Source organism: Mus musculus, chromosome 11, assembly GCF_000001635.26.
Source record: "Mus musculus strain C57BL/6J chromosome 11, GRCm38.p6 C57BL/6J".
NCBI lineage: Eukaryota > Metazoa > Chordata > Mammalia > Rodentia > Muridae > Mus > Mus musculus.
Genome location: NC_000077.6, coordinates 97,402,581 through 97,961,620, shown reverse-complemented (window position 1 = coordinate 97,961,620; position 559,040 = coordinate 97,402,581). Strand labels below are relative to the sequence as shown.

The window sequence follows — 559,040 nt, the reverse complement described above, 5'->3', positions numbered from 1 at the left end:
GTATGATTCCATAGGTAGACATGTGTGTCTATGCCTACATGTGCTTGTACGTACATGTGTGACCTGGAGTGTGGGTGCATGTGAGGTACATATATGTGTACCCTTTGTGTCGATGTTTTGAGGGCCTGTATGCTTCAGGACCTGCCAACAAGAAGGGTCATCATTGGTCAGGTATGGCCCCTCCCACTTGGAGCAGAGCCTGAGTTGCACTTACCCAGCCTGTTGGGATATTAGTAGCTGGAAGGGACTGGGAGAGAGCTACAGGTGACAGCTCCTTAAATGCCCTTGATCTGAACAAGTGCAATCTTTTGTCACCTCAAAGATGTCACTGGAGGGCCCCTAGGGGACTCCAAGAATGAACCCACATACCTCCCTTAAATGCTGCAGCTGAGTGTTAGGCTATCACAGGCTATGGACTTGGGTGTCACCTGGCTATGGACTGGCTATCACCTAGCTGTGGATGTGGCTATAACAGACATGCCTGTGGACCTGGCTGTCACCTGGCTGTGGACCTGGCTGCCACCTGGCTGTGGACAATGCTATTACAGGCTGTGGCCCTTGCTACCTGTTATCCCATGGTGGACAAGACTCAGAGCAATGAGCCATCCAGACACATTCCCAGAGTCCCCACTCTTTCTAAAGGAGGTAACAAGAGATGTGTTTGTGTGTCAGAGTATGGCAGTTTTCCTCCCAGGTTTGGGGACGCTCTTGCCTTGTGAGTCCTGAAAAGCAGGCTGACAGAGTCTGACTCTTCTCTCAGTTACCGTGTGTCATCACCCTCAACACGGCTGCCCAAGTCCCCGAAACCCTGTTTTCTCCTGCTGTCACACCTGCATGTTAACACGATCCATGTCGAGAGCCAATGATAGAAGCTGCAAAACAGACAGAGCTTGTGCAGGCCTTGAACTGAGTCCTGGGTCCTGCTCAGCCAGCCCTGCTCTGGGCCAGAGCTCCCTAAGGAATGCAACCCCTGACCTGAAGGAACTCATATCCTATGGGTATAAGAGTCCTTTAAAAAGGCCGGAGAGGTGGCTCAGAGGTTAAGGACACTCCTGCTCCTCTGCAGGTCCCATGTTCAATTCCCAGCACCCACATCATGGCTCACAATCGTCTATAACTCCAGTTCCAGGAGATCTGCTAACCTCTCCTGGCCTCTTTTGGCACTGTGCACACACCTGGTACCCAGACATATATGCAAGCAAAACACTCACACACGTGAAGGAAGTAAACCTTATGTTGTTGGTTGTAAGCCTATCCTCTAACAGCTGAGCCATCTCATCTTCAGCCCAGAAGTACGTACATCTTAATGAAAGAAAACTTGAAGAAGCCAGATCAGATAGCTCAGAGTGTGGGCTAGCCTCTTAAGGGATTGAGCACTTACTGAGCAGCCAATTACTCCACTCTCGCCCCAGACAGGGTCTCATGTAGCCCAGGCTAGCCTCAAACTCACTGTAGTTGAGGATGGCTGTAGTTCTGGGACTTCAGGGATTTGTACCAGGCCTTTTTGGATCATGGAAAAAAAAATTTTAGGGACCGAAGACACCAAGGCCCTGAGGCAGACAAGTGTTGATGATTTCCAGAACAGAGAGACACCCAGTAAAGAGGGAGAAAAAGGGGGGTGCAGGAGTGGGGGTGGGCACAGGATCAGACCACTGCCATCTAAAGTTTGTTTAGGTGACAGGCGTCAGAGACTTAAGAGCCATCCTTCCAACGTGTCATCAAAAACCTAGGCCCCACCCAGCTCTGTACCCTTCCATCCTTAGGATGTGGTACCTGCCCTTAAACTTACAATGTGGTTTTTGGAGCTCCAGCTATCAGGTCTGCATGCCAGACTGGAGGAGGAGGAAGAAGAGGAGGAGGAGGAGGAGGAAGAGGAGGAGGAGGAGGAGGAAGAGGAGGAGGAGGAGGAGGAAGAGGAGGAGGAGGAAGAGGAGGAGGAGGAGGAGGAGGAGGAGGAGGAAAAAGCTAACAGGGACAAGCAGTTAAATTGGATTTCTTCCCAAAGACCCCATTAAAATCTCCATAGCCAGTTGTTTGTTTTCTGTTGTGCTGTTGTATGCTGGACATATTGCTTACTCTGATGCTCCGTTAGTGACAAGGAATCTGGAATGCACGTTGTCTAGGCAACGCCAGGCTCTGGCCCACAGGGCCTAGCACACTGTGGTAAGAGGTCCAACATTCATTCTCTCTAACTGAGCGCCAGGGTGTCCTAAGCAGGGGAGTGACAGGGAGGGAGGCAAACAACTCCAGGCTGCCCCCACGGAACCACAGCAGCTTACAGCTGAGGGTACCTGAATTCATTTTCTGCTGTAAGACATTTATTCTCTCCCGGGCCTAGAGTCTGAAGCCACTCTCCTTCTGGAGGCCCTGGGAAGAGCCACTCCTGCCAGCCTCTTAGCTCCTGGCGACTCCTGGGCATCCCTGGCCCTCCTTGGCCTAAGGACATCAGTCCAGTCTCTGCCTCTGCGATCACATGACTTCCTGGGTCTCATTTCCTCTGTCTGGCTCTTGCCCTCCAGAGATAAAGATAGCATCTGGGCTGTGGTGGTGATGCCTTTATTCGAAGCAGGCAAGTGGATCTCTGAGTTTGAGGTTAGCCTGGTCTACTGAGTGAGTTTCAGGATAGCCAGGGTCACACAGAGAGACCATGTCGTCAACAACAACAACAACAGAGACAGCAGCCATTGAATCAAACTTCTCTAATCCAGGGTGACCTTGACTCTACTTACTTGAAGAGACTCTGTTTCTAGGAAGGTCACCTTTGTGGATGCTGGAGAATGGGATTGGACACACCTTTAGGGAGGCTGAGCTTAAAGCCACCGCAGCATGCCCAAGGAATGGAATGTCCTTCCCACTCCTCCCCTTCAGAGCCAGCCAGGCCTTCAGCCTGAGTTTTGATGAGGCAGGTTTATTTTCAAATTCGCAACCCATTCCTCACTGGTCTCTTAGTCATAAGAGGGCATATTGTGCCTCAAATGCAGTTTGTTGGAATTTCTTCTGTTGCTGGGCAACAAACCCTGCACCTTGCATGTGCTCTCACGCTGAGCTGGGTCCCAAGCTGGGCTTTCACTTGCTTTGTGTTTGCTTATTTATTTATTATTCCTTGTATTTTGAGGCAGAGGCTCAACAAGTTACCTGGGTTGTCCCAGACTCTATGTAGCTCTGGCTGGCCTTGAACTCGTGAGCCTCCTGTCTTAGCCTTCCAAGTCCCTGGGATTAGAAACACGTGCCACCTGACGCCCACACACTTGTTGAGCACTGATCAGGTGAGGGAGAACCTTGGTCCAAAGGTACAGAGGTGACTCCCTTGTTTCTGCATGTCAGGGGCTGACGTTGAAGCAGGAGCAGTCATCTAAGGCTGCATGGTTGCACATGCCTGAAATCCTAAGCACTTGAGAGGTAGAAGCAGGAGAATTGGGAGTTCAAGACCAGTCTTGGCTACGTAGCAAGTTCTAGGCCAACCTCAGCAAGTTCTAGGCCAACCTCAGCTACTCGATTGAGACCCTGTGTTAAAATCAACCTGTATAGTAGTGGCGCACGCCTTCAATCCCAGCCCTTGGGAGGCAGAGGCAGGATCTCTGTGAGTTTGAGGCCAGTCTGGTCTACAGAAGCTAGCCAGGGCTACACAGAGAAACCCTGTCTCAAAAGCAAACCAAAATGAAACCAACAAGTTGGGGTGAGGGGAGTGGGGGCTGATTTTCTTTTTTTTTTTCAAAATTTTAAGCTCTATTTTTTTAAAGATTTATTGTCTTTTTATTTATGTGTATGTGCACGTGGTGCCCACAGAGACCAGGTCCCTCAGAGCTGGCGTTTGCAGGTGACTGTGAACCCCGCAGTGTGGATGCTGGGAACTGAACCCTGGTCCTCTGACGGAGCAGTAAGCACTGTTAGTGTGGAGTGAACCGTCTCTCCAGCCAGAGCTGGCCTTTATTAAACTATTTTGTTTGAAATGGGAGTGTAGCCTGGCAAAAGCAGGTGGTTCCAGCAGAATCCCCCCATCCCATGTTTCTTTACTTACCCCCCCCACCCTTAGCCCACCCCAACCCTAGAGCTCCAAAATGTTCTCACAGGGAATTGCTTGTCACAGGGAGCCATGCTCTGCCTCTCTGCAGGCATACAGTGGCCAGGGCCCCACTTCCCAGCTTCCACTGGGCTCAGGCCAAGCACTGGCAGTTGGCTTGCTCAGCAGGAAGAACACGGTTTGCTCTGTTGTGTCTGCAGCCTGATTAATGATCCATGATGCCCGGGGCATCACCGTAGCCGAGGTAGCCTTGGGAGCCTTTGACCTCCCTGATGCTGCCTCCTGTGAGGTGCTTTTGGGACAGCTCCAGGCAGTGCTGAGACAGCCCAGCTCACTGGCTTTCCCTGGCCTGCTATAAGGGTTGGCCCCAGATGCTCCTCTGAGGGAGACTTTGGAAAGAAACCCAGCCTGCTGTGGTATCTGCATCAGCCACACAGGGAGATGTGAAATTATCCCCTGAGGAACTCCTCACTTCTCTCCTCCATCTGGTGACCACAGAGAACAGGCACTACTGTTTTCTGTTCTGCTCTTGCCTCTGTGCCTGGGTTCCATTGCCTGTGTCCTGCCTCCGCCATCAGACTAGCAACTCTGGCGACTACCTTCTCCATTAGACATCTAAGACCTAGTTGTTATAGCTGTTGTATTTTCTCTCTTTTCTTAGGCAGGTCAGAGATTATGTCCTCTGTGATCTAGGCATGGTCCTTGAAATGAAGGCTTTATCTGGGGCTTCTCCATCATGTCCCCAATACTGATCTTGCCCTTCATCATGCTCTGAAACATTTAGAGTTACAGGATAACTCTGGCTTGTCTGGACAGGACAGGGCTGAGTATACGTGGAGCAACGGCCAGACTTGTTGAGGAATGGCTTGGGAGAGACACCAAGGGTGTTGCAGGGACTTTCAGGCCTAAAGCATTCAGTCAGGTGCGCTGGGCCAGGAGGATATTGGGAAGTCTGAGTAGGGAGAAGCAGAGGATGGTGCCCAGCTTGCCTGGCTCCTCACGCCACCTCTAGGCTCTGTCTCTGTCCCCGCAGGAGGACAACCATAACTACTACGTGTCCCGTGTCTACGGCCCTGGTGAGAAACAAAGCCAGGATCTGTGGGTGGACCTGGCTGTGGCCAACCGGAGTCATGTGAAGATCCACAGGATCCTCTCCAGTTCTCACCGACAGGCTTCAGTGAGTGCCTAGGCCTAACAGGACTCGGGGCTAGGCCAGCAATGGCGGCCTGGGAGTACATGGGGCTATGGCCTGAGATTTGTAATTGGAGCGGGTTCAGTCAGAGGAAGCTCAGTGGGGTACCCAGCTGTCATCCTAGGAGCCATCCCCTGGATATGCTGGTGCCCACATTGTTCAGATAAGTCTGGTGTAGGGAGGGTGACCTGTGTCTGGCAGGCAGTACCACCCATGGGGACTCTCTCCTGTCCCTGCAGAGAGTGGTCTTGTCCTTTGATTTCCCTTTCTATGGGCATCCTCTGCGGCAGATCACCATAGCAACCGGAGGTAAGGACAAACCAATGAGGTTGGGGGGAGGACGTGGAGGTCTCAGCCTGACTCAGAGAGGGACTCACTGAAAACAGGTGGTGGATAGGTGGGTGAGGGAGGGAGGAACTCAGGGACTGTCTCAATTGCCCCACCCAAATCAGATGATCTGTGTGCGTGCCTGCCTGTGGGACTCTGAGCATGAGTTCATTACTCTGGGCCCAAACAGCTGGCATGTGGACCTCTGGGGTCTCTTTTTCGGAGACCGAGGGATCAAGGACTCAGGTCCCCTGATCCGAGGACCTCTCTGACTTCCTGTTACTTTCATCCTATTTCCTGAAACAGGAGAGGTTGGGAGTCACTTCCTCTCCCTTCTCCCACCCCTTGTGCTTGTAATCTGTGCCTATCCAGAGATATGGGGCAAGCATTCTCTAATCTGGGCCATTTTTCTATCTCACCAAGTACAGAGCCCACTGGGTAGGGAGGGGTTGAAGCCATCAGACTCTTTTCTAGCCCCTGCCAGTGGGGGGATGGGGGAGACCCTAGAGGTAACTTTTTGACCCATCTCTGATACCTCCAAACTTCTCTCTCCTTAGGCTTCATCTTCATGGGGGACATGCTCCACCGGATGCTCACAGCTACGCAGTATGTGGCACCCCTGATGGCCAACTTCAACCCCGGCTACTCTGACAACTCCACGGTTGCTTACTTTGACAATGGTGAGGTCAGATCTTAGAGTATATAGTTCACCCAGCACCGGGGTGGGTGTTCCTGGTCTAACCACTTCCTGGGAGCCCTCAGCCCACAGTCACACAGGCAGGCAGCCACCTTTCCTTCTACCCTGTGCTGTCTTCTCATCTGAAAGAAGGGAACTGAGGTGGTGCTGTCTAGCCTTGTTGAGCCAGATGAGGGTGCCAAACCTTTCGGGGAGGGGGTGTCCTCTGCTTCTTACAACCATGAGCCCCCACTCATGTAGGAGACAGGCATTTCCATGTTCTCCTTTTGTCTCCAGGAATCAGGAGAGGCAAGAGAGAGGTGTGCACATCATAAGAGATGAGCAATTTGGAGAGCTAGAGCAGAAACAGGATCTTTTGGGGGCCTCTATGACTCGGAAACCAGGCTGGTGTCTGTGGGTTGCTTAGTTCCCGCTTCTCAAACTCACAAATGGCTCCCATCTCCGACCACCACGATATCTGCTGGGTCCCCTGCACTGTCTCCCTGTTCAGCCAAGACTCTGTTCTCTTCCCCAGGGACCGTTTTTGTGGTTCAGTGGGATCATGTTTACCTCCAGGACCGGGAGGACAGGGGCAGCTTCACCTTCCAGGCGGCCCTACACCGAGATGGCCGCATTGTCTTCGGCTACAAAGAGGTGAGTATGTTTTAGAGCCTGTCATTCATGCAGCAAAGCTTTGTAGAGGAGCTGTAGTGTGGGGGGGACCGGGCTAGGTGCCAAGACTGCTCTGGGCTTATCTGGACTTGGGGCTTACGCAGCTACAAATTTCACAGAGAGATGATTACAAAGACAAACACTGAATTGCTGCTATGACTGGTGCCCCCACATAAAGGTGCAAAGAGCCTGCTGTGGGGGTCTTCACGTCGTCAGAGGCCAAGGGAAGCTTCCAGGAGAAAAGGAGGGACTATATTAAAGGGTCATAGCGTTAGGAAGGCTGAGAACCAGTGCACTAGAAGGTAGCTTCTCTGGACCGGAGAGTCAGAGGATGAGGCAGGGGAACAACCAGATGGTCTTTTGCAAAGACCACTCTGGCTTCAGAGCAGACAGACTGTTTGTTGGGGACTTAAGGGAATGCCGGGAGATGGTGTAAGGAAAGTGACACAGCTTTGACTTGGGAGACAGAGGACTGGACAGAGATGAGAGCCACCAGGTTGACTCCTGGTATTTGGGGATGAATGAGAAGAGATGGAGAGTAAAGGAAAGAAAGGGGGAAGCCAAGGGCGACTTCTGGCCTGTGAAGAGCTAGAGGATCCATGCAGGAGGAAGCACAGCAGTTCTGGAGTGTGGTTGCAGGCGTTCGGGTTCTCGAGCTCTGAGCAGACAGCTGGGTGTGGAACTGAGTGGGGACTTTGTGACCGCAGAGGGTTCCGGGTGGATGGCAGGTGCCTCTTCTTCCTGCTGCAGATCCCCATGGCTGTCCTGGATATCAGCTCTGCCCAGCACCCTGTCAAGGCAGGCCTGTCCGACGCTTTCATGATTCTCAATTCATCCCCAGAGGTGCCAGGTGAGTCCCCAGGGGGCCTCTGTCTGACCCGGGTCCGTCTGCACCTACATTTCCTTGTTATAGCAGAGGGGTCATTTCTTGCCTAGCTGTGTCTAGAGAGAGGCACTGGCCTGGTTGCTGCGAAGGGGGTCGGGAGCCCCTGTACTCAGCACCTGCTCCATTTGCAAATTCTCCAAAGACTGTCACGCCAAGATGCACGCCATTACCCCAGCAGTCAGTAAGCCTTCCAGAATTCAAACAAAATGGCCTCCAACCCAGGGGATTAACAGGTGACCAGGGTGTGTCTGGGACGAGCACTCCCTACCCCCAGCCATGCTGTGAACTTTCTCCTTTGGCAAACCATGTTCCCTTCAGTCTCAGTTCCGTCCTCTGTAACATGGGGGAGGGGTAGTGAAAGGGGCTCTTCCTGTAGTGCTGACCTTTGAGGGATCTCAGCTTCTCTCCTACAGCTTTGTCTGACATCTGCCCCATCAGGACAGCGGACCTGCGTTAGAACATCTCCTATACTCACCCTTACACCCCAAGGCTTTATCAACCACCACACCAAGGACTTCAGGAAATGGTGTGAGAACAGATGATACCCCAGTGCTGGCATGCCACATGTCATGGTGACAGCGTTTCCAAGACACTCTTCTGTCACACGTCCCTGTTGACCACCATGACCGTTCCTATGATTCTTAGGTGACGGTGTTGAGTGTCAAAGCAGGGCCCTGCCCTGTAGCAATATTTTTACTCTCCTGATGTAATTGTGGTCTCCAAGGCCTCTGTCTGCTAATCTAGGCCTAGTCCTGGAAACTTCGAGCCTCTGTTCAATTTTATCTGGGTCTAGAATGTTTTCAGCCTCTGGGACTTGTTCACCCTTTCTAGTATTTTTAAAAAAGATTTATTTATTATGTATAGTGTTCTGCTTGAAGGACAGAAGAGGGCAACTAAGCTCATTACAGATGGTTGTGAGCCACCATGTGGTTGCTGGGAATTGAACCCTGGACCTCTGGAAGAGCAGCCAATGCTCTTAACCTCTGAGCCATCAGACTACCCCCCTTTCTAGTTCTTTCTGAACTCTGGTTGGCTGGTTCAACTTAGCTGTTCTGGCTCAAACTCCTCTCCAAGCTGACTGGTTTACTCTGGCTTTACTCTTGGACCCTGACTGAGCTGCTGTTTGGCCTCATATTAACTTTGGCCATATGTTCTAATTTCCTGGCTCCTCCTCATTTTCTAACTTGCTCTGTCTTCACCTGTGTCTAGCCTATTCTCTCTCTGCAACCTGTTTCTATATAACTCTTCCTGTAAAACTGCTCTCATTCTCTCTCTCTCTCTCTCTCTCTCTCTCTCTCTCTCTCTCTCTCTCTCCCTTACTGCCCCTCAAGTAGCTTCCCTTTCCTCTCTCTTCTTGTAAGAGTTGGGCATAGCTGTCTGTCAAATCTTTCCCTGATTCGTCACTTTGTCTGCCACTTTCAAACATGGGTGCTTTCTTCTACAAACTTTACCTTCATTGTTTGGGATTAAAAGTGAGGGGTGTCTGTATTCCAGAGGGATTAAAGGCGCGTGCTAAGGGCTGAGCAACTAGAAAAAGGTTTTTTAGTAAATAACATCATCCCAGGGCTCACGTTACGTTGGTCTGCCTCTGAGCTGTTGCATTATTAGTCTTTAACTTCATTCATAAGGTTAGATAGTTTTCCCCATCTTTTTTATTAATTATTTACATCCCAGTCCCACTCTCACAAATACCTCCCTGTTTTTTTGTTTAATTTTTTTTTCCTGCTGTTTCTCAAGACAGTGTTTCTTTGTAAAACAGCACTGTATGTCCTAGAACTTACTCTGTAGACCCACCAGCCTCTGTATTCCCAGTGCTTGGATTAAAGGTGTGAGTTCAGAGAGCCAAACCCAGAAGAGCAGCCAGTGTTCTTAACTGTTGAGCCAACTCTCAGCCCATCAAAGTTAATTTTTAAGCTAGCATACAAAGCAATGGTTTTCTTACAAATTTATCTTATTTATTTATTTATTTATTTATTTATTGTATACTGTAGCTGTCTTCAGACACACCAGAAGAGGGCATCAGATCCCATTACAAATGGTTGTGAGCTACCACGTGGTTGCTGGGAATTGAACTCATGACCTCTGGAAGAGCAGTCAGTGCTCTTAACCTCTGAGCATCTCTCCAGCCCCCTTCTCTCTCTCTCTCTCTCTCTCTCTCTCTCTCTCTCTCTCTCTCGTTCTTTTTTTAAGATATCAACTCTCACTGTGCTTCCTGTGTTGGCCTTGAGTTGGACTCCATCGATCTTTCCTTCTTTGGCCTCCCAAGTAACTGGAGCTACAGGCGGAATTATAACTCTATTTCTCTTTGTAATGAAGAGTATGTAGGATAAAACTCAAAAGATAAAGTTCAAATTAGGTTTCTGCACTGCCCTGCCCTCTGCCCCCCAGTTTGCCTTCTCAGAGTCGCCCAGGACAAATGGAATGATCTCTGTGCCCACACCGTTTCCTGTATATCAGCTATTTTTCTCTTCCTGTGACAAAATTAATGGCAGTGGCAACCAAAGGAATGAGGGTTGGTGCTGGCTCATGGTCTGAGGGACACAGTCCACGTGGTGAGGCGGTTGAACGGATGGGAGTGTGAGGTACTGGTCACATTGTGTCTGTTGTCAGGAAACTGAGAGAGGCGAACGCTGGTGCTCAGCTAGGTCCCTTGTCTTTCCTTTTACTTCGTCCTGGTTTCTAGTCCATGGAGAACACTGCCCACATCCCAGCCTGTTCTCCCTCCCCCAGCTTAACCTCTCCAGAAACACCCTTTGGAGATGTGTCTCCCAGGCTGCCCTAAATCTAATTTAGTTGATGATGGAGGCTAACTTCAGTATCCATGCCCTCAGTATCCATGGGGGATTGGACGTAGGACTCTTGAAGATCCCAGCATCCATGGCTGCTCAAAAGTATCCACTTCCACAAAGCCCCTGTCCCTTTATCATGTCATGATGTCCTAGGTTCTTCGTGTCTTCCATGGTGGACCATCTCCTGTCTTGGCTGGATGTGTAAGGAGCAGTCTTTGAACTTGTGCACAAGGCAACAATTCTTCCTAAAGCTGAAGTTTGTGGTTCGCCTTCCTCCATGCTATGTGGCTCTATGCAGGTCCTGTTGTTAAATTTAAGTCCCAGTTCTAATCCTAGATACTAGGTTTAGGGCCGGAGGTCAATGCATGCAACTCACTGTGGTGTGTCTGTTGTTAGAACAGTAGAGAGGGGCTTGGTGTGTGTGTGTCTCAGTGGTTAGAGTCTTTGTGTGCCACACGCAAGGCCCCAGGCTCCATCCATTGTCAGGGTAACAGGGGGAGGCACATCAGAGCATTTTTCTGAGGCAGTATCCCCGACCTTCACTGAGTTTTAAAGTGTGCCACGTAACTCGTGCAAGGCCCTGGGCTCACTCCCTGGCACCACAAAAATAAAATAAAATAAGCCCCAGCCCCTGCTTTCAGGAGTGATGACTCTTCAGTGGCTAAAATGTCAGACTCCCTTGAGTCTGTTCCGATCCACTCAGCAAGCAGAGAATTTGCTTGGATTCACTTGAGCTGTGAGTAGCAGTAAACCCCAAATGCCCGGGGCTGAACCCGGTCAGGCGGTGCTCTGCAGTGCTGTTTCCATGGATACCCCATTGTCCAAGCACAGAACGGGAGGTCTGCTTCTGTCCTGTGCACGCATTCAGCTCTTTCCTGTCTGAGATGATACAGAGAGGAATTCAGTTTTCCTGATATCGAAGATTCCCCAGCGATCTGCGTGTAGCGACATGTTTGCAACCTCAGCACTCTGGTGGTAGAGGCGGGAGGATCAAGGAGTTCAAGGCCAGGCTGGGAGATGCTGTCTTGAGAACCATGCAAACTAAAACCAAACAACAAAGACAAAAAAAAAAAAAAAAAAAAATTCAAACCAAACAAGTAGTCCAGGGAGATGACTCAGCAGATAAAATGCACTCGGTGCTAGCGGGCCTAAGAACCTGAGCTCAGACACCCAGCATCAACGGAAAGCCCAGGCATGGTGCCACACCCAGCATCAACGGAAAGCCCAGGCACGGTGCCACACCCAGCATCAACGGAAAGCCCAGGCATGGTGCCACGTTCCAGGAGCTGTAGCACAGAGGAGGCAGGTACCTTTGAGCATAATGACCGGTTAGTGTTGCCCCAGCAGCGAACTCCAGGTACAGTGAGAGACCATGTCTCAAAAAATGAGGTGGGGAGCAAGAGGGAAATGCTGGCATTGACCTCTGGCCTCCACCACGTACATGCAAACATATGCACCTCACACACACACAGACACACACACACACATGCACTCACAGACACACACACACACAGACACACACACATATGCACTCACAGACGCACACAGACACACAGACACACACACATATGCACTCACAGACGCACACAGACACACAGACACACACACATACATATGCACTCACAGACACACATACACAGACACACACACATATGCACTCACAAACACACACACATATGCACTCACAAACACACACACATATGCACTCACAGACACACATATGCACTCACAGACACACACACACACAGACACACACTCAGACACACACACACACACACACACACACACAAGAATACAGTAAAGCAAAGCATCAGCAACAACCAAAGATGCTCGAGCCATTAAGTCCTTGTTTTCACCATGCCAAGCTGGGTGGATGGGAGAGGTCTCAGGATGACCTCCTTCCTGAGACGGGAAGAAGATGCTGAACACGGCTGGGTTTCTTACCTTTACTCCCCTGCGTACATTGTTGCTCACACTGTGCCCAGAGTCTGCAGAGAAAAGCATGTCAGCAGCATCTGCTTGCAGAAGCGCTCAGATCGTCCGTGGTGGTCTAAGTGCTCTTCATTCAGCTGGACAGACTGACAAGACTCCCTTCACTTGTCTTAAGAGACTTTATTTCGCCAGGGTGGCAGTGGTGGCCATGAAAGAGGCAGAGGACCCAGAGCTGGCTGGAGAAGGGAGTGAGAGGGAGCAGCCAGAGAGCGTGGGGTGGGGAGCAACCACCACATCTGACCCATTTTGACTTTTTACTCTCCTGATAAAAGATTCTTCATAGAGCCTCACATGATGCTGTGTTGCTATAGTCCCAGAACTCAGGAGGCAGAGGCAGGAGGATGGTTAGCTTAGGGGCATCTCAGCTGCATTGGGAGTTCTAAGCCTGTCTGGAATACAAGGGGCCCTATCTCAAAGGTGGGGGGGGGGTGAGGAAGAGGACAAAGAAAAGTAAGGGTGTGTGTGTGTGTGTGTGTGTGTGTGTGTGTGTGTTTGTGTGTGTGTAAAGCCCTGGCTGTCCTGGAACTCTGCTGCCCCAGGCTGGCTGCAAACTCACAGAGATCTGCCTGCCTCAGCTTTCCAAGTGCTTCCATTAAAGGTGTGTACTAGTTGAATTTTTGAGTTCGAGGCCAGCCTGGTCTACAAAGTGGGTTCCAGGACAGCCAGGGCTATACAGAGAAACCCTGTCTTGAAAAAACAACAACAAAAAAAGGTCTGTACTAGCGCCTCCTGGCTAAGAAAATTATTCCTTTTTTTCCCTGTTAATTTATTATAAGAAAAAAATTACTATAAGAAAAGTATACTTTTAGAAGCATAGAGTCTTTTCCCCACCTCCACCGACCCAAGGCCCTGCCTCCACTCCTTTCCCCTTCATCCTGTCTTCCTAGCACTTGGCCCCTGGAATCTTGCTTTTTCATTCTCTGACTTTGCTTTGCCTTAGTGAACATATCTCATATTTCCTGGCTAGCCCAGGTTGGACTTGAACATCTGATCCCCCTGCTCTGCTGAAAGTTTCTCAGGGTTTTCTGCTGGCTTCTAATCTCGATTATTTACCAAATAACCGAATCAACAAAGGAACCAATGGATGGATGGATGGATGGACGGACAGGAGGACAGACTGACAGATAGAGACCCATCATTGCACATTTCCAAACAATGGTTACAACATGCTTTGTGGCTGGACTTTCAATATCTACTAATGGTGGTCCTGCTCCTGCTCCTCCCTCCCCACTTTCCTTTCATCTCTCCCCCTCCCCCCCCCTTCTTCCCCCTCCTCTTCATGTTTCTTCGGAGACAGGATTGCATCCTGACCCTCCCTCTCCCCTCCCCACCCACCTCTCCCTTCCTTTCCCCCCTCCCCTCCCCAGTCCTAGGATTGCAGGTGAGCCCTAACACTCCTGACCAACCAAAGCAATGCTGGACCACTAGGGGCAGACGTGAGAGCAGAGCTGACAATGTGAGCCTCGCTTCTGAGCCACCGGCCGTCTGGCCTGGATGGGGCAGCAGACTTTCCATAGACCTCAGTGTTTCTCTGTCTTGGGAAGTTGAAGCAGAGATAAAGCAAACGTCTCAAGCTGACAGAAGTGTGGCTTGGGGGCTACTCCCATCTGGGTTCCAGAAAGCTGGCCACGCAGATGGATGCCGTTGCCACTGGATGAGCCCCACATGTTGCCACAATAATCCAAAGGCAATGACTCCAGAGTGGAGTTTAAGGATTCTGCTTATAAAAGTTAAAACGTACTGAAGTCATATGTACCCTCCAATGGGTACAAGGTGGTGGTTGAAGCCTTTCCGGTTCAAGGCAGATTTCTGAATGTCACCCCACACACCGCCCACACAACCATTCACCTGCTCTCCCACAGGCATGGCTGCGCATTAGTTGTGAGGCCTCATCGTTCAAAAGGGTGGACTTAGGAGAGATGTCTCCTGGGAAGAGTGGACAGAGACAGAGCTGCCGAAGCCTCTCTAGAATTTTCCATCCTCTACTTAAATGTTCCCAGGACCTCAGGCCATCCTCTCCTTATTGTAAGATCCCACTGGGGTCGCCTTGCAGCACAGGTGGGCCTCAGTCTCCCTCTGGACACATGAATGACAGGAACGTGCCCTTCTTCACCCCGGTGCGCTTACGACCTCATTCTCACGTGGCTAGGGGTCTTTTATTAAAAAAAAAAAATTTATACGGGAAAAGTTGAGCATGATGGCACAGGCATATAAGTAATCTCACCAGTATAGAGGGTCGTGAGTTCAAGGACAAGCTGGTGGAAGTGAGACCCTGTCTCAAACAAGCACGAGTCTGTGTGAGCTTTGGAATGTAGGCCAGAGGTAGAGTGCTTGCTTAGTATGGATGCTTTCTAAGTTCAACTGCTGCATTAAAGACAAAAACAAACAAGCAAAAAAACTATATGTGCATACATATTTGTCTATGACGGTGGCTATTTGTATGCCTCTGTGTGTGTGTGTGTGTGTGTGTGTGTGTGTGTGTGTGTGTGTGTGTGCAATTGGATACACTATGGGTTGGTAGAGAGCAGGAGGTTCATTTCCGTATACAAGACCGCATTCTCATAGCTTGGGTTTTTCTTTGTTTGTTGTTGTTGTTGTTGTTGTTGTTTGGTTGTTGTTATTGTTGTTTTTTCCCAGACAGGGTTTCTCTGTGTAGTCCTAGGTATCCTGGAACTCTGTAGACCAGACTGGCCTTCAACTCAGAGATTCGCCTGCCTCTGCCTCCCAAGTGCTGGGATTAAAGGCGTGCGCTACCACTGTCCGACCTGCCTGTCATTTCTGAAGCTTGTTTCCACTGCATCTTCTTGCCCAGACCAAACCCATTTAGTAGGTGAGCCGGTTAGTTCTTGTCTTCACACAAACGTGGGCATATTTGGGAAGACGGACGCTTAACTGAGAGAGTGCCTCTGTAAGCCTGGTAGGCAGCTCTGGTGGTTTTGGTTTGGTTTGGTTTTGGTTTTGGTTTTGGTTTTTCTGACTAATGATTGACAGTAGGAGGACCCAGGACACAGTGGGTGGTGCCACCCCTTGGTAGGTGGTTCTTGTTTTTGTAAGGAAGCAGGCTTTCCTCCCAGAAGTTGTAAGATGAAATAAACCCGGTCCTCCCCAAGTTGCTTTATATTATGATATTCATCACAATAGGAGAAACCCTTGGGCTGGAGAGATGGCTCAGCGGGTAAGAGCACTGACTGCTCTTCCAGGGGTCCTGAGTTCAAATCCCAGCAACCACATGGTGGCTCACAACCACCCATGAGATCTGACACCCTCTTCTGGTGTGTCTGAAGACAGCTACAGCGTACTTATGTATAATAATAAATAAATCTTTTTTTTTTTTTTTTTTTAAGATTTATTTATTTATTATATGTAAGTACACTGTAGCTGTCTTCAGACACTCCAGAAGAGGGCGTCAGATCTCGTTACGGATGGTTGTGAGCCACCATGTGGTTGCTGGGATTTGAACTTCGGACCTTCGGAAGAGCAGTCGGGTGCTCTTACCCACTGAGCCATCTCACCAGCCCCCAATAAATAAATCTTAAAAAAAGAAAAGAAAAGAAAACCTCAGGCGGTAGGAAAGCAGGCACACCGTTGTCCAAGTTTCAGATGCTGGTATAATTGTTTGCTTTTAGGACAGTTACGTAGACGATCCCTTCTGTCTCTTGCTCCTCCCAACTCATAGCGATCTTGATCTTCCTGGCTTAGCTCCCTGAGTGCTGGGATTTCAGCCATGTGCCAGGATGCCTCACTGAAACCCGAGTCTTACGTAAAATACCCAGGATCCCCTTGTTCTCGATTCTTCTTTTATAATGCAGTGCACAGGGACATCTGTCCTCAAACTCCAGAGCAAATGAGATGGTCCGGATCTGGGGAGCTCTGACTTGAGCTGGATAGAGCTGGCCCGGGGGTGGCCAGCTCATTGTTGAGTGTTCAGGGCTTAGCAGGTGCCCACACCTACGTACCGGCTCTCTCAGTGGTGCTTGGTGGTGCTGGCTGGGCTCTGCTGCAATTTCCCCAGGTGTCTTCTATTTAAGGCCGTAGAAAGCCTTGGTTGATAATGTGTTATTAAAAAAAAAAACCAACAAAATCCATATTGGTCTATGGGTTAACCTGGCAGTACCTCGGTTTCCCCACTTGTAAAATGAGTGGAAGAACAGTGTCTTGGCTCACTTGCAGCTCAGCCTGAGGCATCTGAGTGTCACTTCTGACAGAGCTTAAACTGGACAGTACTCCCCTGGAGCCCTGGGCTACTCCTCCCACCCACTCTTTCAGACTGTTTGCCTGAGGTTCTGCCTGGGCTGGAAGGGAGGGAAGAGGAAGCAGGAGGCTGGATCTCATTATAAACCATCTGGTTCCTAAGCAGGAGTCCCCAAGGAAGGAGGGAAGCAGCCTCAGGCCTGGGGTGGTCATCTTCCCTGGCAGGGCAGGAAAGGAAGGTCAGGTCCTCTAACAGCTCCAGAGAGCCAGTAGGATATGTGAGCTTGGTTCCCAGAACTGTCCTTAGAAAGCAGTTGCCTGAACCCCAAGACCCCTTTACCACCCAAGCGGTGACAGCCTAGTGTTTCCCGTGCTTTCTGGTGGTGGCCTACAGGGTGCCAGGCAGTGGCGGGGATGGCAGAGGCTAGGCAAGCAAGGGCAGGAAGGATGCTCAGTTGCCAACCCAGTGGTCAGGGCCTCTGTGGGGGGTGGGGGGGGTGGGGGACTCTTGTCACAGAAACTTCCAAAGCAGGAGGGGACTGCAGAAACTGGTTGAAATTCTCCAACAGGGACTGTGCCATTAGGGGGTAGAAGAGGGGAGGGCAGGACGGAGGGAACAAGCAAGCATTCTTCTTCTCCATATTTGAGTTTATAAACATGAGGTGTTTGGAGATGCTGAAAGTGCCTGAGAATCTCACTCAAAACAAAACAAAGGCAGAAATAAAGCATTCGGGACTGAGCAGAAAGAGACAAATTTGTCTCTTTAAAGCTCAAAACGAACTAGGGCATGGTGGTGGTGACTGTCTTCGTTAAGGGTTTACTGTTATGAACAGACACCATGACCAAGGCAACTCTTGTGGGTTTTTTTTTTTTAAGATTTATTTATTGTTATATGCAAGTATGCTGTAGCTGTCTTCAGACACATCAGAAGAGGGCATCAGATCTCATTCCATTGCAGATGGTTGTGAGCCACCATGTGGTTGCTGGGATTTGAACTCAGGACCTTCGGAAGAGCAGTCAGTGCTCTTAACCAATGAGTCATCTCTCCAGCCCCCCCCGCCCCTTTATTTTTTTTATTTTATTTTATTTTATTTTTTGGTTTTTCAAGACAGGGTTTCTCTGTATAGTCCTGGCTGTCCTGGAACTCACACTGTAGATCAGGCTGGCCTTGAACTCAGAAATCCACCTGCCTCTGCCTCCAAGTGCTGGGATTAAAGGCATGCACTACCACCGCCCGGCTCAGGGCAACTCTTGTAAGGACATTTAATTGGGGCTTATAGGTTCAGAGGTTCAGTCCATTATCATCAAGGCAGGAGCATGGCAGCATCCAGGCAGACATAGCGCAGGAGGAGTTGAGAGTTCTGCATACATCTTCATCTGGAGGCTGCTAGCAGAAGACTGACTTGCAGGCAGCTAGGTCACACCTACTCCAACAAGGCCACACCTACTCTAACAAGGCCACACCTCCTAATCGTGCCACTCTCTGAGCCAAGCATATTCAAACCACCACAGTGACATTGCATGGCTGATGGAGTCCAGGTTAACCTAGATGCAGAGCCAGGCAGATCTTTGTCTACATCATGAGTTTCAGGCCACCAGCCAAGGTTACATATCGAGGAAAATACACTAAACCACAACCAAAACAAACAAAAAAATCCAATGCCTCAAACCAATACCATCAGTGGCAGACCCTGGCTGGCATGGGAGCGGGCATGCGGGCATCTGTGGTCACTCGCATTTGCCAAAGGTCAGCCAGGATGCCACGCAGACACTGAAGCAGTTTCCTCCCACTTGTGCAGACTGGGGTTCTGTAATTTCCAGTGTTGGGGGGGCTGTGCTGGCTGTTGTGACCCCTAAAGCAGATAGGCAAGATTAGGAGCGCGCCACAGCAACTGGGCTTCAGCCCTAGGTTAAGAAAGCGGGAACAGTTCTGAGGTTTAAGATAAGCCACGATGTCACACAGGTGACATCAAGTGACGCCCTGCTGGCGTCATTTCTGTGTTACGGACAGCCCAGCTGAGCTCTTCTGTCATCTTGGGAAGTTTTTCTCCAAACCACCTTTCACTGATTGAAAATCTTGTGTTTCTGCCTGCTCTGGGTTACCAGCTGAAGCAGAGAGGGGTTCTACTGGGGGGGGGATACTGAGGTGAGCGAGGTTCTCCTGGGGGGGGGATACTGAGGTGAGCGAGATCTACAGGCAGAGCTGAGGATGGGGAAGGGCCAGGGCAGGTCTGTGCACACCACCAGTGTTTCCTGTTTCTCTCCACAAAATGGATTCATTCTCAGGCTTCCCCCACGGGACGGGACGGGGACTTCCCATTCACAGCGAGCTTGCCCAAAGAGCAAAAGGATCGTAGGTCACAGGCAGAAAGGCTCAAAGAAGGTCTTTTATTGGTCCAGCACTGAGCCAATTGCTGCAAGGCAGGACCTTGGAAGGACAGGATTCCTCTGGGGCCACATACATGTAGAAATGGGTTGGGCAGACGAACATACACCTTGGCTCCTCATGGTATGGGGAACGTCACTTCCTAAGGTCAGCAACTGGCTGCTGGCCTTGAGTCATGGTTCTTAGGTAGGTCTGGTAATAGTAGGGATGTCAGAACCTTCCAGACTGCCGGGTTAGCCCCAGTTCTTCACCTGCAATTCTAGTTTTCCCTCTTAAAGGCACTGCAATGACTGTTTCGCTTTCCAGTATATTAGCAAAACACAGAGGCTCAAGTGACTTAGCCAAGGTCACCCAGTAAGTCAGGAGCAGGGCTTGACGTGGACTTCCATTCTCCTAGCTATGAGCGCAAGGGTAGGGGTGAGGGTCTTTATAGACAGGCGTAGCCTTATGGCTTGGTTCTTGGCTCTGAGCCCTGCCTAAGCCTCTGTTGGGAGGGGAGAGGTGGGACGTGGTAGGGCAACCTGTCCCTCTGTGAACTCTTGCAGAGCATTCACTGGGGTCAACTTCACAGTTGGGTGCTCATCACCTGTCCAATCAGAACTTAGCAGACAGGGCAATACAAGAAAACAGAATCAACTAACCTAAGCCTATAGGGACTCACAGACACTGAAGGGCCAGCCAGAAAGCATGCATGGGGCTAGCCTAGGCCCTCTGCACATATTGGAACAGTTATGTAGCTTGGTCTTCATGGGGGACTCCTAACAGTGGGAGCAGGGGCTGTCTCTGACTCTGCTGCCTGCCTTTGGGACCCTTTACCCTTAACTGGGGAGCTTCATCTAGCCTTAATAGGAGAGGATGTACCTCGTCTTACTACAACTTGATATGTCAAAGCTGTCTGATCTCCATGGGATGCTTCCCTCTCCTTTTCTGAAGAGAAAGGGAGGAAGAGTGGCTGGGGGAAGGGGGTGGCTAGGAGGTGAGTAGGGAGGGGAAACTGTGGTGGGAATGTAAGATTAATTAATTAATTAATTAATTAATTAATTAATATAAAATGTAAAGGGGCTGGAGAGATGGCTCAGCGGTTAAGAGCACTGATTGCTCTTCCAGAGGTTCTGTCTGCTCTTCCAGAGGTCCTGAGTTCAAATCCCAGCAACCACACGGTGGCTCACAACCATCCGTAACATATCTGACGCCCTCTCCTAGGGTGTCTGAAGACAGCTACAGTGTACCTAGATGTCTTTTTTCTTAAAAAATAAATAAAAATTAAAAATTAAGAAGTTAGTAAGGCAGTGTGGGGGAAGGCTCTCTGCCTGAGTAGAACAGAGCAGGGAGCTGCCTAAGGGGGTTACTCAGAGAAGCAGTCCTTCAGGCGTGTCTGCAGGACCAAGCTAGCCACAGAGAGGGTGGACAGATGCTGTACGTAAAGTCTCCCTGCAGCTTTGGCGTGAGTCTCCCAGGCTGCCAGGCTCGTTACCTCCCTCAGTGGCTGCACACTGACTTGTGGTGGGGTCCCGCGAACAGTCCCTGCACCCTCCGACTGTGAGGTGTTCCCCATATGACAAACTCTGCTTCTTTTTCAGCGTCTCAGAGACGGACCATTTTCGAATACCACCGTGTGGAACTGGACTCCAGCAAGATCACCACCACCTCGGCCGTGGAGTTCACCCCGTTGCCAAGTGAGTAGGAGCAGTCCGCTATTCTAGAAAGTGCTTTAGACTAAAAAATACTGGGTTCTGATCTCAGACTCAACCTCCAATCCCCGGGGGGGAGGGGGGGGAGGTGTGGACCAAGTCACCTAACTTATCTTGGCTTAATGTCACCGACCTGCAAAATTGTGGTCAGGGCTGGAGCTGCACAAGCCAAACTGGCAACAGAAATGGCAGCCTTGACACGGACAGGCTCACTCTAGGCCTGGGGTGTGGCTTGTGTCGAACCAATGTCATCTATTGCTAGGAATACACATGTGAAACCCCAGAGACCTTAGCCTTGAGATCGCTTGGACAGGGATCCAGGAATAGCTCTGGTCTATTGTCACCACCTTCCTCTAGAGAGGTGCCTTAGTGGGTGGCCACAATTGACATGGGGCATGCTGTGTAACCAAGGCTGGTTTCTCCTCTGGAGCAATCCTCCTGCCTCAGCCTCCCAAGGGCATGTGCTCCTACTACACCTGGCTCAGAATCCCATTTTTGCGGATGATTTTGTCCCTTCTCTTGTCCCCCTGCTGCCACCAGAAATTGCAGCCAGCTGTCAGTGACAGTTCTTGTGTCCCATACCACTCCCAACCACACTTGTCTCTTCCCTGGAGGTTCTGGGAAGAGATAGCAAGGAAAGGAAAAGATGAGCCCTGGGCCTCAGCTCAACCTGGGCTCAGGCAAGCAGCTTCTCCTGGAATAGGGAACCCAGAGTGACCAGAAGATGAGGGTGCAGTTCAGGTAACAGCCACACATCAACCTAGTCACCCTTCTCTGAGACAAGAAGCCCACAGACCTGGGAAGTAGAGGTTTCCCTCAGCCTGGTAAGAGCAGTTCTCAGGGTGGCCATGGTAACGCAGGCCTGTGATCCCCTTTGGGAAGGTAAAGCAGGAAAGCACTGAGTTCAAGGTGAGCTTGGGCTACATAGCGAAACGCTGGGAAGAATCAAACTTGAAGTCTTTGAGTATCGTGGAACAAGAATATCCAAGGCCAGGGTCAACTGCCAGGACAAAAGTGAGCCATCCTGGGAAGGCATGTCTAAGACTAAAGTCTGGAGCTGGAGAGATGGCTCAGTGGTTAAGAGCACTGACTGCACTTCCAGAGGTCCTGAGTTCAAATCCCAGCAACCACATGGTGGCTTGAAACCATCTATAATGGGATCTGAAGCCCTCTTCTGGGTGTGTCTGAAGAGAGTGGAGAGTAACAGTATACTCATATACATAAAATAAATCTTAGAAAAAAAACCAACCAAAAACCAAGACTAGAGTCTGGAAGCAGGGCTGCCAGGGCAGTAGTGAGCCCTCCTAGGAGGGCATCTCTAAGTCCAGAGTCTGGGAGCAGGGCAGGGACCTCTGCAGCAAACCTCAAGGCTGGACATTCTGACTCGAGGCTCAGTCCCCGATTCAAACCCAGACCTGCTACTCTCAGCTGCACAACCTGCCAAGCCTCAGTTTCCCCTATGACATGGGGTAAGAAAAGCTCCTACCCATGGTTTCCACGTGTTCTAAACTCCCAGGGTGCACGAATGGCCTACAGTGGTTATTTTTTTCTTGCTGGTGGGACAAAATATCTGTAAAGGCAGTTTAAGATGGATGGGTATACTTGGCTCATGGTTTGAGGGCACAGTCCATCTTGGTGGCTAAACTGGCGTGGTGAGAGCATTTCACATGGGGTCAGCAGACAAGAAGCCTGGCTCCCAACCCCTGGGCTTCCACTCAGCAATGGACCCACGCACACTCAAGCTGGGACTTCCACTCTTGGTTATATCTCTCTGGGTGGGTTCTTACAGACACCCTTGGAGGTGTTTTTTCTAGGTGATTCAGAATTCAGTCAAGTAGATGATGAAGAGCAACCATCCCAGGGACCAATAGCCAGGAGGCGGAGGGGGAGAGCAAGAATCGGGAAGGAGGAATTGCCTCCAATAATCCCAGCACTCGGAAGGCAGAGGCAGGAGGATGTCTGGGAGTTTGAGGTCAGACTGGTCTACATGGCTAGCTCCAGGACAGTCAGGGCTACACAGAGAGGCCCTGTTTCAGAGCATAACAATGACAAAAGGGAGAAGAGAGGCAATAATGACCTTTAGGGTCCTCAAAGTCAGAGGCACTGCGGTTCAGGAAGCACCCTGAATTCAGAAGCCCCTGGAAGCAGTGACGGGATGCTGACATAGACCACCTCCTCTCTTGCAGCCTGCCTCCAGCATCAGAGTTGCGACACCTGCGTGTCCTCGAATCTAACCTTCAACTGCAGCTGGTGCCATGTCCTGCAGAGGTTTGTGTCTAGGTTATACACCAAGTTCGGAGAATAGACCACGGGGGCGAGGGTAAGGATTGGCATGGGGGTAGCCAGAGTCCACTGACAGCCTCAGGCCTCACTGCCCACTCTCTGCAAGCATCAGGATCTCTCTGTTGAGTGTCAGTGTAGCTCTTAGGACAAGAATGTCACAAATAAATTTTACTCAAGGCTTGTACCTGATCAAGGTTGGTGTTAGCAGAGTAAGACCTGGGGTGGCCAGGCTTCTGGAGTTCCCAGAGGATATAGATCTTTCTTGCTCCTGGAAAGCTAACTCATTCTGAGCCAGGACTTCAGGAAGAGTCGGTCAGAGCTGTGGTCAGACCAGAGTCACTGGCCTCTTCAGTCGAGATTTACAGAGAGATCCCAGGCCTGCATCTTAACATGGTAACCTATTTATAAGCAACTGACAGGCCATATCACAAAAAGCCCATCATTGCTGGGTGAGCTCCCAAAAGTAGCCCAAGATCTTTTCTGGGCTGGACCAGGGTTTCCTGAAAACCAGGGGCATGGGCACTACAGGTATCCATGGTTACCCAGGCAGCTACAAAGCTTTGTTTGCTTGCTTTTGGAGGCTCCGGATATTCTGGATGAGATTCAGTTTTGTGGTTAAAGTTCTTAAACCCAACTTATCCTTGTTCTGAAATCATCTCCTTATAGATTAGACTCACAATTAAACCTCTGTTCTTCTAGCCAAGATAAATAAATGGTGGGAAAGTCTCTTTTGAGGATGATGGCTCTCCTGAGAGTGTGAAGCCCCACGAATTCCAAGAGCCTTTAAGGCCATCCTGAAAATGTCAGAACTGCAGGCTCCAGGTCTCTGTGCAGCTGTTGCACAGCTGTCAGCATCTCAACTGCTTCCTTCCAACATCCCAGAGCAGAAATAGAAGCTCTTGATCCTACAGCCTGCTGGCCTGGCACACTGGAGGCAAACCACCCATCAGGGAGCAGTGGGCATGGGATGCACAGGGGCTCAGCCTCCCTACTGTTCTTCCTTCCAGCTGTGCCCAGGATCTTTTTCTTGGGACCTCAGTTCCTTTACCCCATGAAAAGGCCAGCATTTGTGACTCGGGGAGGTGTGGGTGTGGCAGACACTGTTATGGCAGCTTCTGCAGTGCCAGGTAGCATTTTACCAAACACAACCAGGGCCCCTAAGAGGAAAGGCACAGAGCCCCAGAAGAAGTAGCTGGCCTAGCCCCTTAGCTGTCTTCCAGTTACTGCCTGTAGAGTGTGAGAACCACCTGCAAGGCTTGGTAAAAAGGCCAGCTGGGCTGGGTGTGGTGGTGTAGGCTTTTAATCCTAGCATGTAGGAGACAGAGGTAGGCCGATAGCTATGATATTTAAAGTCATCCTGATTTACATTGTGAGTTCCGGGACAGCCAAGGCTTCGTAGTGAGACCCTGTCTCAAAGAAACAAAACAAAGCAAGCCAGGTCAGGGCTGGAGAGGTGAGTCAGCTGTTACTAACACTGGCTGCTCTTTCAGAGGGACACTGTTCAAATCTCAGCCCTCATAGTAGCTAACCAGCTGCAATTCCAGCTCCAAGGATCTATCGCCCTCTTCTGACCTCTGCAGGCACTGCATGCTCATGGTACACAGATAATACATGCAGGCAAAACACCCAGATATGTTAAAAAAAATTTTTTTTAAGATAAATCTTAAAAAACAAAACAAAACAAAACAAAAAAACATCTGGTCTTAGTGGCACATGCCTATAATTCCAGCACTTGAGAGGAAGGTCATCTTTAGTTGTGTAGTGACTCTGAGACCAGCAGACAACAAAATGTGATCCTGAGAGACAAAGATCCCAAAAGCATCATTTTGGAGTGCTTCATCTCATACATTTTTCTTTCTTTCTTCATCTCATACATTTTCTTCCTTCCCTCTTTCCTTCCTTTCTTTACTTTCTCTTTCTCTCTATTTCTTCCTTTTTAAGATTTTATTTATTTTATGTATATGAGTACACTGTTGCTGTCTTCAGACACATCAGAAAAAAAGGCATCGGACCCCATTACATATGGTTGTGAGCCACCAAGTCACAACTGGGAATTGAACTCAGGACCTCTAGAAGAGCAGTCAGTGCTCTTAACCACTGAGCCATCTCTCCAGCCCCATTTTTTTTTAAAAAAGGTTTATTTATATTTTATATGTAGAGTTTATGTGTACTTTCATGCAGTGCCTAAGGAAGCCAGGGGATGTCGTTGGATCACTTGTAACTAGAGTGACAGGTGGTTGTGAGCTACCATGTGGGTACTGGGAATTGAACCCATATCCTTTGCAAGATCAGCCAGTACCCCTATCTCATGCATTTTTAAAGCTGAGGCATGTTTTCTGAGCCTTAGGGTGATGCCTGAGGTGACCTCACATGGTCCCTGGGATCCTGGGGCTCCTGCCAGGTATGACTCAGCATCCAACCCATGCTGAGTCATAGGGAAAAAAAATTAAAGACGGCTCCTGCAGACAAAGCAGTCTCTCCCTTCACCACCAACCCCAGTTAGTGGCCACACCCAACTTAGAGACAAGGCAGTGTAATGAGACCCGGAGTTCCCTGGTGTAAAGATGCTGGCCAGGTGGGGGAGTTTGGGGGCTCTGCTGGTGGGTTGTACCTCTGTTAAAGCAGAGATGCTCTATCAGAGGGTACAAGGGAGCAGAAACTACTCATTTCAGGCCGACACCCACAGCACCGTGGGCTCACTCCAGCCCCTGCTTCCCCCAGCCAGCTCTCTAAGAGCCTCAGCTCCAAATGAGAGTTAATCCTAGGTTCCTGAAAAGCCAGAGGCATACCTGTGAGTCTCTTCTCCCTCTCTTCCATTCCCCCACTCAGGGCCTCCCTTCCCTGCTGTGAGAAGAACAATCTCACTGACCATGCAGGTACCTTGTTTGTATTCTACAATTGTCCCGTTGATTCACAGAGGAGTCCAAGGGTGGCTTCAGCCCTGCAGTTGCTTAGTACTTCTCACCTCACCGTAACATCATGAGGGTCCCTGGGAATGGGTCTGGTGCGGTGGCTGACATTCAAGAGGCACTCAGTAAGGCCCGTTCTCACTCCCTTCTCTGAGACAGTGTTGGCTAGCTCGAGGCTTAACATGTGGTGCGGTTGAACCCAAACTGAAAACTTGGGGTTGTGGTGGGTTTTGGTTTTTTGGTTTTTGATTTGTTTATGCATATGAATGTTTTGCCTGAATGTAAGTCTGTGCACCGTGTACATGCCTGGAACCCTTGGAGGCCAGAAGAGGACACTGGATCCCCTGGAACTGGAGTTACAGAAAGTTGTGATTTTCCATGTAGTTGCTGGGGACAGAACCTTGGTCAACTTGCTGTATACACCAGGAGGGCCTTGAACTGATTCTTGGCCATACACTGCTGCAACCGCTATGGAGACTCAGACTATTCTGTTTGTTTGTTTTTCAAGACAGGGTTTCTCTGTGTAGCCTTGGCTGTCCTGGAACTCACTCTGTAGCCCAGGCTGGCCTCAAACTCAGATCCACCTTCCTCTGTCTCCAGAGCGCTGGAATTAAAGGCGTGCGCCACCACTGCCAGACCCAACCCAGTCTTAGAGGAATCCGCCAACATCACCAAAGAAGCCTGAGTTCCAGTCTCCAAAGTCCTCTTTGTCCTCCATCCCCTAAATAGTGGGCTAGGATATCATGAAAGCAGGAGTGACTGACCCAGCTCAGCCCCTGTGGATGGCCTCGGGAAGCATTGCTTTGCCTTGCTGGAGTGTGGGCACATGGCAGATGCTGTGACTGAGTTAGCTTGCTGAGCATGCTCTCTCTGTGCTAGTGGCTTAGGATCTTACTCTTGGGTTGCAGATATGCCTGGGTTGTGTAGGGCTTAGTAGCTTCCTTTGGCACTAAGAAGGAAGAATGGAAACTTAAGCGGGATGATGCAAAGAACATCCTCTGTTTCGTGCTTGCACGCCACCCTCTCCCTAGGAAAGCCCTTGACATCTTCTGTCTGAACTGCAGCATCCTCTCCAGGGAGCCTCCTCAGTCTCGGTACCATCCTTGTTGCTGCCTCCTTGTGATTACATAGGGAGAGCTGGCTACATCAGCTGATGCCACCCTCCACCCAACCTCTGCTGCCAGGGGGGAGTCTCCTCAATAGTGGTGGGAAGCCCTTGAATGAGCAAGACTTTCTCCAAAAAAAAGCATAATCACAGACATCCCAGCCCTGCCCTAGGACAGAGTTGAGGGGACCCCGAGAGGTCCCAGGGTCCTATACGCACACAAACATGCTGGGCAGAGAAAGCCTTGATCAGAAGGAAGAACTAGAGGGCATGAGGGTCTGACTGCCAATCCCATAATCTCTCCTTCCCAGGGCACCTATGCAGGGGCCCCTTCTGGAGCCTAACCAGCCAGCCTGGAACTGAGCCCCTCCCACAGTATCCTCACAGAGCTGTGATCAGTAGAGGAGCAAAGCGGGGAGGATCCTACACTGAACCCCTCCCATCTCCTGTATCTGGTCCCTCTAGGTGTTCCAGTGGCTTTGACCGATACCGCCAAGAATGGCTGACCTACGGCTGTGCCCAGGAGGTGAGCTATGTGAATGGTCTGCTGTAGTCCCTGCTTGGAAGTTTGTCCTGCCAGAGGACTCTACCCCTGATAATGCTTCTCCTGGTGGCTTTGCCTTGTGACAGCTTCATCCTCACTTTCATCCCAAATATGTTTTCTGTTATGCTCTGAGTCGCTTTGTAACATTTTCTGAAGCCCATTGAGTCCTTGACACTAGTCCTGCTGGTGATGTGGCCTTGAACAGGCAGCCCTTGGTTACCACAGAGAAGAAGGGTTGCTGGGTCTGGCCTCAGCCACAGCTGACTCCTCTGGGCCACCATACTCCTTGTAATGTTAATGAAGCTCTCACCCTCCTGATTTTGAGGGCTATCATTCTGGGGAGGGGGGGGTTGTTCCATTCTTTTCCCACTTCCCCTCAGGTAGGACTTTCCTTTGAATCCAGGCTAGCTTCTACCTCACACATCTTCCTGGCTCTTCCTGCAAGTCGAGCACACTGTACCTACTGAGCACTTCACTGTGTGCTGTTCTGTACTCGCTCTTATTTAACATGGACCTAAAAACTGGGGACCCGGGCCCTCACTGACCAGAGGGGAAGCTGAGAGGCAGAGAAGTTCAAAGACTGGCCTGCCCTTTCTTTCACTTACTTAATGTATGCGTGCTCTGCTGCATATACAGCTGCAGGCCAGAAGAAGACATCAGATCTCTCTCTTTTTTTTTTTTTTGAGACAGGGTTTCTCTGTATAGCCCTGGCTGTCCTGGAACTCACTTTGTAGACCAGGCTGGCCTCGAACTCAGAAATCCGCCTGCCTCTGCCTCCCAAGTGCTGGGATTAAAGGCGTGCGCCACCACTGCCCGGCCAGATCTCTTTATAAGATGGTTGTAAGCTATCATGTGGTTGGTGGGAATTGAACTCAGGACCTCTGGAAAAGCAGCCAGTTTTCTTAACCGCTGAGCCATCTCTCCAGCCCCCTACACACTTTAAATAGATGACAAATATACACTAAGTAGATAAATGAGAAAAATTGTCTAGCCAGTCATATCTGACATTGGCTATTAGTGACTGTTAAAATGCTGTTGTTATTGTTGTTGTTGTTACTGGGGTTTTCTTTTCTTTTTTCTTTTTTTTTTTTTCTTTTTTTTCCCCAGAGCTGAGGACCGAATCCAGGGCCTTGTGCTTGCTAGGCATGCGGTCTATCACTGAGTTAAATCCCCAGCTCCTGGGGTTTTCTTTCTAAGATAAGACCTCTGTGTGTAGTACTTGGTATCCTGGAACCCAAGCTGGTCTCAGACTCACAGAAATCTGTTTGCCTCTGCCTCCAAGTGCTGGTACTAAAGGAGAGCACCCAGCTGGTGACCGTTAGGATTTTACCTACTTATTCAAGACTGACATCTCAGCCCCCTCCTTAATGAAGAATTTGAAGCAGCTAACAGAGAAATGACCCTGTACAATAAGATTCTTTCAAGGTGAAGTGGGAGAGTCCATCTTAGTTATTTTCCAAGATAGGTTCTCACTATGTTGACCAGGCTGGTCTCGAACTCCTGGACTCAATCAGCCACCACCCCTCCCTCCATATCCCAAGTACTTGGGTGTAAGTGCAAGGTTTGAGTGCATTCAGGGCTGGCTGTGTCCAGAAGCAGCACTGGGGTCTCTTGCAGGCAGAAGGCAAGACATGCGAGGACTTCCAGGATGATAGCCACTACTCAGCCTCCCCTGACAGCTCCTTCAGCCCCTTTAATGGCGACTCCACTACCTCTTCCTCCCTCTTCATTGACAGCCTCACCACAGAAGGTAAGACATGAGTCCAAGGGCAGAGGGAAGTCTCAGGAAGAGCCTGACCATTCCTGATTAGGGCCATCTCACAGGACAGGAAGTTGCCCTGGCAAGGCACCACAATTAAGAAAGCTTAGCTCTCTTGCTGGAGCTGATACAGAAGGAGAGGCTCTGACCTCTGGGAAGGCTAACCATGGGGCCATGAGATGGAGGTCCTCTCAGAGGGGGAGTGGATGTTTGAGCACCCTAGTTCATCTCAACATTAACTTCCCAGAGCTGTGCGGCCACTTATGCTATAGGAGACATGAGCTTTGTCCATGCAGTCAGCAGCGAGAGAAGACTGTCACACACACACACACACACACACACACACACACACACACATCCCTTCCTTTATTTGTTTTTCTTCTTGTACTGAGATTGAACCAGGGCCTTGTACAATGCTAAGCTCTCTCCCACTACACAGTATGCCCAGCCCTTTTGGCTTCACTGAGACAAGGTACATAGGCTAGCTAGCTTTCTATCACTGTGATAAAACACTATGACCAAGTGGTGACCTTAAGTGTTTAGTTGGGCTTGCAGTGTCAGAGAGCTAGAGTCCACGGTGGTGGAGCAAAGCCATGGTGGCAGGAACAGCTGAGAGCTCACATCCCAAACCACAGACAGGAGGCAGAGAGAACACACTGGGTAACTGAAACCTCAAAGGCTCCCTACAATGTCACACCTCCTCCAACAAGGCCACACCTCCCAATCCTTTCCAAACAGTTCCACCAACTGGGACAAGTATTCAAATACATGAGCCTGTTGGGGGGTAGCAGGGGGGGGTAGTTGTCATTCAAACACCCCACAGGGTCTCACTCTGCTCTCATTCTCCCAACCTGGCCTTGAACTTGTAAGCAATCCCCCTGTCTCAGCCTTTCAAGTCCTGGAATCACAGATGTGAGCCATTGTGCTTTAGCTTTTTTGAGACAAGGTCTCATGTAGCTCAGGCTAGCCCGATACTCCCTGTGTAGCCAAGGATGACCTTGAACTTCTGATCCTCCTGCCTCAGCCTCTCTAGAGCTGGGATTTTTTTTTCTTGATGGGGTGGGAGTTGAGATAGGGTCTCTCTACATAGCTCTGGCTGTCCTGGGACTCACTATGTAGACTAGGCTGGCCTCAAATTCACAGAGATCTACCTGCGGCTGCCTCCCTAGTGTTAGGATTAAAGGAGTGAACGGCTGCCCCTGGCACAAGTGCTGGAATGAAAGGCACTTGCCATGGTGCCCTTCTTACTTCTGACGCACACCTCCCTTCTTGGGTTCATGCCCATCGAGGCCCACTAAGGCCTGACTCTCTGCAGGGCTCCTCTGCTACCTCAAAGCCTGGGGATGTTGGTTGAAGCTGCTAGAGATACCCGGAGCATCGTGCGAGTGTCTCTGGTAGCCGCTGCAGCCTCCGGTCCTGAGGGCTCTGAGTCTTTTCTTCCCCTCAAACCCTTTTAGGATTCAGCCCTCAATTGGATCCTTTTCCTTGGTAAAGCTGAGAGACTTGTGCGTTATTAAGTTTCCCGGAAGAGGAGGGAAGGTGAAAAGGAAAAGCCAGTGTCTTACATGATACGAGGCAGCTAAGAGGCTAAGTAGGTCACTAAGGGCCACACAAGCATCCCCTGCCCTTCTAAACGTCACCCAGAGGCCTAGAGAGACAGCTGACCTCAGACCTGACTGGAGGAGAATGGGTCACCGATGAAGACACCTGACAACATGAGGGGAACCGGCTGCGTGCCAGGAGGGTGTACGGCCATGTGTTACATCTTACCCACAGTCCTGGATGTTGATATTGTTGCATCTCTGTTCTTTAGAGAAGATGCTAAGACTCAGAGAAGTGAATGACCAAAGACGTGGGCGTGGTGGTACATGTCTATAATAAAGCCAACACCTGAGGCTGAGGTTGGAGCATCCCCAGTTCAGGGCTAACCTGGGCTATCTAGTATAGCAAAATTTTATCTCAAGAGATAAAACAAACAAACAAACAGGAAAACATTAAAACAAACAGGAGAGCCTGATCAAAGTAGCCTTAATTGGCACTGGGCAAATTAACTTCATGGGGAATATAGACTATCCAATTACTTGAAGAATATATATATATATATATTTTATGTTATGTGTATGGGTGTTCAGCCTGCATGTGTCTGTGTACCATGTGTATGCCTGGTCCTGGTTACTATGGAGATCAGAAGAGGGCCTTGGATCTCTTGGGAGAACTGAAGTTAGAGATGGCCGTGAGCCACCATGTGGGTGCTGAGGATCAAATGAAGGACCTCTGGAAGCGCAGTGAATGTTCTTTACCACTGCGCCATCTCTCCAGCCCCAAGAACTTCTGTAAGAATTCAGGTGCTGGCCAGCCCACATCACCCGCAGTAGCTCTTCCCCTGTTATAGACACAGGCAGGCCCTCTGCTGAGACAGTGTCTGGGCGCTAACGCTAATGCTCTGGGCTAACACTGAGCGCTAAGGTTTCTCACCTGGGGAAACACATTTTAGTGGGTATTGGGGGGGGGCACACATCCTGTCCCCGTTCCTTTCCCTGACTCCTTCCTGGGAACCAGAGAGCCCGACTGCACGCTGGTGCTATGAAACCGTCCCCTTCCTGGAGGAAGGGACAAGGAAAGGCTGAACTTATGCTGCTGTGTTTTAGAAAAAAGAGAGCCAGGCACGGCAAGGTGAGAGGGGTGCCTCAGCGGGACCTACAAGGGCCTAGAACCCATGTGAGCAAGCATGGGACCCATGAACGGTCTCCAAGAGTTTGGAGGCATGGTTAAGACAGTTTTAGTAGAACTGATTAGAGCAACAACTGCAGTGCTGTGGGGCCTTTGGACCCTGGCTTCCTTTGCCTCCTGTTGGGGAAACCTCAGGGAGAGGGTCGGCTGCAGAGCGGACTGAGACACTGTGGTGTCTGCCCTGAGGTGTAGAGAGGGCATGAAGATTGCCACAGGCCCTGGCATCTGCAAATGGACCAGGGACCACAGTGAGCCTTCCACCACTCCCAGCTGCGCCTTAGAAGGCCAGGCAAGATGTCCATACGGCACTGCAGCCAGCTGCCCAGCCCCCTTTCATCTCTACCCCATAGTAGACACAGCTGGAAAAGTCTTTGACTCTGAGCTATCATGTCCTCCCCTCTCACTCGCTCAGGGCTCACATCCTCCCTCTGGGAAATGTTTGTTGATTCCCATGACCTGGGTGAGGCGTGAGAGACATCTTCATCATGGGAAGTTTATTTTTTATAGGTCTGGGGAGTTACTCTGGTTGTTTGTTTGTTTGTTTGTTTGGGGTTCTTTTGCTGTGTGTGTGTGTGTGTGTGTGTGTGTGTGTGTGTGTGTGTGTGTAAGCTAAACCAGAAGATTCCCACAGGTCCCAGTCTTGGCATGTGCTCAGCGATTGAGCTCCAGCCTGGCATCCTGAGTGTTCTTCCCTACAGGTTACCTGATGTAGGTGGGGACCTGGGGACCATGTCCATCTGTGATCTCACTAACTCTACCCCCAGTGCCAGCCCATAATAAACACTCATATAAAGTCTGTCGACTGAATGACACAAGACAGGAAAAGCTGGCTTGTCCCAGTCTTCCCTGTTACACGGCTGGGAAGTTTTGGGCAGGACACCTTCCCATGTTGGGATGGAGAGTTGAAAATGAACTTCCTGAAAGTCCCACCCAGAGGCAGCAGGGTGCTGGAGGTCTGAATGATCCCACTAACTTTGCTCTTTCTGTCCTCTTTGAAGATGACACCAAGTTGAATCCCTACGCAGAAGGAGACGGTGAGTACAAAGTACAAAACCCCTTGCCACTCTTCACCAGACAGGTGGCGGTGGGCTCACACTGAGGAGTCAGAGCAGGTGAGGGAGAGGAAAGGGCAGAGCAGCCAGAGTCCCAGGCCTTGGGCTGAACTGGAGGGCCGGAGTCTGAGGCCACAGACCCCTAGGTAGATGGAGCGTGTCTACCCTAGACACCTCTCATCTCAGCCATGAGCCTCCTGTATCTACTGCCCTGAAAGGAACCTGAGGAAGTAACTGAGCCAGTGCCACCATCAGGGGACTTGTGGCTGTGGCCTTGCTTCCCTGCAGACCTCACAGCTGTATGGAAGAGCAGTTTCTGCCATATCCAGTCTCCCTCCCAGGCAAAGAGCATGCAGATATAGTCCTCTGCCTGCTTGTGGGGTACCAGAAAATGGGCTACTACCAGGCTCAGGGAAGATGTCCTCCCCTGTCAAAAGCCCAGTCCTTGCCGTAAGGATGGACGAGGGAAGGCTTTTCCAGATCAAGGCTGGAGGTAGTCTTTGGGAGTCCAACAGGAAAGGCCCCTTTGTAAAGACTCGGTCTGACGTACCTCGCACTAAAGATGACATCATTGTTCTGCTCTAGGAGGGGCTTGAGAGACTGGGGGGGCGCAAAGGGGGGGAACCAGGCCAGGGTCTTCCAGCTTGTGCTACATGCCCATCTGCCACAACCCCGAAGGTCAGATCACAGGATCACAACAAGCTAGGAGCTGGTGGCCAACCAGCAAGTCAGCAGAGGCTAGCCTGGGTTATAAGTCCTTCCAACTGTCCCTCTTCAGTTGGGTTGGAGGCCCCAGCATACACAGGCGTGGCCTGGGTAGTTTCTCTCCTGGGTTTCTTCTGTGTACACAGTGCCCAGCAGAGACAAATGGGGACAGTGACAGTCCTGATGCGCTCAACATCCTATTGAGATCCTGGCTCTGTTGCCTCCCTTCCCACCCAAGCCCCCCCTCCCCCCGTGAGAAGAAGTGGGTGTTCCCATTGCTGACATCTGCCTCCATCTTTTTGGCTCATTCCTTCATATTAAGTAAGGGAGGCAGCAAATACCCACCCAGGTAATGTTAGGGAACCTCGCTTCTTAGTGGCTGACACACTCTGTGTGTCCTTAGGCAAACAGCATACTATCTCTGTGTTTCCATTACCCCAGTCATAGTAGAAACGGGGTGGGGATGGGGTTCTGGACAAGCCTCTTGTCCTTGGGATGTATTTCGGAAGTTTAGAATGTCCTCTAAGAGTGGTTTGCGGGTGCCTCCAGACGATCTGGTTCATCCCACTGAACTCGGTTGAAATGGGATCCTCTACTTCACAGTGGACCCTGTTGTTTTTTAAGAGCTGGAGAGTGTTCCTGCCCTCCATCAGGTCTCAGTCTGGCAGCAGACAGAAGCGCGGATGAATATGGCTATAAAAGCAATTATACTAGTTCAGGACTTCCGTGATGCCCGGAATGGTTCTCGGGGCTTGGCCTGAGCTCTGTCATTTTATCCACTGCATGGTAACCCCAGCTAGATAGCTATTGTCCTTGTCCTACAAAGGTGATAGCAGAAACTCACAGAGGCTAATTTGCCCAGAGTCACACAGCTAGTAAGTGGCAGAGAATAGATTTGAACCCAAGAAGCCAGTCTAGATTCCGCACCCTTATTATTATTATTATTATTATTATTATTATTATTAATTTTAGATGGGGTTCTTATTGTATAGCACTGGCTGTTCTGGAACTCACTCTGTAGACCAGGCTGGCCTTGAACTCACAGAGATCAACTTGCCTCTGCCTCCCAAGTGCAGAGATTAAAGGTGTGCACACCTGCCTTCACCATCAGATTTTTTGAGACAAGGTCTCGAGTATCCCAGGCTAGTTTCAAACTCACTCTGTAGGTTAGAATGGCCTTGAACTCTTGACCCTCCTGTCTCCTCCCAAGTACCGAGATTACAAGCCTTTGAAACCACACTCAGCTAAGATCCCAATTTTTTACGTTTTATGTATGTGTATGTAGAGCTGGTGAGTACCTACTACCCTCCCTGTGGTGGCCAGGGGACAACTTGTAGGTGTCAGCTCTCCCCTTTCAACCATGTAGTTCCCAGGGATCAAACTCAAGTCATAAGACTTGGCAGCAAGCACCTATACCCACTGAGCCATCTCATTAGCCCCAGACCCCATACGATTAACCACCACACGCCCTTTGTGAATTCCTTAAAGTACTTATGTGGCACAGGTATTAGAGAAAGCTTCCTAGAACTCCTGAAGAGCAACTTCCAAATGATTCTGGAAAATACCGTGAGGGTACCAGAACATTAATGTTCTTATAATCATTCCCGATTCCTGCTATACCTTTCTGTGGGTTTGGAAGTGTAGGCATTCATCTCCGTGACCCTGTCAGAACCCAAGTCCCTGAGGCCCAGCTTATTTTGCTCCCTGAAGCCTTCCTCTGTCCTACTATCTCCACAGGCCTTCCGGACCACTCATCTCCGAAGTCCAAGGGTCCTCCCGTGCACCTGGGCACCATCGTGGGTATCGTGCTTGCTGTACTCCTGGTAGCGGCCATCATCCTGGCTGGGATTTACATCAGTGGCCACCCTAATTCCAATGCTGCACTCTTCTTCATCGAGGTCAGTGTGAGGTTTGCCTGCATCTGCTTCTGGCCAGCTTCCCTGGGCATTCAGAACCTGCCTCAACCCGTCTCGTCCCTCGCCTCCCTGGGAAACCTCCCCCTACTCCATCATCTCTTCAGTGACCGGTACCAGGGTCCGTCATCCCCAGGACTCAGGACTTAGGCATTCCCTCCCTGGGGAATGGTCTATCTGCTTTCATGAGGTTAAGAAAGCACCCAGAGGAAGGGGACCTATTCGTGGCAGGTAGCTTTCCAGTAATGATTTGTGGTTTCTTGTCCCCCAATTCTAGGTGTTGGTCTCACTCAGAGTCACTGTGTATCACTGCCTCTGTGGGCTTTTTAGGTGACAGTTGACAACCCAGATGTTAATGAGGGCTGCGTTCTCCCGGGGCTAGAGTTGAGGATTGGGCAGTTTTGAATGTCCCAGAACTTACTATGAACAGTAGAAGTGCATCATGGGAAGTGAGACTCACTCCTAGGCTATCGCCTAGGAGTGCCGGTGCCCAGGCCACAAGAACTTCAGTGGGTGGGTTCAAGGTAGACCAAGGCATCTGCATTTTAGCTAAGTCCTCTGTTGATTCTGATGGGGAACCTGTGCTATCTTGGTACTTCCAGAGTAGACCCCTGTGGCCTACTTCATCATCTCCGACAGCCTAACATCTCCAGTCTGCTGTTGACGCTTCTAGCTCAGTTCTACAAAGCACACAGTGTGCTCCTTCCAAACCTGCTTCTAAAACTGCCACACACAGTGGTGCATGCCTAGAATCCCAACACTTGGGAGGCACAAGTCAGGGGGTTGCTGCAAGTTCAAGGCCAGCCTGGGCTACATAAAGAGTTCTAGGCTAGCCAGGGCTATCTAGGGGTTCTAGTGGCTGAGGGTTTACAGTGGGGTATCTTGCACAGAAAGTGCCCCCCCCACACACACACACCAGTTGTCTCTCCACAGTGAGTGACCATTCCTCCAGAATCTTTTTTTTTTTTTTTTTTTTTTTTTTTGGTTTTTTGAGACAGGTTCTCTATATAGCCCTGGCTATCCTCCTGGAACTCACTTTGTAGACCAGGCTGGCCTCGAACTCAGAAATCTGCCTGCCTCTGCCTCCCGAGTGCTGGGATTAAAGGCGTGCGCCAAGGAGGTTTTACACAATCTCTCAGAGATGGGGTCCAGTGAGTTATTCACTGACTTTGCCTCCCGTGTTCCTGCAGCGGAGACCTCACCACTGGCCAGCCATGAAGTTCCATAACCACCCCAACCACTCTACCTACACCGAGGTAGAGCCCTCCGGGCACGAGAAGGAAGGCTTCGTGGAGGCCGAGCAGTGCTGAGAGAGCATCGGGCCAGAGACCTGGAGATGGCATGAAAGACAAGTCACAGCACAGAGAAGTGATTTTTTTTCCTGGCTTCCTCGGAGCTGGCCCTGGGCCAGGAAGACAAGACAACAGCTTGTGGTGCCAACACTACAGTTTGGTCTGCACACCCCATTTAAAGGGGGCTCAGTAATACAACTGCGAAGGCTCCTTGGGGAACACTGACCTCAAGAGTTCCCTGTTTCAATGGGAGGAGGCTTCGTTTGGGGTCTCTCAGTGGTCTGCAGCTATGGCGGAGCCCCTGCCCACTGGAGACAGCCTCCTGTGTTCCTCCTGCTCACTGAAGCCCACACTGGGCCATTGCATTCCGGGGTCTATAGATTCAAGAGCTGGTCTTGCTAGCTATGGAGTCAGTGCCCTTGGCTCCAAACTTTGTGGCTTAGAAGCCTGAAGAAGGGGATCCCTTCCCTCCGAGAGCGCTTAACCCTGAGATGCGCTAACAGAGAGAAAAGTAACCTTGGGGAACTTGCATTTTTCTGGCCTTGGTCCTTTGCTTCATTGTTTTTTTTGCAGAGGCCGGGGCCAACATCCGAGCACTGTAGCCTGCAGCTCATTCTGTACCCTGCCCTGCCCTGCCCCTCAGCCTCCACCCTGCAAGCTGGTCTTGCATGGCTGCCAGTAATGAGTGGGGCCCTTACTGTGCCATGTGTCTGGTGCCTGCATTACTCGTTAACCTGTTCTGTTATCAACGGCAGTAGTTTCCTTCAAAGAGGGGGACAATTTACCTGGCTCCTGTTTTAACTTGGCTGACCAGAGTCGAGTTCTTGTAACCATTAAAAACAACTAGGGGGCCGGGTGTGGTGGTGCTCACACTCAGGAGGCTGAGCTCTGAGATCAAGGCCAGCCTGGTCTACAGAGAGAGCCTGTCTTGAAGAAACAAGACAAATGGGGGGCTAGAGGTTTCCCTGAGACACCCCTGCCTTAGCAAGGGGCTCCAGTTGGATCCCGTTGAAGCACGGTGGCCGCGAAGGTAGGGCAGAGAAATCTGGTATGGGAGGGAGAGACCTTGACCTGGAAAGCGGCCTCCATCTCTCCAGCTCTGCAAAGAGCTTTGGGAACTGGGAGTTGACGTTCCCACACTCAGCCTGGTTTTAAGGGACTTCTGTCCCCGTGGTGGACCAGGACGGCTTCTAAAGGACAATGAAAACCTAGAGCTCACCTTCATCCCAAAGAAGCGTCATCAGCAAATAAATAAGGTATAGCCCTCACTCCGTCGCGCCTGCGTGTAGCCCCCACTCCGTCGCGCCTGCGTGCATGTTAGGAAGCACCCGGACAGAAGGCTGAGCTCCAGGGCGTCAGTGGGAGGAGGGAAGGCTGTGTGCAGATACCTGGGCACATCCGGTGCAGAAAATTCCAGCCGCTCCACAGTTGACCCATGAGAGGATACCGAAGGCATGCACGACTGGAAATACGCTGGTGTCTGCTCTGCTTCATAAGCCATGGGAGAAAAGGCTGTGCTGATGGGGAGGCTGTGAGGATGGGGGACGGTCTGTGGGAACAGGGGTGTGGGGACAGGGGGGTGTCAGGACGGGGTCTCTGGGGATGGGCTGTGGGGATGGGGGTGGAGGTTCTGTGGGGACAAGAGTGTGGGGACAGGGCCGTGGGGACAGGGGTGTGTGAGGATGAGGGTCTGTGGGGACAGGGGTATGGGGATGGGATATGGGGACAGGGGTGTGGGGATGGAGGTGTGGGGACAGGGGCTGTGGGAGGGACTTGAGAAAATGATGGTGGACAGGGTAGAGTGCTTTGCAGACTTCAGAAGACAGCCAAGTCTGTGATTTTGGCATGCAGTCCTGTGGCTGTCTTTGCCAGTGACCAATCAGCACAGCACCCAGGACCTCTGGGTCTGAGATGGTTTTATAATTAGGTCTCTGTGGCTGTCCAGCAAGGCAAGGCAGTGCCTCCTGTACTATGCACCATCAACCAGACTTCCCACCCCATGGTACATCCAAGATGGCGGCCAGTGCCTTTTTTACTTGGTGCCTGTGAGTATCCTCGGGGAAGTAGGTAGGGGCTCTGTAAAAGTCCATCACACAACAGAAAGCATTAATCTGTGAAAGTGTATCTACCGAGGAGTTTTCCCTGTTGTTAGGTCTTAAGAAAGTTGTATTTTATATCCTTAAGAGTCACCCAACATAGCTCCGTGGGTAAAGGTGTTTGCTGTCAAACCTGAAGGCCTGAGTTGGATCCCCAGGACCAACACGGTGGAAGGAGAAAACTGACTCTCACAGGCTGTTCTCTGATTTCTGCTCTCAGAATAGCCAAAGAAAATGGGACTATGACCAGAGTGGAAAGGCTGGGTACACAGGCCCTCTGCCTACTCCATCCAGCCACTCCTAGATTTGCAAACTTGGCTCTTGGAGTTTTTGATTCTAGAGCACAAGTCATATGAGCCCACTGTGAACCCCAACACCCAGGAGACCCCCCACCCAATGCCATAGATATGTTTTCCAAGCTTGCCTGGAAATCACTCTCCAGCCATGACCCTGCTACCCAGCCCAGCAGATCCTGGGTCTCTGGATGCCACTTGTTAGCCTGGAGGCTGAGGTCAAAGATGTCCTTTGGTCACCATGAAAGGTTCTTGGTGAACCTATGGAAACAATTTTTAAACTGGTACATCTTATCAGGCTCACTGAGTCATATGACTCACACACACACACACACACACACACACACACACGTACACACAACATGCTTTACTGCTAAAACCGTTGAACAAACACTAGGGGGGTTAATGGTAGGAGAATCAGGAGTTTGAGGTCATCCTTAGCTTCATATCAAGTCTGAGGCCAGTCTGGGCTATATAAATTCCTATCTCAATAAAAAGAATAACGACAATAACAATGTGCTGGATGACGGTAGCGCTAAGCTCAGCGGTTCGCTGAGTTTGTTGGGATAGTGGCAAAAGCTGTTAGCGAGACACACTTCCAGAAGCAGGGTGTTGTCACCACTTGAGTGGCCCCAGGCTGGTGGTAAGCAGGACTCGGAGTCTTCATGGTCCTGGGGACAGACTCAGACTGGCACGGAGCAGCGCTCCTGGGCTGTGCCCTCACTCCCTGGCCATGAGAACACACAGCAGCTGAATCGATGCCATCAGTTAAAACAGTCTGTCTTTCTCCAAGGAGTTGCTGGAATTTCAATACAGCCAGAAGGACCTAAGTTCTGAGGGGACCCGGCCACCCTGTAACGGATTCCTATTTCCTGTGTGAATTGCCGTGTTACAAATAAAAATAAGCTCAGACTAGTCTACAGAGCGAGTTCCAGGACAGCCAGGGATACACAGAGAAACCCTGTTTTGAAAAACTCAAGAATAAAATGAAACTGTCTTTTACAGCCTTGGCTTTGTATAAAGCGTGATGCACAGGCCACGGAGCCACACCCTTTGGTCTGAGGCTTGCTCTGAGCGCTTCACTCAGGCCCTGTCCCTGGCTGTGGAGGGACAGCCTCCAGCCACTGCCCCAGCAAGCAACCCCGGTGGCTGTTAGGTGACTGACGTTTGCTAGGTTTGGAAATCCCCAGAAGCCAACCTCATGCACTTTTAATCTACTATTGAGAGACACAAAATGAATCTGAGTGAATTGATACTGTCATATTTCTGAATGCTTCACAAACAACTCCACAGCCTCGTGTTTTTATTCCTTTGTGCTCCCCACCCCAAAACACAGGTTCGCAAACCAAACAAAAAGGAAAAAATTAACCTCTTCAGCCAAAAACCACAGATGCCAAAATCAGGTTCCAAACAAGCCAGTTCATAAATAAACATGCTGTGATTGCCAAAGAAGAGCATGCTGGGTAAAGGCAGTGGTGGCTGTTGGAGTCAGAAGGTGGGCGCTGGAGCCTCAGCAGTGTCCGGAGTAGCTGTGTGACATGAGACAAATCACTGAATGTCTCTGGGCCTGTTTCCACCTCTATAAAATGGGATAGGATGATATAGTTGGCCCAAGGAGAAGTCTTAGCAATCACCCTCACAGATCACACAGCAATTTGGACCAAACTTTTTCCTCCCACCATCCTGACAGGACTACCACGTTGTTCTAGTTGGTTCAAGACTCTCCTGGCTCTAATCCTGAAAGCCCTGCTCCCCAGAAGGCTCTTTGGTCTTTGGTACTCTCCCACCCCATGGGCTGAAGAGATAATGTTAACTTGAGGGCTGTAGTCAGGAGCCTTCTGGTCCACATATGTCCAGGTGTGAACATAGTGTGAGACAGTATACGGGACCCAGTCCCACCCACTCCAGCCACACTGAGTCAGACATGCATTTGTGCAGCCTTGGGGATTCGTGGGAAACAATTCTACTTACTGGATCACAGCCTGTTGCGGAGATGTTTTCCCCATTTCCCAGATGAAGAAACTGAGGGTCCAATGGAGCCTTATCTATTCATCATGTATGCCACAAATCAAACGACCCATCCTAGTGTATGACAGACGGAGTGACTCATCCAAGGTCACACAGCTAGTTAGACAAGACCCAAACCCGGGTCTTCAAAATCTCCATAATAATTGAAGATTATTCTCTGTGTACCTCAGAACAGTGGAAAAAACCATATGGCCACAGTGTAACAGATAACCTCATAGTCACAGAGTAACATGGCTGTAGATTCTGACAGAATGCCCCTGGCCCGTGGAGACCTCCCAGTTAGAGGCACAGCCATGACTTCCAGTGGTCACTCTTGGAAGCTGTTTGTGCATCTTTGATTACACAGGTGATCTTCATGATGCTGCCTCTGTCATCTCCATCTGCTTTAGATGGAGATGGACTGAGGGAAGAAAGCGTGCTAGAGGAGGAAGCCATGATTGCAGCTGCTGAGGACTGCCACGAAGATGGTGATGGTGGTGATGATGATGACGATGACGATGATGTTGATGATGACAAAGATGGTGACGATATGATAACGACAATGACACTTAAGATTTATTGTTTATTTTATGAGTATGAGTACTATGCCTGCATGTCATGTATATCTGTGTGCCGGGTGCATGCCGGGTGCCTGTAAAGGCCAGAAGAGTTACAGATGGTTGTCAGCTGCCACACAAGTGCTGGGAACAGAACCCAGGTCCTCTGCTACAGCAGCCAGTGCTCTTAACCACAGAGCCATCTCTCCAGCCTGCTACTCAGCTTCTGGAAGGAGAGTCTTCACTCGAGCTTCTAAGATCAAAGAGGAATTCTCTGGAGGGTGGGAATATTTCTTTTTCTGACAGTCATAGGACATTTTTATATCAGGTCCCAAAGGATAACTAGACATTCCTACTGTTTCCCACAAAACTAAAAGCCCTGGAAATGAGGTGTCCTGACAGCAGGCTTGGAGCTGTGAGCAGGCTCTGTGGGTGTGAGGCTCTCGCTACCAAACCTGACAACTTGAGTGTGATTCCTGGACCCCTAGGCGGAAGGAGAAAGCTGATTCTCACACAAATGACCTCCACACGCAGGCTGCATCAAGTGCACATACTAAATGGATAAACGTGGGGGGGTTATTTATTTAAATTTTATCAACTATTCCCAGATCCTCCGGTTTGACTCTATACTTCCTCCTTCAGGCTGTCCTCTGTAACCTTGATGGAGTATCCAACATGGGTGAGAATCATCCTAAGCTGAGAAAACCCAGAAAACCCTCAAAACAACAGATTTTATTCCCTCAATGGCCTGCTCTATGATCTGCTCCAATTAGATCATTTTCCATTTTGTTTATTTATTTATTTGTCTATTTTTGTTTGTTTGGTTGGTTGGTTGGTTGGTTGGTTGGTTAGTCGGGTTTTTTTGACACAGGGTTTCTCTGTATGGCCTTTGTTGTCCTGGAACTCACTCTGTAGACCAGGCTTGCCTCGAAACTCAGACATCTGCCTGCTTCTGCCTCCCAAGTTCTGGAATTAAAGGCCTGGGCCACTACTGGCTGGCTAGATTCTATTTTTATTTTTCTGAGGTCCTGGGAAAGAGGTCAACACTTTACCAGCAAGCTACATCTCCAGCCCTAGTCACCATCTTGAATTCACTCACAGAGATATATTATCAGTCCACCCTAGCCCTCACTTCATCCTCTCAAGGAATGTCAGGAAGCCCTCCTCAAGGCCCCAGGGTTTCCTCCAGGACCTGTCTCTTCCTTAGGGCTCCACAGTTGCAGACTCCTCTCTCTGTTCCTAAGTCTCCTCCCCAGAGCCTGCCATGACTGAAAATCCTGGTTACATTCAGCTTCCTCCCACCCCAGAGCTCCAGGCAACAGAGAAGCCTATTGTTGTGATCATAAAAAGAGAAATAGCTATAAGATGTATTCTGGCAGGGTGTGGGGGAAGGGGTGCCTCAGCCGGCCCATGTGGAGGCATCCCTTGCCCCTGAGGGATCAGACACACACTGATATAGTATAGAATAGAGTTTATTCAGGGCATGGGGAGGGGAGTTAAGAGAGTAGTAGAGGCAGAGAGAAGGAGAGAGTAGATAAGTGGAGGCTGGCAGTGACCATGTGGAAAGAGGGGGGAAGGGAATGGGGAGAGTGGGGGCAAGAGTGTAAGAGAGAGAGGAGGGGCCAAGCAGCCCCTTGTATATTGGGCCAAGCCTACCTGGCTGTTGCCATGTAACTGTGGAGGTGGAGTTTAGACAGAATACCAACACCTATAGTCAAAAGGCCCCAGCCTGAGGCATGATAGAAAGAGATTATTGGGGACCTGAGGTGTCTTACTTAGGGTTTCATTGCTGTGAAGAGACAATATGACCACGGCAAGTCTTATAAAGAGAAACATTTAACTGGGGCTGGCTTACAGATTCAGAGGTTTAGTCTGTTACTGTCATGGTGGGACACGTTGGCGTGCAGGCAGACATGGTGCTGGAGAAAGAGCTGAGAGTTCTACATCTTGATCCACAGGCATCAGAAGGAAACTGTGTGCCACACTGGGTATAGCTTGGGCATAGGAGACCCCAAAACCCACTTCCATAATATCACACTTCCTCCAACACAGCCACACCTACTCCAACAAGGCCACACCTCCTAGTAGTACCACTCCTGTGAGTCTATGGGGACCATTCCTGTCTAACCACCGCATGAGGAAAAAGAAGACCACCTTACCAGAGGTGAGAGAAGCCTCGCGCCAACTGAGAAGTTAGAACCCTAGCATTTGTTGTAAAAGCTGCTGATGGGGTTCATATTCCCTTTATAGAGAGATATTTAGCATTAAAGCAACAATCTGGATTCTGAATACATATGGCCTTAGGTAAGGCATTATTGCTTGCTTTAGACATCGCCTGAGAGTCTACAACATAAATGAATAGACAGTTGTCTCAAATTGTGAATTGGGGTTAATGACGGGCGGAAAGTACTCGGAGGAAAGGTTCTAACAGCTTATTATTCATAAACAGCAATAAACAAATAAATGGCAATATGGGACAGCAAGCGTGCGTGCGCGCGCGCGCACACACACACACACACACACACACACACACACACACACCACACCTCACACTCACACTTCACTAATATTCTGGTCTGGCCAGCTATAGCCTGACTCGAGGGCGGCTCTCAGATAAGGCTCACGACTCTTTCCTGCTGCTGTTCGGATCCACTGGAGCTGGCCGAGTCGGTGCTGACTTTTGTCTTGTCCGGGCAGCGGGCGTCCACGTGGATCAACACAATGTATCTCAGTTGGGCCCCGGGAGTTGAGCAAGTTGCTATACCTGACCAGGTTTGTTTTTTGTTTTTTTTTTTTTAACTAAATCCAGCCAATTACAACTAGGGCGTTTCACACATTTCTTCATGAGTTATCCTTATCATCCTCACAAGCGCGCTCTCGCACACACGCACATACTCACACACTCTATGGCTTAGTTTCCATAGTTATCTAGGGCCGTGGGCTCAGTGAGTGCAGCAGCCACGGTGGGCTCAAATCAGTGATGGCAGCAGACAGCTTCTCAGCTCTGGGGGAAAAATGCCTTCTGGGGCTATGTGTTCCTCACAACTGTTAACTCTGGAGACGGCAGAGCCCGCTCAGTGATACAGTGGGAGTCTTCTCTTCTCCTTTCTCAACACGTCAACCCTCTGTCTGTCAAAGGTTTTATGGACTTCTTCTTCCATAGAAGCTCAACTTTCTAGACAGGAAGTGGATTCTGCCACAGCCTCAAGAGTTTTGAGGTTCCACTGTTGGGCAACCCCATGGGGCTAGGCTCTGGCCCTCTCACCATTGGGTGACCCCATGCCACTAGGCTCTGGCTTTCCAGGAATAGTCTTCTCTCATCATTGGGTCACAGGGCTTACAGACTGGAACGTACCATTTTCCAGCCTACAGAGGGGCTCTCTTATCCAACCCCCCAACCTTGTGGCTTTGTACAAGGGAGACTGAAGCCTGATGAAGAGAATTGCCTGGGACCCCAGAGCATGTGGGAAAGCCCCGACTGTGACATCAGAGTGGGGTGGTGGGAGAGCAAGCACTTGCCTCTGAAGCTACAGGGCCTGACTCCATTCCCAGGAACTCGGTATCTCCCTCTTACTTTTTATATCAGTTTACTGGAGATGATGGGTCCCAGCCTCACCAGGCTTCTGGGAGGGTCGAACACCCACTCAGTGTCTGGAACACATGCACCCCCTTGATGTTTGTTTTTTTTTAATTGTTAATGGCTTAGTACACTCATCCATTGGCCCAGGGTGGAAAAGAGATTTTTTTTTTTTTTTTGGTGTTTTCTGCTATGTCTCCCAAAAGGAGGAGTTCTGCTTGGCCGGCTGTCTACATCTTTCAGACACCACCTGCTAATCCAGGGTGAATGTGAAGAGCCTTTGTGGGCAGCTTGGCGGGAATCTGACATTGGCCAAGGACAAGGAAATGGGCTTCAGGAAGGAATCTGACATGAGACTGTGACAAGGAAGTAAGTTCAGGCAGGAGTCTTAATCTTAGGGTAGAACAAAAGAAGTAGGCTTCAGGCAAGAATCCAGTTTTGAGCTTGGACATGGAAGTGGGCTCTGGTATTTTGGTCATTCTGAAGTCCTTGGAAACTGCAGAGGGAGTAACCATGGGACTTTGCTTACTGCCTTGCTAATTCCTTATTGTACTGCTCGCCCTTAAAACTTGCCTGTAATTACAATGGTATAAAAAGCAGATTGGGAAAAATTAAACCGAGGGGCGGTGGTGGTGCACACCTTTAATCCCAGCACTCGGGAGGCAGAGGCAGGCGAATTTCTAGGTTCAAGGCCAGCCTGGTCTACAGAGTGAGTTCCAGGACAGCCAGGGCTATACAGAGAAACCCTGTATCGAAAAACCAAATAAACAAACAAACAAACTTGCCTTCAGCTGGGCAGTGGTGGCAAATGCCTTTGATCCCAGCACTTGGGAGGCAGAGGCAGGCGGATTTCTGGGTTTAAGGCCAGCCTGGTCTACAGAGTGAGTTACAGGACAGCCAAGGCTATACAGAGAAACCCTGTCTTGAAAAAAAAAACAAAAATCAAAAAACAAAAAACAAACAAAACTTGCCTTCAGTCTCAGAACTGGCTGGGGTCATGTTACAATGTTGTCTTTTTTCTTTTTAATTTTCACTCCTGCCCCGGAAAACCTGTTGACTGATTAAGCAGGATTGGTCCTGTAAGGAGAGACACCTCCATCCCCCACGGGACAACTATCACTGTTCTGAGGACAGAGGCATTTGAACACTAACTCCCCACAAGTTCCTGCCATCCTATATGTGTCCTCAAAACATATCTTTAGCACAATGACTTGTGATTGTGAAGGCTGAAACAGGAGAATCCTGAGTTTGAGGCTAACCTGGGCTACACAGGGACAAGAGTGAGCTTCTATATCTGAAAAAAAAATCTCTGTTTCTATATCTGGAGATCTCCAGAGATCTCTGTCACTGCCTCATTCTCTCTCTCTCTCTCTCTCCTCTCTCTCTCATTCTCTCTCTCTCTCTCTCTCTCACACACACACACACACACACACACACACACACACACACACACACACACACACACACATTCTTTGTGGGAAGAAAGAAAGAAAGAGAGCAGGCAGCGTTCCCAGGATGTCAAGGCACTGAGCTGATTTTTCTCTTTCAATCACATTAACCATTACCAGTTCCTTTTAGAGACAGATTAGTCTGGGGTGTGCCTCCGTGGTAGAGGCTGCCCTAGCATTTGAGGCTCTAGGTCTGAGCATCAGTAAATAAACAAAACAAACCTTAGCCCAACACAGTAGCTAAGTGACACTGGGCTTGTGACAGGTCTTCACTGGATAAGGTAAATGAGGGTAGGCCCAACATCTCTTCTCCTTGTCAGAGCGGCTCCGCCACCCCCCCCACCCCACCCCCACCCCCACCCCCACGGATTTGATAATGAGAAGAAACCGGCTGGAAAGCCTTCAGGCTCTTTCAAGGTCACAGAAGGAGACACAGCAATCTCGGGTGATGCTTTCTTACACGGGTGGGTTTGGAGGGGCTCGGCCTGAGAGAGGGCAGGGTAAGGCGTGAGACCTGGCTGCAGGCTCCTCTTATCCTTAGGTGAATGCAGAAACCAAACTTGGGGCGGTCCCCTGCCAGTTTTTGGTCCTCAGCATCCACATGCATAACTCATAGGCAGTGTGCTTCAGAGTGAGGGCGCACAAAACCAAGAAAGACCAAGAACACAGCAATGGACAAACCGCTTCTCAGACCGAGGGCACTGCGGCGGACAAACCCCTTCTCAGACCCTGCTTTCCATCCAGGTTCCAGTTTCTGGAGAAAATCGACTGCTGTGAAATAGACACAGAGGAGGGGGGAATGGAGGGGATTCTTGTCCTGCCACTAAGATCAGGCACCCAAAGTCTACCATGCACATCTCCGCCGGGCCCTCGATGTCCTTCCCCCTCCCGCTCGCCTCTGACAACTAAAGGAAGACCTGTCCCATGGTGTCATCTATCTACTGTCTTCATTTTCCCGGCTGTTTGGATTTGACAAGTGGCAATTATAAGAACCTAGGTGCAGGTGGGTCTCACCATCCACTTGTCTCCCACACTCTCTTCGGAGCTCATCAGTCTGGCAAAGGCAGCGCCCCACTTCTGCCCCCACCCCCTTCTTTCCCCCACGCTTAATCAAAGGATTCCTCTGTAGAGCTTTATACCTCTCAAAACACTTCCACACACTCAAGTCTTAAAGACAGGGAGCGTGGGAGCGCCCAGGTACAGATGCCGGAAGGGTGTGGCAGCGAGGGAAGGGCGTGGCCCCGGAACGTGTGGCCACGGGAAGCCTCCTCGTCTGCCCACTCCAGCTTGATGGCAGGCCCTGCTGTAGAATTCAGCACAAACACAATCATACTTTCTGTGAATGCTGTTTTGAAAGCACCTCCTCTTTGCGGTGTCTCGTTGATCATCCCAGGTTTTTTTGGAAGTCTGCAGGGTAGGGACTGGCTTCCTGCCTTTTTTTAAAATCGTATTTATTTAGTGTACCTGTGGGTACATGTATAGGTGCGCATGTGCCACAGTACCTGTGACAAAGGAGGACTTAGAGGAGCCTGCTCTCTCTTCTGCATGTGGGTCACAGGGATTGAACTCAAGTCATCGGCCGGGATATTCAGCAGGCCCTTTTACCCACTGAGCCATCTTGCTTGCCCAGCATCCTACTTTTTAAACTTGGCAGTGCTGAGAGTCAAACAGTAGCCTTGTAGGTGCTGTACTATATAAAATTAGAAGAAGAAGAAGAAGAAGAAGAAGAAGAAGAAGAAGAAGAAGAAGAAGAAGAAGAAGAAGAAGAAGAAGAAGAAGAAGAAGAAGGAGAAGAAAAGAAAGAAAACATTGCCAAGGGTTGGAGAGATGATTCAGCGGTTAAGAACACTTTGTGTTCTTCCAGAGGGCCAGAGTTCCTTCCGTTCACAGGATCCATCTTGGGCCTGTCATAACCTGATTCTGGCCTCTGTGGACATCCACACACATGTAGCATACAGAGAGAGAGAGAGAGAGAGAGAGAGAGAGAGAGAGAGAGAGAGAGAGAGAGAGGCACATGCTGCCACCCCAGCATTAAGGAAGGAAAGGCAGAAGGAGGAGGAGTTGAAACCTCAGCAACATATTGAGTTTACCGTGAACTACATGAGACTCTGTCTCAAACAAAAACATCAACAGACATCGCAGGATGTAATGGTGCTTGCCTGTAATGTGCATAGGAGGTTGAGGCGGGAAGGTCTCCTTGAGTCCCAGGCCAGACTGGACTACAGTGTGAGAGTCTGTTTCAAAAATAACTGAATAAGGCAAGGAAACACTCAGGGGTAAAGGCGCTGGCTGCCAAGCCTGGTGGCCCGAGTTTGATCCCGGGACTCAGATGGTGGGAGGAGAGAACTGGTTCTACAAAGCTGTCCTCTGCCCTCCTCGTGTGCACCCACACAGCATGTATGTGTAGTTATGCATACACAATAAGAATAAATTGGTAAAATAAAAATGACGATTTCAAAACGACATTCTGTGTAAGGACATCTAGCTAGCTACCCATGAAGATGGGACTTGAACCCTGAATCTATGCTGACTTCCGGTTCCTGCTTTTACCCCTGAGATCACATGAAGGTGGAGGTGAAAGGCAGTGAAAGGCACGGGCGGCAAACCTTCACCATGCCAGGTCTTGTCTCTACAGTGTCTCTGGAAGTCAGTGCATTACTTACATACCTCCAGAAATGGGGGGCTCACTACTTCATGAGGCAGTATTTTCCACTGTTATCCAACTATGGGATTAGATTTTTTAGATTATTAGATTTTTTTTTTCCTCCATCAAATGAGGAAAATCCATTCATCCTAAGGTGTGTTCGAGAGCTCAGAGGATGTGGCTCACTTGAGCTGGCTCACACTGGTTTCTAGGAAGGGACTCTCCTTGGTAGGTTCAGCAGGCTCCACACCAATTTGTGTCCTGCAAACCTGTGTCGGGAACTCTTGCTTGCTTGGTGTAGCTTTGGGCCACAGCTGTAGCAAATGCCTGACCTTCCATTCATGGAAAGGCCTCCCACTGCTGAAAGGATAATTGTCTGCATGCAGAGCCCACAGGTTCCCATCTGGCAGGGGCTGAATGCTGAGTCTTTAAGAAAATAGGAGTGCACACACACACACACACACACACTCACACACACACACATGCACACCAGAAAAGGCAAGTTTCTGGCCTGGCTTTGACAATCCCCTCAGCTACTTTGCGGAGGGGGGGAGGAGGACCTGCTGAGGTGGGTGTGTGGGAGGAGAAGGCCTAGAAAGGAGGAGAATCTGGGATGCTGTGAGCTCCCTCTCTGCTCTCTTCTAGCACTTTCTCCTTTGTAAAATGGTAGGGCTACCTTGCCAGGCAAATCCTGAAAGGATGCCCAGGTAGACAGAAGCCAGAGTCCCAAGACAGCCTCTGAAACACCAGCTGCCTGTCCATGGGGAAATGTCCAGACAGAAAACAAAAGGTGTCTACTGTGGAGACCCTGCTAGAGACTTCACTTCAGTGTTCTGTATTTCGGCAGCCCACAAGTGCCTGCACCAATCCTGCCATCGCCCCTCCCTCCTACCCCTTCTCCTCTGCACTCCTCATCAAAGACAATGAAAGAGAGCTGGCATGTGGCTCTTGACTGCAATTATAAAAATTGAGAACTGTAGGCAAAAGGGTCAGAAGTTCAAGGTCAGCTTCATCAGCCACATGATGAGTTAGAGGCCAACCTGGGCTACATGAGACTCTTCCTCAATAAAGCCAAACCAAGCAAGCAAATAAAAACAAAAGGAGCTGGGATGGAGGTGGTGGCTCACACCCTTAGTCCCAGCACTCCCGAGGCAGAGGCAGGCGAATCTGTATGAGTTTGAGGTCAGTACAGTCTACAAAGGGAGTTCTAGGACAGCCAGGACTACACAGAAAAACCCTATCTTAAAAACCAAAACCCCAGCCGGGCGTGGTGGAGCACGCCTTTAATCCCAGCACTCGGGAGGCAGAGGCAGGCGGATTTCTGAGTTTGAGGCCAGCCTGGTCTACAAAGTGAGTTCCAGGACAGCCAGGGCTATAAAGAGAAACCCTGTCTTGAAAAACCAAAAACAACAACAACAACAAACAAACAAACAAACAAACAAAAACCAACCCATAACAAACAAACAAGCAACCCACAAACAAAACAATTTAAAAAAACATAAAAGGAATGTTTTCCAGAACTTTTAGCTGGGCGCCTCAGTGCCCAAAGCTTACCAGTTGGTCCACTGCACTGTCTCGGCTACTGCAGGCTCTGCAGGCTACATACCCAGTCAAAGAGCAGGGTAGCCATTTGCTGGGAATTACATTAGCAGATTACCCTGAGGTCAGGATAACCAGTGCGTTTAGGTTCACACAAAGCCACACTAGTGTTATTGACTGAGTACTGACTGCCAGGTCTGTACAAGAGCTCCATATGCTTGCACCAAAGATGTAAGGCAGAAATTATTCTTATTACCATCTAAACTGGGTTCAGAAGACTTAAATCACAAGATCACCAGGATAAGAATAATGGCGGAGTTCGTCTTGTATTCCTTTCCTTCTTTCCTTTCTCTTCCTTTTGTCTGTCTATATCCCAACCTGGGTGTGCAAGCACTTGAGTATGTGCATGCACACATGCATGTGAGTGTGTGTGTTCCTGTGTGTGTGTGTGTGTGTATACAAACAGCCTCGGGGGTCATTCCTCAGTGACTTCCACCTTGGCAGATTGGCCTGGAATTTTCTCAGGTAGTGTAGATGAGGCAGCCAGCAAGCTTCCAGGGGCCTGCTGTCTCCACCGTCCCTGTGGCCATCCTTGCGATTACAAACACAGGAAGCTTCCTCGCGTACACTGGCGAAGCTCACTCAGGTCCTCTAAAACGTAATTTTCTAACATATACAAAGGCCCCGGAAGCTGATGTGTGAATGAACTTCTACCCATCACCAAGATACGGCCGCCATGAACAGAGGCTGCTCTTGTCGCAGCTCTATCCTCCCGTCCTCTGTCACTGTGTTGACACACACATGAGACATCATGTTATTTCATTTACAGATAGCTCATTGAGCATCTCCAAAGGAGGAGGAGACACTTCAACCTCTCCGAATTATGACCAGACATGAAAGTTTACCAAGCAGAGACCCTATTCTATTGTTCTTTTTTTGTTTTGTTTTGTTTTTTGTTTTTTGGAGACAGGGTTTCTCTGTATAGCCCTGGCTGTCCTGGAGCTCACTTTGTAGACCAGGCTGGCCTCGAACTCAGAAATCCGCCTGCCTCTGCCTCCCGAGTGCTGGGATTAAAGGCGTGCACCACCACACCCGACCTCTATTGTTCTTTGAAACAGATGACTGTGCAATTTATGACATCCCAGAGGACACCACCCCCAGGACACATGTTAGCAGAATGTGGTGGCACAGTCAGTGACTGCTGAGTTCAGGAATGGCTGTCTAGCAGCCCCACATCCCATGGTCCTATCTACCTAGCCGGGTGGAACAGCTGTACTCCCCACATTATCCCCCACGCAATTCCGACCCACCCACAGAGGAAGGCGAGGGGATGGCTTCTACGTGACTCTTTCTGTCTCAGAGGGATCTCTCACACTGTTGGTGGACTCTATCTTAGGTGTGCGTGGAGTAACACTGACATTGAACACATCTACTATGTGTCAGATGTTGAGCTAGGCAGTTCCATATTCTCCAACAAACCTACTATGAGTCAGACACTGACAATGACTGAAAGCACCTACTATGTGTCAGATGCTAACCTAGGCATTTCCACATGTGCCCACAACATAGCATGTAGGTTTTTAAATGTTGATTCAATTTTTGTGGTTTGAGTTTCCATTTGACTAGAAATTTCATCCTACATTTGAAATGCCACAGAAAGCAATAAACCACTTTGGGGCTGAAACCCTCAATCAGTGTTTCTAAAAAAAAAAAAAAAGTGTGAGTATGGATGTGTACGTGCGTGCATCTAAACCACTTCGAGAGTCATCCTGGACAGTGTGACTCTTTCAAACCGGGGATATGACTCCTGCTCTGTCCTGCTCTACCTCACCACAGTAGAAAGAAAGCATCCCAAATTCAAGTCCACCAATAGTCATCATCTCCCATTTCCATGCTTCAGGGTTTGTAGATGAGAGAGGTGGGGGAGGGAGGATGGGAATAGGGAAGGAGGAAGAGGAGGAAGAGGTAGGTCTACAAGGCAGGAGGTAACAACTGGCTTGGCAGATGTGGAAATTGAGTCCGGGGAGAACGAGCATCAGTGTGGTGTGGGAAGCAGAAACCAAGATGACACTGGACAGGCCACCAGGGGACACAGGATATTTCCCAGGACTCTGGGTTCCCTCCATAGGCATGCACAGATCTTGGTGCCACACAGTTGGCTGCCCTCCAGCTCCTGGTGACAGCCTTTACCAAGATGGCTGGCGTTGTTCTTATCTATATTCTTTGACAAGCCATCTGTCTGCTCCATTCGGCAGGGCTCTTGTTGCTGGTGAAGACACAGCTGGGCTTGCTGCCCTCTGAGTCTCCAGCAGAAGAGGGTTTGCTCCTCCTGGCCATTCTGTTGGACAGAAGGGTCACATCTTCTAGGGACAGACGGACAACTTGTCAGAACAGCTGTGGGAGCTCAAAGAAGGTGCAGGGACAGAAGCAAGGGTTCTTTAGAGCTCTGGAGGGTGGGCTGTGGTGGAGGGTGGGCTGTGGTGGAGGGTGGGCTGTGGTGGTGGGGGTGAGCTATGGTAAAGGGATCTTAGGCTATGGTGGAGGAAGGTGATGGAGGGTGGGCTGTAGTGGAGGGTGGGCTGTGGTGGAGAGTAGATAAGCTGTGGTAGAGGGTGGGCTGTGGTGGAGGGAGGGTGGCCTGTGGTGGAGGGAGGATGGGCTGTGGTGGAGGGTAAGGGAAGAAATGGGTATTGACTTTAGAGAAGCTGCTGGGCACTTTGTAAAGACCTGATCAGGCATGCTGAGGCCTCCCACTAAGGAAGGGGACTGGTGGAATTGTCACAGATCTAAGGAATGCTTTCCGGGCACAGCAGACATCATAGGTTGCAGTAGAGGATCGGTGGCGGCCAGGGAGGGCAGGCACAGGGTCCTGAGTATACCCTACTCTACGTACTTCCCTCTTTCTGGCCCCCTTGGATAGTGAGCCTTTATATAAGCCCCTTCCTGGCTCTCAGCATCCTAGAATAGCCACATAGGGTACTGGTTTCTTATTTTCAAGTGCTCAATACATATTTTTTGGTGAAGGTCTACAGAGATGCTTTTGAGAGATACTGAAGCCCCTCAGCGGGACAGTGGGAAGTCAAACTGGGCAGACAGGGTTGCTTTAATGAGAGCACCTGCTTGGCAAGAGACTGGATACGCAGCAGGAGCATCCGATGGCAAAAGAATGATGGGGACATTAACAGAAGTAACAGGAGCAGGGGCGGAAGAGAATGCGTGGGAAAGGGCAGTGCGACGGTGCTTCTGGGTTGGGACAAGACCGCTAAAAATATCTGCCCAGCAGCTGGACACATAGAACGCCAGCCCCACTAACCTTGTGGCCTGGGAAGGTCCTACTTTCATTTCTGTTGTAGTGATAAAAGATTCTGACAACAGTTTAGGAAAGAAGCAGTTTATTCTACTGATAATTGCAGGCTATATTCCATTATTTCAGGGAACTCAAGGCAGGAACCTAACGTATCAAATCCACAGTCAATGCAAAGAGAGAAGAAGCTGGCTGCCATCTCTCTTTATTCTGTCTTATGCAGTTCAGGACTCTCCCTGCATAGAGAATGATGCCTCCCATAGTGGGCAGGGTCTTTCTACCACAATTAACAATCAAGGCATTTTCCACAGACAGGACTAAATAGGCCACCCTGATCTAGATAATTCTCCAATAGGAAAGACTCCCGGAGGTGCTAGAGAGAAGGCTCAGTGCTTAAGAGCCTGTGTTATGCGTTACTTTTGCAGAGGAACCAAGTTTTGTTCCCAGCACCCATGTCTTTTTTTTTTTTTTTTTTTTTTTGGTTTTTTTTTTTTGGTTTTTTCGAAACAGGGTTTCTCTGTATAGCCCTGGCTGTCCTGGAACTCACTTTGTAGACCAGGCTGGCCTTGAACTCAGAAATCAACCTGCTTCTGCCTCCCGAGGGCCCATGTCTTTTTTTTAAAAAGATACATTTAAAAAAATGATTCATTTTGAAAAGAGTCAAGATGTGTCAAGCTGCTAGTAAAAACCAGAGCAGGAGCCACACGCAAAGCTGTGCTAGCAGTTGTCTCAGGAGAGGGTGTGACCACCCAGGAGGGCAGAGAGAAGACAAGAGGCTCTGGGTGGAGCCTTGAATCAACACTGAGGAGAAAAGAGCAACTAGCTGTTGAGGAAAGAAAAGGAGACTCCGGCAAGGGCAGAGTCAAGGCAGACAGGGAGGAGTGGCTTAGGCCAGGAGATGACCCCAGGATGCCCCAGAAATCCAGTGAGCAAACCTGGGCTACCACCCAGTAGCAAGAGAGTTCTCAGAGGACACAGTGATGAGGCTGTGGGAGGGCAGGATCCAGATTGTGTTGGTTAACAAAGAAGTGGGTGTGAGGGCTATGGAAGCCAAGGGAAACACTCTGGGAAGGGCTCTGGCAGGATGCAGAGAAGAAAGTCCCACTCCAGATGGAGGTGGGGCTGAGGGGAGCCTGTGTACAGAATGGGAGACACAAGAAGGGGTTTGTAAGCAGAAGAGGAGTCTGGAGGCAAAGGGCGTTTGATGATAGAGAAGGTCCCAAGGCAAGAGAGCGCACAGTCAGACTAATGATAGCTTAGCACATGCCTAGCTTGTGTCAGAGCATGGGTTTCCTGTCAGAACCTCAACAATAGAGTAAAAAGCATGCAGATCAAAGGAGTGATGCATTTAGTGAACATAGCAAGTCCTTAGAGAAGTGGAGTGTGAGCTACACAGCATCAGTCTGTTTTATTTCACCTCATCTTCACAAAGGACTTACTGTTTTCACTAAAATGCAAGAAAGTTAAATGGGTCACCCAAGATCACATAGCTTATCAAAGCTCGGGATCAAAGAATCAGTGAAGAGAAGTTCATAGGCTGAAGACTCAGTGCAGTTGGTAGGTGCTTGCCTAGCCTGCACGAAACCATGGGTTCAATCCCCAGTTCTACATAAACTGAGCATGGTGGCTCAAGGCTGTGATCCCAGCACTTAAGAGATAGAGGCAAGAAGATTAGAAATTCAAAGATAAATATCCTTGGCGACATATTGAGGGGCCCAGCCTGGGCTACATAAGACCTGTCTCAAAAAGAGAGAGATATATTAGGTACCAAAGACCCAAAGAGAATAGGAAGCAGGCTCTTGCCCTCATAGCCTTACAACCAACATCAGTAGACTAGGCTCTACCCTACCAACAAAATGCTCAGAAGATGTGCAAATAATAAAAGTTCAGCTGGGGCAAAGGAGAGGATGCACCAGGCCGAGTTCAAGAGGAGGTGACGTTTGACCTGAGTCTGGAAAAACCAGAAGGGAAAAGTTGGCTGACAAGCGAGTGACCGTCCCAGACAAATAGAACTAATACGCACAAGCCTGAGCCGCTGGGAACTGTGACCAATTCACTGTTCCGGAACACGGGGTAGGTGTGGCCGGGTACAGGATAGCAGTGTGCCAAGATGGGGGTGTAGGAAAATGGCACACTGTCCTGAAGCACTGTAATGTTTTCCCTTGATCAAGCAAGGGAAAAGTATCAGATTTGCACTCGACGGCAAGAGTGCGGGAGGTCTCCTGGGAACAGCACGGTGAATGAACGAAATAAGAACTGTGGGAATCCAAGGAGCCAGCCAGAGATGGTACAGTATGGTAGCCCAGGCAAGAAGGGATGGGCGGAGACACTGGCATTTGTAATGCAACAGAGAATGAATATATATGTTCATATATATGGGCATACACTGTGTGTGTGTGTGTGTGTGTGTGTGTGTGTGTGTGTGTGTGTGTGTGTGTGTGTGTGATTCGTATACACAGTGTGATGGTTTGAATGAGCAATCCCCATTGTCTCAGGTATTTGAATACGTGGGTCTCAGTTGATGGTATAATTTGGGTAGGTCTAGGGGGTATGGCCTTGCTGTAGGAAGTATGGCACTGGGGATGAGCATGGAGTCTTCAAAGCCTTGTACCACTCCCAGTTCACTCTGCTCCTGCTTGGGGTTCAAGGTGTGAGCCCTAGCTTTCCAGATCTAGCCGCCATCCTTTTCCTCTGCCATGGTAGACTCAGGAACCGTAAGCCTAAATAAATCCTTGCCTCTATAAGGGGCCCTGGTCATGGTATTTTATCATAGCACTAGAAAAGTAAGACACATAGATACTCACATATATAAACATACATACATGTGTATGTACACACACATTTGTATATTATTTATATACATATATACATACACACACACACATGAAAAAGGTATTGACCAGCCTCAGAGGCAAGTAAGCTGATGTGGTAGTTCAGTCCTGTAATCTTTTGTTGTTGTTGTTGTGGTTTTTGTTTTTCGAGACAGGATTTCTCTGTGTAGCCCTGGCTGTCCTGGAACTCACTCTGTAGACCAGGCTGACCTCGAACTCAGAAATCCACTTGGCTCTGCCTCCCAAGTGCTAGGATAGTCCTGTAATCTTAGCACTTGTGAGCTGAAGCAAAAAAGATTACACAGAGCTCAAGGCAAGCCCGGATTACAGAGTAACATCCTGTTTCAAAGCAGGCAGGCAGGCAGGAGGCAGGCAGGCAAACAGACAAACAGGCAGGCAGGCAAACAGACAGACAGACAAGCAGGCAAGCAGACGGGCAGGCAGGCAGACAGGCAGGCAGGCAGGCAGGCAGACAAGCAGGCAAGCAGGCAGGCAGGCAGACACATAGACAGGCAGACAGCATGATTTCCTGGTCTGGCTGGAACAGAAACAAGATGGGGAAGTGGATATGGCAAGTTAGGAAAGAATAAGTCCTGGATGCGCGGGTTGGGAAGCCTACGGGTGTCCAGGAGGAAGATACGGGTAAGTCAGTGGATTGAGGGCCTGGAACTCATGGGTGAGGCAGAGCCGCAGGAGCCATTGTCATAAGGCAGCCATTGTAGCCGCTTGTGGGGTGAAGACAGCAAAGACACACACACACACACACACACACACACACAAACGTTCTGAGCTGCAGTGGCATTTATAGAGTAGATGAAAGAGAAGAGCCTGAGAGGAGGAGGAAGGAGAGGAGAAGGAGGAGGAGGAAGAGGAGGAGGAGGAGAAAAAGGAGAAGTAAGTCTTCATAATACACAGAGGCCAGGGTTACAGGGAGAGGTGCTCCTGAGAACTAGATGAAGGGACTCCCACACTCACCTGCTTCCTTTAGAGAGAACAGCTTTCCTAGGAAAGGGGAGAAGCAATGGGGTTTCTCTCTTCTTCCCTCTCCCCTCCCCTCCCCTCCCCTCCCCTCTCCTCCCCTGACCTGCCCTCCCCTTCCTTCTCGCCTCAGTGCTGGATTTGATTGACTCTTGCTGCAATAGCCAGTGCAGTCACAGAAAATAAAATATGGTATTTAACTAAAGGCAGCGAGTCAGACGCTCCAAACATTTCCATTGTGAACTTCAAAACTAGGCAGGCTACACATGGAGACCATCCAATATAATCACACTGTCCTTAAAAGACGTTCCTTTGATAATAATCATTAAACTGTTCTGTTTACCAGAAATGCTAACAAGGAAAATAAACAACAGGGCCATTTAGGAGAATTTCAAAATTGAAGTTTAAACCATGAGAAAAAACAAAGAACAAAAAAAGAAAAAAAGAAAGCAATTTCATAAACAACGCAGACCTCGGCTGCTCTTGGGTATTCTTCTCTAACATTACATAATTCTCCATTAGACATCGGTCTCAGATGCAAAAATTCAAAGTGTATGTGTCATACTTAAGGGACAGAATATTGAAAAGAACACAACAGAGCCGGGCAATGATGGTGCATGCCTTAAATCCCAGCACTCGGGAGGCAGAGGCAGGCGGATCTCTAAGTTCGAGGCCAGCCTGGTCTACAGAGTGAGTTCCAGGACAGCCAGGGCTACACAGAGAAACCCTGTCTCAAAAAACTAAAAACAAAACAACAACAAAAAAAAACAAAAGAGAGAGAGAGAGAACAAAAGTATTAAAGGAGAGCTTAGGGACTGGACAGAGGGCTCTGTGGTTAAAAGCACGGTTTGCTCTTCCAGAGGACCTGAGTTCAATTCCAACATCCACATCAGGCAGCTCACACCCACCTGTAATCCAGCTGCAGGGAGTCCAGAAACCTTCCCTGGCCCTCAAGGACACCCACACATAGGTGGCACACACTAGCACAGATGCACATTCATACACATACTATCTTGAAAAATAAACAAAAAGAGACAGCTGGCGACAGTCTATAGGAGGTCACACATGTGAAGGAGCTAAGGGGCAGCATTTTAGGAGTTGCCACAGGGCTGAACACTGAACGTAGCTGAGATGATGAGTTTTATGTTGTGTGTGCTTTCCCACTACAAAAGTGGTTAATATAAAACCACAGACAAGAGTCATCTCCGGGATGGAGGTTGGGGATGCAGCTGATGATACAGACTCTTGTGACTCCCCAGATGTGCTGGCGTTTGCTGTCTTGGCTGGCCACTAACTCAGTCATGTTCCGTTTATTGCTATTCTTTAAAGCTGTTCTTTCTCTGAGACAAAGTTGTGCAGCTCAGGCGGGCCTGGAACCCCTGCCCCATTTCTCAATACCCACTTCCTGCCTGGAATGCAGAGAGTACAGGCAGGCATCACCATGGCCAGCCTTTGAGTACATCTTTTCACATGTCATTCAGTATATGTGCTGTCCTTCTGAGGCCATTTTTGTTTCCTTTTGTGTTTCTGTTGTTGTTTTATTTGTCTGATTGTTTGCTATTGAGGCAGGGTCTCACTATGTAGCCTAGGCTGGCCTTGAACTCACAGAGAACCTCCTGCCCCTGCCTCCTGAGTACTGGAGAAAAAGATATATACCATTAGCCTGTTGCCAGTTATTTATTTATCCATCCATCTACTCATCCATCCTTCCATCCTTCCATTCATCCATCCATCCATCCATCCATCCATCCATCCTTCCTTCCTTCCTTCCATCCACCCATCCATCCATCCATCCATCTAGTCATCCATCCATCCATCCATCCATCCATCCATCCATCCTTCCTTCCTTCCATCCACCCATCCATCCATCCATCCATCTAGTCATCCATCCATCCATCCATCCATCCATCCATCCTTCCTTCCTTCCATCCACACATCCATCCATCCATCCATCCATCCATCCATCCATCCATCTAGTCATCCATCCATCTAGTCATCCATCCATCCATTTATCGTGTGTGTGTGTGTGTGTGTGTGTGTGTGCCTGGTGCCTTAGGAGGCCCAGAGAGCATCAGATCCCTAGCACTAGAGTCACATACTCACACAATGACCTTAGTCCTACAAAGGTCCTAAGTGAATGCAACAGCCTGAAAAAATATTTTCAATGCCACGAGCCGATGGCTCTGTTCATACTAGACCAACTCTTCCTTATGCGCTCCCCCACTAAGGGTGAACCCCCACCTCCGTGCTCTGTTAGAGCCTCTCAAACGCTCACTCCCCAGCACATACAGACTGAGCCACTTGCTCCTCTGGCCACATCCAGCCCATTTGCTTCCTCTGGGTTTTTTCCAACGATGCATAAAACACAATCACATAAAATAGCCTGTCGTCTGTAACAAGGAAGACATTTCTAGGCTAAAGTACCAGATATATGTACTCCTATTTTAGAAAGTGAGTAAACTGTTATCATGGGACCTCTGAGAGATGCTTGGCTGACCCACATAGTCACAATGGCCCTCAAATCGAGATCTTTGGGCTTTGGTAGAACTTAGTGGAACTTTGACTAGCACTGGCAAGGCCTTGGGTTCTTTCCCAGCACAAAGCACAAAACCCTTTAGATAACTGTCTTTTCACCCAACAGGATAACAAGACAATACCCAAGACATCAAACAAGCAGAAACAAAGACATTTATTACACTGATTTAAGGACATGTGCAAATATCAGACCCACCCTTCCTGTCGTGTGCTATAGATTAATGGTTGACAAATTGACAAATCCCAGTGTCCACACAGGGCAGCTCACAAAGCTTATAACTCCAGCTCCAGCCTTTGAGAGATGCGGTCTCAAAAGCAAACAGCCAGATAGTGGTGACATCGCACGCCTTTGGTCCGAGCAATGGGGAGGAGGCAAAGACAGGTAGATCTCTGTGCATTGAGAACAGCCTGGTCTACAGGGTGAGTTCCAGGACAGCCAGGGCTACACAGAGAAACCCTGTCTCCAAAAACCAAACAAACAAACAATAGATGAGTCTCAGGCTGGGTAAGGCCTCCCAGTAAGCCCTTATCTCAAAAACAAGGAAAACTAAAACAAAGCCAGAGGATCTCTCTCCAGAGCAGTTCCTTCCGTAAATTGAGGATGCTGTGTATTTGAGTCAGTGCAGAGATTGCCAGATTTCTGCCCTTTGGATTGCACCCCATCAGAAGAACATAATTCTTACACAGCTCTCTACTGCCACCTGCTGGACAGGATGCCACATACCGTTCTGAGCTGTAGTCAATAGCCACACTCCCTCTGATAGTGTGGCTTGTTTACTTAGTGGTTTCAGCCAATTATTGAGAACTATTGTTTTTCTGGGTTTTCCATTTTACAGAGTTTCTAGTTTGCAACTCATTTAAAATGAGTCAGGCCTGAACTTTGCCCATCTGGAAATGAATATTTTAACAGCTTTTCCCCATGCTGGAATAGTTATTTATACTTGCCTGGTGTCTTGCAGCAACTATCCTGCCAAATTGACCCAAAGAATGTGCTTTAATAATTCACAAGAACAGGAGAAAACTGTTTAAATTCTATGCTGATGTTGTTGTTTTGACATAGGGTTTCATAATATAGACCAGACTGACCTTAAACTCACAGCAATCCTCTTGTCCCAGTTTCTCAAACAATGATACTACAGGCAATCAATACCACACCTATCTTTAAGTTATTGCTGACAGATTTCTGGAGCTTGGTCTAGTGGTGCAGCCGACTTGAGAAGTGGAGGAAAGAGAGTTGGGAGTTGCAGGCTAGCCTGGGCTACATTGTGAGTCTCAGACTCCAAACCAACGAGAATTTCTGAAATGCCCTGCTGCTCCTTTTTCTTCTTTTTTGAAATTTATGTTTCCTTTCCTCAAGAAGCTGGGGCAAGAGAATCTGGAGTTCCAGACCAGCCTGGGCCATGGAGGAAGACTGTCTCAAAAAGAGGAGGGGTCAGTGAAAGAAGGAAGGAAGGAAGGAAGGAAGGAAGGAAGAAAGAAAAGGAGGGAGGAAGGAAGAGAGGAAGAAGGAAGAAAGAGAAAGAGAAAGAGAGAGGAAGGAAGGGAAGAACAAAGAAAGGAAAGAAAGAAGGAAGGAAGAAGAAAGGAAAAGAAAGAAAGAGAGAGAGAGAGGAAGAGAGGAAGAAAGAGAGGCAGGCAGACCAGTCTGTCTTCCTGCCTTCCCAGTGTCTTGAAGACCTGTACTCCCACAGCACTGAATGGCCCTTCCCTGCTGTTTCTGCGTCCTCGGGCCATTTATGTTATCAGTGTTTGGGATTTTGGCCAGTTTAGTAGGCATAGAATTATATCACATTGTATATAAATTTTCTGTTGCCTCTCTGTCTCTCTGTCTCTGCCTGTCTGTCTGTCTGTTTCTCTCTCTCTCTCTCTCTCTCTCTCTCTCTCTCTCTCTCTCTCTCTCTCTCTCTCTGTGTGTGTGTGTGTTGGGGGATATTTGTTGATGGGATGTGTGCATGCGTGTGCAGATGCTCATAGAGAATCCATGTCAACATTGGCTGCTTTCCCTCCATCTCCCTCCATCTTTATTATTTGGAGAGAGGCTATCTCACTGAACCTGAAGCTTAGGGGTTGGGCCAGGCTGTGAGGATGGTGAGCTTCAGGGACTCAGCTTGCCTTTCCGTTGCCCCTCACGCCCCACCCCCACCCCACCCCCACCCAGCACTAGGCTTTTCACGGGGATTCTGAGGCTCCTAACTCAGACCCCTATGCTTGCAAAACAGGCGTAGTTTGAATTGCATAAGTGCCTTACATTTAACGTGTTTAGAACATATGGTATAGATCACTTTTTCATGTTTATTTGCCATTGTGCATCTTCTTTAATGAGGTGAGTGGCTGTTCAGGTCTTCTGCTGATTTTTAATTATATGAGCCATTTTGTGGGGCTTTGTTTCATTTTGGAGGGGGAGTGTGTGTGTGTGTCCTATATGTATATGTATGTATACAAATCTGTGCCCCTATGCACACATTTGTGGAGACCACAGGTCAAGGTCAAGGGGCCCTCTTTTGCTGTACACCTCACTTTCTGAGACAGGACCTCTCAGTGAACCTGGGCTAGCCTGAATGGCCAACTAGCCCCCAAGATCTTTTATCGATGCTGCAAACCCAAATGGAGGATCTCGTGCATATATAGCAGATGCTTTTCCCTATGTGTAACAGAGTCTGACCTTGGACTCTGGCTGCTTCTGCCTCCAAATGCTGAGATTACAGGCAGGTGTCACTGAAGAGACTCTAGACAATCTGAGCATGGCAATCATTGCTCTGGCAGGCCTTGCCCTTCTCCCAATTCCCTTTGCCTTCTAAAAACCATTAGATTACATTCCTAGCTAGCCACCAAGGTAAGGTCTATTCCCTTATTTGGCCACTTCCTCCTCCTGAAGCTGACTACCAAAATCGAGCTATCATGAAGTCCACCAATCAGAAGTCCCCTTTGGCTCACCTAATTAACATGAACAATTATAATTAAACACCTCATGCTAACATGAAATTTACCTTTTTATAAACTACTGTTTTGGGCTGGCTCAGTGGATAGGAGCACAGACTGCTCTTCCAGAGGTCCTGAGTTCAAATCCCATCAACCACATGGTGGCTCACAACCATATGTAGTGAGATCTGATGTCCTCTTCTGTTGTGTCTGAAGACAGCTACAATGTACTTAGATATAATAAATAAATAAATCTTAAAAAAAGATTATCATAAACTGCTATTTTCCTAATGGCCACATCTGTCTCCTTTCTATCCAGATACAGTCCTCCATAGTCATTGTCTGGCCCTGTCACTATCACTCCCCAACCCACCCTCCACCCCTCACCCCCAACCCCCAACAACCATGCCTTCCCCACTCCCCTGTTCCCTTCCCCTTTCCCCTTGTCCTCTGTCTCCTGTCTTTGTCTCTTATTCCCTGCCCTTTGTCCTTCTGGGGCAAATAAACCTCCTTTGTGCTGAGAACTTGGTCCCACCAGAGTGCTAAGATATAAGATGGATAGGTGGAAAGATGGATGGATAGGTGGATGAATGGATGGACGGACAGACGGATGGACAGATGAATGGATGGACTGCAAGTTCCGCTCCTGAATTCCCATTACCTCAGTATCTTGTTTAGCTGCCCGGAACTTGATGTGAAATAGAAAGTTATAAAATCCAAACCCTATATTTTGCTAAAAATGTATGTCGGGAAGGGATCCAAAGGAAGTCAGGAAAGGCCTTGGGAAAGCAGGCAGCACCCAGTGCCCACTCGCAGCTGTGTTATTTGTCCCCTGCCTCGTGACTCCCCAGACAGCTGTCACTGGTCTACATGTTTTAATACTTTCATTTATTGCCACTTTTCAGTTTTTGATGACGTTCATTTAAAAATATTCCAAAATACTTCCCTGCCCTTCCCCCTCTCTTCCATTTGTGGTAATGTACAACAGAACACAGTTGAAATATTTTTCCTAATAGATAAAACACTGTGGGCTTGGCAAAACTCCAACATGAAGCACAGAAAAGCATAAATCTCTCTTAATCTTTTTCTTTGTTTGCTTTGAGAGAGAACTTTTCTGCTTAGCCCTGGCTATCCCGTGACTCAATTTAGACCAGGCTGGACTTGAGTTCAGAGATCTGCCTCTGCCTCCTCAGTGTTGGGATTATCATCAGATTACAATTATAACATAATATGCTCAGTTATAATACTACTGTAATATATATAAAACTATATTACTGCCCAGTATAATACTATACTCTAAGATTCTAAATTCCACAGTCCCTGGGTCTACACACTCTTATATGTTTACATTTATGTTGCTGTTGTTATGACCCCAGTGACTATGATGGTGCTACATATTGCTAAATCCACTGTAAACTGAAAATACAAGTTTAGGGCTGGAGAGACGGCTCAGTGCTTTGGAGCACTGGCTGCTCTTTCCAAAAACCTAGGTTCAATTCCCAGCATGCACAGAGCAAACCCCAGCTGTCTTTAATTCCAAGGGATCCAACACCTTCTTCAGCCTGTGTGGGCCCCAGACATGCACGTGGTACACAGGCTAACATGCAGTCAAAACACCTATACACATAAAAAGAAATTAAATTGAAAGAAAATAGAAGCTCAGACTTTGACTTCAAGGGCCGGACGATGGCTTAGTGTGTAAAATGCTTGCCATGCAGACCGAGGCCGGGAGCTGGGTCTCACTACACCTGGGTGTATGGTATAGAAAAAGACCAATAGGTAGAGGACACACTAAGTTCTCAGCACAAAGGAGATTTACTGACCCAGAGGGATAAAGGCCAGGGAATAAGAGACAAAGATAGGAGACAGGGGATGAGGGAGAAGGGGAAGGGAACAAGGAGAGGGGCAAGGGGTATTTGCCTGGGAACCAAAGGATTGCCTCTGGGTAGAGGAGACAGAGGTGGTCCATTGGCAAATGGCAGTTTATAAAGAAGAAGGGGAAGACACACACACACACACACACACACACACACGTTAGGGCGAGTTGCCTCATTTTGATTGGATGTGTTAATTAAGGTAGGCAAAAGCAGGATTTTGATGGATAGTTGGACTTTAGTAATCAGCCTCAGCAGGAGCAAATAGCTAAATAAGGAGGCAGGCCTTGGTGGCTAGCTTTAAGAATGTAATCTAAGCCGGGAGTAGTGTGCACGCCTTTAGATCCTGCACGTGGGAGGCAGAGGTAGGGGAATCTCTTTGAGTTCAAGGCCAGCCTGGTTTACAAATCGAGTTTCTGGACAGCCAAGACACAGGACACAGGGAAACCCTGTCTCAAAAAAAAAAGAGAGAGAGAGAGAGAAAGAAAGAAAAGAAGGGAAGGGAAGGGAAGGGAAGGGAAGGGAAGGGAAGGGAAGGGAAGGGAAGGGAAGGGAAAGGAAAAGAAAAGAAAAGAAAAGAAAAGAAAAGAAAAGAAAAGAAAAGAAAAGAAAAGAAAAGAAAAGAAAAGAAAAGAAAAGAATGTAACCTAATGGTTTTTAGCAAGGCAGAGGAAGCGCTTGCAGTACCAGAGCCCGCTTAGCATGCACTTGGAACCTCAGTGCTGAAGAGGCAGGGATAACGAGATCTCTGGGGATCACTGGCCAGCCTAACCTATTGGTGAATTATAGGCCAGAGAGAGACTGTGTCATAAACAACATGGATGGCCCCTGAAGAATGACACCTTAAGGATCAGTACACACACGGGTGCACACACACAAACAAACGTGCACACAGGACATGCATTCAATATGCTCAATCTGCCAAATATCACAGCTTAACCATGCTTTGTAGTGGAAATTTCTGGTTTCTTTGGAGAGTCCATTGTATCATGTGATATTTTTCTGGAAACTGTCTTATGAGAGGACGTTTTCGCTGAAGCAGACATGTGGGAAAATGCTTTTCTTTTCTTTTTTTTTTTTTTTTTTTTTTTTGGTTTTTCAAGACAGGGTTTCTCTGTGTAGCCCTGGCTGTCCTGGAACTCAATTTGTAGACCAGGCTGGCCTTGAACTCAGAAATCCACCTGCCTCTGCCTCCCAAGTGCTGGGATTAAAGGCATGCACCACTACACCCGCCCGGCTCAGGGGAAAATGCTTTTCTGAGAACAGACACGTGGTGTTTTCTGGAGGCAACCTGGGGAAAGGCATGTGCTGTTTTGCTAGAACAGGTGTGTGAGAGAACAGGGATATTTGGAAAGGGGTAAATATAACCCGGCAAATGGTGGATAATGGTGTGTGGCATTGGTTCACCTTGCCGTCTTCCTTGGGCTTTGCTGATGCTGGTCTTTGAGGACGCTGTGGCATTGGTTTGTCTCGCCTTCTTCGATGATCATCATTTATCATGAATGCATCAGAACTTGTGGTGGCATTTCAGCAGCAAGGCCAGCTCCCCAGATTCAGACCAATTGGCAGAGCCTCGAGGTTTCTACTGGATCTAACTGCTGTTTGTCTGTTTGCAAGTGGGTCTAGCTACTGTTGCTGATTTGTGTGAAAAAATGGGATTACTCAAAAAAAAAAAAAAATTTCTGAGCAGGTCCACATCTTCTTTTGCCCTATTAACCTTTCCTTCCCACTACCTCTGGTAGGTAGTGGGCTAGAACGTAAGTTAAAGCATTTAAGTACCCTTATCAAACTAGGTTTTGGCAAATATTAAGTCTACCATGCAACATCAGTCATTGGCCTCACAGCCGTGTGGCTGAGTGGAAGCTGTAGCTCCTTGTCCAGCAATCCAGCATCCCAGACAGCTTCAGGATTATATACAGCTCACTGGCCCAGGGAGGGGAAAAATAAAAATTCAAAACAATATGGTTTTTCTTGAGTGCCTACTATTTTCATGCATCTTAAAATTAAATAATCCGAAGTCAAATCAAAGTATGGCAGGGACTCTCTATGTATTTTTCCAACAGTCCTATATAGATCACTTGTAAATGCTGAGTATTTTTTTTTTACTTTTATTTATATGTCTGTCTGTCTGTCTGTGATGTGTATGCAGGTGCTCAGGAAGGCCAGGAAAGGGCATTGGATCCCCTGGAGCTGGAGTGACAGGAAGTTGAAGTTACAGGCTATTACGGACCACCAGCTGTGGATTCTGGCACCAAACTCAGGTCCTTGGGAAGAACAGAAATGTTCTTAAAGACTGGGCCATCTCTGCAGCCCTGGGTTGTTTTGTGTCTGTGAAGCAAGCATCCGACCGACCGAGCTCCATCCTCAGCCACCTCCACGCTGCTTCCTCCTCTCAGCCTCCTGAGCGCCTGAGTTGCTTCCATGTGCTGGCTGCAACAACGCTGATAAAAAATGAGAAAGGAAAATCAGGGCGTGAGTCCTGTTTCCCCCTTTTTATTATTTTACCTTGTGTGATACAAGGCCTTGGAAGCAGGACCTCATACTTAGCTACTCAACCCACTGAGAACCATCCCAAGTCTTCCTTTTACTCTTTGTTTCCTCAGATAGGAGCTCACTAAGTTGCCTAGGACTGGCCTTTAATTAATTTTATAGCCAAACAAGCCGTGACTTTACAATCCTTCAGCTTCGGCCTCCCCAGTAACTCCTATTAGAGCCCTGCACCATCAGACCCAGCCTTCCTGCCCTCTTTTGGTTAAAGGCCTGCAAGTAAAATTGCTGAATCACATGATGCTGTTGTGTAAAGATTTCCTAAGAGATGGAAACACTCCATCATGCAAGAAGATCCTCAATCAGGAAGGCAAACAACTCACAGGAAGTGCCTGAAACTGACCAGATTCACTGGGCCCCTCCCAAGCCGAGGGTCCCTCTCAACAGAGTCAAGCTTAAAGATTCTCAGACAGACTATTGGGACTAATACTCAAGTCAAACAGGAATAGTTTATTGAGCACACACACCCTAGGACTGATCAATCAGGGCTGCAGTGTAGACTCAGGAGCTGAACTCCCACGCCCAGCTAGAATCCTCTAGAGCTTTTAAGCCTAAAATCCACAAACATCTGTGCTGTTATTCCACCAATCAGGATTTAGGGATAAGGGATTTCCTTAGGAACAGATCTTTGTTATACATTTATCCTGCTTCCATTGGTTGGGGTATTCAACTGTGGCAGGGGACTTGCCTTCCCTAACACTCATATCTTGCCAACCTGGATGGCACTTGCTTCACATAATATTTATGTATTAAGTGCCAACCAGGATGCCAGTTACCCACATACATGACTCTTACTGCCAATTTAGATGTCAGTTTCCAGAGAGGTCTTGGGGACTTAAACTTTACCACTCAAAATGGAAGTCTTATTCTAAATAGGTACAGGTGTCTCTCTTAAGTTGGGGTCCATCCCAGGGGCAGCTTATAAAGGCAAATCCATAAAAGTTCAGACACAGGTGCAGGAAGTGGTGATGGGTGATTGGGTCAGGTCCAAGCTTATTGTGGCTAACTATACAAAGCAGTTCTAACTGACTTCTATTGTGATTGGTTTCCAGGAGCACAGAATATAACACAATATGTCATCAACTTGCACATAAGAAAGTGTCCTTGTAACAGCAGAAACAACACATGAGGAAGTTTCCTTATAATATTAGTAACAGCACAAAATGGCAGGCTAGCCAGGTAACAGTTAACTAGGGTTTGACAGTCTATTTAGACCTTAAGACACCAGCTGCCTGGAAGAAGGAGAAACCAGTCAAGCTCCCTAAAAGAGGTTCGGAACCAGCTGCGGGGCCTGGAGAGGACGCTGTCCAACCCACTGAGCTGCCTGCAGGCTGTGCAGCGAGCTCCAGGTTCCTGGCTTTGTGAGCTGTCACCTGTGCTGGGGTGGGTTCTAGTGATGCAGTTGTCTCTGAGTTATTTCTGCTCTTGTAAGTAACCCCAATAAAACTCCTTGGTTCCTCAAGCTGGCCTTGGGTGGTTTCTGTACTTCGGTTTGGCATGGGTTCCTATCTGGGGTGAGTAGACAAATGTGTTTAGTCTCCCCAGGAAAAGTTTTGTCACACAGGAGAAACACATGGAATTTTATATGAAATTTTTTTTGAAAACCTACTATATTGTTTTCTATATCGATTGGACCTTTTTACACTCCCCAAAATAATTTAAAGAGCTCTGATTTCTCCTCATTCCAGTCAGGCTTTTGTTTGGTTGTTGTTACTGGTTTTGGAATGTATAGTGTGTGTGTGTGTGTGTGTGTGTGTGTGTGTGTGTGTGTGTGTGTGTATGTGTGTGTGTGTGTGTGTGTGTGTGTGTTTATAAACATGTTGCTGAGGACTGAACCCAGAGCCTCTCACATACTAGTCAAGAGCTCCACCACCAAGCCACTCCTTTTTTTTCTTTTCTGTAATAGTAGGCATCAAATGATACACTTCCAAAATGTTTATTTACTTCTCGTGTGTATGTATGTGAGTGCATGCACACGTGAATGCCAAGTGCCGCTACACATGTGCCATGGTCAGAGGTTGAATTCTAGCAGGAGTAACTTCTCTGCTAGAATCTGGGTTCTAGGGACCAAACTTGGCTATAGAAAGAAAATCTTGTATATTCTATGGATGCATCACCTGGCAATTAAAAAACAAACAAACAAAAACCTATGCTCCACAGGAAAGGGTAGAGTAGAAGGTGGGAGGGACATCCAGGAGGCAGAAAGCTGGGATAGAGCGAGGAGTGGGAAGATTTGAGAAGTCGGACACATGGTACTTGAGCACAGGTAATCGACTACGTGGCAGAATACAGGTTAGAACAAATGGGTTAATTTAAGTTACCATCTAGGGCTGGGGAGATGGCCCAACGGTTAACTTACCATCTAGTAAGAGAAGGCCTAGCTATATGACCAAGGTATTTGTAAGTAAATTTTGAGTTTCGGTCTTAATTCTGGAAGTGTAGGGCTGGGAGGAAGACCCAGACTCTAACGTCTACATTTGTATTCAGAGAATACAAAGCCAGTCATGAGGCTCAAGAACCTGTCTCACAGACACACACACACACACACACACACACTCACACACCACACAGACACGCACACACACTCACACAAACAGACACACTCACACACCACACAGAAGACACACAGACACACTCACACACAGACACACACACACACACACGGAAAGAAGCCAGTCAATGGTGGCATACACTTTTAATCCCTGCACTTGGAGGCAGAGGCAGTCAGATCTCTTGAGTTTGAGGCCAGCCTGATCTACAGATCCAGTTCTACCAGGGCTATGAAGAAAAACCCTATCTCAAAAAACAAAAACAGAAAAGAAAAAGATAAAAGAAATAATTAAAAGGAACATGCAGTATTTATCACACTGCCCTCTTACTATTATTTAAACAGAAAACATTTGAAACAAAAATGTTAACTTGCTTTGGGTATACAGGTGTTCTGCCTGCTTGTGTGTCTGTGTGCCACACTGTGCCCGTGGAGACTAGGGACAACCTTAGCATTCTTCTTATGACATAACCCACCTTTTGAGGAGGGCTGGGGTGGGTTGGAGAGGGTCTCTCACTGGCCTGGAACTTTTGATAACCAGCAATCGAGCTCCAGAGATCTGCCTTTCCCTGCCTCCCCAGTGATGACACTACATGCCCACGCCACATGCCAGCTTTCTTACGTGGATTCTCTGGATCTGAGGGCCTTGTGTTTGCAAGGTAAGCACTTTACTAACTAAGGGAGAAGTTCTCAGCCTTCCTTAGCTGTGACCCTCTAATAAAAGTCCTCATGTTTTGCTGACCCCCAACCATAACGTTATTTTGTTGCTATCTGTCTTAATCAGGGTTTTATTGCTGTAAAAGACAATATGATCAAGGTAACTATTATAAAGGCAAGCATTACTTGGGGCTAGGTTACAGTTTCAGAGAGAGGTTCAGTCCATTATGGTCGTGGTGGGAAGCATGGTAGCATGCAGGAAGACACAGCGCTGGAGGAGGAAAGAGTTCTATATCTTGATCTGAAGGCAGCCAGGAGGAAGATCTGGAATTCCTTACTGGGTGGAGCTTGAGCATAGGAGACCTCAAAGCCTACCTACATAGTGATGCACTTCCTCCAGCAAGGCCACACCCACTCCAGTAAGGCCACACCTCCTAATAATGCCACACTCCCTATGACCAAGCTTTGAAACACATGAATCCATGGGAGCCAAACCTATTCAAACCACCACACTACTTCATAACTATAATTTTGATAGTTCTGATCATAATGTAAATATCTGGTATGTGAACCCCAAAGGTGTAGTGACCCACAGGTTGAGAACTGCTGTTTAAGGCTTCACATCTTCACCTCCCCAACTCCTTATGGGAATTTTAATGGAAGATTTTCATGGGAAAACCTGCATGTTGGTTGTTTGGTTGTTAATCCTGGTGACTGAACCCAGAGCCTCACATAACTAAACACACACTGTGGCACCAAGCTACCCTCCTGGCTCTTCTACAGTTTTAATCAAGGAAACATGCGCCTCTCAAGTATCTGCATTATGCAGTATGAAACAGCTGTTCTTGAATAATTTATCTTGACGCTGGAATTTAGCACAAAGGAATATTCTTGTCACACAACAGTAGCCAAGAGTGAAGAGGGTGATATTCAAGAGATCAATAATTGATACTTATTTCATTAAATAAAACAATTGCAGCAAATCTTCCTTCCTACATATGACAGGGTAGAAAGTCAACTTCATTTGGATTCTTGAAAGATTCTGAGTCGTGACTAAAACACAATCGACACCACCTCACTCCTCAGGAGGACTGCTTGCGTTTGGCAGGCTACCAGTGCTGTGTGTCAAAACTGGGAAGAATTGTACTCATATAAATATAATAAATAAGTCTTAAAAAAAAACTAGGAAGAAACAACCACACACTCTACTCACCTAGATGGAGACCCCACAACAGACCAAAGTATGCATAGCACCAGAGGCAGGCTTGGTGAACCAATGAGCTTTATTATGGTTACTTACAGGGGCAGAAATGACTCAAAGACAGCTGCATCACCAAAGCCCTCCAACCCTGGTGACAGCTCACAAACCCTGGGAGTCCGAAGCACACTGCACAGCCTGCAGGCAGCTCAACAGGTTGGAGAGCGTCCTTTCCAGGAGCCTCAGTTGGTTTGAACCTCTTCCAGGCAGCTATGCTGGTTTCTGCTGCTTCTAGACAGCTGGTGCAGTCTCAGAGTGTGGTCTTTGTGGCTTGTCTTGTCTGAGAAGGATTCTTAGCTGTTCTTGTTTACTCTGGCAGGGCAGGGCCTAGTGAATCTGGTCAGTTTCAGGGACTTCCCCTGAAGCTATTTTGAGTTGCTTCCCTTCCTGATTAAGAACCTTCCTGCAGGATAGAAAATTTTTTTTGGGGGGGAGGGGTTGTTTTTTGTTTTTGTTGTTTTGTTTTTCTTTGAGACAGGGTTTCTCTGTGTAGTCCTGGCTGTCCTGGAACTCGCTATGTAGACCAAGCTGGCCTCAAACTCGGAAATCCACCTGCCTCTGCCTCCCAAGTCCTGGGATTAAAGGCGTACGCCACCACCTCCCAACTCATAAAATAATTTTTTTCCATTTTTTATTAGGTATTTTCCTCATTTACATTTCCAATGCTATCCCAAAAGTCTCCCATACCCTCCCCCCATAAAATAATTTTTTAAAAAATTTTGATGTTGCCTTCAAAAGGTCCACAACCTAACAGGACACCAAGACTGATACATAAGTAGCCACAAGTCAAGGGCATATTGAAGGGGCTCTGGAAAGCCTTGACTTTTCTCCAGTCCCCTCCGCCTTGCTAACAACTGTTAAATTATATTCCTAATGCTAGCCACCAAGTTCTAGTCTCTCTCTCTCTCTTTTAAAAAAGATTTGTTTATTATATGTAAGTACACTGTAGCTGTCTTCAGACACACCAGAAGAGGACATCCTATCTCAATTCAGATGGATGGGAGCCACCATGTGGTTGCTGGGATTTGAACCTGCCAGAAGAGCACTCAGTGCTCTTAACTGCTGAGCCATCTCTCCAGTCCCATGGGTCTAGTCTCTTATTTGGCCATTTCCTCCTCCTCAGGCTGATTACCACAGTCCAGCTATCAAAGCATTAACGTCCAGCAATCCAAAGCCCGCTTTGGTTCACCTAGTTAATAGGCCCAATCAAAATATCCCTGCATCCTACCCGATTCTAACACAACTCTCCCCCTTTTCCTCTTTTTCTCGTCTTAAAAACTATGCCTACGTGGTCATTTGCCTGAGTCAGGAAGCTGCCACTTTAACTCCCCGATTAATAAAGGCTCTCTCTGTAATAACAAGTGTTTGAGAGTGCCTAATCCTCATACATAGGCCAGGATTGGGGGTGGGGTACGGAGGGGTCTCCTTCACAGAAAAATAAAGTCCCTCTCCAAGAGAAGCACCAGCACAGAGGGCAGGCACTTGGTAGAAGAATATATCTCATTACAGAGATTTGAAAAAGTTTGTAACTTGATCTGACCGCCCTCTTCTGGAGTGTCTGAAGACAGCTACAGTGTACTTACATATAATAATAAATCTTTTTTTTAAAAAGAATGTTAGCATCTCAGCTTTTATGTCAGTCTATTGGCTTTTGCATTTAAAAATATTTTTAAAAATTGTATTTATCTTAGTTTATGTGTATGGCTGTTTTGTCTGCATCTATGTCTGTGCCACACACATGCCTGGTGCCTGCAGAGGCCAGAAGAATGTGTCACATTCCCTGGAACTGGAGTTGCAGACAGTTGTGAGCTACCATATCGATGCTGGGAACTGAACTGGATTGCAGTAAACACTCTTTTTTTTTTTCTTTTTTTTTTTTTTTTTTTTTTTTTTGGTTTTTTTCAAGGCAGGGTTTCTCTGTGCAGTCCTGGCTGTCCTGGAACTCACTTTGTAGATCAGGCTGGCCTTGAACTCAGAAATCTGCCTCTGCCTCCCGAGTGCTGGGATTAAAGGCGTGCGCCACCACTGCCTGGCTTATTCATGAAATTTAATATATGAAGAAATACTTGAAGTTGGCTATTTTAGACTTCATTGGCTAATTGTTTGTGTGTTGTTATTTTGACTTCAGGACCTTCCATATGTTAGGCAAGTACTATACCACTGAGCTATATTAACACTGAAGGGCCTCTGGATGGCCTAAGCAAGGCCAGCACCACTATGACAGGCCTTTCCCTTCTTCCTCATTCCCTCTGCCTTGCTAAAACCCATTACTTTGTTTGTTTGTTTGTTTGTTTGTTTGTTTTACTTGTTTGTTTGTTTGTTTTACGAGACAGGGTTTCTCTGTATAGCCCTGGCTGTCCTGGAACTCACTTTGTAGACCAGGCTAGCCTCAGAAATCCACCTGACTCTGCCTTCTGAGAGCTGGGATTAAAGATGTGCACCACCACACCCGGCCTCCATTACTTTCCTAAAGCTAAGGTCTATCCTCTTATTTGTCCACCTCCTCCTCCTGAGGCTCACTACCAAGGTCCAGCTATCAAAAGACCCCCTTGGCTCACCTAACTAACATGCCCAATTAAAATGCAATACTTCACCCTAACTTGGGTTTTCCCTTTCCCCTTTATAAACTGCCTTTTTCCTATGGCCATGTCTGTCTCCTCTCTATCCAGAGGCATGTTGTCCTACACCCCACCACCACACAAATATACCTTCCCCTTTCCCTTGTCCCCTTCTCCCTCCTCCTATCTTTGTCTCTTATTCCCTGCCCTTTGCCCTCTGGGGCAGATAAATCCCCTTTGTGCCTAGAAGCTGGCTTGGGGTGTCTGGAGCAGATACTAGTCCCTTCAAGCCTTCTCTTTTACTTTTTATTTGAGACAGGGTCTTATCAACTTCCTCAGACTGGCCTTGACCTAACCCCGTGTCTCCAAGGAAGGCCTTGAACTTGTGATCCTCCTGCCTCTGCCTCCCAAGTAGTTGGAATGACAGGTTTGCACCCAAGCCTTCCTTCAGCTATTATTTCATCTGCTGTTTGAGTACAAGAATTAAGGTACAGGATAAGGAAGGCAGGGGGCAGGTAGTACTGAAGTATCTGTCCTAATTTAGTAAATGAGATACGAGACAGGTCATCTCAAGGTTACAGCACCACTTGGGGAAGTAAGTATGGCTACAGAAAAAGTCATGTAAAGTGGGTTTTTTTTTTTTTTTTTTTTTTTTTGCTTTTTGGGGGTAGGGTGGGGGTTTGAACCTGGGACCTCACATCTGCTAAGTACATACTAATGCTAATGCTCCCAACATCTAAGAGGTACAGATTTCCAAAAGAAACCTGGAGGAAGATTTAGAAGAGGGAAGTCAGGACTTTGAGGATGCTAGGGGTGGAAACTAGGCTCCAGTGTGTTCTAGGCAAGCATTCTACCGCTAGGCTACTCCAACCCAGGGAAGTCAGGGTATCTGTTATCTACTTTAACTGGTTGTTTGGTTTTCTTGTGTTTCTATGTGGATAGGTGTTTTTCCTGAATATATATGCCTATGTACCTGAGGAGTCTAGGAGGCCTGGACTACAAGAGACCCAGTCTCAAATAATATGTATCATTCTGTTATATCTTTAAGGCCTCCCAGACAGCCTGCCCCACTGCAGGCTTCCATCTGAATCAAGCCCTGCATACTGGATCATGATTTTTGTAATCCCAGCACTGTAACTGGCTCATGCAAGAGTCAGAGGTTTAGGCTAGCCTAGCACTACCCAACAAGACCTTGTCTCAAAGAAAAAGAGAAAAGAAAAAGACACAGAATCTGTAAATAAATGAGAATTTAATATTAAGGGCTTTGGGGGTGGGGTGGTTGAGCCAGATTCTCAAGTAGCTTAGGCTGGTTTAGCCTCCTGCCTCCATCGGGAAATGCCATCACACCAGGCATCTAACAACTTTTTAATGAAAAGCTCTTGTGACAGATCCTGTTGGCCCAGGGGAAGAGTGAATCGGAAACTGCCTTAAAACTGAGTGTAGGGATGGAGAGATGGCTCAGTGGTTAAGAGCACTGACTGCTCTTCCAGAGGTCCTGAGTTCAATTCCCAGCACCCACATGGTGGCTCATAACCATCTGTGATGAGAACTGATGCCCTCTTCTGGGTGTCTGAAGACAGCAAAAGTGGACTCCTAAACGTAAAGTAAATAAAATCTTTTTTTTAAAACCTGAGTGTAAAAAAACGTAGTGGAGCGTATAACTCCTCCAAGTTTGAGATCTCCATTTACAGCCTCCCCACTTACCCTACCATAAGAGCTCCCGTTTCTCCCGTTCAGCAACTTGGTGTCTAAAATGGAGGTAGCACGGGCTTTTAAGGGCCTCACTCCGAATAACATCCCTGAACAGGAGGGCACCATGGGAGCCTCTGCTTAGTATTCATGAGAGGGCGTGGCCTGCTTGGGGGCGTTTCCCGAGAAGGTTCTGGGTATTCATAAGGGAAAGACTGAAGAGCCGAGGTTTCTTTCTATTCGCGAGGGGGTGGGGCCTCCTCCCGTGCGTGGACTCCTGGGAGTGCTCCGAGCGATTCAAGAGAGGAGGCAAAAGAGCCGAGGATCCCGGCGTCTCATCCTTTCTTGAGAGGGTGAGGCTCCGCCCGCAGGGTTCCCGGGAGATCTCTGAATATTCATGAGGGGAGGGGCAGAGGAGGCGAGGCTGCTCGATATTCATGAGGGGGCGGAGCCTCCTCCCGCTGGGGCTCCTGGGAGAATTCTAAAATCTACTTGAGGCGACGGGGGCGCCCGAGAGCTGAGGACGCAGCTCCGGGGCGGAGCGGAGAGAGCGGAGCAGGATCCGCCCCCATTATCTGGCGGGAAAAGCCTGAGGAGATTTTTTTTTTTAATTTTTTATTTATTTTTATTTTTAAGTATTTGTGAAATCTGAGGATGGTGGGACGAGACGACTAAATCCCACTTTCCTGTGATACTGTAGCCGGAAAAACTGTCGAAATCTGTGGTAACAAGTGTTTTATATTCCCCAGTACTTCCGGTAGAAATAATTGCGTGTTTTTCAGCAGGTCCTATTTGATTTTTATGCGGGCCAGTTTCTGCTCTGGTTCCCTAGGTGACCTCTTTGGCGGTGTTTAGCGCTGGCAAAGGAACGTTAAGACAAAGCGCGGTGACTTGCTGGGGTATTTTTTCCCCTCCGGAAGAGGGTGTGGGGGCAGGGACGAGGTCGGCGCCCTTAGACCCGCCCCGTTCTCGGTGCGTGGGCGGGGCAGTGCTGCCTGTCACCGGCTCCTCGGAGGCCGAGGCAGGAGGCTCGAGAGTTCCACGCCCGCCGGGGAGCCACAAGGGAAAAACTGTATCCCATTGTCACAGGGCTTGTGCGCTTCGTACCTTCAGGCTAAGGGGAAAGCAGGAAGAGTTTGGTAGGAAATAGGTACTGTTTCCACAAAATCCTGCGCTCCTCCACCCCTAAAATAGGTCTGAGGGAGGAAAGGGAGACTTAAATGTTGGGGTTTTGTTTTCTTTTGTTTTGTTGGCTTTTTGTTTGTTTGTTAGTTTGTTTCCACTACAGTGTTTCTTTGTGAAACCACCCCAGCTGCTGTGGGACTTGCACTGTTAGACTCCCACAGACCAGGCTGACCTCGAACTCAGCCTTTGTCTCCCTTGTTGCTGGGACTATAGCTGTTCGCCAGTTGAGTCTAAGTTTTGAAATAACTGGGATCAGTTGGTTTTTGTTTTTTTTCTCTCAGAGATTTAAGTGAAAAATTATACATACACGTTATGTCTATACCCTTAATAGGTGATAAAGACCCCTGGGAGGAGGTTGTTTAGCCCCACACTAGTCTGACTAGGATGGAAGTTTCTGGAAGAAAAAGCAAATTTATGTTTTATTATAGTAAAAATACTTGAAAATTCTGTAGTAAGCATGGCAGTGGTGTTGCACGCCCTTAATCTCAACACTTGGTAGGCAGAGGCAGATGGATCTGTGTGACTGGATCTCTGTGAGGCCAGCCTGGTCTACTGAGTGAGTCCCAGGACAGCCAGCATTATTACACAGAGAAAATAAGGAAAAAAAAAAAGGTAAGAAAGAAAGAGAACAAAAGAAAAATTAAAATTAATAACAACCTTTTTAATTAAGTCAATCAGAATTCTTCCACTTGGAATTACATGAGGATATTAAAATACATATTCTTGTAGAAATACATGTATTGGCATTGAATTAAATTGTAATAAGATTACAAAATAGTATGAGTCCTTACTTTTTTGTCGAAAATGAATACATAAATACAATTTTCACAGTAATATAAACACCAAAATACATGAGTGAATTTAGTTTTCTTTCACTTAGCTGTGTTTTATAAAAATAAACATATTGTGTAAAGGTAGCCATTTTCACAATTACTAATCTGAAATTTCACTGAAATCTGAAGTAAAGCGCAACTATAGTCATTTGTTTGTTTGGTTTTTGAGACAGGATTTCTCTGGGTAGTCCTTGGTGTTCTGGAAATAGTTTTGTAGATCAGGCTAGCTTCAGACCCAGAGATCTGCCTGCCTCTGCCTCCCACCACCACCCTGCTTCACAATTTTTTGTTGTTGTTGTTTTGGGGTTTTTTATTTGTTGTTGTTGTTTTTGTTTTTCGAGACAGGGTTTCTCTGTATAGCCCTGGCTGTCCTGGAACTCACTTTGTAGTCCAGGCTAGCCTCGAACTCAGAAATGAGCCTGCCTCTACCTCCGGAGTGCTGGGATGAATGTTTTCAAATGTGTAACAATTTTGACTTGTTGTAAACTAAGATGTAACATAACAAGATAGATAAGTATCAATGTGGTTTTTAAGTTACTTTGTATAGAAAAAAAACAATATTTTTTTCAGCTATATTGTAACTCTTTGGTGGAATGTCTTTCTTGCCTCCAGTTCCTTCAGAGACCTTAGACTGGAGTTCCAAAACAAAGGGTACGGTTTTTTAACTAGAAGAGTAGACTAATACAAAGTCACTGCGTAATGCTTACTTTGCCTTTAAAGTGTTATTGTTTAGTATAAGCAAATAATCAATGATTTTAATATCATATTTAACAAATTCCCTTTAGGAAGTGACTGTAAAATCAAGCCCTGTAAACCCTTCCTAAGACTTATCTGTAACTGTTATTAACAAAAACTGGAAAGGAAGGAATTGTATTATTCACCTCTTATTTGACAGTATAAATTTAATTTTAAGTGAGATACAGTGGTAATTTACCTTTAATCCCAGTACTTGGAAGACTGAAGCAGGACCCACATAGTTAGCTCTTTTCCCAGATCTCCTACAAAATAATTTGATGTGAATAGAAATTTCCAAAACTTCAATGTCACTGCTTTTTTTTTTTTTTTTTTCCAAGACCGGGTTTCTCTGTATAGCTCTGGCTGTCCTGGAACTCACTCTGTAGACCAGGCTGGCCTGGAACTCAGAGATCTGCCTGCCTCTGCCTCCCAAGTGCTGGGAGGTATCTAGTTTTAATGAAATAAAAAAATTAAAAAAAAAAAAATTCTTGGGGCTGGCGCGATGGCTCAGTGGGTAAGAGCACTGACTGCTCTTCCGAAGGTCCTGAGTTGAAATCCCAGCAACCACATGGTGGCTCACAACCATCCGTAATGAGATCTGACGCCCTCTTCTGGTGTGTCTGAAGACAACTACAGTGTACTTACATATAATAAATAAATAAATGTAAAATAAAATTCTTGGGCTGGTGAGATGGCTCAGTGGGTAAGAGCACCCGACTGCTCTTCCGAAGGTCCAGAGTTCAAATCCCAGCAACCACATGGTGGTTCACAACCATCTGTAACAAGATCTGATGCTCCCTCTTCTGGAGTGTCTGAAGACAGCTACAGTGTACTTACATATAATAAATAAATAAATCTTTAAAATAAAATAAAATAAAATAAAATAAAATAAAATTCTTGGGCTGGTGAGATGGCTCAGTGGGTAAGAGCACCCGACTGCTCTTCCGAAGGTCCAGAGTTCAAATCCCAGCAACCACATGGTGGCTCACAACCATCCTTAACGAGATCTGACTCCCTCTTCTGGAGTGTCTGAAGATAGCTACAATGTACTTACAATAAATAAATAAATCTTTAAAAAAATAAAATAAAATAAAATTCTTACAAATATTTTAAGCTATATTAATACTCTAATTTTTAAAAAATATTTTAAAGATTTATTTATTATTATTCATAAGTACACTGTAGCTGTCTTCAGACGCACCAGAAGAGGGTGTCATATCTTATTACAGGTGGTTGTAAGCCACCATTTGGTTGCTGGGATTTGAACTCAGGACCTCGGAAAAGCAGTCAGTGCTCTTACCCGCTGAGCCATCTCTCCAGCCCCTAATTTTTTAGTCTATAAAAATTGTAAAAGTAAGCCAGACCTGATGGTACATGCCTTTAATCCCAACACTCAGGAGGCAAAGGCAGGTAGATCTCTGTGAATTCCACGACAGCCTGATTTACACAGAGAGTTCCAGTGCTAAGTACAGAGACCCTGTCTCAAAAAAAAAAAAAAGCAGTAGCTGAAATATACTGATGACAGATGTTATATTACAGGGATTTGTTTGTCCTTTTAATCTTGTAGGACTATGATTAAACCCCAGGGACTCAAGGGTATTCAGCATATTTTATGTTGTAATAGATTTTTTTTCTCTTTCTTCCCCCACCATGTTCCTCATCCTTACAAAAATTCATATTGGACAGTGAATTCAGGTTGCAAAAGGATTTATTTTGGCAGTAGTCTATTAGTTTGTCCACAAGTTAAACTGTGAATCTTTTATGTTTTTCCTATTTTGCTTTTTTCTTTTCTTAGAATATATTTCATGCAGTTACATGTTTGATTTCTTTTTGGTTTGCTAGATTTTCACACAGGGTCTCAACAACCCTGCCTGGCTGTGAACTTGTAATCCTTCTGCCTCCAACTCTGGGATTTGCTTCCACACCTAATTTTAAATGTTTTAATTTCGTACTAAAAGTCTTATTCTAAGAATAGATAGGATGCCAAGAGGTATTTAGGATTTAAAAGTTTTTCAGATACTGCTGAGATGGATAAAGAGACTCTATTGATGGGTGTGCCATAATTGGACATGATAGTAAATATTTTGTAACGCAGAAAGACAGGTGTTACCCATCAAAATGTACACTGTGGGCTAGGGCTATATCTCACTTGGTAGAGTGCTTTCTGCCATGCTCCAGGCCCTGGGCTTGATGAGAAAAACAAGATGGGAAAAAGAACAGAAAATGTGACTCTTAATTTAAAAAGAAACCACTTCACTGCCTTAATTTTCTTTCTTTGTTCTTTGTGCTTTATTTTCCTAACCAGGATAAATTCATGGGATAAGAGAAGATGGCGTCTAGAGTAAATACCAGTTTCACTTTGATACCCAAGCAAAAATGTAGACGTTCTAATCATCACTCCAGCTATTTTTGCAACACCCTTGATTCAGATCCTCAACTCTTATCTACACTTGGAAATTTTAAAGTCTTACCATTGGAAATATTACACATAATTTTAAGATACTTGTCAGGTGAGGTTTGAGACCTAAAAGTAGATTATATAAGATAGTAGGCTATTATAATTTTCCCCAACTGTTATCGTGTTCTCTTTATTTTGTCTATGTTAATAATAACATTTATATTGAGTTTCTTTTTTTTCTTTAAAGATTTATTCATTTGTATGAATACACTGTAGCTGTCTTTCACCCACCAAAAGAGGGCATCAGATCCCATCACAGATAGTTGTGAGCCACCATGTGGTTGCTGGAAATTGAACTAGGGACCTCTGGAAGAGCAGTCAGCACCCTTAACCACTGAGCCATCTCTCCAGCCCCCTTGAGTTTATTTTCTAAGGGTCTACCAACGGCTCCTCTTTTAGCTAAAATTAAATGTAAAATTCTATTCACTTTCCCTCTTCCTCTGCCTCTTTCCTCTCTCTGTCTCTTTATTCAACAGAAACACTTATTTAGTAGACTACAAGAGGCAGCAGGCTTGGCAACTCCATGAGCACTGCCCACCATAATGTTCACATTTTGTAAAGATACTGTAGGCTGGATTCAGCACATACCTGAAGTTCAGCACCAAGGAGCTAAGGCAAGATTACAAATATCAGGCCAGCCTGGGCTACATAACAAGATCTTATTTAAAAAACAAAACAAACCACCCAAAAACAAAAACAAAAAAAAACTTGTATAGTGGCACAGGCCTTTAAATCCAGCACTTGGGAGGTAGAAGCAGGTAGATCTCTGAGTCCTATGCAAGCATGGTATACAGAGTGAGTTCAAGGATCTCCAGGGCTGCTACACAGAGAAAACAAAAACAAAAAAATTACCAAAACTTCCCAAAATACTATCACCTCTAAATTATCTGAACAGTAATACAATGATAGCTTATTATTTTGCAATACTTATTATGCAAAAATTTGGAATATTAGTTTTTAATTATTAAGAACTAGATTTAAAACAATATTAAATTTTTTAAAGCAGTGGGCATATTTACCACTTTTGGTTTTTTGAAACAGGCTCTTTCTTATAGCCCAGGCTATCCTGGAACTTACTCTATAGCTCAGACTGGCTTCAAACACCTGGCAATTTGCCTCCTCAGCATCCCAAGTGCTATCACTAGGTGTATTATTAAGTTAGTTTACAAGTTAATATACTGTACGAATCATGATGCTTTCTTTTAAGTAATTTGTATTATTGTGAGTTAACATTAGTTGATAAAATTTGCTAACAGTGATTTAAATAATTTGCACTCATATATATATACATTTATTTCTTTTTGATAGTGAAAGATATTGGCATGTTAAGTATGGTGTCTAAAACAGTCAGCCAGCACATAATTAATTATATCTCAACATCATCTGGAAGTAGGAGACTTTTACTACAGAACTTTCATGACCTTGATCTGCCTGGCACAAAAGAAGAGACTGCTCTACTGGAGCACTACAGAGCTCTAGGTAATTTATGAAATGCACACTGTAACAAAGAGTATTGATAGCCGTATTTTATTATATAATTCTCTAAAGCTAGTGGCTTATAGACAGTTTCCTGGAAATTTTCATTTTTTCTATAATATTTTTTATTTTCGGTGTAAAGACCTTAACAGTAATCCTATGTTATTTTAAAGATGAAAGCTGAACAAGGTGGCTCACACTTGTAATTCTAGCATTTGAAAAAAACAAAACCAGAGAATCACACTTTGAGCCCAGCTTGCACCCCATAGTGAGTTCTTGAGTTCCAGGTCAGCCTGAAGAAAGGCATGAGACTCTTTTTCAAAACACCTTTTCAGGATTGAGAGTGCAGCTCAGTAGGTTGAGTGTTGCGTAGCAACAAATTGCTGTGTTTATCCCTAGCAACCCATAAACTGGGTGTTTGTGACACTTGCCAGTTGTCCCAGTACTTAGGAAGTGGAGGCAGGAGGATCACAAGTTCACAGTCATAATGGCCATAAACACCATCTTGAAACCTTGTCTGGGGGGAAGGGGCGGATACCTAGCCCTAACTAGTTAAATTATCTTTAATATAAAGTGCCTGTCCTAATGAGTACACAAAGATACAGTGTTTAGGTAGTATGGCTTAGGGAATTGATGTCTTTTCTCTGTTTTGCCTCTGTTCCTTGTGACTTAGAGGGGTTTTGGTTGTTGGTTGTTTTTTTGTTTTGGTTTGGGGGTTTTGTTTTGTTTTGTTTGTGTTTTTGTTTTTGTTTGAGGCAGGGTTTCTTTGTTGCTTGGCTGCCTTGAAACTCTAGACCAGGCTGGCCTTGAATTCACAAAGATCTGCCTGCCTCTGTCTCCTGAGTGCTAGGATTAAAAGCATGCATCACCATATCCAGCTAAATTTTATTCTGTATTTATATTCCTTTTCAGGCATAATCTAGTTCTTAAATGTATACATTTAAACATACTATAGGAAAATCATTATTCTCTTATCAGAATCTGTGATTTTCTTTTATTTATTTATTTATTTTTGGTTTTTTCAAGACAAGGTTTCTCTGTGTAGCCCTGGCTGTCCTGGAACTCACTTTGTAGACCAGGCTGGCCTCGAACTCAGAAATCCGCCTGCTTCTGCCTCCCGAGTACTGAGATTAAAGGCGTTCACCACCACCGCCCGGCTTGATTTTCTTTTTTAAGTACTCTACACATTTACTCACAAATAATTATTCTGTAACTATGTAACTTTGATCTTATCAAAGGAAATGCTGTAGCATTTTTCTTTCCTTTTTAAAAAAATTACTTATTTTATGAGTACACTATAGCTATTGTCAGACACACCAGAAGAGGGCGTTGTATTCCATTACAGATGGTTGTGAGCCACCATGTGTTTGCTGGGAATTGAACTCAGGACCTCTGGAAGAGCAGTTAGTGCTCTTAACTGCTGAGCCATCTCTCCAGCCCCATTTTTCTTCCCTTGATATAAAATAATTTGTATCTTTTACTTCACTCATTGATTTCATTTTCCCTATAGTACAGAAATAAAATTCTAATTTCAGTTTGACTAATGATACTCATTTAACTATGAAGCTAAAATATAATTAACCAAAACGTGACAATAAAACCAAATATCAGGATGTTGTTGGGAAATAAAGATGAAGTAAGTTGAGTGAGTCTTACCTTTTAGAGCACAGGAATGCATTTACACACACTACAGGAAAATCATTATTCTCTTATCAGAATCTGTGATTTTCTTTTTTAAGTACTCTACACATTTACTAGCAAATTATTATGCTGTAACTAAGTTGACCTTATCAAAGGAAATGCTGTAGCATTTTTCTTTCCTTTTTAAAAAAATATTGACCAGGAGTGGTGGCGCACGCCTTTAATCCCAGCACTTGGGAGGCAGAGGCAGGCGGATTTCTGAGTTCGAGGCCAGCCTGGTCTACAGAGTGAGTTCCAGGACAGCCAGGGCTACACAAGAGAAACCCTGTCTCAACAAAAACAAAACAAAAGACCTAGGTTCAATCTGATAGCACAAAAAGAGAAAAGAAAAGAGGAGAAAAGAAAAGAGAAGAAAAGGAGAAAAGAAGGAAGAAAATAGTCTAGGGCTGGAGAAGGAATAAGAGTCCTGACTTCTTCTGGAGGACCTGTGTTTGGTTCCCAGCATCTACACGGTTACTTATAGCCCTCTGTCAGGCCAGTTCCCGGGGATTCAACACCCTCTACTGACTGCCTCAGATACATGCAGGGAAAACATATAGATGGATGGATAGATAGATAAATAAATATAAATAAATAAAATAAAATAAATAAAAATGTTTTTAATTTTTTATTTTGGTTTGGTTGAAGTTTGAGACAGAGTCTTACTGTGTAGCCCTTGCTGTCTTGAAATTAACTCTGTAGACTGGACTGGTCTTGAATTCAGAGATTCACCTCCCACTGCTTCCCAGGTCCTGAGATTAAAGTTGTGCACCACTAACACCTGACTTATATATATTTTTTAAGTCTGAATACAGTGTTATTGGTTTCAGTATTTATAAGTAATTTGGTAAATCCTATAATTGAATCTGGTAAGTATTTGATTATTGTCTTTTGGGTTTGCACTAAAGGATTTTTTTTTTTTTTACCCACTGAGATGGCTCAGTGGGTAAGAGCACCCGACTGTTCTTCCAAAGGTCCAAAGTTCAAATCCCAGCAACCACATGGTGGCTCACAACCATCCATAATGAGATCTGACTCCCTCTTCTGGAGTGTCTGAAGACAGCTACAGTGTACTTACATATAATAAAAATAAATAAATCTTTTAAAAATTAAAAAAAAAAGAAAACAACAACAAAAATGATAATTATATGAATAATTCAATTTAAAAACTAGATCTTAACACCAAATCTTCAAAATAGGTTTGATTATATATTAGCTTTCATTTTCTAATCAGTGTTTTGTAGACACCTGTTTTATGGTTGGTTCTTTTGGTGAACATTTGACATACTCAGTGTTTTCCCATGCTTTCATTCCCATCTGATCTGTTCCTGTTTTTAGATATTAAAATAACATTTTTCAAAATCTTAACTTTGAACATTATAAATTTTAATTTGCATTTTCTGCTGAGTAGAGCAGCAGATGGCCAATGTAGAAAGAATACTGCATCTGACATTATTTTACTTCAAGAACTTAAAAGAAGCTGGGCTCTTTTAACAAAAAGAGTACCTGTGTTTAGAAAAAACAGTCAGCCAAATGCAAGGGTTTTATGGTAAACAGAAACTCTTAAAAATAAGAGATTTGCAGTAGAAAAGACAACCAGTATGCAGTTGTATCTTGCAGTCCCAGCTATGATATAACATGAGACACGATGCCAAGACATGGAAGAAAAAGAACTCAGACTAAAGCCAAACACTGAGAATAACTCCCTATAAGCAAAAATAAGGAGGGTTCATATTTAAAAATCCAATTCTGGTCATGTGGTACCCAAACATAGCAAATTCTAAAAATAAACTTGGTTCCTATAGATTCTTCAGGATTATATAATCATTTTATTATGTAAGGGCTAAATGTAGAGAAGTGGTGATTATATTATATAAAGAATAAAAACTGGAGAAAGTGATATTCAAGTATATCTTTCCCTACCATATATATCATTTTCAGTTGAATGTCTTTGTCCTTACAGGAATGTTAGTAATGTGTTGCCATTTTAAGAAGGCATAATACTTAGGGGAAATAAATCATACATTGTAGGTCATTGTCACTATAGTTCAAAGAACATTTTACTGAAAAATTGTAAAGTTTTTTCTTTCAATGTCATGATACAGAATCCTACACAGTATTAATGTACTAGCCCCATAAAGTATCTCTGAGAGGCTGGAGGGATGGCTCAGTGGTTAGGAGCACTTAGTGCTCTTGCAGAAGACTGGGGTTTGTTTCCTAGCACCCACATAGTGGTTCACAACTATCTGTAACTCCAGTTCCAGGTGATCTAACACTCTGTGTACATAACACATGCTGGCAAAACACTTACACACATAAAGGTTTAATAAAACCTAATGTGGTGGTACATATGTTTAATCCCAGTACCCAGAGGCAAGGGCAGGCAGATCTTTATGAGTCAAAGGCTAACCTGGTCTGCATAGCTAGTTCCAGTACAAGCAAGGCTACATACAGAAACCCTGTCTCAAAAAGAAAAAAAAAAAGTTTGAGTTTTGAAGAGAGAGATGGTTATTTAATCCAATCTATATAATTTCTGTGAGCAGAACTGACTTTAACCTCTGAAATTTCAAATAATGACATAAAAATATTCCTTTTAGTTTTGTTTTTTGAGACAGAGCCTCTGTGTATCCCTGTGTCTTGGAACATAGTATGTAGACTAGTCTGGCCTCAAACTCACAGAGGTCCATCTGTCTCTGCCTTCCAAGTACTGGCATTAAAGGCATGCATTGATAATTTTTTCTTTCTTTCTTCTTTTGTTTTTTTGAGACACTTTTTGTATAGCCTTGGCTGTACTGAAACAACTAGCTCTGTAGAACAGGCTGGCCTCAAACGCAGAGTTCTGCCTGCCTCTGCCTCCCAAGTGATAGGATTTATTTAAAGGTGTGAGTCACCACACTCAGCTAAATTTTTATATTTTGAGAAAGAAAAACGTAATCTCTTCCTATTCGTTCCACATATTGCACAGTTTTCATAATGTTTTCCTTTGATGACTTGAGATTAATCCCAAGAGCTACTAGAATGTATTTTCTACAGAGTAAAGATAAAGTTTCCCTAATATATCTTTATGCCTTATTATTTTATCTTTTTTAAATCACTCTGACATGTGTCCTATATTATTTATATCACAAGTTTTTGGCTTTTGCTAAAGCCAGATGGACATCAGCACCACTTGATGACTGCCATTCGGTATATGTTGTTTTTATTGTTCCTCCCAAATATTTGTGTAAAAACTGTATCATAGTCTACAGTGGTGTGACATACTTAATTTTTAAGGACTGTTATACTATGCTGTTGGTAAGTTTAACTCTCATTGTCACTTTTTCTTATGTCTCTTTCCTTTCTCAGGTCTACTATTTAAAAGATGCACCTTGCTGCTTCCCACCAAGGAAAGACTGAAGTACATTCACAAGATACTCTCAGAAGTAAGGTCACACACCAGAATTAGTTCACAATCTCGATTTCCAGCAAAGATAACTTTTCACTAATGTCATATATTCTTTATATGCCTATCTTTTCAGATTTATGTATGTGTGAATGGTTTGCCTGTGTGTGTGCATATGTATCATATGTGTCCGGTGGCCATGGAAGCCAAAATAAGGCATCAGATCCCCTGGAACTGGATCTGCAGGCAGTTGTGAGCCATTATATGGATGCTGGAAGTCAAACCTGGATCCTTTACAAGAATAGCAAGTGCCCTTAACTGCTGAGTCATCTCTCCAACCCCAAACCTATCTTTTTTTTTTTTTTTTTTTTTTTTTTTTTTTTTTTTTTTTTTTGGTTTTTCGAGACAGGGTTCTCTGTATGGCCCTGGCTGTCCTGGAACTCACTTTGTAGACCAGGCTGGCCTCGAACTCAGAAATCCGCCTGCCTCTGCCTCCCGAGTGCTGGGATTAAAGCACCACCACGCCCAGCCCAAACCTATCTTTTAAAGACAGGATTTATTTTATTTTTCAGTTGTGTGCATGTGTATGTTTCTGTTTGTGGGTGCCCATTGAAACCAAAAGATGTCAGATCCTCTTAAGTTGTAGGTGGTTGTGAACCACCTGATGTGGGTACTGGGATCCAACTCATATTCCCTGAAAGAAGAGCAGGCTCTCTTAACCACTAAAATATCTCTCTAACTCCTAAACATATATATATTTTTAAAGACAGTGCTTCTCTGTGTAGCTTTGGCTGCCTTGGAACAAGCTCTGGACTGGGATGGCTTCAGATCCACCTGTGTCTGCCTCCTAAGTGGTGGGATTAAAGGCTGTGCCACCACTGCCCAGCTCCCTAAATCTATAACTAATAAGATTTCATGAATTAGCACCAATAATTGACCAATGATGAGCTAACATTTTACCAATAACTTGGAGATTACATAACATGATGTAATATAGTAATCTCTTTTGTGCACAATTTCAGTTATCCACAACCAACTTCTATGAAACTATGAGAAATGCTAGACAAAAAGACTTCATGAGTGTTACACTGTGCACCATGAGTGGCTGGCTATACAGTACATTTTATACCACACAAGAACAATAAAGCTGCCAGGCATGGTGGCGCATGCCTTTAATCCCAGCACTCTGGAGGCAGAGGCAGGCGGATTTCTGAGTTCGAGGCCAGCCTTGTCTACAAAGTGAGTTCCAGGACAGCCAGGACTATACAGAGAAACCCCGTCTCGAAAACCAAAAAAAAAGAACAATAAAGCTATGAGTAGTTTGTGATATTTATTTGTGTGTGTGTCAGGATGTATATGCCACAGTGCACATGTGAAGGTCAGAGTACACTTTATGGCATTCATCTTTTTCTTCACATGGTTCCAGGATTGAATTCAGGTCCTCAGGCTGATGAGACAACCACTACTTTATCTTTTGAGCCATCATCTCATTCACAGCTGCCAAAGTTGTTTAAAGTGGTGATTAGGGGCTGGGGCTGTAGCTCAGTTGGTAGATTATTTGCTTAGTCTGATTTGATCCCTAGCACTTCTTACCCAGGGCAGCGGCACAAGTCTGCAAACCCAGCAATCAAGAGGCAGAGGCTTGAGGATCAGGAAATCAGAGTCATCTCTCCTATGGAACCAGTTCAAGGCCAGGCTGGACCTTGTCTCAAAGAATAAAACAAAGTAGTCCTTTGAGCCACAGGGAACCAGGCTGAAGACTCTGAAAGGGGCAGCTTTTCCTCTTCTGCTTCTTTCTCCCAGAACCTCATAGGCTTTCCCCAATACCTTGGGCTTCCTTTGGCTTTCTCTAAAGCCTCCCTCCTCCATTTAGTTGCTTGTATGCATGTAGCTGACCACCATACCAGCTTAAATAGCATGGCCTTTTCTCTCCTCCATCCTCTTCAGCTGCTAAGATTTATAGTTTGCCTCCCCTGCGTGCTTTTCTTTTAAACTCTAATAAAATTTAAAAGAACAAAAACAAAAAACAATCAAAAGACCATCACCACTACAACAACAAACCTAATGCTTTAGGTATTGTATTAAAATGAAATAATTTCTAAATGTTAAAATCTTTTATGTAAATGTACAAAACAGGCCGGACGTGGTGGCGCATGCCTTTAATCTCAACACTTGGGAGGCAGAGGCAGGTGGATTTCTGAGTTCGAGGCCAGCCTGGTCTACAAAGTGAGTTCCAGGACAGCCAGAGCTATATACAAAGAAACCTTGTCTCGAAAAACCAAAAACCAAAACAAAACAAAACAAAAAAAAACCCAGTAGAAAATTGGGATTTTTGTTTTTTTACTATTCTGGAAATGAAACCTCTTGTATGCTATATAACAATAACTGAGTTATATCTTCGGGTTGAAAATGTGTGTGAGTGTGTGCATGCACGTGCACATGTGTATGTCTTTACCTATATGTTCATGTCAGGACCATAAGTTAATGTCTGAAAACTTGTCTACATTTTTGTTGTTGTTAGCATTGGGGCTGGAGAAGCTCAGCAGTTAAGAGCACTGACTGTTCTTCCAAAGGTCTTGAGTTCAATTCCCAGCAACCACATACATGAAAGAAAAGAAAAGAAAAGAAAAGAAAAGAAAAGAAAAGAAAAGAAAAGAAAAAGGACTGTCCTCTAGCACAGATATCCAGCTGGGTGTGCCTCTTAAGCTCTGGGAGTAATGGTATATACCAGCAGACCTGGCTCTCCACATTATTTCTTTTAATAAGATTTATTTTTATGAATATGAATATATTGCCTGAGTGTGTGTGTGTATATTTATATACACATATGTATATAGATTTTTTTTAGATTTATTTTATTTACATGAGTACACTGTAGCTGTCTTCAGACACACCAGAAGAGGGCATCAGATCTCATTACAGATGGTTGTGAGCCACCATGTGGGTGCTGGGAATTGAACTCAAGACCTCTGGAAGTGCTCTTAACTGCTGAGCCATCTCTCCAGCCCTATACATTTATATATACATATATGTGTGTGTGTGTATAGGGCTATATATATATGTGTGTATATATGTATATATACACACACACTGTGTGTGTATGTGTGTGTGTGTATAATGTACATGTCTAGAGAAAGCTAAAGTCAGAAGAGGTCATAGCTCCCCTGGAACTGGAGCCTATGGATGTTTGTGAGTCACCATGGGGGTTCTGGGAACTGAGCACAGGTTCTCTATAAAGTAGCAAGTGCTCTAATCTGCTGAACCACCTCTCCAACCCCTTTACTTTATATTTTGTATTGTTTTGGGAGGGGAGGTTTTAGTGTCAGTGTTTGCTTGGTTTTGAGATAGGGTTTTAGTATGTAGCCTTGGGTAGCCTGGAACTCACTATATAGACTAGGCTAGCATCTTGAGTGATGGGATTAAAGGTGTGTGCAATTACATTTGGCTCTGCCTTATGTTTTGGAAACATCTCTTGTTGAACCTGGAGCTCAAGCATCCTGTTTCAGGTAGTCTAGCTGAACTGAGAGCCCTGGAGATCCACACGTCTTTCTCCAAAACCATCTCATACTCAGCTGTTTTTACATAGATGCTGGGCATTCTGCTTGCCTCTGCCTCCCAAGAACTGGAGTTAAATGTGGTGTGTGATAAAGGTGGTATGTGTGCCAAAACCTTTTTGGTTTTCTGGGAGGTGGGAGGGGGTGAGACAGTGTTTTTCTGTAAAACAGCTCTGGCTGTCCAGGAACTCACTCTGTAGATAAAGCTGGCCTTGAGCTCACGAAGATCTGACTGCCTCTGCCACCCAGTTTTGGGGATTAAAGGCAAGTACTACCATGCCTGGCTATAAAAGATTTATGTATGTGGACGTTTTATCTATCTGCATGCCACATCTGGCCATCGGATCCCATGGGACTATAGTTATAGATGGTTGTGAGCCATCAATTGGGTGCTGGGAACTGAACTCAGGACCTCTGAAAGAGCAGCCAGTGCTTTTAACTGCGGAGCCATGCCTCTAGCCCAGAGTTTTTTCTTTAATGAGAGTTACACTCTGTTTCAAGATGCCTTTAGTAGCCAGACATGGTAGTGCATGCCATTAATCTCAGCAGAGGGAGGTATAGGCAGGTGAATCTCTGAAGCCTGTGTCAGGGGGCAGCTGTGTGTGATTTCTCCAGTAAACCTGAGTGTCAAGTTATTTGTTGTCTATGTCTTCTAACAGTTGCTCTCTTTACAGGTATCCTGCTTTAAATTCAGTGGCTGTTCAGTTCCTTTGCAGTGTTTAGGATTATCATGTTACGGCATGTTTTTACAGGTACATTGTTTAATGAAAGAATGAAAGGAATGACTTTGAACTGTTAACAAATAGAGCATTTGGAATCCCTGTGTGAGTTATAGAAGGTATAATGATCTTAAAGCAAAGTAACAATGTTACACTTTGTTAAGGGTCTGTTTGGTTTTGTAACTGGTGAGAAATGCCTAGCATTTATTTACTCTATCCAAGTGTACTAAAACTTTTTTTGTTTGCTTTCTGTGACCTGGGGATTGAACCTAGGTCCTTAGGGATACTAGGTAAGCACTCTACCACTAAGCTGCAACCCAAACCCATAGCCAGTTTAAGAGACTAAAGGTGGTATATATGTACATGTGGTTATAATTTTTTGTTTGCTTTTGTTTTTTTGATTTGCTTTTTTAAGTCAATATGTAGCTCTGGTTGTCTTGGAACTCATTTTGTAAACTGAGATGACCTTGAACTCAGAGATTTGCTGCTCTTGTGTCTTAAGTGATGAGATTAAAGGCATTCACCACTACATCTGTTTTATGAGCATTTTGAATTTAAATTTGTGGACTGGTTTTTTGAAATGTGACTTTAGAAATCAATTTATTATTTCAAAATCTTCACTAACCTCTTACAGGTAAAATGATAAACAAATAAAATGAAATGTGTCATTTGTTAAGTCTTGTATTATATGGCAGACACTGTTCTAAATTGTCTACATGAATTACCTAATTTAAAATTTAGCACACACCTCAGGACTCCACCAGAGAGTCCTATGCTGTATCCCAGCTGCCAGCTACCGGCTCCCACGCACCCAAATTCTAGGACTTCCTACTAACACTCTTCCATGACAGATTTTTACTTTTTCTTATTTGTTTTGTACTTTCTATCTTTGGATTAAGTACTAAAATATGGATTCATGTATAATTCAAAAGGAACAAAAGATATAAAGTAAAAAGCCTCCCTCCCGGGCCTGTCTCCTGTCTACCAATTTCCTTTCACCAGAAATAATCACTGCTTAGCAATTTTCCTCATTCTAGAAGGAATAATGTTAAATTGTAGGGTACTGGGATTAAAGGTTATTTGTTTGTTTGTTTGTTTGTTTTGACTTTTTTGTTATTGTTTTTTTTTTTTTTTTTTTTTGAGACAGGGTTTCTCTGTGTAGCCCTGGCTGTCCTGGAACTCACTTTGTAGACCAGGCTGGCCTCGAACTCAGAAATCCGCCTGCCTCTGCCTCTCGAGTGCTGGGATTAAAGGCGTGTGCCACCACACCCGTCTGCTTTGACTTTTCTAGACAGGGTTTCTCTGTGTAGTCCTGGCTATTCTGGAACTTGCTCTTTAGATCAAGTTGGCCTCATACTCAGAGATCACCTACCTCTCTGCCTCCCAAGTGCTGGGCACAACCATTACCCACCTGATTTTTTTTTTTTAATGTGTGGGTCTGGAGAGATGTCTCAGCAGTTAGAGGGATTGGCTGTTCTTCCAGAGAACCCAGGTTCAATTCCCAGCATGCCTATACTGGCTCACAACCATCCCAACTCCAGTTGTAGGAGGTCTTTCAGCTCTCTTCTGACCTCTGTGGGTACCATGCACACACATGGTTCACATGCATTTATTATTTAAATGTATGTATGTATAAATATCAGAGGGACAACTTAGGAAGCCAGTGTTCCTTTCGCCTGTGGCTTAGGTTTTACCCCTTTACCTGCTGAGCAGTCTCACTGTCCCAGAAGATTATTTTTTTAAAACCACTAAAACCCAGTTAAACATTTTAAGGTTTTATGTATGGGGCCAAGAATGGTGGCACACACCTTTAATCCCAGTGCTCTGGAGGCAGAGGTCATTCTCTTTGAATTAGAGGTCACCCTGGTTTACCTAATGACTTCTGAAGGCCAACCAAGGTTACATAGTGAGACCTTGTCTCTTTCTTAAAAACAAAGTCATAATCAAATACAGTTATCATAGGGCTGAAGAGATGGCTCAGAGGTTAAGAGCACTGACTACTCTTTCAGAGGTCCTGAGTTCAATTCCCAGCAACTACATGGTGGCTCACATCTGTAATGGGGATCTGATGCCCTCTTCTGGTGTGTTTGAAAGATAGTACTCATATTCAAAAAATAATAAATTTTTTAAAAATACATTTATCATGTTAAAATGGGATCATTATCATTTACAAACAATATCAAAATGACAGGTATAAGAGTCTTAGAAGTTCTTCTGTAAAACTAAGCTACAGAGGCTGAAAACATGGTGCAGGAAGTAAGAGTACTTGCTGTGTAAGACTGCATTCAAATCCCCAGCCCACAAGTACAAAGTTCCTATTGCTTGGTGACCTGTGACCCCATCCATGGGGCTTACTGGCTGCCAGCATAGGCAAACACTGCAAGTTCTGAGTTTGATGAGGTAGTATCCCCGCGGTGTAAGGAGCATGTAGAGGAGGAAATCCAGCATCCTCCTGTGTGCGTAGCCTCCATGGTCACATACATTCTTACATACACAGACACAGAAAGAAATTAATAATTGACTTAGTTTAGTTTAATTTAAATTTAAAAAACGAAGTCATAAAACTGGGACTACAATCGCATTACTCAGGCTTAATGCAGGCAGATGTAGGGTTTGAGGCCACTCATAGTACAGTGGTGAGTTGGAAGGCTATAGAAATGTTTCTTCAGTTAAGAGTACTTTGGTAGAACACCAAAGTTTGGTTCCCAGCTCCACATCAGGGCAGCTCAAAATTGCCTGTAGCTCCAACTCTTCTGGTTTCCACAGTATGTACACTCATGTAGCACAACCTCACAGAGACACATAAACATAAATAGAAATAAAAGCATTTATTAAAAAAACCTTAAAATTTGCTGGATGGTGGTGGTGCACCATCTTTAATGGTATCTTTAATCCCAGCACTCGGGAGGCAGAGGAAAGTGGGTGTTTGAGTTCGAGACCAGTCTGATCTACAGAGTAAGTACCAGGACAGCCAGAGCTACATAGAAAAACCCTGTCTTAAAAAACAAAAAAACAAAAAGAGGGGCTGGAGAGATGGCTCAGCGGTTAAGAGTGCTGATTGCTCTTCTGAAGGTCGTGAGTTCAAATCCCAGCAGCCACATAATGGCTCACAACCATCCGTAATGGGATCTGATTCCCTCTTCTGGGATGTCTGAAGACAGCTACAGTGTACTTAACATATAATAGATAAATAAATCTTAAAAAAAAAAAAAAAAGAAAGAAAAAAGAAAAAAAACCTCTTAAAAGATACTTCCTTCTCAACCAAAAAGAAAGATTTTGAAGAATTTTTAGGTTGTAATTATGTAAATTTCTTGTGAATTTGAATAGCTCCAGAGAGGGTAAACATTGCATATCACCTCGGTCATACGCTAAAAACAGCTTATTTATAGTAAGAAGTAGTGGCTTATCCTTCCAATTTGTGTCTGAACTTGTACACCGTTTCTTCTATTTTCTTCAGACCTTAACAGCAGGTTGGGATGAACTTGAATGCCATCGTGTGTATAACTTCTTATGTGAGCTGACTAATCTCTCCCGAAAGATGCAGACAGTTGTCTGCAACAAACCAGGTAAAGACCTTCAGTTCAGAGATAATATTGTGTAGAGATGAAATGTTAAGAAGAGGTAGAGTGCCTTTAATCCCAGCACTCGGGAGGCAGAGGCAGGTGGATTTCTGAGTTCAAGGCCAGCCTGATCTACAAAGTGAGTTCCAGGACAGCCAGGGCTACACAGAGAAACCCTGTCTCGAAAAAAAAAAAAAAAAAAAAAAGAAGAGGTAGAGTTCAAAAGTATATGTAAGGCAAGTTGTGGAGGGGCTGGGCTGTACCTCAGCGAGTAGTGGGCTCTGTCTCCTGTGCCACATGAACTGGGATGCCATGTGGGTGTGCTCTGCTTCCTATTGGTTGCTTCTCTGGAGAACCTTGACTGACACAGGAGGGACAGGGGCCCTAAATCCAAGATAATTCTTCTGAGGAAAGTGACTGGAATTTATAAACAAGAAACTCAATATTTGTAATTCTTATTTATTTTATAAATCCCAAAGCAAACAGAAAGCTGTAAAGCTTAGACTGAGACACTTGGTTTGTATACTCTATTTGTTACTCTATTTTTTCTTTTCTGCCAAATTCAAACATTTCAGTATAAAAAAAGGTATAGATAAAAGAGCAGATTTAGTTATGTACTTGCTTACATGGAGTCTCATGTTTCTTCTTAGTATGTATATTAAAATAAAACCTAGGCTATATGAGATCCAGTCTCAAAAAAAAAAATTATGGGACTTGGCAGGTAAAGGTAGTTGAACCCAACTTCCCCAGAATCTGCGTGAGAGAGAGGAAAGAACTGGAGAACTGACTTCCATGTGGGTGCCCCAGCACACACATATACACACACACACACACACATACAGAGAATTTTAAAATGTAATAATTTTTTAACCATACATGTGATACACACACATATATGCAGTCAAAACACCCATACACATAAATAAAAACAAATACAATTGAAAAATTATTAGCTAAAATATAAATAAATCATATAACTTTTTAAAATTTTTATGGAAGAAAGTAGAGTACCAATTTTAGTACAGCTATAGTTATGATGTTAGTCTGGTCTTTCTTTACATTTATTTCCCTTTAAAACTAAAATCTTGCTGAAGATGCAGTTCAGCTGGCAAGAGTACCTGCCACCACATAAACTGGGTGCAGTGACAGACCTGTAACCTCAGTATTTAAGATGTGGAAGCAGGAGGATTTGAAGTTTAAGGTCAGCATTGACCACATAAGGAGTTCAAAGCCAGTTTGGGATATATAAGACCAAAATAAATAAATCTAAAACTATGTAAGATTCTGGTAAAATTGAACATGGATTTTGATTTACCCATCATTCAGATTATTGAAGATAAAGTAAACACAAGAAGACAGTCAAACTATAAAGTTAGGGGCACCTTTTACTTCTTGGTGACTCCCTGTTTATGCACTCAGCTTATAATCTCTCTTTTAACCACAGTAGTTAATGCCTGGCTCTGATCACTATTCAGTATGTAACATACCTTTCTTTAAAAAAATGGCTTATAACTCCTTTTTCCTCATAGGAAGTGCTCGAAAACTAGAGTTAAGGGTTAGACTATTCTGTCGGAATGTCCTACTTGATCACTGGACACATCGAAGTGATTCTGCATTTTGGTTAACTCGAATTTTAAAGCCATGGCCAATGGTGAATCAGGCAAGATTGCTATATATTATCTTTGGACCAACATCTCCTCATGATGGTAAGCACCATTTTTTTTTTCAGGATGTGTGTTATATAGCTAGCTAATTAATTTTTCTCTAGAGAGGCTTTTTAAAAACTTTACTGGTAGCAAGCACGATGGCACATACCTTTAGTCCCAGCACTTGGGAGGCAGAGGCAGGTGTATCTTCTTTTGAGTTCGAGGCCAGCCTGGTCTGCAGAGTGACAGCCAGGACAGCCAGGGCTACACAGAGAAACCCTGTCTCAAATAACCAAAACAAAACAAAACCAAAAAAACAACAAATAAACAATCCCATCACCACAACAAACAAACAAACAAAAAACCGAACCCATCGTCACTGGTTGGTGTACACTTTTAATCTCAACACTCAGGAGATAGAGGTAGTAGAGCTCTGTGAGTGCAAGGCCGATCTACGTATCTGTTTACTGCTCTAGAGGCAGTGGAACCTAGAAAAATGGAGCCTAAAAGCTAGGCAGATCCATACAATAACCTCACACAATAGCCAACTTTATTCAAAGCATCAGATAATTTATAACTCTGAGGGTAAAGAAGAATCACATGAGTAAAGTGTCCAACCACAAGGACAAACTGCATGTGGCAGAAATATTTTTATATACAGGCAAGTAAACAATAACAGTAGGCAGTGAAGTGTGTAATCTGAAGTGACTCTTACATGATTCACCTGGGAGGAGCATGAAAACACATTCTAGGAACAGTTTCGTGTTTTTGAAGAAACTGAGGTCACAAGACTCTCATCATGTTTTTTTGAATTTTTTTTTTTTACAAGCACTCAGAATTCTCACAGGACTCCATTCTTAGACTACTGTATTCTGACATATATTGAGTTCCAGACCAGTCAGAGATACCAGTAAGACTCTGCCTCGAAAATAAAAACAGAACCAAACAGACAAATAAATGTACATTGATTGATTGGTTGATTGATTAATTGATTTATTGTGTGTGTGTGTAACATGGTGTGTTTGAGGAGGTCATAGGGCAACATGCAGGAATCACTTCTCCCTTTGTACTGTAGAGCTGTGGGATGGACCTCAGGTCAGCAGGCTTGACAGCAAGCACCATTACACCATTATCCACTGAGCAGACAGCAGCCCTAGGAAGGCTTCTGTCTTTACTCAGCTTCATCACTGCTAGTGTTTAAAGTGTGCCTCATAATCTCAAAGACAAACTACATTAACTGATGCATACCCAAAGCTTCAAGACAGACGCTGTTCTGCTCTAGTACAGAACAAGATATGTTCCTGTCATTTCGTATTTACCTGAGTGCTGCTTTTCCATTTCAAACATTAATGTGATTCCAATCCATGTTTGCTGCTGTGGAGGATGGATGATGCTAAGAAAAAAAAAAACAGTCTGCGTCGGCGATTTACTTAGTTTTAGATTTTCAGATTCATAATTGGATTTTTTTGTTACCTAGGTTGTGCTTAGATTAGTGTTAAAAATTATCTTACATTTCTTTTTTCCACCTTTATCAGTAGATAACCAGTTTTAATGCACATTGTCTAGCAGCCCAGGAATTTTATTTTGAAATTAAAATGTTGTGTATAGATTGGTGATAGATGATAGATAGATAGATAGATAGATAGATAGATAGATAGATAGATAGATGACTGAGTGGCTCTAGTGCAATACAAATGTTTGAAAGATGCTAACAGAACCATGCTCCTTTCTAGAAGGATGCATGTGGATTTTACTTGACTTTAGTAAAATTATAGCAATTGATGTTACACTCTGTATCATCTTTGAACTAAAAGTGCTGTGTGAAGCTGGAAGATAGTTCAGTAGGTAATGTGCTTACTGTATGACCATGAAGATCTGACTCTCATCCCAGCCCAGGTCAGAAGTTGCATGTAGTGGGTTGTGCTTGTCATCCCAGCACTGACAAAATTAAAGTGAGCCGGGCGTGGTGGCGCACGCCTTTAATCCCAGCACTTGGGAGGCAGAGGCAGGTGAATTTCTGAGTTCGAGGCCAGCCTGGTCTACAGAGTGAGTTCCAGGACAGCCAGAGCTACACAGAGAAACCCTGTCTCGAAAAACCAAAAAAAAAAAAAAAAAAAATTAAAGTGCATGAGTCCTGCGGAATGACCCCTGGCTTCCACATGCACACATACTGACACATAAAAAGGATAAAATAGTCGGGCGTGGTGGCGCATGCCTTTAATCCCAGCACTTGGGAGGCAGAGGCAGGCGGATTTCTGAGTTCAAGGCCAGCCTGGTCTACAAAGTGAGTTCCAGGACAGCCAGGACTACACAGAGAAACCCTGTCTCAACAAACAACCAAACAAACAAAAAGGATAAAATAAATAATAAGTAGATAAAAGCACTATTCCTTTGTATGAAGCCAAGTTGTGACTTAATAAGGATTTGTTAATACAGAGGACTGGAGAGATTGGCTAGTGGTCAAGAGCACTGACTGCTCTTCCAGAAGACCTTGGTTTGTTTCCTAGCACCCACATGGTGGCCCATAATCACCTGTAACTCCCATCCCAGGAGATCCAATGCCCTCTTCTGAATTCTGTGGCACCAGGCATGCATATGATACACAGACATATATTCGGGGAAACATTCATACATATGTAATAATATCAACAAAATCTCTATAATCCTTAGTACCAAGAAAGTTAAATTAAAAAGATATGTTAATATATATAGAAGTAACTCTGGCTTTTCTACGCCCACTCCAGCTCCCAAATAAAGTCATGGAGACCTTATATTTATTATAAGCTTTATTTGGCACTATAGCTGGGCAGATACTTATATAGTATAACCTTATTATAACCTGTATATGGTTACCCAGCCAGCTGCCCCATTACTTGCTAACTTAGTCTTTCCTGGCTCCTCCTGCTTCATGGGTGTCCTCATGGCAACTGCGACCTCCTCATGGTAAATCTCTCGTGATGAATCTCCCTATCTCTCTCTGGTCCCTACCAGAGACCCTCTCAGGGATCAGAAATCCCACCTTCCTCCTCTACGGACTGGCTTAGCTGATCAGATCTTTATTAATCAATCAGAGGTGATGGAAAACAATTTTTATACAACATTACATCCAGACTGCAGCCAGATCTCTGGGCACAGTACTCTTCGGCCTTCTGGCCCAGTATATAACAGACTTTTCTGTGAAGAAGGAATTATGAAGGACTAGCTTATGAAGGTTCTTTGATGCTCGCTGTCTTAGTTAGGGTTTTACTGCTGTGAACAGATACCATGACCAAGGCAAGTCATATAAAAGACAACATTTAATTGGGGCTGGCTTACAGGTTCAGAGGTTCAGCCCATCATCATGAAGGAGGAAGCATGGCAGCATCTGGGCAGGCATGATGCAGGCAGGGCTGAGAGTTCTACATCTTCATCTGAAGGCAGCTAGTGGAAGACTGCTTCCAGGCAAACCCCTCGCCCACAGTGACACACCTATTCTAACAAGACCACTCCTACTCCAACAGGGCCACATCCTCTAATAATGCCACTCCCTGTACTGAGAGTATATGAACCATCACACTCATCATCATCTTCTTTGAAGTGGAATGGGGTGCTACTAAGAGCTGAGATGTCTCATTGTCTAAAAAGCCTTTTATTAATAAAACATCCTAAAATGCCATATTTTGTACATCTCTGAAGTTTTTGAAGACCATCTATCTCTCTATATATAGTATAACTGAACAGGCAAACATTGTTACTAGCTATTTACTATCTGTTCAACCTAGGAAACATATTTCTGTAATTAACTATACTAGTACCTAACATAAACATAAGTTTGATTGACTAACTAGTAATTTTTAGTTATTCTAAACAGTTTGTAATAGCAGCTTTCAAAAGGGCTAGAACATCACATTGCATTTTTAAATAAGTTGCATAGGTACAATACCTTATACAAGAGCTGAAACATGCAGGCAGTGGTGGTGCACGCCTTTAATCCCAGCACTTAGGAGGCAGAGGCAGGCGGATTTGAGGCCAGCCTGGCCTACAAAGAAACCCCCCCCCCAAAAAAAAGTTGAAACATACATATAGTATGTTATAGTAAAAATTACCTTAAACTCCTATCAATATACAAAATTCATACTAATGTAAAATATTTAGTTTGTTGGTGTTCTTTAGTTTAAAAGTAGATTTAATAATCTACCTTTTTAGTCTATCATGCCTATATCACCCCTTTTTCCTTTTTATCTCTTTTCACTCTTTTCCTCACTAATACTAGATAGGAGAGAAAAAAGAATAGAGGAGAGAAAAAGAGAGAAATCCCTGAATCTAACTTCTTTTAGTTTGTATCATCCCTGACCAAGACCATTAATAACTTGTGACTGACCCTCCTAAAATGATAACAGACATTCATCATCCATTGAATGACCAAAAGCCACTTATCCCTTTGTTGGGAATGTAGAATCATCTTCTTAAAATTGCTTCCTACTGTCTGGGGGTGACCTCTCTTTGGGAGGCCCTAAAAATTGGGATATTGGTCAGTCTTAAGAAATCTAGCTACAAATAAATAAATAAATAAATAAATAAATAAATAAATAAATAAATAAATAAATAAATAAGAAAGAAATCTAGCTGTGCCAGGCAGTGGTGATGTACACCTTTAATCCCAGCACTCGGGAGGCAGAGGCAGGTGGATTTCTGAGTTTGAGGGCAGCCTGGTCTACAGAGTGAGTTCCAGGACAGCCAGGGCTACACAGAGAAATACTGTCTTGAAAAAAGAAAGAAAGAAAGAAAGAAAGAAAGAAAGAAAGAAAGAAAGAAAGAAAGAAAGAGAAAAAACAGAGAGAGAGAAACAGAGAGAGAGGAAAGGAAGGGAGGAAGGAAGGAAGGAAGGAAGGAAGGAAGGAAGGAAGGAAAGAAAAGAGAAAGAAAAGAAAAGGAAGGAAGGAAGGAAGGAAGGAAGGAAGAAATCTAGCTGTAACATTGGTTGTCCAGTCTCTGTGTGATATAAAAGTGCAACTGAAGAACTGACTGGAACAGCCTGAGAGGCTGGGTTGCTGGGGTCAGCTGCTTTGAAGCTGTCCTAGAAGCAAGTTTTGATGAAACAGTAGCTGAGGCAGTCTGAGGTTGGATCAGCATGATGCTGGAATAAATACATCTCAGTGTCTCCTCATTCTTTTCAGCATCCTTGAGGGTGAATCTTGCTGCTTTAACTTTACTGGTGTTTGGTTCCTTTTCTTTGTGAACATATAAATTTTCAAAGATAATGTACATTTCTGCATTAACACATGCATGGACTGTGCACTATGCACAGAGCAGCTAAAGGTGATTCTTTGCATTTTGCTTGAGCAGGTAAGGCCTCTGTCTTTCCTTATCAGTTAGCTTGGACTCTATAACCAAGCTGTAATATAAATGTTCACCCTTGCCATTTGAAAGGGTGGCATGATAAGTCCTGAGGGCTCTGTAGCCAACAAGATTTATTGGCTATGCATATTCCCTTTCGTGTCTCAGCCAGTCTCAGTGCTGTTCCCAGGCATAGGAGTGTATAATCCTTTTCATTCTAAACAATTCCTCAAGTCTTTATCACAAAACCATCTGTTTGATCATATTCTACCCTTTGTTCCAATCCAGGGCAGGTGATTTGGCAGGAAATGATAGAAGGACCTACAGATGAATCTAGTCTGAAAGGTTTGGCTAATGCCATTAAGTTACTGTATGACACAGGTGCCAAAGGCTGGACAGCAGATGATGTCATCAGTCTTGTAGATGAACTATCAGGTAAAATATGTACTTACTAATATGGAATAATAGAAATTTGTTATTAGAATATAACCATAAAGGTATACAGACAATTCTCTAGGTAACAAAGAATGTTTTAGAAATTACTAATTGTGGGACTGGAGAGATAGCTCGGTGGCTAAGAGCACTGTCTGCTCTTCCAGAGGACTGAGGTTCAATTCCTAGCACCCACATGGCAGCTCTCAACTGTCTGATATCTGACACCTCCATACAGACAAGAATGTAGACAAAAATATCAATGTACATAAAGTTAAATGATTATTAAAAGCAAGTCCCTATTTCCTCAATATGTAGTTTTAAATTTGTTTTGTTATTTACTGCTCCAAAACATTTCTAGTTTTGTTTGTTTGTTTGTTTGTTTTGGTGTGTGTGTGTGTGTGTGTGTGTGTGTGTGTGTGTATTTGGAGTATGTAAATTCTGTAGTCTAAGAATGTGTTTATCTTACTTTCCTTAGTTTTAAGTTAAATTTGTTCTTTGACAATTCATGCGTTTATATAATGCATTCTGATTACTCCTGTGTTTCACCCTCCCATAGCTCCCTCCCACTCCCTTAAACTGCCCCCTCCTCTCTTTAAGGTTTTCTCTCCATTGTGTCTTTTTGTTTTGGGGCCCTCCAAGTTTAGTCAGGGCTGTCCACATGAGCATGGGCACGGAACTGTCCCTTGAAGCCTAGTGGACTCACAGCAGGTACACAACTGGAAACAATGGCTCCCTCTCCACAGCACCCATCAGCAGCTGCCAGTTCCCTAGGAGGGAGTCAATGCCCAGTTTTACAGATATGTATTATTAGATCACTTCATAGCTCAATGAGTTTGCTCACCCTCATTTTACAGGTGTACACCCTTCTAGATTATATAAAAAGAAAGCTCTCTGCTGATGGACAGGAGAGAGCGAAACAGTTACTTTAAACTCTGAAGTTTGCAGGGCTTTATTCCTATATGGTGCCACACTGCCTCCTGATGTATGTGAAAAACTTCTTTGACTAAATAAATAGCACAATGGTAAAAGCACCATGGCGTGGAGGTGATCGATGTCTCTAGTTGAATGCTTAATTGAAAAACTAAAACATGCTAGGCATGGTGGCTGTGCCTTAAATCCCAGCACTCAGGAGGCAGAGGCAGGCAGATCTCTAAGGCCAGCCTGGTCTACAGAGTGAGTTCCAGAACAGCAAGGGCTATACAAACTCTGTTTTAAAAAAAAGGAGAACCCTAAAACATTATTGCTGAGTTTTTCTCTTTTCACTAATTACATTTCCAAAAAACTAATATAATATTGAATGTGTTTAAAGATGTCTACTATAGCAATTATATAATTTCTCATTAAATAACTGTTCTCCCTCTAATAAAAGTGGTTCCCCGGGAGTGGCTTCTGGAGAATAATGCACGCCTCCTAATCCTGAGCGGGAACAACATCTGCTTCACTTTCATGGCCAGTAAAGCTGTAAATGGACGAGCCGTTGAACTGGCAAGACTTGTAGTCTTTTTGGCTTTGGTAAGTAAAAACTTTTTCTCTAGCGAGTTATTTAGCATTCCACTTTATCCAAAGCCCCAGCTCTGTCTCTCTCTCTCTTTCTCTCTCTCTCTCTCTCTCTCTCTCTCTCTCTCTCTCTCTCTCATACACACACACACACACACACACACACACACACACACACACACACACACACACACACACGGGGACACACTACTACCGGGGACTGAAATATACAGAACATATTATAGAAAAAGTAAGTATTAAAGTACATACTTTATTTGTTTGCCTTTGACTTTTGAGACAGGGTTTCATGCAACACAGACTGGCCCCAAACTCAATATGTAGCTAAGGTGGCCTTGAATTTTCTGAGTGCTAAGATTATAGGCATGTGCCATCACACTCCAAGTTATTCACTTACTGAGCATTTATGACTCAGTGGGGTGCTCTAAGCAATAAGCTATGCTACATCACAAGCCTGCCCTATGTAATAAGCTATGCTTTGTCACAATCCTGACTTATGTAATAAGCTATGCTATGTCACAATCCTGCCCTATGTGATAAACTATGCTGCATCATAAGCCGTCATTGTCACTGCCACTGTGAAGCTCTCCTGCGTTCTTCACATGGAGACTGATAGCAGTGCTTTGTGCATGTGAATCAGGTGTGTGAGAAAGAGTTGTACTGCATGGACTGGACAGTCAGAATGATGCAGAAAGTCTGCAAAGTCTTCAGCACTGCAGCAGAGAGGAAGAGCTTCCTGCAGAGCATAGCAAATGCTTTTGCCTGTGTCACGATGGAAATGCTGCAGCCTGTTATGTCGGGTAAGTTAGCATGTACACAGTGCACAGGAGTGAGATCCTATGGGGGAGGTGGAGTTTGGGTTTTTTTGAGATAGGGTCTTTCTCTCTATATAGTCCTGGTTGCCCTGGGACTCTGTGTAGAGACCAGAAAAGCCTTGAACTCATGGATCTCTACTGACTGCCTCTGCTTTCCAAATGCTGAGACTAAAGGCATGCACCACCACTGTAGGCCTAATTGATAGATATTAACTTAGTTTGGTGGCTAACACAATTTACACTATTTGGGAGGTTTTGTTTGTTATTTTAAGCCTTTTTTTGGAACTCATGGAGATCCACCTGCCTCTATCTCCCCGTTGCTCTGATTAAGGGTGTGCATGACTAATTTTTAAACATTTTCTAAAATTATTGTCATTTTTATTTTATTTTATTTTATTTTACTTTATTTTATTTTATTTTGTCTGTGCACCATGTGCATGCCTGACACACAGAGGTCAGAAGAGGGTATTATAGATGGTTGTGAGCCACCATGCGGGTGCTGAGAACAAGCCAGAATCCTCTGGAGAAGAGCATTGTGAGTCTCCTAACCATGCGCTCTTCACTATCCCTGTCTCATAGGTGAGGAAAAATAAGCACAGATAAAACTTGACTTACCCAAGGTCATAAAGTTGAGAGATACTGAAGTGTAGACCAGGGTCCTTTCCTGTATTTTCTCTCTAGTCTAATTTCATGGCTTTAGTGGTTAATGTCTGGCTTAGTAAAAAAATTACCAACAAAAATTTTTGTTTAAATATTATTAGGGACATTTAGAACATCATATGTTCCTGAGCCGCATGTTAAAATGTTTAACTTTCCCCTTTTCCTACTGTCCTTGTGTATGTATCACAGGAGATCGCGATGACGATGACAGAGGCTTCCTGAATCTGTTCCATCTTCTCCATGCTCAGGCGAACTTCCATAAGGAGGTGCTGTATCTGACCATGAACGCTATCTCTTCCTAAGTCAGGAAGCTTGTGTCCCTCTGGACTGGCATTCAGGGGAGTGATGCCTTTTCACATCTAAGGATAGCACCTATGGGACTCTTGAGAATCTAATTAACCAGAAACTCAGTTGCACAAGACTTTACCTATAACTGTTTCACTCTGATTATTACAAAATAGCAGGCAGACCCAAGAATATATTGCAACTTTTCTGGAAAACAAGTTCTGGCTCTTCAGGTCTTGGTAAATGTAACATCAAACCAAATCAGAGTGTTAACTATCCAAGAGTCGGCAGCTGGCTCACCCTATCTATCTGGCTCTTTGAAGCAAGAGCTAGCTCTGCCTTTTTAAGAGCAGATCCGCATTCAGTGACTAGTGCTCTCTGTTGCTTTGCTTACTTTGAGCAGATACAGCCCACATGTTCTCTAAGGATTTGTAATACTGACTTTTAGAATGTACATTATGTAAGTCACATTCTTTACCACCTTCTTAGCATATGGTTACAAAACAATCTTATATTTCATTTATATTTGTATGAACTAATAGAAAAATTCAAAATAAATATGTATAGATAATATATATGTATATTTATATATGTATAGACACATGTTCATATATTTCCTGCAAGACAATCATCCAAAAGGTCTACAAATGGAGGAAGATGTGTGTGTGTGTATAAACTGTAGTTTTCAGATAATGGAATCATCTTGTAACTTCCCTGGGGATTAGAGCAGAAAATTGCAAGCAGAAGAAAAACATAATAGAAGTAAGCAGCTGTCCTGCTGCCAGAACAATCTTTATAAGTCACTTCTTTTCTTGTAAGACTTTCCTCCCAACCCCAGAAAGTGGGGCTGATGACTGTAGAATATCCAAAGAGAGAGGGAACAGGGCAGGAGGAGAGAGAGAGTTTGTGGATCCCCAGAAACTCTAGGCCCATATAGTCGACCAACCACCTCCCTTCACCTCCACTTACGTCAAAGTGGCTATAATGCAGGGGCCTCCTGTAGCTTTTCTTCTTCTCCACTCAAACCCAGGGCTTTGTGCAGCTAAGCAAGGACTTTGCCACTGAGTTTCCCCAACCCACACTCACCTTCCCACTCAATTCTCAGAAGCTGACCTTCTTTCTTTTCCTCGGCATACTGGGAGATCAAGAAATCACCTTCAGCAGGGGGGTATAAAGAAAATCCATGAATTTTAACAAAAGGCTCAGTGAACATTTGATAGTACTGAGGACAGTGAAAATTGTGGAGAAATAAAAATTGTGATATCAGGATTTTATTATGTCTCAATAGCAGAAACACACTTAATATGGAAGGATCAAAATTGCCTTTTTGTTGTCTAAGTATAATTCTACTAGTGGGAAGATTTTGGGGGCTTTTCCTCCAGAGTTTATTTGAAGATTTAGGGAGGGAAACATTCTTGCTTTTGTTCTTCATTTAATTTTCTTCTGTTCAGCTGAAGAATTGATCTGTAACCAACAGCCTGGGCAGCCTGCAGTAACAGAAAGTGGTAGAGTACAAAGTAACACCTCAGAGTGGTTCATTTTTTCCTCTATCTATGATAGTCCCATACCTACTTTGGAAAGATGACTAAATTTACTTATCAAAACACTAGTGTTTTTAGGTTGACATTTTCTTGGAAAGAAAGGGAGAAAAAAGGAAATGTTATTGGGAAAGGTATTTTACTATTTATTTTAGGTTTCTTGAATTACGGTTTCTCTACATATCCCTGGCTGTCTTGAAACACTATGCAGACCAAGTTGGCTTTGAACTCACAGAGATCTACCTGCTTCTGCCTCCTGAGTGCTGGGATTAAAATTGTGTGCCACCACATCTAGGTCTAAAGATCTTGATAAGTAGATAATTTCATTTTAGGAGGCTAAGAGTACTACAGGCTGCTCTTACAGAGAACCCAGTTCAGTCTCTAGCACCCACATGGCAACTTAACACCATCTGTAACTCCAGTTCCAGGGGAAACCTTGGCCCTCTTCTGGCCTGTACAGGCATTTTATACATTGTGCACATCCATTCACTCATCCAGTCAAAATACCCATACACATAGAATAAATATAAACCTTTTAAAAGATAATTTTCTTAGAGAAAGAAATGTATCAGTATGAAGTTTGCTTTGAATAATGTAAGTCTCCACAATTCAGATAACTTACCAAAGAAGCATGTTTTAATTAAGACAATTTATTGTCTGTACTGGGAATTGAACTCAGAGCCTCACACCTGCTAGATAACTACTCCACTACTGAGCTATCATTCTGATCATTTAAATTTTCTTAATTTTTTATTGGGATTTGACTGCATCTTTGTTGACATAACTCATTGCTATAAATTATTTTAAATTCATGTAATTTTGTTAATCTTGGTTACTTTCCCCACTTCTGAGTTTAAATCTGAAAGAAAATTAAGCCATGAAAACAGTAATGGCCTTTCTTCTTCCTGAGACAGGGTTTTTCTGTGTAGCCCTGGCTGTCCTAGAACTTGCTCTGTAGACCAGGCTGGCCTCGAACTCATGAGCTTCACCTGCTTTTGCCTCCCAAGTGCTGGGACTAAAGGTGTGCGCCACAATTGTCTGGCTCCTTTTTTCTGTCTCTAAAAACTAAATTGGCAAATTCTTCATCTATTAATAGATAAAGTAAATTTGGGAACAAATTTGAAATTTCCACAATTCAGTGATCTAGTTATTGATTTTGCTAAGTACATTTGTCATTAAAAAAAAAAGTGATTTTGAGTTTTAAAGAGAGACATTAAGGGGCTGAAGGGCTGGAGAGATGGCTCAGTTGTTAAGAGCACTCACTGCTCTGGGTCCTGAGTTCAATTCCCATTCAATTCCTAGCAACCACATGATAGTTCACAACCATCTGCAATGGGATCCAATGCCTTCTTCTGGTCTGTCAGAAGACAGTTACAGTGTACTCACATACAGAAAATAAATCTTTAAAAAGAAAAAGAGAGAGACATTAACTTGAAAAAGACATTTGTATAGCAAATGTTTAAGTAACAGGCAGTCTAATCACACACACATACACACACACAAACACACAAAGTGGAACTTTTGAAAATGAGTAGACTGTCAGGGCAGTGGTGGCGCATGCCTTTAATCCCAGCACTCGGGAGGCAGAGGCAGCTGGATTTCTGAGTTTGAGGCCAGCCTGGTCTACAGAGTGAGTTCCAGGACAGTCAAGACTACACAGAGAAACCCTGCCTTGAGAGAGAGAGAGAAAGAATGAGAATGAATGAGTAGACTGAAATGCTAGAACTGGCTAGACTGGAGTTAACTAGAATAGTCACAAAAACACGGTAAGCTTTCCAATAAACAGATAATTTTTCCTGTCTTTTTCCAAATCTTCTCAAGTTACTGTGATCACTGGAGACCCAGGCTCCCAGAATGTCTTTTCCTCTGTGTGTGGATCTCCTTTTACTAGAAGGGAAAGCCAATGACATCACTGCACTGCTGTTATTGTTATTTCTGTACACACAACATACCATGTTGCCACTCATTTTAGGAACTGAAGTTTATATCTTGTGATGACTATGTTAACTGTGAAATGATGCACTTGTAGCAGCACACTGTTGTGGTGATGCCATCTGTCCTCTTAGTCCCTAAGTGGTGGCGTGTGTGTTCCAGTGGCAAAGTTCAGCACTGTTCATCCGGCACCAGCTTAGAAGTTCCTTATCCTGTGCGCCTGGTCGACTCTGTTTGCACTCCTAGGTCTTTGTTAATAACAGTTTATTGCTAGGGGAACTGTTCACCTTTGGAGAACAGAGCAAGCAGGAGGTGCCCAGTAGAAGGTGTAATGACAGAACCAGTTCATGTCTGAAAAGTAAACACTACCCTCTGTGTGTGGTTAGCTTCAAGGTCAACAACCTCCTGGGAATAGTACTCAGTCACGTGATTGCAGATTTGTACTTGCCCTTGACAGCCTCCTTTCGTACTGGAAACTGCATTAGCACCCCACTAGCTGTGGGCAGTGTTATCTCAAGCGCATTGTGTTGTGCTAAACATCTTTGAAAACTAATATTGTATTTGTTCAACTTTAATATCTTATTCATTCTAATAAAATTAAGTTAAAATTAAGTTTAATCTGGAAATATTTCTTTTCTTTTTTTTTTTTTTTTTTCGAGACAGGGTTTCTCTGTGAGGCCCTGGCTGTCCTGGAACTCACTTTGTAGACCAGGCTGGCCTCGAACTGAGAAATCCGTCTGCCTCTGCCTCCTGAGTGCTGGGATTAAAGGTGTGCGCCACCATTCCCGGCTTTCTGGAAATATTTCTAATGTGTTCAGAGTTTCTTGTTCCATTCATTGAACTTTTGCAGTGTACTTATATTTATTTAAGCTGTGTGATGGTTTTTATATTCTTGTACCAGGGAGTGGCACCATTTGGAGGTGTGGCCCTGTTGGAATATAGGTGTGACCTGGTTGGAGTAGGTGTGCCACTGTGGGTGTGGGCTTAATACTCTCACCCTAGGTGCCTGGAAGTCAGTCTTCCACTAGCAGCCTTTGGATGAAGATATAGAATTCTCAGCTCCTCCTGCACCATGCCTGCCTGGATACTGCCATGCTCCCACCTTGATGGTAATAGGCTGAACCTCTGAACCTGTAAACCAGCCCCAATTATATGTTGTTTTTATAAGTCTTGCCTTGGTCATGGTGCCTGTTCACAGCAGTAAAATCCTAAAACAAACTGTTAATTTTTTTTCTCTTTTTTTAAGACAGGGCCTCACAGCCAGGCGTGGTGGCACATGCCTTTAATCCCAGCACTAGGGAGGCAGAGGCAGGAGAATTAATGAGTTCGAGGCCAGCCTGGTCTACAGAGTGAGTTCCAGGACAGCCAGGGCCTCACAGAGAAACCCTGTCTCGAAAAACAAAAAAAAACAAAAAAAAAAAAAAAAGACAGGGCCTCACTACCTAGGATGGCCTAGAACTCACTATGTAGAGTGGACTGTCCTCAAACTCACAGAGATCTCTCTGCTTCCTGAGTACTGGAATGAAAGGCTTGGGCCACCATGTCTGGCTAAGCTATCAAACCCTACAGTGACTTTTAAAAATGAGTTGTCAGAGCTGGTTGCATGCCTATAATGCCAGCACTTGGGAGGTAGGGGCAAGGGCAGGAAGGCTGCCATTAATTTGAAACCAGTTTATCTTACATATCAAGTTCCAGGCCAGTCGGAGCTGCATGCACAGCAAGACCTTGTCTCAAACAAGACAAAAGCGAGCACTTGTTTTCAAACACTGGAAATGGGGAACTGAAGCCAGCACCTTGCATCTTGCACATGCCCTGTACCACTGAGTTGTGTCCCAGGTCTTTGTGTCTGTTCAGGTGATGAGGAAGGAACTTAGGGCCTCAAGCATGCTACACACACTCCACTACTAGGCGACACTGCAGGCTCCAGGGAATTGTCTTACTATAAACAGTGTTGCAGACACTTTTAATATATCTATCTTATCCTTAACGGTGTAGCATATAAACATTGACTGAATTTACTACTAACTACTCATAAATTGAACAGTGGTCTGTAAGTAGAGCAACACTGTACAAGGTTCTCTTTGATTCAAAGAGAGAGGCCCCAAGCATGATTCCAGATGCTGCTAAAATAGATGTTATAATTATCAGTTTAACACCAGTTCCAAATCCCTAAGTAAGCAAATGTTACTGTTGTTACCAGCAACTTCCCAATGTCATGATTCCAGTGTCTCCCTCCCTCCCTTTCTCCTTCATGGAGGGAGCAGATACAACCCAGGGTATTGTCCAAGATAGGTAAGTTATCCTTATGTGTTCATAGCTGGCATGGTGGTACAAACTTTTAATCCCAGCACTTGGGAGGCAGAGACAGGTGGATCCCTGAGTTCAAGTTCCAGGACAGGCAAGGATACACAGAGAAACCCTGTCTTAAAAAACCAAGAATGAGAGAAAGAGGAGAGAGGGAGGAGGTAGTGGTTCTCAACCTTACAAAAAGTCTGAGGGAGCAAGGAATAGAAGTTTCCACCTCGGCTATGCTTAAGGAAAATGTTATTTGTAATTTCAAATTTAAATGATAAGAAGTTTTACATTTTGAATAATGCTAAATTTAAACCATTTTGAAAAGCAAGGTCTTTTTTTCCTGAATTTTGTTGTTGTTTTTTTTGTTTGTTTGTTTTGTTTTTTGTTTTTTTTTTTTTTTTTTTAAGACAGGGTTTCTCTGTATAGCTCTGGCTGTCCTGGAACTCACTCTGTAGACCAGGCTGGCCTCAAACTCAGAAATCTGCTTGCCTCTGCCTCCCAAGTGCTGGGATTAAAGGTGTGCACCACCACCACCTGGCCTTTTCCTGAAATTTAATAAATTTTTTTTCAGCCCCATTTCAAGATTAAACTTCCAGTCTGTGTCCACACACTGAGAAAAATACAGTCTGACTTTACAGCGTTTCGCTCCTCTCCTTAACATTCTCAAAATGTATCCTAGTAATTTTCCTAAAATAAATTATATCACTTCTATAATTTCATCAAAAATATTAGCATAATGATTCTTAGCATTCTGTCATCTTAGTTTTTGCAGCATAGTTTAGAGTTATTTAGATACGTTTTATTACCCTGGCATAAGCCAAATATAAGCTCCATTTTACATGATGGTGCTGTAATGGAGATGTGTGACATGAATACAAACTTTACATTACACAAATAAAGTTTTTAATATTTTATTGTGCTTGAAAATCCCAATTTACATGTAGTTTAAATATGAAATAAAACATGTTCTAGCTAGACATAGTAGCTCATGCCTGTAATTCCAGTACTTGGGAGACAGAGGCAAGAGCATTGCTGTACGTTCAAGGCCAGCATACAGTAGGTACACAGTTGTCTTAGGGTTTCATTGCTGTGAAGAGACACCATGACCATGGCAACTCTTAGAAGGGCAAACATTTCATTGGGGCTGGCTTACAGTCCGTTATCATCATGGCAGGACGCATAGCAGTGTGCAGGCCGACATGGTTGCAGTCTTGATCCGAAGACAGCTAGGAGAGACTGTCTCTTCCACACTGAGCAGAGCTTGAACACTAGGAACCCACAAAGCCTACCTACACAGTGACACAATTCCTCCAACAAGGACACACTTCCTAATAGTGTCATTCCCTGTGGGCCAAGCATTCAAACACGAGTCTATGGGGGGCCAAACCTATTTAAATCAACACAACAGTGGATTCCAGGCCAGCTAGAATTAAAAAAAATTTTTTTTCTCTATTTGAGTGGCTGACTTAACCCAGAAGCTTGAGACCCACTTGAGCATCACTCAGAGACTATCTAAAAAAAAAAATGCTGTTGGGGAAAAAAAAAAAAGATGTTGGAGAGATGGCTCAGCAGTTAAAACGATGATATATATATATATATATATCATATGATACATATATATATATATCAGATGATATATATATATCATATATATATATATATGATATTGTTTTTTAAAGATCTATGTATTTTTTTAAAGATTTATTTATTATATGTAAGTACACTGTAGCTGTCTTCAGACACTCCAGAAGAGGGAGTCAGATCTCATTACGGATGGTTGTGAGCCACCATGTGGTTGCTGGGATTTGAACTCTGGACCTTCGGAAGAGCAGTCAGGTGCTCTTACCCACTGAGCCATCTCACCAGCCCCAATCTATGTATTTTTATATGAGTACACTGTAGCTGTCTTTGGACACACCAGAAGAAGGCATCAGATCCCATTACAATATTCTGTGAGCCATCATGTGGTTGCTGGGAATTGAACTCAGGAGCACTGGAAGAGCAATCAGTGCTCTTAACTGCTGAGCCATCTCTCCAGCCCCTAAACAATGGCTACTCTTGCAGAGGACCAAGTTCAATTCCTATGCCCATCTGGCAGCTCACAGTCGGCTGTCAGAAGTCTAGGAGAGTCTACTTTCTCCCGGCCTCTGCTCCACTGGCTCCAGGCACATGTGTGGTGCACAAGCAATCATGCTGGCAAAACACCCATATACATATACATTGAATAATAATAAAAAATGTTAAAGCAAATACATTCACCAAACTAAACAATACTAACGCTGGAGAGGTCGAAACAGAAAGATGGCAAGCTGAGACCAGTCTCAGGTAAAGTGAGACCCTGTCCTGAGAAATCAAAAACAACATAACACAACACAACAGAACAGAAAACCTACTGTTATTTCTGGATGTGTTATTGCCAGGGTGTGTAGGCACAAAACAATTCTCCAAGTTTATTTCTTAAAACTACAGAGACATGGCCGGGTGTGGTGGTGCACGCCTTTAATCCCAGTACTTGGGAGGCAGAGGCAGGCGGATTTCTGAGTTCGAGGCCAGCCTGGTGCAGGACAGCCAGGGCTACACAGAGAAACTGTGTCTCAAAACAAACAAACAAACAAACAAACAAACAAACAAAAAACCCTACAGAGACATGAAGGTGCCTGTGCCTGAAGACCTATTTAATCCTCTGGATCCAAATATAATATAAGGAGAAAACAGACTCCTCACAAGTTGTCCTCTGACCTCCATATACTGTGGCACACACACGCACACGCACATGCACACACACACACAAAATGTTTTTTTAAACTATGATATTTTATAAGTTACATTTTTTTTTAAAGGCCAGTCTAGGCCTGGAGAGATGGTTCAATGGTTAAGAGTATTTACTGCTATTGCAGGGGACCCAGGTTCAGTCAGTTCCCAGCACCCACAGGGAGGCTCACAGCCAACTGGATTCCTGTTCCAGGGGATCTGACATACTCTTCTGACCTTCTTGGGTTCCTGCAGTTCCTGGTACATAAACATACACTCAGGCTTGCAACACATAAATACAAGATAAAATACAATTTTTAAAAATGAAAGGATAATTTGTCTGATCTTACTTTGTGCCCAGGTATGGAGGCATATGTACCTTCTCTGAGGTTATGGGTTCCTGCAGTTCCTGGTACATAAACATACACTCAGGCTTGCAACACATAAATACAAGATAAAATACAATTTTTAAAAATGAAAGGATAGGGGCTGGTGAGATGGCTCAGTGGGTAAGAGCACCTGACTGCTCTTCTGAAGGTCCAGAGTTCAAATCCCAGCAACCACATGGTGGCTCACAACCATCTGTAACAAGATCTGACTCCCTCTTCTGGTGTGTCTGAAGACAGCTACAGTGTACTTACATATAATAATAAAATAAATCTTTAAAAAAAAAATGAAAGGATAATTTGTCTGATCTTACTTTGTGCCCAGGTCTGGAGGCATATGTACCTTCTCTGAGGTTAGCTCTTTGCCCTTTCATGGGCTTACTGACAAGTTGTTTCAATTTTATATGGATATAGACTGAAGAGCTTCGGTTTCATAGAACTTCAGAGTGAAACTTGATTAGAGAGACTTTACCGTAAAGATTTAATCACCATAATTAACTCTGTACTTTGCATCCCTTCAAACTTTGGTAGTTGCTTAGGTAAGGATACAGAACTGCTATCTTGGTAGAAAATTGTAGTTTGAACCAGGCAGAGAGCTTCAGGCCTGTCCCAGCCCTGTGGGAGTGGAGGCTGTTAGGATTTCAGGTTTGAGGCCAGCCTGGGCTGCATAAGAGCACTTTCCTCTCAAGGAGGGAAGGAAGAAGGGAGGAGAGGAAGGAAGGAAGGAAGGAGGGAAGGAGGGAGGGAGGGAGGGAGGGAGGGAGGGAGGGAGGGAGGGAGGGAGGAAGGAAGGAAGGAGGGAAGGAGGGAGGGAGGAAGGAAGGAAGGAACTGGAGTTTGAAATAATAAGATTATTTCATAATAATAATAATAATAATAATAATAATAATAATAATAATAATAATAATAAGTAATAATAATAAGTCAGAGAAATACTTGAGAGAGAAATAAGAGAAATGTCAGGGTGCCCCTGAAGATTACCCTTAAGTATATCAACGCTCAGGGCATGCTCATCACAGCAGTGAATCTGCCCATTACTTGTCTTAATGCAACGTTGTCACATAGTATTAGATTTCTTAATATGTTCTAACACCCTCGACAAATTACCAGCGATATATGTTTGCAGTAAATAAATATATTTTCTCCTCAAATTATCTCTCAGTTGAATTTTCACTATAAAGTCTTATGTGAAGATGGTCACACACCTGTAATTTCTGCACCCAGGAGGCTGAGGCAGGAGGACTGTGAATTCGAGGCCAGCCTGGGCTCCACAGCAAGATCCTACCCAGAACAAATAAGGCCAAGTGGGAAAGGCTGAGAGCGTGGTAACGACTCACTCACGGCTGTCCACAGTTACTTAGCTAGAGTTTTAGATTTGTTTGTTTTGTTTTAAGACAAGGTTTCCCTGTGTTACCCTGGCTGTCCTGAACTCACTCTGTAGACCAGGCTGGCCTCAAACTTAGAGATCTGCCTACCTCTGCCTCCTGAGTATGTCACCACACCTGGCTGTTTTAGAATTTTAACATGGGAAGAGATAGGAAATCTTTTCCAGTCTGGGAATAAACTAGAGCTGTAGCGCTTAAATGACTGTGACCTAGGTAGAATTGATGTTTCTTTCTTCTCTGGATTGTATCTTTTTAGTTGTTTGTTTGTTTGGGTTTTGGTTTGTTTTTTTTTTTTTCCAGACACAGTGTCTCTGAGTAGCCCTGGATGTTCTCAAATTCACTTTATAGTCCAGGCTGGCCTGGAACTCACAGAGATCTGCTTGCCTCTGTCTCATGAGTGCTGGGCCTAAAGACCACTGCCCGGCTATCACCATTAATTTCAGATGTAAGGGTCTTGGGCTGGGGCTGGTAGAGTACTTGGCTAGCACGGGGGAGGCCCTGGGTTCAATCCCGAGCACTGTAGAGATAAAGAATGGGAAGAGGTGAGCTCTATCCCTGCTGCTGTTGGCAGTCCTCCTGCCTCAGCTCTAGAACTACAGGGTAACCACAAGGTTTGTCCAGGAAGGAATTTAAGATGCAAACTTGTAGCATAAATTATACAATCTCAATTTTTGCCTCTCTCTTTATTTATTTATTTTATATATACAGGTGTATGTCTGTACGCCACTTGTGTGTATAGTACATGCAAAACCCAGAAAATATCAAAATTTCTGGAACTGGAGTTACAGATGACTGTGAGCCACTATCTAGGTGCTGGGAACCAAAACGGGGTCCCTTGCAAAAGCAACAAGTGTTGTTAACAGCTGAGTCATCTCTCCAGCCCCTCTCTAGAAGATAGGATCTCATGTAGTCAAGGCCGGCCTTGAACTCCTGACCCTTCTGTCTCTACTCCCAAGTGCTAGCATTACAGGCGTGTGCTACAGTACTCAGCTCGTTCCTTCTTGAAACAGCAATTGAACAAAATATTATTACAAGAAATTATTCATTCATTCTTTTTTTCTTGTTTATTTTAACCTAAAAAAGAAAATCAATGCAGAGCAATTATGGTAGAGTCTTTAAGGGAATAATAGATAACACGGATTTGGGGTCAGATCCATGCTGTATCCTAAAACACAGTTTGTTTGTGTGTTTGTTTGTTTGTTTGTTTGAACCCTAATTGGACAAGGAAATAACAGCTTTGTTATTTTAAAGATAAAGGAACGTTTAAAATTTTTTTTAAAGTTTTCAAACCCTTCCATTTAGGGTAAAGTTTTTCTCCTAAATTAATATAGCCATTTTGTTTCAATGCTTTATAGGTAAGCACAAAGAATAAGGACTTTACAACCATGCGCCTCTAGTCAACTAAGGAGCTGGGAACAAATGAGAAAAGGAGGGAAGAAATGATAAACCTTAAAGAATGCAAATAACGGGAATTTTGAGGGTGGGGGATGGGTTGTAAGTCAAGGGAAACCACGCAACCTCAGGCTGTACAAACTGTAAATTACTGATCAGTGTTTGCCCTTGAGGTTACAAGGGAACGCCTGCTTGTGAAGCAGAAAGCAAAGAATATTTTAGCATCGTGTGCAGTTGCATTTAGACCTAAGGAAAGGCTGTCCATATGAATGTTTGGGCAGTCTCCACTCTGACTTCACTGTTCCAATCTTCCATATTCTGAATAGTCCCTGTCTACAGCTCAATCGCATGCAGCAGCTGCCAGTGGCTGGCATTCTTGGACTAACTCCTGATGTCCCCAGGAGTGCCCCTGCCTCACAGAATGCCTTCGTGCCAAGGGTCAGCCACATCCGGATACACTGGAAGAGATCAGTTGGGCCTCAGGATTGCTGCTGGTGGTGAGAGGCCTCTTGCTGGACCCGACACAGGAGCTGTGGGAAACCCAAAAACAATGGTCAGCTGCAAACTGCAGCAGGGGTACCCCTACTGGTCAGGAACTAGCAGGAGTTCTGAGAATCCTCCCCATTCCTCTACACAACTGGGGAAAGTGGGCATCTCCCTCACCCCTTACCCCAAGTAGGTTTCATTTGCTATTTTTTCTCAAGTGGGAGTTAATCACTAGTGAACTAATGAATGCAGTTATGGCGCAGCAGTGAATTAATGAATACAATTATGCCAGCAGATTTGAAAACTGCCTTGTCCACACATAAGGATGTACTGTAGTCATTGTCAGGAGAGAATGGACAACTTGGTTTTGCATCTACCTGGAAGGAAATTAGGAAATAATAGTCTGTCCCCCTCCACCCCCCAGCACACTCCCTCCCATCCTACCTAAAACCTAGTGCATTTTATTTATATTTATTTATTTACTTATTTGTAGTGATGTTTATTTTTAAGAAATAACATTTTAAATCAATTCCCAAAGAAAGCTGGCCTTTCTTATTCTTTTCACATTGATCCAAGAAATGCTACGTCAATGTGTATGACAAATAGATACAAAAACAAGCTTTCTTTTCATTTTTTTTTTTTAATCAATACCCGAATAATGACCAGAAGCAAAACTCCACCGGTGCGTCAGCAAGCAGGATGCTCGGCCCTTCAGCTCCATCCTTCCCCTCGCAGCCCCTGCAGCGCCAGGCCACTAGAGAAGGTAAATTATGTAGGACAGAACCACCAGGCCTATGATGGCAAAGAACATGAGGATGAAAATATCCAGCATGGCTCAGTACAAGCAGAGGAGTCCCCTCGATTCCGGGGAAGTGGGAGCTGCAAGCGTGGAGGTCGGTCAGCGCGGAGAAATGGCTCCTCTTCCCTCCCGCTTCCTGTTCCCTCCCCCTCCCGGGGACCTGAAGCTAAGGGATGCTGCAACCCCATCAGCAACTTACTCTCCACCTCCACCATCACGGCCAGCCAATCACAAAGTCCACGGTGGGTAACCAGGGAACAGCTACTTTTAGACCAGGCAAAACCGGAGAGGTTTAATTTCTTCCCAGGAAGCCAGCCCCGCCCCTTTGTGTGGAAAAAAAAAAACAAAACAAAAAAACCGCTATCTCTATTTAGATACAGTTTCTGCACTGAGTGGGCTGCTCCGGAAGGTGTGAGCGGAGGATCTCTACAGACTCCTTAGGAATGGATTTTTCTGCCTTCCTTTTTCCTTCTCCCTCTCACACATCTCTGGTAATCTATCTCAGAAGACAAATTGTTGCCAGTTTTGTGGGCCATTACCTAGTTCAGAGAACATAGAGGAAGGTCTCATGTGAGTCTCAGGAGGCGAGGGGTGGGGGTAGGGCGACCCTGGGCATGGATCTGAGTTTTCTCACTGTGCTGGGGGTCATTTCAACCAGTCTGAAGTCTTTTAAAGCCTGAGCTCAAGGGTGGTCAGGAGCTTGCGTGATAAATTTAACAACTTGTCAATAGGGGGCAGGAGTCAAAGCGAGCCTCTCACATTCCACCAGACGCTGGCTTGCCTTGTTGGTCTGGGAGATCCTCAGAGCCCAAGCTCATTTGTGTCACATGAGGTCTCTCCTTCCCTTCTGTGGTGCCAGTTTCCCCCGTTTGTTTTCTCTGGATCTTCTGAATTTACCTCGTGTCGTCATCAGAGAAAACAGCAAAAAACCCACTCACACCCGCTCCTAGTGTCTAGAGATGCAAATCCAAGCATGGTTTTGTTGTTTCTTTTTGTATTATTATTAATTATTGTTGTTGTTTTATTTTGTCTTGAGGGAGTCTCAGTTAGCCCAGGCTGGCCCTTGACTGGATTCTCCTGACTCTACCTCTCAGCCTCTGAGCACTGCCATTACAGCTGGCTTTCATGTGGTTTCTTCTGAGGGACCGAATCTTACAAAAACTCAATGATAGGGCTCAAGGGGTAATGGTGTTGTACACCAAACCTGAGGACCTGAGTTCAATCCCTGGGGCCCACAGTGGAAAGACAAGGACTCCTTTCTGTTAGTTGTCCTGTGATGTCCACACATGCCCTTTGGTGTACACACACATACATAAACAATCACATTAAAAAAAAAAAACCCACACCCACTGCGATGTATTTTGATTCTTTCTGCTTTGTGTTGTGTACCAACTGTTTATTAAAAAGGAAAGGATTTCTATAGGTCAGTTTCTAAGGTCTGGCATTCTTAGACTCTCCCCAAATATTTTCTTTGAAGGGTCTAGACCTTGAGATCTTAATAACCCCCTTTCTTTTTTCTTTTCTTTTTTTTTTTTTTTTTTTTTTTTTTTTTTTTTGGTTTTTTGAGACAGGGTTTCCCTGCAGCCCTGGAACTCACTTTGTAGACCAGGCTGGCCTCAAACTCAGAAATCCACCTGCCTCTGCCTCCCGAGTGCTGGGATTAAAGTCGTGCACCACTGCGCCCGGCCAGTAACACCCTTTCTAACAGGAACTTAGTCCACTCTCAAGAGGGGAGCCCTCCTGAGCAGGCGAGTCCAGCAGACAAGGCCACACTGGGTCACAGGCTTTTGGGCTGCTCTTGGGAAACTCGAACGCTGCTAGGTCCTTCCCCTGCCTGGAGCACTCCCCACACTCAGCTCACTCAGATTACACTTAGCCCTTGCCTCTCCCTGCTGTTCCGGAGGGAGTCCAGAGAATGCTTTCACGTGAAACCCAGGTAGGAAATGCCCCTCTCCACAAAGCCTCTGGCCAGGTGGCTGCCGACCAGGAGTCAGGGTCCAGCGGTGCTGTATTGCTCAGCACAGATGCCTTCCCAGGAGCAAAGAGGCTGCAGTGTTTGCCATCAAGCTGGCTGGGGACGGGCCATCCCAGAGCTGGGAGACGGGAGAGGGAAGACTGCCTCCCGCTGCCTGCCAGACTACCCTGTGGAGGGTTTCTCCAGGCTCCGTGGCTCTGTGGGCTGTCCTACTTGCTATCAATTTACAAGTCAAACGTGGCAGTACACTCTGGGCTAGAAAGCCTGAGCTGAGCTCACTGGTTGGCTTGAACTCTTGCAGAGTAGCCTGCTTCCCAAGGCCAGCAGGAACTTGAATGAATGACACCTCCCAACTGTCCAGGAGGACACTGGTGGCTAGAAGGAAGATGCTTAACTGAAGAGGGAGGACAGTGTGAGGGGCCCTCTGAACTCAGGGAATGCCAGCCTCGAGTGTGACAGTACCCCAGGGTGGGCAGAGCTGTCACTGGTGATGTCACTGAAGGGCCGGGCTATGTCCTCAAGGAGAAAGCAAGTGTCAGGGTAGGAAGAGTGAGCAACTCTGGTTTCTAGAGCAATCCTGCTCTCTTTGAATGGTAGCAGGGTTCACGGTGAGGGACAAGGTCAATGCCCCCTGACAAACGGGACACACACAGAAGTTACTTCAGAAGTCAAAGAGGAAGAAGCCTAGTCCGCAGGTAAAAATTACATTTTTATTTGACTCACCAGGATAAAGATTCACTTTGTGGTTCAAGTCAATGTTCAAAATCATAACAGGCCAGAAAGAAATGATCCCAAGGACAAGGCCAGGAGGGAGGGGACCAAAGAAAGATGACAACCCGATATATAAAAGATGAGTGGGTGGCTTCTCACACACACACACACGCACACATACTCTCTCTCACACACACACATTCATACACAGATGAAATGTTGGACAGAGGCGGACTTCACAGGGTCACTTCTGTTTCTGTTTAAATATAGGCTCTGTGGGGTGGTACTTTTTGTCTTATGTCCAGCTATTAGGAAATAAAATGTCCCCGAAGGGACGTGAGGAGGGAGAACAGGAAGCAGCCCGGGGGGGAGAACCTATGTCGCTCACCATGGGGCTTCTTGCATTATGGGGTTGGTCCACAAAAGTTAAGTTCACAGTCTAGCCAAGGTGCCTTCTTTCCTGGGTTTGGATTGGCTGAAAAGACCTTTACAGAGGAAGAGACTATGGGCTTGGGGGATTCTGTGCTCTTCTAGGGGTAGATGTTTCTGGAAAAGTATGGACTCCAGCAGGCTTGGGGCCCTCAGCACCTTAGGTAGTTCCTCTCCCCTCTTCAGGTGTTTGTAAGTCTCCCCCATTTCTAGGGCACTAGAACAGCTGACTTGACGTTGGGAAGGGAGGTTCAGCTGAGAGGAACCAGGAGGCTCGCAGCACCTCCTGAACACAGGCCCTCCAAGAGCAAGCTCCCTCTGGTCCCCAGAACCACATTGTGCTTTGAGATAAGAGGAAATGGAATGGGCTGGCACCTCCCCCCACCCCGTGGCTCCTGAGATGCCCCCACAAGGCTCTTCCCCATGCTGCCCACCAGACCACGCCCTGCCTTCACTCAGGCGAGGGTCGGAAGTAAAGGGATTGACCAGGCAGGCAAACTCTAGCAAGCCCTCATGACAACCACGTTGCTGGCCTGATCAAAGTCTTCAGGTTCAAACCTCACCTGTAGCAGGGTCTGAGTATGTAAAGGAACCTGACATCAGGCTCACTCAAGGTAAAGATGAGAATCAGGGGACCCAGGAGGAGGGACAAGAAAACCCAGAGATGAATGAAGCAGAGTGAGTACTGTCCCAGGCCCCAGAGGCAAAGAGGGAACTTGAGTTTAGCACCAGCCCAGAGATGGTGCCGCCAGCTTTGAAGCCCTGGACTCTCCTTTGCTTCAAGGATAGGAGAGCCTCAGGTGAGAGGTACCAACCACAGTGTGGGTGACTCGGCCCTTCTGGTACTGGGCTCTGTAGCCTCAGACACGACGACAGAAAAGCACATGTCTAACCCAGAAGCCTTCTCCCACCTCCCCAGCGAGGCGGGAGGGCCTCCTGGGCTCCAGAAGACTCTGGCCATTTTCTGGCTTGGCAGAGCTCTCAGCCAGTCCAGCCTTGTTCTGGGGAAGGAAGGCCACAGGAGAGACGCGGAGACCTTTTCCCAGGGAAGCAGGAACAAACAGCTCAGTCAGGCCCCAAAGGCACCCTTTGCTCTACCCTTCACTGCAGGCTCCCAGCCAGGGAGATAAAGAGAGCCCCGGGAGGGCCAGAGGAGGCAGGGAGCAAACAGGCCCAGGGAGGGAGAGCGCCCTGTTCCTTCCTTTCTGCTGCTGCCCCTAGAACTAAGGCAAGAATCTGACCCAAGCTGGGATTTCTGGGGCGCTCCCTGGCCACCCTAGGTGTGTGTGGGGGCAGAATGGGCACACTCTGTTATGTGGAGGACTGCACAGAGGGGCAAGGATTCAGTCTGAAGCAGGAACTCTGCTCTCCTTTGGATGTCCCGAGGAGGCAGAGAGTCAGGAAGATGGACTAGGGCAAAGGTCAGCACGAGGCCTTAATACCGACCCCCTGGGGATGTGTGGAGCCACACCTGGAGGTATGAGGAGGACACAGCTCACCCCAGCTCTAGGAGGAAGGGAGTCGGGGGAGCTGGGTCAGGGGTTCTGAGGAGCCTAAGGCAGGAAGTGAAGCTGAGAGCTAACCAACCCCCACTCTTCCTCCGAGACAGGGCCTCACTACATAGCTCTGGCTGTCCTGAAACGCACGATGTAGACCAGGCTGGCTTCAAAGTCACAGATCTGCCTGCCTCTGCCTCCCTTCGCTGGGATTAAGGGTGTTTGCCACTGCACCCAGTCTAAACTGATCTCCTTAGTGGGTCTCCTAGTTCAGCCCAGCCCTGGGAGTCTACCTAGCTCAGAACAATCCTGCCCTCCCCAGAGTGCCCAGCCTGTTCCATCCAGAGAGAAAAATCAATCAGTTGATTGGTCCAAGGGAAAACCTGCCAGAGGAAGGAGCCCATGACAGGGGCAGAACAAGGCTTGGGATGGTAAAATAAGCTGGAGGGGCGGGGATAAAGAAGCAGTTGAAGATCTTAAAAGACAGAGACACTGAAGGGTGGACGGGTCAGGCCCCAGGACAGATGTGATGCCATGGAATGCATTGAAGACAGGGCGGGGCGGCACAGGGTTCAGATGGCCTCCACGTAGTTGGCTGGCAGCATCCCCGTGTCACCGGTGCGCTCTACGGTCCCGTACATCCAGCCGTCATCGATCTGCTGCACATTGACGATGGTGTCCCCATCCTGGAAGGAGACCTCGTCCTCGTCGGCAGCGCTGTAGTCATACACTGCACGGTACCGTTTCTGTGGAGCACAGCCAATAGTTAGCCTGGGCATCAGATGTAGACATCGGATGTAGGCTCGCCCACACCGAGACCTTCTCCTGTGCTGGGCGAGGGCTCTACCAAGTCACTCCCAGGCCCCAGGTTCCTCTCTACCTCTCAGAGATCTTGGGGGAAAGTAATAATGAATCGGAAGATGCAGCCTGGGGTGGGCTGTGTGGTAGAGTCTCTTGGACCTGTTTCCACACAGCAGCAGTAAAGTCCCATAGGCTTGACACAAATAGTGGCTTTAAAATGTGATACACAGGGACTGGAGAGATGGCTCAGTGAGTGAGAGCACTGACTGTTCTTCTAGAGGACCTGAGTTCAATTCCTGGCACTACCTGGCAGCTCATGGCTGTCTGTAATCCCAGTTCCAGGGGACTTGACACCCTCATACTGACATACATGCAGACAAAAACGCTAACACACATAAGAAAAAAATGTGATCTGCCATACCCGGCATGGTAACATAGGATTTTGAATCTCAGCGCTCAAGAGACTGAAATTCAAAACAAGACAACACCCTGAGTTCAAGTCCAGCCTGAACTTGTAAATAAAAACCCTTGTATCCTTGGGTCTTGGGTTTGATCCTCAACACCACAAAACAAAAAAAGAGGTATAATCTAATCACTGTTATTTGACCGGCTATTAGTACCAATGTTTTCTGAAACCGTTATTAGTCTGACTTCAGTCCCAAATGGGGAACAAAAGGCTTCTAAGATGCCAAACCTATTATGAGATACCAGCAGATCCTGGTCTGTATACTATCTTCATCTCCAGCCAAGCTGCCACTGCAGTCTATGGCTATCCTCTATACAACGCCCCAACACAGCCACTCCCTCAGTCTGCCATCTTTCTATCTACCCCACATGGTGAATGCCTCCCTTTTTTTAAAAAAGAGAAAAATGTTCAAGACAAAGTCTAGCTATATAACCAGGCTAGCCTTGAACGGGTGGTGATCCTCCTGCCGCACACCCCTCCACGTGCTGAGGTTACACCCATACCCAACTGCCAGGGTGACTTTTGATAAATCAAAAGCCAAACATCAGTGTAGTGTATGTAGTACAGGGTAGAGGAGCGCAGTGGAGTGGAGTGTACATCACTAGTCTCAAAGGCTTTCCTTCTCCTGGGCCCACAAGTCCCCAAAGGGCTTAACCTCATCTACTTGCTCTTCCTGTCTCCAGGAACCTGAGCCTTCCCACAGGGTACTGACCCTCCAAGGACATTCTGTTAGAGGGTCTTTGCATCAGCTGTTCCTCTTGTCCCCCATACCATAAATGTCACAGTCTGACTCTGCTGCTCTATGTCTCTTACCCTGCCTGGGTCAGGTCATTCACCACCTTACCCTTCACGCAGCCCCTTTTGTTGCCTCCTCCCTAAAGAGAGGTCACTTCTCCCAGGCCGCTTTATCTCTCTTCTACGCTGACATGAATTGCTTTGAATCCCAGCGTGGAGATGAGCCTGGCTGGCACACGATCCCCGGAGGAACGTATCCCGGAACCCCCAGGCTAGAACTTCACACCTAGGGCCGCCCAGCATACTGGTGCTCATTTTCTCAATCCAGCGAAACTGGCGAGTCCTACTATAGGCTGGCTCAAGAGAGCAGCGTGAAGCTACTTCCTGCTCACACAGAGCAGGACACAAATCAGTATAACCCTTTTCTGGGGGAAGGTACATGGTACCAGGGACCAGAAGAACTCCAAGATCCTGTGCATATTAGGCGAGTACTCTACCACTGAGCTATATCCTTAGCTTTTATGGTATGTGTGCATGTGAGTGTGTGTGTGTGAGTGTGTCTGTACACAGGTGCACACGGCTGTGACCTCTTCCACCCAGAGCCCCTCTATTCCAGACAGTTACTCACCCCACCGCCACCTGGGGCACTGCGCTGTATGGAGACAGGGGCTGCTGGCTCCTTGTACCCACCATAGGACGAGGTCATCTGCTGCTGCTGGGGCTGCTGGTACACTAGAAGATGGAAGAGACACTTCAGAAAGTGTCTTGCCAAACTCATTCCCTCACCCCGGTATGAGGTCAAAGGTATGAATTTCCAGCCCCACCTTGGGCCTTGCTCAGTACTGGTCGTCCCCCCCCCCCGCCCCCCCAAAGCAAAGGCTTGTGGCTAGGCATGCGCATTCATTAGTGTCTCGGACTTCATGCCAGGGCTGTATGCTCCTCACACATAAATCCAGACCTTTTCCAGATCTCCTGCTCTCTCACCTTAGCCAGGGATGGGGATGAGATTTTGGGGAGCAGCCCCACATGCAGAGACGCTTGTGTATGTAGCCGCCTCACTCTCCTGACCTCAGGCCCCCTCCTCCCATCCCCAGCTCCCTCGCTGGCACTCACCGGGGGCACTGGTCGGGATATGGTGAGGCTGCGGCTGCTGCTGCTCTGTGGGCCTCCGGTAGCTGCTGCTGTCCTGGGCTTCTCGGCGCTCTGGTTCCACCCCTTCTCCTCCACTGGGCCCCATGCGGCTCTTCTCAAACTCCTCATGGTATTTGATCTGTGGGGCAGAAGGAATGGGTGGGTGAAGGGTTCCGTTGCGAGCCAACCAGTTCTCTCCTGTTGCCACTCAAGCAGGGTGTGGTGGTGAAGTGACCACCGTCCTAGCTACTGAGGCAGCCGGGAGAGCAAGGCCAGTCTGAGCAACATAGCGAGACCGTGTTGTGTGTGTGCGTGTGTGTCTAAGTGATTTGACCATGACAAGCTCAGCTAAACTTTTTTTTTTTTTTTTTTTTTTTTGGGTGAGAACGTCTCACTATGTAGACCAGGTTGCCCTTCAACTCAGACATTCACCTCCTTAATGCTATGTGCTATTGCACAGTACAAGGAGATACCAGCTATAAGAAATCCATGCGAGGACTGGTTGGTCACAAAGCCCCATATTCTGCACAAAATCAGGCATGGTATATAAACGTCACCACTTCAGAGGCTGAGACAGGCAGATCTGAGACTAAGGCTATCCTGGTCTACTTAGCCAGTTCTAGGCCATCTAGGGCTACACAGTGAGACCCAACCTCAAAACAGAAAGTGCAAAATGGCTTGGCTACCCGAGACCCTATCTCTAAAGAAAGAAAGACAGAAGACGAGGAGGGAGAAAGGGGAGAAAGAAGGGAGAGCTTGCTTCCCGGTGGCAGGGCCTGACCCTTTTTCGCTCCCCCTTCAGTCAACAGTAACCACCACAGCCGCTCCTACTTACGGCCCTAGGCTGCTGCTCATTTTATATGGTCAGCACATGATACAATGACTGTGCCAGTCCCTGGATTGCCGAAAGACAGGCCAAATACTCCCCTGGGTGACTTTAGCGCAATCCCCACAAAGCACATAGTACTTTAGAATAAGGATACAGGACTGTCACTGTACAAATGCAGAACACATAGTGTAAAATGCACACTTAAGTGATGGACAAAACATGAGGCAGAGAAGCGGCAGGCAGAGAGTCTGGGTGTCCTTCCTGCACCCCCAGGGGGCACACCCTCCCTGCCTGAAGAACCTCCATGAGGTCCACTCCCTGTTCCCCCAGAGGAAACTGGGGGTTGGGAGGAGATCAACCAAGGGGAAAGAAAGAAGGCCCAGGGTTTGGGTAGAAGGAATGAGACACAGAGACAACAGCATGGTGACTGTCCCATTCTCTGGAGGCTTCAGCATCTGCCCGAGATGTTGCTTCTTGCTTGTTTACCAGGACTCTGGCCTGCCCTCTCAACCCTGGAGAACGGCAGCGGAAGGGATGAGTAAGGGAGTTGGGCGAACTCACTCATGTTCTTAACAACAGAAAAGGAAGGAGCCAAACCCAGAGCTCTGGAGACCCAAGAGTCCTAGTGAGGGCTTAGGTTATCCCCTTCCCAGGCTTTCCCCACCCTTGGCATTCTCTGTGCATAGTCGGCAGGAAGCACAGGGCTGCGGCCAACTGGGAGTACCTGGGTCACTACCGCTGGCTAAATAATGGTTATTGCTGTAGTCTGGGCTGGCGGACAGGCAGGGCAGCAGCCAGCGCGACAATGGAGTGTGGGAAGGGTGTTGTCTAGAAGCAGAGAGCCGCCCACTCATGGAGTCTGGGTAGAGTCAGACCTCTCTCTCCCTTTCTCTGTCCTATCCTTCACGACCAAGCAGGGACACACATCCAAATGCTGAAACAGCCTGGAACAAGGCAGCTGGACTAACATTTCACAGGGGTAAACCTCTCACACCGCCTGGAAGGACACACAGGTGTGAGGTACGCACAGACGCAGGGGACCTCTCTAGCTCCTTAGGGACCCTGCTCTGTGGCCAATAGGAAGCAGTGGAGAATGCCGCCTGTAAGGTTCACAAGAGAACTGCTCTTCCAAGGATTTTTGACTACAACCTTCTCATATTAAAAAAAAAATTGTTGGGCTGGTGAGATGGCTCAGTGGGTAAGAGCACCCGATTGCTCTTCCGAAGGTCCAGAGTTCAAATCCCAGCAACCACATGGTGGCTCATAACCATCCGTAACAAGATCTGACTCCCTCTTCTGGTGTGTCTGAAGACAGCTACAGTGTACTTACATATAATAATAAATAAATCTTTTAAAAAAAATTGTTTTTAATTTCTAATTACTACCTATTCCCCTGTGACCCTGAGGACGCCCATCAGTTCTGAGGGCAGGTATGTGGACAGGAGTATTTCCAGGTTAGCTCCACCCACCTCACTTCTTAGAAGTCCCTGTGTGCGGCCAAGAAGGGTGGCATATGCTTATGAACCTAACACTCGGGAGGCAGATGCAGGATGCCACGAACTTTCAAGGCCAGCCTGGTCTAGATAGTGAGCTTTGGGCCTGACAGGGCTACATAGCAAGGCCCAATCTAACAAAGTCAGAGTCTCGAGGGAAGATGCGTATAAAACAAGACCCCAAAGACTCCGGCATCTTGAACAGTGGAAGACAATCCCATCCTCCCTTGACCCACAGACGCCACTCACCACCATCAGTGTACTCGCCACTGTCAGTGTTAACAACCTTAACATCTGCGCAGCCCTTAACACCAAGGCCATAAGCACATTCCACACATTATCTCCCCTGAACTATAAGGAAGGAGGGGGCTGGCAAGATGGCGACTCAGAAAGTCAGGGCACTCGCCTGATGACTTGAGCCTGATTCCCAGAACAAACACAGAAGGAGAAAGCTGACTTGCAAGTTATCCCTGACCTCGATAACACAAGCACTAAATAAGTGATCATTCAAGCCGGATGCACGCTTTCATTTCAAGCAAGAGGAAGCAGGACCTGGAGAGCTCTATGCGGGACCTTTCACTGGAACAGTGGACAAAGCCCCACCCAGACAAGCCTTAGGCTAAGTGTGAGGCAGCACCACACACCCCTCCCTGTTCTCTCAACTCTGTCCAAACATCTAGAGTACTTCAGGCCCCCTAAAAATGGGGGATGATCACCGGACTACCCTACCCTGGGGAGGACCCAGAAGCATGGGGTATAGTGGCTGAAACGTTAGGAGGCTCTGTTCAGGCTGCCCCTGCCCTCCACTTCCCCCTCAGCAAGAAGGGGAAGCAGGGTGATTTCTCCTGGCCCACCTAGCAGCTTCCTAAGCAAACATGGAGGGTGTTTCTTTACCCTCCCGAGGGTCCTGACAGTCAGGACTCGGCTCTGCTCACGAGCCAGCACATGGGTGCTGGGAACTGAACCTAGGTTCTCTGCAAGAGCAAGAAGTGTTCTCCCGTGCTGAGTCAGTTCTCCAGTCCCCAAATGCTGGACCTCCACAGAAGGGAGCCAACCCTTCCTGCACCATCAAGTCTCTGTGCACAAGGTTTCAGAGACTGGGGCTGAAGGACCCCTGCCCGGCAGGCCTTCTGTGTGACTAGGCCGGGTGCCCCTGAGGACGGCTGTCAGGCAGGCCTTCTGTGTGACTGGGTCGGGTGCCCTTGAGGCTCAGTTTCTGCTTTCTGACTCCCTGCTTCCTGTCTGTGGTTGACAAAAAGCCTGACCAGGCCACACACATCCCTCCCCACATGATGCTTCGTCACGGCTTACTAACATGAAGCGTTAAATGGAATGAGCAGCTCACTCTCACGAGCCAGCCCACTTGAGGAGGGGGAGAGGGCTGAGGGCTGAACCCCTGCTTTGTGGCCTTATATAGCACCCTCTTTTCTCACCCAGCCCAATAACATGTCACTATTGTCCCCATTTTATAGACGGGAAAACCAAGGCTGAAGAAGGGCTGGGTTAAATGGATCATAACTGAATCTACTGTTAGTACTTAAGAGCCTTAGTTCTCCACTAACACACAGCCTGGCTTCCTATTAGAGATTCATGGTTTGTTTTTGGTTTTGTTTTGTTTCGAGACAGAGTTCCTTTTCTCTGTGTAGATGTGGCTGTCCAGAGAACTCCCTCTGTAGTCCAGGCTGGCCTGGAACTCAAGAGATCCACCTGCCTCTGTCTCCTGAGTGCTGGGATTAAAGGCAACTGGTGAGAGACTCTTGGTATTTTTAGAACACACATAGGCTGGGCATGTAACCGCAGCACTCAAGCAGGCAGGACCAGTTTGACGCCAAACTTGGTTCATGTGGCACGTGAGATGGCTCGGCAGTTACGAGTGTCCACTGCTCATGCTGAGGTTCTAGGCTCAGTTCTCACTGTCCACAGACAATCCACAGACAATCCACAGTTGCCTGAAAACTACAGGTCTAGAGATTTCCCTGGCCCATTCCGGCCTCTTAGAGCAGCAGACACACAGCGTGGTGCACAGGTACACAGGCAAGCAAGCATTCCATAACGACAGATCTTGAAAGATGGAAGTAGCTATGGACAAACGTGGCCTTTCAAAAATCAAACTTGAGAATTAGGACCACAGAGAAGGCTCGGTGGGTAAGAACATATGCTGCTCTCTCTTCCAGGGGACTCCAGTTTGGTCCCTAGAGCCTCCATTCCTGTGAGGTGGTTTCACAACCTCCTGTAAGTCCAGTTCTAAGGAATCCACACCTTCATCCAGCCTGAGAGAGAGCATCCCACACAAGGGGCATAGAAACACATGCATATAAACAAAAACAAAGCAAATCTCTATAACTGAGAAATCTAAGGGATCTAATGAGCCTGCCTCCTGACCATTTAACTCTGGGGAGGAAATGAAAATTTACAATTATTTACCTCTCTTCCTTCCTTCCTTCCTTCCTTCCTTCCTTCCTTCCTTCTTCCCTCCCTCCCTCCCTCTCTTTCTCTTCTGTCTGTCTGTCTGTACACCTGGCTGTCTGTCCATCCGTCTGTCCGTCCATCCATCCAAGGTCTCAGAGTGTAGTCTAGGTGACCTTGAATTCTCAGCATCTTTCCTGCCTCAGCCTACAGGGCACTAAATTACAGGTAATTCTCACAATACCTACCCCCCAACTAACTACTATTTATTGATCAGGCCCCAACACTGAAGACTAAAACTAATTTACTGCATAGAATGTGGATTATTTTTAGCTAACAGGAAAGCAAAGGATTCTCACCTGGAGCAAAAGTGTCTGCAGATTTTATGGTTTTACCATCCTGTGGGTCATTAGCCAGTGTGGAACCAGCAAGGCTTGGCCCCACCTTGGCCTCTCTCTGGCCCAGAGGAGTCTCTAGCTACTGATAAACCTGGGATAGGGGCTAAGAGGGTCCCAGAACTAAGGCTCTACAAACCCCTTAGAGCTGGGACAGGAATCGAATATCCTTCCCTTTCCCCTCCCTCCCTCCTTCCTCCCTCTTTCTTTCCTTCTCTCTCTCTCTTTCTTTCTTTTTCTTTAAGGGACTCTGAAGATTAACCCTGAGACCCCATGCCTGTGAGGCAAATGCTCCACCACCCTGAGACACACCTGGTCCTTGATTTGCAAAGTGAGAGAAGAGCTTTATACTGTTGTCTGGTTCACAGGGGGTGCACAAAAGTTGAGGCTGCATGTGTAGACATGTATACTGGAAGGAAGGCTCACACTAAGGGTGCCAGCTAACTCGTTTCTTATCCACTCAAGCCCTCAGCGCTCTGGAGCAAACACAAAGACTGCAAATGGAAGGCTCTTACGCCCATAGCACATGAAGACAGAGTTATAACAAATATGTAATTCCCTCTCTTCCCTCTCCCCTAGAGCTGAGCCTCATGGCTTCCATGCATGCTAAATCCACATTCTGTCACTGGGCTGTACCCCAGGCTCTGCATGACTCTGCTCTATGCAAGTAGCAGATAGCCCTGCCTTGAACACTCCTGATGACACATCACTAACAAAGCACTCGGCACTTCCCGAGCATTCTAGCATCTGTGGGACGGAAGGTGGGAGCCCAGCGTGCCTGGAACAAGACCACATGTCTCTCTCTCACTCTCTTGCCTTACACAGGACTGAGGTAGACTTCACATCCCCAAGCAAAGATGACCACTCCAGGAAAATAGTCACTTAGTTTTCAGCTGCTCTGGCCGGTGAAAGTCCTTTGTCTGAAGTGATTTCTCCAGGGAAGCCAGTCCCCATCTCTAGAAGACAAGTCTGACCTTCAGAATTGACCACTAGTCATTAGGTGCTAAACTGGGAAGAGATGAGCCACGAACAAGGATGCTATTTTGGAACCAAAAATACAGTGTGGCTCTGAACGGCACCTTTCTCAGAGAGGGATGCTGGAGGTTGGCCCAACTAAGCCACAGTTCTGCCTGTGGTTTAAAGTTCCCTCAGGGTTCTGGGACATAGTCATGCCCAGTGTCCTCGGACTTAGGGGTTGGTAAGACCGTATGAGTTTAAGCGATAAGTTTCAGTCGGTACCACAGTAAGCCCCGAGGCAAGCTGATGATGCTGAATGTTAGGCTCCGGTCCAGGGGTGCCAATCTGGAATGCTGGGAGACAGAGGCCTGAGTTTTCATTCAGTGCCCAGATGACAGAAGGGGATCCTTTGTGTATGGAGAAAACTGAACCCATGGGTCCTTGTGGATGCTAAGCCCTCTTCCTTGGAGCTCTGCAGCCCAGCTGACTGTGCGGGACTCTTGACAGAGACAGACCCTGGTCACACTCCCTAAAACCAGGAGAAAGACTTCCGGCTTTTACACCTGCCAGCTCAGGCAGATCCAAAGCACCTCCCCCAGCCTCGAACCAAGGCAATCAGCTAATTGCCTCTCCGAAGAGGCTGATAAGATGCTATCGGTAGTGTAGATACGGTGGCTACTGTAGGCTTTTGTTACCAGAACTCCTCAGGCATTTAATGTGCCCAACGTCGAGTAACAGGGTGCAGGAAGGTAGGTGAAAGAGACTGGGTGTTAGGACACTCGGGAAACCTTCCAAGAAAGTAAGGCAGAGATGGCTAGGGCTACTTCTCTCTTCCAAACTAACCCGGTAAATCAATGAATGAAATGTCCCAAAGGTTGACCGGAAGCGTCTCAAGACACAAAGCCACATGATTCCACCTTTGTGAGCCATCCCAGTTTCCCAATCACCCAAGACCACACCACTTCCCCTCTTTCGATCTGAGGCGCTCCGGGCACACCCTTTTACCCTTTGTGTGATCTGAGGCAGAAAGGAAACGCCAGGGTGTGAGCCAGGCCCAGACTGGAAGAGGGCAAACTGCAGCAGGCTTTCCTGGGGGGCCAAGAAGGGTTTGCAGCCTTCTGAGGCAGGCCCTCCAGCTCAGGAGAAGTCATTCAACAGGCTGTTCATTTTAAACTTCAGCCCAACAACTGGGTTGCAAAGCCCACTTGGTTGGACTGCCCCCAGCATTTTTAATGAAACAAGAGAAAATACTGAATGAACTTTCCAAGTCCCCCCTCCACCCCCACCCCCCCAAAAAGCAGTCACTTATGCTTCCTCTTTGTAGTGCGAGGGAGGGGACTCTGGGCCCTGTGCACGCTCTATCACTAAACTTCAGCCCTCCCTCCTTTAAGAAGTTTTCTTTGTTTCGTGTGCATGGGAAAGAGGGTGTGTGTGCGCATGCGTGTGTTTTATTATAAAGCCCAGGACGGCTTCAACCTCTTGATCGTGCCTCAGCCTCAAGTGGCTTTGAATCCATGACTCTCCTGCCTCAGCCTCCCAAATGTTGGGAGTTACAGGTGTGTGCCACTAAACAAGACAGAGGGCAGAATCAGAGCGTTAACCACCCTGCAAGAGGGTGCTTCTGTGCCGGGTGTTTGGGGGGGGGGGGGGCGGCGCAGACCAGTGAGCTATGAGACTTGTCCAGCGACAGAATGGGGAGAGATGATCCTGGAGGGTGTGTGCAAGGCGAGCCACCTGAATCTGGATCCTGTCTTCCCCATCCTTAGTCCCTCAGCCCAGAATGACACAGGCAAACTGGTAGACCCTTTCCTGTGATAGACACGAGGGTATCGTATCGGCCTGCTTCATCCTTCATTTATAAGGAGTCTGTTGCCAATGACGGGGCATGTTCTATAACTCGGCATTCAGGCTTGTGCCCATGTTCTGTGACGTCACGCCCAGCAGCACCTACCCACATACTCCCAACCCGGCCCCTGCAAACCCGGAGCCATACAAGCTGCTGGTCTGCGGCTATGTAAGGGTGGAACTGAGCGATGATCCCTAACCCCAGCTGCTCTACAGAACCATATAGAGACAGTCACTCCGCCACCCACTCTCCACGCCTATGTCTCACAACCAGACACCAATGACCAGTCCCTGACTGGGCCTGAAAGGGCCTGGAGGGGGTGTAGGGCCTGTGGGCAAAGCCAGCTGGGTTTTCACACAGGAAGGAAGAACAAACTGAGGTGGGAGGCAGTCGAGGGAGGGCGGAAATGACTGCTGTGTTAGCACCCAGAGGCAGACAGGAGGCTCAACCCCCAACCCCAGCTTTGACCCTGGTGCTAAAAACAAGCATCTAATCTGCACTCCGACCCCATCCCCACCATGACCAGGGAACGGGGTCTGCTCCAGAGAATGGAAGGTGACTTAGACACTCTGTATGTGTTTGTGTGTCTATCTGTCTGCCTCTAAAAGAGCAGTCTCTTTAAGGAGGAAATGCCATTTGGGCAGAGTGCCCACCAAAGAGGGAGAACAAAGAAAAGGCTCCCGGGTACCTCAACTCCCTCCCCCTTGCCTCTGATCTGACCACTGCGGCGTGGGCCTTTGCTGAGGTTGTCAGGGAGAGGATGAGAAGGGAGGGCAGAGGGTAGCCTGGGCATCAGGGCAGGGTCTCACATTGCTGATCTGGTCCTGGGTCTTCTTGATTCTCTGCAGCTCAGGCGTGTCTGCCACCACGCTGAAACCTTTGCCCTTATTCTTCTCAAATTCCTCCTTGTAGCGCACCTGGAGGCCAAGAGGAAAAGGAGAGCTTGGGTTCAGGTGGACATGAAGATGAGCTTGCCCGGCCTGAGGCCCCTGGTCAGAAACAAGCCCCCCATACACCCACACGTACACACAATGCAGAAGCCTAAGACAGAAGGTGTCAGAGCAATAATAGCCCCATTAAGTCATATCCAGAGGGCTCTAAAGGGAGGCCACACGTTGAATGCCTATAAAGAAGCAGTATCTTATGAGGGGAAAGATGGCTCAATGGTTACAAATACTAGCTGCTCTTCCAGAGGACCTGCAATAATTACGTAGAACACAAAAGAAAGGAAACAAAGATGGAGTCACTTCGGCTCAAAATCCTGACATCCAAATACACCCAAAGAGAGCATTAGCTGGGCATGGTGGTGCGAGCAGTGGTAGTGAACATGGACGTGATGGCTTGCTGTGCACCAACTGGGTTTGCATAGGACTTACAATCTGCTCGTGCCAACTCTACCCACTCACTGTCTGGGAGTGAACTGTCTCTAGATAGCTGCGGCATTGGCTTGGAGCTAGATTGTTAGTTTCGTTCACGTTTCTTTCCTTCTTCTTAAAGTGGGGCATATGAACAAACTGGACATTCAAAACAGACACCAGACTGCCCACCTCTCTGTGACACGTAACGCAGGTCCAATCCCTAGCGCCATGAGGCAACTCACAGTCATCTGTAACTCCAGCTCTAGAAGGTCTGAAGCCCTCTTAGAGTCTCTGAGGGAGCCAAAATAAAGTTTTGAGTAAAAAGGTCATTTCTGGGCTGGAGAGATGGGTCAACTTGGTTAAGAGCACTGACTGCTCTTCCAGAGGTCCTGAGTTCAATTCCCAGCAACCACACTGTGACTCACAACCACCTGTAATGAGATCTGATGCCCTCTTTTGATGTGTCTGAGAACAGCTACAGTGTACTCACATACATAAAATAAACACATAAGAAAATAAATAAGCTGGGCAATGGTGGCGCACTCCTTTAATCCCAGCACTTGGGAGGCAGAGGCAGGCGGATTTCTGAGTTCAAGGCCAGCCTGATCTACAGAGTGAGTTCCAGGATAGCCAGGGCTACACAGAAAAACCCTGTCTCAAAAAACCATAAATAAATAAATAAATAAATAAATAAATAAATAAATAGTTGGGGGGTGGGGGAGTCACTTTTTTTTAAAAATGTCATTTCTACTGCCTAAGGTCACATGGCTTAGCAGCACATGTCCGGAGACATAGGGATGCTGGGCTCCTAGCCCTACACTCTTCCTGTCTACAACTATAAAAAAAAAGCCCTTGCCAAATCTGAGTGTTAGCAGCCTGCATCCCAGCCAGGAGATGGCCTGACCCACCAAGAGTGTGGGGGAATTTCAAAGCAAATAGCTGAGCTAAGGCTGTGTGGGTCAAAGGACAAAGCCGCTGCCCAAGGGAGCCGTGAGTCCATCAGTGAGCCTCTGACGAGCCAGAATAGCTCTCCGGAGCCCGCCAAGCCGGCCTCTGAGAAGCAGTTCTGCAGCAAAGAACCTCAGAAGAGAGGTCCGAGCTCGGAGGAGAGCCCCTCCGTGCACTGCTGCCCCGCTCTCCTGAGAACTCTATGAAAAACACACTACAGAAAGGGCTTCTCCAACACGAACAGAAGTCAGGTCTAAGGAAAGGCTCAGCTCATCGTTCATCCTACTCTGGGGATTTGGAGAGCCGAGGCTGGGAACCGTTTCTTGGCTGTAGCAGGTCACTGTCCACCACCTCAGCAACCATCTGTTTCAGGCCTCACCAGCTGTCTGGTTTTCCTCTACAACGGCTGCACTGTCCTGAACCAGGTCAGTCCGGGACACGGGGGCCAGGATGTTGGGAGTTTCCAGAATGCGGAGCCTGAGGCATTGGTCACAGCACCGAGGACTCAGAGCTCCCGAGCTCTCTCTCCAGTCAGGCCCTCAAGGGTCAGGATCATCACTTGGCTGGATCTTTCCTCCTTTGATGGAGATGGGTTTGGGAGCTCAGGCCTGTAATCCGGCATTCAACGGGCTGCTAAATTAGGACACAGCCACAGAGTGAGACCAAAAAGATCCAGGGGTCTCAATGCACTTGGTTCACATTAGAAGCCAGAGACTGGGATGTGGACCCGGACTGACATATGCTTCACCTCCCTTGGAACCACCCAGAGGGTAGCCTATCATCTACCCTCCTAGAAGGCCCCCAAACTACTAAAAAATCCTTCAGAAAAAAAAGACATCTGTAAAGAATGGAGACTGCAGGAATCCAGAAGGGTCCCACCAGGCCTCAGTTTTCTGTTACAGAGTCATCACAGATACTAGTGAAAACATGAAAAAAATGCCAGGCAGTAGTGGTGAATGCTGTTAACCTCAGAGTTTTGGTGGCAAAGGCAGACTGATCTTAGTGACTTTGAGGCCAGCCTAGTTAATACAAAAGAAAAACCCTGTCTCGAAAATCAAAAAACAAAGCCAGGCAGTGGTAGTGTATGCCTTTCATCTCAGCACTTGGGAAGCAGAGGCAGGCGGATTTCTGAGTTTGAGGCCAGCCTGGTCTACAGAGTGAGTTTCAGGATAGCCAGGGCTATCTATACAGAGAAACTCTGTCTCAAAGAAACAAAAATAAAAAACAAAACAAAACAAAAAACCCCAAACCAAACAAAAAACAGCAACAACAAAAAGCAAGGCCACAAGAAACCCAGGATGGTAATGCACACCTAGAATGCCAACACTAGGGAGGCAGAGGACAATCTGTGAGATGATGTATATACATATATATTTGAAGCCAGCCTGGGCTACAACATGAGACTGTTTCAAAATATGCGCGCGTACACGTGAGCACACACACATACACACATACACACATACACACATACACACATACACAGTCTGAACACGGTGACAGATGCCTATACTCTTATGACTAATGACAGGAAGAGCATGAGTTTGAGGCAGTGTGATCAGAGTCTGAGTCTCTTTCTCTCCCCCTCTCTCCCTTCCTCTCTCCTCCCCCCTCTCTCTCATGTCAAAAGACAGGAGATTTTCCCATCACCAAATATGGGCCTAGGACCAGAAGGAGCTTGGACTGATAGGCCTAATCTCCAACCTTCTGTGTTATCTTGGGCCAGGGACTTAACCTCTGAAGCCTCAGGTTCCACATCTGTTAAATGGGAAAGCAATGGTTTCAACTGTGCTGAGGCGGAAGTCCTGTGCTGCACACCACATGAGGGTGACTGTGCTGATCCAATGCCAAGCCCCGCTCCCTCCAGTCTCCTGGCTTGGCAAGGGTCAGGCCCTTAATCCAGGGAACAGTTACCATGGCAATGCTGCAATGCCATCAACTGCTTCCCAGGCTTTCCTTCCTCCTCACTAGGAAAGGATAATCCATTTCAAACTAACAGGAGGCAGAGAAGGTGGGGTGGGCGGGGGCAGGGAAGCCTGGGTGCCACACAGAGTGGCCACAGGTTCCAAGGCAAGCCAGTGCTCCTCTTGAGGTTGGTGTGTAGGGAAGGAGAACAGGCTAGCTAGCCTCTAAAAGCCCACTGGATCTGGAGTCTATGACCCTATATCTAAGCAGTTTTTGGATTTAACTGGAGAATAGTGGTGGAGACATTTCTTTGAGAACTTTTTATCTTATTATTCGATTTTGCTAAAGAAGTGTGTGGGGAGGGGGTGCAGCCTGGAGGCCCCCAATCAGACTGTCCCTTCCCCCACACAAGAGTGCTTGCATTTGGATGGCTCACCAGCTGTGACAGGACCTGCCAGGTCACTCAAGCCTCTTATCAGTTTGGCCACAACAGGGCCTGAACTTTGGCCAGATGACTCTGTCCCTGCTTGGGGCTGCCAGGGCCTCCCTTTCTGGAAATTCCCACAGCAGCACTGGGCGTGATGCCCAGACAGCCAGTATCCGTGAAGATCTACCTTAGCTGAGTAGGTTTGATTACCCTCTCTCGTTTACCCCTGCTGAGAGCAGCCACACACCACAGCAGACCCATCATCTCTTGGAATCCAGCAGAAGCAGCCAGTAGCTTGGCAGCACACAGTATGACCAGTGAGACATGGGCAGGATTGAGAAGTTCTAGGCTAGCCTGTGCTCATGGGCAGGATTGAGAAGTTCTAGGCTAGCCTGTGCTCATGGGCAGGATTGAGAAGTTCTAGGCTAGCCTGTGCTACAGAGCAAAAACACTTCTCTCTCTCAGAAGGGGGGCAAGGGGAGCAGGGGGAGGTGCACACCTCTATTCCAGGGCAGAGGCCAGGTGGATCTCTTTGAGTTCCAGGCACTCTTGGGCTACATAGCAAGTGGCAGGCCAGTAGGGATATGTAGTGAAGCTGTCAAAAACAAAAACAAGCTAGGCAGTGGTGGCACACGCCTTTAATCCCAGCACTCAGGAGGCAGAGGCAGGTGGATTTCTGAGTTCGAGGCCAGCCTGGTCTACAGAGAAAGTTCCAGGACAGCCAGGGCTATACAGAGAAACCCTGTCTCGAAAAACAAACAAACAAAAAACAAAACCACTCTACCAAAAAATGCAAGCAGAAACTACTTGTGTTGGATCCTTACTGTGTAGCCAATTCCCCTCTGAAAAGGCAACTGGATTTTCCATCAGGCCCACAGATGTGAGGAGCTGAGGAAAGATCAGAGCAGAGCCAGGAGTGGAGGTCAAATCATTGCCTCCACTTCCTCTCCCTTCGCAGAGGACAGGAAAGGGAAATGTGCTAAGCTCTGACACTAGGCCAGGAGCGGCAAACACCTAATGCATGCTAATGTCCCACAGGCAAACCGGAGAGGTCACTGCCATTTTACACATGGAGGCCCTGCCCTGGGGCAGAGTGCTCAATGACAACACCGAAGACACAGCCAGAGGTGATAATCTGAGATTCAACTTTAGGCTGCTGGTTCTGGCAATAAGGGCTGCCAGGTGGTAGTGTTAGCAGCGGTGACGCACGCCTTTAATCCCTGGGTTTGGGAGGCAGAGGCAGGCGGATCCTTGAGTTCGAGGCCAGCCTGGTCTACAAAGTTAGGTCCAGGACAGCCAGGGCTACACTGAGAAACCCTATCTTGAAAATAAAAACCTGACACTTGTCTGTCTGTCTGTCTTTAGATAGACATCTATAGATAGATCCTAGCCTTCTCTTAAACTTATCATGCAAACAAGGCTGGCTTTGGATTCCTGAATGAATATACACATTGTCAAACCTGGCTCAGACTATTAGAGTATTTTAAGCTATGTGTACACATATGCATATCTTCATTGTTTATGATTGCACGAAAGCTCAGATGTCTTCTTTAGGAACACTACCCACCACCTTTAAGACAGGGCTTCTTGTCTGGAAGTAAGCCTGGAGCTCACTGATCTAGACAGAGCCCCCAGAGTCCTCTGGTCTTAACGTCCCCACAGAGGGATTATGGTCTTGTTTTGTTTTTTTACCTAGGTGCTGAGAATTGAGGGGGCAGGAGCTTTACCAAGTCTTCCCTAGTCTTTTTCATTCTCGATTACACATAGTGCTACTACACTCAGTAAGAGTGCCACTTGTCAGGGTGCGTGGCTGCCATGCAGGTCACAGGATCCAAGGCAGGAGTGAGAACCCTGCCCCAAGATGAGTGAGGGAGAGGCATTGTGCACACACACACACACACACACACACACACACACACACACACACACACACACGGCATTTCCTAAAACACTCTATGAAGGTGACAAGGAACAGAAGAACAGAGAGACTCCCAGCACATCTGCCAGGGAGAGGGCCTGGACTTGGTCACACACATTCTCTATTTCAACTCCAACCCAAGGATACTGTCTCTATTTAGTAGGGGTACAGTGAGAAGAGGGGAGCTGGGGACAACTGCCAGCTTTGACAGCAAGGCTCAGAGTGTTACTTCTGGGCAGCTCTGTGGTTGGGGAGGTTACAGACACCCAAAGCACCAGTCTCGGGACCAATGCAGCAGTGGGGGAACAAGGCAGAAACGGCCCAGGCAGCTCCCCAAAGGAAAGAGCCCACACATGAAGCCAGGCCAGGAAGCAGGCAGCCCTGGAAGGAGCCCAGGATGCCCTGCCCTGCTGGAGTGGGGCAGGGAAGGGGAGAAAGGTTCCCACTTTGCTTCCAGCCAGCCACACAAAGCCCTAGCTAGCCCTGCCCCCACAGCAGCCACAGATCTATCACTAGCCAGGCCGGTCCTGCCAAGCCCTTAGCGACAGGCCCAGCCCCCAACTTCCAGGCAAATGGGTCTCCATCTCTATTTCACTACAGAGGGAGGAAAAAAACTATGAGGGGGAAAGAAATACAAACAAACAAACAAAGGGCTCAGACTGCACAGATGGTAGACAGTGGGAGAGACACACCACCCAAAGCTTTCTTTTCCACATGGTCCTGCAGGTCCGCAGGTCCAGGAACAGATCTGTGCCCCCAATGCAGACGGTCAATTCCTTCACCTCCCACCCCGTTGACTGGGATCACACAGACCCTCCAGTGTGTCACCATCCCGAGGCTACCACCTGTTGGCTTTATTAGCTCTACCCTGCTAGCACCTAACTTAGCAGCCCAAGCAGAGGAAGTCTCCAGGGCACCAGGCCTGGTTTGGGCAGAGGCGCACAAACACCAGTAATCCCAGCCCCCAGGAGGCTGAGTTGGAAGGATTAGCAGGGGTTTGAGGCCGGCCTGGGTTAACCTCCTTTGAGCTGGTGTGATGGGCAGTCAGTCCTATAGAACAGCTCCAGCTGTGCACTGAGGCCCCATCAGCTAAGCTCAAAATCTGCCTGCCTGTGGGCTGGGCAAGTGGTCCTGAGAGACAAGGAGTTAGAGTCCCAGCCGGACGGATGGACTGACAGTCAGGGGGCCGTGGCTAGATAAGAAAGATGGTGAGCTTTCATCAGCGTGGCTTCTCCAAACCTCAGTGACCCCACCTACGTAATAAAAACAGCCCCTTCTTAATCTAGGAGTAGGGACTCACACCTAAAATACCAACACCCAGGAGGCTGAGGCAGGAGAATTCCATCTCAAACTACATAGGTAATGCCAGCCCAGCCAAGGATACAGTGAGATCCCGGCTCAAAACAACAACAACAACAAAAGACAAAAGACAAAAAAAAAAAAAAGAGAAGCCAACAACCAAAGAGGGAGCCCCACAAAAGCAGCTCTTCCCTTTTTGACAATACGATTGTGAGAACTGATACACACAGGGCCTCCTGCCTCTCAGTAAGAAACTAAGAGAACGTTATGGCAGCCCACAGCAGACCCTAGAGTCTAGGAACCTCCGAGTCTGTGTGTGGAGAGCAGGGCAGCCCTACAAACAGCAAGGGCAGCCCTGATGCCCCTGTACACAGGCACGGGTAGTAGGGCTGGCTGGCTGCCTTCTGATATCAGCCCCGCCCTACAGGGGTCAGATTCCAGAAGCAAAAAAAAAAAAAAGCTGAGGTGGAGCTCTCATGGGCTCCCAAGGGCAAGTGGGTTGGGTTTCTCCTTAAAGTAGAATGTAGAAAGAAAGAAAAAAGAAGAGGAGGAAAAAGACAAAAGGGGAGGGAAAAAAAGAAAAGGAGGAGGAGAAGGAAGAAGAGGAGGAGGAGGAGGAGGAGAAGGAAGACGAGTGGAGAAGAAGGAGGCAATCTCTCGCTTGGCCCAGGCATCTGGCCCTCTGACCCCTCTCCCTGCCTGCTGGACCATTCCATCGTCATCTGGAGTCATTCAGAGCAGCTTCCCCAGGAAATGCTAAGGGGCAAGCAGCTGCCTGTGCTGTGGGACACACTGGAGGGCTACACACTCAAGGCACACACTGGTGTGTGGGAGTGAAGAGCCCAGATACGGCAGGCAGCCTCGCTCGCTCAATATGGCCTTGAACTCTTGAGGGCTCGCTTCCAAGAGGGACGTGGGGGACTGATCCCAAACCTGCCCTTGGAGTGGCATCAAGGCCCAGAAGGAGAAGCTATCACACCGCTTTTAGGTTTCCCACGTTCTCAGCAGCCTCGGGGTCTGCTGTGCTTCTTAAGGAGAGGAAACTGTTCCCTTCAGGTAGTAGATAGGAAACTATAAGCCAGATGTGGTATGACCTGCAATCTTGGCACTTGGGAGATGGAGACATGAGGAGGGAATCAATGCTATTCTCTTTTTTTTTCCTCCTAAGATTTTTTTCGTGTGTGTTTAATTATATGTAGGTGCGTGCTTCCATGAGGTTATGTGCACGTAAACGCACGTGAGCGCACGTGACGCAGACACCGGAGGCTTCAGATTCCCCCAGAGCTAGAGATACAAACGTTGTAATGACGTGAGTTTCTGAGCTGTTTTTCCAGCCCCCAAGGCAATGTCTTAAAAGGGTTATATGGCATTATCATCTCAGGACAACCAGAACAAACAAAAAAAAACCCACCTGAAGCAGTCGTGCAAGGGTCTGTGCCCGAGTGAGCCCTTGTGGCCCAGGTGGCACCAACCTGGGCCCCTTGCCAACTCAGTAAATTCCCCCACTGTATTCTCTCATCTAATCCTTTAATCCTCACTGAGGCAGGCCAGGCTGGTTCCAGGCAGGCTCTCGGAGCTCCAGACCACCTAGCATGGCGCAGCTCAGTGCCCCTGAAGGACAGAGTCTTCCCCTCTGAGCCAGGGCATATCATGCCTCCTTCTCTATTGTTGGAACAACCCGTATCACTCAGGAAAGCCAAACTAAAGAGATGGGAGGATGGGCCCCTCATACCGCCCTCCCTCCAAGACATCCAAAAGGTCTCAAGACAAGGTTACAGAGGACAGGCTGTGCATCACAGACTAGTATAGTTTTCTGGTTGGCTCTCAGCTCTTCTGTGTCACGTGTAAAGGAACAGAACAGAAGGCTCTAGGAGCCCAGGAGAGTCAAACATATGTCCACGCCTCCCCAACCAATTTCAGGTATGAAGGCGGTATTTCCGCCCTCCCTGACCTCTGCAGAAGTCAGGAAGTGTGAAGTAACTGAGCAAGGGTGGGGATGGGGAGACGACAGGCCAGCCTGGGATTTCAGCACCGCAGGCCTTACAGAGACCACAAATGCCCTGGCTCAATCCTGTTACACAACCCCACTCCCCTTCCACCAGCCCCAGAGCGCCGGGTTCTCACCTGACTCTGCAGCTCGCTCTGTTGCTTGAGGCGGAGATTTTCCGGAGTGTCGGCCACCATGGTGAAGGACTGCTTGGGATAGTGTCTGTGGGACAGAGAGTGGATCAGGCGTCACTCAGGGCAAAGACAGGGAATTCTGAGCTTCTCTTATAACTGAGCAGCCCCTGCTGGCCTGCCAATGCTGAAGCGAATGGGGGCCTTCCCAGGCACAGCCTAGGCCGGCTCAGAGGGCAAGACACGGCAGGTCTGAGTAGCTGCCTGGCAGACAAAACGGTCCTGGCCCCACAGGGAGGCTTCTGAGGATTTCAGGTTACTTGTTTCAGAGAATCCACGCCTTGGAGTTCCCCCACAGTGGATCCCAGGGACAGGCCACCCAGGAGAGCCAGCCTAGTCAGACATGCAGGAGATGGGTACACACAGGGTCAGAGCTGAGACTTCTACAGCAGTGGAGATCAAACACACAAAGGCGCATGAGCGACTCAAGACTGAAGGAAAAATGGACAAAAATACAGGAAGCTCCCTGTCATTGGAATAAGAGAACAATACATGTGCAGGAGGGTGATGGCACCTTTAAGCCCAGCCCTCAGGAGGCGGAGGCAGGTGGATCAGTGAGTTTGAGGGCAGCCTGGTCTACAGAGTGAGTTCTAGGACAGTCAGGAAATCAGAGAAAAACCTGAAACCAAGAAAAATGGGAGAGAAAGAAAGACAGAGGGAATACCTTGTCTGTCCAACATCATCCAACTCACAGATAGCTGGGAAGATCTGTGTGTGTCCAGTCACACTTAAGTGACAGGTAAGAGCAGCTAGGGTTACCCTGTGCTAAGGGGCTTACTTCTGTGACTTAGTTATCACCTTACCTCAGCGTTGCTACTGTCCCCCTTTTGACAGGCAGGAGAACAGACACACTAGAGAGGTCAACACACAGAAACATGAGAATTCTGACCCCTAGAAAAAGCTGGTCTAGAGGTGGCCCAGAATGTAGCCTGCAGGGACTTGAAGGATGTCACCCTTACTGCACAGAGAGGTAGTAAACTATGCACAGCCGTCCCTTGTCACTAAGCCGTCTCTGAGTTCCTGTTCTTATCACATGGACGCTCTCTTCCCGATTCTCCTTGAGCAGAGAGACTTTTGATCATGTCCATTGAATTATCCACGCTTCCGGAAAGGAGGCTGGTTGAAGCTCAACAAACACTTGAGGTAACAATTGTCACACCAGGCGCGGAAGTTGACCTAGGACCAGGGAGCTCTTTACCCTTTGAATCCCCCCCCCCCCCCCCCGAGATCCTTAGGTAAACCAGTCAGAGGACAGGCAGGTCTGTGTTTAGTGCTAGAATATGGAATAGCTGGGGCCCACATGACCTTCACCCACCTCAGGGACCTGATGGGTGGCTTCTCCAAGCAGACACTGTATTGAAAAGCCTGACCTGGCCATGTTTAGTTCTGGGTGACTGCACCCACCACAGCTGTAACCAGTGCAGACGCCCTGACTCACAGACTCACAAGCACCGGGTAAGAAAACGACGGCCCTTGATGGTCCTTTTTCCAAGTATGACCCACCCCAGCTGGCCAACATGCCCACAGGAAGTCATAAGCTGCCACCTGCTTGTGTACTGGGCACTCTCTCTAGCCGCCTGCACCACCCTGTGAATGTTTTATATCCCTCTGGGTCACCCAGGGTAGAGTGGACTCAACCAAAGAAGGCATGACTAGAAGGGACACGTGATGGGCTCTTCCTAGGCGACCAACTTCACCTCCATGCTGATGTCACTGTCTTAGGCCTCGGCGATGAGTTCCGGCCATTCCAGTCAGCCAGATAAACAACTCCCTCAGCAAAATGAGGGAGCTGGACGAGAAAAGCAAACACCTGCAGGTGCCCGCAGCTGGCAGCAGCCACGGACACAGATGAAGACAAGCAAAGGCAAGGTCCCACCCCCAGGTCTGGCCCGGTGCCCTGCACAGCCAAGCCACACACGGCTCAGGAGCCTATCCAAAATTCCTACTCCCATCCAGGGCAGAGAGGATTAAGACGGACTCTGTTCCTAGAAGACAAGACATGAACAGAGGGATTGGAAGAGAGATCTCTAGAAGAGCTGGCTGATCTGGAGACCCCAGGAGACAGGGCTTCAAAAAGGACCTCCATATAAACTGGGCCCACTCTGAAGGGAAGTGGAACACAAACTGCGCCTCTGTCAGTCAATAGAGATGCACACAGGGAAGGGATCCAGGATTCAGGCAGCTCTGGCCACGTGTGCAAGGTCAAGTTGTTATGTTGCACAGGGCGAAGGCAGCCTGAAGAGCTGAAGACTCAAGAAGCATCCATCCTCAGAAGCCATCCACAAACCCTGGGGAGACTGTTCTCATATGGCTGCCTACAGATGTAAGGCAGAAAGCCATCTCCATTGGCCCAAGGACAGCCAGACACGTGCAGACTGCCACACCCTCTCCCCAGGTCCTCAGCTCCTGCTCACACAGTTTCTGCCTCCCTCGGGAGTGATTACTACGAAGGTGTGCCCTCCACACTGCCAAGCGTTTCCTGGACGCTGAGCTGGTAGCTGTGGAACCTCCACGCTCACACCTCCTCCACTCGCCCTGCCCCTGTCACACCCTGTACCCCATTAGAAGGTCCCAGGCACCAGGTGCTTGCTTCAGATGGAATCCAGGCTCTTCACCATTATCTTCTCAACCCCTTAGAACAGGAATATTAATGGGGGGGGGGAGCCTAGATGTGAACTCTAGAGTGCCACAAATGGGGAAGGAATTTAATCCTGTATCTGGTCGAGTGGGTTAAGACACTCCATGGAACCGCTACGCCCAGCCCCAGGCAGAGGAAGCGCACCAAAGGACTACATTCCTCCTGATGGGTCAGCTTAGTGCCCCCTCCACACACACACACAGCCCCCAACCCTGGGTGAGACAACCCTGCCTTTCCCTTCTCCTGCTAGCTGCTGTGCTTCAGGTTCCCATGGCAACCTCATTCTCAGCTCCAGGCAGGAGAGCAGAGAAAGGGAGAGGGGAAGGAGGGAGAGGTCTACAGGGGTATGGGGGCAGGGGAAGACAGACTACAAGAGTATCCTCCACCAAGGAGATGCCCAAGGGGCCTGGGCTGGTTTCTTGCAGACAGCTGTCCTCAGATTTGTCTCTAGAAGGCAGGATACCAGAGTATCCATCCGCGCTGCTCCCCTCCCCCAACAGGGTGGTCTTTGAAGAGGACTCCAGGTGATCCTGCATGATCCTGCAGAAACTGATGGCTCAGAATTCGACCTTCCTCTGCCCTCTTAGACCCCAGGTTGAAGCCATGCCTTCACCTTCGGATTTAGGGGGCTGGGGCGCGAGGGGGGGCACAATGGGGACACACCAGTGTAGCTTTGGAAACAGTTTAGACCACAGGTCCACTCACCTAACCTCCACCCCAGCCAGACCTTCAGGCCCCCACAGAAACAAAATGAGGCGACAGTTTAAGAGTCAGAGATAGAGCTGAGTCCACTACAGAGAACAGCTGCTCTTTGTCCCTTCCTGGGCTAGCCTCTTATTAATCATTCCCAGAGAGTGCGATGCCTTCGATAGGGGCCTCGTCATAGACCTGTCTTTGCCAATGATAGCGGGGGGGGGGGGGGGGGGGAGGACACAGGCCAATGGGACAGAGAGCTGGGTGGAGAGGGAGGGACAAGGAAGCTACCTGGCATCAGGAAGGTAAAAGCAGAAAGAGCCTGTGGTAGCCAGAAGGTAGGCGGGGAGCAGGGCAGCGGCTGGGGAAACCCTACAGGCTCTCTCACTGTTCAGCTTCTCTGTAAGCTATCAGGTGTACCACCTCCCCAAACACCCCACAGGCTCTAGGCTGGAAAAGTCAGCACTATCAGAGTGCCCATTTTGCATATAGGGAACCTGAGGCTTGGATTCAAGGGCAGAGACTTAGTTCAGTGCACTTTACCCTGCCCCACAGCTGCTGAGCCAGATGAGGACATGTGGACCTGTTGGGGCAGATGGGCTCTGGCTCCGCTCCAGATCCAACGACAAAGGTATAATTGGCAGAGCAGTGACTGCCAAACAAAGTCCTTCATCCTTGAAGCCCAGCCCGACCTTTGAAACCCTTGCGAGGACAATGGCCTAAGGAATCAAGAGAAGCAACCTCCATCCCAGGAGATAAGCTAACCCCGAGGGCCTGGGCTACGCTGCTTTAAGGCAAGAAGACTTTTATGAATTGCTTGACAGGGGGGAGTGTGCGGGACAGGGACAGGGACAGGGAGAGGGTGCACAGGAGCTGTATCCTGGGGCAGAACAAGGACAGGCTCACTGATCCTGAATGCCCAGCTGCTCATTTTTGCAGGGAACATTACCCCTTCCAGGCTGGGACCTTCTTTTAAAAAACACCCCCCCCCCCAAAAAAAAAAAAAACCACCACAGCTTTGTGTTCAAAGAGGAATAAAAATATATCAGCCAAAAATAAGAAACTGTTGGTTTGGCCAAAAGGAAGGGGGAGAAGAAAAAAGACCTAACATCCTGACCCTCTGGTTACAACCGTGGATCCCCAATCCCCTGCTAGGAACACTGCCCACAGGCTGGTGAGAGAGGGCAGGCTCCGTTAGCCTTGATTCTTACAAGCCCAGCTCCAGGCCTTCAGGCCTAATGTGGCAAGGATAAGAAAAAACAAGGAGGCATTGTTTGGCCAGACGGGCACAAATGAGCAGTCCAAAAGATTAAGTGTAGACTGGAGGAAGAACTTACCAACCCTTAGGCTTTGCAGACAAGATGAAAAACCATGGCCTTTTCTTTCTTTTTTTTTTCTTCTTTCCTTTGCTAACAACTTTAAACAATGTCTACACTTTCTCCCTGTTGGTGATATTTTAAAAGATTCTGCCAAGCTAAATAAGGCATGGAAATATTGGGTCTCAACTTTCTTATCAATAAATAGGGCCCAGGTGTGAGAGGGAAGTGATCCCCAAAATTCCTTGAGGTCCCGACATGTCTATGTGTGGAGCTACTATGGGTTGCATGAGACAGGAGGTGTTTGATGGCTGGCTTTGACACTCGGGCTGCCTGTTTTTGTTTTCCTCCTTCACCCAGAATGTAACAGACTTGCCCTCACCTCTGTTGCTTCCAGCTCCCTGAGACATTTGATTCAAACTTCCCCGTAAGAGGCAGAGAACTTGAAAGAGGTAGATAAGCCTCAAATGCCACAAATGCTCCGCCCAGGACCGTGGCAAGGCCAACCAGATCTACATACACAGCAAGACCCATCTGTGCCAAGAGGTAGCTCAGCCAGTAGAGTGTTTGTCCTAGCTAGCTCGCACCAAGCCCGAGACCTCCAGCCCAGATTAACCAGGTGTGGCGGCACACGCAGGTCATCTCAGCCCTTGGTGGAGGTAGGAGGAGCAGAAGTTCAAGGGAGCAAGATGACTCAGCCTGAGAACTTCCAAAACTACAGTGGAGAAAGAGAACCAACTCCTGACTTGACCTGTATTGTATGCACGCCTTGGCTTGTGATTGCCTAGACTCACACACCGACCTCTCCCTCTTTCCCCCTTCACATATACACAATAAATTAATTAATTAATTAATTAATTAATTAATACTATGTAAGTTCAACCTCATCCTTGGCTACATAGAGCTTAAGACCAGACCTGGCTTCCTGACACTATCTCACAAACCAAAGCCAAACAAACTGCGATTGCGATCAGTATGCTAGAATGAATGTACGGACACACTGACTAAGACTCTACCCTACTCTCAGTTAAGGCCCTGGAAATGGGTAGATTCAGTCCCCAGCAGAAAGAACATTTTTCACACTTCCCGACTCAGCCCCTTCCTTACTCCACAGCTCAGGAAAACTGAATCAGGAACTCAGATGTCTTTTGTCAGTCTGAGGAGAAAGGTCACACTGAGGTCCCTCTTCCTTCCCCAGAGAGTTTCCTCTAGCCCTAGTGGGCCTCTAGTCTGCAGGTCCCCAAGGCACTTTGTTCCCATCTCCATCCCAAAACCAGCCCTGAGCACCACCCTCTATGACAGTTGGCATGGTCCCAGTGAAACAGGTTTGCATGAACCAGGGCTCCAATAATCCAATTTACACAACAAATAACTCAGGGTATAAATATTTCTCTAGCCAACAGATCAGGCCCACCCCACCCACCTGAAAGTTGCAGTGAAAGAAGAGGTGAGGGGGTGGATGGGTGGGGGTCCTTGGGCTACTGTGCAGGTCAGTGTGTGTGGCCTCTGCCTTACAGCAGAGAGCTGACCAGAAGGAATCTGCAGGAAGCTCAGTGGGAGCCTAGTAGGTCCCCAGGTGAGGATGAGGCCACTCCAGAACTATGTAACTGCATGCCTGTGCTTCACACCACCCGGTGGGCTGGCTGTGAGCCCTAGCCTGTGTTCATGACCCTGACTTCCCCTCACACTTGTCGGGTGTAAGGAGGGAAACAGAAGCCCTTCACTGATCACTTTCTAGAATTCTGGAAGGACGGAGAGGACAGGGGGCTCTCATTCCTTCTTCCTCCACAAGAGCCTAGCTGCCCTCAGGCTCAGACACTGGCCAGAAACAGGCAGCACACAGAAGTTCCCTGCACACCAGAGTCACACTCTCTGGGTGGCCTTAGAGCCCTGGCAAAATGCCAGGAGATGTCACCTGGCTCTGTATGTCCTGCCCCAGGCAGGCTTAGCCTAGGGGAGGGGAGCACTGCTCTGCAGAAGGAGGCTTGGCCTGTGGCCCACAAGCACAGCTGGGGTTGGAAGGAGTCTGGGGTGCAGGGGGAACAATTCCCCAGAAGCCCCAAGATTCAGGAACCTTAATGCCACTGAAAACTAGTGCCAGAGACCAGCTGGAAAGAAACAGGAGGGAATGAAGTTTGCCATAGGGCCTGGCGCTGGCATGTAGTGGAGATTCTGGTCTAAGGCAGGGGAAACCCAAGTTCAGGCAGGTGCAGAGGCCACGTATCTGCATTTGGCTTTAGATGAGGAGTTCAGCAGACAGCGCCAAGGACAAAGTCACCAGGGAGCATCAGCGGTGGTCAAGAGGCTGCTGCAGCTGGAATGAAGCACAGCTGAGACACACACACACACCCACACCCCAGTGCACGTCCTTCCCAACAAACACTGGGTCAAAGGTCAAAAGGTCACCTGGATAGGACTGAAATCAGAGTCTGTAAAAATGACTGGAGAGGCAAAAGGAGATGCCAACCCACTCCCCTAGCTGAATGTCAGGAAGGAGAGAGAGCTGTTGACTCTCCAAGCAGGAAAGACCTCATCTCCTACTTCACCCAGCCCCCCCCCAACTGCTGCAGGTCTCCCCAAGAAGACTAAGTTAGAACTCCAGCAATTCTGACAGAAAACATTCTCTCTCCAACTTTCGATGCTCACAGGATGATAAGCCAACTGGAGAAGAAGCGAGCAAAGACTTCTGCCAGGCAGACTTCTGCCAGGAAGTGGAGGCCCAGCTTGAAGATGCCCAAAGGAGGCTGGCAGAGCAGCCTAAAGCAGTCCAGCACCCAAAGGGTTAAATGCCCTGGGCTTTTTTTTTTTTCCTCTGAACCTCACCCCACTCTCCAAAGGGGGGTTGGGGGGAGGAAGTGGCAGAGAATCAGGGTTTGTGTGAGCCCTTAAGAATTCAAAGAATGTCCCATTTCCCTTGGGGCTGGACTGGCTGGGAGTTGGGGTGGGGGAGGCAGAGGAGCCATGGAAATCAGAACTAAGGGATCAAAAAAAGCTGTGGTCCTTCCTCTACTCCAAACTGCCTGAGACAGGTCCTTCGGAAGGAACCATAGTTACGCTGCCTCTTAAGCTCTGGATGTTATCAGAAATCAGGTTTCCAGCACCTGAGAAGTTGGTATAGATCAGAGGGCAGGCAGCAAGTGTCTGGTAAATGTTCAAACCCCGCAGGAGATGATAGGCCATGATAGGCGGCCCTCAACGAGCTGGGTCTCCAGTTTCCCTTCCTGGTAAACTTTGGCTAAGTAGAATTAAACTGGGAGACCAGCTGGTCATGGTGAAACCGGGCCAATAAGCCTGGAACTCTGGCGTTCATGCTGAGGTTGTACTTGCTACTCATGAGCCCCCTTGGAAGTGGTGTCTCAGCTCTCTCCAAAACTGCAGGAGACTCATCTCCTAATGGTGTCAGCTGGCCAGAACAGGACCTAAGCTAGCAGCTCTCAGGATAATGGTCAATGTCCGTCTCCCTTCCAAGGCAGAAAAGGAGCTGGCAGGGTGGTTAAGAGCACTGGCTACTTTTGCAGAGGACGTGGGTTCAGTTTGCAGCACCTACATCTAAGCTCACAACCACCTATAACTCCAATGACAAGGGATCTGATGCCCTTTCCTGGTCTCCATGGATATACCAGGCACACAAGTGGTACCCATACACACACGTACATAAAACATTCATACACCTAAAATAAATGTTTTGTATTCGCAAAAAAAAAAAAAGAAAGAAAGAAAAGACAGAGAGAGAGAATGAATCAAGAGGTGTCTAGAACCTTCTAGAAGGGACAATGTCAAAGAGTCACTAAATGAAAAGAAGCCAAGGGGAGAGAGTCCCAAGCCTGGATCCCTTGCAGCAGACACAGAACAGTCTTAATTCCCGCTGGGTTCTTTGCACAACTGTGCACAACTTTGCACAACTGGCTTCACCATCCAGAGGCTGTCCAGGAACCAGCCTCACATTGGCCTTGCCATGCGATCTTAAGAAAGTCCCCTCCTGTGGTCTCTCATCTGTAAAATGGGGACAGTGACGAGTCCTCTGCTACGAAGGGACAATGTGGTCACAATATCTCAAGCAGGGTGTGCATACGCTCCCACGTCACCTTGGGCTATCAGAGGGGGGAAAGAATTAGGGAGGGAAGCCAGGTGCCCCCAACACTGTTGTGTCCCCAAAACTCACGCATTGCAGTAAGGCTTCTTCTCATAACCCTTGTAGTTCTTCATGTTCAGGGTCATCTTGCAGGTCTCGCAGTGAAAGCATGCTTTATGCCAGTACTGGGTGGAGACAAACGAAAGACAACGATTAGACAACAGAGCTTCCCTAGGGATGGGTATCCAAGTTCTCCACGCGGGTCCCACAGCCAAGGCTGTAAGAACACCTGGTGAACAGGGCCACTTCAGGTCACAAGCTCTGACAGCCAATGACAGGACATGACCCTCCCCGTGCCCCACCAGACCATTATTTAGCTGTCAGGAGAGGGGTCTGATCTGAGAGTAAAGGGGAGAAGCCACTTAAAAAGGAGGTAGCAGCCCCCAGAAAGGTCAGCTCCACCTCCACAGACCACTCCAGCCCAGAACTGGATGAGCCTCATTGCTTATGCAAAGCGGCACTCTGTTGCTAAGCAGCACATGGAAAGAGCTGGTCCTTCTGCCACCAAGCCTGCGGAAGAGAGCCTCGCCCCTGGTACACAGGCCCAGACCAGGGTACATCTAACACCCCCTCTAATGCCTCTGACCCTCTCAGCTCCCCCTACATGATGTTCTAGTTCAGTAGGCTCCCACTTCCCAAGAGACCTGGGATTAGAAGAACTGGTGTGTGCCTCAGCCACACCCATATCCGGTCTGGACAGTCTCTCCCACCGACAGCTGGATAAGGGTGGGAGACACCGGTGAAGGCAGGAGAACTCGGATTCAAAGCCCAGCAGCTAGACCTCAGGTGTGTCCGTATGACAGCCCCACCCAGAGAGCTAGATGACCTTGGCCTTGGTCTGTCCGCACCATGCCTGGGAGTCTGTTTCTACTTTCTGTCTACCGACTGCAGAGAATACTGCCTATCCTCCTAGACTGTTAAAGATTCATGAGAAATCCTCTGCCCCTGGCAAAGCACCTGGCACCTCCATGCTGGTGCTGGAGGCTAGAGGCGGGCACAGAGCCCAGCTTGAGCTCCAACAAGGCTATATGGGACTGAGGGGTGACCCCAGTAAACTCAGGGTTCTAGAACTGAACCATCAAGATTTATGGGGGGGGGGTTGACAGAGGGACGGAGAAACCATGTGAGCTAACTCCATTCCAAAAATCTAGGCTGACGGGGTGTCTCTGCCTGCTTCTCAGCAGTCAACGGAGACACTCCTGACCCCCAAAGGAGGTAGCCAGAGGCCAGAGAGACACCCGGGGAAGACCTCAGAAAGTGCTTGACTGAGCAAGCAGTTAAGACTGATTCTTAGCCATCTGTCAAAGAACTCCCCCAAAGTGGTGATTTTTAAAACATGTTTCCCAAACTAAGAAAGCTTCAGACACACTTGGAGGAGGGGCCAGAAGAAAAGATGCTCAGACAGTGGGACCCCAAACCGGAAATCAGGGCTATTTCTGGGGGCAATTGCCCTCTAATGGGACATTTTTTCCTATCAAGGAGACCCAAAAGAAAAAAAAAAATCTAGCAGGGAATATTAACAAGGCAAAGGAGGAAACCACTCTTTGGGAAGAAAGCCAGCTGTAAGTCTGGAAGGGTTCGCTAGTCTGAGCTTGACCCCACCCCCACCTGGACCCATCCTAGAGCTACTGCCCCCACCCCCACCCTCAGTAACTTCCGGAATCCTTACTGTTTGGGGATGGCACATAACCCCAACATATAAACCCCCAGAAGAAAACAGGGTGGTCCTTTCCCCATAGATTCCCCTGACTGGGAGGCATTGGCAGATTGCCCTAACTCTGTCACCAGCTAGTCTGCAGCCTCTGCCTGCATGCCCCTGCCTGGGCCCCTGCCTCCCCCACCCCCGCAGGGGCCCGCCAGGAAAAACATTCTGTAGAATCCAGACCATGACCCACTTTCACGAACACATTTCGCAGGAATACACTGTCCCAGGCCTAGGGACCGCCAAGGCCACCTCCTGGTTGATTGACTCTGGATCAGGAAAGAGATCTTGAGCAGATGGCCAGACCCTCACCCTCCAGCCAAGTCACGTGGAGAAAGGGGGTAGTAGTATATAGACAGACCAGCACTTCAACACACCACCCTTGAGGCTGACCCCAAGAGTTTGCTCCTGTTAGCAGTTTACTCCCAGGGATCCTTAGGGATCTAGTGTTCTCAATGTGGTAACATCAGTCTGGGACTGGGGACGATGGACATCCATCAAGGGCAGAATGGAAATCAGAAATAGTTGAGGGTCTGCTGGGCACTGTGTAAAGAGGGGTCACAACTGTTATCTCCCCAGGGAACCATAAGAGAACCAGAAAGCCATTCCTTCAGGGGAACAGAAAATGGGCATTCATTCAGTAGTGCAGGGGATCCAACTCCAGGATAAGAGAACTTCATCCTGTCTCTGTCAGGTATCAGGGAAGGATGCTGATAAGGAAAGAAAATAGTACTATCCCAAGAGGGTCTGCCTTCTTCCCCTGACTCTAAGAGCCTTGGTTCACATCAAGAGTGGACCTGCTTACAAGGTCCCAGACAGAGACACACTCCTAGGACTTGTGACTGAGGAAGCAACCCACACCTGGAGCCATGCAGCTCAAATTCCCTAGTCACGGGTCTGTCAGGCCGCTCAGTCAGACCCCAGGTACCAGAAGACAACTACCCACCCTCCCTCCCTCCCTCCCTCCCTCCCTTCACCTGCCTGAAATGCATTTTGGAAAACAGATACTGCAGAAAGACAAACAAGCAGCGGGGACAGAAGCCCCTCAAGGATCCGGCTCACTTGAGCCAGACTCTGTTAACTCCATCACTCTAAGGGGAGGAGCTTCATTCAGGTCTCTGTACCTACAGCCTGTCATCTGCTCCCTAGGGTGGCGGTGACTCAGGGCTAGAGTATGGGACACCTCCCTTCCTGTAGCCTAGGGTCAGGGTTTGTTTATTCTTTAAGGTCAACACCAGCACCACCCTGACCAGGTTATCAACTTAACTCAGGGTCTCCAGCTTAGAAAGGCCAGGCTTCACGCACACTTCCACAATTACTTTCTAGTAACCTGAGGCTCCCAGAGCGCCAGGCCTCAGGATCCCACCCAACACATTCCTCCAGACAGGATGAGGAAGGGTGGGACATAGTTCCCCCCATTACCACACACACAACAGGTTTCATTATGTAACTCTGGCTGGCCTAGAAATACACTATATATGTAGCCTAGGCTACTGGCCTCAAACTCAGAGATCCTCCTGCCTCTGCCTCCCAAATGCTGAGATTAAAGATATATACCACCGTGCTGCCTGAGTAGGACCCACTTTTGGAAAAGATAATATAAATTTAAAAATATATATATATATATATTTTTTTTTTGCAAATATTCCAGCAGAAGACCTAAACAGCCAGAAGTTCGGAAGCTAGAACAGGAGTTTAATTAGTAGTAAAGGGCTTTGCCTAACAGGCAAGGACAAAACCCTGGGTTTAATCCTCAGCCAAAGCAAAACTGGATGTGGCGGCAGAACTCATCTGTCAGCCCAGCACTTGGGAAGCGGAAGTAAGAGAGGATCGGGAATTCAAAAATAACCTGGGCTATACAAGCCGCTGTTGCAAAAAAATTAAAAAAAAAAAAAACCACTTTGTAAGTCATAGTGACATATGACTATAATCCCAGCACTTAGGAAGCTGAGGTAGTAGGAGGATTTTAAAAAAAGAAAGATAAAATTTGGCTAAAAGGAGGGGGACATCCCATCCATCAGCCTCCCATTCTAGGGAGGCATATTTCAAACCAAAGTCAGGGATTGGGTGCGGCCAGAAAGTAGCCCAATATTACAACATTATAACTTACTTAAAATATTTTAAGAAAAAAATTTTTTTTGCAATTTGTGCAGTGTGGTTGTATATTCTCTATAGAGAACTTTGTAGATGACAATGTCATGTCCCAATATCAAAAGACTGGACACACTGACTTATAGGGCTCACATTACTGGAGCTATCCCTTCGGGTCTCTGAGGCTGGCCAGCTCCGTACACTTCAGTAGTACCTGAATATGAATGGCCTGGTCTTAAAGTGACCAGGGTATTCTAAACTTTTAACAACAAAAACCCGAGGTCAGGAGGGGGCGGGGGGAGGCGGGGGGGGGGGGAGCACTGGAACGGCAGCTCAGTGGTTAAGAGAAAAAGCTTCTCTTCCAAAGAAAAGCTTCTCTTCCAAAGGATCCTGGTTCCATTCCCAGAACCCACATGGTGGCTTCTCAGGATTTTGCAACTCCAGTCCCAGGCGATCCAACACTACTTCTGGCCTTCTCAGATACCAGGCACACACATGGTACACAGACACACATGTAGGCAAACATCCAGCCATGTAAAATAAAACAAACAACAACAACAAAAACAAAAATGTTATTCTCAGCTACACCGACTTAGTACATTCACAGAGCCATTCAGGGCAGGAGGCCCTCTGTAACTGGACATTCCAAAGCAAGCCAGTGAACAAGTCCCTAGCCTTCCTTTCAGTCCCCACCTGGTTTTAAAAGCTGAGGGAGAAAGAGAAAGATGTGGCAAGATTCTCAACAGTGTAGGTCACTAGATACAAAGTAAGTGTTCAATAAATATTTGTCAAATGAATAAGGTCACCCTGTTTCTCTTTCCTGCTCTAATCCCAGAAACCCTCTAGGGAAACAAACCTCACCCTCCTTCCTCAAACACTGCATATTTATCCAGCAGGCAGAGCACCCTGGTTCGATGGGTTGGGGACAGACTGGCCTTCATTGGTGACAAGGTTTACCCACTAATGCCTTTGAGAGATAAGGCTCAAGGAGGAGAAAAGACTGAGCATTAAGAACAGCTTACGCTCCAGCTTCAGCAGGCTGCATGCCATCATCGGGGACCGCAGTAAATCAAGCCAGTCTAAGTGGATTCTCCCTGACTGTAGAGAAGCCTTGGAAAGTTGGGTAGCAACCATGCCTATGAGATTGAACTTTGCCCACACCCAGGTCTCTGCCCAGCATTCTCCAGAGTTCCAACTCTAGCTTCCTACTGCCTGCAGGCCACGGACTGAAGAGACAGAATACCTGGATTTTCCAGTCTGGGTGGGGGAGGGGTGTGAAAGGCAGATGGCTCTCCAGGGCCACTTCCGCTAGGGGGAGTTCTAAAACCAGGAAGAAATCACCCACTCCCTCTTCCCAGGGCAACCCCGACCTGAATATCCTCTTCTAGCAAGGACAAGTTATCACATAAAATCCCCACCCCCTTCCCTGTGACACACAGCACTGAAGGTCTTTACAAGGGGAGTGGTTGGATGCGGGACAGAAAAGAGAGAAATGGCCAGTCTTGACCACACTCCCTGCACTGTCCACCTCCTAAGGCAATGACATCATCCATACCCATCTGGTGACAGACAGGGAATACTGAGGCCCAGAACCATTCATAAAGTTGATGGGCACAGACCTGGGACTAAGATCAAGTTTCCCAACCCCCAAGCTAGCAAATCCTTCCATCATCCATTGCCCCTCACCATTCATTACTGGGGACCAAAAGGGGAGCCCATTTGCTGGCCCAGAATGCCGCAAATGCAGGGCTCAAAATATCTGGTCCCAGGGACGACAAAGACCCTCATGTAAGGACAGGGTTTCTTTTTTGGGGGTGGGGTGTCTTCATCTAGGAGTGCCAAGCACAAGTCCAGAGGCCGGTACAGTGACTGGGCAGGCCATCACCTTCCCTTAAGCTCCTCCTATCCTGGTACCTAGCCAAGCCCCACATCTCTTTCCTCAAGAAAAAGTTCAAATGTTTCAAAACTACAAGTCCCTACCTCCTGACCGGGACCGGGAGGGTGTGCGGGGGATGTCCAAAGGTTCCTAAGAAGGAACTAACCCTAGCCCGGAGAAACAAAGTATCCTTTTCCAACAAAACTAGATCGCCTCATTGAGGCGCCTGCTTCTGTCCAGTTCAGCCATAAACGTGGAGAATGAGATCCAGCTTGGAGAGCCAGGTACAACGTATCTATGAGGAGCCAAAAGGCTTCCCTGCAGAGGGGGTCACAAGAGAAGAAACGGGTTGTCTTAGACTTTATGGGGTTCAGAACAAGGCAGAAGGGTCCCATCTCAAACTGTACCGGAAACACCCAGATCTACCCTTCAGTCCCCCTTGCAAAAGTGTAATGGCAAACAGATGATCGGGTCCAGCCTGGGCCGGGGGATGCGTAAGAGCCCCTAGGGGCCAGCTGATTTCCAGAAGGCTACCCCCCTCCTCTTAAAAAACTCCTTTTCGTCTGCTTCCTCAGAACTCGGCCAATCCCACCCTCCATCGGAGAAAACAGCTCTGAAAAGTTAGCTCTTTGTTCTCTAAGCTGGTCTCCAGGCTGAGCACAATTTCAGATCTCCAAGAAGCGTCCTCCCCACTCCCTACCCCGCCCAGCTCCGACTGGGCAGCCGATCACCCGGAGTGGCTTGCAATTTGAATTGGGGGTTGGGGAAGCTATGAAGGAGGTCTGCGGGTTCCCCAACCACAAAAAAAGCAAGGAGGGGACCAGCAGGTCGTTCAAAAAGAGGGGGTCTCGCAGTGAGATTCCGGCGCTGCCCCTAAATCCCTTTCACCACAATTGACACTCGCTGGACGAAGGACCCGACGCAGCTTCCAAGCCAGGAAGCCAGGCTACCGGCAGCCCAAGCCGGGCGGGTAGCGCCGGCCCCAGCCTCCGCCCCGCCCCCGCCGCCCCCTCCCCCCAGCGCCCCGCGCTTCCGCCTACTTGGCGCTGGCCGCCGCGGGGAAAGGGAGCGGCCGTCTCCCCTCTCACTCCCGGCCCGGGGGGCGGGACTGCACCTCTAACCTCCTGCACACACCCGGGGAACCCGGTTCCCTGGTGCTCTTCCGCCCTTCCTTCCAGCCCTCCTAACCTCGATGCACAGAGGCCACCCATCTCCAGCGGTGGCTGCTCACCACCTCGCCTTGGACCTCCCAGGTTCCAGACTGGGGTCTGTCCCCACACCCCAAGTCGCCTCCCGCCTTCCTTACCTGCTCTGGGGAGCGCAGGGAAGAGCCCGCAAAGACCCGGCCCCTCTTTCCTCCCCTGATGGAGAGCTGCACTAGCACTGGCTAGCTCGCAGCGCCCGGTACCCGAGCTCACCTTATCCAGACAGTTCACCTTCTCCGTGGGGTACACGATCTTGCCGCACCGGGCACAGTTAGGGTTCATGGTTCCGGGGAAAGACTGGGGCGGGGACGCCCGTATTCGCGCGCGTTCCCTTTTCCTTGGGCGAGCTGGTGGGAGGCGGCGGCTGCAACTGTGCAGGCGACGGCGACTGGAACTGGGGAACTGGCCTCCGCCTCCGCCCTCCTTCCCCTAATAAACACAGTGGGGAGGAGGGGCTGCACTGGCTAGGGCGGGGACGCGCCTCGGGCGCGGAAAGAGGCGCGCGCGACCAGGCGCGCTCCCCGGGCGACGTGGGGCTGCGTGGGGGCGGGTTCCAGGGAGGACTGCGGGACGGGAGTGCAGGAGCCCCTGAGCTCTCGGGGTGCACGTGCCCCTGGGCTCCGCGACCGAGGACGGGCCCGGGCCATGGCCCTTCCCGCGCTGGAGAAACAGACGCGAGTGTGGCAGAGCCCGATTTCCCATGAGAGGGGGCAACCCCACGCACCCGACGATGGTGGGGATAGTACAGATTCTCTAGACTGGGGGACTTTCCTTAAACCCGTGGGTCCCCAGCATCAACCTGCGGGGAAACCACCCCTTGCCCCGCCCCGCCCCCCAGCTAGTTCCCTTCCCGCCCACATCCTCTCCCACATAGGTACCTGTCCCTTTCCCTTTGGACTCAGCACCTCCGTACGTTCACCCTCCCCGCCCCTCTGCGCTGCAGCTTTCCCATGGATTCTTCGGATTCAGGCATCCTCTGCTTTCAGCTTGGCCGCCTTTGCTCTTCCATTCTTTTCTCTTGCCCCTATTCTACCTGTGTAGCAGCTGCGACAGCATCTTAAGACTGAAAAGAGATTGCTTCAAGCTGCGCGTCGGTGCGGGGGTATAGCTCAGTGGTAGAGCATTTGACTGCAGATCAAGAGGTCCCTGGTTCAAATCCGGGTGCCCCCTCAGAGTCTTTTCCTCTCTTCAATGACAATAAAAATACGTTTCAATACAAGTATGATCTTGATTCGACCCTGGGTCATTAAAACAGGTAAAAAGATAAAGGCCACTCCTCCTTTTAAATCTGAGCAGAAAAGCCTTCGTTTTGCCTCGTACCAAGCAGAAGTTGCACGACTTTATTTGATTGGCGCCAGAGTCCTGGAGATTTCTGCCCATGGTATGCTTGTGAATTTGAATTGGATTGTTCCACACTTTGGGTTCGGAAGCCAAGGTCACTCCCCAGGTTGACGGTGTGTGTCCGTTGAGGGTCAAGGGTCAATCAAAAAAGGGAAACTTGCGGACATAGCCCTTCTCCAACCTAAGCTTTCCTTTCCCTTTTTCGTTTCATTCTATGATCCTTATTATTCTATATCCTCACGTTTCATTGTGACTTGGTGACGTGGACCGAGTAAAAGCGCTCCGAGACCGTGAAACCGGGAGGAGCACTCGTCAGCTCCCTTCACTGCAAAAGAACAAGACCCCAAAGCCAAGTAATATAAATGAATGCAGTGGTTTTCACAACTTGTGCGTGCTCTAGAGTGACCTGGGGGAGGGGGGGGCTCATTAAAACGTCCCCAGTTTCCGATTGTGTAGATGCTGAGGAAGGCCTTGGCAGTTAGCTCTTTGGCGGATTTGTCAGGTAAATCATTCAAGGACGCAAGGACCGCTCTTTGAGGATCACCAGAATATTATTACCACAACGCTATCAAGTTTCAAATCCTCAACAGGGGACAGGTATCTAGCTGCTTTAAGGTATCTGGTCTGGAAGAAATCTCTAAGTGTGAACAGGGAAGCAAGGGCGGCCCCTCAGCTAGGTTTTGCCCAAAAAAAGGAAAAAGAGACAGACAGAGGCATGCTGCCCGTGTCAGGGTGTGGCTGTGATATTTTAAACATGGAATCTGGTTGTGTCATCCCAGGACCCCAGGGGAATATTCACATGCATTCCCTCCCAGTTCCCATTACAGTTCTCTGCTGAGCGGAACAAGGAAGGGGACTGAGCAGAGCTTGGGGCAAAGCACAGAGATACCAGAGAAGCGAGTCTCTGTTCCCAGACGCTGGGCCTTGAACTTGTACATTCTCCAGCCTCAACATCTCAGACAAGACATTCGTTTTTTATCTCTTTACACTGTGTCTTCCGCGCCCCACCCCCACCCCCACCCCCATACAGAGTTTCGTGTAGCCCAGGCTGGCCTTGATTTTGATATATAGGCCAAGGCTAATCTTAAACTCTTTTTTTTTTTTTTTTTTTTTTTTTTTTGAGACAGGGTTTCTCTGTGTAGCCCTGGTTGTCCTGGAACTCACTCTGTAGACCAGGCTGGCCTCGAACTTCGTCTGCCTCTGCCTCCGGAGTTCTGGGATCAAAGACATGCGCCACCACGCCCTGCTCTTAAACTCTCTTGGACTCTGATCCTCCTGCCTCCTTCCAAGTGCTGAGATTAACAGGCATGTTCTACAACACCTGGCTGTAACATACCTTAAAATCGGCAAGTATTATAAACATTGTTTCTGGATTCATCCTTAGCTTTTTGGGTCGGGATACAAACGAGGTAAAAAATGTTCCTTATTCCATACCTCACTTGCCATTCTGTTAGGAGAGATAGCTCCTTCCTCCTTCCTCGATGCTGATTCAACATTCAAAGGGGGAAAATTAGGAAGGTAGAGTTTGGATTTGGAAATAACTGAGTGGAGAAACTGAGTGTTCTCATAGGAAAAACATATGCACCCACCAAGGGGGCACCCGGATTTGAACCGGGGACCTCTTGATCTGCAGTCAAATGCTCTACCACTGAGCTATACCCCCTCTGGCGGTAAGAGGCTGCAAATTTCTTTTTACATGACTTGTTTGCTTTTCACCAAAACTTGTTTATTCATTTAGAACCAATAACGTTTTGCTAAATTGTATTGAATTTAAACAATAAAAAGATAAAAACAAAAAAAAAATCACCAATAATTTGAAACCGTGAATTTAAATTATGAATTTGCAGAACTGTCGCCTGCTCTCTGCAGAATCAATCACCACTTGGATCAGAACATTTGCTGAGATTTGTTTCCTAGCTTACAGACTGCCCAGATTCTTCTCATTAATTCATAGCGCACTCGGTGACCCCGTCAAGAGGCAGCACAAAGCTTCAACAAAACCAGATTCTGGCTTGCTATTAGTGTCCGAGAGGCAGACTAAAAATAAAGGCACAGTGAATTAACAAGTAAATACTCAGTAGTGAAAATGAGAAACTACACACACACATACATACGTACATACATACATACACACACATACGTACATGCATACACACATACGTACATACACACACATACATATATACATATACACACATACATACATACACACATACACACACGTATGTACATACACACACACACACGTACATACACACACACACACACACACACACACACACACACAAAATGATTGCGGTGGTGCCTGGGAGGAGTACTTAGCACTTAGGTGGGCTGAGACAGAAAGTTAAGAGTTCAAGCCTAGCCTTGTCTAGATAGCAAAACCCTGTCTATACGTGAATATACTAAAAGCAAGATTTTTAGGAAAGTACCACAGGGCCATTTCAAGTTGGATAAACATGGAAAGACAGGGATCCAGGCTGTCCTCCAACTCAGAGATCAGCCTCTGTCTTCCAAGTGCTGGGATTAAAGCATGCATCACCATAGCTGAGCTGTTACACATCTTCTTTCCTTCTTCTCGCTTCGTTCTTTCCTTCCTCCCTCTCTCCCTCCCTCCCTTCCTCTCCATTCCTCTTCCTTTTAAAGTTTGGAGACAGTCTCACTAGTTAGCCACAAAAGCCTGGAAATATTCACCATTTACCAGAGGAGTACCCCAGATCAGCATCCAGTACCAATGTGAGCCAGACTGGGGTTCAAACTCAGGAGTTCAGCATGAATTTTCCACCACTGTCCAAAAATCTGCACAGAGCAGACATTGGGTAGACACTGGGGACGGATGTTGAGAATACAGTTGGAGTTCAATTGGAAGGTCTGGTCCAAAAGTAGAATTCTGGTCATTTCCAATACTTTACTTGATAAGAAAGCTGTTATCAGCTGGGCTTGGTGGCACACACCTTTAATCCCAGCACTCAGGAGGCAGAGGCAGGCAGATCTCTGAGTTCTAGGCCAGCCTGGTCTACAGAGTGAGTTCCAGGACAGCCAGGGCTATACAGAGAAACCCTGTCTCAAAAACACCCACCCACCCCCCCCCAAAAAAAAAAGAAAGAAAGAAAGAAAAAAGAAAGCTGTTATCTCAAAAGTGTGCTGAGTTTGGCTCAATCAGAAAATTGACTTAACTTCTTTAGGTAGCTTAAAACTGGCAAGCTGTTTGCATTTCTTTTTTTTTTTTTTTTTTTTTTTTTTTTTGGCTTTTTCGAGACAGGGTTTCTCTGTGTAGCCCTGGCTGTCCTGGAACTCACTTTGTAGACCAGGGTGGCCTCGAACTCAGAACTCTGCTTGCCTCCCGAGTGCTGGGATTAAAGGCATGCGCCACCACGCCTGGCTGCTGTGTATTTCTAACACACAGAAAATGCTGGCAACCTTACCAATTGGTTCTTTATAGTTACTGTTTACCAGCACAGCACAGCACAACCTAGCACAGCACAGCCCAGCGCAGCGCAGCATCTGTTTTCTGCAGAAAGCTACTGGCAAGGTCTTCAGCTGAGAGAGGCAAGAGGAAGAGGGAAGAGTGTGGTAGACACAAGACAGGAGAAACTGTGGGATGGTCATGTTGGAAAGGAAAAAGATGAACATACTTGGGTGAAAGAGGCGTAGGGATGCTAAATAAAACATTTAGACATAGGCAGATTGGCACAGACAAGTGCTTTCCCCCAACTACCTCAGCCCAGCAGCTAGGTGTGATTGTGGAATGATATTATAATTCAAGTTACTTGGCCTTCAGATTGGCAAGGAAGCACAACCTAATGCTCTAGGTGAACCAGATAGTGCACCAAGCAAGGACTTCGGAGGACACAAAGAACACAGTGTGATCTCCCTGCTCAAGAAACACACAGTCCACCTAGAGGTGAGGTGGTCAGACGGCTCAGCGGGTACTTCCCGTGAAACCTGAAGACTTGAGTTCAACCCCTGGGAGCCACTTAGTGCAAGGAAAGATTCAGTTTCTGTAAGTTGTCCTCAGATTTAGACACACACACACACCTCTTCTCTCTCTCTCTCTCTCTCTCTCTCTCTCTCTCTCTCTCTCTCTCTCTCTCTCTCTCTCTCAATGTACTTTAAAATAGTGAACAAGATATGTGTTCCACATAAGAAGTACTCCAAAAGCAAAATGCAGAGAAGACATCTTAGACAGGTCTTTGATGATGAGAGCTATGAGCCCAAAGCTTTGTCCTGGGAGTTGAACTCAGAGCTGGGACATGCTCGGGGCATGCTCGGCCAGTGTTCTCATAGGCTTTTACTCAGAGGAGTGTAGTCTTCACCCCTACACAAGGAAACTTCTCTTTGCAACAGAGACCATTACAGAAAGCACTACCAATCCAAATGCAGCATTGTGGAGCCCAGTGCCAATGGATACGCGTACAAAACACCCCTGCACCTAAGACTCAGGAAACAATGTTGCAGAAGAGGAGATGGAAAGATTGTAAGAGCCGGAGGAGCGGGGAGTTTGCTGTGAGCTCATGTCTCCTTAGCAACATCAGAAGCTATACCCATAAAGACTCACCAATATGACCACCTAAATGTGAACTGAGCAAGGACACCCACCGGCAAGTACGCCAAGCTGAGTAGGAAAAAAAAAGCACTCAAGACCTCAACCATACACAGAGAACAAACAGCAGGAGTAAAGCTGGAGGCGGGAGGGGTGGACCTCCCCAGGGATGAACAAAGTAATGGGTTGGCCAGTTCAAAATGATAAGCCTAAAAACATGCATACATTGCATGGGCTGGACACAACAGGTTATATTTAGGAATTAAAATGTATGTACAAATACACACATGCATGCAATAATAATGGAAAAAGAGGCAAAAGAGTTTGAAATAGAGCAGGGAGGGAGTAAGAGAGGGTTAGGAGGGAAGGAAAGGAAGGACGAAAGGTTGTAACTAAGTAACAGTCTCAAAACTAAACAAATACACAAAACAACCCTGAGAAGTGAGCTCCAGGGTAACACAGCAGCAATCCCAGCACTTGGAAGACAGAGGCTGGAGGACCAAAAGTTCAAGTCCACAGTTTAAGGTCAACCTGGAATAAATAGGACCCTGTCTAGGAGAAAAAAAAAAAAAAAAGGCTCTGTACACCTTTAATTCTAGCAATTTCAAGAGGCAGAGACTGGCAGATCTCTATAGGGGCTAGCCTGGGCTACACATCTTGACCACACATCCTTGTGACTATTAGATAAACCCCTATGGAATGCAGGAATAAACCCCACCAATTGAAGGCTAAGAATGTCATCAGAAAGGATGGAGAGATGGCTCAGTGGTTAAGAGCACTGAGTTCAATTCCCAGAAACCACATGGTGCCTCACAACCATCTGTAATTAGAATCTGGCTCCCTCTTCTGGTGAATCTAAGAACAGCAACAGTTTTCACGGACTGTATTATGTATACTCACATAAATATAGTAAATAAATCTTTTTTTTAAAAAAAGGTTATCAGAAAACATTGCAGGCCTTTTCTTTTCTTTCTTTCTTTTTTGATTTTTCGAGACAGGGTTTCTCTGTGTAGCCCTGGCTGTCCTGGAACTCACTCTGTAGACCAGGCTAGCCTTGAAATCCGCCTGCCTTCTGCCTCCTGAGTGCTGGGATTAAAGGCATGTGCCACCAACACCTGGCTTGTTGTATTTCTATAAAAGCGTTATAGAATTGTTATCATATTGAACACATGGACACATGGCAAACAGAAGAACTGAAACTGTGTTCCCGGCCATGGTCTCTCGTGTTTGTCTCTTGAATACTCTCTCCTAATCCTTTTGAGGTCAGAATGATGTTGGCTTTTTTCACAGTTTAATTAAGGTGCTCAAAGTAGGGCCCCAAAGACAATGCCCCTTCCTCCCCTCCTCCCTCCCTCCCCTTCCTCCTTCCTTCCTTCCTTCCTTCCTTCTCATCCACTCCTCTTCAGTTTAACACTTGGGAACAGTCTCACTAGTTAGCCATCAAAGCCTGGGAAAATCTGCCATTCACCGGAGGAGTACCCCAGATCAGCATCCAGTACCAGCGTGGTCTCCCAGTGTCCAGCAGCCCAGCACTGTCTTAGGAGGCTGCTCTTTTCAAGGCGTCACATCTGGGATTCGGTTGAGCGGCCATATTTTGGTTCTGAGGTGGCAGGGTAGGATGGATGTATTGGATACCTTTTCTTTTGCTTTCAGAGCTTTGGCTGAAGGTATCCTTTCTGTTTGACAGCATCCTGGGTGTCTGACCTTTCTGTTTGTACACAGACATTTTCTCTTACTGCTCCTCCACTATCTAAGGCAATAAAGAAGAAAATGTTTGGAGAACCATAGCTACTTGGGACTCAATATGGTCTTATAAGTATGCTAATTCAACAGGCAAGTACTTTAAATAAATAGATAGATAGATAGATAGATAGATAGATAGATAGATAGATAAATAAATAAAGCCAGGCGGTGGTGGCACACACCTTTAGTCCCAGCACTCGGGAACAAAGGCAGGTGGATCTCTGACTTCAAGGCCAGGCTAGTCTAAAGAGTGAGTTCCAGGATAGCCAGGATACACAGAAAAACCCTGCCTCAAAAATAAATAAATAAGGAAATCTAACTAAAGACAACTTGGCTCTACAATTTCCTTAGTGGGAAGCATTTAATGTCAGTAAACTGGGTGTTAGGTATTTTGGGTTTTGGTCTTGTACAGTACACTTAAAGTCCTAGGCAATTTTTAAAAAATTATCTATGGGGACTGGAAAGATGGTTCATCAATTAAAAGCTCCTTGTTTCCATTTCAGAGGGCCCAAACACAGTTCCAGTATCCACATGGTGACTCATAGCCATCTGTAACTCCAATTCAGGGCCTCTGATGCCTCTTCTACCAGGTGCACATGTGGTACATATACATGCAAAGATAGGTACATATACATGCAAATGATAGAAATAAATCCATCTAAATATTGGTTTTGTTGTTTTGTTTGTTCATCACAGCCAATCTTTTGCTTCTTATGTGTTCCTTTTTCTTCCACCCTTCTCCACCTCTTTTTTTTTCACCCTTTCAACCCCCTAACACTAGATAAAAGAGGAAAAAAAAAGGATAAAGAGGGAAGGAAAGAAATCTCTGAGTAGCCGGGCGTGGTGGCACACACCTTTAATCCCAGAACTTGGGAGGCAGAGGCAGCGAATTTCTGAGTTCGAGGCCAGCCTGGTCCACAGAGTGAGTTCCAGGACAGCCAGGGCTATACAGAGAAACCCTGTCTCGGAAAAAAAAAAAAAAAAAGAAAGAAATCTTTGAGTAAAGTCAGAGGTCAAAAAGGGATGACATTATCATTAGATTGCTTCCTGCTGATTAATGATTTCAAGTTCTTATGGCAAGTTTGGGTTTTGTTTGTTTGTTTTCTGTTTGTTTGTTTAGATTTATTTACTTATATGAATACACTGTAGCTGTCTTCAGACACACCAGAAGAGGTCATCAGATGGTTGTGTACCACCATGTAGTTGGTGGGAATTGAACTCAGGACCCTTAGAAGGGCAGTTTGTGCTCTTTTTTTTTTTTTTTTTTTAAAGATTTATTTATTGATTATATGTAAGTACACTGTAGCTGTCCTCAGACACTCCAGAAGAGGGAGTCAGATCTCCTTATGGATGGTTGTGAGCTACCCTGTGGTTGCTGGGATTTGAACTCCTGACCTTCAGAAGAGCAGTCGGGTGCTCTTACCCACTGAGCCATCTCACCAGCCCCAGTTTGTGCTCTTAACCATTGAGACATCTCTCCAGTCTGGCAAGTTTGATCTTTACCATCAGGATATCCAATTTCTTCTTCTTTACACATGACTACTTAAAAAACCAACACCAACCAACACCAACCCACCCTGGTTCTCTGGGCCCTAGCATTTATATAACCTCTCAAAAGTTCCAGAATTCCAAAGATCACATGATCGCAGAAACTATCTGCACCTGGCAAAATTTTGCCATTTCCACCCCCCTCACTCCCTATCACCCCCACCAGAGCATGAGGCAAATCCTTGTCAGCTGCTGTGGACAATCTGAAGCTGCCCCATATCCCATACCTGCAGTTAAAACAAAAACATACGCTTATATTTCCGTGGGGTTTTTTGTTTGTTTGTTAAAGAAACAAAATTCCAAAATTGTCACTATGGTTTGCTGTTGTTGTTGTTGAGATAAGGTCTCACTGTGTAGCCTTGATTGGCCTGGAACTCATTATATAGGCCAGGCTGACTTCACAGAGATCTGTTTTTCCACCCAAGGGGATGTAAAGTTGTTCTTAAGTAAAATTCACTACAGCCAGCTACCGGAGGGATTAGAGGTGGGTGGGTTTTGACTTACCTGGTTTCCGGGTGGGGAAGAGAGAGGAGAGAGGAGACACCAGGAGAAGACATAGGAAGAGTGAAAGGAGGGCCAATGGACCATGAGCAGGTGGCTAGGAGAACCATCGAGTATCTGAGATACCACTGGTGAGGCAGCCAGGCCAGCAGTTAGAAAAGGAGATCAGGGGTGACCCCTCACCCCCAATAATTATCAAAGCCAAATAAAATAACCATAGTCTGAGTCTCAGTTATTTTTAAGCTAGTCAGGGACAAACTTAAATTGGTTGTAGGACAGGTCAGGAAAGTAGGGTGGTACTTTTTTAGGATTTGTTTGTTTGTTTGTTTGTTTTTCAAGACCAGGTTTCTCTGTGTAGCCCCGACTGTCTGACTGTCCTGGAACTCACTCTGTAGACCAAGCTGGCCTCGAACTCAGAAATCTGCCTGCCTCTCTGCCTCCCAAGCGCTGGAATTAAAGGCGTGCGCCACTACTGTCTGGCCTTTATTAGGGTCTTAACTATATTAACAATGGGTACCCAAGTTGCTCCCTCTTTTTTGCAGGAGATATATTTTGTTTGTTTGTTTGCTTGTTTGGTTTTTTGGTTTTTTGTTTTTCCCAAACAAGGTTCTTCTGTATAAGAGTCCAATCCTATCTGTCCTGGAACTCACTCTGTAGACCATGCTGACCTAAAAGTCACAGAGCTCTGCCTGCCTCTGCCTCCTGTGTGCTAGCATCCATGACCAGCTACATTTCTTTCTTTCTTTCCATCTTTCTTTTTTGACATTTTTTTTAACTTTAATTAAAAAAAAATTTTTTTTGAGATGGCTTTTCTGTGTAGCCCTGATTATCCTGGAACTTGCTATGTAGACGAGGCTGGCCTTGAACACCTACCAGCCTCAGCCTCCCGAGTGCTGGGACTAAAGGTGTGCACCGCTGTACTTTCTGGTCACAGTGTTACCATTGCAGCAATAAAAACCCTAAGAGAAGCAGGTACCATCCTAGTGGGGTATTGCTGTGACAGACCTGACCTTGTTTTTTGAGAAGATTATGGAAGGACTTTGGAACTTGGGCCTAGAAAAGCCATTCAGTGTTAAGAACTCATTGGAATGTTTTTAGGAACTTGGAAGATAAGACTGTTGAGAGCAGTGCAGAAGATGGAGGCTTGTAATGTTTCAGACGTAAGATTAAAATCTCTAGCGGGACTGTTTGCTATTCTGACTTAAGATTCTGCCATTCTGGTTAACTGGGGCTGAAGAATCAGCTGGGATTAAGAGACCAGCACCACTGAAGTGAAACCTGTGTGGTACTGGGACGATTGATGCTGGTTAACTGGAGCTAGGAAACTAATGGTGATTAAGAAGAGACCAGCAGCCGGGCATGGTGGTACACGCCTTTAATCCCAGCACTCCGGTGTTTGAGGCCAGCCTGGTCTACAAAGTGAGTTCTAGGACAGCCAGGGCTAAACAGAGAAACCCTGTCTCAAGAAGAGACCAGCATCACTGAGATGAAACCATCTGGAAAGTGTTTCCTCAAAGTACAGAGAAGCTGTGTTCCAGAGGCAGCCACGTTGTACCTCGTGTTGGCAGACTTGGTAATGTCACCTGGGTGGTACTGGTTTGGAAGGCATGAAGGGGTCAGGGAGAGTGCTGGGATTAAAGGCGTGCACCACCATGCCCAACTTTGCTGTCTTTTTCTTCTCTTTTCTTTTCTTTCTTTCTTTTTCTCTTTCTTTCTTTCCTTTCTTTCTTTTTTCCTCCCTCCCTCCCTCCCTTCCTTCCTTTCTTTTTTATTTGTTTTTCAAGACAAGGTGGTGGTGCACACCTTTAATCCTAGCACTTGGGAGGCAGAGACGTGGATTTCTGAGTTCGAGGCCAGCCTGGTCTACAGAGTGTGTTTCAGGACAGCCAGGGCTATACAGAGAAACCCTGTCTCTGAAAAAAAAAAAAGAGAGAGAGAGAGAGAGAGAGAAAGAGAGACAAGGTCGCACTGGCTGACCTGTAACTCCTCACTCTGTAGACCAGGCTGGCCTTGAATTCACAGAAATCTGCCTCTGCCTCCCAAGTGCTGGAATTAAAGGCATATATCACCACATTCCTAGCCTAATTATGTTTTTTAATGAGTTCTTGGGGATGAACAAGAAAGGAAGGGTGTTTGTGTGTCAACTTGACACAAGCTACAGTCATTGGAGAGGAAGGAGCTGCAGATAAAGAACTGCCCCCAGGAGATCCAGTTGTAAGGCATTTGCAAGAGAGTGATCTGTGGGGGAGGGACCAGCCCATTGTGTGTGGTCCCATCCCTGGGCTGGTGGTCTTGGGTTCTATAAGAAAGCAGGCTGAGCTAGGCTGAAACCCAGCACTCGGGAGGCAGAGGCAGGCGGATTTCTGAGTTCGAGGCCAGCCTGGTCTACAAAATGAGTTTCAGGACAGCCAGGGCTACACAGAGAAACCCTGTCTCAAAAAAAAAAAAAAAAAAAAAAAAAAAAAAGAAAAGAAAGAAAAGAAAGAAAGAAAGAAAGAAAGAAAGAAAGTCTGAGCAAGCCATGTGGAGTAAGCCAGTAAGCAGCACTCCTCCATGGCCTCTGCATCAGCTCCTGCCTCCAGGTTCCAGCTCTGTTTGAGTTTCTGTCCTGACTTCTTCAATGATGGACTGTGATCTGGAAGTGTAAGCCAAATAAACTTTTTCTTCCCCAACGTGCTTTTCTTTTTTTTCCGCCATGGTGTTTTTGTTGCAGCAACAGAAATCCTAACTAGACAACTACCTTGCTTGGCTTTAATAAATTAAAATTTTAAAGATATATTTATCTTATGTGTACGAGTGAGTGTTTTGCCTGTGCATATGTATGTGTGCAGTGCCTATGGACCCTAGAAGAGGGGTCAGATTCCCCGGAGCCGGAGGTACAGGTGGCTGTTAGCCTCCAGATGTGGATGCTGGCAACTGAACTTGGGTCCTTTGGAAGGGCAGCAAGAAATCCAAACCATTGAGCTCTCTCCAATCCCAATGTTTATAGTTCTTAAATCAATCAATATTTATTTATTGCCAGGCTTGGTGGCGCATGCCTTTAATCCCAGCACTTGGGAGGCAGAGGCAGGCGAATTTCTGAGTTTGAGGCCAGCCTGGTCTACAGAGTGAGTTCCAGGACAGCCAGGGCTATACAGAGAAACCCTGTCTCGAAAAAAAAAAAACAAAAACAAAAAAACAAAAAGAAAGAAAGAAAGAAAGAGAGAGAAATAGAGAAAGAAAGAGAGAGAAAGAGAGAGAGAAAGAGAGAAATAGAGAAAGAAAGAAAACCCAAACAAACCAGAGGGGCCAGCCCGGAGTCTGAAAGCAATGGAGGCTGAGGTTAGACCACTTAGAAGCTGCTGCAGTAGCATTACATTAGAGGCAAATGGTGAGATGCCTGGCTCAACAGCTCAGGAAGAATCAAGTCTACAGACCTGGGTCATTAAATCTGGGGGCCTGGGAAAGAGAAGCATAGAATGCGTGCCTTTTTTCTAGTTGGCACACTGGCTGGAGCCATAACCAAGAAGACCATTCCTAACAACAGAGACAGAGGAGACAGATCCAGAGCCAGTCTCCCATGTTCTTCTCTATGTTGGCTTGTTGGTTCATGGCAAAGTCATCTTCTCAAGAACAAGACACAGCTTGGCTCGTCTCTGTTTCTCTTTTCTTTCTTCCTTCCTTTTTTTTTCTTTTTTTTTTTCTTTGCTTTGCTTTTTGACACAAGGTTTCTCTGTGTAGCTCTGGCTTTCCTGGAAGAACCAAGACCAGGCTGGCCTTTAACTCACAGAGATCCCCCTGCCTCATCCTCCGAAGTGCTGTGATTAAAGGTGTGCACCATTGCCCCCTGTCAGAGTGGCTTTTTCTTTTCTTTTTTTTTCCTTTCTTTCTTTCCTTTTTTTTTTTTTTTTTCTTGTAGCCCTGGCTGTCCTGGAACTCACTCTGTAGACCAGGCTGGCCTTGAACTCAGAAATCCACCTGCCTCTGCCTCCTGAGTGCTGGGATTAAAGGTGTGTGCCACCATGCCCAGCCCTTTTTCTTTTTCTTTTTTCTTTTGGTTTCATCTCCAAATGAATGAATCCAGGTCCACACTCCATCACATTAGCTCTCCTGCTAATCCAAATCAACCATTTCCTTTGTGAACAGCGGCTTCTAGCAACCTTCCTCTGGTCTGACTTTGTTAGTTAGCTTGTGCTTGACATCAGTCAGTAAATACCACATCTCTACAGTGGTGGGCAAAGCTCTCCCTGGTCCATTTCCATTATTCTCTATTTTTCAATCTTTATTTGCTTTTTATGTATATGAGTGTTTGCCTGCCTGTGTCAATGTGCACCACATAGTTGCCTGATGCCCACAGAGCCAGAGGAGAGTGTCAGAGCCCCTGTAACTGGACTCACAGGTAGTTATGAGCTGCTATGTGTGTTGGCAACAGATCCAGGTCCTCTGCAAGAGGAGCAAATGCTCTTGCCCCAGCGGTTCTCAACTTTCCTAATGCTGTGACCCTTTAATATATTTCCTCATGTTGTGGTGACCCCCAACTATATAAAATGATTTTATCCCTACTTCATAACTGTAACTTTGCTACTGTTATGAATTATATCTGATATGCAAGCTTATCTGATATGTGCCCCTGTGAGTGGGTTGTCTGACCTGCAATGGGGTCGTGACCCCATGCTTAGAACTGCTTCTCTAACCAGAGTCACTTCTCTAGCTTGCCTCTTTGCTTTCCTTCTTTTTTTTTTAGGCAGGGAGTTTCAGGGCAGCTCAAACTGAATTCAAGCTCCCCCCAACACTCCTTTCTCTGCCTTCCAGTTGCTGCCACAGCTGTTTGATATTTTAAATTTTACCATTGTTGCTTATATGAATATATGATGCATGTACAGGCACATGTGCCATGCTGTGCATGGGGCAGAGGACAACTCTATGGAATTGGTTCTCTCCTTCTGAAGAATGAAAAATTACTGGCCTCTTGTGAGAACATGAACTTTTTACCTCGGAGCCCACCCCCTCCCATCTAGAGGTTGTTCTCGGAACACTCCTAAACTTTTCACCCCAAAACTCCTCACCCTAAAGTTCGACCAAGAACATTTTTGAGATAAAGGCCTCCTGAAACAACCTCAAAATGAACCGGGTACATTGCCAAATGATAGGACATGACTCCTTAGTTACGTAGATTCCTTGATAGGACATGACTCCTTAGTTACGTAGATTCCTTTGGCAAAACTCCCTAGTGATGTAAACTTGTACTTTCCCTGCCCAGTTCTCCCCCTTTGAGTTTTACTATATAAGCCTGTGAAAAATTCTGGCTGACCGTCGAGACTCCTCTACCCTGTGCAAAGGTGTATGAGTTTCGACCCCAGAGCTCTGTGTGCTTTCATGTTGCTGCTTTATTTCGACCCCAGAGCTCTGGTCTGTGTGCTTTCATGTTGCTACTTTATTAAATCTTACCTTCTACATTTTATGTATGGTCTCAGTGTCTTCTTGGGTACGCGGCTGTCCCGGGACTTGAGTGTCTGAGTGAGGGTCTCCCCTTTGGGGGTCTTTCACTTCCACCTTTATAAGGGTTCTGGGGATCAAATTCAGTGGTCTGGCTTACAAAGCCTGGGGTCATTTTGTCTAGCCACGACTTCACACACACACACACACACACACACACACACAGAGTAAATGAAATGTTGCACTTTTTTTTCCCCAGTATTGGTGGCTGCAGCAGCACACATCTTCAGTCCCAGCACTCGGGAGGCAGAGGTGTGAGACTCCGACTTAGAGCTTTTCTCCCTGGAAGGTAAAGCCCTGGATGTTCCCCAAGCTTGTTTTCCCTGGTCTCTAAAAATACAGCCAGAAAGAAGCTCTTTGTTCTTTATAGCCAGCAAAAAGCCTTTTTGTTTCTATACTTTACAACCAGAGATTCGATAATTGTAAAAGACCCAGCCAGGCACTTGTCTGGCTTCCTGTGCCAAAGACATGGAGATAAAAATTCAGAAAGAACTCACTCCCCACTCCTTATGCCTTGTAAATTTCACCAAGGACACCCAGCAGAGAAGAACTCCACCCAGCTCCTCCCAACTCCTCAGCCCCCTATCATTATAGCTCGGGGTCGAACTCCCCTGCCCTGCACTGCAGAGGGACTTCATCCTCAGCTAGCTGATAATAAAACCTCTTGCAGTTTGCATCAGGTACGGTTTTCTCTCGAGTCATTAGGGTGCTGGCCAGTTCATCCCAGGAGCAGAGGCCCAGCTTTGGGGGTCTTACTGAGGCAGGTGAATGTTTGAGTTTGAGGCCAGTCTGATCTTCAGTGGTAGTTCTAGGATAGCCCCAGGTACACAGAGAAACCCTGTCTCAAACAAACAAACAAATCTTGCATATGTTAGGCATGTATTCCAGTACTGAGAGACACCCCCTAGCCATTTTTCCTATTTGGTATTTGGTATTTTCAGATAGGGTCTCTACATTGTTCAGGGTGGCCTTGAACTTGGGATAGCATCTGAATAGGAGAGATGACAAACTATCAGGCACTAATGTTTCTATTGCAACCTGTCCCTTCACCTCTCCATACCTCACTGTCCTTTCTTCATAATACTTCTTCCCGTTTGACAACGATATACTGTATACTGGAACTCTCACAATTACTCCTATTATTTAGGTTTTTTTTAAAGATTTATTTATATTATTTATATGAGTACACTGTAGCTGTCTTCAGACAGACCAGAAGAGGGTATCAGATCCCGTTACAAATGGTTGTGAGCCACCATGTGGTCACTGGGAATTGAACTCAGGACCTCTGGAAGAGCAGTCAGTGCTCTTAACTGCTGAACCATCTCTCCAGCCCACTCCTATTATTTAGTATCTATTACCTGCCTCCAACCTCTACCCTGGCAGAGGAAAACCCATAAAGGCAAGAATAATGCTCTATTTTATTCCCTCATGTAATCTGGACAGAATCTGGCCCTGATATAAGTATTCAACGCACATTTGAATGAATGTTTCAACAGAAGGTAAGGAAAATAGGGAGAGGTTGAGGTAGTAAAAGGGGAAATTAATATTAATAAATTAAAACATGTCCAGTCGGGCGTGGTGGTGCACGCCTTTAATCCCAGCACTTGGGAGGCAGAGGCAGGCAGGCGGATTTCTGAGTTTGAGGCCAGCCTGGTCTACAGAGTGGGTTCCAGGACAGCCAGAGCTATACAGAGAAACCCTGTCCCCCCAAACAAAACAAAACAAAACAAAACAAAACAAAACAAAACCTGTCCATCTTGATTATAAGCAAGCATAAACTATCCTATATTTAAGCTTTACGAAATTTTGCACATCTTTAAGAAGCAACAAAGCCAATCAATCGGTCACGGTTAGCTGTGGGCTAAGTCTAAGAATAATTAATAATAAGGTACTGAGTTGTAGTCCGAGCGGCTGTGTGAATGTCACTAATAGAGTATTGTTAACTCTCATGACGAAAGAATGTTATGGTACCAAACACACAGACTCATCTGTAGCGCTCCACTTAATTGTTCCACAGCCAAATGAAACCATTCTGAACTTGCTCTTGCCCCATGTGTCTGTTCTTTAGGAACCCTTACAGAAGAATTTATTTTACTCATGTATTTATTTGTTTTGAGGAAGGATCTCATGGGTAGCTGAGGTGATGTTGAAATCGCCGCAATTCTCCTGCTTCAGCTCCCACGATGCCGAGATTATTGGCGAGCACCACCACACCCGCAGCAATAATTTTCGAATCCCTGTTATCCAGAGAGGGGCTTGGCCACAGAGCTCAAAAGAAGCTGTTAAGCAAATTTTAAAAAGCCAAAAGGCAATGTGTCCATATCGCCAATTACTTCCGAGGCGTTGGGTGTAGCCCCAAAATTACTCGCCCCTACACATCTTAAGCGCAGCTTTCCCACGCAGAACGGTCCCGCGGAGGCCCAGGCCTTTTACGTCATCTAGCTGCGACCCGGGGAGGGAGGCGGGCTGGACGAGGTCCGGTCACGTGGCTGAGTGGGCGGGGCCTCCCGTTCATATCCCAGTGTCCCCTGTACTAACTTCCTTTCTGACCCTTTCCGGGCGTTCAAGATGTCGAAGCGAGGTGAGGAATTTTGAGTTTGGGGATCCGTTGGCATCTGCCGCGCGGGATGGCCCGCCCATCCCTTGGCGACGGCCCCCGGCGGCGGTGATAGTTTACAGTCCCGGGGCCGGAGATAGAGAAGATGGGGGCACCGCGGAGGCCTAGAGGGAGCCCTGAAAGAGGGCGATGCCAATGGTGTTGAGCTGGTGTAGGAGCGGAGCATGGGGCCGAACGGAGAACGTGGGGTCGACGGGACTGCGCGATATCTGCGGTCCCCGCAAATGCAGACGAGGTTGGAGCCTCGCAGTCTCCTTCTTCCGCAGGAGGATGCAAATAATGGGCACGGCCGGGTCCCGTGACAAGTGCGTGGTAGCCGGGGAGCGGCCGGCCCTCGCCGAAGCGTGTGCGGTGGGTTATAGTTGGGAACTGTGAGACCGAATGTGGACCCTTGTCCTGTCTGTTTCCCTCCCCGCAGGACGCGGTGGGTCCTCCGGGGCGAAATTCCGGATTTCCCTGGGTCTTCCGGTCGGAGCTGTGATCAACTGTGCAGACAACACAGGTGAGGCCTTCGGCCGCGTCCTGCCACCGTCCCCTTTTAAAAGCACTCAGTGAGCCTTTTGCTAGTGACCCACTGAGCCGTCAAGAAGGGGCAGAGTGAAAAACACCACTTTTGGGTGAAGTGGCAACGTGTTGTGTTGTTTAACTTCAATCGGTGTTGTGACAAGACACTTCTGAAAGATTACTTACAAGCCCGATGAGTTTTACGAAAACGGTTTGTTTTGGTTTGTTTGTGTTCATGCTTTTCTGAGACTGAGTTACTTGGTGTATAGCCTTGCTGACTCTATATTGTGAATTCTGCCGGTCTCATACAAAATTTACTTTTGTTTGTTTTTTTCCTATAGGAGCTAAAAACTTGTATATCATCTCTGTGAAGGGAATCAAGGGACGGCTGAACAGACTTCCTGCTGCTGGTGTTGGGGACATGGTGATGGCCACAGTTAAGAAAGGCAAACCAGAACTAAGGAAAAAGGGTGAGCGGGGAGGAGAGCTTGTTTTTTTGTTTGGTTGCTTGTTTTGGTTTGTTTGTTTGGTTTTTTTTTTGACAGTGTTTTTCTGTGTAGCCCTGGCTGTCCTGGAACTCACTTTGTAGACCAGGCTGGCCTCGAACTCGCCTGCCTCTGCCTCCCAAGTGCTGGGATTAAAGGCGTGCGCCACCACGCCCGGCCCTGGGAGGCTCCTTAAGTCGTAGTGGAAGGTAGAAGTTCTCTGGGTGTTGGAAGATGGGATCTTAATTCTGTGGCTGTCAAGGAAGCTACACATGTGAGAGCCTTTGAGATCAATGCCTCAGCTCCCTGTTTGAGACAAGGCTTGACTTGGTAGCACAGGCTGGACCTCAGTGTTGGGCTTACAGACACGGCCACATGTCTGACTGCTGCGGTTTATGGAACACTTTGTTTTTTCTCTAATTAGGGTCTTTTCCGTCTTTCATGCTATGTAATCTGCCACTCACCTGGCTAAGTTCTTCCCCTGTAGTAGACTATGTAGTCTTACCAGAAAAGATCTTCAGTTGGTTGTCTGTCCCTAGCTGTCAGTGCAGATGACAATGTGAAATGGGTGTATTTTTGTGGGTTGTTGTCCGAACACCTGGAAGCAGACACATTGTCCAGAGGCCTTGTGATAGACACTGTACTGGGAGCTGACTATTGGTGTATTAACTACCCTGAAATGTGTTCTCATCAGGTAGATGAACAGACCTCAGAACCTCCTCTGCCTTGAGTGTTCCAGCTGTAGAACTTTCTTGGCAGGATCTCACTGTAAGCTTGGCTGTCCTTGAGCTCAGACCTACCCACCTCAGCTTCCTAGTGCTATCAGGCACTGTTCTTTTTCCAGAGATATTCTCGAAGTCCTTTGGTGTAGTGCAAGTGAGGCCTGTGGGGTTGCTTCCTAGCAACACTTTGTTTCCATAGGAGCCACCTTGCTCTCAGCATTTAGTTCAAAGTCTTTCACTTTAATACTTGAGGGGACGGTGACATTGTAGCCAAACTTACCCTAGTGTGGTTACACTGAAATGAGTCTACCAGGGCTTATCCTCTTCTCAGAACACTTCTAGGGCCTGGTTGGTGGCTCAGGAAGCTGTCAGTGAAGAGCAGAGCATGTCCCCTTACCCCTGTGGTATGATGACAGCTCCACACACTGTTGTCTCCAATAGTGGGGAGAGGGATATTCTTAGTGTGTGTCAGGTAACAGGCTTGGTCAGTGTTTTTGGTTTTTTTGTTTGTTTTTCTAGACAGGATTTCTCTGTGTAGCCCTGGCTGACCTGGAACTCACACTGTAGACCAGGCTGGCCCTGAATTCAGAAATGCACCTGCCTCTGCCTCCCAAGTGCTGGGATTAAAGGCTGTAGTCTGATTCTTAACTACCTTTAAACAGGCCAGGTGGTACTAGACTTAACTCCAGTTGTTCTGGAGACCTAGGTGGGGAGATTGTAAGTTCAAGGCTTGCCTGAGTAACTAGGTTTTAGATTGATATATATATATATATATATATATATATATATATATATATTTTTTTTTTAAGATTTATTTGCTTGAGCCCGGTGATGGCGGCGCACGCCTTTAATCCCAGCACTTGGGAGGCAGAGGCAGGCGGATTTCTGAGTTTGAGGCCAGCCTGGTCTACAAAGTGAGTTCCAGGTCAGCCAGGGATACGCAGAGAAATACTGTCTCGAAAAATTTAAAAAAAAATTTATTTGCTTGAGTACACAGTAGCCGTCTTCAGACACACCAGAAGAGGGCATTGGATCCCATTACAGATGGTGGTGAGCCACCATGTGGTTACTGGGAATTGAACTCAGGACCTCTGGAAGAGCACTCAATGCTCTTAGCCGCTGAGCCAGCTCTCCAGCCCCCTAAACTCTAAATGGTAGACTATTTGGCCTAGTGTGTTGTGCATGGCCTTGATTAGTCCCTAACACAGAAAAATGCTTGTGGGTACTATGAGACCTCAGCTTCCAGCTCTTAGACTTTAAAGAGATGGGCCATATTGTTGTGTGTCCTGTCTGATTTCAGTAAGGCCCCAAAGTGATGTAGTCTTGAATTTTTCCCTGTATTAATGGACCATTGTCATTCAGTGACTCTGTAAGCAACTAGTAGACTACCAAATCATTTTCAGTGGTTGTGTAGTTTTCTAAATAGTCCTTGTAGCATTGGCTGTTTAGTTGTGTTTTGATCCATTAAAACATCATGCTGGGAAAGCTCCTTAATGCAGACAGTTTAAATGCAAATGCCACTTTTTTCAGAGTTGATTTAATAATGGACAACTTGGGCAAAGTCAAAGTTTAAAGCTATAAGTGGAACTTCCTCATCAGTAGGCACAGTAACAAAATCCTATCTACATAGATTGATGAACACGGCAAACACTAATAATGGCTTGTCTTAATGTTTGGTTGGCAAACAAGGTGCTATATGTAAAATCTGACATTTGTAGGGAAAGCCCTATCAATTGGTTTGTAGATCTGTGGGGTTTCTCTGTATAGCCCTGGCTGTCCTGGAATTCACTCTGTAGACCAGGCTGGTCTCGGTCTCGAACTCAGAAATACTCCTGCCTCCTAAGTGCTGGGATCAAAGGTGTGCGCCACCACTGCTGAGCCAGGAACATATTTCTACTTCTGTACAAAGATGGCCATTTAAGGGTTGTTGGGTGTTTGCATTATTTTTTTTAAAGGTTTATTATTTATTATATGTAAGTAGCTGTCCTCAGATACTCCAGAAGAGGGCATCAGATTTCTTTAAGGATGGTTGTGGGATTTGAACTCACTCGGGACCTTCAGAAGAACAGTTGGCGCTCTTAACCACTGAGCCATCTCGCCAGCCCTGGATGTTTACATTCTTATCCTTGCCAGTAGCTGATGGAAATTTTATGGTGTTGACATTCTGTGGAGAGGTTTTTCTACTTAGTGACTGCTGCCCTTTCTTTTTTGTCCTTAGTACATCCAGCAGTGGTAATTCGACAACGAAAGTCATATCGAAGAAAAGATGGGGTGTTTCTTTACTTTGAAGATAACGCAGGGGTCATAGTAAACAATAAAGGAGAGATGAAAGGTACGTGGAGGTTTAAGCCACCATTGTATGTTTCTGCTGGGTGACTCTAGAAGAGTCACAGGACAAGGACCCTGTCTGACCTGTCTTCTCTTCCAAACAGGCTCTGCTATCACAGGTCCAGTGGCAAAGGAGTGTGCAGACTTGTGGCCCAGAATTGCATCCAACGCAGGCAGCATTGCATGATTCTCCAGTGTATTTGTAAAATATATTCATTAAAGTCTCTGCTCTGAGAGCTGGTCTTCTTGACACCTTTTCCAATATCAGCTTTGCAGAAGGAAACTTAAATTTCAGTTCAGGGCATGACCTTCATGACCTTGCAGAACTTCTTCACTTTCCAGGTTAAGTAAAGGCGATCTTTAGGGGCTGTCCAGATGGATCAGCTATAAAGATTCAATTGTAGAAGGTTCACGTCTCAATGCCCACGTGGTAGCTGTAACTTCAATTAAAAAACAAAAACAGCCGGGCGTGGTGGTGCACGCCTTTAATCCCAGCACTTGGGAGGCAGAGGCAGGCGGATTTCTGAGGCCAGCCTGATCTACAGAGTGAGTTCCAGGACAGCCAGGAATACACAGAGAAACCCTTGTCTCCAAAAACCAAAAAAAACAAAACACGCATTCTTTTCAGGTCTTTGCTGGGACCAGGTACACATAACACAGATAAATATTAGAGCAAACCATGCACATATGGTAAATTATCTTTGGGTTTTGGGTCCCTAAAATAAAGTGGTGTGTTCATTGTGTTTCTGTGAGTGCTTGAGAACGACCTTGAAGGTTGAAGCCTGGATGGCCACTTGAGTGTTGTGTACAGGAGCCCTGTGCTTGAGTGCAGATGTTTAGGTCATCTGGTCATTAGCCAGAGGTCACCTTTCCATGGCTGTGGTTGATTAAGGTACTTAACACTTGTGGACTTTTTTCAGAATGAAAAAATAGGGCTGGAGAGATGGCTCAGCTGTTAAGAGCACTGGCTGATCTGCCAGAGGTCCTGAGTTAATTCCCAGCAGCCACGTGGCTCATAACCATCTGTAATGGGATCTGCTGCCCTCTTCTGGCCTGTAGTTATGCAGGCAGAGTACTGTATACATATAAATCTTTTTAAAAAGAATAGAAAATAATGTCCACAGAATGATGTATAGAGTCGCCCGTGTAGTGATGTCCAACCACCTAGAGACAGATCTCTACGTTCAGGGCCAGCCTGGTCATGTGTAGTATTTGCTGTGTTTACCCACCTTTGGCCCACTTTAAAATCCTGCTTCTGCTGGATTTAGCTGTGGGGGTGCTGGAATGTGTACCAGCCCTTGGCCAGAGGAAGTCATCCCTATAACTGGTGTCATTTGAGCCCTATGTCCTCTAAGAGTAGGCAGTATTGTGTCCCCTCCTGCTGGGATCTATAGGCCTACACCTGTCAAACTTTTCTACTGCAGACTATCGGGTCTTGTGTTGCCTTTTTCAAGACAAGTTTTCTCTAACTGCCCTGGAAGTCCCAGCTGGTCTCTACCTCCCCAGTACTGGGATAAAAGGCATGAACATAAAAGTCCTTAGCTGTGTTCCTTGAATCCAGCAGAGTTAGTACATTTTTGAGGCCCTGTTGGACAAAGTATCCAAGTGGAACTACTGAGTAAGGAATTGATACCAGGTGTGGCATGTGCCTGTAATAGCAACACTGTAGCTATCAAAAACTTGAGGCTTGCCTGGCAGTGGTGATGCACACCTTTAATCCCAGCACTCAGGAGGCGGATTTCTGAGTTCGAGGCCAGCCTGGTCTACAAAGTGAGTTCCAGCGAGTCAGTGAAGCCCTGTCTCAAACAAACAAAAAAACCAAGTGAGCCCCCACCATGCCTGGTTTGCAGAGACCCTTCTAAACCTTAGCTACTTAGACTGAACTTAGGAGGGTTCTGAGAAGATTTGGCCAAAATGTGGACAAATGGGGAAAAGTCAGCCAGGAAATTTACTAAGTCTGAGTGTTGAGTCTGGAAATGCTGGACTGCACTACTTCGTAGAGGAACTGTTCGATTACCATTTGTTGTTGGTTTGGTTTGGTTTGGCTTTGTATAGCCCTGGTTGTCTTGGGACGCTGCCACTACGCCGGCTCAGTTACCACACAACTCCCACTCGGGCACACCTGCACTCATATACATATGAAATGTTAAAACGTGTGTGTGTATGAATGAGTGTAAGCAAAAGACTCGGGTTGTAGCAGCTTGGTATAGAGTGCTTTCCTACTATGCCCAGGCATAAAGCCTTCCTTGGGTTAAGTTCCAGCATCACGATAAGATGGGCGTGGTGGTGACCCTGAAATAACAATAGGGTTTGTGTCTCAGGGAGGTAATTGACAGACGTAACAATGCTCAGTGAAGTCCCCATCTAAGGCTCCAGAAAGCTCTCAGACTCGAAGACTGCGGTGGTTAGGATGGCTTGTTGTTACAACAGTCCTCGGCGACTCGAAAAATCTTTTGTTTTGGATGGGGTAGCTGTGAGCACAATGGCCCAGGCCTACAGCATCATGAGGCCCAAGCTGTGGTCTGCAATTCCGCCTTATAATCCTCAACTGGACCACCACAGTCGTCGGTACTTCCGGAGCCGCGTGGTTCCGCCCATTTTGCGGAAAACTGATCAGGTAGGTGTGGGAGCATCCCGGAGCACCTGCGACTTCAGGCAGTCAGCTTGTGGGTTTGGGTCCTGGTGGCCCAGGACTTCGAGGTTTCGCACCCCTCTAATTCTGGGCCTTGAGCTACCGGGCGCTGTGCACCGCTGAGGCCCGCACCCTGCGGCTGTTTTGGTGAGTTAGAGGAGCAGGATGAGAGAGGAGTGCTGGTGCTGAGCTCATTTGGTCCTTTCTACCCAGAACCCCACCCATCTACAGTCTCATTTCTTGTTTCTGCGAGCAGAGGATAAGGCGCAAAGCCAAGTCTCTACAGACAAATAATAGATTTCTTTGTCTTTGTGACGTCACAGGGGCCGCTTAGCTGTGACCTCACTACGGATCTTCAAAACCCACAGAAACTACCAATAAGCTTTGTGAACCAAAGGGGATTGCCTTGTCCTATGCTGTCACAGTCACCGGGTTAAGGCTGGCTTGCACCTGTGAGCCCAAGGGAAGCCATTGCCCCATCTCTGCAGACATCCTACTTATACAGGATCATAGATCTCAGGCTGTCCATTGACAGTTCATTTCTCCCAACACTTTTTAAAATTTTTTTTTACTTCTTGTTTTGATGTAGTCTCGCTGTATCACAAGCTGTCCTTGAGCTCTTATGCTCAACTGATCCTCAGTCTAGTTAGTGGCTGAGGATGTAGCTTACTGGTACAATACCTACCTCACATGGAGGAGGTCAGGCACACCCCCCCCACACCCATTAAAAAACAAATAAACAAACAAACAAAAACAACTAATGGCTGGGAATGCAGGGGTCCAGCCCACGTCACCTCCCTGTTTTGGTAAATCTCCAACCCAAATATGCCCTGTCAATGAAAACATGACTCAGTTAATATGAATACATGCTGTGCACCTAGATTGGCCAGATCTACTGCTACACTACCAACTTCCATATCTATGAGACCCCTTAGATAGAACTTGCAGTTTCTCCAGGCCATGTGCTCTGCTTTTCTTCTTCCTCCTCCTCTTCTGCATCCTCTCTCTCTCCCATTTTCTACTTTTCTCTCCCCACCTTCTGCTCCACCTTCCCTTTTATCTACCCAATCATCAGCTCTCCTTTATTAAGGTGGGAAGCAGGGTAACATGAAATCAGGAGAGAGTGTTGACCCATTCCTTGTTCACGGCCCCTCACGGGAGAATGGAATTAACATCAAATATAACTAGCCCCAGAGCTATCCACAATACTTTTGCCTTCAGTATGTGTTGATTTCAGTGATCTGAAGGCAAGAAGGGCCTCCCAGGTTGCACTAGAAACAGATCTGGGGGATTTCTGTGGTCCATAATATTGTGTGTGCCTATATGTACAGTGCCTGTGCATAGACACACATAATCTGTCTCCTTGTCACGTTGATAACAGGAGCCAGAGATGTGTATGTCAAAGAATGTCAGTATTTTTATTTTTTTGTTTTTGTTTTGGAGCTACAGTCTGGCTGTGTAGTCCAAGTTAGTCTCTAACATGAAGCAATCCCTTTTCCTCTGCTTCCTGAATGTTGGAATTAGTGGTTTATGCCACCTAACTTGAATTTCATTTATTTAATTCTTCATCCTCTCTCTCTCCCTCCCTCCCTCCCTTCTCCCCTCCCTCCCTCTCTTTCCCTCTCTCTCTCTCTCTCTCTCTCTCTTTCTTTTTTTTTGTTTTTGTTTTTGTTTTTGTTTTTGTTTTTGTTTTTGTTTTCGAGACAGGATTTCTCTGTGTAGCTCTGGCTGTCCTGAAACTCACTTTATAGACCAGGCTGGCCTCGAACTCAGAAATCCGCCTGCCTCTGCCTCCCAAGTGCTGGGCTTTCTTTTTTTTTTTTTTTTCTTTTTCTTTTTTTTCTTTTTCTTTTTCTTTTTTTTTTTTTTGGTTTTTTGAGACAGGGTTTCTCTGTATAGCCCTGGCTGTCCTGGAACTCACTTTGTAGACCAGGCTGGCCTTGAACTCAGAAATCCGCCTGCCTCTGCCTCCCAAGTGCTGGGATTTTCTTTCTTTTTTTATGAGACAGGGTTTCTTTGTGCATCTCTGGCATTCCTGAACTCACTTTGTAGACCAAATTGGCCTAGAACTCAGAGATCTGCCTGCCTCTCCCTCTGAGTCCTGGAATCAAAGGTATAGGCCACTAGCACCTGGCCTTTTTTTTTTTTTTCATCAAAGTCACCATCTGTGCTGTGTATTGTTATTTGAATAAAGATCTGAGAACAAGATATTTGAGCTGGGTGAGGTGGTGTATGCAACTTGAGAGACATGAGGGTGGGGACAGGGAAGACTGGAGTTCAAGATCACCCTCAACTAAATAGCTTTAAGCCTTCCTTTGAGCTACATGAGCCCCTCATCTTGAGAAAAATACCCAACAGTGTATCACAAAACAACAAAATATGTGTATTTAGCCTTTACTGCGGCAGGCATTTTATCTAAAGGAAGTCAATTATCCAAAGTCAATTATAAAGTAAGGCAAAGAAACCCCACGGCAGCCTCTCATTGGTTACTAAGGAGGAAAACTGGGGACCGAGAAGCTATGAAATTGGCCTATGATCACACAGCTTGTTAACGGCAGCACTGAGGTTAGGATCCGGACTGTGTGGCAACAGAGACCTTACCTAACTGTTCCCATCATTAGTGTATAGAATCTGTCTTCCAGTTTCTTCTGGCCCTGAACTCTTCCCCCTTCCCCAAAGAAGCCCCAGGAAGTTCGCACGTCACTGCATGGGACATCAGATCTGATGATTGCACTTCTCTGCATGGGACATCAGAACTGATGATCACACCTCTCTGCATGGGGCATCAGATCTGATGATCTTTTCTTTCCTTCATTTTCAGGATCATGGTGGCACGGGAAGGGATGGCTGGATAGTGGATTATTTCCACATTTTTGGTCAAGGACAGCGATATCTCAATAGGAGGAACTGGGCAGGAGCAGGCAAGTGCTACCTCACTGTCCATTCTCACGTTGTCCCAACAGGGAAAAAGTGTGAACCCCAGAGCTTAGAGAGGCAGGGCTACAGAGAGGTATGGTTGGGGAAAAGGGTTAAGGACAGAATCCTGTCATATGGGAGTGATAGCAGTTAGCGTGCCTACTATTCACTTCTGAACACTTCCTAGATGTCGTGTGCCGCTCAGCCTCATCTTATCCCTGTGGTCCAACTCATCTGCTAGGTGTGATTTTAAACTGATTTGCTGGAAAAAGTCAAGATGGAGTTGGGCTTTACCTCTGTCCACCCTGAAGCCTGGGATGTGTGTGTGTGTGTGTGTGTGTGTGTGTTGTCCTCCTCTATAGACACTCTGGCTCCCTGACCATGCTTAGTTTAGCAGCCATGGAAAAGGAAGGTTAACTTTTTCTGTCAGGGATGACCTTCCTTCCGTCTAACTCCACCACCTTTTGGACACACGATTAACACGATGTCCTTTGCAATAATCAGACTGATATCATTTATATCTCCGGATAGGATAGAGGCAAGAGTGAATACTTACACATCCTGGGAATCGAGCTCAGATCCAGCACATACACTCACAATTCTCTTGTAGACTCACCTCGGGCAGAGCTTGCTTTCTAGGTCATCTCTGTCTCCTGGGCCTCACTGCCCTTGGTTTGTTTGTTTCATTCTTTCTTTCTTTGAAAGATTTATTTATTATTATATCTAAGTACACTGCAGCTGTCTTCAGACACACATTACGGGTGGTTGTGAGCTACCATGTGGTTGCTGGGATTTGAACTCAGGACCTTTGGAAGAATAGTCAGTGCTCTTAACGGCTGAACCATCTCTCCAACCCCCTTGATTTCTTTCAGGGGGCTCAGGGTCCCACTGTGGTGATGGGGGATAAACTGACTCACTGGGTTTAAATGGGGGAAGGCAAGAGGATGCTGCCGGTAGGCTCAGCCTCTCTCCTCTCCCCCAAGGGCATTCTCTCCAGCAGGTGAGTGGTCACGACTACTACAACTCCAACCCGAAGGCCATCACTACGGGCTTAAATGGCCGATTCGGCTACCGCCGGAACACTCCAGCCCTCCGCCAGCACACATCGGTGTTTGGAGAAGTCACACCATTTCCCATTTTCTGAAGACATTGCGTCACAAGGCTTGACCTGCGTCTTCAAGACAGATGTTTAGATGAACTGTCAACGATATTCTATATTTTTAAAGATTGCATTCGTGTCTCCAGGTGTGCTCATTCTTTCCTGAGGTGGGAGGAGGGAATAAGTTGGTTTCACTGCAGCTCTGGAGAGGAGAGAACCAAGGATGCTCCTGTTTCCGGGATTGTGCCAATGAACTCCCTGGTTAGCTAGAGGTAGATAGTGCAAGCGCAGTTCTCAACAAAGCCCTTCCCCAAGCACCAGCAGGCGAGGTCAGAAGCTGGCCACTACTTACATCAAGAACAGGGAAGGGAACTGTGTACGACAATTTTGAGTTCTATTCCCAGGACCCACAGGGTAGGAGAGCACTGACTACCACAAATTGCCTTCTCACTTCCACATACTCTGGTATGTGTATGCCCCTAGACATACTCAAACCCAATTAAAACATCATTTAAAACAGACAAAAAGACAATAAATCAAAATAAAAACAAAAACACAGCAGGCATAGGCAGTGGGGCCTCATGGGGCATGATGATACACAGACTTGTAATCCTGTACCACGGAGGTAGAAACAGGAAGACCTCCAAAAGCGTGAAGCCATTCCGGGTGACACAGAGAGTTCCAAGCCAGCAAGGATGCTAGAGAGACCCTTTATCACATTTCAAAAAGAGTATGATGTCTCTGATGTTCTGACATCTGCTATTAAAAAAAAACCAGGGCTGGAGAGATGGCTCAGTGGTTAAGAGCACTGACTGCTCTTCTAGAGGTCCTGAGTTCAATTCCCAGCAACCACATAGTGGCTCACAACCATCTGTAATGGGGTCTGGTGCCCTCTTCTGGTGTGTCTGAAGATAGCTACAGTGTACATAAAATAAATAAATAAAACCTAAAAAAAAAAAAAACAACTGACTTGTTTGTTTGTTTGTCTGTCTGTCTGTTTTTGAGACAGAGTCTCTGTATAGCCCTGGCTGTCCTGGAACTCACTTTGTAGACCAGGCTGGCCTCAAACTCAGAAATCCACCTGCCTCTGCCTCCCGAGTGCTGGGATTAAAGGCGTGTGCCACCACCACACCTGGCTTTTTAACTTTTTAACTGACATTTTTAAGTGTGTCTGGGAGTTGGGTCTGTAATTCCAGCTAGCTGGGGCAGAGGCAGGAGGATTGCATGGTTATGGCTAGATCAGACTTACATAGGGAGGCACTGTCTAAATTAAAAAAAGTCAAGGGATGCAGAATTATAGTGTGGTGGTGGAGGTAAGAAAGCTTAGCTGGCATGTTCGAGGCCTTAAGTTCAATTTTTAGTCCAAAACCAACCAACCAAGCAAACAAGCCCCAAACAAAAACAAATAAAAAAGTGGGCTCAATTCATCTCCTTTATCTACAATTCATTGGAGGGCAGGGGGTACAAGATAACCTTCCAGGGTACAGATTAGTCCAAATCACAGGATTCTCTGTTCACGATGGATGTCAACTTCCTTTTCAATCAGTTGTCACACTTTCATGTCCTCACCCTGTTCCTTGGTGACCAACAGAAAAGACAGCAGATAGTGTCTACAAAGGTGAGGCTTGAGAACACAAAGCTCCCTAGGGCATTCATGTGGGTGGAACCAGCCCATAGTGACTCACCATAAGTGGACAAGGAAGAGGACTCTAGCAAGGTGAGGGGGTATAGCTCAGGGGTAGAGCATTTGACTGCAGATCAAGAGGTCCCTGGTTCAAATCCGGGTGCCCCCTCCATCTTTTGTTACCATAAGTGGGAGTTAAGAGTCAGTGTCGCTAGACAGGACAAGCTGATCCTCTCACATTTCAAGGGACCAATAAGTCAAAGTCACCATACAACTCCACTTGAGCTTCAATTACCATAAAGTCTTTGGGCTAGGGCTACAGCTCAGTGTAGAGCAATAACCTAGTGTGAGTGAGGATCTGGTTCCAGACTGGACTCTGGAAAGGAAGAAGGCTATAGCTTCTCCCTCTTTTTTTTTTTTCTTTCTCCTCCTTCTGCATTTATATTTATTTAGAGACAGAGTCTCACTGCATAAGCCCTAGGCATCTTGAAATTTGCTATTTAGGTCAGGCTGGTCTCAAACTTTTTTTTTGTTTGTTTTTGTTTTTTGTTTTTCGAGACAGGGTTTCTCTGTGTAGCCCTGGCTGTCCTGGAACTCAGAAATCTGCCTGCCTCTGCCTCCCGAGTGCTGGGATTAAAGGCGTGCACCACCATGCCCAGTGGAATGATTAATTTTTTAAAAAAGCAAAGCAATTGATCTTTTTAAATTTGAACCCTCTATGAGAGTGCTCCCCCACCCATCTACCGTCTCCCACTCTACCACTCCAGTATACCCCCTACGCTGGGGCATCAAACCTCCACAGGACCAAGGGCTTCCTCTCCCATTGACGTCAGAACAAGGCCATCCTCTGCTACCAATGTATCTAGAGCTATGGATCCCTCCCTGTACACCCCTTGGTTGGTGGTCTAGTCCCTGGGAGCACTGGGTGGTCTGGTCAGCAGAAGATGTTCTTCCTATGCAGTTGCTCCTCCAGTCCTTCTGCCAGCTCCCTCACCGGGGTCCCTGGACTCAGTCTGATGGTTGGCTCCTCCAACTACCTTTTAAGTGTTACAATCGTGCAACACCATCAGTTTTTAAAAGTGTATGTGTCTGATACGTGAGTAGGTACCCATGGAGGTAAGACGAGGGTGCTGGATCCCCTGAAACCGGAGTTCCCGGAAGTTGTGAGCTTGTTGAGCTGTCCCTTCAGTCTTTTCCAAAAAGAAGCCTAATTCCCACCTCTCAAACTCCTAGGGATTGGCTTGCTTCAGCCTCCAAGTACAGGGATTAAAGGCATGTATGCCCAGTCAAATTCTTTTATTTATCAACCACATCCAGCTAGTTCAATTAAAAACAATTTTATGTGTATGGGGAGCTTTGCAATGTATGGCTGTACATCACTTGTGTGGCTAGAGAGGACAAACGAGGGTGTGCGACACTAGAACTGGAACCACAGATGGTGATGAGCCCCTACCTACGTACTAGAAATCAAACCAGAGTCTTCTGAAAGCAGCCGGTGTTCTTTTTTTGTTTTGTTTTTGCTTTTTTTTTTTTCAACACCTAGTATTTTATTCAGATAGCAGTCCTGTTACACATGGTCCAAGAACATTCAAATAAGAACTCAAATCAGAAGTTAAAGATTGGTCTTCAAACATCATAGCCAACAATGCCACGTTTGCCTATGATCTCTCCGATATAAAACCACATCCACACCTCAGTGGCCACCAAACCATTCAGCACAGCTTCCTTAACTCTAAGGTGTTTGAAGCTACCAGTTTTAGCACTTTGAATGATTTTTTTCACACTCTGAATAGCTGTAGGGATTTCAGCAGGGGTTGGGGGAACCAGCTCAACCTTGGTGTAGTGCCAAAATGTGGCCAATCGAGGCTTCGAGTAAGTCACGGCAGCGGCTACCATCGACGGTGCCTTCTCCGCGAAGTTACGGATGAACTTGGCCATGGTCTAAGGTGGAAGGTATGTCTCCCCGAACCACCGGCTGAATTTGTTTTGTTTTTCAAGACAGGGTTTCTCTGTGTAGCCCTGGGTGTCCTGGAACTTACTTTGTAGACCAAGCTGGCCTCAAACTCAGAAATCCACCTGCCTCTGCCTCCCGAGTGCTGGAATTAAAGGCATGTGCCACCACGACCAGCTCGGAGCCAGTGTTCTTAATGGCTGAGCCATCACTCCAGTTCTTTAATTCTAACAACTCAAAAATAAAAACACAAGGGCTGGCGAGATGGCTTGGTGGGTAAGACAACTGACTGCTCTTCAAAAGGTCCTGGTGGCCGGGGGTGGGTGTGGGGGGGTGGGTGGTGGCACACGCCTTTAATCCCAGCACTCAGGAGGCAGAGGCAGGCAGATTTCTGAGTTCGAGGCCAGCCTGGTCTACAGAGTGAGTTCCAGGACAGCCAGGGCTACACAGAGAAACCCTGTCTCTGAAAAACCAAAATAAAAAAGGTCCTGGTGACTCACAAACTCATCCATAATGAGAACTGATACCCTCTTCTGTTGTGTCTAAAGACAGCAACAATGTACTTATTTATATATAAATCTTTTCTTCTTCTTCTTCTTTTCTTTTCTTTCTTTCTTTCTTTCTTTCTTTTTTTTTTTTTTTTTTTTGAGACAAGGTTTCTCTGTGTAGCTCTGACTGTCCTTGGAACTCACTCTGTAGACCAGGCTGGCCTTGAACTCAGAAATCTGCCTGCCTCTGCCTCCCAAGTGCTGGGACCAAAGGCGTGTGCCACTACTGACAGGCCCATAAATAAATCTTAAAAAATAAAAATAAAGACACAAGCTGGCTATAGTTTAGCAAGTCTGTAATTCCAGCATTCTGGTGACAGAAGCAAGTGGTATAGATCTGAGTTCAAGGCCAGCCTGATCTACACTGTCCCCAGATAGCCAGGGTTTTACATAGAAAGACACTGTCTAGGAAACAAAAATAAATAAAATAATAAAAATAGGTATTTCCAGACCAGAATGATCTCAAACTTTGTGCCAGAGCTGGCCAGTTTCCATCTACCAAGCGTGGGAGATGACTGGGGGTGTGCCATGACATCTGGCTTTTGGGATTTTGTTTGATAGCATCTATTTCTATAAAACATGCCGGGAATGAGGGAGCTGGCCGAAAAGCTGGTTTGGAAACCCTGGTGTAGCGGTGAGATGGGGAGGCGGCCTAAGTTGGCAGATACTGAGGTCTTACACTGTCTCGCTTCTACGGCAGAGCCCTGATGCGTTGCCAAGGCAACAGAACCCGCCTATGGCTTTTCAACAGTTGGGGCCAGGGGCTTACGTGAGGCAACCAAAAAGAGGCCACCAAAACTGACGGAGGGTAGAAAGTACTTGCGACTCTAGGTTCACGTAGACTTAGCGCTCATACCAAACGTCATCGAGCCGAGACGCTGACGCAGTCATATGACACCACCCCGGAAGTGCGAGCTAGAGCGGGCGGGGAAAAGGGCAGCTGGTTCCTGTAGGGATTAGGTCCCGAGAGGCCGTCTCTGAACTGTTTCCCTAGGTTTCCTCTCTGCCTTCGCTGAATCTTTCAGGTCCACAGACTGAAGAACCGTCTCCACCATCATGGGAGGCGGAGACCTGGTAAGTGCTAGAGGCCTGGGCAGCGACGACTGAGCCCGAGACCCACAGGCGCCGGGGTGGGGTGAAAGTCGGGGGTAGCAGTCGGTAACCCTGGTAATGAAGTCTTGATTTCAGCACAAGGGGGTGATAAACATGGAGAGGGAGCGGATGGTGAAGCCCACAGAGGGACTGAGATGAGCCTCGGGAAGATGTGCGGCGAGGAATGTTTGCTGTTGTCAGGATTTGCTGATTCGGGGGCTTCCCGGGGGCTCCCAGGAAGTCTAAGGTTAGGGAAGGGACAGTTGAACTCATGGTATGGAAGGAGGTAGATCTTGGGCACGTAGACTTTATTTTGTGTATGTTATCTTCGGACATAGCCTCCCCTGCTCCCCCTTTTTTAGCTAGGAGTTCACAGTTGTATCCTGGACCTGGACTGTTGAAAGGGTGGGCTTCAGTCATTTCCCATCCTGAGCTGTGCCGTTTAGAGGCGTCCATTTCAAATCTTTTCCATCTTTGTTTCCTTCCTTACATCAGTGTTTTGCTTTGATGTGTAGTGAGGAGGCAGCTTTCTTCGGTATCGGTAACACTTTTTTTTTTTTTATGTTAAGTGGCAATTGCTCTTAAGTCCTGTAGTTCGTTTGTGGGGAAGGAATGCCTTAAATAAGGCAGAAATATCCAAGAAGCAGAGAGCTAGATTAGGACACTATTGATCTTCTCAAAGTGAAGGTAATTGAATCAATAAGTACATCAGTTTGGGTATCTGTCCACTAAGCTGAATTTGCCGGGTGTCCTTAATTGGATCAAGTTGCAGGGCTCCATCAAAGTTAGTCTAGTTTAGTATGTGCTTCATGTAACTGTCTATTATGGACAGTGCATTAGTTTACTTCTGTAATAAAACCAAGATCAAAAGCAACTGTCGGAGGAGAAGGCTTCTTGCATCTTACAGGTTATAGCCCATCATTAAGGCAGCTCAAGTTGTAACCCAGAGGCAGGAACTGAAGTAGAAACCATGGAGGGATGCTGCTTACTGGCTTGCTTCTCTTGCCTTACTCAGCTTCCCTTGTTTACACAGGTAGACCACCTACCTAGGGATGGCTCCACCCACAGTGGGCTGGGCCTTCCTCTCTCAGGTCATACTCAAGAACACACACTCACAGACATTCCCACAATCTGATGGAGGCAGTGCCTCAACTGAAGCTGACAACCCAGACTTGCCATCCTTGCCAGGAGACCTGTAATCTGGGTGATTCTGTTGCCTGTGTGGTGGAGTTGTCCTGTAACTTGTATATTCAGCAGCGTCTAGCCACAGGGTGCCCTTAGCACTCTCATGCAATGGTGACATCTGCAAATTTCTCCAGACCCTGGTTGCCATTGGTGCCTTGGGATGGAAAGGAAAATCTATGTAGGACAAAGTAAGGGCGAGTGTGTTTGTGGTGGTGGAGGTGGTGAAGGCAGTCCTGGTCAGTTTGAAGGCAGTCTGGGCTAAGTAGCAAGGCCCTGGTTGCGTGTATACGTACATGCACACACATTACACACACATCTGTGTTTTTGCTGACTGTGTGCTTTGCATCTGCAAGGCACTTTGTGTATTTAGTCTTCTTAGCTGGTCTCCCATTTTGCACCTCTCTGGTTGCCGGGAGGTTGGTAATAAATAATTAATTTATACCTTTCCAATCCATTCTTCACGTGATAGCCAGTGGTACCTCTCGCCTACACTGTGCCAGTTCTTGGTTTCTGCCACCAACAGGGTGGAGTGCAGGCCCTTCGCATGCCTGTAAAGGGTTTGATCAGCTCCCTTCTCAGCTGGCTTTCTCTGACACCCCCTTCTCCATCAGCTTGCCCTCCACCTCCAGCCACGCTGTGGCTGTGAGCGCCGTTTCAGCTTATGGTGCTTCCCACGTCGCCAGCTTTATTCCAGCTATCCTTAGAGGCTGCCTCCTCGGGGAAACTTCTAGGATTACAGCTTGAAGCAAAGCAGAGTGAGGAGAGAGGAGAGACCCTCATTGAGGGTGAAGGGGAAGAAACAAGGAGAGATTCCTGGGAGGGAGAGGGCTAGATTTGTGGTAAGGATGCAGGTTTGAGCACAGCACATAAGGGGACTCAATACAAAGAGAGCTGTTTGCAGAAGAGTGAGCACCCTGTCCTAGTGAATTCTGTTGCCTTTCAAAGTAAGACAGCTTCCGCTTTGTCCTTCCCCCGCCTTGCTTTTATCAACTTGCATTTTAGGCATGGCGAGTGGAGTCTAAGGTTGAAACTGTTTGATGGGACGTCAGAAAAGACCTGTTCCATCCTCGAACTGTAAGGACAGACATTGCCCACAACCTCATGCCTGCCAGGCAGTACTCTTGGGCTGCACTCTTCACCTCGATCTCTTGCCTTTCCATGACTGCATGTCCTGGCTATGGGGAGGGTCAGTGAGGCTGGCTGTGGTGGTTAGGGTTAACCTACATAGCATAATCTAGAATCATCTGAAAAAAAGAATCTTTGTTTTTTTTTTGTTTTTGTTTTTCGAGACAGGGTTACTCTGTGTAGCCCTGGCTGTCCTGGAACTCACTTTGTAGACCAGGCTGGCCTTGAACTCAGAAATCCGCCTGTCTCTGCCTCCCAAGTGCTGGGATTAAAGGCATGCGCCACCACACCTGGCTCTGAAAAAAAAGAATCTTAACGAGAGGGAGAGATTGTCTCCGTTGGGTTGGCTTGTGGTTCTGTCTATTGGGGATTGTCTTAAGTAGTCAGTGTGAGAAGACCCTGCCCACTGTGGGTAGCGCCATCCTCTAGGCCAGGATCCTGAACTGTATAAAAGTGAAGAAATCAGGCTGAGCAATGTGAACAGGCATGAGCATCTGAGCGTGTGTGCGTTGTTTATATGTCTGTGCTTTTGACTGTGAATGTAGCCTGACTAGCTGTTTGAAGTTCCTTCCTTGACTTCCTGACGATGATGGGGTTATAAGGCGAAATAAATCCTTCTCTACAGCAGCAGAAATGAGAGCACGGGGTTAGTTAGACTCATCGCCTTCCACTTAGCACTCGCTGAATCCTTTGCTCCCTCTGATCATTCGCACAGAACCTGAAGAAGAGCTGGCACCCGCAGACCCTTCGCAATGTGGAGAAAGTGTGGAAGGCGGAGCAGAAGCATGAAGCGGAGAGGAAGAAGATTGAGGAGTTGCAGCGAGAGCTCCGAGAGGAGAGAGCGCGGGAGGAGATGCAGCGCTACGCTGAGGATGTTGGGGCTGTCAAGTAAGTGAGGAGCAGGCGGTTCTGGTAGGAACGGCGGTGCTGAGGGTGGGTGCCTGACCCAGGGGCTGCGTAATAGTTCAGTGGGTCAGCAGGTGGGTTATACAGCCTGACCAGCTTGGTTCTAAGATTCGTTTTGTGTGTCCTGAGTTGCACACCTGAGAAAGGTTTAGGAGCCCTGACATCTCAGTGGAACTCGGGAAGTCGCAGTACCCAAGTCTGTAAGGGTCGTTGAGGACCAGATGTGATAATGTGTAACCAACCTAGTGTAGGTAGTGCTCCCACGAGACGGTTGGCAACCATGACTATGACAAAGAATCACTGTCTTATGCTGCCTGAGGCCTCTGAATGTATTGCAGACTCATCTTGAGGGGCATTGGGTAAATGTGTGTAAATAAGTAAAATCCTGTTGTAGTTATCCTGTCTTGCTGAATTTTGCCTTTCATCAGTGTCTTGGAAACTCTAGGGCAATTGCAGTAGATGATTATCCTGCTTGTCTCATGAGGTAAACAGCACGGAATCCATTCTGTAGTGCATTTCTAGATCGGGATGGTAAGGAACCAACAGACAGATTGTATTAGTGCCATTTCAGTTCTTCCCCTTGTTCATGCTTCTTGTGCAAGCCTTCAGGGTGAGTGACATGTGGCCACGTTCCCTGGGGAACATGTGGGTCTTTATTTAACTTCATCCATAGTTGTGTGTGTGAGGCTCAGTTTCAGTACATGGACATATATCATCATGGCTTATACGTAGGGAGGAAATCACATTCTTTCAAGAAATGGATTGGGGAGGTTCTAATGTTTTACAGTGAATGAGGTTTATAGAACTTTTAAATGAAATCCATGTATTTAGGGAATGGAGGTGGTAACTTAATGGTGGAACTTGACAGAACCCAGCATCGCCTGCAGATGGGCCTCTGGGCGTCTCTGGGAGGGATTATCGGGTTGTTAGTCAGTGGAGGCCCATCTTGACTGTGGCAGGAGTGCTGCCTGTGTTGGGGATCCCAAGCCGTGTAAGACACAGCAAGCTGAGCACGTGACTGGGCTGCGGTGTGACTGCTGCTTCACTCCTGCCACCTTGGTTCCAGCGTGACGGGCTGTGCCTTGCACTGTGAGCCGGAATAAACCCTCTCTCCCTTACGTTGTTTTTGTCGGGGTGTTTCATCATGACAACAAAAAGAAAATAAGGCCAGCATTAGTACAAAAACAGAACAAGAACATGAATTATTTGTTGTTGTTTTTTAAACATTTACTCCTTATTTTGGGGCTGGTGTGATGATGGTTCATTCATTGGTCAAGAGAATTCTCAGAGGGCAGGTTTGATTCCCATCATACACTGCTGCTCACCAGTGTCTGTAATTACTTCAAAACTCCTATATTTCAGAGTGTCTGACACCCTCTTCTGGCCTTTGAGAGTACTGCACACATGTGGAGGCAAAATACATACAATAAAAACAGCTTTTTTAAAAGATTTATTTATGTATGTATGGGAGTATGGCTACACTGTAGCTGTACAGATGGTTGTGAGCCTTCATGTGGCTGTTGGGGATTGAATATTTTAGGACCTCTGCTGGCTCCAACTGGCCCCACTCGCTCAGTCCCTGCTTGCTCCAGCCCAAATATTTATTTATTATTATACATAGGTACACTGTAGCTGACCTCAGATGCACCAGAAGAGGGCATCAGGCTGGGCGTGGTGGCGCACGCCTTTAATCCCAGCACTTGGGAGGCAGAGGCAGAGGCAGGCGGATTACTGAGTTCGAGGCCAGCCTGGTCTACAAAGTGAGTTCCAGGACAGCCAGGGATATACAGAGAAACTCTGTCTCGAAAAACCAAAAAAAAAAAGTGGGCATCAGATCTCATTACAGATGGTTACTGGGATTTGAACTCAGGACCTTCGGAAGAGCAGTCAGTACTCTTACCCGCTGAGCCATCATGCCGGCCCCTACACAGCTGTTTAGAGAGTACAGACAGGGTCTCATGTCATAGTCCAGACTGGTCTACTCCTGCTTCAGCCTCCTAAGCGTTGAGATTGCAAGTTTCCTGTCTCCATGATCTTTTTTTTTTTTTTTTTTAAGTTTGAGGACAATTGTTAAGGGTTTAAAATCAAGGCAGATGAACTATATAAATCTCCTGGAGGGGGAGAATGGAGAAACAAAAGGGACAGAAGCCATACTGTTTGGGATAAGCTGGCCTGGAAGTGAGCTTCGTGGCTATACACATCCACAAGGTGGGGAGGGGATCTTTAGAAAAAGCTTGGGCAGGCCAAAGAGCTAAAGAAAGCACACTTAGGCCTGGTTAGCATCTAAAAGAAAAGACAGAAGAGGGGGAAAAACGATATTCAGGACTCAGAACGGCAGGCTGGCCCTGCTGAACCCTTGGCAGTTGGTAGGGACCCTACCTACCTTTTGTGGATGATTTACCTGTCCATTTGGGGTTTGAATGCTTTGTATAGTGATAGGCTTTGACTTTATCTAAGTGAACACTATTGATTTAACGATTCATTCCACTCTCGTGGTTCTGGTCATTTTTTTTTTAAAGATTTATTTATTTTTTATTTATATGAGTACATTGCAGTCTGTCTTCAGACACACACCAGAAGAGTGCATCAGATCCCATTACAGATGGTTGTGAGCCACCATGTGGTTGCTGGGAATTGAACTCAAGACCTCTGGCAGAGCAGTCAGTGCTCTTAACCGCTGAGCCATCTCTCCAACCCCAGGTCATCTTTTAATATTTATGTATGAGTGCTTTGTATATGTATGAGTGCTTTCTCTGCATGTATACCACCTGCATAGCATAAGACCGCATCAGACCCCATTACAGATGGTTGTGAGCCACCATGTGGTGGCTGGGAATTGAACTCATGACCCCTGGATGAACAACCAGTGCTCTTAACTGCTGAGCCATCTCTCCAGCCCAAGTTCAGATGATCTTTTCTGTGTTTGTAGTGCATTGTTCTTGGAACAAAGAAGACCCCTCATATACATAATGTTGTAAATCTCCAAATCCCTTTTGGAACTAGGGATCAAACCCAAGGCCTCAAGCATGCTAGGCAAGCATTCTACCACAGATCAATAGCCTGTTGTCTTAGTATTTGCTGATAGTGTTACATGGTTGCAGTAATACTATTTGATTCTTGCATTAAATAGATGAAGATGGGCAGTCCTATCTCATGGAGTTCCTGTGGGGTAGAAAGGACTTCAAGAGACTAGGGGGATCTGTGGTGGGGTTTCTCTATCCTTTTCTGTAATCCCCACCCCCACCCCCAGGCTGAGGACTGAACTCAGGACCATGTTCTTGCTAGACAAGTACTGTTGTCACTGAGCTAAGTCCCCAATTCTCTGTGTGTGTGGAAGTCATAGGACAGCTTGCTAGAGTTGTACCTCTCGTTTCCCCATGTGGTTTCCAGAGACTGAACTTAGGATGTCAGGCTTGGTGGCAAACACTTTTATCCACAGGACCATCTTTCTGGCCTGGTTTGTTTGTTCCTTTGAGATAGTTTACATAGCCCATGCAGGCCTCAAATGTAGCGCAGAACCCCTTGAATTCCTGCTTCTCCTACCTCTGCCAGTATGTGCCTTCTGTGTATTTTAACATCGCCCTGGGTGAAGCGAATGTGCAGTTTTAACAGAGACCTACTCTATACCCTTCATGTTAGCAAAACCAAACGTGTACAGGATCATTACTCTGTTTTTACATGCTTTTTTTTTTTTTTTTCAAATAGTTTCTCATTAGAGCCTCAGGGAATCAGTGAGAGGCAGTGGTTGGTGGCTGTGCTATAGAGATGCAGGTACAGAGCAGCCTGTCCAGAATCCCTTAGTTTGGCTTATGGCAAACCTGGAAGCCAAGGTCTCTGGAGCCCAGCTCTAGAACTCAGAGGTACCCTGGCCTCCCCCACCCACTCTCTATTGTTTATTAAGCTCAGAGCCTCATACCTGGTGGGCAAGTACTCTACCACTCAGAAGTGTTTTAGGCCAGGGTGAGTTAAGACTCGGTGAAACATTCAGGAGGGCTGGCTGCATGGTGAGACACTATCTCAAAAGCAGACAGCGTGTGTGTGCCTTTCTCTCTTAGTTCCTTTCCCCTGCAGGCCACTGGCTCTCCTGCCAGTCCCTGCACTCCCCGCCCCCTTCTGATAGTGGCGAGCTTCTTTCCCATCCGAGCAGCACATGACCCCTTCCTTTTGCATGTTGAGGGTTTTCAGCTGTCTGGCACCAGCATTCCTCGTCATGCTAATTGGTCTTCAGTTTGTCCCCCAAAAACTCATTGCCTCTGAGTATCTCTCAGTCACTTAGTCACACACCCCACAATGCACTGACCTCTGGACTTCACACAGTAGCCACTGAGAAACCTTTCCATCTTTCTGCCCTTACTCATCTCTCTGGCACAGGAGATGTGATGAGAACCTGCTTACACGTAATATACTGTAACTTATTTACTGTCCCTATGAACAGCAGGCACACAAGGTGCAGTGTGGCCATCATCTTAGACATGTTCTTTATGTAGGTTTGTTTTTCTTTTTTTCTTTTTTCTTTTTCTTTTTTAAAGATTTATTTAGCTGGGCAGTGGTGGCGCACACCTTTAATCTCTTGGAGGGCAGAGGCAGGCGGATTTCTGAGTTCGAGGCCAGATTGGTCTACAGAGTGAGTTCAAGGACAGCCAGGGCTACACAGAGAAACCCTGTCTTGAAAAACCAAAAAAAGATTTATTTATTTTTATTTATATGAGCTGTCTTCAGACACACCAGAAGAGGGTGTCAGATCCTATTACAGATGGATGTGAGCCACCATGTGTTGCTGGGAATTGAACTCATGACCTCTGGAAGAGCAGTCAGTGCTCTTACCCACTGAGCCATCTCACCAGCCCTTAAAACCACATTTTCTTCCCACAAGGAAAGAAACAATGTTAAGCATGATGCTGTGACATCATGTAGAGTCCTCCTTTTGTGTTAAAGCATCGTTTACTATCTTACTTTCTTTTGGTTTTCAAGTGCAAGCTCATTTACTAAACAGGTATCTCTGATCCTTTCCCCCTTTTCTCAAACATGTAGTCCCACTGGGGCCACTGTGCCAAGGGCCAGGATAGGCCGCGAGCTTTCGCAAGGAGGTGTAATGTGTAAGCTTGGTAGAGGAGACTAGGTAACTAAGTAAAGATCCATGATTCTGAATTTTCCTCATGGATTGTGAGAAGTATTTCTTCGTCCGTAAGCCTCGTTGCCTCTTGTCTACCAAGTCAGAAATGCTGTTGGGCCTGTGGTAGGGATTTGCAGAGGGGCCCAGTGCTGATCAGCTCAGGTCCTGTGTGGAGCTCAACAGGACCTACCTTCCCCTTCCTTTGAATGAATATGTGTTTCTTCTCTCCCTCTCCTTTTCTCTCTCCTTTATTTCCGTTTTAAACCAGGAAAAAAGAAGAAAAGTTGGATTGGATGTACCAAGGTCCGGGTGGCATGGTGAACCGTGATGAGTACTTGCTGGGGCGCCCCATTGACAAGTATGTTTTTGAGAAGATGGAGGAGAGGGAAGCTGGCTGCTCTTCTGAGACAGGACTCCTCCCAGGCTCAATCTTTGCCCCGTCGGGCGCCAATTCCCTTCTTGACATGGCCAGCAAAATCCGGGAAGACCCTCTCTTCATCATAAGGTACTGCTGGGAGGTTGAGAAGGGTTGTGACAGGGAGGCCTGGGGACTCTTCCAGGTCTGGCGTTTTTCTTGCTTTATGGGCATCCCTGTTTCTGGGTGTGGAGAGAAAGCCTGTGAAGATGCCTGCTGTAGGCCATATGGAAGCACACTGGCAAGTGCACCAAGCCAGACTAGGTTTATCCACCAAACTTAAACAAAAATAAGGGGTGGGAGGCTAAGGGTTGACTCTGCTGTTAAGAGCACGCATTGCTCCTGCAGAGGACCTGTGTGTGGACCTCAGTACCCAGGCCAGGCAGTTCAGAGCTTTGTAAGTCCAGCTCCAGGGAGATCCAAGGCTTCTGGCACCCACGGGCATCTGTACCCACACGCACGCGCACACACACACATTAAAAATAATAAAAATCCTATTAAAGTTAAAAAGGAGGGAGAAGCAAGGTGACAAAGCACTTGCTAGTTCCCTGGCAATGAGGTGAATACTCCCTTGACCTTACACTTACGCACTGCAGATGCATAGCCAGCAAACAGGCTTCCTTCCTTCTCCGTCAGCCCACGTCCTTTTATTTATTTATGGATGAGTGTGCCTCATGTGTTTAGTGCACATAGGTGCGTATGTGTGCTTACCTGGAGGTTAGATCTTTCCCAATCACTCTTACCTCATTTGTGTGTGCACACATGTGCATGAGAACCCACATGTGTATACATGCCACAGTGTGTGTGTGGAGGTCAGAGGACTGTTTTTGGGAGTTGGTTCTCTCCTTCCACCATATGGCCTTAGGAATTTGAACTCAGACAGGATTGGCAGCATGTTCCTTTGTAGGAACTTGCTCTCTACTCAGCCCTCTGACTTCAGGTTTTGAGTCCTCTTGCTAAACCTAGAGCTTGCTTGTGCATCTACACTGACCCGCAAGCCCAGGATCCTCCTGTCACTGCCTCCAGCATGCTAGGCTTATGGCCGTGTGCTGCTCTGTCTACGTTCCTCTGTTGTCACTGGTTTGAGACAGGACCTTACTGTGTAGCTTTGTTTGGCCTAGAGGTCGCTGTACAGGCCAGGCCTACTGCAGACTCACACCTGTCATCCAAATGCTGGCACTGAAGGTGTGCGTGTGCCACCGCACCTGCCTGGCTCAGCTTTCTTACCTGGGTGCTGCAAGGTGGATGCTGAGACACTTGTGTTGTGTGACAAGCACATCTCCTGCTTCGTTTTGTTTTTTTGAGACGGGTTCTTGCTGTGTAACCCTGCCTAGCTGTGCATGAGGTTTGAAAGGAGTTGTTATGTAGAATTTGGTGATGAGGATAACAAAATTTCCTATGCAAAAAAAAAAAAAGCCATTAAAATTCTTTCTTCTATATAGGAAGAAAGAGGAGGAGAAAAAAAGAGAAGTGCTGAACAATCCTGTGAAAATGAAGAAAATCAAAGAGCTGGTAAGTCATGCTCTGAACACGCACCGACATGGGAACGGCTGCCTGCCTCTGTGTATGTGTGTGTGTGCACTGTGTGCCTGTGTGTGTGTCTGCACTGTGTCCATGCATGGTTCTTGAAGATGCAGCAAAGGGGCATCAGATCCCCTGGAACTACAGATGTTGTGAACTGCTATATGGAACCCTGGTCCTCTGGAAGAGCAGCCCGTGCTTTTAAGTGCTGAGTCATTTCTCCAGCCCCTCCTTTAGCAGCAGAAGCTGTTGCTGCTTCTCCTCTTCCTCCACATCCTCCTCCACCTTTTCCTTCCTCCTCCTCTTCCTCCTCTTCCTCTTCATCCCCTATTCTCCTCCTCTTCCTCTTCCTGCTCTTCTTCCTTCTTTCTTCCCAGTATCCCAGAACTTGCTCTGTAGAGCAGACTGGCCTCAAACTCACAGAGATTCCCCCTCCCTCTGCCTCCCCAGTGCTGGGACTAAAGGTGTGCACCACCACTGCCTGGCTGGACTCACTTTTGTTTTTTGTTTTTTGTTTTTTGTTTTTTTTTTTTGGTTTTTTGAGACAGGGTTTCTCTGTGTAGCCCTGGCTGTCCTGGAACTCACTCTGTAGACCAGGCTGGCCTCGAACTCAGTAATCCGCCTGCTTCTGCCTCCCGAGTGCTGGGATTAAAGGCGTGCACCACCATGCCCGGCTATTTCTTTTTTTTTAAAGACTTATTTATTTTATGTATGTGACTACACTGTCGCTGTCTTCAGACACACCAGAAGAGGACATTGGATCCCATTACAGATGGTTGTGAGCCACCATGTGGTTGCTGGGAATTGAAGAGCAGTCAGTGCTCGTAACCACTGAGCCATCTCTCTAGCCCTGTAACTTCTTTCTGTGTTGAGACCTATTTGAGTCCTGTTTGTAGCCCCTGCCAGTCTGGACCTCAGTCCTCCTTCACCCTGAGTGACAGGATTACTAGGCTTGCTATTTACTTGTATATGGGGTGTAGAGGGCATCAGGTCCTCCGGAGCTAGAGTTACAGGCTTGTGTGCATTGCTGGATGTGGATACTGAGAATAGACCTCAAGTTCTGTGGAAAAGCAGCAGATTCCCTTAGCTGATGAACCATCTCTCCCCCCCCTTAAGTTCTGTGTTTTAGATACTATGTCCTGGTGATTCTGGGTAACCTTAATTTAGTACCTTAATTAAGATTTATTTCCTCCAGCACTCGGGAGGCAGAGGCAGGCAGGTTTCTGAGTTCAAGGCCAGCCTGGTCTACAGAGTGAGTTCCAGGACAGCCAGGGCTACACAGAGAAACCATGTCTCAAAACAAACAAACAAATAAACAAACAAAAAACCAAAAAACCAAGCCAAACCAAAACAAAGATTTCTTTCCTTTTGGTTTGGAAAGAACTACATGTCTTCAGTTTTTTTCTTTTTTTTTCTTTTTTTAATTGCATTTCCTGTGTGTGTTTATGTGCATGTTGCCATGGTATCTGAGTGAGAACTGAACCCCAGTCATCAGGCTTGGTGACAAGTATAGTCAGCCAGTGAATGGCAGACATGCCAGAGGGACAGAGTGATGACAATAGCAATTATTATTACTTATTTATAATTTATGTACATTGGGTGTTTTTTTTTTTTTTTTTTTTTGGTTTTTCGAGACAGGGTTTCTCTGTATAGCCCTAGCTGTCCTGGAACTCACTTTGTAGACCAGGCTGGCCTCGAACTCAGAAATCCACCTGCCTCTGCCTCCCAAGTGCTGGGATTAAAGGCGTGCGCCACCACGCCCGGCTACATTGGGTGTTTTGCTTGCATGAATATTTGTATGAGGGTGTCAGATCCCCTGGAACAGAAATTACAGTTGTGAGCTGCCATGTGGGTGTGGGAAATTGAACCTGGGTCCTCTGGAAGAACAGCCTGTGTTCCTTAGCTCCGAGCCATCTCTCCAGCTCCCAATAATAATAATTTTTTAAATGTGGATTGGAATTTTTTTCAGAAGGTGTCTGGGGTGCATTTGTACTCAGCATGGATACCTTGACAACGTCCTGGGCCTGTTTGGATGTGAACCATTCCCTATGCCAGGTACTAACAGCGGGGTCAGTAATCTCATGTGATTCTATTCTGGGCATTTCCCAGTTGCAAATGAGCCTTGAGAAAAAGGAGAAGAAGAAGAAGAAGGAGAAGAAGAAGAAGCACAGGAAGCACAAACACAGAAGCTCCAGCAGCGGTGGCTCCAGCAGCGAGGATGAGCAGAGCCAGGCCCGGTAAGCAGGCGCTGCCAGCTCCCCAGCGCAGCCTTCCTAGCCACGGCTTCATCCACGCCCCGGGAGGACTGAGCACCTGTCCTGATGGCTAGCACGCCAGTGTGCACTCCGCAGCGCAGAGCTTGGCCTCTGACATCAGCGTTCCTTGGAAATACTAAGTCTGTGTCTCTTGGTGCACTCTTGCATTGGTGGACACTCGCCTCCCAGATCTGACGAGACGCTTTCATCTCAGCTTGAGTCCTTGGTACCGAAGGGGGTTTTCTGTATTCTCTCCCTCTTTTTGTAAAAATGGATTAATGGAACCTGTGGGCCCATTCTGCATTTTCCCGAAGGGACAGTCAGCGCTGTCGCTGCTGACTCACGATTAGTCCCCGGAATAGCAGCATGGGCTGAGAGGAGAGTGTCTTCAGGCTCGGAGGCTGAGAGCTCTGCCCACAGCTTTTCACAGGAAAAACTCGACTGTGCTGATGTGTCTTCCAGTGAAGACAGTCCAAATAGAGCAGGGTGCTGCCAAGCCCTGGCAGGATAGCTGGGTGCTGGGAGACTGGTCTCAGCAGGAGAGAGTCTAACTGGACTTGCCTGCCTTTTCTTTTTCAGTGAATGTGTCTATGTTTTCATCTCTTAGGTCTCAAAAGAAGATGGCAAATTCCTTTCCTGTTTTGTCCAAAGTCCCTGGATATGGCTTACAGGTAGAGATGTGGGCTTTTCAGAGGGAGTGACTGTGGGACTCTGCAGTCCAAGGTATCCCCCCCTTTCACACCTGCAGATAACTGGGGAGTTTGGATAGTGGAGGCTGGGGCTGCTGGAGACCAAGCCTGCTCCTTATGCTTGAGCCCTTTGCAAAACTCTTTCTGAGAGTCCTCTAAATAGATAGAGATCACGAGTTGGAGCACTTAGCATGCTGCCAAGAACTCTCCATAATTGACGTATGCAGACCAGGCTGGTCTTGAAACTTTCAGGGTACTTAGCTTAGCATTTTGAGTACTAGGATTCAGGTATGGCCTGCACACCTCCATGCAGCTGTGTGCTCACATGGTTACTGTTGGCGCGTTAAAGATCCTTTATTCTTTCCCTGCTTTACTGCGTTTCTGTGTGGACAGCTAGGTTTTCCTGTGACTGATTGCTCGTCTTAATGATCCAGGTGAGGGACTCTGACCGGAACCGGGGGCTGCAGGGTTCTCTGGGTGAACAGAGGGCGATAAAGAACAATTCCCGGTCAAGAAGCTCCTCACCCCCCAGGCATGCCAGCAAGAAGAGCACCAAGGAAGAGAGGCCCCGGGACAGGAGGTCTCGATCCCCCAGCAGAAGGTCCCGGTCCCCAAGGCCCAGCAAACCGTGAGTATGGGAATTACATGGGAAATAATCTGTGACTCTAAGGGCCGAGTCACAGCAGGGCTTGCCTTGGGTGGTGTTCATCAAATCCATCCTTAGATGTCTCAGCTTTATTTCCTCTGCCGTCACAGTGCAGTGATGTTGCAGTCATGGGGCCGTCACTGTATAGCACTGTGCAGTCATGTTGTATTCACAGTGTAGTCATGGTGAGGTCACGGTGCAATGGTCTCATCACAGTTCAGTCATGGTGTAGTCACAGTGTATTCATAGTGCCATCACAGTGCTGTCACAGTGTAGTCATGGTACAGTCACGGTGCAGTCACAGTGCAGTCATGGTGTAGTAATAGTGTATTTATAGTGCCATCACAGTTCAGTCACAGTGTAGTTATGGTACAGTCATGGTGCAGTCACAGTGTAGTTATGGTACTGTCATGGTGCAGTCACAGTGTAGACACTGCAGTCACAGTGCAGTCACAGTGTAGTTATGGTACAGTCATGGTGCAGTCACAGTGTAGTTATGGTACAGTCATGGTGCAGTCACAGTGTAGTTATGGTACTGTCATGGTGCAGTCACAGTGTAGTTATGGTACTGTCATGGTGCAGTCACAGTGTAGTTATGGTACAGTCATGGTGCAGTCACAGTGTAGTTATGGTACAGTCATGGTGCAGTCACAGTGTAGTTATGGTACAGTCATGGTGCAGTCACAGTGTAGTTATGGTACTGTCATGGTGCAGTCACAGTGTAGTTATGGTACAGTCATGGTGCAGTCACAGTGTAGTTATGGTACAGTCATGGTGCAGTCACAGTGTAGTTATGGTACAGTCATGGTGCAGTCATAGTGTAGTTATGGTACTGTCATGGTGCAGTCACAGTGTAGTTATGGTTCAGTCATGGTGCAGTCACAGTGTAGTCACAATGAATTACACTTGCAGGACCATAATGGGCTGGCAGAATTTCCTCTCCTATTTGGGTTATATTTTCTCTTCGTGTGTCTATCATGTATATGTGTGGTGAATACACATGTGTGTGTGTGGGTGCACATACTTGTGCATGTAGGGAGGGCAAAAGAAGGTATCTGCCACTGTCTACCGCATTCCATCGAGGCAGCGGCTCCCTAATTCAGAGCTCACTGTTTTTCTTCTTGGCTGGGCTGGAAGCCTTCAGACCCCAGACACTCCTGACCCCATCCTGTTCAGTGCTGGGCTTACAGGCATGTGCAGGGCTGTGCCTGACTTGTTGTGTGGGAACTGGGACTGAGCTCTGGTCTTCGTGCTTATCTAGCAGGAAATTTTAACTGCTGAGGCCCTGGCTTATACTTAAAAATTCTTTCTTTCTTTCTTTCTTTGTGTGTGTGTGTGTGTGTGTGTGTGTGTGTGTGTGTGTGTGTGTGTGTGTTTACACCCTTGTGCAACTGCATGCTTGTGGGGGTCAGAGAACAGTTTGAGGGCGTTGGTTCTGACCTCTGCCATGTGGATTCCTAGAAATTGAACTCAGGCTGCCAGGCTTGGTGCAGGTGCCTTTACCCTTTGAGCCATCTTGCTGGCCCCTGCCTGGGTTCTATTTTATGGGAGTTCCATATGAAAAGGCTTGTCTCTCTGTGTCTATTGCAGGCATACCTCTAAGGTAAACAGGAAAGAGAGAGACAGCCCATCACCTAAGAAGGAGGCCTACCAGAGGCGGCATGCTTCTGGGTACACCAGGTAAGTCAGGCCCTCTTCAGTTTGGACTTCATAAGGCTGCATCTAGAGGCTGCTGGCAGCAGGGAAGTTGGTAATGTACCTGGTTTCCTTTAGTCCTCTGATTTTTTTTTTTTTTTTCAGACATAGGCTCATGTATTCCAGGCTATTGGCCTCAGACTTAATATATAATCAAGGGTGACCCTTAAACTTTTGGTCAGTCTGCCTTCATCTCCTGAATGCTAAGATTAACGGTATATGCCACTACGCCCAATTTATGTGGTGTTGGGGATCAAACCAGGGCCTTGTTCATTCAGAGCAAGCACTGGTCCAACTGAACTATATCCCGTTCCGCTCAGCTTGGTGTAATCCTGGGTCTTGCATTGTGCACTAGGCTGACAATGAGCTTGTGATCCTCCTACCTCAGCTTCTGAGAGGTGTGGACACCAGTGGCCACACCCCTCTGGTCAGCTTTTACTCGTAAGATACACCGAACAGACAAAATCTGGCTGTCCAGATGGCTTAGTGGAAAAGCCTTGCTACCAAGGCTGACATCCTGGGTCCGATCACCAGTACCCATATAGAGGAAAAACAAGTTGTTGTCCTCTGACCTTTATATATGCACCGAGGTACACCTACCCACTCACCTACACAAATTTAATAAAAAGATTACAAAAAAACTAGGGCTAGAGAGGCCGGGCGTGGTGGTGCACGCCTTTAATCCCAGCACTCGGGAGACAGAGGCAGGCGGATTTCTGAGTTCGAGGCCAGCCTGGTCTACAAAGTAAGTTCCAGGACAGCCAGGGCTATACAGAGAAACCCTGTCTCAAACAAACAAACAAACAAAAAAACTAGGGCTAGAGAGATAGCTCACTAGGTATAAAGGGCTGTGCCGGGCTGGTGAAATGGCTCAGCAACCAAGAGCGCCGACTGCTCTTCCAAAGGTCCTGAGTTCAAATCCCAGCAACCACATGGTGGCTCACAACCATTTATAACAAAAATCTGATACCCTCTTCTGGATGGTCTGAAGACAGCTACGGTGTACACACATGTAATAAATAAATACATCTTTAAAAAAAAGGAATTATTTAAAAAAATAAAAAGGGCTGTTACCAACTGGATCCCTGGGGCTTGTTGATTAGCCTGTCTGACTGAGCTGATAAGCTCCAAATTCAGGGAGAGACCTGACTCAAAACTACGGTGGAGCAAGGGTGGAAGAATGTCATCTGACTTTGGCCTTGGTCTTCCACATGTACACACACACACATGCGCTTACACCACATGGGTTTTATATGGAGTGTCCTCTGAAGCCCCGCTGGTCTGGAATTCTCTTAATCCTCCTGCGTAATCAGTTTTATGTATTTATTTAGTGGAGCTGTGATTGAGGGTTTTGTTTGTTTGTTTGTTTGTTTGTTTTTGAGACAGGGCCTCACACAAATTCATCATCTTCCTGCCTCCACTTCCCAAGTTCTGGCTATAGGCAAGTGCCACCATTCTCAGTTAGAAAGTGCTTTTTTGTTTCTGTTGTTTTATAGACAGGGTTTCTCTGTGTAGCCCTGGTTGTCTTGGCCCTCACTATGTAGACCAGGGTGGCCTTGAACTCACAAAGATGCCTGTCTCTGCCTCCTGAGACAGAGACAGGGATTAAAGGGGTTTGCCACCATGCCTGGCTAGCCAGCTTAGTGTTTTTTTGTTTTTTTTTTTTTTACAGGAAGCATAGTTATTATGGATAACTAAATGTCAGGTTTTAATATTTTAGTTTGTTTCTCCAAATGGGCACTTTTTAAAAAGCAGAACTCCGTCATTTTTCCCTTTAAAGTCTTGTATCATAAACTGTGTACAAACTGTAACATACCTATTTTAGAAGCAGTAGATTTGGATGTCTGACATTGTTAAGTGGTGACTAATCTGGTTCATCACTTCCTTTTTTTGTTCTAACTTCATTTAGGATGGATGCCAGGGAAGCCGATCTACCTATTATATCCCTACCTATTATATCAAGTTAAGTCAGGTTGCTGGCATCTAGCTTCATCCCAAGGTGGTACCTTATGTTCTTGGGTTGTATCCATGAGCGTGTGTGTCGTGTACAGCCTTGCTCACACACAGAGACCAGAGGAGGACATTGACCTCGACCTTATTCCCTGAGCCGGGTTCTTACTGAGTCTGCAGCTCAGTGGTAGCCAAGCTAAGAGGCCGCCAGCTCCTGGGGTTTGCCTGGTTTGCCCACTAATGGTAGGGATCCAGGCATGTGTGGCTGTGCTCAGCTTTTACAGGGGAGCTGTGGCTTTGAACTCAAAACTTCAGCCTTGCACAGCAAGTACTCTTGAGCCAGTCTCAACTTGTAGCCATGGGCTTTTGTTTTTGCTTTGGTTTTTATCCATGGGTTTGTAAGCATCTCTTATGGAGTGTGAAATAGCAATAGTCACGCGGATGGCCCGGTCCTTTGTTTTGTAAGCTCTTAGCGGTGCAGTGACTAACGTATTATAAGGTTAGGTTCCTGACTAGCTCTCAGTCTATTTCATAGTTGTTTTAAAATAATTATCCTAGAGATTACTTAGTGTGATTATGAAATCCTTCACTGAAGTCTTCATGGTTTGGTTGGAACCATCTGCCTGAGGCATCAGAAGGAAGGAAACTCACCTAAGCATGGCGTTGCTCCTTCTTGGGGACCCGAGCTGGCAAGCCTGTGACCTGCCTGCATGCGGAGCTGCTTCTGTCCTGTTTGTTTTGCTGGGGAAGGAATAGAACCTGGGATTGTTTTTGTGCTCAACAGAAAACTCTCAGCAGAGGAACTAGAGCGGAAACGGCAGGAGATGATGGAAAATGCCAAGTGGAGGGAGGAGGAGAGGCTCAACACCCTCAAGAGGCACGCCAGGGAGGACGAGCGGGAGCACAGGCTGGAGAGGTTGGACTCTCGGTCCGGCAAGTTCCTCCAGTAAGTGACTGCTCATACCTGGGCCCCACCTGCATGGGCTCCACGAGGTCATGTGGCAGCTGGCCCACTGCTGGGGCTGGTGGTGCTGTTGTCTGTGTCCAGAGACCTCAGAACTCAGCCTTGGGACCACTCTTGGTACTGTTCCCAGTTTCTAACCAGATAATAGCATTTTTACTTGACATAGAAAAAGTAATTGGTATTTTTCCCAAATCACTGAAATTCCTTGGCCTTCCTTTTAAGTAAAAATTTGTGGCTCAGAAAACCTTTTTCCAATGAAACTTGACTTGTTTTCCAAAACAGATGAGTTTTCCCTTATGGACATTTAAAAGCCCTGGCTCCAGATGGAGTCCTTTGAAAATTGTCTATGTGGGCTGAAAAGAACTTGTATTTCTACAGTTCCTTTCTGGCTGCAAACCTGTTTCTTCTGATTCTGCCAGGGCTGACCAGTTGAAATGTCCTTTTTCCCCACTCCCCTGTCTTTCCTTCCCTAGCCGCATGAAGCTGGAGAGTGCGTCGACCTCCTCCCTGGAGGACCGCGTGAAGCGCAACATCCATTCCCTACAGCGGACGTCGGTGGCCCTGGAGAAGAACTTCATGAGGAGATGAGAACCAGTCTCTTGTACTGTTTTGCCTGAATTTTCCAGGGAGGCTACTGACTCCTTAAAATTCTCTTTATAAGAGTTCAGATGGCTTCCTGTACAGATGAGAACCCACCACTGTTCAAGTGCCCTTTGTCCACTGACTCCTGAAACACTTCACATCCGTTAAACACTGATGTGACCTGAATCGGGGCTCCTCAGGAACTTTGGCTGGATGTGGATGCACTGTGGGGTTTGACTGTGTTTTAGTGGCTGCCACTGGACGGCTTGGATGCTTGTTATCCCTCTTCCCTCCCACCTGAATGAATGGATCAGACTTCCAGAGGCCTCTCTTAAGAGCCACCCAGATGGACGGTGCTCACTGGGATAAACAAACATTGACTTTATTTAGTAGATTATGTGACAGGATAGCCAAGCATCAGGAAGAGCCAAGAATTGAAGAAGCTGGAAGAGAAAACAGAACCAAAAGCCCTAAGTGAACTGCTACCCACCCGGGCTTTACGCTGTAATGGTGTGATGTGTATATACAAATGTATAGTTCTATATTTGCTTTAAAAAAGTTAGCCTTGGGAGAACATTTTGTTGGATGACCTTGTCAGAAAAGTAACACAGTAGTTACTGGTAACAGAGGGATACTGACCTTCTTTGTCATTTGGACATGACTTTGTCCTCTACAAATGTGTTAGGCTACATTTATAGGTATGTACTGGCTTCAGGAAGGACACACCTGCCAAGGGACATACATATCCTCCTCTGTTCCTCGGCATCCTACAGTGGGCACCCAGTGGGGCAGGAATCAGGACCCATGTTGTCCGATGACTCCTGAAAGAAAATACTTGGGAAGCTTTTTGCTTTCTGGCTAATTTTTATTTGTTTGTTTGTTGAGGCAGGGTCTCTTGTAGCTCAGGCTAGCTTTGATTGGACCGGGGAGCTGACGGTGACCCTGCACTTTAGCTCCTCTGACCACACACAGTTGCTGCTCCTGCCACTGCTGCTTTGTGGTTTGTCTGTGATACAGGGCCCTTGCTGGTCCAGGGCAGCCTGATGGTGGCTCTCCTGCCTCAGCCTCCTGAGTGCTGGCTGCGGTTAGGCCATCCCCATCCTCCAGCTGCCTTTATCCTGTAATAACTAAAAATCTAAGACAAGACTCAAGGGGCCACACCCATGTCTTTACTGCCATTCCTTTCTCTATTCTTTCACCAGAAGCCCTCATTTGTTTGACCAGGGAACTTCTAGGTGCTTTTTAAACAGACGACAGATTCACCCTAGCGGTAGCTGACCTTAAACTGTAGATCTCCTGTTTTAGTCTCTGGAGCTGTGATTACAGACCATCTGGCCCTCAGAGGTGCTCTTAATTCATATATTAAGCCATTTCGTTGTTCTACCAGTTCCTAATTTCTCCTAAAATATGTTTGGATTTAAGCACTAAAATTCCAGTCACTGTAATTATTGTTGTTGTTACTTTTTGAGACAGGGTTTCTCAGTATAGATAGCCCTGGCTGTCCTGGAACTCACTCTGTAGACCAGGCTGGCCTTGAACTCAGAAATCTGCCTGCCTCTGCCTCCCAAGTGCTGGGATTAAAGGCATGCGCCACCACGACCGGCTGGCACTGTAATTCTTAAAACTCAGTTTCTCCCCAGACAATATAACATTATTCATTTAATCATCTCATCCTTCTGCCCTATGTTATAGTTAATTATGGCTTTTATTTTATTACTTGGTAATAAAGGCTACATTTATTTTTGTAACTGTGTAGAGCGATCTACCACGTGCCTGGTACTGAGTCTTGATATCCCAAGTGTTGACCTGTGATTTGTGTCGGATACAGAGACCCTTCGACCAAGTGGAATTACATAATAAACCATGGGCAGTTTATTCGAGATTTCTTGGAGCAAGAATGAAAGGATTATTACAATACGCGTCTACAGATGCTAGTGGTGTCTAAACTTGACCATCGGGATAGAGGAGGCTAGGCGGCAGGTGGGTGGGCGCGCGGCCCATTCATAAAACCTAGGATTCCCGGCCTGCTCCTCTGATTGGCCCCCGGGAAAGGGGGCGTACCTTGCGGGTGGAGCGAGCCGTCGGCCCAGGGGAGTGGGAAGATCCACGCTTGGGTGGAGCGAGGGGGCGGTCCCTGGTTTTCTAGGCAGGACTTCCTTTCCCCTTTGCCGCGTTACTCCTCTGTCCCCCGGGGTGGAGATGGTATGTTCCAGCTTCTTCTCATGCCGGCCCCTCTTCCCCTCCCGAAGCGGCGGCGCTGCCGCCATTTTAGTACTTCATGTGGAGGCAAAGTCAAAGCCCGGCCTTGAGGGTGTCCGAGTAGGGAGCCCTTCTTGCCGAGTGCCTCGAGGCTGTCCATCCCCAGTCTTCCTCGTTCCCCCGCGTGAAGCCGGCTGGGTTCCCTTCAGGCCGGGAGAGGAGGAGTGGGCGGGGCAGCTGCAAGCGCCCGGGGACGGGCGGTACCATTCCGACGGGGAGGGGAGAGCCGGGATCCAGTGGGCGGTGCCGCCCGGGGGCGGGGTGAGGATCAGGCTGGCCTGCTCCCCGGGGCGGGGCGGGGCGGGGCGGGCCGGCGCAGCGAGGGCGGGGCGTGGGGCGGACGGAACCACCGGGGCGGGGTGGGGAGGTAACGGGACGGGCGCGACCATGGCTCGGTGAGGCAGCGGGGGTGGGGATCGGTTCGGGGGAGGCCTGGGGCCGCTCGCTGGTGCGCTGTCTCCGCCGCCCCCCCTTTCGCCGCCGCCGCCGCCCCGGGCATGTCGTCCAACTGCACCAGCACCACGGCGGTGGCGGTGGCGCCGCTCAGCGCCAGCAAAACCAAGACCAAGAAGAAGCATTTCGTGTGCCAGAAAGTGAAGCTATTCCGGGCCAGCGAGCCGATTCTCAGCGTCCTGATGTGGGGGGTGAACCACACGGTAACCAGCTTCCCCGTGCGCGCCCCCACTCCCTCCGGCCTCGCCACGCTCGCCCCGCGGGTGACGCCTGCAACCCTTCCGCCGAGCCACTTGCATGCCCGCCCACCCGTGCACGCTGTCCGGCCGGGCGTGCACTCCCCGTTCGCCACGCGAGGCCTGGTGTCCCCGTGCTATGCCGTCGTCGTTTCCCCTTCGCTCCAGCCCCTCTGGCTTCTTGTGTCCGTATGCTGGCTCCGTGCAACCCCGGAGCTTCCGAGGGAAGGCCTGGGTGCTGCAACGACGCTGCTTCTACCCTCAGCGTGTTTGTTGCATGGCTATTCCGCTTGTCTCTTATAGCTGGCTACCACATCATTGCTCAGTTGACAGGGCAAGTGGGACTGGCTTGCCTGAATGTTCCTGTTTGTGGTCCTTTGGGTGGTATGGCTGCTCAAAGTTTCCCATCTTCTAGGCCTCCTTACCCCTGACTGTGGACATCCTCTCTGGGTTTCCTTTTTTTCTTCTTCTTCTTCATGAAGACGTATCAACTGGAGAAGCAGAGACTTCTCCAAACCACAGACACTTGACTTGTGTTCCCATGGATGAAGGATAAGTGCGAGCACAAGGCCCGAGGGAGTGTAGACTTGGTTATGGAAATAATGTATCTTCCTCGTTCTTCTGTGATGTTTCAAAGCCATTGACTTCTCGTATGGTTTTCCAGGGTGTGATAATGGTGATTACTGTCTCAGATGAGTGGTCCTTTGGGTCCTGGGTGCTTTGGGATGGTGCAGCAGCCTCTGCCAAGAAGTTGGATGTGGCCGACGTTAGCTGGTTGGCTCTGTTTATGTGCTGTTTGTTTGGGATCTGCTCTCTTTCGGTGGCTTGCTCTCTGCCTTCTCACCGTTTCTTTGTGAGTCCCTACACTGAGAGCAAACAGAGGAAGTGAAAAGACCTGAGGTGCTGACTCCACCAGCCACAAGTTTAGAATGGGGGTGGGTGGGGGGAGGATAACGGGTCGGGTCTCCTTCGGATTTCATTCTTTAGGCTCCATGACTTTTCTGAACACTTGAAATTGTCTACAAGACCAAACAATGACCCAGGGACCCAGGGTCAGGGAGACTTCATTTTCTCTTGCTTTGGTAGAAGACCTAGAGGGTCCTTTGGCTAGAGATTGAGGGACAGCCACCTACACCAGCGTAGATCTCCACGTCTTAGAGAAGAGCGCATGTGTTTGTGAGGTCCTCTCAGGCCTCTTAGTCTTGGGCACATTCCCCTTTTCCATGGAATCCCTGGGCTTAATGAGTGTCCTGGCCGGGAAGTGGGATGCCCGGACCTCTAAAGGAGCTGGACATCAACAGTGAGCAGAGCTTGCTCCTCTTGCTTCGGGGGTCATCTGACATTCCCAGGGAAACTGGGTCAGCAAATTGTGAACCCTGCATCCCTTTCTGGGAGTCACTCCTTGATTTTGTTTGACATCTGGCCTCTCACTAGAAAGCATCCTGTAGCAAAAGCCTGAAGGTGGGTAACTTCATTTCACTCCGGAGACCGAACAGAGCCTTTGGCTCGGGGGTAGCTTGCCTATGCTTGCCGTGAAGATACAGTTCCTTGTCCAGCACCAAGAGGCTCTGTTGGTTAGTGGCGGTTCTTGAGTGACAGGCCTTTTGTTCCTTTTACTCTCTCAGCCATGACCAAGCATCTCAACTTGAATATATACTGGGGAAAGGTGTGTGTGTGTGCACACGCGCACACTCACTGGGCATGCCGGTTCCTGGGATTGTATATGGTATTTGGATGGTATTTGGTTTTCTCATGGGCAAGCAATAAGTCTGCGAAGACCTGGGCATCTGATGGAAAACTGAGGGCAAGAGAGCATGGTGGTTACTGTTGCCCTTTGCTAACTTGAAGGAAGTTTGGTGGGCTAGCTGGAAAAGCCCTGACTTTCCAGGATCCACAGGGATCTGCATACAGGTGGGAGGAGGACCTGGAGCACCACTGCCCTGTATGGGTGAGCTTTGAAGGTTAGGTAGTTAGTGAGTTAGCTGGCTTGCTTCCTTCTGTTCTACCATAAGGTGTCGAGGTGCCCTGTGAGATATGTGTGCCCAGAAGGCCATAACATCTTGCCGTTTCTCCAGGGCATCAGGGCCCAGTTGCTCCTGGCGGGTGGCTGGCCTCCCTCGAGGGTTCCCTTTCTTCAGAAGTGCCCTGTTACACCTCTTTGCCACTTAAGATTTCAGATACCACCTTCCCTTCAGTCCTTCGGGGTCTCAGTGTTTAAAGCCTTCAGTCATGCTGGTCTAGAGCTAAGATGGCATATTGGATGGGAATGCCCATGTCTTCAGCAAAAGCCAGCTACCTTCTCATGAGCTAGTTGCTTTCTTTACTTCTGAGTGGAAAAGAGAAACCTTTAAAAGAAAAAAAAAGAAAAAAAAAAAGCTGGGCAGTGGTGGCGCACGCCTTTAATCTCAGCACTTGGGAGGCAGAGGCAGGCAGATTTCGGAGTTCGAGGCTAGCCTGGTCTACAAAGTGAGTTCCAGGACAGCCAGGGCTACACAGAGAAACCCTGTCTCGAAAACAAACAGTCAATCAATCAATCAATAAAAAGAACTGGCTTGTTTTTGCTTTGAGAGAGGCATTTGAACTCAGTGTAATTAAGGGAGTCCCTGGATAAGACATTCAGCCCCTTGTGTCCCTCAGTGGAGGCAAAGAGGGTAGAGAGGATGTTAGACCCGACAGAGGAGGACTAGTGAGGAAAGAAAAAGTCACCTGGGGTCTCAGCGGATGAAGCTTGGGTACTTCAGAGGGTCTGGGTTCTCTCTGAAGGAATGCAGCACTGGAAGGCCTCCCCGTCTGGTGGTTGTGGGTCCCTTTAGGAACCACATAGACGTGGCACATCATGAGGAAGAGTGGTGGCAGTTGATGGTAACTCTGTATTTACTCTTTTGAGAAACCGCCAGCTCTTCCCCGGAGTGGCTATACCGGCTATACCGTTGTGCGTTTCCGCCAGCAGCCTGTGACGCGGTTACTCCAGATCCTTGCTCCCCTTCTTTTTTAGCATAGGCATTCCAGTGGGCAACAGTATCTCCTTGTGATTTTTTTTTTTTGATTTGCATTTCTCTGGTAACTCATGTTGTTAAGCATCCTTCCATTTGTGCTGGCCATTGTACATTTTCTTTGGAGAATGTCTATTAAACCCTTTGTGCATTTAAAAACAAATTGTGATTATTTGTTAGTTCATTTATGTATTTGTTGGCTTGTTTGTTTTTTGTGGTCCTGCGATATGAACCCAGAGCCTTGTACCTTCCAGGCAAGCACTTCTTTTTTTTCTCTCTCCTTTTCTTTTTTTCTTTCTCTCTCTCTCTCTCTTTTTCTCTCTCTCCCTCTCTTTCTTTCTTTCTCTTTTTTATTTATGCATATGAGTATCCTGTAGCTGTCTTCAGACACACCAGAAGAGGGCATCAGATCTCATTACATATGGTTGTGAGCCACCATGTGGTTGCTGGGATTTGAACTCAGGACCTCTGGAAGAGCAGTCAGTGCTCTTAACTGCTGCGCCATCTCTCCAGCCCATCCTTTTCTTTTTCTTTTCTAACTTTAAGATATAGTGTCATACCAGGCATCTGAAGAAAAAGAACCTTCAAGTAAGGCTAGCCGCCCCCCAGGAGCAATGGAGTCCTGATTCCCTGGTTCAAGCTGGCCTCTAAAACTCAGCATGACCTTGAACTCCTGAAACTCTTGCCTCTACCTTCTGAGTGCTCGATTTACATTGGTATATCTGTTGCTACTCTCAGTTTTATGCAGTGCTGGGTGTCATGCCCTAGAGCCCTGTAGGTATATGCCAGGCATCCTCTACCTACTGAGTTACATCCTTAGCCCCCTATCCACTTTTTTTTTTTTTTTTTTAATGAAGTCTCATTAAGTTGCACAGGGTGGCCAAAACTTCTTCTGTATCCCAGGCAGGCCCTGGGTTTGCAGTCTTCCTAAGCAGCTGGGAAGTCCCCGCCTCCACAGGGCCCAGTCTCTTTTCTTTTGAGCCAGGATCTTTCTCGCTCGCTGTCTGGCATGCAGTCTTCCTGCTTCCTCCTCCCCGGTGCGGAAGTGTGAGCCACCGTGCCCAGCCTGGGTTGTTACTCAGCTTCCTTAGCCCCTGTATTATTTATGCTCATGGCTCCTGGAGTTAATCATGTGGATAATCCAAAAACCATTTACATGAGGAGATGCAACAGACTTGCCTTCCAGTGTGGTGTGCTGAGCCTGGCATTCCAGTGGGTCTGTGTCCCACGATGCGCTGGTTGCTTTGAAAGGGGGAAGAGATAGGCTCAGGACCGTGTGGATAATAAAGCAAGCGCACATCTCCTGGGACCTCTTCGGTCACAAAACTTTAAGTTCCCCCTGTCTGCCAAGTACAATTTATTTTTCTCTTTCTGGTATGTGAGGCTTCAGAGTACGGCCATAGCCTCAACAGCTAAGCTTAACCTTTCCCATCCTCCAGACAGGGAGATTTGGTACAGTTACAGGACAGTTACAAGACAGTTGCTTGTCTCCCTGGGTTTTTCTTTCTGCTCACCTTCATCCTTTAGACACCCCCCCCCCCCAACTCCTGCCTTTCCCCTCCCCCTGCTCATTTATCCTTCAGCCTTAACATTTATCGAGCAGCCTTTGGTTCCCATCATGTGCTAAGGGTTCTCAGCCAAGGGGAGAAATCAGACATGGAAAGAAATAATTACCTGGCCTACGAGGCGGCTCTGCTGCAGGTAAAGGCGTCTGCTACCAAGCCTGACCATGGGCGTTCAGTTCCTGGGACTCAACGTAGTGGAGGGAAGAGGAAAAATGGCTCCTGTTAGTTGTCCTCTGACCTACACACGTGTGCCTTGGGACCCATGATAAACAAACAAATAAACAATAAATAAACAAATTTACCCTGGATGTGATACTTAGCTTATAAAGATGCACACAGGCCTGAGTAGTTAATTCGCCCTGGGGGAAGCAGGGAGCCTCTGAGACAGGACTATCATTCAGCCAGATCTTGGCTTATTCTCTGGGCTTTCATCCTTTCCATTCTTTTTACCTAAGTACTTGTTTTTCTTTTATGTTTTGCCTGCCTGTAATACCCGCAGAGGCCAGGAGAGGGTGTCAGAGGTTCTGGGATTGAAGTTTCAGACTTGAGTGCTGGGAACTGAACCTGAGTTCCCTGTAAGAGCAACAAGTGCTTTTTAACCATCTCTCTAACCCTGGGTCCTCTCCATCCTTATTGGGCTGCTCTGTCATCTGAACTGTTCAATGGGCCCATAAAGGATCTTCCTGCGCACTCACCCAGGCACACGTGCACACTGACTACAATCTTACAAAGCGCCCACCTGGGATTTAGTCAATACAGCAACTGTTAACTTTTTCAGTTAATCTTTGTACTTGTATTGGGTGTTGCACTCAGAACCTTGGTATTCTAGGTAAGTGCTCTGCTACTGAGCTGCACTGCCAGCCTCTTCATTTTATTTTCTTTACTTAAAATAGTAATTTATCATGTATCCAGTGTTCTGCCTGCATGTATGCCTGCAGGCCGGAAGAGGGCGCCAGATCTCATTCGAGATGGTTATAATGTTGCTGGGAATTGAACTTAAGACCTCTGGAAGACGTCTTAATCACTGAGCCATCTCTTCAGCCTTGTTTGTCTGTTTGTTTGTCTGTCCTGCCACCTCAGCTCCTCACCGTTTTATTCTAAGACATTCATTTATTTATTTATGATCCTGTGGGTGTGGTCTCGTGGGTGGAGGTTAGAGGACAACTTTTAGGAGTCTGTTTTTCCATCCAGCCCGAGGGTTCTTGGGATGGGACTCAGGCTATCAGACTTGGTAACAGACGTCCAACTTCAGCCCACCCACTTCCCACACCTCTTTTTAAACCCTTTGAGAGTCTTCTTTCTCTTCCTTCCTTTTTTCCTTTTTGTTTGTTTGTTTTTGTTTTTGTTTGAGACAGGGTTTCACTGTGTAGCCCTGGCTGTCCTGGAACTCACGCTGTAGACCAGGCTGGCCTCGAACTCACTGAGCTCTGTCTGCCTCCTGAGATTAGAGACCTGTTTTTCAAAACTGCCAACACTGGCCTTGAACTTGCTTGGAAGCCCAGTGCAGGCTGGTCTTGAACTCATGATCCCCTCCAGTTTTGGTCTTCTAAATGGCCAGGACTATAGGCCTGCACCACCAGGTCCAGTCAGTTGGTATTTACTAATGACTATTCACCGAATGCTGGATCATTTACCTGTCTCTGTGGTATCACCTGTGCGCCCCCCCCCCCCTTACCTCTGAACTGTACCTCCCACATTTTCCTGCACACACTCTTAATGCTCCAGAAACCGGCACGGTATCTTGCAACCAGGCCGGGTCTTGGCTCTGGCTATCCCTAGACTTTTTTCAGATGCCTTTCTCCGGCACTTGCCCTAGCCACCGGCGCTCTCTCTTTCCCACTGCTAGACAGAGTTAGCTGTCCCTGGGCCTGCTCTTTCATCTCCCGTTATACGTAACACAGTTCCAATGTTCATCACATTGCTTTTGTAACCCGGCTGTCTTCCCAGCCAAATGGAAAAGATGTCTTTTTGTTTGTATATCCCGAGCTTCTGGCACACTCCTGGCCTAAAGTCAATGGAGTTTGGCAGAGACTAGGCCAGATCTGGAAAGGTATTGAATGCCAGGCTAAGGAGTTAAAACTTTGCCCTAGGGTTGGTGAGGAACCATGGAAGATTTTTAAGCAGAGATGTAACATGATCTTATTGTAGAGTCTTCCAGTGTCAAGTGTTCTTGGCAGTGCTGGGAGAGGCTTAAGTTCCTGGTCTCTAGCCTGATGTAAGAGGGCCAAGGATCTTAGAACCTCTGCTCATGTCTCTCCATGTTCCCACTTGAGTGTGTGCTCCCCGAGAGTCCAGATGTGGGGTTTGTTTCATGATCCCCATAAGAGCATGAGTGTCTTATTTCTTTTGTATATACAACATCTCCCTCCCCTCCCCCCTCCTCCCACACATATACCCAACATAGACAGATGCATATAGTAGCTATTTCAATAAGTACTGTTCAACTGAAATCCAATCGAGCTCTCTGGGGATATAAAATTTAGTACAACTAAGAGGAGAAAAGTACTTCTGGTCTCCAGAGTGAGTCACCATCTGTATCCGTGGCTCCACGGAAACCAAAGGTGAGCTATAATTGTTCACTGTTGTACTATCTGAATTTAAATGTTCTGTTATTACGTTGTAGATTCAATAGTAAGGATGGAACTGAAACCCAAAGATAGCCAGCTTACAACCTTTCAAGCCATGTTGTGGTAAGAGTTACACTGGAGAGGTGGCTCAGTGGTTAAGAGCACTTGCTGCTCTTCCTGAGGACCAGAGTTCAGTTCCTAAGCTCACAACCTCCTGAAATTCCAGCTAAGGGGATCCGACATCCTTTTCTAGCCTCTGGAGGCACCCACGTGCATGTTATCATTCTCCCCCATATGCATGTGCAAGCACTTACACAAGTGCACACACACGTACAAATAAAAATAAATGTTATAAAAGAAATGTACACTGCTCTTGGAGGGTCCTGAGTTCTGAATTCCATTTCCAGCACTCATGATGAGTAATAGCCCTGCCACCTGTTCACGCCAGCTCCAGAGGCTCTGTACCCTGTGCCAGCCCCTCAGGTACTGGACACTCATTATGTACACACTGACACACAGACATACACATAAATGCGTAATTAAAAACAAAGCTATAAGCCGGGCAGTGGTGGTGCATGCCTTTAATCTCAGCACTTGGAAGGCAGAGGCAGGTGGATTTCTGGGTTTGAGGCCAGCCTGGTCTACAGAGTGAGTTCCAGGACAGCCAGGGCTACACAGAGAAGCCCTGTCTCAAAGAATAAAAAAACAAAACAAAACAAAACAAAACAAAAAAACCCAACCAAAAAACAAAACAAAAAAAAAAAAAAACCCAATGCTTTAGGTCTGGAGAGATGGCTCAGAGGTTAAGAACACTGACTGCTCTTCCGAACAAAGAAGGTCCTGAGTTCAATTCCAAGCAACCACATGGTGGCTCATAGCTATCTGCAATGGGATCTGATGCCCTATTCTGGTGAGCCTGAAGGGAGAGACAGTATACTCATATTCATAAAATAAATAGATCTTTAAGAAAAAATAAAGCTTTAAAAAAAGATTAAAAGAATGAATGAGTAAAGCATTCCCTAGCAGTTCCTCTTAGAGTATTTCAGCCTGGTCCTCTTAGAATAATCAGCTGTGCCAGGCAGTGTTGGCACAGCACTCAGGAAGCAGAGGCAGGCAGATTTCTAAGGTGGGGGCCAGCCTTGTCTGTAGGGAGGGCTACACAGAGGAATCCTGTCTTAAAAAAAAAAAAACAAGCCAGTAATAATAATAATAATAATATAATCATAGTTCCAGAGCCCTGTCTTGCCTCCGTGTTTTTATGAGTTTGTTTTATGTTTTGTTAGAGCCTCACCTCGGTGTAGACCTGGGTGGCCTGGAACTGGCTGTGTAGACCAGGCTGGTCTCTTAACTCAGATCTGCCTGCCTCTGCTTCCCATGTGTTGGAATTAAAGTCATTTTGCTCCTTTTTTTTCTATGTTTGCTTGCGATAGTCTGACTCACCCTCCTGTCTCCCAATTGCCAGGTCTCCCGGTGTCCCACCCACCTCACTCTTGTCTTTAAGCCAGGATCTTTCTGGGTGTCCCAGGCTAGCTTTAAACTTCAGGTCCTCCCGCTTCAGCCGTCTGAGTGCCTGTTTCTCCTTTAACTTGTAGAGCGAGGCTTGGAATGCCAGGCCAAAGGAAGTGGGATAGCCATGAATTGTCTGATGGCAGAGGAGCAAGGAAGTAGACCGGTACCCACCACAGGCCCGGATTTGACAATCAGGTTCTCTCTCGAGCACCAGCAATGCAGCTGATCTTTTGACCGTGGAAGGTGTAGCCAATGAAGGGCATCACAGTGAGGGATGCTGGGAATTACAGAGCCACCTTTGTCAATCGACATAGGTTCTATTTATTTTTTATTTATTTATTTAATATTTTGTATTTGTTTTTGCAGTGCTGGGATTGAACCCAGGGCCTTCTATATGCCAGTCAAATGCTCTGCCATGGAGCTCCATGCCCAGCCTGCCCAGTCTGCTCAGCCTTTTGTGTTTTGTTTTATTTTACACGGTCTCATGTAGCTCAGTTGGCTTTGAACTCTTGATTTTCCTCCTCTCAAGTACTGTGGATTGCTGGCAGGTGCCACTGCCCCTGCCACAGCCACGACTCCTGGTCTCTGATTATTTTTATCATCCTGGGATGTGCTGCTGCTTCTTTTTGTGTTTGTGTGTTTTTGTTTTTATTGTTGTTGTTTTTGAGACAGGGTCTTTCCGTGTAGCCCTGGCTGTCCTGCAACTTGCTCTGTAGATCTAGCTGGCCTGGAACTCAGAGCTTCACTTCCCTAAACTTCCCTAGTGCTAGGATTGCTCTAAAGATGTGTCGCTGTGGGCTGGTGAGATGGCTCAGTGAGTAAGAACACCGTCTGTTCTTCCAGAGGTCCTGAGTTCAAATCCCAGCAACCACATGGTGGATCTGTAATGAGATCTAATGCCCTCTTCTGGCACATCTAAAGACGACTTATGTATAATAATAAATCTTTCTTTTCCTTCCTTCCTTCCTTCCTTCCTTCCTTCCTTTCTTTCTTTCTTTCTTTCTTTCTTTCTTTCTTTCTTTCTTTCTTTCTTTCTTTCTTTCTTTCTTTCTCGAGACAGGGTTTCTCTGTGTAGCCCTGGCTGTCCTGGAACTCACTCAGTAGACCAGGCTGGCCTCGAACTCAGAAATCCGCCTGCCTCTGCCTCCCAAGTGCTGGGATTATAGGCGTGCGCCACCACCGCTCGGCTAATAATAAATCTTTTTTAAAAAAGGAAAAAAAAAAAGGAAAAAAAAGATATGCCACCGTGCTGGGGGTGGGGGCAGGGCATGTCTGCTCAGTCCCTTTCATTCCTGGCCATCCGCAGCCCACATAGGCTGTAGAATGGGATTTCTAGGTTTAGATCCCTGTTCTAGAGTTCCATGTAAACACAGTTACCTAGAGTCTGCTTTTCTATCTGTTCCTATCAAGGTTTTGGTTTTGCTATTTGTTGAATAGCTCCCTCATTGAACACATGCTCTTGCTCTCTCTCTGTCTCTCTCCCTCCCCCTCTCCCTCTCCCCCTTCCTCTCCCTCTTTCTACACACACACACCCCACACACACACACTCCATAAGTGTGTTGGGCTTTTCACTAACTCTGGGAAAGTGGCTCACTGGCTCAATTAACTTGAAACTTACTCCATCATCTGACATTTCTAAGTAAAAAAAGATTTAGAGCATAAAAGCAGCAGCAAATTAAATGCCAGTTCCCCGATTTGTACTCCTGATGGAGTCCTAATGACTGTAGGATATCCCCTTCCTGCCACATGGGGCCCGAGTAGATAATAGAGGGTCTGCGAAGAGAGGATCTGGGAGACCGAGGGCTGTGCCCTTCACCCCCAGTCCATTAAGTCATGACTTAGGTTTCCTCTGTAAATCCTGAATGCATTAGTGGCCACTGGGTTGAGGGTCAAATGTCAAATACTCTGCTGTGATGGGGGAGGACATCTGTGGCTAATTAGACCACTAATTGACTAAACAAGATGGGGAAGTGCAGGATCCACTCACGAAGGGGGAGCCAGCTCCCTTGCCCAGGCCTTGTGTGCCTGTGCGTGCGTCTGTGTTTCCGGGTGTGGGTGGATGTGTCCGTGTGCCCGTGTGTGTTTATTTGCACTAAGGCAAAGCATTGTTCCCAGTTCAGCATAAGCAGTTTGTTGCGTGAAAAACTGGTCCAGCTTTCCTCATGGGGTTAAAATGAACCAGAGCCCAGATGTTTAACTACCCTGCTCACTTTGTTTTCTCTCTCTCTCTCTCTCTCTCTCTCTCTCTCTACCTCTACCTCTACCTCTACCTCTATCTATCTCTTTCTATTTTGAGTCATGGTCTTCTTATGGAGCTCTGTAGATCAGGCTGGTCTTGAACTCACAGAGATCCTGCCTGTATCTGACTCTAGAGTGCAGAGATTAAAGGCTTGCACCACCACACCCCATGACTTCCAATTTAATCCTTCAGAGATACAAGTTACACCCACTCAGGTCCACCCTGCTTTTTTCTTGCCATGAGCTAATTTCTTTAAAGAACCCTCAGTGTGTATTAAGATAACCGAAGGGCTTCATTTAGTATGCACCGAGGTTGGAGGGCATTTATTCCTTAATGCATTGATTACAGTTGACAAATAGTTTCTGAGTAACTGTCCTGTACAGGAGTGCCATCGTGGAGTCCCCAAAGGTCAAGTAGGTGATCTTCACTAGGCACAATCAGTAGTGTGGCTTGGCATGTGCAAAGTTCTGGATTCGATTTCCAGCATCGGAAAAGAAAGATCAGGCACATGGCATTGCCTGCTGCAGTCCAGCAGGCTCACGAGGTTTATCGGCATAACTGAAATGCGTGGTAGGCCTGAGGAAGCCTCAGGGGACAGGTGCCTTTGGAACCCTTCCTTATCAGGAAGAGGAGACTCGGACAGGTGGAGGTGAGTCTGAGACGAGCAGCAGCAGACAGGGAGAGCCTCTGGACAGGTGGGGGATGCATTCCGTATTGACCGTCTGTCTGTCTGTCTGTCTGTCTGTCTCCTGGCTAAGGCTCTCTCTTTACCCTTGCTTTGCAGATCAATGAGCTGAGCAATGTCCCTGTTCCTGTCATGCTAATGCCGGATGACTTCAAAGCTTACAGCAAGATCAAGGTGGACAATCATCTCTTCAATAAGTGAGTGGTCTCTTGGAGGGTGGGGAGGAGCTAGGTTTTGTGGACCGTCCTTTCCTTCCTTAAAGCTCCTGACAGACACTGTGTCACAACTACACTTGTTGGCAGAGTTGACCAATGGACCTGGAAGATGCATTTAAAAAATGTGATTTCCCCATGCCCGGCTCCCTTCTGTATCAGCCTACCTCCAGTGTCCCCTGGGGTGTGTGGCTGGGCACCCCAGGTGATCCACCCAGGACCAGCTCCAGAGAAGTGAGCTGCTGGGAGCTGAGGCAGCTAGTGTGCTGCGGCAGGGCCCTGTCGTCCCCTCAGTTACTGGGCTTGTTCCTGGTCTGGATGTAGCCAAGTCCTTTGTTCTCCCACCAATGTGGGATAGAATAAACTACGGGCAGAGCTGGGTGTGCAACATCACTGCCCAAAGTAACTCTTCTCACTGGAGACGTTGCAGTTTCTTAGATGTCAGACCAATTCTAGAAGTTGTCTCGACATTTCTGGAGACCTCCCAGTGTTTGTCTCTTACCTATTGAGGATCTACTCTAAGCCGTTTGTTTGTTTGTTTGCTTGTTTGTTGAAACAGTATTTGTCTATGTAGGGTGATGTGGGGCTCACTATGTAGACCAGGCTAGCCTCGAATTTCAGGGAACTCCCACCTCTGCCCCATTAGCTTGGGGATTACAAATATATAGCTAGGATTAAGTGGCCTGAACACTGTGTGGACGAAGTTGGCCTCAAACTTTTGGCAGTCTTCCTGACTCAGTCTCTTGAATGCTAGGATTGTAAATGTGGCAGCCTACACCTTCTAAGCTTTTTCTTATTATTGCTGCCATTGCTGCTTTGAGACAGAATCTCCTGTAGCCTAGGCTGGATCTCAGTGTGGCGCCTTGACCTTTTGACAGCCCACTTGTCTCCACCTCTCAGTGTTGGAGTTCCAGGCCTTCACCCACTCCTGCCTACTGAGCCTTTCTTGTAGCCTTAGTTTTACTCTTTACAGTGGGCCACACCAGAAACCTTTGGCATTCCCATGGTGCCCCGTTCTGCATGCTCCCCCTGGGCTCTGCCATCCTTTGTCCTTCCTCACCAGCTGGGGGAGTTAGCCCGCCATTTTCAGACTGCCGGCCTAGAGGAAAAGCTTAATTTCAGAGGATCTCCTAGTGGCCTCTCTCTGCCGGAGTAGGTAGGGACATCTTGTTCTAGAAACCGTCTGTGTTCAGAACAACTACCTCCCAAGTGTCCCCGAGGAATGGCAGTAGGTCCTATTTCAACAAACAAACAAAAATTGGCTTAGCCTAGATCCTCAGTGGTGCTAGGTAAGAGATGGCCACTGGAAGGTCTCCAAAGATGCTGAGACAACTTCTAGACATTGGTCTGATGTCCAAAAGGCTGCAAAGTCACCAGTGTGAAGTTTGTGTAGTGATGTTGAGCACCAAGCTCTGACTGGGGGCGCTGCTCTTTGAGAAGTTAGGACTCCAGGGCTGACATCATACAGCTCCCATCCGGGGTTTCCCATCCCATGAGCATCTTGGTCCAGAGAAAACATCGGAGTGTGTAACTGTCTTTCATCTTTGCTTCCATTCATTTCAGTAGTCCCAGGTGTGATGTGCAGTAGACAGCAGAGCTGTTCTAGAAGATCTATAGGGAGGCTGCAGGAGGGGCCTTTTATTTTGATTTTCGGGAAGTCTGGCATTGTGGTACAGCCAGAGGGTCTCAGTCCAGACTTACCACGGAGGCTGTGGGGAAGAGCCTCATTTCTGGATGGCTTTCTCTCTGTCTAGGAGTCTGGGCTTGACTGAGAAGTAGCATGGCTTTGTAAAGATGTGATTCCAGGGCTGGCATGTCACTTGGTGGTAGCCTTGTGTGTGTGTGTGTGTGTGTGTCCCTGGGCTTGATCCCTAGGACCACAAAAAGCACAAACAAACTAAAAAACTCCCATTCCTAGTCAGCTGACTTAAGACCGCTTCAGTACAAGCCCCAGGATGTTTTATTACTTAGTAGGAAGTTCAGGTTGGCCTTGAACTCTCAGCACTCCTACCTTAGCCCCCTGAGTGCTGCCGGCATTACATGTGAACACTTGCGTCAAGGCACCTTTATCTTTGGACATCCAGGCAGGGCTCCTTGGACATAACTCTCCTCAGGATATTTGCATGGCAGTATCCCAGAGAAGAATGGCCTTTCTGTGAGAAAGATCTTTCTAGACACTATAGATCCAGCAGATGCTGGGTCTCACCTCCCGGGAGATACACTTTTCTTTGTAAGTTCTAAGGACAGCAAACAAACAAACAAACAAACAAAGACATATGAATTACAAGTGTACACTTAGACGATTCTTACAGAGATGAGGGTAAAGTTCTACCTGCCTAGAATCACCTACAGTGTTTGTTGAAAATGCAGATTTTGCCAGATGTAGTGGTACATTCTCTTTCTCTTCTTTTCTCTTTTCTTTCCTTTCTTTCCTTCTTTCTTTCTTCCTTTCTTTCTTCCTTCCTTTCTTTCTTTCTCTCTCTCTCTCTTTCTTTCTTTCTTTCTTTCTTTCTTTCTTTCTTTCTTTCTTTCTTTCTTTCTTTCTTTCTTTCTTTAAGATTTATTTATTTCATGTATGTGGGTACACTGTCACTGTCTTCAGACAACCCAGAAGATGGGATTGGATCCCATTACAGATGGTTGTGAGCCACCATGTAGTTGCTGGGAATTGAACTCAGAACCTCTGGAAGAGCAGTCAGTGCTCTTAACAGCTGAGCCATCTTTCCAGCCTGGTACATTCTTTTAACGCCAGCATTCTGGAGGCAGAGGTGGGCGGAGGGTGAGTTCAAGGCCAGCCTGGTCTACAGAGTGAGACCTCAAAACAAAAACAAAAACAAAAAACAAGCAAACAGAAAGAAAGGAAGGAAGGAAGAAAATAAAATGCAGATTTTGAGACTCACTTCCAGAATTTCTCCAGGCCACGCTTTGAAGGCTCTGGTGTTGCTCAGGCTGAGTTAGGGTGGTTCACAAAGCCTGTGTCTGCTTCCTCCAGGGAAAACCTCCCCAGCCGCTTCAAGTTCAAGGAGTACTGCCCCATGGTGTTCCGAAACCTCAGGGAGAGGTTCGGCATCGATGACCAGGACTACCAGGTAGGTACGGAGCTGTCTTGGCACAGCAGGGGGATTCAGAGATGTGGGGGTCAGGAAGCCACAAGATGGGCAGGGGTCAGAGTGTCAGCTGTCCCTGGGCTACTGCATCTCCCTGTCCAAGCTCACGCCTAGTGCCAGCAGACCAGGACTGGTAAGCCTGTAGGAGCCTTAGAGGATGCTCCTGCTTTGGGGGGGTGGGAGGGGGGAGCAGCGGGAGATTGCTGTGTGGGAGCAGCTTTTTGTCAGTCTGACACGCCCAGTCTAGGCTGAAGAACCCTTCCTTGGTAGTTTGACTGAGATAGAGCGTGCATGCAAGGAGGCCTGTTAAAAGCAGGTAAGACAGATTAGCAAAGAAAGGCATCAGGGGTAGCAACCTACATCATCCTACTGCCAAGTTAGAGCACCACTCCTGAGCGTGCCCCCTGTCTTCCCGGTGGTGGGCCGGGGACGGGCGACTGCTGCCTTCAGAGCATGATCCTGTCCTAGAAGCCACTGGCCTATGGGGAATGTCAGTCAGGGCAGCAGAGTCTGACTCAGCAGCCATGGCTCTGCACCGGCTCTACCTTGCGCTTAGAGCCCCTTCTTTTCCTGGCACACAGCCTGCTAGTGAAGGTGGAGATTTCCTTTGCCCTTAAGCAGTGACTTTTTCAGTCACCTGTGCTGATACCACAGCGGGATCAAAAACAAGTGCCTAAACCCCAGAAAGCTCTGTTGTGAACCTGCTAGAATTCACAGGGTCTGGAGATGAGAGCCTTCCCTTCCCCTCCCCCCACTCAGGAGGCCACACAGGCAGCTATTAGTGTCCTGAGGAAGGAGGGGAGAGCACACGCCAGGCTTGCGACGGACCTAAGCCGGAGGAAAGGTCCATGGCTGAGAAGTCCTGAGGTCGCCTCCAGCTCCTCTGCTGAGAGCAAACCCTGAACCCAGTCATAACCTGAATGGAGTCTGCTTTTCTGAAAATGTCTTGCCATTTCTGCCACCCCAAGTGGCTTGGCTCTGTTCCTTCCCCTGTGGTTTGTCCCCTGTCCCTGGGCTGTCTCACCACATCCTCTCCGTGTCTGCATCCTGCCTCTAATAGCCTTTTGGGCACATGACGTGCTCAAGGCTGAAATGAGGGCAACAAGGCTGCTGTTCAGGGAGGGGACGCTTAGCTCATGTGTTCAAAGTGCTCGGGAGTCCCAGATGCTGCACACAAGGCAGGCGGCAGGGCTGTGTATCAATCCTCACCTGGCTTACTGTTACAGGGCCAGGCAGGGAGAGAGGACACCTGGTTGACACAGCCTACTCACCTTTTTTGGGCTGGGGACTTATAGGACAGGCTTCTTTAATTTAGCACCCTTACTACTGAATGCCAGCACTCCCGACCTCTTGGTATTGCTGCCCCTGGGAAGAGAGTGCTGGTTCCCCATGGGGTTGTTGTTGTTATTGTTGTTGTTGTTGCTGTTGCTCATTTGTCTTTTGAGTTTATCATGGAGCTCTGACTAACCAGGCACCTGCTATGTAGACCAGGCTAACCTTGAATTCACAGAGATCCACATGTCTCTATCTCCTGAGTACTGAGATTCAAGATGTGTGTCATCAAACCTGGCCTTTATATTTAAGTCATTTTATTTTTAATTACGGGTGTGTCTGTGTGTGGTATGTGTGAGCCAGTGCCATGGCACTCAGAGCTATCGGATTCCCCTGGAGTAGGAGTTACTGTTATGTGCTGGGAATAGATGTTTCAAACCACTAAGCCATCTCTCCGGCCCCTCCAGAAGGTTTTGTGAGGTTGTATTAAGTGACCAAGAAGGACTTCATGAGATTGGGGAAGGTTGGGCAAAGAACCTCCCTGGGAACAGGTCCCAGCGGGTGTGATTTTAGTAACCTGGGCAGCAGGATCACCCCTGCATCTTACCTCCTGAAGTCCACATGCCCTTGTCTATATACATGTCTCACCCTCTCTGGGCTTCTCTGAGCATAGCGGGGGACAGAGGACGAGAGACGGAAGCACAGGCCCCTCTCATTGCCTTCCGACATGCACAGATGAGGCAGGCCCACCCAAGGGAGGCACTGGCAAGAGAGATGACATCATCCTTTCAAGTGATGGGATCAATACCTAGGAAAGAGGCATCCATGCCCGTGGCTCCCTGAGCTGGGCCTTTTGAATCTTTCCTAAGTTCTGTTACCCAAGAGACTCAGTGGTCCCCTTGGTCTGTCTCCCTGTGTCCCGAGTGTCGAAACTTTAAGCAGCTCGCTTGAGGCCATATTGCTTGTGAGGGTCAAGATGAGAACTCGGTCACCTCACACTGAGGCGGTTCTAGTTTCGAGAGCAGCTCTGGGGGTGAGAACAGACGTGTCACACATCAAACACAGAGCCTCGTCTGAGGTCAAAGGTCGGAGCAGCTCTGGTTATCTGGAGAAGCACTGCAGCCAGGGATATGAACACCCTAAGAAAAAAGGGGCTAGGAGACGTCCACCCTGGGCACCTCTGCCTCGGTGTTTGTCTGTCTGTAGAAGTTCTGAGTTGAAGCCAGGATCTTAGGGATGGAGAGGTAGCTCAGCAGGGGGGTGCTTCTCCAGCATGCACAAAGCCCTGAGTTCACCTCTTAGCACTGTGGGAAAGAGAAGGGAAACAAACAAACAAACAAACAAACAAACAAACAAACAAACTGTGTTTCTCATCAAAATCAATTGCTTCTGTTTGGACCCCTCAGAATTCAGTGACACGCAGTGCACCTATCAACAGTGACAGCCAGGGCAGGTGTGGCACTCGCTTCCTCACCACCTATGACCGGCGTTTCGTCATCAAGACTGTGTCAAGTGAGGATGTGGCCGAGATGCACAACATCCTAAAGAAATACCACCAGGTATGGGGAGGCCCACGCCCGGGCTGTGTAATGCCTGCAGCTATGAGGAGTCACAGGCCTGGGCTGTGGAGAATGGGTTGGGAGAGGGAAAGAGAGAGCTGCAGCAGCAGGGATTGGCGGGGAGGCCAGGTCTACTCTGGTAGTGGCAGGCATTTCCTTGTACATTGGTCCCTTTTCTCATTGCTGTGGCAAAACACCTGACAGAAACAGCTCAGAGAATTAAAAAATTGGGGGCCTATGCGACATCTCAGTGGGCAAGGGTGTTTGCCGCTGATCTGTTAGATACTTTTCTAGTGCTGTGGAAAATCACCATGACTGAGACACCTTTTAGAAGAATTTATTTGGGCTTGCAGTTCCAAGGGGTTAGCATCCATGATAGTGGAGTAGAGTTGCAGGCCGAAAGAAAGCTTACATCTTGAACTGAAAGCAGGAAGCCAAGAGAGCAAACTGGGACTGGTGTGTAGCTTTGAAACCTCAAAGCCCCCCTGCAGTGACATACTTCTTCCAGCAAGGCCCCATCTCCTAAAGCTACCCACTCAATGCTACCAGCTGAGGACCAAGTGTCCAAACAGCTGAGCCCGCGAAGGCCGTTCTCATCCAGTCTACCCACCATACCTGATGACTTGAATTCAGTCCACAGGGTTGAAGGAGAGAACTGGTTCCTGCAAGGTGTCTTTTGACTTCCACAAGCATGTAGTACCACGTAAAATTAACCAATCAAGTGTAATTAAAAAATAAAAGGGGGGAAGGATCGATCTGCTTTGGCTTGTGGTTTTGAAGATCTCAGTCCCACTTGAGGAGAGTGTCACGGTGCTGGGAGCGCGTAGTGAGGGAGAGGCAGGCTAGGAGCAGAGAAAGGATGTGTAGGAAGTGGCTAGAGGACACAGCTCCCGGGAACATGCTCCAGATACTGCTTCCTCTAGCTGCCTCCACCTTCTACCTTTCCCACTTGCCAATAATGGCCTCATACCATGGTTCATCAGAAGATCAAATCATCTCTTAGGACCGCCCTCATGTCCTCATGGCTGTGGAATATCTATCCTATGTCCCTAGGTGTGTTGTACTAGCCTCTTAGGTACTTTTTAAAAAAAATTAATTTGTTTATGTGTGTGGGTGTTTTACCTACATATGCGTCTATGCACTGTTATCTGTATATGAACCATATGTGCGCCTGGTGCCCAGAGAGGCCAGGAGTGAGTGTCAGACCCCTGGAACTGGAGTTGCAGACAGTTGTGAGCTGCCATGTGGGTGCTGGGAATTGAATCAGGTTCTCTGGACGTGAGCAAATGCTCTTAGCCGCCGCTGAGCCACCTCTAGTTCTTTCGTAGATGCTTCCAGACCAGTTAAGTTACCATCGAAGTTAACCATTGCACCTGCTAACCAGGCAGAGAGGCCTGGTAAAGAGAACTCCTGATCTTCGATGTTAGAGCAGAAGTCCTGGACTTTAATCCACAACGTAGGCAGGGTTGTGGATTTGGAGGCATTCAGTTCTCCTAGTCTTCTAGAAAAAAACAGCCAGTGCTATCTACCTACCTACCTACCTACCTACCTACCTACCTACCTACCTACCTACCTACCTACCTATCTATCTATCTATCTATCTATCTATCTATCTATCTGTCTATCTGTCTATTTATCTATTTATTTATTGTGTATGAGTACACTGTCACTGTCTTCAGACACCAGAAGAGGGCATCAGATCTCATTACAGATGGTTGTGAGCCAGAATGTAGTTGCTGGAAATTGAACTCTGGACCTTTGGAAGAAAAGACAGTACTCTTAACCGCTGAGCCATCTCTCCAGCCCCAGCCAGTGCTCTTAACCACTGAGGTATCTATCTCCCGAGCTCCTGTAGAGCCTGTTTTAAAAACCACAAGTCTAGCTGGGCAGTGGTGGCGCATGCCTTTAATCCCAGCACTTGGGAGGCAGAGGCAGGCAGATTTCTGAGTTCCAGGCCAGCCTGGTCTACAGAGTGAGTTCCAGGACAGCCAGGACTATACAGAGAAACCCTGTCTGAAAAAAATAAAAAACAACAACAACAAATGAAACAAAACAAAACAAAACAAAACCCCACAAGTCTAATGATAGAATGTCTGAGAGCATCTTAGCCTGGGAGAGTCCAGGTGTCCTGGGTGCTTTCGCGTCCCTTAGCCCTCCTCGCTTCCCTTCTCCATTCTAGTTCATAGTGGAATGTCACGGCAATACCCTCTTGCCACAGTTCCTGGGCATGTACCGCCTGACCGTGGATGGGGTGGAAACCTACATGGTGGTCACCAGGAATGTATTCAGTCATCGGCTTACTGTGCATCGCAAATACGACCTGAAGGTAAAAGGCTCTGTGTTCTTGTGTGGGTCCACCGCTCTCCTTGTGGCTGGGAGAGGCTGCTCCTCTAGCTGTATGTACTGGGAGTGGGGAAGCACACCTTCCAGTGGGAGGAAGAACTCCAGAGTTGATGTGCCTGATTATTGTAGATTCGCTATTTGAAGTCAAGGTGACGGTAATAAAGAGGTTAGTTAAGCCCTGGTTATAGGATCTGAGACAGCTGATGCGCTGCAGTCCCTGTCTGTGGGGTGTGCACGCCGAGGGGCAGGCTGTGCCGATGCATACATGCTGGCTTTTGTCCAGTTCCGTGCAGTGACTGCACAGATGTGTTTCTGTAGACCAAGAAGGATGTGTCTAAGGCTACGAACTGGGGTCCATGGCCTCTGCTGTTCTTGAGCCAGGCTTCCTGATTTCTGTCACCTCGCATCCTGTCCCCTCCCTCTGCTGCAGCCACACAGTCTGTCTCCTGCCCCTAGCCAGGATCGCATATATACTGTCTGCATTGTCCCTCCCATCAGCCCTGTGCTCCACACCTCCTCTTTCCCCTAACTAATCACTTCCTACCTCCCTTCTAGAAGTAGGCGTGGCCACCCCCCCCACCCCCCAGTCCAGGTCCAGGCCTGGGCTTCATGCCTAGTGTGTCTTCTTCCTGTGCCATGTAGCCCCGTGGCAACAATGACTTGGCCACTGCTGTACAGAAAGGCCCATGAGAGTGGGGACTGAGCTATCCAGGGCAGTCTTGTTGACTGAGCATCTGCCATGTCTTTTAGTCATAGTCAGTTCAAGAAATGGCCGTGCTAGAGTGGCTATGGCTGCCTTCCAACTCCTCTAAGATGCTAACCAGACTACATCCATGTACCCCTTAACTGTATCTAGTGTACATTTGCTTGCTCAAAGGAGTTTGCCCCTGGGACTAGGGTGATGGCTCAGTGGGTAAAGCACTCACTGTGAAATCCTGAAGGGCAATGTGCTGTCCGGAGCACCCAAGAAAAACGGCAGGCATCGGGCTGTTCACTTCTGATGCCAGTACTCGGAAGCAAAACCAGGAAGGTCACTGGGGCTTGCTGGCCGGTCCTCCCCGCACCCCCCGCACCCCCCCCCCCCACACACACATGAAAAGTGGACAGAGAACCTAGTACTTGGGAGGTAGAGGCAGGCAGGTCCCTGTGAGTTGGAGGCTAGCCTGGTCTACATAGTGAGTTCCAGGGCAGCCAGGGCTACATAGGGAAGCCCTGTGTGTCAAAAAGCCAAAAAGCCAAAAAAAAAAAAAAAAAAAAAAAGGAGAGGAAAACACCTGCTGTCAGCCTCTGGCCCCTATGCACACGTACTTGTATGTTACACACATGTGTATCTGCAAAAGGAGTTTGCATCAGTGTGACTTCTGGTGTCTCTTGTCCCTCCAGGGTTCCACTGTTGCCAGAGAAGCCAGTGACAAGGAAAAGGTATGTGAAAAGGTCGCTTGCCCGGTGACACCTTCTGTTGGCCATCTGTCATGTCCCCTCTGTGACCCCCAGCCCAGCTCCCAGGCATATCAACATAGAAGGTTCTGCGTCATTAAGTCCTGCCTGCCCTTGGCACACTCAGCACTGGCTTCTGCCTTCGCTGGGTTCTTTGTGGTTCTGTTGGGATGGAGAAGGTGTCCGTGTCCAGCCTGAGCCAGTCAGTAGTTCCCTAAGCTCGGCCAAGGCTCAGCAGGAGGGGTTACTCAGTGTCCAGTACACGTCACGATTGCTGTCATTACCTGTCTCACACTCGCCTCTCTGACGCTGTGCATCTGTGTTAAGGATCACTCCCCTCTCTGCACACTGCTCCCAGCAGACGGCCAGGTCATGCTTCCTGGTTGAGTGAGTTAACCTGAGCGAGTTAGCCCAAGTGAGTTAACTTGACTATGCTGTTGCCCTCCCAGGCTAAGGACTTGCCAACTTTCAAAGATAATGACTTCCTCAACGAAGGGCAGAAGCTGCACGTGGGAGAAGAGAGCAAAAAGAACTTCCTGGAAAAACTGAAGCGGGACGTTGAGGTATCCTCTAACCTCTGTCTTCACCCTGTTTGCCGACCAGGAGCCTTGTTAGCCTTCAGAGAGTGGAACTCACTGTTCCTAGCTGAGAGAGTGGTGTCGGTGTGAGCCTTGCCTAAAACCTGTATGGTTGGGCAACACTGTCTTAGTTTTACTTTTCTGTGGCTGTGATAAAACACCACGACCAACTGGGCGTGGTGGTGCTCGCCTTTAATCCCAGCACTCGGGAGTCAGAGGCAGGTGTATTTCTGAGTTCGAGGCCAGCCTGGTCTACAGAGTGAGTTCCAGGACAGCCAGGGCTACACAGAGAAACCCTGTCTCGAAAAAACAAAAACAAAAACAAAAACAAAAACACCACGACCAAGGCAATGGAGAAAAGAAAGCCTGTAATTGGGCTTCTGGTTCCAGAGGGCTAGAGAGTCCTGTAATGGCGGAAAGAAGGCATGGCGGCAGGCGGAGAGCTCACAGCTGCCTGCAGGCAGGAGGCAGAGCATATGATGAGAGTGGCCCACTGAGCCATCTCACCAGCCCGAGAGTGGCCCAGTCTTTTGAAACCTCAAAGCCTACCTCAGCCACACCCCTCCTCCAATAAGGCCACACCTCCTAATCCTTCCCAAGCAGTTCCATCAGCTGGGGACCAAGCATGAAAATATATGAGCCCGTAGGGGCCATTCATTCTCTCCCAAACCTCCACTAACATTTTATAGGTGGGGCGTTTGGAGCCCAGAGTGGACTGTTTTTACTAGACATTTTACACACACAGCTCCCACAGTGGAAGGGCATATAGCATTAGTGACAGGAAACCAGCTGTTGTGGTCCTCCAACCAGCTGTTCCCTGGCTCTGACTCACTCCTTCCCCAGTGGGGAGGGTCCAGAATTCTCTGCCCGACATGGCTTCCTTTGATCTTCAGCAAAGAGTGGTGGGCTGGGGTTGCCTTTCTGTTTTTTTATTTTTGTTGTTGTTTTGTTTTTGTGGTGTGTGTTTGTATGTGCTTGCGAGTGTGTGTTGCCTATCTCTGTGTATCCAAGTTTGTGCAGGTACCTGTGGAAACTAGAAGAGGATGTTTGAACTCCTGGAGCTGGAGTTACAGGCAGTTGTAAGCTGCCTCATGTGGGTGCTGGGAACTGAACCCAGGTCCTATGGAAGAGCAGCCAGCGCTCTCTAACCACTGAACCATCTCTCCAGCAGAGTGTTATATATTAAATGAAAATTTTTAAAAAATCTTTTTTGTTTTGTTTTGTTTTTGTTGTTTTGGTTTTTCGAGTCAGGGTTTATCTGTGTAGCCCTGGCTGTCCTGGAACTCACTCTGTAGACCAGGCTGGCCCCGAACTCAGAAATTTGCCTGCCTCTGCCTTCCAAGTGCTGGGATTAAATTTGTGCATGACCACACCCAGTTTAAAAACAAAACAAAACAAACAAACAAACAAACCCCCTTAAGGCTAGCCTGGCCAGCCTGCTCTATTGGCCTTGGGCTCAGAGGCACCTGGGAGTGGTGGCTTGAGAGGAATGGCTGTGTGGTGTCAGTCTCTCCATCTTCCCTGGTGCTGCATGCTGTCATGCTGCGTTCCTCAGACTCTCTGGCAGCAGGTACTTTGATCTTTACCCTACAGCCTGTGCCTGTCTGGCTGCTCTTCTTCCTGTAGCCACAGCCCTGTGCCTAGCCTCAGGGAGTCCTGCCACCCTGCCGCCAGCCTTATACCTCCTTGCCCTGCTGAGCAGTTGCCTCGCCTCAGACACCACTCTCGTGGTGGAGACTACTCCCGCTGCACTTTTAAAGCCCGAGTGGGGAGGAGTTGAATGGGTTGCTTCCTCCCTTTCCAGATGTGGGGGGAGGGGGGGCATCCCATATAAACCTCTCACTGGTCCGTTCGCTTCTTTCTAGTTCCTGGCCCAGCTGAAGATCATGGATTACAGTCTCCTGGTGGGCATCCACGACGTGGACCGGGCAGAGCAGGAGGAGATGGAGGTGGAAGAGCGAGCGGAGGAGGAGGAATGCGAGAATGATGGGGTGGGTGGCAGCCTGCTCTGCTCCTATGGCACGCCTCCAGACAGCCCTGGCAACCTCCTGAGCTTCCCCCGGTTCTTCGGCCCAGGAGAGTTCGACCCCTCTGTGGACGTCTATGCCATGAAAAGCCATGAAAGTAAGAGCTCGTGCCGCTCTGCCCAGCCAGCCCCGAGTGCTCTGCTCACTGTTGCAATTGGGGGGGGGGGTTGTCTGCATCCCCACCTCATTCACGGGTGATTTACCATCTCCGGCCACCCTGAGGGGACTGGAACCTGGGGTTCCTGGGGTTCCTTCTCGCCAGTCCTCTCATGTCACCTCTCTGGCTGTCTTGGATGATAATGCATAGCTCACGGGAAGGACAGACCCTTGTGCATTGCTGCTTTGGTCCTACAGCGACCAAAGTTTGGAGGAGACAGGATTATAAGGAACCTTCTGCTCCCTGACTCTGAAAGGACAGAGGGATGCTGAACCTGGGACCCAGGAGGTATGGCTGTGCCCCAGACACGTTTTATCCTCTCTGTGCAGGTGCCCCTAAGAAGGAGGTCTATTTCATGGCCATCATTGACATCCTCACACCCTATGACGCTAAGAAGAAAGCTGCACACGCCGCCAAAACGGTGAAACATGGGGTGAGTGGGTTCCCAGCCTCCTCCGGGCCCAGCCTAGTGCAGTACATCTGTGCCCCTCTCAGAGCGCCCAGAGGGTGCTCTGGGGAAGTGCCCGTGCCCTTCTCCCCAGTTGCGTCGGAGAGCAACCCCGCTGCCTTCCCTTGTCTGCCTGCGTTTCCATCTCTGCCCAGCCTGGCCAGGTGATAAACACACCTTGGTTTTCCCAGGAGTTGTCTGGCCTTTGGGCCTGAGCTGCCGGCTGCCTTCCCCCGGGGGCTGCTGGGCGCTGCACATCTTGTTGAACAGCCAAGAATAGCTTTGTTTACACGCGCACAGTGCTCCCCACAGACCGGGCTCCCCACACACTGTCCCCCACAGAGGCCAGGACCTTTGTGCCACCTCTACGTTGTCTTTCTACTTCTAAAGTGAGTGTGTCAGTCAGAGGAGAGCCCCAGAGAGCTCTGATGTGACATACAAGCCACTTCCTTAGGTGGCCTGCCCAGCCTGGTGATCCTTGGTGCTGAATGACAGGCTCATTGTCTAATGACACACCAGTGCTTGTGAGACTGAGGCAGGAAGACTAAATTCAGTCAGCACTGGCCACACCCAAAACCATGAAGGTTGAGAACCAGAACCAGTAGTCTTAAAATTAAGTGGTTTTTGTTGTTGTTGTTGTTTGTTTGTTTGTTTGTTTGTTTTCTAAACAATAAATAGAAAAGCCCCAGCAGACTCCATGCCTCTCAGCTGTCACCTCCTGGGCTTCTGGTCAGGCTTGAACCTCTGACCCAAGTCCATGTCTTGTGTGTTCCAGGCAGGGGCTGAGATCTCCACTGTGAACCCGGAGCAGTACTCAAAACGCTTCAACGAGTTCATGTCCAACATCCTGACGTAATCATCTCTGCCTTCTGCCAGAGCCAGACTGCTGGACCAGGGGTCGGGGATCGGGAGAGGGAGAGGGTATATCTGGGCCGGGAGGGTGGGGAGCAGAGTGGGGGCTTGCGAGGGCTTTAGTTAAGGGACTGCAGCCTGTGACCTGAAGGAAGAAGGGGACGGGCTGTTTGCACGTGCTCACAGGATGCAGCCTTACTTCCCGAGCACCCTCGATCCGCCTCTTTTGCCCCTGGTTAAAACAGGGTTTCCTCTTCGGTATCTCCGTAACCTATGATACCCGGGAGCTGGAGTTGACTTTGTGGGTTTCTTTGGGTTTGTTTCTTCAATTCACTGCTCCAGGATTGCTCTTTCTAATGCTGTATGTCATCACCCTCGGGGCCCTCCCTCTTCCTGTCAGGCTCTCAGTTCCCTTCAGTTCAGGCCAGCACAAGGGACGAGAAGAGCAGTTGCTCAGACACCTCAGTCAGCCACGGTTTGTTCTCACCTAGATGGACTCTTTTATTTCCTGGAGTATTGTGCATCACCCCTCCCCCCCTCATGCTTCCACCTTGGAGCCAAGTGAAACCTTGGCTCCCTCACCCCATCCTCACAGAAGAACATGGCAGGTTGACCCTGACGCCTTGGACCGGAGTCAGAGGCCTCAGAGGGGAACAGGTTCGTCTTCATGAGACGGTGAATGACCAGGAAGCAGCCCTCAGACAGCCGGTTCTCAAAGAACCCAGAGATCACCACCCCGGCCACCTGCGCCTCTGAGTGGAATTCTGATGTCTGTCAAGGCCGCCACCCACCGGCTCCAGAGGAACTATCAAGCATCGTGGCATTTATTGGGGCCCCTGTGTTTCGATGACTGTTTCCCTTTGGGAAAATCCCAGAAACTAAGATGTGTAAACCGGGCCCGTATGCACCCTCCATATCCTAACTACTGACCTCTGGGTGCAGTCGCCTGTAACTGGCAAATGGTCAATGCAGAGCTCATCGCAGAGCTGCCACTCCAAGCCTGGCCCGCCGTGCAGGTGTGTCTGGCTCCTGTGCCTGTGACTTCTCACCTGGACAGCTTTAGCCAGCAAGGTGCTCCACCTGAGGTTGCCTGAGTCACCTGAGGAGGTGACCCCAGGAAAGCCTGTTTGTTTGGAGGCCTGACACGGGGCTTTGCCCATCCCCCAGCCCCAGGGCTGACGGATTTTCCTTGTCACCCTCACTCTTTCTGGACTTGGGATCTGCCCCCGGTCCTCCTTGGAAAGAGTGACAGCCCGCAGCCTCCTTCAGGATTCTGGCCCAGGGCCTCAGAAGGGAGCTACACAAGTCATTCTGATGCCACCAGAGCAAGTGGTTGCCAGGAAGAAAAACAAAACGGTCTCGCCGGCCTGCCCTTGGAGGAGGTAAACTCCCTACCTCTTCCCAGCTCCCTCAGGAGGAATCCGGAATTTAGGATGAGATGGATTTTTGTAGATAACCCCAAAGATGTGAAGCTGGTTTGTGAAGCTGTCGTGGGTGAATAGATGATTCCCAACGCCTGCCCCCCAAACTGGCCCAGCTCAGCTTGGGGAGCTGGGGAGTGGCCACTGTGCCGTGTCCTCCCTATCCCTGCACTGAACTAAGACAGGAAAAGCAAGATGGCAGTCTTGGGCTTCTCTGGGGCTGCCAATTGGGTGAGGCAGGTGGGGGCCCACTCCTTCCCAGGAAGAGAACCAGGTAAGGTTCTGGTGGGCAGAACCACGGGGGACTTGGGGAAGGACTCAGAAACCATGTGATTCGAGGAGAAAGGATTTTAATGTAGGAGAGGGGTTACGTAGGAATAATGTCTGGACTTGATTTCTCACCTCACAATCAAGAGTAAGGACTCTGGATCTGCCCCAGGCTTGGAAGTCGAAGCTCCTGGCTGATCCTGTTGTGTGTTTGCAGCCGGCTAACTGGGTTAACGGTGGGATTTGGGGGGGGGGTTATTTCGTTTCGTTGTATATTGTTTACAATTTTGAGAGGTAGCTTTCTGTTTCAAGCTCTCTGTTTTCCTGACAGTATTGTTGAGTGGGTCAAAATATTCAAGCTGTGGTTTGGTGGATTTTAGGTTTGTTGTTTTTTTGTTTTGTTTTGTTTTGTTTTTTAGGTCATTCTCTGCGCCATCTTCAAAACCCTGAGGTTTGACTTTCTGATTCCTTGGCATTCATTCGTGTGTTTAAAAGCTATTTATCTTCATTTCAGACAAGTTTTCTTTCTCTTTGTGACAAAGATGTGCTATTTGGCTTCAATCTCCACATAACCCCCTCCCCCCATTTATCTGCTCCCCTCTTCCTGAGTCCCACCAGTCACGCTCTGGGCAGCAGGTGCCAAGGGGAAGACAAGACCCTTAGCTTGACTCCTCAGGGCCGTGAAGAACAGCCAGACTGTCTTATGGCATCCAGAATCATGTTGGGTCTTCCAGAAATAGACATTTAAGAATAGAGTCCTGGACAACTGGGTGAGGTCTGGATGCGGGGAAAGGGGGGGATTCCATTCCCAGGCCCTTACCCTCCCGATTACTGTGTGGCAGCCAGTCCCCATTCCTTCTGTGGAAACTGTGGAACTGAGAAAATATGTCTCGCATCCAGCTGACACAAGGGATACTATGAACACTCTGACACCAAGCAGTGGCCTCAGGCCGTGTTCCCAGTCTGCAGGGCAGCGCCAGGAGTGCGGTTCAGTTCCGCTGCAGTGCTAAATCCTTATCTAGCTCAGGGGTTACTGGTCTGTGGCTGGCGCCATGAGTGGCCCCCAGGCTGTTCTCAGTGGCACTATAGTCCCCCACCCCACCCCCAGGCAGCTGTCCCCCTCCTTACCCCCCTCCCCCCAAAATCACTTTTCTCAGTCCTGGGCTTTAGGCCTGAACAGGTCCCCTAGCAGTGCTCAAGGGAGGAGAGACTGGACTCCTGTCGAGACTTCCCCCCTTCACCATGTGCCAGGCCTCCCTGGGGAGGTGGACCAAAGACCCAGGACTTTCTCAGTAGCCAGTCCCCCACCCCACCCCACCCCAACCCCAGTTGTCTTTTTAACAATTCAGGTTGAGAGGGAAAAACCATTAGCTGTTTCTAGTGCTTGACCGACTCAAGTATTTCGGGCAGAAAGGACAGTGCACCGAGACAGCCCTCAGAGCTCTGGCCTTGTGGTTTCCCAAGTTTAGAGACCTCACCAGCAGTAATGGCCGGTGGGGTGGGGGTAGGGGGTCTCAAAGGGAAACACATTTAGACAGCTAGCCAAAATCTGCCAGCCGTGGTCCCAGTCCTCTGAAGTGTGCCACTTAGGATGAGTGTCACCAAGGGGAAGTGAGACGTAGCTGTCCTTCAGGTTGAGTCACCAGGAAAGAGGCTGAGGACACCCGAAGAGCCTGTCCCTTGCCCACAGCCATTTTTCAAGGTGGGAGCCCATACATTTAGGGGGACCATCTGCTTAGCACATCTCAGCGGCTGGTCAGAACATTGCACACACGAAATGTGAATGAAATCTAGAGTCATCTTTGGGCCCGCAGGATTAAAGTTCTACCCACCACATGTGACTTGTCCATTTCCGGCTGCAAGCTCCATTTTTTTAAAAATAGGAATTTTCACCCCTGTGCTTGTCTAATGTCTGCTCTGAACAGTTCGAGCCTCTGTTACTGTTTTAAAATGCATGCATGTTAAAAAAGAATCTCCAAATGGGAGGACAAAATAAAACTCGAAAAGCTTTGTGTACATCTGGTATGTGAGTCCTTTGAGATGCAACCCACCCTCCTTCAGAATTAGAATGTTTTTGTCCCAGTTTTAGAGGCAAAAATCAGTATATGGTTTGGAGCAGCAGTGTGGCAGCAGTCCGTTCTGAGGTGCAATTGTTGAGCAATACTGACCTCACAGCACTGGGCAGCCTGCCCACAAGATAATATTACCATGTGCCACGGCCCCCTCCTCCCTTCAGCTGTGCATAGACAGTGCCTAGGAGCCATGTATCCCAACTGCCTGTGTAGCTTTGAATACAGCATCCTTGTGAGCCTTCAGCTATCCATCTATATACTTGTACTTTAAAGGCTAGTACTTGGGCTGGACGGTGTATCTCAGTGGTACAGCACTTAGCATGTGCGGGGTCCTGGGTTCCATTTCCAGGACAGACCGACAGACAGAAACACACACACACACACACACACACACACACACCAAAAAGGCAGGGAGGAGTAGAGCACTGACTGCTCCTCCATAGGTCCTGAGTTTGATTCCCAGCAACCACATGGTGGCTCACAGCCATCTGTAATGGAATCTGATGCCCTCTTCTGGCCACAGGCATACTTGCGTATTCATACACATAAATCTTTTTAAAAAAATTTTTAGTAGCTCTCAGTGTAGACTTGGACCATCTATGTCAGTGGCAGCTGAGATTCAGAAACAAAACTTAGCTCATCTCAGACCTTCTGATTCATAAAGCTAAAAAACAAAAATTTCAAATTCCCCCCCCCCACCCCAGGCCTGTGTGGATCTCTAACCCAGTCCGCAAAGCATAGGTAGGAAGGTCCCTGGAGCCTGGACGCCCTGGGCTGTGGTTGGTGGTAGAATACTGCCTAATACTGAAAGCCTTGGGTTTGATTCCCCCAGCACCACAAAAAGATTATTTTCAATAGGAATCAGTTTGAATGGGCCCGCAGAACATTCAGAGGCTACCGGGAACCATGCAGACATCCACGTACTGGATCTACTGCAGGTTAGAGTGTGCCAGACAGTATTCTCGGTGGTCAGTGAAATCAGCTTGGCGAGCACGCCCACCTCTCCCTGCCAAAGTGATGAACTGAAGACAAAGATAAACAACACTGACCTAGATCACTCACCAGTCCTTGGCCAAATCCCATTGAGGCACTGGAAGACTGGGAGACTGCCAGCTGAGCTGAATGAGAGGGACCCAGGTTTGGGGACAATTGGAACATGGGCTTATCTCCTTGCACACCACCACTTAGCAAGCGGATTTAGACACGTGTATGGGTGCTTTTCATCTAAGGCTGCTCTTAACTGCCTTGGCTCACAATGACTGAGTTCTACGTTAGGTAAGGCACGCTCTGCACAGCAGCCCAGCCTGCTCTGCACAGCACAGCCCAGCGTAGCGAGGGCATCCACTGGTGCCTAGTAGGGGGCCCCAGGTGTGCCAACGCAGCAAGGGCAAGTCCAAAAGGAAACACAGGGTTGAGATGTAGCTCAGTAGAGAATGTGTGCTCAGTGTGTCGGAGGGCCCAGGTTCAATTCCCTGCACCACAAAAGGGGGTGGAGTGGGGGTAGGATGGGACCAAAGACAACTGAGATAAAGTTGCTCGCTCTGTACTGGACTCTCCCTGATGGGGACAAAGCTGCAGAAACAAAGGCAGGCAGGCAGGCATGAAAGAAAGGCAATTTTATTAAAAAGAAAAACAAAAGGGAGATGGGACCAGAGCACAGGTTAGTCCATCCGGGCCTTCAGCGTCCTGGTGGTGATCTTGTCTTTCTCACTGTCAAGAGAGAAAAGTCACAGAGTCACGTCTACTGTCTCTCCTGTCTGCCTCTCCTCTGAGCCTCAGCTGTGAAGGGAAAGGCTGCTGGCGACCAAGAGTCTGTTACCTGACAGCCTGTTCTGAGAGCAGGACAGACGGGGGCAGGGAGCTTTGCTGCAGATAGTTGGGGAAGACTGAGACACCCTCCAAAGAGCGGAGACCCCAGGCCTACAGAGCAAGTGTAATAAGCACCTGGTCTCACTACAGAAGACACAAAACCCTTGGATGGCTCAATTCTGCTTTTCATGGTCAGTAAGCAGGACCCACGAGGAAATGACAGCCTCAAACAGGGAGAGGGCAGTAGGTAGCTCAGGTCTGGCTAGAGACTGGAATGTGAGACACACATACACACACACACACACACACACACACACACACACACACACACACACACAGAGTTCTGGGCTGCAGACTGGAGGGTGCAGGGACGCTGGGGAGCCCTAAGCCACTCTATCTGCGGGAAGTTGCTGCCCATCATCACCCCTGAAACTTTGGGGACACTGTTAGGGAAGGAAAGAAATGTCCACCGTCAGGAGACTCAGTCACAGAGTGTCACCCGAGGCCTACCTTAGTAAAGCAGGCCTATTGTCTGCTCTCTCCTTCCTTCTTCCTCAAACTAATCTTGAATTCAAAACCCCCTAGCCTCAGCCTCCCCAGTGCTGAGAATACAAGTGTCCTGCCACCTGGCTGCAGTCAGTCACCAGGCTCTGCTTCGGGGGCACTTCTCTGATCTCACACCCGAGGAGGGTCAGCGGTGCTGTGGGGAAGGGGACACTGCATCTGTCCAGTATTTATTGAGTTCTCCCAACCCATACTCACATGACGTGGACGATGACGCCCATGCCCGACACGGCATCCCGGTCCACCGCGTTCAGCATGGCCTGAGAAATGGTTTCAAACAGGTGTTCTGGATCCTGCCAACAGAGTCAAGCGATCAGATCCGGGACACATTCTGGCTCCTCCACCCTCTTATGTCCTGGACTCTGGCTGCCCTGCTCTAAGCCCTGCCGTCTGCAGTGAGAGACGGTTCCTTGGCTATAGGAACCTCTCAGCTCCTTACTTGGGAAGAAACAGGACACAGAAAACACTTCAAACCTGAAAGTGTGACATTGGGTAAGTGTCATTATATCCTGTTAGAGCCTCCACTCCCTCTGTAAAGTGAAGACTCCACTGGGTTCTGCCCTACTTCTCAGCAGCCGGAGACCATCCCACACGCCCACCCAACCTTACAAGCCCTCCCCTCAAACCTGCCTTCTCCTGAATTCTCCACTCTGACTTCGCACCTTGACTCTGGCTGCCCCCAACCACCCCTCAGTCAGGACCAGCTCGCCACACCAGCTGCAGCCGGGGTCCCTCAGGTTCCATCCACGGAAGGCAAGCATTTAAACATGGTATGGTTTTCAAGGTTCCCTCCCCTTCGCCAGCCTCATTTCGCCACACGTATTCTCCCACTACAGACACTCTCACCAGACTGGACATTTCTGGCCCTACTGTACCTCAGTACACGCTGTTTTGCCTGTCTGGGGCCAGCTTTTTCCTCTTGCTCCTCTAAGCAAGAATGTCTGCCTGGTTAATGGCAGTAAGCCGGTGAAGTCACTTTTTAACCTGGCTTCCCATGAGCCTAAAGGGCGCCTCCCTCTGGGGCGTGGCTGTATTCCCATTCACAGCTGAGGTAAATGGAGGCAGAGCAAGGCTTCTGCTCAGCACTCACTCGGGAAGCAGAGGCAGGCGGATCTCTTAAGTTCAAGGCCAGCCTGGTCTAGAATCAGTTCCAGGGCAGCCAAGGGTACTAAAAAATAACAGTTCCTAATTCAGACCAGCAATCCAGGCTCACTCTGGTGCTGCCTGTCACGGGGGAGGAACCTGGAAATCCAGCGTGATGCTGTAGTCAACGTGGCCAGGGTGGGTAAGAAGCTGTTCTCGCTGCCAGCCCACCCAGATGGAGCCCTCCAATGGAGCAGCAGCCGTGGCTGGCTTGCTTGCCACACCTTCCTCTCCACTTCCTGCTGCACAAACACATCTGTCTCTGATGGCGGGGATACAGAGGCCAGCCCTGCTGTTAATAACTTACCATGTTGGGCTCCCAGAGAGACTCACACATCCCATACATTTGTTCGGAGCAGGTACCACTGACTACAAAGTCATCAGTCACCATGGGACAGCCAATGAGGTCCAGAGAGCAAATGAAGGGCTTGAAGGTCTTCGGGTCCAGGCCAGCAATGACAGGCTCTGTGTAGTAGGGACCGAACCTGTGGCCGGGGTGAGAGTCCAGAATGCAAAGCACTGGCTTTCACACATGCCCGTTCAGACAAGGGAGGGGCCGGCTTTGTGCAGCCCGTTCCCCTTCTCCTGGCATCTGGCAATGTCTAAGATGTGTTCACCCTCCTCTCTGACCTCTCCTCCTCCTGGTTCTCCCTCCCTTCCCAGTTTCTTTGAGAATTCTGCCTTCTCAATCTCCTTACTGATCCAACCAGGACTGCACTCATTCTGCACATTTATACTTCTACCTCTTTAGAAAAAGGATTTAGGGGCTGGTGAGATGGCTCAGCGGTTAAGAGCACTGACTGCTCTTCCAAAGGTCCCGAGTTCAAATCCCAGCAACCACATGGTGGCTCACAACCATCTGTAATGAGATCTGACGCCCTCTTCTGGGGTGTCTGAAGCCAACTACAATGTACTTACATATAATAAACAAGTTTAAAAAAAAAAGGATTTAGCACACACACAAAAGAACAAAAGAGCTGGGCATGGTGGCGCAAACATTTAATCCCAGCACTCGGGAGGCAGAAGCAGGCGGATTTCTGAGTTCGAGGCCAGCCTGGTCTACAAAGTGAGTTCCAGGGCTACACAGAAAAACCCTGTCTCAAAAAGCAAAAACAAAAAACAAAAACCAAAAAACAAAAAGATAGAAAAAGGATTTGAGGGCTGGCGAGATGGCTCAGAGAGTAAGAACACTGACTGCTCTTCCAAAGGTCCTGAGTTCAAATCCCAGCAACCACATGGTGGCTCACAACCATCTGTAATGAGATCTGACGCCCTCTTCTGGGGAGTCTGAAGTCAGCTACAATAAAAAAAAAAATCTTTGGGCCAGAGCAACAGGGATTGACTGGAGTGAGCAGAGGTCCTAAAAAATCAATTCCCAACAACCACATGAAGGCTCACAACCCCATCTATCTGTACAGTTACAATGTACTCACATACATAAAATAAATAAATAAATCTTTAAAAAGAAAAAAAAAAAAAGGATTTGAGACAGGGCTAGAGTGTGGCTCAGTGGCAGAGCACATGCCTAGCATGCATGGAGACCTGCATTTGAGCTCCACTATTGCAAAAACAATTTTAAAAAATTAAAACTTGGGCTGGAGAGATGGCTCCGCAGTTAAGAGCACTGGCTGCTCTTCTAGAGGTCCTGAGTTCAATTCCTAGCAAACACATGGTGGCTCACAACCATCTGTAATGGGATCTGATGCCCTCTTCTGGTGTGTCTGAAGACAGCAACAGTGTACTCACATAAAATAAATATATATATATATATATATATATATATATATATATATATATATATATATATATATTTTTTTTTTTTTTTTTTAATTAAAGCTTGGCCTGATATGGTGGTACACATTTGTAATCCTAGTATTCAAGAAGTTGGGGGAATCACACTGGACGCCAACCTGGACTACAAACAAAACTTCCAGAGATCTTGATGTTCAAGTCCAAGCTGAGACTCCCTGAGTCCAACGAGAGACATCTGAGTTCGAGACCAGCCTGGCCTGTATAGTGATTTCTAGTTCAGCCAGGGCTACACAGAGACCCTGTCTCAAAGCAGACCAAAAGAGGTTCAACACCAAATGGCCAGTCTCTCAGCAGGAACTATCCACGTGTCTTCTGGGCTTGTAGCACTTTTTACAATTGGAGTGTGTGTATGTAGGTGTATATATATGCTACGCAGCGGTCAAAAAGAGTGTGTGTGTGTGTGTGTGTGTGCGCGCGCGCACGTGCCCTAGGACAACTTGCATAAACTGGCTCTTCTTCCACCATGTAGTTCCAGGGGGCTACACTCAGCTACCAGTATTACTCACAGCATGGTCTTCAGTAAAAGAAGACTATAAAAATTATTTACAACTGAAAATGGACCTTCATGGCTCAGCATTAGCCTAGAAGGTATGATGCCCTAAGCTTAGCCTACATCACTACACCACTAAATAAATACTTAAAGGAAAAAGAAAAAGTTGTGGGAGGGAGTCTGATGGAGGCTAAGGCACACTTGCCCAGTCTGTAGGAGGCCTAGGCTGCTCACCACGAGCCAGGAGGGGTGAGAATGAGAGGAGAGTCTGACTCTCATCAAGGAGAATCAAGGAGGGTTGTAGCCTCCCCCATCCTTGAAGCAGGCTGATTCAGACTTTGCTGCCACTGAATATAAGGTGTAGCCTTCCAACTTGTTATGTCAACTACCGCTGCACTTCTCTGAGACTCTGCTACCTGCTGAGAGACCCTAGAGACATTGCAGAGACACATCCTATCCTGCAGGTCGCCTACGGGGTGGCTCCCCGCACCAAGAATGGACGGGGGGGGGGGGGGGGGGGGAGATGGGCCTTCCCCCTTATAAGCACAGTCTCTTAGCGGGCCTTGATCAGAGAAAAATTTGTCTTGGCTTCATTCTTTTCTCGCCATCTAGTCTCCGCAGGCCAGCTTACAACTTCAACAGAGGGTGAGATGCTTCTCTGCCCCAGCCAGGCTCCGACAGAGCCAGGTGGCCTCCAATTTTCCATGTTTCCAGGCTTTGAACTCTGCATCCTCCTGCCTCTAACTGCCCAGTGCTCTGATGATAGGTGCATGCCCTCATGCCCAGGTCCAATAGGATTCTTTGATGCAAAGTTGTTTCTTTTATTAAAATTTTATTTTAAGTGTGTGTGTGTAAGTCTTCGGGGGAGGGTAGCACACACCTTTAAACTTGGGAAGTAAAGACAGGTAGATCTCTCTGAGTTCAAGGCTAGCCTGGTCTACAGAGTGAGTTCCAGGGCAGCCAAGGTTATTACACAAAGAGACCCTGTTTTCAACCCTGTTTCAAAAACCAACCAACCAACCAAAAAAAAAAGAAAAGAAAAGAAAAAAATTTTTAAGTTTTTAATTATGCACATGTGTGTGGGTGCTGAAGCCAGGAACATCATGACCCTGAGTTTTTCAAACCTCGTAAGCACCAATTTCTACAAGAAATTTTATAAATTTATATTATCCTCTCTAGAGATATGATGACCTTGAACTTCTTGTTTTTATTTTTATTTTATGTGTATGGGTGTTTTGCCTACATGTGCATCACAATGTCCCCAGATGCCAGAAGAGGGCATCAGACCTCCTAGAACTGGAGTCACAGACTGTCATGTGCTGTCCCATGAGTGTTAAGACTCAATCCCGGTCTACTACAAAAATAACAACTCTTACCTGCTGAGCCATTTGTCTAATCCCAAGAATGTATTTTTTAATTAATTTATTTATTCATTCATGTATTTCATGTATATGAGTGCTCTGCCTTCATGCACAACAGAAGAGGCCATCAGATCCCATCACAGATGCTTGTGAGCCACCACGGAACCAAACTCCGCAAGCAAGAGCAGCAGTTACGCTATCTCTCCAACCATGCCCCTGTTGCTGTTTCTGTTAATAGTCTTTCTATAAACCTAAGCTGAGTTTAGAATAAAAGGTTAAGAGCACCAACATTAGATAAGAGACAGAAAACAACAAACACATTTCACCTCCCATCCTGCGGGCCTCCCTTCAGCTCATCCTGGCCGCGGTGCGTATCTTTACTAATAAAAACTACCACACTGGGACCGGACAGAGACCTGCGTCTGGTTCCCAGCACCCACATGGTGGCTTATAACTGCCTACGACTCCAGTTTACAGAGACCCTCTTTCTGTTGTGAATACAAGAGCACATCCATACACATCGAACAAAATAAATGAAGCAAAAATGAACACATGGATCCCTAGACTCTAGTGTGGAGAGAAAAGCTCTAACAAGACTCCAGAACTCTTTAGTGGGGCTCCAAATGAGTTCATGGCTCTCTGGGTTCCCTGACGTCAGCCCTCTTGTTCCTATCTGGTTGTGAGGCAGGAACTCAGAGCATCAAATAAGGACGGCGTGCTGCAAATAATGATAAGGACAGTGTGCTGCAAATAAGGACCAGGAGGGCAGATCCTGTGAGCCGGTGTTCGTGAGGCAGAGGCCAGAAGAGCATCCCCATGACCTCAGGGCCAGGCTGGTGTGTGCGAGGAGTTGCAGGCTAGCCAGAACAAGCAGGAATGAGGGAGGGACAGATGGACAGTAGGGTGAGAAATAAAGGAAAGTGGGGAATCATAGAACAGCTTCCCCACAGCATCCCCCACACCACTGGGTCAACCAAGCCTCTGAGCCCCGCAGGACCGGGTCTTTATTCCCACTCACCGCTTCTCATACAGGAGGTTGGCCACCATGCTCATGAGGGTGTAAGGCTTGATCTGTCGACCTTCTTTCAGCTCATACAAGTTCAGTCGGAACTTGAGACGCTGGGCACTGGGGAAGGAGGAACATAGCCCGAGTCATTGCTAAAGTCCTCTCAGTCTTCAACCTGTGGCAGTCACAGGACATACGATTCTGTCCCTACCAAGGAACACACTTGCCGATGAGAAGGTACCTAGGAAGGATGACCTTGTGTCCCCTAGGCCACCTCGGGGTTCTGGGATAGACCCTGCACAGAACCAACCAACGCCACACCAACTAAGCAAAAGAGGGCTTCCCAAGACACAGGAACAAAGTCTTGGGAGTGAATTTATTTCATCTCTGATAGGTAAGGAGACCGAGGTCTAATAAATCAGGAGTTGCTGTGCACAGTAAGCAGACAAACCTAGTGAGAAGATTCTGCAGTCGGCCATAGTGAAGGAGGGCTGACAGAGTGGCTGAGCAAGCCTGGGGTGACAGGCAAGCTTCCCTCCCTGGCAGACAAGCTTCCCTCCTGTCTCCTCTGATGCTACCACCTGCTGCAGCTGAGGCTTCAAGCTCAGGGAAATCCTAACACAACCTTTCCCCTTCCACTCCCTCCTCTCTGCCCCCTCCCCCCACCTCTTCTTCTGGTTGTTGTTATTTTATTTAGAGTATGTGCACACAAGCTTGCAACACATCGTACATGGGTCAGTCAGAGGGAAACCTGTAGAGGGAGTCAGTAGTCTCCTTTCACCATCTGGATTCCAGGGATTGAACTCAGGTCACCGGGCTTGGCCACAAGCACTTTTACCCACTAAGCCATATTGCCTTCCCTTTCCTCTCCTTTTCTGACTTCTCCCTAGTCCCCTACTACAAATAAAGGTTCAGTTTTCTAGGTGTAGCTCACAGCCTGCCCCCCATACTCTCCCTCTAGACTCTGCTTCCTGAGATTCAACACTCCACCAAGCCCTCTCCAAACTTCAAAACCCTAACCCCTTTGAGGGGTGTGTCTTAGCTCCTCAAAATTGACATTAAAAAGATTACCATCTGTCCCAGTCCTAACTGCGAATTTCAGTCACAACATGCCCACAATAAGAACTATTTGTGAAATGTCACAGCTGTGCACTAGACTAGATGTTAGTGTGTTCGCATGTTCCCTCAGTAACCATAAAGTTCCGGGATCCTCCACAGATCCAAAGCCCAGCGGGGCCAGTTTCTTATATGAAATGGCACTATTTCTAAATCACATTTTTTGTTTTCTGTTTGTTTGTTTTGGTTTTTCAAGACAGGGTTTCTCTGTAACCCTGGCTGTCCTGGAACTCACTTTGTAGACCAGGCTGGCTCAGAAATCCACCTGCCTCTGCTTCCCAAGTGCTGGGATTAAAGGCCTGTGCCACCACCGCCTGGCAGCATCCGTAATGACAAATTAAAAAAAATAATAATTAAAAAAAAAAATATATATGGTTGGAGCGAGCCAGGCCAAAGCAAGAGAGAGAAGGGAAAGGGGTGGGAAATGAAAAATTAAAAAAAAAATAGAAAAATAAATAAAAAATAAAAAGGCACTGGAGAGATGGCTCAATGGGTAAGAGCACTGGCTGCTCTTCCACAAAATTCAAGTTCAATTCCCAGCCCCTACAAAGCACCTCACAACTACAGTTCTGGGCAAACCCAACACCCCTTTCTGGCCTCCTGGGGGCACAACATGAAGCTGGTGCGCAGACAGACATGTGGTCAATCATCCATACATATAAAATAAATCTTTTAGATATTAATAGTAATAACAATACAGAACATGAGGGCTTGGGTTTGAGGATGTAACTCAATAGCATATCATGTGCTTAAGCTTTCAAAATCCTGGTTTCAATTTCTAGTACCAGGGTTGGGGGTCAGGGCAAGACTTGACTCTTGACCTCGATGCTCAGTGAATCAATGAATGAGTCTTTCTTCAGCAACTCACAGCATCCCATCCTTGAGATGGTGGGATGGGTCAGTGGGCAGTAACACCTACGCCAGGCCTAAGCAGCTCAATGCCTGGAACCACATGATGGAAAGGCAAAACCAACTTCTGCAAGCTGTCCTCTGACCTTCACACAGGGCTGTGGAACCCGGGCATACAAACAATAAAATGATAATAATAATAATAATAAATGTAGAGGCTGGAGAGATGGCTCAGGCATGAAGAGCACTGACTGCTCTTCCAGCTTTCTATCCCCAGCACCCACATGGTGGCTCACAACCACCTGTAATTCAAGCTGGGTCATGAGGGTTGCTGGGGGGGAAGGTTGTCCAACAATCTCTTCTAGCCTCTGCAGTCACTGCACACATGTGGTGCACAGACACACATACACGTAAAATAATAATCAATGAATTGTGTTTTTAAAGTTCCCACCACCAACCACAGCGATCAGAACCAGCACACTGGGGCCATCACAGACAACCCGTTTCCCCTCTCAGACCCTCCCATCACTCAAATCACATAAGCACTGTCAACTAGGTAAGTAAAGTGGGCAGTTAAAACCCAACAGCTCATCATGGTTAGTTATCGTTCGGTATGTCTGCTTTGCCAGCCGCCTACTGGTTTAGCGAGTGCCCACGGTCTTTAGAAAGACCTACAGTAGGATTCTGGCTGACGTTCATTACTGTGCATCTTGAAGGAAGGTCTCAATTTTTTTTTCAATTGCAGAATGAGACGGCTCGCCAGTAATATTAAGACGGTGATTAAGGGACTCCCTAACAAAAATGCTTCTTCACAAAGAGCAGAGCACAAGGTAATGCCAGAAAAACATAGGTTAGGACCCATCTCCGTAACGCTGTGGTGTTCAGCTGAGTCTCACACTCAATCGTGGCTTTTGGCAGATGGCTGATATCGGGCTGCTCAACGAAGAAACCTGGGTGAAGGTGGGGCTGGAGACACTTACACTGTCTGGACGTCAGTGGCCAGGCCGGCCAGGCCTATGTAGAGCCTGTCACCCATGGGAAAGATCTTCTGGAAGTCCGTGGTCACCATCTGGGCCTGGATCCCGAAACGTCTGTCTGCAGCGATGGCCACACAGTTCTTTCCCTTCATGGCCATGACGGCCCCTCCATTATAGGACATAATAGACTGGGGACAAACAAATCAAGGGGCTCAGTTCGTGGAGCTAAGTGGGACCATAACCTTCACATCAGTTCTGGTCCCCAAAGCTCATATACCCGTGCCCTCCACTCCGGAGGAGCCAGGACGCCAGGAGCTCCAGCCCTGAGATGGGCCCGGTGGGGCACCCAGGAACCGCACTCATCTGCACGGTACTCCCATGTGCATTCTACTGACCACCAGGCTCTCCCCGTCCCGAACCCAAGCACTACTCGTCCTTGCTTTCAGTTCCCATCCCAGACTCCTTTCCTTACTCCCCGATCTCACCATGATTGCGCTGGAGTGGAAGCCCGATCCCCACAGCGTTGCCTGCAAACCGGCTCTGGCTTTCTCAGGGTCAACGCTCTTGCCGAATCCTCCCCATTGGCTGGCGGGCCGACTCGGATTGACTAGTTCAGCTTTCTATTGGACACTCATGCCGTCAGTCACAAATATGCATAGTTTGGTTGAGACACCAAAACGGAGGTATGGAAAGCGGAAAGTGAAAAGTCACTGTGAGTGCGGAAGAGCCTACGGTCCGGGGCATGTTGGGATCTTGGCGGACCTGGAGTTCGGGCCATCCCGTTTAGGGGCGGAGTTTGCAACACGTGGGCTTGGGACAGGCCTTGTGGGGCTGGTGCTGTAAGCAGAGTAGGTAAGCTGGCGCTTACCGTGGTGCTGCAGGAGTTAGGCATTTTACTCAAGCTACCCGACTTCCAGTGTTCATTCACAAATCCTTACTGTTCACCGGGATTTTTGCAGGCGCCAATTAACCTATCGGCACCGAGTATACCGAAGGCGCCCATTCTTTGCAGAATGGGAAGATCGTGCCGAGGGTTCGTGCTAGGAGGGTTTAGTTCCAGAATGGAGCTTTTGTTTTGTTTTACGGGAGTGAGCTACAGGTTGTTCAGCGTTTGGAGTCTCTCACTCCCAATCCCTGCTGGCCGACAGACGTAGCCCTAAGTCTCTGTTCACTCTACAAAGGAACGTTCTGTGCCACATCCTAGACACTGACCGAGGATAGCCTGGGCCAACGGCTCCAGGGCAGCCCAGGTGGGACGTGTGCATCCCTTGCTTTCCCTTCCCTTGCACAACCACTGTTCCCTCCGCCACAGCCTCGATTCGCTGTTCTTCGAGATCAGATTTTGTTCCGCTGGGTTTCTAAGCTACTGTAACTGCTTGCGTCGTGACTGGTCTTGCGCCATATCGGCTCAGTACTATTGACTCGGCTCTCTGCCTCACAAACAACTGTCACCGTCTCTGTGGCGCAATCGGTTAGCGCGTTCGGCTGTTAACCGAAAGGTTGGTGGTTCGAGCCCACCCAGGGACGGTCTCGGCCTTTTTTTTTTTTTTTTAAATCGCAAATGCTCCAAAGCCACATTCGGTACCGAGGTACCAGAAGCAATAATTGTGATACACCAACCCAGATGGTCACTGTATTTAGAAATCCGTCTATGGTCAGTGAATGGATCTATCCCTAACGTCTCCTCACCACCTCTCACTATTCTTTCTCCCAATCAGGATGACAGAAAGGCAAAGCCAAGTTTCTGTCTCACTGCCATGTTTAACAATGCAATTTTCCTTGGATTAAGAATAAATTTTGCTGCGGAGGTTGGACAGCTTCCCATTGTCTGCATCAGTGGACGATAGCAACTTGAAAGAGGAAATCTGTCCCGGTGGATGGAAACAGTCAGGAAAAAAACCACAGGAACAAAGTGAGGGATAAAAGAGTGGAAGGAGGAAGAACCTAGCTGTGATCTACAGAGAAAGGCATACCATGAGGGGGCCTAAGTAGACAGTGCGGAAGATGGGGAAATAAATACAGAGATCAACAAAGGGCATCGTTTGCAAGAGGGAGAGGTGTAAGGGACACAGAAGTAAAGCTACACAAAAGCAAGAAGGAACGACTCTCTCTAACTAGTGCCACCATTTAAAAGGGATTTTCTCCTTGCTCTTGTTTCCGATGGCAACAGATGCCCGTTGGTCCTTGCCTTGATGTTCTGGGTTCCTGTTCTCTGGGAACCTCTGATTTCTGACTGCTCACTACGTGTGGCAATCAACTAGAGGACAGGGTAAGCTACAGACTTGGTGGAAAATAAGCGCTCTTCATGTTCGCTGAGCACACTGGAGAAGGTGGGCAGGAGGAAGATGTGCAAGGGACTCTTTCCATCCGTTCTCTAGACATTTGGCTCAAAGGAAGTCTCTTGTGGACTCCCTCTTCTATGTTTGCAGATCACCTGGCGCTTCAAACATGGAGAAGGGACTTTTCCAGCTTATTGCCCTCGCTGGCCCTGCTCGGTGTCAAAGCCCAGCTTACCTACTGTGCCTAAAACAGTACTTGCCGTTGGCACAGAGAACTTTCGATGTTGGGACAGTTAAGTCAGCGGCTCTCCCGATGAACCACAGGGATTAGCAATATCCCAGCATAGATGATTTATTGGAGTCTTAGTGGGTGGTGGGTCTTCAGTGTGTCCCTACTCTCCAGCGGTTTCCTTGGAACTGGACCTTAATAATTGAGGAGCAAATGGATACCCACCCCAATAAACAAAAGGTAGCCAGGCAGTACCCTTCACGTTGAGCAATTGTGTTTGCTCTAGCAGAGTTCAAGATGCTGGGACACATGGGCCGTGATGACAGTGGGCGTGTCTAACTCGAGACCCCTTTCCACAGTAGCCTGTGAGCTCGTGGTACCCGATGTAGGGATTGGGAAGCAAGTGACCGATCCTCCCGGGGCCTCTTCCGCTCCCACTTGGACCACCCGATCTAAGCGGAAATCTCTTGCCTTTCCTTTACACCGTCATTCGGCTCTGCAGGCTGAGAGCTGAGGCTGGTGGGGTCACTGGGCGGACAGACTTCACAGGGCTCCTGATAAGCGGTCCAGTGTATAAAAGCACTCACTTCGGGACTGCTTTAGGCTTGGAACAAGGAGAGGAGGCAGGCTCGACAAAGATTCGTTCCTTACTCGAGCCAACCCACCAGGCGCTTAAAGGCTTTTCAGGCCGGATAATCGAGCTCTTTGGAGGGACAGTCACAGTGGCCACCCCCCAATAAATCATAAGTAACGAATCAGCGAAATCGAGCGACCTATTGAGGTCCACGGTTCTTGTGGTAACGCAGAATCGATTCGCTTCCTTGGCGCCGTCTCTTCTAGCTCTCCTTCCTACTCTGCCCGGGGCCCGGAGCCGCTGGGGACCGGAGAGCGAGCGCTGGGTGGAGCCGAGGGCGACAGTCGGAGTGGGCTGGCACCAGCCACCTTCGCGCTCGCCGGCCCCTCCGCGGCCGCGAGGGAGGCGCACCGGCGGCGAAAAGGCGCGCGTCCTCTCTCGACTCCTCGCTTCCTATTGCGTCGGGGCCTCTCGAATTCGGCTAGTTATTGTGTCTCTGGCTCGGCGCCCGAGTTCGTGTCTCGGGCTGCTCTCCCCGCCCCGGACTGCGTTCCATTCTTCTCCGCCCGAGCACGCTGAGCGCGCCAGCCTCGGCCACAGCCAAGCCCCGAGGCCACCGTGCGTTTCCCGCGAGGTGCGAGGACCCCGAATCGGTGTGGGGAGGCGGTGAGGTCACGCTCGGGGGGGGATCACACACGCACTTAGGAATCCCAAGGGATTCAGCTGGAGTGAGCGAACCTCACTCGGACGCGTGGCCAGCGGCGCCGCGTCCCCCGCCCAAGCGCCCTTTGGTAGCGGCGACGCACCGGGTGCCGCGAGACACATTTCCGCCCAGTCTGCATCTCACCATTTTCCAAGCTCCCCAGCTAGGGTAGGGATCGCAGAGTCGGTGGAAGTGGGGAGAACACACTTATTTTAGGAGGAGGTGGTGGTTTCATGACTGAAGGTAACACAATAGGACCTTTCCTCCGGGTTCAAGGGATCTGCTTGGATAAGAGGTGGTCTCCTCTTGGTTTGGGGGAAGCCCAGCGCAAGGCGGTGGGGAGCAGCTGAGCTAGCCTCTCCCCCTCCTCTTTCCCTCTCTGCAAACATCCTGAAGGAATGAGGTCACGTGGGTGAGTAGTGGGCGGGACCTACTCTTGTCTGGAGGAAAAAAGCCATTTTGCCCCCCCCCACGGCCCCTCCCCTCCCCTCTGGTCCCCTCCCCTCCCCAAGCTGCTCTTACAAACTCCTTTCTTATCATAGGTTTCTCCCCTCCCGCCGACCGAGCGAGCGACAGGGCTGTGGTCCCCCTCCCCTCCCTTCCCTCCCTCCCTCCCATCCCCCCCTCCCCGAGACCCACCGGACCCCGAAGCCAGGTAAGCGGACGCCGACTCGCGCTTGCCTCCTTGCTACCTCGTAAGCGTCTAGGGCTGGCGACCGGGACCCGTTCACCTTTCCCCGCAGACCCCAATGGGAGCCGGGAGCCCCGGCCTGGCCTGCCGCCCGCGTCCCTTCCCGCCCCGCCAGCCGCTGTCCAAGCTCGCCCGGTCCGCCTTTCTTTCTCTCGTTCCCGGTCTCTCTCTCTTTTTTTTTCCTTTCCTCCCTTCCAAGATGGCCGAAGTGGATTCCCCCTCTTAACGATTTGGAGTCTCCCTCGACCACCTCCTCTTTGTGCAGCAGCCCCCTGCTAAGACCCTGCTTGCGAGGTATCGAGGGGGAGGGTCCGGGCGGCCACGAGGGCTTTGGGGACATACGCTAGGGTGGGTCTCGCCCCCCCCTCCGCCCCCGACCCGAGGATCTCCACAAGCTGGAGCAGACTGTGGCTCGGCCCCTTCGAGTCGGGCAAGGGTCGCCTCCCGAGTGGGCAGTGAGCGTGGTAGACGCGCGAGGACTTGAGGCCCGGAGGAAGGGGACTTGGCTTTCTGGTGGCCGAGGGAGGGCGCCCTAACTCCTGGGGTCGGGATCTTGGGCACCTCCCCCAGAGGTCCCTTTCGTCCCGGTGCGAGGCGCCCCGCCCCCTCCCTGAACCACCTCGGCTGAGCTTTTCCCTACCTCCCTCCCGGGGCCCCACCAAACTTTGGCTCTAGGGAGGGAAGGAGTGGCCACTCGGTCACTGGGGGTGCCTGATCCTTTGACCTAGGCTTCGCGGGGAAGCAAGGGTGGAGGGGAAAGAACGGGAGTGAGGAGAGATTTAGCATGCTCTGTCTTTTCATGAGTGGCCAAGGGGTCTGATGAGCTGGCCCTTCTGCCACAGGAGGCGAAAAGGGAAGCGGCTACTCTTTTCTCCTTGAGCTCTGCCGCTGCTAGCTCTGAAACCCGGGGAACCCTGAGCCTGCAGACGCCCCGCGCCCTTCCTGACTCCCAGGGGCGTCTAGGCAAGCCCCCTACTCTTCCATCCCTCACTTCCCGGGTCTATCCAAAATTGCTGTGGTTGCTTGATCGAGAAGGGTGTGTGTATGTGTAAATTTAAATATGTTTAAGTATGTACAGGTGTTACCTAGAGCTGTCCCTGCGTCTTTGTCTCTCGTAGCCCCCGGCCGAGCTCCCGCCATCCCCCATGTTGCCTCAGTCTCTTTTGGTCTTCCTCTCGCTGAGGGAGGGGCTTCTCTTAGCTGGCTCTCACAGTCTTGGGCCTCCCTCTCTGGACTTCTTGCAGTTGTGCTGTTCCCGAAACTCATGACAACCCCACCCCCACCCCCAACATACACACATCCCTGCTCCAAGGTGTTATTACTGTAATCGGAGGAGCATAAAGCCAGCTCTGTTGTAGCATTTTGGTGGAGAGGTTTTCCCAGGGGTTCCCCTGGTTTGAGGTTGGGGCTTGCACACTTAGAACTGTGTTTGGAATAAGGCAGGAAACAGCCTCCAGGATCCAGTCCGGCTGTCGCGTCGCCTGATCCTGTTCAAGTTGAAGGCTTGGGAGGTGAGCAGGGGAGGGGGAAAGGAACTCCCTGAGTGGTTGATGGAGCTGTTGCCATGGGAATGGAGAGAGGCTGAAGTGGAAGAGGTTACATGTTATACAGGTCAGATGCCTACTGTAGCGCCCCCCTACCCCCACCCCGGACCCTATAGCGGAGTGGTGGTGGGGCGCTGACCTGTCTTTGTTGCTGGAAGACTTAAATTATAATTTGCCCTGAGAGGACTAGAGGTTCGCAGAAGGTTAATGTCTGTGGCTCCAGTTTCAGGCAGGGATGTGATGGGGTGGGTGGAAATGACTTCTGCATCTGTGGAGTAGGAGCCTGGCTCCAGCCTTGCTGTGTATGTGGTGGTGTGTGTCTGGCCAAGTGTCTGTCTGGCCTGTGTGCATGACCAGGCTTATCTGGCTCTGGGTGCTGGGGATGTAAGAGATGAAGGGGGTGTGTCTGGCTCCGGATGTGAGCATCTTACTGAGCTGCTGTCTGTAAATTCTTTATTACTGTTTTATTTATTCATTTATTTATTTATTTCTGTTTTCAGGAACTGAGTGGTAGGTCGAGGCTTCTATCTTTTTTCCATGCTAAGGGCTGTACCACTGCCAAAGGTTAGGAAAAGATAAGAGGGGCTGGTGAGATGGCTCAACGGGTAAGAGCACCCGACTGCTCTTCCGAAGGTCCTGAGTTCAAATCCCAGCAACCACATGGTGGCTCACAACCATCTATAAGGAGATCTGACTCGCTCTTCTAGAGTGTCTGAAGACAGCTACAGTGTACTTACATAGAATAAATAAATAATAAAAAAAAAGAAAGAAAGAAAAGATAAGAGATTTTGTGTCCTGGTGCAGAACCCCTCTGACTCGTACATGAACACATGAGATTTGCTTGCAGAGCTGGGTCTATGATGCCGGGAGGGGAACCAATGCTAGAAATTCATGTCTACATGCTATACTCTGGCTCGTTCTGGTTTCCATTGTGCCCTAAGTTTCCCCATCTGTAATGCGGAGGTGGTGTAAGGCATTAGCTTTTGCCTCCCATTCAGCAGGCCCACAGGATGGGCGTCTCAGCAGTCGCTCTCTGTCCTTCTACCCACCTGCTCAGCTCTTCCGCTGAGTCCGAGCATCGCCCGTTTTTTTTTTTTCTGAGTGACCTTGGGCAAGTCACATCTAAGTTTTTTTTCATCTGTAAATTGAGAAGACTTCACAACAGTGCTTTCAAAGATCACATGGAGTGGGGGCTGGTTAAGAGCCCTGACTGCTCTTCCAGAGGTCATGAGTTCAAATCCCAGCAGCCAGCCATCAGTAATGAGAAACAAAACAAACAAACAAACAAACAAACAAACAAACAAACAAACTATGGGCCTGAGCAAGAGAGAGAAGGGAAGGGGGAAAGAATTTTTTAAAAGATCCCATCCACCTCATTAGTCAAGTGCTAGGATGTGACCTTGAATGACCTCTCGTGGCCTGGGGCTTGATTTGATTTGGTGCACAGCAAGGCAAAGGGAGGGCTGTAGCTGGTGTCCCTGGAGGCTGCAGGACCCGCTCTCTGTGGTATCAGAAACCAATACCTACAGAAGAAAAGTCTAGTTCGTTGGAGAGATGTGGGATGTCTGTCCGCTGTAGGCTGGAAACATAGGGAGAGATCTGTGAGCCCAAATGGCCAGGGACTGGGTGCTAGATGCTGACCAAGCCCCTTTCTGGCCTGGGGCCCCTGGGAGCCAGGAGCTAGAGCCAGAGAGAACTACAGACTGGGGGCGGGGGCAGAAGGGGCTGTTGGAGGAATGTAGAAGGGACTGGGTTCTTCCCCGGCTCCATTGACACCAGTTCCAAATGGTCACCGCCCCTTTTCTGCTTCTTGGGAACTGTCTTTCACTTTTTCTTCTCTAGGCGCTTTGTGTCTCCCAGCTGTCCCCTCCGTAGTGTTGTGGTACACCATTCCCTTTCCTTGTCCTCCCCACCAGCACCTCAGCCCCCACCCACCCCCTGCATCAGGAAGGAAAGACCATGGTCCTGATGCTGAGCAAGGAAGTGGGGAGGGGATGGATGCTCTGGGGACTGGGAGCTCCTGTTTACCGCCACTCTTGGCACCTGCTGACAGGGCCCTGCAGGTAACCATGGCAATCAGGTGAGGAGCCAATCAGTGCCTCTCCCCGCCCCCAGCCCCAGTGGTGGCTTTCTGAGGCCCCTAGGGATGCGAATGGGGAGCAGGGAGGCTCTTTACTCTTAGGGGAGACAAGGAACCTTTCCATCCATAGCATCTCCTTCCCTTAGGGCCTTGGGCTTAGAAAGTGCTGGGGGCTTCTCTCGGATGAAACCTCTAAAATGACAGACTGTGTGGGGCTCCTGTGGCTTCTTAGGAACCTGTATCTCTTTGCAAATGAAGTGTGTGGGTGAAGAGCACATATATTCTTTCATGTGCGCCTGTGCATGTGTGCGCGCGTGTGCGCGTGCATGCGCACGTGCTGGGTTGAGGGGATTTATCCTAGCAGCCTGGATTCCCTGGCAGGATCCTACTCTGATATAGTCCGTTTCTGTCTCCGTGTGTGTCTCTGGACACAGGCACACACAAGGCAAGCAGTCACATGGAGTACCTTCAGAAGCCCAGACAGCACGTACACACGGTGGCGATTGCACACGCTCAAGGAGACAGCCACTTGGAGTTTGTTCTGTCCTCTGGATGGTTGTAATAATATTTGGGCTTCTTGCCAGAGACTGCGTTACCATGGAAACAACTAAACAGTAGAGTAGCCAGCAGCCTCTTTGAGATTGTGAAGGGGGTGCCCATGCAGGGGAGTACCAGCTAAGGCCACCTATAGGGGCAAGAACTCTGCTCCGGGTTTGCAGGTCAGGGAGGCTGGTCTCTGGGCCACCTCTGGCTGGCTTGTTCCCTTCTCTCATTTCTGCAACTTGGTGTCTGTCCCAAGTGTGGCCTTTTGTGTAGCTCCATCTATCCCAGCCTCTGGCCAGGTGCCCTGGGGCTTTATTAGCTGTCTGGGTTCTGGCCAGGCTCATCCTGGGGTCTCTATAGAAACTGCAGATCCTGGCTGTGAATTTCTTGTCCTAGAAAACCCTGTGTGGTGGCTTTAGAAATCTTTCTGGAAAAGAGAGAAGGGTGTGTGTTGTAAAGGAGTGGTTGGGGCTTGGCCAGCCTCTCAAGTCTCCTGGGCTTTTGCTCTGGAGGAGGAGAAAGAGGAGAGGTAGTAGCCCCTTCGGGCCAGAGCCAGAGCCAGCTTCGAACTGACCTCTGCCTTCCAGGGCCTGGCCAGGTGCATTGGAAAGCTGGGGACAGAGAACACTCCCTCTGCCTGGTTTTTGGCAGGTGTCTAGGAGAACCTGTGGTTTGTTGGTGGACAGCCTGCGAACAGGTGGCAAAAGTCACCAGGTTGGGACATGGTGGGATCCCAGTGGCACATGAAGCAATTCTGTGCGTTCATGAAGAGTGGGTCCCTAGACCCTGCACACTAGAGCAGTTAGTGGGCTGTTGGGGGTGGGGTGGGCAACCTGGAGGGAGGTTCCCACTACAGGACAGGAGAGGTCTTTCTGCCAGGCCCTTGAATTAGCTGCAAAGTACCACGTCAGGTTGGGCCTGCAGCTCCTTCTTTATAAGTTGGGACATAGGAAAGCCAGCCTCAGGCTTGCAAGAAGGCAAAGGGTCAGCAAATGGTAGGTGGACGTTCAAGGAGCTGTCGGCATCCAGAGACATTAGAGGAAGGCAGTGTTCTGAGGCCCAAGTGGGACAGTCAAAGGGACAGGTGGTAGGCCTGTGTCCCAGTGTCTCTCTGGAAGGTTTCGCCATGAAAAATCTCTCATTGGTGGAGTGGTGACAATTTATTCTTCACTTTGGTCTGTGAATTCAGTTGTCTGCACTGGTTCTCTTAGCTCTTGGTGCTTGGTAAATATCTGACCACTCGAGTGGATATGGGTTGGAGTCAGGGAGATTGTTAAAATGTTTTATTGCATTTATTTTCTGTGTGCGAGCACGCGCATGCGCAAGTCGTCAAAGGGCAAGTTGCAGGCATGGTTTCCTCTCTTTCCACCGTGTGTCACCAGGCTTGAGTCTTCCTTTACCTGCCGAGTTCTCTCGCTGGCTCACAGGTCCCACCCAGGGAGAACTTTAAAAGCATCCATATCTTCCCTTTTCCTTCCCTCCCATGTCCATCTTCTAGTGTTTCCTATGGTCTGACTTCAGTCTTTCCTACTGCTTCTAAATGGTATATGACCTTACTTCTCAAGGTGGAAGAAGCTTTCTGAGACACCCACCCACCCAATGAACACTCAGAGGGTGGGCCAGAAGCAGCCAGTTTCAAGCTGGTATCCAGTTGCACATATGAGAAGCGGGGGAAAAAAGTGGACTTTGGGCCCGGGGGGAGGGGAGCACTGTAGGGAAGTAGCTAAGGGTGGCTGGATTTCTGATCCCATTTCTGTTTCCCAGGGTGACACTTCCCAAATCTCCTCAGTCCTGACCCCGGCATCATGCATCGGACCACACGGATTAAAATCACGGAGCTGAACCCTCACCTCATGTGTGCCCTCTGTGGGGGCTATTTTATTGATGCCACCACCATTGTGGAATGCTTACATTCCTGTGAGTTGAATTCGGGGGTGCCCAGCTTGGGGGCACTGCTCAGGGAAAATGGAGGACATCCCTTGCTGCCCTGGAAAGTAGACCCTGGATCACTGAGATATTGCCAAGAAAGGACTCTGTGTGTGTGTGTGTGTGTGTGTGTGTGTGGTGTGGTGATGATGGGGAGTCCTGGAGCCAGAAGCTCACTCCTGGGACAGCATCAGAAACCTCACTTTTTCTGCTATCTCTGGCTGAAGTTTGACACCTGTGGATTCAGGGGTCACTCATTTGCACTGTCAGATTGGTTACAAGAGATCCAGGACTGGTGAGGTATCTTACCCCGCTGGCTCAGGGGAGCCTAGGACGTGGTGCACCTTCTGTGTTGGGCCGGACACCACCCTGGCTCATAGAGATAGAGGGGCCCATCCTCCCCTAAGGCTAGGCAAGGTACAACAGCCCAGATGTGTGGATGCGTATTGCCATGTTGGGCCTGTGCGCTATCCTGAGCTACTGTGAGCTATCAAGAGCTACTGGGTCATGGTGGGAAGAGAGAGCTGAGTGTTAGCCTGGGCAAGAAGGGGCTCTGACTGTCTTCTCTTTGTCCACACTCCAAGTCTGCAAAACCTGCATCGTACGCTACTTGGAGACCAACAAATACTGCCCCATGTGTGACGTCCAGGTCCATAAAACTCGACCACTGCTGAGCATCAGGTGGGCTTCAGACCCCATACCCTGCCTCCTCGTGGCTAAGGAATGCCAGGCCAGGAGCCTGCATGCCTGAATGCTGGGTCTGAAGAAGGAAGGGGTACAGAGCTGATCCCCGGCTAGCGAGATGAAGGACCCGTGGTTGCTAATGCTCCTGTATAATCTTTCCCAGATCAGACAAAACCCTCCAGGACATTGTCTACAAGTTGGTGCCTGGGCTTTTTAAAGGTATCATGAGCCCCTGTGTTGTCCCTGCTCCCCCCACCCCCACTTCCCAGCTGTCGCCCACTCATTCCTGCCTCCTTTCTTTAGATGAAATGAAACGGCGACGGGACTTCTATGCAGCATACCCCCTGACAGAGGGTGAGTGTGTGTTCACTCTGAACCCACAAGCACATTCTGGTTCCTGAAGCAACGTGACTGCCCAGGGCTGCCCCAGCTTTGGCCCACACTGTCCCTCCAACTTCCAACAGATCTCCCAGCTACAGTACTGTCCAGTGGGGACTGGGCTCAATCTCTGAGCTGCCCTACTTCCCTAGGTCCTCAGTCCCTTGTTCTATCTTTGACCAACCCCTCTGAGCTGTCTCCCTCTGCAGTCCCCAACGGCTCCAACGAGGACCGAGGCGAGGTCCTGGAACAGGAGAAGGGGGCTCTGGGTGACGACGAGATTGTCAGTCTTTCCATTGAGTTCTACGAAGGCGTCAGGCAAGTTCAACGTAGGCCCCTTTTCTACCCTGGCCCATTCTTCAAGACCCAGTCAGACATGCATTTGGCCCAACAACTCCATAGCCCTTAGCCTCTTTCTCTCTCTTCTTCCAGGGACCGAGAGGAGAAGAAGAACCTCACGGAGAATGGAGATGGGGACAAGGAGAAGGTGAGTGTTAGGGCCTGTCTAGCTGTGGGCTGAGAGTGCCATGAATGCACCTTCTCACTGGGGCCTCTTCCCCCACAGACAGGAGTGCGATTCCTGCGGTGCCCAGCAGCCATGACCGTCATGCACCTGGCAAAGTTCCTCCGCAACAAAATGGATGTGCCCAGCAAGTACAAGGTGAACGCCTGGGCCATCTCAGACACAGCTCTGTCAGCCATCACAGAGTTGGATAGCTGGGCCTGCAGGGTACTCTAGCCCCACTGTTGAGGATAAGACGGTTTGTAATTGTTTTAGTTGGTGTACAGAGGGCCTAGGGACAAGGATGTGTGCATGCAAATAGTGCTAGGCCTTTGATAGGGCCAAGGAACTCTAGGATACGGGCTGGTCGGCCATGTTGAACAGAGGATCCCTTGGAGGTCTCTGATGCGCTTGACTTTGCTTCTTTGACAGGCTCCTAGGTACAAGGCTTCCCTTAGCCCATACTTGGGTAGGGAGACAGTAAGTGCTGTGGCGCTCATCCGTCAGGTCACATGTTCCACATGTTCGGATGGTGGTATCAAAACTGCTTCTGTGATTCCCCTTAGGGGCACAGGCAAGAGCCTGGGTCAAAGCGGTCCTAGAAAGAGAAGCCTCCCCCCTCCCCATCAGTGGGTTAGGGGAGTTTCTTGGGACAATTCTGGAAGGGAAGTCACATCTACAGTAAGGAGAGGCCTCCTGGAGTCCACCTTTCAATTCACTTACCTCTATCCCCCAAGACTCCCAACCCCGGTGGCCAGGGTGCAGCTGCCGGGTCCCATGGGTGTCATCCCCTCCCTCCAGGTGGAGATCCTCTATGAAGATGAGCCCCTGAAGGAATACTACACCTTAATGGACATTGCGTACATCTACCCCTGGCGAAGGGTAAGCCTGTGAGCAGGTGGCAGAGGATGGGGGCAGTCCAGGGTCCTGCCTGGCCAGGCCTGGCATTGGTCAGTGGCCAGGGTGACATGAGGCACCCTCTTATGTCAGACACTCCATCCCTGGTCTCTGGAGCCAGGCCTGGCCCTGGTGAGCTCTAGGCCATTTCGTTCGTTTGTTTGTTTGTTTGTTTGTTTGTTTGAGACAGTCATTCCCTGGCTGGCCTTAAATTTGGTACAGAGTCCAGGCTGGCCTCGAATTCAGAGCAGTCGTCCTTCCTCAGCCTCCCAGGTGCTGCGATTACTGGCACAGCCCCCACAGGTCCCTTGCTGGTGCCCTGGTTGCTACTACTCAGATTCAGATTCGGGGTCAGCAATAGGGGCGGCTACAGTGGAACGTAATACCTTCCTTCCATAACTGCATGGTCTCCGCCCAACCCCACACTCTTTCTTCACTGGGTCTCTGTCTCTTCACTCTGCAGGGCTCAGACCTTCCCTTTGCTCCTGGTTTGAACCTTGGTTGGGTATAGGGATAGGGTCACCCCTGGTCCGTCTTTGTTCTGACACTCTCTTTTCTTACTGCTGGCCTCTTCCTTCTCACCACAGAATGGGCCTCTCCCCCTCAAGTACCGTGTCCAGCCAGCCTGCAAGCGGCTCACCCTGCCCACGGTGCCAACCCCCTCAGAAGGCACCAACACCAGCGGGGCATCAGAGTGTGAGTCAGTCAGCGACAAGGCTCCCAGCCCTGCCACCCTTCCGGCCACCTCCTCCTCCTTGCCCAGCCCTGCGACCCCATCCCATGGCTCTCCCAGCTCCCACGGCCCCCCAGCTACCCATCCTACTTCCCCCACTCCACCTTCAACTGCCGCTGGGACCACCACAGCTACCAATGGGGGCACTTCGAACTGCCTGCAAACGCCATCCTCCACCAGCAGGGGGCGCAAGATGACTGTTAATGGCGCTCCTTGCCCCCCTTGAGGAAAGGGACCCTCTCCTTCCGCAGCCATCTTTTCCCTCCTTTTTACTTTTTCTGGGCCCCCTTTTCCACTTTTGACTTTCCCTGGTTCCTCCCATTTTCAGAGTGGGAGGTGGGTTTTATAAATAAATCTATATATATATAAATATATATATGTACATAGGAAAAACCAAATATACATACTTATTTTCTATGGACCAACCAGATTAATTTAAATGCCACAGGAAACTCGTGTGTGTGTGTGTGTGTGTGTGTATGTGTGTGTATGGGTGGGGGTGTCTAGGTCTAGGGGGTCTTTGTAGTTCACTCTGCTCTTCTTGGGGGGTGTATCTGGTGGTCTTAAGGGGCCATTGGAAGTATTAATGTCCTTCCCTATGTCCCTTCTGCTTTCCAGGGCAGAGGGCGTGTTGGGTCCCCTAGCCCTAGCTGACTAGTGGGTCCATCTTGGCTGTTCCCCATACCTGTCCAAACCCCCACCCCCACCCCCCCGTTGTTGAATGTTCAGAGTTGCTGAGACAGTCAGTGCCTTTCACAAATGCAGTCTGTGTCCTCTGGCAGTGAGGACCAAGTGGCTGTGAAGAAGGCATTTCCCTCACCTCCTCAGACAGTGGAAGCCCCCCCCCCAACCCTCCATCCCTACCCTCCTGTGGGAGACCTGGCCCTATAAAGTCTATATGTGACTTTGGCATGGTGAACACTTCATTTTCTCCTGTCCTACCCCAACCCAAGAACGCAATCTAGCAAGACTGGAGGTGACACTCACTGGGGGCCTAGAGTAGAGGGTGGCCCCAGACAAGCACAGACTCCAGTTCTGCCAAAAGCCAACAGCCCTCCAGTCCACTGCCTCACCCCCCAGCTGAGGCCAGGCAGGGATAGGACAGAGGCATCTAGAAGCACAAGAAAATAAAAGAATGAGCTGACCCCAACTCTACCTGGTGGACCACCTATTAGGGGCAGACCTTGCTCTCGCCTGCTCTTCCTCAAGTGTACATAGATTTGGGGGGAGGGTGGGGGGGAAAGAGGACAGGGTGTTGGCTTAGTGTGTGAGGTTCTGAGCCCATGGGTCTGTTTGCACCACGTCCTGAGTCTGAGGTCCTGTGACTGTACCCTCCTGTCCTAGGTCATTTATATCTCTTGGCTTTGTAATAAATGCTGTGTACACTCTCAAGCCTGTGGTTCTTTGGGACAGAGGGAGGGGGAGGAAGAGGAGGAGGACGGTGAGGACGGTGGTATGCTCCCCAACCTTACAGTGCTAACTGGAGTGGATCTGAACTACCCTGCTTTGGTCACCAGACACCCTCCGCCTCCACAGATCATACTCTAGCAGAAGACCCATGAGCCTTGCCAGTGACCACAGAAACAGTTAGTTAGAGGGCAGGCCTCAGTGTTTATTGACAGCTTTACCGGATGCTGGACCTGGCTCTCAGCTGCCCAACAGGAGAATACAGGTTTTTCAGGGTACAATTGCTAACAAGATGGGGTCCTTGGAGGTTCCCTTCCATGTGTGGCTCAGCATTACTGCCTGGAGTCACAGTACCCCCTCAGAGTGGGGAACCTACTTCTGCTTTCTGTACCTGCTCACTCTTGTGGGTACCGTCACAGTAAGGGGGCCGCTGAGTGGCCTTGCAGGTACATAGGGCCACTGTGCGTGTCTCTTGGGCCTTGAACTTGAGTGGAGAAAGGCCAGTACGCTGGAAGAAGTGGGAGCCATCACAGAAGGGCTGGTGAGAGAGAGACAGAAAAAGGTTAGGGTGGGGAGTGGAGCATTCTCGTTTCCCCGAGCCCTGCAATGTGGGGGTCACAGAAAGGCTGTCATGAAGAGAATACTGTCTCTGTATAATGTTGCAAGCATTTCTCATTGGTCACCTTTGGGAGATCCAGAGACCAGGACAATTTGCAAGAACTGGGCCTCAAGTAGAGGCAATGCTACTACCCCAAGACACACACACACACAGACACACACACACACACACAATTTGCAAGAACTGGGCCTCAAGTAGAGGCAATGCTACTACCCCCAGACACACACACACACACACACACACACGAAGTCACACAACAACTTGTGGGGGCATGGTTTTCTCCTTTCACCATGTGGGCTCTGGGGATCACACAGGTCAGCAAGTAACTTTATCCACTGAGCACTTCCCAGCCAGGTTCTCATGTAACCCAGACCTTGAACACCAATCCTGCCTCTACCTTCCAAGGGCTAGGACAATGGATGTATGTCGCTACACCCTGTTTATTGCGTGTTGGGGATGGATAGATTCCAGGGCTTCCACACACTGCAGACAAAGGGTCTATCCACTGGGTTAGGTTCATAGCCTCACCTCAGTTTTTGTTTGTTTTGGTTTTCTTTTTTAACGGCTAGGTGAGGTTGAGTCCCCATTGGCCCATGAAAGCAACATTCTTTGCAATGTTCCTCAGGGAGGGAGAGAGCCCAGTGCGCAGTGCCTTTGTAGGGTGGGGTCAGTCTTGCCTGTAAGCAAGGGGGTGTCTACAACAGCCTGCCTAGAGTACCACTATGAATGTGAGCACCACATCTCACAGGAGAACCCTTCAAAGGATGGTGAAGACAGAGGCCCAAGGAGGGGAGAGGCCTTGTCAGGGGCAGAGTGTGCGGAGAGATGAACTAGTGAAAACTAGAAAACCAGCACCCTGCCTAAAGGGCATGGGCATGTACCCACAATCCTCTGGCTGGCATGCCCTTGAAACTGCCCCACCCTCTGGAATATCTGTTCAAAGGCCACAAAGGAAGCCTCCAGAGCTGGATTTATGGTCTCAACCACAGCATGGGAAACAGGACAGAGTTCTCCAGAATGAAAGGGAGAAGCTCCGGCTACAGTGAAGGGCTCCTGTACAGCTGGGATGGCATCGGATGGCAGCAGGCAAGCAGGAAAAGTCACATCCAAGGTGAAAAGAGACCTGGGAGGGGACATCAGGGAAGACTGAACAGAATCCTCCCAGCTGTGAGGACCAAGGCCTGGCACATGGGCTGCTTGGAAGGAGCAGGGCGGGCAGCCTTCGAGGAGACTGAGTCAGCCACAGAGCTGTGGCCCTTCTGTACCTCCTAGGCTCCTGGGGAGGGACATGGACATACACTGACAATGGCCATCCTGATAGTGGTGTCCCTGACCTGTGAGCTGGTTCCTGCCATCGAGCCCCATCCCCCAATTGTATGTATCTCACCTATATACAGAAAGAAGGGAAATGTGGACGGACTGAAAGTCCCCAGGATAGACCATGCTGACCCCAAGCACGTGGAGAGGAGGAGATGGATGTTTGCGTGTCACACTGCCAGGCCTAACCGTTAGCGTCAGAGATCAGGCTGTGTCACATCTAAAGGAAAAGCTACAGGAGTAACTCACCTGATTCTTGCTTCGGCCACATACACACCACCTGTAGGTTTTCCCGGCAACCAGCTCCAATCTGATGGGTGTCTTCTGTGCCACCACTGGCTTGGCTGGGTCTTTGGGGAACCATCGGGCCTATGATCAGGGTGGATGAGTGACTCGGGATGATCCCAAGTCTTGGATATACTTTTAGTTGGCGGGGGGTTCTGTAACTCTTCTTCAAACTCTGGGGCTTGAAATCAGGTGGCTGTCCTCCCCTCAGTGGGAGACCTGGTTCCTTGCCTTCTGCCCTCTGGTCCACCAAACCTTCCCTAGAGCATGCTGGGAGCAAGGGTCTCCCTGTCGCTGTCTTGGATGTAGCTCTTGAGGTTTGGGGAACTGATAGGAGTTGTGCTGAGATTAGACAAGAGGTGTACTCACCAGCCAAGAAGAGATTTCCCGCCTCTGATACGGCTTCGACAAGGCAGGCAGGCAGATATGATTTGGAAACAGAAAAATAAAATCAGTGGGGAAGGAGAGACGCCGGAAGCCCATCAGGGAAGGGAAAGACCACAAGTCAAAGGAGCGTGGGACCTTTTTTTTTTTTTTTTTTTTTTTTTTTAATGGTTGGGAAAAGGTTCAAAGAAGAGGCGCTGCGGATCTTGGCATCTACTCGGGAGCTCCCTCCGGAAAGACTGCCCTGTGGGGACGCGCGGCCGAGGGGTGGAGTCTGACCTGGGCCGGTGGAGGCGGGGCCGAACGGCCAGGGGTCACCAAAGATGGGACGCTCACCCAGACGCCGCGCATGACCACAGCATGCAGGCTCGTCCCCCACGCTGCGCATGGCCGCTCTGCGCGTAGCCGCGTCCGGGTCGCCGCCCTCTCCGCTCCGCCCCCAAGGAAGACACCGCCCAGGCCCGCACAGGATGGGCACGGCCGAGCCGCCCTGGAGTCGGCAGGTGCCACCCTGGCTCTAGAGTTCAAGGCAGTCAGTGTGTATGTGGATCTATCACTCTGCAGGGCTCTGACGTCTGCATCTTCACCTGCACCGCACATTCTGTGCACTCCGGTTTGAACTATTCTTACAAGTACTTGAGAAAAAGGGGTCACTGACCGTATCCTGTCCTCCTCCCTCGGGCCTCCAGTTAGGAACCCATCTCCCTCCCTACAATAAAGCCAGACAAAGCAAGGTCTCTTTGGATTTTCTTTTTTTAGTAAAACATTCTTTTATTAAAAGAACAAGTGCTGTTTACGAACTGCCCTTCGTACAAATAACATCCGTTATACAAAGATACAAGACCCAGGCTATGCACAATTCCAGGCTTGGAGGTCGCAGGGGAACACCGTCTCTTGGGCTGAGGATATAAAGGTTTCAGAAAGAATGAAAAATGAGCCCCTGGGTTTGCAATCTGTGGCTTCCCTTCCTTGCTCCCTTAGGAAGGGTCTGCTACATGGAAACAGGCTGGGATGGAAGGAAGGGAGCCACAGTCCTTCGGGTCTTCAGTCCCAAGTGGGGCTGGAGAAAGTGAACACAGGAGAAAGAGGACGGTCCTCAGTCCCCAACGCTTCAGTAGGTCAAGACAAGGTGGTCTGCTGGGAACTAGACACACCTGTAATCCAGGAGGAAGCGGCTGGAGGGAACAGAGGGACTCCCTGACCCCACCTCCCTCCGTCCTAGCGGGCACCTCTCCCTGGCCCCACCTCCCTCTGTCCTAGTGGGCACCTCTCCCCAGGCACCAGCAGTCTGTTACTCCCTTTGGCCCTCTGCACTCTTGGGATGACTGAGACTAGCAGGGCGGGCCTGTGTCTCTGAAAACAGGTCAGCATTTCCAGGGTGGGAAGAGGAAATGGAACTGGTAGCCTCTTTGGGCTCTCATTTGTCTAGGCCCTTCCTAGGAGTCTAGGGTGGGAACTCCCTGGGTCTTCACACAAGGAAGGGAAGGGATCACCAGCAGTAGACCCAGGAGCTTGAGAGGGACACCCACAAGCTGGGGGATGAGGGAGAGGGGGATGGGACATACAATTTATTTCTTCTCTTAAAGGCAACCCTTAAAGTGTCATTGTCTGTGGAGGATTCGTCAGCTCAGAGCTAAGACAGTCAGTGCTACATAGATACCTTCCCGCCACGGGCACAACCCTACTACACTCACACCACCACACTCACCACACACACAGGGACAGCCAGCCAACCAGCTGCAGCTAAAAGGCTTGACAGTCAGGCAGTTATGACCAGAAGGCCAGGTACAAAGGCTTGTCACTGCTGTTGCTGAGGTCACGTCACTCCTAGGTTTAGAGCAGTAGCCTGTAAAGCCAGCTCCAATGACCCCCTGATCAGCATCCATCAGCCATGACCCAGCCACCCCTGCCCTGGTGGGCACAGGCTCAGCATCTGTCACCCGCTCACCTCTTCTCACTTAGGGTGGTGACATTAAGATCCACTCATGCATTCTGAGACTCCACTTCCGCTCTGCAAACCACATCCTCCCCCTCCCAGATAGAGATGGCCCCAAATCTGCATCCTTTCTCTCCTTCTACCAAGCTCTTTATCAAAAAAAATGGACCAAAGCCAGACATAGTGGCACACACCTTTAATCCCAGCACTCAGGAGGCTGAGGCCAGCCTGGTCTACATAGCAAGTTCCAGGACGACCAAAGCTACATTAAGAGTAGACCTTGTGCCGGGCGTGGTAGCGCACGCCTTTAACCCCAGCACTTGGGACCTTGTCTTTAAAAAAAAAAAAGGTGAGGTCATCAGAGCCATTTTGCAGAACCCTGGTCCCTCCCAAGGACCCTAATTCTCCCTGTGCTGCGGCACCAGGCCACACCTCTCCTCATGTCTCAGGATATGGAATAGCACCACCAGCTCGCCTCTAATCCCAGCACTCTGGAGGCAGAGGCAGGCAGATCTGAGTCTGAGGCCAGCCTGGTCTACACAGCCAGTTCTAAGTCAGCCAGGGCTACACAGAGAAAACCCTGTCTCGAAAAACGCCTCCCCACCCCACCCCACCCCCAAAAAAGAGGAGCCAACACCAAACCATCCAGCCCAGAGGCCTCTGCAAGCCTGACCTGACTCTGTTAGGGCATCCTGCCTGGCCCAGAACAGGGAAAGGAGCCCAGGGAACTGCTGAGAACAGAGTTCCAGAGCCCCGAGCACCCCTGCGCCACAATGCAGGGTACTTGGCTCTGCGTGGGGCAAGGGTGTGGGCCTGGATAAAAAGGTCGTAGACGAATCTGAAGAATCACTGGCTCGTAGACAAGGAGGTCTACAAGAGCGGAAGAGATGAAGATGTCTTTCTAGTAATAGCAGTTAGAAAAGTATTTCTGAGGTCATCTCAACTGTCCCCCAAAGTCCTTCCAAGTGTCAAAGGGTTGCCTCTGAAGGGTCCCGGCCCATCCTATCTTATCCTATCTTATTCCTGTCTTATCAACAGGAATAGTATTTCCCAGATCATGGGGGGTGGGAGTGAGGGACAACAGTTGAGCAGCACAGGCAAAAATATATCTGTACTACGTTTCTGTCCTTGCCAAAAATATACACCTTTTCTTTATTAAAAAAAAAAAAAAACCAAAACAAACAAGCAAAAAAAAAAAAAAACAACAACAACAAAAAAAACCCCCAACAACAAAACTCAAACGTAAACACACCAAAATGCACACATGCAGAGACCCACAGACATGAGCAAGGGAAACTGGAACTGACCCTCAGTCCCAGCCAGTGCAACCAAAAGGGACACAAGGCCTCCTTGGCGGTGCTCCGTGTCCCACTCAACGTTTTTCATTACCGCCCTGGGCAGAAAGTCTCTGCCACTTATTACTACACCCTGGAAAATAGCTGGTGGGGTAAGGGGTGGTTGTTAGCTTAAGTGGCTCTACTAGCTGGTGAAAGGATTCAAGAGGCAGGCTAGCTACTTCGGAGAGGGAGACTTTTGCTAAAAAGAAGTGGCACTTTACCCCTCCCCTACTCTCTTGTGCCAGGACTGATCAAACTAACAGTGGGGGAGGAGGCCCTGAGGGGCCCTGAGGTGGGGTAGAGGGGAGGGAAGGTAGGGTATTACCCTGATTCAGAGCCCCCAGCCCCTAGGAATTCTCCAATACTGGAGGTACTGGTCTGTTGTTTGTTTTATGTTTTTTATAAGTTAACCATTCATGCCCTGGAAAAGGAGCAGAGTTGGTGAGGGGGTAGAGGATGCAAGAGCTAGGAGCTCCTGCCCTGGTACTGGCCACTGCCCCGGTACTGGCCACTGCCCCAGTACTGGCCACTGCTCCTGTCCTTGCCCTTGGCTGCCCCAGGTCCAGAGGAAGAAATGACAGATAGACAGACAGGTTAAACAGACTAACCATCTCTCTCTTTTTCTCTCACTCACACACACACTCACACACTCACAATCTGTGGAGTCAGGCAGCCCCCTCTCCCCACCCTCGGCACTCCTCAAGCCAATAGTGCAAAAAGGGGCAGGGCACCCAGGTCAGCACGGGACGTCCCCAGCCAGCCCCATCATGGGGCCCCAAGAAGTGCTGTCCTGCCCTTCCTCAGCCCCCCACATCTGTAGGCTTTTCCAAGCTCAGCTTGTGACCCTCAGTGGGAAGGGATGATAAGAAACAGTCAAAGGGATGGATCCCTTCTGCTGGGAAGAAACGGAAGGTCAGGTGGGCCCAGCCCTTTCTCCGTAAGAAATTTCCACACAGGGATAGGCCTGGGGGTCCACCCTTCTTCCACCTTCCCCATTCAAGTGCTGATTGGTTTATGTGGTAGGTCCAACCAACCCTCCATCTCTCATGCTGAGACCTACTTTGCTCTTTGGGGGCCCCTAGGCATCTGCGGAGGATGGGGTCTCCTAGGCAGGCTAGGAGCCTGTCCTCCCGACCCTCTGAAGCAGCCAGTGCAGTGAGGGGTGGGCCAGGTGAAGGGCTCCCTCCAGTCTCTCTCCTCCATGTGCACCTGGAACGCCAGGCATGCACTCCCTGGGGATCAGCACAGGCCCTGGGCCTGGCTTTCCAGAGTCTGGGCCCAGTTGCCCACTCCAGACAAGGACCCTCAAGCCATGTAGGGGTAGGTAGGGGCAGATGGAGTTAGCCTTTTTCCTGGCTGGTTGAGGCTCCTTTGTCAGCGGTCTGGAAAGACAGGAAGAAAGGCTTTAGTGTTGTAGTCATCTTGCCCTAATATCCAGTTAGGAAAAGCTCTCAGAGTGGAAAAGGCTGATGAAGAAGCTGAGTGGTCAAGCCTGCGGAGTGAGCTGTCTAGCCTGTGCCAAAAGCTGGATTCTTGGGCCCAGGCGGGCCCTTCAAGGAAGGCCTTTTCTTCTGTCAGTCCATGCAGAGGGTCCCCTCTCTCTAACTGTTGTACACAGAAGTGTCCTTTCTAATTACTCCTCTAACAGAAGGCTGTTTTCTTTTTTAAAAAGAATTTAAAACAAGATATTATATATATATATATATATATATATATATATATTTCTTTAGTGTGTGTGTGCACGTGTGGATGGCAGAGGACAGTTTTCTGATCAGTTCTCTCTCCACTACACGGGTCCCTGGATGAAACTCGGGTCATCGGCCTTGGTAGCAAACACCTTTCTCCTTCTTTAACACACTGGGCTGTCACCAGCTGGAAAGCTGGTTTCTAAGTGGTCCTTTTTTTACTGGAACCTGCTCAGTGGCCTTCCTCTCCTCTAGGGGGACACCAACAGGAGCTGAGGTCCTGCTGTCTGCAGCAGGCCACCATGCTGACCTAGGGATATAGCTAGCCTCCCACTAGAGACATAGCTGCTGCTGCTATAGCCATCCTCCTCTGCCTGTCCCATAGGAATATAGGAAGGCCCGGGTCCCTTACTCACCCCTCCTTTGGGGCCATTCCCACTGGCGTCTGCCCCAGGCAGGCTGAGAAAAGGGTTGGTCTGAGCAGTGAGGACTGGAGGTCCGCCTGCCGCCGCCACCGCTGCGGCTGCAGCCGCTGCAGCCATTAGACTTGTATTGCTGCCCAGTGAAGGGGCCACCAGGGCTCCAGCAGGCAGCAGGGGTGGGGCTGATGCTGTGGGCAGCAGGCCAGGGGTGCCCGCGGACAGCAGTGGGGTGGAGCTTCCAGCCAGTAGACTGGCCATGGGCAGCTGAGAGCCCCCAGCCATCTGTAGCCGCTGCAGCTCCCGTTTCTGCTGCATCTGCTGGATCATCTGGTAGACCACAGTCTGGTGCTCCTGCAAGGAGGACAGCCTGGTTATTGGCAGTGGGCTCCCGTTGTCTCTTCTCAGGGGTGCCTGCCTTGCTAGACCAGGGCCCCTCACACTTAAATCATAAAGGCCACAACAGGGAGACAATCTAGGTTCTGTCTCTACCTTCCTACTCTGGACAAGAAAATGCAGACATGTGAGGTAAACACCTGTGAACTGAGTAGCTGGGCAAGCCCAGACCGTGACCATTTCTGGCCTTGCCCACTGTGTCAGGCCCTCCATTCTTAAGACAATCACAACGTGCTCCAAATGGAAAAGCGCTACACAGGGAGGGACAGCAATCTCCAAGTGCTCCCCCGCCCTCCCCTCTTTCCTTCCAAAACCTGGCTTGAAAGATTTTAGAAAATAGGTTATGGGTTGGGTGTGGTGGCACTCAAGAGGCCAAGGCAGAGACAGGAGGCTCTCTTGTGAGTTCAAGACCAATCAGGGCTAGTGAGAGACTGCCTCAAAAAAAAAAAAAAAACAAAAACAAAAACAAACAAAAAAACTGGTTTGTGGCTCACTGTCTGCTCTTCCAAGAGGACCTGGGTTCGAGTCCTAGCAGCTACCAAGGTAGCTTTCAACAGTCTGTAAGTCCAATCTGGTCTACAGAGTGAGTTCCAGGACAGCTGGGGGGTACACAGGGAAACCCTGTCTCGAAAAACCAAACCAAACCAAAAAAAAAAAAAAAAAAAAAAACCATCACAAAGCTAATAATAAACCAATGAAGTAGGCATTAGTGTTAGGGGCTGCACGTGCAGGGCAGGAAATCTGTTTCCCCTTCCATGGGTCCAGGGGAGAGTCAGTTCGTCAGCTCATCAGCAGGGCCTTGACCCGTGGAGCATCTTATCAGCCTCCTTACTGTTTGGGGTTTTCTGTTTTGTTTTTCTTGGCTGTTACAGGAGTCTTACTCTGTAGTCTTGGGTAGACTGAAATTCATTACGTAGCCCAGGCTGGCCTTGAACTGATAGCCATCCTCCAGCCTCAGCTGCCAAGATACTTGGATTACAGCACACAACACACAGCACTTGTGTGCCTTGTAGGGGACACAGACAAGCACCTAAGGCACGCTGGGCCACCTAGCCATTCCCTCATTTTAACAGGTGACACCACTTCTCTCGGAAGAAGAGCAACACATGACAGACAGACCAAGGTGTTGCCTGAGAGAACCTCCCTGCTCAGACACCTTCTCTTGGAGACTCAGGCAGGGACTACAAAGCTCAGTTACTGCACCTGCCACCTCTCAACTCTCACTGGGATGTGACCCAGGGCCCCAGGGCTTCCTAACTGCCCGTAGGCCCCACAGGGCCAATCCCACCAGCTTGGAACCCTCCCTGGGAGGCTTCGTTCTTAGAGGTAAGCAATTTGGGTAGAGCTGGAGTGAGGGGTGGGGGTCACTCACTGGGGTCAGCTGTGGAGAGGCCAGGAGCTGCTGCAGTTGCTGCAGCTGCTGCTCTTGCTGCTGAAGGAGGTGTCTCTGCTGCTCTGTCAGGCTGAGGCAGGGATAACACAGATGAGGAGGTGCAAGAGACCCATACCCCACAACACCCAGGAGCTCCCAGATCCCCTCAGGCCCAGGCAGATGGACAGCCTGTCTAGAAGACCTCCAGTAGGGACATGGATAAGATCTTGTTCCCTGTATCTGGGGAGTCCCTTAAGTCGACAGACTGCCAGATCTATAAATCCTATAGGGCCGGGGAATTATTTTTCCCTTTGGGGGAATAAGGGGCTTTGGGGGGCATCCCTCCCATATCCAGCCTCCCACCCCCTCCCTAGGGCTGAACTTTCCCTCACCTGTTGAGACAACCTGGCAGTTGAAGCGTGGGGGCCCCGCCAGCCTGGCTCAAGCCCGCGGGGTTGGGAGCAGCAGCCCCATTCAACCCTCCCAGAAGCCCATTGAGGGGCAGGCTCCCGCTGCCTGCCAGCCCACCCAACAGCCCCTCAGCCATGGGCATGGCTCCCAGCCCCGTTGCTCCAGGCGCCCGGCCCAGCCCGTTCTGTGGCTGGGGTGGGAGTGGGGCAGGAGCCCCAGGCAGGGCCAAGGGCAGAGTAGCCGGGCTCTGCTGGAGCAGGGGCAGCGGTGGGGGCGTGCTGTGGAAGGAGAGCGAAGAGCTGCTGCGGCTCGGGCAGCCTGAGTGTGGGTCCTGGGGAGGGAGGGGGAAGGGATGGGTCAGAGGGCGGAGGGCCAGTGTGACCCTTCCGGCCCTCAGCCCAGAATCCACCAGCATTCTCCCATAGCAAAGCCCCCCCAAGCCTGCAGACCCCCTGGAGAAACAGCAAAGCCCAGGGGTGAAGGCTAGATCCGCACAGTGCTCAGATGACGTTCACCGAGCACTCCAGGAGGCTCAGCACCCTCCGTTCCTGTGCTTCTCAGGCTTAACTACAAACAATGGCAAGATCGGCTGCTTTTCAAGGGAACATGTCCCGGGTTAGGACTTGACCTGCACTACCCTCTTATTTCCACTTGATGGCCAGAGCCCTTGACTTTAATGGTTAAGGAGTTCTGCAGCCAAGAGCAAAGGAGCTCTCACTAAAGCGAGGCTCAGGTTCAAATCCTATGCCCAACACTCAATGGCTTGGGTAGCCCTGGGTTCAGCATCTCTGCCTCCGTTTATCTCTGCCTCATAGTCTATGGGTGACAGTGATGTGCATCCCACAGTCAGTGTGGAGAGTGAAGAAACCCAGGCTGGTGTCCCAGGCTTGCAGCTAGCGTTACTGTTATGATTACGACCGCCCTAAGTCTCAGTAAGTGGCAGAGAAAAAACAAGCATTGCCCGATTCCCAACAATAACCACAACATAACAATAGCAAGTGCCGTTCCAGCCGCCACCAATTACACAGGGATTAGTTTGTATGAGGCACTGTAATAAACCCTTCACAACGCTTCCCCGAATTCCTTCCCGCCTGGCGGCCTGCCCTCGCGGGCCTTTAGCTCTCGACTGAGCTGGTCTTTCTGTTCCTCCTTTGCAATCCCTTGCTGCTTTCCTGGGCTCAGCCTATCTTCACGAGGACTGAGTCTGTCCTTCACTGCCGGCTTAGTGAGCACCCTGTGTTAAGAAGGTTCTCACTCATATTACTTATTTACAATAATGAATAAGATAACCATCATTCAGTCAATTTCTTCTTCGCTGGCCAGCCTCCAGCAGCTGCTGGTTAGTCACTAGACCAAAGGACCCCCTCCAGGTCCCTTCCCTGTCCTGTCCCCTCCTCACAGCGCCTACCTCGGAAGAGGTGGACAGGGAATTGTCCAGGCCGAGGCTGTTCTTCCCGGGAGGGCTCTTGCTGACGCTCAGGGAGTCACTGCTGCCAGCTGACCGAGAAGAGACGGGAGCTGCAGGGGAGCCAGCTCAGGCCACGGGCAGGGATTCTTCCCCCTAGCCTGGGCTGGATCCCCTCACCTTGAGGAAGCAGTCCATAGGGCCCTGGGATGGGGCCGTTAGTGGCCGGCAGGGCAGCAGGCAGGGCGGGGAAGGGAACGGAGAGCTGCACGTTGAGGACTTGGAGCCGCTCCTTCTTCGCTGTCAGGCTAAGGATCTGCTCCTGCAGCCGCTGGTTTTCCTTCTGCAGCGCATGCAGGGCCTTCAGCATCTCCACAACTTCAGAGAGAGGAGGAGTCTGGATTTAGTGCATAATGCATCAGAGAAGCAGGGCCAGGATGAGGGACGGGGTCTGGCGAGAAGAGGTGACCGAGATATCCTTAGAGGCTGCTCCAGATAGTGGTAATGGGGGGGGGGGGGTCTGACCATCTTAAGAGGACCCTGATGCTCCACAGGGATGGGGGGAGTGGGTGTAGCTGGGGTTTGGTTAAGATCTACACCAGGAGGCCTTGAGAAACAGAAAGTGCCCAGAGCACCACTTAGGCAAGGCCAGTGAAGAGGCTTGAGGCCCTGGGGAGGGGGGAGGGGCAGCGGATCAGGCCTCCCCTCCCTGTGCACCCCTGCTCACTGTTGACACCAGCCTCTCCGTCACCCTGCTTCTCCAGCAGCTGCTCCATGTTGGTTGTCCCGGGGGCTGTGGAGTCTAACTGGCCACCCGCACAGGGCGCCGACGTCTGGTCGAAGAGCGCAGGGAGGCTGCTGATGGGAGACCTGGGTCCAGAGGAGAACAAAGCACCTAGCACCTAGCTCCAGAGGCTCGCTCACCTAGCACCCCGATTCCAGCCCCCCCCAGGACCATTTCAGCCACAGCCACCAGGATGTCACAATCCAGTCCCCACCCATTCCTCCCTCCTCCAAGGTTCACCCTCCCTCACATGGAAGAGAGACTCTCCTGGGGGGAGGTCCCGTGACACCGGAAGCTGCAGTCTTCTAGGTCTGGCTCTTGGAAGGAGAAGGCAAGGATCAGGGGGGGAAGGAGACTCGAGACCCGCAACCCCAGAAGTGGGTGCTCTCCCAGGACCTCAGCTCACACCTCCTTCTTCAGTCTCCTCCAACCCTAGCCTAGTAGTTCATGTTGGCAAGGAGCTGGGCACAGCACCCCACCTCAGGAAAGCTCTCTTCCCCTTGCCACTGGGTTCCTGCTGCCTGCTTGCAGATCTTTCAGTTACAGAATCTGAGGTCAAGATAAACCTGGGTAAACTGAACGTGGCTGCTGGCTGGGAGACCTTGTGTTGGTAACCTGCCTCCCACCAGTGATTAAATGAGGATTAAAATGAGGCCACAAAGGGAGTGTTTGGCTGGAGGGCTCGGCAAGCACAAAGCAAGCCCTTAATCATTTTATTATCATAATTAGCTTTGACTTTTTTTTTAAAGACTTATTTATGTATGTGAGTACACAGTAGCTGTACAGATGGTTGTGAGCCATCATGTGGTTGTTGGAAATTGAATTTAGGACCTCTGCTCGCTCTGGTTGGCCCCGCTTGCTCCAGAAGAGAGCGTCAGATCTCATTATGGATGGTTGTAAGCCACCATGTGGTTGCTGGGATTTGAACTCAGGACCTTCAGAAGAGTAGTCGGTGCTCTTACCTGCTGAACCATCTCGCCAGCCCCTAGCTTTGACTTTTTATATTCATAAGCTCAGATGAGAAAACTGTTGGCAACAGAGCCCTGGTTCTGGGCTACAGAAAACACTGATCTTACCCAACTGGGTCCTGAAACTGAAGTCTGATTTGCTTTCTTTGAAAAAGCTTACCTAATCTGGCAGCCTGAAGCTAAGCCCTACGCGCAGACGACAGTCCTGCTGTCTGTTGGGCTGAGTAGACTCTGGGGAGATGGTAGGGGAGATTGCCTACCACCCCTTAACCCCTGAATACCTGGAGAGCAGAAAGCCCAGCTGCCAAAACCTGTGACCCCCAACTACAACTAGGTGTGCTGTAGCAAGAGGTGTGTGTTGGGGGTGGGGTTACATTGGACTGGGACCTGATTGGCTGAACTGGCTTTGTCATTTCATTCTCTATCATTACTGCTTTGAGGTCTCTCTGTGCAATGGAGTGGCACCCCACGCCTGCCCCTGCACAGGTTTTCCCGTAAAGTGCCTCATGGTTTATAGTATGTGAGGTAAATTCAGAGGGAGGGGACTCTCATGCTTTCTACAGGAGCATCCTTCAGAAGGGGACCAGGAGCAGGGACTAGCATACCTGTGTGGCTGCTCTCCGCTTGGGTGAGGAGGGGGTTAACAGTGCCCATGGGGGTTCCAAAGATGTGGGATGAAGGGAGGCTGAAGGTTGAGCCAGCCAGAGAAAACACCTGTTGGGAGGATCAAACAGAGCCTCGTGCACAGCTGAATACAGTTGTACTGTGTGGTGGGGAACAAGGAAGAGCAGGAGGACACAGGCCACGGACCACAGAGGGCTTCTGTCCCCATCCTGCCCAGGAAGAGGAGCCAGGAGCAGGGTCTCACCTGAGTGGTGGAGATGGAAGCAGAAGAGGATGCAAGGGTGCTGGTGAAGGGGGACCGGCTGAGGCGCGGCAAGGCTGAGGTTCCTGTGGGCCCCAGCAGGCTGGAAGAGAGTGGGGTGCTGCAGACAGCCCGCAGCATCCCTCCACCATGAGAGATGGGATCCTTATTACTGGTATAGATGCCTAAAGGTACAAAGAGACAGAGAAAAACCCAAGGTCACCTTCTACCCCAGAATCCTCCAGTCAGCGGTAAAAGCAACCCCTCTTCAGAGAACACAGCATGCCCGGGGTTCTACATATTCTACTACTCTGCCCCAGTCTGGGAAATGCTTAGGTTTTCTTATTCCTCTATCAGAACCCTGTGAGTTCTGCTGGTGTCCACCCCAAACTCTTCATGCAGGAGACATTTAAAGGAACATCTTAGAGATAATGGCCACCTCCGTTCTGCCTGTTGGGAGTTTCCACATGCATGTATTTCTTCTTTATGCCCCTACCCGCTGACACGACTGGCTGTACATGGAGCCATTCTTTAGCGACAGGGACACTAACCTGCCCCCAGCAGAGATGACTCTAAGCTCAAGCTGGGCAAGCTTCCTGAAGGCCCAAAGGTACGGGAGGCCAGACCCCCCAGGCCAGCGCTGACCAGGGAGCCCCCAGAGAAGGGTGAGGCCGCAGTGGCAGTGAAGCCAGCGAGCTGAGCCGCAGGGAGGGAGGCAGTCGGGCCTGAAGCACCCTCCTTGCCTCTGCTCCCTTTGGGTCGGCCTGGCCCGTGTCGGCTCCTTTTGCTGGCTTTGTGTTTCTTCTCCTTCAGGGTGGTCTCAGGGGCCTCCTCAGCAGGTCCAAGGGTGGCACTCAGTGCGGGCATCCGTTTGTGGGTGCCTGCTGAGGCCCCGGCCCCGGTAATATGGGGAGACTTATAGTCTCCAGGTGAAGGGGCTCGGGCCCGGCTGGAGCTGGAGGCGGTGGTGGTGAAGCGCATGATGGGCCCAAAGCCAGAGAAGACAACTTTCTGTTCAAAGAGGTCAGCCTTTGGGGGCTCAGGGGCCGTGGGCGAGGGAGGGGCCGGCGGGGTGGGGTCCGCAGGCTTGGGATATTTGTCTTCCTCCGGCTGTTCCAGCTTGGGGAACGCTGCAAAGTCAGGAGAGCTCTGCAGAGACGAGCCTGCAGCAAAGGAGGGGCTTTACTGCTGGACCACCTCCCTCCTTCCCCCAGCGCAGACCCTAGTTAGGAACCGCAGACCCTAGTTAGGAACCGTAGCTGGTGTCCCAGACAGCTCCACCTGCCTTTGTCCTAGGATGACAGTCCCTGCTGGGAACTCCCACCCTTGAGCAAACTGAGCAAATTCCTGCTTCTTGAGCACTGACTGGGACAGGTTCTCCGGCGTTAGTAGAGGCTGGCCTCAAATTCAGCCAATTCTGCAGCTCCCAAATGTTGGGATTACGGGCCGCTGGGCCTGGAACTAATTTTGGTGTTTTCAGATGGCCCTTTTGACACAAAGGTAGGGGACACTATTGTGGGGTTAGAGAATGGGCCTTGTAAGGAAAGGGGCTCTGGTTTGGGGGGGGGGGGCTGGGCAACAGTGTAAACAGTGCAACAGTGTAAAACAGCACTGGCTGCCCTTCCACAGGGCTTCCGATCAATTCCTAGAACTCACGTTCCGGCCCACAGCCATCAGTAACGGGTTCCAACACAACCACCTATAACAGGGTCTGATTCCCTCTTCTGCTGTGCAGACAAAGCACCCATATGATATATAAATAAATCTAAAAGAGGGTGGAGAATCCAGCTGGGGGAGGGGTTCCCTGCCTTGTCACCCCCACAGCACTTATAAAAAAAACAAAGGAGAGATGTCGGGAAACCACCAGGCACAGACCCTTGCCACACGGCACGGGTCAAGGGGCTCCCGCTCTCTGCCTCCTCTAGGACACCCGTACTCACCTGCAGGCTGAAAAGGGCCCCCAGAGGAGGAAGAGGAGGAAGAGGAAGAGGAGGAGGAAGAGGAGGAAGCGGAGGTGAAACTGCTCACACCTTTCCCAGTGCCCAGTTTCTTGTCCTTATGACTCAGGCTATGGCTGGAAGACTTTCTCCCCTTTGAGTCCCTGCTACTCTCAGAGGTCTCCTGAGTGCTGGCCTCATGGTGGGAGGAAGAAGTCGCTGAGGAGACCTAAGACAGAGACAAGAGAGGTTTATGTCAGCTGCACAGACCGGCTCAGCCTGACTCGGGAGGGTGCACAACCTGAACTGGGAGTCCGTCCTGCAGGACTCAGAGCTGTGGGAAGGAAGCTCTAGAACACAGACACGGGGAGGCAGCTACGGAAGTCTAGGGAATGCCCTAAACCCATGTTTGTCCCATGACCCAACAGAGAGACCAGTCCACAATCTGCACGGGCCTCTTTGTCCGAGGCATCCGTAGTCAATGACTCCGGCCTGAAGGCTGCTGCTGGCCTTGGACGCTTCGGTGGTTACATTCACAAGCCACCTGGCTACAGCCCACCTCTGACCACTGCAAGCTCCTGCTGGATACCTGGCCCTACATGTGAACCCTCCATCGGGCAGCCTGACTTTGGTCAGCCAACATACAGCTAGGAAGTCCCCACACCAGGGAGCCTCCCCTACACACCTAAGCCTATACACCCTACACTTAAGTGAGTGACCCATTATGTCTTACTCGCAGGCCACTGAGAGCCTTGCCTGCCTGTCAGCAGTCGCCACACAGCCCCGTGTCTGAGGTGCAATACCAGGGTAGCAGGGTGTGGGTGGGCAAGGGGGTAGGAGCCCAGCTATGAGCCCAGCAGCCTCTGGACCTAGCTCAGCTGTATCATCCTTAGGAAACTATTATACGGTCCTGGGAGTCAGGCTGGGGTTCAATACACAAGGAGTCCGGCAGTGGTAGGTCTGCTACTAGACCTAGCAAGGACAGTTCTGTATGCTGGGTAAAAACACAGCCTTCCAAGTCAGACTACACTAGTTCAGAACTTCACCATCTAGTATTACGTTGTGCTTTTAGACAAATTACACAGCTTCTCTGAGCCTCCGCTTCACTTAAGTGGAAGTGATAAGACATCTACCACTGGGAGATTTTTGAGGAATAAATTAAGGCCTCTACATGTGTCCCTTCCCTTGGTTCTGAAGACAGTCTGGCCTCTATGTATTCGGGCCTCAAGTAACAGGGAAGGAGATTTTCTTTTGGGTGGATACCAGGTATTCAAATTGTGCTCAAGAACAAATGAGGGGGAAGTCTGAGCCACCCCATTACAGCTGCCCCTCCTTGGGTGGAGCCCTTGTCTCTGTCGTCCTTTGTTCTTTTCAGCAGCTGGAGTTCTGAAGGGAGCCAGATGTGGATCAGAAAGCCAGGGATGAGAGGGGCTGGGGGAAGGGGCTGTTTAGCATTGGGCTGGGTGTGGGGGATAGGCAAAGCTTGCCATCCAGGGGTTACCCCAGTAGGAGGGGACATTCTGAGTCTTTCTACCTGTCTGTAGGCTCCTGGAAAGGTAGGGCCAGCTTCCCAGGTGAGCTCAGGGAAGCAAAGCAGGAGGGAAGAGTTACTGGGGCAGTTGCCACAGCAACATCACCCTGGAAACCTGATACCTGAAACTCCTGCTAGGATGCCCAGTGCCCTGCCAACCACGTGAGGGAGTGGAGGTGACTGTCAGTAATGGTACAGGAGGGAGTGCTTTCTCCAGCCCCTGGGGGACTCTCACTAATCTGTTCAGGCTGGGATTATCACTCACTGGTCAGGGTAGGGCCTGCCTGTTGCTCATTCAGATGCTACCCACTACTAGAGCCCAGCCTGCTGAGAACAGTGGTGTGAGTAGGAGGGATTCCAGGGTGTAGCCAGAAGCCTGGTCACACCTCCACTCCCACTGGCTTGAAACAGAATCTAGATTTTTCTCCTGGTGTTTCTCTGGGTTTGGTAGAAATTCACCAATCCTACAGGGCTGGGCTCTCAGAAGCCTGAGGACCACACACTTGCTCTTAGAAGTCACGATCCCAGAGATGAGCCCCTGCCTGGACAAAGGTGCCCATACGGCAGCTAGCAAGCAGAAAGGCACCCCATCTCACCCCCGTCACCCTCAAGAAGTGTTGAGGTTTGCTGGGCAGAGCAGACCCTCTGTGAGCTCAGCCGGGTGGTGGCAGCAGAGGTAACATCAACCATGGGCTGAGAGAGGACACCTATTAACAGGCCACTGTTCACCTTAACCCTTCACACCTCAGGCTTCCTCACCCCCAGACCAGCACACCCTGCATCCTGAGTATAAGGAGTGGTACCTTATCAGCAGTGGGAACCGCAGGCGGGGCGAGGACGCTGGGGGGGGACTCAGGCCGCTTCTTGTGCTTCTGTTTAAGGCGTTCTTTGTCCTTTCGACTCTGGGGGAGCGAAATGTGACCAGATACTGATACAGGGGTTATCTGAAGGAGGTCAACCATGACATGTGGGTGTGGAGAACTGAACCCCTCTTAGAAATGGGGCTCAGCAAGTGCTCTCAATCTACAGAGGGATGTAAAACTCCAGCTGGACAGGAGTGGCTCAGACAAGATCCTCTGAGAGCCAAGAGCCCATCCCCCACTCTCCCTCCTGCTAAAAATAGCCTGTCCCATTATCGTGCCAGTGACAGAGCGAGAGAGACACACACACACACACACACACACACACACACACACACACACACACACACGCTCGAGAGAGCAGGCACTCACAGGAGTATCCCTCCTGGAATGCACGCTGAACCAAAGTGGGCACTCTGTGGGATGGGCACAGGCCGACAGACTGGAGATGTAAACATGTAGGGACACAAACTGGAGGTGGAGGACACTGTAGTGTCATGAGGAGAACTGGAGAATACACAGACAGAGAAGCCAGGTCCCAAGCTCTGTGCCTCAAGCTGTGCTTCCTAGGCCACCTCTCCAACCTCAGTGGCCTCAGAAGGCTGAGGCGCCTGGTGGCGGTCTCTGGAAAGAAGCCCATGAGAGAGCGGGTCTTCACCTTCTTCTGGCCCTTCTCATGGTGGGTAGGGTGCTTCTCCGGCTGGGTGGATGGCGAGGCTGACCGGCTTCTCCTGCCGCTAAGGAAGCTGTTGCCGCTGCCTCCCCCGGTGCCACCTCCACCACCGCTGGCACTACTGCTGCCACCTCCTCCCCCGCCGCTGCTGCCTCCTCCTGCTCCTCCTCCTCCCCCGCTGGAGTGCCGGGATGTCTTCTGGGGGAAGAGATTGAGAGGAATTGCCAACCCGTTCTTTCAGGAGCCTAGGGAGGGTTCCTGAAGGTCGCAGGATCCTAGAAGCAACTCCTGTGCTGCTGCAGGTCCCCTGTGTCTGCCATGACACTCCGCTCAGCCTAGCTATCCTAAAGCTTCCCAGCTATCTTAACCAACGCAGCACGGATGCAGCCACAGAGGCTCAGAAGAGGCATGGACCAGCCGCAGCCCCCAACAAGGTGCAGTGGGGCTGGGGATGGGGCAGGACCTGGGCTTCTCCTTCTGCTCCACCCCCACAGAGCTCCCCTAGCAGACTGGACCACAGCCCATTTCCATCTCCTTCCCTGAGAAGCAGGGTCTGGGAAGGACACACAGGGAGCCCCTGCTCCCCAGGAGCCCCATTCCATCCTCCTCCCTCATTTTCCTCTGTGCAGCTGTATAGCAGAAGCCCTGCTGCCCTGGACTGGGGGCTGCTGGCAATGAACACCAACCTAAACTACACTGCGTCCCTGGAACTGCTCTCATCCCAGGCTCACAGCTGCGCCCTAAGGTCACCAACCTCCTCCAATTGCCACAGCCTGTGATTAACTTCAGGCCTCCTCAGGCTCCACTCCTACCTCATCAAATTCTACACCTTCTCTTCCATGTCTCTTTCACATCTGGACACCCACAGAGACAGCCTCTGCCTGCACCCACCATCTGCCCTTGCCACTTGCCTGGGGACTCCCACCCAATCTGACATCTCCATTTGGTGTCACCTGCAAGTGCAACTGGACAACTGCCCTAGTCCTAAGCTGCTCCAAGACTCTAAAGCTTGACAACCAGGTAATGTGTGAGCAACCCAGGTCACTGTGGGAAAGGAACTATTATCATTGCAGCAGGCAACAGGAACAAACCAAGATGCTCCGGAGTGCGCCTCTCCCTACCCCGTGATCGCTACAGCCTGAATCTTAGCTCAAATTCACCTTGCCACCTCTGGCCACTCTCACGCTGCTCAGCCAGGTCCACCTATGGTGACTCCAGCATCAGCCTGTCACCCGCCCCCATCCTCCCAGCTGTCTCTCTCCCCAGCTCCATGGTTGCTTGCCAGGGTAATCTGCCTGTAACACAAATCTGATCTTGTTACTCTATGGCTTAGGCGCTCTCCAAGCTGTGGCCTGGGGCACAGAGTCCTGCCTGCACCCTGCCTCTGTAGATCATCACATTATGAGGAATCTCCAAGTCTGCTCAGCCATGAGACCCTTGGACTGAATGAAGCTCTCACCCCCGTCTGGAACTCATTCCACACCTGGTCCTCAACAGCCTCCCCTGCTGCCACCAACGGAGGCTCCTTTCCACCTTCCTGAGGGGCTTTCTGATCAAACTGTTTGCCCCAAATCCCACTCACCAACTATAAAACAAGCTATCTAACCTCGGGGAACCTTAATTTACCTATCTGTGAAATGGGGCACATGCAGCATACTTGGGGCTGAGGGAGAACCACACAAGTCATCAATGTGGCAAAAAGAAACTGTCCCAGGGGGCTGGAGAGATGGCTCAGTGGTTAAGAGCACTGACTGCTCTTCCGAAGGTCCTGAGTTCAATTCCCAGCAACCACATGGTGGCTCACAACCATCTGTAATGGGATCTGATGCCCTCTTCTGGTGTGTCTGAAGACAGCCATAGTGTACTCATATACATAAAAATCAATCAATCAATAAATCTTTAAAAAGAAAGACAGAAAAAGAAAAAAAAAGAAAAGAAACTGTCCCAGGAGCTGGGCAGTGGTGGCACACGCCTTTAATCCCAGCACTTGGGAGGCAGAGGCAGGCGGATTTCTGAGTTCGAGGCCAGCCTGGTCTACAGAGTGAGCTCCAGGACAGCCAGGGCTACACAGAGAAACCCTGTCTCACAAAAAAAAGGAGGAGGAGGAAGAGGAAGAAGAGAAGGAAGAGGAAGAGGAGGAAGAGGAGGAGGAGGAGGAAGAGGAAGAGGAAGAGGAGGAGGAGAAGCTGTCCCAGTGCTGTTACCTGCTTACTCTTCTAGAACGCCATTGCTTACAGATTCCTAGATTGACAGACATGGGGAGGGCTATCTTCTAGCCTGGACTGCTTGGTCTAGTTCTAATTTGCTGCACCCCTCAGGCTGCAACTCATTTCCTGTCACAGACAGAGTTCCTGGAAGGCAGGGACTGAGGGATGGGATCTTTCTAAGCTCTCCCAGCCCCAGGCACAGGCAAGGCCCAAGCCCCCACCCCTCTACCGGCAGGCGGGACTCACCATCTTGCTGAAGTGGTATTTGCAGTAGCCGCAGTACTTGACGTTGTCCACCTCCAGGACTTCTTCCTCACACAGCAGGCCAGCCATCTGGGCACTGAGGAGAAGTGGGTCAGAAGGGTGCAGCCACAAACAAACCACAGCAGCCCCCCACCTCCTTCCTCCTGGACCCAAGACCTAAGCATGGCGTGGCTGCCGTCTCGCACGAGACAGGAGGTAGGATGCTCCCACTCGGTGGCCACCTTGAACCTCCCAGCAGCCGGGCTCTGAGATCTCACCAGGTGACATGGAAAGCTTGTCGGCATCCGTGGCGGTTACAGGTCATGCAGGCTCCCGAGGCAGCTTTGCTCTCCCGGCCCTGTTCCTCACAGATGTAACAGGTCTGTGGGGCACAGCACAATTGACCCCTCCTCCAGGGAACCCTACCTCTCCTGCTGAGGGATCCTTTGGCCTGTCCTCAATGCCACCCTGACCCCCACCATCCAGATCAGTACTGTCCAGTAGAATTTTCTACAGGGACGGAAAGGTTCTCTAACCTATACAATCTAAGCCAGTAAACGCAATGTCACAGGACCACCAAGCACTTGAAATGCAGCTTGATGAGGCTGAGAAAATGAGGTCTAAGTATTCAATTTAAAGGTTTATCTCTTCTTATCTTAGATGTGTACTTGGCCATACGTATGTATACACGTACATATATACGTATATCACAGTGGATATCTGGTGCCCTTAATGGCCAGAAGAGGGCACCAGACTGATTCCCTGGAATTGGATGTAAACATGGTTTTGAGCTGTCATGAGGGCGCCAGGAACCAAACCTGGATTCTCTGCTAGAGCAGCAAGTGCTCTTAACCACCAAGCCATCTCTGCAGCCCGAGTATTCAATTTAATTTCCACATTCACAGGCAGTCAGCCACTGCGTTAGACAGTGCAATCCTTGGTAAAGTTTGAGAGGCCCCGATGTACCTACTGTCCCACTTGCTGGACTACATACAGACACACTGTGTCTTTTTCATAGAACCTGGGACTGGCCAGCCTTCCACAAAGTCGGTTCTTTCTCATGCCCCAGATCCCAACCTAAATGTCTCCTTCCATGACCACCAGATACCCAAGCAAGCCTCACAGGGTATCCTCTATCTCAAAGCCTGTTTACACTTCTGTCTTGATTAACGGCAAGCACTAGGTACCTGCTGTACTGTGCCTGTCATGTGTTATAAACTTAATAAAATGTGACCTATGAGCAACCCTCTGGCTGTGCTACCGAGGGAGCTCGGAGCGCAACGGTGGCACCCAGGATTGCTACCAGGAAAGGGAGGAGTGAGGGCCGCTAACCTTGTTGAAGCGATCATGAGGCACGTACTGCAGAACGATGGGCTCCATCGTGAGCACGTTGGCGAACTGCACCTCCGGGATGTAGAGGGCGCACACCACATGGGCCCAGCCTGGGGCAGTGTGGGGACTGGCCTCAGCAGGACGGCAACACAAGACCCCACGCCTCCCAACACCAAGCTGTAGACTGTCCCCTGCGTCTACAACCTTCCTGTACCAACAGGAGCAGGGAAAGCCAGCCTCCACCCCACACCTGCTGGGGGGCCTGGCTGACCTCAGCAGGCGTTCAGGGTTCCCCTCACCTCCATTGTCAGTCCTCTTCAATGCCCCATCTTTGTGCGGGCACAGCTCACACCTCTGCCAATGCAAGGAGCACAGGGATTGGGGGGATCTGCTGAGCTGGGCCCTCCCTGAACTCATCCAAAAGGCCCGAAGATAACATAAGATCTGGGTGGGGGCTGAGGCTGTAGAGCAAAGAGGCTCCTAACTGCTGAAGGCTGAATAAGGAGAACCTGCTGGTCACTACAGCGGCCCCTCAACTTCCATAGCCTTGAAAACCTTTCATAGTAAAAAGTTACAAAGCAGCACATAGACACCCCCCCCAAAAAAATCAAAGCCCCCAAGCCGGAGGTGAGGCGGGGCAGAGCTGAGTGCAGAGCTGAGGGAGAGATGGGGCTGGTGATAGGCAGCAGCAAACAGGAAATCCTGAGTGACAGAGCTTAGTCCTGCCCCAGCCTCAGGGTACCCTATTAACCTGCAGGAGATGCTCAGGTGTAGGGGAGAGGAAAGGGAGAGGGGCTGGACTCACCACCCTGGCTGCACGCTCCTGAGATTCACATTTCCTGCAGAACCAGGGTCCTGTTGGCACCTGGACGATGCCATAGCAAGCTAAGGGTGGGGGAAGGAGACTCACTGAGCAAAGCCATCAGCCAATGGTTCCCCCCCCCACAGAGTAACTGGGGGCAGGCAGGGAAGAGACCCAGCCTACTAAAGCCAGCCCAGTAGGTGGGGCTGCTCCCCAGACCCGGGATCACTCAATGGAACAGGACTACAAGAAATGTCCAACCGCATAGAGCCAGCCTTCAATCACACAACCAAGCATTTCAAACAGGGGCAAAAAGTCTGACAGAGTCCTTGACCTTAAACTTCCAAAGATCCTCCATTCTCATCCCACCCCTCTCCCTTTTTTCTGGACCTGAATTCCTCCCCCTCCCCCCCCCCCCCCCCCGCCGCCTCTGCCCTGACCAGTCCCCTAGGCACCAGAACAAGAAATAGTCATGATTGTAACACGTTTTGTTGTTATGAGGGGAGGGGGGGTGCTTCTTAAAGGGCCAGTAAGGGATAAGCCAAGGAAGTCGGGGGTTCAAGGACCTCATCTTCTGCCTCTGTCACACGTACAGGTCAAAAGTGAAAACAGAGGGCAGGTGCGGGGCAGGTACCCAGAGGAGAGTGGCGGGAAAGGCCCGCAGCCACAGCATTAAGGGTTGTCTTGGGAAGGGGGGTGGTGGTGGTTGCCTGTGCCAGACAGGCGGAGATGCCAGCCTGCGCCCTCGGCAAGATTCCTTAAGGAGTTAACTCCCGAACCATGTGCGGCGGCAGGGGGAAACTCCAAACCTCTCTCTCCTCCATTCCGGCCCCCTGTAAAACCGCTCTCCCAGCCTCAGCTCTTCCCCGGAGGGTTTCAGGATCCCTTCTCCCGTGGGACCCTTCTCCTCCCTTCCCAATTCCGCTCCTCCCAGTATCCGGAAGCGAAGGGGGATGACCCCCCCTTGACCTCTTCCTCCCGGAGCGGGAACCAAAATAAACCGGGCGGGAGGGGGGGTTACCTCGCAGGTAAACATTCCCGGGACAGCCCTGACACCGGCGGTGCGGGGCTCAGGGAGTTCACTCCTTGCGCCCTGGACTCTCCCCAAAACTCCTTCAACTTGGGGTGGGGGGCGCGGGACTGAACAATAGGCAAGAAAACAATGCCTGACCCGGTCCTGGAGGACCAGGCTGGGGATGGGGGGGAGCCCACGCCGCCTTTCGCTTCAGGTGGGTGGGGGAGGGGCAGGCGCCCCAGGAGGGCTCCGGAGGGCGCGGCCGAGGGCACCCCGTGCGCGCGCCGCCCCGGGGTCCCGCAGCTCCCCCCCCCCCGCCGGCCGTCTCCCCCCTCCCCTTACCTTGGTGGACGGCCACGCTGCACGCGTGCCCATCGCAGTAGACCAGCGGGTTTTCGGCCCAGCCCCTCTCGTCCGAACATACGCAGCAGCCTCCTACCATCTCCTTCATACTCCCATGAGCTCCCTCCGGGGCTGGGGCTGGGGGCCGGCCGGCGGGGGTCGGGGGTCAGGGGGGGAGGGAGGGAGCGGGGGCCGCGCGCCTCCTCGCCCCCTCCTCCGCCGCCGCCGCCGCCGCTTCTTTTCTTTGCCTCCTCCTTCCTCCTCCTCGGCGTCCTCCTCCTCCTCCTCGCTCGCTCTGTCTGGCCGCCCCCCCCGCCGTGCTCTCGCCCTCATGCCCCGACGGGCCCCCCCCCCCCAACAATGAGACTCGCGCGCCGCGCTCCCCTTCCGCGCCGCTCGCCGGCTACCAGAGCCGCCCGGCCGCGGTGCAAGCAGGGCCCGGCGGGGGAGGCGCCGAGTGGCACATCGCGGGCGCCCGCCCGCCCCGCGCCGCCCGCTCACGCGCCGCCCCCCCGGCCCCCCTGCCCGGCCGCGGCAGCCATGGCCGCGCGCCTCCGCTCGCTCGCTCGCTCCCGGCCCGCCCGCCGCCGGGTAAAGTCTTAGGTTCAGGGAACAAAGCCTGGCTTGGTAGGGAGCTTTTCGCTCGTGCGCTCAGTGCAGCTTTCCCCGTCTTTTCTTTTTCCCTTTATGACTCTAGGTGGGTAGTTCCCGAGTCCTCCCCTCCGTGTCACACTTTGGGTCTCCGGTCTCCCATCCCCCTTCTCTGGGTGTTCTTCAACCCTAGGGAAATCTAGGGAAGATGAAAAAAACCAGGGCTCTTAAAAAGAACTGGAGCGATGTTAAACCATTTACCCGTGCTTGTTCTTGGAATGGGAATGGTGTCTCTGGATGGCAGCTCATGGGTGCTGTCCCTGGAGGTCACTCTGGAGGGTAGACAATGCCACGTGTAAACTTTTACTTACTTTACAAATCTTTTTTGTTAGTTTGAGACAGGATCACCAGTAGCTCCGGTTAGCCTCGAACTCACCACTTAGTGAAGGATGACCTTGAACTCCCAATTCTGCCTCTGCCACCAAAGTGCTAGAGTAAAGGCGTGCACCACCACGCCCCGCACAAAAATTTGTTGAATGCTAGAGTCGGCTGCGCGCCAGAGTAGAGGTATTCCTGCCCTCCAGGAACTTCCCTTTGAAGTCTTCAATGTCAAGGTCTCTAGGCACCTTAGGGGTACAATGAGGTACCCCACCTTAATTCAAGATCTCTGTTCTAAGTCGTAACTCCACCCCTAGCCTCAGGGCGTGCCTTGCGTTTTAAAGTGAGTAAAGCTGCCTCGGAAGTGCTTGCCAACAGAATCACGCCTTGACTTCTGGGCAGGTATAGAATCACAGTAGCGTACAAAAACGCACCACGAAGGATTAAAGTCCCCGAAATTGGGTCTAGGGTTTGATGGAAAGCGACCCAAGACTTCCCCCAGACTGGTATAAGCCCAAAGACGAGATCTGATTCCCCTTTTTTCTTTGCAAGGGGAAAGACGGCGCCCCCACAGGGACCAAAGGTCAAATACCCCCTCAGCGGGAGGTTGGGTGGCAGAGGGGAGAAGGCAGCCCTGGGGGCTTCATCCACACTTCAAAGACCTCTAGGCCGGGAACGCTTCCTGGGGGGGAGGGGCAGAGGGCTCGGAGAGGAGATGGCGGGCTGGGGGATTGAGGGTGGAGGGGGCCGCTCCCCCTTCGGCGCACTGCCCCCCTGGCCGACTCTTCCGCCGGGCCCGCCTCCTTTTCACTAGCACCTGTTCAACCGGAACATCAAGGGGCCAGAGCCTCCGCGTTTCTTTAGTACCTTTCATCCCGGAAGGGGGGGGAGATGAGTCCCCGCCCAGGAGGGGGGAAGCAAGGAGGGGGAGAACTTGTCCTTGACCTGGTCTGTGGCGTCAGGGATTTACTCCCTTAATCCTGGCGAGGCGGGAGTTTGGGGAGGTCTGTGAAGCTGAGTTCTGGGCTGGAGCCCTCAAATCTGCTCAGTTTGGACCCTGGGAATCACGGAGGCTGAGGGAACGAAGACACTGTGTCTAGAAAAGTAAACTTGCGGTAGTCTGTTTTACGACTTCTGAATCAGGACAGGTCGAAGGCCGGGATCTCGGCTATGACGATTTTTTATTCTGTGAAGTGTGCTCATACGAAAAGTTAATACTCAGAAGAGGAACCTTACTTGGGAGTTTCTAACGAATGACTTTTACCACCAAGAGTAAAACTACAAGAAAGCCGTGGAAATGTCTGTCCTAACTAACTCTGTGGCAGTTTCACAATGTTGGGGAGTATTTGCATCTGAAACCCTTATTGTCAAAGTGGCCAGTTTGGGGTTCCCTTGGACGAGGGTCACAACCCCTTGGTCCCTGTGCCCAAGAATTGGTGGCTTCGGAACAGAAAGCCTGTTTTAAGTCAAGCCCGTGTCCAACATGTACCCAAAGCTTTTGGGACGGACGGCTGGTGCACGTTTCACTAAATTGGTTTAATTCGGTGAATTTGACCTAACTCTCCCTTAAGGTCATTTAAAAAGGGTGGAAACGTCCTCCATTTTCTGGCTGGAGTGATTGGGGTTGCCATGGGGTAGATGACTTGCTCAAAGGCACACAGCTTGAAAGCTACAGAGGCAAGATTTAAACAAAGTCTTGCCTTCTTCTAAGGCTCTGCTACAGTGTCTCCAGCTTGTGAAGAAGTGAGCTGCCGCCTCTTCTCCAACGTTCTATTGCAAGGGCTCTCCCTCTAATCCTGGGGAACCCTCTGGAGACCAGGCTGGATTAGCAGTGGGTACCGGTGGCTGAGCTGTCAGGCTCATTCGCCTGCTTCCAATCTTTTCTTGAGCATCCACTTCGCGCATATGCCCAGAAAACAAGGAGCGGGTCTCAACCAACAAGTGGTTGAAGTTTATAGTGCTCTCCGTAGCATGACTTATCACTGATTTGAGGTGTCACGCATATTCTGGCCGTACAGCTTTCAACTCTTGGTTGGGCTCCGCAGGTCCCTCCCTTAAGTGAGGAGTTACCCTGCGGTGTGGACCTAGAACACCTACGGAAAGACCTAACACACACAGTAGGCGCTCAATCCCTGCTGCTCCTCTCTTTAGCCACCAACGACGCGCGCCAGCGCGGGCGGCGCATCCCGCTCCCGCATCTACGCACGTCCCCGCTGCAAAGGGACTGGGGCAGAGAGGGCGAAACAGAAAATTATTTCCGCCCTCTCGGCCCGCCCCACCCCGCCCCGCCCCGCCCCGCCCGTCCCCGGAGCCAGAAGGGGATTGTGGGGCCGCCTTGGCCGCCGCCGGAGCCGAGCGGGGCGGAAGCGCGCGCTGTGCTGCTGCTCGGGCCCGACCGCGCCGGCCCCCGTACCTCCCGGCCCAGGCTGCGGGCTGCGGTCGGGGCGGTCCCGGGCCCAGGCGCCTGCCGCGGGACGCGCTTCCGCGAAGTCTGGCTCACGGGTTCCCGGAACGGTGCGTGGGAGGCTGAAGAGTGTGGCGGGTTTCGCTTTTTGCCCTACGTTTGCTTTCGTCGGTCCCCGAGGCCCGGGGTGCGACCTCTCCTCTGGGCTTAGTAGACAGACCTGGGCTGGAAGAACGGGCTGCGCGCGGGTGGCTGCGGGCGGGTTTGCGTTTCTTTTATGCCTCCTTCGGGAACTATTTTCAATCCCCCCAAAGCAAAGCCGCTGACCTTGGGGGGCGCATGGAGAGGTTAAGTGCTTTTGCGGGGGGTAACCCTGACAGTGAGTGGGAGGCTTCTGGTGATGGGGTAGTCTGGCCTGGCATGGGGTAGAGGAAAAGCGGGCGTTCCAGTTGGCTCAGGTGCCAGCCCCAGCTCTGCCGTTTGCTGGCCATGGCTGGTTAGAATACCATAGCTGGGACCTTCAGTTTCTCCAAAATAGGCTGTACCAGCCCGGGGACTCAAAGGGGCAAGTTGTACAGGGTACACGGAATGGTGATTTCCCAGCCAAAGGTTATGACCACCCGTGACCTATCTATTGGGGGAAGGGAGATGAGCCAGCATGTTCCTTCCTAAATCACAGGCCCTGTGCAAGATGCTCAGAGGCCCATCTGAAGAGGAACCTTGGTAGTCTGGGGCTTTCCCGGACCTTAGGCAGCAGAGAGTCAAGAGTCGTGAGTCGCTGTCTCAGTGGCCCTGAATATGTTCTTTCACAGGAAAGCACAGCACTTAGGGTCATAAGCAAATAAATGCAAATAGCTTTAGTTTGCCAAACTGTAAAGTGGGGATAATTAGATGTTCCTTCACTGACCTGTGGTCCTAGCATGTGATTTACAAACCGAGTGAGCCTAAGCAGTACCTTTTGACCACATCAGGGCAGCAGCTACTTCCTCTATGGAGTTAGCATGGGTAGGAAGGGAGAAAAGTCATGGTGTCATGAGACACAGACTTCAGAGCTACTTGGAATCTAGTCCCCCAAACTTCTCCTTTAGCTTAGCTTTGTGCAAAGCAGTTACTGTGTGACAATTGGTTGGGTGACTTATCTTGGAAGTTCCCTTGGACTTTACACTATGGGTTGGTGACTCTGTTCCCGGGGAACTTTCCAGCCCGCGGATGAACCTACCATGTTCCTCTAGGCGACCAAGTCTTCCTGAAGTGTTGGGTTCGTGTTATCGTTACAGACAGGACAGAAGTTGAGGACATTGAGCAAATACTTCAAAGAGCCCTGGGCTGGCAGAGAGAGCTCCAGATAACACCGGCCTGGTGGGAGGGACAACGATAGAAGTCACTTCTTCCAGACCACCAATCAGTGCTGTGAACAGCTCCCACACTTCTCGAGGTGTGGGAAGGCCTGAGCTGGACCCAGGGGGTGAGCTGGGGTTCAAAGGCAGATAGGGTCAGAAGAGATTCCAGGCGAGGACCCCGCATGCTCCAAGTGACAGGATCCCCCAACCCTGTGTCTTGAAGCTGTGGGGTTTTTTTTGTTTGTTTGTTTGGTTGGTTTGGTTTTTCGAGACAGGGTTTCTCTTTATAGCCCTAGCTGTCCTGGAACTCACTTTGTAGACCAGGCTGGCCTCAAACTCAGAAATCCGCCTGCCTCTGCCTCCCGAGTGCTGGGATTAAAGGCGTGCACCACCACCGCCCGGCTGAAGCTGTGTTTTGTGACAACCAAATCTTAGCAAATGTAGCTGGAGGAAGGGCTGGGAAGAAGTGATAGTAAGGCCACAGACAGATGGTTTGGGTTTAATCCTGGTGGTTAAAGACACAGCACTTAGGGTTCCTAAGCAAAGAGATGCAGGTAGCCTTGGTTTGCCAAACTGTAAAGTGGGGATAATTAGATCCTTCTACTTGTGTGACTCAGGAATAGAACCCAGGGCCTGGGACTTTTTGGGTAAGATGTGGTTAGCTATATATGCTCATCCAGTATCCCTCAGGGATAGCTTAGGGTTAGGATGGAGACTAGAAGTTAGGCGGTAGTCACTACAGTAATTCTCAACCTTAAAGTCCATGTAAATTGTAAATCCCCAGTGGTTTTATTCAAATGCAGCTGCTTTTTTTTTTTTTTCTTTCGAGACAGGGTTTCTCTGTGTAGACCAGGCTGGCCTCGAACTCAGAAATCCGCCTGCCTCTGCCTCCTGAGTGCTGGGATTAAAGGTGTGCGCCACCATGCCCGGCACTTTTCTTTCTTTCTTTCTTTCTTTTTTTTTTTTTTAATTTTCTGAGACAGGGTCTCCCTAGCTCAGGCTGGCCTCAAACTCACTGCAATCCCCTTGCCTCAGCTTCCTAAATGCTAGGGTTGTACTACCAGGCCCAACCTAGGGATCTAGCGGTTTTTGATAAGTTCCTAGGACATGTGTGAGTGAACATCTGGGGTACACTTGAATGGGGTGAAGGTGGGACAGCTTGCAGGCATCCATGTGAAAGGTGAAGGAGGGCACAGCAGGGGGTGGGGCAGGGAGACTGGGCTGGGTGGAAAGGAGGTAGGGAGTAACTTGAGACCATGTGGCAAGGCAAAGCAGAGGGGATGGCTCCAGGGTACCCTCAGCAATCAAACAGGAGTGGAGCATCGTGACAGAAGTGACAGACACCTACGGGGGGGGGGGGGGGGGGGGGGCGGTACAGGAGGTGGCAGCTGTCCCGAGATACTCAGCTGTTCCGGGTTGGTCTGATTCTATGGAAGACCTAAACTAGGAAGATACTGGGTGAGCAAGCAGGCTGTCACCAGGAACAGGAGAGTGCATGTCATGGAAGACAGACTTCACTTAGGACAGAGGTGCTAGTGGTCACAAGCCATCAGGAAGTGGAAGGATTTGTAGGAGGAGCAGGCCTGGTGACCTCAGCCTGGAAAATTCCAGGCCTTGGTGCTAAAGGCTGACAGATTGAGAGGAAAGACAGATTGGGCTAGGATTGGTGGTACACAGTTTTAACCTGGGGAGGCTGAGGCAGGGGATTCACTGAGTTTGAGACCCTGCCTCAGAAACACCAAAAAGAAAAGGGGGAAAAAGGAATTAGTGGGGAGCCCCCTAAGGGGATAGCAGATTGGGAGGCAAAGATCTTGAAGTCAAGGTAAACACCCAAAAGAAGAAGCTGGTCCTGTAACCCAGCTACACAGAGATGCCCTGCCTCAAAAAATCTAAAAATAGAAAATTCAAGTCAGCCTGGACAACTCAGAAAGTAAAAAGAAGCCACAGGGGGTTGTATACACTTAAAGTCCCGGCACTTACAAGGTCCTGACTAGCCAGGCCTACGTGATTGATAAAACTATTTCTAAACAATAGTAATGATAATAATAATAGTAATGATAATCGAGCTGGCAGAGGAGATGCTTTCGCTGTGAAGGTCATTACCCAGGGTGCATTTCACCTAGCACACTCCAGCTGTGCTGACCCTTAGGATTCCCCAGATGTGGGAGAGTGGGCTGTGGTAATCTGTGTCATGTGTGGGAACACCCATGTTCCCAGACTAAAAAGTAGGGGAGGGTGTCGAAAGAGGGCTGGAGATTTAGGTCGGTGTCAGAAAGCCTTCCTAGCACACACGAGTTCCTAGGTTCAATACCCAGTACTGTGGGGTGAGGCCAGGCATTAGGGTAGAGACGAAAGTGGCTCAGGGAAGCACAACTCATGTACATACATATACTGGCTGTAATGGGGTGGAGCAGGTGCGAAGGAAGCCAGAGATGAAGAGCCGCAGAGATGGTCTGAATTCAGCTGTGGCCTGAAGGTAACCAGAGGCCACGCCCTCAGCACAGGTCAGTATGCTGCCATCTTGCTCAGGAGCGCCCTCTCTGACTCCCCTGGCACTGGCTGGCTGATGGATGGCTTCCCAGCCCCCACCACCCCACCCCACCCCCAAGCAGTGCTTTTTATGCGGTGGGCCCAAGCGTTCAACTCGTGAGAAAATTAACAATTTTCTCATGTGGGAATAACCTACATGTGGGGTGGGGAGGGAGGGAGAGTGAATTTATGGCAGTAAAATCAATTCCACTTTGGGGAGGCAGGGGTTTGGGGACAGGATTTTCCTGTTAACCCTGTCTGCTTTAGAACTACCTCCATAGAGCAGGCTAGCCTCGAACTAAGATCTGCCTGCCTCTGGCTCCAGAATGCTGGGATTAAAGGCATAGGCCCCCTCATCCGGCTGTGGCTCTGGGACTGAAAGGGGATAATTGACAGTTGGAGTGGGAAGGGTGGGGTTGACAGAGTTGGCGAGTTCAGGCCTCAGCTGACTTTGAGTGAGGCCTGCTGTGCTATCCCAGAAGAGGGTCATGCATGTATATTGTCTTAAAAGTTATCAAAAGGCTCCACACAAAAGCTTTCTACCTCCTCACATGTCCCCAATGCTTCTAAAAAGTTCTCATGGATGTCTTTTGGGCAGTGTTGGGAGTAGATGGTGCCTGAAGCCCTGGAGGGGATGCAGTCATGACAGGAGACTGGGCAGGTTTGGCGAGGACAGGAGCAAAGGGTCGTGACATGACGGTAAAAGGGGACAGAGGACGGAGAACATGAGGCATATCAGAGAAGGTGGACCGACCCCAGGGGAAATGGTCTTGGGAACCAGGACTGGAAAGTGGCCGGACAGCAGTTGATTTAAGTGTGCCACAGTAACCGGGTGGCTAAGGGAGTCCAGACAAGCCTTCATAGAGGCAGTCCGTGACCTAGAGGGAGACTGGGGGATGGAGGTCAGAGGAAGTAGGGTAGTGGATTGCTTGGATGGAGGGCTTCCTCCTAAAGAAGGGAGGGAGCCAAATACAGCAGTAAGAGACTTCATTGGCTTAGTAGCATTTAGTCTGGGGTGTGTATGTAAGTAAATGTCAAGGCCAAAATTCAACCTCAGGTATCCTTCCTCAGAAGCTAACCACCAGATGAGATCTCCTCTTAAACACACACACACATGTTATTTTCTGTATGTAGGTAGGTATACGAATGACACTGGGGAAGCATGGTGGGGGCAAAGGACCATGGGAAGGAGTCAGAGTCCTACCATATGGACTCTAGAGATCACACTCATGTCACGCTTGCATGGTCAGCCTGACTGACACAGGGTCTGGAACTCACCACCTAGGCTAGGCTGCCCAGCCAGAGAGCCCCAGGGCCCTACCTTCTTCTCTCCAGTGCTGGGATTGCAGGTACTTGCTGCCATGACCAGCTTTGTTGTTTCAAGACTTTAAAAAAAAATAGTTCTGGGTATATCTGTGCGTGTGCATTTGGGTGCCTAAGGAGCTGTGAGCCACTCGATAGGGCTACGGGCAGCTGAACTCAGGACCTTTGGAAGAGCAGCCAGTGCTTTTAACCACTGAGCCATCTCTCCAGCCCTGCCAGGTCTCACTTTTATTTCCTAAATACAGTTTCTAGGGATCATATCAAGTTCAGGTCTTCATGCTTAGTGGCAAGCACTTAATAACTGCCTCCTTGGCTCAAACATCCTCTTTTATAAAGGTGCCTACTTCTTTGAGCCAGGGTCTTGCTTTGTATCCCCAGCTTGCTTGAAACTCCTAGTGTAGACTACCCTGTCTGGAACTTCCTGCCATTCTCCTCCCTCTGCCTTCTGCATTCTGTCTGGAATTGTAGGTAACCATTGCTGTGCTCAGCTCTCTTAAAATCAAATTTAGTATTGTACAATTTATATGTAATTGAACATACTTTATTTTGAAATGGCAGAAAACACACGCAGGACCTCTTGTATTAGATTTTTTTTCTCTACCACTGAGCACACCCTCACTCTCTTGAAATTCACTGACTTAAATTTTATTTATTTATGTGTGCTATGCTGGAGATTGAAGCCAAGGTCTTGGCGTACTAGAGCTTCTACTATTGAGTCACACTTTCCATGTCCCAGAAATGGGCACACAGGACATTGTAACAGTACAGGTGTTAGGCATGGTGGTGTAGCTTGTAATCCTAGAACTCATGAGGCAGAAGCAAGAGGATTCACAAGTCTGTGGGCATCCAAAGCTACACAGCAAGATGCTATTAGAAAAAAACAAGCCAGTCATAGCAGAATTGGAGCACACCTTTAATCCCAGCACTCGGGAGGCAGAGACAGGTGGATCTGTGTGAGTTTGAGGCCATCCAGGTCTACAGAGTGAGTTTCAGGAGAGCCATGCCTACACAGTAAACCCTGCCCCATCCACCCTCCCAAAACCCAACAACAGAAAAGCTAAACATATAGCTATAATTCTAGTCCTCAGGGTGAGGAAGAGTGATGCCCCTGGGTAAGACCAGCCTGGGCTTCATAGTTAGTACTAGGTCACCCAGGGATACCGAGTTGGGTCTTATCTCCAACAAAAGACTGGGCTTGCTGGTACGTTCCTGTGAGCCATCATTTGCAAGGTAGGAGCAGGAGGATCAGGAGTTCCATGTTGGATGAGAGTGTCTCATACACAAAATGAGCTAGTTAGGTGGCTCAGTGTGCAAAGGCACTTCCAGAAGCCTGAAGATTCCCACAAGCTATCGTCTGACTGCCAAGTGCACAAGCACACACACACACATCAACTAATAAATGTAATAAAATGGACTGGGTAGTGGTGGCACACGCCTTTCTTACGCTTGCCGGACTGGCCAGCAGTAACGACGCTGCAACAGGATCCTTCTGCACACGTTTATTGGGAGAGCTTGATTGTAGAGGTGAAGAGACCCGGAGCCCAGAACTGGTGCTGCTTTTATAGGCCTAGGAGAGGCGGAGAGGCGTGTCTCACACCCGGATTGGTTATGCACTACACCTCATTTGCATGTTCCTCATCTGATTGGCTACTCTCTCTGTACCTCACAGAGCCTCATTATCATACCTCATTTGCATGTCTCACATCTGATTGGTTATACTCTCAAAGCCTCATTATCATGCCCGGGCCAAGCAGTGTCTTTGCAAAAAACTTTACTGCATATGTACACATTGGTGGTTTGTCCAAACTTATGCGTGGTGGCCAGCAGTAGTCAGTGCCACTCTGCAACGGCACATGTGGCTTCCCACACGCCTTTACGCCTTTAGTTCCAGCATTCAGGAGGCAGAGGCAAATGGATCTCTGTGACTTAGAAGCCAACCTGATCCACAGAGATCCAGGACAGCCAGAGAAAGCCTGCTTCAAAAAATAAATAAATTCATTAATAAAATAAAAGGCTGGAGAAATGATTAAGAGTGCTTAGTGCTCTTGCAGAGGACCCAGGTTCGGTTCCCAGCACCTACATGGTGTCTCACAACCATCTGTAATGCCAGTTCCAGGTCTCCAGTTCCCAAGATCTAGTTTTATTTGTGTGTATGTGTGTGTTCATATGAATGTATGCCAATGCATGATCACAAAATTCCTGTCATGTTCAAAAAGAAACCTGAAAGGCCTCGTGTAACCTGCTGCCCCAATCCCTCTGGCATGTCCTTTAGACTTCATCCACACTAGGCTACAGCCAAGCTGGCTTTTTCACTAATTTTTTTTACAATGTTCCTCCATCAAGACCTTCCTAAATTCTATTTAACATTGTACCCAAAACTGTCCTAGCCCTTGGGAGGCTAAGGCAGGAGAATTAGGAGTTGTAGGCCAACCTGGGCTATCAAGTAGGGCCTTCTCTCAAAGATATATATATATTTAGAGGGATCTTATGTAGTCAAAACTGGCTAACCAGCATTCAACGTGAGGCTGACCTTGGATTTCTTCTGAACCTCTAGTCCCCACCTCCTCAGTGCTGTAGTTATAAGCATGAAGTACCATGCTCAGTTTTACTCGATGTGGGTATTGAACCCAGGACATCCTGCTAGACAAGCACTGAGCCAGCTGCACTACAGCCTCAGCCTAGGTAGACAATAGAACGGAGACTGCACTCCTGCGTTCCCATTCCCTTAAGCTCCTGTTCTTAGATGACACTTCCCCTCCTTTCCTATGTGAGTACCAGGAAGAGGGAAATCTTTGGAGGTTGTGTATAGCCCCAGATTGCCTGGCAGGTACTACATTCTCAGTAAATGTTTGCAGAGAGGACTGGAAGATGGAATTCCCAGCTCTGTCTTCATGCCTGGGCAGCCTGGAGATGAGCATATCCTCCCAGTCCAGTTTCATGCCTGAGTGCTACAGTCAAGTGGCCTTCCCCATGGCTTTGCTGGTAGCTCCACTCAGCAGGTGATGTTCTTGGGCCTATTCCTGCTGAGACCCCAGTGTGCTTTCTGCTTCCTGGCCTCAAGCTCCGGGTCCAATTGACTCCTCAGTTCTCTGTGCTTAGACACCGAGCTTCAACAATTTTTAAATGTCCCCTTCCTCTTTAAAGATTCATTTTTACTGTGCACACCGTGGCCTGCACTTTGACCCCAGCGCTTGGGAGATGGGAGGCTGAGGCAAGTGGATCTCTGAGTTCGAGGCCAGCCTGGTCTACAGAGTGAGTTTCAAGACATCCAGGGCTACACAGAGAAACCTTGTCAGGAGGAGTAGAGTGTTTTTATCTTATTCGTATAAGTATTTTGCGCACACATATGTAAATGTACCACGTACCTGGTACTTGTAGAGGCCAAAAGAAGATGGCAAATCTTCAGGAGCTGCAGTTACAGAAGGTTATGAGCTGTCGTGTGGGTTCTGGGAACTGAACCCTGTTTCTCTGAAGGAGCAGCTCTAAACTGCTGAGCCATCTCTCTAACCTCTTCATGGTGGTGGTGGTGGTATTGGTGTTGATGGTACTGTCCTTGTCATCTTCATTCTTCGACTCGCTCCCATTCCCCTTTCACCCCTCTGTCTCCTACTGAAACTCTTCTTCCAAATCCTCCTCAGTCTCACTCTTAAGCAGTCAGTCAGTCCTCCGTCAGTCAGTCTGTCAGTCAGTCCTCTGTGGCATGCCCCCTAAGCTGTCAGTGAGTAAGTAGTACTTCTTCCTGGGCTTCAGACTCCCCTTCCCCTCACATCAGGGAGCAGAGACACACGACACACGCTCACACACTTGAGCACACACACACAGACACAGCCCTACCTGCAGGTCCTACCTCAGTTCCCAGCCTCCCTAGACAGAGCCCTGGGGGTCATTCCCAGCTTGCTATCCTCTCTGATCCTCTCTACAAACCAAGCCCTACAAAATCTCCTTTGTCCCTGCCACCTGAATGCAGAAGGGTCCCCTTTCTCCTAAGTGCCTCCCCCGTCCAGCCTCAGTGTCCTTGTCCTCGGTGTTTCTTAATGATTTCTTCCCAAGGTCTCTGTCTGCCAGCCTCCTTGGGATGGACCCCTAGGCCACAGTCCTTCTGGACCCTGGCTCTTAGTCACTGTTCCATTATTGTGAAGAGACACCACGATCAAAGACAACTCTTAGAGAAGAACACATTTAATTGGAGGCTTGCTTACAGTTTCAGAGGTTTTTAGTCAGTTATCAGCATGGTGGGGAACATGGCAGCAGGCAGGCAGGCAGGCAGGCAGGCAGGCAGGCACTGGAGCGGTAACCGAGAGCTACGTCCTGATCCGTAGACAGACAGACAGACAGACAGACAGACAGACAGACAGGGTGACTGCTTGTTACTAAGCTTCAAATACATAAGCTTATGGAAGCTATTCTTGTTCAAACCACTACATTGGCTGTGTGTAGAGCCTCTTCAAGGCGGTTAACTTCTGAGGGAGCCCACATCCCAGTGCTCCCTCTCATGCCAACTGCGGGAGCTGCGGGACAGATGGCTGACTCACCTGGCCCTAACCTCAGTCTCTGGCCATCTTCCACCACTGAGAGAGACCACAGTAAGGATAATAGCGTGGCTCACAGGGTTCCTTCCGTGACTCCCATAGAGGACAGGCCTCTTCAGAATGAATGGAAGAGTGCCCATGCTTTGAATGAGACACCAGAGAGGGATAACTTAAGCTAATTATCCAGGCATGCAAGAAGCCAAATTACAGACATTGTCATGTCATAAACACCATTTTCAAGAGAGAGGCTTGGGGACATCTGGGCAGCTGCAAGGGAACAAGCTCATTATTTTCTCTCCAAGGCTTTGTCCCCTCCTCCCACCCAAGACGTGGGGGGCCCTGGGCCTCTGCCTCAGCCGGGCTCCTCCTTCCCAGTCAGTGCCTGGCTGCTGGACCCCCATCAGATGGGTCTCTTTGGGTGTTTACCAGCTGCCCTCAGGTCTTAGCAAGTCAGAGCCTCCAATTTCCTCATCTATAAAATAAATCTAGTGGAGGTGTAAGTTGCATGGTGCATGCCAAACTACCACCTGAGGCAGGGTTCAAAGGACACCAGCTAAAGATGGTCCCTTCTAGAGCCACCCTGCATGGCATGTTTTTCTTTCTTTTCTTTTCTTTTCTTTTCTTTTTTTTTTTTTTTTGTTTGTTTGTTTGTTTCAAGACAGGGTTTCTCTGTGTAGCCCTGGCTGTCCTAGAACTCACTCTGTAGACCAGGCTGGCCTCGAACTCAGAAATTCTGCCTGCCTCCGCCTCCCGAGTGCTGGGATTAAAGGTGTGCGCCACCACCCCACTTCAGCTTGCTTTTTTGTTGCTTGTTTTGCTATTAGCCTTTGCTAGCCTCACACTTACTATGTTGCCCAGGCTAGCCTCAGACTCAGACAGGCCTCCTGCCTCTGCCCCCCTAAATGCTAAGATTATAGGTATGTGCCACCATAACCAGAAAACACAGTTCAAATATCTTAAAAAGTCACATCTAACCAGGCTTGCTTTCTTAATGCTGCAATCCTAGAACTTGGGAGGCAGGAGGATTGCATAGGTTATTTGCTGGTCCTAGAAGAAGAGAGTACAACTTCTAGGTGAGGGGTTGGCAGTCCTCAGGCCAGGCGGTGATCCATACGGCATTCATGGTAGAACCTGGGCCTGCAGGACAGCACAGCACAGCATAGTGGGGTGTGTCACCAGGGGCTGGTTTTGTGGGTCTAGTCAACCTGAGTCTAATCAAGTCTGCAGAGTGCATTTCCAGCTCACAGGATAAACACCACCACGCAGAAGCAATTGGAGAAATCTGGAAGGTGGGACCTGCTGTCTGTAGTTTACTTAAAATATGTTAGCAATTCAACAAGTGGAGAGTTGGGGGTAGGGGGAGTTATTCTAGATTTAAATGAGGCTTCAGAGACAACTAAATGTGGTATGCATCCCTTATTTAGACCCTGCTTAGAGCAAACTGAATTAAAAAAAAAATCAACTTGTAAGGGAAAGAAGATGATGGAAGACAAGCAGGTGTGAGGCACTCGCTCCTAAGGCAGTACTGTTAGGATCATGAGGTGTGGCCATAACATGACAGCAAGAAAACTTCCTGAAGTGTATTTTTAATGAATTGCCACACAAATTGTAAGTCACTTGAAATATCTCATCAAAAATAATAGGCTGGCCTGGCAGTCAGTGGTGGTGCATGCCTTTAATCCCAGCACTTGGAAGGCAGAGGCAGGCGGATTACTGAGTTCGAGGCCAGCCTGGTCTACAGAGTGAGTTCCAGGACAGCCAGGGCTACACAGAGAAACCCTGTCTCGAAAAAAAAAAAAAAAAAAAAAAAAAAAAAGGCTGAACCTAGAAGCACATATGGTGATTTTAAGCCCAGTGGTCCCCAGGGGAAACAGAGGCAAGAGGATCATCATGTGGAACCAAACAGATCTACTTAGTGAGTTCTAAGCCATCCAAGGCTACATAGCAAGACCCTCTTTCGAGAAGAAAAGAAAAAAAACTATTAATCTGGGTGATGATCATAAAGAGGTCTATTTTACTACCTAGTGCTTTCTGGGCTCAAAATATATACATAAGAGTTTGTTTTTAATCTATGTGAGTGTTTTACCTGTAGATGTGTCTCTGTAGCATGTGCAGGCACTGCCAGAAAAGATTTCCGGACTTATAGGTGGCTGTTAATGGCCACGTGGGTGCTGGAAATCAAACCAGGATGTTTTGGAAGCACAGCCAATGTCCTTAACCTCTGAGCCACCTCCCCAGATCATAAAGGTATTTTAAAATGTGTGTATGTGTGTGTGTCCCCTTGCATGTGTGTACCTGCTCACATGCCCATGTACAGGCACTTGTGAGACACCCAATTTTGGTTCTGGGAACCAGAACTGAAACCAAACTTGGGTCCTCTGGAAAAGCATTAAAAGCTCTCAATCCGGGGGCTGGAGAGATGGCTCAGTGGTTAAGAGCACTGACTGCTCTTCCAAAGGTCCTGAGTTCAAATCCCAGCAACCACTGGGGTGGCTCACAACCATCTGTAACAAATATCTGATGCCCTCTTCTGGAGTGTCTGAAGACAACTACAGTGTACACACATATAATAAGTAAATAAATCTTAAAAAAAAAAAAAAAAGGGCTGGTGAGATGGCTCAGTGGATAAGAGCACCCGACTGCTCTTCCGAAGGTCCGGAGTTCAAATCCCAGCAACCACATGGTGGCTCACAACCATCCGTAACGAGATCTGACTCCCTTTTCTGGAGTGTCTGAAGACAGCTACAGTGTACTTACATATAATAAATAAATCTAAAAAAAAAAAAAAAAAATTATAAAAAAAAAAAAAAAAAACTCGGGAGGCAGAGGCAGGCGGATTTCTGAGTTCGAGGCCAGCCTGGTCTACAAAGTGAGTTCCAGGACAGCCAGGGCTACACAGAGAAACCCTGTCTCGAAAAACCAAAAAAAAAAAAAAAGAAAGAAAGAAAAAAAAAAAAAAAAAAAAAAAAAGCCGGGCATGGTGGCACATGCTTTTAATCCCAGCAGAGGCAGGAGGATTTCTGAGTTCGAGGCCAGCCTGGTCTACAAAGTGAGTTCCAGGGCTATACAGAGAAACCCTCTCTCAACCCCACCCCCCCCAAAAAAAGAAAGAAAAAGAAAACCTTTCAATTCCTGAGCCATCACCAGCCCCCTTGTTTGTGTTTTCTGAGACAAGAGTCTCATGTAACCTAGGCTGACCTCAAACTTGCTAAATATCAAGGCTGACCCTGAACTGCTTGCTGATCTTCCAGTTTCAAAAGGCAAGGTAGCCGGGCAGTGGTGGCGCATGCCTTTAATCCCAGCCTTTAATAAACAAACAAACAAACAAACAAACAAACAAACGGCAAGGTAACAAGTATGCATTACCATGTCAGGCATAAAATACATTTTATTTTATTTTTTTGGGTTTTTGAAACAGAGTTTCTCTATATAGCCCTGGCTGTCCTGGAACTCACTCTGTAGACCAGGCTGGCCTCGAACTCAGAAATCTGCCTGCCTCTGCCTCCCAAGTGCTGGGATTAAAGGCATGTGCCGCCACCACCGCCTAGCTCATAAAATACATTTTATACATTTTTAAACTATTGATTTATATATTGTATCTATACGGGTGTTTTTTGTTTTTTGTTTTTTTGTTTTTTTTTTTTAAGATTTATTTATTATTATAATATGTAAGTACACTGTAGCTGTCTTCAGACACACCAGAAGGGGGCATCAGATATCATTACAAGTGGTTGTGAGCCACCATGTGGTTGCTGGGATTTGAACTCAGGACCTTTGGAAGAAAAGACAGTACTCTTAACCGCTGAGCCATCTCTCCAGCCCCTATACGGGTGTTTGTCTGTCCCATGTTCATCTGAGGATAGACAGCTATGAACCACCATGTAGGTGCTAGGAATTGAACTCAAGACCTCTGGAAGAGCAACCAGTGGTCTTAACCACTAAACTATCTCTTCAGCCCTAAAACAAGATATTTTAAGTGTATTTAAGTGTTTTAATGCTATTAATTGGTTGTGTTTTTAATTTTTAAATTATAAAAGTTTAATTTTTTAATATTTTCATGTCCAGGGGCTGGAGAGATGGCTCACCACTTAAGAGCTACTGATTGCTCTTCCAGAGGTCCTGAGTTCAATTCCGAGAAACCACTTGATGGCTCACAACCACCTGTAATGGGATCCAGTGCCCTCTTCTGGTGTGTCTGAAGACAGCTACAGTATATTCATATATATAAAATAGGTAAAATTTTAAACAACAAAAAATATATTTTCATGCCTGGTTGTAGTAGTACACACTTTAATCCTAGAACATAGAAGGCAGAGACAGGTAGAATTCTGTGAGTACAAGGCTAACCTGGGCTATATAGTAAATTCTAGGCTAACCAGGACTAAAGACAAGCCAGGACCTTGACTCAAAAGTGGGTGGAGGATGGAAAGATGGCTCAATGGTTAAAAGTATTTTCTGCTCTTTCACAGGACCTGGATTTCGTTTCTAGCACCCATATGGTGGCTTACAGTGGCCTATACCTCCAGTTCCAGGGGTCCAGTGTCTTCTTTTGTGCTTCATGGGCACCTGAGAGCCGGCGTGTGCACACATATGCACGCACTCACACACACACACACACACACACACACACACACACACACACACACACACACACACACACACACACAGAGTACATCTAGATACATTCAGGCACATGAACAGGTTAGCGGTGATTGCTATGGGAACTGTTCCAACTCCAGGATGCAGAGCGCTCTTCAGACAGCCAGGGTGCCTTGATTAGCTGGCTTCATCTTCATCTCCATCCAGAAGGCATAGTTTAATTTCTATGCATTGAGAGGACTAAGATGTATAGTGTTCATCAGACAAGACCCTCCTGTGTCCCCACGATTTCTGCTTGATGTGTATTTTTTAGAAAGATTTATTTATTTTACAAATATGAGTACCCTGTCTTCAGACCCACCAGAAGAGGGCATCAGATCCCATTACAGATGGCTGTGAGCCACCACGTGGTTGCTGGGAATTGAACTCAGGACCTCTGGAAGAGCAGTCAGTGCTCTTAACCAACTGAGCCATCTCTCCAGGCCTTGATATGTATTTTTTTTCTTTTCATTTCCTATTGAGTTGTTGGCTCCACGGCCATTATTCCCTTTTGCATGCTCTCCGTAAGTGCCCGTAAATCTCTTTTGTCTATAGCGTGGTTTCGGCAGGTGACCACTGATGCAGGAAATTTTTGCTTTGGAGTGGCTGAGCATTCATGGTGCCAAGTCCATGGGCATAATTCAGTCTTGATTCCACGGGAAACTGAGGACAAAGAACCAAATGGTCTATCAGTCCTCCCGTCACCAGGCTGCCAGCTCCTAGGTCATTTAAGTAAATAAATCAGACCTCTCTCTGTTGGGTTCTGACCTGGGGACTCACGGAAGATCATCGCCACCTCCTGGAAACTGTGAGCACAGAGAGCTGGAGGAGGGGCTGGGTGATCAGCGCTTAAGAGCTCTTGCTTATTTTGCTCTTGGAGTGGACATGAGTCTCATTCCTGGTACTCCCATAGAAGCTCATAACTGCCTGCAGCTCTTTCTCCCGGCGGTCTGATGCCCTCTTGTGGCCGTTCATGCCTCCTGAATTTATAGGGACAGGCAACCATACATAACACATAATTCAAAATAAATCCTCTTTTTCTTCTTGTTTTGTTCAGATAGGATTTCACTGTGTAACTTAAGCTATTCTGGAACTACCCCTGTGGACCAGGCTGGCCTCGAACTCATAGATCCACCCACCTCTGCCTCCCAAGTGCTAGAATTAAAGGTGTGTACCACCACTGCCCAGCAAATTTTAAAAATATTAATAAAAGAAAATAAATCTTTAAAATATAAACTAAAAAATTAAAAACCAGAAGGAGCCCAATTAACACATCAGAGATCATCCCCACTTAAGAATTTGGGCCAGGGCCAGGCAGTGGTGGTGCAAACCTTTAATCCCAGCATTTGGGAAGCAGAGGCAGGCACATTTCTGAGTTTGAGGCCAGCCTGGTCTACAGAGTGAGTTCCAGGACAGCCAGAGCTACACAGAGAAACCCTGTCTCGAAAAACCAAAAAGTAAAATAAAACAAAACAAAATAAAATAAAATAGGATGCTGAAATGTGGCTCTTCACAGCTGATGGCTCTGTTGGGGGTTGAGGAGAAGAAGGACCTGGTGCCACTACGAGTTTGACCATGAGCATATAGTATATACACAACACAGATTGAACTTGGGTGTTTGCTGTTGTTTTTGTTTGTTTGCTTTCTTTTTAGGGAGAGGGGAGGCCACAAGGATCGGGAGGCAAACCTGGGAGGACTGGGAAGTGGGTATCCTGGGGTGGGGGAGGGTATGTGAGTCAATAAATAATCAATAAATAATATATTTAATATATTATGCATATTATTATGTTATGTATACATAATAAATATAATTATGTTGTCGGGGGAATAATTTTGTCTAAGATGCCACAGGAAACAGGAAACTTGATTGACTGCTTTTGTTTGGTTTTGGGACAGTCTCTCCTTCTGTATCAAAGGTTGGTCTAAACTGTTCAGCAATTCTCCCACCTAAGGGTTTCCCCGTGACGCCCTGATTATCCTGGAATTCACTCTGTAGACCAGGCTGGACCCAAACTCAGAGAACAATCTTCTGAGTGCTGGGATTAAAGGCATTCCTCAGCAAAGCTTTGAGAAAGGTTCTCAATATGTAACTTAGGGTATCCTAAAATTTGCTGTGGAGCCCAGGTTGGCCTTTGCTTCATAGAGAGAGTCACATGATACTGCCTCTAAGGAGTGCTGGGATTAAAGAGAAGCGTCACCATGCCACATCTATTTGTTTTTTCAGATAAGGCCTCAGAGAACCCACCCTGGCCTCAAACTCACTGTGTAGCTACAGAATGATCCCGAGCCCCTACTGCTACATCTATAGAGCTTGGGATTACAGATGAGCGTCACCAATTCTGGTCTTGCTCTTTGTTTTGAGATGGGAGGAGGGGGTCTCCCTGTGTAACCCAGGCTGTCTTAGAACTCCTGATCCTCCTGCCTCAGCTTCCCAAGTGCTCATATTATAAACATGGGCCATTACACCAACTAGTTACACATTTTGAAAGGACCACTAAAGCTGAAAATCACCAAGACTAGAAAGGTAGCGAGAGCCCTCTCCCTCCCCACCCCCCGCCCCGGGAAGGGGTAATTCTAGAACCCTTGAGTAGGAGCAGACATTGTCCAAAAGGGAGCAGGAGAAACAGAGCTGAGGGGACAGAGCAGGATGCGGTTGCTTTAGACCCCCAAGGGTACTAAGTGACTGAGAAATGGAGAGAGAATATCGTAAGGCAGAAGGAAGAAGAACCCATCCCTCTTTCTAGAAGGACCTGCGTGTATTATCATAAGGCAGAAGGAAGAAGAACCCATCCCTCTTTCTAGAAGGACCTGCGTGTAAGACTCTCACACTTAGAATTCACTACCTGCCTGGACTCAGTGGTAAACATTAAAAGATTATGGCTGGGAACAGGAGAGGTGGCTCAGCAGTAAAGTGCACTGGTAGATGGTCCAAAAGACCTGGGTCTGATTCCCAGCATCCATGTGGCAGCTTACAACCATCCATAACTCCAGTTCCAGGGGTTCCAGCGCCCTCTTCTGGCTTCTTTGGGCTCTGCACACACATTGTGTGCTGACATACATGCAGGCAAAATGCCCAAGACATAAATATAACATTGTAGCTGTGGTGTAGTTTAGTAGTAGAGCACTTGCCCTAGTATGCTAGAGACCTTGGGTTTAATCCCCACAAACCACAAACAGAAAATGAGGGCTAAGGATATAGCTCAGTTGTAGAGTGTTTATGTAGCAACCAGGAAGCCCTGTGTATACAGGTCCACAGCACTGTGTAACCTGGCCTGGAACCATACACCTGAGATCTCAGCACTTGGGAGGTAGAGGCAGGAATATCAGCTCAAGGTCGTCATTGGCTACATAACAAGGTTTAGACCAGCCTGGGCTATATGAGATGCTGTGTTGAAAAAAAAATGTCAGCAGAAAGATGTCTCTGAGAAGGATGTAACACAATCCAGTTGGTGGCTGTGGACACAATCCTGTCTGTGGTTTGGCTGGCTGCGAGACTGACTCCAGGGGTCAGGATGACACCAAGATTTCTGGTTGTAGGAATGGATTGTGGAACCATACCCTGGAATAGCTGTTCCTTGAAGTGGAGCTCTTAGCTTTGGGAACAGGAGGAAAGCTGAGGGTTTCTGTCAGGTCCAGTGAAATTGAGGACTGAGAAGGCCCTCATAGGAGACTCCAAGGCAGCTTGACATGTATGTCTGAGCTGAGAGCAGAGCGCTAGCCCTGGATGGTGGTGGCAAAGTGGGCACAGATTAGCCACAGAGTAACATGTGAAAGGACAGAGTTCTCATTGGAGCCTTATGAGAGTTCAGCATTTGAGGCTGGAGAGAGGAGGGCAGCCTGTGATGGAGACTACAGAGAGAGGATGACAGCAGAGAGCTGGGACCCAGTGCTGAAAGCCTGGAGTTACTAGAAAGAGGAAGAAGCCGGGGCTGTGGCGACTGCGGACAGGTCAGGGCTGGTGCCAGGGCTGGCTGATTTTGATGAGACGGAGGTCGGATGAGCTAGAGGCCACTGGGACTGCAGAGGAGCTATTTCAGTGCCAGGTGGGGGAGGAAGCAGATGGCGGTGGGTTGAGGAGTAGTAGGAAGTGAGAAGAGAAGAAGGAAGACAGCCTGCGCAGACAGGCTTGGGCAAGTTTGGCTGTGAAAGGGAGAAGGGATGAGGGACGGGAGAACAGACCTGGGGTCAAGAGATTTGGTGGCTGATTTTTTTTTTTTTTGACTTTTCAGTGCTGGGGCTTGAGTGTGCCAGGCAAGCACACTAGTGTTGATCTGTAGCCTCGTGCTTGGCCTCTGACTAGGACAGAAATGCTGGTGGGGGCTGGATAGCTTTGTGCAAAGAGGTATCCAGCACTTGGAAGGTAAAGGTTGGAGGATATGGAGGTCCAAGAGCATCCTCGACTACACAATGAGAAGAGAAAACTGACTTCCACTGCCCTCCACATGTGGGCCATAGGACAAGCATCCATGCAAGCAGGTGCACACACACACACACACACACACACACACACACACACACACACACACCAAGTATCCATGCAAGTAGGTGTACACACACACACCAAGCATCCATGCAAGCAGGTACACACACACACACACACACACACACACACACACACACCAAGTATCCATGCAAGCAGGTGCACACACACACACACACACACACACACACACACCAAGTATCCATGCAAGCAGGTGCACACACACACACACACACACACACACACACACCAAGTATCCATGCAAGCAGGTGCACACACATACACACAAACAGACACACCCCAAGTATCCATGCAAGCAGGTGCACACACACACACAAGTATCCATGCAAGCAGGTACACACACATACACACAAACACACACACCCCAAGTATCCATGCAAGCAGGTGCACACATGCACAGGACAAGCATCCATGCAAGCAGGTGCACACACACACACACACACACACACACACACACACGACAAGCATCCATGCAAGCAGGTGCACACATGCACAGGACAAGCATCCATGCAGGTGCACACACACACAAGTATCCATGCAACCAGGTGCACACATGCACAGGACAAGCATCCATGCAAGCAGGTACACACACACACACACACACACACACACACACACACACACACACGACAAGTATCCATGCAAGCAGGTGCACACACACACAAAACAAGTATCCATGCAAGCAGGTGCACACCCACCCACCCACACCAAGTATCCATGCAACCAGATGCATACACACACACACACACACACGACAAGCATCCATGCAAGCAGGTGCACACACATACACACAAACACACACACCCCAAGTATCCATGCAAGCAGGTGCACACATGCACAGGACAAGCATCCATGCAAGCAGGTGCACACACACACACACACACACACACACACACACACACACACCAAGTATCCATGCAACCAGGTGCGCACACATGCACAGGACAAGCATCCATGCAACCAGGTGCACACACACACACACACACACACACACACACACACGACAAGCATCCATGCAAGCAGGTGCACACATGCACAGGACAAGCATCCATGCAATCAGGTGCACACACACGACAAGCATCCATGCAAGCAGCAGGTGCACACATGCACAGGACAAGCATCCATGTAAGCAGGTGCACACACACACACACAAACACATGACAAGTATCCATGCAAGCAGATGCACACACACAACAAGTATCCATGCAAGCAGGTGCACACACACACACACACACACACACACACACACACACACAAACACATGACAAGTATCCATGCAAGCAGGTGCACACACACACACACACACACACACACACACACACACGACAAGCATCCATGCACGCAGGTGCACACACGCACAGGACAAGCATCCATGCAAGCAGGTGCACACACACGACAAGCATCCATGCAAGCAGGTGCACACATGCACACGACAAGCATCCATGCAAGCAGGTGCACACATGCACAGGACAAGCATCCATGTAAGCAGGTGCACACACACACACACACACACACACACACACAAACACATGACAAGTATCCATGCAAACAGGTGCACACACACAACAAGTATCCATGCAAGCAGGTGCACACACACACACACACACACACACACCCAAGTATCCATGCAAGCAGGTGCACACACACACACACACACACACACACATACACACACACACCAAGTATCCATGCAAGCAGGTACACACACACACACACACACACACACACACACACACACACACACACACAATATCCATGCAAGCAGGTGCACACATGCACAGGACAAGCATCCATGCAAGCAGGTGCACACACACACACACACACACACACACACCAAGTATTCATGCAACCAGGTGCGCACACATGCACAGGACAAGCATCCATGCAAGCAGGTGCACACATGCACAGGACAAGCATCCATGCAAGCAGGTGCACACACACACACACACACCAAGTATTCATGCAACCAGGTGAGCACACACACACACGACTAGCATCCATGCAAGCAGGTGCACACATGCACAGGACAAGCATCCATGCAAGCAGGTGCACACACACACACACGACAAGCATCCATGCAAGCAGGTGCACACATGCACAGGACAAGCATCCATGCAAGCAGGTGCACACACACACACACACACCAAGTATTCATGCAACCAGGTGAGCACACACACACACGACTAGCATCCATGCAAGCAGGTGCACACATGCACAGGACAAGCATCCATGCAAGCAGGTGCACACATGCACAGGACAAGCATCCATGCAAGCAGGTGCACACACACACACATGACAAGCATCCATGCAAGCAGGTGCACACACACAGGACAAGCATCCATGCAAGCAGGTGCACACACACACACACACACACACACACACACATGCACACGCACACACACAACTATTGGAAGAGAAACAGGGACTGGAGAAATGGCTCAGTGGATAAGTGTTGGTAAACCAAGTCACTCGGGATGACTGAAGAAAGAGAGACTCAAGTATGTAATGAAGCCTTCAGGAAGTGTGGGAGGGGGGCAGACTCTGTGAACTGAACCCATTCGCTATGCCGAAACATATTTATTGTTTGTTACACAAAAGTTATTTTTAGAGTAAGTCTCCCTTCTCATACCAGACCCAATGGCAATGCTAATTTTCCCACTACAGGTAAGATCACTTGTTGCTCTTGCAGAGAATCTGCGTTCCATTCCCAGGACCCACATAGTAGCTCACAACCATCTGTACCTCCAGTTCCAGGGGTTCTGACTCCCTCTTCTGGCTTCTGTGGGCACCAGGCACACATGTGATGAACAGACATATATGCAGGCAAAGCATCCACACACACAAATCTACAAAACTTATGTAAAAAATACTGCCGGGCAGTGGTGGCGCACGCCTTTAATCCCAGCACCTGGGAGGCACGGGCAGGCAGATTTCTGAGTTCGAGGCCAGCCTGGTCTACACAGAGAAACCCTGTCTTTTTTAATTAAGGGCTTCTGAAAGTCAGGTACTGAACAAGTGGGGCTTCTCACTAAAATCACCCATGTGGGACCTGTGTCCCTAAGTCTCCAAGAATGGAGCCTCCCTGAGGTAGAGCTGGTCTATCCATGCTCACTGCTTGTACCTCTGCTACTGTAACAGCACGAACATGTAGGGTTGCCACATGAAGCACAGGTTGGTGACACTTAAAGTGGTTGTGATTTCTTTGTTTATTCGTTTTGAGATGTGGTCTTAGTATGTAGTCCTGGCTGTCCTGGAAGTTGATGTCTAGATCACGCTGGTCTCAAATCTGCAGATTTCTGCCTGCCTCTGCTGAGGTTAAAGGCATGGCCACCACACTCACCTACACTTAAGTTTGAAATACAGTGATTGACAGTTTGTCTGGGTTCTGCTGACATGGTGACACTTCTTTGTAACCCTAGATCATGGGTGATGGAGTCAGCTGGATCAGAAATTCAAGGTCATCTTGACTACACAGGGAGTCAGAGGTGAACCTGGGTTAGATTAGGCTCTGCCTCAGAGAAAACCAAAGATGAGGGCAGGAGAGATGCTTGATGTCTAAGCTCACTGGATGCTCTTGCAGAGGACCAAGTTTTGGCTCCCAGCACCCACGTGGCAGCTCACAACCACCCAAACTCCAGTTCCAGGGGATCCAACACCCTTCTGACCAAGCAAGCACATGGTACTGAGCATGCACAAGGTACACAGGCATACATGCAGGCAAAACACTCAAACACGTGAGAAAGAGGAGAGAAAGAAAGAAAGTAAGGAGACATTAACCACTTATTAAAGTCAACAAAATTTAAATTAGGAGGTAATTAGAAATTTGTTTTTTGCTTGTTTAATTTACTTAAAAAAAAAAAAAAAAGATGTAGCTGGGCATGCGCCTTTAATCCCAGCACTTGGGAGGCAGAGGCAGGCGGATTTCTGAGTTCGAGGCCAGCCTGGTCTACAAAGTGAGCTCCAGGACAGCCAGAGCTATAAAGAGAAACCCTGTCTCAGAAAAACAAACAAACAAAAACAAACAAAAAAAGATGTATTTATTTTATGTATGTGAGTACACTGTCGCTGTCTTCAGACACACCAGAACAGGGCATTGGATCCCTATTACAGATGGTTGTGAGCCACCATGTGGCTGCTGGGAATTGAACTCAGGACCCTTGGAAGAGCAGTAGGTGCTCTTAACAGCTGAGCCACCTCTCCAGCACCTGCTTGTTTTATTTTTTGAGACAGGGTTTCAGCACCACTCAGCTTGGAATGATTAGAAATTTGTACATGGGCCTTTTTTTTTCTTTTGTGTGTTTGTTTGGTTTGGTTTTCAAAACAGGGTTTCTCTGTGTAGTCCTAGCTATTCTAGACCTCACTCTGTAGCATCTGCCTCTGCCTCCTGAGTGCTGGGATTAATATCATGCACCATCACAGCATGTATGTGCGTGCGTGTGTGCGTGTGTGTGTGTGTGTGTGTGTGTGTGTGTGTGTGTGTGTGCATGTGTGTGCACACGTGTGTGTCTAAAACAAGGTAGCCCTGGCTGTTCTTGAACTCCTGTTGACCTGACTGACTCAACCTCCCAAGTACTGAGATCACAGACATGAGCTTGCACTATTTGATATTAAAGGGTGACTGTGGACTAGAGAGATTGCTCACTGACTGCTCTTCCAGAGGTCCTGAGTTCAATTCCCAGCAACCTCATGGTAGCTCACAACCATCTATAATGGGATCTGATGCCCTCTTTTGGTGTGTCTGAAGACAGCTACAATGTACTCATATAAATAAGATAACGTTTTATTTAAAAAAAAAGGATGTCTGCAAATTCTTTTAAGCTTTATAATATTTGTGTGTGTGTGCACTGATGGAGATCGAACCCTGAGCCTTGTACACACTGCGAGAGTACTCTGCCAACTGAGCTATACATCCAAAGTCTCACCAAGTTGCCCAGACTAGTCTTGAACACAACACCCTCCTGCCTCTGCCTCCCACATTCAAGGAGTACAGTTGTGGGCCAGCATGCCCAGACCTTATGGTAACAAGTGTGGATTAGGCTGCCTGGGTTTGAACCTTGGCTCTGCCGCATGCCAGCAAGACAAGGCGAATAAATACAGGTAAAATAACAAAACAAATGAACACACACACACATACATGGACATGTACACATGTACACACACATACTTTTGCACGACACACACACATACACACACACACACACACACACACATGGATGCTCACAAATAAGTAAGTATAAAGTCCAACATAGGCCTCGTGATGTGTGGGGCAGCAAGGAAGCGCTCTCTAGATCACACAGGGCTCAGGGGCACTAAATCCCCGGCACTAAAAAGATAAATAAACCTAACAGAAACGCCCCCATTTAATCATCTGGCAACTCCACTGTCAACTAGATGTGTAAGAGAAAGCAATGCTGTGCAGTCAGATGGGTTGTTCTTCCGTAGCTGAGGTTGGGATGGAATTCCCTACACAAAGCCGCTGGCTGGCGTCAGGTTGGTGGTCCTGGCTGTGTCTCCTGAGTGCTGAGATTATAGTCCTGAGCCACCACACCCAGCCTTTGTCTTTTGAGATAGGATTTCTGATAGCTCAGGGTGGCTTCAAACTCTTTGTGTAGTCAGGATGATAACCCTGACTACACAATGCATTCACTTCCAAAGGCTGGAATTAGAGAAAAGCACCACCACTCCCAGCCCGGTAATGACTTGTGTAGGTGGGGATAACCCCTCCCTCGCTATCTTTGTCCATCGGGGATAACCCCTCCCTCGCTATATTTGTCCGTCCATCCGTCCGCCCGGGGTGTGTGTATATTAGAGCATATGTATGCAGATGTGTGTGCAGCCTTGTGAAGGCAGGAGGTCACTGGTACCTTCCTCTGCAGATACCCACCATATTTGCATACTTTTTGAACCAGAATCTTTCATTGACCCTGGAGTTCACTGAATGGCACCAGCTGGTTGAATAACACCAGGGATCCTCTGGTCTCTGCTTCGCAGCACTAGGGTTATAGGCTCTTGCTACCTCCCTCACCGTTTTACATGGGTGTTGGGAATCCAAACTCAGGTCTCCCGGTTCCACAGGAAGTACTTTACACACGGAACCACCTCTCCCTAGACCCTTAAAATATTTTTAAATCCTAGACCAGGAGTTCAAAGTTCAAGGCCAGTCTCCTTCATAGTGATTCTGAAGTTATAGAGACCCTGCTTCAACAAAACAGTGTGTGTGTGTGTGTGTCTGTCTGTCTGTCTGTCTGCCTTGCAGTGCTAGGAATGAAACCCAGGCCGTTGGACATGCTAAATAAAATGTTCTACCACTGAGGTACACAGACAGAAACTTAAATTCGAGTGTTCATGATCGTATTATTTATAACCAAGAAGTAAAAAACAACCCAAATGTGACTGGGTAAGCCAAGCAGGGTCTACCCATTCATACACTGAGATGTCACCCAGTAGCAAAAAGGAATAAACTACCAGTCCATGAGTGATCACTTGTGTACGGAAAAGCCTCAAAACCATTATACTTTTATGAAAGAAGCCAGGACAAAAGACCACACAGTTCCATTCCTAAGATGTGTCCAGAGATGGGAGCTCTATTCAGCCATTAAGTAGACTGGTCCCCTGGGCTTGGGGATGGGAGTTACTGCAAATGGGAATACGAATTCTCATAAGTGATATTTTACTTTTTTTTTTTTTTGAGACAGGGTTTCTCTGTATAGCCCTGGCTGTCCTGGAACTCACTTTGTAGACCAGGCTGGCCTCGAACTCAGAAATCCGCCTGCCTCTGCCTCCCAAGTGCTGGGATTAAAGGCATGCGCACCACCGCCCGGTAAGTGATATCTTACTAATAAAATTGGATTTTGGGGGTTGGAGAGATGGCTCAGTGGTTAAGAGCACTGACTGCTTTTCCAAAGGTCCTCAGTTCAAATCCCAGCAACCACATGGTGGCTCACAACCATCTGTAATGAGATCTGATGCCTTCCTCTGGAGTGTCTGAAGACAGCTACAGTGTACTTACATATAATAAATAAATATTTTTTAAAAATGGATTTTGATCCCAAGAGAAAATATCATGTAGCCCAGGTTGACTCTGAATTGACTATGTATGTAGCTGAGGATGGCCTGTACCTCCTGAGTCTCTGGCCTCCATCCCTGAGAGCTGAGGTTACAGGTGTGGCCCACCATGGCTGTTTTTATCCTCCTCCTCCTCCTCCTCCTCCCCATCATCAATGTTGCAGGAAGATGGAAGATAATTTGCACTAGTCATCTTTCTCCTTTTAACATGTGGGATCTAGGGACTGACCTGAGGCTCGGTGGTGTCTTTTTCTGATGAGCCATCGCTCTGGCTTGCTTTACATAGTACTGAGAATCAAACCCAGGGCCTCTTGCTAGGCAAGCAGTTCCTCAGCCTAGGATTAGATCACGAAGATGTGAGTTTACTTTTGTTTAATTAAGCCCTCATGATGGTACAGGGCTTGCTCCCTCCCTCCCTCCCTCCCTCCCTTTCTTCTTTCTTTCTTTCTTTCTTTCTTTCTTTCTTTTTTTCTTCCTTTCTTCCTTTCTTTGTATTTGAGGCAGAGTTTCTCTGTGTAGCCCTGGCTGTTCTGGAACTTACTCTGTAGACCAGGTTGTCCTCAAACTCAGATCTCTCTGTCTACCTCAGCCTCCAGAGTGCTGGGGGGAAATGTTTAAGTAGCCATTGGGTTCAGTATGGATTTATGTATCAGGAAAGCTCGTATCTAAGGTCTGGGGCGATGGCGGAATCAGCACTAGGACTGAGCATGACCTCCGGAGTCCATGTAAGTCACCTTGGATACCAACTCTACAGAACTGTCCCCTGCCTTCAACATATGCAGCATGGCACCTGTTCCCATGCATACAAAAACAATAGTAAGTAAGAATAAAGAGTAAATATTTTAAAAGCCCCAGTGTGGTGGCCTGGTTTCGTAATTCCTTGGATGGGGGTAGGGGGGTCGGGGGGTTCGGGGGTGAGGGTAGAGTCAGGTTGACTCCTGGGACCCACTGACTGACCAGCCATCCCCTCCTGATCCTCAAGCCTCAGGGCCCGAAGAAACACCCTATCTCAAAACCAAGGTGTAACATATAACTACATAAAAATAAGCAAAATTGGGGGCTGGTGAGATGGCTCAGCAGGTAAGAGCACCCGACTGCTCTTCCAAAGGTCCTGAGTTCAAATCCCAGCAACCACATGGTGGCTAACAACCATCCATAATGAGATCTGACTCCCTCTTCTGGAGTGTCTGAAGACAGCTACAGTGTACTTACATATAATAAATACATAAATTTAAAAAAAATAAGCAGAATTTTCACTGGGCAGTGGTGACACACGCCTTTGATCCCAGCACTTGGAAGGCAGAGGCAGGCAGATTTCTGAGTTCTAGGCCAGCCTGGTCTACAAGTGAGTTCCAGGACAGCCAGTGCTACACAGAGAAACCCTGTCTCGAAAAAAAACAAAACAAAACAAAACAAAAAAAGCAAAAATTTCAAAAAGCGGAAGGCTCCTGGGGAACAACAGTGGAGGCTGACCTCTGATTTTGACAATGTGCGTACACAGTCATGTGCCTTTGAATATACAGGAACATTCCATACGTTCACACAAAAATAAATTTAAAAACAAAGTATATGTGGTGGTAGACACTTATAATCCCAGCTACTTTGAAGGTTCAGGGCAGGAGGATCTGGAGTTTGTAGCTAGCACAGGCTACCAATTGTCACGGAACTGAACAAACCAAGAAACAGTGTCTGTGCTAGAAGAGCAGATCTGGGCAATAAGTAGCAGAATTCTTACAGATTAGTAAACACGAAATGCTGAGAAGTGGGGCTGGAGAGATGGCTCAGCGGTTAAGAGCACTGACTGCTCTTCCAGAGGTCCTGAGTTCAATTCCCAGCAACCTCATGGTGGTTCACAACCATCCGTAATGAGATCCAATGCCCTCTTCTGGTGTGTCTGAAGACAGCTACAGTGTGCTCATATACATAAAATAAATAAATCTTAAAAAAAATAATGCTGGGAAGTTCGGCCTGGAAGGCTAGGACAGTTCAAGGAAAAAGTTTACCCTGGGAGATCCTGGGAGGCCCCTCCCTTCAAAATCCCTGAACATGCTCCCTTCTCCCTTGGTTAAGAACTAGATGGGCTTCGAAGGAGAACTGTCTTCTGGGCTAGCCACCTCCCCCCCCCCCCAAGGGCCTTTCCTATTTCTTTTGTCCTTCCCTCTGGAGTGGCGTCAAACAGTTCCTCGCACCCAGCTTGTGTCTGTAGGGGAAGCAGCCACCCATCCTGTGGTAGGCGGAGGATGGGGGCGAGTGCCCTCTACTGTTCACTGTGGGAAGTGCAGCAGTTGGGTCGGCCCACGTGAGGGGATTGGTGCTGGGAAACTTCGCGTTCAGCCCTGCTGTTGATATTGTGAGAAAAGCACAGTTGTCCCATTTTCTGAAAGGGACGTTGAGACACAGCGTATCTGGGCAATCATAGCCGCCCCCACCAAGTCTTCTGAAAAAGATGGTACCTTGACGTCGGGTCATTTCAACTGTGGCATATACCCATTCCCCACAGTGTTTTTAACTGCTTCCATGTATTCCGGGAAGGGAAGGTGGAGGGAATTTCTCCTCCAGGGGAGAACTCTTTAACCGTGTTGACCCCTTCATTAAAACCCTTATCTCAGGGTTGGGGAGCTGGCAGCTTTGGAGTGGGAGAAGGGAGAAGCCTGGGAGCTGCATTGTTATATAATTTTCCCTGATTTATTCACACAGAGATCCACACCGTGCTGGGTGCAGGGCTGCAAATTCGAGAGACACCAGAAAACGGGGAAGAGAAAGGAGCCTCCCAGGCCAAGCTCCTGCAGTGGGCCAAGGCTGATCTCAGACATCTGTCACAGAACCTAGAGAAGAGCATGGAGTTAGATGTCTCTCTCTCTAAGCCAAAAACATCCTGCTAAGGCTTCCAACCCCCTCCCTAGTGCAGATCACCCACCTTCTATAATGTCTTCCAGATAGAGAGAGAGAGATTAAAGTAGGGTGAGGGCTCTATGGGCAAAGGAGCCTGGAGGTTAGATCCAGTTCAAACATGTGACCTGGCAGGACCCCAGAGGGACCCACCCACTTCATGACAGCTGTTCCTTAGAGGAAACCTGGGGTAGGGGAAGTGGGAGATCAGAATATTGAACCCTCTTCATCAGTAAGTCCCACTTTGAAGCTTTACCTTGGGTCTCTGCCAAGGAAAGGGTGTGTGTGTGGGGGGGGGGGGGGCCCATCCTCCCATCCCTTTCTTCTCAGGTCTTGTTTGATGTTATTTAGAAAAACAGTGTGTCTATTGTCACCGCTGGGAGGATGAGGATGCAAGCTGCATCATTTGTCCTGGTACAGAAAAAGCGATTGTACATGTTAAGTGTAGCACTCGGGAGGGTGAAGCCAGACGCTGGAGTTCCAGGCCACATGGTGGGTGAGACCCTATCAGCGAGGGAGGGAGAGCTTTCTTTTGCCCTGGCTCAGAAGAAAAATCTGTATCCCTCAGTCTCATCCTACCCCTAGTCCAAGCCAACATATAAATCTCGTGTACTTCTGCAGATGAAAAGCAGCTGTTTCTAACCTGATTTTAGGATGACGATGAATAGCCCAAAGACTCACAAATGTTTATTGTGCCGTTTGGGCAGTAGGGATATAGCAGTGATCAAGACTGGATGCTCTACTGGCCGCTGGGCTCGACTGTGCAGCCAGGGCACCAGCTCTTTCTAGACTCCGAGGAGAGGTCAGCACTAAGGAACAAGCCAGTTTCACAAATGAGCAGGCTGTGTAGGAACTAGAGGGGAAGAGATGTGAGAGATGTGTACATTATCAGAGCATGTTCTGGAAATTATTCACTTTTTGTTTGTGGATGGAGAGTAAGGTTTTTGGTCTTTTCCACCCATTCAGGTCGCTCAGGATCCAGATGGTCGAGTCCTGGGATCTGGAGGCTCCCAACGGTGCCAGCGCGTTGGAATTCCGTTAAGATGTGGGGCACTTCCATACTTCACCAAGAAAAGGAAACAAGTACGGAGAGAAAGTCAGCTTATTGTCTTCCGTGGGTGTGTCGAAGCTCCCCTTTCTCCAAATTTATTTTTTTCTTTTATGAATCTTGCACATATATAGCGAATTCCTAATCATTCACTCTACAAGCGTTTTTGTTTGCTTTTGAGTTCCCGAGTGCCAGGCCCCTGTTCTACCGGCCCTGAGCAAAGACCACAGGACACTCTTAGCAAGCGACTCCTTGCTACACCAAGCTCTTAAGCCACCGACGCTCGGCTTCATCTTTTTCCTCTACGTTGGTTTTGAGTTTGTCTCTCTGAATTCACGGAGCACCATTTTCTTCCAAAGGGCTGAAACAAACTTTCCCATTTTACAGATGCGGAAAAACCGCGACTTCTACTGGGTAAACAAGTGACTGGACCTGCGACCAGCTAAAACGATCCCAGGCCATCAACAGGCCACCAGGAGCCGTGCGTCTGGCCCCTCGCACTTCCACCCGCGCGCGCCTAGATCCACGCGTCCCTGCTCTCCGCCCTCCAGCCCAGCAGCTCCGGGTCCACGTGTGTGTGTCTGTGTGCGGAATGGGGACGGGGGCCGTGCCGCCAGAGGGGTGGGGTCTACGTGACGTCAGAGCAGCAGCGCCCAATCAGAGGCGGGCTCGCAGCCGCGGCGCTGGTATTGGGGCAGCGAGGGGGCAGTTCTCTATAACGCGGTCTCCGGAGCCAGCGGGGAAGAAAGAAGCTGAGAGGGCGGAAGGCGCCCTCCCCGCCGCTGGGCCCGGGCACCGGGCGCCGGGCCGGGGTCCTTCCCGCCGGCGGCGAGCGCCGGCTGCTTTGTTTGCCCCCGCCTCGGCGTTGAGGGGTGATCGTGCCGGGCATTGCGCCGGGAACGCGGCGGCAGGAAGCGCGACCGATCGCACCGGGGACGCGCGGGGACCCAGGAGTCCGGCCGCGGCGAGGGCCGCGTGACGATACCGAGGAGAGAGCCGGAGCGCCGCCGCGGGCTCTTGGTGGTGGGCCCCGGACGCCCGTGAGCACAGACCTCCCCGTCGACGGGGGGCGATGTTCCCCTGGCCCGCAGGCTCTTCGGGCCGCCGGGGTATCCCGCCGTTGGGACCAGGGCCCCCGCAGTGGGCGACCCCCAAGGCTGCTCCATGGAGACTCTGTGTCCTCCTCCCCGCCTGGCAGTGCCCGCTTCCCCGCGGGGGTCTCCCTGCTCGCCTACGCCCCTGAAGCCGCGTCGGGGGACCCCAGAGTTCTCCCCACTGTGCCTGCGTGCCCTCGCCTTCTGCGCCCTTGCCAAACCCCGGCCGTCCTCCCTGGGCCTGGGGCCTGGAGAGCTGGCGCCGCGGACCCCGGTGCTGCTGGGCCCCCCGGCCTCGCCATGCACAGGAGGCTGGGCCGCGGACGGCCTGAAGCACCTCGGGGGACAGGCCGGGCGGCCGAGCGACGTGAGCTCCCCGGCCCGCGAGGATGCAGACGTCGCGGTGTGCCCAGGCGGTGGAGAGGAGGAAGAGGGCGGAGGCGGCTTCCCGCACTTCGGCGCTGGTTCCTGCGCACCTCCGGGCCGCTGCCCTGCTCCCCTGCGTCCTCAGGACTCTCCGACCAACCCCGCCTGGTCCCCGCCCAGGCCAGCCCGGGGTCTTGATGCAGCTAGCAGTCCGCCCCTTGAGCCCGGCTCCCCGCCTCCGTCGCCACCTGCGGGCCTCTCCCCGGAGCCTGCGCCTTCCGAGCAGCCTGTGCCGGCCTCCGAGGCTCCAGGGGGTGGAGACCCTGCGCCGACCGCGCCTGAGGCACCCGCGCTCAGCCCCTCGACGGCAGACGCAGCACCGGACCCGCCCCGCGATCTCCGCCAGGAACATTTCAACCGCCTGATCCGCCGCTCGAAACTTTGGTGTTACGCGAAGGGGTTCGCCCTGGACACTCCAAGTTTGCGCCGAGGGCCCGAACGGCCCGCGGCCAAAGCCCGTGGAGCAGCCAAGAAACGACGGCGGCCAGCGCCGCCCCCGCCCAGTGTGCAGCCACGGCGGCCCGTCCCGACGCTTCCTACATCGAGCACCTTCAGCCTCCTTGACTGCTTCCCCTGTCCCCCAGCTCTGGTGGTGGAAGAGAACGGAGACCTAGGGCCGGCTTCCTCGCTTCGCCTCCAGGGAGACGCCAAGCCGCCGCCTGCCCACCCGCTGTGGAAGTGGCAGATGGGAGGACCCGCTGTCCCTGAGCCCCCGGGTCTCAAATCCTGGTGGGTCAACTTGGAAGAACTATGAGCGTCGGACCTCTTCTACCCGGGGGCAAGTTGGGTTCCCCGGACAGACTGAGGGCTCCAGGAGGGAGCATCGATTCTGAAATTTGGCTGATCTTTGCTTTGCATTTTATGGGCTGTGGCCCGCGGGACCTCAAATGACAGTGATCTTCAAGCACCCGAGAGGTCCGGCTGATGCTCTTTCTACTCATCTTTGTGGAAGATCCAAGGACTGGCGTCCGGGAAAGCCTGCAGAAAGCTTAGTGACCATCTCCGTCCTCCCTGCGGGCGGGCAGAGCCTTCACCGCAGGGGAGCACAGCGGCTAAGGCCCGAAGACCAAAAGAAAGGGACAGAGGGACGGACCTTGGTGATGGACAAACCGGTTGTTTCCATGTTTGAATGAGGGTCAGTTTAGCGGTGTGGGGGCTGTGGTTGGGGTTTGAAGGTGATTGACAGCTCCCTGGGGGCATCCCCCACCCCCCACTGCCCAGACCTTTAACCCTTTACACCTCCCTCTTTTCTCTCCGTAGTCCTCCCCCTCCCCAAGTTCAGGTGATTTTCCCTTGTCAAGATCTTCAGTCCCAGCCAGCAGACTTTACCCTTTTGTCCAGTTTTGGAGTTTCCCTTTGCCGGAAGGTTGGATGAAGGAAAGAGACCTCCAGCCTCAGCGTTCTCCTCACATTCTGAGAGGAAAGGAGGAAGAGGGCCATGCTGTGTGGCCCAAGGCTGGCTTTGCCCGGGGAAGGAGCCAAAAACTCCCGGGGAAAATGATGGAAGATGGAATAAATCAATAAAATCAGACCAAACAAGTCTTTCGAGGTCCTTGCCTCCGATTTATGAATGGGATGGGGGCGGGTGGGTAGGTAGAAGGCTAATTTGAAAGCATACTAAAGACACCCAACACGGGTGGGTACAAAACAGACTGGAGGAAGGCAAGTGAAAGCGGTCTCTGGGGCGTGGAGGGAACCTGTGCTGGGCGAGCTACCTTAAACCTTTCTTGGCCTCAGGCATTTAGGGAGTTGACAGGGATCTGATGGATCAGAAGGGGGCAGGGCCTGGGGGATTAGGTTTGGGGTCAGAGGTTCTGTTTTCCGGACTGAGAGGAGCTAGGCCTGGACCACGCCCCAGTCAGGACTGACTCCTTTAGTCAGAAGGGTGGAGTGGCTTTCTCTACACCGAGTGATCAGGTTCAGGGTAGGTGAGTTATGCTGCGAGCACGTGCTTTTGAGAGCTGCCGGCTACTGAGGGCTCTAATGGCCCTTGTGTCTACCTGATGCAAGTGTTCCCACGTGACACTGGGAAGGACGTGTGTTTGTGTGTTTCTCTCTCTTTTTTTTTTTTGGTGACCATGCTTTGTAAAAATGTTTATCGTTTGCACAGAGTAAATTCTTGGGGAGAAACTCTTGGACCTCAAAAGTCTTTTCAGAGCTCTCCCCTTTCCCCGGGGTGGGGGGCGAAGAGGGAAGGGATGGGGTGGGTGGGCGCTTTGGCTCTTTTTTCCTTAACATCTGGCCTTTATGAACCCGGTTGACCTACCCTCCCCCCTCCAGCTGTGTCCTGGGGAGGGGGAAGGAGGAGGGGAAGAGTGCTATCCATTCCGATGGGGCAAAGGTATCCGTCATCTCCCTCCCACCCTAGCCCTTGCGTCACCCCCAGCCCCCACCCCCGCAGGAGGGAAACGGGAGATTTTGGGGAGTGGGGAGAAAACCCCGGAAAAAAAATCAATTACAAGGGAGAAGTTGAGAAAGGCAGACGCCACGCTCATGGTAATTTCCCTGCTTTGGTAGAGTGGTGTCTTTTGGATGGGATTTGTGTCTTTTAGCCTGTCTGGAGCTGCCGGGTAGAAAGATTCAGCTCTGGGCAGAGTGCCTTCTCTGAGCAACTGGAAGGAATGGGGTCGCTCGGCTCCTCTCTCCCCACTGGAAGGGTTTAGCCTCCACCTAACACCTTTTGGTCAGACCTAGAACTACCCTCTGGGCAAGGTTTAATTAATTTCAAGACTTTCAGAGCTCCAAGCTCTGAGAAACTTCAAAGCTCTAGAAACTTCTAGCCATGTTACCTAGTAGGGGGCAGAATTTGGTTTTAGATCTACCACAGCAAATCAGCACGGGGTGATGGTTTTGAAACAGAGTTTTTTATTTTATTTTATTTTATTTTTTTCCTCCATTCACACTGGAACAGGCCAGGACCAAATGACAGGAGTGGACCCTGCTGCTCTGAGGCTCTAGGGGAGAGTCCCTTAGTGCTTTCCAGCTTCCAATGGCCCGAGGTGGTCCCTACCTCAAGTTCTGGAGGCCTCTCGGTATAAGGATCTTTGTGTTAGACTTTAGAATTCATCCATACTCTATTTAGTTGGTTGTGATTCCAAACTCCTACTGTTTTGAGACTGGACCTTAGGATTGAGCCCTTGATGGGTTGGCATTTGTGATGTAAACTAGACTGCCCTGAAACTTGCTGGGATCCTCCTGCCTCTGCCTTTAAGTGCAGAGACTACAAGTGTGCTCTGCTAGAGCCCATTTTCTAAGAAAGGCCACAGTCACAGGTTTTTGAGGGTTAGGAATATCTTTGGGCGGGGGGTGTCTACCATTCAGACCACTACAAAGCAGTTCCGGGAAAAGGGAAGTTACTGAGGAAACGTGATATAGCATGGGCTGAGATTGGGGCGCATACAGATCCTCCTCAACTGGGACCACAGTCGCTTACAGGGAAATGGCCTCTAGTTTCCTCAGGCTGCCCTTGAGGGTGTTAGAGTACCTCTCCTTTTCCCAGTGCATCAGAGACCCCAGAGATCCTGGGCTTCCTCCATACCTGTTCCCTTCCAGTTTGTCAGGGATGACAAGATCACAGTTCTTGGCTTCTTACCAAGGGGTGTGTGTATGTGTGTGTGTGTTTGTGTGTATCTGTATGTCTATCTATCTGGACATGCTTTCATGTAGCCCAGGCTGATGTTCCTAAAGGTGGCCATGAAATTCTAATCTTCAGGCCTGCATCTTCTGAGTGCTGGGGTTCAGTGGTACCCCCACTTCCATCTCACTAGCAGGGTCTCTTACGTCCTCTCTTTTTGTCACCTATGGTTTCTACACTGAGCCCCTGGGGTTCCTGTGCCTCCCTTCCCAGAGCCTCTGCTGCGCCCCAGACAGTCCGCTCTCCTTGGTTCACATCTCCACTGTTCCCCTGGCATTCTCAGCTGCCTCCACACCTTCTGCCCCTTGCCTCTTAACCTGTTTGCAGCCTGACTTCTGCCCCTGTGAGAGTCAGAGGATGACAACCACACCCATGTGTCCTATAACCACTCCCTTTCCGGCTTCTCTGTGGCCTCTGGACACTGGTGGCCATTGCTGACGCTGTCTGTCCTGGTTTACTCCTTAGGTTCCGCATCTGTCTCCCCTTACTTTCTCTGGCGGCGGTGTCTCCTCCCTACAGCGGCACTTTTCATCAGCTAATTATTCATTAGGACTCTCGATCCCCCTCTTGAGCTTGGGTCCCTTATCTCCAGGTGGACACTGGCAACTCCTTCTATTGTCTCTGCCCACATTAGCCCTGCAGCCCTGCTTTCTGTTTCTCTCCATCACCTCCACAAGACCTGACAACTTGATCAGAATTCTCCTCACCCAACTGTTTCTTTCCAAATGTGCTCCCTCACCTCCCAAGATCCATGTCACCTTTTTTTTTTTTTTTTTTTTTAAAGAGACAGGGTTTCTCTATGTAGCTCTGGCTGTCTTGGAACTCCCACTGTAGACCAGGCTGATCTCAAACTCAGAGATCCTCCTGCCTCTGCCTGTGGAGGGCTGGGTGTGCATCACCATCTGGCGTCTTCCTTCTTCTTCCCTTCATTTACTCCTTCCCTCCTCTGGCAGGATCTTCCTGCTTGAATCTCGAAAGCCCTGGGATCACAGGGGTGTCCCACCATTACTCATCCCTATAGCTCTTGCACCCACCAATTCTGGTTCTGTACCCACTGCCTGTGCTCTGGACTGTTGCCGCAGCCATCTCGCCAGTTTCTGCACACCCGTTTTTTTCTCTGACTCCTTTCTGTCAGGCTTCCTTTTTATTTAGTGGGTTCCCTGGTTTTATTCAATGTAATTTCCTTGAACCGTCTTCTGGGGCCTGTGTTGTTTGACCTTGACTCCCCTGTCCAGCTTGGACTACTTTACTTCGTTTAACACACCATGGGATTATTAAGCTGGAAAATACTTCCTTCCCTATACACTCCTCCCTTTACACTCATTCTCCAGAGCCCATTTGAAAGTGACATAGTTTCCATGGAATTTTTGATTCTCCAGTTGAATGCGATCTATGGCACACCTAGATTTATTTAGTGAGCGATAGATAATAGACTTAGATAGACAGACAGAGAGACGTGGGGGTTAATGCGGATGTGGGAGTCAGAGGACAACCTTGCAGAGTTGCTTGGCTCCAGCCTCCGTTCCTTTGGTCCCAGGGATCAAACTCAGACCAACAGGCTTGCATAACAAGGGTTTTTACACACTGAGCCACCTCATTGGCCCCCAACTCTTGAATTTTCATTTCCTTGGAGGCACAAAGGAAAATAGAGCTTTGGGGTCATGTGCCCCTCCCGCTCCCCGTGGCGGACCTGGGTCAGGATGCCACAGTGCAGTCAATATCAGTAGCAGAATGAGAAGCACGATGTGATTCCCCTTCTTAAGGTCTCTCTCCACAGACAGACATGCTGTGCTACGCCAGCTGAGAGAGTTATCCTCTCTGGACTTCTGTGTTACCTCTCACCACTCTGAGCAATGCTTTCATTTCCTGGGGTTGACCCGCACTGAACTGAGAGTCTCTGCCATGTGACGTCATCTCAGAATCACTCCCAGAGCTTTGAAAACTTCTGTAGAAGGCGCTGTCCAGCTTGACAACCTCCCTACAGAATGTTAAAGAATTGGAGTCGGGCAGTGGTGGCACACGCCTTTAATCCCAGCACTCGGGAGGCAGAGGCAGGGGGATTTCTGAGTTCGATGCCAGTCTGGTCTACAAAGTGAGTTCCAGGACAGCCAGGGCTATACAGAGAAACCCTGCCTTGAAAAACAAAACAAAAGAAAAAAGAAGAAGAAGAAGAAGAAGAAAAAAGAATTGGGGCTGGTCCAGTGAGATGGCTCAGTGGGCAAAGGGGCTTGCTGCCAAGCCAAAGGACCTGAGTTTAATCCCCCCATGGTGGAAGAAAGGACATCTGCAAGTTTTCCTCCGATCTCCACACCCACACCAGCGTGCAAAAGCACTTGCACATGTGGCAGAGCCAATGCACGAACGGATGCACGTGTACACACACACACACACACACACACACACACACAAAATATATTTAAAGTTGAGCAGTAATGACAAGGTTATAATCCTTGGGAATTTTTTCACTCCCCGTGTAGCCATCCAGTCTCTCTTGCTTTCTTTATTCCAGGACTTGGATCAGTTCCTTGTACACAGAAGGCAGTGAATGAATGAATGCTTCCTTGATGTTGACTGGGTATTCCAAGGACCCCACAGTAAAAGGAGCAGCGATTTGCCACGGTGCAGTTCCTGAGATTTCCCACAAGATGTCACTGTCTGCAAGCACCTGCCGGATCTTAGTTGTGGCTAGAGGGTGAAGAAGAGATTAGTTCTCATTGAGTGCCTCGCTGCGCTGGCCCCTAGGTGAGGCCCTGAGAAATGGTGATGACCTACATGGCCTCTGTTCCTCAGAACTTAAGGCTAATGCTAAATGCTATGCATGAGTTGTTTTGCTTTCTAAACATTAAAGAGTATCTGTTCACCAACTGAGGAAATGTGGCTCTGAGAGGCTAATTGATTTACCCTGAGGTCACACAGCATGTGGAAGAGCGTTCATCCTGAGTTGACCTGTTTTTTTCCTGATAGCTACACAGTCACACAGTAGGTTCTTTGACAGCATTTGCTGGGAGCTGTGCATTGTTCTGATCTAAGTGCCTGTTGTTGTTGTTGTTGTTGTTGTAGTTTCACTCTCCCTAGCTGGCCTGGAACTCACTATGTAGACCGGATTGGTCTGGAACTCACAGATCTGCCCACCTCTGTCTTCCAAGAGCTGCTATTAAAGTTGTGTACCACCACACCTGGCTTATTCTAAGTGTTCTCTCTCTGTTGTAGGGGGATGTGCATGGTTGCCATTGCCATCGCGCTCACACATGTGGAAGTTAGAGAACACCTCTGTGGAGTTGGTTTTAGAAGTCACAGCTCTGTGACAGAGACACAGAATATGTGCCTATGTGTGCCTATGTGTACCTATGTGTGCCTGTGTGCGCCTATGTGTGCCTATGTGTACCTATGTGTGCCTGTGTGCGCCTATGTGTACCTATGTGTGCCTGTGTGTGCCTATGTGTGCCTATGTGTACCTATGTGTGCCTGTGTGTGCCTATGTGTGCCTATGTGTACCTATGTGTGCCTGTGTGCGCCTATGTGTGCCTATGTGTACCTATGTGTGCCTGTGTGTGCCTATGTGTGCCTGTGTGTGCCTATGTGTGCCTGTGTGTGCCTATGTGTGCCTGTGTGTGCCTATGTGTGCCTGTGTGTGCCTATGTGTACCTATGTGTGCCTGTGTGTGCCTATGTGTGCCTATGTGTACCTATGTGTGCCTGTGTGCGCCTATGTGTGCCTATGTGTACCTATGTGTGCCTGTGTGCGCCTATGTGTGCCTATGTGTACCTATGTGTGCCTGTGTGTGCCTATGTGTGCCTGTGTGTGCCTATGTGTGCCTGTGTGTGCCTATGTGTGCCTGTGTGTGCCTATGTGTGCCTGTGTGTGCCTATGTGTACCTATGTGTGCCTGTGTGTGCCTATGTGTGCCTATGTGTACCTATGTGTGCCTGTGTGCGCCTATGTGTGCCTATGTGTACCTATGTGTGCCTGTGTGCGCCTATGTGTGCCTATGTGTACCTATGTGTGCCTGTGTGTGCCTATGTGTGCCTGTGTGTGCCTATGTGTGCCTGTGTGTGCCTATGTGTACCTATGTGTGCCTATGTGTGCCTCTGTGTGCCTGTGTGTGCCTGTGTGTGCCTGTGTGCGCCTATGTGTGCCTATGTGTACCTATGTGTGCCTGTGTGTGCCTATGTGTGCCTGTGTGTGCCTATGTGTGCCTGTGTGTGCCTGTGTGTACCTATGTGTGCCTGTGTGTACCTATGTGTACCTATGTGTGCCTGTGTGTGCCTATGTGTGCCTGTGTATGCCTGTGTGTGCCTGTGTGTGCCTGTGTGTACCTATGTGTACCTGTGTGTGCCTGTGTGCGTCTATGTGTGCCTGTACTAGCATAGGAGAAGCAGGTCATGTGATCCCTTCTTCAGGATGTGGGCACTCTACAGATAACACTTGTCAACTCTGGCTCAGTGACTTACTCTCTCTGAGCCTCAGCATTGCCTCCAAAAATCAGTGGATTTTGCGACACAAGTGGTAGGTTGGTTACCTGCGCTGGTTAGTTTTTACCAATTGGACATAACCTAGAGTCATCTGGGAAGAAAGAGTCTCAGTAGAGAAACTGCCCAGGTTAGATTGGCCCGTGGCTTTGTCTATAAGTTTTCTTTTTTTTTTTTTTTTTTTTTAAGATTTATTTATTTATTATATGTAAGTACACTGTAGCTATCTTCAGACACTCCAGAAGAGGGCGTCAGATCTCATTATGGATGGTTGTGAGCCACCATGTGGTTGCTGGGATTTGAACTCTGGACCTTCAGAAGAGCAGTCGGGTGCTCTTAACCACTAAGCCATCTCGCCAGCCCATGTTTTCTTGATTGATGATATGGGAGGACCCAGCCCACTATGGGCAGCACCATTCCCTAGGTAGATGGATCTGGGCTGCATAAAGCAGCATCTCCCCATGGTTTCTTCCTCCCTTCCTGTCCTGACTTTCTTAAATGGCAAACATGGACGATGAAATAAACCCTTTAGTTCCCAATTTGCTATTGGTCACGGTGCTTATCACAGCGATTGATAGGAAACGAGACCTTCTCCTATGAGCTATCACAAAACCCAAGCACTTAGGGAAAAGAAGGAGCTGAAGCGTCTGCTTCCTGTAGAGAGTACCCTCGGAGCATGGTTGGGGTCCTGGTTTAAATCTTCAGCACCAGGGGTGGGGATGGCAGTGGGGGTGACAGACACAGGAGGCAGGGAAGGCGAGAGGAAGAGGGCTGAAGACTGAAAACACACATCTAGCTTTAACTAGTCCAGATCGCGGCACACACATTACCCACTGGGCCCTACTTCCAGTCTGTTACCCCATCATTTTGGCTCCTGTGTTGGCATGTGAGTCAGGTTGAGAGTTGACGGAGTCCTCCTAGAAACTGAAGTCTGGCCCAGGTGTCCAGGTAAGTCAGCCACTCCAGGGCGATGTAGCTGAAGGAAGGTTGGTAGGAACCTTGAGGGTAGGACTGGGCAAGAACAGCTCAGGGATGTGTGTAGAGAGAGGAGGGGCTAAGGCCAGAAAGAACCCTGATGACATCAGTGGCCATCAGTGTGGAGTGAAGCAGAGGCTGATGACGTCAGTGGCCATCAGTATGGAGTGATGCAGGGGTGCTTTGAGGCCACTGCTAATTTGCCAACAGATGATTCTTCGGGCCTGACTGGGGCTTCCTAAACCTCTGTGCAGTCGAATGTGGCTACGTGACTAGAATCGCATCAGTGGGCTGCAGGGGGCAGTATTGTGTGCCTTCCCAGCCTGGTTATGCCCTTTCAATTTCTGCCTGGCATACCCCAGGATGGCAGCCACCCAAGGTTGGTCAGGAGACCAGGAGGGTGCCCTAGAGGGCAGTACAGTGGCACACACACAAAAAAGCTGGAGTCTTTGAGTAGCCCTGACAACAGAGTCCAACCAGCTTTTGTTTTCTTGGAACTGCAGGGTAGAAACTTCACATTCTTTAAGGACCCATTTTATTTTACTTTATTTTATTTGTTTATTTTAAATAGTTATTTCTTTATTTTAAATAGTGTCTCCCTATATACAGCCTTGGGTTGGCTAGAACTTTATTTAAAGCTCAGACTAGCCTTGAATTTGCAGTGATTATCGGGCTGTGAGCCTTCACATTTTGAGACTCTGGGCTTTAACCACTACACCTACTGGTTTTATGACCCACAGTTCTTGTTTTATTTGTTCTAAGGCAAGGTCTCCTATAGCCTGGCTGGCCTTGAGCTCTATATGTAGCCAAAAAATGGCTTTGGATTTCTGATCCTATGAGAGCACCCACACCTGCCTAAAATATAGTTTTAATAGAGATTTAAGTTCGAACATTGGGAGATAGAGCGAGGAGCACTTAGGAAAAGGTCTCCCCAGCCGCTGTCTTCCATGTTACAGGAATTTAATTAACTAATACCACTTGGCCTAACTAAATTAATGCAGTTTAGCATAATACGACTATATGACTAATTCAGCTAATTAACAAAAATGTGTTCCAGTAGCCAGGTGTGTGGCGCACATACCCACACACCTGGAATCCCAGCATCTGGGAGGCAGGAGATGGTCCTCGTTTGGAGATCAGCCTGCTCTGGTTCTAAGTTCTAGCCAGCCAGAGATTCACGTGAGACATTATCTCTCAGAAGGTGTGGAAGAGGGCTCGGGAGGGGCCTAGTGAGATGACTCAGCATCGAAGAGCACATGATGCTTCTGAGAGGAGAGAGAGAAGCCTGCTGCTGCTGCTTCTGCTGTGCTAAACAGCAACCTGGAGAGGAAAGGGTTCGTTTGGCTTACGTGTCAGGATCATAGTCCATCACGGAGTCCATCACCGAGGTAGGAACTCAGGCGGAGAGGAACCTGAAGGTAGAAAGTGCAGAAAGACAGTGGAGGAGTGTGGCTCACCTATCTGTCGTCCCCCACATGCGCAAACCGTCCCCCCCAGCTTTCTTAAACCAGCCAAGGCCACCCACAGTGAACTGAACCCTGCTAGGTCCATCAATCATTAATTAAGGAAATTCCCTATAGGCAATCAACATGAGGCATTTACCCAATTGAGGTTCCCTCTTCTCTGGTGACCCTAGTTTGTTTTAAGTTGACAAACTAACCAAGACACTGTTCTTGCAGAGGACTGAAGGGTCAGGCCCCAGAACCCATATCAGGAAACTCCCTGTAACTCTAGTTCCTCTGTGTATATAGTGAGTGAGCCTGTATGTGTGTGTGCGCGTGCATGCGCGAGTGCACACACTTAAATCTAAAACAAAAACAAAAACAAAAACAAACCAACATCAAAAAAGAAATAGGCAGGCTAGAGAGATGGCTCCGCAGTTAGGAGCACAGACTGACTGGGTTGTGGGGTAGCGCATGTCTTTAATCCCAGTACTAGACAGGCAGAGGCAGTCGGATCTTTAAGAATTCAAGGCCAGCCTGGTCTACAGAGTGAGTTCCAGGATAGCCAGGACTGTTACATAGAGAAATTCTGTCTCAAACAAAGCAAAAGAAAAAGTGGAAAACTCTACAATTAATAGAAAATTCACCTGAAACCATTCAACTTCTAAGTAATGTCGCAATGAAGGGAGGGTTAGGGACGAAGCTCAGTGGTGTTTGGCTTTCCTAGCAAGTGCAAGGCCCTGGGCTGGATCCTCAGTATTAAAGAAAGAGTTGAGGGAGGAAGAAGAAACAGATGGAGGAGAAAGTGAGCCATCGGATTGAGAGGATGGAGTGAGAGGTTCACAGGCTTTGCTATTGGGGGCTCTAGTGGGTCCTTCTGTGGGGGGAGAGATGTCCTTCTGTGGGGGGAGAGAGAAGTCCTGGGAGGGGTGGAGAAGACAATCCAGCAGTGCAGGCTTCCTTTCTGTGGAACTACAGAGATGGGGAAGAGTCTAGAAGGAGGCTCAGAGACTAGCACCCCCAACAGTGCAAGTTAAGGGTGGGTGAGGGGCTGAGGAGAGGAGTCTGGGCAGGATGACTGAGGAGCGCTATCTCAGAGGGGATGGAGACCGGGTTAGCGGCTGTGGGCGCAGAAGGTGGGAAGATGGAGATGGCTTTCTGTAAGAAGTTAAAAGAGGGACGAGGTAGGGAAAGGGAGGAGGATTGGGCAGCACGCGAAGGAGGGGTGAGACAGGAAAGGGACCTGAGGGAGAGACTGAGGCGCTTGGAGGAGTTATTCAAGAAGGAAACTACTGACAGCACAGAAAGAGCTCAAAACTGAGAGCAGAGGGAGTTAGTAGCCTGGGCGAGAGAGAGAGAGAGAGAGAGAGAGAGAGAGAGAGAGAGAGAGAGAGAGAGAGAGAGAGAGAGAAAGAGAGAGAGAGAACAGGATGATCCCTAGAGTTTGGGTTGGACAGGGAAGGAGGCTGAAGCTGGAGGTGGGGAGGACTATGGATCAAGTACTAAGGAGGACTATGAATCCAGTACTAAGGAGGACTATGAATCCAGTACACTAAGGAGGACTATGGATCTAGTACTAAGGAGGACTATGGATCCAGTACTAAGGAGGACTATGAATCCAGTACTTAAGTGCAGACAGAGAAGGTGTAGAGGTAGGAAGGAGGGGCGGTGCCTCAGAGGACACTGCCTTCTGCCTGGATTTTGCCAGACACCCCCAACCCCTAACAAAAGGAGCTGGAGAGCCGTTGTGGAAGGTCCAGAGGTTGGAGGAGCTCCTAGAGGTAGCAGAGCAACAATGACGTCGTTTTTTCCCTCTTCGTGTCCTCCCTGGGTTCCCAGCTCACCCACCTAGGAGGACCGCCATGCTCCTGCCAGGAGAGCCAAGCATACCTCTTGTTTGTTCATTTATTATTAATTAATTTTACAGTCCTCACATGAAAGTTACAGGCAACCACAGTTTCTCTCCTTCTACTGTGTGGGTACCAGAAATTGAATTCTGGTAGTCCGGCTTGAAGGCAAGTCCCTTTACTTGCAGAGCCATCTTTCCCACCCTGTATTTTTGCTTTGGTTTTTGAGAGAGTCTCATGAAGCCCAGGCTGGCCTCAAACTGACTGTAAAGTTGAGGCTAGTCTTGAACTTCTGATTCTCTTGCCTCTACCTCCCAAGTGCTGGGATGAGAGATGTATACCACCATTTCTAGCCATATTTATTTGTTTGGGTGTTTGAGACAGGGTCTATGTAGTTCTGGTTGCCCTAGAACTCACTTTGCTCACCAGGAGGGCTTCAAACTCTTCCTCTGCAAGAGTCATCTCTCTAGCACTTGTCTGTAGGTCCTGTGCACCCCTCACGGAGATCCACCTGCCTTTGCCTCTCCAGGGCAGGAATTAAAGCTGTCACCCTACCCTGGTCATTTAATTAATTAATTAATTAATTAATTTATTTATTTATTTATTATATGTAAGTACACTGTAGCTGTCTTCAGACACCCCATAAGAGGGCATCAGATCTCATAATGGATGGCTGTGAGCCACCATGTGGTTGCTGGGATTTGAACTCAGGACCTTTGGAAGAGCCGCCAGTGCTCATAATTGCAGAACTCTCTCTCCAACCCCCAGTAGAGAAGCTCTTTAAACAAAAAGGTACACAACTCAAAATAGCTTCAGGAAGTCCCTGAAACTGACCAGATTCACTAGGCTCCTCTCTGTCACAGTAAGCAATACATGCTGAGCGTCCCTTTCAGAGCGGTGAAGCTGAGCAACTCTCAATGGAGAAAAGCTGCAACAGCCACTTCTGAGACCAGACCAGCCTCCTGAAAGGCGCAGGAACCAGCTGAACTCCCTGGAAGAGGTTTAGAGCAACAAACGCCCGACATGTTGAACTGCCTGCAGGCTGTGCAGTGTGCTCTGGGTTCCTGGCTCTGTGAACTGTCATCTGTGCTGGGGTGGGCTTTGCTGATACAGCTGTCTGTGAGTCATTTCTGCTTCTGTAAATAGCCCTTCACCCATATTCCTGTAAGTAACTCCAGTAAAACCTATTGGTTCAACAAGTGGGACACTGGTGTTATCTATTCTTTGGGCTGTCATAGGTTCCCAATCTGAGGTGAGAACATATGTTGCCTTCCCCCAGGAATGTTTATTTTTTTGTCACACAACATGGGATTAGGGGCTTGCACCATGGTGCCCAGCTCTTGCTTAGCTTGAGCCCCCTGCTATGTTGTAGGCCTCAAATATTGAGTCCTCTTGCCATAGCCTCTCAAGTGGGCTCCCCCAACCTCCAGCTCCTGCTCCCAAATCCGTCTAGGTTACAAATATCTCAAAGGAGGCCTTGCTGCCATGGCTTTTCTGTCAGGGACTCCCAGAGCCTGGGATGCGTCCTTACCTTCCTCCATTGTGCCAGCCTTAGGGAACTGCAGGGGCTGGTTCTCCTGACAGGACCGTTTCCTTCTGTTTTCACAGCAGCGAATTTCAGATCGTGTGAGCATATCTGTGGTGAACACAGAAAAGCATCCTGAGAGATCCTGAGCTTCTTTGTCTCTTTGGCCTCTTCCTCATAGTCTTCACATCTATTGAGTATATTTGTGGGTTCTCTCCTCCAAGTGCTCTTTACTGACTGAGCATCTTTCAGGGTCTCTAACTCTTTTGACAGGGTTTCTCTGTGTAGCCCGGGCTGTCCTGGAACTCACTCTATAGACCAGGCTGGCCTCAAACTCAGAAATCTGCCTGCCTCTGTCTCCCAAGTGCTGGGATTAAAAGAGTGTGCCACCACGGCATGGCAAGGGGTCTCTAACTCTTATTTTCTGCTGTTTGTGGTTGTTTGGCTGGCAGGATAATGAAACAGGATCTTAGGTATCCCAGGCTACCCTTAAAAAAACTTACTGTGGGTGAGTCTGCCCTTAATTCCTGATCCTCCCTCCTTAAGTTCCTCAGCACTGGGATTTTAGAAATGTACCACCATGCTGAGATTAAATTTCTTATTTATTTATTTATTTATTTATTTATTTATTTATTTATTATATGTAAGTACACTATAGCTGTTTTCAGATACTCCAGAAGAGAGCATCAGATTTTGTTACGGGTGGTTGTGAGCCACCATGTGGTTGCTAGGATTTGGACTCAGGACCTTTGGAAGAGCAGTCGGAGCTCTTAACTGCTGAGCCATCTCACCAGCCCCGAGATTAAATTTCTATTCTGTTAAAATGGTGGCACATGTTTCTAATCTCAGTTTGGGAAACTGAGGCAGGAAGAGCTTAAGTTTGAAGCATGCCTAGGCTACTTTCGAGACCAGTCTCAAACAGCAGTAGCAGCAGCAGCAACATCAATGAAAGGGCCAGCAAGGTATCTCAGTGAGCCTGAGTTTCATTCCTGGAACCCTCGTGGTAGAAGGAGAGAAACAACATCTGCAACCTGTCTCCTCTGACCTCCAGAAGGGCATTATGGTGTATATGTGTGTAGACACACATAATAAATAGATAAATGTAATTTCTATAAGAATACCAGTCAGGCAGTGGTGATGTATGTCTTTAATCCCAGCACTTGGGAGGCAGAGGCAGGTGGATTTCTGAGTTCCAGGCCAGCCTGGTCTACAGAGTGAGTTCCAGGACAGCCAGGGCTACACAGAAACCCTGTCTCAAAAAAACAAAAACAAAAACAAAAACCCAACCAACCAAATCAACCAACCAACCAACAAACAAACAAACAAACAAAAAGAGAGTACCAAGGGCTAGGGAGGCGGCTCAGTGGTTAAGAGCACTGGCTGCTCTTGCAGAGGATTCAAGTTAATTTCCCAGCACTCCAGTAAAGAATGCAGTGGCTCCTCACAGCATTCTGTAACTCTAGCTCCAGAGAATCCCATGCTCCCTTCTGGCTTACATAGGCATCTGCACACCCATAGCATAGGCTTACACCGATACGTATGCATATGTGTAGACACATAAACAAAAAGGTCAGGTATTGTAGCCTCTTAACCCACCCAGCCCTAAGAAGGCAGAGGCAGGTGGGTCTCTGTGAGTTCCAAGACAGCCTGGTCTACAGAATGAGTTCCAGGACAGCCAGGACTACATGGTGACCTTGTCACCAATAGATTAAAAATAAAATATTTTCAAATAAAAATGTAAAAATTAAAAAATATATATATTTAAACTCAGTGTGGCCCATGCCTGTGATCTTTATTCTACGTCAGGACTCCGTACTTCAGAGAACAAGACCCTTCCCTTTCCTAGAATTCTGTGGTAAGTCCTGCCTGTGTGTGTCCTATGAGCTAGATCCCTGCATGTGTCTTTGAGGGGTCTCGGGCCTGTTCATGAGCCATGTGTGGACGCAGGCGTGAGTCTGAGAATGTTCTGGAGTGTACACGGTATCCTTCCATATCATCCTTCCGGTGTGCACTGGAGTGTGTCTCTTGGTCGGACACAGCTGTGTCTAAGAGTGTGTAAAATGTGTCTCCTCTGCACAGACAAAGGAGGTCAGCCTGGTGGTGTCCCCGTGGAAATGCAGTTAAAGAGGGATTCTCCAGCAGTAACAGGCTGAATGGGGAATGATTTGGGCAGAAGTTGGTACCAGTTCCCTTAGACTTGGGGCCACAGCCTCTCCCTGATACTTGCCTCCCAAGGCAAGGTGTGTGACCAGAAGAAAGGAAGAAGCTTATCTGGTTTTGGTTGGTTTGTTTTTGTTTGCTTTGTTTTTTTGAGACAGAAAAACTGTCTTGGAACACACTCTGTAGACCAGGCTGCCCTGGAGATCAGGGATCTGTCTGCCTCTGCTTCCTGAGTGCTGAGATTAAAGGTGTATGCCTCCCTCCCTCCCTCCCCTTCCCTTCTTTCTTTCTAGCTAGAACAGCTGTCTGGAACTTTGCAAAACATGTCCGTTTCTAGACAGGAGTGATAATGTATGCCTGTGTTAATTCCAAGTGTTGAGAGGCTGAGACAGGAAGAGGCTCAAAGTGAGTTTGTGGTAAGCTTGGGCTACATAGTGAGTTCAAGATCATGCTGGGCTACATAGTGAGTTCAAGATCACGCTGGGTTACATAGCAAGACCCTGTTTCAAAACAAAACCAGAACTCAGAGAAGCCGCAGAAATAGCTGAGCAGTTAAGAGCACACGCTGCTCTTCTAGAGGACCCTGGTTTTGTTTCCAGGACCCATGTGGGACACCTCAAGACCACCTACAGCTCCAGCATCAAGGGATCTGAGTTCCTCTCCTGGCCTTAGAAGGACCCCCAACCCCTCAACATATAAGAATAAAAATGAAACTACAAACAATCTATAAGCCAGTAACAACAATGTTGCTAGAAAGATGCGGAACAGTCCACAAGCTGAGAGACGCTAGAGAGATGCTCTGTGGTTACAAACTTGCAGAGGCCAGGAGTTCCTTTCGAAGCAAGCACCCACATCAAGTGGTTCATACCTGCCTCACAGCTCCAGGACCAGAGGACGCAATGCCCTCTTCTGGTTTCTAAGGGCATATACATACCACACACACACACATGCGCGCGCGCGCATACGTGTGCACACTAAAGTAAAATAAAAATGCATCTTTTAAAAAGATCTTTCCTTTCTTGGAAAAAAAGGTTGGCGTCCCCCCCCTGCTCAATGCCCTCCAACAAGGCCCCTCACCCCAGCTGCCCTGACTTTCACCAGCTCCTAGGGATGCCTGCCTCTTGAGTGAGGATGAGGCTGGAGAGACTGATGGATGACAGACTAGACTTAGCTAAGACTGCATCACCAGCTCTCCAGCTCTTGCTCCATCCCCTGGGATCAGGGCAGGGGACGCACACACAGTCAGAGCACCTGTCCCAGGATCTGTAGCATGGGAAAGGCTCTACCTCGGAGACTGGAGTTCACCAGCCAGAGAGATGCCTGCTGTCTTTCGGTGAGGTGCTAGGCATCCCTCACTTGAGATCTGTAAATCCTTAACCCATTTGCCTCCGGTGCCCTGCCCTGGCCATAATGGAGACTGGGTGTGTGAAGGTCAGGGTACTGCATCTCGGCTCCTCCCTGTTTGAATTCCTGCCTCGGCAGTGGATTGTCCTGGTGCCAGGCCTCTTAGGGGAGTCTGCTCTTCCTGTGCCAGGGCCCCGTGCCCACCCTGCCTCTGCCTCCCACTTCCTCCTCAGGCTGAGCTGGCACAGTAGCCGCAGCACCTCCTCTTAGCACCTTCCAACTGGGCGCAGCCAAGTAGCACCCAGCCCACAGCAGCAGGCAGCTTGCAGCAGCCCGGAGCTGGCAAGCTCCCCAGAGCCTGATCGACTTCTCTCCAGCCTCACCTTCCAGTCTTCCACATCCTGCCGGTCTGAGAAGAGCCCTTCCCAGGCATACCTGCACTGGGGCCCTCCCTGGGTTAGGGGCTCAGCTATGGGTATATTATTAGTCCTAGCTATGGTGAGCTCTGAGCCACCCTAAGCCAAATGGGTGTCCTTTGTAGAATGTTATCAGTCCAGGCTCCTGTGGCTAACTAATTCTGAGACAAAGTGAGTCTGCCTTCTAAATCTAGATGGGCTCTGTGATAGTCTGAAATGACATGAACACTCTTATTTGTCATTCCCAGGATTTGGGGACTGTCACTACAGAGTCTTTGATCTCTTTTTTTGGTGCTGGCCCCCTGATGTTCTGGCTTGGGTTTTCCAGGTCACTGTGAGAAAACATGGGTACTATAGTCCTCGACAGATGCCACATACAGGTCACACGTAGGTTGAGCTCAGCTGTGTTCTAAGACTCTTGGTTTTGTGCCCAAAGTGGTGTCACATATCTCCAATCTCAGCAGTCAGGAGGCAGAGGCAGGTGCATCTCTGTGGGTTGGAAGCCAGTCAGGTGTACAGAGTGAGTTCTAAGCCAGCCAGAGCTACATAGTGAGACCCTTGTCTCAAAACAAACAACAAACAAACAACAACAAAAACCCAAAACAAAAAATAACCTGGAAGCAAAAAAACTTAAATTCATGTGGATCCTCATGGGACTCTGGAGCCTAGCAAATGCCCAGGCCAGGGTAGGTTGGACCTTACATGCACCAATCAGGTTTCGGGAAATGTAGATTTAGCCCCACCCTCATCCCTCTGGGTCAGAGCAGGGGTACATCAACAAGGTTCTTTGCAGGTCCAGACCCAAGCAGGAACACTAGTGACCCATCTCTATGAACTGCATGACACCCCATGTATCACGGTGCCACGTTAGAGGCTCTGTGGCACAGGGGGCATGAGGTGTGCTCTCAGCAGCCCTAGATCCCCGCTCTTCTGTCTTGCTCTATCTTGAGACCTTGCCTCTAACCGTCCTCTGGTTCCCTTGCAGAGTTGGCCAATGGCATTGTACAGAAAACCAGCACAAAGGGCTTTTGTCACCCCACCCTGAGCTCAGCTTTGGGGCTCCTCCTGACACCCCTCCTGCCAGCCCCGGCTCCGACCTTAGGCCACCCCAGCTGGAGGTTGCGGCAGTATTTTTCCATAGACACTGCTCTGCCTCAAACAAGTTGGGAAGATAGATGCAAAGTCTGTGTCTATATATACCTTCCCACCCCCGGACGGCGTGCGTCTCCTTCGCCAGGCTGTGGTCGTGCAGTCTGTCGCTGGTTAAGGCACTTCTCAGATTTGCGCGTTTAATATTTTATCCAGGAAGTACTCCTGGCTGGGTATGCTGGAAGGTGGTGTGAAGTTTACAGAATGTCAGGTCCCGGAATGGTTGCTCACAGTTCCTGGTGGTGGTGGGACAAACAGGTGGAGGGTCTGGAGAATAGTGATGTCAGCTTCCGGATGTTAGAATCATCAGCATTGGGGTCCCAAGGCAAAAGTGGCATTGGAGAGAGCCTATTGGATACGGGCTCCTGCAGGCAGCACAGAGAACATCCCTTTTTGGGGACATATAGGCAATGACAGAAGTGGCTTCTTTGGTCCAGCCATTCAACCAGGTTTTGGACAATTAACCTTTAGCAAAGTCTCCAATGGGAGGAAGCCTTTTGTGTCCATGAGGAAGTCACCCCTCACCTAGGGCCACAATGCAGAGAACATTGTAAGGAGTAGAGAGAGCTGGATCAGAGGGTCTGGTGGCTGCTGTGGCCCATCAGAGCCCCTGAACCCTCTGGGATCCAGTGCGTGACAGGAGGGGGCTTCCTCACTGGAGTGTTGGGGCAGAGAGCACCAGCCACACAGAGAACTAAAGACAATCCCTCTGTTTCTACTATTCTGTGTATGACACGGGGTCTGGGGTGGGGGGAGAAGTGAGAAAGAGCAGGCTGTGGCCCAGGGGCAGATGGAAAAATCTGGAGATGGAAGGGGGTGGGGGGCAAACAGACAGACACTGGCCTTTCATTCTGACCCTTCTGAGATGTGAAATGCCTGATTGTGCCTGGGTCCCGAGGGTGTGGTACTTGGGGAAGCCCGTTCCATCCCCCAGCCCTTGGGGAACAAGATCCCCACACATCCCAACACTCTTCCTGACATGAATCAGACAGAAGAGAATTCTCGGACAGTGGGGTTGGGTAAAACCCCCAAGTCTGGCTCTATCTCTTACTGAGTTTCAGAGATTTATCTCTGCAGGATTCGGAGCCTCAGCTCTGATGGGAGGGACACCCTCCTATCTCAGAGAGCAATTCCCCCAGGTGCTAAGTTGGAAAGTTCTTTCTGGTTGTCTAGCCCCAGTTCTTTGTATTGCCAACTGGGTGTGACAGCTTTGGGATGTAGTTGATCAAGGACCCTCACTTCTGTCCCGTCTGCTCTGAACACATACGTAGACTGCTTGGTTTTTAGGTACAGTGTTCTTTCTCTGCTCCACAATCTGTTCCTATCCATGGCAGGAGCTGGGTAGGAAGCTGAGAAAGCCTCCAAACAGCCACCCCAGAGCCACCGCACCATGCGCTCCAGAGCAGACATGTCGGGAAAGGGATGCTTGCTCGTGACCCCACGTCCGGCTGAGTGATTAGCAGCTGTCCTTTGGGACTTTTGTCCACTTGCGACTTTTTATCCAAAGGACGTGATACAGAAACTCAGAAACAAAACCAAGAAGGTCTGAGTTGCTGGGCTGACTCTACTCCTGCCGGCCCCTCCCAACACCCTCGGAGGCTTCCAGGGGTCCCTCAGGATTCCAGGGCAGCACTGGGAAAACACTGGTTGGCAAAGTTGCCCTTCCAAACTCTTGGGACCTACCAATGGAGGTAGGCATGGAGCCCACAGACCCACTGATGTCAACTGGAAGACAGACAGAAGGCCAGAGGAAAGCACTCAAGAACAGCCTTGCAGCCGGGCAGTGGGGACCCTGCACCTCTTTAATCCCAGCACTCCAGAGTTGGAGGCAGTCAAATCTCTGTGAGGCCAGCCTGGTCTACAGAGTAAGTTCCAGGACAGCCTGGGCTACACAGAGAAACCCTGTCTCGAAAAAAATGGGGAAAAAAAAAGAATAAATAAATAACAGTATAGAACACTAAGTCCTTAGAACAAAACCCTTACTCAGCCCCAGGAGTGCGCCTGCTCAGATGAAGGGCTCATGGCCTTAGACATCTGAGCGGTGTTTTGTTTCTGTTTTAGTGCAGGGTTTCTTGTGTCCAGCCGGCTTCATACTCTCTATGTAGTTACAGATGTACTTGATTTCTTTTTTTTTTTTTTTTTTCTCCGAGACAGGGTTTCTCTTTATAGCTCTGGCTGTCCTGGAGCTCACTTTGTAGACCAGGCTGGCCTCGAACTCAGAAATCCGCCTGCCTCTGCCTCCCGAGTGCTGGGATTAAAGGCGTGCGCCACCACGCCCGGCTTGATTTCTTGACCCTCCAGCCTCCACCTCCCCAGGGCTTATAGGTACATACCTCCATGTTTGGCTAGAATGGAAGTTTCTCAACCTGAATGCTTCTTGGCCTCTTCCATATTAGGCCATGTCTGGGGACATGTTTATCTATCACAGGTCAAGGGTTACTAGGGTCATTTATCTAGTGGGTCAAGCCCAGGATGTTGCTAAAGGAAGATGGAAAGTGTCCAGTCCAGAGCTCAGAGGTTGGGAAAGTCTGGCTTAGATTCTAGAAAAAGCCGGCGTCTTTGCTGTTCATCCCGTAACCCAGAAGAGTGCATCTAGACCTTAGAAGCAGTGAGCCCCTCCTTGTCTTCTGCATCTGCCTCAGCCCTCTCACCCAGTAGGTGCTTTACAAGCATTTGTCAGATGAATATGAATATGCAAATAGATGCAAATAGATGACTCACCTCCATGCAGTGGGTGGGGCTTCCCTTCCTATTTAGAACCCTGCTGTCCTAGAGGCCCACTTCTGTCCAGTTACCAGGCCTTCCCTTTGGGGTTCCTGACCCTGGCAACCCTGGGAGAAAGCTGAGGAGGGCTCATCCAAAAGTGCCTGAGCTGTTGACTCAGAAATAACAGATGCTCATTCCCAACTCAATTTGAATCTCATTTGCATATCTCTTTGACTATGATTTGCATGCTGCTCCTTTAAAGGCAAAAGGCATGGATCTCCTGGCCTCTGTCTTGATTCTCTCTTTCTTCCTTAGGGACCATCCCCTGATTCCACCTCTATTTCTGCCCATCTGAGAACCACCTGTTTGGTGAACTCTCAGTTGGCAAATTTTTGTACAGCTGAACTCAAAAGACTAAGGGGCCTGTGACCTACCCATCCTTTATGGTCAAAGCCTGACTTTTGGTGTTGCCACTCCACAAAGACTGTGTGGTATTGTGAGTTTCTTCATCTGTGAAAAGGAGGTTACGATTTTTGGCCATGCAGAGTTGCTATGGGGCTTGACCAGAAGACTCTATCCTTCTGTTTTCCTAGATAGTCTTGCTATGTAGTCTAGGCTGCCCTTGAACTCTCTGTTCCTCTGCCTTGACCTCCCATATGCTGGGATTACAGGGCTATCCCACTATTTTCAGTTCAGGCTGTGTTAAAGTGCGTGGCATATAAGCCTCAGGAACTGTTATCCTTCTCTGAACTTCCTGCTGGGTTACACCCCTTACACTCCTTCCATCTCGGGACACCTCGGGCTCTCAGTGACCAAGCCTTTCCACCCTCAGGGCCTCTCATCTTTTCTCTCTGGGCATTCATGGTTTTCGACACTTAGAGCATGTCAGAGATTCCCCATCCTCTCTCCAGAATGGAGACCACACCTAGCATCTGTTGCAAGCTCCATCTAGCTGCCAAAGGTTTTTTCCAAAAGAGTGCTGGGATTGGGAAATTCTGAGGCCAGAGCATGTTATAGGCTTCACTACTGGCTACACCCCTAAAGGCAATAAGCCTGGGTGTTATGTTTATTTCTTTGGAGTCTTCTTTCCATGTGGCTCAAGGTGGTCTTGAACTTACTAGGTAGCTGAAGCTGACCACACGATCTGACAATCTTCCTGTCTCTGCCTCTTGAATGCCAGGGTTCCAGGCATGCACTACCATATCCAGGTAATATAGTGCTTTCTTTTCTTTGGGGGGTTGGGGGTGTTTCAAGACAGGGTTTCTCTGTGGAGCCCTGGCTGTTCTGAAACTTGCTCTGTAGACCAGGCTGGCGTTGCACTAGGAGATCCGCCCGCCTCTCCTCCCTAGTGCTGGGATCAAAGGTGTGGGCCAGCATTGCCTGATTAATATTGGACTTTCTAATGCTTCTTTCTGCAGAGATTCCCTCATTTGGTAAATGCTGCTGACACTTATTCAGTGTTCAAGTCCCAAACTCCAACGTGAGTCTCCCTCATCTCCTGCATTATGCCCCGCTGTGCAACACATTCCCTGTCAACTCAGTGGTTTACATAGCAGACATTTCCACGGGGCATAGTAGCAACCAGCTTGTGATAACTGGGGAGGTGGAGATAGGAGGACCGGGAGGTCAAAGGCATCCTCAGCGAGGTAGTAAGTTCCAGGACATCCAGAGGATATGTCCTGGTCATAGCACTCCTTGTTTTCAGAAACAGGAAGGAGGCTGGAGAGGATGGCTCAGCAGTTAAGAACACTAGCTGCTCTTCCAGAGGTTCGAATCCCAGCCCATTCACAACTGTCTGCAACACCCATGCACAGACATACATGCAGGCAAAAACACTGCCCAGAAAATAAAAATGAAATAAGTTTTCTTTTTAAGATCTTTTTTATGTATGTGAGTACACTGTCACTGTTTCAGACACACCAGAAGAGGGCATTGGATCCCATTACAGATGTTTTTGAGCCACCATGTGGTTGCTGGGAATTGAACTCAGGTCCTCTGGAAGAGCAGTCAGTGCTCTTAACTGCTGAGCCATCTAAGCCATCTCTGTTCCATTCTTTACAAAGTGCTCTTGCGTCCAGCCATATCCAAGGGAGATATCATGGTTTGAATGTAAAATGTCTCGTACAAGCTGCTATGTGAGCTTGGTCTCCAGCTGCTGGCGCTGTGTGTGTGTTGGGGGGCGGGAGTGGGGGGGAGGAACTATGGGAACTTTTGGACCTAGAACTTTTGGCTGGCCAGGGTCGGACTTTGAAGACATTGTATTCCACCCTGATGTTTCCCTTACGTGCTTCTAGATTCCTTGCCCACTTTGGTCCTAGAAGAGAACAGAGTGCCTTGCATGTGAAGGACAAGGCTTCTGAGCTGCATCCTTAGGTTAAATAGCAACAAAAGCAAGAAACGGAGAGGCAGGTTTGGGGATGGAGTTCAGTTGGTAGAGAACCTGCTTAGCATGCACAAAGCCCTGGGTTTGGGTTCCAAGATCACATAAACCAGGTGTGGTGGTGGGAACCCAGCATGGGGGGTGGGAGGTGAAAGTAGCAGGATTAGGATTACAAAGCTGTCGTACTTTGCCTATACATCAAGTTCCAGGCCAGCCTGGGCTAGAATAGACCCTGTCTGAAATCAAAACACTGAAGGAAGGAGGGAAGAGATGTGGAGATAACCAGTGGGGACAGAGGTGCTGCACACACCGGGAAGAGGTTGACTCTCTCTATCCACTGCTGCCTGGACAAGAAAGCTGAAGAGCGAAGGGAGCCCTAGTTCAGTAGCAGAGCGCTCGCCTAGCACGGTCAGGTCCTGAGTTCAATCTCAGTACACAGGGAGGAGAGAACTATTCTGCCAGGCAGATCTCCGAATTCAAGGCCAGCCAGGTCTAGAGAGCTGGCCTAGTCTATAGAGGTCCAGGACAGCCAAGACTACACAAAGAAACCCTGTCTTGAAATAAAAAAAGAAAAAAAGAAAAAAAAAGATAAGAAAAGAAAGAAAGAAAGAAAGAAAGAAAGAAAGAAAGAAAGGAAGGAAGGAAGGAAGGAAGGAAGGAAGGAAGAAAGAGGAAGAAAAATGAAGAACCTTTAAAAAAAAAAACTTTAAAAAAAGTTTTCTCAGCTGGTGGAACTGAAAGGCTTCCAAGAGCCATTTTCAAATCTTAACACCCAGAAGGTCCTCAGTGAAACCACCGCTGGCCCGATGCCCAGTCCCGGAAGAGCCCAAACCACTGACGTAACACCTGTGTCGTCCTCTACCGAACGCACTGCACTTCCAGTCTGCTTTCTAACGCTTTGCAAGTTAAGTCCAAGCAGCCGACCAAGGACGACCCAATAAATAAGGTAAACTCCTTTCTTAGTGCCTGTCCTCAGGTTAAGATATGTCCCCAAGGATGAGCGCTCTATCTTCAGTCCAAGGATGAAGGATCTGACCTCCGTCTCTATTACTGTTTATTGGGAGGTGGTGGACCGTTTAGAAGGTGCAGTCTAGTGAAGGGAAGTTAGCTCACTGGGGGTCTGGCCTTGATGGGGAAAGCAGTCAGGGAGGGGGGGGTAGGGAGGTGGGGAATGCGCAGGGTGGGTGGGAGGGGGAGGAGGCGGGGAGTGGGGGTAGAGATAGGGTGATAACTGAGGCTCTTACTCTGCCTCCCTTTTCTCTGCTTTCCAGACACTATGAGGTGGACAGCCCCCTCTGCCACGTTCTCCTGTGTAACCGAAGACGGGACCATAGACTGAACCTTCCCTCTTACTAAGTTGATTTATCACAAGTATTTGTTATAGCAACGGAAAGCTAACTAACACACCTGGTGGGTGGGGGTAGAGCTGCCACAGAGTTAGAAGGGCTAGAAATATCTTGCACCTGTTAAGAGGAAACGCTTGAGGGACTATAAAGAGGAGGAGCTGGCTGGTCCTCAGACGCCTGCCAAAGAAGAGGAAAGGAACACGGCCTTCCGGAAGAATCCCAGGCTACAGTGATCCCCCAAGAGTCTTAGCACAGAAACTGCCCACTGTAGGAGTCCCCACTGGGCATGGGTATCCATTCCAAGTCCCGTGTTGTACTCAGTATGGGCTAGAGCTGTTTGGAGAAACCGTGACCCCAGCTCCACGTTCGCTAGACCTGACTGCACCAGGAGATGCCGGGTGTCCCTTCCTCCAGGTGAGGGTCAAACAGTACTGCTCAGTGACAGCCCAGGGACAGCCTTACTGTTGGAGTGAAAGGGAAACACAAAACTGGGGAAGGAAGAAACAAAACAACAAGCCAAAATATATCAAAAGAAGCTGGGCGGTGATCCCAGCATGGGGGTGGGGCGGGGAAGCAGTCTCTCTGTGAGTTTGAGGCCAGCCTGGTCTACATAGTGAGTTCCAGGGTAACCAGGGCTACTCTGTAGGGAGACCCTATCTCACATAACAAACAAGACAAGAAACCAACACCACCAACAAAAAGCAAAAAATAAAAACCAAACAAACCAAAAGGACAACAAAGGGAAAAAGCGCAGGGTTCTCTTTGGCTACATGGCGTGTTTCCTGGTGCACTCGAGACCCTAACTACGCATGACATACACACAGGGATAAGGAGAAAGGTTACGTAAACAGAAGCTATCCTTTAGAACAATGAAAGAAAACCAAGCTAGGACAAGACCCAGAGAATCGAACGCTGTTAGAAGGAGTCATAAGGAACTGAATAGCATAGAGCCTCCTGGAATATAAACCAGCCAGGAGGGAACGGAAAGTTAAAATTAAGTAGGAAGTTGTGGAGGAGATAAAAATAAGAATCACCCAGAGAGAAGCAGGAAAAGACGGGCTGGAATCTTTTAAGTATTCACAGAGCACCCAGTGCTGGGGGCAGGCAGACAAAGCCCTGCTCTGCAGGGAACCTCCAGGAAGACAGGGCTCAGGGGGAGCCCGGCCTGCTGGCATTCTCTTACAATGGCAGCATTTAGACGGTGGAGGCAGTAGGATCAGAAGTACAAGGCTAGCCTCAGCTATTGAGTGAGTTGAAGGACAGCCTGGACTACCTGAGACCGAATCTCAAAACAAACACGTGAACAAATGAATAATCAACAGACAGATGGATTTCCAGTGTTAAACAGGGAGAGAGAGAGAGAGAGAGAGAGAGAGAGAGAGAGAGAGGAGAGGAGAGAGAGAAGAGAGAGAGAAGAGAGAGAGGAGAGAGAGAAGAGAGAGAAGAGAGAGAGAAGAGAGAGAGAGTATACAGCAAGAGCTAGGAAATGTCTCAGAAAGGAAGGCTTTTAATGTCTAAAATGAATAATAGGCTGCACTGCCTCTGTCCAAAATGAGTAACAAGAGGTGGGGGCTTATGTACCTCCCTGCTTGACCCAACGACAAAGACAGGCAAAATATATTGTGGCAGTGGTGTTTTGAGACAAGGTTTCATAAAGCTAAAGTTGGCCTCAAATTTGCTATTTAGTCCAGGCTGGCCTTAGATTCCTATGTCCCAACCCCGTCTCTCTACCTTTCAGGAGCTGGGGTTATAGGCATGCACTACCCAGCCTAGCTGGTTTTTGGATTTTGGTTCTTTTTGAGATTGGGGTGGGGTGGGGTCTTGTAACGTAGCCCAGGCTAGCCTCAAACTGGTGATCCTCTTGCATAAGCCTGGATCACCACACTCAGCTCAACTGTGAGGTATGGACGCTAGACTTTAACTTCATGTAGGCATGGATGACCACAAGTTACTATAGCAGTCTGGCTTCAACAATGAGGTTGTGGCTACCACAAGACTATGGAAATTAGTTTCCATGAGATTCTTTTTCGAAGTTCTATTTTTTTCAATCTTTCATACTTAAGCTTATTGTCCATTTCAAATTGATTTGGGGATGTATTTGAAGTAAAAGCCGGGATTGAATTTTCTTTGTGAATATCCAATTATTCAACATTTATTGAAGGCTCTTCCATCCCTGTCTGGACTGCAGCTGTGCCTTTGTGTGAGCCAGGTGATGCCGTGTGGATGGCTTTGTTTGAGAGCTCTATTCAGCACCGAGGGTCTAGCTGCACCCTGAATGTACCTCTCACTATTGCTTTATACACATACTTGTACAAAATTTTTAAAAAACTAACTAATTTGCTCACTTTGTATTTCCATATAAATTTGTTTCTTTGGGGACGGAGAGACTGCTCAGTGGTCTAGAGCACATGTTGCTCTTGCAGAGGACCTGGGTTCAGCTCCCTGTACCCACATGATGGCGCACAACTGTTTTTAGCCCAATTCCAGGGGACCTAATGACCTTTTCTGACCTCAACAGGTCCACACAAACCGAACACACACACACACACACACACACACACACTGTCTTAAAGAAGTCTTAAATTTTATTTTATTTTATGTATGGTTTTGGGTCTACCTTTCATTTTTGTTAAATTTCTTTCCTTTTTGTGTGCTTATGTATCTATATGTGTATATGTATGCATATATGTGTATCTGTGTATGCATGTGTGTGCATATCTGTGTGTATATATATGTATGTATATATCTGTGTGTTTGCATGTGTGTATATCTGTGTATATCTGTATGTATGTGTATATATATATATATATGCGTGCATGTATGTATATCTGTGTGTGTGTATCTGTGTGTGTGTATCTCTGTAGATAGACAAATGCTCTGAAGTGGGTTTGGTGATCAGAGAACTTTCTGGAGCTATTTCTCTTCTTTCATCACTGGGTCCTGGGGACTGAACTCAGGTCACCAGGCTTGGTGGGGACTGCCTTTACCTGCAGAACCATCTTGTCAACTCTGGTTTTGTTTGTTTTTTTTAAGTAGCACAGGCTGGCATCAATCTTTTTCTCTTTTTTAGATTTATTTATTTTATGTATATGAGTACACTGTCACTGTCTTCAGACACACCAGAAGAGGGCATTGGATCCCATTTCAGATGGTTGTGAGCCACCATGTGGTTGCTGGGAATTGAACTCAGGACCTCTGGAAAAGCAGCTAGTGCTCTTTATCTCTGAGCTATCTCTCCAATCCTGGCATCAACCTCTTTTTGTTATTGTTTTGTTTGTTTTGTTCTGTTTTTGAGACATGATCTCTATACATAGCCATGGCTGTCCAGGAACTCACTCTATAGACTGGGCTGGTCTCAGATTCACAGAGATCTGCCTGCCTCTGCCTCCCAGGTGCTGGCAAAGTGTCAAACTCTTGATCCTTGTGCCTCAGTCTCCGGAGTGCTAAGATTACAGACACATGCTACCAAGTCCAACCTTCATATACATTTATAGTTAAGCTGGTTGAGGTGGCTCCAGCCAATAATTGTACTAATTGGGAAGATGAGGCAGGAGGATTACCATGGGTTTAAGACCAGTCTAATCTACATTGTGAATTCCGGGCCAGTCTAGGCTGTAATTTGAGAACCAATTTCAAAAACAAGCAAAATGAAGGGAGTGGTGGACATCTTTAACCCCTGAACTTGAGAGGCAGAGGCAGGTGGGTCTCTACAGATCAGCATAGTTTACGAGAGGCAGAGGCAGGTCGGTCTCTACAGATCAGCATAGTTTACACACTGAGTTGTAGACTAGCCAGGGATACGTAGTTGTAACCCGAAGGCTTTTCCATGTACGCCCCAGTTGCCGAACAATGACATGGAGGCTTATTTTCTTCTTCTTCTTTTTTTGTTTGGTTGTTTGTTTTTTGAGACAGGGTTTCTCTGTGCAGCCCTGGCTGTCCTGGAACTCACCCTGTAGACCAGGCTGGTCTCGAATTCAGAAATCTGCCTGCCTCTGCCTCCCAAGTGCTGGGATTAAAGGCGTGTGCCACCACTGCCCGGCTGGAGGCTTATTTTCATTTACGATGATTATGGCCTTAGTTTAGGCTTGCTCCCCAACTAGCTCTTAAATTAACTCATTTATACTAAGTTCGGCCACATGGTTGGTTTCCTCTCCTTGCATCATAAGCCTGACTTCCTTCTTGGTGGCGGGTCTTCCGGTACTTGACTTTCCCAGAGTTCCTCTCTCTGCGCTGGATGACCCACCCTCTCTATTCTACCTTCTCCTATAGGCCATAGGCTTTTTATTTTGACCAATCAGAAGGTGCCTTAGGCAGGCAAGGAAGGACAGAGACACATCTTCACACAATGTACAAAAATATCACTCTAACACAGTGAGACCCCGTTTAAAACAAGAGAAAACAACACCCAAATGCCAGCGGAATGACACAGTCAATGAAGTGCTTGCCTTACAAGTCTGAAGCCCGTTAGTTTCCCCAACCCCCGGCAGAACACGAGCAAGATGGCGTGCACGTCCAGTCTCCGCCCCATGTAGCTTCCAGCTAGCTTAGCCCACTTGGGGACACTCCAGGCTTGTGAGACTGTTTCAAACAAACAAAAAAGCAGAAAAGTGTATAATCATATCGTCCAAGGTTATCCTCTGACCTCCGCACATGTGCATTAACATACCTGCACAGATATGCACACAACCCATGTGCAAATAAGCATATACACAAAAATAAAAACAAACGACGCCCCAAGAGAGGGGTCAGCAAGTGAAGACTCTTGCCACCAAGCCAGAGGACCCTAGTTTGGGATCGCCAGGAAGTGTCTTAGCTAACTACTATTCTGTCGCATCGAGACCAAACGCCATGACTACGGTAACTTACGTAAGAAAGCATTTAGTCTGGGGCTCATGATTCCGGAGGGCAGCAGAGTTCATGACCATCGTCTGGAGAAGCATGGAAACAGGCAAGCATGGCTCTAGAGCAGGAGCTGAGAACTTATGTTGAGACAGCAGCCATCAAGGAGACAAGACAGCTAACTGGGTGGGAAAGGCTCTGGGTTTTGAAATCTCAAAGCCAGCTGCCAATGACCCACCTCCTACAGCAAGGCCACACCTCCTAATCCCTCCCAGAAGTCAGCCCAAACTCAGACAAAGCATTCAAATATATGAATCCATGAGGACCCTTCTCACTCAAACCACCACAGGAGAGAACTGCCTTTTCAAGTCCTCTGACCTCTATGCACACACACACACACACACACACACACACACACACACACACACACGGAGTTGGAGAGATGGCTCAGCGGTTTAGAGCACGGACTGCTCTTCCAGAGGTCTTGAGTTCAATTTCCAGCAACCACATGGTGGCTCCCAACCATCTGTAAGAGGGATCTGATGCCCTCTCCTGGTGTGTCTGAAGACAGCAGTGGTGCACCCGTATACATAAAATAAACGCACACACAAAGTATAAATAAATACATAAATAAAAAACAGCAGCACTCAAGAAGGTATGTGCACACACAATAAATAAATGTATTTTTAAAAAGGAACAGAAAATAATTAAATTTATTTTGATATTATTATTATTACTATTTTGGCTCTTTGGTTTTTCATGACAGAATTCTTTGTGTAACTGTCCTGAAACTCACTTTGTAGATCAGTCTGGCCTCAAAATCACATATTCTCATGCCTCTGACTCCTGAGTGCTGGAATTAAAGACATGTGCTATGCTACCATGCTGACTTTATTTTTATTTAAATTGTATGTATGTATGTATGTATGTATGTATGTATGTATGTATGTATGTATGTATATAGACAGCCTTCTTCTGTGTAGCCCTGACTGTCTTGGAACTATAGACCAGGCTGGCCCCAAACTCACAGGGATCGACCTTCCTCTGCCTCCTGAGTATGTAAGCCAATAAGAATTCGACTTTTGACTTGGCAGAGGCAGGCGAATTTCTGAGTTCGAGGCCAGCCTGGTCTACAGAGTGAGTTCCAGGACAGCCAGGGCTACACAGAGAAACCCTGTCTCAAAAAAAAAAAAAAAAAAAAAAAAAGAATTCGACTTTTGATCTGCAAAATGGTTTTCTAGGATGGTTATTGGTGTTGATTCAGCTTATGAAAAATTAGGGGCAGAACTAATATAATTTTTGTTACTTTTTGATATAGGGTCTTGTGTAAGAATGGTACTGTATGCCTGTGTACTAGGGCTACCTTCTTTTTTTTTTTTTTTTTTTTTTTTAGAAATATATTAATTTATTTAAGATTAGGAGACATCTCTTTTTTCATTAATTTCTTTATTCACTTTACATCCCAAACACAGCCCCTCCTCCAATTCCACCTTCAATTTCCTCTCCCTATTATCCCCTCCCTTTCTCCTCAGAGAGGGGGAGCCCCCCTTGGGTACCAACAGGCCCTAGGACATCTAATCCCAGCAGGAGGAAAAGCCTCCCATTGAGGCCCCACCAGGCAGTCCAGCATGGGGAAGGGGATCCAATGGCAGGCCACAGAATGAACCGCAGGCTCTGCTCCAATTGTTAGGGGATCCACATGAAGACCAAGCTGCACATCTGCTACAAATATAGGGCCACTGCATGCTCTTTGGTTCGTGGTTCAGCCCCTGTGAGCCCCTGTGGGCTCGCCCAGGTTAGTTGACTCTAGATCTTCTTGTGGTATCCTTGAACAGGCATCATTTTGTTTGTTTGTTTTTGAGACAGGGTTTCTCTGTGTAGCCCTGGCTGACCTGGAACTCACCAAGCTGTTCTTGAACTCAGAAATCTGCCTGCCTCTGCCTCCCAAGAGCTGAGATCAAAGGTATGTGCCACCACTGCCCCGGTGAAGATCTTTTAAAAGAGATTTTTTTTTTGAAATTTTATTTATTTCTATGTGTATGAGTGTCTGTCCCTCATGTATGCAGTGCCTATGGAGGCCAGAAGAGTGCATTTTGGAACTGTAGTTAACAGATTGTTGTGAGCCTCCATGGGCTTGTTGGGAATAAAGCTTAGGTCCCCTGGAAGAACAGACAGTGTTCTTAACCGTTGAGCCGTCTCACCAGTCCCTTTTCCTAAGATTTAATTTTATTCTTAGTTCTGTGTCTATGTGTAGATATGAGCATGTGAATGCAGAGACCGTGGGAGACAGAAGGCAGTGACTTCCTGGAGCTGGAGTTACAGACAGTTGTGAATAGCCTCATGTGAGTCCTGAGAACTGAACTTGGGTCCTCTGGCAGAGCAGCACATGCTCTTAACTGCTGAGCCATCTTTCCAGCCATCTTGAGTCAGAAGTCCAACGCTACGGCTTTATAGAGGAGCAGAGCCATCGCACACAAGGGGCAGGGAATCGCAATGATTTGATCAATCAGGGACTTCGAGGCAATAAGAGAAGAGTGGGCTCTCTCCTCTCTGCCTCTGTTACCCTCTTAACTCCCCTCCCCATGCCCTGAATAAACTCTATTCTATACTATATAAAAAAATAAATAAATAAGAGAAGAGTAGAGACGGGTGAGCTGGGGAGCATCTCTGCGGCTGTGGATAGGATGCTGAGGAAGACTGGGGGAGGAATATTTGAGTCCAAGGCACAGAGCACAGCTAAAGACATCAGGCCAGTGGTGACATCTCAATTAGAACGAGGCTGGAGAGAATGGTCAACAGACACTGGGGGTTTACTTGGAAGTTTCCCAGGATGCACTGAGAACCAGATGAGAGGCCAGTGAACAGAATTACCAGTGAGGATGAGGGGAAGAAAAGAATGGGCAGGATTCTAGAAGCAGCAGCTGGAGAGAGGCCTGGTGTTCCCCACCCCCTTCTTCTCCTTCCTGGCTGTCTGGAACTTGCTCTTTAGACCAAGCTGGCCTCAGACTTGGAGATCTACCTGCCTCTGCCTCCAGAGAGTTGGGGTTAAAGGCGTGCACCACTACTACCCAGCCTGATGTCACTTCTTCACCCTGAGGTTGGAGGAGAGATACATCAGGAAGCCACCCCTAGAAGGGAAGATGGGACAGCAGCACCCAAGGGGAGCTGCAAGGCCACAGGGCGATGTTCTCCTCAGTTCTTTTTTTAATTAATTAATTAATTAATTAATTAATTAATTAATTAATTTAATGTATGTGAGTACACTGTAGCTGTACAGATGGTTGTAAGCCTTCATGTGGTTGTTGGGAGTTGAATTTTTAGGACCTCTGCTCACTCTGGTTGGCCCCGCTCGCTCCAGTCAACTCTGCTCACTCAGTCCCTGCTTGCTCCGGCCCAAAGATTTATTTATTATTATACATAAGTACACTGTAGCTGACTTCAGACACACCAGAAGAGGGCGGCAGATCTCATTACGGGTGGTTGTGAGCCACCGTGTGGTTGCTGGGATTTGAACTCAGGACCTCTGGAAGAGCAGTCAGTGCTCTTACCAGCTGAGCCATCTCTCCAGCCCCTCTCCTCAGTTCTAGGAGCCCTTCCTCTTCCTCTGGATAAACTTGGGCAGTGGAGTGTAGCAATGACCTCACTGCTCACAGACAAAAGTGTCCCCTGAACATCATGTGTCTACAACCTCCATGGAGACGCATCAAGTACGGTTCTGTATGGAAGTGGGGAGCTACCCATTGTCTGTGAAAGGAGCAGTCCAAGTAGGGGGAAGGGGACCCAGTGGCAGAGAACAGAGACTAATACAGCCCCTGCTCCACTTTCTAGGGGAGCCACTTGAAGACCAAGTTGTATATCTGCTACAAACGTGTAGGTAGGGGGTTCCGTATCTCCACTCCTGGTCCAGCCTCTCTGGTCCCATCTTAGCACCTGATTCAGGAAAGCAGAGGCTCAGCCTGTTTTGCCTCTTGCATCCCAGCACCAACAAAATGGTCCTGCTCCTAGTTGTTGCTCAGCGAATACTTGTCGAATGTTAAACCAATGGCAAGCTGTAAATGCATTTTAGAAAATGGCTGTTTTTCCTCTATCCCAGCTAGTTCCCAAATAAATGAGACTGAGACTACAAGATGTATTCGTTAGCTTTAAAGCACAGTAGCTGGGCAGTCACTGTTCTATTCTAATCCTCTAAGCTCATCTGGCTACTTCTCAGACAAAATCCTCGAGATACCTGCATTTTAGTATTGGTTTGGCTCTCTGGGCTTCAAGTGTATTTCCATGACGTCTGTCTCTCCAGTCCTTCCTTGTAGGATTCCCTGCTTCCTCCTCTTTCCCCTTCCCGGGGCTGGTGGAAGTCCAGCCCTATTCGCTCTTCTGCCCAGCCATTGGCTGATCAGTTTTTATTGACAAGTCATAGAATAAATAGGGAGCAATGTTTACACAAACTTGAAACAGAGTTACTTGGAATAAACACTATAATACTGTGTCCGATTACACGGGATGTGGGGGCAGAGAAATCAGCATTTGAATAAGACAATGATAATCTTTACAGAGTGCACAAAAACCTTATGCCTAAAGCAAGCAGGTTTTCTCTGTGTGTTCTCACCCCATCTCTCCAGACTCATTTTATGGAAAGATAAGAAATCAGCTGGGTGGTGGTGGTACACACTTTTAATCCCAGCACTCAGGAGATCGGAGATCGGGGCAGGTGGGTCTCTGAGTTTGAGGCCAGCCTGGTCTACATAGTGAGTTCTGGGATAGCCAGGGCTACACACAGAAACCCTATCTCAAAAAAAATGAAACAAAAGCAAAAAAAGGGCTGGAGGTCAAGGAGACCCACGTGCTTAGGGAGCAAGAGGACAGATTATTTTAGGGCAAGACAACCTGAGTTGGAATCCTGTTGTAGAAATTTTTAATCCCAATTCAGGGTTTCTACCTGCCCTCCATCATTCAGTTCCCAGATAACAGACACACACAACCCTTATATTTACAGTAAGCCTTAAATAGCATAAGAGCTGGGCAGATGCCTAACCTCTATGCTGTTAGGTTTTACTTTCCCTTTTTAAAAAAAGATTTATTTATTGATTACTTATATGAGTACACCGTAGCTGTCTTCACACACCAGAAGACGTTTATATTACAGATGGTTGTGGTACCTGGGAATTGAACTCAGGACCTCTGGAAGAGCAGTCGGTTCTTTTAACGGCTGAGCCATCTCTCCAGCCCCGATTTTACTTTCCTATGGATAACTCTGAGCTATTACTCACTATATTTCATCTGGGCTGCTCTTAACTCCAAGTGACCAACCCTCAGGGCCATGTTTTTATAACTTGCCTAATCCACAGCCCATGGCAGCTTTTCTCTCCTCTTGTACCTCCTTCTCCCCTTCATGGTTCTCCTCCAAACCCCCAGGTCTAGGAACCCTAAAATCCTGCCTGCCTCTTCTGCCCAGCTATTGGCTGCTGGTATCTTTATTCACCAATCAGAAAAAAAAAAAAAAAAAAAAAAAAACTTGGGGACAAGGTCACTTGGGTCTACTGAGAGAGTATTCTCTCATCTCTGGGGCAACGGGTCTTGAGGAAACAATATTATCACTAGAAAACATGCAGCAACAGGCCATCTCTCTACAGAATCCTCCCTTGATAATAGGCAGTGTGCCCTTGGGTGGACTCTTGGCATCTTTATCCAAGTGGCTGTCTTGGGGTTGCTGTGCAGCCCTGGAGACCTGGGCCAGGCAGAGATGGGATAGAGGTGAAAGCTGACATTATCTAGTTACTTGGAGTGCTTTAAGAGATGAAGGGGACACACGGACTTAAATTCTTAATCTGGAGACAGGGCTTGAATTTTTTTTTTTTGAGATAGGGTCCCAAGTAGCCCAGGCTATCCTCAGATTTCCCATGTAGCCAAGGATGACCTTGAACTCCTGATCTTCCTGTCTCTCTCTCTCAAGTGTCAAGATTGCAGACCACCATGACTGACTGGACTTGAATTTCTTGTATGGCTTTTTTTAACCCCTATTTTATTTTTTAATATTTATTATTATTATTATTATTATTACTTGTGTTTATGTGTAGACACATTGGCACTATGACAGCAGTTGGTTCTCTCCTTCCACCATCTTCCACCATGAGACCCAGGGACTGAACTTAGCCTGATTCGTTTGCATGGCAAGGACTTTTGTACCCTGAACATCTTGCTGACCCTGGACTTGAACTTCTTACTCTTGTTTCCACATCAGTACAGAGGAAGAAGTGTACCCGTGGCATGGTCCTGTGGGAAGGACTAAATGAAGTCATTCATCAGAGTGTCCACCACAGGGCCTTAGGGAGCCCTAGCACCAAGGGCTCCCCTCTGCAAGCTTTTCCAGGAAAACCTCTTGAAATGCAGCCCCCATCCTGACCTTAGCCCCCGAAGACAGTAACTTTCTCACATCTCCACAGGGACTGTTTTGTTCACATAGATTTCCCTGTCCCCAGTCAGGATGGTGCCACCGCAGGCCACTTGGAGGAGGCCAGGGTCTTGGTGCTCAGTGACTGGAACAAAGTTCCCTCCCACAGACCTGCCTCTCCGTGGCTGTTGCTTCCTTCCCACAGCCACGTGCTCTGTCTGAATCATGGTTCTTAAAAGCCCGGGGTTAGGGTTGCTAGAGAGATGGCTCAGTGGTTAAGAGTGCTGACTGTTTTTGTGTAGTTCCTGGTTCACAACTGTCTGCAGCTCCAGTTTAGGGGATCTGGTGCCTCCAAGGACTCCTCCTATAGGCACATGGTGCATACACATTCACTCAGATATACACATACACATAAAATCAGATAAATGTATTTTTAAAAATTCAAAGCCTCACAGTGGGGAGTTGTAGAATGCTTGCTCGCATGCATGAAGCCTCAAGTTCACCCCCTAGTACTGTGTAAGCCTGGCATGATAACACAAGCCTGGGGCCTCAGCACTCAGGACAAGACACAAGAGGACCAGAAGCTCAAGAGAAAATAGCCTGTCCTCCATGCTGGGCAGTGATGGTGTATGGCTAATCCTAGCACTTAGAGGCAGAGGCAGAGGCAGGCAAGGCCAGCTTGGTCTGCACAGCAAGTTCCAGGACAGCCAGGCCTATACAGGGAAATTATTCTCAAAAAGCCAGAAAAAGAAAAAAAGAAAATCTTGTCTTTACCCAATGATGTGAGGCCAATTATTTCTGAGGCCATCCTGGGCTACATAGTGATTTATGAATAGTATGAATTTCAGTGTCCAGAAAAAAAAGTCACAACAAAACTGGACAGCCAAAATAAATGAATAGGTGGAGGCGCTTGTTGCCAAGGCTACTGACAACCGAAGTTCCATCTCCAGCATCCACATGCAGCCACCTGATGAAAGGTCTCCTCCGTTAAGATGTCTTCTGAAGGCTGCAGAGATGGCTCAGCAGTTAAGAGCTCTGACTGCTCTTCCAGAGGTCCTGAGTTCAATTCCCAGCAACCACATGGTGGCTCACAACCATCTGTAATGAGATCTGATGCCCTTCTGCTGGTGTGTCTGAAGACAGCTGCAGTTTACTCACATACATAAAATAAATAAATCTTGGGAAAAAAAACTTGTTTTTTTTTTTAAAGATGTCCTCTGAACTCCACATACTTGCGCCTCTTACCCCACCCCCAAACAAACAAACAAACAAACAAACAAATAACTTATTTTTTTCTTTTATCTTTCTTTCTTTTTGGTAATTTTTCTTTTAGAGCCTTCATGAGCATACCTGTAGGGCACATCCAAGGCTCCTAGCTGGTCATTTTACACACACACACACACACACACACACACAGAGAGAGAGAGAGAGAGAGAGAGAGAGAGAGCTTCTCTCAGCCTCCTCTGTCCTCAACTGCCTTTCCTGCTGGCATTCCTTGCCCGGTTCGCCCTAGCCCTGCCGACTCCTGCACACCCCAGGGGCCCAGGCTTTTCCATTATGCTCCCTGCCAGGGACAGGCGCTCATCCTTTGCGCAGGAGACTCTTGCCTGCCTTCTACAACCCAATCAACCCGGTCCTAATAAGGACCGTTTCCTCTTCCCTTCATGCCCCACTGTCACGGTGACGCCCCAGGACCCAGCTGTTCTACTCCTGCTCCCCTGGAACTTGTACAGACACGGCTGGTCTCCTGTCCTTCCCATCCTGGCTACAGGGTGCTTGCACAGTATCCACTGGCGCCGCTGGTGACTCGCCACAGCCCCTATCTGGGCTCTGAGCCCCAGAGGCAGCAGGTGTAGCCTCCTCCGGCGGGAAGCCCGTGGCTCCACCCTGCTTGGCTGTGCGAGAAGCTTTAGTACAGATGGGGATGTCGAAAATATCTGTGACATATTCCAAACTGGCCTACTTTCCTATCACGAGAGTCTGAGATAGAGACGGGCGAGGGCAAGTGAGATGGGAGTTTGGGATGTGTCCCCTCCCTCGCCTGCACAGGTGTTAGACTCTAGGTTTCCCCGCAGGCGCCTCTCTTCTGGGGCTTTGTGCCTAGGCTGTCTGTCGGTAGGAGAGCGGCATCGTGAAGCATAGGTGTTCTGGGCTTGAGGGAGTAGTTAGAAGGACAAAGGATAAAGGATAGAGTCCTGTCCTGTCCTGTCCTGTCCTGTCCAAAGCTTCCATCTCTGCAGGAGGGCACACTGGCAGGCCTCTCCTTGGATATGGGGACGGGGACATAAGGCCAGCGCAGAAGTCTTGGCTCTCCTGTGACAGGCGTTGGACAGGCCTTGAACCTCTCTGAGTTTCTGGTTGTTTTTCGTTATTTTTTGTTTTGTTTTGGTGGTTTGTGTTTTGGGTTTTTTTTTGTTTTGTTTTGATTATTTGTTTTGGTTTTTTGAGACAGGGTTTCTCTGTGTAGCCCTGGCTATCCTGGAACTCACTCTGTAGAGCAGGCTGGCCTCGAACTCAGAAATCCGCCTGCCTTTGCCACCCCACCCCTCCCCTCCCGCTCCCAAGTGTTGGGATTAAATGCGAGTGCCACCACTGCCCTGTTTGTTTTTGTTTTTAACCAGTATATGAGTTACTCATAATTCTTGCTTCCTGCAAGCAGCGGTGGTGGATGGCTTTGGGGACGCCAAATTTCTGGGGCTTGCTTTCCTTACCCAGCTCTTGACCTTTTGCCCGAGGACGATTTAGCCTCTCTACTCTAGTCACAGATCAGCGTTAGGGATCACCTTCCAGTCTCTGCCTCCCAGCGGGCCTGGCAGGGCCTCTACCCTTAATCCTCAGTTTAATGAGCTCCTTGCAAAGAGTCCTCCAGAGTCCCTCCCCCTGCCGCTGCCTCGGCATCACCGCTCCTGGGCGCTGCCGGGAAGTTCACACTCAGAGCTAATTTCAGTCTCTCTTGCTGACATGAAAGCCCTTGGGTGTTCTGCTTGCCTCCTTCCCACACGAGGCAAGTGTTATTTTAGTTTCTCTCTTTGCAGAATGGATGAGCCCTCTGCTGTTTCTCAGGGTGGGCAGGATCCTAGAGGCTTTTTTTCCTTCTAGTTCCCATGAAGCTGGGTTGGTTTTTTTTTTTTTTTAAATCTTTTTTTCCAGCTTCATGATGTAGGGGTTCAACAAAGAAAGGCTGGGGCAGGCACCGGGCCTTGGGTTCAAGACTTAGCTTTGGGGCTGGAGAGATGGCTCAGCTGTTAAGAGTACTGACAGCTCTTCCAAAGGTCCTGAGCTCAAACCCCAGCAACCACATGGTGGCTCACAACCATCCGTAATGAGATCTGACACCCTCTTCTGGTGTGTCTGAAGACAGTTACAGTGTACTTGGATATAATAATAAATAAATCTTTTTAAAAAAAGACTTAGCTTTGCCACACACAAAAAAAGTGTTCCTAAAAATCCATGTGTTGGGGCTGGAGAGAGATGGCTCAGCCGTTAAGCATTAAGTGCACTGGCTGCTCTTCCAGGGGACCAAGGTTTGGGTCCCAGCACCCACATAACAGCTCACAACTGTCTGCAACTCCAGTTCCAGGGGTTCCAACACCCTCTTCTGGCCTCCTTGGGCACCCAGTACTCAAACATTTCACGGATACCTGCAGGCAAAACTCCTATATATGTAAAAGAAAATTTGCATTTAAAAATTTTTTTTGAGATTCTAATATAATCACAGCATTTCCCCCTTCCCTTTTCTCCCTCCAAGCCCTCCCCTATACTCCTCCTCGCTTTCGTTATTCATGGCCTCTTATTCACTCATTGTTATCACATGCATACGTGTATGTTCCTACACACATATCCCTAGGTAGAACCTGCTCTTCTGTATAATGCTAGTTAGTTGTATGTATGTTCCCAGGGAGGGCCACTTGGTATCGGATAACCGACGGATGTGTTCTTCCCCGAGGAAGACTCCTCCTCCAAATAGATTTTTTTAAGTCCATATACTAAGCTGGGCAGTGGTGGCGCATGCCTTTAATCCCAGCACTCAGGAGGCAGAGGCAGGTGGATCTCTGAATCAAGGTCAGCCTGGTCTACAGAGTGAGTTCCAGGACAGCCAGGGCTACACAGAGAATCTCTGTCTCAGGGAAAAAAAAGAAAGAAAGAAAGGAAGGAAGGAAGGAAGGAAGGAAGGAAGGGAGAAAGGAAGGAAGAAAAAAAGGAGGAAATGAAGAAAGATAAATAAGAAAATTTTTAATAAAAATGGAAAAAAGAAAGAAAGGTAGAGAGAGAGAAAGACCATGGATCCATAGCAACCAGCCTTCCTGTTTGCTCGCTGAGCCTTCTAGCTGTGCACTAGTTGGGGAAACTGAGAGAGAGAAAGGTCCGGGTGAATTTAAAGAAAAAGGAAAAAGGGGGAAAAGTCCATATTCTAAAGGCTAGGTTTCTAAGGTATGCCTGCTGGGAGACGATGGCTTCTTTAGGAGCTGGGTCTAGAGGGAACTGATTAAGCCACGGAGGTGTGTCCTTGAGGGCATCGTGGGGCCCTAACTCAGTCCCTCCCCTTTGCTCTCTAGCTCATGTTGTCCATGAGCAGTTTTGTTCCATACACACTCTTCCCAGGATGCACTGCTTCACCCTGTGCTCAGCACAGCTGCCTGCAACCTCTCTCTCTCTCTCTGTCTCTCTCTCTGTCTCTCTCTCTCTGTCTCTCTCTCTGTCTCTCTCTCTGTCTCTCTCTCTCTCTCTGACAAGGGTTCTCTGTGTGGCCCTGACTGTCCTGGAACTCACTCTGTAGACCAGGCCAGGCTGGTCTCCAACTCAGACAGACATCTGTCTGCCTCTGCCTCCCTAGTGCTGGGATTAAAGGAATCCACCACCACACCATGGTCACCCTTTTCTTTTTATAACGTGATGAGCTCAGACAGTTTGTGATAGACATGGAAAGCTGACTCTCACAGCTTTGATTCCACCAAGACCTTTCTCTCCCTCAGTTTCTCTAACGTGTGCACAGCTAGAAGGCTCAGGGAGCAAACAGAGAAAGCTTGGCTGCTATGAAGCCATGATTAAGACAACAGAAATAATGATTCATATTTAAAATTTTTTTGACCTGAAGGTGTAGCTCAGTGGTGGAGCACTTACCTAGACTATAGGATCCTCAGTACCACAAAGGTAAATAAAGTGAGCCAACACTGGCCTTGGTGGCATACACCTTTAATCCCAGCACTTTGTAGACAGAGGCAGGAGGATATCTGTGAATTCAGGGCTATCTGGGTCTACATTTGGAGTTCCAGGCCTGACAGGGCTGCATAGTGAGATCTTGTCTCAAGGAAAATAAAACTGTCTCCAGCCATTCTACACTAGGGATTTGGTACATAGACGCATCTTACCTATTCCAGGTAGAGGCATGAAACTGCCAGGGTTTCCCTGTGCTGGAGGTAACTGGAATGTCCGTCAAGCAGCCCCTCACCTGTACTGACAGTCAAAGCTCTACCCGGAGGTGCATTCTGTCACTGTGTGGCTGACACAGTGCAATGGCCACAGAAGTGAATCCCTGCAAGGCTCCTTCCGGGGCAGGATTAGGTGGCTGCAGACAGGCAAGGCTGAGAAAAACAACTTTTCACTGTACTACTTAAAAAAAAATGTGTACATGTTTAATTTTTTTCATTCATTAATTAATTGATTAATTAATCTAAACCCAGAGGGATGGCAACAAGAAAACCAAAAGGAACCAGGGGGCTGGAGAGATGGCTCAGTGGTTAAGAGCGCTGGCTGTTCTTCCAGAGGTTTTGAGTTCAATTCCCAGCAACCACATGGTGGCTCACAAGCTTCTCTAACTCCAGGTCCAGGGGACCTGATGTCCTTCTCAGCCTTTCAAGGGCACCAGACACACATGTGCACATACCAGGCACATACGTGCACATACATACATGGAGGAGAAACACATACGTATAAAACGAACCTTTAAAACACAAAAAGAAGAAAGGTAAGTGAGTTTTTCAAGAGCTCAGGAGGTTATTTTAGCTGGAATTTCTTGGTGTGTGGTTTTGAGGAGCGAGCAGGGCGGGCTCCGGAAGGGCTTCCTGGAGGAAATGGGATCCTAGCTGGCCTGTAGGTGCAGAGGAAGGAGAAGAAAATCCCCGGCTTGGGAACAGTATCAGGCAAAGCCTGGACCGTGGAGGGAAGGAACAGGATGTGTGCTCATGTTCCGTGCTACAAGAGGCAATCAGAGATAAGGCTGGCCGGGTTAGGCCAGATCTTGTAGGTGGGGCTTCAGGGCCTCAGATTGCTCCATCCAGGCCGGTTGCATTCCCCTGGCTATTCTACCTGCATTCTGAGGCTCGCCTATAAAGCAGGGCTCCTCAGACCTACTTGGGTCCAGTTCGTTCTCTTGAGTGCTCACAGAACACACGGAAACTCTGAAATACTTATTTAGATTTACTGGTCGATACTGATCTATCATTGTATTATTTATTTATTTATCTTATGTATGTATGTATGTAAGTATGTATGTATGTATCTATGTATTTATTTATTTATTTATTTATTTATTTATTTATTTATTTAATTTATGACAAGGTCTCATGTAGCCCAGACTGGCTTCCAGCTTACTATGTAACCAAGGATGCTTTAGAACTCCTGCTAGTCCTGCCTCCACTTTCCAAGTGCATAGACTCTACCTATGCCAACCCCACCCTTTAAAAACAAAAACAAAAACCAAGATTTTCTTATGTTTGCAAGCTAGAGGCAAACTCTCAATCTTCCTGTCTCAACTTCCCCAAAACCTCCATATCCTGATGCTGTTTTGCCCTTTATAAAAACAATCATGGGAGCTGGGAGACAGCTCAGCAGGTAAGAGTAGTTGTGACAAAAGCCCGAGTGCCAGGGTTCAAATCCCTAACACCCATCTGAAAAGTTCAGTGTGGCAGCTTATATATCTGGAAGCCCAGCTCAGTGGGCTGGGGCCGAGGGCAGAGACAGGAAGATCTTTTGGGCCTTGCTGGCTCCAGCTTAGCTTCAGGTTCAGATAGAGAGCCTTCCCCAAGGGAATAAGATAGAGTAATAGAGCAAGACAGCGTATGACCTCCCCTGGCCTTCGTACAAGCTCACAGGCAGGTGCATCTGCGCTTACACAAGTGCATACACAGTACACCACATAAACACACACACACATGCCACACCACACAGGCACACACACACACAGGAACAAAAATTAAAAAGTAATAAATAGAGCCTGGAGAGATGATTCAGTAGTTAAGAGCACTGGCTGCTCTTCTAGAGGACCCAGGTTCAATTTCTTAACTGCATGGCAACTCATAACTGTCAGTAACTCCAGTTTCAGGGAATCCAATACATATGCAATATGGGTATACATTGCAGGCAAAACACCAATGAATGTAAAAAAAAATTAAAATCATTTTTAAAGTAGGAAATAAAGGCTATTGCAGACACAGATGAAGAGCTGGGTGGGTGAGGCATAGGGAAGGGCCCAGAAGGCCCACATATGCTTCTTGGGTTACCCTTCAGCAACCTCCACAAGCCTGGCTATCCAGAAGCTCCCCAAACCCTGCCCTGTCCTTCTGGGCTTCCATTGCATAACCGTGATTGCAGGAGGGAAGCCAGCAGCAGGTTTGACACTCACCTCCTTCAGCATTCCTCCCTCGTGTGGGCCAGGAATCTTCCAGAATGCGGCGGCAGCGGCGGTCTGATGACCTGCTTTTGGGCGAGTGTTAAGACAGAGAGCTACTCTAGGGCTAATTGAAGGTGAAGAAGGTTAGAGGTGCTGGAAGTCACCATGGGAAGGAAACTCTAGCTTGTATGGCCTGCTTTGTGGACCCAAGGTATGAGGCAGGAACAAGGGCAAAATCAAGGACAGCACACACACACACACACACACACACACACACACACACACACACACACACACAGAGAGAGAGAGAGAGAGAGAGAGAGAGAGAGAGAGAGCGCCACAACAGTGATTTTCAAACTCTTTGTGAGAAAGGGGCTTGCTTTTTTAAGTTTCCGAATGGCTGCACATCATGTTTTTGTGGAACACAGCAAAAACAGTCACGTGCTTCAATGTCAAACACTACCATGGTTTTTCAAGGTTATTTTGTTTCTGCCTTCTCTGTCAAACAGCAGCTAGGCCAGACCCGACCCACAGACCTCACTCTGAGCGGCTGTGCCCTAGGGAGTCCTGAGGGCCTGGGTATGTGTTGTTGATGAGCATGCGTGTCCATTTGTCTGCCAAGAGGGTGAGAGAGAAGCATGTGTCAGAACCTCAGAGGAATGAGGGTCTTCAAATCCCGTCTATGAAGGGCGTGGGAGTAGAAGCATCTATGACGGGAACAATGTCTGGATCATTCTGGAAGGCCTTGTACCACCACCTTTGCAGCAGCTAGTCCAGGGCCTAACACCTGAGAAAGGACAGAGATTATGAGCTGTGTGAGATTCCAGAGATTGAACAGAGGTTTTAGCTTAGTGGTGATTAAAATAATCAAAGGGTTTGTTTGTTTTCTTGCTTGAGACTGGTTTCGGTGTGTAGCCCTGGCTGTCCTGGAACTCACTCCGTAGACAAGCCTGGCCTTGAAGTCAGATATCCACCTGCCTCTGCCTCCTGAGTGCCAGGATTAAAGGTATGGACCACCACTGAGTTGTTGGGTTTGGTTTTCAGTTACAGCGCTGGGAATAACATCCGGGTTCTCGAATGTTCTAGGCAAGCACTCTGTCTCCACACACAGCCTTTAAAAATTTTCTTTTTGTTAATTTCAAAGAGTTTGGCATGGTGGTGTATACCTGTAAACCTAGCTGGCACGTGAGAGGAGAAGGCAGGGGGATTAGAACTTCAAGGCCACCCTCAGCTACATAGTGAATTTGAGAGGCCATCTGGGGCTATATGAGACTCACTTTCAAAAAAATGGTTTTTTTATATTTATTTATTTATTTATTTGTGTGTGTGTGTGTGTGTGTGTGTGTGTGTGTGTGTGTGTGTGTGTAAGGCAAGGGCTTACTGGCTAAAGCTATTACTTATTTTTCTAGAGGACCTGAGTTCAATTCCCAGCACCTACATGGTGGCTTGCAACTGTAACTCCAGTTCCAGGGGACCTAATACTCTACTGTGAGTTCCACCCAGACCAGGCAAAGCACACATGCACATAAAATATTGTTATTATGAAGGAGGAGGAGGAAGAGGAAGAGGAGGAGAAGAAGGGGGAGGAGGAGGAGGAGGAGAAGGGGGAGGAGGAGGACAATAACAACAAGGAGGGCAGTGGTGGCCATGCCTTTAATCCCAGCACTAGGGAGCAGGCAGATCTCTGAGTTCGAAGCCAGCCCGATCTACAGAGCAAGTTCTAAGACAGACAGGAGTACATGGGGGAAAACCTGTCTCAAAAACCCAAAACCAAAAACCAACCAACCAAACAACCAAACAACACCCAAAAAAGACAGCCTTGCCTTGCTAATCTGTCCAGGCTGATTACCAGTGTCTGGGATTACAAATGTGTGTGCTGCCATGCCCGAGGGCCTTTTTAAAAGTTAACTTAATTGTAAATTTAAAACTTTTACAGTGATTTTAGATTTTTTTTTTGTTCATGTGTATGTGTGTGGGTGTGTGGGTCTGAGTGTGTTTGTGTATTGTATACACAATACATTCATTACATAGCATGAAGGTGCCTGTAGAGACCAGAAGAGGGCATCAGATCTCCAGGTGCTGGAATTCCAGGTGATTTTTGTCACCTTATAGGAGCTGGAAATCAAACCCAAGTCCCCTGTGAGATCAGCTGAGCTGTCTCCTCAGCCCTCTTTGGTTGTGTGCTTATGAGTGTGTGTATCTATGTGTGGCCACAGTGCATGTGTGAGAGTCAGAGGACATCTTGTGGGAATCAGTTCTCTCCTACACTGTGCATTCCTGGGATCAAACTCAGGTGGTCAGGTTTGGTAGCAACCACTTACCTACTGGGCCACCTCAAAGTCCCAAAAGGTTTTTAAAGCTATCTTTGTAACACAAGATAAGGATGTGTGCAGTGTGCAGTGGGCCTGGTGGTGGGCCAGATGGCACAATGATAGCTGAAATTCCAAGCTGAGCTTCTTAACGAAGAAGATCCGTGCATGCCACCTGCTCAGGAAGACGGCAGGTCCTGGAAGGAGGCAGGTCCTGGAAGGAGGCAGGTCCTGGAAGTGAGCCCTGCCCCCATCCCACCCCCACCCCCACCTGGGGAATGGGAGCCTGGTGAAGGAGGAGGCTTTGGAAGAGGCTACATAGCTGCAGAAAACAGCATCCTGGGGCGTTCAGCCATCATCTGAGACTTCAGAGAAGGTGTTTGGTGCCCCTGGGCATCGGGGAAGGTTGTGATATGTGGGCACAAATGCTAGTTTCCAAAGAAGATAAAAGAAATGTTGGGAGGCAGAGGCAGGCAGATCTCTGAGCTCTGAGACCAGCCTAGTTTACAGAGGGAGTTCCAGGACAGCCAGGGCTACACAGAGAAACCCTGTCTCAAGAGAGAGAGAGAGACAGAGAGAGACAGAGAGAGAGACAGAGACAGAGACAGAGAGACAGAGAGAGACAGAGACAGAGAGACAGAGAGAGAGAGACAGAGAGAGAAACAGAGAGAGAGAGACAGAGAGAGAGAGACACTTAGTGGTCCATGCTGGTCTAGTGTTCACTATGTAGCCAAGGTGACCCCGAATTCCTCATGTTCTTGCTTCTGCCTCCTAAGTGTTGGGATAACAGGTTTTCTACCACAGGCAACTGTCTTTTCATTTTTTATTGAGGTGAAATTCACATAACATAAAACCAGGCACTCTAAAGTAAAAGCTGCAGGGTCAGGAGAGATAAAAAATACGATCAGCTAGGTAGTGGTGGCTCATGCCTTTAATCCCAGCACTTGGGAGGCAGAGGCAGGTGGATTTCTGAGTTCGAGGCCAGCCTGGTCTACAGAGTGAGTTCCAGGACAGCCAGAGCTACACAGAGAAACCCCTGTCTTGAAAAAAACAAACAAACAAAAAAAACAACAAACCAAACCAACCAAACAAACAAAAAATACGATAAAAAGAACTCAGAAGAGAGTTCTGGGCAAGCCCTGCTTCCCTCTTGTTTCCAGGAAGCTGGACCCATTTGGCCATTGTCCCCACATCTGCCTTCCTACAAGCACGTCTATGGGTACACCCATTGTGAACCGTTCAAGTAAAGGGGCTCTTACAACATACAGCTATGGTGCCTGGCTCCTGCCCCTTAGCCTGAGTGTTCCAGGCTCAGCCAACTTCATTCCTTTTTAGGGTGGAACAGAGGTTCCGGTTCCGCTGCAAAGACGTAGCACTGCTTGTTTATCTACTCGCCCACCTGAAGGCAGGAAGACACTGGGCTGTTGGATCATGCAATCATTTTATGCCAAGGGAATGGCCACGTGACTTTCCATCCATGGCTACTGAACTGATTTAATTACCCCAAGCAATGTCCAAAAGTCTCATGTACCTTCATCACCAAGCAAGTGATGGCCCCGAGACCTCGGTGGAGATCAAGGAGAGATCCCCAGGGGCTAGTATGCTTGAACTAGGTCAATAGCTCCACCCTATTCCCTCAGCAAATCACAGGCTTATCAGGTTGGTCCTGAGGCCCCAGAAGATGCTGACTAGACTGTGGAAAAGTTTATTTCATTCACCCATCAAGACATAAGGACCACATGATCAGATCTAGAACCCAAAGCCAGGCGAGGTGTGATACTCCAGGGGCTGAGCCTGTGGCCCACATGACTCCATTGGCTCATAATATATGTTTTCTTAAGGTCAGAAACAGGCTGTCTTCCTGCTCTTCCTTCCCTGGACCCCTCTTCTCCCGTTCCACACCCTTTTTCTCCTTCCCTCTCCTCCTACCTCCTCACTTCTTCTCTGTTCTGCATCCTTACCTCTGTGAACCATCCTCTCTAGTCCCTGCCCCCCATTAAAGTTCATTCACCCCCATTCCCCATGGTAATTCAATCATTTCTTTCTCTTCCTTTTCTCTTCCTTCCTTCCTTCCTTCCTTTTGTTTTTTAATTAAAATAAAAAAATTTTTTTTTGAGACAGGGTTTCTCTGTGTAGCCCCGGCTGTCCTGGAACTCACTCTGTAGACCAGGCTGGCCTTGAACTCAGAAATCCACCTGCCTCTGCTTCCCAAGTGCTGGGATTAAATGCATGCGCCACCACGCCCGGCTCAGTTTGGCATTAAACCCTTGGTACATCTTCCTTAGTCTCCTGAGTAGCTGAGATTACAAATTAAAGGCAACCGTGGGACAGAGTGAGGGTTATGACTGCATCTAGGACACACACACACACACACACCATCTAGGCTCCAGGATGTCCCCTCTGAGAGAAGTTAGGTCTTGGGAAGTCTCTTTCCCTGTAGTTTGTAGGATGGAACACCAGCATCAGGACTCATGAACCTGACACACAGCAGGGTTTCAGGAGACCCAGCCCTGTCTCTCAGTGTGGAGGGTTAAAGGTTAGGAAGGCAGGGATGACCAAGGATGTTCAGGGCAGCAGGAAGTTGCCTTGGTTGTGTTAGGAGCACAGAAGGGATTCGATTTGCCAGAGCTAGGAAGGCCTCTTAGACACTCCCCATGTGGGCCAGGCCCTGCCAGGACTTGCCTCTGTAGGCAAAGCCCTAAGCTGGGAGAGCCAGGAGGCAGTCACCACCCACCACTAGCTCTGCAAGTGTGTTCCTGGACCTGAGGCAGGCGCACTTCTTGGGAGCTTGCTAGAAACTTGTTGACTCTGAAACTTGGGGGAACAATGCCTTTCTTCTGACAAGCCCACTCCCACCCCCATCACATCCCACCCTACCCCGAGGGCTCTTACTTTTCTGTTTAGTTTGCAAGAACCTCCATTAATAAGGGAGATGTAGCATCGGCCACAAGGAGTTCCCAGTCTGTAGGGAGAGCTTCAGTTCCTCGCTACAGGGCAGGGAAGCCAGAGACTGGGACTCTTGAGAACGTTGCCCACTCCGCTGTGGGGGATGGGAGGGTGGGCGGTGGCTGAGGATCTGGGAAGGGGGCGCCTCAGAGAACCCCTTCCATTTTTTCCCCTCCATTCTTCAGAAAGCAGTTTGATGTGCTAATGAAGGCATGAATTATTGAGCACCATTTGCATTCGTTACAATAACAGGCAGGGGAGGGGGGCCTGAGGGAATTGGGAGAGTCTTTTGAAATTTACTGCCACTTACAGCTCTCCTGTGGAGCAGGGGTGAGGATGAAGATGGAGCAGTGTGAGAGGAGAAACCTCCTGGGCTTAGTTAGGGTCCTTCCATGTAAGCCTGGCTGGGGGACATCACCTTCCTCCTCAGCTGCCCTGCCACCTTCCACCTCAATGCATGGTCACCACTTTTTGGGTTTGGCTTTGTGGGTGGCTCTATGGGACTCAAGGAAAACACTGGCTAGGCAAATGGGGAGGGGACAGTCAGTCATAGGAAAGCTATAGCAGATGCCGCAAAGGGCAGAATGAGAGTAGTTTGGGGGTCAGCCTGGATTTCCATCTAACCCCCTTTCCTCTGCTGGCCCTTGGAGCTCCTTTGCTCCTTCTTGCCCAGATGTTTGCCCAGGTGCCAAGCACACTGCTACAGCGTCTCCGGGAAGAGGAAGCAAGGATGAGAACTCTCTACTTGCGGGTGCTCTCTGTCTCTGTCTCCTTTTTGCAGGCCTTTGGAGTGGGCCAGGGGGCTGGAGTCTTTGGGAAGGAACATGCAGGTGGCTGGCTAAGAAGGAGCACTTCCAGAGCCACAGGGGAGGAGGGCCAGAGGGAAGTTATGTTGAGGAATGAGAAAAGGCGGGGCAGCACCTGAGGCATCTCAGGTGGAGGCAGCTGGCACTGGGGTTGTGCTGGGCACCCTGCCAACATTTAGAAGCCATCCTGCTCAGCTCTGCTGGATAAGGAACACCCAGACGGTTCAGGCCCTGACCAGCCTCCTCCAAGCCTCCAGAGGCCTCAGGGGAGGAGGGGTCCCTGAAGGGTGATGGTCTGTGTTGTTCTTTGGGACTGTGGGACATTTGTTTCTCTTTAAAGTCTCTGTTTATTCTCGCACTTCCATGGGACCCCGGGGCTAGCTGTCCTGGGGTAGTGTATGTATAAGGTCTTTAGAGAGTAGTGTGTGTGTGTGTGTGTGTGTGTGTGTGTGTGTGTGAAATGTGAAGGATTGATTGATCATTATAACGTGACCCTAGTGACAGAGCAGGTGCTCAGCATGTGTGGGCTCTGGGGTCAATCCCAGTACTGAAAAACAAAGTTAACCAAGAGCGAAAGTGTGCTAAAGAAGCCAAGCCTGGCACCTAGCATCTGCGTTCCCAGCACTAGGGAAACTGAGGCAGGGGCTTGGGCGCTGAAGGACAGCAACGCTGTGTTTCAAAAACAAGAACGAAACAAAACAAAAAAATCAAGGCAAGAAAACTAAAAGGGAGTTACATAAATGAGAAGTTACTTAGTTACTTGAGCCTGACTACTTTGTCTTGCCATGGTGGATTTCCTCATGAAGCAGCTTCCCCGGGGGAGAGGAGGTGCTTTGTCCTGGAGACCTCTTTGGATCGGTCTAAGATTCCTATGTGCAGATTTTACCACCTTCTCCCTCTCACCCCCCAACCCCTGCAGTCTTTTTTTCTTTTTTAAACAGGGTTTCTCTATATAGCCCTGACTGACTAGGCTGGCCTCGAACTCAGAGATCTGCATGCCTCTGCCTCCACCGTGCTGGGATCAAAGGCGTGTGCCACCACTGCCTGGTTTCCCACCCTGGTTGTCTTGGCCAGTGGCTTGTTGGAGAGTCCAGGAGTCAAGTGTTAAACGCAGGAAAGTGTCCGAGTAATAGGAAGGAGAAGCATCTTTACAATTGTCACCTTGGAGAAAATGGCCAGGTCCTTGAGACTGAGAGAAGCCCCTGTCCTGACTCCCTGCTTCACTCTGGCCTCTGCTGTCTGCTAACAGCTGTGTGGGGATGAGATTTAGAGTGGTGGGTCTGGTCTCTGCTTCAGGCAGCCGCAGGTAAGAAGAGTGGACCGAGAAAAAGAGGCTGGGCGTCCCAGAGTCAGGCCAACCTGAGTCAAGTCTGAGTTGAAGGCTCTTGCACTGGTGCTTGTCTACACTTCTTGAAGCCTTACTTCATTTCCATTTTGTTTTGGTTCGTTGGCAGGGTCTCACCATGAATGCCTGGCTAGCCTAGAACTCACAGATGAAGACTGGACTGGCTTAAAATTTGCATAGATCCTCCTGCCTTCCAAATCTAGGATAAGAGATGTGCACCTTTATTTCTGATATGTGGCTAATGTGGCAAGATTAAATTAGAGACCATGGCTAAAGCCTGAGGATGCTCCTCCCCTTGGATGGGCATAGAATATGGATGGGAAAACATTGCCCCTTGGGTAGGGGTGATTTTGGATTGGGAAGACCCCAAAGGCAGAGGGGTCTTATAGAGCAGTGTGAAGGTCTGAAGGGAGGAGAGGTGTGTGCCAGACTCAAGGCTTAATAGCTGTGACCCCCTCCTGTGCACAAGGCCCGCTGGGTACTGATGCCTATCTTGGGCAGGCAGCCAGGTAGGGAGCTGGAAGGGTGCCCAGTGAGTGCCCAGAGGCCAAAAGATGGTCACCATCCAGTTGGCAGAGGGAGAAGCAGCTGGCCTAGAAGAGAAGTCAGGGTCTTAACTGCTTAGTGTTGTGTGCCCAGACCTTGTGTCCAGGACACAGCTCTTGGCTGCCCTCCTGAGATGACCAAATGGAGCTGAGAGTCCCCTCCCACTGCCTTGCCCTGCCACCTGAGTTAGTGGAACTGGACATTGATCTGTAAGGGGCAGTTGGGATCTTGCCCCTAGCTGGGCACGGGACTGGCTCAGAGGCAAGCAAGCCTAGGGGCGGGCAGAAAAGTAGGAGAGCCCAGATTAAGGCTGGGACTGGGTAGACCAAGAAGTGGGGAAACCGGTTTGTCATCTGGGCCACTTGGGGTGGGGTCTCCTCTCCTGAGCCCGGTCTGCCAGTCATTCTGCCAGGTGGCCTGTAGGGAAGAGATGCAGGCACTGGGTGGCATTTTCTTGACCATCTGAACTGCCTTTGGGAATGCCAGGAGTAAATAAAACGGGCAGAAAGCTCAGCCCACCTGCCTCTCTTGAAAAGAAGCTTCCGAGAGAGGGAACTGGCCACAGAACCCGAGGGAAGGAAGCAGGGAGAAGCCTGAGTTCCAAAGGTCATCGTGTGTCTGGGTCCGAGCTGGAGATGGAGAAGTTTGTATCATCCGCAGGTAGGCCCAGTAAGGTGAACCAGGGTGGGGCACTCCTCCTGGCGCACTACAAGCTGCTTTGGAGATGGCAAAGGTGTCCCCAGAAGAGGCGTGAAAAGACAGAGTCTGTGACGGCCTACTTTGGGGTCCACTTCAGAAGGGATCAGTGTCTCTTCAATCTCACGCAGTACCTGCTCACGCCTGCGGTAGGGGCAGGAATCCGAAGTAGGGGCCAGGAGGACGTCCAGCAGGGGGCGTCTGGGAGCCAGGTCCCTGGCCCAGTGGTAGCTGAGGAAGGGGGAAGGGCAGAGGTGAGGAGGCGCGACCATAGAGGGGTACGCTGCACTGGGGGTGGGGGGGGGTAGGTGTCTCGGCTCTCCAGGCGTAGAACGACTGTGGCGCTCCGAGGTCACCTTGGCTGGAGCGATCCCTGATTCTCTCGTCCCCTCCCCAGCCTCAAGCCCTGCTTCAACGAACCCGAAGTGCTTTTTTTATTTTTTGTCCCAAAGCGTTGAGGGTGCTTGGAGACCCAAAGAGTCACCTCCCCAGGTGCCTCTTTCGAGGCCACTCTGGGGTCAACGCATTTGTCTCTACCGCAGCAGGAGGACCGCTGAGGGTGGGGGAAGCAGGTGGAGTTTGGGGGGGGGGGAGGAGCGTGAGCGCGCCCCGCACCCTAGTCCGGGCGGCGCGCTGCGGGATCCGGGTGTGCTGCTGGAGGGCGCGAGGAGGCGCAGTGCCCCTTCCCTTCCCCCGCTCCCCGCCACCCCCGGCGGCCCTTTGTACCATCCGGCCACACGCGCGTGCCCGCATCGTGCGCGCTCCCGCCCGCAGTGACACACCCGCGCCGGCCGCACGCGCGCACTCGCGCGCACACACACAGAGACACACACACACACACTCGCTCTCGCACACTCGGTGACACGCCCGCGCGCGCGCGCACCCACACGCCCGGCCGCCGGCGCCCTCCCAAGCTGGTCCACCCCGGCGGGGCCCGCGCCCCCGGCCCGCCCGCCTGGCACCGCGCCCCGGGGCTGGGGCCGAGCGAGAAGCCCGCGAGGCGGCGAGAGGGCGAGCGCCAGGCAGGCCGGCCCGGGGCCCCCGCCCCCCGCGCCCCCGCCCGATGGGGAACGCTCCGTCCCAAGGCATGTCCCTGTCTCTCTCCTCCCTAATGTGCCTCCATGCTTAAGTGGAAGGTATTTCTGTTTTCTTTGTGTGTTTTCCCCTCGGCCGGGGGCGGGGGCGGCGGCCGGGCCCGGGAGGCGGCGGCCGGCCGGGCGAGGGATGCTCTGGGCGCAGGTGTTACGGGGGGCAGGGTACCGCTGCGCGCCGGGCTGGGACGGGCCAGGGAGGGAGAGCGCAGGGAGCAGAGAGGGTCTGGAGCCGGCGAAGCTGGGGACCCGGCGGGAAGGGCCTCGCGGTGCCCGGGGGGAGGGGACCTGGGGTTACAATGTAAGGGGGAGGGGTGGGTGAAGGGGGATGGCGAAGAGAGTCGGGGGGAGGGGAGGGGTCCATGCGAGGTGGAAGCTAGGGTTGTTGAAGGGGGAAGGGACAAGGGATGAATGCAAGAGAACCACATCCCGCCTCAGCTCTCAGAATGGGGTGCAGGCGCTGGGCTGGTAGTGCTGGACCCTTCGTGCCAGTCCCTCAGGGAAGCAGCGGACTGAGAGCGCTCTGGGTTTGGTTGTGTTGCCAGGATACAAAGCTGCATTCTACACCCCACCCCCTGCACCTCGAGGCCCTAGCCCTGGAGACCTCCTAGCCTCCACAGGAGTTGCAGAAACTGGGGACCTGCTCCCGGCTTGCTGGGTGGTGGGTAGGGAGGGCCCTGGAGAGGGAGGGATCGAGGGAGGGGCTTCTGGATCTTAAATCCTCCCCTTGCAGACGCAAGGGGTAAAGAAGGGCGCCCCCAGCTGGGTAGGGCGTCCGGGGTGATGTGGAGGTGGGGACTGCAGGGGGCTGGAAAAGTAGAGGGGCGGGGCTGGGGAGGGGACTCGCGTGGCCCCCCCTCCCCTCCCACGCACCCCCCTGCTACGTCAGAAGCTCCTGGGCCAGCTCCGAGTCCTGTCGGTGGGGGCAGCAGGATGCTGGTGGCAGTAGAGGGGGCCGGCCGGGTGCCTCCGCAGCTCAGCTGGCAGGGCCCTGTGGGGCGTGTGTGGCTGCTGGTGCGCGCCCCCAGCCCCACGCCTCCCCATGCAGCCCTGGCAGTGCCTCCGGCGCTTCGCCCTGGCCTGGTGGGAGAGGACCGCCGAGGGTCGCGCCCGTTCTCCCAGGGAGGAGGTTGGACCGAGGGACCCTGGGGGCCGAGGGGAGCCAGGTGAGCCGGATCAGTACCTCTTAAATGTTGCCAGATCTGTGGGCTCTGCAGACCCCAGCTTTGAGAGAAATGGGGTTCTCAGTTGGGGCTTCCCGGCTGCAGCCTCTCAGAAGGTGTTTGGGATAAAGGTGGGAAGTGAAGAAACTGTGTAGATATCAGTTGTAGGGAGGGATCGGGCTGTTCATTTGGGTAGGGTTCGTGCCCTTTGGGATGGGGTGATAAGATACCTTCCTCTTCTCTGGTCATCTTTGCTATGGGTGACCTTGAGCCAATTGCTTGGCTAACTCTGTGCCTCAGTTTCTCATTCCCTTCCCTGTCTCTGGCTGGTCTTAAAAATGATGATGTCTCTGATAGAGCTAGTCACTGTGGAGATGAGAGACTGTCATCTCTGGTGGCAGCTGGGATGGACGGTGGTTTCTAGCACGGCTGGTGTGTGTTTGTAACTGGACGCCACTGTGGCATATGGGTTTGGGGTTTGGTTGATGGTGGCCGGTATGGAGTCACTCTGGATAAATGGTCAGGGTGGGATGCAGCCAGAAGGAGTGCTCTTGGTAGGCTGGGAGTTGGGATAGTGACTTAGCCTGGTATAGAAGCAAGGGTGAGTGAGGGCTCTGGACATAAGGGGAAGGGGCTCCCCCACCCACCCCAAGGCTGTCTGGTACCCAGGCACCATTGGCTGCAAGTGTAAAGGCTTTGCCCTGGCTTCCTGCCACTCTGCCTTGGGGACAAGAGGGTTTTTGTCCAAAGCTGCCCCCTAGTCCTGCGTTCTTTCTTCCTTCCCTGGGAGGTTAGTTCTCAGATACCAATGACCCTGGGACTGAGGTTCGGGTGGGTTAGAAGAAACAAATGTAGCCTCAGGCTGGGAGCAGGGAGAGCAGCCTCGCTAGGGGAAGGGTCCCCTGGAACAAGCTCTTTAGAGACGTGCTCCCATTTCTGCCTTTCCCTCGGCCCCTCTGCTTTCCTCTCACCTAGCAGAGGAGGTAGGGGGCTCTCTGCCCTTACTTATATAGCCTCTTAAAAGGTGAATGGTGACCTACCAGATGCATGGTCCCTCTGAGTGTCCCCCCTGCCTGTCCAGGGACCCACCCAAGAAAAGGGTTTAATTAGAACCATTGATTCTTTTTTGGCTGCGGGCATCGATCTCAGTGGTGTGGTCAGAGCAGTGGCTGGGGGCAGGGGTGGCACAGCTGCTGTCTGCCGAGTGCTAACCTTGGCATTCTCTGCCAAAACCCCATCCCTGGAAGTGCTGAGCAGGGTTAGGGCTGGGCTCTTTCAAGCCCCCACCTCCACCCTAGATCAACTCAGCTGAGGGCTGAAACAGTTAGGGACTGTGTTCAGGTTAGAGGAAGGGTGGTCACATAAAAGGACCTCTTTCAAGTGAGCTGGGGGCACAGCAAGAAGCAGTGGTGGTTGAGAATATCCATTCTATTTGCGGGAAGTCTGGAGGAATGGAGTGGCCTGAGAGTGTCTAGGCAGGTCAGGGACCAGGGGAAAATCGAGGGCTGGCTATAAAAGTATCTCTTTCGAGGAATTCTGAGCACTTATCTCTAAGCCCCGGCAAGGTGTTTGTTTTCCTCCTTCGTTTATGTTGTCCAGGCCTAGAGAGGGACAGGGTCTGCCTAGATGCCCGGCTGGCCCAGGTGTGGCCTGGCTCTCTGACCCTGTGGCCCCTGTTGGATGGATGGCACTGAGGGTGAGGTTTCTAGTATCTGTGGCTCAGGTCCCTGGAGTTGGGGGCCCTAGCTTGCGCCTGCTATGGGTGGGTCTGAGCAGGTGCAGTTTCAATGAGGCACTCAGGGGCTCTTTGAAGACTCCTTTGCTGGCTTCCCAGGGCCCATTTGAGCAAAGATAATAAAAATCTGGCCGTCAGCGGGTTTGAGGGCTGTGCTTGCTTCCCCCTTTCTTTCATTCCCAGCTCTGAAAAGATGAGATGAAGGAAGGCTTTGGATTTGGCTGGGAAGCAGCTCCTGCCCCAAGGGAGAGAGGCAGGAGGGAGGGAGGGATGATGGGAGGGAGGGAGGGAGGGCCGACTTCTTGGCAGCCAGCAATGGGCAGAAGGGTAGAGACATGGTCCCCAAACCCTACTAACGTCATGGCACCTCAGTGTCAGGACTCTATATCCAATACCCAAGGGATAGCACAGTCCTTCAGACCCCTGGGACCCCAGAGCATCCTTCTCTGCACAAAAGTTCCTTTTAGTCACCTCAGGCTCTTCATCTGCCCTCTCTGCCAGCCTTCCACTCTCCTCCCCCCTCCCCCTCCTCTGCCAGTGTCCCCCCCTCTCTCTGGCAGTCCCTCCCCTCTGTCTGTCTTCTCTGCCCTAGCAGCAATCCAGCTTTCTAGGGCTGAGTGGAAGGGTTGCTGCCGAGGGGAGCAGCCACGGAACAGCCCTAGCTGCAGCCTCAGCAGGGATGGGCCAGCTGACTATTATGGGCTGTCAGGTGCCATCACTGTCAGAGTGCGGGCTGGAGGGGCTGCTGTGCATTTAAGAGCACACTCAAGGATGCATGTGTGTGTGTGTGTGTGTGTGTGTGTGTGTGTTGTGGGGCTCCTCCCATACCACCACAGGCGCCTCACCTTAACACTGGGCTCCCTATACCTCTGCCACCCACTTCAGTTACCTTCTGGCTTTCGCCTTCCCGGCAGATTTTTCTTTCTTTCTTCCTTTCTTTTCCTTTCCCCAGCCCTTCTGGTCCTTGGTCCCTAATGGTACTCTGTCTTGCAGTAGACTCAGCCCATAACCATCAGACTACCTCCAGGCTCCAGAGAGGCAAGAAGGATCCAGGAAGCCTCTGGGCTCTGCGCCAGGCCCTGGCCACTCTCCCCTGGTTAACCCTCCAGATGACAGATGACCATTAGAAAGGATACTGAGCCTGGAGCCCTTGCACTAATCCTGTCTCAGGCCTGGATGTCTGTGTGACCTTGAACAAGTCCCTTCCCTAGTCTCCTTTCTCACCTGAAATGAGGGGGCGGGGCTGGATGATCTCCAAGGTCTCTTCTGACATTCCTTCGGTGTTGTGTCTCTCTTGTGGGTGATTTGCATATGCTTTGCATATATTAATAGCTCCTACTCACCGAGGGAAGGACACCACCCACATGGGACCCAGAGTCCCGCCCATCTTTCCAGTTCCCCTCACCCATTGGCCCAATTCCCAAGGCTCCAGCGTCTTAGAGGATGGAAGTTAAGCACCAGAGAAGGTTGGGTCTGGCCCCTGCCTCTCCAGGGTCCGTGTGCTGAGTATGGCTTTGTTGGGTGGAATCCCGCAGGAACAGGCATTTAGGGTGTGAGTTCTCTAGAACACATGGTAAGTGCCTGGTCTGGTGCATCAGGCTGCTCGGGCTTCAGTCCAGGACACAGTACAGAGCCTGTTTGTCCCCTCCCTCACTTTGGGAATGGGGGCTGGAATTTGAGCTCCAGACACAGAGGCCAGGGGAGAAGAGTTTTTTTTTTTCCTATCTAGGCTTAACCTTCTGTGCTTGTATATGTGTGCATATGTGTGTATGTGTGTGTATACGAGTGTGTGCTTGTATGTGCATGCATGTGTTCCTGTGTATGCATGTATGTGTGTGTCTGGGCGTGTGAATGGTGTGTAGAACCCCAGAGGTCCAGATCTTACCACGATTCTTCAGGCCCTGCCTCCTTGCCACCCACTTGTACACCATACCTAGTACAGGGCAGAGCCCAGGACCCCAGCCCTTAGTTCTTTTGTGACTCCTTTCAAATACAAGACCCCTGTAACCCGGGGCCAGACCGGGATAAAGGCTGGTGGCCTAGAGGAGGCAGTATGAGACCACTGAGTCAGGACATAACTTCTGAAGGATAGGACAGAAATGAACTCCCTCACTAAGGACTGGAGGGGTGGTGGGGTGGTGAAATGCAGTGAGAGGGGACAAGGTTAGACTTAGGGAAGCATTGTCCAATAGGTGGGGCAATAGATGAAAACCTACAGTGCAGTGCCTGACTTGTGAGAAGCAGAAGAGGATCTAGGGAGGGGCAGGGACTAGCAACCCAAGGCTGGGCTTTGAAGAGGACTAGGTTCGACAATTCCTAGAAGAGCTCTTTTCCTATATTCAGGCTGTCACATCTGCCCCTCTTCCCCCGTGTGCAAACCAGGCATAGGGCCAGCTACCAGGACACCCTGCCCTGGTCTTTGGTGCTGGCACAGGCAAGCGGTAGGGTGTGGAGGCTGGAAGTCTGCTCAGCTCCCCTCTCCTTGTCTCTGCCTAGGACAGCTTGGGAGGAAAGAAGCCCACGCTGCAGCAGCGGGAATGGAGGTCAGATAGAAACAGTTTCCAGTGTGTGAGGGGCCTGGCAGTGTGGGAGGGAAAGCTGGTATAACAGTTAGGGAACTAGCTGGTTAGCATGGCTCTCCCCCCAACCCCCCAAGGAGCCAACTCCTGTGGATGGCTGAGGGGTCCCCATTGTGGAACAAAGGAAGCAAGGAGGAGTCTTTTGTTCCCTAGGACAAAGATAAAATGCATGTTAAAGAACCGTAGACTGGTGTCTCTTCTGTTGCTGTGTGACCTTGGCAACTTTGTTGCCCTCTCTGGTCTCCAGCATTCTTGACATAAGTTAAGAAGTTGGAAATAGAGGGTCTTAAGCTCCCTGTCAGCTGTCTAAAGTTCTCCCCACCTCCTTTCCCCTGAGATATGAAATGCCTTGTCACATGAAGGGTAGGAGGAATGTTTTCCAGCTTCAGCTGAGCCAGGAGAAATGGCGGAAGGCCAAACATTTGAGCACACACACATGCACACACGAGCTGCTCACAGAGAGCAGCTCCCCACTCCCTGACTGAGTTATACCTTGCCTGCATCTGTCCTCCTGCCTGGGAGATGGAGAAGAGCGACTGGAAGCCTCTGTGCACTCCATTCTGGTGAACCATGATCCAGCCCAGGGTTTCCTTCATGCTGAGGGTCCAGCAGGTGGTGGGGCTTCAGCCACCGCTCACACGTTTCCAGAGAACTGCGGCCAGCAGGCTCAGCTGCCTGCAAGACCCGGGCTGGAATATCCCAAGCCAGGAGAGAAGTTGTGTTCCTTGGGTCTCTTTGTTGAGGACCCCCGGAACAGGAGCTCAGCAAATCCTAAATCCGAAGTGAGGCCCCAGCTTTGTACACATCCTGGTATGTGTGTCCCTTATCCTCAGTCACCTGATAACTGCTGGGGGGCTGGGTGTCCCTGAAGCCCCCAGATACCAGCTAAAAAAGTGTCTGGGGTTCATAACATCCCCTGCGGGCATAGATCCTCACTACGAACCCCAGACCTGGTTCTCCATAGCCTAGGACTCCTGGTGTGCCAAACAGGAAGGGGCCTTTGAGGGACTCTCCTCTACTGGCTGCTAGATTGGGGGATGGGGGGGGGGCAGGAAAGGGGCTCCTAGGGAGTTAAAGTCACTAACAGTGGAAGCTTAGGAAACCTTGTACCCTGTCCTGAACCTGATTGCTTATCCAATCTGCTCGCTCTGTCATCCACCTGACAGCCCAGGGTCAGTTCCTAGTTCCTAGGGTGGAAGACTTAAAAAAAAAAAAAAAAAAAAAAAAAGAACCAAAACACTTTACTGGAGCATGTAATAATAACCTCCCTGAGGTTAGACTTCAGGGAGGACTTCCCAAACATTGAGCAAGGGGAGGCTGGATGGGAGGTGATTCTGGCTGCAGCCCAGCTCCAGAGTTGGGTGGTCCCAGCAGGGACACTTACTGGGGACACTGATTTACTTCCTAGAAGTATTTATGGTGGCTCTCTTGCAGAAGGGACACCCAGATTCAGTGAGGGGACTCAGGCAGAGTTGGAAGATTCTACAAGAAGCCTTGAAGCTTCTGAAATCCAGAGCTGCTTCACTCATCCCAGAGGGCTGGATGCTGGGGAGGGTGGTATGAAGGGACTGGAGAGGTGGGATCAAGCAGAATTATAATTCCAGCATCAGGACCCGGGCTCAGAAGTTCAAGGTCACCCTGGTCCATTCACACAGTCTCAGGGACAAACAAAAGGAATTGGGAGACCCTTAGTCAATCTGTCCGTCTGCTCTCGGTGCCCATCCAGGGCGCCCTGGGGTGCTGGATTCCTGATTCATTCTTGCTTTCTTTCTCAGTAGTCTGCCCACATCTGGGCACAGCAGCTGTTTCTCCCCAGGGTGTCTCTTCGTTGGGTAATCGGTGGGAAAATTGGAACCATGAGATTGGCAGCGCTTGCCGTGAGGATGTGCTCCGGCTCCCAAGTGAGGGCTGAGCTCACATGGCAGGCAGGAAGGGGCTTTGTAGCTCAGACCCCGGGGCAGAAGAAGTGGTGCTATCTGTATGAGGCGCAGGATAGAATAAGGAAGACCTTCCGTGTAGGGTGAGAGAGGTGTGTACGGGAGGGGGAAGGGGGAAGCTTTGGAGACCTTGCCGAGGCTAGCAAGAGGGTCTGGGGCTGGTATAGGGAGGTGGCTTTCCCCCCCCCCACCCCCCACTGAAAGGCCAATCAAGACTTGGGTGTGAACACCTGTAGGCCTCTCCTGGCAGCCTCAGGACCTTCCTGGCTGGGGTCTGGGAGGGGCTGACAGATCAAAGGGAGGTCTTTGGAGCTGAGGAAAGGTTGGTCAACAGTGATGCTGGTCCTCTGACCTTGACCCCATTCCTGCCCCACATAGGAGACCTGGATAGGGGAAGCTGTTGGGCCCCCATGGATGCTGCATTTGGGGTCTGAAATGGGGACCCCAGCCAAGCGTCTGTTCCCCACGCTCAGAAAGAGAGCCAGGGCTGTCTGTCTGTCCAGGGGCCCCAACTTGGGGGCCCCCATTTTTCCGTGTTGGTGCTGTCTGTCCTCCTGTCTGTCCCCAAATGATGTCTTTGTCCTCTTATGCCCTGCCCTTCCTCTCAGCCCTGGTCTTTATCCTTCGAGGAGCCCCCCCCCCACGCCCTGGTGACCTCCAAAGGGACAGCTCCCGAGGCCCTGACTTGCTGCTCCCCGCCCCCTGGCCCAGCCCTCCTGCCCCTCGTTCACTCAGCTCATTCATTGCTCTCCTCCTTTCCTGTCCCTCACCCAGGGCTGCAGCGAGCGGCGGGAGGGAAGCCTGCAGGACTCTGTCCCCTCTGTTTAAAGTCTCCAGGTTAGTAAGCCAGGAGGGAGCCCGCCACGGCCACCTAGTCAGCACCCTTCCCTGCCCGCCATGGATCACGATGAGCTACCCCGGGAGGGCTGTGGGGTGGGGGCAGGCATAGGTCAAGGGGAGGGGATGGCAGATCCTCATGCTGGGGAGGGCTCCTTGCCTGGCAAATATGTGTTTGTGTGCACGCGTGCATGTGAGTGTGCGTGTGCAAGCACGCTGGCATGTACGTAGGTGTGTGTGTCCGTGTGGGCTGGGCGAGGGGTAGAGGCTGGCCACCTCTGCCAAGGGATGAGGCCCCAGGGGGCTCTGCTGTGGGTGGGGTGGGGTGGGAGCGGGGTCAGGTGACCTCAGGGCTTGTTTTTCAGTTCCCTTATCCCTCAGTGTCCACTCTGGAGAGCCACCGAGATGCACAGGCTCCCAAGGGCTTGAGAGGGAGACTCAGCGGGGTCATGCCTTGCCACCCTGCCTAGCCAGTGTTGTCCCTGGGAGTGGTGGCTGGTGGGTGGGTGGGTCACACAGCATCCTAGAGCAGGTGTCATGTAATGTAACAGCCGTCTGGCCTCCAGGGGTGGCATCTGTCTCCCATCCCAACAAGGTGATGTACCATATCCACTGACACATTATTGACTTGGGCTGGTAATACTGGGAACTCCTTTTTACTGTCCTGTCCACCCCCACAGAGTATCCTGAGACCCATACTGTCACCCTGGGGATCAATCAAACTGTGACTGAGACTCCAATTCCCTGGCCATGTACCCTTAAGGCACTTTTACAGAACTAGGTGAGGATAGCCCTCTGTCCTCTTCTGTGCCCAGGGCTAGCAGCTCAGAGCACTGAAGGTCAGGGCAGCCTGATTTCAAATCCCCATTTAAGCCTTGGTAGCTGTGTGGCCTCAGACAAACAGATTGCCTTCTCTGAGCCTCATTGTTCGGACCTATGGATCAGGAGGAGAATTCACATGTGTCAGGTTGTGAAGAGGCTCTGGCCTGAGCAGGGTGCTTTGAAAGTGGTGTCTCTTTTGGCTTCCTCCCCCGTCTGAGCTGGTTATGCCTAGGTGCTGTGTGGTGCTGCCCACCTATGCAGGGGTGATAGGAGTTAGGGACCGCAGAGCCTATCTTGGCAGTGACTTTGTCCTCTGCCCCCCTTGATCCCCAATCCAGGCGGGCAGCGGGGGGAGGCAGCCCTCCTCACTGCTGCGGCTGCTGCCGTCTTGATGGCTTTTTAATAACTTTGCTCTGAGACAATCTGCGGAGAGCTCGTTTGTCTGCCTCTTAATTAAAATTACCGTTTTCCTAAAAGAGCAGCCATGTTCCTGCCCTCCCCCAACCTCAGCTCCTATCTGAGAAGGTGGGGAGGGAGGAGCTGGCAACTCAGAGCAGACTGGTGCTCCCTGAACCCTCTCTGGTGAGGAGGGTCAGCCCTCACTCTGACAGACCTCAGGGGGCTGAGGCAGAGGCTGAGTCTGTGAAAGGAAGCCTTCTCTAGCAGAGGGACCAATGGTTCTTGTTTACCAACCTGCTTCTGGAATGCCCCCAATGACGGGGAGCTCACTACCTCTTTGAGATTTTTCTGCATTCCCAGAGAGGTATGTGAGCCCTGTCTTGCTTCGCTCTGAGTGGAAGATGTGGATGGGTTTTAGAACAGACGAAGGCATTGTTAAAATGCAGTGAAGTGAGAGCCAGGTTATCTGGGGTGGGCTCAGTCCCTACAACTGGCAGTGTGTTTCCCTGGGGCTCCGAGGACAAGGGAGCAGAGTGTGAGGACAGTTCACCACAGCATGGCTGGTACTGTGACACTGCTAGCTTCTGGTAGTTCGGGGCATGCTGTGAGAGGTGTAAAGATTTACAGCCTCTGTGATGATAACCCCATGGTAATCTTCCTCCGCTGGCCCCAGAGTGGCACTGAAGATGCTGCCTTTGATGGGGGACAAGGCAATATGACAGGAAATCATGTGAGATGCCCATCAGGCAGATGGCCCCAGGCTGCAATCCTGCCTCCTCTCCCTGGTGCCCAGGGCCCCAGGGCTCTGAAGGAGAGAGGTTCAACTCCCAGCCCCCAGCCCCTTCCGGTACTGTGCCGTCCTCCCAAAGCCTGTCTTGGGTCTAGCCTTAGTCTCTCATGCTGTCTGGGCTGTTCACTCACTTTCTGCAGAGGCCATTCCCTGGATTCTTGAAAACTGACACTGGCATTCCTCTGTGGTGTGACTTCATCATGTCCTGGTGGAGGTGTAACCAGTTCCACGGGGCCTGGCTTTTTGCTATATAGACTGGGTCTTTTGTGGACCCACTTCTGGGACTGTGTCTGGTGTCTATATGGTCACGCAGTCAATCGACAAACAGCACAGGCCTGTTGTGTACCAGGCAGTGTGGAGGTGCCTGAGTATATAAAACAGTTCAGTGGGACAAATGCAGATCTCTTTTGTGACCTCTTCTCTTGGTCAGGATGCCTGAGTAGCAGGGACACTGGGATAGCAGTGACGACCCCGGGGGGGGGGGGGGGGGGATATGTGCTGATCACTGTGGGGAATGGTCCCTTCTCCAGAACCTCCCCCCCCCCCACCGCCTCTGTCCCATCCCATCCTGAGATGGCAGAGTGGTGACAGGTGCCGAGCTACAAAGATGACAGCACTGCTCATTCCCCCATAATTACCGTCTGATGAGACGCCAGAATTAGCCACCGCGTGAGCACGGGCATCAGATGCGGGCACAGTGCGGGAAGTGGCTGGGGGCAGGGAGCTGAACCTCTCTCCTTCCGAGTCCTGGGGCTCTGGGCAGCAGGGCAGGCACAGCACCTAGAGAGGGAACCGGGCCAGCAGGAGGAGGCGGCACTGTGTGGTTAATGTGCCCAGAGGTCCAGCGGTTTGTGGTTTCCCAGTCCTCGAAGTGACGTGTCCTGGAAATGGCTGGCATCTGGACAGGGCTGCTGGGGCCCCAGGCCACTAACCAGAGAACTACAGGTAGACTCTGAGTATAAGCTGTATGCACCTAGGTTCTACCCTGCTGGGCTGTGTGGAGCAGTTAAGAGGCAGGGCCGGGAGTCCTGAGGCAGATGGATGGCCTGGAGGAATGTGTGTGTGGGGGGGGGTGTGGGGGGAGGGGGGATGGGGGGGAGGGGGAAGTGCAGGGTTCCTGAGGCCCCAGATGAGGCTATGTGGGTGGCAGGGAGGTGACACATTGGACATTGATCACCAAGCTGAGCTGCTCCTGTCCTGGGCAGTCTCGTGGGGTGAGTGTTTGTGGCAGGTCATCTGCTACATTCCTAAGACCCTGTCTGGATCACTGGAGTTCTGAAGGACACCAGCTAGGAAAGGGCAGTGAACATCAGGGGGATTGCTCTGTCGAGGACAGTGCAGTTGGGAACTGGAAGCCAGATCATTGAGAGAGGACCTGTCCCAATCAGGAAGGCATTGGCATGGCAGCCTCTCTCATCCCTGAAAGGAATGGTGCCCTGTGAGAGTCCAGCCTCTCCTCTCAGCTCACTCAGGATGAAGGAGTCCACATAATAATGGAGGTCTTTGCTACAGTGAGGTCTCCATTCTTGGCAGCTCCTGGGGCTAGTGACCAGGGAAGACTTGTAATTCTGTCACAGCCTGGGGCTTGGTGGGTGTTGTTCTGAGCCTACCAGGTTGAGAATCGAGAGCTCTGAGACTCTTCCAGGACTGGGAGACCCCTTCCCGCCTGGACTCCTCAGAGCTCCACCAGCTGCTGCCTTCCTGCCCTTCCATCCCAGGAGACCAGGCCTCCAGTAGGAGGAGAGTGGGCAGGGGATTGAGAGCTGGACAGATGGGGACTTGGGGTTCAGCAGTGGAGGGTCCTGGGAAAGGAGAGTGAGAATCTCGTTTCTGAGATTGGGTGTCTTTATGCATCCATGCCCTCCTTGGGCAAAGTCATCCTTTCTGGGCTTCAGTTTCCTGACCTGTACAATGCAGACGGCAGCCTCTCAGGGCCGCTGTGAGGGCTAAGTGAGTCATAGCTGCAAATGGCCTTTGAAGTGTCATGCCTGAGGCTACACAGGGACAGGCCATGGCCCATGATGGCAGGTATCTCTGCTTTCCAGGCAGCTCACTGGCTGGTTTCAACTTCTCTCTTTTCTCCCCTCCCTCTCTTATACCAAGGATGAAGCCCAGGGCTTTGCACACACCAGGCAGATGCTACCACAGCCTTCTTCCCTGCTTTGTTGTTGGAGACAGCATTTAAAGTTACTCGGGCTGGCCTTGAACTCTCTCTGCAGCCCAGGCAGCCCTTGACTTGTGGTCATCCTCCTGAGTAGCTTGAATGACGGGCCTTCCCATTAGGTTCAGCTTGTTTTTCCTTTGGTAGTGATGGGTGTGGAACCCAGCGTGCTAGCATGCATCATGCATGTATATTATTATACATAAGTACACTGTAGCTGATTGTGAACCACCATGTATGTGGTTGCTGGGATTTGAACTCAGGACCTGTGGTAGAGTAGTTAGTGCTCTTACCTGCTGAGCCATCTCGTCAGCCCAGCTTCACCCTCTTTACTCAAGGGGACTGAGCAGACACGAGCAGAGAGGGGCCTGCAGGTTTTAGCAGATGGGGCTTGCTTCTTCCTTCCAGCCTGCACTGGCTTCTCCCAAGTTTTGCCCTGGTAGGAGGATTCAGGCTGGATGACAGGGAGAACTTCCCCTGGGAGCATGTGGTCAGACTCACTCGCCTGATCTTTCCTGAGCCTTTTGTAACCCTGGCTGCTGTGCTGTGGCCCCATTCTCCAGACCTCTCAGGACTCTAGCCATGGGGGACAAGGGGCCATGGGGAATGGGGGGCACAGAGTGCAGGGGGGCTAGAGTGATCTAGCCTGGAGAGTAGTCAGCTGTTCAGCTGCTGATAAGCTGGGTGACCATGAGTCTCTGTAGCAACAGAAGTAGGAACCCCAGCAAAGTACCTCAGCGGCCATCAGTCAGTGAGTCAGGGATTTGGAGGGGCCTAGGTCCAAACAGACCAGGCACTTGGAGAAGTGAGAGGTGCCGAATCATGGCGGTTCTGCCTACACGTCTGTGAGAGTTAGGAGCTGCTATTTTACTGGGAATTGAACCTGGGTCCTCTGGAAGAGCAGTCAGTGCTCTTAACCGCTGAGCCACCTCTCCAGACCTGGTTTGGTTTGGTCTTTGAGGCAGGGTCTCATGTACTCCACGCTGGCCTGCAGCTCTGGGTAGCCAGGGATCCAGATCTTCCTGCCTCTACCTCTCCTGAGCACTGTGATCACAAACACCTGCCACCAGCCACCAAGCTGGCATCCCATTGCCTTTCCCACCAAGCTAGAGCTGCACGGCTCTGACCCAGAGGTAGGACAGTCTCTCTGGGGACTCAGGCACCAGTGCCATGGGTGGCCGCAGCCTGGTTAGGGCATGTGTGTCCCTTTGCATTGGCAGTGGCTGTGGAGTGTGCAGTGCAGCAGAGCTGTTGGGGCTGGGCTGAAGCTAGGGTGGGGTGGGGTAGTACCACCGGGTCACACAGGTGTGGTGACAGGTGCGTGTGCTCCTGGTTGACGGCCTAGTGGGGTCTCTGTCTTGCAGATTCTGCCTCTTTCCACATCTGCTGCTCAGGTGCAGCGCCCCTAGGTACACATGCCTGAGGAGAGGGGACTCTGGCAGTCTCTAAGTTGGAGGCTTGGTTACTCCCTCCCTCCCTTCCTTCCTCCGTCCCCCACCCCTCCTTCCCTCCCTCCTTCCCTCTCTTCCCTTCCCCCCTCTTCTCTCTCCCTCTCCCTGGGGTGATGCTTTCCTCTCTGGCTGCCTCTCCAAGGAGATGAGGAGCTGACAGGACACCTTCCCTGGGCTCATGAGCTATGTCGGTGCCATGCAAGCAGGAGCTTGCTTGTTAGCTTGTTAACACTGTTCCGTGTGGGCCCACGCCAGGGCGGTTCCAGCCTTTCCAGTCCCCACTTCAGACGGAGGGTGACTGCTCCTTCCCCTCATGTCCACCTCCCCCTTTCCAGGGAAGCCAATTAGTCAAGTCTTCATTAGAAGTGAAAATGCAGAGAAAAGCCTACAGCCCCAATCTGACAGCTAGCAAGCGGCAGTGAGGCCAGGCGTAGATGGAGCGAGCGCACAGCCTCCACTCATGCCACACCGTGGCCCCAAGTCCGTGTGCAGGGCACAGCTTGAGCGCCTGTCTGGGGGAAGCTTTTCTTTCTGGTTTTTTGAACAGAGGACTGAGATCTGCCGAGATGCCTGACCTCCACAAGGTCATATGCCAGGCATTGGCAGAGCTGGGTTTGAGCAGAGCTTTCTTAGCTGCAGATTCAGTGATTTTTGGTAATGCCACAGCTTTGCCTGCTGTGTGTGGGAGGGAGGAACATGGACTAGAGGGAGGGCTGCGTGTTTGAGATTTTGATTTGTGGCTCATTTGGAAATGGGAATCATGGCTGAGTGTGCGCTAGGGTTGTGGTGAGGTAATCTTGAATTCCATATGTGAACCCCTCCCGGGCTAGGCTGGGGAGCTGGGGTCAGGCTACGCTGTGACCCCCTAGCTTGTGTCTTTGGACCTGGGTGCTGCTGTGTGGTGTGATTTGAGTGAATTTGTTAGCTCTCATGCCCTGGGGCCCAAGCCTGGGAGGGGCTCTCCTGGGGGTTGCTGTCTTGGAAGTGTGGAGGTAGGATGAAGATGTCCTTATCCCCAAAGGCCCAGCACACTTGGGCTCTGCCTCTTCTGCCTTGGCTCCTGACCTCTGCCTCAGTTTCCCTTCAGTGAAAGACATTTGGAAAATAACAGCGCCTTGGCAATTTTTCTTTTTGTTTTTTTTTGGACACTGATAGGATCTGCAGAAAAGCATCCTTACGGGGGCTTTATCCCTCCCTGTCTAGGAGGTAGGAGCTGAGTAGGGTCACACATACCAGGATTATTGAGCCCCGTGTGTTGGGCTAGGTGAACCAGTAGGCTTGCCTGTGAGCCAGGAGTACAGGATGGATGTAGCGCCCCCTGTCAGGCTCAGTGTGGCTGACTCTTCCCAGATCCTCAGTCCCCTCTGGTGGCCATCAGTCCCCTCAGCTTCTAGGCCTGTTCCTCAGGACCACCCAGTGTGGGTAGCTGGCACCTCATGGAATAAAAGGCTTCTTAGTTAAGAGTGGAGACAAAGGGCCCACCCTGAAGAGACCCTTACAGCCCCGGGGAGACTCCTATCACTTGGGGGTAGATAAGGCCTAAATGCAGAGGAAGACTGTGCCCTGCCTGCCCCCTGGGGAATGCCCAGCTGGAGGCTGTTTGGAATTGAGGTGGGCAAGCATCATGCTGTACTCAGACTGCTCCCACTCTGGGCTCATGATGGAGGACCCAGAGCACTAGCTGAGGTGGCCGAACCATCCTTTTTAGTGTCTCCTACCCAGGAAGCATACACCGAATGGCAAACAGAAACTCCCGCAGGGAGCTGGGGAGGCCTAGGCCCCACCCCACTGCTCCTTGTCGGCAGGTGAACTCTCCCTCCCCACCCTGAGGAGGTCCTTTAATTGGATTCAACTCGTTTAACCAACTAAGTGGCCTTTGGTGGGTTTTAAATCTTCGCAAATTGGTTTGTGTTTTTCTGCCTGTGCAGGGATGTGAATGGCAGGGCCCAGTGCCGTCCTCTCCTCCCCTTGGCTTCTTCTGGTGTCTTCCACCTCTTGGTCCATCCAAGTCTGAGTGCCCAGCTTCCTAGCAAAGAACAAGAGCACAGGGACACAGGGAACAGTCTCCTCCCTGTCCCTATCCCCAGAAGGGAACACGCCCACCGTTCAGCCTTCCTTAGTTGGCCCTCCTATTCCCGGGCTGTCCCAGGAGGACAGTCTGGCCTGAAGCTCTCCCGATGTGACCCTGTAGACAATTGAATGGATAAGGGAAGGCTGCCGGCTCCGTCAGCATCTGACAGACTCTTGTTTTGCCCACCTTGGTTTCTGTGTCTGTAGAGCCCAGGAAGCTGAGTCCACCATGGCGAAGCTAGACTCTGTGTGACCTCCTCTGTCTGTCATGGATCAAAGCTGGACTTCCCTGGGGACCCAGTAATGATAGTTTGCTGTCACTTTACTGCCTCTGGAAGTCAGCGTTATTGTCTAACCACCTCTACCGTGTTTTTAGCTCCTTTCCCTCCGAGATCTCTCTCTTGTGGGATCCCCTTCTCCCTCCTCCTTGCCCTCCCTCTAACCCAGATGAGGTTCTGTAAAGGCAGCCTGACTTCCAGAGCAGGGCTGGGTTGGCCAAGCATAGAGAGTTTCGGGGTGCAGGTATGGAGGTCCCTGCCTGAGAGATGGGTGGGAACTCTTGTTTCAATCTTCTGTCAAGCTTGCTTCCCCCCCCACCCCCCACCCCGTCTCTGAGGCTCTTGTTAGAGTGACAGGGAGACTCAACAGGGCGCTGGGCATTAGCAATTTAGGGGGATATTACACAGGAATGTTTACAGAAAGGCAATTGCCTGGAAAATGACTTTGGTGGCTGTGGTATGGGGCGGAAAAGCTGGTTCTAGAAAACAGATACAGATGGGCTTCTGCCTCAGGACCCACAGACAGACAGCATGGTGAGGGGCAGAGGGCCCGTAGGCCACAGCACAGACCTCCCTGGGCAAGCAAGGATGGGCCTGGCTCTCAGAACCTTGGCATTTAAGAAGCAGATCTGGGCCTCTGACCTTTGTCCTCTGGCCTCTAGCTTCAAACTCATCATGCTTTCAGACTGAAGTGGGAGCCAGCCAAATGAAGTTGTCAGGCAGTATTGACTGTGGCAGCGCCTCAGGGCTGCTCCTGGGTGACTTGGGCACCTCTTGCTCTGGCTATAGAGGGGACACCAAGAGTTCTGTTGCTTGCCCGTGTGTGTGTGTGTGTGTGTGTGTGTGTGTGTGTGTGTGTGTGTGTGTGTTTATGAGGAGGGTACTGTGGAGTCTGAAGCAGGCCCTCTCCCTTTCTTGAAATATCTGTCACCCTCCCCCTTTGCCCTGACTGGTGGGGACAAGAGTTGCTGTCCAGCCCTCCCTTTTTTGCTCTAGCTACATTCAGGACCCCGCTTCTGTCAGACCATGGACTGAGAACACGTGTGTCAGCCCCTTTTTCTGAGACAGGGACCTTGGTGTCCATGCAAAAGGAGCTGGCTATCTCAGAGGTTCTCCGAGTCCTTCTCTGTCACTTTCTGTCACTGTAGCTCTGATCTCCTCTCCATTTTTCTCTCCTTTGCCCCCTCCCACATTCTCTTCTGAAGATGATGTCATGCTCCAGCGCTGCCCAGCAACAGGCAGGGGGGTGGAGGTGCGGGGATGACGATGACAGGGACGGACACAGAGTAGATGGAGACATCAGGGTGGGGATGAGAGTGAGGACTTTCCAAGATGGTGTCACTGAGATGCTGGGATCTTAATTCTTCTAATGAGCTACAGTTATTTCATGTAAGAGAATTCAGTGGTGTGTAAAAATAAATCAGGCCCATAAATAAACTGGGGGGTGGGGTTTGGGAGCCTCTGAATAAGTAACAATGTTTCTATGAAGCACCTGCTCATGTGTCACAGCCAGCCACTGGGGGGCGCCCACTGCTTCCCATCACCCCAGTAGGGCCACCTTCCCCTCCCCCAAGACCCAGGCAGAGCTGAGGTGACAGAGGTCCCCTTCTGCTTCTCCGGTCCCCATGCTTCCTTTTCTTAGTCCCTGGCATCTGCCCGATGACCTCCACTTTCCCCTTTAAGAATCTTAAGAGCCCAGTGTGGCAGGGCATGCCTGTAAAACAGTGCTCTGAGTCTGAGGCCAACCTGGGCTGCACCGTGTGTTTAAGGCTAGTCTCTGCTACATGTGGAACGGGTGCCTCTAAAAAATCCAAAAGGGGGATCCCCCACAGCGCATCCCAGCCCTTCTTGCCCACCTGCCTCTGCTCTCCTCTCTATCCCTAGCCTAAACCCAGCTGAATCAGGAGCACCATTGATTGGGTCACTGGGCCTGAAGCCTGCTGCCAGCCTTAAACTGCACAGTTCAGAGAAGGTCAGGGCAGCCTGTGGACTGCTGATAGTGGGAGCTGGCTGAAGGGACAGGGAACCAACATGCCCAGCCGGGTCATAGGCTCAGTTTCTCACTGCTCCTTGGGGACAGGGTTTGGAGATTAACACCCTTGTTTTACAGATTAGACCCCTGATTCATCAGGGAAGGGCCTGCTTGGCTGAGTCCCTGGGGGTGGGAGGAGGGGGAACCGATTCAATCTAAGTGAGAATGGCTTGGCCGCCGTCTAAATTCAGGGGCCCTGGCTCTAAAGGGTTAAGGGACTGGGATGTAGCTTAGTTGGTGGTGTGCTTTATCCTCAGCACTGCATTAATCAGGCATGGGGGTTCATTTCTGTCATCTCAGCACTGAAGTGGAGAGGATCAAGGCTATCCATGGCTAGCTACATAGTTTTGAGACTAGTGGTTGTGTGTGTGTGTGTGTGTGTGTGTGTGTGTGTGTGTGTGACAGAGAAATAGAAAGAGAGAAATCGAGTGAATGACTACAAAGGAATCTCCTTTGATTATTCCTTCTTTAACTCAGGGTTGGTCCTCCCATTGCCACCAGACCCTGTAAAAAGACAAGAGACAAGCTTGTCCCAAGCAGGGACTTAGGATGCCGGGTTTGTCTTGCCGTCTTTCTGAGCAAACACACAGGGCTCTCTAAAGCTCTTAAACTGCTCTACAGCCTATCAATTCCAAGCCCCTCCTCCTCTCTGCCCCTGCCAGAGAGCACCCCCTGGACCCCAGTGTACTGGACATCTGATGGGTGCTTCCTGTCCTCCAGGAGGCAGTAAAGGCGTTTGTCCCTGTTCTCCTTGACACCCAAGCCTCATCAGTCCCTTTCCAACTGTCACCAGGAGAGATTTAAGCCACTACAGACCTAAAGTGACTAAAGACCTTCAGTGGCACTGAACCCCTCATCGCCCCCTCCTGCCACCACCATCCGGGGAGAGCCATCCTGGATGGTTCCCTGGGTTCCTCATGGTCATCGCCTACTTTGGGCTACTACACTGTCTGCCCCACATCAGAATTGTTGATGTCAGCCGGGCGGTAGTGGCACACACTTTTAATCCCAGCACTTGGGAGGCAGAGGCAGGCGGATTTCTGAGTTCGAGGCCAGCCTGGTCTACAAAGTGAGTTCCAGAACAGCCGGGGCTATTCAGAGAAACCCTGTCTTGAAAAACCAAAACCAAAACCAAAACCAAAACCAAAAACAAACAAACTAAAAAAAAAAAAAAAAAAAGAAATGTTGATGTCCTCTCAGGAATGGGGAAAGAGGGCTGATGTGGGGTGCAGGGGTGAAGGAGGAGATCTTTGGAGGTCGGCAAGGAGGGAAGTTCATGTGTGTCCAGAGTCCTGTGGGACAGAGCAAGGCTAGCAGGAGTCCACGTGATCTGGGCCCAGAGTTAGGTCCAGCAACAAGGCGGGACGAAACACACGTTGTAGGGAAAGAGGGAGGAGCCCAGTGCCCTTAGCCCCGAGATCTCCCTATCCTCTGTGGGGTCATGACCCTCTGGTATCATGGAGGAGAAGGGAGGTTGGAGTCCATGCCTATAGAGCACTCAGCCTGCTCCCCTGTGTCACCCTCAGCCTCAGTCCCTGTCTGCCCTGTCCTGCCACAAGCTGTTCTTGGGGCACAGAATGGCAGGAAGATGGCCCTTGTGTTCCTAGCCTAGTTAGCCTAGTTAGCAGGTTTCATTCCGTCCCCCCCAAGGCCCCCCCCCCGCCCCATTTCTTTTGTTTGAGGGAACTGTTTGCATTGTATCAGTTCAGCATTACTTTGTTAACACAACTTCACTTTGAGCTTACCTATGTATATACTTAAGAGGAAACTTACCATTCTGAGGAATAATATCTATAAAACCAGCAATTTGCCCTCGTCCCTCAGATTTGTTCTGATCCTTATGAAAATAAAGGTGTAATCAATAACATATAAAACACTCCTGTAGACCTCAACCCTTGAGAAACTGAGGCAGGATGATCAGAACCAGCCTGAACTACATAGAGCAAGACACAAAATAGTTCAGTAAATTATTTATCTTTTTCTTCATTAACATTTTTTTCACATTTACATCCCCGTTGTTGCAGCCCCCCAGTCCCACCCTCACACTGCCCCTCCCCATCCCCGTCTCCTCTGAGAAGAGGGAGCCCCTCATGTCACCTCACCCTGGCACATCAAGTCACTGCAGGAGTAGGCACATCCTCTCCCACTGAGGTCAGACTAGGTGGCTCAGTTAGGAGAGAGCAGGATCCACAGGCAGGCAGCAGATTCAGGGCCGGCCCAACTCCAGTTGTCTGAGGGCCTGCATGAAGACCAAGACGCGCACCTACCACCTATGTGTGGGAGGCCTAGGTCCAGCCCAGACTTACTATTTGATAAATTATGTATCGCACACACAGATACAGCTATAAATAGTGTCTTCAGATCCATCACTGTGTGTCTGCCTCACTGGGGAGACTCACAAAGGTAACTTGTGAAAGGTACAGAGGGTACCTGGAAGGTGATGACTGAGGCCTCCACCTGCACATTGTCACCTGCCTGACTCAGTGGTCACTCCGTCTAGTGTACACTGTCACCTGCCCAGGTGTTATGGCAGTGCAAACCCAGCAGATGTTGGGGGGATCACACTAGACCTCTGCTACTTGTAGCTTTAGACTTGTCATTGGGTTTCTGAAGTTTGGCAGCCATGTCTGAAATAGGGACCACAATTTTTTTTTTTTCGAGACAAGGTTTCTCTGTATAGCCTTGGCTGTCCTGGGACTCACTCTGTAGACCAGGGTGGCCTCGAACTCAGAAATCCACCTGCCTCTGCCTCCCGAGTGCTGGGATTAAAGGCATGTGCCACCACACCCAGCTTAGGGACCACAATTAACACCTGCCAGAGAGGGGTGTTGAGAGCCATGGCAAGGGTGGGAAACCCGTGCAGCCAATGACTGAAGTTCTTATGGGAGCTGTTGTATTTTTTTGTGGTTTAGTGAGAAGTGCTGAGTCTTCTGGGGTTATGAGCCCCAGATGCAAGCGTCTGGGTCATAGCCTGGAAGAATGTGCTATGTGTGTCAGGGTAGCTCCTCTCCCTCCCCCTCCCTCCTTCCCTCCCTCCTTCCCTCCCTCCTTCTCTCTCTCTCCGCCCTCTCCTTCTTCCCTCTCCTTCCCTCTCTCCCTTCCCTCCTCCTTTTCCTCCCTTCCTGTCTCTCTCCCTTTTCTCCCCCCTCCCTTCCCCTTTCCCCCTCCCCCTCCCTTCTCTCCCTTCTCTCCCTTCTCTCTCTGTTGGTGCAATGAGTAGGGAGTCTCCACCGCGCGCGCGCGCGTGCGCGCGCGCGTGTGTGTGTGTGTGTGTGTGTGTGTGTGTGTGTGTGTGTGTGTGTGTGTGTGTGTTGGTGGTGGTGGCTCTTTTTGAGTGTATTGCTGGTGTATTGGTTCTGTGTGTCTCTGTGCCTCTGTGGGCATGTGCGTGCACATGCATGAATGTTGATGCTGAGGTAGCTAGTGTGGCTCAGTCTCTTTTTCTCCCCCTGTGGTTGGGTGTTGTGTGAGTGTGGCCCAGCAGCAGGCCTGGTAAGCAGTTGTGTGGAGGGAAGAGGGCTCTCATAAACCTGGCTAAGTCCCAGGATCCCAGGATCCCAGCCATGTCTCCTTTTGCCCCGGTCTGTCCTTCCAGGAGCTGTGCAGTGGGATAGTGCTGGTGTGGGTGCAAGCCTGGCTGGTGGGGCTTGATGCTCCAGCCCTACCTAGACCGTGCTTAGGGGTTGCCATGGGGGGGGGGGGTGCTTGGGCGGGATGTATGGAGAGCCTTGTCTCTCAATAGGATGACCTCTGGGGGGGGGGGCAGGCAAGTAACTATTTCATATCCAGAAATATGGCTAAGGTGGATACCCAGGAGGTCCTGCCTGCCTTAGGGGTGAGATTGGAGAAAGCAAGGCTGGGCAGGGGAAGGCTGGAGCTGGACGAGGCGCCAGAGGGGACTTGGGAGGGGATTAAGGATTTGTATGGAGACCTCAGCCCCCGGCCTCCCCCCCCCCCCACTTCTGTTCTGTCTTTGTCCCCTGTGCAGTCACTTGTGGGTCTTGTGTTGTGAGGAGATCTTGGGGGTGGGGGGAAGGGGAAGGGGGAAGGGAGGGAAGAGTCGACCTGTTTTGTCTGCAAGCTTTCTCCTGTAAGTTTCTCTCTGTCCATCTTTCACTGTCCTCTCTGTGCCCAGCCTCTGCTGTCTGTCCATCTGTTTGTCTCTCGGGGTTGCGGGAAGGGGAAGGGATCCTCTCTGTCCCAGTCTCTGGGCCTCCATTCATCCCTGGGAAGAAGCCCTGGGACTGACCTTTGCCCTCGCCCCTGCCGGCCCATGATTCCCCGTCCCTCTCCTAGATAGCCCCACAGCTGAAGGATACGGTCCTGAAAGCACAAATCTGGGGAAGGTGCTCATGGCTCCAGCCTCTCCTTAGAGAATATTCTAGAGCACAGTGCAGCTATTTCCCCTGTCTTTAGGGAAGGGACTGAGTGTTGAGGTATAGTTAGCGAGGTGACCTGGACACCTTCAATACTCCTTACCTCTCCTGTCCTGACAGCTCCCCTGCCTGCTCCAAAGCAAACTAAAGAGCGAGCTGCAAGCAGGACCTGCTCATCACCCCCAACTTGCAATTCTAAGTTCACCTCATATACCCTCCTCCCCGCCCCTTTCAGCTCCCAAAGGCCCCTCTACCCCATCAGGCCCTGCCCCGCCCCACAGAGACCCTTGTGGGAGATGGGCAGCTCTTTGGCATGGCGCCTTGGTGACCCCAGACCCTCTCCCCTCTCGCAGATCCGGAGCGGAGCAGCCCCCCCATGCTGTCTGCAGACGATGCCGAGTACCCTCGGGAGTACCGGACCCTGGGGGGTGGGGGCGGAGGTGGCAGCGGGGGCCGGCGCTTCTCCAACGTGGGGCTGGTGCACACCTCGGAGCGCCGGCACACGGTGATCGCTGCCCAGAGCCTGGAGGCCCTCAGCGGGCTCCAGAAAGCGGATGCTGACCGCAAGCGAGATGCGTTCATGGACCACCTGAAGAGCAAGTACCCTCAGCACGCCCTGGCCCTGCGAGGTCAGCAGGACAGGATGCGAGAACAGGTGAGTGTTATCAGGGGCAGGGCCTGCAGGGATCGGATCGGATCGGGATCTGGGGCAGAACAGGGAGCCTGGAGTTGGGGAGTTTGTCTCCAGGGCCCTCTGGTCTTTTTTGGAGCCTGGAGGAGAAAGGCGTGGGGCTCAGTCTCCAGGTCTCTGCCATCTGCTTGTCACCCTGGAGCGGCAGAATGTGGGAAGAAGGGCTGGAAGGTGTGCCTCAGCCCCCACGGGGCCAAAGGAATGGTTGGGAAGAAGGCAGCGGAGGGAAGCTTCGGGCATTGAGGACCCAGTGGGAGAGCTGAAATGCTTGGTGGCACCTCTCTCAGATGTGGGAGGTTTGGAAGGCTGCATCTCACCTGTCCCCAGTCCTAGCCTAAATAGAGCCCAGAACTGGGGTCTAGTACTACCTCCTTCAGTAACACAGCCTGGCTGTGCTACTGTGTGACTGATCTAGAATCTGTGTTCCTTGCCTCTCTCCTGCACTCGGTAAGGCTGAGGGAGGGGAGGGGCTGGGGCCTCTGCCTTTGGCCCAGGACCTATCTGGGGTAGGGTGCTTCCCTCCTCAGCCTCGCCCAGCCTGGATTCCATAATGCCCTTCTCCACTCGGGCACCAGCTTTCTCTTGGGACTAGTATTCTGTGTTTAGCCCTGCGCTGGGAAGGGACCATTGTGCCTGGTGTGTCCCAGCTCTGGAATTTCGGGCCTTGTCCCTTCTGGGAGAAGGTGGGCAGTGTCTGTCCATTAGCACTCCTTCAGTCACACTGAGGAGGGTTGGGTCACAGCTCCTTTTCCAGGTGTCACAGGTGTGGCTGGGGTTGGGGAGGGACATTGACCCCTCATTGCAGAGATCAAGGACTCCATGCTTCTGGGACCCTGCTTGCTCCCAGTCGTCCTCTCTAGATCTGTCTGGCTTTTGCATTTTCCTGGATCCAGAGTCCCCCCTCCCCACCCCTGGGAACAGGATCTAGGTTGGTGAGGATCAGAAGCAGTCGAGACTCAGGTAGAGCCCTGACCTCCTTAGCTGGGGGATGGGTGGGGTTGGGGGTAGAGAGTTAGACATTGTACGAGCATCCTGGTCTGTTGGGAGGGGGTTTAGGATCAGAAATATCAGTTGCAGAGGCCTGGTAGGAAGGCTTCCTGGAGGAGGTGGTCCCTAGGGAAGGCTGCCTGGAGGAAGTGGTCCCTATATGAGGACTAGCAGGGTGAAAGGGTTTGAACAGAAGGAAGAAAATGCTGTATCAGCAGGTACTGGGGAAGCAGCATGGGTTTGAGTGGACTGGGGACATGACACAAAAGTCCCTCTGGCTGGAACAGATACTGGGGGTAGGGGAAAAGGTTTGCAGTCGCACACGAGGAGGCAGACTGATAAAGTGGGGTGGGCCAGTAGAGACCATGAGGGTTGTACTTATTATAAACGGTACATTGAGGCTGGGTGTAGGATGGCTTGAGGCAGGGGAAGGAGGCGAGGAAAGGAAGGGGTGTGTGGACAGAGTGGGAGGGAGACTGAGCAGGGGCTGGCTGCTGGTACAGAGTGCTGGCCTGGCAGGCCAGAGGCTGTGGGTTTGATTCCCAGCACTGCACAAACTGGCTGTAGTGGTGCATGCCTGCAATCCCATTACTCTGGGAGGAGGGATGTGGGGAGGGCAAGACAATCAGAAGTTCAAGGCCATCCTTAGCTACCAACCTGGACTACATGAGACCTACATGAGAACTAAACAGAAGCTCTTGACAGGCAGGGAGATGTGGGAAAGACACAGAAATGGGTGAGAGTCGTGGGGGTGGGGTGAGAAGCTGGAAGGGACATTTCCAGGATGCCAAATGGATACCTTATATACATTTCTGGACTCCAGGGGGACCATGGCTTCAGGAGACCTGGGAGCAGTCAAGTTAGGAGCAGAAGTGAGAGTGGGTCATGAGAAGGCCATTAATGCAGAAAATGATCAGAGAGAAACCGTGGGGTAGTCGGTGCCTAGGTATTGTCTGGGCAGGGGTAAGCAGAAGCTGTGGCCAGTTTCAGCATTTGGAGACCAGGTGTAGTGAGGAGCTGGACACCCTGGTTACACAGATGTCTGTTTAGCAGAAAAAAAGATGAGAGCGGCCAGGTGGCAGCTCCAAGGGGCACCAAGCCATGCTCTGGCTCATCCCTTTCCTCTGTCCTGCCTCTATCTACTCCTTCAGAGGCTCCGTGGTAGGACCCAGGGCCCTTTCAGTTGCGGTGTGAAGCCAGGAGGACGTTTGGAGCAGGAGTGGTTGGTTGTCAGAGGAGATTCTGGGGCCAGAGGCCAGGGGTAAGCGGGAATAGCATTGGAGGAATCTCGTCTGGTGGCCTTGGGTAGGAGCAGGAAGCCAGTGTTACAGAGATGGCAGAGAGAGACTGCAGGAGGGAGGTCATCCCATCGGTGATTCCCATCAATGTGAGGTCTGAGGTGTCCTGTTTAATACTGGAGGAGTTTACTGGAGGCAGCTGGAAACTGGAAATCAGGATTCTCTCCAGTGGGGAAAGCCCTGGACTGTCAGACAGACATACAGAAATACTTGGGGCCCTACTTAAAAGTACCAGCCACTGTGAAGGCCCCTCCATGACTCTGGCTCCCATCCTTGTGCCAGAGCTTGCCCTGGGAACATCCATCCCTGTCCGGTTCCACCCCCAGCGGCTCCTGCCTGCTCCCCCTAATGGGGTGTCCCTTGCTTCACACACACAGGTCGGCGGCTGGACCGTGGACCCTGTGTGCCTCCTCAGCTCCCTCTGTTCCCACCTCCACGGCGACTCCACCCCCTCAGGGGCTGGCCAGCCTGCCCAGGTGAGCCACCCATCCCCCCACAAAAATCCATGGTGGAGCTCAGCTTTGGGGAGGCTCATTTTTTTGTAATGGGGGGGATAGTGAGAATTATTTTGTACCCCTTCTCTTTTATGTGCGAATACTCCACTTTCAAGAAACCCCCACACCCTGGATTCACATCTCCCTGATTGAGTCCTTACAATTGCCTCCCCAAATCTAGCTGGAACCTCTTTGAGGGACAGTAACGGTTTCAAAACCAACCAACCAACCAACAAATAAATAGTTATTTCTTTCTTTTAAGCAAGAGGACCAGTCTTGTTCCTTGGGCTCCCAGGAGTCTCTTGTTCTCGTCTTATGCCCCAGTCTTGGTTCTCAGTGGAGCCTGCCTTTCCCCATCTGACCACCAGGAAGTTCTGCGTGGTGTCTTTCTCTCTCCCTTCTTGCAATTTTTGAAAAGACCTAGGGCATCTAGCCATTGCTTCTGATCCTGTTTCCCCGTTCCTCCCTGAGCCTCGTTTTCCCTGATAGGAGGATATATTTCAGCATGCTCTCTCAGCTCAGGCCTGCACACTGCCAGGGGAGAAATAGCAGGCATGGGAGGATAAGGAGTTCTAGCTGTACCTGGAGCCAGGGAGTTTTGGACTTGATGGCCACCGTAGTAGGTAGAAGGGCTGTGGCTGCCAGTTCTTTGAGTGGAAGAGGTCCAGTTCTTCACGTACTCGAGTGTGACAAGGCTGGACTTTCCCAAGGCAAATAAAAGGATATTGTGACCAGCTAGGATGTGATGAGTCTCCAGAGCCGGGCAGGCCGCCTGGGCTGAGAGGAACCTGTCTAGTAAGAGCTTGACAGGCTGGGTATCATCCTCAGGGCACAGAGCCGCTTCCTCTCTGGCTCTCAGCCCCATTTTGGCTGAACTTGTGGAACAGGGACAGGGATGCGTCTCTTCCTAAGGCTGGATGATAGGTGGGAGAGAGTTGTTGTGAGTAGCCACCTGTGTGGTGACCACAGGCTGACAGTAGGGTTGGGACATTCATAGTGATGGACAGAAGACAGGCACAGGATGGACAGGGGAGTCCCTGGTGCCTCCGGTCTCTTAGATGGAGTGTTGGGGGCAGGGTTAGGGCTTTGGACCCTCAGAGGCAGACATGAGGCTGGACGTTCGTGGGCTCAGTTATGTCCTGTGATGGAGTGACGGTGGTCTGTCTGTCTGGAATTATACTCTGATGGAGGAAGGAGAGTTTGTGGGGGACCTTTGCCCCAGAGTTTAATAGTAAGCCCAGGATCTTGTCATCTCTTGATACAGTTTATTATATTCCTCCCCACCAGAGATAAGTCTGAGGTTCATTTTCGTAAAGCCAAGGCACAGAGACAGCCAGCAAAGGACCAGAATCACACAGCAAGGCATGGTTAGAGGCCAACAAGGAACCTAAGGCATCCTAGGCCTCCCAGACTCAGTCGGGGATTAAGTCATGGAAGGATTAAAGGGGCAAAGGGGCGCTGCTGAAAGGAGGTTAAAGGCCAGGAAGGTGGGGATAATTAAGACCTTTGGAGATGGGGGCAGTGAGGAGGATCTTGGGAAGGGACCAGAGGTTAGACCAAGCCGCAGCCCCTCCCCCCGCGCTTCCTCTAGGCTGTCTAACCTCCCTCCCTCCTACTGCAACCCGAGTCCCGGGCGGCGGGCCGGCGTATCGGGTGACCGCGGCGACGCAGCCACCAGCCTCCTCTGCTCTTCGGCGGGGCTGCGCCGGCGGGGCCGCGCCGCGGGAGGGGGCCGAGAGGGGATGCGCACGGCGGCGCAACGCGCCGCGCCAGGTGGAGTCGCGGTTACCGGGGCGACCGGGGCCCGGGCCCGCTCGGCGGCGGCGGCGGCGGCTCTCGCACTGCAGCAAAGGGCACCGGCGGCGGCTGTGGAGGCGGCCGGGGGAGGGGAGAGCCCGCGCGGGTGGGAGTAGCGGGCCGTTCTCCCTCCCCCGCCCGACGCGGGACCCGGCCAGGAGCGTGCACCTGTGGCCGCAGGTAAGGACGAGTGGCTGTGGGGTTCCGCGGGAGGCGGGGACCTGGAGATCGGGTCCCGATCCGCGGCTCCGAGGACTAGTCTAGGGGTGCCGGGCGCGTGACCGCAGCGGGTTCCCAATCTCGGAGAAACGCCCCCTCCCTTTCCTTACCGCAGCAGGTGCCTTCCACGTGTGTCGGCCCCCACCCCCAAATGCGGCAGGCGCCCCCTCCCCCAACCTCAGAAAGTCATGACCTTCCCGGGGTGCGCCCCGGGCCCCAAGCGCCGCGCGGCTCCTGCAGTGCACCCCCCACCCCAGCACACCCAGCCTCCGCAGGGCTCGGAGCTGCGGGTGTCGCTGCAAACCCCCGGGGGAGGGTCGAACGCGGCGTGGCGGTGGCAGGTTGGCGGCCACAGGGTGCGTGGCGTAGCCCTAAGCTGGGAGCGGGCGTTTACACGGACTCGGGTTCACACGAGTTGGGAAGTGGGTGTGTGCGCCAGTCTGGGGACGAAGGGGGTGCGACTTGTGGGTTGCCTTCCTCTCTGCAGGATGCTCCCTCGGGGTTCGAGGTCAAGAAGGGGTCATGGAGACACTTAGCCTACCCCGGGACCTCTGCCCAGGGGAAAGGGTAAGGGCTGTGGTAAGGTCCGGATGGGGATCCGTCCTGCCTCTCCAAAGCTGGAGTGGGTGGAGGAGGGCCAGCTCTAGGGGGAGAGACAGACTGAGTACTGGAAAGGAGTGATAGAGGTTAATTCCTCAGCTGGAAGGGAAAAAAGCTGTTTCCTCCAGTGTGTGTGTGTGTGTGTGTGTGTGTGTGTGTGTGTGTGTGTGTGTGTGTGTGTGTAGGGGGCTGGTTAGCTTACTTCCTCAGCTCCCTGGGGGAAGTCTCCCCGATGGCTGCAAGCATGGTCCTGAGGGATGATGGTTGGTTCTCATTTTGCCCCAGCTCCTGCAAGCCTGCCTTATAAGCAGCAGGTCTGCCAGTCTCTCCTGCTCAGCTCTCTTTTCTTTTGTACTCGCTTAGTTCTGGGAAGGCTAGCTCTGCCCCTACTGCTTGGCTTTGGTGAGGTTTTGTTGGACAAAGAGCAGAGAGACCCAGATCTCTCATATATATATGTATTCTTTCTATTATATAGCTCTGACTGTCCTGGAACCTGGCCTTGAACTCGCAGAGATCCACCTGCCTCTGCCTCCCAAAGGACTGGGATTAAAGGCGTGTGCCACCACATTAAGCTCCTTGTCTTTCTTTCAGGGTTAGACCTGTGATAGTCTCAGGAAAAGGACTCAGAAGAGCAGGGGCCCAGAAACGGACGGAGCGGGGGCCAGGCCTAGTATTCAGAGCTACCCCATCCCTGCTGGCCTTGCCTGGTTTGCCTGGTTGGCATTTATTCATTGCCATGATTTGTTGAGGGCATTGCTACATAGCACATATGTGTTGGGCACAAGCGGAAGAATCTACAACCAGGAAGGGAGTAAGGGGAGGGATGGGACCCAAGGTGTCTCTTTTGCCCAATAGAGGAGGAACCTCTGCTCCCTTTCAGCAGGGCTGGTCCCTTGGGTTCACACCTGAAAGGTGGATGATGGCCCATCTCCCTGGGGGGCTTCTCCTGAAGCAATTTCCCCCTCCAAGGACAGTGAGTTGCTTGGAGACCATGTACCTGGTTCCCACTGAAGCCAACTGAAAGGATCCTTCTTCCTCATTTGAAGAGAGGACCAAGGAAGGAGGCAGGGCTCACTTGAGGAAGCCCTGGCACTCAGAACTGCAAGGTCCTATGGCTGGATGTCAGTGTCATTTGTCCACCCAAGTCCCCCAAACATAAACATGGCTTCTTTTTCCATCTGTACCCTTCTCAGAGCTAGGATGGCCCTTCTCAGACACTGATGCCACCCTGTTCCCTCCCATGGGCCTGTTTGTGACCCAAGCCTTCCAGGTACTGACCCGTGGGTGTGTACAGTCTTAGAACCCACTATGAGGCCCAGTCCATGTGGCTATAGACACGTCTTGCCTGCCCATCTTCTAGGAACACCAGCTGGGTTCCGATCATCAGTCCCAGATATACCGAGTCCCTGTGCTGAGACTGATGGCAGGATTAGGGAGGGGACAACTTTTATCTTTCTTGATTCAGGAAGTTAGCTCTCAGACACGATAGGACCATCATAGCCATTAGATACTGGTGAGAGGTGACACAAATGTCCTGACCCAGCTAGCGGAGGGGAGCAGAGAAAGGACCATTTCCTTTGAATCTGTATTACATATATTGCTCTAATGAGAAAATTAATATTTATTAAGTATACGTGTGTATGAGGAAGGGTGCTTGCCATGGTGCACGTGTGTGGAAATCAGAGGGCAGTGTGGGGGAGTGGGTTCTTGCATTCCACCATGGAGGATCCAGGTATGGACCTTGGCTCATCAGACTTGGCAGCCAGCGGTCATGCTGGTCCTTGTATACTATTTTGTGTATCTCTCTGTAGCTAGTGTTTGTGTATGTGTGTGAATGGAGGTCCATTGCCTCTATGGGTCTGTGATGTGCTGAGGGTGGGTGTGACTGGTCTTGCTACCTTCTATGTCTTTGACTGGGTATAGCTCTAGCTAGAGTCCCTGGAGGTAGGTCTGAGTCGGGTGGTCTCTGGGTGGACGGCTCCGAGTTGCTTTTGTGTTTCTGGGGCCATTTCTCATGGCTTCCCTTAGCGCTGTGCTCCTTGGTAGGTGTGTTCATTGTTCTGGACATATTTGTGACCTCCTTGTCTACTCGAGGATGTGCCCGCGTCTGCCAGCTCACTGCAGGAACAACGTGCATGTTGCAGGGAGCTGTGGAGGGCTCCTGTGCCCACTGTGGGGTGGGTGGGAGCAGGAGGCTTTCTCTGCAGAGCCGTCCATCACTCCTGGTCTGCAGCCATGACTTTCAACATAAACCTTTCCGAGTTCCCAGCCTGGCTCTGCTGTCTCTTTGCTTCCTTTTCTACCCAAGGTCACAGAAGCTATGGCTCAAGTCTTTAAGCCACATTGTCCCTTCCTTTGATACCTGAAGGCATCCCCCTGGCACCACTCTCCTCCAGACCCAGACTCAGACTGTCATCATCCCCACCCCAAAAAGCTGTCAGTCTACCCAGCAGTAGCCATCCTCACCTCCTCCCAAGCTCCTCCCTGGCCCTAAAGCATCCAGGGGTCATAGGGCACCATAGCATGGTGTCCTCCCAGCAGGAACCCTCAAGGTCCCTCTCCTCTGCCAGTGGCTCTGAGGCCAGGGGAATCTTGTCCGCTCGTGCCAGGCACCCTGGGGCCAGGCCATCTGCTGCCTCTGTTCTCCTGCTGAGGCTGGCACCGGTCAGCAGGGTACCCTCAGCTTTGCCAAGAATCAGCCCGCCCTCGAGGCTGTCCTTCCCTTGTTGCCGGCCATCTGGAAAAGCCTTCTGGTCTCTAGGGAGGGCAGGGCGACCCTGAGTTACTGAGAGCTAAGAGAAGCCTCGGGCCCCCTAAAACTCTTCTCTGCCACCTCTGTAGCTCCAAGTGCTGTCCCAGCTCCCATCCACTGACAAGTGCCAGCGGTCACTGGCGTTGGTCCACTTTTCTCCACGATCCTTGCACATCCTGGCACACAGGCCTGCCTACCCTGGCCTCCGTCCCAGCCACCACCATCTACTCCCTGCCCTCAGCCCTACTGGGGACCCTTTTCACATCACAACATCTCATCCCTGTGTTTTCTGTACTTTGATCTGTTGATGTTTTTCCCATCAGAAGCTGTCTAGCATCTAGCAACAACCTTTGACCCCTTCCTTCACTCCCCTCTGCTTCTTCCCAGCCCTCCCCCCCCCCTGCCTGCTTCAGGGTACCTAAGCTATCCAGTCTGCTTAGCACACTTTTCTTCCCAGTCTCCAGCTCTTCCCTTTCCCAACTGAGCTGGAACACCCGCCATCTTTTCTGGGACATTTTACCCTGGTCTCCCACAAGGAGTACCACCTCTCTGGTCCCACCGCAGCTCAGATTTATCACCGCCCTCCCCTTAAACCTTTGACCAGCCCAGCTGTCTTTACCATGGCCATCTATCCTTTTGTTCACCTGTAGCTCTCTCTCTAAGGTTAATTACCCTGGCTAAAAAAGACACTTAAAACATCTGGAACGTTCTATCCTGCTCCCCCACCAGCACATCTGGAACCGGCCCGGCCCGTCCTTGGTGACCCAGAAGGTTCCAGCCTCAGGGGAGAATTGAGAGGCACAGGCATTGCCTGCTGTTTGTTTCCCAGAGGGTGGAGGCCCATGTCCCGGGGTTGAGTCCCGAGAGTCTCTGACCCGTCCCTGTCCCTCTTTCCTGGCAGCCCCTTATAACCATCTCTTCTCTTATTTCCATCAGCAACCAAACTACTGGAGTTTCAAGGTCAGTGCGCGATGCTTCTGCCTCTGTGACGACTGCATGTCCTGCCTTCCCCACCCCCACCCCCGCCTTGCACATGCTTCTCACTGGGGTGTGCGACTGCACGGGCCCCCTCCTCTGCGGGCGGTGGGCCTGGGGCTGCCGGTTATGGCTGCTGCTTGGGGGGCGGGGAGAGAGTGGGTTTGTCTGCTAGGGGCTTGTGGATATAGAGTGGGAATCTTGCCACTTCACTGTAGGCTTGGCCTAGAGATAGGTACTCAGGTCCCCAGCACTCCCAGCCTACTGGGGGTGTTTTCGAATGAGAAAGGTTCCGGACATTTCCCAGCCTAGAATCTGCTGACAAGGCAGGGACCTGAAGTCACAAGTTACTTGTGGCCCCTGCACCCTGAACTCACATTGCCCCTCCATAGAAGGCCTCAGGGTTACCTTCCTTATTCCCTACCATGGTCACGACCAGGCAATGCCCTGTACCCTTCAAGGTGTTCACCTTGGAGGTCAGGCCTGGGGGATGGGTGCCTTCCTACTTCCTGGACAGTTTGTGTTATTGAGACCTGGAGTGGTATCTTCCCACTCCCAGGATACCATGGTGCCCCTGGCGGAGCACCCTTAGGCACTCTATCTTCTTGTAACACACCAAGAGCTGGGTGAGACAAGTTCTGCTGTGGCTCACTGTCTGGGATCTGTGGCCCCTGGAGCCTCCGACATGATGAAAGGGTAGTAGGCTAGCACCCAGACTTGCCAGGTGTCCTGTGTGCAAGCCATCGTTTTTCCTGGAAGAAACCTTTCAATCAGTGTCTCTGTCATGGACTCCTGTGTCTGCCTGTCACCCCACTTCTCTGGAAGTGCCAGGAGAGAGGAGAGGGTGTGGGCTTGAGGGTCTGATAGCCTGGTGGTGAATTCTAATCCGCTCCTAAATAGCTTTAAGATTCTAGCAGTCATTTATACTCCTATGGGCCTTTCTTTCTCCTTTGGAAAGTGAACAGCAACTTTATCATAGAGGCCAGAGTGGGGATTGAACCCAGGACCTTGAGCAAGTGTTCTGTCACCAAGTCATCCCCACCAACTCTTTTGGGGGGTATTGTTCTTGTTTTTTCTTGTTTAGTTTTGAGCCTGGAACACACTACCTAGGCCAGGTTGGCCTCCAACTCACAAAAAGCCACCTGCCTCTTCCTCCCAAGTGCTAGGGTTAAAGGTGTGTGCCACCACACCCAGCACCCCAACCCTTTTTTACCTTCTATTTTGAGACAGGGTCTCACTAAGCTGTCCAGGCTGATCTTGAACTACCTCTGTAGCTAGCTCAGTCAGGCCTTGAATTTGTGATCCTGCCTCAGTCCCTCAAATTGCTGGATTACAGACTTGTGCCATCAGGACTTTCTCAAAGTTGTCGCAAGATGGAAGAGAGGAGAGCAATGTACGTTGGGGCAGTATGCTCTGTTAGCGTGCTTCCCCAGGTAGCTGACTTCATTAGTCACAGATGCTGACCTGATTCTAACCTCTGCATGCTAGAATCGCTTTAGGGTTTCATAAGAAGTCTTGAGCTCCAGGCTTTACCCACAAAGGTTCCTATTAAGGGTCTGTCAATCCTGGAAAGAGTTTGTGAAAGCTCCCGGTACTTCTGCCCAAGTCTGCAGACAGCTGTTGAGAGCTCAGATCTTGGCTTTGATTGTCCTAGCCCTAGCTCCCTCTGCCTGGCCTGAGGCCAGGTCTCATTAGCTCTTTGGTGGAACAGGTCCAACAACTGCCTCCCATGGCAGCCCCCTCCTGTATTCAAGTTCTGTTTGAGTTCCTGTTCCAGTCTCTGTCTCTGGCCAGCTCCCTTAGCCAGCATGTCTAACACCAGTACGTTGCTGTCAGTGTGGGCCAACACAAAATCGTGAACTTAGCTAAAACATTGCAAGGTTTGCTTTGTGATGTTTTGTTGTTTAGTTCTCAAGTGTGAACTTGGTAGATGGCAGTTGCGTTGCCATGTCAGAAGTTAGACATGCCTGCTAGTCTAGATGTCTTCTTTCTTTCTTCTTTGGTGGGGCCTGGGGAGCAGAGAGAAGTATTCATAGACTTTCCATCTCCTTAGGGCTTTCTATAAAGGTAGAAAGAATGGAAAGATGCCCGTGGGCTAGGGAGGAGTCGGGGTGGGGTGGGGGGGGAGGTATAGGAAGGGGCGTGGTTATTTTCTCCTAGTTCCTGTTTTTGTGGTCAGCCATCCCCAGGATCTGTCCATCATTGTGATTTTCACACCCTCCTCTTACAGACAGCTCATCTGTGCCCTCTGCTTCCCCCACACCCTTCATGCCTCCCCAACACCTCCTCTCACCCTATAAACCTCCCTTACACCCTCCTCCACTGCCCCCACCTTCCCCCACATCTCCCCACATCCCCCACACCTCCCTCATAACCCCCTCCCACACCTCTCCACACTGTCTCCACTCCCCCATGTCCCCCATCCCTGTACACCTCCCCTCATACCCCTCACACCTCCTCCCCACCTCCCCCCACATCTCCCTCCACCCCCACACCTCCACCCTCACACCTTCCCACATCTCCCTCCAACTCCCCCCATCCGCCCAGTGGCCACCCCTATTCCTCATCTCACCAGCTGCTTCATTCTGTAGCCCCTCATCGACCCCAGCCTGGCAACCACTGACCTTTCAGTTGCCTGGCAACTCCATGCCCACCAGCCTGGTCCAGACTCCCCCTCTATTGCATAGGCCTCCCACTGGTGGCTCCTCTGGGGATGAAGGTAGGGGATCTCTGTCACTGCTGGTCGGCCTAGAGTTGACACCTAAGCTCTGCAGTCTGGATATGAGATCTCCCACGCAGACCCAGTTCATACACAGCCTCCTTCCTTGAAAGACCCATGCCCTCCCTGCTGACCAAGGTATTGTGCTTGAGGCCAGAGACTTCTTGGTGACCGCCCAAATCTGGTTTTCCATGCCCCTTCCCAAGCTCTCCAGGCTACTTTGAGGACATCTGGGCACACTGACTCTTGGAAGATCCGCTCCCTTTCTGAGCTAATTGTATTGGAACATTAAATTGACTTACTAGGAAGATGGAGATTAATTAGAGGATAATCAGGATTTGGGGGGAAGAAGGAACTGAGGCGTGTTTATTAGGTTGGGTGGTGCTTGCCTACAATCCCACACTCAGGAGGCAGAAACAGGGGGGTGGACACAAGTGGGGGACTGGCCAGGGCTACGCAGCAAGTGGCCGTCCATGGGTGCATAGTGAGACCCTGTTTCAAAAATACAAAATAAAATTAGAGAGATGTTTTTGTTATTGTCCTTTTAATTGTATAAGTAAGACATCCCAATTGTTCAATATTTAGTTTCATAAAGGACTAAAATGAATAAAGAAAGCTTTCTCAGACCTGAGATTGTTGATGTCGATGGTCTGAAGGGATTTATGTGGTTTAAGTGTCAGAAATAAGTTTATTTTTGTTTGTTTTCAAACTAGGTCTCACATTGTAGCCCAGTGTAAGTCTAGGATAACCTCAAACCCATTGGCTATCCTCCTGCCTCAGCTTTTTCTGTGCTGGGATTATAAGCATGTACCAACAAATCTGCCTTTGAACATAAGAATTTAAGTACATCTGGACAGCATGTTTTATTTTTTTCATGGCAGTAGACTATCATTTGTATGTATAATATATATACTACAGAATGATATTGATCCGACTCATTTTCTTATTCCTGTAAATGACTTAAATGAGAGCCAAATGTGGTGGAGTGTGCCTTTAGTCCTTGCACTCAGAAGGCAGAGGCAGGTGGATCTCTCTGAGTTCAAGGCCAGCACTGGTCTACTTAGCCATTTCTAGGACAGCCAAGGTGACATTGTGAAATTCTGTCCCAAAAGAACAACAGGGACTAGAGAGATGGCTTAGTGGTTAAGAGGCTTCTCTTCCAGAGGTCCTGAGTTCAATTCCCAGCAACCACATGGGGGCTCACAACCATCTGTAATGGGATCTGATGCCCTCTTCTGGTGTGTCTGAGGACAGCGACAGTGTACTCATCTATATTAAATAAATAAATCTTTAAAACAAATAATAACAGAGCTGGAGAGATGGCTCAGCAGTTAAGAGCACTGACTGCTCTTCCAGAGGTTCTGAGTTCAATTCCCAGCAACCACATGGTGGCTCACAAGCATCTGTAATGGGATCTGATGTCCTCTTCTGGTGTGTCTGAAGATAAGTGACAGTGTACTCATATATAAAAAAATAAATCTTAAAAAATAATTAATAACAGTTTAAAGTACGGAGCATCTGTCTAGTAGCCAGGTTTGGTGTAGGGTCTGGGGCAGAGTGGCTGAGGCTGTGGCCCTGGGTAAGAGTCAAAAGTAGAATGTAGAAGGACAATTGAAATAAGGAGAGATGCCACCTTCCCAAGAAACAATGGTCAGGCCTTGTGACACCCCTCCAGGTCTTTATTTGGGGGTGGGGGGATACTGGGAATTGAACCTAGGGGTTCACTGAATGTTCTGTGGCATCCTTAACCTAGCTGTAGATCCTTCTCAGTTGTAGCTTTAGGAAGGGGGCTGTCGTACTCAAGGCTAGGGAAGGCCAGCCAGGCTATGTGACAGTATGTGCATCACAGGTAGGGGGTGGAGCCTAGCACAGTATATCTGTGTGTATCATGCCTGGCTTTGCCCGTACATGAGTGCACAGCTTCAGTTGTGGTCCAGTTGACCCGAGGGTTCGGCAGACCCTGCCAGTTACTAAGCCCTCTAAGTCAAGGCTTCTGAACGTGAACCCCTCCCAGTGCTGAAAGCCTGGGGTCCCTCATTCTCTGATTTCTCCCTGCTCCCCCTGAGCCCCTTGAATAAATCCGCCCCGCCGCTCACACACCCGCCGCTTAATTAATGTCTGGAACTAATGCTCCAATTTGCTCAACAATTCTGCTGCTCACCTCGGTGACAAATTTGTGTTGTTGTTGTTCATTGGAAGCTTAAAATAGCAGGCGTGCCCATGGGTCCAACTCAGATGGTTTCTTGTATGGCTGCCCAGGGTGCCTGAGTCCTTTGCTCACTACTTACCTGCTGGGTGTCTCAGGGAATCCAAGGCCTTTAGAGTTGGGGAATCTTTTCAGCAGCTACCCAACGAGGAGTCTGGAACCCAGGAGACAGATCCTCCTCTGTGTGTGTGTGTGCGCGTGTACGTGTGTGTGTGTGTGTGTGTGTGTGCGCGCGCGCGCGCGCGTGTATGTTATCTGGCCGGAGCTCCGGAGCCCAGATGGAGGCAGTGACAGAGCAAAGGATGGGGGTGGGGGCTCATGCTTGGTGCCTCTCGCCCTACCCTGCCCCTGCAGACCCGCAGCTCGCGCCATACTCAGGGAGCCCAGCCAGGGCTAGCAGACCAGGCAGCCAAGCTGTCCTACGCCTCGGCTGAGTCGCTGGAGACAATGTCCGAGGCCGAGCTGCCCCTGGGCTTCAGCAGGATGAACCGCTTCCGACAGAGCTTGCCTCTCTCCCGCTCTGCCAGCCAGACCAAGCTGCGCTCACCAGGTACTGCCCAGCCTGTTCGTCTTCCGGCCCTGCTACAGCTCCTCCCTCCGGCTTCTCCCGCCCTTTGCTTCTCCGTCTCCTGCCACCCCCTCCTCTAGCGGCTGTCACTCCCCAAGTCCTCGCTGCCCTCAGCGCTCTTTCTCCTTTGCTATACCCTAGCATCCCCTGCTGGCCCTTACCTCTCGGCCTCCTCTATCCAATCCTTTTTTCTTCCTCATTTTATTTCTTTCTCCCGGTGTTTTCGCCAGCCCCTCCAACTTTCCCGACCTTCCTGCAGTTTCTGCTCTACCAGCTCCTGCCCCTAACGCCATTTCTGCGTCCAGACTCTAGTTGCCTGGGGTCTGGTGGGTGCTCGAAGAGGCCGGCTGCGAACCGGCGGCATGAGGAGCGCGTGGGTGCACTTGCACTCGGGGGCGGCCTCTGGCCTCAGACCTTGTCATTGTGGGACGGATGCCGCTCCTGAGGGCTCACCACACTCTCCTGGCGTGAGGTGCATTGGCAGAGGCAGTGAGCGTGATGGGCGCGTCTCCTTCGCAGGGGTCCTGTTCCTGCAGTTTGGAGAGGAGACACGACGTGTACACATCACGCATGAGGTCAGCAGCTTGGACACGCTGCACGCACTCATCGCGCACATGTTCCCTCAGAAGCTCACCATGGGCATGCTTAAGTCGCCCAACACCGCCATCCTCATCAAGGACGAGGCTCGCAATGTCTTCTACGAGCTGGAAGACGTCCGGTGGGCGCGGCTCCAGGGGGGTGGGTGGACTTCCCCACACTCCTCTGAAGAGCTCTGGACCCTTGGTGGTCCTTCCCTAGGTCAATCTGCACCCTATCTTCACCCTTTGCCTTCTGCAAGCCCTAGTGCCCCGCCCTCTCTGCTCAATCTTCCAGTTCTGTGGGTCTCCACTAACCTAGGCTGTGAAAGTGGACAGGTGGAGTCTCTCTCTCTCTCTCTCTCTCTCTCTCTCTCTCTCTCTCTCTCTCTCTCTCTCTCTCTGTGTGTGTGTGTGTGTGTGTGTGTGTGTGTGTGTGTGTGTGCCTGCCCCCATCCGTTTGCAAGTTTGCTTGCTGGTAACAGGCATCCCAAGGTACCAGGAGACACTGAGCACTGAGTGTAGGAGTTAGGAAAGGGGAAAAGGGTTCTAGCTGCTGCCCTTCCCATCATGCACAGCTGGGGGCCACATAGTGACCCTCTGTCCCTCTCTCTACCTGACAGGGATATCCAAGACCGAAGTATCATTAAGATCTATAGGAAGGAGCCGTTGTATGCTGCTTTTCCTGGCTCACACCTCACCAACGGTGACCTCCGGGTATGTCTGAGAGCACCCAAGACACTGGTGAGATTGGGCAAGTGGGGTCTAGGGAGAATATAGAACTAGGGTGTTTTTGGAGATGGGAGTCTGAGACAAGGTGCCCTAGTTAATTGTGCACCCCACAGCTCACCTACCTTCCGAATTGTCCACTCAAGATTTCTCTAAGGGGCCTTTAGATACTGTAAGCCTTCTCTCCCAGCCTCTCCTTTCCTCTTCTTCCTGTTCCCATCAAGGACGGGCTGAGGGGTTGCCTTTCTGGTGTCTGCCAGTTTACTCCCATGCAGGAGTACTGATGGGCAAGGGGCCCAGGATAGACTGGAAGAGGAAAGAACAGAGCCTAGTTAGGGGAAAGAGTGGGGTGCTGGCTTCTCAAGCAAGGAGAAAGAAGCCGCTTTCGTGACCTGCTCCATGGGCTTTTCGGGCTGTCTTCTGCTCAGAGAGAAATGGTTTACGCGTCGCGGGAGTCGTCGCCCACGCGGCGCCTCAACAACCTGTCGCCCGCATCGCACCTAGCATCTAGCTCCCCGCCTCCAGGGCTGCCATCGGGGCTGCCTTCGGGACTGCCATCGGGCTCGCCTTCGCGTTCACGCCTCTCCTATGCTGGGGGCCGGCCGCCCTCTTACGCCGGCAGCCCGGTGCACCACGCGGCTGAGCGACTGGGAGGCGCCCCGACCGGCCAGGGCGTGAGCCCCAGCCCCAGCGCCATCCTGGAGCGGCGCGACGTGAAGCCAGATGAGGACCTGGCGGGCAAGGCTGGCGGCATGGTGCTGGTGAAGGGCGAGGGCCTCTATGCCGATCCCTACGGGCTGCTGCACGAGGGCCGTCTGAGCCTGGCCGCCGCGGCGGGAGACCCATTCGCATACCCGGGCGCGGGCGGCTTGTACAAGCGGGGTTCCGTGCGCTCTCTCAGCACCTACTCCGCTGCCGCGCTGCAGTCCGACCTGGAGGACTCGCTGTACAAGGCGGGCGCTGGCGGCCCGCTCTACGGAGACGGCTATGGCTTCCGTCTGCCGCCCTCGTCCCCGCAGAAGCTGGCCGACGTCTCGGCGCCCTCCGGGGGACCTCCACCCCCGCACAGCCCCTACTCCGGGCCACCCAGCCGCGGCTCGCCGGTGCGCCAGTCCTTCCGCAAAGATTCGGGCTCCTCGTCGGTCTTTGCTGAGAGTCCTGGAGGCAAGGCCCGCAGCACCGGGAGTGCCTCCACGGCCGGAGCACCACCTTCTGAACTCTTCCCTGGACCTGGGGAGCGCTCCCTTGTAGGGTTCGGGCCGCCGGTGCCAGCCAAAGACACAGAGACCAGGTGAGGAGACATAGAAGCCACAGAGGAAGGATTTGGACCTGCAGAGGGGTGGCAGTATCTTCCGACAAAGGAGGTGGCTAGAGTGTCTCCTATCTGGCAGGGAGGACATTGGAGGGATGGGTGAAGCCTCAAGTGATACTTCTAGAGACCCACGTTTGTATTTATTTCCTTAGCCTTAGTTTACCCAGCAGTAAAATGGAGCGCTGACCCTGCCCCTTTATTAGTGTTGGGCGGGCAGTGAGCTGTCCAGCACATAGCCCCGCTGAAATCCACTGGAGCAGGCTCGGGACGGGGGGGGGGGGGGCGGAATTGGGCTTTTTTGTGTTTGTGTTTCATGTTCTTGGGACCGGGTCTTGTTGGGTGGCCGAGGCCACCCCCCCCACACACACACACAACTGCTGGGATTTCAGACATGTGTAGAGGTGGTCCTGGTGAGAGAGGCAGAGGAGAGCTAGGGGGTTTGATCCCGTGGGCCAGTCAGGGGAAGACTAACTGTCCCCTAGTTGCTAATCTTAGAGGTAGGAAGTAGGTTGGGCAGGAGGGACACGCTTTTACAGGAGGGGCTGATTCCCACCCTCCTCCCCAGGGAACGCATGGAGGCTATGGAGAAGCAGATTGCCAGCCTCACTGGCCTAGTACAGAGTGCCCTACTGCGAGGCTCAGAGCCGGAGACCCCAAGGTGAGAGTCCACCCCTTCCCGCCCCCCCTCAACACACTGTCAGGGCCTGAGTTTGAGGCAGAGATACGGACAGTGAGCTAAATTAGAAGCCCTGTGTCTACTGTGTGACTCCGACTCCCTTCTGTTTTCCCTGGCTCTATCCTAAGATCAGGGAGCTGGGTGATGCTTAAGGTCCCATTCAGCTTTGATGGCCTGAGGCCAGTCCAGGCCCCCGTGGACATTTTCTATTTTTTTCCTTCACAGTGAGAAGGTTGAAGGCTCCAATGGAGCAGCCACTCCCTCAGCACGTGAGTGACTCTTCTCTTCCTCTCAGAGTTTTAGGGTTAGTTTCCTAATCCTTAACTGGAGCTTGAGTAGCTACATCATGGGCGAGCCACAGATTTCCACTTTACTCCTGCGAGAACTCACCATCACTTGGGGTAGACAGTCATAACCAGACAGTGCCTCTCTGGCTGGGGGTGGGGCCTCGAGTGGAGAGGCCCCGCCCCTTCCCTTTTTGCTCCACTCTCCTGATGGCTCATTCTTCTGGTCTCTCTCAGCAGTGTGTGGGTCAGGCAGTAAGAGTAGCGGGGCCACTCCGGTGTCGGGCCCTCCCCCGCCCTCGGCCAGCAGCACCCCTGCAGGGCAGCCCACTGCTGTCAGCCGTCTGCAGATGCAGCTGCATCTGCGTGGCCTACAGAACAGCGCTAGCGACCTGCGTGGCCAGCTTCAGCAGCTGCGCAAGCTCCAGGTACCGCCCCCTCCCCGCCCACCGCACACCCCACCTACCCCACCCTCACCTACCAGCTGTAACCTCTCTGCAAATGCTGCCCCACCTTTCCCCAGCATTTCGCTCCAGCGAGCGGAGTCCCTCATTGCTCAGTGGTCCTTCTTCAGACCCATTGTCTGCCTCCCCTTCTAGTTTCCACTTAACTATTAAACCTCACCAAGCCCCGACACGTCATTGAGTCCTAGTCCCCTTCCTCATTTCTGAGCTGTGCCCACCACTCCCTCCATGCACTATCCTTTGCGGTGGTCCCAGTTCCTTCAGATCCTGTAACCTTATTCCCCAAGTCTCCTCAGCTCCCCCTTTCTGAGCCTGGAGTGGCTGTCCCTCCCTGCCTGGCAGATGGTTCCACCTGTCAGGAGCCTGGCATCTTCGTGCCGGCTCTTCAAGAGGGGCTTAGGGCTTGTCAGGTGAGGATAATGAGCAGAGACAAGCTGGGAGCGGAGGGCAGAGAGCTGCCATCTGGGCCACAGATAAGATCTTGGCCACCCACGTCAATTGGGGCACTCGTCTTGCAGTTCCTACTACATCGGCAGACCCTATAGATCTCACTTTGAATCCTTCACCTCAGGTCTTGTCTCCACTCAGGGCTTCTTGAGGCCACAGGTCCACAGTCACACTGTCGTCAGGGCCTTATCTAGTGTTACTCTTTGGCCACAGAAATTCTCATCCTGTTCTTCTGCCCCTATATTTCTCCAGAATATAACCTTGATCTCCCTGCCCAGCTGTCCCAGTCTTCGCCGCTGCTCACAGCCATGTCGCCTTGGGTGAAGCCCAGTATAACTTTGCCTCCTCCATGAGCCTTATCATCCCTGGCCGGGATCTCCTATTGGGTTCTCCCCAACTCCTCTCTCTACCTTGCCACGCCTTCGGGGCAGCACACACCCATAGCCCAGCAACCCAGTCTTCTGTGAAGCTTTGCTTACGCGGGGCTGCCCTCTGCCCACCCTTCCCAACATGCGTCCTCCTTCCACCCGGTCCACGCGAGCATTCTTGCGTTCCGCAGCTCCAGAACCAGGAGTCGGTGCGCGCGCTGCTGAAGCGCACCGAGGCGGAGCTGAGCATGCGCGTGTCGGAGGCGGCGCGGCGGCAGGAGGACCCGCTGCAGCGGCAGCGCACCCTGGTGGAGGAGGAGCGTTTGCGTTACCTCAACGACGAGGAGCTCATTACTCAGCAGCTCAAGTGAGGCTGGGTCCAGGCGTGTAGGGGTTGCGGGGTGGGGAGAGGACCGGAGACTTCTCAGGGGAGAAGGGGGCACGATGCGGCTTCGGTGAACAGCCTGGCTCATATGGAAGGTGCAGGTCCTTTATTTGAAATCACAGATGACGTTTGTTGGTGTTCTGAAGTCTGATTTCACCCTTCACTGTGGCCTGATTTCTCTATGACCCACAAACCTTTGGCCATCTGGCACAATTCCTGATTTCTTTTTTTCTGGCTTGGTGCCTGCCTCTGCCATGGTATCGCTTCCTATGGCCTGCTGCCTACTCTCATAACGCCAGCCGTCTGTTTTCCCTCTACCCTGTGCCTGCTTTCCTTCTGACCTAAGACCAATACAGCTTCACCCTTGGGTTGAACCAGAAGGTGCAACGACAGGGATGTTGTCACATGCCCAGGTGGTTCCTGACCCCTTACCACCCTGATCCCTGAGACCAAGCATCAAAGAAAACCCTTCCCTTCCTCTGCAAAGTGAAGCCAGGCTCTAGTAGTCTTGAAGAAGGATAAACAGAGAATAACCCAACCCTGCTTAGACATGGAAGGGTTAACAGAAGACTGTCTGATCCAGATTTAGCAAATGGCTGTCTGGCCACAATTCCATTGTCTGGCACCTGCGAAGGGGGATGCTGCAGTTTTCCCCTGTCCATTCAGGAAGCAGCGCCATCATCTAACCGCAGCCTTTTCTCCTGAGTTGTTTGGGCTGAGGCAAAGGCCCCTTCCTTTCTTGTGGTCCTTTTTAGTGACACGGGGCAGTAGGGGATCCAGAGACAGCTCCAGAATCTAGGGGCTACGTGAAGAAGGTGGCTGCCACCCCCTCCGTGCTTCAGCATTGTCATCAGTGCTGATATTTTTACAGTTCTTTTGGAAACAGCTGAGGGCCTGACTGTGCTAAGGGACTTAGAACCAGGGAGCCAAGAAAACTGTTCTAGGGTGCTACCCCACTAAGTCATATTTGGGGCCTTACCGGGGCTTTATGAGGTGGTCACACAATGGGGTCCCAGGTAAACCTGGTATGCATTTTGGTAATGTTTAAGGTAAGATCCTGTGTCACACCCCCCCATGCAGCTGAAATGCAGTGAGGAGCCCCCTTACATGGTAATGAGCCAGCAGCAGTAACTCCAAGTCACCATCCTGTCTCGGTGGGATGACGTAGTGACAGCCACCGCAGATCTTTAAGCAGACCGGAGACTGCCACGCTGTGTCAGGGATTCTGTTTCCTCCGCTTCCCCATCTTTTCCTTGTCTCTTTCCGTTTTGCATAGAGGAGCTGGGCCAGGATTTTCAAAAGGAGTTAGTCTGAGACATTAAAGAGAAATTAAGGGGGGGAACCATCAAAGCTCTGGGGCAAAAGAAATGAAAGGACCGATCTGTGCTCTTGTCTTCATGACTGTCTGGTCCTGGGCTTCCTGGGAGCCTCAGTTCTCCAGGAACACAGAATCCTCACCCCATCATACCCACTGCCTGGACTGCTCACTGTAGAGAACCCAGGGACTGATGGTGGCACGTGTCCACCTTGAGTGAGGCAGGGGCTGGGCCGTATGTTGGTTCTGGACTAGCCTTAAGGACCATCACCCGCCTCCTGCCTTAGACACGGTGAAGAGTCCTGCAGCCCCTATGCGCTCCCCCCCCCCCATATTCCTTTTCCTCTGTTCCTTCCTTCCTCTTTTCTGGCAACCTGCTGGCAGTTGAGCCTGGGTTTTGGTTTTATTCCTGCTGGGCCCACTCACCTGACCGTCTAGCCAACGCCTTGGGCTTTGTCTAGATAGATATGGTCCCCTGACTGAAGCCTGTTGACTCCTGGAGTCTGTCTGCTGACCCAGAGCTCTGGGTTTTTGTTTTGTTTTGTTTTGTTTTGTTTGCCCCATGTGCTGGAGTGAAGTTGCGTGGGACAGAAGGTAAGTGAGACCCTTTAGTTTGGAAGTGAGACACTACAGAGACACAATGGCTGCAGTCCCACACGAGTACATACTGCCACACAGAATAGTTGTATGACCTTGAACTAGTTTATCTCAGCGCTTTTTCCACCCCCCTTTTCAAGGTCAAACCTCAGTTAGAGTTCCTTATTTCTTTAAGGCAGATGCTATAACAAAACACCCCTGAGTCCTTTAATGGTTCTAAAGCAAAGGACTTTAGCTGGGTGTGGTGATGTAAGCCTTCTACTCTCAGGAGGAGGGCAGAAGTGTCTTTAGTCAGGCCATCCTCAGCTACATATATATCTTTAGCAAGCCTGGGATATGTTGAGATTCTACTGCAAAAAAATTAATTAAAGGTGCTAGAGAGACGGCTCAGAGAGATAGCTTAGGAGTTAAGAACATTTATTGCTCTTTAGTAAAAACAACAACAACACTGCAGATTTAGTCCCCAGCACCCACATGGTGGTTCACAACCACCTCTTGTTCAGAGGTTCTAATGTGAGTGCTTTTGCCTTCTGCAGGTGCCAGGCCAGCACACAGTACCTACACACACAGGTTCACTTACACACCTAAAGTTCAATAAATACATCATTCTTTAAAAACAAAAAGATAGATCTTTCTTTCTTAGAAAACGCTGTAGATGGGTTTGCAATGCAGATCTAGACGGCAGAAGGTTCCGCCATGTTCAACATACACCTCCTCCAAAGTTACCCAGGCCATGGTTCTTCATAACCAAGCAGAAAGGGCAAGGACATAGAGGAAGCTTGCATGGCAGGTCCTCATGGGCCAGATCCAGGAACGTGACCTTTCTGTCCCGACTTCCCTGTGTAGGCCTCCCTCAGGTGAGAGGCCACTTTTTACCCTCCTTTCTGAGACAGTGTTTCTCTGTGTAGCCCTGGCTGCCCTGGAACTCACTCTGTAAACCAGGCTGGTCTCGAACTCAGAGATCATCCTGCTTCTGCCTTCCTCGCAAATGCTGGGATTAAGGTGTTCACCACCACTGCCTGGCTTGAAAGCCGGCTTCTAATTGCAAGAGAAGCTGGGAAGTGTAGCCTAGTCTTTGAACCACTGTTTGTCCGTGTGTCGGCTGGAAGCAGCGTTCCCACCGACAGGATTGTTTTAGGGTTAAAATAAGGAAATGCATGTACTGTACAGGCCTGACCATCGGGTGCCAACCTGGTGAACAGGAAATGCTTAACGCAGGGTAGTTCTTTAGCCAGCAGCGCTGAATCTCAGGACTTTGTCCTTGGCTCCGCCCTGGTTTGTGTTTTCATCGGCTGGTTGGCCGGTGATGTCTAAGGCATGCTCGTGGGATTGGTTGATGACACTGAACTTTAAAACAGAACAGACGTGCCGGATGGTAAGACAGATTCAAGTCATTTTCACGTGGGCTGTTGGGTTGAAATCTAACAGATGACATGAATGTATGTAAAGTCCCGCACGTGAGTGACAGATGATTCAGAGTGCAGCTTTTAATTTTGATCTGATTCTGACTCACGGGTAGGACTGCGATGACCAACCTGCTTGTAATTCTTTCTCTCACTTCTTCATCCTGTGATATTTAAAATATTTAATTTGGTGCTGGGAATCCAACTCAGGTCCTCTGCAAGAGGCAGCAAGCGCTCTTAACCACGAAGCCATTTCTCCTTAGTTTACCTTAGCCTCTACCTTAGTTTTGGGAACCAGGTCTCTCACTCTCTGCCTCCTCCTCCTCCCCCAGCGCTGGGGTTGAAGTTTTGCTGTACTATGCTCAGATTTTAGATGGGTGTGGGGATCTGAACTCACGATCTCAGGCTTGCCCAGCAAGCACTTTGCCCACTGAGCCATCTCCTGGCCCTCCCACCCACACGTTAAGAGCTTAACACAAGGATTGGCGCCTTGGTTTGTGATTCTTGGGCTGTTTGTTTTGAGACATCTTGTTGTAGCCCAGGCTGGCCTTAAACTTGTGCTCCTGTTCTCCCAGCCTCCCAAGTGCTGAGATTACAGGCTCATGCCACTCTGCTCCGCCCCTGGTTTTAGGAAAATGTGAGATCCTAAGTGTTTACAGTGAACCAGCTGAAAACCCAAGGCAGTTGTAGCCTCAGGAAGAGAGACTCTGTGGCACGATCGCTCTGACAAAAGGTGACACTCGTGGCTGTGCCCTCAGAAGTGTACAGCTGTCTCTAGGTCCCTATGAGACTGTATGGCCTCCAGGCTCTCCAGTGTGTCTGGGGAAGAGTCTGAGGTTTCTCACTGAGGGAAAGGCAGGAGTGCTGATATTATTGTATATCAGAGCTTGGGGGGTGGGGCGGACTCCTTTCAGGAACTATTTGAAAATCTTATTTTTGAAATCCAGCATTTCCAATTTCACATGGATGTGTAGCCTGGGGAATAGATTTTAATTTTGTGACTTGGTTTTGTTTTTTTGTTTTGTTTGAGTCAAGGTCTTACTATGTAGCCCAGGCTAGCCTCACTGTGTCTGTCTGTCTGTCTGTCTGTCTGTCTGTCTGTCGGTCTCCCTCTTTCTTTCTTTCTTTCTTTCTTTCTTTCTTTCTTTCTTTCTTTCTTTCTTTCTTCCTTCCTTCCTTCCTTCCTTCCTTCCTTCCTTCCTTTCTTTCTTTCTTTCTTTCTTTCTTTTTCCGAGACAGGGTTTCTCAGTGTAACCTTGGCTGTCCTGGAACTCACTTTGTAGACCAGGCTGGCCTCGAACTCAGAAATGCCTGCCTCTGCCTCCCAAGCGCTGGGATTAAAGGCATGCACCACCACTGCCTAGCATGGCCTCAGTCTTTCAACAATCCTCCTGCCTCAGCTTTCCAAGTGCTAGGATTACAGGAGTAAACCATTACACCTGGCTGCCGCTTTTAATTTTGATCTGATTGGTGACATGATTTCTTCCCAGCTGCTCGATTTCTGGGGGGACCTGGCTGGGGCCAGGAGGGGCTGAGAAGGATCTTTCTGTGCCTGCAGTGACCTCGAGAAGTCAGTGGAGAAGATCCAGAGAGACGTGGCCCATAACCACCGGCTAGTGCCGGGTCCTGAGTTGGAAGAGAAGGCGCTGGTGCTGAAGCAGCTTGGGGAGACGCTGACGGAGCTCAAGGGTGAGCCTGCCCTGGCGAGGCTGACCTAAGTGTTGGGGGTGTCCCTGCTGTGCCCCAGTTCCTCAGTCTGCCTACCCAGCCAGCTTACTCCCCCTCCCCTCTCAGCTCATTTCCCAGGCCTGCAGAGTAAGATGCGGGTGGTGCTGCGCGTGGAGGTGGAGGCAGTGAAGTTCCTGAAGGAGGAACCTCAACGCCTTGACGGGCTCCTCAAGCGCTGCCGGGGGGTCACTGACACGCTGGCCCAGATCCGAAGGTCACTCTCTACTTGATCTTTAGTTTCCCATGGGATTACACACTGGGCCCAGACCCCTTATCCTGACTCCTCGGCAGAGATCACTGTGTGCCAGCTAGCTCTGCCCTTCACTTCGGACCTGTGACCCCTGCATGCCTTGGCTTCCCCTCACATACCTCTTTGGGCTCCCCCATCTCTCCTGCAAGTTCCCAGAGCCTCCCTGATGCCTGCAGGTTCAGTTCCCCTCCTGGGGCTACCACTGCTCACTAGCTGCTCCTCACTCTCCCAACCCTAGGCAAGTGGATGAGGGTATGTGGCCCCCCCCCAACAACCTCCTGAACCAGTCCCCCAAGAAGGTGGCAGCTGAAACCGACTTCAGCAAAGGCTTGGATTTTGAAATACCACCCCCGAGTCCTCCACTGAATCTTCACGAGCTGAGTGGACCTGCCGAAGGCACCCCTCTCACCCCAAAGAGCACTAACCCCACCAAAGGCCTGGATGCTTCCAGCAAGAGAAACACGGACAAAGCTGTGTCTGTTGAGGTGATGGGCCAGGGCGGGGCATGAGCTAGGCTCACAGTTCTTGCTGTCACTTGGAATGTCAGGTACTGAAGGAGCACGTGGGCTCTTTTCCTTAGGAGGAGGATCTGAGAAATATTGGTGACATGTACCCTTCTCAATAGAAAGTATACTGTAAAGCTAAACTAACTAAAGCAATATGGTGCTTGCATAAACATAAGCTGGGTGGTCAGTGAAACAATAGAATGTCCAGAAATAAACCCAATAATGTTGTATCTGATTGGGAGTGGCCTCTCTAAGATACAGGGACAAGTGTGTAGCACCCTAGGAGGGGCCAAGTCTCGTGTAAAGTTCTCTTCTTGTTCTTAGCACTAGTGGCTGGAGGAGGGGCTGATGCCAGGAGCTCAGGGGTTCCTGAGCCAGAGTCCTGACCTCAGCTCTGCTTTCCTTCTCAAGGCTGCGGAGAGAGACTGGGAAGAGAAGCGGGCAGCCCTGACCCAGTACAGCGCCAAGGACATCAACCGGCTGCTGGAAGAGACCCAGGCTGAGCTGCTCAAGGCTATCCCTGACCTGGACTGTGCCAGCAAGACCCACCCAGGCCCTGCTCCCACTCCAGACCACAAGCCCCCTAAGGCACCCCATGGTCAGAAGGCAGCTCCCCGGACAGAGCCCAGTGGGAGAAGAGGATCAGGTATGGGGATAAAGTCCTAGAGGTGAAGGAGCCCCATCCTCAGAGCTTGGCTTAGGGGGGAAGCACTGGAGAGCGATTGCCATGGTAGCCACACTGCCAGAGAATGGGGTGCTAGCCATTAGTAGTCATTGAAGGGACAGGACACAGAATGACAGGGTAAGCTGGGGTCCGTCCAGTTTTCTCCCCTCTGCTCCTGGGAGGCTCATGCAGGGGACAAGAGTGCATCCAAGCCCAACCTGCCTGAGGGAGAGGAAGGATGCTCTGAGGGCAGTATATTGCTGGCCACCATGACAGGGCTGTGACCTCCCAAGCCTGCCAGTGGCGGGAGGCAACATCTGAAAGAGAGGTACTACATCAGTGCTGCCAGCAGCCCTGACCATGAAGAGTGCTTCAGGGAGCTCAGAATTTTTATTTTCGTGTGTGTGTGTGTGTGTGTGTGTGTGTGTGTGTGTTGTGTCCACGTGTATGTCTGTGCACCACGTATGTGCCTGGTGCCTAAGCAGGCCTGAGAGTGTCACATCCCCTAGAAGAGGAGTTACTGATAGCTGTGAGCCGCCATGTGGGTGGTGGGACTCAAGCCTGGGTCTGGGAGAACAGCCAGTGTGCTCATTTCCGGCGCCACCACGTCAGCCCCTGGATTTTCTTTTTATTTAAAATGTTTGTAATTATCTTATTTGTTTGTGCGTGTGTGCGTGTGGATGGAAGTGCCTACGTGACAGGGGATAACTTGTGGAAATTAATTTTTCTCCTTCCACTGTGGATCCTGGGATCAAATTCAGGTCATCAGGTTTGCACAGCCGGCCTCTTTAACCTCTGAGTCATTTCTACTGGGCGTGTGAATTTGCCGGTGAGACAGGCGCTGACTACATGATGCCTACCGAGTGTCGAGTGTCAGTCTTTCCTAATGATTTTGCATCAGTTGCAGAAGGCAGACACAATCATTTCCTCTTTACAGAGAGGACAGACTTCAAATGGTTATAGAATCTGTCCCAGGCCACATTTCATATGTCCCTAGAACAAAGGGGCTAAGTGCATCTCCTTCCTGTGCCACGCTGGGACTGTACACTCTCAGAAAGGAGGAGAGTGCTTTTCCACTGGAGCATTAAACATGAGCAGGCACTTCCCAGCCAGTGAGCTGCACCTTCCCACGGCAGCATGCCTGGCAGGGAGCACAGGGGAGGTATGGCTTTGGCTGAGCAGGGTTCATGATGGCTCTTAAAACAGAACAAGGTTGAGAGGTTGTGGAAGGTGCTGGACTAGGAACTTGGACTGTTTGGGTTGGTGGAAAGCCACAGAGAATCAAAGGCAAGGGTGTTATGGCTTGAGTGACCTTTCCATGGGTTGCCATGGAAACCAGGCTGGAGGAAGGCAGGGCCAAGAGCAGGACAGGCTCCTCAGAGAAAGGAGGGAGCTCAGAGTCTGGTGGGGCTGAGGAGCAGCTGTGCCCATGAGAATGGCACAGAGTCCCTGCCCAGGCTGGGTCAGCAGCTCCAAGTAAAGGGTCCCCAAGGTGCCTCTGTGTTCCAGGCTCACAGTCAGCACTGAGCGGCTGAGGGCTATTGGAGGAAGAGGGGCTGGGTGTGCCGCTGGCAGGCATGGGGAAATGGAAAGGAATGGGTTCTGCCTTCCTCCCCGCCCTGACCTGAGCTGTCCTCTTGGTCATTTCTGGAGGAGTGAGCACTTGTGGACACTGTGGTGATGGGTTCCTGGGGATCCCCACTGTTTGCAGATGAGCTCACAGTGCCCCGATACCGCACAGAGAAGCCCTCCAAGTCACCCCCGCCACCCCCTCCCCGCCGGAGCTTCCCTTCCTCCCATGGCCTGACCACAACACGCACTGGAGAAGTGGTGGTCACCAGTAAGAAAGACTCAGTCTTCATCAAGGTACAGCTTTCAATTGGCGGGGTTTGGGGGGGACGGGCTTGAGGTGACCTCTGAGAGGGTGGGAGTCAGCCAGGGCAACCCAACTTGAGTTCCAGCTTGTGTGTTGTTCTGACCCCACAGCAGGCTCCGGCAGGGTCAGGGGTGGGTCTCCCTGGCAGGGTGGCACTGCTGGAGGAGGGAGGGGCCTGGGCTTGATAGGCGCCTGGCTTTGCAGAAGGCTGAGTCCGAGGAGCTAGAGGTCCAGAAGCCCCAGGTGAAGCTGCGCCGTGCTGTGTCTGAGGTGGTCCGCCCCGCATCCACGCCGCCCATTATGGCCTCTGCCATCAAGGACGAGGACGACGAGGAGAGGATCATTGCTGAGCTGGAGGTGGGTCACGGCGTGACTGAACACAACCTCTGCCAGGCCAAGTTCCCGGCCAAGCCTTTGTTAGCCCAGGACCCTTTTTCTTAGCTTCTATTTCTTCTCCACTGTGAAGTGGGAAGCGAGTCTAAAACTCGTCCTGGTAGGTTTGAATTTTCATTATATAGTCTCAGATTCTCCCGGGGACCCCCTAAGACTCAGGGACCCCCTAAGACTCACTATACTCTGAAAGCCCCAGACTTGCACGATGTTACTGAGACCCCACCCACCCACCCAGGCAGTCTTCAGCATAGCTCATGCTCCAAACCCCTCAAGCCTCAGTACTCTGAGGTTAGAATCCTGGAGACACTCATGCCAGAGGGCTCAGGCTCTTGCATTAGTACAAGCCACAGCCTATAGGATTCCCATAGATCTTTACCCTGTGCCAAAGTCCCTGCACGTCAGGGTCCTTTGGAGGAGAGATTCAGGATGCAGCAGGTCAGTGACCGTGGTGAGATGCCAAGGTGTGACTGGAACCCATGGCCATTCTGGATCACTGTTGCCTAGGCACTCGGCTAGCACCTGGGTCCTCCAAACCTGCCCCTGCCTTCTGCTCCCCAGGTGTTTGAAAGGAGTTCAGTATCTTCCCTTCCCCCCACGCCCCGCCGCCAGCCGATCCCCACCTTGCTGTCCCCCCAGGACATGGGGTCCCCTGGGGGCTCAGCTCTGGGCTCCCCACGGAAGGTAACGGGCCTCTCTGCACCTCTCTCTGCCTGTTCCTCCACAGCCTCCTTTCCGCATCTCTCACGCTAACCCGCTAACACGCCACCCCACGCCAGCCCCTCCGCTACAGCCCCAGCTTCACGCCCCGTGGACTCTCACCCTCCTGCACACGCCAAGGGCAGCCCACAACTGCACAATCTGTTCCCTCCTCGAGGTTTCCGGTGTGGGGGGTCCTTCCTTGGAAACTGCAACCTGGGTATTTGGTGTGACCTGGGAGTTCTCTTACAGGCCAGCTTCTGTCTGGCTCTTGAGTGTTTTGCTCCCATTAACAGCCTGGGTTTAGGCTGGATCCAAAGCCTGTGAGTTGTCTTGGGGCCAAGATGGGAATTTGGATCTTGTTCAGGAACCGCCGTAGGGTCCGGCTCAACCTGACCTTGTCTCGAGAGCTTGCCTGATACTTGCCTTCTCTACCCTGCTCTGCTGCACACGCCAGGGACGGGGCTCGGGGCTCGGCCTCTCCCACTGGGGAGTCAGGGACAGACCAGGGAGATGGCTTTCCTAAACCTCTCCCTGCCCTGTGGCCATTCTTGCCTCCGCCGCGCTGCTGCGGTCAGGGAGCTTGGAATGAGAGAAGCCATGGCCTTCCCTGGCTGCTGGTTTTCTCTTTCAGCATTGGGGTGTTCTTCTAACTTCAGCCTTTGCTGCTGTCCTGCTGCGCTTATTTCCTTGTGGGAATGTGGGGGGTGGGCCTGCTGTCTGCGCTCCAGGGGCCTGTGCTTGAGGAGGGAGGGGGTGGAGAAAGGTCTGGACATCTCTCCCTCTGCTCTGCCAGGTTGGGGTAAGAGGGTCTCAGTTCTCAACTTCTCATGCGCACACACGCCCTCCCTTCCTTGTGTGATTCTTCCCAACCCACAATGAGGTCCGTGATGGCGGCCACCAGCATTGTGGCCTGACTTGAGGCCGGGTGGTCTTTGGTTACCTGGCAAGGGAGCAGACAGGCATCAGAAGGTGGACAGTGCTGTGTGCAGCCCCTGGGAGTCTTCAGGGGCTGAGCGGTGGTGTGAAAGGGACACTTCCTGACTGGCTTTGTCCTCAGCACCCAGCTCTGCTCCTTTCTGGTTCTGAGACTCAGTTTTGAGGGGACCCAGCAGGCCAGGCCCTTTCCCTGGTTTCCCCTTCTGCATCCTGAGATGCTGTCAGGTGGAAGAGCCTGTCGAGCCGGGGGGCCCTCCCTGCCTTCTCTGTGTGCACCCCATTTCCAGGTAAGCAGTGGTAGGGCTGGGTGGTTTGCCTTGGGAGGTGGAAGAGGAGGGGGTGTCAGCTTGTTTAGTGAAAAGAGCACTGGACTTGAACTCAGGCTATCTGGGTTCAAATCCTGGCTCTACTGCTAAGGAGCTGAAGGTTGGACAAGGTGTGAGTCATATGCTGCTCCTTACCTGTGAAGAGGGGACAGGGAGAGTGACAGTCATTTCATGGGTTACCGAAAAGCATCGAAGATGAAGACATAAGCTGTAATGTCTGACATGGGCTGGTACTTTTGGGCTCCGGGAGTTTGGGCAGAATTCACTCAGATTCACAGGGCCCTTGAGGACTCTGGACCTTGCTTGGCCAGAACCAGAGCTAAGGTGCTCACACAGAAATGGGTGCCTAGCTGGAAAACTGCCCAGTGTATCAAGCAGAGGAACTGGCCAGGGCCAAGCTCCACCCCTTCAAAGCTGAGTTCACTGGGAAGGGGCTCACAGGTTGAGACCAGGAGTCCCAGATGAGGACGATGGCCCATCCTTGAGGGAGAAACCAGTATGGTCGTACGGCTGAAGTCGCAGTTCAACCAGTAGCTTGTATTTCCTCAAAGGATACCAGACACTTAGTAGAGCGTCCTCACTGGTTAACTTGCTGCACCGCCCACATTACTGTTCTGTAGTGCCTGGGAGGAAGCCTAAGATTTGCTCCCAAGTGTAACCTGGGCAGTGGGAAAGGAACATATCTTATGCTTCTGCAGGAAGCAGGAGGCTGCGGGTTAGTGGGGATGGGAAGACACCTGCGCTCTGGGCTCAGCTTTGACCCCAGCGTATTGGGTGACATCATCAGGGCGCTCCTTGACTCAGTTTCCCCACCTGGGAGAGGAAGGCAGTGGGGCTCATCTCTCTCTCAGCCTCACCCCAGCTAAGGATTCCTTCGGCGGGCGGGGATCATATTCTTGCCCATTTTCTGTTCCTGCAGGCTGCCTCAGGGCCCGGGGACTTCTGTGTCCCTCAAATCATCTTGACAGAATGCACTCCCAGCTCTCCCACTCTGCCAGAGATCACCTTAGAGGAACTGGGTCCCAGGACAGTTCCCACACCCAGACCCCGGACCCTGGCTGGCAGTGGGAAGGCTTGGAATGGCCCCCAGGCCTTGCTGGGACTAGCAGCTGAGACACTCTGGTCTAGGAGCAGCTCAGTGCCTGGAAAGGAACCAGCACTTCTACAGAGCCCTCACAGTGTGGAAGCCAGAGTTCTCTGTCTTCGGGGACCGTCCCCGGATGAGACTCGGAAGACTTTTACTGTTGAGACCCACTCAGAAGAGACCCCTCAAAACTCTGTATGTGACACTCAAGCTTGCAGTAGGGGACCGCAGGCCATCAACTCAGGCAGTACGGTACAGGATGCTACCCTACGACGTATGGACAGCCTGGAGGAGACACTCCAGGAACTAGAAACCACCCTGAGTGAGATGGGCGCCAAGTCGACGATGACGATGATGATGTGTCCAGGCATCCCCCAGCCCCTACATCCCCACCCCCAGGTGGCTGCCATCCCCTTCTTCTCCCTGCTGCCTTCCTGCTCCAGGCTCTGGGCCTGCAGAGTGGAAGAGTGGGGCCGCAGAAGCTCTGCCCACCTCCCTCATCTCACTGTCTGAATTTCAGTCTACCATGCTCTGGGAGCCTTCGTCCAGGCCAAGGCCTATGGGCAGAGCCAGGGGCGGCCGGGAAGCCGGCCCACCCAGGACTCAGCTCTGCTGCCCGGTGGCCATGAACCAAGTGGGCTCTGTCCCTGTCTGCTCTCTGTAAGCCGGAGAATAAAGCTTTCTCCTCTTCTCCACCCCCTTCCCCCTTCCTGTCTCTGTCTCTTTCTGTCCCTGTCATATCTCTGCTTGCGCCTCTGGGTCCCCCCTAGGGAAGGGCTGTACATGAAAGAGTGACTATAGGAAGCTAGATATACACAGCTCTGGGGGAGATTTCTCTTCTTACCTCCTACTCTGGGGGTGATGTGGACCTGGGGGTGGTCTCTTATTAGAGACCCCCCAATTCCAACTCGGTCTCCTGGACCAGGATGGAATCCTCTGCTGGGAACTGAGTTGCACTGGGGCCTTCCCTGTGGAAGCAGCTTCCTAGGAAGGTACCAGCTGCCTCTGGACCACTCAGGAAAAGTGAGTTCTTACCCAGAACAGGGCCTAGCCTGATCATCTCCTGCAGGGAGGCCTTGAACCTGAGCTCAGAAGGAACTTAAGTCTTAGATGGTTATGTAGAGTCAGGGAGGGGTCTCCAGGCCTCCAAGGGCCTGCTTAAGGAGGTCCTAACCCCAGAGACACCCCCTCCCCTAATGCTTGGAGTTCCACACTGGACTGTCCCACCCCAGCCCTGTCTCTCTTTCCACAGAGTGGTGGTAGCAGCGTGCCACCCATGAAGGTGGTGACTCCCGGAGCCTCGAGGCTGAAGGCGGCCCAGGGCCCAGCAGGCAGCCCTGATAAAGGCAAACATGGCAAGCAACGAACGGAATACATGAGGATCCAGGCCCAGCAGCAGGTGAGGGTGGACTTCCAGGCACCCAGGCCCCTGGAGGGTCATACACCAAGGCTATGCTATATGCCACTGTCTTAATGATAGTCCTGAGTCTTTTGATTCTCTTCCTGTCATGATGTCCTCCTTTTTTTTTTCCTCCTTGTGAGCCTAGTGCTTTGGATATGGTATAGACACGAGCCCCTGGTAGAGGAGCCTCATGCCCTGCCTGTGCAGGGCCTGCCCCAGTGGTTGGGTCACTTCTGCAGCCTGCACCACAGCTGTCTTACTTCTGTTCTTGTTCTGCACCTTTTCGTCCTCCCTCAGGTCAGGAAGAAGCCATTTGAGCATGCGTGTTTCAGGGACAGGTTAGGGACTCACAGCCTGTAATACCCATCAGGTGTGGTCAGGACCCCGCAGATGTAATAAGCCACTTGGATGTGTAGGTTTGGAGGTGACAGAATTCACCCATGCTGCCTAGGGCCCTGGAGCCTGCTCATGAGGTCTTCCTTGGCAGAGAGTAGAGGAGGGTCCTGGATGTAGCTATTGCGAGCCCCTCAGTGCACACACTGAGTTCAAAACCTCTCCTGAGTAGCTAGCTCTTACGTGCCAGACCTGTTTGGGGCCCCAGGTAGGCCTTGTTCTGTCTAGATAGAGTTCCAAAGCTCAGAGGTGTAAGGTGAGGGATGGTTAAGGCCACAAGGATCAGCTCAGAGCGGGAAAGAGATCTCCCAGACCTGCATAGCAAATGACACTAGAGCCAAGCCAAGACTTAGCTATCTTAAAATCTTAAAACCGCTTCCACCACAGGCCCCAGATAGCCCTGGGCAATCTTGTCTACCCGTTGGCTCCTAGGAAGACAAACATTCAGTTGACCCCAGCTTTAATTTCGCAGCCCCCACTTTCTTGTGGTCCCCGGGCTCACCCAGTGAGACCCGTCCCCCCAGTTCTCTTCTGTGACTTGTCTGGGGTGCTAGGGGTCCCCTCATTTCATGCCCAGAAAAGCAGTTGGTAGCTATGGAATATTTACCATGCGTATGCCTGTTTCTGCACAGTCAAGACCCACACCACCACCACCACCACCCACCAAGGCAGTTACACATCACCGCCCTTGTCCTGTTTTCTGGCTCCTTCGAAACCCAGGCCCTGCTACCTGCTGCCCTGTGGGTCAGATCCATACATTCTGGGCCTGACCCTTCTCCTCAGCCTTCCTGCCTCTCTATAGGGAGTGGCAAGACCACCAAGGCCACACTAGCTCCTCCTTACCTCTGGGTAACGGGGCTGTTTAGCGATTGCCCCCCCATCTATGCTGCTTGTAGCCCCTCCCTGGCTTGGTAACCCCCCACTCTTACTTATATCAGCCCCTCCCCATCCTGGGTCCACCCTGAACCTCAGAAGCTTGTACGATGCTTCGAGCTGGACGGTGCATCTTCTTGTACGCCTGTGGCCCAAGAGTAGTCCTCTGTGGAGGAAAATCTACTGGAGACCATTGTCCTCCCACCACAGGCCCTTGGATGCTGAGATGGGATCCAAGGTTCCGGAGCCTTGGGAGGGAGGAATATGGAGCGATGAGGGAGGAAGGGGACGCCCAGCCAGATCAGCCAAATCAGGTGTCACAGCCTGATCAGCCGCATACCTGGCTCCTTTCTGCTCCATCTTTTCGTGGCCTGCCTGGCCACTGAGGGAGCCGTCACCTCCAGCCCCTCTTTGTCAGTGTCCCAGTTCCTCCATTGTGTAAAGGTGAGAGCATCTCCAGGTGTAGGAAGCACCACGCAGCCCCCAAACCCCACAGCTCCTGGACTGCACTGGGCCCTTTCTGCTCCTCCCCACCCCAGGATGGATCCCAACCCACCCTATTGCCCTTTGCCAGCCATTCCTGTCACCTGTGCTATGCCAGGGTCTCTCAGCTTTCTGACGAATCGAGACATGTTTCGTAGGTCATTTAAAAAAAATAATAAAGAAAACAATAAAGGAACCGGTGTGGGGAGGTTTGGACCAGTGGAGGATTGTCTGTCTAGTAGGGGGAGGTCCTGGGTTTGATCCCCTAGCACTGTAGAAAAACAAAAAATTTTAAAAAAGACAACAACAATGTAGTGTCACCACCAAAATGTGTGGTCTCCTACGGTCATCTGTGACTGCTGTAAACTTTTATCGGTTTTCTAAGACCTGTGAGGACTTTCTAAAATGCATATTTGATGAATGCTCAGACATAGCAGTTTAAAGTCTATGCCCACAAAGCCCAGCTTGAATCTCTTCAGGGCTGTGCAGTCTACACAGCTGGTCCTCTGTTAGGCTCGGAGCCAACACGTACACATGTTCAGTCCACCTGTGTCGCTAAGACAAGCTCTGACTCAGTTTCCCAGGTAGACCTTGGCTTGGATTCTGCCTCAGCAGCCCAAGTAGGTGGGATGACAGGCCTGTGGCACGGGACCTGGCATCAGAGCTATGATGTCAGTGAGATTAAGAGAACTAGACGTGGTGGGGACCTGGGAAGTGTAGGAAGAAAATTCCAAGACGGGAGTGCATTACAATGGACACGACAGAGGCCTGGAGATGACAGGAAGAGCCCTTGAACGTTGTTTGTAGGATTGCTGGTAGGTGAGGTGGGGACTGGGTTCCATCTTGTCACCTAGGGGTGAGGGACCAAGGGCTTGGTGTAGACATGGAGCTCTGGAGGTCAGCCACTTACTCTGTCTTTCAGTGCCTCTCGTGAAGGAGCCGTTAGTGAAGGAATCACCAGAGTTGCTGAGGGGATGACATCAGTGCTGAGACCAGAGAGTAATGGTAGCTGGAGCTGTGGGCACGCTGGGGGAAGACTGAGGGGGTAACAGGAGAATGCTGTTCCTGTTAGTCCCTGGATGGATGGTCACCAGAAATGACCTGGCTAAGGCAATCAGCTGGGTGTGAGACTCCATCTTGACTTAACCCCATTTGGAACTGTGGGTCAGGGCCTGAAGGGAGAGCAGATGTGCCATGGTCTAGCGGCATGCCGCCATGGCCCCTGGGTCCATGAGTATCCCACTTCTCCCAGACGAGAGCAGAGTCTCCCTGAGGCTTCTGTTTCATCACAGAGCTGGGGAAGTTCTGCTTTCTCTTATCAGAATCAAGACCCATGGTGTGTATAGGGAGGACTTGGACAGATGGCTCAGTGGTGAAGAGCAATTGCTACTCTTACAGAGGACCCCCGTTCAGTTCCCAGCACCCACACAGTGGCTCACACCCACCTGTGGCTCCAATTGCAGGGGATCTGATACCCTCTTCTGAATTCCATAGTACCGGGCATGAATGTGATGCACAGACATACATGCTGGCAAAACACACATACACATAAAATAAATACATCTTAAAAACAAAACAGAAAGAAACCAAACCACCCATCGGCAGGTGAGGTGACATGGAAGTGACAGAAACCCCCCAGACCAGGGACTCTGGGCAGCATAGAGTTGCCTTACCTGTTCCCTTTGCTTCAGCAAATCTTGTATGGAGCTACAGCCAGGGAGTCCCCAGATGAAATGGAAGCTGGCTTTTTGCTTGTTTTGTTTTGTTTTTTTCAAGACAGGGTTTCTCTGTGTGTAGGCTGTCCTGGGACTAACTCTGTAGACCAGGCTGGCCTGGAACTCACAGAGATCCACCTGCCTCTGCCTCCTGAGTGCTGGGATTAAAGGCGTGTGCTACCACTGCCCATCTTAATATTTCATTCATGTACATGTGTGTGAGCCTGAGTGAGCGAATATGCACCCGTCAGCACATGTGTGCAGGAGAGGGCATGAGACCCCTCAGGCTAGAGTTACAGGTGGTTGTGAGTAGCCATGTGGGTGCTGGGAACTGAACCTAGGTCCTCTGCAAGAGCAGCAAGCACTCTTAATCACTGAGCCATCTTTCCAGCTCAGAGAAATAACTAAGTGGAAGACCCTAAGGTGGTAGCAGAAGGGATGGGGTGGGGGCAGCAGGCTGAACCCAAAGCGAGTGGCAGAGGACACTTAGTCACCTGTGTTATGAGTTTATCCCCAGGCCCAGGTACTCCTGTTGTCGAGGGCGAGCACGGGTCACCCCTGGCCCGTGGCGATGGACACAGAATGCCGTGGGGTAGGATGCTGACTGATGACGTGGATCACAGTAGAGGAGATACTACTCAATCCACATGCTTGCTTGAGGCTCTCCTGAAGGGGAGGCACTGGCTGCCAGCCGCAGCTCGGGAAAGCCTATACAAATATCAGATGGGCCACTTGATGCCTGCTTGATCTCAGGAACCTCAGGGGGGGCGGGTCACTGAGGCCACACAGTTGTTTTCTTCTTCTTCTTCTTCTTCTTCTTCTTCTTCTTCTTCTTCTTCTTCTTCTTCTTCTTCTTCTTCTTCTTCTTCTTCTTCTTCTTCTTCTTTCTTCTTCTTCTTTCCCTCCTCCTCCCCCTCCTCCCCCTCCTCCCCCTCCTCCCCCTCCTCCCTCTCCTCCTCCTTCTTTTGTGTAGTCTTGGCTGTCACCTGGAACTCACTCTGTAGACCAGGCTGGCCTTGAACTCAAGAGATCCATCTACTTCTGCCTCCTGAGTGCTGGGATTAAAGGCGTGCACCACCACTGCTCGGCTCCCTCTTTTTCTTTAACATGGCTTTTGTTGTTTATTTGGTTTGGTTTGTTGAGACAGAGTCTCACTAAGTAGCCCAAAGCTGGGCTGGAATCAGCCTTAGATTTTCCAGAATTACAAGCATCACGACAACAGGATTTTTGCTTTGCTTTGTTTTATTATTTTCCATTTTATGTGAGTTGCTGTTTTTCCTGCATGTATGTCTGTGTGACGGTGTCAGGTACTTTAGAGCTAGAGTTTCAGGCAGTTGTGAGCTGCTGTGTGGGTGGTGAGAATTGAACCCGGGTCCTCTGGAAGAGCAGTCAGTACTCCTAACCGCTGAGCCATCTCTCCAGCCTTTGTTCTGGTTTTTTTATTGTTTTTTTAAAATCAAGGCTGTTTATTCATTTATCACACTGATAGCTAAACTCTAGGTGAGTCCCTGGTCACAGCTACAGACTTCGAGGCTGCCTGACTTGTGTGTCATCATTCCCCAGTGGTGACACCTGCTTAAAATGCACAGTCCCACCCCAAAAGTAGAGATGACTCTGGAAGGACTCCCTGGAATGTGACACATGCCACAGAATGTACCCTGGAGATGACACAGGTGGTTCTTAAGCCATACCTTGGAGGCCATGGCCCAAAGAACAAACCTGGGGGACAAATATAAAAGAAGTAAGGAGAGTGTTGTGCACGCGTGAGCACAGGGCATTCTGACTGGGAGGCAAACCTGGAGCACGGCTTGTGCCTCAGAGAATGGTCTCCAGCTACCTTAGGGGCACTTGGGACTGGGATGGGGGAGGGGCATGAACAGGGAGGGCCACAGTGGGGATCCCTGAACTGGGAGGGATGCTGGTGGTGGCAGGTGGCTACTCCCAGTTCCCAGATGGGGCTAGCTCATTCCAGCTTAGACCAGGGGCCTTCTGGTGAGGACTGGTCTCCCACAGAGGTCAGAGGCAGGACTTTTACTGCTGGGCTGAGCTACTGACCCCATCTGCCCTGGCTTTAGATGCATCCCTGTTGCTACTAACCATACACTTCTTCTCCCTCCCTCACCCCCCCTCCCACCCCCTGTCCCCTCTGCCTGTCCTGGGCTGGGTCTCTCTGGTGTCTCTTCTGTCTTCTGTCTTTCCTCTCTCAGTAACCATGGACTGAACCCCCCCTCCCCACTCTGCTTTCCAGGCCTTTGATCCAACCCCATGGCTCCCCTCAACCTTCTTTGTGCCCTGACGACACACTTCCCCACCCTGTCCCCCCCAGTTCAGAGGAGCACTCTCTCCAGCTGCCCCGCCCCCTCTGGTTCTCGCTTTTGCAGTTAATTGTCTCTTGGACTTGTGGAGTTTCCCCATTTTTCAACACTTCAGCCAGGAGCCAGCATGAAGGCTCTCCTTTGCTCTCTCTGACCCCTGACCCCTGTTTTTGTTCCAGGCCACTAAACCATCTAAAGAGGTGAGCGGTCCGAATGAGACCTCAAGCCCCGGCTCAGAAAAGCCCTCTGGTTCCAGAACCTCCATCCCTGTATTGACTTCCTTTGGGGCAAGGAATTCTTCCATCTCCTTCTAGAAGCCCCTCATGCCACCACCCCAGCCCGCCCCTCCCATACTCCCGCCATCCGTCCCTCCTTCCTTTCATGCCCGCTCTACCCTGCCCACTCTCACGCCTGAAAGGTTGCAGGGGGCATGGCCCTTTGCCCTCTCATCTCCTCTTGGTGTTTTTGGTTTTTTAAGCGATTTCCTTTAATTATCTTTCTTTTCCTTTTTTTCTTTTTTAAAGAGCAAATGAGAAAGCTAAAAACCAAACACACCAACTTCCCCTGACTTCCGGTTCCCTAGCGGCCTCTGCTCCGCCCACTTCCTGTCATCTTCTTCCCCTCTGCTCTTTCACCCTCCTCCCCTCCCCTCCCCCCAAGTCCATCCAAAGTTCCCACCTCCTCTAACTTCCCAAGAACACTTGGAACAAACTCTGAGCCACGGAGACTTGGAGCGGAGCGAGGCCCCCCTCCCGTTACTGGGTTCCTTCCTGGAGGAACAGATGGACAAGGACTGACCCAGCATCAGGCTGGACAATGGACAAGGGAGACCCTGGCCTTGGAGACGCCCACTGTCTGTCCAGCCTTCGAAGAGACAGAACTCTGCTGCTGGCCTGTGGTTTTTCTTTCAAACCAGGGTGGGCCTGGAAGCAGGCCTAGCTGGAGGGGATCCCCAGAGAAGAGGCCAAGGCTGGGTGTGAGGAGGGAAAGGGGGGACACTAGGTGCCAGGGGAGAAGCCGGCTCGCTGCTGCTCAGTGTCCGGCTGGTGCTAGCAACAGATGGAAGGAGGTCTCCAGGACACCTGTTATGGAAGGTGCTTCTGGGGACAGCCTGCCCCTGGGGATCTGCCTTGGGAGAGGGCAGTTCTGAGAGGGGCATCTGGTACTTTTAGTTCCCTAATTTAGCACTTTAAATGCCATTAACTTATTTTATGGGGGTGGGGTGGGGAAGATGGAAGGGCCTAGAAACATGTTTGGAGGGTGGGAAGGGTCTGGTTTGAGGGATACAGGGAGACGGGACGGGTGGGTGCAGTAAAGTCTCTGACCCCTAGAGGGCGCAACTTGACCTTCAGCCAGCCTCTATGATTTGAGGGTTTTCAGGGAAGGCATGAGATGCGACGACTTGCCGGTGGGGATCTGGTGACCACTTGTCAGGTGTTTGAGGGTCCCCAAGGCAGAAGAGCCAGTTAGTACTCCAGTCTGGATACCTTGCAGGGGTCCTGCACAGGACAGACTGGCTTTGAATGGGTCCAGGAGTCTAAGGGAGAGGCTGACTTGGTTCTGGCCTGGCCCCCAGCCGCTACAGTGGGGCCAGAGCAAGAAGGAAGAAGATCGGGAAGGTGGAGGGGCTTCCCTTTGGAGCACAAAGCATGTAAGCACAGAGGTGTGGTCTTGGGACCAGTCCCACAGTAGCACAGAGAGGAGCCATTGAAGGGACAGAACCCCAGGACCCTGGCGCCCAGCAGGGGAAAGCCAAGCGGCAGCTGTTGAGGGTTTGGGTTGGGAGGGAAAACTGGGTTGTGTTTCCTTTCTTTGATTTTGTTTATTTTTATTTCTATTTTTGTTTTGTTAGTTTGCTCTTGTTTTCTAGCTTTGGGTCATTTTTGTACTAAGGCAAGCAAGCCTTTTTGAAAAATAACAAAAGAAGAAGAAAAAAATCCCTCCCAGAAAAAAAAACAAAAACAAAAAACAAAACAAAAAACAAAAAAACCTAAAAAAAATAGAAAAAAAAAAAGGACCTCACAATGATGCAATTACTTTTAATTGCAAGCAACTCTTTACATTTAAGTGAAGTGTCTTAACATTTTATATTGTTTTAAAAATATATTTACATATTATATATATATAATATACGTAATATAAATATATATAAATATTTAAAAAAGAAAAAAAAAAAAAGAAAACCACAGCACACTCTCCCTGGCCACTGTCTGGCAGGGGAGGGGCTGGGGACAGGCGTGTGGCCTGGTTTCTGTAGTCCCTGTGGAGCAGTTTGGTTTGATTTGGCTGTACAGAGACCCCTGGCTTGGGAGGGGAGGGGGAGGGGCCCCTCCACTCCATTTCTCTTTGCTTGCTACTCTTTGCTTGCCCCCACACCCGCTCAGCCCTGAGACCTGAGTGTGCGCCCCTCCGTCATTGTCCTGAGTTGAGTGTCCTTTGTGGAGAGACAGGGAGGTGGAAGAAGTGACTATTCATGCAGGGGCTGCCCCACGAGCTCAGGCAAGGCCCCCGTGGGCTTTGCGTAGTTCTAGTTCTTCAATTTGGTTACTGCGCGAGTGTGTCCTGGAAGGAATTTGTATGGGATTGTGTGCAGCCTCTGTGTGTGTGTGCACACGCTGGCACAAGCCTACATAACTTGTGTGTGCACATGCATGGGTTGTGTGTGCATAGGCAAAACGTGATATTGTATGTGTGAAGCCTTGTACATGTATGTGAATGTGACCTGCCTGGTATCAACATGATTGTGTGAGGAGAGCCTTGGGAGTAAGGACGTGTGTGATGTGTGTGGACACGCCTGGCTGTTCACGTGAGGACCACATAGGGATGGGTTTAGATAACGTCAGCTGTGGGTATGGTTGTATGCAGGTGCAGGCAGGCGTGTGAGAGGGTCTCTGTGTGTGAGAGTACTCGTGTGCATGTGTGTGTTCCATCATCCCTGCACCACTCGCCCGGCACCCCTCCCAAGCTCCCCACCCCACCTGTCTTCTCAAAGCCCACAGCACGTCAATCCCCGCCCCCACCCCCAGCTGCATGCGCCTCGCCGCTATCCATCAGTGTGTGCTTGACAAGAGAAACTGCCACATCGGGGGACCCTGTACCTGGTCCCCTCACCCCTGCCCGCTGTGCTGTGATACTCGCATGGGGGGTTCTCTCTGGCCCCTTCCACAATATACTCTTTTCCCCAGGGGCCTCGGGCAAAGGCTCTGAGTGAGGTCCCAAGTGGGGCCCCCCAAGGCCAGCCCGGCTCCACACCCACCCGTCCACCCTGTAGGGCCTGTGTTGGTGTAGAAGTGATGGCGTCTGTGGATATTGTGACCTCTGTCAGTGTAAATTGACGATTTCTAAATGGAAAGGGTTGCTGTGTTTTCTGTCTCCTTTTTAATGTCCTTTCTCTCTTCCCCACCTCCCCGCTCTCTTCCCGTCCCTTTTGGTTTTTCTAGCCGAGTGTTGGGGCTTTAATAAAACTTGTTTCTTTTTTCTCTCCTGGATCTTCTTCCTGTGGGCTGTGCCTCGTTATTTCACTGGGGCATGGAAGGAAGTGGGGTGAAGAGCAGAGGGGTGGGGACTCTGAAGCCAGCATGCCCTGAGTTAGAGGGCATGGCACAGAGAAGGGACAGACAGGGCAGGAAGCACTTGATTCCTGCTACCATGGGGAAGGACACTGCAAGCGCCTTTTTTTTTTTTTTTTTTTTTTAATTTTGAGACAGGGTTTCTCTGTGTAGCCCTGGCTGTCCTGGAACTGGCTCTGTAGACCAGGCTGGCCTTGGCTCAGAGATCCACTACCTTCCTCTACATTCCCGGTGTGGGATTAGAGGCATGTGTTACCATGCCCAGCTAACTCCACTAATTCCAAAGAGTCAGCTTCAGGCTGGATGTCACAGAAGAGACCGCCAGTGAGTTAGATCCTGGGCATCTTTCCTGTGTCACAGAACCAGAGATCTCTAAACTCACAGTTTGGATTCAGCTCCGCCTGGCCCCAGTGCCCAGCTCTTGATGGTCAGATTACCTGGAGCGCTGCCTTGTTGGGTTCCATCCTCTGGCCCACTGGGAGGGATAAGCCCTGATGTATACTCCATCACTTTCAGACTCCTGGAACTAACGGAAACTTACATGAAATACATGAAACAGATGTGCAGTGAAATGTACCTGCTACCCACAGTGTGCAGGGCACGGGCCAGATGTCCCACTCAGGGTTTCAGAAAGCCTCAATTCAAGAATTCTGAAGGTCTTGCTTGCCACAGTTCCCACTCCTTCTGTCTTTGAGACTTCCTATATTCTTGGCTGAGTTACCAGATCTACCCGTCTGTCCTTGGTCACCTCTGTCCCATGGGGAGGCAGGGTCCTGAAAGTACACACTCCCAGCCATTTTTGGAATCCTTAGCATCATTCTCTAACAGTCACCAGCACACCTGCTCACCGCTGCATGAGTCACCTCCAGCCATTGCCCTGAGTCAGACCTCAGTCTACCTAGAGGCTACTCATGTGACTTTGAGAATGTCAGCAGGTCGTTGTCAATTTCCTGTAGTATTCCTGGAAAACAAGAGAGCAGCCAACCCCCTCCTCCTTACCCCCTCCCCTGACATTTTTAAAACAGAGAACAAACATAGCATCACCTGCATGCCAGAGATCATGCCAGGCACAACCCTCACCCTCCGAGTGACTCCCGAATAGATCTCCTTGCTGCTGTGCCTAGGTAACCCCGGGGCCAACTGTAGCCTGTGGCAGAGGAGCCAGCCAGGAAATGGGGGGCGAGTGTCTACAAACTGGTTGGCAGCAAGCACTGGGACAAAGAGACAGCACTGTAAATATGGTGGCGATGCGCAATGTGGACCTGCCTTGGATGGCCGGGCCCTGGGGTCCCCTGAGTGGAGACCATAAGTATGAGGACTGGAAGGGCTGGGGGGATGACTCTCAATAGTGTGCCTGCCATACAAGCATAAAGACCAGTGTTTGGATTTCCACCACCCACATAAAACCCAGGCATAATGGTTCAGGTCTGTGACCCTAGGGTAGGAGGAGGGTGTTGAGGACAGGTCCTCAGAGCTCACTGGCCAGCCAGGTTATCCAACAGGTAAACTCCAGGTTCAGTGAGAGACCCTGGTTAGCAATCGAAGACACATACTTCCGGCCTCCATATATGTGTGCTCACGCACACACCCAGAATACTAACACAGAGCTTTAAAGATTGATTTTAAACTTCCCAATAATGGTGAATCAGTCGGAAGCCAGCCTGATATACATAGCTAGTTCCAGACTGCCAGGGTTACATAGTGAGACCCTGTCATCATCAACAACAACAAAAAGAGGGGTGGAGTTGGGAGTGGGACATAAGCCTGTAAGCCCAGCATTGGGAATGCAGCAGCAGAACGTTTAGGAACTAAAGTAAGATTGAGCAGGCTGGAGAGATGGCTCAGCGGTTAGGAGCACTGACTGCTCTTCCAGAGGTCCTGAGTTCAATTCCCAACACCACATGCTGGCTCCAACCATCCGTAATGGGATCTGATGCCCTCTTCTGGTGTGTCTAAAGACAGCTATAGTGAACTCATATAAATAAATAACTCCTTAAAAAAGGAAAGATTAAGCAAGATCGTGAATTTGAGGCTAGCCTGGGATATACAAGCATCTGGAGGATCAGGAATGTGTGCTAAGGCAGGGTGATCTAGAGCCAGTCTGGATTAGAGAGAGAGAGAGAGAGACCTTTTCCCTCCTGATAAATGAAAGTCAGACGTGGCTCACACCTGTAATCCTTGCTCTGATGCAGGAAGCATCCTTGAGTCAGCTTAGGCTATGTTGTGGGACTCTGTCTTAACAAAACCAACCAACCCAACAACAGCAACAACAACAGCAAAAATAGGAGGACTCCCTCTCTGGAGCTGGTTACAGAGGCCAAAGGCAGGGCTAAGGGTGAAAGGAAAGAACTAGGAAAACCCAAGTAGCTCAAGGAGAGACAGCTGGGGGTGGGGTGGGGGGTGGGAGGTGGGAGACAGGGACAGGGATGGGGAGGGGGATGGGCAAGCTCAGGGGCCAAGAACAGGAAACTGTGTGTCTTCTAGGAGCTGTGGCAGTGCTGGGAAGGTTTCTTACCTTTTTACATTTTATATTTAATTGTGTAGGAGTTTGCATATGAGTGAAGGTTTCTGAGGAGGCCAGAGGAGGGGTCTTGGATCTCTGCTATCTGATGTGGGTGCTGGGAACCGAATGCTGCCCCTGTGCAGGGCCGATATGATAAGCCCTTTGCTAGGCAAGCGTCCAAGACCTTCCCAGGTGCAGAGCTGCTTCTCCGCGGCAGCTTTCACGGTTGTGGGTGCCAATGAATGAATGAGGAGATTGAAGTATCAGGGTCTTGGCAATGGCACCACATGATGGTCCAGAAGGAAACCTAGGACTCCCTCCAGTGGTCGCATTAGTTGAGCCAGGTAGCCATGATCCGGTCCCTGCCTATGACAGGAAAGTGGTATGTGTGTGTGTTGGGGGAGAGGGGGGCTACTCCTCTCCCTCAACACTAATTTTTCCTAAAGAAACATTTCTCAGGAAACAGCAAACTTTATTACAGGGGTGCAAGGTTGGAGTGCGGCTTGCTTGCCTGCCTTTAGAACTCGCTCAGATGTGTTTTCTACGCCATAAAATTCCCATCTAACATCCACAGCCCAGTGGGCTTTAGTTTGTGGATGTGCATCCAGCACCACATTCTAATTTTAGAATATTTTCAACACCCACAAAAAAAAACCCTGATCCCCTCCCCCCAACTATCATCACCCATTTCAGCTCCTTCCTCTGTGACACCCCATCCCTGGGGAATTACTCATCTCCTTCCCCTGTGGGGATCCCCCAGAATTTACCCAGGGATGGAACCACACAGCATCCTGGCTTCTTTTCTGCCAGCCGTGTTAGCAAAGTCAGCTGTGATAAAGCATGCAGGCGAGCTGCCTTCCTTCCTAGGATAAGCCCTTCTCCAGCGTGGAGGTTCTACGTGGTGTTTGTGTGTGAGTCAATCCAGCTTTGGGTGGTTAGCACATGCACACTCAGGTAACAAGTATAACATGGTGGCAGCCATGTGTGCCACAGGGTGTGTATGGAGGTCATCAGAGAACAACTTTTGGGAATAAGTGCCTTCTTCGGACCTTGATGGGGGTTCTGAGGATGCAATTCAGACTGTCTCTCGGCCAAGCTACACCATCCTGAGGCAGCAGCTATAGCTTCCGTTCCCACCAGTCCCCTGAGAGGGTTCCAGTTTCTCCACGTCGGCTTTATGTCTTCTATATATCCATATTGGTGTCTTTATTTTTTTGAGGCAAGGTCTTAATGATCAGAGGCTAACCTCAGACTCTCTATGTAACAGAAGCTGATGCTGACATCTCATCTCCCTGCCTCTACCTCCCAGTTGTTGAGATCACAGGTGTATACCACCCAACCTGGCTATGGGGTAGTTATGGGGTAGTGGGAATTGAGCCTCATATCTTCAGCCTCTGAAGCATCTATCTTGATTTTTTTTTAATGTAACCTTTTATTTTGTGTGTATTGGTGTTGTGTTGTATTCACGTCCTGGTGAGGCTGTTTGATCTCCTGGAACTGGAATTACAGAGGGTTGTGAGCCACCATGTGGGTGCTGGGAATTGAACTGGGGTCCTCTGGAAGAGCTGCCAGTGCTTTTAACTTCTAAGCCACCTCTCCAGCCCCTCATTTATCTTGATTGTTACAGTTTTGTAGCAAGTCTTTTTTTTTTTTTCCCCTGTTTGGGCCCATGCCACAGTGAGTCTACGTTTCTCCGTGTAACCCTGGCTGTCCTGAAACTAACTCTGTAGACTAGACTGGCCTTGAGTTCAGAAATCTGCCTGCATCTGCCTCCCGAGCCCTGGGATTAAAGGTGTGCACCAACGTGTCTGGTTTTAGAGGACAACTTTCAAGAGTTGTTCTCTTTCCACCCTGTGGGTTCCAGAGATCAAACTTAGGTGGTACGGTTTGGCAGCAGGCACCCTTACCTGATGAGCCATCTTGTTGGCCCCAAACCTCTTAGTTTCTAACTTAATCTCACTGTGGGTGACAGGAAGCTTTTGTGTGCTCTCTCTCCTTTGACAAGCAGCCAGGCTTGCTTAAGGCCTGTGATATGGTCTGCCCGGAGGATGTTCCATGTGCACCTGAGAAGACATATTTGGAGTCTTCTCATCTTAAGAGTGTTCTTCAGAGCCCTGGAGCCCAGCTGGTTTACAGAGGATCAGGCTTTCTTCTGTGGTCAGTTCTATCTACACTGAGGACGGGATATTGAACTCTCCAACTAGCACATCAAACTGTAGCTTTCTTTCCAGCCTGTTAGACTTCCTGCACCTGGGTTGCCCTTGGGAATATACCAGTTTTAACTCCTTACAGTCTGGTTTATAGACTGTTACAAAATATCCTGGTCCCTAGTTAGACACAAAATGTCTTTGTCCCTAATGAGACTTTCTGCTTCATACTCAAATAGTTACCTTAGCTCTCTCAGTAACTGCTCATGTGGTTTCTTTATGCTAAACTTCTATTTTAAAAATGTTGGGCTGGGTGGTGGTGGCACATGCCTTTAATCCCAGCACTTGGGAGGCAGAGGCAGGCAGATTTCTGAGTTTGAGGCCAGCCTGGTCTACAAAGTGAGTTCCAGGACAACCAGGGCTACACAGAGAAACCCTGTCTCAAAAACAAAAACAAAAACAAAAACAAAAACAAAACAAAACAAAAAAATGTTGGGAGGCAGAGGCAGGCGGATTTCTGAGTTCGAGGCCAGCCTGGTCTACAAAGTGAGTTCCAGGACAACCATGGCTATACAGAGAAACCCTGTCTCAAAAAACAAAACAAAACAAAAAAACAAAAACAACAAAAAAAAAAGTATTCTATTTATTGGTGTGACCAAATACCTGACAGAAATGACTTAGTAAATAAAGAGTTTATTTTGGACCACAAGTTCAAGGGAGTTTCAGTCCATCATGGTGGAGAACACAGTGTAGCTGGATGAGGACACAGGGGCCCTGCTGAGTGGGGACAGCACACCACTCATCCTGTGCGCCTTTCTCTGTTCATACCAGTCTCCTAGGACACAAAAAGGCACCAAAGAGATGTGGCAGAGAGGGCAGTAGGACCTCCAAAGGCTCCTGGTGATCTTCTGCCAGGTAGGGCCCACCGACTTCAAAATAGTGGTGTGAGTGAGATGGGGACCAAGAGGTCAATATCTGAGCCGGAGCGAGATCGTTTGGATTCAAACCATAAACCAGGCATGGTGGCACACATCTGTAATCCCCAGCACTCAGGAGGCTGAGGCAGGAGAATTGCTATAAGTTGAGGTCAGCCTGATCTACACAATGAGTTCCACCAGTCAGGGCTACATAGTGAGACCCTGACTATAAAACAAAATAAAACAAATCCAAAGTTTGCTCCAATGTAGATCTCTCCCCTTCCTCTATGTGGTTAATATGATACAAACCACACCTTATGGACAATGCTTTTGCAATTATTGTTTTGTGCAGCTGAGTTCTCTTTTAAAGCGAAACAAGAAAAATACATGTCTCTATTCCCCATGGCCACAGTATTTATCCTCTGTGTGGGTTCAAGTTACCACCCAGTGTGTTTTCCTCAGCTCAAAGGCCCTTTCTGCCTGCAAAGAATTCTGTTTCCTCATCTAGACGTATCTTCTGCCTGCAAAGAATTGTTTCCTCGTCTAGACGTATCTTCGTTTGACCTTCTCATCTTTAGAGTCTGTTACTGTCTGCAGGTCACCCTGTGAGAAAGGAGTCCCACCCCTACCCCTAGCTTCTCTCTGGATCCACCCCTTATTAACAGGGTGACCTTGGCAAGCCACATCCTTCTCAGTGCCTCAGCTTTCTCACACCCAGAAAGGACATAGTGATGGCCCTGAGCTGAGTGTTGGAGATGTGGTTCAGGGCAAAGCCCTGGAGGTGGGTTCTGAGCACTCAGGGATACCAGTTCCAAGCTTCCCAAGGGTACAGGGCTGCTTCAGAGCCATAACTGAGGGTGCTGTGGGCTTACACATGGTTGAAAAAAATTGGTCAATCTCACACTAAATGCTGTTGGGCCTGAGGTGCCTGTGGCCACAGCTGGCCAAGTTTCTTGCCTGTGGGTTAGTGCCTGAGGCCACTCGGAAGGCATGAGAAAGAAGGAGCCTCCCACACCTGGCCTCTGCCAAGGAGACGCCTGGAAACCTCCTGCTGACGATCCCAGGATGTGGGTGGGGACAGCACTGTGGGTGGGGACAGCGCACCACTCATCCTGTGCGACTTTCTCTGTTCATACCAGTCTCCTAGGACACAAAAAGCCACCAGAGAGAAGTGGTTCCCTGCATCCTGCCACTCCGCCTGGCTACCCTGCTTGCCGAGACACATCCCTCAGATAGCTCCTCCCAGCGCTGCTCTGTTCTTCTCCCCATCCAAACAAGCGAGACACTGGTTCATGCCTGAGGAAGGCCATTTATTTCCAAGATATAGACTGTACTTTTAAGACAAGACTTTCAGAAGCAGGAATCTTAGTTATAGCCTAGAGAGGTGTGTCAAGGACACAGTGGGAGGAGCCATGCAGATGTGGGGGGCTTTATCCAACACTGTTACAACACTTTTTAAAATGAGCAAAACATCTTTAAAAATCCTTATAAATTCTTTATAATATGTTACACATTAGAGACAATATTTACAGTGAAAGGGAGGGGGGAGAGACTTTACAGCAAATCTTTGCATAAACCCGAAAGACTGACAGACCTGGGCAGCAGAGCAGGTCACCCCACTGGGGCTCCCCTGGAATGAGTGAGGGCAGAGGGGGACTAGTGCTTTAGGTCTATTTACAATGTGTGGGAAGAGAAGCTGGTCCCACCCACCCTGCAAGAACAGCCCAGCTGAGACTCTATACATCAGTGCCGGACAGAGTTCCTCCCGACTGAAGGCGAGTCCGCATGCTAAGCTGCCGAAGGATGCAGGGTGAACATGGAGGAGGAAGATGCCAGCTGTAAGGGGATCCAGACAGATCCACAGGTCAGAGAGCTTAGAGGGGTGACTTAGAGGTCGGCAAAGGATGTGAGGAGCGACTCCGGTAGTAGTGGGGTTCAGTCCTGCCTCTGTGGAAGTGGCCTCAACCCAGCCTCTGACAAACTTGGGGCTAAGGTGCCTGTGTGCACCAAAGGCAGGGTCCTGGCGGGGAAAATAAAAGAATTGGGGTAGAAATAGCTACTGGTAACAAACACCTTTGCACTGTGACTACACACACACACACATACACACTCTCACACACACACACACACACATGCCCCCTCTCCCATGGACACCCAACCCCACATAACCGCTCCTCAGACATTCATCCTCCCTCTCTCCCTGGCTAGGAGCTATTGGGGGGGGAGGCAGAGGACAGACCCTAAATCCAGCCTGTATTTTTCCTTCTGTATGAAACTTGGGCGGTCCACCCACACTGCATGGGTCACCAAGGGTCCCTAAGTAGACTCACAGAAAAGGGCTACTCGGTTCTTCATCCAAGGGACATGACTCCCAATAGCCCCTCCCCTCTCCTGAGGACTCCCACTTCGGTCTGGCTTTGATTTCTCTGCCCACCTCACCTAACTCCAGCCTGCCACACCAGCGCCGCCCTTCACACCCCACCCCCAACCTTCTGCAGCACTGGGGGTGGCTGAGGGGGGCACAAACGAGACGGGAATTTCTGCAGCCCCGGAACAGGGGAGGGTATCACAGACACTGGTGGAGGCGGGCGGCAGCTGAGCGGCGCTGGGGCAGACCCTGCAGGGCCCCTAGGTCCCCAGATGGCAGTGATGCGGCGGATGAGGCCCGTGCCTTGGTGGACTCCAGGCTGCTGAGGCCAGAGTCCTTATTGTCGCTGTGCGGTCGCACGCCCACGGACTCCTGAGGGCCCCCTCCACCCAGCTCCTTCCACTCGTTGAAGTTGAGGTCGGTCAGCGGGCTCTGCACCACCACTGTGTGGCGGCGCCAGCTACTCCGGCGCCGCCGCGTCTCGGGCGACAGTGGGCGCCGCAGCCGCACGGCCAGCATGTCGTCGGCGGTGCCACGGAGACGTAGCCGCAGGGCTTCCACGCGCGAAGGTCGTGAGCCGAGTGCCGGGGCGGCCGCCGGGGGCCGCAGCGACTCCTGGCTGCTGGACGATGCCGAGCCCGGTGGCTCCGGACCGCGGGGACACGCCCGGGCCGTACCCGCGCCCGGACCCTCGGCCTCCGCGCGGCTGCGAGACAGGCGACGGCGTGCCAGAGTGTCGCATGGCATGAGATGGTGTGAGCTGAAGGATGGCCGGCGCGACAGGCGCCCCCCGGGGCCTGCGCCCCCCTCCGTGTCCGTCTCCACGTGGCTCAGCTCGCTGCGTTCGTCGTCCGCCTCGTCGCCCGCGCCCGCGCGCCGCCCGCCGGTGCCCGAGCACACGCTACGGTCCATGGTGGACAGGGTGGAGTAGCCCGAGACGATGGAGCGCGTGTCCGCCGCAGGCCGTTCGTCGGGTGCCGTAGGGGGGCTGAGGCGACCAGGGGCCTCCTCGGCTGCGGGGCCCGGCAGCTGCCCCTCGGGTGGCTCCTGCGTCCCCACCGCAGCCTTGTGCGCCTCCTGCTCGGAGTCATCGTCGGTGCTGCTGCCCAGGCCCCGCGCCTCCCGCCGCTTCTTCCGTTTGCGGTTGACCGCAGAGATGAAGGAGATCGCCAGCATCTCCCGGGCGTAAGGCTCTTTCTTGGGGACCCAGGAACCCTGTGCAAGGAGACAGCGAGGGTAAGGAGGGCCTTACACATCCCTATTCCTCGCCTCGTACCATGGCATCCAATCACCAGTTCCCAAACAAGCCAGTGCCCACACCAGCATGTTTCCCACGCACACGGTTTCTACTGGAGCGCCACCACCGCATGCTCCTGTCTGATTTGGGAGCTGGGTAGGGTCTTCTCCAGCCACTTCCAGATAAATTCCTTAGACTAACTGGTAACAGTCCAAAACAATAAATGTCTGGTTCAGGATGCCTGATTGTAAACGCTAATGGTTCAAGCATCCACTCACGCACCCGACAAGCCTTTCTCTCCTGGGAACTACCCAGGTCACTTCCTCCTTCCCACCTAGTCCCTAGACCTAGATGTGAGCTCCCGACTCCTTTCCAACTGTGATTCCATCTCTATCCTCTGTCTGCTTGGTCTGTTTGTACCCAGATCTACCCACGGAGAGGACACCATCCCACCTACCCTGCCCCAAACTTCCTCCATGCACATTGCCCCCTAAGAACAGGTTCCGCCTTCCCCTTGCCCCAGCAGCCCTTCCCACTGTAGAACCAGCCTTCAAAAGTGGGGCTCTGCTTTCCTGCCAGCTTTTTTCAAGACTGGATGATCCCACCACTATCAGACGCAAGTAGCACCAACCTCAGGCCCAGAGCCCAGACCCCTACTTGAACCCAGTGTGGACTCTGGTGACTGCCCCACTAAGCCTCCTTTTGAGGCCTTTTTCACTTCAATATGACTGGCAGCCCTACTGTCTCCTGGATCCTGTGTGCTTGATCAAACTACCTTCCTCCCTCTAGTGCAAAGAGGTTCATGGCCTCTACCAGGGAGTGCAATGGGGGTGGAGGTGGGCACAGGAACGGAGGACTAGAAGCAAAGGGTTTAAGCAGCGGCAAGGAGTTATTTGCAGGTCTCTGAGACATTAGTGACTTTAGGACAAAACTCCCGGTCACTGAACTGTGCTCTGGGGTGAGGTTATCGGGGACCCTTGCCCCAGGCTCCTGCGACCCTGCTTTTGTTCAGAGAACACATCTGAAAACTGCCAGACATCAGGCTACCTGCCTGGGGTGGGCTTACGGGGAACCAGGCCAGTGTTGAGCCATTGAAGCAAAAGATGAGGCTGTTCAACTCATAGTACTCAGCTGGTTTTACTCAGTGCTACCAACTGAACTGTGTCCCCCACCAAAGCCAGAGATTACACTTCCACCCCGCAGCTGTGGTGGTATTTAGAGGCAGAGCTTTGGGAGAAAACGAGGCTTTGATGATGAGCACAGGGGATTAATCATCTCTCCTCCCCTCTCTCCTTCTCTACCGCACAGTGAAGAGATAGCTATCAAAAAAATTAAAAGGTCAAAGAAAAACCAGGAATGAAGCCTTCACCAGAAGCTAACTTGCTAGCACTGTGAACTTGGACTTCTAGCTCCTAATGCTGTAGGAAGTCAGTATTCATTGGTCTTTTTTTCTTGTTGCTGCTGCTGGTGGTTGATTGGTTTTGTTTTTTTCAAGATAAGGTCTCTCTGTGTAGCCCTGGCAGTCCTGGGACTTAACTATGTAGACCAAGCTGGCCTCGAATTCCAAGATTTGGAGTGCTAGGGCTAAAGGCACGTGCCACTGCCACCACCCAGCAAGTAGTCACTGTCTAAGCCTCCCGGGCAAGCTATTTTGTTTCAGCTAAGACCTGCACGGTGGCCATCAGCTCTACTCTTTCCAGCTGGGCCACTTAGAGCAGATGCTGGAACACACAAGTGGTAGCTGCGAGACCCGGGTAAAGCTACAGAAGTCCTTCCAGCTTTCTGAGATTTACTTTTATTTATTGTGTGTGGGTGTTTATCTGCATGCGTGTCTTTGCATGCAGTGTCCATAGAAACCAGAAGAGGGCTTTGGATCCCCAGACTGAAGTTACAGTTGTAAACGGCCATGTAAGTGCTGGGAATTGAGTCAGGCTCCTCTGCAAGAGTAGCCAGTGCTCTTAACCAGAGTCATCTCTCCAGCCCAGCCCAGCCCAGCCCCAATTGGATTCCTTAGCTACACATGCTTAGAAAGAGCACCATAGTCAGTGATGGCTGTTGATGTAGTTGGTACCCCAAACACTGACCTCGGTGGCAATAGGAGGAATCACTGAGAACTGAATTGCTACTGTTACAAACAGGGCAATCGTCAGCCACAGTCTCCACAGAACGCTGAGCTGGAGGTCTGGGGGATTTGGGCTTGAGAGCTTGTGTATAGATCCTTCTGGAACAAGGCTATATAGCTGTCCTCAGATTGATTAAGTGTATCAGCAAGTCTCAGCGCTGTGCAGGTGCCGTCACCAACCCTTGGAATGCAGGGCTGGCTGGGGCCCAGGCCTTGGTAGCTGAAATGGGCTGCTGCAGACTCAGATGCTGTGGGTCATAGTACAGACACCACCTGCTATACACAGTTCAAAGTCTCTGTCTCTGTAACAGTTATTCCTATTAACCAGGCTGTCTGGTTTGTGCCTTGTGCCTTGGGCTCTCAAGTACTTAACTAGCTGTTTCATATCCATGCTGAGGCTATCCCATCCCCAAATGCTCCACCCTGACAGCAGAGGATCAGAACAGGATCTCCACAGCATTCACCGAGTGAAGAGCAGACCTGCAGATGCCCACTCCTTGTGACCGAGAACATGCCCAAACTTCTAGTTACCTCAACTCTGAGCATTGCCTTCCCTAACTATGTATTGAGGATGGGACAGAATGGAGAGGTCTAGTAAAGATGGCGTGAAGACGGTGTGGGTGGGTGGCTGCAAATGTGAACTGGCACACTTGTGACTGGGTAGCTCACTAGAGTCTTGGAGATGTGCAAGCCAAGTGTACGACACTTTCTGAAAAGCACGCTGTGTAGATTCAATGCTCTGTGGCTAAGCAGAATCCTCCAGAGGAGCCAACACAGGGATTAAGGAGGCCCAGAATCTGGGGAGGCTGGACTCTCACAGCCTTAGGGAGGTGTCATGTCTACTGCAGACAGATGTGGCCATAGGGGATAGTGAGGAGGATTTCTGTCTAGGAAATGCTGGGACCCTCTAAAACCTTTTAACACAGTCACTCAACTGTGACCCCCCCAACCATAAAGTTATTTTCACTGCTACTTCATAACTGTAATTTTGCTGTTTATGAATCATAACATAAATATCTGATATCAGCCCCTGTGTTTGGCCCACCCCAAGGGGTTGCGACTCACAGGTTGAGAACTGAGGCTCTTACAGAGGACAGCACTGCTGAGCACAGACCCAGCAGTGCAGAGCAGCCTTCTGAGGCCTCCTGCAATCCACCTCAGAGGGGACTCCTACCCACCAGCAGGGCCCAGAGGTTGCCCACCTGCTTCCTCCTTCTTGTTATCCCCCTGGAGGCATCTTCTAGCCTTGGGGCTCATCCTCACATCTTCACGCACCAGCCTTCCTCGACCCACGGGGCTTTGCAGTTTTGCTCTGAACACCTCTCAGCTAAGTGTCTCACATCTGTGCATGCCGACATCTGGTTTGTGAACTCCACCCAGCTTCTGCCTCCTCTGGGTCTCAATTCTCTCCAGCAGTGTTGTTTGCTCATTAGTACTGGAATCCATTCCAAGATAAACCCTTTGTGGATAGGAGTCTACTTGCTCAGCTTGGTTTTAGTTTTCTTCCTTCCTTCCTTCCTTCCTTCCTTCCTTCCTTCCTTCCTTCCTTCCTTCCTTTCTTCTCTCTCTCTCTCTCTCTCTCTCTCTCTCTCTCTCTCTCTCTCTCTCTCTCTCTCTCTCTCTGTGTGTGTGTTTGTGGCCTGTAGAGACTGGAAGAGTGTTAGATTCTGGGACCCAAATTTACTGGTGATTGTGAGCCACCAGGTGGTTGCTGTCAACTGAACTCAGGTCCCCTGGAATAGCAGTCAGTACTCTTTTTTTTTTTTTATCTCCCCGAGACAGGGTTTCTCTGTATAGCCCTGGCTGTTCAGAAATCCGCCTGCCTCTGCCTCCCGGGTGCTGAGATTAAAGGTGTGCACCACCACGCCCGGCTGCAGTCAGTGCTCTTAACCACTGAGCGTCTCTCCAGCTCCTCAGATCCTGCTTGCATCCTCGGGTTCAGTACATGAAGCCATGTAGCAGAGGTTCAGACCAGATCTGTGTGGCATGACTCAATGGACACAGCGTGTCTGGAGACACTGGAAGCCTTTAGATATTGGGGAGTGGCGGTGTCACACGATGAGATGTGGAGCAATTACTGTCTCTTCCACCCCATTAAAGATTTTGGAAAATTGGTAGTAGTTTGTTTTAAGATTTATTTTTATTTTGTGTGTATATGTGAGTGCATGCACACATGTTCAACATGAGTAGAGTGGCCAATGAGGGCATCAAAGCTTCTGGAACTAGAGCTACAGGCAGCTATGAGCCGCCATGTGGGTGCTGGGAGCCAAATGCAGGTCCTCTGCAAAATACTTTGAATGTCTTAGACCTCTCTCTCTCTCTCTCTCTCTCTCTTTCTCTCTCTCAACTCCTGTGGTAGTATTTCTATGCAAGCAAAATAACTTTTTTTTAAAAGATTGTTTTTTAGTTCATATGTGTGCATGTTTGTTTGTATGTGTGTGTGTGTGTGTGTGTGTGTGTGTGTGTGTGTGTGTGCACGCGCTCACATGCATTTGTACATGCATACAGAAAGGTGGCCAGAAAAGGGTGCCAGATCCCCTGGAACTGGAGTTACTGGTGGTTCTGAGCCATCAATTGCAAGTGCTAAGAACTAGACTCTGGGCTGGGCGTGGTGGCGCAAGCCTTTAATCCCAGCACTTGGGAGGCAGAGGCAGGCGGATTTCTGAGTTCGAGGCCAGCCTGGTCTACAAAGTGAGTTCCAGGACAGCCAGGGCTATACAGAGAAACCCTGTCTCAAAAAAACAAAACAAAACAAAACAGAACTGGACTCTGGTCCTCTTCAAGTATGATATAATCACTTTGTGAACCTACATAAACTTCAGAGTATTAACCTATCACACAATAAGGCTGTATTGGCCACTTTCATATAAGTGGCCCACTATTGTGGAATGGGAGACTATTTTTAAATATTCTATTGTAGTGGTTTGACTATGGCCTTCATCCACTCTGGTAGATTTGAATGCTGAGTCATCATGGAATGCCACTGTTTGAAAGGATTGGAAAGATGAAGAGGTGTGACCTTGTTGAAGGAAGTGTGTCACTGAGGGGTTGGTTTCAAAGCCCCGCCAAGCCCAGAGTCTCTCTCTTTGCCTCTGAATCAGGATGTAATTCTCAGCTACTTCTCTGGGGTCTGCCTGCATGCCACCAAGCTTCCTGTCAGGATGATAATGGCCTAAACCTCTGAAACTGTAAGCCAGTCCCCAAATAAATGCTTTCTCTTATAATAGTTGCCTTGGTCATGATGTGTCCTCATAGAAATAGAACAGACTAAGACAACCATTTTACAACTAAGATACTATAAAATTATTTAAAATTAGAACAATAAGCCAGGTGTGGTGGCATACACCTATAATCCCAGAACCCAAGAAAAAGGTAGGAAGACCACAAATTTGGACTCCATAGAGACCCTGTCTCAGAAGCAAGCAAGCAAACAAACACACATACAAAGAAATAAGGAATTACTTGGTAGGTAAAGGAATTTGCCACCAAGCCTGAGGACCTGAATTCAATCCCTATGATCCACATTGTAGAAAACATACACACAATGAGTATAATTGAAAAAATAAACAAACAGAAAACCCCAAACATTTTCCCCATGAAATATTTGGTAGAATTTACCAGTGAAGTCATCTGGCCCTGGTATCTTCTCTGTTGGAAGTTTTTATACACAAAACTTCTTCTGTAGATGCAGAGCTACTTAAGCTATTACTTATGCAAATTATGGTAGTCTGAATCCTAAGACTAGGTTTGTCTTTTAAGTTACTGGGGTTTGGGCTGGAGAGATGGCTCAGCATTTAAGAGCACTGATTGCTCTTCCAGAGGTCATGAATTCAATTCCCAGCAACCACATGGTGGCTCACAACCACCTGTAATGGGATCTGATACCCTCTTCTGGTGTGTCTGAAGACAACTACAGTGTACTCATATAAATAAAATAAATAAATCTTTAAAAAAATGTTACTGGGATTTTAGGCATAAAAATGCTTATGGTATTATTCTCTGAGTATCTGTGTGGTCTGTACTGATGCCCCCCATGTTAGCATCCGTGTGGTCTGTACTGATGCCCCTGTGTTATCGTCTGTGTGGTCTATAGATGTACTATGTCATCCTTAGTATTAGTAATTTGTACCATATCTTTTTATTCTGTCAGTCTAGTTAGAAGTCTATCCATTTTATTGATTTTTTCCCCGAAGAAACAGCTTGTAGTTTCATTGATTTTTCTTAATTGTTTTCAGTTTCATGGATTTCTCAATCATCCATATTGTTTTCCTTTCCTTTTCCTTTTCCTTTTCCTTTTCCTTTTTCCTTTCCTTTCTTCGTTAAGTCCTCCCAGACAGCTTTTTGTTGTTTTTTTTGTTTTGTTTTGTTTCTTTGTTTAGAGACAGGCTCTTGCTATGACGTCCTGGCTAACCTGGAACCCAGTATGCAGCCCAGGTTGTCTCTACCTCCCAAGTGTTGGAATTACAGGCTCGTGCCACCATTCTCAGCTTGCCTAGGGACCTTAAAACATTTACCACAGCAGACATATTGCTGTTGTTTTCATTTTACAGATAAGGAAGCTTCAATTCAGAAAGAGTCACCCAACATCATAAAATAAGTAGTAAAGTCAGGACTTCTGCCACGAGAGCTGTTCTCAAGTCACGCTGCTCCTCAGCTACCGCAACCCGAGACCACCAGCCTCTTCTACATCAGATGCCTTCCACGCACCACCAGGGTCAGCTTCTCTCCGCTCCCCATCCCTGCCCCTAGACACTCAGTATTTCCCAACTTCCATCCCACCCTCAACCCAAAAGCCCCCAGTCCAACTTCCGTCCTCTTGACCACAAACTACAGTGGGCTGCCTTGTCCAGGCAAACCACATTTGGGAAGCCATGGTACTAACCTTGGACTTGGCTGAGCTACAGGTGGTGGAATCTGCTGGCAAAAGAAAGAAAACTGAAGTTAGACCAAGAAAGATCAAAGGTTCAAGGGTGAAGGCCTTTGTTCTCCCCAGACCCTAGGAGGGCCACTGGCTCGGCTGGCATTTCCTATGGGTTGTCCCCATCAGAAGATGTTGTTAGCCACCACTTCTTTTAGAGGCAGGAAGTGACATCAGGCTGCGGGCCACTGAGTCTTCACTTGCCCAGGGTTAAGGACAAAGGGGGCTTTTTCTCTACATCTGGCTCCTCCTCTCCCAACCCCCCTGCCCCCATGACACTGAAGCACTGGAGAGAAAATGCCAGTTTCGGATGCAGTCCACAGAAACCACAATGGGGCGACACAGCACATCACAGATACTCTGAAGAGATGGAGACGACACAGTGCAGGAGGAGGTGTGTGCCCCACTCCCACCCCACGAGAAGGAAAAGGGCCCCACTAAGTTATCAGGTAACGAAGCAGAGATGAGGTGGGCGAGACACAGGTACAGTGGGCTGGTGGTAGAGCCGACATCAACCTGCCCTTAAGGGGCAAGTCCCCCTTTTAAACCCAGTCAAAACCGTCACACCCAAGGGCCTAGAGTGCCACTCCTTAATATCTCCAGAATGGAGAAGGAAATGGATAACAAGGCCTGGCAGTGCCCTCTCCGAGGCTGGAGAGGGAGCAGGTTGGTTCAAACCTGGTACGGAGCTGGTGCAGTTAATCCACACTTTCAGGCATGGCAGGTTAGAGCCCTCCCCAGCCCCCTCCCCCTGCAAATGGTGAGCAGAGCAAGAATGACTGACCACACGCGACACACACAGGACAGGCGGCAGCAGGTGATTACAAGAGACAGGGGGCTCCTCTCTGCTACTTTACCCCAGCCAGTATCTCAGAACTAAGGATGCTGTGAGGTCTTTCTCTGGGACAAGAACTGGACATGCTAGCAGGCAGTGAAGCCAGAATGTGAGATGAGCTGTGGCTGGGGCCACTCACTGCCTCTGAGCACAGAAGCTACCTTCCTCTAGCACAGGATTTCCAGGATGAGTGTCCAGAGCCTGAGCCGAGGCAGGGGTTGTCGTTTGACAATGGCTTCTGGGGTGGGTCCTACAGAGGCTGGGTCCAAACTCAAGTTCCCTCATCTTGGTCACCCTGAAGTGCTCCCACTGCACAGGTTGGGCAGGGAGCTCAGGGCCATCTGGTGGCAGGGCAAGGGGTCTGACTTCCTCCAAGAGGAGGCAGGGTGGAGCCAAGGGTCAGCTGTGGACCAGAGCTGCCAACTGCTATGTCAGGCTGGGGTTCCTCACTGCTGGGGGCGTGTCTTCCACTCATGCCTGCCCAGGCTTCTTATAATCACCGGCTACTGTTAGTGACCGAGGCCGCGCGCAACACCGCACTATACCCTTTAAATCTCCAACAGGTCCGCTGGAGGAGGAGGGCAGGAGAAGCAGAGGGAAGGGAGGATGGAGGAGGAGGGAGGAGATCAAGGGGGAAAGAGAGAGGAGGGACAGGGTAAAGGAGAGAAGGAAGAGAAATTAAAAAGAGGAATGTACGCCGCTAGCTGTAAAAATCAAGGGCTCAAGAGAGAAACCAGTGAAGAAGGCCAAACACACATCCCTGCCCAGCCCTGCCCAGCCCTGCCCAGCCCTGCCCAGCCCTGGGGAAGCTGAGTTAACAGCTAGATTTTCGCAGAGAAGAAGACCCTCGACGGCCCATCTTGGGGTGTTGCCAGGCCAGGGCCTTTCAGGGAGGAGACAGGGAAGATAAACATCTGGCCAGGCATCTGGGACCCTCAGAAAGGCAGAGTCTCCCCCCCCCAAACAGGTCCCTTAACTCACCTGAGCCTGGATCACTGGGGGGCACTGTCCTGCCAATGTTGGGCAGGAGGTACTCGATGTTGGGCACCGACTGTGGCTCCTTGTCATCAACAGGGGTCTGCAAGCAGAGGGAGGCGTCAGTCTCCCAGATCGTTAGCCCCCCCAGGCCTCTCAAGAAGTGGCAGCTTGATGACAGGGCTCATGTCCTCCATGAGTGGGGCTCTCTCAGTGGGGATGCCCTGAGAATAGGCCTGACAGATCTCCCACAGGCAGAAGCTGGAAGGCTCCCTCAGCTAAGAACATGGGCTTTGCTTCTCCCATCAGACTGGACTATCCTACATGCTAAATACTGGGTTTCTCGGAGTTTGACCTGTATCACCCCCATCAGACTGCTGTGTCTCCTCCGTCAGACTGTAAGTGCCTTGGGCCCAGAATCTTCCCTTGGTTAAATTTTTTTTTTTAAGATTTCATTTTTACGTTAACTTTTTTTTTTTTTTTTTTAGCTTTCGCGAGTAATTTAATGTCTATCACAACTAATTCCAGAAAAAAATTTCCACCCCAATAGGATTCTTTTAAAATTTCCACCCCAATAGGATTCTTTGTACCTCTTAAATATTCCTTCCTGGCCCCTCCCCCCCTTACGTTAACTTTTTATATGTCTGGGTAGTTTGACTACATGTATATATGTGCATCAGACTGCAACCCCCTCCCATATTTGGGATACAGATGGCCATGAGCTGCCACATGGGTCCTGGGACTCAAACCTAGGTCCTCTGGGAGAGCAGCAAATACTCTTAATCACCGAGTCATCTCTCCAGTCTCAGCATTCAATATATGTAATTATCTATGTCTGAGTGTGGCTTTGTGCACTTGAGTATAGTGCCCAGAGAGGCCAGAAGGGCCGGGCATCGGAAGTTCTGAACTGGAGGTGGTTATGAGAACTGGACGTGGATGCTAGAAACCACATTCACGTTCTCCGCAGGAACTGTAGGTAACCTTAACCTCTAAGCCTTCTCTCCTCCACCACACCCGTTTGAATCTTGCTGCACGCCCTCCCCAAGGAGGGTCATCTCAGACCAGACCACGCCCACCTGCTCAACACCTCAGACCAGACACCACCCACCCTCTAGTCACTTACTCTCTCTCCTTTGTCCTCATCATCACTGAAGAACCAGTCAGACTGCAGAGGAGACAAAAGACGGGGTGAAATTAGTGTGGAGGGAGCTGAGAGTTGTCGGCTTCTTAACCTTCAGGCTAAAGGACCCACAGTCCCAAAGGTGATCCCTCCTTCAAGTAAGTCCTAAGAGAGGAGGCTCAGGCAGCCTCCACGAGTTCTGAGAAACCCTTACAGGGAGACAAAATGAGACCACATGTGGGAAGGAACCGATCAGTGCTAGGGAGAGCCCACCACTAGCTTGCTACTGGTCCCGGGTGCCTCACTATGGTGTACGCCTCATAGCCAGCCAGAAAAAGCCTGGTCGGCAGCGCCCTCTAGTGGATGCTAGGTGCACTGATCGTGTTGGGGAACCAGAACACAGCTGGAGCTGAGGGTGCAGGGGCCTCATCTCCCACCATCCCCGGCTCCACACTGACAGCTGGGGTGTCACACTCTATCCAGTGAGAGAAAATGCCTGGAAACAAGTGTTAGCTTCCATCAGAGTCAGACAGGCAAGACCTTTTTCATAAATGCTAAACACACTTGACTCGGTGGTTCATGCTTGGGGCTAGAGAATTTATTTGCGTTCAAGGGCAGCCCAGACTACTATGTGAATTCCAGTCCAGCCCGGTTACAGAATATCCTGCCAATTAGAACGAGTTAAAAATACAAAGTGAACCCCCAGCCTCCGGAGTCCAGAGATTTGTACTGCTTACAAAGAGCTGAGCAACAAGGAATGAAAGTATTGTTTCCTATCTGTGCCACTTTGAAACCAGAAAATGTATATCCTGCTAAACTCTCATTTAAATTTAAGGATAATCCCAGGCATACTGGTGCATACCTACAATCCCAGCACCAGGGAAGCAGGAAGTAGGAGGCATGCCACACATTTGAGGCCAGCCTAGTCAGGCCAACTAGGGTTTGTCTCAGAAAAAAAAGGGGCAGGGGGAGGATTAATTTGTAGCATATATGCTGTCATCTTTGTCATCTTTCTTTTTTGAAAAAAGGTATCCTGTAGCCCAAACTAGCCTCCAATTCCTGGTCCTCTTGCTTCCGGCTCCCAGGTGCTTGGGTTATAGGTGTGAACCACCACATCTGGGTCTAAGATATCTTAAAAATACTGTAAGGACAACTGGCACCCGGGGAAATGGCTCCGTAAAGTGTCTGTTGCATAGCAATCAAGACCCCAGCACCCGTGGAAGGAGGCAGGCATGGCCTGGAGACACAGGCTTCTAACTCTGGCGCTGGACAGCAGAGGCAGGGGCATCCCAAGGTCTGCTGACCAGCCAGTCTAGCTGACTCGGTGAGCTCCGGGTTCACTGAGAGGCCTTGTTAAAAATGGTGCGGAGAGTGATAGATGCTGGATGTCTGTCAACCTCTGCTCTCCAGATGTGCACTAGCAGGCAAGAGGATCAGCGCACACAGAATACAGTTCATAGACTTGCAGGAGACTAAAAAAAAAAAAACTACCGTATCTGACTGAACAGATAAAAATTAGGCACATGTTCTGGGCAGTGGTGGTGCACGTCTTTAATCCCAGCACTCGGGAGACAGAGGCAGGCAAATTTCTGAGTTCGAGGCCAGCCTGGTCTACAAAGTGAGTTCCAGGACAGCCAGGGCTACACAGAGAAACCCTGTCTCAAAAAAAAAAAAAAAAGGCAGATGCTACAGAGATGGCTCAGAGGCTAAGAGCACTGGAGGCTCTTCCAGAAGACCCAGGTTTGATTCCCAACATCCACATGACAGCTCACGATCAGCTCTAACTCCATTTCCAGAGAATCTGGTGCCTTCTGGCCTCTGCAGGCATCGTACACACAATGGTCAGCAGACACTCATTCAAGTAAACACAAAAGTATTAAAAGATAAAAAGATATAGATGCAAAATGCTGATTCTTTCAGCAACTCAGTACACAAATCTCAACTAGTGAGCATGCATACTCAGGGCGTGGTCCTTGACATTAGAGAAGATGCAGTCTTCTAGAAGACGCACGAACCATTCAAAAACCAAATCTACCCTGGGTCACCATAATGGCTCCATAGTGCCTACACTCTGCAACCCATGTCCTCTCCTCACAATGCAGCAAATGCGAACTGGTTATAACTTTACACATAGCTCTCTGTGAAGCAGCTTTCTTTACAACAGCTAAGTCTTGAGGGCAGCCAAGCTGTTTGCTGTGGTTTGGACAAATCCCTCAAGGGCATCAAAGGCTTGGTCCCCAGGTGCCACTACAGGAAGGCACTTCAGGGGGTGGGGCCTTGTGGGTATACCCCAGAGGGGAGGGGAGGACCCAGCCTACCTTTCTCTTTGCTCCCTGGCTAATACGATGGGCAGTTTTACTCCTCCACACCCCAGCTACAATCACCATGTGATACCAGAGGCCAAAAGCAACAGAGACACTCACACATGAACCGGAAACATGGGAACTGTGAGCTAAAATAAACATATCTCAGCAGGAGGAGATGACCTCAGAAGTTTCACTCAATGACTGAGAGCTGACGTGTAACCTTTCAGTAGAGGATTACACAGGTAATCCATCATATATCCAGTGGGATATTATTCAGTATCAGAAGGAAACAGGCCAGGGATGGTGGTACATGCACGTAATCGCAGCACTTGGGAGACAGAGGCAGGAGGATCTGTGCAAGTTCCTGGTCAAATCTGGTCTATACATCAAGATCTTGTTTCAAAAGCAGACAAGCAAAATAACAACAACAAGAACTACTTATTGGACATGGAAAGACACAAGCTGAGGGCTGGAGAGATGGCTCAGTGGTTAAGAGCACTGACTGCTCTTGCAGAGGTCCTGAGTTCAATTCCCAGCAACCACATGGTGGCTCACAACCATCTGTAATGAGATCCAATGTTCTCTTTTGGTGCTGTCTGAAGACAGCTGCAGTGTACTTATATACATTAAGTAAATAAATAATCCTAAGAAAAAAGGACACAAGGAGACTCACTCACTCACAGCCATGGAGCCACTGCTGTGTCACGAGCGAGCCTCTGTACTAACAGTGTCCACACTGCTTGACTCAAGCCAGGTGACTTTGTGGACAAGGCAAACCCCAGGAATAGTGTGAGGGGGACTTGAGGGCAGGGTGTGCCGGATGGTCAGGGCTGTGGCGGTGATCTGTATGATACTACAGGGATGGACACATGTCACATGTCCCTCCAGGCCCACAGAGCATACAGGAGCGCACTCTAATGTTAACTATGTATGTCAGTAGGTAGGATGAGCTGTCGGGTTCTCGGAAGTGCTGGGTGTAGAACCAGGGCTGTGAACTGAGCTAGGGTCCGGAACACTCAGACTCTCTGACCTGTTCTCTGCCACACAGAGGTTCCATCTTTGGGGTATGTGGATGACAGAGCAGGGTCCATGTGGAGAACTCGGGGGTGTTTCTGTGTCTTCTGCTTAATTCTGCTATGAATCTAAGACCCCTGATAATGTTTAGAAAAAAAATGTACTTGCTAAGAGGTAAAATGAACTGAAGAAAGTCGTGGCCTTGCATCTGGTTGTCATGAAATAGTGATGACTGGACCAGATGTGCTGAGAACCCTGCTTAGGCAGCCAAGGGGGGAAACCCGAGAATCCTGAAGATGCAAGAGGTAAGAAAAAAAATCTCAAGTGGACAAAAATACAGAGCAAAGTGAAAAGACATTCAGTGTTTTTGGGGTGGTGGCTGAGACAGGGTCTTTCAATGTAACCCAGGCTGGCCTCAAAGTCACAGAAATCCTCCTACCCCAGCCTTTCGAGTGTCGGCATACAGGCTTGATTTACCAAACCATACTCAAAGATGTCCAAACCGATGCTTTGCACAGAGATAGGACAGTCCTTGACAAGTGTGATCAAGGCAAACGAAGATGGAGCTGGAGAGATGGCTCAGTGGTAAGCACTGGTTGCTCTTCCAGGGGTCCTGAGCTTAATTCCCAGCACCATATGGCAACTAACACCCATCTGTAACTCTAGTTCCCGGGGATCCCACACCCTCTGCAAACAGGTCGCGCACATACACACAAATACACATGAAACCAAAAACAGTGAGAGACAACCAGCTGAGCTGTGTCGGGCACGGGGCTCAGGGGAGTACTTGCTTTTTGTGGAGTTTGAGCTCCACAAAAGCATGAACCAAGCAAGAGGAAAGAGGATCAGGTTCAAGGTCATTCTGAACGTGCTTATTAGCAAGTTGAAGGCCAGTCTGCTACGTGGGAGACAAAGTCTCAAAATACAAAGATAGCACAATCCGGGAAGCCTGAGAACAAGGAGCCATGCCAGTCAGTGTGTCCCAAGTGAGAGCCCCAGAAGGCAGCTGTAAGTCAGAGAGCTGGATGCCAACAGTATGAACGTGGCCAGATTGTAGTGGTGCACATACCCTAGATCCCAGCACTCGGGAGGCAGAGGCAGGCGGATTTCTGAGTTTGAGGCCAGCCTGGTCCACAGAGTGAGCTCCAGGACAACCAGGGCTACACAGAGAAACCCTGTCTCAAAAAAACCAACAAACACTCTGAAAAGTGAAAGTGAGGTCTGCAGGAGGCTCCTCCGCCTCTGCAAGAAGCACAGGACTCCACCCTCAGTGCCAGTGGCTGTGGTGGAAGCGGATGCCATCAGCTGAGACTGAGCTTGGAGTGCACAGCCCTGAGCCTACAATGCGTGGGTGGGTCAATCTCTGCTGCAGAACCTGCAGCTCTGGACCTCCAGGGTTTAACTTCACACCCACAGCTCCATCCCTCTAGCAGGAAGAGTATCCTTAAAAGTTTCTGGACAGTCGTCCACCTGCACAGATCTCTGTATCATGGCAACGGCTCATACTCCCAACACATCTTCGAGAACCCCACCCTAGGGGTCTCAAGAGGGCTAGAGAAATCTGCCCATCCCACAGGCAGCAAAGCTAAATGTGGTCATAGAGTCCCTTGGCATGGCACACACTCAGAAGGGAGGCAGCTACAGTAAACCAGACCAACACCGGCATAAACCCTGGGGAAGGTAGTTGACCACACAGACACCGCAGAGATCCCCAGTGCAGAGAAGAGGCAAGCTCCAAGTTCTGAGGACGCAGAAGTGCTTTTACCCACCATTGTGCTCCCCACAGGTTCCCCACCCCCACTCTCTACAAACAAACAAACAAACAAACACAAGCAAACATTCATGGTCTTGCTGAGTAGCCCCGGCCCTTCAGAAGAGGCCGGCCTCGTGTGTAGTGAGTCTCCTCCTGCTTTGGTCTCTCGTGTGCTGTGATTACAGGCGCGAGCCACAACCCACCTCTCTCCCGAGACATTTCAGGAAGATGTCTTCTTCTTACAACATGAGAACAGACCCTGACTGAGCGCACTGCCATTGCCAGGGAGCAGAGAGCTGGGCGGCACCAGGGTGCTGCCTGCCTCTGCTTTAATTCCTGTACAAATCCCGCTTTCTCTTTTGTTCCTTCTTGTGCAGTCTTCTAACTTGTTTGCACATTTCCATTCATTACTGAGCACTCTTTCTCCTTTCTTCTTTTGTCCTTTTGTGTTTTTAATAGTGTTTTGACTTTATTTTGTGTTTCTATTTCATTGTTGGTTTTTGTTTGTCTTGTTCTAAGGTTTCTCTGTGTAGCTTTGGCTGTCCTGGACCTTGCTCTGAGGATCAGGCTGGCCTTGCACTCAGAGATCTGTCTGCCTCTGTCTCCCAAGTGCTGGGCTTACAGGCATGCACCACCACCACCCTGTGTATTTCAATTTTTTTAAAGCTGTTTTTATTTTTATTACTCTTCTTATATTTACCTAATTTTTCCTTTTTTTTTGTTTTGTTTTTTTCGAGACAGGGTTCTCTGTATAGCCCTGGCTGTCCTGGAACTCACTTTTTAGACTAGGCTGGCCTCGAACTCAGAAATCCGCCTGCCTCTGCCTCCTAAGTGCTGGGACTAAAGGCGTGTGCCACCACTGCCCGGCTAATTTTTACTTTTAAAAGATTAATTTTTATTTTATTTATATGGGTGTTTGCCTGCACAAATATATGTGCACCACATACATGCTACATTTATCTAATTTTTTAAAACATTGTGTATTGGAGGGAGGGTATAAGGAACTTTTGGGATAGCATTTGAAATGTAAATGAAGAAAATATCTAATGAAGATAGAAAAAATTATATATATATTAAAAACCATTGTGTATTGTGTTTGTGTGTGGGTAAGTCAGAGGATATTTTGTGAGAATCAGTTCTCTCCTTCCAGAGGATGTCAGGGATGTCAGGGATGTCAGGGATGTCAGGGATGTCAGGGATGTCAGGGATGTCAGGGATGTCAGGGATTGAACTCAGGCCCCAGGCTTGCAGCAGGCATTTTCCCAACTGAGCCAGTTTACTGGCTCTGAATTTGTGTTTGAATTTTCTCAAAATGGAGAAATCTTTTTTCTTTCCTGTTTTCACTTTTTCTAATCTTTTCTTTTCTAATGCGTTTTCTCTATTCCATTTCTTCTTTTCCTCTCATTTATTTAACCTTGCTTATTCTCTAGTTCTCCCCTTCCCTGCCTCCTTCTTTATCTCTTACTATTCCTACAGCTGCCTGGGATAATTTTTAACTTCCTAACACCTTTTGCATGACTTTAGTCTTTTTCCATTAACAAACACCTGAGCTTGTCAGTTGTAAGTGTTTCTGTCTCAATGGTTTCACACTGTGGCTGTTACAGTAGTTTTGTTTTCTCCTCTCTGAGTGGTGCTACAGATGGAGCCCTCCAGAGAAGGCTGGCTGCTCAGTTAGCCGATCTCCTAATAACCCAGCAAGTAGTCCAAAGTACAGCGCAGGGAGAAACCAAGAAATGTGAAGATGCTGTCAACAGGACTCCTCCAAAATTGGAGATGTTTTTTAAAAAGTGAAAGGATGGCTCAGTGGTTTAGGGCACTTGCTGCTCTTACAGAGGACCTGGTTCAATTCCCAGCACCCACATGGCTCACGCCCCTGTAATTCTAGCTCCAGAAGATCCCATACCCCTCTGAAAGTATGTGTATGCAGGCAAAACATACACGTTCTATCTATCTATCTATCTATCTATCTATCTATCTATCTATCTATCTATCTACCTAACTACCTACCTACCTACCTACCTACGGTACTGTAATAGTAAAAGCCCAGATGTAAAAAGACTCAGCCCTTGAAGCACACCAACAGGCAGGTAAGTTCAACAGGCAGGTAAGTTCAAGTTAGGATCTGGGGAGAGAAGCCAGCAGAGCAGAGGAAAAGGTCAGCAAAGAGACAGATGTGGGGGGAAAACAGAAATGTTGAAAATGAAAAACTCAATGAATCCAATTAAAAACCAGAGCAGAAAGTGCTGCCGGTGGGTGGACTGGATGGAGCAGAGAAGACGTCAGGGATGGAGGGTGAGCCAACAGACACAAACCAGAGGGATTCTCCACTGAGAAAAAACGGCTACAGAAGACTGGCCTGTAAGCAAGTCTGCGGGGCAGTTTTTTGGTTAATGATGGATGTGGGAAGGCCCGGCCCACTGTGGGTGGCATGGCTCCTGGTTGTACAGGGAAGCAAACCACAAGGAGCAGGTCCGGGAGCTGCACTCCTCCATGGCCGCTGCCTCAGCTCCAGACTCGGGGTCTTGCCCTGACTTCTTTTGATAACCACTGTGGTGTGGAAATGTCAACAAAACAGCCCCCACCCCAGTTGGTCAAGGTGTTTCACCACAGCTGGCCTCAGAGGACAGGCCATAAAATACAACAGTGTAACAACACATGGGGGGAAAAGTGAGCGTGGCCAAAATGGCCAGGACTCTGATGCAGGATCAAGAGACCACACCTGAGCCTCACAGGATAGAAGGAGCCGAGACTAGAACTAAAGACATACAGACTGTCTGAATACAGCAGAAAAAGGCCAAAGCTAGAACAAACGGACACCCAAAGAGACGCCAAAACAAGTCCCAAGAAGCTCGTCAAGACCGATTACAGCCAAGGTGTAAAAATAAAGAGAAACACATTTACAAAGGCAGACCCATCAGAAAAACACCAACTCTCTCACCAGCTGGCCAGAGGCAGCCAAGCATGCCTCTCAAGCGTATATAAATAACCGCTAACCTGGGCCCAGCAGAGCTACGGCTTGAAGCTAACAGAAAACTAAGCCCATTTCAAGATGAGCACAAACTACAGCAGTTCTTGAAGCCAGCAGTGCAGAAGAGGCTTGCAGGAGTAAGTCTCGAGCAGGAGAACGAATGAAAGACGACATCTCATGAGGAAGAGCTAGGCAGAGGTCCAGAATAATAAAAAGCCCTTGATGCTAACAGGGGAGAGAGGAAAGGACAAACAATAACCCGAGCAACTAAACTACAGCACTTAAGAACTATCACTCAGTTATAACCTTTCATGTAATTACCTCAACCCATCAGTAAAGAGACATCTTCAGCAAAGGTGACCACAGACTGAGAGTCACAGGCTAGAAGTCAGCCTGGCAAGCAAATAGAAGCTGAAAACAAACTAGTGTGGCAATTCTAGAACGTAACCGGTAAACTTCAAAACAAAATTAGAGGAAATAAAGATGTTTCATGTACTTAAGGGAACAGGATGGGTACATGGCTTGGTCGGCATCGTGCATATCCAGCATGCAGCAGTCTCTGAATTATTGTTCAGGATGAGGGGAAAAAATCACCACCACTGGACCAGAAAAATTAATAATAAAAATCATTTGAGCTGTGGACGTAGCTCAGTTGGTAGGGCGCTTGCTTGCCAGCGTCCATGGGGCTCTGGGTTGATCCCGAGCACCACAGAAACCAGACATTTAGCACACATGTATGTTCAGTGTCGTCCTGGCTACACAGTGAGTTGAAGGGCAGCCTGGGCTACAGTTTAGAGGGATTCAACACTCTCTGCTGATCTCTGTGAACACCAGGACACAGATGTGCATGCAGGCATAACCCCCACCCCCAGACAAAATTAATTTAAAAAAATGATTGTAGAGAGAATCTCGTGTGTACTGTGTGGAAGCATCACCTGTCAATAAAAATGAATGGCCTATTAGCAAAAGGCGGGAAATAAGAGGTGGGACAGCCAGGAGAGAGAGAGAGAGAGAGAGAGAGAGAGAGAGAGAGAGAGAGAGAGGAACTTTGGGAGTTAGTCAGGTGAGAGAAGATTTATCACTCAGACCTATGAAACTACGAGAGGTCACTAACCAGCTATGTGGCAGAAACAGAATAGAGAAAATGGATTATACAAGTTATGAACTAGTCAGAGAACAAGCCCAAAAAACTGATGGCCTCTGGTAAATTTTCAGGAATTGGGGGGCAAGTGGAAAAGCCCCAGGTTATAGATGGTCTACATTGTGAGTCCCATCCTGTCTAAGATGGATGTGACACGAATGTGTGCGTGTGAACCTCTGCTTCCACTCCTACAAGAGACACTCAGGAGATAATAAACACAGTAGGTGGCCCCAATACAGCAGTACTTAAACGTCCTGCTCAAATCTACATAGTGCATCCAAAATAAAAATTAACAGAGAGGGGCTGGAGACATAGCTTGGTATTAAAGGCGCTGCTGCTCTCCAGAAGACTTGGGTTTGTCACCTGGGACCCGTGTTGGGCAGGTCACAACCACATAAAGGTCCTACACCTTCTGGCCTCCACGGGTGCTGCATGCACATACATACATACACACACACACACACATACACACACACACACACACACACACACACTGAACACTCTTGAACACCCTCCCCCCCAAAAAAGAAAAACCCTGGCTCAAAAACCAAAAACCAGCTGGGCATGGTGGTGCACGCACTTTAATCCCAGCACTTGGGAGGCAGAGGCAGGCGGATTTCTGAGTTCCAGGCCAGCCTGGTCTACAGAGTGAGTTCCAGGACAGCCAGGGCTATACAGAGAAACCCTGTCTCGAAAAAACAAAAAACAAAACAAAAAACAAACAAACCCCAAACCAAAACCAATCAGACTGAAGCAGTAATGACCTGCCCAGCACAACTCTGCAAATTCTACCAAACTTTTCCAGAAGAGCGCACAGCACCCCTGAAGCAGTTCCCCTATCGGAGAGAGAAGCCCAGTACTGAGGTCACTGTACAACGTCAGTTCTACCCTGATGCCAAACTAGGCAAGCGTCCAACAGAGAACAAAACTGCAGACCAATCTCCCTGACGACCAGGGACACAAAAATTATCTACAAATACTTGCAGGCCAAACTCAAGAATACATTACAGTTACCACACACCGTGACCAAGGCGGTTTCATCCGATGTGCAAGGTTGAATGTGTGCCAATCAATAAATGTAATGCAGTGTGCAAATATATATCAAGGACAGTGATGTGATCACCTCAACAGATGCAGAGAAAGCTCAAGGCCCTTCATGACCACACTAGGAATAGAAGGCGCACACATCAACATAGTAAGCCCATATTAAGCTAAATGAGGAAAACTGAAGGGGCGTCACAATGCCTGACCTTAAACTATACTACATCCTAGGACAAAACAGTAAACCAGTGGAACAGGATAGCAGATCCACAAGGGCCAACGTGCTACACACCTAGAATCCCAGCACTTAGGAAGTAGAGGCCAGCGGATCAGGAGTTCAAGGCCAGTCTCAGGTGGGGTGGAGGTGGGGGGAAGGGAATGGGAGAGTGGGAGAGACAGAGACAATGAAGGGTAACAGTGCTTGCGAGGATGTGGGGCAGAGTTACGCTTACTCGCTGCTGGCAGGGATATAAACCTGGTGCAGCCATTACAGAAGTCAGTGTAGAAATTCCTCAAAAGCTAAAAACAAAACTACATGCCTGGCCATGTTTACAGCTGAATCAAAATCATGACATCTGCCAGAAAATGGCAGAACTGTACATCTTTACGTTAAGCCAGATTCATAGAAAGACAAACACTTCCTGTTTTCTCAGATCCATGAAGATAGGAAGGGGCCAAGTTCAGGGAGGAAGAAACAGTAATGGACAGGGAGCTTAGAAGGGAGAGGGTAACAGAGCGTGACACAGAGGAAAAGGGGTGCTCACGGAGGAAGGACAGGACACGGGCACGGGTGTGGGCACCATCGCGATGACCCAGTGGTAAAGGCACTTACTGTGCAAGCCAGGCAGTGTGAGTTCAACCCCCAGGACCCACGGTAAGAGGAGGAGAACCAACTCCTGAGCTGTCCTCTGATCTCCAGCACCCCTGAAATGTGTACCCCCAGACTATGCACTACTGCTAATAAATAAAGGGGGTGCAAAGGGGACAGAGGGACAGTGGGGAAGCTGGCTAAACAGTGACCCTATGAAAATGCCATAATGAAATCCATGATTTTGTATATTAGCTCAAAAAATTTAAAAGACAGATAGAAGGAATGTGGGAAATAACTATACATATAAAGTATAGATACCAGCCAGGCACGGCAGCACATGCCTTAACACAGAACTTCAGAGGGAGAGGCAGGCAGGCCTCTATGAGTTTGGGTCAGCTTGGTCTACATAGAAAATTCTAGGCTAGGGTTTAATAGTGGGACCTTCAAAATAAATAATAAACATACCATATATATAAAGGAGAATAAAAAACCCAACTAAAGACAACTAAATTTGCTAAAGCATGTGCTCATGCTCCGCCCACAATGCGTCCAGGCCTGGGCGTGGTCCTTCCTTGCATCAAACATACTCTCAAAGTCTGAGGAACTTATAACGTACAATGTGTCCCTACAAAGGGCCAAAAAATGTGGAGAAAGGGGAGAAAACGGCCATGGGTCTCAGTCTACCACTGGGGCTCTCCTCAAACTCAGTGACATCTGGCTGGCCTTGAACTCGCTCTCCCTGCCTGGCACAGACCTATTTCCTAATGTCACAGTTGAGGAGACAGTCTGGTATCAAGGGCCAGAGGACAGCAACGGTGTCAAGTACCCTCCAACACACCAAAGAGCGCTGTCAGGACTGTGTCTCGGTGCAAGAACACTGGGATAGCACACCCAATGCCCTGGGCACCATCCCTAACATGGGAAAGAAAAAGTGCCAAGGCTGAGAAGTATCAGGGCCCCACATGCGCCGAATAAATGACTAAATCCTCCACTCTGGGCTCTGGGTGCTAGCTGACCTGAGGAGCACAGCAGGGCTGCGGGGTGACTTCCACTAAGCAGCAGAGTCTCCCCCTCTTTCCTCTGAAGCAGCCCCATTCACACTGCCCACCCTCTACCTCATGAAGTCTGGCCTGGAAGCCTGGGGACAGCATGCTTCCTTGTGTGACAGGATCTTCTGTGGGAAGCCATTTGGGCCAAAATCCCAGGAGTTAATGTTATCTGCTAATTCCAATGGTCACTGTCTGACCAGGACTGACTTCAGTCTATACAAGCCACCTCTGCCTGGCCTCTGCTGCTCCTGTAGAGATCTCCAGACTCTTAGGTGGTCTGGCCCAAGGAGCCTGCTCAGAGTTAAAGATGTCCCCAGGCCTGGAAGGCTGAGAATGGAAATTTCCCAGCTCAGCTGTTTGTCAGAATTGAATCCCTGCAGGAAAGCCCAGTCTGCCTGGCCTCAGCAGGTCACTCATCCGCTGACTCAGCCGCTTAGCAAACACCGTGTTCACCACCCACGCGCTAGGCTATGCATCTAGACGGACGTGCCCCCTGCCCTACTGAGTGGCAGACACTGCCTCTAGGAAAGCCCACTTGCTACTGGCCTGCTTTCTTCCCAAAGGCTGCTGTTCCAGAAACTCCTGTGTTGACCACAGGCCTTATGCTTCCAGCAACTTCTCCAAAAATCATACAGCCAGAAGCCCTCCCTCCCTCCCTCTCAACCACGGTTCACCTCATGGACACCTCTAGGGATCCTGGTGCTTGAGACCAAACCCCTCCCAGGTCACACAGGGATGCCTGTGTGGCCAGCAGGCTTAGCATCCAAGTGGCCCGCCCCATGCTGGTAGAGAGCAGGCCGTGATACAGCCAGATCCCGGACATGGGGTGAAAAGAATGGATGATCAGGCCACGGAGTCAGCATGACCCAAGCCTACTACAGCCTCCATCCCCTGGCCCGGCAGATGCCCGCTGGGAAGTCAGCCCTGGGTGTACAGACCTGGCTAAACTCCTGCAGATGCCATTTCTTGGTGTGTGGTCTTGCACAGGTGATCCCCTCCCTCAGCACTATTTTCCCTCCTCTGTAAGTGGTGACAAGACTCAGCTTTTCTTCGCTACAGTGTAGGGCACTCTGGGTCCACGCTGTGTGGCTGTCACAGAGGTAAGTGGGATTCACAAAACCCACCCTTGAGCCTCTAAGCCTGAAGCTTCACAGCGCTGTGACCATTAATACAGTCCCTCACACTGAGGTGACCCCGACCATAACAGTTTGTTCTACTTCATAACTGTAATGTCCTTATTGCTGTGAGCTGTAACATAAATATCTGTGTTTTCTGATGGTTTTAGGCAATCCCTGTGAATGGCAACCTACAAGTTGAGAAACAGCGCCCAGGAAGAAGCCTTTTGAGTGGGCTTCAGAAGATAGAGGCCTCTATCGCCCTCTGCTGGTCACTATGGTTTCTTCATCCTTCCTAGACAAAAGCAAGAATCTTGCAGGGCTCATTAGGAGTCAGAAGGGAGGTGAGCAGTGGCTGGCACCAGAGCATCATGGAGGGTGTGGCCTTGGTCCTTGCTTCCTGACCTGGCCTGTGGCTGTTGGGGAACAGACAGACCTCTGACACCCAAGTCACACTGTGTGCCCAGTTCTGCAGGCCACCTCCCCTACAACAGCCCTACTGAGGAGCCTGTGCATCCGTCTCCAGCCACATGGCCCTATCCCTGCATCTCCTCCCTGACTCTTCTTCCAATCTTGTTCCTCGTGTTGGTGTTGATGGCAGCCTGTCACTGCTGTGAGCCAGGCAGGCCCTAGCAGTGCCCTCTTTGGCAGCGGGTGCTTTTGCAAGCATCCCGGGGCACACAGGCTGGTAGGAGCACAGTCTGGTCCTGGGCATCTGGTATAAAAATATGCAACGGGCACTTACATGCTGGATCAACGTCTCCACGATCTTGTAGCGGTCCGGCATGTGGGTCACCATGTCTGTCATGTTGTCTTCAGATGTCCTTACCAATGTTGGCCCGAAGACCAGAGCCAGGTTCCGGGGTTCCATCTGGGTTGGAGGAGGGGAAAATCCCAGGATCATTGCTTTGAACATGACCTCTCTGGGTCACTGAGGCCACCATCCCCAACTCTGACATGTCCTTAGAGTGGGGTCAGACATCTCACATGGGCAAAGAGGTTTGCTGAATAGAATTTAAGCTGGATGTTCAAAGTCTCTCATGTCCAGGCCTGGCAGCCTTGATCATGCTCACCTCACAGACCCATCAAGGGGGGCCCGAGGTTAGTAATAGCTGTGGGGATTCTAGCATGGGAGACATATTGGAGATTGTAGGGTATTTTAGAACAAGGAGAAACCCTATAATTTACTTCTTTTTCTCCACTGTAGAACCAAAAGACAAAGACATGGACTAGGAAGATGCAGAGTGCAGGGGCTGGAACTGGCTCAGAGGACAAATGCCACCCTGCATGGAGGACTGAGCTCTTGGCCTCCCCATGTCCCTTAGGACACCGGAGCTTGCTCTACGAGGGAACAGCGCTGGCTAGCTGCTGGTGGCTCTACTGGCCAGGGTTGCCAGAAAGGGAACCTTTAGGAAGAGAGAGGCTCACGGGGCCTCGATCCTGCGGAGGAAGCACCAGTCCCGGTGCGGCCCAGGCTCCCAGACTCCACAGGGAGCAGCACACACCTTGTTCTTCTCTGAGTGGTCAGCAATGGTCTTGAGATGGCCCACAAGGAATTTAAGTGTTTCATAGTAGTGTCCTGGGAGATCCCGGATCTAGGGGACAGGAGGAAGGAAACGGGATCAGGTTGTGACAATCTCTCCAATCCCGGCTCCACATCCCCTAAAGGGACTCCCATCATCCAACTGTACGGAGCTAAAATCCACCTTGCAATGCCCTTCCTTCGTACAGGTGGGGAAACTGAGGCTTTTGATGGAAAGAGCCCTTTGAAGCCTCTGTGAGAAAGCTACCCAGCTACCCCTCCCGCCCGCTGGTGCCTCCTTTCCTCACCAGCTTCCGCAGCGTCTTCATCCTCTCCCTGGAATCTTCTATCCGATTGGCCTCGATGAAGTCATTGTATTTGTCTAGAACACAGGAAAGAGCCTCAGTGGTGGGAGGCAGCCCCTCTCCCCCTCCCCCCCTTCCCCACTCTTGGGAGCTGAGAATCCCATTCAGGAGGGGAAGACATTGACGCAGCCTGGGGTGTTCATTTGGGATGAAGACCAGAGCTTTTTGCTGATCCCTGAAAAGGGTCCCCACCTCCCCTCCCTTTGTCTCTAGACTAAGGACCTTCCCAAGGTTCAGTAGGTCAGAAAAAAGAAGAGGAGCCTTCAGACTCCTCACCTGCCCCACCAGTCCCAAGGTTCCTAAAGATGTCCCCAGGGAACCTTAATACTGAGGGTAGTAAGCCCTTTTCCCTACTCTCCTTGGGCCTGCAGCCTCCATCAGGTTAGCAGGGGCAACCTCAGCAAACAGGAGCTTACCATGGCCAGGTCCTCGGTACTACCCCCCAGCACCCCAAGATATAAAACCAAGTTCATCCAGATGCGCCAAGATTATGGCTTAGGGATGGGGAGATGGCTCAGCGGGTGAACTGCTTGCCCTGCCAGCATGAGGACCTGAATCTGGAGCCACAGCTTCACATAAAAAGCTTTGCTGTGGCAGCACACCTTGTCACCCGAGTACAGGGACCCCTGGAGCTCACTGGCTATTTACTCTAGCTAACTGGTATGCCCTGGGGACTCAGTGGGAGATCCTGACTCAGAAAATGAAGGGTAGTATTTGAAGACACAGGATGTCAGCCACTGGCTTCTGAGGATGTACACACAGGGCAGTGGGAAGGCCTGAGAGTCGTACAGGGCAAAGGCCGTGTTGATGGGTGCAGGGTTTCCTGGGGCCAGTGAGAGCGCAGCCATTTCTACCTCATGCAACACAAGTTAATTTACCTGTATGAAAGAGTCTAATATAGATATGGAAATATCAAAGGCGAGGGCCTGTGAGCTGGCTTTGTGTCTAAAGGGGCTTGCTGCCAAGTCTGATGCCCTGAGTTCAACCCCAGGGTTCCACAGAGCAGAAGAAGAAAACTGAATCATGAAAGCTGTCCTTTGACCTTGACATGAACAACATGGCATGTTTGTGTACTCCCCCCAAACTAACTAACTAACTAACTAACTAACTAACTAACTAGCTAACTAGCCAACTCTAACAGTTTTTAAAGGATCAAAGGCAAGCCTGGCATGATGGCTCACGACTATGATCTCAGCACTTAGGGGGCCGGGGCAGGAGGATTTCTCTAAGTGTGAGGCCAGCCTAAGCTGGAGTAAGAACTTGTCTCAAAAGAAAAAAAAATCACAGGGAGAAATATTTTTATAAGCACAGGGTCTAAATATGAAATACTCAATCCATTAAAGAAAGAGTAATTGTTTGGGCCTTTAAAAAATACTGTCCTCAGCCAGGCAGTGGTGGTGCACGCCTTTAATCCCAGCACTTGGGATGCAGAGGCAGGCAGATCTCTGAGAGTTCAAAGCCAGCCTGTTCTATAGAGTGAGTTCCAGGACAGCCAAGGATACAAAGAGAAACCCTGTCTTGAAAAACCAACAAAACAACCAAACAAACAACCAAACAACCAAACAAATGTTTTCAGGGTTTGTGAGGTGGCTCAGTGGGTAAATGAACTCGCTGCCAAACCTGATGACCTGAGTTCAATCCCCAGTCCCACCTGGTGGGAGGGGAACTGACTCTAGGAGGGTAACCTCTGACCTCCACATGAATGCTATGGCTCCTGCCCTCCATATTCAATAAATAAATAAGTATAATTCTGTAAATATAATTTTAAATGCTGCTCTCTCTCAGTTTCTAGACTGAAAAGTCCAAAGGGAAATGCCAGCTGCCTGTGATGGTATACACCTGTAACCCCAACACCCAGAAGGCTGAGGCAGGAGGATTGTTTCAAGTATGAGGTTAGCCTGGGCAGTATAGCAAGACCTTGTCTAAGAGAAAAATAAAAAGTCAGGGGTGGGGCTATAGAAATAACTGCAAAGACCAGCAAAGCTCAATGTATATCATATACAAAAAATTGTTCCCACAAATCAAGAGCACACAAGATGACCCAATAAAAATATAGGTGCATACTATGAATGACAGAGGAAATGGGCAGAGCTGTAGAGAGAATTCTTGTGTATTATAGGGATGCATCACCTGTCAATTAACCTATGTCCTATAGGAAAGGGTAGAGTAGAAGGTGGGACATCCGGGAGGCAGAAAGACTTCTTGGATAGAGCGAGGTTGGGAAATTTGCCCATGGTACCTAAGCACTGGTAACCAGCCACGTGGCAGAATGTAGATTCAAGTAACTGGCCTATACTAAGTTATGATCCAGTCAGAGAAGGGCTGAGCTATATGGCTAGAGTATTTGTAAAGATATTTTGAGTCTGAGCCTTATTTCTGGGAGCATGGGGCTGGGAGGGAGAACCCCGGCCTGACTTCTACATAGAGCCAGAAAACTAACAAAAAGCCTCACCTTCCCTTGAAAGGAGGGCAAGGCACTGAAACAACCACGAGACCATCCCCCTCCTGATGATCAAGGCTCCAAGCACTAATAACTAAGCCAGGGCTGCCGTCCAGCGGCAGTGTGCATATCCAGAATGCGCAAGGCCCTGTACTTGATGCCCAGACTGCAGAAAAGAAGAAAATTACAAACAAGGTGTGGCGATGCCTGCCTGGAATTCCAGATACTCAGGGACAGATAGGAGACCGTCAGACGTTCAAAGCCAGCCTGAGTAACTTAGTGTCTCAAATGAAGCAATAGGGGGCTGGAGAGACGGCTCAGTGGTTAACAGCCATCTGTTGACCTTGGACCCAGGTTCAATTCCCATGGCTGACAACCATCTGTAACTCCAGTTCCAGGGGATCCAATACCCTATTCTAACCTCCTTAGGCACTAAGCATAGACATACATGACTGCAGAACACTTCCACAAGCAAAATGAAATAAGTAAACCAAAAGAAAAAAGTAAGCAAAATAAGGCAGCTGATGAGCTGGCTCGGCAGATAGAGCATCCGCTACCAAGCCTGAGGACCAGAGTTCAATCCCCGAGACCAACAGGTTGGAAGACAAGAACCTCCACAAATAGCACATGCACCCCTGCCCCACCCCCACCCCCACCAAATAAATAAAACGTAATAAATAAAAATAAGCCAGGCCATGGTGATGCACACTTTTAATCCTTGCACTCGGCGGGGGGAGTGGGGAGGGAGATGATCTATGAGTTGGAGGCCAGTCTGTCTACAGAGTGAGCTCCAGAACAGCCAGGGCCACACAGAGAAACCTTGTCTCAGGGGGTGGGGGTGGGTGGGGAGATATATATAATTGAAAAGGTGACAGAGACATACTTGCACACTTGCTTGTGTGAATATGAATTCGGCCTCCTCCTTGTGAAAGCCACACCAGCCCTTATAGGAGACTGACCTACCGCTCCACACCTAAGCCTCCAGCACAGGTCCAGGCTTGTAAGGGCAGATTCAAGGAGGGGCACCGCCCAGTTTTAGCCCATCTAAATTCCCATCAGTAGAGAAGCCATCTGGAAAGCATGGCTTTTTCTGACTGTATTTCTCTCAGCAGGGAAGCTGCGACCTGCTCATACTGGCTGTGCAGACACAATGGAGATCTCTCTCCTGTCTGTGTTGGGAATACCATGCCAGTGGCTTGAAGTACGTCACAGTGAGAGTATTCACACCACAGAAACTGGAAAATGTAACACCCTGGGACTTTTTTCTCCCGCAGGGCCAGTTGTCAACATTCATCAGCGCATCACTAAGCTCCAACCGTCACTCCGCCCTGGGTTGGTCTGGGTGTCTCACCCATAGCCTCACAGTGGGAAGGTCAGGAAAGAAACACAACAGGTTGACAGAACTGCTTTGTCTGTGCATGATTTTTGTTCTGTGTTGAATTTTGAGACAGGGTTTCTCTGTGTAGCCCTGGCTATCCTGAAACTCTCTGTGTAGACCAGGCTGGCCTCGAACTCACAGAGATCCGTCTGCCTCTGCCTTCCGAGTACTGAGGCTAAAGGTATAGCTACTATACACTACTTGTAATTTCGATTTTGAAACAGACTTTTGTTTTATAGCTCTCTACGTAGCCCAGGCTGGCCTCAAAAACATCATCCTCCTGCCGCAGCCTCTTGAGTGCTGGGATTGGAGGCATGCGCTGCTACACTTGCTCAAACTGATAATAATGGGCTTGAGACGGGTTTCTGTGGAAGTCTGAGGTGGAATGTGGCTGTGCCGCACACAGTCTGGGTGACCTTAGCAAGTCACTTTACCCCTCTGAGTCCGTGTCTCGGCCCACGAAGGAGTTTGATAACAGTCCCTGCTCAGGGACTGTTACAGGGGGCAGTGCTAGGCTACAGAGACTGTTCGGAGCATGGTCATGACCTCAGCAAGGGAGGATGGAGTCAGGACTGATGGACAGATGGGCAGGCTTGGTATTTCACATACACAAATATCTTTGGTGTTTTAAATATAATAAAAATTACTTATAAAATAAATACTTGTAAAATTAAAACCAACAACCCAAATAGAGAGAGTGTGTGTGGCCAGGAATGGTGGGGAAGGGAGTGGATAGGATGCCCCTCCCAACGCCACCCACTACTCACCATCAGTGAAAAGAGGCTCCGGCAGCTTGCGGAAGAAAGCCTTGAGCAGGCTGCTGATGACATTGAGGTCCTGCCAGCGCTAAGGAGGAACGAAGACGTCAGGACACAGACAGGATCCCAGGGGCCCACATTCCCATGTCCATACACGCTCTAGGACCAGCCAGGCCACCAAGTCCCCAGGCCTCCATGCCTGTCAGAACACATACTTGACTACAGACAGCTCAGTGGGCTCAATACTGCCCCCACAAGAAGCAAGAGGGCCCAAGGGTGGGGAACAGACATCAGTACAGCTACCCCACATAAGTATGCCTGGACATCTCCAGTGTATCTGTAAGTACCAGGCCCAGCACCTCCTCCTGACTCTCCCCAGCTAGGAGTGATCCTCTGAGCAGCCACATCACACAAAGCCCAAGGGTCCACAGCACAGGGCTTGCGTGCCAACTCCTTCCTGTCCCAGGCCCTGTGCACATGCTGTCCCCTAGTGGAACTCTCTAGCCCTGCCCTGCACAGGAACGCCTCCTCACCCTGCCTCACTGCCAAAGTCCAAGCGGCCACCCATGAATCCCACCACGGCGTCATCTGTATCACACTCTGACATTCTTCCCGACGCTTCTTCATTATCTCCCAGGAGACTGCCTTCTGAGGGGCCGGGATCCAAATGAGCTAAGTGTGGGGTGATTTTTGTCCCCCAAGGGTCTCCCATTTTCATGTGTGTGTATACATGTGAGCATGAGGATCGGAGTGTACATGCTCGGCCTGATCATTCTCTACCATTCCTCCACCTTATTCAATATGGCAGGGTGTCTCCATCAAACCCAGAGCACACCACGGTGGCTACTCTCCTTAGCCAGTTTGCTCTGGGGATCCTGTCCCCACCTTCTGAAGACAGGAACTACAGGTGAGCTACCATACCCATTCGGCATGACCATGGGTCCTGGGACCTGCTCAGTGAACCCTCTCTCTGCCCTTCTTTATTATCAGGGCGTTTGGGACCTGTGCATGTGGGGAGGTCGGAGGACATAGTCTCAGAGTCAGTCCCCTCTTTCCTCCGTGGGTGCTGAGTTAGTGTCAGCTCACCATCAGGTTTGCTTGGCAAACACTTTTACCTGCTCGGAGTCTCCAGGCGGGCTATTTTGGCTTTCCCATCTGGGCTGAGGGAGCACCACATACGTGGGAGGATATGGCCAGGGATGGCGCTAAATTTCCTCCACTACACTACCACACGCACACCTCAATGCATGATTAATTTGCCTCAAATGGTCACTGAGCTAGGGAAGAGAATCTGCTCTAATAATTACGGGAAGAGACAGTTCACTCTGTCCACCAGGGGGCACCAACACCCTACATGCCGTAGCTAGGTGCTAGGCTTATGCTCTAGTTCTGAGTTCCTGTCTCAGAACTGCCCAGAGAGCAAGGAAACAAGTCAGCAGAGACACAGGTGTAGGAGACACAGACTCATCACAAAGAGCCTCAGCTCTGTGCCAGAGTGCCCAACATCACCCTCTCCATGGGCGCATACACAGTACTCACGTCCCACAGTTCACCAAAGCACTGATTAAAACATCTGTGCGAGTGATACCCGCTACTAAGCTGCAGCCAGCACACTGAGCCTGGTCAGGCCAGCCACCCCTCCAACTCTGGCCTCTCTTCTTCCTGGCTAAGGCGAGCTGATGTGTTTCACTGAATGCTGACCCGGTCGGAGGCGGTTCCTACAGGTCCCTCTCAGTTCCTCCCTGAGGGCTGAGCACCTCTCCTCTCCCTCTGAGCACGGCCTCTGTCTGGTCTTCTCTGATAGGGTCTGCTCCCACACCAGCTTCCTAAGAGCTCTGTCTTTCTGCCCTTCCAAGCTGGTCTCAGTCTGCCTTTTCCCTTGGTCCCAGGCTGTCACATGACCTCACTTAGTCAGGGCCTGAGGATACTGTCAACCCACATAGGTGATGTGCCATCATCCCAAATGCAGTAGGGCCACAATCTGACTCATCTCCTTCAGCTTCTCCTCAAGCCAACCTGTTCCTCACACAGATACCAGTCCTCCCTCTGGTCTCTCTGCCTGTCCTTCCTCCCTCTCCCGGCCTCCACTTACCCAGGGCCCTCTGTTATCCTGACCATTAGTGACCCCAGCATCTCTGGGCTTCTTTCCTCCCCCTCTGCTCCCGGGCTTGCACTCTCAGTTCTCCACAAAACCTCAGCATCGCTCTCGCTCACACCCTACCCTCGGCAGTGCTCCCCCCAGATCTGCCAAAAGTTCCTCACAGTCCTCTGGTTCAAGGTCAAAAGCTTTAGAAACCCATCACTCCCCCTGGGTCTTACATCCCCACCCCCAAACACAAAAAGTGTATCCACCTTTTTCCAACCCTCAAACCCTTCCACGAGTCTCAAACAACGCTGTCATTCCCTGCCAACTCTCCCACCTGCTCTCCTATACCCTCAGGAACTCTGGAGGCTGCCTCTGCTCCATCCCTCAGCAATCCCTCCCTCCTCTTATACACAAGTGCTTAATGGCAGGTCCTGGGGTCTGTGGTGCTTCACTAGCCAGATTCGTGGCTTTCCCCTGTAAAGCCCTTTGCATTAGAGCCCCTTTGGTCAAATAAAATCTTAACACAAAAATCCAAGGTGGGGCTGGCGAGATGGCTCAGCAGTTAAGAGCACTGACTGCTCTTCCGAAGGTCCTGAGTTCAAATCCCAGCAACCACATGGTGGCTCACAACCATCCGTAATGAGATCTGACACCTTCTTCTGGTGTGTCTGAAGACAGCTACAGTGTACTAATGAATAATAATAAATAAATCTTAAAAAAAAATCCAAGGTGGGCTAGTGAGAGAGGCGCTCAGGTAAAGGTGCTTGTGCCAAGCCCAAAGCCGAGTTTGCTCCCGGGACGCACATGATGGAAAGAAAGAACCAACTTCCACACGTGCACCACAGCATACACAAAGTCTGTGTGGAGCCCCCAGCAAATAAACGAATAGATGTGAAAAGTTCAGAGCAGAGCAGGGTGGCCCTCCATCCAGCAAAGGAAGGGGTCTTGACTTGAGTGTGGCCTCTTCAAAGCCCCTCTGGGAACCTAAGACTCCAGGAATCATTTGAAAACTGCCAGGCATACTACCCACTCTTTGGTGCAGTGTGTCAGCAGCTACAGTCTGCTCTCAGCTTCAGCCTCTCTTTCCAGGCTACACACTGGTGGCCGGCCACCTTGAAAGCAAGGCGCACCCTCTTCCACCAGGCCAGGGATCTTTGAACCTCAGCGGCCCATGGAATGCAGCCCATTTTGCCTGGTGCTAAAGGACTGTAGAAAGGAGAGAGGGTGGGCAGGATGAGGATGCAGAGGAGAGCGGGGGAGGCAGGAAGAGCAGCAGGAGGCCTAAAAAAATGCTCACTAGCTGGCTCTCTTGGAAGTTCAATTCCCAGCAAGTGTTCAGCCCTCTCTCTGCCCGTATTTGTATTTGATTTTAGCTGAGAGAACTGGGCCGTCCTAAGTGCTCATGCAAAACTGTCACCTAGCCAGGGAGGACAGCTGCCTTGCCACTGCACATATCTATAATCCCAGCTCTTGGAAGGCAGAGGCCTGGGCTACATAGAGGACCCTCTCAAACAAAACAAAACAAAACAAAACAAAACAAAACAAAACAAAACAAAACAAAACAAAACAAAACAAAACAGCTGCCTCTGTCTCAGTACCCAGCAGGCCAGGGCTCCATTTCTTTTTGGGCCATCCTTGGGGAGGTGCCCACTGGGCCTGCTGACTGGGCAGGCAGGCTTTCTCCTGCCACCTGGACACTCTGGCCCAGTGACAAGCAGAGTAGAACATGGTGAGTACAACCAGGCAGTTCCTGGACTCCACCAGCAGCCGAGCCACACCCACCTCATCCTGCAGGTTGATGTCACTTGGCCCACGGTTGAGCTGCTCCTGCAGGCTAGACACCACTGCGTTGTTGCCAGGTACCCGGTAAATGCCAGTTGATTCCAGCCCCCGGGCCTCCACAATACGGCAGCAGGCAGCAACGATCAGGGGGACACGCTAGGAGCACAGACATGGGAGAGGGATTAGGGAGATGGCTGGGGTAGGAGGCTAAGTGGTAGAGAATTAAGACCAGAGCTGCTACCAGGACACCCGAGGAGATGAAGTCTTTACGGCCTCCATCTAAGGGTCAGAACTAATATGAGCCACCGACTCAGAAGGTGCAAACCAGGGCGGACCTCAGTTCGGCAGCCACCTGGCTGTGTACATGAGGAACGGGCAGCCGCTACATCCTCACAGCTCTGGTCCCCTACCCAGGTCTCCTAGGTGCTGCCTGCTTCGAGCACTGTGGGGACCCACCTGGTTCTCGGTGGCAGGCTGGCACTCCTCCAACCGGATTCCAAATGCCCTCGGGGCGGCCTTCTTGTTCTTCTTGATAATATTGATGCCCCAGGGGGTTTTGGGAGCTGCAACACTGTCTTCTGGGATGAACAATGGCAAAGAGAGCTGGGGTCAGCTGAAGGAGGTCAGAAGGGTCCCACACATTCAATGCCACACCCACACACTAGGACACAGGGACTTCATCAAATAACTAGGGAGACTGAAAGGTGAGAGAAGGCTTAGGGGGCAAGGTGACTGGCCCCCAGGAAGGAGACCATGGCTCCATGAGGGTAGTTGGTGGCCTCAAGGACCAATCTGTGAGATGAGAGCACATTTTGGCATGACCAAAGGAAATGCTTTCTTTCGGCTATTTAAAAAAAAAAAAGATTTTAAAGTTTAAACAAAAATATGTGTGTGTGTGTGTGTGTGTGTGTGTGTGTGTGTGTGTGTGTGTGTACTGGGGGATGCATATGAGTGTTGACGCCCACAGATGTCAGAGGTGTCAGGTCTCCTGAGGCTGGAGCTGCAGGTACTTGTAAGCTCTGAGAATCCAACTCAGGCCCTCTGGAAGCTCTTTACTGCTGGGCAGTCTCTCTGGCCCAGGAAGTGGCTCCTGATAGCCCAAAGTGTAAAGATGCAGGCCTGCCTGCAGTGAGCCTCTCATTCCCAAAGGACACAAGCAGAAACAGAGGGCTGCCTACAAGAATTTTCTGGAAGCAAACCAGAATCCAGATGTTTTCAGCCCTGAAACCTTGAGGCTCCAGACCCCTCATCGGCTTACACTTAAAGCAGAAAGCAGCAGTAACCCTGGGCACACACAGGCTGGAGCGCCCTGGGCACACACAGGCTGGGGCGCCCTGGGCACACACAGGCAGGGGCGCTGCCCAGCACAAGCACCCACTGTGCACCCAGCCCTCCTACCCTTGCTTCCTGGGGGCTGCTCCTGAGTTCTGAGGCCGCGGACTGCAGTCTGCTTGAGGAATTCAGACTTGAGGCCTCCCAGGCCCCGAGAGCCTTTAGGGGAGGAATCGGCTTTGGGCCCAGAGCTATGGCTGCAGAGGGAAAAGGAAGAGGAGGGGTGTCTTCATCTGGAGCGGCCCAGAGTGCCGCTTTCCCTGGCCTCCGTCCTCTCCAACTAGAGACAATTCTCTCGGCTCACTTGTCTGAGCGAGGACTAGAGATCTCTGCCTGGAAACTCCCAACCCCATAGGCTTTCCTCCCCACCACAGGCTGCTCTGGGAGAACTGGCCTTACCTCACTTTGCGATAGTCATTAAGCTTCTTGCTGATCAGAGCTTGGTTGGCACAGCCGGGGTCCTGCAGTGAGGGGAGGGGGAGGAGAGATGAACCACATCAGGGCCCACAGCCCACGTTACCAGAGTTCCTCCCTGGCCCCTGCCTCAGCCTTGCCTCTCTCCACCATATGGACAGCATAGACCCAGATGGACAAAGGCCAGGGCTGACCTCCCTGGGCAGCTGTGTGACTTTGGGGAAGCCACCTAACATCTCTGAGCCCCAGTCACTTTGGCAATAAGCATAGGGAGGCTGGACAAAGCAGCCTCCATGCTGGGGTGCAGAACTGCATAACACTGCTCCCAGACCTGTCATGTACAGAGGGACAATGGCTACAGGTGGCTACTACAGTAACCCAGGAGAAAGCCTCCAGAACAGGGACACAGGCCCTCTGCCGGGAAGTGGGAGGACCCCACCGCCATCCTCAGGGAAAGGGCTATCCAGGTACAAGCCCAGGCAGATGGCCCTCATAGCGACGCCATCCTCCAAGACCGAGACTGTGCTTCCTCTGCCCAGGTGTATCAAATGACCTCCGTGCAGATGGGACCTTGAGGAGACATGGGCAGTTCCCAGGAGGGATGCCTCTTTTTTTTAAAGCTCTCCCCAACCCCTGCCAAATCACTTGGCCTAACCCCTGCCCACCTGCTGCCAAAGGCTAAGCCTCTGGCTAAGGTCAGTGTGTCTGCCCTCTGACTCAGGACAGTGCTGCAGTGTGTCTGCCCTCTGACTCAGGACAACTCATTCTGCACCCCATCCCTTGGAGGTGGCCTACTCCAGCCTACCAGAGGCTATGGCTGGCCTGGAGCTGACCTCAATGGGACAGAGCTTGCCCAAGGCAGTCCCAACAATGACAGTAATTACTGTCACCATCACAGTTGTTATTGTTTTGGCTGGTCATTGGGCCCTGAGGATGCCAGCCGTCCTGCAGCCAGTGCATGCATCTGTCCTCAAACCCAAACTCACGTGGACAGTCCCACGGTAGATTCTTTTCCTAGGAGAGGGAGCGAGGCTCAGAGTGGCTACCCTAGGTCACAACAGCTGAGAGGCAGCCCTGCCTTGCCCTGCCCTGCCCCTGCCTTGCTCTGGTGGCCCACTGGGCACAAGCCCAGGGCCTCACCTCGCCCTCGGCCCTGCTGTTCTCCCGGATCGCTCTGATCCAGCCCAGCATGTCATCCCGATCCTCAGCCTGAAAGAGATATTCACAGAAGTCAGCGGTGGTCAGCCGGAACACGTGCCTCCTTTTGGTCTCGCTGTAGGAGATGTCCACCAGGCAGGAGCCGATGCAGACGGGCGCCGCCTCGTCCTCACCTGCGCCGGCCGCCGCAGCCCCCGCAGCCGCCGGCCCGGGCTCCCGCCGCTCCTTGCTCAACGAGAGCGAGCGCGCCCGCAGGACGGCATAGACGCGCTTCCACTGGCGCAGGCCGCCGCCCGCTTTCTGCAGGGAGACACAGAGTGGGAGAAACAGGGCAGCGGTGAGAGCCAGGCCAGTCACGGGTCCGCCAGAGGCTGAGAAGCAGCAGGCCATGGACTACAGAGGAGACAGACCCTAGTCCATCCCGCCTCCCCTCCACTAGCCAACCCATGGCCTCTCAGTACCTACCACGTATCCCCACAAGATGTCAACTTCTACCTACTCTAAATGCCAGCATTGCGAGTTGGGGGCCTGGAAGGGAATCCAAGAAGGAATAAGGCCCCCAGAAGCATAAAATCTCACCAAGCCACTGGGTGTGGTGGCCCACACCTCTGGTCCCAGCACTCAGAAGGCAGTTAGGTAGATCTCTGAGTTCAAGGCCAGGCTGATCCCGGTGAGTTTAAAGATGTGGGCCACCATGGCTTGGCTGAGAAACCTTGTCTGTAGACAAGGTTGGCCTGTAACTCAGAAATCGCCAGCCTCTGCCTTCTAAGTTAAAGGCATGCACCACCACTGCCTGGCGAGAAACCATGTCTTGAAAACATTTTCTTACCATGCCATCCCTTGCACAGACCCTGCCTCGTGCATCACCCTCAACAAAACTGTGCCGACCAGGAGCTGCCAACAGTCTGGGGAGGGTGCCCTCCCCAGTGCCTTGACTCTCCCTCAAGACTCCACTAGGGGTGCCCTGCCTAGAAGCCACTCTTGAGGGTCACTGGGGAGCAAGCCTCCACATCATCAAAGCCAGAGGCTGCTTCCAGCCCTGCCGCACTGCTCTGCGCATCTGGCACAGACAGCCTCTCTTTCCTTTCTACAGTTTATTGATTTTGCTTTGGTTTGTTTTCATTCTTTTCTTTTTTTCTTTCCTTTTTCTTTTTCTGTTTTTTGTTTTGTTTTGGTTTTTTGTTTGTTTTGGTTTGGTTTGGTTTTTGTTTTCAAGACAGGGTTTCCCTGTGTAGCCCTGGCTGTCCTGGAACTCACTTTGTCACTCTGTAGACCAGACTGGCCTGGAACTCAGAGATCTGCCTGCCTCTGCCTCCCACGTGCTGGGATTAAAGTCGTGCCACCACCGCTCAGCTTCTTCCTTGCTTTCAATCCACCCTCTATACTTGTAGTTCATTTTATTCCATTCTATTTTATATGTATGAGTGTTTTGTCTGCAGGAATATATGCTACGTTTGTGCCTGGTACCTATGGAAGTCAGGAGAGGGCACCAGATCCCCTGGACCTGATGCTAGCAATGGTTGTGAACTGTCCTGTGGGCACTGAGAACTCAGCCTGGGTCCTCTGAAAGAGGACCATGTGCTAGCCCAGTGGGGGTGGTAGTGATGCACGCCTTTAATCCCAGCATTTGGGAGACAGAGGCAGGCAGATCTCTGAGTTTGAGGCCAGCCTGCTCTACAGCGTGAGTTCCAGGACAGTCAGTGCTATGCAGAGAAACCCTGTTTTAAACAAAAAACAAAAAAAAAAACAAGAGAGAGAGAGAGAGAGAGAGAGAGAAAAGTGTGTGTGTGGGGGGGATCATGTGCTCTTAACCACTGAGCCACGTCCTCAGCCCCAACCTGTAGTTCTTCCTTACCTAGAGTGAACTACCATTCAGAGACGTTTGTCTGGAGATAGGGAAGGGAGAGGTGTGCCTAGCAGGCAGTAGCCAAGGATGACCCTAACCATTCACCTATCCAGACAGCACTCCACAGCAAAGTCCAGGCCCAAGGGGCAACAGAGAAAGAGACCTGCCTTGCAGAGGAGGCCTCAGGGCTTCGCTCTGAGCTTGCCCCACACCATGCACACCTGTGGCTTTAAGCAGCCATCTGCTGATCCCAACTGTACAGTTCCAGCCTGTGATAGGCACCAGCTCAGCCCTGAGAGGCTCAAAGCCTGCTCAGCAACCCCAAGCCCTGCCCCTAGCTTGCACACAGCATGGGTGGGCCCCATGCTCCCTGCTCACTATAGTACCTGAGTCTGCCCTCAAACCTGTTCTCCACCCTTGAACCATCTTTTCCAGCTCAGTCAATCCACCCAGTTGCCCGGAAACCTGGGAGTTGCCCCTGACATCTAGCTCATGAGAAATCAACTCTGCTTCCTTCAGAGTATCACCTGTCCCCTCCTGGGTACCACCATCCTGTCCCCACCTGGCTGCCACCATCCTGTCCCCCTCATTGACCCTCTCACCTGGACAACAACACCAACTTTCCCAGCGCCTCTCAGCTGGCCCTCCAGGCAGCAGCCCTACAGCAGTGAAAGACTCCCCTTTGGGTAGCCCCTTAGAGCAAACAGCAGGTCCTGAGGTCCCATGCTGACTTCAAACTCACCCCTCTGCTTCTTCTGTCAAGCCACCTGGCTTTTGCCTACCAGTGACTGCCTTCCTTTCTTAGAGCCTGTACACCAGCTGCTGCTTCTCCTGCACCCTCTCCCTCCCCCACCTCTTATTTATTTATTTATTTATTTATTTATTTATTTAAAGTGGGTGGGGAAGTGGGGAAGTGTGGGTGTGCTGTGGCATGCTAGTGAAAGTCAAAGGACAACTTGAAGGAGGGAGTTCCCTACCTCCACCAGGGATTGAACTCACTCATCAGGCTTGGCAGCAAGCCTCCTCACCTGCTAGGCCATGTGCTGAGCCCTTTCTTCCTCTCTCCTTCTTCGACTCCTTCTTCTCTCCCTCTTCCTCCCCCTCTTCTTCCTCCTCTCCCTCTTCCTCCTCCTTCTTTTTTTCTTTTTCTTTTTTGTTTTTTTTTTCAAGACAGGGTTTCTCTGTATAGCCCTGGCTGTTTTGGAACTCACTTTGTAGACCAGGCTGGCCTCGAACTCACAAATCCACCTGCCCCTGCCTCCCGAGTGCTGGGATTAAAGGCGTGCGCCACCATGCTCAGCCTCCTTCTCGTTCTTCTTCTCCTCCTTTCTTCATTTTATTTATTTATTTTTGTTGTTGTTGTTATTGCTATTGTTGTTGCCTTAGAAATTGAACCCAGGGCCTTACATGTCAGGTAGATTCTGCACTGAGCTAGATTCCGAAGCTCCTAGCTCTGCCTGTCCTGGAACTCACTCTGTAGACCCAGCTGGCCTCAAACTCTGAGCCTGCTCTGCCTCCCAAATGCTGGGATTAAAAGTGTGCACCACCATGCTGGGCTGTACTAGAACTCCTAGTCTTCATGCTTCTGCCTCCCTCCCAGGTGTTCAGCTTCTCTCATTTCTTTACGTGGCTGCCTCCTTCTGCTCTTAGCTCGTCACGGGCATCAGCTCCTTGATAAGGTGCCTCTGACTGTTCATTGCCCTGCAGACAGCCCCAGAAGCTCACATCCTGGCTGTGGGTGGCCTGGCTACGTAGCAAGCTGCTGGGACAAACACTCCAACCCCGGGGCTAGGTACCGACCAACTGTTCATTAGCTTGTATTGAATCTGCTTATGTCCTGGTGGTGGGGGCCCCAAGAGCCTCCAGGGAGCAGGGCTGAAGCATCCATGTCCAGTTTCCTTTATGGCATATTCCTTCAGCCTAGCATACCATCACAGAGCTGCTGGGCTAAGACAGTGCCAGCTGGAGCAGCCCTACCACTAATGCAATGAACAAGACTCCTGTTCCAAGAGAATAACTGTGTTAGCATGAGGTGGTCCCAAGGGCCCCTCTGACACTAAACCATCTGGATAACCCTGAATAAGTCAGGTCTTTCCCTGGCATCAGTGTTGCCGCTAACAGATAATGAAAGTTAAGCAGCAAGTGTCCATGGTCATGTCCCTCACACAGTGGCTCAGGTAGGAGTATCGCATGCATGCGTCCATCCTCTGCCTGGCATTGGTAGTCTCTGAAGGAGGTGGAGGATGGGAGAGGGAGGCCGGAACTACTGGTGTAGATGACATGAGGCTACCCCGGATAGACCCAGGGTCTGTAGCTGGCTCTGACTCCAGGACACTTCCTTTAGTTCCCAGATGTGGCACCAGGAAAACAAGTGACACTGAAGGCCCTGAGAGAAGCAGCACTAAGACATTTTTCTACCATGCGTGGACGTAGACGATATTGGCCCCACAGACTCTCTTGGATAGCTCACGTGGCCTCCTGCCCCTCCTCAGCCACCCTGTCTTGGAGTGACCACCATCTTCCCATGTCCTTTTAGCTCCACGGCCTGCCTTGCCTCCTTCCCAGTTTCCACTTCCTGTCAAGATTCTGTTGTGGTGCACATCTTTTATCCCAGTGCTCAGGAAGCAGAATCAGGCAGATCTCTGAGTTCAAGGCCAGCCTAGTCTACTGAGTGACGTCCAGGACAGCCAGGGCTATGCAGAGAAACCTTGTCTCCAAAAATCAAAGAGGGGAAAAGAGAGACTCTGCTAGATCCCCGTCACCTCCTTCTCTCTGTATCTTAGGTGACAGGTGCTTGTGACCTGGTGGACTAAGGGGTGGGCCTCCCTGTACCTCCCTGTCTGCCATACCTATGTGTTTCCCCTCACAGGATCTCAGCCACACAGGATCTGTAGGATCCAGCTCCAACAGACCTTCCTCTCCCCAAATCCTCCCCTCAAGTGACCAGGGGCTCAAGGGAGAGTCCCCACTGCCAGCCAAGCCGGGAGCTAGGATCCTTGGCCTAGCCTCTGCCTTCCTCAGCCCCAGAGGCCCTCAGCCAGCCTTTTCCCTAGAATCTCTTACAAACAGCTCCTGCTCCCATCCCAGGGCCTTGATCACGTAAACAACGGCAATGATACAGATTCCTTCCGGCACAGACATGCTACTATGCTACGTCACACATTTCTGCACTTTGCCCCGTATCGCAGAACAGAAAAGATCCCCCAGGTATCAAATTCCCATTTCACCTTCTACCACCTGCTCTGGGCTCTCCAGGCAACCTGGTTCCTGGCACACAACTCTCAGCCTCCCTCCAGCCCTTAGTGAAGGGCTCCCCCAGGATACTCCCTCCCATACACTTCCTCTCTACTACAGACTCCCAGGAGCTTTATCTCAGCCTCCTAGACAGACAAACCCTACCCTGCTAAGCCCCTAAACTCCCTGTGCTGCGACCATCAGTGCACCTGTCACTGAGGAACAATGAGCACTTTCTCTGTGGTCATCAACCCCAAGAGGACAGGACTGAGCAAGCTGACTCCCTCACCTCAGTCACCTCAGGAGCAGGGGCTCTGTGCTCCCTGGCCTACAGAACCTCTTGACTCATCCTATAGTTCAGGGAACGAAGTTTGCTCCTGAAGTCGTATGCACACAACACATGGCTGTGTAGAAATCCAAACTATGGCAATTTAAAGTTCATTCTTCCCAGGTCCCACCCTACAGGGCCTTCTGTAGGTTCCACAACCATGGATTTGACCAAACATGGACCAGAAGCACTCAGAAAACAAAACAAAACAACACCTGCATCTGTACCAAAGGGTACAGAGGTTTTTTTTCTCCCTCCAAATCCCATAATCAACCCACAGGAACAACTATTTACATAGCCTCCCATAGCATGAGGCAAGATACGTCATCCGGAGATGAGTTACAGTGCCTGGGAGGATGTGTAAGCATCACACAGACACCAAGCTGCTTCATATAAGGGGCTGCATGTCCAGGAATCTGGAGACTCCATAAATACTGTGAGGGATTCCTGTAATGGCAGGAAGATAGAAGAACAGCAGCCCCCAAGTGCCAAGCTCTGTGGGGACCCCAGTCTCACTTTTCCTCCACTCTTTCTGCAATGCTAAGAATAGAACCCAGGCCCTTCCTTAAGTCAGGTAAGAGTTTCTCAAACACTATTTTTTTTCTCGTGTGTGTGTGTGTGTGTGTGTGTGTGTGAGAGAGAGAGAGAGAGAGAGAGAGAGAGAGAGAGAGAGAGAGAGAGACTAGGGTTTGAAACCAGGCCCTCACACCAGCTAGACAAACGTTTACCAATAGTCTATATCCCCAGCCCTTGTTTTACATTTTATTGAGACAGAATTTTAGTAAGTTGCTAAGGCTGGCCTTGAACCCACTCTGTAGCCTAGACAGGTTATGAACTTCCCATCCTCCTGTCTCAGCCTCCCAAATAGCTTGGATTACAGACTAGACTCACCACACACAGTATGGTACACCCTTGTTCACACCATGTCTTTTAAATGCTAAGGAGCAGGTTTGGGAAAGTGTTAGTCAGCTCCCCTTATAAACACTGAGTCATGAGCACTAGGCTCTGAGTCCTCACAGCGACAAGCCAAGGCGTCAAGAATCAATCTCTAAGCCACCCTGCCTCCTTTTTCTCTATCTCCAGCCCAGGGCTCCACGTCTGGTGCTCAGTCTCACCCCCGAGAGGTTAGAGCCCCTCCCTTCTGAGTTCTATTTGCCCCTTCCTGCTCCTCTCCTCACCCACTCACAAAGGCTCTTGGCTGGATCTTGTGGTGGCTTCTAAATGGTCTTCTTTCTCCCTGGCTTTTCTCACTAAGTCACCACGGGAAGCCACATGAGCACTAAGTCTGTGGCCAGAGGACCTCGTAGGTCTGAAGAGGACTGGCGTCTGCTTCCTTCACCCTGCCCTTGCTCCTTTGCCCTGAGCCCCGTCACTCATTCATGGTCTTTCAAGAATGGCTTGGTCAGGATGCACACATAGCTTGCCCTGTAGTTCCACAGCAGGCTCGCCTCTCGGTTAACCTCCTTTTCATGGTTCAGTAAATCTCCCTCCCCCAGAAGCTCTTCCTGGCCTCTCACCTTGACTCCTCAGGCTCAAGCCTGAAGTGGGGTCTTTTTTGGTTTGGTTTGGTTTGGTTATTTTGAAGCCAGCAGTTTCAGAGCAGGTATAAGAGGACCTGGAAAGTTCTGCCAGAGCCAGCTTCCATCCAGCCCGTCCTCCTTCCTCAGCCCACCTTACCTTCCCCTTCTTGGTGAGGATCTGTTTATAATACAACCAGCCTTCTCTCCTGATATCACTGAAGGTTGCATCTGAGAGGTCAGAGGTTGAGTGTCGTTTAGAGGGGGCATCAGCATCTTCAGAGGTGCCCCAGCTATCTAGAGACTGTAGGGAGAAAACATTAGGCAGTTTAGGGTGGCTCCCATAATACCAGCATCTCAGGAGCCTCATGGACCACTGGCAGCCACAAGGGCCTGGCGAGTGTCTGGGCTGTACTCTGATGTGCTGTGTGACCTCATGGGCTTGCTTGTCCTCTCTGGACTGTTTGTGTTGAGGTCATGAGACCTCATGAAGAAGCAAGAAAGGAGGAAAGAGCTCGACCTGCCAGCAGGACGTGTGGCTCCCCATGCTGGAAGAGCCAATCTGGGCCTTCCTTCAGCTTTACAGCCTCCAAGCATTGAGGAAACGGGGAAGCAGTTGTGGCAATAAGGAGTTAGGTAAACAGTGGAAGTGGGAACATCAACAAAGACCAAGCAGCGACATGACAGGGAGTCAAGCCCACCAGGAGTTAGATAACAAGTGATGGTGTCAGCAGGAATCCAGCCTCAGAGCTGGCAAGCACAGGGACAGTTCAGTAAGCCAAGGACGTGACAAGGGGTGCCAGGTGGCCCTGAAGGTGCGAAGCTAACAAAACACACGTGCATGCGAGCAAAGTGCACAAGTGACCAAAAGGAGATGGAGGCCAGAAAAGGCACGTGGGTGGTGAGGCTTCCCAGCAAGCCTCAGAGCCCTAGCACTACAACGCTGCTAGCACTCGGGATGCTGATGCAGGAACACCACAAGTTTGAAGCCAGCCTGGATTAAACCCTGTCTTCAAGGTCTATCAAGATCTGGCCTGGGGCTGGAGAGATGGCTCAGTGATTGAGAGCACTGGCTGCTCTTTCAGAGGTCCTGAGTTCAATTCCCAGCAACCACACGGTGGCTCACAACCATCTGTAATGGGATCCAATGCCACCTTCTTGTGTGTCTGAAGACAGCTACAGTACACTCATCATACATATAAAATAAATAAATATTAAAAAATAATAAAATAAAGGCCCTGTCCTAAGAAACCAAGGGCTGGAGGGATGTCTCAGTGGTTAGGAGCACTGGCTGCTGTTTTGGAGGATCCAGGTTTAGTTTCCAGCACCCACACAGCACTCACAACATCTGTATCTGACCTCCACAGCAGTAGGCATGAGCAGGACACACATATATACACGCAGGCAAAACACTCAGACACATGAAATGAAATAAATAAACCTAAAGAAAAAAATTAAGAGAAAAGATCTGGAACAATCCATATTGTAAAGCTAATAAGCACCTATAGGTCCAGCTATGGGAGGAAGCCATGCCTCTGCCTCCACCCATACATGCACATGCAGCAAGCAAGCAGGACACACACACACACAACTAAACAATTTAAAAAGGAATAAATATTTTTATAAAAAAGGAAAATAGAAAAGAAAAGAAAGAAATCAAGAGCTGGAAGCTAGGCCCTGAGTTCAATGCCAGTCTGGTCTACAGAGTGAGGCCAGCCTGAGCCACACACTAAGACCCTGTCTCAAAACAAATAAATAATGATAACAAAAAGAGTTGGAGATATTGCCCAGGTGTGGCTACCACACTTAAGTCCTTGGTTCTATTCCTAGCACCTAAGAGAAAGGGAGAGGGAGAGGGAGAGGGAGAAGAAGAGGGAGAGGGAGAGGGAGAGGGAGAGGGAGAGGGAGAGGGAGAGGGGAGAGAGGGAGGGCTGCTCTGTGATTTAGGACCTTCCAGATTGGAGCACAAATGCAGTCTCCGGGTAGGAGGCAGGCCACATGGGTGGCATGAAGATGAAATACAGGAAAGGGGCGAGCAGCCAGAGGTCAGAAATCACAGATATGGAACCCGAGATGTGTAGGGCTACCACCCTTCTAGAGGCAGACAGACAGACAGACATATGTAGGCAGACAGACACATGCACACATGCACACCTACACATATACAGACAGACAGACACATGCGCATGTGCGGGTGCACACACACACACACACACACACACACACACACACACACACACGCTATGCCGGCTCACCCCGTCCGTGAAGAAGCTCCGCAGCACTCGTAGGCTGGGCACCCGGCTGGGAAGGCGCCTGGAGAGCAAGGACTGAAGGTGAGGGCTGTGCATGGCCCAGATTCTCATCCTCCACCCAAACCCATGGCTCAACCCAGAGAGCAGAAATCACCCCACCCCCGTGCAGACATGGGCTTACCGGAGCACTCGGCCCTCATCCCGGAAGGTGTTCAGTCCATCGTCACAGGACTTGGAGCGCTCCGTGGTGATGGCCAGCAGGTAGGAGGAACGGCGGCCTGCCTTGATGCTGCCTGAAAAGGTACCCACAGGCGGCCACAGGGTTAGTGAAGAGCAGGTTGGTGGGTACCCTAGGAGCCCTCCCTTCCAGTCATCAATGGGCTCTCCCATGGGGCCCCAGAAGAAGCAAACAGACATTGGGAAAAAGACCCACGGGAAAAAGACCAGATAGCAGAGGAGGGAGCAACACAGGCTGGAGACACTCACTGCAGTCCTGGGAGTAATGGCGGCTGAGGGCAAAAGTGAAGGTTGGCGAGGATGGGCTAGTTCCCAGGACAGGGGCTGAGTTCATGGCACTGGAGACCACTGCGGAGGCAGGGACATGCTTGGCCTGAAGGTCAATGCTGGGGCTGGTGGGCTCGTCTGGCAGCAGAGGAAGGAAGATGTGAAGAACACAGGCCAGGCTTGCCGGATACCCCAGGCCCACAGGCTCCAGGCGGCACTTACTGCAAACCCCTAAACTCTCCCTCACTGGGGAATTTCGCCCACCAGAGCATGGTCAAGGAGTGTCTCCTTTTAGCAGGTGCTGAGTCTCCCATTGCATCAAGGGCACTGAGCCACGCTCCTTGGAGTGGGCTCCTAAAACACAAGGCAGTATTCTATCGGATTGTCGACATTGGGGCACAAGCTCTTTGTCTTCATATTAGATTGGCACACCTTGACAAGAGGCTCAGCTGGGACTTGTTGGCCATGGCTGGACCCCCGACCCAGGTTGGAGATGACATCCTACCGTCCTTGCTACGCTTCTTCTTAGTTCCCAGGCCACTCAGCTACAAACCCACCAGGCCCAGGACTTGGGCCCAATAGCACCATCTTCCGTTCCAGGCTTTCGCCACAGCCCATAGACTCAGAGCCTGGCCTGGCTTGTCTCCTCACACCCCTAACCCTTTTCTTGTTCTTTCTGCACCCCCATCCCCAACATGGAGATGAGGCACCACTCTGGCAAGCCAAAAAGCTGGAGATCGCCTCACCTCTCTGCCTTCTTGCCTCTCCCCACTCTATGGGCTGCCCTCACAGCCTCGCTTAGCCTTGGACAAGAAAGGATCACATGGCCTGGAAGTGCATTTGGCTCCTCCTACCTCAAGCTCTACATAGTTCTGTCTTTCTCTTTGAATACTATTCCTCAGACCACCTCAAATCCTTAGCCAAATGTTTTTCCAATATTTTTCCAGTGCTGACCACACCCATCCAGGCCACAGAGCCCTTCCCCATCCACAGAGGCTGTCTGTCCTGTGTGCTTTCTGTCTGGGCAGCCATCCACCAGGTAAGCCTGAAGCTTACATAGTAGCTGATGTAAATATCTGTTGGAGGAATGTAGGAGAGATGGAAAAAAAAACAAAGAACGAAAGACACAAAGAAATGGTAAAAGAGTGAGCAGGAGAAAGGAGGGAAAGATGGGAGCTAAGAATGGATAGATGGACAGAGTGAAGGACAGAGAGAAGGAAGGATGCAGGAGGAAAGGAGGAGGAGAGGGAGGGAGGGAGACGAAGAAGCGTGGACGGAAAGATGGCTACAAGAATGAAGGAATGGAAAACAGGAGGAAAGAAGCAATTATTGAGGAATGGACAAATGGACGAACAGATAGAGACAGAACCCAGATGCCCCTATTGGCACATGGCGCAGACTCTGGCACAGTAGACAGGGAGATGGGACCCTTAGCCAGCCACTTGTAACACCACTCACCAATAAAGGGAATAGAAGCCAGCGAGTCTTCCGTAGTGGCCAGAGGGGCTACCTTCCTCCCCAGGCGTTCCCCTCTGGCCTCGGGTTCTGGGGACTCATCACCAAATCCAAGGTTCATCTGCCTTGCTGGGGTCAGCTGGACCTTGCGACCCGTTGGAGGCTTCTGCCTCAGGACCACCTCATCACGATGATCCTCTGCGGGAGGCTCTAGGGCTCGGGTGCTAGGATCTGGCCGGACGACCCTAGGTGGTTCGGAGGCCTCTGGTGGGAATGATGCAGGAGACTGGGCCAAGCTGAAGGTGGGAAGTCCCCCAAAGGGTGAGTCCCGGAAGGAGAGGGCGTGCAAGAGACCAGTCCGGCGCTGGAATGATGGGCTATAGCTCCGATATCCAATGTACCCGATGTCATCCAGGCCCTGCAGGCCAGATGGGGGAGGGGCCTGGGTCAAGTCCCGAGAAGGGCAAGCAGAGGTGCGGGCAGATGGGCGCTGGGAAGCCCAACCACAGCGTTCAAGACGAGGGGACACCAGTGCTCCTGGACCCAGTGCTTCAGCAGAGCGGGTAGCCCGGCTCAGGTAATCGTCTGAGCGAGCTCGGTGCCAACCCTCCTGGCCCAGCTGGCTCAAGGCATCCTGGGAGGTGGAGCAGGGCCATGGGTGGTGGGTAGTCACATCCTCCAACCGGTCCTGGGAGGCACTGCGGGCCCGGGGTGGCATGGCTGGGCACCGTCTCTCCCCCGCTCTGCGGGGTATCTGATTGGACAGCCAGTGTGACAGAGCCTGCTGGCACTCCAGTCTGCTGGGAAGCACCCGGCTGCCAGGCTCTGGGAAGGCACGGGGTGTCCGGGACTCTGAAGGGAGGTGGGGAAAGGCACCAGGGCTTGGGCGGGGCTGGCTCATCCCCAAGGAAGAGTTGTCCAGGTGGGCACGGGTGGCAGATGGGACACGGGACCCTGGGTCACTCCAGGCAGCAGGACTCCGGGGATCTGGGGGTAGTGCTGAGATGGGCTCAGGCACCATAGTAGCCCAGGCAGGGGCCCTGGTTGGTGGAGCATAGGTCTTCCGTGGGTAGCAGAGTGGAGGTGGTTCTGGGATGCTGCGGGCCTCTCCAGAATACGGCTCGTTGCCCTTTAGGTAGGCATCCTGGGAGTAGGCCTGGCCGGAAACACAGAGGCATAAAAGCATGAGCAGACCGGACTCAGATGACAGGCATCAGCCCTAGGGTACCCAGGTTCTCACAAGGAAATGCAAGGGAGCTGATTAAGTAGGGGCATCCTGAATGGATGAGGGTGTGCTCCAAGGAGAGTCCTGAGGGAGGACAAAGAGATAAGATTCATTCTCTCTCTCTCTCTCTCTCTCTCTCTCAAAATAGCCAGATTTCTGTAAGACTTTTAAAACAAGGACAGCCTTTAGCCACAAACATTCCAACATCTGTTTGCTAGGGCCCTCCCCCATCCTGCCCTCCTCCACCCTGCCCTCCCCTGCCTACAGTTCCTTTATGTCCAATGATGCCCACAGCTCCTGGCTGCAGTTCAGTGGGGGCAATGGGCAGAAATCTGTCAAGGTGGTTAGAGGACCTTAGAAAGCTGGCTACGGAGTGGGTGTGTCCAAGGAGGGGTGGTCTGAGGGTAGGCGGAGGCTGGAAGAGGCCAAGGTCCCTTCACTATAGGGTGATGTGAGCTGGGGCCCAGGGCCTGTACTCTGTGGTGAAGAACATGACCACTTCTTGCCCCCCCAGAGACCAGTTTAAAGGAGGGGCTGGACAAGCTAAGGGGCCTTGGGCCACCTCCTGCCACCCCAGGCCTGGAATTTGGCACTGGCTGCTGAAGCTGACGCTGCATTGCTGAGGAGTGACAGGGCTGGTGCCCAGGCTCAGCCAAAAAAGGAGGCACCCCACCCCCGGACAGCAGCCTTGTGGCTCTTGCCGAGCCTAGTGCTGGCTGAGCTGAGGGGGCCTGTTTCAGCAAAGGGTGAAGGGTGAGCCCAGACACACACACATACTACATCACATCACAGAGAAACGGCAAGATACACACCCCGAAAGACACTGCACACACAATGAGACACACAAAAAACTACCCCTCCAGTCCCAAACACAAACATCATGTGACAAGGACCAGCTAACCACACCCCCGCACCCTCGGCCCCTCCAGCCTGGCATCCTGGGCCAGCGACACATACCTCCTCCTCCTGCCATCCTGCTGGCTCCTGGAGCTCCCAGCATCACAGTGGCGGAGACAGCATTCCGCCAGCCTGTGACTGCTGCCCAGCTACCTCTCACTAGGGCCCCTGCACAGCTGATTTAAGTCCCTTAGTCCCCTTAGCCAGCCCTCCCTGAAGCTTCCCCTCTCCCCCACCCGGCTCTCTTCGGCTGCCTGGCGGTAGGAGGAGGGAGGATGGGTGTGGAGGGGACTTGCCGCGTCGGTGGTGGCGTCAGCAGCTGCCGCCACCCGATTGGCCTCCAGCCTTGGCTCCCAACCACAGGAATGCCTGGGCCCCACCCTCTGGCTGACTGGAGATGGCGGGTCGTGGGAGCTCCCAGATGTTGACATCTGGGGATGCCAGCCTACTTGGGTCTAGGTCTGGCAGAGTTCAAGGCTGCTGCCCTTGCTGCCCCTTGCCCCTGACAGCTGGACTGAGGCAGGGTGCCATGCCCTGTTCCTCTCTCATAACTGGAGCACAGGCAGCTCTTTAAGACTCTGGGTGAGCCGTGCACCTCTCTGAGCCTCCATTCTTTCCCTCTCAACTCCAGGAAGTGCAAGGGGACAACTGAGGTCAGGAATGGAGGTTCCCCGGGGAGGCATCATGCCAAGTGTGGCCCTGTCATTACAGTGACACAGCCAAAGCCAGCACAGCAGCTCCGAGCCTCTGGGCTTGGCCCTTAGCCATCCTCTGAGGGGCAGTGACCGAAGAGGCAAGCAAGCTGGCATCTGAGTTGGAGCCAAGAGACCAAGAACAGGGCACTAGGCAAGGGGGACTGTTTCAGGCTCCAGACACAAGGCTCTGGGCTTGCTTCACACAACACATGTGGGGCAGGCCTTTGGGTAGCACCCTCCCAAAGGGTTTTATGTTCTCGGTGTGCTGAGACACTGGTTGTGACAAGTTCAGACTTTGTATCTCACGTGGATGAATTTGGGATTCTATGATATCACTAAGCATAGATGCCTGAAAGGGGCTGTGGCATGCGGTGACATTTGTGGGCAGCATTGCGATAACACACCAGTGTATGCTTATGTCACAACAGCACAGAATCCAGATGTGTACAGAGTTTGTGCTACAAGACAGAGGTGCAAGTGAGGCTGCTGTGAGGTCCCACTGTGTGCTACCTGGGTACTGCGGTACACTGGCACAGAGACAGGGAGAGGCTCTGTGAGTCCTGCCCGGCAATGCTGTGTCTTCTATGGAGCTGAGTTGTACAGGGCTATGCAGGATTGAGCGTCCTGATATGTACCAAGTGGTACCTCTGGCCGTGGGATGTGTTGAAGGGTGGTGTTTGGAGTTCGAATCTATGGACACACCTCTAGAGCCATGTTCCCTCAGGCCAAGTGAGGAGGGGGTACAGGGAACAGGCATCTCTCACAGGAGCAAACAAGAACATGCCAAGCTGGCAGGGCCCGCTGGGCCACCCTCTTTTCAGATACCCTGGCAGGAATCCTGCTTACCAAGGCCAGCACCTCCTCTCTCTCTCCTCCTCTCTCTCTCTAGCACAGAGCAGGCTCAAGTGAAGCAAGAAGCAGCCCCGGCCCAGGGATGGGCCTGGAAGCACCAGTTGAGCAATGCTGGGCTGTTTCCTTCTCTTTTCTCCCACAGGGGCCCTCCATGCAGACAGAAGGACTCACCAGCTGGAGGATGTCCTCGTCCTTGGGCATGATAGAGAGCTCCAGGGTGTCGTCACTGCAGAGACAGGGAGAGGGTCAAGCAGAGGCAACAGGACAGTGTCTGGGGAGAGGGATCCGGTTGCAGGGCCCAGGTTGGGGGGAAAGGAGTCTGGGTGCCTGCGTGCTACCTTGGCCAGACACTCACCTGTTCTGGATCAGACCTATGACCTGGGAGTAGGTCTTCCCAATGATGCTCTCCCCATTCACCTTCACCAGCCGGTCTCCTAGGGACAAGGGATCACATGTGAGAATCCAAAGCAGGAGCGCAGTGTACCCATGTACTAAGCATGAATGGAAGTAAACGAAGAGGAATCTCACCAGCATCTAGGTTCATGAATCCCAACCCAATTAAAATCGATGTGAGTCCCAGAGGAGTGTTACATCAGGTCACAGACAAGCTCACCTGTGCGAAGCCCCGCCCTGTGGGCGGGGCCACCATCCTTCACATTCTTCACAAAGATGGTGTCCATGGGCTCCAGGCGGTGCCGTGGGGAGGGTCCTGGTGGGCATCAGCCAGGTTAGCTGGGGGTGGTTGCTGAAGGTCACACCCATGCACAGCTACACACACAGAGGACACACACTCAGAGGATGATCACACAGTCACAAGCATGCAATGACCCACACATCCACAGGACCTATGCCCACAGTCAGACAAGGGCCCACACCAGAAGGATACATAGAGAGCTGTCCAAACCCATGAGCTGAGTCTCTGTCCTCTGCTAGAAGCCAGACTACACAGCATGTGTGGACAGACACAGCCTCTGCCCTTCCAGAGTTCTTGGTCAAGCAGACTTCGTACATAAGTCACAAGACAACGGAAAGGGTGCCATGCAAGAGGACCCTACAGGGCTGACGACACCTGGATGTGAGTCTGAACTGAATCCCTGAAACCCACATAAAGATGGAAGGAGAAAGCTAACTCTGCCAAGTCGTCCTCTGATCTCTACACTCTGCATGGCACATGCACACTCTGGCATTAGCCTAAGCGCATGCATGTGCGTGTACACACACACACACACACACACTAATAAAGTTTAAAAGGAGGTCTCTATCTGAGCTGGAGAGATGGACCTGAGGTTTCAGAGCACTGGCTGCTCTTGCACAGGGCCTCGGTTTGGTTTCCAGCGTGCATTATCAGCTCACAACTGCCATACAACTGTAACACTAATTCCAGGGGACCAACACGCTCTTCTAACACTCTGGCTCCCTGCACATACATGGTGCGCATACACACACACACACACACACACACACACACACACACACACATACACACACACACACTCAGGTACAAATGCTCATAAAATATTTTTTAAAAAATAAGGCACCTATCAAGTTGTGAAGACGCAAGCTGGGGAGACCTCATGTGTATGGAGAGACGACATATCACAGAACCAGAGAGATACCCAATATACTTGTGGCTCCCACCCTTCTTCCTTCTCCAGGTTCAGGGATTCCAAGCAGGACACAGGATGGATACTAACTCCATCACTTGCCAACAAGACTCCCTTACTGGAACCTGTGCTAGGACAGTGAACTCCTTCTCCTTCAGTGGCACGAGAACTCAGAAGGACCATGTCACCATGGCTGTCCACAGACAGAGGCAGGGCAGGAAAGCTGCCTGTTTGGGGACTTCAGCTTTAAATACCTTGGAGTCTGAGAGCCAGCAAAGGACCCTTAAGATAGCAACGGTGACAGTAAGGTGAGTTAGGCTCACATTTTTAATACCTACTCTAGGGCCCCCCTATTCCTATCAAGACATCCCTTTGTCCACGTATAGGATGAGCCCATGCTCAGTACACCCCAACCCTCATCCACAGGCCCCATAGCCTAGGCCTTGAGTTTGTTCTGGGAGAAAGCAGAAAGCGGGTGGAACCAGATGGGTCTGTGTCACCCAGAGTCCTCAGTATCAGATGGCTGTGGGAGCGACAGGCCTATAGGACAAGATGGGGAAAGCGTGGAGGGAGAACAGAGAACGAGGAGGAGATGCCTGGAGCTAGGCTGGCAGGAACAGAGAGAGGAGAAAGGCTAGACAGGGACAAGAGAAGGGTGGGGCCCACTGGGGTGCAGGAGAGAAACTGAAGCCCAGTCCCGCCCCTGCTCCACCCACCCCTTACCTCCTCCTCCTCCTCTTCCTCCTCGGCCTCCATTCTCTTCCTCCTGCAAGGAACAGAGAGATGGGTGTGGCAACTGTCCAGCCCTCCGCAGCATCAGCAGCACGCTGCACCTGAGCAGCCCTACTGAGCCACCCCACCTCCAACCCTTATCTCCTTCCAAGTAGCCAACCACAGCAGAGATGGGAGAGCTGTCAGAGGTGTCCCAGTCAGGATAAGTGTCCCCAGTAACCCCTCCCCCCAGCCCAAGGTTCCAAGAACATCCAATCTACCAGAGACCTGTGACCTCTTCCCCTAGGGAGCCTGCAGGCCAAGGGAGGAGGTCCCCAAAACACAAGCAGAGGACCCAGGCGGACAAAGATAAGCAGCCTGACAAGTGTAAACAGGGCTATCTCTCTCAGAGAATGGGCTGGGAGACCCGATTAGCAAGAGGGGAGGCATGCACACTTAGGGTTGGGTGTGCTGAGCTGACACCAGCAAGCACAGAACTCAGACTAAAAGCTTCTGGTCTGAAAGGAAAGAGGAGGGAACCAGGAAGGGTTCTCTGATGAGCAGAAGTGGGTGTCAGGCATGGGACAGAATTCTAGCAGCTAGCTTTAGGGGTGAGGGAGAGCTACTAGGAGCTCCAGGGGTCCATCCTGGTGAGGGGAGAGGGGGCATGGGCTTTGGAGAAGAACCAGAAGAAGGTCAGAGACAGGCCGAGCCAGTAGGTGATGCAGTTCAGAGTTGAGCAGACCTTCAGGGTCATCTTGTCCAAAGACTCAGCAGCAGAACCAGGGCCCAGACTCGGGGCTCCCGGCTAAGGTGAGCCAGGAAGGTTGCCGAGTGCTGCTGAATCCTGGGCCTCTGCCCAGTTTCCCATGGGAGGTTTTTGCCCACTGATCTGAGCTGACAGCATAGACAGCGGGTGGCAGAGGCAGACAGATGCATTTGGACGGCTAAGTTCCCTGCACAGGCCCCAGGCAGAGAACTCTGGCCTTCTGTGGCCTGGGGACAGAGCTTCTCCCAGTCTGGGGCAGGTTCTGAAAAGGGAGGGAGCAACCCTGGCTTGTCTTCCCCAGAGTTGGCCTGTGACCCACAAGGAGAGCCCACCAGTTGCCGCTCTCTCCCAGTGTCCAGAGAGAAGGTGGCAGCAGCTAGAAAGAAGGAAAGGAAGGACTAGGGGCTCCAGGAGTGAAGAAGCTGGCATCCTTGGACATCTGATGTCACCTGCATTATTAGGCTCCACTTCCTTGCTTAGGTATAGCCACAGCCAATGACGGTGATGATCCTGGGATCAAAGATTCATACACACGGGAAAGCCACAAGGCATGTGACAGACATGCACATACTACACACACACACACACACACACACAGAGAGAGAGAGAGAGAGAGAGAGAGAGGCATGCACAGGTGCAGACATGCAGAGAAACCTAATGCTTTGGTTGTGTGGCAGAGTCAAGGTCCCCAAGCAAGAACCCCAAGCAAGAATCCCTCATCAGTTAGGCAGGCTGATCCCAGCCCTGGGGAAGGAGAGAGGGGTTCATTGACTCTGGTAGCAATCGGTCTCCTCTGCAGGAAGAGAGATCGGGAGCCCAGAAAGCTGCCTGGCTTCCTCCTGGCTTCCACTCTTTGCTGTCAGGGACCCTCTCTCTCCAGCTGATAGCCTTGTGTTGGCTTAAGATCTGGGGTCCTGGTTCTGGAAGCTGTGTTAGGGATGGAAAGACTCTTGGGGATCAATAAAACAGTAGCCCTCAGGATAAACTGAGTCACCGAGGGATGAGATGCCTGTAAATCTTCAGTGAGCCAATCTACAGCAACATGGGACTGAGTTAGGACTAAAACCTGGGGCCTTGGACCCCTCCCCAGGACTCTTCCTAGAAAATAAGCTGGGGTCCCTGACTCCTCGGCCTAGGGACAGAAAGTGCCGACCAGGTCAAGAAGCAGTAGACAAGTGGATAAGGTGTCCCGGGAGGCCCAGTTTAAGATGGCCATTCCCTTTCCAGAGCCCAGAAAAGGTAAGGAGTTTGTCCACAGTCACAGAGCAAGTGTCCCAGGCTCCGCTGGCACAGCCTCCTTACAGCTCTCCTCAGAGACTGCAGCAGAAGGGAGCCAGGCTGGTCCCCAGGAGGCACTCCTCTGACAGGGTGCTGGGATAGGCCAGCTAGCCTCTCTCTCCCACCAAGCTTCCCTCACAGAGTGGCCAGACACTGACAAGCTGGGCCTACCTTCAGGATGCAGTGCACGGCCGACTCGGGTGGGTACACGATGAAGTGGCGCAGGGTGAAACCAAAGCCATCCTGAAGACTCTTGCGCAGCAGCAGTGTCCTCGGCCCCGGCCAGGGGAGGGGACGCCCAGAAGAGCAGCCATCTCGGGGGCCCAGTGGAAGCTGCAGGAACACAAGGAGACAGGTGAGTGAGCAGAGAGTGTGTGGTCCACACTCAGGCTCTCCACAAGCCTCCAGCCACCTCGGACGGAGCCTAGAACCTGACAGGGAGCGCCAACATCTACAGCCGCGGGGTTGGGGTGGGGGGAGAGGCAGGTCCTCCTGGCTTCCAACCCATTCACCTCTCTCACTCTCCCAAAGCAGAAAGCCTCTCTCCTCAGAGATTTTCCTTTGGTCTCATCATGACACCTTTGCCTCTTTGGAAATTGAGCCAGTAAGCATTTCCTATGCACCAGACCCTGCACACACAGCTTTTCTGCATAGGAAGTTGTACTTACAACTCTTACACATCCCCACACATACACTGACGTACACGAAGACACTCACAACTTATGCACACAGAACATATCACAAACACAGGCACACATATAAATGTACACATATAAGCCAGGTGGTGGTGGCCTAATCTCAGCCCGAGGGAGGCAGAGGCAGGCAGATTTCTGAGTTCAAGGCCAGCCTCGTTTATAGAATGAATTCTAGGACAGCCAGAGAAACCCTATGCCAAAAAAAAAATCAATCAATCAATCAATTACTCAATCAACCAATCAATAATAAAAATAAAAACCAAATGCGCGCACAGGCAGACTCACAGAACCACATGTATACACTATGCAGGCACACTGGCACAGACTCGGGTGCACGTAACCAGCCTTGCATACACACATGCACACAGCACAGAGCTGCATCTCTGCACGGGCACACAAATGTACCCTCCAGGAGCATGGGATCAAGAGCCCCAAACGGACACCAGGGCACTAAAGGAACTTGCTGAGGTTGCACAGCTCAGCCCAAAGGCCAGGCTGGTTCACCGGAAAGGCAGATGAGAGATACTGTCTTCTGTCCAACCCGGCTGGGATGCTTGGGATTCCCCTAGATGACATGGCAGGCTGTCCAAAGAAGAGGTGAAGGGGCCATGGAGGACCATTATCTGGGGCAGGAGGCAAGAGATGACAGAGAAGACTGTGTGAGTGTCTTTGGGCTCTGAGATAAACAGCTAGTTACAAGTATGAGATAACTTGCATGCAGAGAGGCTGACAGAAAAGATGAGTGCCCAGGGGACAGGCCGTGGGAAAAGCAAGAAGTTTGCCACAAAGCCTCAAGTCCTCGAAGCCACAGGGTTGCTTGGGCTAGCACTTGCCTCTGACCCAAAGCCCTCAAGAAGCCAAAAGCCTCCCACCAACTCCTTCAACAAGCCTCCACCCCTTGCTCCTCCTTGGCCTTGGCAGGAAACTGAAGAAGAGATGAGAGGCCCAGGGGCTGGTATGAACAGGCAAAAGGCCATCAGACCCGGGCTGTAAGGAGCTCCCCTCTGTACGGGAAAGCTGCCCTCCTGGTAGCTGAAGAAAGCTCACAAACACCTGAAGGCACAGGGATGCTGAGAGGCTCATCTGAGAGGCTGTCCACCCTGCTCACCTACTCAAGGGAGGGAGAGCATGTGAGGAGGCACAGCATGCGAGGGGGCACAGCCAGGAGGCTTTGCTTTGTCAACATCCTGTAGGCTTAGGGGAGAACACAGATCCTGGAATCTCAATAAATAAAGAAAATGAGACAGAAGCAATAGGTGTGCTGACTGTAGTTTCAGAGAACAGAAACAGATGGAGGACACAAAATATCTGGATGAGGCTCCAGAAAGGAGATATTCCACATAGGCTGAAAGCATATAAGGGCGAGGTTGTGAGGGCCCAAGCAAGACCTAGACAACTCCTGGTCCCAGTCCTTGGCAGGGACAGAGGCAGGGACCCAGTAGTGTTCTCTCAGCTCCATTCCCTTGTGGCTATACCCTGGCCTCTCCCATGAGCTCCACATTCATGGGGTCTAAGGATCCCGAGAACACTCACTGGACATTCCCTAAGATTTGAACACACCCCTCCCTCCCCAGTTCCCTGTTTCTGCTGCTAAGAAGATGATCTCCAGGGTCCCCAGTGCCTCTCTCACAGAAAGCCCTGCTCTCCATCTTTCATGGGCTGCCCTCCTTCCCACTCCCACCCAGGCTCAGAGCTGATGGGGTTTGCAGGGCCCATTGTTTTGCTGGTGTCCTGGATTAAGGTTTAAGCCACCAGCTGCCCCAGTGATGAGAAGCGGCTGGGACAGGTCCCCACATGTTCCCCTCCCCTCTCCCTACACTCACATCCTGCCGAGAGCTGCCAGCTGCCTGGGGGTGCCACTCCCTGAGGGGACCTGCTGGTAATCCAGGACAGTGGCTATGCCTTCCTCCCACAGTCTCTCCTCATCTGAGCACTGCAACTCCCCCTTTCTTACTTATCTCTGCCTCTCCATTTCCTCTGCTCCTTTCCTTCCAGCTCAGGTCTCCCAGCCCTTCCAATTAGTCTCTAGAGAACGGCAGTAACCCACCCCCTGCTAGAGCCTGTCAGAAGAGAAGACTCCACAGACCCAGTCAGAGCTGGTTGTCTCCCTGTGGGAAGTTCTTTCAGACCTAGCCTCAATTCTTCAAGTTACCCTATATGCAGGTTTCGGCTCCTCCCATCTGACCCGGGACAACACTGAGTCTAGCTCTCCTCTTCCAGTGGAGAGAGGTAGGAAGTATAGAAACAGAGAGATCCAGCACGGAGAACTTGGAAGACCAAGAAGTACAGCTCAGCTCCCCCAACTCTGCCTCTGACATAGGCACAGAGCCAGGGTACAGAGTGGGGCCGCGGGCATTGTTGATTAAACCCTCTTGGCTGAAATCTCTTTGTAAACGTGCTCATCCTGGTGTTTAAAAACAAAGAGACATCCAGAACCAACTGTTGTTAAAGAAGGGCCAACGAGCAGCCCGGGGAACACAACAGGCAGAAGTGGGCCCTCGACGGACTGGCCACATCAGTGCTGATTCCACGCCGCCCCCATCCCAAACCCACCCCTGCAGAAAGAGGTCATTGCAGAAAACACAGTATTGAGGCTGGGCATGGTGCCCACTGTGACTCACGCCTACCAGCTTGGCACATCCCTAACATCAGAAACACTGCCTCCAGTCCTGCCACTGCCCGGGTATCACCGCCTGTCTGCTGAGGGTCATTCTGTCACCTCAATTTCCTCTGTCCACTAGGAAACCCTTATAATGTGCCTCTCTGCCCACATCCCTGCTGATAGGAAAGAAGACAGGGGACCAGAGTAGAACCTACCGCTTGGGTTAGTACCCCTATGCTTAGCTCTCAGTGTGTCTCTGCCAGCCCCCTTGCTCCAGGATTCTTAATATTATGATAGCGACTCCTTCAGTCATCAGCCCCAATTCCATCCTTCCACTGCCTGTAAACCAAGAGGCCTGAGCCCACGGGTGCCACTACTCAGACTCAGTTACATCTAGCATCCCTGGGAATGCTGCCACACAAACGCTGACAACCTCACCATGATTCTCAACCTCCTCACACACTCCCCAACTGCAAGGATGTCCGTCTGGGAATGCCAGACACCGTCAACTCGAGAGTGGGTAACCCGATCGCCCACAGCCCCTTTAAGTCCAGCTCCCGCCCGGCTCCAAAGCTATTGCTCACCCTGGCCGGACGCAGCCCCGGCGTGCAGCGGTCGCTGTGGCTCAGACAGGGCAGCCAGAGACAGCGCGGCTCCGGGGCGCTGCAGTCCACGCCGACGGCGCGTTCCCAGCACCAGCCCCCGACGCCCGCGCGCTCCACGCGCCACACTGCACTGCCCACCAGAGCAGCCTGCGGGGACCCCCGAGAGCGGCCACCGTCGCGCCCCCAGCGCGCACCGGGCCTGGCTTCCGGAGCTGGACGTGCGGTGCGGGACTCCAAGGCTCGGCGCCCAGCAGGAGACGTCCTCGGACCCCCACGCGGCAGGCGGAGCCCAGGGGTCCCAGCCCGCCCCCCAGAGCCGCGGGCCCGCGGCCCAGAGGCCCCGAGGGGGCGGCCAGCCCGCGCGGACGGCGGCAGGACGGCTGGAGCGGGGCCGCGCCTCCCGCGCCGCCCGGGTGAAGGCAACCGCCGGAGCGGGGCAGGGACAAGCCAACAAGTCGCTTGGACAGACACCTCCCCCTCCGGGGCGGCCCCAGCGCCGCGCCAGCCCACCCTCCGCCCCACGCCAGAGGCTTCGAGCGGTCCCTGCTCAGGCACAGCACACACCGACGACACCATACAAACACAGGGACTCACACTGCTGAGCGATCACACTATGGGGCCCAACAACACTCCTGAAGAAACATGTTCTAGCTGTGTGCCTCACAATCCATGGCCAGCATCCCATCACCTGTCCCCCTACAGACCCCTCGCAGACCCTCAGTGTGGATATCATTGCTCACCTCTATGGACATTGTCCTATTTAAACATCCCTAACCCATGGGGCATTGCCATTTAAAGTATGCCAGGCCTTACAGACCCCCCACCCCACCCCACCCGGAGATACCCACTTGACCACATATAAGCAGGATGGTGACAGACACACACTGAGCAGCACCTGATTGCTTCAGGACTCTGTGCTCTTCAGGTGACACACACTGCCCACCTAGAGCTCATGAAATGTAAGATGCACTCTCAGGAGGCAGGGAGACCCTACTCCAGCCTCCCAAGATGTTCATTCCTCTTCCCCAGGACCCTTTCAGGAACCCTGGCATCACCAAGCAAGAGGAGGCTCCATGCTGACCACTCCCTCCACTCCTTCATAATGGGAATAAAATGGGCACTGGCTGACTTCAGACATTGCCCACTCCCCTTTTCTGGCTTTCCAGGCCCCATCCTTTCTCCAAGAAGAGGCAGGGCTAGCAGTAGCCCTGGGCTGTGTGCTCTCCACTGTCATACCCCAAGTTCATAGAAGCATTTAGAACAGTTATTACTAACTGAGAAGGAAATACTCAGCGGAAGGGGACACAAGCCTAGAGCCCATCTAAGAGGGAGAGCCACAAGGCTGGGCTGTTTGGGAACACTGGCAAAGCCCCTGTCCTCACTCCCCAGGAAGGTGACCTGTGTGAGAGGTGGAGATCCAAAAAGGAACACAACTCTAGGGAGCGGGTGGGCAGGATGGAGGGAAGGAAAAACAGAGGAGGAAGGGTGGGGGTGCGGCCCTGGGTGGTGGGGACCGAGTCAGGCAGGGAGCGGTTTTGTTCTTCTGTTTCCTGTTTGCTGCTTGTGGGGCCCATGCAGGAGCTGGACCCCCACCTCCACCCTGCGGAAGCCGACGGGAAGAGCTGAGACTGCCACGAGCTGAGTCAGGACTTGGGAGAGCAGGAAAGGACCCGTCAGGGACAGCAGGGCAGCCAGGGACAGTGAAACCCAGTCTACATTTCTCCCAGACTCTGGAAAAGCAGAAAACCAAACTTCTGGATCTGACCACCTCCTGCTCTGTCCCTCCTTGTCAGTTCCTCCCAACGGCCAGTTCAGTTAGGCGACCATCCCACTAAGATGTCCTCAGCCATGTGGACTCTGGGCCCAAAGTAGAATGCAGAGGCACAGGGATGCCCCTGACCCCCTCATCAGGCCTCCTCACTAAGGCCTCCCAGATGCCCAACTGCCACCTTATGTGGCTGTGGCTGTGGCTGTCCTGGAACTTGAGGCATAGACCAAGATAGCCCTGAAACTCAGAGATCTGCCTGCTTCTGTTACTATGTCAGGTGGCGGCGGCTGCTGCTTCTCCGTCTTCATCTTCGTCTTCTTCTTAAGTATTTATGTGTATATGTGCATGAAGCTACACATGCCAATTCCCTACAAGGTCAGAGGAAAACCTCCATTCTGCCTTGTGACTTCTACATAGGCTCTGAGGGTTGAACCCAGATATCAGACTTGCATAGCTAGCATCTTTCCCTGCTGAGCCATCTACCCAGGCCTCAAGTGCCTTTTTATCTCACTACAAGCCCAGGTCTTATATTTAGGTCTTTCCTGACTGACCCATGATGTCTGTCTGATTGAGACTTGGAAGGGTCTGGGTGCTGTAAGGGAGGGCAGAGGCACGTGGCATTGTGTCCAGTCCTACAGAGACCTTGGAGACCAGAATCTCCAATGTTCACTTTCTGTCTTTTAACCTGGCAGAGTCAAAGAAGGCTGCCTCAGCAGAAACTCAGAGAGAGGGAAGACAAGCGGGGGAGGGCCTGTGCACTGTACACAGTAGGGCCTCAAAACCAGGGCCACAGCTTGAAATGATCTTCTAGGTCTGGGGAGCCGGCTCCCTCCCATTTCCTCTGGGAAAGGAATGTGGGGTGGGCCCCAGAGCCCGAGGGGGAGGGGCAAGCCTGGGAAATACCAGGCGTTGCTGAGATTTCTATTCCAAGCCTTCCTGCACAGTGTCCTCCCCCACACCCAGCCTGCTGCTTCCTCCCCCACTGCTGGAATCACCCGCTGGCCAGCCCCTCCCAGCCCCCTAAGTGAACAGCTGGCACTTATGAGGGTCCCTGCCCAGCAGCTCAGGACTGTACCCCTAAGAAAGAACACTCAGAATTCTAAAAGGGACTGCTACTTGTGACCCTTCCCTAAGCACTGGATATCCACGATGGCCTTTTTGGGGTGCTGGGGGGTGGCAGAGGCAGGATCTTACTATGTGGCCCTGGTGGCATTGAACTCTGTTTACAGCCTAGGCTGGCCTTGAACTCTCAGTAACTCCTCTGCCTTAGCCTCCTGAATGTTGAGATTTACAGGCATTTACAACCAGAGAAGGTTCTTAGTTGGTATGCACACATGTATGTATATATGTATGTATGTATGTATGTATGTATGGATGGATGGATGGATGGATGGATGGATGTGTTTTAGACATGGTTTCAAGGTTGGCCTTAAATTCTCTGTGTGGCTAAGGATGATTTTGAACTCCTGCCTCCACTTCTCAAAGGTCTGGAGTCACAGATGTGTACCACCATACCTGGCTCCCACTTTTGTTGTTGTTGTTGTTGTTTGTTTCTCGAGACAGGGTTTCTCTGTGTAGCCCTGGCTGTCCTGGAACTCACTCTGTAGACCAGGTTGGCCTTGAACTCAGAAATCCGATTGCCTCTGCCTCCCACATGCTGGGATTAAAGGTGTGCGCCACCACGGCCCAGCTGGCTCCCACCTTTAAAAAGGATTTATTTTTATTATTTTTAACGTGTGTGAGTTCACATGCACAGGAGTACAGACCCCACAGGAAGACGGAAGAAGGCATCGGCTCCCATGGAGCTGAAGTTATAGACAACTGTAAGCCACCCACATGGGTTCTGGGAATAAAACTCAAGTCTTCTTGCAAGACACTGTGTACTCTGAGCCATCTCTCCATCCCCTGTTCTCCTTTTTGAGGAGGTGAGGCTTTGAACTAACTCTGTAGACTAGGCTAGCCTTGGATTCACAGAGATCCACCTGCCTCTGCCCCCTGGGTGCTGGAAAGAAAAGCATGCACCGCCACGTCTACCTCCACCCTCCTACCTCAACCCCCTTAAAGACAAGGATGGAGAAAGAGAAGGCTTCACCCCTGTGATACCAGGACTGCATCCCAGGGCCTGACCCCCCTCCCCCTAGATCCCTCGACATTACCTTCTGGGTTATCCATTCAACTACCACATGTGGAGTGGTGCCATGGGCCAGGGTGAGACCCCTTGGAAATCTAAGGCACGCACAGTCCCTGCCAGCAGGGCCCTTGTGTCAGGAGTGCCTCCAGCGTCCCCCAGCTCCAGACTCTGGCCCAGCCAGCTGCTCTCATTGACACGGGTCAGGCAGTCCTCACACCCAAAGGGGAATCCTGACATGCTGTCAGGGGCCTGGACTTCAAAGAAGAGCAGTAATGGGTAATGGGCTGTCCCAGGCTAGCCCTCCAGGAGACGAGGGTTGAAAGCAGAGGAAAAGAAGTCTGCAGAGTCACCAGGAACCAGGGGCAGGGAGGAGAGCTGCCCAGAGCCCGAGGGTCAGGGACAGAAGGAGGGAAGCTGATAGATACACTGCTGAGCCTGAGCTCAGGAAGCCAGAGTCACAGGGCTCAAGGTCAGGCCCGCCCGCTCTTCCTTCCTCTGCTTGCTCAGCACCTCCTCCGAGACCTTAGGTCCCCGAACCGCAGGTGACCAATAGGAGCCCCCACCCCCACCCCCGAGAATTATCCATCTGGTCTCTCACACCATCAAACACAGACCCGTAGCCACCCACAACCTCACACACAGTGACAAATCCAGAGGTAGGGCTAAGGTAGCCATGGGAGCATGTGACAGACAATGCCTGCCCCCTGGCCTAGTCTCCTCCCTTCAGGGCAGTGCCTCCTGGGCCTCCTCCACCCTTTAGCCCCATTCACAGCTCAGTTCCCAGCTTCGATCGAGCAGAGGCCCCTTCTGACATGCCCTAACAGGCCAAGTTGACAAGCAGGCCAGGCAGGCTGAAGCTCCCACCCCCTCCACTGACATGCATCACATCGGCAGCGAAGCAGGGGACCCTGGGCTGCTCCAGACAGCTGGCACCAGGTGACTCAAAAGGTCTTCCCTACCTGGGCTCTCCTTCTCAGACCACAGTGACACACCAGTGATCCCTGCCCCTCTCAAAGTGGGTCATAGCCAAGGAAGAGGGAGGCTGAGGTAGGGGGCAGGGGAGTATTTTCCATGCCTGGCACCCAACCACCATCTGTCCAGGAGGGAAAGGAACAATCGCAGACAGGAGTCAGCACACAAAATGAAGGTGGGTCCAAACTTTCACCCAAAGGATGTTGGAAGGATTAAATCAACAAAAGAAAGCCTTAGCAGGGTGTGATAGTACCTGTCTGTACTTTCAACTGAGGAAGCAGGACAGTTAGAGGATAGCATAACCGTTTCAAAAACAAAAAATGAAAATCTCAGCACCGACCCAGGGTACACAGTAGGAGCTTGAAAATGCAAGCTGTTTAATATCCAGCCACGTAGCTACTCAGCTAGGCTTGCACAAGACACAGTGACAAGGCACATGCAGAACTTGCCATCATGGCCCCTCCCACTGCTGACCTACAGAGGCACCGTAGCTCCGCCCACAGCTGACCCGAGGCATTTATTGGCTGAGACACACTCCCTTCCCTCACAGGGGGAAGAAGGCCCACAGACCTGGCCTCTAGGCCCTCTGGGAATGGACAACATGAGACCCCAAGTGTGGCAGTAGAGGAGGAGTATGCCAGGCTGGCACGCGAGAGCCCAGCAGGAGGTCGCTGACGCCGAGGGGGCGGGGCTGAAGGCAGAGTCTTTGCTCTCTGTGGGAAATGAGCACTTACTGAAGAGAGGGAGCTCGGAGTCAGCCACAAAGTAAACACCCAGGCCATTGCCAAGGCAACCACAGCCAGTGTGGGTCAGGGCCCACCACAATCCCTCCACCCAGACACCCCTGCGCTGTCTTCGGTCTTCTGGGTGTCCTCTCTTCTGGCAGCTCCCTGTGAGTAAGGGCTTGTAGCCCCATGGCAGGCTGGGGTCTCTGGAATACCTGGCCTGCATCTATCTGTCCCTAGTGACAGGAGAAAGAAACTGCAGCCTCTCCCTTTGGACAGACAGCTCCTAAGGATGAAGGCTACTGCTTTTCAGAAGTGGATTTGCCCTAGAGTGCCTTTGTCCAGAGCAGGCTTTCAGAAACTGCTGGGATGGAATAATAGTTCAGTCAGTAAAGGGCCTTGGGAGAATAAGGACTCAAGTTCAAGCCCAAGCAAGTTAATAAAAATAAATAAATAAAAGTTAAAAAAAAAAAAAGCCGGGCGTGGTGGCACAGGCCTTTAATCCCAGCACTCGGGAGGCAGAGGCAGGCGGATTTCTGAGTTCCAGGACAGCCAGGGCTACACAGAGAAACCCTGTCTCAAACCCCCCCCGCCCCCCCCCAAAAACGTCCAGGTGTGGCAGTGTGTATGTAATCTCGGTGTTGTCCCAGTGCTGGGGAGGCAAAACAAATGGTTCGCTGTGGTTCACTGACCAGACAACCCTAGCCTACTTGTTGGGCTCTAGAAAAATGAGAGGCCCTGTATCAAAATAACAAGGCCTAGGTTAGGACACTAGCTGCTTATACAGAGGTCCTGAGTTGAATTCCCAGCAACCACATGGTGGCTCACAACCATCCGAAATGGGATCTGATGCCCTCTTCGGTCTGATGTCTTCTTCTGTCATGCAAATACAGTACTCATACATAAATAAATGCATCAAAAATTCATGGGGGGGGATGGGGACTTTGTGAAGGGGTAACCGGGAAGGGGGATATCATTTAAAATGTAAATGAATAAAATAATTAATAAAAAAATCAGCCAGGCAGTGGTGGCACACGCCTTTAATCCCAGCACTTGGGAGGCAGAGGCAGGCGAATTTCTGAGTTCAAAGCCGCCTGGTCTACAGAGTGAGTTCCAGGACAGTCGGGGCTATGCAGAGAAACCCTGTCTCGAAAACAAACAAACAAAACAAAACAAAATATCAATGTAGAATTACTATATGATCCAACAATTACAAACCCAAAAGCACAGAAAACACGTAAGTATTATTCACAAAAGTGTTCTAGGTCAGGCATAGTGGCATATGACACCTGAGGGGCAAAGGCAAGCAGATCTCTGAGTTCAAAGCCATCTTGGTGTACACTGCAAACTCCAGGCCAATCGAGGCTACAAAGCAAGACTTAGTCTCACAAAATAAAACAGACAGGCCAGGCAGTGCTGGTGCACGCCCCTAATCCAAGCGCTCAGGAGGAAAGGCAGGCAGAGCTCTCTGAATTCAAGGCCAGCCTGGTCTACAAAGCCAGTTCCAGGACAGCCAGGGCTACACAGAGAAACCCTGCATCTAAATAGTTTTTAAAAAAGAAAGGAAGAAATAAAGAAAGAAAGAAGAAAGGAAGGGAGGGAGGAAGAAAGGAAGGAAGATGGCTGCCTGGGACTGGAGAAGATTGACTAGGCACTCACTTCCTGCTTTGATGACACAGAGATGCCTTTTGAGCAAGATAGCGGTGACGGGTCAATGCAGAAACCACTAACATCACAGAACTAACCGTACACTCAGAAATGGCTTCCTTCGAGGCTGGAGAGATAGGTTAGCAGTTAAGAAAGCACAGGGCTCTTCCAGAGTCCAAGCTTGGCTTGGTTCCCAGCACCGATGTCACTCACGTGGCTCTCACCTGTGGCAACCTCAGCTCCAGCCAGAACTCACGCCTCCAGCCTCCGTGGGCCCCTGCACTCACCTGTCCATGTCCATACCCCCAACACAGACTTGATGTTTCTTAATGACTTATTTATTCTATGTATAGGAGTATACTGTAGCTGTCTTCAGACACACCAGAAGAGGGCATCAGATCCCATTACAGATGGTTGTGAGCCACCATGTGGTTGCTGGGAATTGAACTCAGGACCTCTGGAAGAGCAATCAGTGCTCTTAACCACTGAGCCAGCTCTCCAGCCATAGACATGATTTTTTTTAAATTCTTTTAAAATGTTTTAGATGTTAGTTTGTATAGGCCTGGCTGGCCTGGACCTCACTGTAGTCCAGGCTGGCAAAGAACTTATGAGGGTCCTCCTGCATTGGCTCCTAAGTGCTGGGAATGCCAGATGGCTCATACATTTTATATAAATTTATCAAAATTGAAAGAATTGCCAAAGTCAGAATTAAAACATGGTTGAGAGGGGGGGTGTTAATAGCACCTGGTATGAATTGCCCTCTTACATCTGGGAGCAGGTAACCTGGGGTGCTGCAGAGACCTAGCCTGGAAGGCCCTATCCTGGGTGTCCTCAGAGCCTGGATAATCCTGGTCCTAAAGGACCCTGGCTCCAGGCTGCATCTTCTCAGGGCTGCTATTATCCTCTTTAGGGTCCTAGAAAGCTCCAGGCAGGGGAGTGCCTGGGCTGCCAGAGGCCCTGCAGACATAGAAAGTCCCTGGCATTGATGGTATCCCATCCCTTGGACACTGAGCCAATGGCCACTCTTCCCAGCCTTGCCCCATGCAGAGGGGGTGGGACTGTTGAAGAATTTTTGACTAAGTGTGGGACTCCTGTTTGAAATCTAACCTTACAGAGCATTCATGGTCCGTGTTAAACTCCAGTGAGCCTACAATCACCTGTAACACACGCACAGGGTGTGCCCACTCAGGCCCAGTGTCACAGGCAGCAGCGCCCCCTGCTGGCTCACACATGCCACTTCAGGTCATCTCATTTGGAAATGAAAGGGACAAGGTGTCATTCCTGGGACCTGCCCCACCACCACCCCCCATCCCCCCATAAGCACACTTTGCAGTCTCTGGGACTCTTGGCTCCAATTGAATGACACATAACCCCACCTCCCAATCACTTACTGGAGAAAGGTCTCCTGCAAGAGGATCAGTGTCTTCAGTGTCTTGAGCCTTGAAGCCTCCCTTTGACCCAGCAGTACCAAGGAGGCTCAATTCCCTCTCCTGAAGAGACTGGGAGACACCAGTCAGTCATTCTTGAGCCAGGAGCTTCCTGCAGCTATTCCTCTTCAGAATCATCACACCCATTCCATCACTGGCCAGCTCACTTGAGATAGACTGCAAGCTCAATGTGAGTCATCCTTCTTGCCGCCCCCCCCCCCAAACCCCGTGCCAGTTCTTCTTGTTGTCTTACTACCTGGCACCTGGGCAGAGACAACAGGTGCACTCACTGGTTTCCTTGAGGGGTGAGGGAGAGCTCAGCTCCAGTCCAGTTGAGTCCACATTCCCTCAGAGGGCAGGTTTCAGCAGATTCCTAACATCTCCCCCAGGGCACGTGGGGTTCTCTGCAAGAAAAGCCTCTCAGACTCGCCTCTAAACCCATCCACCCCCTCACCTTAGCCCTGCTGAGACTACCTCTCCATGCCCCTGTATGCTGGCCAGCCCTGCCTCTGAGCAGAACCTCTCCCTGGTCTAGCCTGTGCTGTGGCAGAGACAATCAGAGAAGAGGAGATATGCAGCTTTCTAAGGCAAATGCCCTCCACTCCACTCCTGCCTCTGAGGGACTTGGAAGGGCATCCCTTATAAAGCGATGGGAGACATCTCTTATGTCCAGACCCTCGTCCTCAGTCAGCCCAGCTCTGCCCTTAGACATGGAATCATAGGCACAACAGAACTAGATGACAGGGACAGAAAGTGGTGGCACACATCTTTAATCCCAGCACTCAGGAGACAAAGGCAGGCAGATCCCTGAGTTCAAGGCCAGCTGGTCTACAGAGTGAGTTCCAGGACAGCCAGGACTAAACAGAGAAACTCTGTCTCAAACAAAGAAAAAGGAGGTGGGGAGGAAGGAAGAAAGGAGGAGAGAGAAGAGAGGGAAGAAAGTAAGAAAGAAAAAAAGGAAGAAAGAGAAAAAAACAGAGACAGAGAGAAAGAAAGAAGTGAGGTAGGGGGGCTGGAGAGATGGCTCAGTGGTTAAGAGCACTGACTGTTCTTTCAAAGGTCCTGAGTTCAATTCCCAGCAACCACATGGTGGCTCACAACCATCTGTAATGGGATCCAATGCCCTCTTCAGGTGTGTCTGGAGACAGCAACAATGTACTCACATATATAAAATAAATAAATAAATAAATAAATAAGAAGAAAGAAGGAGAAGAAGGAGGAGGAGGAGAAGGAGGAGGAGGAGGAGAAGGAGGAGGAGAAGGAGGAGGAGGAGGGGATGCTGGAGAGATGGCTCCACGGTTGTTAAGAGCCCTGGGTACTCATCCAGAGGACCCAGGTTCAATTCACAGCATCCAAACAGCAGCTCACAACTGTTGGTAACCCCTGTTCCAGAGGATCAGCCACCCTCACACAGACATACATTCAGGCAAAACACCAATGCACATAAAATAAAAGTAAATTTATGCTGAGGGGTGGTGACACACACCTTTAATCCCAGAACTTGGGAGGCAGAGGCAGGCAGATTTCTGAGTTCGAGGCCAGCCTGGTCTACAGAGCGAGTTCTAGGACAGCCAGGACTATACAGAGAAACCCTGTCTCGAAAAACCAAAAATAAATAAATAAATTTATAAAGAAGAAGTAGTAGCCAGTAGCACCTGTGAACCTGGAAGTCCCCACCCTGTTCCCTGAGCCAACCCCACAACCACAGCTGGATAGGGAATTCTGCACTGGTCCATGGGCCATTGAGGGGAGGGGGACAGAAGGCTCTACACTCATCTTAGCATTCAGGAAGGAACACATTTACCCCTGGCATTCACATTGGTCCTATTCTAAGTAGCACGAAGGCTGCCAATCAAGTTCACCCAAGTGCTCTTTGCTGAGCAAAGTTATTGGGAAGGCATTCTAGGAACGGACAGGTGGGAGGGGTCATCCACCCGGCCTCCTGCCCACCATCAGGGTGGACCCCGCCACCCGAAGGCCAAGGGCCCAGCCCACTTCCCATCCACACTCACTCTGGGTGGTTTGGTTTCCCTCTGGGAAGTCAGTCTAGGCTGATAAATTTTGGCCACCAGGCCCTGGAGGACACACCCCCAGCCTCCACACACACCTGCACCCCCTTCCCTGCGCTCCAGTCACCACATCCTCTGGCCTCCTTCCAGTTCCCGTGAGCACTGTGCTCCCTTCCAGCCTCTGGGCCACAGCAGCACGCTGTTTTTGGAATGTTCTGTTGCCTTCAAGCCCTCCCTGCTTCTCCAGCCCTTTTGATTCATTCCCACCCACCCCGGACCTTCTAGCACTAATGTCTGCCAACACACCAGCTCCAGGCGGCTCAGCACTTACAACCTGGACTAAGGACCCCCAGGACTCACAGGACAGAAGGAGAGAACTGATCTCATGTGTCCCTCTACAGACCTGGCTGGCCTCAAACTCAGAGATCTGCCTGCCTCTGCCTCCTTGAGTGCTGGGATTAAAGGTGTGCGCCAATTGCTTAAAAAAAAATTTAAAGTCACTTCACACACATCCTGCCCCTGTGCCCAATGCCCGGGCTCTGGACACTCTCTCAGGGCATTTATGATTATAAGGCTATTTTGGCCTGGTAGGCCAGGACTGTGTCTGCTTTGAAGGGACAGTATGTGGCCCGGGTGGGCATCAGCACACTGCTTCTGAATTTGGGGGTGAGGAAGAAGCAATGCTTTCATTGCTGGGGTGGCCACCCCTCCTCTCTGGGGGCCTATCTGGAACAGAGACTACTTAAACTCCTTTTTTGTTGTTTGTTTTGAGACAGGGTCCCATGTGGCTCAAGTTAGCCAAGGATGTCTTTGAACTTCTGATCCTCGTATCTCCAGCCCTCAAGTACTGGGAATACGGGCTTGTGCTACCACACCCATACTTCAGGGTTTTTTTTTTTTTTGTTTTTTTTTTTTTGTCCTTTTTTTTGGTGGGAACCACATCCAAAATTGGACGCATTAGAGTATAGAAGGGGGCAGGGCACACACGGACAGACAGGAATCTGCTTCCATCCTCTGTGGCCACGCCTTCTCCTCACACTCTGTATTCCAGCTACAAGCCCTCCTCATCTGTTTTCAAACATGCTAGACACAGTACTCATCTATATTTTCCCACAGTTCTCTGCCTCCTTTCCATGACTCCCGACTAGTCTCCCCATCCTCACATTGTCAGCCCAGTGTCCCACAATGTGGCATCTTCCTGTGGCAGTCACCTGTGGCAGGCCAAGCCTAGGCTCTTGGCCACCTCATCTCATGCATCCTTGCTATCAGTTTCTCCCTCTAGGTCCACCCGCCCAAAGAGAAGCCGGCTGTCCGGCCTCAACACGCACAGACTACAAGAAGGCAGCTGAGATAAGCTGAAAGGATAAGATGGAAGAGCAGGAGGGAGGAGGGGACAGAGGAAAGCAGAGCGGGATGGTCCAGCCAGACGTGAAGAGCGACAAATATGCGAAGTACGCCTGCCCCGGAGCTATGAATAGTGCAGCCAGGCTGCCAGCCCGGTCGCATACCCCCACCCCCACCCCGCCCCATGGGACAAACTGCACCAGGCTTGAAATGAGGTGCGAGCCCAGGAGGCAGAAACCGCTTCTGCTTGACAGGGCTGAGCCAAGAAAATGAGGGGCGTGGCCATGCAAAATAAGAGCAGCAGGCACCTCTCATTGGTGGATCCCTGCCTACCGCAAGTTTGGGACGGAATGGTTACTCTACCCCAGGCAGCACCCGCAAGCTGAGGCGGCTGCCTTTCCTAAGCCGGTAAGCCCCGGCCAGGGCCGGCCGTCATCAGTCACCCCAGAGCCGAACCCCAATGATGCCGCGGGGCTACTGGAGACCTTCCCATCCCCATCACTGCCCTAATAAGGTTCTGCTTCCCTGCGACGCCATTCCTCACTACCTTAGCCCCAGGTCAGCCTTGGGGTTTAAAGGTCTGAGCTCACAAACAGCTGAGCACTTAGGAAACATCTGAGCCAGTCCCTGCCCCAAAGGTACCTGAGAGTCGAATTTCGGCCCTACCCTGTCCCTATTTGTCCCCAAACAATTCAAATTTCAAAGACGAATCTAGGACAATGGAAAGGTTATCACCAAGTGGGGCTCTAGGTGGAGAGGTTAGCTCACTAGGTAAAGGGTCACACAGAGCCTGAGGCTAGTCTCCACTCTGTGTAAACCTGATCTCACCCTTTCCCTATCCAAACCTCCACCTCCTGAGCTGTAAGGGACCCTTCAGGGTCCCTCAGAGGATGCGGCTGGACGCCTGGCGCCTACTTGCTGCCCAGCAAGTTTCAGTTCAGCAGTCCCCAAAGGATTTGCAGAAATTAAAAGCAGTCTGAATTTATAAAGATCAAAAGGGTAGACATGAAACAAACAGAGCAGATGTGGAAACAAGGTTCAGAGAATTGCCTAAGCTGAGGATGCCAGTATCCTGGAACTGGGGATGTGGTATTAGGGGGCAGGGAGCACTGAGAACTCAAGGGCAGCCTAGGAAACATACTGTGTTCTAGGCAAGCTTGGACAATTTAGTGAGACTGTCTCAAAAATTAATAATTAATTAAAACAACAGCAACCAGGGGCTGGGAAAAAATGGCTCCATGGTTAAGAGTAACTGGCTGCTCTTCCAAGGAACTGGGTTCAATTCCTACCACCCATATGGCAGCTTACAACCATCTGTAACTCCAGTTCCAAGTGATCGATTCTCTCTTCTGACCTCCTCAGGCCCGACACACACACATGGTACACAAACATGCAGGCAAACCACCTGCCTGCATGCACATTATCACCATCACCATCATCACCACAACAATACTAAGCCACCTAAATAAGTACAAACATAAATATATAAATTACTCAATTCCCAGACCCCACAAGGTAGAAGTTGAGACACACACACAAATGCAAAAAGTGTTTAAACACACAACACACACACACACACACACACAGACACCTGTCCTGTGGCCATTGCCATATTGTCTAACACAAAGGAGCATGGAAGGGGTGGTGTGATGCCAAATGCCTTTAATCTTGGCACTCAGGAAGGAGAGGCAGGCAGATCTCTGTTAGTTTAAGGGCAGCCTGGTTTACAGAGTGAGTTCCAGGACAACCAGGGTGGGTGGGAGGGGAAGATGTCACCAGGTCACCACTGGTGGCTCTAGAGTAGCTCAAGCCCTTGTTCTCTGGTTACTGTCAAGGCTTGCTCTTTTTTTTTTTTTTTTTTTTTTTTAAAGATTTATTTATTTATTATATGTAAGTACACTGTAGCTGTCTTCAGACACTCCAGAAGAGGGCGTCAGATCTTGTTAGGGATGGTTGTGAGCCACCATGTGGTTGCTGGGAATTGAACTCAGGACCTTCAGAAGAACAGTCCGGTGCTCTTACCCGCTGAGCCATCTCACCAGCCCAAGGCTTGCTCTTTAATAGAGTCGGGACCCGGGGTTATCTTTTATTTGTTTGTTTGCTTGCTTGCTTGTTTGAGACAAGGTTTCTCTATGTAGGCCTGGCTGTCCTGGAATTTTCTCTGTAGACCAGGATGGCCTTGGCTTTGAACTCAGAGATCTACCTGTCTCTGCCTCCAGAGTGCTGGGATCTTATCCTATCTCAGGATCCTACCAGGCTCTGTGTGTGTGTGCGTGTGTGTGTGTGTGTGTGTGTGTGTGTGTGTGTGTGTGTGCTCGCACGCGTATGCGTACATTTACCAGAGCCACCACAGGGATGCCTTCCTCTCCCTTATGCTAGTCCTCCTTGGATTGCAGCTCACTGCACTTGCTGTGACAGGTGGGCCTGTGTTGGGCCATGGGAGGTCATCTCCCCTGCAATTTTGTGTCAGCCAATATAGCAGTAACTACAGGACAGGTATAGGATTCAGAAAGAATTATCTATTGAGCTAGTGACATATTTACTCTCTCAGAATTTGGTTTTTTATTTTGTTTTTATATTAAATATACATTGCTTAGTGATGGCCTTTGAACATCTACCCAACAGAAAGTATTTTACTAAAGAGTTCTTGGGGACTTGGGGTATGGCTCATTTGCTGATACTCTTGCATAGCGTGTATGAAGCCCTGAGTTGGGTTCCCAGCTGTATATAACCTGGCATTGTGGTACTTTCACTAACGGCAGCACTTGGGAGGTGAAGCCAGAGACTAGAAGTTCACGGTCATCCTTGGCCAATAATCAAGTTTGAAACAGGTTTGGAATATATTAGACTCTGTCTCAAAAAAATTGTGATACTAATTTTTGAGGCTGGCAAGATGACACGGAAGTTAAGAACATCCATTGCCATTCCAGAGGACCTGGGTTTGACTCCCAGCAGTCACATGGTGGCTCACAACCATCTGTAACTCCAGTTCCAAGAGCTATGACGCCCTCTTCTGGCACCAGGCACGCACGTGGTGCACTGGCATGCACACAGACAAAACATTCATAGACATGGAATTTTTTAAAAGTTAAAAACAAACAAACAAGCCGGGTGGTGGTGGTGCACACCTTTAATCCCAGCACTTTGGAGGCAGAGATGTGTGGATCTCTGAGTTCAAGACCAGCCTGGTCAACAGAGTGAGTTCCAGGACAGCCAGGGCTACACAGCTACACAGAGAAACCCTGTATCAAAAAAAAAAAAGAAAAAGAAAGAAAAGAAAAGAAAAGAAAAGAAAAGAAAAGAAAAGAAAAGAAAAGAAAAGAAAAGAAGAACAAAAGAAAAGAAAAGGTAAGAAAAGAAAGATAAATTTTTAAAAAACTAAAAAATATTTGTAAAGTATTGAAGACACTGAAGGTATATGTTCAAGGGCCACTACAAGGTATTTACAGACTCAAAAATGTGCTCTTGTGAGGCTAAATAATATGTAATCCCAGCACCCAAGAGGCAGAGGCAAGGGGATTCCCCTGAGCTCCAGCCTGACCAAGGCTACACAGACCCTGTCAAAAGACTGGAATAAGTAAATAAAACCAGCACCAGGCAAGGCCACCCAGATCCGAACTGAATCAGTGATCTGTGTATTTTAACCTCTTTGGCTCTGGTCCCCCTTGCTGACTCTGTACCACACTGCTCCTTTGGCCTGCCAGGGTCTTCTAACGCTGATATTTTAGGTTAGGGGGCCGTGGGAACAGTCTGGACTGGCAGGTAATGGAGACAGGAATCTCACAGGCTATTGTTTATAAAAATCGTAGTGGAGTCTTTTTGTCTGGCTTTTGGGCAATAGGAAAAGCAGACAAGGAACTCCTTGAGGGCAGGGCTGTGTGGAGCCCAGGGTGCTTATACGTAATGACCACCCACTAGATGAAGGCTGGTTTGCTTGAAGATCTTACCACTGCCCAATCTTTCCCAAGCATTTAGCCTCCTCTGCTGCCCTGGGCTGAGGTTGGAGGAAGACAACTATGCCAGCCATGCCTGGGAATGTCCTTGGCGGCCCCAGGCTGAGCCTGGTCCCTCAGATAAGCTAGTCCCTAGCACTGAGAGACCTGGCCCCTGGGACTCAGTGCAGGAGGCCAAGGCTGGAGAGGGAGGAAGCGGATGAATGAATGGGCTCTGTCACCAGCCTGGTGACTTATCCCCATAGCTCCCTTCTTGTACACCTGCCCACCCTCTGCTGTCACAACTCCTCCCCCAGGTGCAGCAGGGCACAGGGGCCCATGGCCAAGGTCTCATTAGAGCTAATGAGGGCTCAGTTGTGTAGATGCCAGCTCAAGATACGGGGAGCAACACAGAGAGCCCCACCCCCTCTGGGGAGGAACCAGAGGCCACGCCTCCAGAAGGTTTCCTTAAGTCAGTGTGAGGACAGTTGTGTGACACCTTCAGAGAACTGCATCACTGGGCAGTTTCTGTGTGTGACCATCATGGTACACTTACAACCTCTACAGCGTTACAGTTTACTACGCAGTGAGATCTGGTCAACCCACTTACAAACACTCCGATCCCTTGTCCCCAAACCGCCACTCTGCATCTCATGGCTACAGTCAGTAGGAAGTTAGGCAGCCTAGCATCAGGGTAGGACAAGGCTGGCTGGCCGGTTCCCCTGTCCACACCACTCCACCCCAACACTCACAGTCTCCCTCAGGAAACCTTGGGAAGCCTTCTTTACCTGGATGTCACCTTTTCTGTCTTCCACTCTTTATTTTTTTTTTTTTAAGTTAATTAAGCCAGGCATGGTGGCACAAGCCTTTAATCCCAGCACTCAGAAGCAGAGGCAAGCGGATCTCTGTGAGTTCACAGCCTCACGGAGACGGAGCAGTGGATGGCGCTGGGCTCTAACATCCTCCTGAGTGCTGGGATTACAGGCATGCACCACCACCCAGTTTATCCAGGGCTGGGGGTTGAACCCAGAGCTTTGTGCACATCAGACAAGCACTCTCTCACTGAGATAAATCAACAGCCCTCTTCTCGCTTTCCTTTTTATTTCAAGACAGCATCTCATCTGAGTTGTCCAGGCCTTGAATTCTTGATCCTTCAGCTTCGGCCTAGCTCCCATGACAGCTTTTGTTTGTTCTGCTTCCTTCTCTTCTACTTCTTCTCTTCCTAAGCCTGCCTTTTCTCTGGGCCTCACGTTCCCTAAAGGATAAACAGGGAGATGGGAATGGTACCCTCCATGACCAGCTGTTCCTTTCTTCTCCCTCCAGCTCTCCCCTGGGCAAACCATCTTTGCCTCCTCATTGATAAGGAGACATTTGGGGAAACACAGGGGTCTCTGATCAGAAGTAGGAGATCTCCACTCAGGTAGGGGGGTCTCCACTCAGAGGTGGTGTCTCCACTCAGAGGTGGGGTCCCCAGCGTTCCAAAGACTCTAAGGAGCGGGGAAAGCCCCTTTGACCCAGATCCCCGCCCCGCCCCTCCGGGTCCTGTGGTCCTGCCCTAGTCTCCCAAGCGGCTCTCCCAGCAGTGGTGGGAATTAACAAGAACACAGTGCTGGTTTGGGAGCCCAATATAGAAATAAATCAAATTGCTGGGTAAAAGAAAGAAACCAGGCACCAGCCAGAAAGAACTCTGCCCTTCCCTGAAATGACATCCCGACTCGTCACTAGTCAGACCCCTAGTACTTGACCACTCACATGGCTCTGACATGTACCCTAGCCCACCACATTCCTGGGTCCCACAGGGCTCCTGCCCCCTGTCCACGCCACAGAGGCCAGCAAGCCCTTTGCCCAGTCTGCCCAAGCTCTCTCTCCTCTCAAGAATACAGGCTGAGCTTTGAAAGGGTCACTTCAAAGAGGGCCAGTCTGTGGAGAACCCAGCCAAACCCAGGGCCAGCTTCTCCGCCAGATTCCTGGCAGCTGTCAACAAAGGCTCCACTGTTTCCCCCGACCCCCAGATGCCCCCAAATGCACTGGGCCTAAGGCTTTCTTTCCCCAGCTCCACTCCTACAGGCCAGACTCAGACAGGGAGCAGCTGAGGCAGGCCCCTGCTACATGAGGCTGTGTCGGTGGACCAGGGGACTCACCCATCCCTTGGTACTCAAACCCAGGACAAGAAGGCAGCCTGAGGACCAGTGGCCCCAGTGCCTCCCTGCTCCTTGGTCACCCAGTCTTTCTGGCTCTAGAATGGCCTCCTGCCTTCTCCAGACCACATCATATCACACAAGACCTTCCGGGCTTCTTGCAGCCAGCCTGTTCAGGGATATCTGGCCTCTGGGAAGCCACTTAGCCCCAACCACAGTAGCCAGCCTTTAGTGCTCCTTCCAGGCCAGGCAGGTATCTGGCCACAGGCTCAGTCCCCAGTGTGCACAAGTCCAGGAAACAGTCCTTTTAACTGCTGTGACACAGTGTAAACACCCAAGTAGTGCCCCCCAGGGGGCTCTGCACTGACCTTTAGCTCAGTGCCAGAATTATTACTAGTCCACATTATGGTCCAGCAGGGCTTGCATACCTCCAGTGACAGAGGCCTCACTACTTCCAGGCTCGCTCACTTCTCTTCAGATTACTCTGGCCATAAACGCCTCTTTTGTTTGTTTATGGTGTGGTCTTATGTAGCCCAGGTTAGCCCCAGACACATTACGTAGCCAAGGATGGTCTTGAACTTCTGATCCATAACTCTTTCTTTTTTTTTTTTTAATGGTTTTTCGAGATGGGGTTTCTCTGTGTAGCCCTGGCTGTCCTGGCACTCACTCTGTAGACCAGGCTGGCCTCAAACTCAGAAATCCGCCTGCCTCTGCCTCCCAAGTGCTGGGACTGAAGGCTTGCGCCACCACTGCCCAGCTTGATCCATAACTCTTTAGGGTTATGGAAGATGTGAGCTGCCACCCCCTGCGAATGGGTGCTACTGAGCCAGGTGCTGGGGTTACAGCTCATGGGTTCCAACAAAGCCTGTGTTCTTACTTCCATCCGTTGACTGTTATTTGTCTAGCAATGGCTGCCGGTAGCGATTGGCCTGATTCCCCTTGCTCAGGCCTCTTAGTATGGCTGATGGATTGTATCTGAGGTTTTAAAAACTAAAGGCCTGGCTGGAGAGATGGCTCCGTGGTTAAGAGCACCGACTGCTCTTCCAGAGGTCCTGAGTTCAATTCCCAGCAACCACATGGTGGCTTACGACCATCTGTAATGAGATCTGATGCTCTCTTCTGCTGTGTCTGAAGAGAGCAATGGTGTACTCATATACATAAAATAAATAAATAGATCTTTTTTAAAAAATCACATTTAAAAAAAAAAACCTAAAGGCCAAGAGCTAAGACCTAGCTCAGTCACAAAGCACCTGGAAGCTTCAAGCCTCAAGTTCACATGAAAGAAACACTGGAGACGAGTGTCCCAAGCCACACAGTATCGGTGGCTTACAGTTAAAAAAGAGCTAAGAAGCTAAGGCCCAACCAAACACTCCACCATAGGGTGTTCCAGGATCCCGAGGGCCTGAAGGGCATAGCCGGCCCAGGCCCCAGGCCCTCATCTCCCAGGGCCCATCTGCTGGGTCAGAAGGTAGAATGCCAAACATCTCACAGTGCTCAGGTCCCTAAGAGCAGATGAAGTTGTAGCCTGGGGGTGGGCCTAACTGACTAATGCTACTTCAGACCAGGAAAAAAAGAACAGAAAGGAAGGGTGACCCAACAACCTAGGTATGTCAGAGCTAAAGGAAGCTGAAGATGTCCCTGGGCCCAAGGGTTAGGACAGATGCAGGCTGGAAATCCAACACCTGTTGCTTGAGAGATAAATAGGTGATAACTGCGCAGCTGGATAAGAGGGCTATAATCCCAGGACTGACACACAAGGGTGGACATTTAAGGCCTGACCCGGCTACAGAGACCAGCCTCCTTAACTTAACATGATTCTGTCTCAAAATAAAAAATAAAGGGGCTGGAGAGATGGCTTGCTGGTGAAGAGTGCTAGCTGCTCTCCCAGAGGACCTAGGTTTGATTCCCAGCATCCACATGGTGGTTCACAAACCACTCATAAGTCCAGTTCCAGAGGATCAGATGCCCTCTTCTGACCTCCACGTGTGGTGCACAGACACAGATGCAGCTAAAACACCTATACACATAAAATAATAAAGTGAAGTAAAAGAAAAAATAAAAGCGGGCTGGTGAGATGGCTCAGTGGGTAAGAGCACCCGACTGTTCTTCCGAAGGTCAGGAGTTCAAATCCCAGCAACCACATGGTGGCTCACAACCATCTGTAATGAGATCTGACTCCCTCTTCTGGAGTGTCTGAGGACAGCTACAGTGTACTTACATATAATAAATAAATAAATAAATCTTAAAAAAAAAAAAAAAAGAAAAAATAAAAGCAAACACGAGGCCAGATGTGTAGGTAGTGAGGAAGCACGTGTCTCGGATGCACAAGGCTCCAGACTCAAACCTCAGTCCTCAGTCGGGGCAGGTGGTGCGTGTCTTTAATCCAGGCATATGAGGCAGAGGTGGAGGAGGAGAGCTGATGGGAATGGCTGGACACAGAGCCAGGGAGTAGAGCACGGAGCCAGCTTAGGGTATCAATCCTAAGCTAAGCCTGAGCTAAGGTCAGGACTGGGATAGGACGCAGGCCTTTGATTCCGCTCACAGTCTTGCCTCAGAACTCTGGGAAAGGAAAAACTCCCTCCAAGTGAAAGCAAGGGAAGCCAGGAGCTTTGAGGACAGTGGCACCTGGCAGCCTAGGATGGCTCTGGCACTCTGTGCAGACAAGACAGCAACACTCCCAGGCTGTCTTCCTAAGAGGATGGGGTACAGGATTCTGTGGGTTGTCATACATTGTCTCACCGTTTATGAATCCAGTTAGTCAGTCAGTCAACAAACATTCCCTAGGTACTGGCCGGGTGCCAGAGTGTGTGGGTAACGAGACAGACATGACACCTTTAGGCAGTTGGAATGAGGTTAAGAGCATGCTTAGTGCCTTGGCTTTGTCTCTCACTGTGTGACCTTACGAAGCCAAGGAATCTCATTGTATCAGCTGAGATGCAATAACACACCTGCCCAGCATGAAGCACCCCGAGCATATTTTATATGATCTTGCCTTTGACTAACTCAAGTCTGACAGGAAAACTGTGCCTGGGAGAGAGCTAGGCCCGGGTCACCCCAGGAGACCAGTGGGGGAGGCTTCTGGCTTGTGCCCTGCAAACATTTATGGAGGGCTGCGCTGTGCCAGGCGCTGAGCTGGGCACTGGGGACACAGATGAACAGGACACATTGTCCACTCATCTCTGCCACACCCCCAGGACTCCGTACCAGAAACTAGCACTGGTGGGGTGTGGGGGAAACAGCGCCATGGACAGAAGCCTGGCAGCCTAGGCCTCAGAGCCCCTCAGGCTGAGCATCATGGTACAGTCCAGCATCCTTACCCCTGTAGCATGAGAAGCTGAGCAAGACGGGCCCTTTCGTTTTAACCACTCTGACAGGTAATGAACACCCCCCACCACCACCACCAAAGGCTCAAACTCTGCCATAGCCAAGCCCAGGCCATCTGGGCCTGATGTTGCCTGAGATGCTAGAGATGTCCTCCTGGTACAGCCTGGCACTGCCCTGCTGACACGCTGGCACAATTTCACGAGAAACAGGGGCCTAGATCTAAAGTCGGGCTGTTTGACGGGCGGGAGGGGGGGTGAGCATGGGGAGAGGCAGCACCGGCTCCCACAGGCTCTATTCATGACAGAGTCGGGTGGCAGGGCAAGATAATTACAACCAGGCTTTGTCTAAATCCCTGACAGAGCCAATCCCTCACCTTTGAACCACTGCAGCCAGCAAAGCAGGGCTGATGCACCACTGGACAGAGAGCACCAAGGGACTACCACAGGCTGGAGCGCGGGTGGCCTGCCTGGGGGTGGAGGTACCTGAGGCTGTGCCACCCTGTGCCACCCTGATGACCACCAAAACAAGCAACCAAGTTCCAAACTGGCAGGAGGATGGTTGTTGACTTGGATTCTCCTAAACGGGCACAGACTCAGGGGGTGTGGCAGCAGCTGGACCGTGAGGGCCAGTCCTGACGCTAGAACCCGGCTGGTGGCCCCTTCCTCCCCTGCTCTGGTCTTTACTATTAGTTCAGTGCGCCTCAGTGTCCTCAACTGTAAATGGGACAATGAAGACAGTACCCATCTTGAGAGCAATACTCTGACAAATCAAAGAATGAGCTACCCAGATCCTGCCCCCAAGGAACTGCCATCAGACCTTAGTCATATCACCGAGGAGGCTGAGACAGACAAAGCCAGCCTAGGCTACATAGCGAATGACTCTATCTCCAAAAAAAAAAAAAAAAAAAAAAAACCTCTAGCACTAATGTATGTGTTCATTTGAATATGTCTGCATGCTCTCTGGATCTCTCTGGATACCTGCATTGGAATCCAGCATCACAGGAATCCACCTACTGGAGGAAGCATCCCTGTACCATGCAACAGACTGCTTTGGGGTGCTGCACCTCACAAACTTGCTCCTGGAAGGTTCTCCTGAAGAGCCAGCCCCAATCCTTCACTTAGTGTAACACTTAGTCCAGTCATCCGCTCTGAAATCTATCGTTTATACTAATCATCATCATCATCGTCGTCGTCATTGATGGGGTTTCTCTCTGTAGGCTGCCCTAAAACTCCCTATGTGGACCAGGTTGGCCTAGAACTCAGACTTCTGCCTGCCTGTGCCTCTGCTTCTGCGGGGACTAAAGGCCCCACCACACCCAGCTGTAGTCTGTCTTTCAACTTTACACAAGAAGTTTCAAAGTATCCTTGCAATGAGGGATGATGAGGCAACCCACTGCCCACTCCCACACTGCCCTGCTTTGTTATGCCACACCCTCCCTCACCCCCACTCCCAGCTCTGCCAACATCACTGCATCCTCTCCCCATGCGTTCAGGGTTGCCCTGAGAGGACAGAGAAGGCCTCCCTCATCCATACTGCCCACACGAAAGGCTTGTTCCCCAGGTCCAGCGTCCTCAGCTGAAGCTGGAACCATGAAACCTGCCCCACCCCAGCAGGATCCAGGCTGTCTTCCTAAAAACATTCCCCTCAAACATTTTTTTATAATTTATTTATTTTTATTTTATGTGCACTGATGCTTTGCCTGCATGTGTCTGTGTGAGGGTGATTGATCCTGTAGTAACAGACAGTTGTGAGCTGCCACGCGGGGGCTGGGAATAGAACCCAGGTCCTCTTGGAAGAGCAGTCAGTGCTCTCAACTGCTGAGCCGTCTCTCCAGTGCTCCCTTCCCCCAACTTCATTTCCTGCCCTAAAGACCACCAGAACTCAGGTTCCAGCCCAACAATATCGCCATACCTTTAGGTCAGACCTTATCTGTAAAATAGGCACTAACATTGCCGGGCGGTGGTGGTGCACGCCTTTAATCCAGCACTCGGGAGGCAGAGGCACATGCATCTCTGAGTTCGAGGCCGGCCTGGTCTACAGAGAGAGTTCCAGGACAGCCAGGGCTGCACAGAGAAGCCTTATCTTGAAAAACCAAAAAGTAAAATAAAATAAAAATATAATAGGCACAAACTCACATACTTTAAGACCCTCTAATCTAGCCCTGCATGAAGGCCATCCACTGAGGTAGGGCCTGGAACACAGGATCTCTGAGTTCCCAGCCATCTGGTGGTGGATCCAACCACATGTGGGCAACTGGAGGGAGCCACCAGGGCCGGGGCCTTTGGGCCAAGTCTTCAGGCCAAATGACTAGTTTTGCAGTGGAGATTCAAATCTCCTGCTGTCAGCTCTGTCCATTTTGAAAACGGGGTTGTTGCCCTGGCAGAGGGGAGAACCACGTGGGATCAAAGGCCTCCCACCAGAAGCCTACAGGGGGTATGGGTGGAGTCTGTAAGGGGACAGGGATGAAGTACACGTTGGTGGGGGTGGGAGTGGGGGGAGAATCCGGAGGACTCCAGCTTAATGACCTCCACTCCTGCCCCCTGTCCATCCTGAATTTCAAGTTTATAATTAGGAAACACACTTTGGCTGGAGGGCGGGGTAAAGAAGCCGACCGAGGGAAAACTTAATACATCCAGTTAAGACACCAGAGTCTCCTAAAGAGTTTGCAAAGTACATACCCGCTGGACCAACACCTAGAGGGCAGGAGCCCGCTGGAGTGTCAAAAGAGGGAGAGGCTCAGTCCTGGTCTTGACCCTCAAACTGGACCCCAGGGGACATCTTTTCCAAACTCTGAAAAACTATTGGCCAGACACTTTTTCAGCCCTTCAGCTTACTCTGCTGCTGTTGTGATATGAGGGATCGGTGGGGGGCGTTGGGGAGGGGACTTAAACAGGAGCAGCCAGACTCCAAGGCAGGGGGCTGACCCTGTTGTGGAAGGTGAAGGCCCCTCCCATGCTCCAGCAGCTGGCAGATGAAAGAACCCAAGCAGAGCAGCCCAGCGCTGAGTAATGCCCCTGGCACCCCACTCCCGGACCCACCCACAGCCGAAGTGGGCAGAGAGGAGGGCCGGGCAGGGCTGGGGTCCCAGTCCGGAGCCCCGAAGCCTACAACGCAGCCCCACCCGGAGGGGGCGAGCCAAGGACGTCCCGCCCCGGGACCCCTCCCCCACTCCCTGTGGCTCCAGCTGTGCGGGGGCCTCGCCAACGGAAAACGAAAACTTGGGCAGAGGAAACGACGGCGGGCGCCCCGCCTGAAAATCCCGGACAAAAGGCGCGCGGGCCTCCCACCCCTGCTGCCTGGCCGACCAGGGCCTGGCACCACCACCAGCTGTGTGGCCCCGGGCTCGGTAGCCCCGGGCCCGTCGGGGCCCCTACGCGGCGCCTGCCTCCAAAGCCCTTGCCTAGCGCAGCTGTTCTTCCAGCGGGACAGCAAGCTCCCACGGCAGTGCCCACCGACGGGGGCGCAGTGACCCCAGCCCGGACGTTGTCCCAGGTCCCGCCCAGCTGACCCGGGCCCTGGTCAGCCCTCACCTGGGGGGGCCGGGGCTCCGGACGCGGCGGGATCCCGACCAGGCAGAAAGCGACTCCATTCATCGGGCCGCAGTGGAGGCTCTGCGGCCAGGGCACTGTTAGGGGCACGGGCCGGGGCCCAGGGGGCGGGGCACTGGGAACAGAGGGGCGGGACTAGAAGGGGCGGGTTCTAATAGCTCCGCCCCCAGACCAGACCCGCCCCGCCCGTAGAAGCCAAACTCCAGACCAGGCGCTCCTCACGCGCTCCATAGAAAAGTAAAGGGAATCTACACGGACCGTGGGGTCTACACGGACCGTGGAGCCATGGGTCAGAACCGAGCCTGACCAGAGATAAGGTCTCAGGGGAAGCTTCTGGAGAGGGCCTCTAAGGGACCTACCCAGATAGAAGTTGATTGGTGAGCACGAAAGTGGATGAGGGCACCGAACTCAGTAAATAGCACAGGGAAAGGCAGCCAGAAAGGAACAGAAACGGACCCAGAGGTCCAGAAAGCCTGTGAGGTCGATCCTGATCTCATTTCAGACAGGGAAAGAACGGACAAAGTTTGGTGGGAATACTCTAGAGCACTGGTTTTCAACCTATGGGTCGTGACTCTTTTTGGGAATTGAACGAGCCTTTCATCAGGGGTAGCATATCAGATATATATCAGGGTAGTATATCAGATATTTACATTACGATTCATAATAGTAGCAAAATTACAATTATCAAGTAGCTACTAAGCCAGGCAGTGGTGGAACACACTTTTAATCCCAGCACTCGGGAGGCAGAGGCAGGCAGATCTCTGAGTTTGAGGCCAACTTGGCCTACAGAGTTCCAAGACAGTCCGGGCTGTTACACAGAGAAACCCTGTCTCAAAGCGGGAGGTGGGGAGGGGAGTAGAAACGAAATAGTTTTATTGTTGGGGGTCATCACAACATGAAGAACTGTACGAAAAGATTGCCGAGTTAGGAAGGCTGAGAACCTCTGCTCTAGAAAGTCATGGAAGTTGAGGCACAACAGATACGGTTTGGAGTAGGCCCCCATCTAGAAAAGATCCCCTCCCAGGAAGAATCTTAGACAGGGTCCCACAGTGGCAGCCGAGTGAAGCTTAGAAGGGAGGTCGGACAGACACCGCAGACTTTTGGTGCCCGTCATAGTGAGTGCTATGGTTCAGACCTCTGGTCCTGCAAAGATCCACTCCACTAAGACAGCCCTATGAAGAAACACTCCCAACCGGTAAGCCGGCCTTCCTGCTTCAGTGGGAGCTAGTCCTAAAGAGACATTCCAGGCCTGAACCAGCCACTCACTTCACAGTCCTCCAACAGAAAGAACCCCATCCTGCTCCCCCTGGCTCACATAGCCCAACACAATCCTTCATCAAGCTGGGAAGTTCTTTTTGCTGTCTAACTCTCATTCTTCCTCTTTCTCCAGCCCATGCTGACTTCTTCCTAAACCTTTTTTTACAGGATTTTTTTTTTGTGGGGGTGGGGGGTCTGGTCTACAGAGTGAGTTCCAGGACAGCTAGGGCTACACAGAGAAACCCTGTCTGGGGAAAAACAAACAAACAAACAAAGCAAAAAACAAAGGCAAAGTAAAGGACCCTGAGAAGGTGACTCAGTTAAGTGCTTGCCACGCACCTGTGGGGTCATGAATTTGGATCCCTAGTGCCCATGGAACCAGGTGCAGAGGGGCAACAGCAGCTCACATCTGTAATCCAGGTGCTGAGGGAGCAGAGGCAGGAGGATCTCCAGGGTTCTGGGCTCAGTGGGAGACCCTGTCTCAGCAAAGAAGGTCGGGTGTAACTGAGGAAGATATTCAATGTCATCCTCAGTCTACACACACACACACACAGACACACAAACACACACACACACAAACACATACACACACACAGAGACAGACACACACACACAGACACACACACACACACCAGACACACAAACACACACACACAAACACATACACACACACAGACACACAAACACACACAAACACAAACACATACACACACACACAAACACATACACAAACACATATACACACACACAGAGACACACACACACACAAACACACACAAACACATACACACACACACACACAAAACAAAAAACAAAAACAAAACAAAACAAAAAAAACCAAAACCCAAAAAAAACCAGGAACACAGTATACACATATACCACCCACAAAACAAACAAAAATCACAAATGTATTTAAGCTGGTTGAACCGTAGTTTCCTTCTCCATTGAACAAAATCGTAAAGACTCTGCATGGTAGGCAAGGCCTTCCTAAGTGTTAACCAAAGCAGTCACTCAGGACCTGTGAGTGCTGGCCTGTTGAGGCCTGGCCTGTTCACTCTCCTGGGAACATCCTACACAAATGGTCTGGTAGTCTAAGCCTTGAAGTTGTTCTAGAGTCTTCTGTCTCCTTCCCCCTTCACCTACTAGGTCACCAAGTCCCAAAGTCTCTGATATTTGTTGCTCTCCGCCCCTTATTCTGCTACACACCGACCCCCACCCCTAACCTCCTTTCCTACCGTCCTCAGTTCCTGTCCTCACTGTGTACCAGAGAGAACATAACACAGGGGCTACCTCAAGTTTCTGCCCAGGCCAGGCCAAAACCTAAGTGCCTGCGCCCAGCCCAGTCTCTCACATCCTCCTGTTTCCTTCCTCATCCCTCCACGCTTCCTGACCACACACACCACAGGAGGAGCCCTCCCAGCCCGCCAGCCTCTGTCCGTGGGGAACCTTCTCCCCAGCCTGTCTCTCTCTCCATTCCCCTCCTCCAGGTCAGTTCAGCCTCCTCGGAACCCCACAGAGCTGGGGGGTGGGCGGCTCCTGCAGACAGCCCTCCGGTTTCTCCAGCCTTCCTTGGTTGCTCTGGGGGGCGGGAGAGGGTCTCACCATAGAATCATGGTAAAGGATGACCAAGCTAGTGAAGGGAAGGAGCAGGGCCTGAGCCCTGTAGTATCCCCAATGCCACCTGCCACACCCTTGCAGGTCTCTTGCCCCCTGGGATGGGACTGAGTCAACAGTGGTGGTGACTGGGCTGGTGGAGGGGTTTAGAAAGATGAGGATAAAGGGGATTCCCAGGAGAATCATCACCCACTCAGTGGGAGTGTCCTTTTCCCAGACCCCACAGAACATAGAGCGAGAAAATGGCTCTCTGGGCGGACTGAAGAATATGCAGACAGGAGCCAGGGGCTGGGATAGGTGGGGTTAGGGGGGAGTGTACCAGGGGAAGAAGGCTAGAGGAGATGGATAGGAATGGCTGGAGGGGGGTGCAGGTCAAGGTGCAGGAAGAGGTGGGAGGGGCAGCAGGGTGGAGAGAACCCTTTCTGGGAAGTGGGAGGGGTGGAGGAGGTTCTTGCTGTGCATTGTGGAGGGAGGAATTGGCCTGCCGGTCAGCGTGAGCTCACTTCCTCTTACCGCCTCCTGTAGGGGTCTGAGGGCATCAGGCTCTGGAAAAAGTGAGCCAGGGGCACCCCAAGGGGCCACCACCCTCCTCCCTGCCCCCACAGCCTCAGCTCAAATCAGCTCTCCTTATAGAGGCAACCCTTTGTTCTGGGAGGAAAGGACCCTGTGCCAGGGGGGCACTGTACCTTGGAACTCTGGAGCTAAGGGCAGAGGGGGACAGGAACTGATGCATGTGTGGAGATGGAGGAACTCCAGGCATTGTAACACTTGGATTACAGTTAGGTGGTAGGGGGGGCTTGGACCTGGGGTGAAACAAGTTAGTCTATAAGTCTTTCTTTTTTGTTTGTTTTGGTGTTTGTTTGTTTGTTTGTTTTGTTTCTCAAGACAGGGTTTCTCTGCATAGCCCTGGCCGTCCTAGAACTCACTTTGTAGACCAGGCTGGCCTCGAACTCAGAAATCTGCCTGCCTCTGCCTCCCAAGTGCTGGGATTAAAGGCATGCGCCACCACTGCCCGACTGCTTTTTAGTTTTTAGACAGGTCCTCAACCTATAAGCTTGGTCTAGCCTGGAGCTCATTAAGTTAGCCTTGAACTCATGATCCGCTTGTTTCAGCTTTTCAAGTATACTATCAAGATTATGGGCATGCGTTAAGTAAGCATCTTATGCAAACCCACACAGGATTTGAACCCAGGCATCTGGGCTCCAGAGTCTACATACTTAATCCACACTTGGTGGAATATTTACTGGCTGCTTAAACCCTGGGTGTGGTCCCTCTCTGGAAGACTGGCTTGAGTTAGAGTCTTGACTGAGGAAGTCTAGTGAGACGGGGGAAGCAGCCCAAGAGTCCCCTAGAGGGAAAGGGGATGAGGGGACCATATGCAGGACAGTACCTGCAGGAACACCAGCCTTTAGGGACAGACAGAAGAGAAACACAGGAAAGTGGCATCACGTGGGTCAGAGAGAATTCTTAGTAAGTTAACTGGGAGCCAATGGAAGTCAAACTGTGCAGACAGGCAGGGCTTCAGGGAGAGGGTGAAGCTGAGCAAGAGAGGTAGTGGGGTGGGGCAGGGAGCAGGGCAGGCAACTTGACAATCCAAGGGCACCTGGGCATGGCATGGCAGGCAGCTGTTTGAGTGGGAAGATGAGATAGCTCAGATGACAGCAGGCCCCTGAGAAGGCATGGGACAGGAATCCTGAGTCAGCCACGGTGGCCCAGGCCTGTGATCTCAGCACTCGGGAAGCTGAGGCAGGAGGATCACAAGTCAGAAGTCATCGTACTCTAGGCAGCAAGTATGAGCATAGCCTGGGCTATATAATGAAACCCTGCCTCAAAAAAATAAAGAAAGAAAGAAAAAGAAAAAGAAAAAGAAAGGAAAAGGAAAAAGAATTTGAGGGGGAGGGGCTGGAGTGATGGCTTGGCAGTTAAAAGTCATCTCCCCTTTTCTGGCCTCTGTGGGATTCAGATACAAATTTGGGGCACATACATATATTCAGGAAAACATTCATCCACCTAAAATAAAAATAAGTAGCCTGGTGTAGTGGTTCATGCCTTAAATCTCAGCACTTAAGAGGCAGAGGCAGCTGAGTCTCCATGAGTCTGAGGCCAGTCTGATCCACAGATGGAGCTCCAGAACAGTCAGGGCTACATAGTGAGACCCTGTCTCAATAAGTAAATAAAGCAATCTTTAGGACATGTACTTTAAGGGTGGCTGGCGAGATGTATCAGCAGCTCTTATAGAGGACCCAAGTTCAGTTCCAAGCACCCACATGGCAGCTTGCACACATCTACAAGTACAGTTCGAGGGGATCTGACGTACTTTTCTGATCCCCACAGGGACCAGGCACATACATATGCGGTGAGTGCACAGACATGCGTGCAGACAAAACACCCATATGCATGTAATAAACATACCTTTAAAACAATGTTGTTGTGGTTTTAAATGTAGGGACAAGCAAAATAGTGCAGCGGGTTAAGACACTTGCCACCAAAGCTAATGCCTGAGTTTAATACACAGATTATTATGGCGAAATCAAGAGCAAACTGGTCTTTTGACTTCCACATGTACATAGAAGGAGGTATATGCATGCATGTGCTCACAAATATACACACACACAATCATCAGTAAATGTTTTGTTAAGAAAGCAACAACAGGGCTGGTGAGATGGCTCAGTGGGTTAGAGCACCCGACTGCTCTTCCGAAGGTCCAGAGTTCAAATCCCAGCAACCACATGGTGGCTCACAACCATCCGTAACGAGATCTGACTCCCTCTTCTGGTGTATCTGAAGACAGCTACAGTGTACTTACATATGGTGAATAAATAAATCTTTAAAAAAAAAAAAAAAAAAAAGAAAGCAACAACATTGGAAGACTGGAGAGATGGCTCAGTGGTTAAGAGCACTGGCTGCTCTTCCAGAGGTCCTGAGTTCAATTCCCAGCAACCACATGGTGGCTCACAACCATCTGTAACTCCAGCTCCTAGGGACTGAAGGATCTCTTCTGGTCTCCGCTGGCACTAGACACGCACATGGTGCACAGACACACATGCAGGCAAAACACCCATTCACATACAATATAATCAAAAAAGATTAAACCAAGCATTCAAAAGCACAGGCCTGGGAGAGAGACTGTGGGCACACAGGAGGAGACTGAGCAGATGGGAGAAAAGCAGCTCAGAGCTGCACAGGGACCAGGAGGACACAGAACTCGCCACAGGGCTGACTCCTGGTGTTGGGCCTGGGCCTGTGTTGGCAAGGAATTTACAGTGTCACAGGATGTCACAGGAGCCCTGAGATGAGATGCCCCGTCGGTCCCTCTCATCAGGCAGTTGTCTAGTTCTGAGGCCTAGTTACATTCTCTGCACTTCCACCTTATCCTTTAACATGCATCAGTAAGGCCTTCTCCATCCTCTGGCTATGCAAGAGAGGGAGGGGAGGCTCTCATTCAGTGACAGACTTGAGACACCCTGGAGCTGTAAGAAAAACACCACACTCGGGTGCAATTTCACTTCCATCAAAACCATCCTAGATTTCTCGTCCAATCCCAGAACTTGGGATGCAGAAGGTGTTGGATCTCTGTGAGTTCTGAGCCATCCTGGTCTATATCGCTTGTTCTGGGTCAGCCTGGTCGACATAGCTCATTCCAGGCCCATCCTGCAGAACACCCTGTTTGAGTCAAACAGTGCAGATTTCAGATTGATTCCCGATAGGTTGAGGGCTTCAAATTGGTCCCCCCCCACCCCAGCCATCGAAGACAGGGCCTTATAACCCCTTATAACCCCAGGAAAGGGTCAGAGGTCAAAAGCTGAACTACAAGTGCACAGTATGTAACTTAGTTGGTAGAAGAGCGTTCCCCTAGGACACATCAAACCCTGTGTCCCATCTGTGGAAGCTGGGCATGGTAGTGCATAGCTATAACCCCAGCTCTGGGGAAGTAGAGAGAAGGGGATTTGAAGTTCAAGGTCATCCATCCCCAGCTGCATACAGAGTTCTAGGCCAGCCTGGGGTACACCACACCTTATTTTATGTGGTTTCTGCTGAATTTGTATTGCTTTTACACTATGGTGAAGTCAAAACCATGAAAACTGAGTTGGGTGTGGTGGCATATACCTTTAATCCCACACACAGAAGGCTGCAGTAGGAGGTGGTTGTCAATTAGTTTAAAGCTAGTCTGGTCAACACTTCAAGTACCAGGTCAGCCTTGGCTACATAACAAGACTTTGTCTCAAAAAAAAAAAAATTAAGAAGCTGTCTCTCAAGCTACCATATGTTGGGAACTGTCTGTAAAATGGACGGGTGGATTAAAGGGCCAAAGGGCCATGAACTTGGCCTCTGCAGCGGCCCTTCCAATATAAGAAAACGAGGGCCCCCTGGTGGAGAAAGAAAGGAAGGCAGGGCTAGATAGGAAAGCTGGTTTTAGCACCCCGGGCTTTCAGCTCCTAGATCCTCTGAGGTCTCTCAAAGGAAACACTGCCCCACCTTTCCCTCCCCACACACAGTTTTACATCTCCAAAGCACGTGGACTGAATGTGATGGAAGGGCGGGGCAGTTTGGTTAAACAGCAGATGCAATCCCTTAAGGAACCCTTATTTTAGGGAGGGTAATGGACCCACAAAGGATGTTTTGGGATGGTGCTGAAATAGTGGGGCAATCTCTGTCCTGAGCAAAACAAGAGTGAAGCTGGACACTTAGAAAAGAAGGAAGTGGCCTTGGGGGCAACCCTGGACCCTTGAAGGCCTTTGATAAAAGGCAGAGGGAGGAGTGAAGGGGTGGGACACAGGCCTGGGCAAACCCACATACCCACTCAGCAGACCACAACCTTTTGTTCATCTGGTTGGTGGTTTTGTTTTGTTTCTTTAGACAGTCTCACTATGTACCCTTGGCTGGCCTGGAACTTGCTATATAGACTAGGGGGTGACCTTGAACTGACAGAGAACAGCCTGCTTTTGCCTCCTGAGTGCTGGGATTAAAGGTGAAGGACATCGCAAAGTATTTTTAAAGGGGTCAGTGGGGATATCATTCATTCAAAAGGATGCCAGCCCCCGGGATCCCTGCCACCTGTCCCTGTGGCAGAAATCCCAAGGTAAACACACCTTGGGAAGGAAGCCTAAAGACCTCTGGCTAGGTTCGGGCCAAAGGCATTAGGGACTTGCCAAACAGCTGGGGTCCTTAGCCCAGCAACCCTGGATAGCAGGCTTGGAACAGGAGACTGCAGTTTCCCTGGGTTGACAGTAGTCACATGAAACCTGCCCAAGTGTCACAGCAGGAAGAGATCACCTGCTCCATCAGAACTGTCTGCCTGCTAGGAAAACCTATGAGGTGGCACAGAGAGATGAGGTCTGGGGTGGGGACTCAGTTGGATCCTAATTGTATGTCATCAGCCATCAGTAGGGTCCTAACTGGGCCATGGACTAAGTGGCTGAGCACAATGTTAAACAACAGCTCCCAGAGGTCATGGTACCTGCTAGCAGGGCTTTGCAACACCAAGATGGAAGGGAGAGGAACTGGACTGTGTCTAGTGCGGAGGATGGTCTTTTTGATCTAATTTTACTTAACCCCATGAGAGCACTGTAAAATGGATATAATTAGGTCCACTGTGGATGAGGAAACAGGCTCAGAGAGGCTAAGTAATCTAAGAGGTTCTCCCAGCTCCGATTCAGGACTCAAGCAAAGTCTGACCTTGCTCTCCATTGTGGGGGCTGAGGGGCCAGACCCTTTCTGTACTAGGGATCCTGAAGTCCTATATGAGACCCAGACTCGGCTTTCCCCCCTAACATCTCCCCCCGACACACACACATATAGGAGGAGTCTGTTCCACTCTCAGGCTGCCCTCCTTTCAGGGAAGGAAAGGAGTAGAGGGGAGGGGGGCAGAGAGACAAGGAAAACGGAAAGAGAGGGAGGGAAGGAGAGAGGAGGAAAGGGGTGGGTGGCTCCTAACTCCCCCCACCTCCGCCCCTGGACAGTCTGGAAATCCCCAGCAGCTGCCCCTATATCTCCTTTGTCTGGCCCTGAGCCAGCCCTGGGTGGCAAGAGGGGAGTCCACTGGGGAGGAAAGGGGGCGGGGCTGGCCACAAGATTGGGGGAACCTGGCAAATCCAGCCCCTGGGAGAGATTCCAGACAGGCTCCCCTTTAGGAAACCCTACATGCCAGAATCCACACATACCAAGCAGACACACCAGGGAGACTCTTGCACTATAAAAGGATTCTCTGATTTACAAGGGGGCTCAGCACATGGGAAACTTAAAATAGGAGCTGCTGCTGCTGCAGCTCTGGTTTCGGAAACACCCCTTAGGAACCACCACGCTTCCGGGCAGCTTTGAACACCAGCCATTGGCAGAGAGGCTGGCAGGGCACTGGGTGTAGAGTACCCCAAGGTCTTAGACATATCAGGCTGGCACCTCCACTCCGAACCAGGAATCACCGCACACTGCGCCCATCACAAGAGTGTGCTTACATTTGGAAGGCTCCAGGCTGAGTAGCCTTGCTCTTCAACAGAGGCTATCCCTCTCTATTGCTGGCAGCTCTCACAGTGGCCTGGAGACAAACATCCCAGGACTGCCAGCAGCGCTCTGTGGAGCCAGGTCAGGAGTCCCATGGGCCTGAAGCCAGGTTCATACATACACTCCTGTAACACCAGCACTAGGGAATGCAGCCCAGGCTCCATGGTGACACCAAAAAGAAGGATGAGTAGAAGAAAGAAAATTCAGCCTCCTGTCCCACTCCCGGGGGCACGGTGGTGGGCATGGTGAGGAAGAGCATGAAGATGCTGGAGCAAATAGGTCATCTGGAGGCATACTTGGGTGGGGCTGTGAAAGACAGGAAATAGTAGTAGCCCTAGCTTTTCCCCCTTAAGAAAAACATGAAATTCATAATGTAACATAAAACTGATTTTATACTGAAGAACTCAGTGGCCTTTAGTGGCTCCCCTTCCCGTGCGTCCATCAGTACACAGCAAGACGAGGGGCTGTGTCCCCTTCCCCCTACCAGGCCTGGTGCTTTGGGAGCTGCCACTGGCCATTTAAATTAAGGCCAAGATGCCAAACAGGCCTAGAGACGGGAGCAACCCATGACCCCGCCCCAAACCTCACAGCCCAGCCCAGGAAAGAAAACCAGAGCACAGCATGCCACCCAACCTCCCGGAATTTAGGGTCATCCATCTGCTGACTCTTCACTATCACAGGTAGCCCATGCCTGAACCCCCTCTGCAACAGTGTGGGGAACCAGAGCTCACTAGGAGGGGAGAGACCTAAAGAGTCCAAGACCCCACAGCAAGCAGCTGAAAGGAGCCCAGAGCAGGGACAAGACGGTTACATGGACAGGTTCAGCATTTCCCGGCTCATCTAATGACAGAAAAGCCAACTCTGCCACTCCAAACCCCACCCAAGGACCCTATAGAGTCAGCATTGCTGGGGGCATAGCGGACACTCCACCCTCACCCTTCGCTGCCCCTCTTAGAGCTAGGGCTCTGGGCCAGAATCGGAGCCTCCTACTCACTGGCCTGACTGGTCAGACTCGGGGTGGGGTGGGGGTGGGTGGATACGCAGAGCTCCTTGAAGAGTGACAGCTCAAGCAAGGGGCCCTTCCCTGGTCACTAAGCCTAGCCCACACCCCAGTCCCGTGCCCGGAACCTGGGTAAGAGGCAAGCAGCCGCCCACCTGGCCAAGGCTGCCGTGCTGCCTTTGGGGCTCATGTGGCGAGCCTTCTAGCCCACCCCATCTTCTCACTGTCATGAAATGGTGGCAGCAGTTGCTGCAGCTGCTGTAACTGGGAGAAGAGGCAGACAGGCTGGGAGAAGTCCCTTGACACGTAGGGGGAAGGGCCGCTGTATCTTGAAGTCCCACTGGAGGGTGGGGACCTGGGGAACAACGGAGTTCTATGGCCAGCCCTCCAATCTGTAGAGCCCGTGCCCCTCAGCCCTAGGTTTAGCGAGCAAGGTCTAGGGGCTTCCCTTCCCAACTGGAGATGGGGGCTTCTAAATGTAGGGAGGGGTGCAGAGTGCACCCTCTGCGCTTGCTTCCCTGGTTATCAGCGATGGGGGAGTGCCCCGAGAGCGCGCCGTGTGCCTGTGTGCACCAGCTCGGTGTGGTTCGGCCCCATCCCTCTTCTCCAGCTCAGCCCCGCCCCGAGCTCCCGCGCCCGCACCCCTCCCTCGTGGTCCGGCCCTCGCTCCCGCCTCGCCCACCCTCGCCGGGTCACCCGCGCCCGCTGCCCTGGTTTTCAGACACGCGCCGGTATCCGACATCCGCTGACCTGCTCCATGCTGTGACCGCTATGCCGTCCTCCGCGTGCCGGCCCCAAGGGGCGCAGGGGGCGGCGGTCCCTCCATGCACTCTGGCCGGGCAGCTGCACCCGGCGACCGCGAGCCACGCCAGGAGCGCCTGGACTCCCCCGCCCCAGCCCTCCCGCCCCGGGCTCCGCCCCGCCGCAGACTCCGCCCCTCCGCGGGCTCCGCCGTCTCCCCCAGTCCGGGTGGGGGCTGCGTTCCACGAGCTCACACTTCGTACCCGAAGGCACCCGCTACCAGCTGCGCGGAGTCTCACTGAGACACACACACACACACACACACACACACACACACACACACACATATATATATACACACACAGTGCATCCCGGGGCCTAACATATCCAGGGGTTTCTCCTGCCTCCACATCCCGAGCTGCCTGTCCTGGGGTCTCTTCAATGGGGAGAAGATTCTGCTAGTCAGGAAAGGAGTTTGACCAAGGGAACCAAGATGTTTGGTGGCAGAGCTGACCCGATGGCCCAAATGGCAATGGGCCACTTAAAGAGATTGAGAGCCTGCAGACATACCCACGGACTACTGAACACAGGCAGGCACTGTGGCCCTCCACGGGGCGATGGCAGTGAGAACAGGCAGCTGGCAGAGGTAGTTCCTTGTTGCCAAGGTCCAGCTTTTCTGTAAATGTGCCCTAAGGACTTTGGCTGTCATATGGGGGTGGGGAGCAGAGATGGATGGAGATTCCTGTCGCCCACCCAACGTGCCATGCCCCAGCCATGTGCCAACCCTATGATGACCTGTTTACCCTCTATCAAGAAGGGGTTTTTGAATCCCAGATGCTGAAAAGTATAATGCCCACCAACCCTGGTGAAGAGGGCCAAGGGACTCCCTCTTTGGCAACCAAAACCAAGGTGTCCCTTGTCATGGACAGAGCAGGACCAAACTGAGACAGACATCACATGAATGAGCATAAATGAGGTGGGTGTTGTGTTCTGCTCCAAGGCAGGAGTGGAGTCCAGAGAAGACAGGGAGGCCATTCACCTGCCTTGAATGCAGTAGTGGGATTTCTAACATTCATATGCAGGAGCTGGCTGATGATGCCCAAGCCAGTGTCCAGGCTGATAAGAAATTGGCCTCACATTTTTCATCCAGTCCTCCTCTCTGTGTCAGGCATCAGAGGATGAGGGAGACAGGAGTGGGAAGCTAAAATGGAGAGTTAAGACTCAGCCTACCAGACAAAGGGGGCTTTATAGGCTGGGGCGTGTTGGGCCTATGGGGGCAGGGAGACCTGAGCCAGCATTCAGCTGGTTTATTTGGTAAGGCAGTTGGACTCTCTAGCCCTTCCCATGCCTATCTACTGCAGGCTATGAGGGAATTTGCTCCCCAACCCATGAACCCCAGGGCCAGATAGCAGTAGGGGTCCCAGAAGCTAGCCTTGCCCCACCCCCACCCCCAGGGACTCCCCACTTTCCCCACCCAGCTGACTGTAGCCTCTCTCAGCTTCCCTGTCATGCCATCTAGGTGGCCTCATAGCTCCTGTCTGCTACCCGAGGGCCCTGCTGGCTGCCTGGAGAGAGAAGACAATCTTGGGTAGTGTCACAAGGCTATGGGGTCAATGGATCCTTTGTCTCTTTATAGGAAGTCTGTCCTGGACTAAAAAGACAGGAGTGTCAGCGAGCAAGCATGCTCCCACCCCCCAGCTGGCCTCTCCCAGACCCTGGAGGAGCTGGACTCTGGCTGCAGAAGCCAGACTATGTTCCTTCCCATTGGCTTCCCTCTCCTTTTCTCTCAATGACCAGGAAATGAAAGCAGGGTGCAGCGGCCACCCCCATTTCCAGGCTGCTGCTCGGCCAGTGCTTTGCAAGGTCAACCCCTAAATATGCAGGTCTGGCTCTGAGAAACAGAGTCCTGTTAGTCAAATTCATGCCAGCTTGGCTGTCAAAGTCCAATGTTAAATTCTC

The 559,040-nt window shown here is 50.0% G+C and overlaps 15 protein-coding genes, 4 long non-coding RNA genes, 7 other non-coding genes and 1 pseudogene across 119 annotated transcripts in view; 16 read left to right on the top strand and 11 right to left on the bottom strand.

Annotated features, from left to right (window-relative positions):
* Plxdc1 (plexin domain containing 1) overlaps positions 1–38,384 on the top strand; it is a 63,433-nt gene extending 25,049 nt beyond the window's left edge. Inside the window, exons 3-14 of one of the 3 annotated variants that reach the window (NM_028199.3) lie at positions 5,055–5,198; positions 5,453–5,522; positions 6,098–6,220; positions 6,752–6,870; positions 7,639–7,738; positions 20,713–20,808; positions 23,010–23,091; positions 27,586–27,646; positions 29,282–29,414; positions 33,152–33,187; positions 35,648–35,808; positions 37,014–38,384. In NM_028199.3, coding sequence (NP_082475.3) covers positions 5,055–5,198; positions 5,453–5,522; positions 6,098–6,220; positions 6,752–6,870; positions 7,639–7,738; positions 20,713–20,808; positions 23,010–23,091; positions 27,586–27,646; positions 29,282–29,414; positions 33,152–33,187; positions 35,648–35,808; positions 37,014–37,133 — 1,245 coding nt within the window. In that variant the 3' untranslated portion in view covers positions 37,134–38,384. Of the gene's footprint in view, positions 1–5,033; positions 5,199–5,452; positions 5,523–6,097; positions 6,221–6,751; positions 6,871–7,638; positions 7,739–8,187; positions 8,598–20,712; positions 20,809–23,009; positions 23,092–27,585; positions 27,647–29,281; positions 29,415–33,151; positions 33,188–35,647; positions 35,809–37,013 lie in introns of those variants that run through there. The other 2 variants (NM_001163608.1, XM_006534301.4) reach the window with 2 other exon arrangements.
* Positions 38,385–77,234: 38,850 nt separating this feature from the next.
* On the top strand, positions 77,235–111,310 carry Fbxo47 (F-box protein 47). Of its 6 annotated transcripts, XM_006534329.4 has the most exons (12): positions 77,482–77,698; positions 79,605–79,643; positions 82,033–82,237; positions 83,494–83,664; positions 88,687–88,763; positions 92,952–93,029; positions 96,454–96,562; positions 98,086–98,262; positions 103,807–103,953; positions 105,323–105,465; positions 106,109–106,268; positions 107,133–111,310. In XM_006534329.4, the coding sequence occupies exons 3-12, from the start codon at positions 82,057–82,059 to the stop codon at positions 107,243–107,245; spliced, it is 1,356 nt and encodes a 451-aa protein (XP_006534392.1). In that variant the 5' UTR covers positions 77,482–77,698; positions 79,605–79,643; positions 82,033–82,056; the 3' UTR covers positions 107,246–111,310. The 6 variants fall into 6 exon arrangements, with proteins under 6 accessions (XP_006534393.1, NP_001074904.1, XP_006534395.1 ...); XM_006534330.4 differs by lacking the exons at positions 77,482–77,698; positions 79,605–79,643 and adding an exon at positions 77,235–77,327; NM_001081435.1 differs by lacking the exon at positions 79,605–79,643 and having other exon boundaries at positions 77,467–77,698; positions 107,133–107,314.
* Positions 111,311–118,183: 6,873 nt separating this feature from the next.
* B230217C12Rik (RIKEN cDNA B230217C12 gene) lies at positions 118,184–120,486 on the bottom strand. Of its 7 annotated transcripts, none has more exons than NR_160859.2 (3): positions 120,392–120,486; positions 120,045–120,185; positions 118,184–119,437 (listed from the first exon to the last, which is right to left on the bottom strand). It is a non-coding gene; the product is annotated as an RIKEN cDNA B230217C12 gene (long non-coding RNA). The 7 variants fall into 7 exon arrangements; NR_160860.2 differs by having other exon boundaries at positions 120,074–120,185; NR_169086.1 differs by having other exon boundaries at positions 120,045–120,147.
* A 2,369-nt stretch (positions 120,487–122,855) lies between these two features.
* On the bottom strand, positions 122,856–162,616 carry Lasp1 (LIM and SH3 protein 1). 3 transcript variants are annotated; one of them, XM_006532341.1, is made up of 8 exons: positions 162,424–162,616; positions 161,759–161,974; positions 154,702–154,796; positions 145,839–145,923; positions 136,672–136,779; positions 127,919–128,075; positions 127,434–127,537; positions 122,856–125,549 (listed from the first exon to the last, which is right to left on the bottom strand). In XM_006532341.1, exons 2-8 carry the CDS (start codon positions 161,825–161,827, stop codon positions 125,376–125,378), a joined length of 792 nt encoding a protein of 263 aa, XP_006532404.1. In that variant the 5' UTR covers positions 161,828–161,974; positions 162,424–162,616; the 3' UTR covers positions 122,856–125,375. The 3 variants fall into 3 exon arrangements, with proteins under 3 accessions (XP_006532404.1, NP_034818.1, XP_006532405.1); NM_010688.5 differs by lacking the exon at positions 162,424–162,616 and having other exon boundaries at positions 161,759–162,056; XM_006532342.1 differs by lacking the exons at positions 161,759–161,974; positions 162,424–162,616 and adding an exon at positions 159,487–159,618.
* A 27-nt stretch (positions 162,617–162,643) lies between these two features.
* On the top strand, positions 162,644–162,715 carry n-TCgca51. The gene has a single exon. It is a non-coding gene; the product is annotated as a tRNA-Cys (tRNA).
* Positions 162,716–164,477: 1,762 nt separating this feature from the next.
* On the bottom strand, positions 164,478–164,549 carry n-TCgca56. Its single transcript has one exon. It is a non-coding gene; the product is annotated as a tRNA-Cys (tRNA).
* Positions 164,550–179,181: 14,632 nt separating this feature from the next.
* Rpl23 (ribosomal protein L23) lies at positions 179,182–184,095 on the top strand. The gene is made up of 5 exons (NM_022891.3): positions 179,182–179,277; positions 179,732–179,815; positions 180,159–180,287; positions 183,243–183,356; positions 183,457–184,095. The coding sequence occupies exons 1-5, from the start codon at positions 179,265–179,267 to the stop codon at positions 183,537–183,539; spliced, it is 423 nt and encodes a 140-aa protein (NP_075029.1). The 5' UTR covers positions 179,182–179,264; the 3' UTR covers positions 183,540–184,095.
* On the top strand, positions 179,855–179,982 carry Snora21 (small nucleolar RNA, H/ACA box 21). Its single transcript, NR_028078.1, has one exon. It is a non-coding gene; the product is annotated as a small nucleolar RNA, H/ACA box 21 (small nucleolar RNA).
* A 1,607-nt stretch (positions 184,096–185,702) lies between the features above and the next one.
* 1700001P01Rik (RIKEN cDNA 1700001P01 gene) lies at positions 185,703–190,140 on the top strand. The gene is made up of 3 exons (NM_028156.2): positions 185,703–185,969; positions 188,806–188,905; positions 189,884–190,140. The coding sequence occupies exons 1-3, from the start codon at positions 185,763–185,765 to the stop codon at positions 190,042–190,044; spliced, it is 468 nt and encodes a 155-aa protein (NP_082432.2). The 5' UTR covers positions 185,703–185,762; the 3' UTR covers positions 190,045–190,140.
* A 1,580-nt stretch (positions 190,141–191,720) lies between these two features.
* On the top strand, positions 191,721–191,792 carry n-TCgca18. The gene has a single exon. It is a non-coding gene; the product is annotated as a tRNA-Cys (tRNA).
* Atp5l2-ps (ATP synthase, H+ transporting, mitochondrial FO complex, subunit G2, pseudogene) lies at positions 193,153–193,604 on the bottom strand (annotated as a pseudogene).
* On the top strand, positions 195,008–216,151 carry Cwc25 (CWC25 spliceosome-associated protein). Its single transcript, NM_026186.4, has 10 exons — positions 195,008–195,196; positions 198,240–198,412; positions 203,812–204,048; positions 205,401–205,470; positions 207,589–207,716; positions 208,342–208,405; positions 208,858–209,051; positions 210,660–210,749; positions 213,499–213,660; positions 214,152–216,151. Exons 1-10 carry the CDS (start codon positions 195,179–195,181, stop codon positions 214,264–214,266), a joined length of 1,251 nt encoding a protein of 416 aa, NP_080462.2. The 5' UTR covers positions 195,008–195,178; the 3' UTR covers positions 214,267–216,151.
* A 434-nt stretch (positions 216,152–216,585) lies between these two features.
* On the bottom strand, positions 216,586–216,724 carry Mir8102 (microRNA 8102). The gene has a single exon (NR_106180.1). It is a non-coding gene; the product is annotated as a microRNA 8102 (primary transcript).
* Positions 216,725–216,916: 192 nt separating this feature from the next.
* Pip4k2b (phosphatidylinositol-5-phosphate 4-kinase, type II, beta) lies at positions 216,917–246,464 on the top strand. Of its 2 annotated transcripts, none has more exons than NM_054051.1 (10): positions 216,917–217,175; positions 228,866–228,963; positions 231,971–232,067; positions 234,764–234,916; positions 237,096–237,242; positions 238,643–238,681; positions 239,146–239,259; positions 241,140–241,398; positions 241,788–241,891; positions 242,682–246,464. In NM_054051.1, exons 1-10 carry the CDS (start codon positions 217,017–217,019, stop codon positions 242,760–242,762), a joined length of 1,251 nt encoding a protein of 416 aa, NP_473392.1. In that variant the 5' UTR covers positions 216,917–217,016; the 3' UTR covers positions 242,763–246,464. The 2 variants fall into 2 exon arrangements, with proteins under 2 accessions (NP_473392.1, XP_030101326.1); XM_030245466.1 differs by lacking the exon at positions 216,917–217,175 and adding an exon at positions 227,098–228,730 and having other exon boundaries at positions 242,682–246,462.
* Positions 246,465–248,120: 1,656 nt separating this feature from the next.
* On the bottom strand, positions 248,121–258,187 carry Psmb3 (proteasome (prosome, macropain) subunit, beta type 3). Its single transcript, NM_011971.4, has 6 exons — positions 258,131–258,187; positions 257,649–257,833; positions 254,716–254,823; positions 250,342–250,519; positions 249,090–249,184; positions 248,121–248,228 (listed from the first exon to the last, which is right to left on the bottom strand). The coding sequence occupies exons 1-6, from the start codon at positions 258,131–258,133 to the stop codon at positions 248,180–248,182; spliced, it is 618 nt and encodes a 205-aa protein (NP_036101.1). The 5' UTR covers positions 258,134–258,187; the 3' UTR covers positions 248,121–248,179.
* A 911-nt stretch (positions 258,188–259,098) lies between these two features.
* On the top strand, positions 259,099–259,172 carry n-TNgtt8. Its single transcript has one exon. It is a non-coding gene; the product is annotated as a tRNA-Asn (tRNA).
* A 14-nt stretch (positions 259,173–259,186) lies between these two features.
* Positions 259,187–272,800, top strand: Pcgf2 (polycomb group ring finger 2). 7 transcript variants are annotated; one of them, NM_009545.2, is made up of 13 exons: positions 261,124–261,361; positions 261,973–262,085; positions 262,321–262,415; positions 263,561–263,632; positions 268,053–268,205; positions 268,799–268,895; positions 269,062–269,117; positions 269,202–269,252; positions 269,486–269,594; positions 269,709–269,763; positions 269,842–269,937; positions 270,580–270,660; positions 271,263–272,798. In NM_009545.2, the coding sequence occupies exons 5-13, from the start codon at positions 268,094–268,096 to the stop codon at positions 271,632–271,634; spliced, it is 1,029 nt and encodes a 342-aa protein (NP_033571.1). In that variant the 5' UTR covers positions 261,124–261,361; positions 261,973–262,085; positions 262,321–262,415; positions 263,561–263,632; positions 268,053–268,093; the 3' UTR covers positions 271,635–272,798. The 7 variants fall into 7 exon arrangements, with proteins under 7 accessions (XP_011247275.1, XP_011247277.1, XP_011247274.1 ...); XM_011248973.3 differs by lacking the exon at positions 263,561–263,632 and adding an exon at positions 261,827–261,842 and having other exon boundaries at positions 259,187–261,361; positions 261,973–262,415; positions 271,263–272,800; XM_011248975.3 differs by lacking the exons at positions 262,321–262,415; positions 263,561–263,632 and having other exon boundaries at positions 259,187–261,361; positions 271,263–272,800.
* Positions 272,801–272,995: 195 nt separating this feature from the next.
* On the bottom strand, positions 272,996–276,156 carry Cisd3 (CDGSH iron sulfur domain 3). 3 transcript variants are annotated; one of them, NM_001364153.1, is made up of 4 exons: positions 275,700–276,025; positions 275,406–275,438; positions 275,001–275,120; positions 272,996–273,353 (listed from the first exon to the last, which is right to left on the bottom strand). In NM_001364153.1, exons 1-4 carry the CDS (start codon positions 276,018–276,020, stop codon positions 273,174–273,176), a joined length of 654 nt encoding a protein of 217 aa, NP_001351082.1. In that variant the 5' UTR covers positions 276,021–276,025; the 3' UTR covers positions 272,996–273,173. The 3 variants fall into 3 exon arrangements, with proteins under 3 accessions (NP_001351082.1, NP_001078969.2, XP_006533092.1); XM_006533029.3 differs by having other exon boundaries at positions 273,000–273,353; positions 275,757–276,156; NM_001085500.3 differs by lacking the exon at positions 275,700–276,025 and having other exon boundaries at positions 275,406–275,688.
* A 3-nt stretch (positions 276,157–276,159) lies between these two features.
* Mllt6 (myeloid/lymphoid or mixed-lineage leukemia; translocated to, 6) lies at positions 276,160–298,499 on the bottom strand. Of its 4 annotated transcripts, none has more exons than XM_006533332.3 (20): positions 297,941–298,499; positions 296,587–296,666; positions 296,081–296,135; positions 295,782–295,891; positions 294,728–294,831; positions 294,453–294,546; positions 291,985–292,197; positions 291,270–291,368; positions 288,939–289,164; positions 287,550–288,161; positions 287,002–287,183; positions 286,739–286,847; positions 285,416–285,482; positions 285,109–285,251; positions 284,562–284,759; positions 284,385–284,473; positions 282,958–283,307; positions 282,566–282,656; positions 280,795–281,151; positions 276,160–280,075 (listed from the first exon to the last, which is right to left on the bottom strand). In XM_006533332.3, exons 1-20 carry the CDS (start codon positions 298,047–298,049, stop codon positions 280,034–280,036), a joined length of 3,330 nt encoding a protein of 1,109 aa, XP_006533395.1. In that variant the 5' UTR covers positions 298,050–298,499; the 3' UTR covers positions 276,160–280,033. The 4 variants fall into 4 exon arrangements, with proteins under 4 accessions (XP_006533395.1, XP_006533396.1, XP_006533398.1 ...); XM_006533333.2 differs by having other exon boundaries at positions 291,985–292,194; positions 297,941–298,107; NM_139311.2 differs by having other exon boundaries at positions 276,163–280,075; positions 289,029–289,164; positions 297,941–298,209.
* Mir6927 (microRNA 6927) lies at positions 284,491–284,561 on the bottom strand. The gene has a single exon (NR_105892.1). It is a non-coding gene; the product is annotated as a microRNA 6927 (primary transcript).
* Positions 298,500–301,221: 2,722 nt separating the features above from the next.
* Gm11613 lies at positions 301,222–317,430 on the top strand. 3 transcript variants are annotated; one of them, XR_003949768.1, is made up of 3 exons: positions 301,222–302,748; positions 315,100–315,267; positions 315,504–317,430. It is a non-coding gene; the product is annotated as a predicted gene 11613 (long non-coding RNA). The 3 variants fall into 3 exon arrangements; XR_003949767.1 differs by having other exon boundaries at positions 301,222–302,778; XR_001780315.1 differs by lacking the exon at positions 315,100–315,267 and having other exon boundaries at positions 301,222–302,778.
* Positions 317,431–331,904: 14,474 nt separating this feature from the next.
* On the top strand, positions 331,905–334,234 carry Epop (elongin BC and polycomb repressive complex 2 associated protein). Its single transcript, NM_175332.3, has one exon. It carries the CDS (start codon positions 332,340–332,342, stop codon positions 333,447–333,449), a length of 1,110 nt encoding a protein of 369 aa, NP_780541.2. The 5' UTR covers positions 331,905–332,339; the 3' UTR covers positions 333,450–334,234.
* Positions 334,235–338,727: 4,493 nt separating this feature from the next.
* 2410003L11Rik (RIKEN cDNA 2410003L11 gene) lies at positions 338,728–363,110 on the bottom strand. Its single transcript, NR_045496.1, has 4 exons — positions 362,954–363,110; positions 346,593–346,697; positions 343,122–343,184; positions 338,728–339,014 (listed from the first exon to the last, which is right to left on the bottom strand). It is a non-coding gene; the product is annotated as an RIKEN cDNA 2410003L11 gene (long non-coding RNA).
* Gm38962 lies at positions 343,036–346,266 on the top strand. Its single transcript, XR_880192.2, has 2 exons — positions 343,036–343,160; positions 345,955–346,266. It is a non-coding gene; the product is annotated as a predicted gene, 38962 (long non-coding RNA).
* A 23,264-nt stretch (positions 363,111–386,374) lies between the features above and the next one.
* Srcin1 (SRC kinase signaling inhibitor 1) lies at positions 386,375–452,281 on the top strand. Of its 50 annotated transcripts, none has more exons than XM_017314678.2 (23): positions 386,689–386,704; positions 394,848–394,910; positions 409,643–409,944; positions 412,643–412,741; positions 419,064–419,087; positions 424,382–424,577; positions 425,115–425,313; positions 425,794–425,914; positions 426,328–427,190; positions 427,777–427,869; positions 428,113–428,156; positions 428,409–428,599; positions 429,642–429,817; positions 434,709–434,839; positions 434,945–435,092; positions 435,367–435,613; positions 436,046–436,280; positions 438,010–438,164; positions 438,379–438,531; positions 439,126–439,248; positions 441,448–442,011; positions 442,865–443,011; positions 448,973–452,281. In XM_017314678.2, the coding sequence occupies exons 3-23, from the start codon at positions 409,666–409,668 to the stop codon at positions 449,105–449,107; spliced, it is 4,323 nt and encodes a 1,440-aa protein (XP_017170167.1). In that variant the 5' UTR covers positions 386,689–386,704; positions 394,848–394,910; positions 409,643–409,665; the 3' UTR covers positions 449,108–452,281. The 50 variants fall into 50 exon arrangements, 48 of the variants coding, with proteins under 48 accessions (XP_030102031.1, XP_030102032.1, NP_061361.2 ...); XM_017314667.2 differs by lacking the exon at positions 386,689–386,704 and adding an exon at positions 387,537–387,825 and having other exon boundaries at positions 428,412–428,599; XM_017314674.2 differs by lacking the exon at positions 386,689–386,704 and adding an exon at positions 387,537–387,825 and having other exon boundaries at positions 448,686–452,281.
* Positions 452,282–459,218: 6,937 nt separating this feature from the next.
* Arhgap23 (Rho GTPase activating protein 23) lies at positions 459,219–557,264 on the bottom strand. Of its 13 annotated transcripts, none has more exons than XM_006533868.4 (25): positions 520,986–521,446; positions 517,276–517,437; positions 515,070–515,112; positions 513,356–513,451; positions 513,098–513,176; positions 512,914–512,968; positions 509,077–510,229; positions 507,601–507,756; positions 507,296–507,407; positions 507,118–507,175; positions 505,023–505,166; positions 497,920–498,237; positions 496,765–496,826; positions 496,432–496,562; positions 495,490–495,611; positions 495,034–495,189; positions 491,175–491,253; positions 486,533–486,606; positions 486,208–486,297; positions 485,448–485,573; positions 471,508–471,549; positions 470,391–470,487; positions 469,955–469,977; positions 468,539–468,570; positions 459,219–461,512 (listed from the first exon to the last, which is right to left on the bottom strand). In XM_006533868.4, exons 4-23 carry the CDS (start codon positions 513,420–513,422, stop codon positions 469,958–469,960), a joined length of 3,141 nt encoding a protein of 1,046 aa, XP_006533931.2. In that variant the 5' UTR covers positions 513,423–513,451; positions 515,070–515,112; positions 517,276–517,437; positions 520,986–521,446; the 3' UTR covers positions 459,219–461,512; positions 468,539–468,570; positions 469,955–469,957. The 13 variants fall into 13 exon arrangements, with proteins under 13 accessions (XP_006533931.2, XP_006533930.1, XP_030102060.1 ...); XM_006533869.3 differs by having other exon boundaries at positions 461,496–461,512; positions 468,539–468,573; XM_006533867.3 differs by lacking the exons at positions 469,955–469,977; positions 520,986–521,446 and adding an exon at positions 557,091–557,264 and having other exon boundaries at positions 468,539–468,573.
* Positions 461,280–473,107, top strand: 4933428G20Rik (RIKEN cDNA 4933428G20 gene). Of its 4 annotated transcripts, XM_030245433.1 has the most exons (4): positions 461,280–461,533; positions 468,207–469,023; positions 470,694–470,782; positions 470,873–473,107. In XM_030245433.1, the coding sequence occupies exons 2-3, from the start codon at positions 468,847–468,849 to the stop codon at positions 470,736–470,738; spliced, it is 222 nt and encodes a 73-aa protein (XP_030101293.1). In that variant the 5' UTR covers positions 461,280–461,533; positions 468,207–468,846; the 3' UTR covers positions 470,739–470,782; positions 470,873–473,107. The 4 variants fall into 4 exon arrangements, with proteins under 4 accessions (XP_030101293.1, XP_030101294.1, NP_001276047.1 ...); XM_030245434.1 differs by lacking the exon at positions 470,873–473,107 and having other exon boundaries at positions 470,694–470,859; NM_001289118.1 differs by lacking the exon at positions 470,873–473,107 and having other exon boundaries at positions 461,281–461,533; positions 470,484–470,838.
* Positions 557,265–559,040: the final 1,776 nt, after the last annotated feature.

Coding starts and splice junctions, on each gene's coding strand:
- Pip4k2b (NM_054051.1), top strand. CDS start 217,017: ATGTCGTCCAACTGCACCAGCACCACGGCGGTGGCGGTGGCGCCGCTC. Junction 217,176..228,865: donor TGTGGGGGGTGAACCACACG/GTAACCAGCTTC, acceptor CTTGCTTTGCAG/ATCAATGAGCTGAGCAATGT. Junction 234,917..237,095: donor TCCTAAAGAAATACCACCAG/GTATGGGGAGGC, acceptor TCTCCATTCTAG/TTCATAGTGGAATGTCACGG.
- Srcin1 (XM_017314666.2), top strand. CDS start 387,702: ATGCAGCCCTGGCAGTGCCTCCGGCGCTTCGCCCTGGCCTGGTGGGAG. Junction 387,826..394,847: donor TGGGGGCCGAGGGGAGCCAG/GTGAGCCGGATC, acceptor TCCCTCACCCAG/GGCTGCAGCGAGCGGCGGGA. Junction 439,249..441,447: donor CTCTGGGCTCCCCACGGAAG/GTAACGGGCCTC, acceptor CTGTTCCTGCAG/GCTGCCTCAGGGCCCGGGGA.
- 1700001P01Rik (NM_028156.2), top strand. CDS start 185,763: ATGGCTTGTTGTTACAACAGTCCTCGGCGACTCGAAAAATCTTTTGTT. Junction 185,970..188,805: donor TTTTGCGGAAAACTGATCAG/GTAGGTGTGGGA, acceptor CTTCATTTTCAG/GATCATGGTGGCACGGGAAG. Junction 188,906..189,883: donor GAGGAACTGGGCAGGAGCAG/GCAAGTGCTACC, acceptor CTCTCCCCCAAG/GGCATTCTCTCCAGCAGGTG.
- Mllt6 (XM_006533332.3), bottom strand. CDS start 298,049: ATGAAGGAGATGGTAGGAGGCTGCTGCGTATGTTCGGACGAGAGGGGC. Junction 289,165..291,269: donor CGGTTCCCACTGCTGATAAG/GTACCACTCCTT, acceptor TCTCTGTCTTAG/GTCTCCTCAGCGACTTCTTC. Junction 284,760..285,108: donor CGGAGAGGCTGGTGTCAACA/GTGAGCAGGGGT, acceptor CTCTCTCTGAAG/TTGTGGAGATGCTGAAGGCC.
- Cwc25 (NM_026186.4), top strand. Junction 204,049..205,400: donor GACCCTCTCTTCATCATAAG/GTACTGCTGGGA, acceptor TCTTCTATATAG/GAAGAAAGAGGAGGAGAAAA. Junction 208,406..208,857: donor TCCCTGGATATGGCTTACAG/GTAGAGATGTGG, acceptor TTAATGATCCAG/GTGAGGGACTCTGACCGGAA.
- Lasp1 (XM_006532341.1), bottom strand. CDS start 161,827: ATGAACCCTAACTGTGCCCGGTGCGGCAAGATCGTGTACCCCACGGAG. Junction 145,924..154,701: donor AAGAAGCCTTACTGCAATGC/GTGAGTTTTGGG, acceptor TCTGTCCCACAG/ACACTATCCCAAGCAGTCCT. Junction 127,538..127,918: donor TATCCCGACCAGTGCCCCCG/GTGAGTGCCAGC, acceptor TCCATCTTCTAG/TGTACCAGCAGCCCCAGCAG.
- Arhgap23 (XM_006533865.3), bottom strand. CDS start 546,016: ATGAATGGAGTCGCTTTCTGCCTGGTCGGGATCCCGCCGCGTCCGGAG. Junction 496,827..497,919: donor ACAGCAGGGCCGAGGGCGAG/GTGAGGCCCTGG, acceptor CCCTCACTGCAG/GACCCCGGCTGTGCCAACCA. Junction 471,550..485,447: donor TGGAGACGTTGATCCAGCAT/GTAAGTGCCCGT, acceptor TCTCCTCTGCAG/TCTGACTGGTTCTTCAGTGA.
- 4933428G20Rik (NM_001289118.1), top strand. CDS start 468,847: ATGACACTGAAGCACTGGAGAGAAAATGCCAGTTTCGGATGCAGTCCA. Junction 469,024..470,483: donor GGGCCCCACTAAGTTATCAG/GTAACGAAGCAG, acceptor TGTCATCAACAG/GGGTCTGCAAGCAGAGGGAG.
- Pcgf2 (XM_011248975.3), top strand. CDS start 268,094: ATGCATCGGACCACACGGATTAAAATCACGGAGCTGAACCCTCACCTC. Junction 268,206..268,798: donor TGTGGAATGCTTACATTCCT/GTGAGTTGAATT, acceptor CCACACTCCAAG/TCTGCAAAACCTGCATCGTA. Junction 268,896..269,061: donor CGACCACTGCTGAGCATCAG/GTGGGCTTCAGA, acceptor AATCTTTCCCAG/ATCAGACAAAACCCTCCAGG.
- Rpl23 (NM_022891.3), top strand. Junction 179,816..180,158: donor CAACTGTGCAGACAACACAG/GTGAGGCCTTCG, acceptor TTTTTCCTATAG/GAGCTAAAAACTTGTATATC. Junction 180,288..183,242: donor ACCAGAACTAAGGAAAAAGG/GTGAGCGGGGAG, acceptor TTTTGTCCTTAG/TACATCCAGCAGTGGTAATT.
- Epop (NM_175332.3), top strand. CDS start 332,340: ATGGAGACTCTGTGTCCTCCTCCCCGCCTGGCAGTGCCCGCTTCCCCG.
- Cisd3 (NM_001364153.1), bottom strand. CDS start 276,020: ATGTGCGGTGCAGGTGAAGATGCAGACGTCAGAGCCCTGCAGAGTGAT. Junction 275,439..275,699: donor CCCCGCCTCCACCGGCCCAG/GTCAGACTCCAC, acceptor GCCTTGTCGAAG/CCGTATCAGAGGCGGGAAAT. Junction 273,354..275,000: donor GTGGCCGAAGCAAGAATCAG/GTGAGTTACTCC, acceptor CTCTCTCACCAG/CCCTTCTGTGATGGCTCCCA.
- Fbxo47 (XM_006534330.4), top strand. CDS start 82,057: ATGGCGTCTAGAGTAAATACCAGTTTCACTTTGATACCCAAGCAAAAA. Junction 82,238..83,493: donor AATTTTAAGATACTTGTCAG/GTGAGGTTTGAG, acceptor TCTTTTTGATAG/TGAAAGATATTGGCATGTTA. Junction 103,954..105,322: donor TCTTGTAGATGAACTATCAG/GTAAAATATGTA, acceptor CTCTAATAAAAG/TGGTTCCCCGGGAGTGGCTT.
- Psmb3 (NM_011971.4), bottom strand. Junction 250,520..254,715: donor AACCTCCTGTATGAGAAGCG/GTGAGTGGGAAT, acceptor CCCCGGCCACAG/GTTCGGTCCCTACTACACAG. Junction 248,229..249,089: donor GGCGTCATCGTCCACGTCAT/GTGAGTATGGGT, acceptor CTCTCTTGACAG/TGAGAAAGACAAGATCACCA.